Source organism: Chroicocephalus ridibundus, chromosome 7, assembly GCF_963924245.1.
Source record: "Chroicocephalus ridibundus chromosome 7, bChrRid1.1, whole genome shotgun sequence".
Classification (NCBI taxonomy): domain Eukaryota; kingdom Metazoa; phylum Chordata; class Aves; order Charadriiformes; family Laridae; genus Chroicocephalus; species Chroicocephalus ridibundus.
Genome location: NC_086290.1, coordinates 19,583,359 through 20,139,801, shown reverse-complemented (window position 1 = coordinate 20,139,801; position 556,443 = coordinate 19,583,359). Strand labels below are relative to the sequence as shown.

At 38.6% G+C, this 556,443-nt stretch overlaps 2 protein-coding genes and 1 long non-coding RNA gene across 11 annotated transcripts; 2 read left to right on the top strand and 1 right to left on the bottom strand.

Annotated features, from left to right (window-relative positions):
• The first annotated feature begins 268,160 nt into the window (after positions 1-268,160).
• Positions 268,161-507,777, top strand: KCNH7 (potassium voltage-gated channel subfamily H member 7). Of its 6 annotated transcripts, none has more exons than XM_063341899.1 (18): positions 268,161-269,010; positions 271,058-271,288; positions 410,877-411,032; positions 419,526-419,558; positions 426,447-426,875; positions 430,988-431,008; positions 431,517-431,540; positions 434,739-434,953; positions 457,547-457,972; positions 462,999-463,398; positions 464,126-464,325; positions 474,681-474,933; positions 480,533-480,738; positions 483,461-483,560; positions 496,422-496,685; positions 501,610-501,778; positions 505,010-505,202; positions 506,128-507,777. In XM_063341899.1, the coding sequence occupies exons 1-18, from the start codon at positions 268,935-268,937 to the stop codon at positions 506,392-506,394; spliced, it is 3,663 nt and encodes a 1,220-aa protein (XP_063197969.1). In that variant the 5' UTR covers positions 268,161-268,934; the 3' UTR covers positions 506,395-507,777. The 6 variants fall into 6 exon arrangements, with proteins under 6 accessions (XP_063197969.1, XP_063197972.1, XP_063197970.1 ...); XM_063341905.1 differs by lacking the exon at positions 268,161-269,010 and adding an exon at positions 269,080-269,123; XM_063341902.1 differs by lacking the exon at positions 419,526-419,558.
• Positions 507,778-513,028: 5,251 nt separating this feature from the next.
• On the bottom strand, positions 513,029-519,929 carry LOC134518469 (uncharacterized). 4 transcript variants are annotated; one of them, XR_010071972.1, is made up of 5 exons: positions 517,789-519,929; positions 517,340-517,432; positions 515,826-516,079; positions 515,257-515,354; positions 513,029-514,663 (listed from the first exon to the last, which is right to left on the bottom strand). It is a non-coding gene; the product is annotated as an uncharacterized LOC134518469 (long non-coding RNA). The 4 variants fall into 4 exon arrangements; XR_010071970.1 differs by adding an exon at positions 516,792-516,861 and having other exon boundaries at positions 517,340-519,928; XR_010071969.1 differs by having other exon boundaries at positions 517,340-519,924.
• A 1,100-nt stretch (positions 519,930-521,029) lies between these two features.
• On the top strand, positions 521,030-551,336 carry IFIH1 (interferon induced with helicase C domain 1). Its single transcript, XM_063341309.1, has 16 exons — positions 521,030-521,616; positions 522,579-522,735; positions 527,884-528,060; positions 533,300-533,380; positions 536,739-536,959; positions 537,845-538,055; positions 541,483-541,700; positions 543,251-543,367; positions 543,859-543,982; positions 544,072-544,305; positions 545,499-545,755; positions 547,261-547,410; positions 548,087-548,248; positions 548,569-548,759; positions 550,212-550,305; positions 550,413-551,336. Exons 1-16 carry the CDS (start codon positions 521,167-521,169, stop codon positions 550,593-550,595), a joined length of 3,027 nt encoding a protein of 1,008 aa, XP_063197379.1. The 5' UTR covers positions 521,030-521,166; the 3' UTR covers positions 550,596-551,336.
• Positions 551,337-556,443: the final 5,107 nt, after the last annotated feature.

Here is a 556,443-nt window from a genome sequence, read left to right as displayed (position 1 = left end):
GTTTGTTTTGCTTTGAACTTTTTTTTTTCTTTCCCATTTTTGCTTTTTTAGCGTGCCCTATAAATGCAATCCTTGGTTTCTCATTCCCTTTTCGGTACCTCAAGGCTTCCTGCCCCAAAAGCTGTATCTGTGTCCGAGCCGCCAGCGGGCCGGGCGAGGGGATGCCGGGGCCCCCGGCCGGGCAGGCGGCCTGTGCCCAGCGCAGAGGAATTCCCATAAAACACAGGCATGGTTTTATTGGGAACACAGGAGCAACTATTCCTGACATAAAATTAGTTGCACAGCAATATTGCTTTTAAATAGTCGCAAGGCAAGGAAATGGCGTTTAACCATTTCCTGATACGGTATCTCTGTTGTTATTTTGTTGAGTTTGATAACATTACCTTATTTATTTTAATTTTTTTTTATATGACAGACAAGAAAAATCTGAAGTCATATACCGTTTGTTTAAGCAGATTCTCTGATTCCATTGATATATTTACCATTTCAAGTGACATTCTCTCTGGCAAAGCTGGTTTACATTGTACCTTGAAATGTGCTGCTCAAGCGTTTTTGTATGTTTAAAGCACCCACAGCACCAAAATGAAATAAAATTCAAAGTCTCTTCAAGATGACTGCACTAGATCGTGCATTATCATTTGTAACATAACACACATGGGGTTTAATTACCATGCGTAGTTTCAAACGCAGGATGAAAACACCGTGCAATATCTTGAACGTTTCATTGACAGCGCTGCTGATGGGGGGGGGGGGTGGTGACGCACTGGGGAAGGGGGGGGTCTTTCTGGCGTGTGAAATGCAGAAACTACTTTTCCTGTGGTGTCTTGGACTCCCAGGTGAGGGTCCGGGCCCCCCCACCTCGCAGCTGGCTGGTGCTTCACCATGGCCAGGGCTGTCGTCTGTCTTTGCTGGGAGGCCATTTGTCATAAAGCTCTTGAGGTTCAAACAGTAAGACTTCAGCCGCAGCACAGAGAGGGATTTTAGGAACCAATGAGTTGTTTCCAACTGTAATAACAGCAGCATTCATTAATAGAATTAAATAGTTTTCCATTCTAATTGGAAAGCGCTATTCTTGGGACAAGTAGAAATCGATTTGGTGTAAATGTGGAAAGTGTCCTTCATAAAATCTTTTCCAAAGTCTGCTTTCTGTGTTAGATGCAGTTTTGGTCAAGGCTCAGACAAGTCGGCGTTGGCAGCGCTCTCCCTTTTCAAGCTCTGCTCCTGCCCTTTCGGAGCAGAAGATCAAGCATTCCTACAGAATTTTACAGGCAAAAAGTGAATTGCTTCATCAAGAAATGAAGCATGATTCAGAGTGTGGCAACACTCGGAAGGGAACTGCCTGGGGAATGAAAGAAATGCTGTTCGGGGGCCGGAGCCACATGAAGCTTTTGACTGTGACAGCGCAGTAACATGCTCCGCCGGCACAGAGCGCGGAGAGTGGATGCAGCTGTATCAACAGCTTGCCCCACTCGTGGGGTTCATACACAAAGCAAGCTTTTTTTCAGTGTATTTGCATTTACGGTTGCAACTTCTCTTGGATTAGCGGTGTCCATCGGGGACCTTGCTTCCCCACTTGCCTGAATACCCGAACTGTGTGGGCAGAAGTCTGTTCTGTAAACTTGGGTTAGGACAGATGAAAGTCCCTCAATCTTTTTAGCAGTATTTCAGTTTGATCATATTACTAAGCCCATATCATGGGACAAATGCACTCAAATGACATTTTATTATTATTTCTTAAAAATGCTAAGTGGTAATAATTGTATAAAAGTGTTTTGCAATTACCGTTTTTCTTGCTGAACGTAATAACTTAAATTTTATTGCTATGTCTGTGAATTTAATCTCTAATGAAACATGTTTAGCACAGAAGAGGACATGAAAATGAACCCAAAAGATTTTCATTCCTCTTCCAAAAGGCTGCAGCCAACGCAGCAGTACTAGTCAGAGTGCTTATTCATAGGCACTGGTGAGCGCTGGCGCGGTGGCTGGCTGGGTAGGGATATGCCGGGCCACTGTGTCCGTGCCTGCATTGTCATCCTAAGGGGGAACAGCTGCTGAAGCTGAGGTGAAATTCGGAGTGATCTCATATCCTTCCCTCATCACATACAGGAGTAAAGCGGTCTGTTACGGGACTTGGCTGTGCTGTAATTGCTGTGCCGCTATCCCTGTAAGAACTTGGAAAGGCAGAGCAGAGTAGAAAAGAGGTTGTTTCCAAAGAATGAGTAGATTTATTTATAATTTCGAATAAAGAGAGCTCTGCCTCTGCATGTACGCATGTGTTTCCTACAGTTGCGTTTCCTGCATTTCCATGAAGGACTGAATTTTAATCGGTGTAATGTAATACGCAATAATAAAAGATACCTCAGATCTTATTCTGTGCAATCAAGGTCAGAATTGGAAATTGCATTTATTCTAGGTTTAATCTGCATGGGTTTGGGGTCCATTCAACGTGATCCTGTTCGTGTTACTTTTGTCTGCTTGTTAGCATTTTGGAAATAGACAGGAAAGGTGATGGATACATGGGTTCGTTCATGAGCTTTAATTACCAGATTTTGTTTTGTTCCAGCTCAAAGTTATGGGATTGTGCTGAATATAACATAACTTCTGTGACCTCTCTCCAGAGCATGAAAAGCATGAACCTGCTTATACGTATTCTCTTCAATGTTCAGAATATACATTTTACTGCAATAACGATACAGGGGGGTGGGGGGAGGAAGAACACGTCTTAGGGTGATTTGTTTGTTTGTTTTCCAAATGACGGGATGCGATCTTATTTTGAAGTTTGTATTTCTATTTCTGTGCAAAAAACTGATCCACTTAGTGAATTAGTCTGGTTGACTTTTTGAAGATGAATACTATCTTACTTTCTGCAAACATTGCTAACCGAAATGTTGTGGATATTCAATAATGTTTTGAGTACATATTTAAAGCAAGTTAAGTACACAAATGACCAGTAACCAAAAGGAATGGTTACTGATAATTAAACAAAAGTGATGCTGATCTGATGAAACCTAAATCTAGGCATGTTTAGAGACCGTGGCTTGTGAAAAAGAAAACTGACTTTCACTCTTTCCTAACTTTATTGCATTTTTTTTTTCAAGTGAAAAAGATCACAAGCTAAAATGTACCTTGGGGAACCTTTTTTTCCAGACCACTTAATTACTTGAAAAGATAATCTGAATAACATTTGATCAAATTTTTCATTAGAACTCCCTTTTAATTTTTCATTAGCTTCATAATTAACTGAATTTGTACAGTCATCAGTCTGTTTACGGCGTTTTGCTTTGTAAAGAAGTGCTGTACCATAACCCTCCCTCTCTCTCTCTCTTTATGCTTTCCAGATTGCCGCACAAAGTAGGGTAAAGCATCCTTCTCTTGGTGCCTGGGACATCCGTTCCTCCATAGCGTCAGACTAATAGATGTGTTTCCATAGGTAAAAGGAAAACAGGCTTCTCCCTCCAAGTCTTATTTGAATTTTCATTTCGTTTGATTAAGGTAGGGAGGAGCGCAAATGAAACAAAAGAATTGAAAATGAAATTAGAGAGATGTGTTGCTGAAACTCCACTGACAAGAGAACCTGACATGATTTTGCCACGAATAATGCTTTCAGACTTTATAGGGCAGGCTGCAGTTTGAATGGCTGATATCTTAGGTTTTGTAAAGCTAAAGGACTTATCTGTTTTTTTTAAAGGCAGTCAGATAAGAGAATCTAAAGTTATGTCAAACAAATTACATTTTAGTTATTAGTGGCTAGTTTGTAAATATCAAAGACCCACTTATTGTAGTGCTTGGAGCTGCATTTGCATGCTGATGAAATGCAAGTGGATGGCTGTGAACTGCAGGGTTATCTCTAGTGGAGCAGTGGGGAGCTCCAGAATCAGAGAGTTGAGCATCTGACCGACTCAAGAGCCCAAGCTGCAGACCTCTTCTATTCACTTTCTTCACAACAATTAAAATATGCAAAGTGATAATTTTCCTTAAGTAGCCTTAAATGTGCGATCTATTTAAATGTGAAGAAAATTGCCTGAAGCTTCTGGTGTGAGGGACAAAAAAGAATAAATTATGCAAATAGCAGAAAAGGACTCTACCACTTGAACGCCTAATTTTCCTGTAATAAGCATACTGTTTCATTTAATTTTTTGCCTCTTATTAAAAGTGACAGTTCTTTTGCACTGTCTGATGGTTATATCTGACACAAGCTAGGGAAATGACTGCTAGACTAAATGCTAAAGCATTTTGGTAGCTTTTTTAGATGATGGTTACATTCACAAAGTAATTATGCACTGAAGAGTCGAGAAATAAGGTTTAATTACACAGTAATCGCTTCTGATGGACACGGCAGAAGTGTGAACACCGCCAGACTGCAATCCATCAATGACAAACCCCTGGCCACTTTTAATTCCTCCTCATTTGCATCATAACCTCCGCACCAAGTTGCACAAATGCTGTTAAATGTTAATAGGAGCTGTCTCTCCACTCAAAATGAATGCTTAAGCTGTTTCATTTTTTTTTCTCCTCCACCTCAGACCTTCAAAACCAGCTCCTCTCTGAGAGCAGGCATTAAGCACAGAGCATGGTGCGTGGTCACTGTTGTGCTAATTGGGAGCAACACTTAAAGTTTTATCTCTCAAGCGCTAATAATGCACAGTGCTGACAAACCAGTGAATAAGTAATGTACTTGGATGAGGAGGGGGGGCAACCCGGCATGCCTGGAATGAAAAATGCAGTTGGGACTGTTGTTCAGTGACTAGCTATTTGATTAGGCCCTGTAGTCATATTTAATCCAGACCCTTGGGGAGCATAGACAAAATTACATCTTCATCTCATCAAACATTCAGCCATATTTAAGCATTCAGCTGATCAAGCTTTTATTGTTTCTCTTGCAGCTACACAGACACAATGATGTCCTGTGTTCTTCACTCCATAACCCTGCAAAGCTAAGCCTAAACTAGCCGTGCTCCTTTTTTTTTTTCCTCATTTTTTTTTCTTCTCAGGGACAGGGAGTATAGTGCAGCTCTAATACCCTGCTCTGGCTACCGTGGATATTCACATCAGCTTTGCCACCCTTGTTTGTTTCTCTTTTCAGCTTTATTCTTTTTCTTCTCTTTTTTTCTCCTTTTTTTTCCCCTTTTCTTTTTTTTTTTTTTTTTCTTTTGTGCCATCTACTCAGAGCTCTGGTCGTTTCCTAGGACAGGTCTAAATCATTAAACTGCAAACTGTTCTTTTTCTGTTAAGCAGCAGGTATCATTTTTGTCCTGACAAGAGGAGGCTCCACCTGCCGACTGCCCACCAACGCATCCAGCTGTCTGCTTTGCAGAACAGGCAAGGTAATTTGTAAGCAGTCTGGTAAGTTTAACAGTAGACTCTAAGAAGTGACAAAAAAGAGCCTTTTTCTGCATGAAGATTGAGAATTATCAACACCTTTCAGTGCATAATAGTTAAGCCTTTATCACTTCAGGAGCTGCTGATAAGGTTAAGAACACTAGACAAACTGCTCATTAGTGGAAAGGTTTGCCTTTTACATTAAAGACTGCTGGGTACTGAAGTTCCTCTAGTGAGCAATACATCCCTGGCATTTGAAAAGAATGAGCTAATCGTTGTACATAAATGAATATGGAAAAGAAAACCTGGCAGGTTCTGATGATATTAGCAAGGTTTCCCTCCACCTTCCTTACGTGACTTGTAGGCACCTGAAATTGCAAACACCAGCAGTTCAGAAAACCGTCTTCAGTGGCCAAAGTGCTCTCCATGACACAGAGTAAGACTGGGGACAAAGATTGTCTTCTGGACCCGTCCGTGCCAGCTGCAGAGGGTGCTGACTGCCCCAGAGCCGTCATCGCTTCACCACCTGGAGCCCAGACCCGTGTTGCTGTGGGGCCACAGGCCGGTCCCAGGCCACTCGGAGCACAGGTGGGTGGTTGGCTGCCCATTTAGGCTGACCAGTCTGACTTGGCCTGAGTTGAGGCCGGATTTGTCAGTACCTATCAAGAGATGCACAGCAGTTGCCCCAGCATGAGGGATCACAGCAATGCTCCAGGGAGAGAGGAATTGTCCGTCTACACCAGCAGCACCTCTCTGCACTGCTGCCGGGTGTCCGCGGGCTCTGACCACCACTGGCTCTGGCACTGCTCAAAGCAAGGTGCCGTCTTTATGAAGTTATTAACACCTACTTTGCTCAGGATCACCACTGAGCTACATTAGTCATACCGGGGTGAGTAATTGGCAAAAGATAAGCAAATAGTATTTTTTTGCTCGAAGATGGCAAAATAGTATTTTAGGAGAGGGCAGAGGTTACTTCATTCTCTAGAATTCTTCAACTCAAAGAACTTTTCAGCCTCAACCACCTGGAGACCACAAGGCAAAAGAGTGTCTTAGGCTTTCCTCTGGCTTGGTGGTAGATCTCGTACAAACATATGTCAAAATTAATTCTTGCACAAAACTGATTCGCAATAAAAAGACAAGCTAAAATGCGTGGAGGAAGACAACAGGGTAGCAGGTAAAAGAAAAAAAAAGTTTTCAGAATAAACATATTAAGGATGGTGAGGTCTTATACAAAAGTAAGTGAAACGGATAGCCTTTGCTGCAGCTGCTACTGTCTGGTGGAAACCCACTCGCCATGTGGCTAACGGTGTAGCTCATGCCACTACTCAACAAAGTTGTGTAAATCAAAGCTTTCTCTGTTTGTTGTAATTACTGAAAGAATGTTAAATATGTGTATACAAGTGATGCCATTTATCTTGAACTAGTAATATAAAGAACTGAGAGAATTAAGGCAGAATTTACTGAGTAAATGCTCACCTTCTCACAAACACATTTCCTCAAAGACAGGGTCTGGCTCTTTACCTCCATTACTGTAAGTATGGCACTCTAGCTAAAACCACCAGTTTTCTGATTTATCAACTTGAAAAAATGAAAATTGAAATAGTTTGTTTATACCTGTGAAAAAGTGCATGACACATCTGCAGGATCAGCTTTCCTGGGGGAGAGAGAAGGCCCCCAATTGCTTTTGGAAATTTATCTGTAGACACTTTCATACTTTTAATAAGCTGGGGTTTACTATGAACAACTTCATCTTTACTCTGCTCCCTGAGTGTATGAGGAGCTTTTTATCTGCAATTCTCATAGAAGTAATTGGGGCTGATGGCTTTCATTCCTTCCCAGAATCGACCTCTAGACCTCGGACCATATCCTGAAGCCAAGTACAACTCCTTTGGAGGTCAGCAAGTTTTCAGTGTGGTAGGCACCTCACATCACGTGCCCACATGGGGCAATGATCTGGTGTAGAAGGAGCATGCTTGTCTAAATCCTTAGAAAAGTAAGGTGTTCTTTAGTACAATATCGCATCTAATATCTATATAGATGTAGAAGTTACTTCTAAATTCAAAACCGGTTCCACACAAAACCAAGATAGGCTGTTCTGTTGAAATGCAAACCTGAATGGCTGATAAATCCCACTCTGTAATTTTTTTCTTTGTCATAGCATTTTTTCTTCTCATTTGTATTTTACATCTACTTGAGTCATTTATACAAATTCAATACAAAATACCTAACAGTAAGCTTTTTACTTAAAACCTTGCCAGGTGCCATATTTTGTTCTCTTCTTTTTATATGGATATTACCTATTCTTCTCACATTTTAACAAGGCATTTCATTAAATCACTGTAATGCAATTAATGTAGATGGAAACAAATTTTTCGATGAACATGGAAACATTGCGTTCAGAATATATAGTTTAAAAGTGTCCGTAATTTGATGATAATATTGTTTACCTTGATTCAAACTGTGATTATGTCTTTATCCAGTAGTTTTTATGGGTTTAAAAAAGTTGAGTCCCTTTTCTCCTTTTTAGCTTGTTTTCAGAATTTGAAAAACGGAGATACAAAGGGAGCTGTGGCAGCTGAATTCTCTTTCATGTGTGTCCAGTCCAGGTGAAGCCCAGCATAATGTACTGTAATATGTCTCTTCAGTTCTCTGATACAATGACCTGTGCATCCTCTAAATCCCCTACAGAATGCGCAGACACAGACTGATTGAGGTGAGTATGGACTTAAGTATATATTGTTCTCTGTAGCTCTGAGGAATTGGCACTTTTGCCAAATGCGAGATGATGTGGATTGTAATCTATTGAGATATGAGTTCAGCCTGGGCCCTGTTATACATTGTAAGAATAACTAAAGATTTGTCTGGAGTAAGGTTTGGGGTTAGTTGTTTGGTTTTTTTTTTTTGGCTTTTCTTCCTCAAAATCAAACAAACAAAAACCCCTTCTTCACAATTTCTGACATTTTGTTTGACATTTTGCAGTTCCACTAACAACAGTAATCATGAAAGCACCTTTGTGGTAAGAGCCTCTTGTGGCAGGCTGGGATCACGTGGCACCAGAAATCCCAGCCTCTTACTCAAGGGTATTGGTGCAACCATGGAGAGAAATGGGTAGAGGGTATGCACATGGGAACCATGGGTTTTACCCTTCCTGCTGGTGTGTATTTCATTTTTTAATTTATTCTGTGAATATATCTAAGATTTCATAGCTGTTGGGAGAACTTCGTGTTAAATCTGAATGGCCTCTGATTCTGATCTGATGAAAGAAAACAGAATTGGGGTTGGTGAGGATGGGGTGGCAAAGAGGAATATGGAGCATAGGTGCTCCCAAATCATAGCTCGTAACTATTTCAACAAGATCACCTTTCTAGTATAATCAGATGAGAAGGTTTTATTTTCTTTTGCCGTAATAGGAAAGGACTAGAGCAGCAGTTTGTCTTATAGGTCTTGGTGACAAAGGAGTATTTTAAATGCTTAGTCTTTTGTTCCATAATGAATGAGAAACAAGAGGTTCTAACACTTTAACAGAGGAGGTAGTCACAGCAATTAAACAGCATTTTTAATAATCCCCCAACCTTTCTGTTGGAATCAAAAGCTCGATTTTGATCCTAAACTAATATAATTGTGTTGTGAGTGCATACCTCTCTCCAGCTGCCTACCTGGTGGACAAAACTCCCCTCCTCTTTGCACTCCTAAGGCGCTCACCACCCTCCTTCCCGCGGGGGTCAGCCACTTGTGTAAAATACACTAGGTAACAAACCTAGCAGATTTTTTTTCTACCAGCACTGTACGTCAGTAACTCTGTTTCTGGCCACTCAGCTCCATTGGCCCCACGGTGCCTGGGCTCCCCTGCCCTGCGGCTGCGCTTGGCTGCGGCTCCTGGGAGACAGCCCCGAGGAAAACCCTTCTCCTGTTTTCCCCAGGTGCCATAGGGCTGGGGAGGCTGGTACACGTGCTGCTTTTCTGCCTCCAAGATGATAGTCATAAATACACAACCACAGGCATATATACCAGGATCTTAAACAGCTAAATAAATAAAATTATCACAGTGATGCTGTGGGTCAATAAAATAAAGCATAGCATTTGAAAGCGTGGCTCTTAGAAAAGTTTTGGGCGAGGAAAAATTGTCTAGGATTGCAAAGACTCTAAGAGGTATTTTCACTTATGAGTAACGTGCAATAACATTAATTGCATTCTTTATACCTAACCAAATTTTAAGTTTTACTAAATTGAAGATTTTTTAATCATAGATATAAAAACACAGCTTTGAACTTTAGCATTTAGAATACTGTTTTTCTTTTGAGAAGTCAGAAAAAGGGATATATTTACATGCATTCCCCAGTAAAATACTTTATAGAAAACAATTTCTTAGAATATTTTCAAATACAACATTTCCAATTTTTACATACTTTAGTCAGGTTGTCCTGTAATCTAAATTTTTAAGCAGCATTTTTTTCCTTCAGCACTTAAAATGGAAACCTAAGAACACAGACATCTTAGCAGTAACCCAGAAGAGATTGCTTGTTGATGTTTGGGTTAACGGGAATAAAACATCCAGAATGTTTTACTCTTAATTGGCTGGTTTTGTGCTAACACATGTGCGTTGGTATGTTCTAAAATATCGTACCAAAATGCTTCAATACATTTCAACAAATCTGTTTGAACTCTGCATTTCTGCTGCAGGCAGAATAATGTCTATTGGTTTTATGTTTGACTCAGAACTTCCTGCGAGGGAGATTACAGATTCATCAAGGAAGAGTTCCTCATGCAGATACCATCTGCTCCAGGACTCAGCTTTACGGAGGGTGAGAAGACTCTTTGCTAAGACATAAAAGACCAGGGTGGAGAATCTACCCAAGAAGGCTGAGGTGAAGAGCCCGCTCTCATAGCCGGGACTATAATAGCCCATCTTCTGCAACCACGTTGGTACGCCGGTGTACCTGTGCCGGTGGGTAATGTTCACTGGTTTCTTTAACAGCTAGTACTATTTTTCTCAGGGAACGAATGGATTTGGTTTTATGCACTTAGAACTTTTTAAGAGTTCATGGGACGGGATGTAATACAGGATTTTAAGAAGCACATGTTTCATTCAACACTCAAAATTGAAACTACTCATCTTGTATAATTCTCTTTCAGTTCACAATCTTGGCCCTTGAGGGGGTGGGGGGATAAAATTAGTGTAAACAAAGCTGATTGAGAGGGATTTGTTTTATACAGCCAATGGTGTCCTCAAGCTAGGTAGCTTGTATAGCAGTTTTTTCCTTATGTAGATATTTGAAAGCAGAACGAGTTTTCCTTCTGGCAGAATCTAGTTAGTGACCAGTGTATTTACAGTTTCAGCTTGTGAGAGGCAAGGCTTACATCTATTAAATTTGTATCTCTCTTTGCTCATGTTATTTTCCCCTGGAATCTAATGAAAACATCCTTTAAAGTTTATTGTAAAGATTGAACTTTCATACAGAGACACTGAATTTGGGTCTTCGTGTAGCAGAGCTCAACACCTGGAGAGTAACATCACCAAATGTTCACAAAATTGGCAAATTTAAGTGCAGTAAAAACTATCAGCATTCAATTGAGTAAGGTAGCACAGCGTTGTCTAATGCAATAAGAAACCAGTTGGGAAAATACATGTCCAATTTTCGGGCATTCGGATACAGCAATACAATGGGAAGGGCTGAGTTTCAAATGCTTTTCTCAGCTTAAGAAAAGGAATGAAAAACCAGGGCTGAGAAATCTTCCTGCTGACTTTCAAATGTAGGTGCATGGGGGAAAAATATCTGCTTGACCAATGACCCTACCTTTCTATATCCACTAAAAGTTGATCCTGAGATATCAACACATATTCCCAATTTTGTCAAGAACAATTTTTGGAGCCTACATTTTAGTCTTAAGGAGACATTAAAAATGTATGTTTCTAACACTTCTGTAGCACTCAGTCAGGATGTTGTCAATGCCGTCATTTCGCGGTTTAGGCTAGTCTTGTATGAGTTGTCAATATTTCTGTTTCAAAATCTCCTTCATTAAAAGTGGTTGCAGCTATGGCAGGGGTTAGTAAGACTGGATACCAATACAATAATGTTAGGTGACAGGTAGTCAAGTGTCAAAATAGTCCATAGACGCTATTGGCTTCCATCAAAAGAAGACTGATACGGGGTTGTAGCTGTATTTTCCAGCTACCAAAAACTACTGCTCCCCAATTAGTAAGCAAGTTGAAAACTAGTAGGAAGGAAAAAAAAACAACCCAACATAGAGCTAACGGATCCTTGTTTGTTAGACTGCTGCCATGTCTCCTCTTCTGCTTGCTGGTAAAACATGCTTAAAAAATACAAGCCAACAAACGCACGTGCCTGTACCTTCAAAGCTGAGTGTGTTTTGTGCTGTGAATAGGAAAATTCCCTCTGCTACCTGTCCCACTGTCCCAAACAAAAAACATTTTCTCCTCCCTCTTCAGCAGCCTGTGTTGGCACTTAGGGGAGGAACAAAGTTTGTACAAAATCGCTCATAGATTGCAAGAACACAGATATCCAACCTGAAACCAACACGTAAGATAACCAAACCCAGATGCCAGCCAAGCACTCCCTTTCCAAATCAAATGGTTAAATAAGATATTAGTGAAAGGGTTTACAACTACACCGAGGATAAAGAAGTGATTGAGGGAGTACAATGTCAATATACAACTGGGAGGGGAAAATCAAAGGCAATTATAAAACGTCTAGGGTATGGTCGTCTTTCTTAAAATACTTAAGAGAATTCTAGAACAGGTGTCCAGCTGAAGCATGAACACCCTTACTTCTCACCCTATGTAAAGAAGTGAGCAGAAGCATCTGTGGTGCTTTTCTAAAGCCTAAAAGCTGTCCTTAGCTATACTTTCTGCAGCACTTTCAGAGGGACGTGCCGGCCAACAGAGGTCAGATGAAACAGTTGTGGGTTCACTCTCAGTCTCTTCAGACTCTGTAGCTCAGCTGTGCAAAGCATGTACAAACTTTCCTCCAACCTGTCAAACACCTTAATGCATAGAAAACTGCAGTATCAAAAAAAAAAAAATTAAAAAGTTAAGCAAAAAATTTATAGAAAATGTGAATATACAAATTAATGCACATGATTTATTTATTGCAGGGCACATCTGAACATGCTGATTTTTCGCCCCAGCCATAGAGAACCTGAAGGCAGCACAGCTTCTGTTTGCTGTAGGCACAACTGTAAGTTTGCATCCGCTTTTTGTCTGCATTTATTTTAGAGTTTAGAGCTCCTGTTCTCATTGTCATTTTGCTTGTAGCCAGCTTGACTACAAATGCCAGTGGCTGTTGCAGCAGGTTTTGCCAGGGCTCTTCTGGGAAGGCTGCCCAGAGCTGGCTGTCTGATGTACGCAAAGTCAGAGGAGATAGACGGAGACGTGTGGATGAGGAATGGTGTTTGAAGGTCTGGCCACACAGCATGCAAAAGCCTTCTGGGATGCAGGACACAGATGAGGGTTTTCTTGCAAAAGCAGAAATCAGGGTGCCACAGGATCGACACAGAAGGCATGTTAGCAAATTGATGAGTGGCAAAACTGACCTCAGGACTGGTGTCAAGGCTACTTAGATGTAGCCCAGAAGACTAGAGAAAAGCAAATGCGGTCTCAGTCTTCAATAGGATTTGGTATATTGGATAAGTTACATGGTCCAGAAGCTGTGATTTGGTCCAGAGCTGGCTGAAGCCATTAGCTGCTTCAGCTCATGTAATTTTGGGAAGTTCTCTGTAGTTGGGGCGGTTTGAGTCTTTACATAGGATTCTTTCAGGAGACTCCTGTATTTGAAGTTCTGGTTTGAAGGGCTACAATGGATTTGTGGGCAGATTTCTGGCAAAATGTAAATGCGTAAGATAAATGCTATCTTCTGTGGGATGGCACACCGAATATTGCCATGGTCACTAATGTGGGCTGCATCTCTGCAAGCTTGTCTGCAGGAATGCACTGTTTATTTTTGTTGTCTCTGGAAAACATCAATGGGTACCTCTTCTCTCAAGGACTGTATTCAGTACCAGTCACACATTTTGCCACAGAGGAAGGGAAGGGGTTGATTATTATAGTCCTTATAGCTAGTAAACTGGTTTGGTTGCATGTTTGGTTCCTGATATTGAAATCAGAGTAGTAGGCACCTGTATATGGGCTCCCACAAAGACAAGGATACTTTATATATATGTCTGACTCGATCCATTTTTCAAATTTAAGGGTATATTGTCTTTGCTTCTTTTGTAAAACTACTGATTTTACTTTGATTTTACTATCTCTTACTCTTGTACCAGTACTAGCACTTATTGAAAACCTCAATATTTAGACATACAAATTGCTGATATGTAATGTGTATTAAAGTATCTTTTGAATAAAAAAACAGAGGTCAGCTAATCACTTCAACTCCCATCCTGGCAAGTATTCTCTGCTCATGACCACAGCACGTAAGTCTTCATTAAAGCTGTAAATCAGAAATGCGCTGTATATTTTTTCTAGGTTTTCCTGATCATGAGGTAAAGTGAGCAACATTGTACAGCTTGGAAGTCAGTGGCTTTTTTTAATGATAATAATAAAAAATGCCACTACATAAATATATTTATGAAAAATGCACCTAAAATTTTCCAGCAAATTGCACCAGAGTGGATGACAGCGTACAGATCATTGTGTAAGACAAGAATTGAAATAAGCAAAACCTGTTTCGATACTTGGGATGACCTCTGCAAAAATCTAGCATTGCCATAAAACTCTCTAGCCTTGCCGTTCTCAGAAGATAGGTGTTGTTGGGAAGGTGCCATGAAGGCAGTCTTCCTAACCAGCTCCCTTGCTATCAGTCACCCAGACCTCCCGTGTGACTGGTCTGTTGGCGATTGGATTGAAAGTAGGAGAGATGAGATGCAAGTTGCTGGTTTTACAAATGAAGAATGAAATTGGATGCATTTTGCCCACTTTGCAATCAGCCATTATGTATATGTTTAGATTGAAAAACTAATCTGGTAGTTTTCAGATCCAATCATATTAATGAAGTAGCAGAATTACTTGTGTGATTCTGTACTACAGTTAATTTAGTAAATAGATATGAAGGAGAATAAAATACGTAAATTTTTATAATACTCTTATAATTCTGCAGGAATTAAACCAGTAAAAAATGTAGATTGAACTTTGTTTTAATTGGTTTATGTTTAAAGATTCTTTGATCAGCGATAACAGTAATATATATTAACATGTTGCATTTTAAAGTGATGCTGCCTTTCATTAATCAAGTGTCTGTATGGTTGATTAATTTGAACAAGGTTTAAATTGCTATGAAAATTTATCATTCATAGCCATGATCTCCATTTACATATATGTTAATTATTGTAAATGTAATCTTTTTCTGAATCCTCTGGGCTGCATACTAAAAAGACACAGTGATCACAGTGAGTGACTACTTTTCTATTACAAAGTGAACTCTTACCAGTATTCAGTAAAGTCTGTTTCAGTTGTCAAAGATAGACTCAAAACATTAAACATTTTATGCTAAAGGCAAGTTCAAATACTGCAGATGCTATTTCCTTTTCAAATTATTTCTTTATTCAACGGCTAGAACATTTAAGAAAATGAAACTAAGTACTACCAACCACTATAAAATTAAGTTCTGTCTCTACGGGCTGAAAGAAATTTTTCCCTTCCTACTCTGAGACTTTCTTCATACTAGCTACATTATTAATAATCATGAGAGGGTTTTTTTCCGTATGCCTTTTGAAAATAGTGACTCGAAGAAGTTACTAAGTCAAAAGACTCCTTTGTAGTACAATTAGAATGGGTTAAATTGCATAAGACAGACATCGCCAAGGTTTACAGCCTTTTAATGTGACATAGAAAAAAAATCTCCTTACAGTTGCTATAAAATAGCCATACCAGAACTCCTCACACACCCCACACTGATGCATGTGTTTAATGCAAATAAACACACTTGCTGTGCTTTCTTCAAACTCTCCAGCTCAAGGAGATGACAGTCATTTGTCTAAAACTTATTACATTTGACGTAGTCAAGAATTTTATCAAGGTTTAAAGAGAGAGGATGTTTCACAGAACATTTCCCACAATGTTACAGAGAGAAAATGCATTGGCAGGAAATGGATTTCAGATATGAAGCATAAAGTATCTCTCTTTCAACAAACAACTATTACAGATTTTATTAAAAAATGCATATCAATAGAAACTAATTACTGTCCATTAAATTACACTCTGGGCCTCGTACTGCTATTAATTTCTTTTTTGCATTCACAGAAACTGACATTTGTTTCCTTTTTTTTATTTATTTTATTTTCTTGAAATATCCAGGCAGACTTTATTCAGAAATGACTTAAAATAAATGAGAATTGCAAGCAGATAAGTGTTAAGGCCTCCAGACCCTGTTCCAGGAAATACTGCAGCATATGCTTATATTCATCTTTGCTAAGACAGTATCTCTTCACGTACTTATCTTTAGTGTATGGCCTGGTTTCATCTTCCAGAGGGTGTTAAATTGTTCCTTACACTTTTTTAAACTTGTTTCCCAAGTATTTTTGTAATTTTTATAATTTTTTAAATGAATCTTTTATTACATAGTTGTGAAAGTGACCGTTCCGCGGGGCAAATTAAAAGATTTATTTATTTCCATTAATTTTTATACTTTTCTGTTTAAATGGTTTGTATTTACATAATGTATTCACTGCAGGACCAGCCTCATTTCTTAGTCACAACTTAATGCAATTAAAATGTCTATCTGGAAACCTTTGCAAGCATAGCACCTTTATACTACCTGACTGAGCAGTTTTAAAGATACTTAATTTGCAGTTTTCTGTTGGACAGTCTGATAATGAAATATAGTGGTTTGTGTCCCAATTCTGCAAATGGATAAGATGAGGCATATTTGTGAAAATCATATCAATCTTTTGGCACGAGTGCGCACAGATTTTGGAATGTCTTGTTGCAGTCCACATCTGGAAGAAAATAATCCTAAACATGTAGCGTTTTAATCATTGCAACATCTGAATGGTTTGGATGAAAGCTGAGGAGAAAAAGGTCCCTTTTTTCCCTACAGTCATGGTGGCTATAATGTCATCACGTCTTATGGCACAGATTGTTTGAAATTCATGGTTACCTAAATTGCTTTTTTTCTCCCATAAATCTGAAATATGCGTGGTATTCACATTGTAAGGAGATTTTGGCGTTAATTGATGGAAGCTGTGTGGCTGCAATGGTACCCTGGGTGTCGACATAAAAATAGGAGCTACACAGTTTGTATACATAGATACATACATATATACAGTGTCTGCTTTCAGAGTTGAAGTTTGATAAAGAAATTCTGTTAGCTTATTAGCAGCCAAAATTACTGCATGGCAGAAATTCTGTCTGCAATATCTGTTGTCCCTTTCTGACAACACCAGGAAATTAAGATGCAGATAAAACCCAAAAATAAAGTAGACCGGTGTGTTCAGTTATGATTTTTGTGATTTGAAGATGATGCTGAAAAATCAAGAGAGTTCTGAAAAACATTTAGGATTCATTTGAAGTCTGTCGAATGTATTTTATCATGACATATTCAGGAAATTTGGCCAGGAGAGGCATAAACTAGGGTTTGTTCCCAGTACAACAATCAGGGTGCGCACAATGAAATTGTTAAGGCACAGGATCAGAAAAACCAAAGCATAGAGAATTAACTTTTTATAAAAGACGTGGTATTACAACGCACTGCTATGGAATGTACAGATGGCAAAAAATACAAAAGATGTAAAGATTATTAGATAAATTCATAGAAGAAAAAAATTCTCATAGAAGTTGTTAGAAACTTTTGTGGATTTCTGTTTTAGGAAGCCTTTCGGTGATTGTTGGAGGCTAGGAGGACATTACTGAGTTTACTACTCCATTGGTATCTCTGCAGTTGCTAGTTTTGAATTTTATTTATATTCACCAAGTGAAGAATTGCATTAGTATTTATTTATTTATGGCACCTATCTGTTAGTAATTCCTAGCTAGACATTTCTGTCTGTCCTTACCTCAGCCCCTGAGACAAAATGAAAAACATAACAACAGTGAGAATGGTAGGTTACTCCTCACCTGGGAGGAGAAAATGTCCAGTTGCCCAACCTCCGCAGCTTCCTCTACCCACTACAGGACCTGTTTTCTTCAATAACTTGCTGCTTGGTCATGCAAACAGAAGCCTGCCATGCCTGCGACCAGAGGAGCCTGCCTTGTCCCCTGCCTCATCCCCTGCAGTCTGAGTCCAGCCCAACTCCACTGGGTCCTCTGGCATGTGGCCTCCTGGGTCTCTGCAAGAAAGGATCCCGGACAGTGATTTCTGTTTGCCATCACCATGGGTAGAAGGAGGCTTCCCAGGGCATCAGGTTCTTCCACACGACAAACATCCCTAAGGAGACAGTAAATACTATCTCCTGGCTGATTTGGGCATCAGTATCTACTGATGTCCTGGCTCCATATTTGGACAATATGTCCAAAATTTCCTTCCAGCTTTCTAGCTAAAGTGCCCAGAAAGGGTTTTGAGGAGACTGCTGCAGGTATGTAATATAAACCTCCATTGCAGCAGGATGTCAGAAGCATTTTCTCAGGCTTCTTCCAGAGGAGTTTCTGGGCAAACTTTGAGCCATGAGATCTCTAAAATAAGGGTTGTTACTTCTGGTTTTGCTGACCTTACATGAAGGACTATGAAAGGCATGGAATTATTGCACAAGTCCCATTTCCAACGTCTGGACACCTTCAGTAAGGCCAGAAGAAGCTGTCACCACTGCTTGGTGGGACCTCTAACACTGTCCTGTTCCCCATCCCCTCTGTCAGGAGACCTGCCAATCAACAGGACCTGTGTGGAGCCACATCCTACCCACTGCTGAGTAGGGCCAGTGGAGCTGGAAGTCTTCTCATTTAAGCAGACACCAGCAGTCAGTCTCTTAAAAGCTGTTTTGAATGTGTCAGAGGAAAACTCTAATTTTCAGTGTGTGACTTGGCTACTTCTGGGTCTCTGCCAGGGAGTTCCCTCCCTTCCCTTGCCTTCGAGTACGAGCTCACCTGCACACCAATTTCTGATCTAAAGGACAGAGGAGCTTTTTGAGTTTCAAACATGGCATTTGGGAAATTCAGTTTAAGCAAAGATACCTGTTCCCACAAAGTGAATTATTTCAGTTGAAACTTTCTGAAATATAGGACTACAATGTTATCAGATTTGAGAAACTTCCAATCACAATAGAAGGCCAGTGAATTAAGACTGAAATGAAGTAGGGGCTTACAATAGAAAGCGTCAGTGTTACTTGTAGTAAAAGCTGACCGTCAGTTTTGCTGACATGTATGTAAGTGTGTGTATATACACACGAGAGTATACACTATGTGCCTTGCTTGATAAATCTCTTGTCAATAGAAAGGATATAAAATACTCAGCATGTTTTAAATAGCTGCACTGTAAAACCAAGGTCTGGGTTAGTTTTTGTTGAATAGTTCTTGTTTCTTAGTTTATAGTGGCAATGATATTGACTTACATGATTAACAAATGATCCAATTTCAAAATGTGTATATGTTTGGGTTGGGTTTTTTTTCTGTAAACAGAAGCTACTGGAAGTATCCTGGCTAATTACAATGTTTAAGGTGAATGAGCCCAAAGCATTTTAGTCTTTTGGAATAGTTTATGTTTATGTTTAGAGCCTAAAATATAATCTTGTAGCAAAGGTGAGGACTGTGCAAAGATGGGTGGTGGTTCAATGTCTGTTGATTAAGATGAACTGTAGGTTTATTCTGTCACAAAAATCTTTCTCCACTTAAAATACAGCCAAGTTGCAATTTTCCGTACCTACATTGCATAGTTGCATCTGTAGCAGCCCCAATAACTTAGCCTGTACTGTTATTCATACAAACACAAAACAAAACGGTCCTGTCCCAAAAAGCCTACAGACTATGAATGGTGTTAAGTCATGAAGACTGAGCACATTTATGAGTATAACGACCCGATGGTAAACAGCATGACAGGTAGTGACCTCAATCCACCAATTGGCACACGGACATGATGCCAAGGAAACATGAGGTTTATGTAAATATTTGCAAGCAAAAGACGGGGGGAGCGGTATGGCACTTCCAGCCAGCTGGTACTGAGCAGGAGTATAGCTTGGAAAAAAGAAGAGGGATCTGTGACAGAAGTTGCCATTGAAAGAGGGATTGGAGGAGAACTTGTGAAAGGCTTTGCCTTAACAAAGGTGAAGGCCACACAAACAAGTTGCTTTGGCTTTTTGTGTCAGAGAAGGAGAAGATACTGTAAGGAGGAAAGAAAAAGGTGATGCGATGAATTGTGCAGAGATCTGCACAATCCTTCTTAATGAAAAGAAGTAGAAAAGGTCACGTTTGCTGCTACCACAGAAAGACAAGGTGCAGTGATTAAGACGAAGTTTTACTTGCATTGCTAAATATATGGGGATAAAAGACTGTATTTAAGATGGAATACATAAAAGGAATCTGCCAGACCTCACTGTAGCTTCAATACAAAAGCGTTGGTGTGAGGTGGTGCCCACCTAATCGGTGTGAGTGACAGGGTCACCCTGCAAACTAAAACATCAGAGAAAACAGATTATTTATGGGAGTGTATTAAAATTTAACTATGTATGGATGTATCACACTGCGTTTCCATGTGTGCTTTGCGCCGATGCGGCCAGCTCTGCTTCCAAAGCACTACCCGTAGCTGTGTGCTCCACCTTTCCCTAGTGCCTCGCTAAATAACTTCAGTTTTGGGCCAGGTCAGTACTTGATCAAACATTTGGCTGTCTGCATGCGTTCCTGTGCCCAGGGGAAGGGGAAGAGGAATGGCTGAGAGAGAGAGAAGTACAGCACTGCCTGAGTCAGCAGAGGTCCTGCCTTGTGACAGTGCAAACAGTTTTTGAACTATGACTTAATGAAAAGACCGAGATTTTAGTCTGAATGGCAAGAGACAAGTCTGGAGCAGGGTTGTAGAGCTGTGACATTTGCAAAGCAGCGAAGCCTGAGTTTGTGTTCCGGTGGGCTTCTCCTCTCAGGGAGGGTTTTGGAGAGCAAGGAGGGAGAGCGTGCATGAAACCCTGTGGGAACCACACAGGAAAATGCAGAGAGAAAGGAACAGGGAAGATCTGTTGAAGGTGCATGAATGCATGGTTGGAGTTGTGGGAGGAGACGAGGGAGAGGAGAGAGTTGCGAAATCTGAGGGACCGTTAAACACTTGAGAAGTTGTAATATGCTTTACTTGTTGGAGAACAAGCATGGAAAGCAAGCAACCATATTCACCTCCTGAACCTTTTGCTCCTATTCTCCTGAGGCCTCCAAAGGCCCCTTTGAATGCACTTGCTTGAAAAGTTCCCTGCTGAAACAGTTACTGTATTAAAAGTGTATTCTTTTCAGTTTTGTCTTTTTATAATAGAATCTGGTTTAGCTCATGTAAGAGATTGGGGCTTATTATTAAATCTAAACACAATAATCCTAGAAAAGTAATCTATTTATGTTTCTTCTTATTAAACAGGAAAAAAAAAAGAAATCCATTGTCTGTATTCTAGATAATCCATGTAACATTTAAAGATTTATTGCTTTCAAGACCACTTCTTTCTTTTGATAGGAAAGGATGCTGCTGTCTGTGACTTAATCTGAATAAACATCTCCATTGTTTCTCTGGAGAGAATGATCACCTCAAACATTCCCTTTACCAATTTGTTTTTCCAAAGAGTAAAAAAAAAAAAATGCTCGGCAGCCAAAGATCAGTGGAAGGATTACATATTTCACCTCTCCAAAGCCTAATTTCTCCTTTTGAAGGGTAATAGTCTTGGATTTCTCATACAACCTAAAAATTGGATTGCTTTGGCCTTCTACCAGGCTATAAAAGAGTTATCATCTGAGTTAGGGTGCAACCATGCCGTTGCCCATGCACTGGCCCTATTGAATGTGGCTGGGGGAGGGGCGCAGTTCTGCCGCGCTGAGCAGCTGCAAAATTGGGCCCTCACAATAGAAATTAATCTGGTAGGCAGCCAGGAAGAACAAATATCAGGAGCTGGGTTTCTCCACAGTTACAGACCCACAATCACACAATGCTTCACCCCCAGATCTTCTTTGCTTGCTCGATTTCTGTGTGTGTGAGAGCCTGCCCTCCAATCCCTTCAGCAAGCATCTTCTGTGTTTCAGCACCCTGCCCGCATACAAGAATGATGGAGTCAGCACGCAGAGCGGAGGCAGGCATGCATGAACACCAAAACAAAGCCGGCTTGGTCTAGTTTTAGGCCAGATCACTTTGAGAGTGTCCTTTCAATAAGGACTTGTGGGCTTTCAGATTTTTATTCAGATTAGCTGCACTTACTGGCAGTAATAGAGAATTAGTTTTGTCTTCTGCTGGTATTTCATTTTTTCCCATATACCCACAATTTGCCAAGAAGATCCCATCTCCCCCCCAAATAATAATAAAATCTCTCTACCTTCTCCAACCCTACTTTACATATTTTTCTCTTCTAGGACATCTGTACTCTACATACTTTTGCATTCTCCCCTCACCCTTTTCTTCTCAGCTGCTCCATGTTTTTATGTCTCTCAGGAGGGGTTAATTCTTTACAGCTGCATCCTGCTTGCCAGGAGTCTCACATGTGCAAATTATTAATCTTTTCTATTGCTACAGTAACTCCCAAGGCTTTAAACACCCCCTACCTAAAACTGGCCCTTTTCCAAAAAACTTTTCATATTCCCTCACTAAAAGATAATTTGGTCCCCTGCAGGGTTTGAGCTGTTATTTAGCACAATTGCCTAAGTAGACTTCCTTATTTCCACATAATAATTTACAAATTGGAATTTAATTTAGAAATTTAAACCCCAGAGTATTGAATTTCTCTGGTTGTTGTACAGTTGATGTGTTAGTTTGGGGTTTTTTTGGTTTTGTTTTGGTTTTTTTTTTTTAGAAAATGGCATTTTTTTCTTCTGTTTTGCTTTTAAAAATCAGTTTTGAATAATGTGTGTAGTTTAGCGATTGTAATGATAACGATGTGAAATGCAATTTGTAATGTCAACTGATATAGCTAGGCTTCCTTTCCATGAAATACAGAGGCTGATTCTTAAATATGGAATGACTTAACTGAGTAAGTACGAATGTCCTAAATTTCTGTTTAATAGGAGCTTTAAGTTATTAACATTTATTTAGCTCACTTATTTTTTAAATTAGGATATTAACTCAATACAGACCGTCCATGGTTTATATCAACAATCAGTTATGCACTTATAAATGTATATATTGTGTGATTCTTGCTAGATACAAATGATGCGCAAATAGAAATGCATCCGTTAGTTCGTACACGCACATGACACTGTCTACAGGCATATGCACACATTGTTTTGGCCTGGGATGACTGATGAGCCGGCATTTTCTATCCTCTGTCTTTCTCTTTCTGATGTGTTGTCCTGATTTCATATGTATTTCCCGGCTACTGATTGGATATCATTATGACACTTCCAAGCTTCCAAATAAATAATTTATTTTGAAAGTTAGATATGTCATAATAAAGCATTAAGACACTCCAGGCAGTGCATTTCTGGTTGATTATATGCCTCCAGTGGTATTATAAGGCACAGGCAGAGGACTGAGTGATTTTAAACACCTGACAAGTGCAATAATCCCCAAGAACTGCATGGCCTGGAGCATCTTACTGCTGTTATGAAACAGAATTTATAAATAAAAATAAGAAGAACAGCCAAACCTATTTATTTAATGGACATTATGACACTGGTATGACATCACTGAGGACCAATCAGTAACCTTGGTTTACGTTGCCTGCTAACAGTCATTTCCTAATGTGAACAATAAACCCAAATACTTTTAAGAAAATATTAAACAGTTTTGAGTTTAATGTGTGCAAAGGAAATGTAAAGGTGTGTTAGCTGCAATTCAGACACATGATCTGTTTAATATATACAGAAAGTCTCCCTGTAGGCCAATTAAAAAACCTTCCAAACAATGTTGACTATTAATTCACATAGTATTTATAACTCAAGTGAGTTAAATTTTAAAATCTCAGATAAGAGCTCTGTAAGGGGGAGAAAGAGATTTCATTAGGACAATAACCAGATATGAATTGTGTTTTGTCCTGTGAAGAAAATTTTAAGCAAACCTTTTAACAGCAAAGAGGTTAGGGGAGATGTAAGAATGCTGCTTGTAGATTATTTTCTCATTAGGAGTACAAATTCCTGGATAAAGAAGTCTAGCTCTGAAAACTATAATATGTGTATCTCGTAAAATTGTCATTGTAAGAATGTGAGGCAGCATACAGTGGTAGCATCAAAGCTGTAGTTAAACAAATATTGTGGTAAAGAACAGATATAAAGAAGTGGATTTTTTTTTCTGGTGCATATATAAAAACAGAACTTCAGAAATGTCATGGCTAACACGTTTAGCTGCTGGACATTGAAAATCTTCCATGTGATTCACAGCCTGAGACGCTGCATAATCAAGAGCTGTTATGTTTTTGTGCGTAAGTACAAGCTGTAGTGACTTTCCTCTTTGTCTCTATGGCAGGGAAAAAGTCAAGAGGACCACCCTTAAAAAGAATGTGGGATGGCAGTGATAGGAGTACAGGTATGGAAAAGGTTCTGTGCTACTGTGCTTATCCATTGAAGAAAGATAATTGATGCTGTAATTCACAGTATCTCAGAATGGCTGAGGTTGGCAGATCTCTGGAGATCACCTAGTCCACCCTCCTGCCCAACCTGGGTCACCTAGAGCAGGTTACCAGGAGTTGGTGGCCTTCTTTGCTGCAAGGGAGGATTTTTGGTTTATATTCAACTTGATGACCACCAGGTTGCTGGGATTATTTGTTCCCTCACCTTTGCTTGGATTGAGGTGAGGGTGATCTGCACTGTTGTTCCCTGGAATCTCCTTCTTCTATCTTAAAGATAGGAGTGACACTTGCTTTCTTCAGGTCCTCAGGATCACACAGTCGCGTTTCAAAAATAATAGAGTGGCCTTGCAATGACATTGGTCAGATCCTTCAGCACCTGTGGGTGCATCCCACCAGGTCCCATGGAGATTTGCCTGTTGGTAGAGATGCTTTTTTCCCATTTGACTGGGGGGATCTCATCTATTCCTGGCAGTCCTTAGTCCTCCAAGATGGTCCCACGGCTGTAAAAGTTACAGCCCTCTTGTCAGGTCCAGCCATGCAACCAGTTGTTGACCCACAGGATCCCTCCACTCTGCCTCAAGCCAATTTCCCTCACTGGCAGGACCAAGGAGAAAACCTCCTGGACCCCCATGCCCTTGACCCTCGCCCTCAAACCCATGTAGACACTCAGGACAGCAGCAGCAAGAAACCTAAGATGCATATGAAGAAAAAAAGTGCCATATGTTAGTTATGCTCTTACCAACTCGGAGTGTAAGTTCCTATTTCTCTAAGTCAGATTCAATAAGTGTAATGGAAGAGCCAGTGAAATGCACCATGTGTATGTGCCATACACACGGTGAAACAGCCACTGTTGCCTTGGAAAATGGTTTGAACAAGTTCTGGCTCTCCAGGCTACCCAGAGCTTAATAGCAGTATTCTGTGCTTGCAGAGCATGTGGTTCTCACTTGCGCATTGTGAAACACACACGCAAGGAGATATGCACACATACAGATAGGGTTTGAATAACCCTATAATCTGCATGATTGTATTTATAATTCAAAAAAAGACTACCCGTCTACTGGCTGCAAGATCAAATGTTGCTTTTTCTAAAATTTCTGATTAACCCTGAAGAAAAACATTTGCCTATAAAGGATTTTGTTGATATACAACACTGAATTCATTCAAATAATACACTAGCACAGCCTGCAATCTAAGACCACAGGACCTGCCATGCCAGAGCAGACCAAAGGTCATGATAGCCTGGTATCCTGTCTCTAAATGCAGCCAGCACCAGATGCTTCAGAGGAAAATGTAGCACCTCTATAAGGAGCGTAATGGAGTAGTTTTCCCATGAGAAAAGATATCTCCCTAACTCAGTCATTTCTAGTATTATTAAACATTGAGAGTGTTCATTGGCTTGGGATTTTTTTTTTTTATGGTAACTACTTCTGTAGTGAAAAAGTATCAGCTAATTTTTCCTATTGACATAAATAATCGGTTTAGTTTTCAGTCTGGTAAACCATTTTTCTCTCCAGTCTTTGCAGCTGTGAGTTCCTCAGGAGAATTTTATCTTCCATTAAAAAAAAAAGTTATTGATTCTTAAAACTTTCTACAATCTACTATAAGAATACTTTATCTTTGGTTCATGTATATGCTGTAATTCAAAATGGAAACAAAATAAAATTCAAAGATTACAGACCATATTCCTATCAGTTTACTTACAACTGATAGAATAACAGAAATATATATTAAAAAAAAAACCTGTGGCCTGATAGCATGGAGGTGTTCAGAAAATCTCGTTCCCATGGAAATTCCATATTCTGTGTAAAGTCTTCTAGTGTTTAGAGCCTGGTTCATTAGCAGTCTATGTGCAAAGATGAGATATTTAATCCATCTTTCCATAATAGTGAATCATCATCTGAATTTAAAATTCAAGTGTGTAGCAGGCTTTTTGCATTATTTTACCCTGCTCAGCGCTGGAGCTGCAATGTCTTACGGAGATGGTCCCTGTATCTAACTGTGCAGGGCTGTTTTAAGTGTTGTCCTCCTAGAGTATATTAGTGTCTCCCCCCGTGTATACACACACGCACGCACACAGTTTTCTTTGCTTTTTCTGGCCCATATCATCCAATTAAGTGCTTTGTAATGGGAGTGGGCAACAAGGACAGTATGCTGGCAAGCTTTTCTGCTCTGAAAGGAAAGTCCGTCACTCCTGCAGTGTATGAGTTCGGTGCTGTGAAATAATCCCTGGCTCTTGTTTTACCCTTCCCTTGGGGTACCTGCTCCGCTGAATGACCCCATCGTGCTCGGTGCATTGAGATTTTGAAACTAGCTGCTAACTACTGTGGATGCATTTCCTGACCTTACTGGTGGGAATTGAACCAAAGTCTCTCAAGTGCTGTAGGATCTAATTAATATGCATCTTATTCCAGGAAAGACTCATTACTTTATAGATATTTATACAAGGGGTATGTCTGCTATAATGGTTAATAACTATGAATAAAGTTTCATTTCTGATAGAGGAATAAAGCTTTTGTTTAGATATGGATTTTTAGTTTTATTAAAAAAAAATTAGAAAGTATGATTATGATAATTGGGTGAGAGTTCCAAATGGTCACAAAAAGTTTTTGCTCTTGCCTTGAGTACTAGCTGGAATTGCCTCTCCTTCCTCACCCAAAATGTAAAAGAGAAGCTGGCAGGAACTAATTTAAGAATTAATTCAAAGTAGCGGCAAAGGGTACAGATAGAGCCTCTGCTGGACACGGAAAGCTTCTGGTGTTCAAGAAATAAGAAGTATAAACCAAGTCCTGTAATTTTTAAACTGAGGAAAGGTTTACCTTAGTCACAAAGGCAACGATTAATTTGGTCTCCCCTGTCTCTTGTGAGGTGTGAATGTTTATTTTCATCCTTTTAAGAACTAGGCTGGCACATAGCTTTTTTTGAGGTTAAACTTTTTGGCAACAATATAAGGCCTTGAGTGACAAAGGATGTGGGCATGTGGGTGCCAGAGAAGGGTCGAAGTGGCTGGGCAAACCGGGCACCTGCCTTTGCTCCCTGACAGGTTCAGCTCAACAGGTAGAAATGACAAAATAACAACAATGCTTCTAAGCCAGGTGGTTCCAAAGCAATTTTGGAGACTCAGGATTTTTGAATAACCAAATTTTAAAGCTTATTCATGCTGCATGTAATACTTCAGTCCTGTTCCTCTCAAACCAATAGAACTGAAATACTGTAAATTGATCAAATATGCTTTTACTGTAACATTTCAACATGGGTATAACTTCTGTTAAGATTTCTATGAGGTTCAATTTTACTGAGCTACCTCTGTAGAAAACAGTAAGAATCAGAGATGATGCAAACGCGGGACGCGTTCCTGCAATGCTTACCACTCGGCAGGGCTGAGAACTACCTATAGTCTCGTTCTGTTGCGATCACACGGGTTCATTTACCACTGCATGAAAGACGGGGTTTTGGTCACTTCAGAGGGCAGTGATAATTCTTCCCTATCTCATTCCACAGTCCACAGAAGCAGGAGGAGTCCCAGGGAGTTGTGCACAGATTTGCACCACCTTTAGCCTTGCGGTGCATCATGGCCCATGCACAAAGATGATGCTCAAATTCATGAGGCACTCCATGGCAGCTACGGGCAAATGTGTCAAGGTGTGGAAGATGGGAACCTTCATATTCATTTTAACGTTCATTTTAAAATGACAATTACCCTATCTATCTCTCTACAGCCCTCAGAGCATTTAGGACCAAGAAAACAAGCCAGGAAATAAGTGAATATTTAATGGAGACTTTTATTTAAAAATCATATCCTTTTAAAAAAATCTTTGGAGTAACATGATGTTCTTACAGTGTATATTTTGATGCGGTAAAGGAGACTTGGGACTATTGGTGTAGAAGTTAGCTGTGTACTTTGGAAGAGGGGCTTGGGGTACTGTACATCAGTGTGTATGCTAAAACTCAGCAGGGATGGATTTTTGGCAAGCCATGTTGATTGTAAATAGATGTTCTGGGGATGACTATCCCAAGGGTGCTGTATCATTAGTAAGACATTTTGCCAGCCTAGGCTGCTGAAGACTTTCTTTTCTTCACAGTCTCCTCCTGTTCTTGCTCGGCCATATTTGACTTTGTGCTGAAACCTTTTCCTGCCTCTGTTCACGCTAATCCACGGCAGTAATGAGAGTAAGTGGGAATGGGTCAGATCGCTTGTGACAGCTGCATGGTGGTGAAGTTGTGGTAACTGCTCCCCTACTCATCCCCCCCCCCCGCTTGTATTTCCACGGGACGCTCAGTGTGGGTAAGTGTCAAGCCTCGCTTAAGAAGCTCCATGGGGTTGAACGGACAGCTATTGCAGTCAGTACCAGTAAAGCTACCTGGTTTATAGCTTTATGTTACCTGTGCTCAGCTATTGGAAAGTTATAGCTACACGCTGTGAGGCAAGGACAGCAACATTAGAACATAGAAATAGTCCTACTGGGTCAGGTTAAGGCTCATCTAGTCCAGTGTCCTGCCTCTGACAGTGGATGCCCAGTCAAAGGTAACATGTTGCTACTGCTTGTGCTCCTCAGCCTCCAGCAGTTTCAGCTCGGAGTATTTCCTGCGCTGGATGTGTTTCTTGCAGTAAACTTCAAAGAATGTCTTCTCTGTGCATTTGCCCATTCTCCCCTTGCAACCTCTGTGCATCCCTGGCAGCCTTTGCCAGCAAGTTCCACAGATTTGCTCACCAGTACTCAAACTTTCCTTCTCTAACTGGATTTTGTTTGTTGCCTCCTATATTTCTGTACTGGGAGAGTCAGCGAACAACTGGTGCCATGGGAATCAATGCCCTTTCATTTTTTTCTGACTGCTCATGGTCAGACTTGTGCGTTCTCTCTTAGTTGTCTTTTCCAAGCTGAGGTGTCCTCGCATACCCAGTTCTTTGTACAGATGTGCATTATCCTTGTTGGCCTTTTCCATTTTGACCATATCCCTTTTGAAATGAGACCAGAGCTGCAGAAGTATTCAAAATGTGGGTGAATTATAGATTTATTCAAATGCACAGTGTTTGCTTCTGTTTTATTTCTTTTCCTTCCTAAAAATTCATAACTGTATATTTGCTTTGACTGTTTTGACTGATAATGAGCACTGACCTAATTCTTGCTTGGATCTATCATATATTCTTATTGCTGAATTAAAATTGTCAGTTCAGAACCTATGCGCTTGTATTTGAAGTTAAAACTTTCTCCCGTGTGCGTCAGTCTTTCTTTATTCATAGTGAATTTCGTCTACCATTTTATTGACCAGCCATGCAGCCTTGTAAGGTCCCCCTGCCATTCTTGGCAGTCAGTCTTTGCCCTCAGCATCCTGTGTTTTGTAAATTCAGAACTGCGTTTCACCTGAGTGTAGGTATTATAGAAGATATTTAGAGAAAATATGTTGTTCTTGCGTACAAACTTTTCTTCATACATGCCAAATCACTTTGATGCTAGGGCTAGTTACAGCCTATGCTTTACAGGTGGGAAACTGCAGGATGGGATTTGCCACGTTCATGCAATGAGTGGAAGATCTCTCTTTCTGTGGCCAGCCAGTACTTATCCAGTGGCTGGGTGTCACCTGGAATTCACATTGCAGGGTTATGTGTGTGTTTAAAAAGCAGTCTCGGGTATTTTCAATATGAACGCCCTGTTTCAACCTTTTCTGTAATACTTATTTCTGACACTTCCAATCATTTTGGTTAGTTGGGGATGACATCACTTGTTTAATGATAACAAATTGGAGACTGTCCTGGGAGTGTAACAAAAACTCATCTGTGGAAAGGAGGGGGAATTTCACCCGTAGGTGTTCAAAGTTGATTAGATCTCATTACAGAGTGCCTTAAGTGAAATGATTTGGAGCTCTGCATTTCTCAGTTTTTCCATACCCTGAAATTTTGTGTCACAAAACCCACTAGATTCGTGTAGGGACTCATACTCCCTCTACAGAGAGTGAAGCCTTAAAGGGACACAATATTTGAATTATTTTTCCGTCTCTGGTGCTAGTTATCAGCAGACTTATATGCAGCAGTGTGGCTTGCCTCCCCCCATCATCCTTCTTACAAGAATTCATAGAGGACTTCAGTTTTCGGTGTTGTCAATTTGGCACCTTTTGCTGAGTACTAAATTCACCTTAAAAAAACATGTCTACACATTAAGGGTTCTATTCATGAATGACTAACACCTCATTTGCACTTGAATTTCATTCAGGTTAAATGGAAACATTGTGCAATGCTGTGGAATTTACACAAATTTGATATCCTTGAATACAGATTGCTGGTAATGAAACTGACACTTTGTTGTGCATATTAAAGATGCCCAGAAGCCAAAAGAGGATGGAGAATAAGAGAAAAAAGGATCAGAGCTGGCCTGAATGAGCGAAGTACTCTTACAGAAGAGTGGGAAAGGAAAAGAGGAAATCAAACCAATTTTGTAATGCGTAGGTGTTCCCTGTAGCTCAGCCCCCGGAGCAATACAGCCTGGGCTTTTGGTGCTTGCTGTGTCTGCCCGGAGACCCAAGGTTTTCACCTATCTAGGCAGTGACATTTGTGTGGGAATCTGTACTTACCTAAACTGAGTCTCCCACTTCTCATTTGAATTTTGTGTTCCCAGATAATTGCTGAAGCTCCTACCAAGCTTTCTAAGGATTCTCCTTTCACGTGTCTTAGTGTTCAGGGGGTGTGGGGGGAGGAGAACTCATGAGGGTGGAATTTGGAATTTGGCTCAAAACCTGATTCTTTTGTCATTTGGGCATGCGGAGCACTACGACTTTTCTGCTGAAGATGTTTAGCAGGAGGGACCATTGTATGAGCTTTTTCTCACGAGATTGTCTTCTTTCCCCTTGACTCATACGACGCCAAGCACAGTAGCTCACCGATCTATGATACGGACCCATGCGTGTGACAGGAATATGAATAGTAACAACTACACAATCTTATTCTGAAGTTTCTGCAGAGTTGCGATTAAATGCATGTGATCTGGAGGAAATTATTTTAGGAGACACTATGAAATCCCATTATTGTGTTCCACACAACCTTATGTGAAAGCATCTGTCAGTAGCCTGTAGAAGGTAAACGTCTGGTTGCTTGCAAGAATGGGGACCACTTTTCATGACTTTTAAGTTCAGTAGTGACCGTATGCTAAGCTGCAGAAGCTCTATCCATTTGCACCTGCCTTTGTGCCCAAATGTACTTTTAGGTAACAGCAGCAAGCTTCAGGTACGCTTGTCCTACTAAATAGAGATCCTGGCTAAAAATTCAGAAGTTTCATGATACTGACTGCTAAGCTTTTCTGATGGTTGTAAGTATATGCAGTCTGTATTGTAAGTATGTAAGTCTGAAATAGCTCTTAACCCACTGGAAAGAGCTAGTCACTGGTGATTATTATTCAAATTGAACTTCCTTGCACTATGTAGAAGTTTTAACATCTCGGAAACTAGTGCAAAGTTTGTCTTCACAGGCACAAAAATAAACTAATGAAAGAGAAATCAGGGAAATGTTTAAGAATCTTTTTACTCCCTCAAACGTTTATCCTCTGTCTTTGCTCTACACCAGGTCTTTTTTCCATGATACATAATACATCCAATTTTCTCTCTTCACTGGTTAACACATCTGAGAATTATGGTGTGGGGAAAAAAAAAATAATCTGCTATTTGAATACCAAGTCACAATAGACAAAGTCTGGGCTCTCGTATCTACTCAGGGGACAGGTACTTTCTTCACCTTTCAGAGGTCAGCAATCAACGGTGTGAGTTTAAGGAGTATAAACGATTATGTATAAGAAATGTTCCTTTATTCATTATTTTTTTTGTTTAAATTTCCCTGCAGAAATTGATCTGAGTTGCAATTTTAATTTCAACAGGGCTGCTTGGAAAAGCAAATCTTAAAAAGAGTCTGTCATAAGCTGCATGTCATTATTATAAATTCACATAAGCAAGATCTGGGTTTGGAAGTCTGGCTGCTGTAGCTGCAATAATACCAAAGTGAGTTGTACTCTGTGGAGGAAACATGTCAGGCACATAATCCTATTCTTCTTTTGAAGTTTCTTTCTTCAGGAATATTAAATAAATAGACTGTAAACTGTTGAAGTTACCACGCACTATTGAGCAGCACCCTATAAGGAAAACAAGCACTGAAGAAGGTATACATGACCCCAGAAATCTCTACAAGTCGCTTTCTAAACAACCCTGAAACCTTTGGCTCAGCTGCATTAAAAACAGAAAGAATAAGAAGAATAACAGGAGAACATGTCAATACATAAAGTTTCCAATTAATTTTTTTTCCAAATAGAATTTGTTTGTATTTTGACAGTCCTATCATGGTTACCAGTGTCTTAATATTTTAAAAATAATAACTTGATAAGCTATTCAGACCTGAGGATCTTATGCTGGTGAGTTTTAAGTTTCAAGGTACCTTCCTCTATCAAGGCCAAGAATAATAATCAGCCAAAGCCCAGGTTATCAGCTTCCTCTGTTACAGTGTGTAGCGTAATTTTGCTCCGTGGTGGTGCAATGTTGCAATGATTTATATCAAAGCAAGCAAACTTCAAGCTGAAACTGCAAAAAATATAGAGAAGGTCAGTGATAGGAACTGCTAAAATGTTGCAGCTTCTCTGAAGCTGCGAAGAAGCCCACTATGAACACTACAAAGCTGAGAACAGTTCCCTAGTCTTTGATTTCTTATTTTTGAAAGGTTGTAATGGAGCCAGCGGGTAACCTAAGACAATCAGGGAATGTTTTAACAGAGATGCCATATATATGAATTTATCCTATAGATTTATACTATCTATACATTCCTTTGCTTCATGAAAAGGCAGCAAGCTGTTGCAAATAAAATTAAGGTCTCTGGAGAATAATCATGTAAGAAAGTGATTATGATGTGTAGCAATTATTTACCTGTCTACAGTCATAGGTAGATAATAGCGACAAGGGGAAAAGCAGTCAATGATAATATTAGATGAAGAAAGTACAGCGACCTAGATCTTAAATAAACCGACTGGAATTATTCAGTACTTTGTTAATCAGCAGAGGGTTATAACACACGTGGAAAACAAAGACCTGCTCTTTTCTTCCTTATTTTGCCATCCCTGAAAAGTGGGAGAAGCAGAAGTATTGTCCAGCCACCTGATGCTCGTAGATGAATTCTGTTCTTGAAAAGTTACACATTTGTGCCAAAGGACTGAAGTGACCCTTAGTGCTGTGGGTTAAAACAGACACAGGAATGAAAACGTTTTCTAAATGCAGTTTCTTGATTTGGGGTTCTTATTTCCAGTCTTTGCCTCAACCAAATGAGAGTAGCAAAATTTGGTGTCCCCGATACAATAGCAGGCAGGAAAATGAGAAGAGCTGTGTGGCCTCCATCTCTTCCAGTCTACCTGAGTGGACCGGGACAGCTGTCAGGGACAGCTTCTTTATATCACTCCTTATCAGCCCCCTGACTATTTAACATGTCAAGCTCTTTTATACCTTGCCTCAGTTTCCACCTTTTATACAATATACTACTCGCTCATTCCCTTTGTAGCTTAATTTTCAAGGCAATATCTCCAAAACTCCCCTGACAACATCTTGTAGGAGGTATCTGAAGCTTGGTGAAGACCTTGTTTTCTCCTTGACTAGCTGATCTATTTCACAGCTATCATTTATTAGCTTTTTCTCCTCTGAAATGATTCGCTTTTAAACTTCTTTTTCTCTGAACCACCCATCAGACACTCAAGGGCCCAAAAAGTAGCAGTAATCTGCTTTTTCTCATTCTAATATGACTATCTGTGTGGTGTAAAAATCAGATAGCAGCAGAGAGGGATAAGGCAGTGGAGGAGAGCTTCTTCACGTGCCCTAAAAATCTTCTTTTTACTGGAGAATGGTGTGAGATTATGGCATATATTTATTAACACACACCTTAGCTAACTGAGTTTGTGTTTAACAGTGGATTTATTTTTTATCGGTGATTACACCATAATCAGGTTTTTACACTAGAAGTAGGTAACCGAACAGATTTTATGGCTAGTAATGACTACGTGAATTTTAATATTCACTTTCCACCAACCGCTCTTTTCACGTGTTCTCAAGAGGGCTAAGAAGACCAGAGTTGTCAATTTCACCTTTTTTTTTTTTTTTTTTTTTTTGCATTCAAAGGCGTAACAATTTTGCTGAACCCTTTAACAAAAACACATTCTTAGGACTACGTATTGTGATTATTGCAAACCGAGGCTGTTGTTGAAATTGAAATGATGGTTCTGAGTTATCTAATGGTACACTTCAGTAATAGTTCCTTTTTATTCCCTAAAAATCTCAATGACATGATAAATTCTTGGAACTGTGTTTTTAAAACACAAGTGAGCTTTTTTCATACCTTTTATCCTCCATGGAGTCATTTGCCTTACAGGATTCCTATTAGCGTGACTTCTTGTATCTTCAATATACACTGTTTCTACCAAGTTTCAAGCAATTGGTCCTGTCAATATTATTTCAGGGTTTGTTGGTTTCGCGAAACAGAGTCATCACTGCAAGAGTGTTATTGGTGTGTTCATTAGGAGAAATAAATGTGCTTTACATCTCTATTTAAATTGCTCTGTGATGAGCCTGTCAGTACAGTACATGCAGAACAGCATCAGAGCACTAAAATAATAATCAGGAAAATAGCAATATCACCTTTGTTCTTTCTAACAGTAGAGTTGCAGCAAACACTCGAAAGGCAGGGCCATGGCAGATCCTGCTCGTGCTGTAGCACCGCAGCTGTCGGCAGAGGGGCAGGAGAGCCCCTGGGAGAGCTGGGCAACAGTAGGGCTGGAAACGCTGGGCTTCAGCTTGCAATAGTCCTGCCTACAGTCACCATGAAAAAGAACTAACCCGGCTCAAAATCCTTCAGCCTGTCGTTAAAAGCCAGTGAGAGCAGGCCAGGAGTCACCACTGAAAGGAGATGTGCAAAGGCAGCAAAGCCAGCACAAGCAGGTGAAGGGTTTCCTAAGGAGCCAGCTAACAGCAGCGTGAGAAGTACAATTACGAACTCTTGACAATCCTAACTAGAGAGATTTGGAGCAGATAATGAGGAGATACTTTTAATGTTATCGAAATATATCAGAATAGGAAGGACATATTGGGAAAACAGCAATTTTCATGCTCCTTTGTCCCCTTCAGGGTGGTTGACACACCTGGGAAAAAGGGTGCTGGTGAATTGGGGAAAGGGAGAGGGAACTGCGACGTTCCTTCGCGGTGGCAAGGAAGGCAGAAGCCGGTGCCACAGCCGGTCTCCGTGTGGTCCCCTCAGCTCACACCCACAGCAAACACCTGCTGAGAAAAGCAGGACCTTCTGGGAGCAGCGTATGCACCGGGCAGCCCACGAGCTGATTGCTCGGGTGATGGGAACATATGGGGGTTTTAATCACATCTAATAACAACCCAGCTGCCAAAGGCAAGCGAGGGGATGGGAATGTGATTCTTCTCCACCCGGCGTAGTTGTGAAGCTAACTGTTGACTTCCATGCTAATAGAGCCAAAAACAGCAGACCCAGTTTTAAAATGTAGTTCTAGGGCATAATAGTGTATTTGTTTATTGTTTTCTTAATAGCACAGCTAGGAAAGTTGATCCTTTATCGAATACTTTGCTAAAATGAAAAGTGCGCCAATATTTTCCTTCCAAATAAATACATATTTGAATTTCATCAAACAGGGGCCTTGTAAAAATAATTATGAAAATAGATAATAGCTGAGCATGAACCAAACTACCCCTTGTTTACCTGAATTAGAAAAAGGATGATTAATGGTAATGAACGTGTTACATTACTCATTTGTCAAAAAAGATCAATAATGTTAAATACCCCAGGAATGTCACAAAGCTGCCCCCAGTGCTGTGCAAATTTTATGAACAATTCTAGTGGAAAACGGTCTATCGCAGGGGCCACCCCTCCACACGCAGAGATCTGCCTCCTGCTGCCTCCTCGCTTGGTGCTGAGGAACGGCCCCTGTGAATGGGGGGGTGGGGGAATCTAGAAAATACGGATGGCAATATTTTTTGGCTTCAGTTTGGTTATTTTGCAATTCAGATCATTTCACAGGAGCAAGTATAGATACAATTAGGCAAAACGTTAGTCCCCAGAAGGGGGGTGGGGGAGGACGGGTGAGCTCATCAGTGGTGCCACTGTGCCGGGGAGGGGGCTGGGGGTCTCTGCTGGTGGGGCAGTCACCCCTGCCGGCCCTGCTGCCACCTAAGGAGGCCACGGCGCAGCCCAGGAGGAGAGGCGAGAGCGTTGCTTGTGGCAACACTCTCGCCCCTTAGCTGTTCTGTAATTATTTCACAGTTTTTCTGTTTCTGTGTGATGCAATGCAAATTCCTGGAGGCAGCAGAACCTGCCATGAAGGACCAATTAGTGGTCATCTCGGGAGAACTCACGTGGTTGTATCCAGTTGTTACTAAGTCAGATCCAGGGGTGGTTTCTATTATCAGCAGGGCTTGCTTTTTCCATCATGAGTCTTGAGATACGGGGAAACAGTGATGCAATAGAGCCTACTCAGGAGTTTAAAAGCGAATACTTAGAATTCATGGTAATTAAAAGAACTCTGACAAATAGTCTTCTGGAAAATGTTTTTTAGAGTTACAATAACACTCATATTCTGTAGAGCCAAGAAGGAAAGATTCCTTTAGTTTGTATAGAGGACTGGGATACAGACTTGTATCATCTTCCTGATTTTTCACCGATTCCCCCTCTGATCCTGTGAGTTAATTTAACCTTCCCTTGGCTCACTTTTCCCACCTACAAATTATGTACATTGTTATTTAAGTGCCTCAGAGAGATATTTCAAGTTTTAATTAGTGTTTGTAAAATGCTTTGGGTTACTTGGATCAAAGTGTGATTTATTATTCAGTAACGTATATTACTGTGCGGTAGGTGTACACATGTGCATCCTGCAAAGTGGGATGGCAGCGAATACACTCATTTGTACTTTGTGATCTGTTTATATAATATGGGTTGTTAAGATTCTTTTTCTTTGGTTTCACTTCCAACAAGTTTGATCAAAGGTGTTTTGATTTTTCACAGCCTTGACTTTAAGATGTATTGTAGTGCATTTTTATGTGAAAAAGATCTAATCATATGAAAGGAAGGGACGACTAAAACAAAAATCGGACGCCACTATATTTTCTTATTGAGCATTTGTTCTGTATGAACGTGAATGTGTGCATATCATATTGGCTTAAGGGCTTCCTAGGATACAAGGTCTGAGTTCTAGGTTGTGATTTTAGGAGAGTACGCTGGTGAGAATCCCATCCAAAGACGTGGCAACAAACTCTCATCCCACATGCCAGGACCCAGGAAGCTGGGGTGCACAGGAGCCTGGGACTGTGCAGGAAAGACAAATGAACCCTTTTAATGGGATTTGCTTTAACTGATCCCTGTAAGTAAGATCCAGTAGACTGGAACATGCCAGGGATTGTATCTGTATTCTCAGAGAGATAATTTGCCCATAAGAGTGTCTCTGAGATGAGTATTCAGACTCTGAATTAATCAACTTTGTTTACATTTTCTTAATATGAGCAGATTTCTCTGCAAGCTTTTTCAACTATAGGTGTTATTCCACACTTTGGGAATGACAGTCAGACCAAGCAAGAAAGATTTTCTGAAGTTCACTGCAGTACAACTCCACCTTTCCAAAGGTATCAGGAAAACTTGAGCCAGCCAAGAAAACGTGTGTCATCACCAACAGTGTCATTCAGGTCCATCTTATGCACCGTGTTTTCTTTTCATCTCTGCCCTATCCATTGGCAGATTGTGATGCTCCTTCTGAGCCTACTCCTTCATTACCGAGCAGCCAGCGAGAGGGAGCCAGAGGAGGATGATCCTATGTTTTCAGCTCTTAAAAGCACAAAAAAAAGCTGTCAGAAATGTGCCGATTGGAAGGGCAGAGTAGGATATCCAATGGTGGAAAAGGTACAGCCCAAACCCTCCCGGAGGACGCAAACAGGGAAATGCTAATAGGGAAATCCGCAGGAGAAAAGCCCAGGGCTTAGGGAAGATGTGCAAAGCCAAGTGATGGGGGAAAGAGCACCTCTGCCTTGCATGATACCACGGGTGGATTTGCCTTCAGTCATGCTGAGACATCAAACATCAAGTCAAGAAAAGGGAAAATAATGTTAAACTGCAAGGGTTCAAACATAAAATTCTTATAAGATGAAGTGGTGATAATATGGAAAGGCACAGGAAAATTCTGGAGTAGCCACATAGAGTCGAATTGGTGCTTGCTGGAGCTGCAATGCCATACCCTTACATTTCAGAGTATGCAAACTCTATAGCAGTATAATTATAGCAAACTAGAACTCAAAGTAATTACTTTTGTTACTAGGAATTAGATCAACTGCATGATTTTGACAGAACTTTAACTGAATGGATGACCTGTATTTAAAAAAAAAAAAAAAAAACAAAGAAAAAAGAAAAAAGAAGAAATAAAATTGCTGGATGGTGGGTACCATAAGATGGATTTGAACTTAAGCACGGTTTCTTATACATGAATTTCAATAACTATTTATTTATTGAAATATATATGTGTAAGTATGCAAGATGTACCCCTGCAATACCTTTATAAATATCTGTCTCAGTTTTGTAAAACATAAAAAACTAAGTGATTAACAGTAGGTTGAAACAAAGCTGACACTGGTAAATTAGAATAGTAATTCACTATGTTTTAAGACTTGAACTGAATTCTTGCACAAGCAGCTAATTCATGGCAAAAAGGAAGAATTGCTCAGGACAGCAGTGAGGTCTGTAATAATCTGTTTTCTCTTTCTTTCCTGTCTCCAAGGTTTCGCTTTTCCATGTGACCCTAAAAAGTGGACACAAAAGACATGTATTTGCTTGAAAGGTGAGATATAAAATATATGTCTTGACTTTAAGTGGCTCCACACAAGACTGGCTCTTGAGTCTGATTTTCTTGCCTGTCTACATATGGCCCTCTCGGTTCCCCTGCTGTTGTGTTCAGTGTCACTTTTGCTGAAGGAAAGTGGCTGAAATGCCACTTTAACCAAACATCTTGAGATTTTGGAGGCAGGCCTGAACCTGAAAAGAGATTGTTTCTCATGGGAAAATACTGGTGTTGGAGAAGCAGATGTAAATCACAGCTGGCTTTCAAAATTAGTGAGAAAATAGATTTTTTTTTTTTTTGCAAAATGGGGTAAGAGGAAGTCTAGGCTCTGACAGGCTAAGGAATCCAGCTTTACCAGGGCGTGGGGCTGCACAGCTCACCTGGATGCCTACAGGAGAAACTCTCATGCTGGTACTGATCGGAGGGTAAAGCTGTCACGTGCTTTTTTCTCACCAGCACCTTCCCAAGGTGTCCTTAACGTTCCTCAGTCACCACCAGTATTACATAACAATTCTTATTCTTATCCTTATTCTGATGATGATGATGATTATTGTTATTATTATCCTCCCTTACTTTAAGTTTCTAATTACTTTTAGTTGCCACTGGATGAATTTTCCAGTGTACAGCAAGGCAGCCATGCTGCACACCTTGTAATAGGGCTAATATTGAACTGTAGTCATTGAAGACAAGCGTCAATCCCACCAGGACCCCCATGCAGAAATGAAACTGCCTGCCATTCCCCGCTGTTTCAGCAAGCCCGAAGCAAGGCAGTCCCCAGGAAGGTAGCTGCTCTTCTGCATTTAGGGAGTTGGGTGCAAAACTCAGGGGGGAACTTGGAAATACCAAGGGGAGATAGAAATCTAGTGTTCAAGAGAAGAATGAGAGGGATGCAGAAGACGACTCTTTTAGAGGGTCAGGGGATATAAAGCATCAGGCAAACTGAGGGGACAGGAAAGCAAGTGGAAATATAAGGTTGCTGGTGATCACCTGGGTCCTGGGGACCAGTTGTGACTGCAAACAGAGGTACGTAGTGCCCACACAGCTGCTATTACGGTCTGAGTAGGAACCAGTGGTGGAGACTGGATCTCTGTGCCCCCTCCAGTGACAAAGACCTGCACCCCCTGTGGCCAGGACAGGGCCAGCTGAGAGTGGAGTATACCAGATATACACACCAAAGGACAGAGAGACCAGTGCCTGTACCTCCTCTTGGCCCGCTCTTCAGTTTATATTATAGCTCCTTTTCTACACCTTGCCCACTTAAAGCAGTCATTACTCTTTTTTATCTCCTAACAATACAGACAATTTCACCTTCTGCATTTTATATGGTACTGCCAGTACCCTCTAATATTTTTGATTTCAAGAGCTTTTTCTGAACCTTTTAATTTCCAAGACTAGAAATCTTATTCAGATAGTAATTCACCCTTCTTTAAAAGTCTCTACCTGTATGTTCACTGCTGTGATCCAGTGTATCTTATTCTTGCCTCTCTTCCTAAATCTTCTTTTCAGAGTTCAGTTTTTTCTTTTGCCAATAGCCATTTGCTTTAACAGAAAGTTTTAATATGCTGAAGAATAATTTGAATATTCTTTTCCTTTCAGGATTTGGGACATTTCATTTTTTTTTCCTTCAGAAGATGCTGGATAAGTTTGCCATGAGCTGATTCTTGGAGAATACGTGAGAGCACACTAACATCATCTGATACCTGTTGAACCAGACTTCTTACCCCAGCCCAAAGGTAGGTGTCCTCTGAGATGATGGTAATTTCCTGTAAGCACATTTAGAGGAAAGGAGGTTTTTCTCTTCTCTCACGGCTAGCCTGAAGAACTGAAAAGCTGTTCTCCATTATTTTTTAACTCTACTGGCAGCAGTTCCTCTCATTTACCCTTATATACACACGCTTACGCACAAATGCACATCTACACATACTTACATGCAGAAAGAAACAACTATATTAAAAGCTTTAATGACGCCAAGGAAGCAGTCACCTGTTACTCCGCTCTGACCATTTCAGCTGTCTAGTGAACTTGAGTTATTGATTGATCACTACTACTTTAAGCCATATGCTATATTCAGCATCTATATTTTATATTTATAGCTTCCTGTATTGAATACTTTTCTTTTCATCTTACTTTCACAATGAAAGTGTTTTTAATGTGAAAAGTAGTTACCAAAATAAGGTAATGATTGCTCCTTGTATCATCCTTGATATCTCTTACTTTTTTTTTTAAGTGGTTAACCAAAAATGGGCCCATTTCACCTAAATATAGAAATTGGAGGCACGAGGGTGAATCACATTAAGGTCAGCTACTAATTACAGTTTCCCAGGGATGACTTCTCTAGACATTAAAACAATCTCAACTGAGGCTGGATGTCTTTGCCTGAAGTCCCCGAGATGTGGTGTTGCTGATGATGAAACTGCTGGAGCATGTCCTCTGACAGCAACGTCTTGGTAGGACATTCCCGACTTCCCTTGGCTACTTATTCTCACCCCCTAAGGGCAGCTCATTGCTCCCTTGGCTGCTCTGAAGGAATGGTTTGAGGGGCTGCTCTACAAACCAGGTCATCGAAACGAGCCAGGCAGAAGGGCTGAGTAGTTTGGTGGTGTCACTGGGCCCTTTCTCCAGTCTGGTTTCATGGGCTACAATCTGCAGAAATAAAATGGGCAGCACCTGAAGGGAGAGGACCGAGCATCTGAGGGTTAGCAGTGGCAAGCTCTTCCCTGCCAGAAAAAATGGCTTTGCTACTGAAGGAAACATACCATTAGGTACAGACTGAATAAAAATCAAGTAGGAAGGTCAGGATCTTTCCTATTATTAAATGACCATGATAATTGCTTTATCTGGGCCTTGAGGTCAGTTCAGGGCTGTGCCTAACTTTTGCCGCTTGTTTTGTATAGAATTGACTGGGATCTACTCAGTAGTTACCATTTCCTTCCCTCCCCGTTGTTACAATACTTGTATATACAGTAGTAGTTACTCAGATGATTTAGTTTTCTTGTCCTTTCCATTGGAGGAGTGACAGGAGGAAAGGAGGAGGTAATAGCGGATTTGATCTTTAAATTGAACTCTGCAGCATAGGAGATGTTGCAATGCTTGGTTGATAGCAGACCCTGAAGTGCAGGACAACAACTCACTCTTTGCCCCTGAAATGTTATTAGCCTTCTTTACTCCTCCTTCCAAAATAAAACACAAAATAAATAAGGCTTCCAGCATCAGTAAACTTCCTGCTGTTTGAACTGGCAGGCAGCCAACTCATTTGGACTGTTCTCCCCACTGGTATAAAACACCCGTGGCAAGCGGGAGAAAAAAAGGCGAGGAGGCCCCTATGACTGCATGCAAAAGAATGCCTCGCCAATTTTCTGATTTGAACAATATAACAAGAAATCTTGGACTCGGTGTTTAAAAACAAGCTTGCTCGCACTCTTTTATAACCCTTTAATTTTCTTTTTTTTTGAGCATTTATCACTTAAAACCATGCAATCGTCCATCTGAACAAGTAAAGGAACAAAATCCCATAGGTAACTCATTCCTCATTTGAAGTTTTAGCCGGGATTCAGGAAAATAGGGAGAAAAATTATCTATACGTAGATGCAGTACTTTTCTGGGAATTTAGTCTACCTCCTGGAGACGAGTGGCATGTGTGTTTGGATTCTCTGGTGAGTGTTGGGGTTCCATGGCCAAATTACCCAATTTCATGTGCAATGGTGTGAGCAGCGTTTTCAGTATGGCTTCTGCTCAGTCTCTTACTGGTATTTACGATTCGGTTATGGAAACATCCAGGTTCTGCCCCACATTTTCGGGAAATTAAAAAAAGACAGGCCCAGCAGAAGGACTGGTTTTACACAGGGTATTTTCTGAATACTGATTTTTATGTGGGTATTGTTGATAACTGTTAACAATTAAAAAGCATTTTAGGTAAATGATGAAAACACCTACCCAGGAGGTTTGCCCGGTGTCAGCTACCTTGAGACTTGAACCCAGGTTACTGTCTGTACATTTCAGTCTGTGTTTCTGGATTTACACAGGTGAAATGTTGACCTAGAAGAATATGGAACAAACCACTACAGCTTTAAGCTGCAGAGGTTTATCAAAAAAAAAAAAAAGGCAGAAACAAAGGCAAGCAGATGGCTAAAGATGAAGGTCACATCAGATTGAGAAGTTTGTCAAAATGTGATGACATAGGTAATCTGTAAACTGTTATTGCACCTAGCTGGAGGTGCTGAAAAACATTTTGAAATTACAAAAAACACTGGAGTCACCAGCACACAGGCAGGAATGATAGCCTGGAGTGGTTCTGCTCTATGGATGAATGCCAGATGTGGAAAGCGACATATCTGGAATTAATGATATTAAACATGCTTTTCTTTTATGCTCAATAATAACTCTATTATGATTGATACAAACCGCAGACACTTTATCTAGTACAAATGGAATCGTCTGTCATTGACTATATTAAATCATCAATTTCTGCATGATGAGGATCGTTTAGGGTAACTAATCATCTGTCTCGTTCTGAAGTCTTTAAGGCTGATCAGATAACGTTTTGAATACTGCCTGAGCAACCATGACAATCTAACCCTTCCATGTAAGGATTGAGAGGGGCCCATTATGCCGTCAAAGCCTGTGGAAATATCACAGCTCTTTCTCTACATAATACCCTGCTGTAAATAAATCACTCTCCACCGCAAACTTTATTGATCACAAGCACTTCCATGCTTGTGTCTAGTGAAGTCTCTACAGAATAAAATGCTGCTTTATATTTTGTCTTGTCAAAATATTAAACGGCTCTGTCAAGCGGAGTCAGGCTAGCAGTGATGGTGTAATTCTGCTGTAGCCCTTCTCATTCCCTCTTTCTATCTCAGCTGCCAAGCTTACAAAGCAGGATTTTTTTTATAAACTTTCCAATTATAGTCTCGTAAGATTATGAAGCCTTAAGATAAAGTGTCCTAATTTAGAGTGGTAGAGTACTGAACCACTAGACAAGAGCCTGTTAGATAAAACATTTCTCACAAGGAAAAGATAACCTGGCTTATTTATATACACAACATTAATGGGCAATAGGAGATAGCCTGGAATATCTCTATTATTTTACCAAGTGAGATAGGAGAGAAATATTTGAATTAATTCAAGCTCCAAGTGTTTATTATTCACAGACAAAAACTATCCCTTAATTATGAGACAAATGTACCAAAGGAGGAAACTGAGAAACGCCAGGTTAGCGCAGTGTTTTGCCTTTTCATACCCTATCGTTAGTTTGTAATTCTGTAAATAAGATAATGTATCCGTAGCGATACAGAAGCACCGTCACAGTTTAAGCGGGGGACTGCTGCTGCCTCCGACTTCAGCTCACGTTGTGTTTGTCATCGGATGGTCTCGCTTTGACACTGCTTAGCCACACAGAGCACTGCCCTTTTATAACACCCCGCGAATCTCCTGGGAGAAAACCTGGGGTCTTGCAGAGCTTTGCTGAGAACAGCCCGGGCAGATCGTAAGGAGGTTTGGGGCCGTCCTTAGGAAGAAGCTGGAGCACTTTCAGGGCTGCTCGACATTGTAATAGTATTCACCACCTCAGGACTGCAGAATCTGTCATGCATTCCCATATGCTTCCCACTCCAGGAAAGGCAGAATAAGAGCCGAGAGTGGTGGCATAAAGCTCTAACCTGTGCTGAAAATAAGGCTGAAACACAGAAACAGGGAGCTGACAGTGACTTCCTGACTTCTGGGCTTCTCAGGGAATCAGGGAAAATCTGGTCTCAAAATCGCCATGTTTTATTCCCTTCCCTATTTGATTTTCATGCAGGCAGAGTTTCTGTTCGGGAAGCATAAATGTAGAGTTCACAGTCAACCTTCTTTCTTTGGGTCTTTTTTTTTTCTTTTCCCTGTGACAAATCAAAATCCATATTAGGTGAGAGAACAGCAGAGAGACCATCCGCAGAGGAAGATGGGCAATTGTGAAAAGAGGTCGAGAACAGAATAGGGAAGAAGGAGAGGCAGAGCCAGGGGTCAGCGGAAGGACAGAGGCCGTGAGTTGGAGGTGGACCCACTCATCCCACACGTAAGCTCCTTTCACTGAGGCAGCGGGGAGCAATCTCTCTGAAAAGCACCTACTGCAAGGAAGTCCTGACTCTTCCTGTGCCTTACAGACATGACTGAAACAGAGATACTCAGTCACAAAATGAAAGCAGGGAGAGTGAAGTTACTGACGTGACGGTCACTTGACACTGAGGGCTCACAAGTGGGAGAGTGCTGGTTGTCCCCATGAGTGAAAGACGCACCATCGCATTCCCAAAGCTGCATATGCTATCACCCCAGTTTCTTCATGTGGTTATGATCAAAGAAATTTACTTTTTGAATTTTTTTAGCTAGTAACTGTTCCAATAACCTGATGGAGCCTTTGGCAATATCTGAGCCAAATTACTCTGCTGGAGTATTTAGATGTCCTAAAACGGTCTTATCCTTCTCCCTTGTCCTAGCTCTTCCTGGTCTACAAATCGCTCCCCTCCAAAAGGGACTGAAAGGCTCTGCTATAAGACTTCATTAACTTCATCTTCTCCTCCTGTGTTGGATTGTTGTCCAATTGGGGGAAAAGTCACGATCCTCCTACAGCAGTAATGACAATAGTTAATGACAGGAATACAGGCCTTTAGTCAAAACATTCATTAAATCTTTTTGAATAACAAAATATTCATTATGGTTTTTTTATGGAACACTTAAAACCACAGAAAGCTGTACAATTCAGTGATTTCTTCATTAGTAATCACTATCACTCTAAAGTAAAGAAAAAGAAAAGTGACAGGCATCAGTAGTTGAACACTGTATCTCCTCCCAGTGCTTTGATTGTCTAAGGAAACAGCATTTTTCTCTCTTTATGGCTTTTGCCCTTGGAAGCCAAGAGCTTCTGCCACTTAGCTCTTCACCTAAGGTGTTTGTATAGTCTACTTAATTTTAAAGTCTGATTAATTTTGCTTTTCTTGGTCAATATCGAGGGGTTTTGTTTTGTTTTGTGTCTTCATGTAGTGCCTCATTAATGAGTTTATGCAAGAAAGATCCCAGGCAGTGTAACACCTGAAGCATATTGAGATTGGTCTCATGCGCTGTAAGCAGCTCTCCCAAAGCCTGTGGTTGAAGCTCAGCCAAAATGTCTTGCAAAAAACCCCACATCTTCCACATTGAGCCTGCAAGAATTCAGGAAATATTCAGCTTTCAATTAGGAAATTAAACACTGGATTGCTCTTTTCCAAACTTTGTGTGTTCACATGTTTCATTTACATTCTTAAGAAATTTTGATCCTGTGGAATATGATTATTTGCTTCCTCTGGTCTCTTTAGCCAGTTTTGGCCAATTACAGTCTACCAACAAACCTTTCTTTTGAGCTTGATTTAAAAAGGGGTGGACTTTAAAAATAAGAATGGCTTGTGGTTTTCGAAAAAGAATAAACACATCCATAACTAACATACTGATTTATCTGTTTGCAGATGTTCCAGTATAGTTCTAGGTCATAGTTACAAATGCATAGCAAAGGACCTAATAAGAAAGTAAGAGCAGCATTCTCATTATTTAAAATGACCATTTTTATAGGTATAAAAATCAGTAATAAGCTGTGGAGTTTGCATGAAATACAAATAAACCTTTTCTTTATGCAAACGGAGTCAGTGTAATTAAGAAAATGCGCTGTGACTGTCTTCAAGTTACTAAGCTGCAGTGCTCAGAAAAACTGGATGAAAAAAAGAAAAGAAAAAGGTATCACTCAAAGCGGGGAACTATTAGTGACAAGACAGACCATAGTAACACCAGAGATTACTCTGGTCTCAAAAGACTGCTTTGCATGGCTGAACCACTTCAGGATCAAACTCCTTGGATAAAATAAACAGCTACTTTACTTAAAACATACTTCAATGAAGTAGTTTGTTGTCCTTTAACTTTCATTGCTTTTGTGTGCACGGTTGGTAGAAGGAGGAAAGGAGGGAGGGGAAGGGAGAGAGAGAACAGATCCCCCAGGGATGGTGTGGTTTGGTCAAAAGCTCCAGACCTTGAAAATCTTTGCATACTAACATCTGAAACAGGTGGTTCTGGGCTCATTTTGTGAGCATAAGTTGCTGTGTGCCGACCTTGTGCTCCTGAGCCTTCTCAGATGTGTAGCCAGGAGGGATCTGTCTGACTGTGTGTGATTTTTATATATCTTTCAGCTAAATCACAGGTCCTAATGCAAAATGCACTCAGGGACAGCATGGGGAATTGTGACACTCCCTGTAGGACTTTTCCACCATAAACCAATAAATGGATTACACCGATCTGAGTAGTTTTTAGTGATAGCTAAAATGTGGAGAAAGTCTTCATTTTAGTATTTAATAATAATCTTCATTTAATCAGCAATTCAAGCATAATTTATTGGAAACCTCACAGACTATTGTGAATGGAGATTTTTCTGTGCCAGTTACTAAGGGCTGGGAATAGGTAGGTACCCAAGAAAAGAAAATGAAATTCACATCAATGGACTGGAGATGTAAACAGAGGGCGGGGGGTGGGGGGGATGCAAATAGCAATAGCGGGTAAAAGCAAGGGTATTGCTTCACATTTAATGACTGACTGTGTTAAGGACCCCAGTCATCTCCTCTGGCCAATCATTAACTGCTCAGAAACGTCCTCCCATTAGCTCTTATTGCTTAACAACAAGTTACTAATACATGTTTAACAATATTCATTATTTTTTTAACTGCCTCATAGCAGCATCAGTGAGAAAACATGAGCACACGAAAACTGCATCCACCAAGCTTTAAGACCCAGAGCAGAGTGACGCAGCAGAGCTCCATTTTCTCCAGAGCGGCTGTGATGCTCACCTGCCTGTGTGGCAGCTCTCAGCGTTTTACCATGCTCATACATGGCCAAGCGTGTCTTTTATTAGAGGTGCCCGCTTTAGTGTACGTGACCGGGCAGAAGCAGCAGAAGCCTGCTTTTTGAAACCTGAGCAGTGCAGATTTAAAGGGATGCTGACCATGCAAACTCACATTTTTTGTTTGTAGCAACAGTAGATAATGATGTTGCACGTAAATGCCTACAAAGTTTTTCAGTTTGGTGTGGGTTTTTTTGTTTCCGTTTTTAATTATTTTCTTTTTCCCCCAACTCTGTCCTTTCAGTTGATCTATATCGTGTCTTTGGAAACAGTTTGAATTCAGAAAAACAACTACAATTACTGGTTTAAAAACACCAGTTGTTTTAAGCATAGGCTATCCTGAGTTTAAAAGTTAAGATTCCTCAAAATTATATTAACTCATTTCCAGCTGGATAAAGAGAAATGCATAAAACAGACTAACTTCTAAGGAGTACGCAGCCACGAGCCTGCAGGTCTGCCCTAATGGCACATTTATGTCTCACATTGACTCAGAAGACCCGTAGGCAGAATTTGGCCTGTTATCTGAGGAAGTGAAAGTAGACAATTTATTGCAGTTAGATCCTCAAAAACAGATTCACAATTATCAAATAACAGAATCTGTTAGTTCTGCTGCCTTCAGTAAAATAACAGATCTCCATGGAAATAGGATTACAGGAGAAACCATATTAGATTAGGGTTCATCTGGCTCAATTTCCTGTCTCTGACAATAGCCAATACTTCAGAGGACAGTGGCACAAATATAGTTTTAAATGTACTTTTTTTTTTCTCTAAATGTATAGAACTTAGGTATAAAATCATCCCGCCTTTCTCTTACTCCTTGCTTCTTCCTTTCACTTTCCTCTTCCATATTTTTGGCCCTTTGACTCTTGAAGTGTGATGCCTTCTGAATTTTGGGCTTAACTGGGGAAGTTGTTGAATGTTTGGACTATGTCTGAATCATATGGGACTGGTAAAGGGTGTCTGGAATGTAAAAACATGGCACAGTGAATTTCTTGAGGCCTGAGATTCGCCTGCTTGCTTGGTGTGCTGTTGTGGCTACAATGCCCAACACAAGCACACGTAGCATTGTTATTTTGGCTCTGTAGACTAGTAACTCATAAAATCTCACAAAAGCATCCTCTAAAAATAAAGTGTCAATAATCTTACAATAAAGTAAATCCTGAGCATAAAATATTTCCTGAGTATAGCAGCTTGTGCTACCTGATAAGGCATACCTTAAAAACCTCACTCAAAGTTCCTTTTACATCTGTGCCCTTATTTTTAGTTGTGACTGATGTTCATGAACTAATCAGTATGAGGTGCCAGCGAAGAGGTCAGCAACCAGCTATATATGTTTTTTGCATTGCAAAGATCTGCTTCCTCATCTTTGGGCCACAAGTTATGCTGGGGACCAAAAACTCCCATTGCTTGGTCATCATAGGACACCAGAGCTCAGGCTCCTTCCCACCAAGCAACAAAAGGTAGTCTTTGTATTTTTTACCATAGTTTTTTTTTCTTCAGTGGAAGACCGAGTGAAATAGAGTGTGGCAGGTATTTAAGATACACAAAAATTAACTTTTGCTTTTGTGCACTGTTTGAGACCCTTTTTTGGGGGATTTTTTTTTTTTTGGTGGCAGGGTGGGAAGGAGCTTTTTTTCTTCTGGGCTCCTATAGCATACATTTGACCTAAAGCACATGGAAGAACAGCCCCCTGCACTTGCATTGCAACCTCATTGACCAGTGGTTTAATACAGAACACTGCAACTATGATGCACATACTGGAAGCTGTAGTATGATTTACTTGCCCAAGCAGCATACTGATGAATTGTACGCAGCAGGACATCTTAAATGCTGCCAAAAGATGCTGTTGGAACAGATATAAAATAGTAACTTGAAGAGTTAGTGACAAATCAGTATTACCTTCTGGGCTCAGACTGGGGATAAAGGGCAGCTCCTTATGGATTTTGTTTTGTTCTCCCTAAATAAAACCTTTAGATCCAACACGGTATTGTTTTGTCTTACCAATGTATGTTTTTCTTCCTTGGTAAATAATATTTTAATGCCATGTGTAGCTAATGTTTTAAAGATAAGTCATTAAAGAAACAAACTTTAATTCTAGATTTCCACAGACTTATTGGGATTATAATGAATTAAAACATAATATAAAATAACCTGATTAAGGTTATTAAGAGGTTATATCATCTTTAAGCCATACCTCTCTTGAAAAAGGCTCATGAAAGGAGGACTGGCTGTCAGCTGAGAGGTCTGCAGTTTGATTAAAAGCATGAAAAAGAGCCACAAATACTTTCCCACCTGGAAGGATAAGACAAAGATTTACTGTCACTGAATGTGCCAAAAAGTCCTTGTCTTCTGTGCAGTTTAGGCTTCAGAATGTCCAATTCATTTTTTCATGCCCAGCTATGAATGAAATAGGGAGAAATTACTACGATTTATTCAGTTGTTTGAATATTAGCAAGCATTTGTTATGAAGACTATTAACACATCAGAAACATGAGGCTTTTAAATTGAGAAGCAGGAAGCTGATTATCTAGGAAAATAGGAAAGCTGAAATAGGAAGCTGAATCTGCTAGATTTCTCCAGAATCATTATATCATGCTGAAGCAATGGGAAATTAGTGAAAATTAGTGAAAATCCATTAAGCCAGTCATTCTGCTGCGCATGCAGAGAGCCAGCATCCCTCATAATACCTCATCCATTTATTAGAGCTTGCCAAATAAACTAACGGTTACGTCAGTCCTGCAGCAGTTTCCAGGAGGCCACAGCTCCCTGAACCCGAAACTTTGACTGCTGACAAGAAGTTGCTTGAAGCAGAAGTGTTATTAAGAAGCCACCTTCCCTGTAGCATCCCCGCTCCTGCTGCCATCCCCAGCTCAGCTACTCCATCTGTCCAGCTGTACCATGGGGCAGGCACGCCAGCAGCCTCTGTCCACGAGGTCCAGCATGCTGCTGAGTTTCTCATCAAACCCCCTGTGCTGCAGGGACTCCTTCCTCCAAGTACGGCGCGTTGCAGACAGCCCTGACTGTGAGTTTGACAGGCGTGTACTTGCCTATGTTTATAATGAAGAGGCTATTGGCAGAACCTCCACAGGTTGGGGTAAGGTGATTTCTTCAGCAAAAGTTTTACAAGATTTTGTAGGAAAGCCTTCGTAGCTTTTTCAGCGTGCTTTTTAGACGGTGCCGTGATGCAGCCGTTGCCATTATTCAGCTTTGGGAGAGCTTCCTGAAATATGCACAGCCTCTGACTCTTCCCTCTCCATTTACAAATATCCTTGATAAAATACTAGAAGAACCAGACATTTACTGGACACCCTCCCCACCAAACCTCTCCTTTTCTGTTTACATGTCCTTATCTATTTTCATATTCCCTACTGCAGGCAACCAATTGGATGAGTTGTACATTGTGAAATACAGCTACTATGCATTCCCTTGGGAGAAGGAGTACAAACGTAAGTTGAGTCTTTTTTTTGCTTCATTTTTAAACTATTTTCTTTTATGAATAGTCAACGTTGTAGCAGCTCACCCTCTCCGTCCCTTTATAGCTGTGACTGGCAATGTTTGCTGAGGCTGAAATGCAAGCAAAGTATTCATACCTCTTCCTAAAGACTTGGTGCATTCATCCCAGCATCCTAGCCCGACTAGAATATCAGGGCATGTTTCAAAATGTTTTTAATGCTGTCTTTTAGATATTCTTCCAAAAGGGTTAACTCCCTTTTATCCACATACATGTAAGATATGGAGGCAGGAGACAGAGAAGCTGCTACTGCAGAAGAGATGACCAGTGCATGTGACTTCAAAGCAGTACCTTATGCATTGTAGGTAAATCATTCATAATTGTGTTTGGCCAGTTGTGCAACATCTTATGTGAGGAGAAAAATTACTTTCTGACTCCCACAGAGCGTCATTTTCTGCCCTAATGCATGAGAAAGCTCCGCTGCTATTCGCTTAAAGAACTCGGTTTTTTTCTTCCCATCTTCTACTTTAATCAATTGGAATTAAGTATTTTCTGGTGTGCCCAGCAGTCAAAGGGTGCACTCACATCCACCCGGCCTTGGATCTACCACTGTCAGTGCTTTCTGTGTAATTGCAGCGCTTTATCCTGTTTATGAAAACGTTGTATGCTTTTATCTACTGAGGGTGGCATCCAGGAATGCTACATTTATGCTTTAAACATAGACACCAAAAAGACTCAGAAATGCTAAAGATGAGAGTACACTTTATTGTAAGCATGACAGCAGCAAGTTACAAAACTTCTTCATCTTTAGCCCTCAACGGTGGCATGCTGCTATAGCTATAGGAAAGGCTGTGCAGGGGTAGGGAGCCGTGACGTTCCAGCTGTGCTCCTGTAACTCAGATATTTACAGCTGAGATAACTAGTCCTCTCGGCTATTCTGCGTTTTAGTAAAAGCAGTGAAGATAGCTGCTGCCTAGGCACCATGTCTGATTGCTATGGACAGATCACATAACATGTTTTCTTTTAGCGGCATTATTCACATGAATTACTAACTTTCAGGCATGAAGCCACACAGTCGATTGCAGAGCTCTGCCATCTCACATCATAAATTAGGTTTATTAAACCAAGCCTTAAAATCACTGTCGCATTTGAAATTCAGTCTTAGGTTTTCAGGTCACATTTTTTTACAAATTAACCCCAAAACACTGCTGGCCTGAGTAATGTTGAGAACGATGTACATTTCCCTTGCTATGGCCTAAACCTGCGGTTCAGCCGACTGTGCCTGTGAGGGATGCGTGTAGAGAGGCAAAGCAGAAATGCCTCATGCCCACAGCTCCTTGAGGTGCCCAGTGCCTGTGTGCAGTGAGAATGCCTGGCTGGTGCCAAGAGAGGGGGGACACGCTCTCGTGGAGCGTCCCAGGTTGTTAGTCCCTTCATCTCCCCTCTGCTGGGTGCAGGGTGTAGGTAGAGGCCTCCTTGATCCTCAACACCTTTGAAGTGATGCAAATCTTGAACGTAACTAAGCTGCCTTTTTTCTTCCAGCTGACGGTTTTGCTCTGAACTAGTCAGCCCAGAGAAATCTGTAGAAGAGAACGAAGGTGGGGACTTGTGCATATCTGAAGCCGCTGTCTCTAGGTGGCCTTCAGGTCCACAGAGCCAGAACTGCACGTTCACGGTAGGTGCTGGATTAGAGAGTTTTGTTTTACAAAAGAAACAAGCACAAAGCATTTTAGCTGGTCTTAGACGCAGAGTGACACTGAATAGCTCTCCACCTGCAGCCTAGTTAACATACTTAGTGTCATACCATTATGCTTCTTGTTAAGAATATTTAAAAGCCTGATGGACTCAGCACTTCTGCTTCCTCACACGGGAAAGAACTAGGAAGAAAAAAGCTGAAAGATTTTGTTCAGTATGATGCCAAAACTCCTTAATTCTAATATCAACAGACCACAACCTTCCCCATAGTGAAAGGGTTTTTTATCTTGTTCATACTGTATGTATGTAATGTCTTTGCTAAGGCTACCAACAAGGTCATCTCTTTGGGTTTTGGTTTGTGTTTTGTGTTAAGCCCTGAATTGAGACTATTAGCTTATTTCACGTAGGCCAGCAAGGACAACCGCCTTCGACTTTTTTTTTTTCTTTTTCTTTTTTTCCTCAGAATACTGGAGTGGATGGGACACCCGAGACTTGGAGAACTATTTAAGAAAAAAGTGTTTGAGATGTTCTCGAGAATATGTGAATTCCCATTAAATGCAGCCATTCTCAATAAAATAGCAAATGTTGAGGCTGATTTTTATGGCTTTAGGAATGTTCCTAGAAATGTCAACTCAGTATGTCTCTTTCTAAACTAAAATTAGGACTAGACTACGACGACCATGATTTTAGTGTTATATAATAGTGACATAACAGCGTGATAGAAAGTGACACAGTCACATAAGGAAGCCCATTTTTTGCTGATCTACCGTAATGTGTTATACCAACCAAACAACCTATTTTAACTGAATTTCTGACCAGGAAATAGCCACAGGAGAAGGACACAAGAAGGGGCTAGAAACTGTTTAAGTAAAGAACAATGAAAAGAAAAAACATCATGAACCTAGAGAGAGTTAACGTATGTATATACATGTGAGTGGATTTCCAGGCTTCATAGTAGGTCTAGAAATTGCTTTATTTTTCCTGTATTTCAGTAGAGTACAATGCGTATGATACTTGTAAGTAAAAATGACCATAAAGAAAACTCAAATATTTCAAAAAATTCAAGATAAAAAAGCAGTAAGGAAACCAGTAAAATTTACGAATTTAGCTGAGTGGTCAGAATAATGATTCACTGTTGACAAATGCAACATAAGAAGGAATAATTTGAGCTACCCAAATACATTGCTGTTGTCACTCAAGAGAAGACCTGTGCCTTATACTGGATGGTTCAATGAAAGTCTCTGCTCTGTATGGAGCAAGGGTCAAAAAAGCAAACAAACTGTGAGGATGCACAAGGACTGGGAGAGAAATGATGCCAAAAATCTTATAATGTCATTAAATAAATCAGTTGTATGCCCTGACCCAAAGTACTATATTCAGTTGTGGTTATCCTTTATCAAAGAAAATGTACCAGAAATAGATGAAGTATAGAGATGGGCAATGTAAATAATTAGAAGCATGAAAAGCCCTTCATTTCGAGACAGATTGAAAAGTTTAAAATTATTTTGATGAGAGAGAAGATGGCTTAGATGGGTCACTAGTGCTAATGGCTACACTGTATACAGGAGAGGTTATTTGGAAAGGCAACAAGTGAAGAATAAGTGCAATGAAGTTAGTCATTTTTGCAATACGTGTTTCTCTTCTGGAACTCATTGTACCTTGGTGGTCAAGACTTCAGCTGAACGCAGACTTCATTTAGATATGTATTTAAATAAACATATCGTCTGTGGTGCAGTCCACAGGATTTAAAAGAATTTTTGAAGAGTCATAGACTACCCCAAATGTGAACATTAGCCAAATTGTAAATGAGAGAGTTAAGAAGAAACCTTTCCTATGGACACATTATTTCATAAATGCTTACTACTGAGTTTCTGACGCCTCTCCCTGAAACACATCTTGTACAGGCCACTGTCAGAGAGAATATCTGAGGAGATGGACCACCGCTCTGATCCAGTGTGTCAATTCCTATGTTGAATCAATGATATAGAGATGAAAGGTTCGATATCCCATTATCAGTCTCTTGAACCGTCCAATTCTCCTCCTCTTCCCCATTCAGCTATTGATTAAATTAAATGCAGCAAGGTAAATGGGGACAGGAAAGAAATTCCTTATCTTAGCACAGCTCTTTGTCTATGTGCTTTAGTCTGCATTATAAGGAGACACTAATCCCAAACTACTGAGCAATCTGTTAGCTAGATTTATTCACAACAGCCCATCCACACAAAGACGCCACTATTTGGTTATTATTTTTAATGCCATCTAACTTTTTATTATTTTTAGACATATGAGTATGCATTTGCTGCTCATTACATGCTGCAGTTCTGGGGCAAAACTAGGTACAAAGAGACTGTGAAGGACAAACCCCTACCATTCATCTGTACACATGTGCCATGCTGACTGCTGTATGTTGTGGAAAGATTCTCTGTAGATTCACCAATCTGAAGAAATAATGAGCTTAAAGCAGTGGAACCTCTGAAAACAGTTGGCAGTTAGATAATGATGGATATGCTACAGAATCCAGAGATCTTGGTGGTGGAGGATGAATGATGCATATAATGAAAAGAAGGCTAAAGCTGATCACCTTCCCTGTTAGTATAAACACGTAAAATGCAATTCACTGTGATGATGGTGGTGGTGCATTGCATAATAAATTATGTGTCTGGATCATAAAGGCAATTTTTTATGATAGAAAAGTTTAATAGAAAATGTATGTAAATGAGCGTAACTTGCCAATTGATGCTTTTTGACTAGAGTGTTAGAGGAGAAAATAATTTCTTCTCTAGCACATTTGCAAGTTGAGCTGAAAAATGCGGGTGAGTTCCACTTTCCAATTTTGCTCACATTTTCAGACATAGAGGGATAATAGATTAGTTAAGAGCTGTATTTTATTGCTGTAAAACTGTTCAACATTGTGCAAAATTTTTGGAAGTGCTATGAGTGAAAGTTGGTGGTGAGGAAAACGTGGTGGAAATTGCTGATTAATAAAGGAGCAGGAGCCAGCAGGTCCAGTTCTAAAATTGCTGGGGGCTTGCATGGGCTCCAAATAGATCCTGGGGGCTAGAAGTAAAGATTGTCCCAGCTGAGAAGCTCTAACAAGCAGAGCGTTCCAGTGGAGGAAAAAAACGCCCAAAAAATAAACAAAATGCTGGACAGGAACGTATCAGTGAGAGACGGGAGGGCTCTTGTGTTTCCCACTACTTGCAAAGGTGCTGTATGAAAGATGCAGCCAGGCTATGTGGGCCATGGGATTATACTGGGGGACAAGGCAGCAGATGAGAAATCAAAAAACAAAATACCTATCATGTAGGGATGCTTCTTACAGCAAACAGGGGCAGCTTGGTCCTCAGAGTACAGCGATACTTTGAACCCCATTTCTCTGCTGTATTTTTAGCTATTCCCAAATTTAATGTTCTCCTAGGATTGTCTGTAGGCAGGCAGGCTCTCGAGGACCTGCTCTTCTTGAGATGAATATGGGCTGTTTAGACATGTTGTCCAGACTGTAATGTCTTTTTATACCTAGGTTTAACTACTAATAAAAAAGGGAGTGGGATATTCTGGTGATAGTGAAGGGGTTTTTTTTCCATGGTGTTGGCCATACATTGAGGAAATTCAGGGTGGTTTACTTTTTTCTTTTAGTAATTTGAGTGAAATATGCTTAACAATATTAAGAAAAAAAGGGGGTAAAAAACTATCTGTGAGGAAGTTTTAATAAATAAGTATTTTTCCATTTACCATTTTCCATAGAGCTGTGCAAAAGATTCCAACAAAATATTGTGATTTTTCTGAGCTTGGGTTTTACTATGGGAAAGTAAAATTCAATGAAATTTTCGAAAAGAATTTCTAAGTAAAATTTACACATGCTATACAGCCAAAATACTGATAAAAACTATCAAATTGACATTTTGAAACATAGCAGCTTGAATCAATGTTTTGTTTTGACATTTTGATGCAAAATGTAGATATTTCTGTGTGACATTTCCAAAGCAAGTTGGGATTTTTTTGGTAACTGTCCTGCGGAAATATTTAATGATTCGACAAGCAAATGTCAAACTGTTAGAATTCCCATGCAACATAAATTCCATTGGCTGATCAGCTCTTATTCATGCCCTTTGAAGAAGAGTTGAGCCTATCAATATAATAGAAATCCATATTCCCACACAAGAAGTTCCAGTTCAAATTTGAGTTCTAGCAGTCTCACATAATTATCCTTTTTGGCAAATTCTGTTGAGAAACAGTGGGCGTAATATTTTGTCACTTAGAGGGGTTTTTTTGAGGTAACACCAAATTAGAGAGAAAAAGCATAAAATTCATATTTCAAGAGGAATCTGGGAAATTATTTCATTAGCTGAAACTGGAAGCAATTTTTTTTTAATTTAGTCAAATGCCATACTGCCCCCATCCAGACACAAATTAAAAAAAAAAAAAAAACAAACACAAAATAATTTTATCTTTGTCTCAGTGCACCGTTATCATTCAATTCTGGTTAGAGAATAGATGTCCCAGACACAGAAGCTGTATAAGGCTCTCTTTGGCTGATACGACTGACATTTAACTTGTTACTAAACAATAAATCTGGAGCATTGGTTTTCTAGAACTGCACCTATGCCACATTTAAAAAGCTGAAAACCACAGCAAAACACCACATTTTTGCAGAAAAGATGGGTTGTCCATCTGAAAATGTTATGAAAGCTGTTCCTAGGAAGATTTGTGCAGCAAAGCAACCTACATCTCCAAGGAGGTAAGTGGCGCAGAACGTGCTGTTGAAGGCTGGGATCTCCCAGGGTTTGATCAAGAGTTAGAATTTGGTTCTGGCAATGACAGGGGCCCTCGAGTAACTGGACTCTGATCCTCAGCCTCTCAAATCTAGATTAGCAAAGGCTGCCTCTAGAAGGAATTTGACGGTCTAAACTGAATCATCCTGTCACACATTTCTCCGTTCCAATCCATTTCTTCTGTACAGTTACCTAAATTCACACAAATTAATGGAGAAAAAAACAATAGTGCTAAGAGGAAAGTTCCTTTGGCAAAGAGAAGCAAAAATAAGCCACGTTTTCCCAGTTTTATTTTCAGACATTCTCATCAGGGCTTGAATTCTTATTTGTATCCAGATCCACAATATGTTTATTTAAAAAAGATAAGAATCAACATGAGAGAACACCACATCTGCTAGAAATCCACTAGTAACAAGAAAAGCAGTACTAGCAGTGCTCTGCTGAAATGGTTAATAACAAAAGGAAAATTAGACCCTTTATTCTAGAGAGCATACATTTATGCAAAGAGGATGTTTAGCTGGGGGTGAAGAGATGAGGACTTGGCTAGTTATGAACTTGTAGAATAATCATGGGAAAAATGATGAAGTGTTCATAGTGGTATAGTAATGACATACGTAAAGTAAATGTGTTATGATTAGATCAAATTGCAGAGAGAAATAAGTAAATGTTGAGAACAATGCCGTGTTCGATGTGTAAACAACACATCTCTCTCCTTAGCTGGGGTTGTTATAAGCAAGCAAGAGTTAAAAATACAAGAGCAATTTTTAGAGGCAACCTCATGACTGGCAATCAGTGCTAATAAGATTCTTTTCCTCTTGCAAGATTCACAGAAAGCCCTCAATCCATGCCGAGCACATTCAAAGGCAAGGGACTAAGCGCTCCCCTTACAGGTTCATTATCATTCGCAGGTTATCCCAAGCCAAGTGAATCAGGAAAGCAAATGAATTAGTGAGAATTAAGGAGCCTCTGTGGTCTGAACCCTCTCCAAATCTCAGCTAAGATGAAAGGTAGACGCTGATGTCTTGTGTCCCAGGGTTTTCAGAATTGGAGCCCCAGTGCCGAGCCGCTTCCTCCAGAGCCTTGCAGAAATGTGCAGGCAGTTAATGTTGCCTAACGTCTCCTGACCGTGGGTTCAGCCATGTGGGAAAAGTTTTACGAGGCTGCAAAAACCAAACCCCCTTTCACTCACAATTAATTACAGGAGAGTTGCTATAGCACCTCGCTGTCAATGAGTCCAGCGTAAGCACACTTTCTTCTCATCTTGCTCAGTAATAATCAAAGATACTGGGGTAGTGTCTTAGTACGTAATGATATCAAATAGGGTAGTTAAGAGACAGATCTATAGCACATTGAACCACTAACAGTACTGTTTCATTGGAAGCAATATCTTAAATGATAGGATTTGTACCTGATGTGAATCAGGCTCTCTAGTATTTACCTTTATTTTTATTTGTCTGAAATGATGCAGCACCTGACAAGCTTTTAATCATATACTTATTTTTAGTTGATAGGATACAATGATCTTCTCGGGGAAGCTATGGACTTAAAGTACAGTGGGTTGGAAAGATTTCAAAGGAAAGCAGTTTGTTTTCATTAAATACTTGTTACTGTTAATTATATTTGATCACTGTAAAGAATACAGTTTAATTAAAGAAGCACGCTGTCTAGAAAAAATATTTGATTTCCAAAGGATAACAGTATATCTTTGCATTTGTAAGTAGGGGGAGAAATATCAAGTGAAAATATGCAGATATTTTTGTGTGTGTGTGTGTGTGTGTGTGTGTGTGTGTAAATAAAACAATATTGGTTTTGGGAGACTAGAGGCTTGACAGGAGAAAAAAATCCATTCAAAAGAATTTTTCCAATTCTGATAATAAAATTACACTCAAATAGCAAGCTTGTATCTTATCAGATGCTATCTTTATGTGTGTTTCAAATTATTTAACATAAGTAATTATCCACAATAAAATAACATTTGGCAAATGACATTAACCAGTGTTTTCACAGTCTGGGTTTGTATCAACATTTTAATCAGATATATTTCTCTGCCATGATTTTTAATGTCATCTATTTCATGAATGTGAAGAGTTCAGTATGAAATTACATGTTTTTCATAATAAATGCATGGGTCTAATTTTATTTTTTTGCAAATGGTGTTTTTTCAGGGCTAGTTTGAAGGAAATTAATAGAAAATGAAGGCTGATAACTCCACGTGTAACTGAAGTCTTGAATTCATGTGCCAGTGTACATAATTGTTCCTTTAAACAATCACGTTGGAAAATTTTCTAGTTTTTACTTCCCCTCTTCATATAATTCCTGACTCATGACCTCCTATCTACCAGTCAGGCTTGATGTGCACGACTGTATCTCATTTATAATAATCATGATCTTTACAGAGAGATCGATTAAAATATTATGGTTCTTTTAAAATCAGAATGCATATCAAACGAAGCCTCACTTATAAAATAAAGAAAAAGCTCGGCCTTTTGCAGAGTCTCCTCGGTGTGAATAAGAGGTTGTAAAAATCTCTTAATATTCAAAGACAGTTAATCATTAAAGAGGCAAATATGTTAATAAGTTTTTATCACAATTGAAAATGCTGTTAGTGGTTCTCTGGATTACGCTGTTCTATATACACTGCATTTAACATGGTTAGTAAAACAAGACCCTGCCCTGAAATTTTTGCATTTTCTTGAAAATCACCACCTCCAAAATAATATGTAGTTTAAATAAAAAGCTAATAGCATTTAAAGAATCGTTTTCCTTTTAATATGCACTCTAGTTTTTATAGAAAGTATTTCAGAAACTACAGAATGTTTTAACCCTTTCTTTCACATCAAATTGCTGAATGGAAAAAACCCCAACATCACTTAAACTAAGGTTGAAAATATCTATCCGAGGCATCGACTCTAGACAATTTATTTTCCTGTATTTATAATTACTTTTTTTTGGAGGGGTGGGGGATGTTTAGCAATCCCAGTCACAAAGAAAATGCTCTGAGACTTAAAGGAAAGATAAAGGTGAACTGCAGGACAGTGTTAAAATCCAACAAATCTCATTCTTAATTCTTTAAGATTGCAGTGTTGTTCATTTCCTAGTGTCTTTTTTTATTTGCACTAAGCCTTGTGCATTTCTATATGGAAGACATTTTTCTGTTTTTCTAAATTAGATGAAAGAAATAGTTCAATTGATATAATTCTCCCCACTCTCTTCCTAAACCTCTGTATCATGAAATGATTTCATTAATTGCATCTTTTAATACTGCTCTTGTTTTTAATCAGTTTCCCCTAGGTTAGCTTGTGTCTCACTTTTAGTCAATTCTATTTGTTATCCAAAGAATTAAAGATAGGAGATGCAGGTAAAATCCTTTTGCGAAAGACTTGAGCATACGACAGAAGAAAAAAAAAACAAAAAAAAACCCCAAACCCCAAAAAACAATTAGAACAATTTCCCAGCCAGTATCAGCCTAGCAAGCAGCAAAGCACACAATACCATCAAGTGTGTGTGTGTGTGTGTCTGTGTGTGGGAAGAGCTTCATAATACAAATATTATTTAAAATGGTGTGAATCTGCGGCAGCCTGCAGCAACAGCAACGCCAGCCAGCCCTGCGTTAGCGAGGCAGCGGGCCCTGCCCTTGCGCTGGCCACAAATGACCAGTGAAATCCCAGAGGCACTCTTGAATTTCTGCATTCTCATTTCATCAGCTGCAAAATATCTGTCACTCACGTCCCACACTGGGCAAAGTGACACCTGCCAGTCTCAAGAACAAGGACAAATTAATGTTCCTCCACCAACTGTGTCTCAGAAATGAGTAGCGAGAGACGGTGTGAGCAATCAACAGCTAGAGTACATTGTTAAAGTTTGCAATGCATTTCTGGGGTTTCCTTTCAGCCAAGGTAATTTGCAGCAGCTGTTGTCGGTTTATGCTGTTATTGAACATCATGTGTTCCGCTGATTTCCCTCCTAACGAATCTTTTAGAAATATTTGCAAAATGTGTGCACAATTGCATTGCCGAGGTTCCATGAAACTGCAAAACAAGGGGGCTCGGTTTAAAACAATGCATGGGAGAGGCAGCGCAGCTGCCGCCAGAGGAACGTGTAACCCAGGCACTCGCCTATTTCTTCCTAGAAATCACTCAGAAACATTTTGGATACTGGATACAAAATCTTCAAAAAAACACCCAAAACAACAAAAAAAACCATTTCTGATGTCTGTCATCATGTCACATCACATTATGCGATATTATATCTGCTTGTGATGAGATGCAACATGACAGGATGTAATGCAATGTAACGTATCAAAAAATGTAAATAATCCACTTTTGGGGATTAGATATCTGCTGTCAATTCCTATAGCACGAGTCTGAACTGAATTTATTGAGGCGGATGGGAGCGCGGCGAACGCCAAACTGTCCGTGGCGTTTGCAAACCAGCACACATCACAGTTCACTGCCTCTCCCAATTACTTTTGGGTAGTTGGGCTCATATATGACTGTATTACAATGTTAAATAAAGTTCTTGTGGTGTGTAGTCTTGTGACTTGATCGTTTTGTTAATTATAACCGCCTACGGCAATCACTTTGAGGGTGCCTCGCCGTGAGGAGCGGTTTTGTGTAGTGTTTCTCATGGTAAAATGTAACTCACACAGGGTGAACACAAAATTGGGTAGTATGTATGAAGTAACTGGGGAAAAAAAAACCCTGCTTTGGGCCAAATAAGAGACGGTGCAGCCTCCTGAGGTCTCCCTGAGGCTGGAGACCTTCCTCCTGGTGGGGCGACTACCATCAGAGAACAGGAGGGAGAGGGTTAGGGTTCATTTCTATGGTATCTGCCTCTTCGTTATTGACCAAAAGCACCTACATTTTCTAATTTCACAGGCTCGGAAACCTCATCTCACAGCAGAAGGTTGCCAGCGCTTTCTCCCAACTCTGGAGGAGGGGGCGGACAGGGCCGGCGGGCTGTGCCATGGAAGGTGGGCATTTGGAATGACGGCAAATGTAGCCCGACTGCTCTGGGGGTGATTGGGAAGGGAGGGGACAGGGATTTCGAGGTGTTGCACCAGGTGCTGGTGGTTTGGGGAAATTAAAAGACCTTGGCTTGCCCTCGTGTAGCCAAGGCTAGGGGAAGGGGCTTGTCACCAACATGGGGGAGTCCCCCGTCCCCTCTCCCGCCACAGCCCGGGCCTCCTCCCCCTCTGCCCCCACCTTCCTGCTGGCTCACTTGCAGCAGCTGCGCCCAGCCCAGAATTAACCCATTTGAGTGTCCAGTGCCCGCAGAAAAAACAAACCCAAGCCAATCTATTTCACCAGTAATTGAGCGTTAACGGACGTTTTAGAACTTGCTTTTAATTTTGTTTCAATAGAAGACAGAAAGGCGCATTGTCTGAAGCCTCCTCTGCAGCACAGGCAAAAATATCTCCTCACCGCTCTGAGGGCTTCGCCCCCGCTACCTTTGGCTGCGTTGGGAGCTCAGGCATAGATGAATGAACAGCATTTTAAGTACTATGTTTATTCGATGTGCTCTAAGCAGGGTTAGATAATACGATATTTATAAAGCCCAATTCTCTGTATACTCGAGGGTTGCCCACCTTGCTAGCGCGGATGCCGCTGAACCGATATTAGCAACGGTGAGGGGTGGCTGTAAATTTTGCCTCGTGTAGACAAGGCTTACAAGGTAAGCAGGCAAACCCCCGGCTGCAACCGCCTGCCTAGGAATGGAACCTTTTATTTGCTGTCATAGTGATGACTTTTAATTGTCCCAATAAACAAGCTTTTAAAAAGCTTCTAAAATGTTCTCTAATAACACACTTTGGTCTTTAGCCATAGAAATGCAGAAATAATTAGAAGTGCCATTGTGTACAGTGCCTTCTGGACTGGGCTGAAGGTGAAGGAGAAAGTATCATGCTATCCTTGTCAGCTGCAAGGGTAATTACTGCTGGCTGAAATTACTCAACATTTGTTTATAAGCTCCCCAGAGCATGCTGTAAATAGATTGTCTGTTATAGTCCAATCACATTAAAACGCTGCTCCTTGCAAACTGCTACCTCCTGTTTTCTGTAAGCTAGACAGAGAAAGCCTGCTGCTCACTTATTGAGCACCAAGCACTGAAGAGCTATGTTTAATGTGATTGTTTTCATTAGCTCTTCTCTGTCTGATATTACATTTATAGTTTGCTGGGCTTGAGGACTGGCATGTTGCATCGCTTTCATTTGCTGTAGTGAGAGCGAATAGCTTTATTTCTGGAGGGTGTATGCAACAGTTGATGGGAATTTTGGAATAGCAAAAGCATGGGAATATCTACGGACACTCGTTCTCCTCGTGGGCAATGGTGTTTGTCTATTTGCCTTTTAAATGCTCCTGCACTGGTTCCAGCAGTGGTCACGTTGCCTAAATTGTCCTTTGAAGGATGAGAAGTATTTTCATAAAAGGTTAGAAAGAATGTATTTTCCTTAGCACTGAATTTCACAGTACAGCATTGTCCTGTCCATTATGACCTGAGTTGTATGAAATAGTGATGCAGCCACAGCCTGTCTGTTTGATTTGCTCTCAGCATGATTTACCACATCATATCACAACAGCCCAGGTATTTCCAATAAATATGGGGCCAAATTCATCGCTGACATATGCAGACACAATTCCATTGCTATCGATAGAGTTGCATTTGCTCCCACCAAGGTGAATCTGGCCACTAAACTGAAGATTTAGGGGAAAGAAATAGAATTTTGCAAAAATACCCAACCCAACTCACAAAACTAAAAACCAAACACCACCACCACCCCAACCCCCCCAAGTATACATTAAAAAAAATAAATAAAGGCAGTACAGATCCATTATTTGGTATCAGGGGCAGGAATTTGTAACCCCTGTTTCATGAGTAATTCATGAGAACACACACAAAGGGTATTTCAACAGCACTCATTTTTATTTACCACTGATTATTCCCCCAAATCAGTACTGATTATACAGAGAGCAAAGTGTGGACCCATCATGTCACATTTATTTGAAAAGGCTAGCAACAACAAGCTGCCTTGCATACCCCCGTAGCTGGGAAAAAGTCTAGACGTTAGTGAATTTAACCTGATTTTCTTAAAACACAGACACTGCCCTGGTGTAAATCCTCATGCAAGACATTGCAGCTACGACAACTTACACCAGCTTCCCGGGAAATAACACAACAAAGCAGCAACGTTAGTGACCAGTAGAGAATTATTAAAGGAACACAGATAATTGGAAGAAAATAAATGACCTGGGTAGAATAGCTACTATAAAATGAAGTGCAGGCAAAATCACTGTACCGGATACCTTCCAGCCTCACACGTCTAGGTGCCTTTCTCCCTAATTTTAAGATCTTCATAAAGCTTCTGTTCTCTGTAAACCAGTCAGGAAAGGATAAGAATTGGGGTTTGGATATCCACATTTTCTTCTAACTGGAATCATTGCCTGTGGAAAACTGTCCTTCTGGGAAAGATACTGGAGTGCTAGAAATGATGATTCAATTGCCCATTAAGATAATTCCTGGAAGTACTTCTTTCTTGAGGCTGTGTTTCCAGGAATGGCAATCACGGCATCACTGCTCTGACAGTACGATGGGTATCTCCAGAAGTGGACACAGCAGGTGAATATTTCCAGTTACTGCAAGTAATACACTGCAGGTTAGATCTTGTGGTTGTCTTTATTTGCAAAAGCTAACTAATGCAGCCTATTGCAATCCTTTGGTGATGAATTCTACCAATTGTTTTGCAATAAGCGGGAGCTTTTTTGCAATCCAGGTAACATTTTTTATGTTCCTATTACTGCTTTTTGTGCTATTAGAGAAGCAGTGAATCTTTAAAGAGAAACTTCCTACAGCTAAAAAAGACATTAAGGGGGAAAAAAGCTGGGAGCCATAGTGACAGGTACAACTAAGGCTGTATCCTTCGGTTCCCTGGAAACCAGTCAAACACTATCTCATCTTGCAATGGTTGTGTCTGATCCTCTGCTTCAGACATCTTCCTAATAATGGCAACTACAGAGGTGACTCTCTGCAAATAAGGGCTTACAGCAACTGGACATCCATCATATATCTCCAGAGCAACATTAGACCACCCTAATGGGTACTCCCGTCTTCATTATGATATTAATTCTCTAAATTTCCAAAGTGATTTCATTTGTAAAATGACAAAGGCTGGCTGCTCAGGAGACAAACTGTTTTCATCCCCCTCCTGCATGCTTACAAAGGCTTGCTCTCTTTAGTCTTTGGGGGAAAAGAAATTTGATAGCATCAGATCTCCTGTGATACACAAGGCTGCCTAACAGCTACACCACCTGCCAGCACTGCATGCCTGCCCATCCAGCCTGAAGATTTCTAAAGCAATGGTTGATGAGTAGAACATAGATGTTGGTTTTGGAGGGGGGGAGCTATGCAGGGAGAAAACAGAGGCTGTATAAAATACTCAGTGTGAAAGTGAGGCAGGATTGAGGGTAAGGGTGAGGTCAGAGCCAAGGCTGGAAACTGAATCAATCTGAACAAGGTTGGTTTGGTTAGATTAGGTAAAAGCATGATTTTCTCCCTGGTGTATCAAAGCCTTTGCTGTGGCTACAAATTCACTGACAGACCACCAAAGCAAACTTTTCACAAAGAGGCAATTCTTTGCATAGCTCCTGATCTCCAAACTCTTCAGCATTAAATAAAATAAAGATTAAATTAAAAAGGAAGTCAGTAAACCTGTTATATCTCTAACACTTGCCCCATGTAGTGACTAACTAAAGCCTCTGACTGAACAATAGCGAGGAATTAGGAGGTTCTTTTAAGGGCAGCGATAATTGTAACCTGACTGCTGGATGAAGTTGGAAGCAATCGAAACAAAACAGCTTTTAATGTACTGAAAAGTGTACAAGACACCAATCTCATTAGGCTTTATCCAGCTTTAAGGGACCACCCAAATGGCATCCTGTAATTTGCCTGGTTCTGGATTTCCTTTCATTTACACTTGTTCTCTCCTGCAGTCGGTAGTGTGAGAGGAGACTCGTGCTGAGTAGCCCAGTTCCTCCTCCCAGTGAAGACCACCTTCAGCAAGCAGCTGATTTGAGTTGCTCCTGTGAGTACCCTCTTACAATTTCCTTCTCTTTGTCCTTGCTCCACTGCTAGCTTTCTTTCATACCAGCTACTTCCACACCCCTGTAGTGATGAATCTCAGTATTCAGGGCCAGCACTTGGTACTGGCGTGGCTGCATGGCGCCCAGTCCCAGGGCATCCTGCAGCCCAGGTGTCCTTCAGCTGGCAAGAAGATAGCGAAGCACCTGTAGGGGATTGCAGCCCAAAAGCGCATCCCCACCTGGCTCATCTGCTCCCTCCAATGCACAGGGACACCGCGGCTGCTCTGTGCAGGCAGCGATGAGGGCAGCTCTCGGGGTGAGTGTGCTGGGCTGTGTGTCACCCAGGGCGGCGCATGGCTCCGCATCCCACTGCTGCCTTTCATCAGGCATTTACTGCAAATGGGGGTCTTCATTAAATCTTATAAATGTATCAAAGAGTGTTTCCATCTCACACATATGAAAACATTACCGTAAAATCTTGTTTAAATCTAAATTAATTAGCAAGATTAAAAACATTGAAGAGGATGGCTCTTTTTTTCTCCCAGAGGAAGCCCTCATGTTTAGGCTACAGTCAAGCTCCGCTTTTTCTAATTCTCTCCTTCTTTCTGGCCCTATAAATCTTGTGTCCTTTCCTGAACAGCCATGCAGCTTCAGCAGGAAGGAGACTGCCCCTCTCTTTTCCCTTCTCTGCCCTCCTTCTCCAAATCTCCAGCACTTGTGGCTTAACTTGGTAGTCAGAGACTAGGCTGGAGCTGTAGATTTGAACCCCCTCACACTGAGGAGGTCGCTGAACCGTAGTCAGCTCACCAGTTTCTGGGTGAGTGCTTTAACCACTGCTATAAAAGATGAGCAGCAGCATCACCACCATCCATCTTTAAAAAATAAAGAGTAATCCAGTTGTCCAGCCCTCAAGGAACAAAGCGCCTATGAGTCAGAGGGTTTTGCTGAATGTGAATGTGAGTTACATCTTAATGCTTAACTGAAGGCTCTGTGTGCATAGCTTAGTCCTATAGGAAATACGATTTTGGATTATTAGCCTCTCTTCATCATTTCCTAGCAGATTTGAACATCATCTCAACTCAACATACTTTCTGCTAAAAATCCTGTTTTCAGTGGTAAATGTACACCACAAAAAGAAACCTGGATCTTCAACTTGGATGACATAACTTTCCTCAGAAATCACAGGTCTTGGAGGTATTTTTGTTCTTGTCGTCGGGGCTGAATTTTAATGCTATAATGATCCTGCCAGATGATGACTGACTTCTGTTTCTGTGTCTTCTTTGAATATAGATGGGAGATGGAGATGCTCAGCACCTCCTGGTAATACTCCACTTTCCAGTTCTACAGCTTCATTTTTCTGCACTTTAAGTATTTAGTATAAAGACATGATGGTCTGAGGTGGGTTGGCAGCTGTCCCTACCAGTTATTTATGTTTTTTGAAATTTTGCATTCCATAGACTCAGATTCAAACGTGCTGTAAGGAACTGTACTGCGATTGCTTATCTCAGGGATAAACTTGGCTCCATGTTATATGCTTATGATGTTATTGATGGCCCTCTGGCCCCCAAATTAAATTATTAATGGAAAATTCTTTGTCATTTGTTTCTCAATGTCACATGAATGCAAAAGTATTTTTCAGTGCAGCTTCATGGAGAAGACATTCTCCATTTGCATTGAACTTCACCTTTTCTGAAAGAGGTGCTAAACTATTATTCCTTTCCATCTTTAACTAAATACTGTAGTTCCCTGTCTAAGATTAATCCATTGCAGTTTCTATCAATTAAAGCTCTACTAACACACCGAAGTCCTGGTTCTTTTTGCAAAAATCACAGGCTAATGCTTAGGGGTTTGTGCCAGTTTCATGCAAGTTAGCCCATATAAGTCCACTTTGACATCATAAACTTTGTTTCTGTCTTCCATGGTTGCCTTCCAAAAGCTTGAAACTCCAGCCTAATGTGTCACTTCAGTATGGACAACCGTTCGTTATGGAAAAAAAATATATCCTGTTTCCTAAGCTCTTAGAATGCTCTATATTAATATAGCACAGAGCTGGAGCAATCATTAGCTGCGTTTAGGCTTCCTGAACTTTACAGTGGAAGGAAATTAGCTTCACAAGGGTGACTGTAAAAGCTATAGTGGTTTTTTTTGTGGGCTCTGCGTTTAGTAACAAGATGAACATTGCTTTGCTGGGATTCAGTGGGGTGAAAGCCACCATGAAGGGACAGCTGGTGGTTCATTTGTGGCGAGGGAAGGCCAGCCCCATAAGGAGTGGTGTGGCATAGAGGTTTTGTTGTTAATTGCATATGACCTTTCTGCTTTCATGTCGGGGGACAGCAGCGCCATGACCACCCGACGTGGTCCATGCTGCCAGTTATACATGGAAGGGTTGAACTGATCTTTTCTCTTTCCAGGCTTGGGGGGAAATGAAAACGTAGTCCAAATGCTATTTAGTCTGTTGGCAGGCTCAGTTTCATGAAGGTGAAAATGTGTCTGAAAGCCACTTTTATTTGCTCTCTCCACCCAAACAGTACTTTTATTGCTGAGCCTCTGGAAGGCACAATACAGCATCTGACTGGTGCTCTGCTCTCAGATACCTCTCAAGTAGAAAACAAGTTGTTTGCCATTTTCTTCCCTTGTCAGATCAAACCAATACACATACTCAATATACCTATCTTGAGAAGTTTTCTTTATTGATGACTCTCACTTTCTCTGCAAACAATATATTTTCTACAGTAACCGTCCAGGTAAATAGGGTTCACTCTGGAAATAGAAGGAGCAGAACCATATGGGAGAGTATAAAAATGAACTGACCTGAACCACGGTTCTGAAAACATTGTAAATTGTTTCCATACCTTGACAAATGTTCACACTGGTTAGGAATGCCTTTGTTGTTGTGACTTGTCCTCTAATTGTCTGGCACCTTCCAGGGAACAGTTCTGCTCATATGCTAAATTATGACACAGGGAGATAGTTTGCCAGCTTGATCTGGTCTTTCCTGCATTACCAACAAGTTTCCATTGTGTTCCCATAGAATACAATACACGAATAAGCTCAAAGTTTGTTCAACTTTGTTTAATGTTTGTGTGACACCTGCTTTCAATCGTATTTGAACCAGAGTGATAGCGGAGAGGTGTCACAACTTCAGTGGACTCTGGAGCGTGACTCTACGTTGCTGCTTTGACAGCAAACTGTTTTGGTGCTTTGTGGTGTGAAGGAGCGCCTCGCACCCTCTTATACTTGCTCAGGCAGCTCTGAAGGAGTTTTTTACCCCCTCCATGCACCTGTACTTTAAGAAGTCACAGATCTATTGCATATACAGTAGCTGTGTAGCATAAGTGTCATAGATCCATATGATAAGTCTCTACAGCACTGCTCTTTCAGAACGTTGCCATTCAGGTACATTGGTACACTCAGAAAAATTCTGTTAGCATACATAATTTACTGTGAAAAATAGTGGTCCCACATCAAAAAAAAATGTGTGCAGAGTACAAATATACTCCAAACTTGTTGCTCTTCTCCTGTATTTTTATTGGCTCTGTATGCAATATTTGTTTTCTGCTATTTGGGATGGTAATAACAGGAATTATATCTCCTTCACTAAGCAAGCTTTTTTAATATAAATAGGATTTGTATATGCTAATTAATAATGCATTGTATCTACACTGACTACTGGATACTGTAACCCTTAGATGGAAAGAACTGCGACATAGACTGGTCCCTTCAAATCCAAACTTAGGTATTCTCTGCGCACCGGAGTGATGTTGCCTTTTTAAGAAGGCGTTTTTATTCTGCAGTTCAAGATGGCGAACACTTGGGCATGATATTCTTCTTTTGACCTTGTAAAAATCATTTGCAGTTCTGAAAGCAGGAACACCTCGTGATAAAACCGTATTAAGTGATAATGACATTTTGCCAGATTGTGCTGAGAATTGCTCTGAGAAGGAGGAAGACGTTTCCATTGATTGATTGTTCATCAATCTTCAGATTGTCTTCAAATGATGAAGAGCTCAAGTTCCCAGCCCAGCAGCTGCTTGGCATGAACTGACTCCATGGCCACGGGGAAGTGGGGGGACATGGCGAGTCAGGAAGGGCACCGCCAGAGCCCCAGGTGAGCTCCAGCCACGTGGACCAACACACGGCGCGGTATGTTGAGGACAGATTGCAGCCTTCAGCTCTGTGTCCTGAGAAACAATATTATCAGTGCTTGGCTTTGCTGAGCCATTCACGCTGCTTTCCAGTGCAGGAAGAGCAGGTTGAATAGTGATACTATTTACAATTCATTATGAGAAGATTGCAGAAGATTGTTGAAGACAGGAACCACTGACCTCCTATTTCCCTTTCATCTGCAGGAGTACATTCATAAACGATAGTCCACTTTAAGGACACTGGAGTGGAGAATTATACTGGGCTGCTTCTTCTACAATCTTCTTTATCTTTTGGGTCAGCAACATCACTAATTGGCACTTGACAGCACTTCCAGATACTCCTTGTGAATCTCATAGTGTGTCTGATGGTTGATAACATAAAGAGAAGAATTCTCAGATCCATTTTAGTCCGTCAAAAACTAGACGCTGCATAGCACATACCACATCTGGCAATTGATAGCACCATGTTTGTTAAGGTTATCTGATTGGAAGAGCTGCAAGCAATGAATAACGCGGCAAAGCTGCATGTGATAACCTCCCCACAGTGAAACTGCATGGGCTGACAGTTAGCTTCATGCTTGCCATTTTAATATTCTGGATTTTTAAAGTGGAAAGCGGTAAAAAAGTGCTCCCAATTTTCTGAATGCATTTGCCAGACAAAGATACCCCACAATGCAGTTACCAATATTTTTTTTATGCCACTGAATTTTTCAAATCAATTTTTCATATCCTAAAACAGTAGGAATTATTTTTGATGCCTGAACGCATTTGAGGGATGAATTCATTTTGCAGTTGAACTACTGCAACTTTTCTCTTGATGCCCACAGAAGAATAATTCAAAATTCATATCTTATTATATGTCTAAACCATAGCTTTTTCTATATACTTTTTAAACTAATATTTTCAAACCCTTATTCAGTATAAGAAACATAGTAACCTTGCTTTTCTAATTTTCTCAAAATACGTAGTCTGGAATATATAAAGAAAGAGTTGCTATGAGCCCTAATGAGTGCCAATGATTTTATTGTGTGTGATTAGTAATGTGCACCTTCTTTGGCTCGTTTTTCAGGTTTCAAATAGTTTCCTCTGCTGTGGACACCATGCTTGTTAACAGGATCTTCAACAGCAAGTAAAAAGCTATGTCAGTGCACGCAGTGGACTGGATAGCTCTGACCTGCCATGGAGTGATGGATGTTCTGGTAGCAGCTGGGGAAAATAGCATAACAGAGAGAAATATTAGTGTTGCATTGCATATTTTTGTGCAATATAGGCTTTGAATCTCAAATGCCCTAACACTTGCATGCATTTCAGCACCATGTTCCTATGAGTGCATTACATAAATCTGAATTCCAGGCAGCGCTATGCAGACTTGCAAACCCTTCTTCTCTGAACTCTATTATTTATAAGATTAAAACCCCTGAGGTTTCAAATGGCAGGTTTATTGTCAAGTACAATGTACTTTTCATTCTGAATGGACAAAAGCCTTTGAGCTTACCTGAGTCTGCATGGAAACCTGCCTGCCTGCCTTCAGTGCTACCACATGTATTAGTGGCGGCCAGTCTTTTCTCCAGGGGTGTGAGACAAGCATCCTGTAGGGTCCTCCACCCGTACCACTGATACGTGCCCTGTTGGAGGAGAGCTCTTTCTTTACATCTGCATCAGAGATAGAAGCACTCAGAAAATGTTATTTGTAGAAAATAGTTATCTGCTCACTTCAGCATATGGATTTCTTTGCACTACACCCACAAACAGATGTTGAGCCTTACAGATGTTGAGCCTTACAGATGTTGAGCCTTACAGATGTTGAGCCTTACAGATGTGCTCATTGTTGAGAGCCATTCAATGAAAATGGCACAGGATGGCCGCAAAGTATTTGTTCAGTGGTTATCTATTGTTTGATATTCGTAGGGTGTGGTGAGTCTTTAAAGTCATAAATAGAAAACCAGTATAAACAGGGCAGAGGAATTAAAAAAGATTTCCAAAAGGCTTTTCAAATGTTTCTGGTGCAGATCTCACATCTGCTCATGCAAGTATAGTTGCAAATATCCTAGCAAAATAAACATTTAGACTGTAGTCAGGTATATTCAGAAGCTAAGGTTTTATAAATTTTTTAATGGAGAAGGCACTAGAGGCTGCTAAGATGGTCATTAAAGACCATATTAGGAGGCATTTCATCTGAGGCATTTTAAAGAACCATAGTTGGTCTTCCAAAGTGTCAAATGTCTTTCAGATGTGCTGTTGTTAATGAAACATATATTCATCAATCTTTAGGGTGGGAGGTTTTTACAGCTGCTTACCATTGCTACATATACGCACATAAAAATCTCCTCTCTTGTTCTCAAATCACAGGCAAGGGAAAAAAAAGAAATATTTTTTTAACTAAGGAACAGATATGTTAGCCTCTTTATCTTGAACTGCTCCAGCAAATGATCTCAAAAAACTGCTGACCACCCTCTTTGCCACATGTTTTTTTTACACCAAGACTTTTAGTACTAATGAATGCACACAAATAGAAACCAGCTGAAGTTTTGTGAGATCTAGCTAACTAACATTTTGTTAGTTTTTGTAACAAAGATAAGAGCTTTTGGACTTTGGACATAAGAATGAAATAAGTAAATAATGGTTAATGTAAGAAAGGGCGTACAGTTCTTGTTTAATGGATTAATAAGAGCAATTAACCTTGTAGTGCATTAACATTTTAGGACTGAGCTGTTTGTGAGTTAGTTTTACATGAAGTGTCCTTGTAAAGGTCAAAGTCAAACTGTATTTTCAAAGAAATTTTAAGCTTAAAAGTTTGTATTTGCTGACATTGTCTGTCCACCAACACTAGGAATGGCCTAGATTTAATACCAGAAAAAAAATGGTATGAGATACATAGCTGATCAATACAATTTGCAAACGCATATCTAAATTATACTGTGTGGGACAAATAGGAATTTACTCAAGAATTAGAGGAGGAGCTATTTTATTTAGTCTTATTTTATATTATCTAATTCTTTATTTTGTGCTTCCAAGTCAAAGGTATTTTAAGTCAGGCATATTACGATTATGCCAACAGACCGTTAGAATCTTTAAGTTACATTAGTGGCAGTGGTAAACTTGCAGATTTTAATATTCAAGTATACATATCCTCAGTCATTTTTGGTCACTTCCATGTGCCTGCTCAGAAGGATGAACCAATTAAAGAACTGGGCTGTGTTTATTGAACAGCCAAGATCTTGATATAACGATGACTTTCAGATGCTTTGTATAGGCAGAGGGCAAACGACGCATGACCCAGATGGCGAACCAGAGACAGTTGTGAGGATTTGTCCTCAGAGGTTTGGTTGGGAAATAAGGATTTTAGAGGTAATCTAAGAGTGAGCATTGCAGGGAGCAAAGCATGGAAGTTCTTTGTTTTTATAGAAATACTTTTTTTTTTTTTTTCTCTGAACTCAGACTCATGGATGCAACTGTTTTGGGGTGGGACTTTCCTCCTCAGGAACATGCAGGGGACTATTTAGGACTATGAATGAATTTTCACACTGCCTTTGCTATCTTTTCCATCTTTTGGCACATAGTTTAATCCACCTGTTGGGCTGTTCCTTTTAAGTCTTCAGCTTGTTGGACATGGTTCCTGCTGGCTGGGGCAGTTTCTGTGGACTCTTCACAGCTGAAGAGTCTGTCAGAGGTGGCAATTACATGACTTGATGGCCATTCATCTCCCTTCTCTCCTATGGCTCTATGGGGTCAAGCTCTTGGCTTTAACAGATACTTTCTAGCCGAGGCCCAGTAACAAAAGGTGTTGGTCCTTACATTGCTTCTGAGTTTCCTGACTCTCCTCTTCTTCCCCATCTGACTAAAGGAAGGAGAGGATCCCAGCAATAATTTAGGGATGAACAGAACATGCACAATTTTCAGCTTTCTCTTTTCTTACGTGAATTATCATTTTTTCTACAGAAATCATAATCTCTTGGGGGCAGAAGCTATGTTTTATGTGGCTACAGTGACAGCATAGAAAGCTGAGAAGGAATTGGGATCCTATTTGTTAAGTGAATAGCTTGCTGACATTTAGTTTCAAGTTCTTTAATCACTGTGTCCTCTCTGTTCTGTAAGGCTAGTCCACCATGGTCATAAGGCATTTTGTACTATGTAAATTATTAATTATTTTTCCACATGCTTATGATACTTCCATCTGCTCAGCTGCGTGATTTAGGAGAAGAGTATCCCTGTTATGTAGCTCAGATAGTCTGTGATATTCTTGCGTAGCCCTTGACTGCCAGCACTGAAAATCAGAATTAAGGAACAACCAAGAGAAAACTAAATTGCAGGGTTTGCGTAACATAAGGATCATATTATCTGCCATTTATTTATATATGACTGATGTGACAACAAGAGCCAGCAATCAGGCCAAGGGCTGGTGATACTAGAATCTGTAAAAGAGTGTGTTTGAAGGAAATTACAATCTTAATTAGCGGACAAAGCAGCTGAGGATCTAGCCAAAAGCAAAAAAACACCCAACACAGCTCAGCATTCATAACAGCATAGGCCACTTCATGGGCACATAGGGTTGTATGTGTGTTGCTTAATTTTGGCTGCCAGTGGCAATCCAAAGTTTCAGGCTGTTTAACCTTTGTTGTGGGATATTGCAGATTTTGAAGGCTCCAAAATGGGAATTAGACTTAGCAGAGGTCTGGAAAAGCTGATCATTTGCTTCACAGGCTTAGGGTGTTTGCTCGGCTTTCCAGAATGATTGTTTTATGTGTACAGCATCATGTCAGAAAAGTCATGGAGATGCTTTAGGGAGAGATGCATAGGCAGAGAATGGAGCTTGTCACAAATGGTGGGCAACCCCTTAATCAACAGAAGTATATCATAGGAAGCATTGGAGAGCAACCATGCAGGGGGAGGGGTAAAGAGAGAATTCAAGTATGTTCTTTAATGAATCCTACAAAAGGCAAAAGTGGTATAAAAGGGGGTCTATTAAAGACTCAATCCACTTATTGAAAATAAGACTTTTTGATAGCTTCAGGTGGCATCTCTCTCCAGATAAGCTTGAAGAACCTGCTCTACTGCATTTAGCACATTATCATTTTATAGATGTTTTATTAATTTCTTGATAGTTCCTTGGTGTTGAAAATCAAGCCATGGAAAAGTAAGCTTGTTGTAAAATTAAAATTGATAAAGATAACTGTCATATCCTAAAAATGTTGGACTTATGCAGGTTCCTCAAACTATCACAGAAATTTCAAAACAGTAGCAGAACTGTTTTTCTTTGCTAGTTGGGAATTCTTTGCGTCCCTTTCCCTCCCTGCCCCTCTATATGTATATTTTACTCCTTTTGGTTGTGTCAAGAAACACTGATTTATGGAAAGGAAATTTGTCAGAAAAAAAAAAAAATAATCTGGGAAATTTTCTCAAGCTAACAGTGCAGTGTGAGAGGACCATCCTAAAATGCAGGAAACCGGAATTTAAATTACAACTTGAACAGCCCAGTGAGATATGAAAATCACATAACACCAAAAACACTTCAGAAGACATCAGTGGAGTAATGTCTTGTGCAGATTTCACAGGACATGGCTGGAAGGAGGTGGAGGGGGGAGAAATCAGGTCTCATGTAATAAGGTCAGTAACAAGCTTTCCCAGATAGCGATCGCAGTAAGGAGATAGATGAGGTCCATGAAGTTTTCAGAAAGCAGCACAACACCTCTCTCTTGTTTGTGAGCCTCCTTGAGCATTTTGTCAGCAAAGCAGGCAGACACCCTTATCTAAATAGCTAAAGTCACTTCTCAAAAGCTAATCTAATTTCAAATCATCCTGTACCCACAGCAAAGGCAAAGAGCAACATTGTCTCCTGGCATGTTTTTGGTATGTGAACCATGAAGCACCTGAAAGAAAATAGTGAGTTCATGACCATTCATTGTTGTATGGTCTTGTCTAATTGCAAGCAAAATATTCAGCAGAATTCCTTTGATGGCAGTTTGTTTATTGGCAGTGAAACTTGTAGACAGGGGATCAGCACTAAGTGGTAGATCGGCATTTGACATCTGAGATTTTTTTGTTAAGAAAGTATATAAATCTACTCATTTTCCTAAAGAAGGGGCCTCACCAGTGAACCTGTCTCTGTGACAAAAAGAATTTTGTCACCATTACTGGCACCCCCTGAAAACCTCTGCTTTCAAAGGGTGGTTCTGTGGATCAAGACAGACCTTACTGAGAGACACTTGCTCTTGCCCACTCAATTCCCAGCGACTTGCCTTGGCTGGTTCAGAAGACCACATTCCAGTGAGGTCTTCTGAGAACCACTTAACATTGAAAAAATTTCAGACCAAACTAAGTAGGGTTTTATCTTTCCAGTCTCCTCTCTCAACAATAAGGTCAGCATCCCTGACTTTTAATTCTATTTTATAATGAAACCTGCTGTTAAACCCACACCATTTTCCTGTTCAAAGCTTTGAAGATGGTTAGCATAGGCAGACAACCCAACCTATCTTTGAGTCTCCAGCTCAGTCCTGTGTAGATGCCTCTCTGTCTTGTCTTCCTAACCCCTCTTACTCTCCACAGATACTGCTAGTCAATCTGGAGATCAAAGATTTTGCAGTTTCATTTTTACACGCTCTGTGTTTCCAGCTAATTAAACTGCCTTTTAAATTTAAATGTAACAATACCACTGAAGCAGTTATAGAAACAAAAGTGTGCTGCACTGGTAGTGTAAAAAATGGTCCTGGCCCTTGCACAGCAAATGTTCAGATTGGTAATATTAATGACAGCAATTTTTACAGGCAAACTCTAAAAAAACCCCAAACCCTAACTAAACTGGGGACATACCAGTTTTAAAGCCGAATACAATACTGAGAGAGCAATTCACATCCCTAGTTGGGTGGGGGGCATGGGCGTGGTGGCGTTCACACAGGGCTGTGGGCAAAAGACACAACTCAGTCCTATAACTATAGCCAAGATTAATTCTTGGTATGGTTTTTAGAGGGTTGGTCTAACTTTCAGCAGTCGTGTCTGCCTCTAATGGGCAACAGAAAGGGCTGCACAATGGGTACGGCTTTAACAAGTACTTGACTACGTTGGAAGTATGATAAGAGAAAAAAAATAGATGCCTTTGAAGAGTCTCAGTGGCAGCCCCATAATATTGGGGACCTGCTTTGATCCCACTGCCATCAGAATCTACTGGCCATGGGGCCTGAAGCAGCTGTGGTCCACCTGGGACCACGAAGGAGGGCGTCTTTGGCTCTGAGCTCAGTATTATCTATGCATTTTGAACAGAAAATTCAGATGTTAGGAGATGATTTCAGAAATATCAAACGAAGTTAAGCTTATTACCATGCTATATCAGATCAAATTTCTAGTTATTTCTTCAATCAGCATTTATTGTATGACTGCACCGTAATAAAGATTTCAGAAATATGATGAAGCTGTACATTTGCAGTAAATGAAGCACCTGTGTTTATTACAAATCTGTGCACAGAGCTCTATCTGCATAGATATTTGTCAGTCAAACAGATGTCCCTATATTAATTCTCTCTTTCTAATTGGGAAATGGAGGTGAGATGGCATTTATATCATGACTATTACGTGATTGACATATGTCTAGGCTGAAGCAGAAGCACAACACACATCCTTTGTAAATAGAAAACAAACCAGTGAAAAAGTTGAGTCATATGAGGCTTCATTTAAAGTTTAAAGAACAGCAAGTGCAAAATTCATAGGCATACCGGTTGTGTTGAGGACCTAATTATGGGACAATTCTATTATTTTGGATAAAATTTGTGCACTTATATATTTGCCTGATGTTGTATGTAAATACATACACAGATCTCTGATGTATAAGGTATATGCTTTTGGTCATTAATTATTGCTTTTAGCTTTTGGCTTTATCATTTTATTTAAGTGTTCATTAAAAAATAAAAAGTATCTATCTCCCACAGTAAAATAATATCTGCCTATAGATTCATAGAAAATGAAAAGGAAACATACATTTAGTGTAAAAATTAAATGCCAAAATTACAAAAAAAAGGTGCATTAATAAAAGGTATCCAGCTTTTTTCTCAGCACTGAAGGTCCAGCTGGAGTCTGAGCCTTTATGAAAAAGTCCTGTTTTGTACAAATAACAAACACAAGCTCAATTAAACTCATCTTTTAACCAGACTTCTCTGAAAAATGCTCTGATTATTAAATGAAAGTTATAATTTTATCCAGTTAGCTTCTTAATTTCATTGCATTTTCTCCATTTTTTGTGATGTTGCCGTGTCTTTTAAATAATGAATGAATCAAATTCTCTGCAAGTATTCCACATATTTAACAAATGCTATAGATTATACAATTGCCACATTATCAGGTCCATAACTTTAAAGCCGTTGCTTTGGTAGAAATGAACTGGTAGCAGGAGAAACTGTAGCAGGTTGTCATTGCCTGCTACGGATAAGAATAGCTTTATAATCACACATTTTCTTCTATCCAGATAAAGATGGCTTTGAATTATCCATTTTTTCCAGGGTGCTGTATATTTAAAAAGTGTAGGAAGGAAAACATGAAAACACACGGCCTTTTGAAGCAAATTAGCAGTAAAAATGAAGTAGAAAAACATTTCCCTTTTCCTGACTGGCTTGCAACTCATGTGGGTTTCTTGAAGTTGTACATGCCCGCAAAAAATGATAAATATATTGGAAAAAGGAAAGGAAAAATGAAAGAGTAAGCTGGCCATATAAAGCAGCTGATGTAAAGATGGAGAGACATAGCCATAGAAACTAGTCACATAAATAGTCATGAAATGAAAAGTTTCAGATTTGTATTGAAGTAAAAAAAAACTACTTAGAGAAAGGCCAACAGGCCAGACTAAATAATCCTCGACTTAACGTCCAATTCTGAATCACATATTAGCTGCAGAGATTTTAATGTAAATATGCCATTACACTGTCATTACAGTGATCAGGCTGCATGGCTCACAGGTCACATCTCAGCCACTGTTAATTTTGCAGGCAAAAGCTTTTTTTCTCTTGAAATGTTAATAACTTTCTATTAGTTAATGTAGCGTGACTAAAATTCAGATTAGATATAATTCATTTTAATATCTGTGACTGGCTATCCCGATCATTTAGCAATGGTTTCCAGCTGAATACAAGATGCTAAATTGGACTCATTTGCATAGCCCTGTTAAAGCAATGCCATTCTCTAAATGTAGGCATCTTCAAATTAATTTAAAAGATTTTTTTTTTTCTGGTTTTGCTACCAGGATAAAACCTTTTGCTAACAACTAATTGAAGTTACTATGAGCCTAACACACATCTTTTTCCTTCTTTTCTCAGGAACAAATGACTAGTTAATATCATTAACCGGTAAGGGAAAAAAAAAAAATCCACAGTGCTTTTGAGTGCTAAAACGGCCTAATTTGGGAGCTGCAGACAGACCAACCACCACTATTTGCCAGCACTGAAATAAATACCATTTCTTACTCTTAAGCACACTTAGCTACATTGCTGTATGTCAAAAGTTAACACTGGACTGACCTTGAAATGATCACCGAATCCACTGGGTTTATTTAAAGATCTGCTATAAAACATATGTTCATTTAAGGTACAGTTTAGCTAAACTAGGCAGCTCTCAGGACCTTCACTGGTTCCTGAAAGAGTTCAGCACACTGGAAAATGTGGGTTGTTATCAATCACTAATATTCTTCCTTAATATGCACATATAACACCATTTAATGGTAATGGGAGATACATTAGCTCCACAAGGAGAGAATGGCCCTCCAACTTATCAAACCCTATCTTTAAACTCATTTCAATAAACACATATGTAGGGTTTTTCTGGGGCGACGGCTTGATGCAATCTTGAAGAGGGATGGTCAGAAACCTTTTTCTGTTAAATTAAATGCAAACAAATAAACAAGTCTATTACTTATATTGTATTAGTCAGTATGAATCACATATTTGGCATACAATATATATTCCTGCATCCAATTGAAAGTAATGCCTTTTGAATACTAATTAGACACCCACACAAGGACATAAATCAACTCTGATTTTTTTTTTTATTTGCATTGTCTCAGCACCTAAAAGCTCTCGCGGCTGAGCTGGGAACTCCATCACACCAGTGTGTGTACAAACACACGCACTCACACCCCGAGGAGGATCAAAAGAACTCTGAAACTATCAGAGACGAGACGGTTCTTTCTCCTCATTTGCATACATGAAACCAAGAGCAAGGTCAGAAAAAAATAGAATAATGAAAGTGTCATGGGCTGACACTGCATCAGATTATGTAACTGTAAAATTCTACATGCTTCACAGTGAAGGAATTTACCAATCTTTAATTTAAAATAATTGAGAGATGTGAGAGGAATAGTCGAGGGTGAAAATAGTGGTTGATATGCTTTCATGTTTCTTTACAGCTCCAAAGTGTTTGATGCTTCTGTGATAAAAGCAAAAGACTCATTGGCTGCCAATAAGATCCTAAGATTGCTTAGCACTGCGGAGTTGTGATCTACACATTTGTCAAAAATCTTTTGCAATGGTTCAAAAACTAAGTATCTGTAAAAATCATGAAGAAAGTATTTTAGATAACACGTAGATTCACCTATAGGGCAGAACATTACTGCTATTGTTTTCCTATTATTGTTAAAAGCACAGTAGCCATTTATTTAAGAATGTAAACACAAAGTACGAAAAATCGTGATCTCTCTGTCAGTCTTGGAGCCTGATGACTCTGGGAGAAAACAGTGCAGTCGCAGTGTGAGGCACCGCCTGAGCACCAGATGTAAGGCAATTGTGTATGCACTGGGGAACTGAGGCATGGTAGTGTCGAATCTGTTGATCTGCTAATATATATATATAAAAATATATTTGTAATATCCCTCTGCCTTTCTCTCAGCAGGGGGCTTGTTCAGACAATTTAAATGTGATTTTTCTCTCTCTCTTCTACTTTCACTTAAAAACCACAATGTGCTCTGGAATGCTTTGTCTGCTCCAGTTTTAAATGACTGCCAGCACTTTCACTGGGAGTCTTTTCTGATCCCCAGCTCAGTTTCCTTCTCTCAGCTGGTCATAAAACTACCCATCAAGCTCACGAAAACGCTTATGTGCAGGAATGTTAGACAGATGTGCTTTCGCATTTGAAATGAATTTGCACCCAGTTTTACACGGGAATGAAACTTTCATGTGCAGGATTAATAGACAAAAATGTATATCTTTGATAATTAACTGACCACTTAACCGACTTTTAGTGTAGAGTTTCTTTTCCACAGTTCCCATAAAAATCAGAGGCTTGGGTTGGTTTGTTTCTTTGAGGTTTTTTGCTTTCTTATTCAGGAGCATTTAAAATCATAGATAGAATACTAACACACATAAATTGGCTTCTGCTGGGGTAAAAATTAAGCTTTATCTAAATACTGACTAGTATCGTAATATTAGAAAAAGGAAAGCTTGAATCAACAAATTTTAATATCCCTTACAGAGTTAAGGTAAGGTAAAACTGAGACCTGAATATCCCAAACTTTAACAAAGTTTAGAACTTTGTTGACGGCCTAGAGAGATCCAAGAGGTTATTGGCACAAGACAACCCTTATCCTTTGAGAACTGTTAGTTTTGGATTGCTAATTTTGTTTTCAGATGTCTTCCTAAATTAACTTGGTTGTATTGTTAGAACTTTGGGGGAGAAAAAAGTACTGTAGTGAGCAGAAATGAGCTGTTAAATCTACGCAAACAGATAAATCAAAGGCGACAATATTCTTTTCTGAACCTATTTGGCATCCAGTCATAGCACACAGGATAGCATTCCTGTTAACTGTACTTTCTCCAACTTGTACAAACTCCTGTCACTGAGGTTTTCCAGGGTTGTGCTGGTTTTGGTCTGTCTCCCTCTCCAGAAGTGTGGCAGATGATAGGATTACTGCTAAGGAAGCCCAGATGAGCTTCTTGCTTGGATGGGGAGAAGAAGTTTACTTCTAAATATTTTAATTGCTTCCACTTTGGCTGGAAGCAAAAAGGCTTACAAATGGCATTTCTTATCAGCAACCACAGCCTCAAAGTATGTCAATCTGTTTTACCTTGTCAGTGAGCAAAAGGGCTTACGCGCAGCCCAATTTTATATTGACCAAGTTCATTGTTCTGTTCCAGTGTTGCCGTTGCTATTTTTCTCTGAGGTTATACAATTTCAAAATTATTTTGTATATATTTGATCTCTTCTATTTTTCGGAGACCAGATGGATGACTTGTCAGCAATTCACTGGGAAGAAGGAAGGTAACAGTAACTGCTGTCTGGGGTGGGCTGTGATAAGAAGTAAGAGTTGGATTAAAATCTGTAGTGATTGACCCCAGAAAGTTCAACCTCTTGCTTAAGACCATTTATTTCACACAGTCAAAGAAAGGCTCCACCCTTTCAGAACTGCAGAAAACGCACAGCACCTCATTGTGTTTGTGTAGTCACGGAAAAGAAAATGTTACATTCACGCCAGGTGTTCACATATAAGAAGTGCTGTGGGGCAGCGGTGGCTTGGTTGACTGGTTGGTTTTCGTAATCAGGAAAGTGAAACACAACCATGAAATTTAACCAGCCAGTTGGAACTATCTCTATATAGCTCAAATAAATCCAAACAATCTGAGAGAATTTTTATCAATCAGTCCCTCTGTTTAAAAAATAACGTGTGAGGCAATCTTGACCAGTTTGTGGATATTTTCTTAGCAGAAGAAGAAACTAAATTCAGCAGATAAATTATGCATTACAAATTATTCCCCCAGGATCCAATTCAGAATGCTATTATGTTGCAAAATTCTGGACGGTATTTATACCTTTGTTTGGCTGGTCATCAGGAGGACACATAACAACACATCGTGTGTAAGCACTTTTCCTAGGGCTTTTCCAGTATAAGTTCAATGGTTAGCAGCTCCTCTGGCATGCGGTACTTCCAGCCAACCTGCTACAACCTACTTTTCCTCAAGAAAGGTGGCTTCTTTCATAATGCATAAGGCATAAAGAGTTTTGTGGCTCACTTCTGGACTCAGGAGGGAGATTATTCCAGCTGCCCATATCTAAAGTCTGTGCTCAAGTGCAGAGGTCAGAGAATTCTCCAGCCAAGAGCTAATACAGATTGTTGTGCCTTCTGAGATTTCTGGTTTAGGAACACAGTTCTTGCAATGTGACTGTGGCCATAGAAAGAAATAGGCCCCTTATACCACATTTGAAAAATAGCATCCTTTGTCTACCTCTTAAATTGTAACAAGAATATATAGTGAAGTGCTCAGCTTGTCCTTTTTTTCTAGATCTATATCCTCTAGGGCGTTGAACTGAAGTTACTTGTGTCTCAGATCAAAGTCATTTCACTTAGAAACTCAGGTTGAACTTGAAGGCACAGTCTCTTAAGTGAAGGTCAATGGTTTATCCATTACAGCACCCAACCCCAAATTATTTTTGCAATTAGTAATATTTATATCTGTTTTTATAGTGTAAAAGAATAAAGAAAGGATAGTCAGCGTTTTCAAGAAATACAAGTTAAAGGTGTCCTATCATTTAAAATGATATATCATGTTAGAAAGGAAACTTAAAAGCTGGCATATGCAATCTAAAATTAAATACAGATTTTGAATTTCAGGCTGTGAAGCTAAAAAGATCAAAGGAAACTCTTTACAGTTCTTTGGAATTTGGTATTATACTTCCCAGGAGGTCATTTACTCCCATAATTTAGTCTGACTTATTTTGGCTTCAGTTCCATTAAAAGTATGTAGCAAAAAGAGGGCCTCTTTTTACTTTAATTTTTAACTGCAACCTGTCAGTTAAAGGGAAAAAAAAAAGAAAAAAGAGCGTCTGGAAGAGGATGATCTACAGAAGTACTAATAGCTTTCAAATCTTTTGACTTTTTGAGCCTGATATGGCTAGAAACTTATCTGGAAAGATTGTATTTTAACCCTTTTGACTGTTCTTGGACATAATGTGCGCTTTTTTTGAAAGGGAACTTATTCACTGCCCTTGAACATATTCTGTCATTTCCACAATAACGTCTCTCTTGACTTCAATACCTCGCCTTGTTGGACAAAATAATAGGAGAACCCCAAGTTTAAGGTTCCTATAGGCAAACATCAAAAGCACGCCTGTTATAAGTCAGAGAAGTATCCAGAAGTTTACCTACTCTCTGGAGAAACCCAAAAAGGAGGAGGATACCTGCTGGGATGTGAAGGCAGTGCTGATGGGGCTGAGCAGACTAAAACATAGTCTTCACTGTATTTTGGGAGCAAGAAAAGCAAGAGTAGTTTAAAAAGGATGAGAAAAATTCAAAAGAGCTTTTACCTTTCAGAAAAGACGTGGTATAGTTCTGAGGTCATTATTTATTTTATCTGTACCAGTTTCCACAAACAGGACCTAAAAAATAAAAAAATGAGAGATGCAGGTACTTTATCTTCTAAGATCACCTGGTGGGAGCAGCAGAGTTGGTAACAGAATGCTCTTTGCAGGAATAGGAAGCCAGCTTCCCCCATCAGCACCTCGCCTTTTTCCACCAAGGAATGAAAAGAGGCAGCACAACAGCTGAACTTTCCGTCTGCAAGAGGCTGGCCTTGGCCAGGCTCAAGGCTGGGGAATGGGGCAGAGAGATCTCGTCTGTGATCCTGAAGAAAGTCCCAACAAAACCACCCAAGAGCTGTATGATCTCATTCCTTTGTTATATTATAGGATGTATTTGCAGAAGCACTCATGGGGACAATCCAGCCTTAGGAGTTGTGTCCAATGCTGCAGTATGTTTTTATATATATATATATACATAGTTTTGCTTCTGGTTTTGACCACAACTTTTAATTATTTTGTCGTCTTACACTGCAGCAGCTATTTTGTACCTAGTTCAGTGGGATGCACATGTCTGATGATGGCTCTTACTTGTTCACCCCTCCTGTCCTTGTTGGCTTTCATTTACTCTCTAAATTGTTACAGATAGAAGATTTTGAGTGGTTTTTCCCTTCTCTGTAATGCAACAGGGTAAATAAAACGACAAAACCAAAAGTAGTCCTGAACCATAAAGAACATGGTACACAGGCCTTGTCTCTGGCACTTGGGAAAACTGGGGCTCTTGCTGTTCCATTAGACTAATGATGGTTAGTGTATACTAATAATTTCCCAGCAAGATACATGCTTGAAAATATCTTCCCGTATGATTAATGCTTCTGAAAACATAGCTGTTTCCATCTGACAGAACCAAATGGATTAGAAATGTTACAAATGCTTTTTTGCAGTAAAAGGACTAGTGGCAGCAGAGAGGTTAATTCTCCTCTTTTCATGCAGGTATCTTCTTAGAAGAGAAGTGATTAAAGGAGTTTCTTTTTTGGCATAAAAGTGTTTTTCTAATCTTGTTGAAGTGCCTAAAATGTGTTTGAAGAGCCAGATAAAAGCATGGACTTCTTATTTAATGAGTTACCAGTTATATGTTCCACTGTTTATTTTGCTCTGTCATTGAAACATATTTTCTTAAAACGTCTTTTCCTTCACCACAGTCAATAGGTAATAACGATGCAAGACATTTAGGATGAATTTCAACATTAGGTACAAAAGAATAGCTCTGTCCCAAACTTGTAAAATTGCACAGACAAAGCCAGAAACAGACTGTTCATTTAAAAAATGTTGAGCATGTCTTAATTTCTCAGGGACGCTTTGGACAACACCAGAATTTGTTTTGCAATTTCTCACCAAGTCACCTACTAGACTGAGGGTATCCAGAAAAAATTACCCTATTCCTGCCAACTGTGGCACGCAAAATGATTAAGCTGAAGTCTTCTTGTGGTTATTCTCTTTTCTTTTTCTTTTTCTTTTTCTTTTTCTTTTTCTTTTCTTTTTTCTTCTTTTCTTTCCTTTCCTCCTTTCCTTTCCTTTCCTTTCCTTTCCTTTCCTTTCCTTTCCTTTCCTTTCCTTTCCTTTCCTTTCCTTTCCTTTCCTTTCCTTTCCTTTCCTTTCCTTTCCTTTCCTTTCCTTTCCTTTCCTTTCCTTTCCTTTCCTTTCCTTTCCTTTCCTTTCCTTTCCTTTCCTTTCCTTTCCTTTCCTTTCCTTTCCTTTCCTTTCCTTTCCTTTCCTTTCCTTCCTTCTTTTTTCTTTTCTTTTCTTTTTTCTTTTCCTTTCCTTTCTTGTAAATTATTTTCTTTATTTAGATGTCAAATATCACTGAAGTCAAGGACATATCTAGCTAAAAAGACTATCATTGTACCAAGCTGCAAAAGTTCTCTGCTGGCATTAGATCCTTCAGTGGAAAATTAGGTGCAGACCTAGGTTGTTTTATTGAACTAAAGGCATACATGTGCTAAAGACAGCTCTCTGTTCTTACAAAGGTATCGACTGCTTCTATCATCATAGGATTCCCCACTATGCTTTACCACTGGGGAAGGAATAGATCCAAAGCAGAGAAAGAAAAGGTGTCTGAGCACATACAGAACTTCCCTGAACAGCAGTGGGTTTTTGTGCTTCTACCATGTATTTGAAAAACCATTATGACTGAAAAAAAAACCCGAAAGGCAGAGCTGATGTATGCAAAATAAGGCTTACCTGTGATCTCTGAGGATCTGGTTCTCCCCTGAGCAGCATGCATTCCCTGGAACCGTGTGTCTGCAGTGTCCTCCCTGCATCTGGATATCTAAATGGGTTGACCTTCATGGAGCACACAATAGATTCATGGGTTAAAATAGCCATGAGGAAGTTTCACTACAGCATGGAATTTGGTTGACGTGCAAATAAATTAGACAGTGTAGTACGTTAGCAACAGTTCTAATTGTACCTATTCCATATAGAAATAGTTAGGCCTTACATTAACTCTGCTCTTCTTCAGCAATTGAGATTCTCCATGTTAAATATTTCTTTTTTCACTATTCCTCTGTCCTCTTCATCTAAACCCGGCTGCCCTCTCTTCCCCCAGAAATTGCAAGAGTTGGAAGGCGCAGCAGTCCAGCTTCAGTATCCATTGAGATCAAACCTAAAGAAATGGACCCATCTCTATTCAAAATGAATTTCCTTTATACAAAAAACACAAAGGAAACTGAAGCTACATTTCTAAATACTGAAAAGCAAAGAATAAAAGGTGACTTTTCCCTTAAAGTGTTCTATGCCAACGTCATTTAGTGCTTTGGCAAATCCCAGGATATTCTAGGAGGACTAGTTTAGGGTAGCAAGCCATGCACATACCTTTTCATTATTTTCAAACAGAGGCCTGCAGAAATTCCAGTGCTCTGAACCCTCACAGGGGGATGGAGCAAACAGAAAAGATCTTGTAAAACTGTCCTTCTCCAAAGACACTTTTTTCATCTTCTTTTTAAGTACTCTTCTCTGGAAAAGGGAAACCAGGTTTAGCTGAATATGTCCTCACCATGCCAACTTCCAATATTTTCCTGTGTTTGTCAATGGCATCAGTCAGTTGTGGCTTTGCTTCCGCTTTGCCTCTGAGTAGGGTGCACGAAAGCAAGCTGAAATGCTAGATGAAATGACTTATGCACATGGATAGGTGTCATGAGATCAGACTCTGTATGTGCTAAGGCTTCTGCTCTTCCTGTGTAAACCCATGATTAACCATCGTTACTATTTAGTTACACAGAAGCAGTGGTTACACAAGGCTAGTGCCTTGCTCTTGTGTGCAGCTTTCTACTGCTCATCCTTCAACCTGGAAACTTTTATTTAGCATTAGGAGTACCTTGAATATACTTCTGTCACCCCTAGCAACCCCCCTGTGCTTTGTATACTGTAGTCTTTCCAAACATTTCTTGATAGCTGGGGTTTTTTCCTCTTTTTTCCTTTTTTTCTTCATTAAAGCAGCCTTTTTAATCCTTTCTTTTCCATCTTAGAAACAGCTTTTTCCTCTGTTTGTTTTTTGGTGGTATTTTTCAACCTTTGCTTACCTCTCAGAAGTTAAACTTCTTAAAGTGGATCTTCAGCCCATGGGCTCTCGCTTCGCAACAGTGGACCCCCTTCTTTGTTGTCCTAACTTCTATCCCAAAATGCTTAAATAAGAATTATAATTTTTAAAAGTATTTTATTATATTTTGTAATTCTATGTGGATTATTTTTATACAGAAATTACAAGCAAATAATAGAGTGATACTGAGATTGCAACATTATGCAAGGAGAGTGACATAATTTAATCGAATCAATAAGGGTTAATGAAACCTAGGTCTCATCAGAATAACTTGGTATCTTTTGATGAAAACTTTAGGATGTTACATATATATAGGGAGAAATGATAGTTTTTATGTGAAGTGCTTTGATTTGATATCACACAAAATTTTATTACAAAACCTGAATATTACAAAATCAATATTAAATGGGTTGAACATGACGTTGGTCTCCAAATGTAGTTGGAAATGCTGGATCATCCACTGAGTATGGATGTTTCTAGTGTGTTGTTAATCTTATTATATTTGGTATATTAATTAATTACATGGAAGAAAAGAGTCACAATAAGTTGCAAAAAGCACTAAGACTGTGAATAGAGCATGTAAATAAGAGATGAAGGAATAATGAAAACTGTTGTAGGATACTCTGGGCACAATTAAGTTGGGCACAATCAAACTATGCGTTTCGGTGAAGGTAAGATCATATACTGAGGAACAACAAAGAATGTGTGTGGGCACTTAAAGGAGATCGCACTTGTCCTAGAAAACAATTACACTGAAAGGACTGGCAAGTGAAGAATGGTTCTGTGTAAAATTTCAGTGTGACCATGAAGCCAAAAGGTCCTGTCTTACCCATGGTGAGGAAAAAAGGGACTATAAGTAGGGATCTCTAGTGCCTCTAAGGTGAGCAATGACCGCTGCTGAAATACTGTGTCTTATTCCAGAAACCAGACTTGTAGAGATGTAGAACAATACGAGTCTGAGAAGAGACAGGAGTATGATTAAAAGCCAAATAATCTGCTGTGTATTGAGAAACTCCGAGACCACTGCCTATCAATTTGTCAAAGTAAGAATTAAAGGCTGATTTAATTGCAGTCTATAAGCATGTATACGAAAAATAAATGTGATAATACATGCCTTTTCAGTTGAATTAATAAAAACACAACAATATTCAGTGAATCCAAAGGACCTTGTGAGGTCTTGATTGAAAAAAGGTATAAATTTGTAAATTTGTCCTGGTGAGGATTGTTAATCCTCAAAACAGTTTATACAGAACTGTGGTAGTTTCTCCGTCACTGAAAATTTAAACATTAGAGCTAGATGTTTTTTTTTCCTGAAAGAAAGGAAAGACTGAGCAAGACTGAATTCAAAGAAAGCCCATGGTATACAGAAGGTCAGACAAGATGTTTAGATGTTCCCTTCTGTTTTCACAGTCCATGAATCTAAGCAGGTACTGGTTCAAAGAATTTATCATCTTGTCTTCTATGGGATTACTCATATACTTTAAGTTGAACAGGTGTTTAAGTGCTTTGCTGGATCAGGGCCAAACAGAGCTGGTATCATGCCATTTCAGTGCCCCTTCTGCAGCTGTGGCAGAACAGGACTTGAAGCTGGTATGCTACTGCTCCAAGTAATTGGCTTAGAAAACAGTGTAGTTTAAATGGTACAACCAGGACTAATTTTGAAAGGAAGGGAGTACTAGACTGAAATGTGGTGCTACTAATACATGAAAATTATAGCTGTGCGGCTCAAGAGATACACAGAAGAGGGTTTTGCAGTCCTATCACAATATTAGTCTGTGGTGTACTGCTATAAACCCACCAGTTTTGCAGGGAGATGCTACACTGAGGTAGGAATTATCTTCAAATAAACTGCATACACAGTAGAAGATTGTTCCAATCACTTTCTTAACTGATGCAGCTACAGTGGTGTTACATGGCGGTGTAGACAAGCTCTTAGTAACATATATTAGCGATTGTGGCTTTTTTTCCTTTTGTTAGCTTTCTCAATCCCTACTCTATGTAATAACTAATTTAATGATCTGATTTATGTGCAGAGATGTAGGATTATGTCTGGGCAAAGGATGCCTCAGCATTTTACATAATTCATCTGGCTTTGATGTGTAGCAGATCAAAATTAAGTTCTAAAAGGAAGAGCTGGATGGAAAGGATCTACTAAAAGACTTATAATCTTATTGCACCAAGTTATTGTCCTTTTATCTGACAACTATTGCACAGTTTATCTTTCTCCCCTTACACTCACCATTGCTACTCTCTGAAAATGCTTTCTTTTTCTCATATCTCCTCAGATTTCTCCATTTATCTACTACTGTTCTGCCAATATGCTAATGGAGAAGAGCTGTGCAAGGAGTTAAATGCCTTCTCCTCCTCTTGTCATCACTGTTTCTATTGACAGTAGCAGCTAAGTGAAGTAAGTTTGGAAATTACATTTGGAACTGTTACAGTTCCATCTTTTCCCAACTTTCTCTAAGTATATTTGGGGATTCAAAATGAAGATGAAAAACACTCTGAGGTGTGGCTTGGCCCAAATGCTGATCTCATATGAAATGATGACAGTCCACATAAACTCTGTGGTACCACTCCGCACCTCAGGAAAACCCCAGCCAACAGGCTCAGGTTTACAGAATTTCCTGTTAACTCCCTGGGCCACGTTCTGTGCCGGCTGCTGCTCCAGGTGACGTAGAGGAGCTGGAAACATGCAGACCAAAATGTCTCTTATGTGGGTGGGCGACTATTCGGTGAACGTTTAGGCTTTGTTCTCCAAAAGGTGCCTCATGGGCAGGCAATCTCAGCCCACTCAGGGTGGTGTTGTGGGGTGGAGGAAGGTTTGATTGATAGCACAAACTGCACTCTGACAACACTGCCTTTCTACGACTGCTCAGAGGGCCATAGCAAGCCAGCCTGTCACAGGGCAGTCCTGTTCAGCATCACCTCAGCCGGGGGGCTCAGGGCTGAAAGAGCAGCCATAGCTCTGCCTCTTTAAATGGCCCATCTCTTTCAAATAGTATGTCAAGCAAAGCCTGACAGGACACAGAGATTCATGCTCTTAAAGTGGGCATACGTTCTTGTGCATCTCCCACTCCTAAGAAGATGACTATAAAATCTTTGGGTTTTGTCGTTTGTATTTAAAAGCCCTCAAGCATCTTCCTTGGTAGATCATAGAATCATAGAATCATAGAATCATAGAATCATAGAATCATAGGGTTGGAAGGGACCTCTGGAGATCATCTAGTCCAACCCCCCTGCCAGAGCAGGGTCACCTAGAGCAGGTTACACAGGAACATGTCCAGGTGGGTTTTGAATGTCTCCAGAGATGGAGACTCCACCACCTCTCTGGGCAGCCTGTTCCAGTGCTCTGCCACCCTCAGGGTAAAGAAGTTCCTCCTCATGTTTAGGTGGAACTTCCTATGTTCCAGTTTGTGCCCATTGCCTCTTGTCCTGTCCCCGGGCACCACTGAAAAGAGCCTCGCCCCATCGTCCTGACACCCACCCTTTAAGTATTTATAAGCGTTGATAAGGTCACCCCTCAGACGTCTTTTTTCCAGACTGAAGAGACCCAAATCCCTCAGCCTTTCCTCATAAGAGAGGTGTTCCAGTCCCCTAATCATCCTCGTAGCCCTCCGCTGCACCCTTTCCAGCAGTTCCCTGTCCCTCTTGAACCGGGGAGCCCAGAACTGGACACAGTACTCCAGGTGCGGTCTCACCAAGGCAGAGTAGAGGGGGAGGATGACCTCCCTTGACCTGCTGGCCACGCTCCTCTTGATGCACCCCAGGATGCCATTGGCCTTCTTGGCCACAAGGGCACATTGCTGACTCATGGTCATCCTGTTGTCCACCAGGACTCCCAGGTCTCTTTCCACAGAGCTGCTCTCCAGCAGGTCAGCACCCAACCTGTACTGGTGCATGGGGTTGTTCCTCCCCAGGTGCAGCACCCTACACTTGCCCTTGTTGAACTTCATAAGGTTTCTCTCTGCCCAGATCTCCAACCTGTCCAGGTCTCTCTGTATGGCGGCACAGCCTTCCGGTGTGTCAGCCACCCCACCCAGCTTGGTGTCATCAGCAAACTTGCTGAGGGTGCACTCTATCCCCTCATCCAGGTCATTGATGAATATGTTGAACAGGACTGGACCCAGTACTGACCCCTGGGGAACACCACTCGTCACTGGTCTCCAACTAGACTCTGTGCCCCTAATCACAACCCTCTGAGCTCTATCTTTCAACCAGTTTTCTATCCACCCCACTGTCCATTCATCTAACCCACACTTCCTAAGCTTCCCTATGAGGATGCTGTGCGAGACCGTGTCAAACGCCTTGCTTAAGTCAAGGTATACCACATCTACCGCCCTCCCCTCATCTATCCATCTAGTCATGCCATCGTAGAAGGCTATCAGGTTAGTCAGACATGATTTCCCCCTGGTGAATCCATGCTGAGTACTTCTGATAGCTTTCCTTTCCTCCACGCGCCTTGAGATGACACCCAGAACGAGCTGTTCCATCATCTTTCCAGGGATGAAGGTGAGGCTGACCGGCCTGTAGTTCCCCGGCTCCTCCTTCTTGCCTTTCTTGAAGACTGGAGTGACATTGGCTTTCCTCCAGTCCGCAGGCACCTCGCCTGTTCTCCAGGACTTTTCAAAGATGATGGAGAGCGGCCCAGCAATGACTTCCGCCAGCTCCCTCAGCACTCTCGGGTGCATCCCATCAGGGCCCATGGACTTGTGAATATCTAGATGATCTAATTGGTCCCTCACTCGCTCCTCCTCAACCCAAGGGAAGTCGTCTTCTTTCCCTGTTACTTTATTCAATGCCTGGGACTCCTGAGGGCTGGGCCGAGCAGAAAAGACCGAAGCAAAGAAGGCATTCAGTAACTCTGCCTTCTCCACATCCTCCGTCACCATGACTCCTGCCTCATTCAGCAGTGGGCCTACAACTTCCCTGGTCTTCCTTTTGCTTCCAATATACTTGTAGAAGCTCTTTTTGTTTTGCTTGATGTCCCTAGCCAGGTCTAATTCCAAGGCGGCCTTGGCTTTCCTTGTTTCATCCCTGCACGCTCTGGTGGCATTCTTGTAATCCTCCCAAGGGGTCAGTCCCTTCTTCCACTTATTATAAACTTCCTTCTTCCACTTGAGCTTTTTCTGAAGCTCCCTGCTCAACCATGCAGGTCTCCTGCGTCCCTTGTGTGTACACTGCAATTACGCATGCATTAAGCACTAAATAAAAAAAAAAAAGGCATTTAACGTTAATTACACTGGAAAGTCACCATATTGTGATCATACACAGCACCACTATTGCTGCCCAGCTAGATATCCTGCTTTCATGCAAACAACAGAACCAAATTGAATTACATAAAAAGAAGCTACATACTGACTCCCAGCAGTATGTTTTGACAAAACACTTTGTCTACTTAAATGATTTCAGATGCTGTAGTCAAAAGCCTTGACTGCAAATAATGGGTTCATAAAACCTATCTTTAAAATTTTACCTGACAGTAATGCTGTGCAAATATCTGCACTTCTAGTTCACCTTCTCCACTTGTTTACATCAGGATTTTAATAGAGTGGCTGTCACAGAACAACAGCTAAAGGCCACTGTTTGATAAGTTGCTGTAAAAATAGACTGTTTAAAATGAGAATTTCCTTCCTAAATTCAGCCATCACAAAAAGGTGGTGGTTAGGAAAATATTGAAGAGAGACAATTTCTGGGAGGATCGCAATAAAGTCTTTTCGAGTTCAGTGACATTCTAACCAGCAATGACTTTGTAAGAAACTACATTTCCCATCTGTCTTCAATTTTACTGAGAAATGACAAAAATACAAGGAAAACAGATGGATAAAGGAAAAATTGGGGGGTGGGGGTGGGAGGAGAGAGAGAAAGAAATGTCTTTTTTTCGATTGGCTCACTTAGTCTCCATATGTAATATTTGAAGAATAAATCGACAACATCTCCTTAACCACCTGAAGAAAGAAACAAAACACTCAGGAAAGCCTCCAAAGTTTACCTGTAGAGCAAAAAACTAACCAAAGATCTTCTATCAATGAGTGCCTTACCATTGAGCTGCTGGCTTTCCCCAGGCAGAAGGCTGTGCAGAAGGTAGCTGGATGCTGATGGCCCTACATGACCTCCAGACATGCACATCCAAGGCCCAACTCGCAAGAAGCCACCCTACACAGCAGCAGGTCTATATTGAATTGCTCTCATTGTGCAAGGTATGAGGGAGGGAGTGTATTTTAGCCTCTCACTTCTTTCCTGAGGAGAAGGCGTGATTTGGAGGGAGGTTTACTTTGCTCTGGCAAGAGGAGTGCGTAGCCACCGCTGTGCTCTTCTGTCATGAGGCAGAATTGTACATTTCTGAATGTTCTCAAAAAGAGAGTGACTCCCCATCATCTCTAATAGCTGGTTAAGTGGCATAGCTGGATTCTATCTGAATGCAGTATCATGCAGAGTAAGATTTCTATGGAGCTACTTGTAAAGGAGAAGTTCAGAGCCAGAAAGGAGGGAGAGAGATGCAGAATGGCTTAATCTATTTGGTTTGGTTTAATCTAATCTTATTTTGTGCCAAACGTCTCAGTAGAGACGTCTCAGTTCAGTCTCAGTAGATTTTTCCATAGCCCAGAGCCTTGGAAATGTAGTAAACGATACTGATATGTTAAGTATATACACCATGATCGCTTGTATTTTACCAGAGCTAGAGATATTTATGACCACTTAGTAGCTATGAAGTATAATGTAGTTATACAGTGGGGCAACTTGCCTTTTTTGTGTTTGGTTTGGTTTTGGTTTTTTTTTTAGTATGCTCTGATTTGCTGATTGTCGTGGTTTAGCCTCAGATGGCAACAAAGAACCACGTGCCGCTCGCACGTGCCTTCCTAATACAGGAAGGATCCTAAGAAAAGGCAAGACTCTTGGGTTGGGACAAAGGCAGTTTAACAGAACAGCAAAGGGAACAGGCAAACACCACCACCAGCACCACCAGCACCACCAGCACCACCAGCACCACCAGCACCACCAGCACCACCAGCACCACCAGCACCACGGATAGGGGAATATACAAACGCGATTACGGAACCGCCGCTCCCCACCGCTCCCCGACCGGCCGGACCCGGGACGCCCCAGCCCGCTTTTAAGCAGCAACTTCCTGTCCCCTCCCCCGGCAGCTCAGGGTGGGCGTGGCTCACATGGCATGGAATACCAGGGAAAATTAACCCTATCCCCACCGGAACCAGGACACTGATGATTTACTGAGACAAACTTCCAGTTTGAATGAGCTTCCGCCTGATGCAACTCAAGGAAGAAAGACAAGAGCTATAGTCTGTGAGAGCAGGTATGAGACTGCTAAAGCCCATTCTGCCAATGCCTGCTTGTGTTCACTTATATTTCTCCGACTCCTATGCCTGTATTATGGAAGAATTCCTTTTCTGCTTATTCAGGGCTCATTTTATGAATCATTCATATTCATCCATTGATCAGAATACCTCTTCCAGATGAGAGAGCTGGGCTTACCCTCAGGCCTAATACAGCAAATGTCCTGTACGGCTCTCCAGAGCTACAACACTAATAGCTGTAACAGGAGGACTTCTCTACAAGTCTCTGGAGTTCCCACTGAAATCAGAGCCTTAACAAGCACATACAAATCTAAGCCAGAGCACAGCACCCCCTCAACAAAAAAAAATGTTGACCTAGAGCCTGCACAGGTGGGACTACACAGGAAGAAAACGAACGCTTTCGATTCTGCTAAGTCATTTGGAAAAATAATTATGACTATTTAATGAAGAGTGAATTTTATAAAACATTAAGGGACTTCATCACGCAGAGGGGGCTATGAAGCAGGTTTAGTAGGACTGAGGCCAGTAAAATTAGGCAAATATCCATTGTTACCTCTAACAGGTCCATATATGAGACTGCAAAGGCTTTAAATACTTATTTACACCAGGAACAATAATAACAGCTTCATATCCCAGTGTATGTTCATCCCCTCATGTCTTCTGTGAATCTACACAGCTGTTGCAGGGGATTGGACCCATGCCCGACGCTTTGGGCAGTACTGCCCTTGCAATGCAAAGGGCACAGCACCGGTGTGAGCACCCGTGAAACCCCTCTATGCACCGAGCTCCCTAAAGCTGCAAGGTCCTTCCCCTCTCCTCCTGCTGCCTCTGTGGGCTGCAGAACGCTCCCATCAAGGAGGCAGATACCTACATTAGACCTTTCCCCTTTTACCTTATCAATACATGGTACTAACAGCACAAAATAGCTCCACTTATTTCTTGCATTCCAAGAGCTGCTGAAGACATGCATTAGATGCTGTGCTTAGACCATGCCCTCAAAATCCTTTTTTACGGACAATACTAGAATGCCTATAAATTGTCAGCGTAGTTATTATTAAATAATTTGTACCTGTGCAGTGACTTCCAGCAAAGACTGTAAAATGCTTTGGCATTAAGCGAAGCCTCTCAATGTTTTCTGAGGAAAGAACTATTTCTGGTCAGGACCCTGTAGGGAGATATTGCTGCCATTTGGGTTTCTCTTGTCTTGTCTGGTTCAATTCCCAGTCTCACTTTTTTCAAGTCTTTTATTATTATGATTATTACTATTATTACTCTTATTACAGTAAAAATACAAAAGTCTGAATTATTATCGAGGCACTCTCCATTCTAGCCTTGACTTTTAATGTCCCAGAGTATAAGAGTATAACTTTTTTACTCATTTGCTGTATGTGAGACATCTTCATAGTAAGGGGGATCTTAGGTATAGATCTGAAATATAGATCTGATTTTCTTTCTTCTTTTCCTTTTTTTCCTACTATACATGCCTGTTTAAAAACAAAGATAACAAAGTACTGTGATACTCAAAGATACTGAGAAATCGACTGGCCTGATACACTGTGGGAAGGGACTTAAGAGTATGGCCCCAAAACCTGCGCTCTGACCATCAGTCAACAGCGCTGCTTCTTATGTTTTTAAACCGAGTACCTGAGAGATGTGTAAGGAAAATTAAGATTGCATATTGATGGAAAAAAATGTAAAATACTCTGAAATATAGGAGATAGGGTGATGGAGACCGACCTCAGTCACCTATTATTTGTGTAATTTTAATTACTCTCCCTTTAATTTAAGCAGCTGACACACACTTTCAGTGGCGTTCAGAAAGTTAATAGGGCAGCTGAGTAAGGATTTTAAGGTCATATTCTTGTCCTTTGGTGCTTATTTTATTTATTAGCTGCTGCATTAATATTCTTATGATTACAGAAATGATCATTTATGTATATAATGCATTTTACAATAGTATACAGTGATGAATATTGTAATATTTATCTCTTAATATATCTTCTCATCCTTGATTCTTTAGCACTAAACTCACAAAAATAAAACTGCATTTATATCAAGCTTCTTCATTCTTTACATTATTTCTTAATTACGGTATGTAGTCATCAGTTTGCTGACAAGAATTTTTCTGTGTGTCACTCTTTCTTTGATTCCACCCTTCCCAGCTGAAATTAAAATATTGACAGAAAAAATTTTGCACGAGCAGTGGAAAATTCAAAGAGGCATTTAAAGTAGAGGAGCTTCGACATTTATCACTTCTATATATGTGCATTTGTCCCTGGTTTCCAGGTACACAAATGATAACGTGAGCAAAACTAGTGTGCTTTCTCATCCATGTCACATGTAGATAAATGACGACACTTAACTGACGTTAATTTTTTTAACCCAAACAAACCATTATTAGTGTTATAAAAATAGAGATAATCTGATGTTTCTGGGCCATTATATCTTCAGGGTCAGGAGGGAATGGGGATTGGGAGACTACCAATATGCATAGAGTTTGGCCGGCTCATTCTTGTAAATTTTTCCCCTGTTTATCTTCCCCCTCCTCTTTGCAGCGCTGTCCCTCTTGATTGGCACAGCGCAGGAAGGAGAGGCAATCACGGATCGCGGAATTGGTGGGGCACCTTCCTGCAAGTCACAGTGGTGGCTTTCAAAAATAAAGGTGGACAAGAAAAGCATCCTCCAAGCACATCATAAATTGGTTGTCAAGCTGGAGATCCCAGAGGGGTTCCCCACACAGGAAGAGATGATGGTGGTGTGGAGACAGTACAGTTCTGGGACAGCCCTGCTGAGCCCACTGCAGCAGGGAGAGAGGGAGCTGCCAGGCTGCTGCCCATGGCATTTGTGTTCCAGAGGTATCTCTGCGCGTTTCTGCCCCTCCAGGCAGGTCCCACTCACCCGCTGCTCGGCTGGGTGTGCAACCTGCAAAGGGGAAGCTGCCTGCTCCCACTCCTCAGGCAGACAAATGCCCTCAGACAATGCCGTGCCTCTCACAGCTGAGGTTGGTAATCAGAGTTTAAGGCAATGGGCACACTAATGAGGTGTGTCAGAAAAATTAAAGCTGGACTGACAACTGTTAAAATATTTCTCGTAATTCTGCATGTGTTTTCATGAAAACTTTTATTCTTCTGCATAGGCACAACTCATTGCTTTTCTCTTTAGGGGTTATCTTATGATGGACCTTGTAAACCTCGTAGGTTTTATAAACAAGAGTGTGTGTGTGATGTAGTGACATACGTCAGTAAGCATTCTCTGTTTTAAATTCATTGCAGTGAATCGATCTCATAATGTTAACAAATCTTTTTACATATCATCCTGAAATGTCTATTTGACTTAAACGGCAAGGTTTAGACATTGAGCAATAGGTAATGAGATCATGGTCAGCATTAGGATCTGAAGAGTTATAGAGATATGAGGGGGAGTGTGTTTTCCTGCTGTCAATAAATGTTGTAAATCCTAAATCAGACAATGTTGCGGTAATATCAAGACCCAGCAATCTAAAGGTGGCATAAAAAATTCAAGAGCAGGAAGGGAACAGGCTACAAAGAGGCAGAACTGCTTAGCACTTCACAGGGTGTGCGTGTGTGGTCAAGGCGAATTTCAAATACGCTGTATTGTCATCCTTCTATATTTAGTTGCACAACTGCAAGCAAATTCAATCTTCAGTCCATCATACAAATAGATAGGCCTGTGGAAATGCTCATCATTTTAATCCCAGCATGCTAATGCCCCCTGTGTGAATATAGATTTCTCAATTAAACTAAAGTAATTTGATGAAAGAACAAGTCTCACAGGCGCAAGTAAAGGTTTCAGTAACAACAGCTTCAGCTATTCGTTGCTGGAGAAGTGTTTTCCACTGGATGGTGCATGGCAGAGGCTTAAAGCTGTGCATGGATTCATTGCTCAGATGCACCCCCAAATGCACATGTTTCAGCGGGAAAGCCATGAAACCATCCACAACTTGGCTATGCTGTTGAGAGTGCATCACTGCATCCCATAGAGTTAAATCTCTGAGGCGCCCTTGGAGCTAGCGCAGTGATATGGAGCTGTGATGCTTTTTCTGAGATCTCCTTTGATGTAGGTCTGTGCCGACTTCTTTCTAAGAAAGCTCCGGACCCACAGGCTATTTTAAGGGATAGGACAAAATGTGTGTCTCCAGCCAAAGAATAGGAATCATAAATGGGTGAAATGACCTCACGTTAATACAACCCATGTAGCCTTATCTACTTACAGTGTTTTATATTTTTAACTACTGGATATTTATAAAAAGTCACCATCTCTATTGGCATTTGACAAAGGACACAGTTAAATGGACCTGGCATTTTCTTATTCATGTTGTCAAGCTACTTGAATTAAGGTTCAGGCACCATATGATACTGTGTATTTTATGGATTAAAAAAAGACCTAATTCCTGTGTAGACAACAAGATCTAACATTTCTTCCTGAGAAGTTTAACTTCATTCTTTTTTATAAATAGAAAAATATTTTTTCCGGCTCATCAGTGATGACCTTAATTTTAGTGCTTCGTCTCACACAGGTATGTGCCTTGCTTGCACATGTCTTTATGGATGCGGTTTCCAGAAAACATGAGAATTTTATTTTAATTACATTTTTCTCTGAATTGTACTACATTATTTTCTCCCTTTCTTTAGTTTGTTCATTTTTAGGCCATAAATATTATTAACCCACAGAGATTTGTTTCTGCTTTCTTTAGTTAATTAAAGACACGGTTGGATTTATCTTGTGCTACCACCAGGAGGGCACAACAAGTGAAATATTGTATTACTAGATGGTTCATTCATTAGCATAAAATAATCAGTGCTTTTGAATACCAGCACTTCAATGTCTCAGGTTTGGTTTTTTGTGATTGCATCTAGGAAGCAGCAGCAGTAGTAGAGGGATAAAGAAGAAGGGAGAGACAGACTGAGAGAGAAAAAAGAGGGAAAGCAACATAGCTGTTAAAATTAGCAGGTTTCCTTCAGAAAAGACACAGGGAATTTGACAAAAAGGAGAGTGCACAAGTTAAGCTTGCCTGGAGGCATATCTAACTGGCACCTAGAACATAACATGGGAGTAAGCTAAAGTAATTCCCTACTCTGCTACTAACAGAGATTGAATAATTACAAAACCATTTTTTCTACCACATGACTTCTCCCTTTGGAGGAAAAAAACCTCAAAAAAACTACCATATGGTCCTGAAAAATATTTCTACTCATTCCACCTAATGTTTATCAATGTAAAGTAATGTTATTTTTCCAAAAGGAACGATGCCCTATGATAGCATACATAAATACATAAAGACACATGCAGATATTTAATGCATGTTGCACCTACTTGGAGAGAGCTTATCACTGAAGGTCAGAGGATACAGATTTCTCCAGAAGCTGCTCACTGTCTCTCTTACTCCCTTGGGGTCACAGTCTGATTTGCCTTCGTCCTGGGACAGGGGTCTGCTGTTGGCCCAGACTCAGTGGAAGACTTTGGGTCACCTGTAAAGAGACCACATGCCTAGGCATTATCTTGGGCCTCCTTCAAAACCCTTTTCCCTAGGTATTTCTCCACCCTTTCTCTGAGCTTTTCATGATTGTATGAAAAATTAATAGGACTCTGAGCCATATTGCCTTTTCTCCCTAATTGCATCAGAGTGTAGGAAGGTGAAGCAATGATATAATAGGGGAGGCTGAGGCTCCATGCCCAAACCAGGGAAATCCACTTACAGAGGGGCCCCCTCTGTGTACAGATGTAGGTGGTGTGACCTATTTCTGGGAGATTTTTTTCCATTTTTGGGAGAGACACCAGTAATTCGTTCTCCCTTTCCAAGGAATAAAATAAGAACCCAGACACATTGATTATTAATCATTCATTTGGGGACTCTCCTCCCTCTTGACCAATGACATAATCTTCAGTGAACAATATGTATACTGTAATTGACATTTGCACAAAAAAAATCAGGTTATATTGTATGCATCTGCACTAATAAAAATAGTCATCTTTCAAATCCTCCTTTTCAAAGTCTCACTGAAGAGACTTCAATATCTATATAGCATTTATTTTGACCTTCGCCTCTCTGATCTCCCTGCACTGGGGAACTGTACAGCAATACAATATAATAGAAGCATACTTTATTAAAATACACATTTAGGCTGCAATCTTCAGCAGCTCCAAAGTTAGGTGCACAGGAAGTGTTGCATCCATTTGGAGGTTCAGCCGCTTTAGGCTTCACATAAAATGCCAACTATACATGTCACTCTGAAAGTCAGTTGCATAATTGTCTTCTAAACAGCACTGTTGATGTGTTGTGTAATTGCAGTAACTCAACGGGTCATCCCAAACTGAGTCTACACTTCTGCTTGTTTAAGAACCCTATTTTTGATATCATAGATAATTTAATGCTATCTGTTATGGTAACCAAGAGTTCTAGACAAAGATCAGTCACTCCTACTTGCAGATGAGTCACTGTTTTAGCATGTCCTACTTCCAGAATTTTTTTTTTTGCTTTGATTTGCTTTGCTTTGAGAGAGAATGAGGACTTATACCAGTTGCTACTTCAATTGTATAAACTCTGTTTTCTTTCATAAAAGATATCCAGATGCACCTGAACTTGCGAGTAATTAGGAGACAGATACGTTCATTATTGTTAGATTGTTTTACGTGGAGATTTTGTTTTGATTTTTGCAATTCTAATGAAAAACATCTAGGCTTACAGCAAGCAATTAGCTCATGAGTATTCAGGCTTTTGTAAAAATATTAGCCACTAGGTACAAGTCTTGGTATTTGTGTTAAAAGAATAACATTTTATTTGTGTTCAGTTGAGCTAGAGAGAGCAACTGTCTTTGCAGATGCTGGAGCGATCACGGAGGAAGCGGAATGGGCCAGTGAAAGAGGAAGAACACTAGGAAATAGAACACCTTTGAGCACAGGGAGGGCTCGTGCCATTAGTATCTATTTTCAGAAGTGTGGTAACTGCAGGAATCGCAACAGAAAGTGCTGCATTTTATTTTTAAAATAACATCCTTAAAATAATGATTTACAAAATTTAACTATATTTTAAAAGTAATCTCTTGGATGATGAATCATCAAGCACCGTTACTTTAATCAGTGACTCCCTGCAGAAACAAATGCTGAAATGTATGAGAAAATATTAGTCCTAATGATTATCCTTTGGAAAATATTACTAGCATAGTAATTTTAATTAAAGGAGAATTTAACACTTTTGTATTTGTATTCCCAATGTCAAACTCTTTTGTTATCACACTTACACCTCTGTTATTAATGTTAGCCATCGTTTGCAAAAGAGGAAAAGCTAGTTATCAATGAATAATTCAGGCTCCATAACTGTCAGACCTCATTATTTTAAATAAGGCCTGGTAGTTCCAGTTGTAACTGGCTAATTGCATCATTTAAACTTAAACTGTTAGAATATTTCACATAATTCACAATTTTAAAAACTTTTTATACATTCAAAACTGCTGTAGTACATAGGGCAATTTGCTTTAAATCAGGCTGAGAGAACAAAGAGACACTGGAGTTGTGATATGAGTCCCCAAGTTGTTAAAATAAAAAGGAGAAAAAATGTGGTGAAATTGATACATCCCATAGTTAAAATGAAACCCTATCATTAGGGTGAAATGATGTAAAATACTTGGAAAAGTGGAAGTTGAAAAAATTAAAACACCTGAAACTAATGAACTAAAATGTAACCTGGCACCCGATGAAGCTCTGTTGCAAGATAATCCAAATGCTGTCAATGAAAATGTTTCCTTTTGCGTGGCCATATTCTCTGCTCTGGTTTGTTTTCTGGCAGTAAACTTGTAATTCCCAAAGCAGCTACAAATAGATGCCATGGTGAACTTTAAAAAAAATTGAACCCCTGTTTTTCCAAAAGGATCCAAGGAGTTATTTTTATTTTTTTAATAATTTTAATTTGTGATTAAATAATTTTAACAATATTTTCATTTGGTTGATTTTTTTTTACCTGTAAATAATTGATCCTTAATAATACAGACTTCATAAAGTGAGAAAGAAATACATTTTACATACACTTTTATTCACAGTGTATGCCAAGCAGGAAGAGTCAAGGAGCGTTTATAAACGAGACTAATCTTAAAATGCTGTTTTAATCTTTCTCTTCAGCTTCATTTTCACATTACTTCCAACAGCTTATTATATATATCCAGCAACTGTAAAGTGGGAGAGGTTAATATATATGTTTAAATGTGCCTATTAAAAAAGACAGTACAACTCATGCCTGTCCTGAAAGCTATTTGTAATAAGCACATTAGGAATTGTACATAAAGGAACATTATCCTCATTTTCCAAGTGGGACTCTGAAGTTCAAGGCAAGCTATATACAATTTCCATAGTCTCTTTCCCCCCCATACTTCTGAAATAAAGCTAGTTTATCTGGGACTCAGAGTCTGGCTTACAGCTTTAATGGGATGCTGTAAGAGAAAACATGGTAGACTACCTGAGTGTTGTAAAAATAAAAAAAGACCTATCTGATGTCTCTGGTATCACTCTGGCATATTATTTCTTTCTTTATTTAATTAAAAAAAAAAAAAAAGAAAAAAAACACCACAACCCTCAGCTCTCATTTTGAAACTATAAATTTCAGCCCACATATCCATTAAGAATATCATTAAGGCTGTGGAGGTTACACAGCAAGGGCTTGGATCTTATCCGATATGTAGCAGCCTTGCATTGCTGGATATCTTGTAAAAGCCACCCCTACATTTCTGCATCATACTGGAGATCATTACATAATACATACAGAAACTGTGTGTGTTCTTGTGTTTGAGAGCAGAATCGGTGCACCACACAGATTAGCTTCCCAGGTTTTCCACCTGCCGGAACCGAGCCATTTCTACTTGTGCAAAAACCACATCTAGCAATAATTGGTCCCCACAGAGATGCAGACTATCATATTCTCACATTCTTCTGAGATCTGTAAACTAAAAGTCCAGGTTTCTTGGGAGATGTATCTCTTAAGAAGACAGACAGCATCAGGTTGAGTTTTGCAAATCTTTGCTTAAGGCACATTTAAGGACCATAAACATTCTCTCCCCACCCCTCAATTTTAACCTCCCTCTTCATGGCAGCTTTGTACCCCCTGGGCAGGAGTCAGCGTGAGGTTTCTGCAGGTAAGTCAATTAGATTTGAAATTCTCCACGTTACCTGTATTTGGACTAGAAACATCATAAGCAAGCTACTGTAATTATAGGCTTGGAATGTCTTATTTTGCCAGTTGTTGTATTTTTTTATGGTAATCACAAAGACAATGGTTCTCCCTTCTCAGAGTATAACAAAAAGTGATATGCCTTAAAGTGCTAAATAACTCCTGCAGTTAATACTTTGAGTACCAAAAAGAAGTCATGCAATACCTGCTATGGTCGGGTAAGGTATTGCGAAGAGAATGGTAGAAGAGACTGTAGATAACATATCACATGTGATCTGAGTGCCTGCGGTTGGTTGTCAACCTTTATCATATCCTTATGGATAGTTCAAGATCATCAGCTCCAAAGTCTTAGAGTTGTCCATGGTTAGACAGCACTTTTCTGGTGCTTCTGCTGGTTAAGACTAGTACTTTAGTTGTCGGATTTGAGATTGTCATTCAGAGGTGGAGGTGCCCCAACAGGGTCACAGCTCAGGCACTCAGTGCCTGTGAGCTCCTTTCATTTCAGGGTTTCTTATCATCTTAGCTCAGGTTTGGTTCATTAAAGGATTGTTATTAGGTAAGTTCCTCACATTTAACTGTTTGCAGAACCACAGAATCAACACTTGGAGACAATGGATTTGTAGCAAGGTTGAACTGGGAAATAATGGGGTTCAGATGAGATATATTTTTTATCAGTGACGTCGATTTTTGCCCAAAGACATAGAATAATATTCACTACTATATACAGGGAAGACAAAATAATCTAACAATACTCAAACAAACTGTAAATTTGTGAGGCTGAATGAAAAGATGATTAAAATCATAATAATTCTGAAAGTCTTGACGTTATAACGGTATTTCTTATTTAAATCCATACTGACACCACTCCACAGTCTTACTGTGTTTTTTTCCTTGTGTTACCTGAGACCAATGGAATACAGTAAAATAAAAATTAGTAAAACAAGTTGCGTTTCAGAGGAAGAAAATATTTTCTCATCTTGTCTTGCAGTGTCTGGAGACTTCTGCAATTGTTTACTCTGTTCACTTTCCGTAAGCTGTTGTCAACTCAGCTGTCTGAACTATAGCTTCATTTTAAAATATTTTTCTCTGAAAAAATACCAACTAAGTCTCTGAATGTTTTATGTCTGCAGCCGCCTCAGATACCACAACAAAAAGGAGGCTTATTCTTGTCTGTCTTGAAATTACCCAGCGTTGGCTTCACCCTTGTCAAGGGCTGGCTCCCTGTACAGATGCTGACAGTCAGGTTTAGGGTGCGCTAGATGTGTTTCATCACTGAAAGGAATCAAGTTCCGTTTGCGTACAGAGCGTGGTCTTAAAGTCAGTGATTTCACTGACAAAAAAAAAAAAGAAGACATCTTTTTTCTTCGGAGCTGTAGACACCTGGTAGAAAAACACAGGGTAACCGGAGGGATACAGTAAGTGGTAGGTGCAGATAGAGTGGGTAGAGTGTTCCTATTGCGCATATTCATTCTGAAGGGTCATTCAAAACGCCTCTCTACAAAAAGGCCTGAATGTAAATAATGTCAACTGTCTATGAAAGCAGGTGATTTAGGTCACTGAGCAGTGTACATTGGTTAAATTATATTATTCCTTCAAATACTTAACGTACATTGGAGCTATTGACTGATTAGAGTGAAGAGAGGCAAGGAGAAAGGCTTGTTTTACTTTGCTGGTCTAGAAAATCTTCACTATGGAGAACCATCCTCTGCTTTAGAAAAGAAAGCAAACAAATGGAAGTATGCAGTGCCATTGAATATTACAAAAAATGTTTGGAAAGAAAGACTGCACATGTTCTAGCCAAAGAGGGAAATCTGAAACTAACTGCAGATGAAATGACACTGAAATGCATGTGAGCATCACTTGAGAACGGGGAAAAAGCGAGGCAAGGTTTTCTTATTGGGATAAAAATATCACCAAATGTCTCATCATTCTTGCATCCATTCTTATTGCAAGAAAGAAACAAACCTGAGGGGAAGAAAAGAAAAAGAACAAAAAACCCCCCAAACCAAAACAAAAAAACAGCAAGAAAACTCATTCTTTAAAGTGTTTATAAAAACTGGAAACTGAGTTAAATTTCAGGCTTTAAAAGTTCACATTTCACAGTTTTGCTTGAAATCAGGCAAAAGTTTTGCTCAAGTATCTTGAGAATCCCTTATATCTTTTCTCTACAGTGACCAGCAATTACACCTGCACAAATGGGCCAAAGAGGCTTCTGAAATTTTGACTATTGCCAGCCTTTGCAGGAGAGAAGAATGCGGTACAAGAGACCTCCTCCCTGCTCCCCCTGTGTTTTGCATTTGACGTCCAGACCCAGTTGCAGGCTGTCTTGAGGGAGCCCGAGGACTGTGGTCTTAGCTCTGTTAGGGGGTACCCTGGGGAAATGGGAGCCCCAGAGCGACGCTGACACACCAATCGACAGGACCTTGCAGACCGGTCCAGGTTTGCTGTGGAAGAAAGCTTCCCTCATTGCAGACAGCTGCTTGGGATGCCAAGGTAGGGCAGCGGCTACAAGTCAGTGTGGCATCTGTCGTGCAATGTGGCTGCTTACCAGCTTAGAAATCCTGTAATCAGATGTATTTCAGCACGGGAAGATGCTGTTACTCTTCTCTGTTTTGGAGCAAATTAGAGAGAACTTCTCTGTGGCTAAATACTTACTGCTTCTTCCTGTGTTCTCAACACAATCCTTCTATGTGTATGTGCATCTCACCTGCGAATATTCCTACACACGTATTTTAAGTAGGGAAACACTCAACAACAGATGCATTGAGGATAATTCTTCTGCCAATTACAAAGCTACCAGGAGTGCTGTAGTTGAACTCTGAGTGCACAGCAGTGAGCTGAGGTAGAGAACAACAGTTTTTGACACAGCCGGTCACAGCTGACATTTTTGTTCTTGATCCACTGAATCATCTGAATCCCGTAAGAACATTCATCATGGAAATAGTCTGAGACAGAGAAATAGTCTGAGCTCTCCTCCAGAATCTATTCTTGACCCAATCTGCGATGTTAAGAAAGGGCTCTGATAGCTACATATATTCTCTTCACTCATAAATAATAGGGGTGCACCGTTTACTGGTCCTAGTCCTTGTGGTTACAGTGGGATTGTCACTGTTTTATTAGTTACTTTTTCACTTTCTGATGTTCCTGTAAAACAACATTCTGTTTCAGGAGATGCGCCTGTCAAGGAAGCGGAGAGAAGGTGCATGGCATGATGAGTGGCTTCCAACACTTTGTTTATGTCTCCACAGTGTGGAAGTATTTTGTTAACTCTGCACTCTCAATGTGGATCAGTCACTGCTGCCAACATAAATATTTTCAAATATTTCACTGAGAACTGCTGCAAAGCTACAGGAGATTTTCTGCCTATATGACTGAGATTGTGTCCCCTTTGATTTCAACTTGATTTAATTTTGTAGAAGAAGAGGCAAATACAGGATGAATGATAGTGCAGCCCTCCAACTTGCATTATTGATACTTCCAAAGTGTCCAGTTCAAATGGGGGCAGAATGTTAACAGAACTGAGAGTATCAGTTTAGTGGCTGAAGGACAAAAATAAGCTGCCTTTTTGATCTTTGCTGGTCAACAAAAGCATGCTTTGCTTGCTCCAGAAGTCTTTCATGTGAGAGCAAATGGACAGAGATGAAAACCCACGTCTGATCTGACACTTCGGAAAGCTGTATTTTCTTACACCCACAGGAGATGAAGATTTCTGGCCTTTCAGAATAATGGACAGAAGTAAAACATAAGTCCCTTTCTGTAATGTAGAAAGCCACCGATAAATTTATTCTGTGTATAAAACATGCTTTATATGTAGAGTTATCTTCCTTAAATACCTGGCCTCCATTGAAATGAGTTTGGTCAGAAAATTGGAGGGTCTGGGCATAAGCCAGACCCTCAGTTCTCTAAATGGATCACAGTGTGAGCTTTAGAAAAAATATTTACTACACATGTCATCACTTTTGTGGCAGATTTTGTTTGCAGAAGCTGGATCGGGCAGAGCTGGAAGCCTGATAGATTGCTCTAAGCACTGACTTGGAGTAGTATGGCTGAAACTGAGCAAGTAATTCAAGACGATTTTTCAGAAAAATTTAGTTTCTTATTTTTTTCGTGTATATAAAATACCTGTGAGCAATTAATTAGTTCCATTAATTCACTAATTGATCAAACTTACCCCACATATTCTTAGTGATTTTTTTATTACCTTAGAATGGAGTGATCAGAAATAATTTGCTGGAGTGTTTGCATTAAATGTTTGTCGCTGTTTGCATAAGCATTGCAATTATAGTGAGTATAGAAGACAGGGAAATCTGTGGGGCTTTGGTATTTTCAGTCAATGGGAACAGATTAGGGACAAGGAAGAGAAAATGAAGATCAAGGGATTTTAGAAAAATAAACCTGCGAACTGCTCTTGCTTTTCATGGCAGAAAAAGAGGGAGGGGTTTTTTGATTGCAGTAGATTTATTTCTCTCATACTTCGAACCCTTGTAACATTCCGTTATTCTCCCTGGGTCACTCAAGCAAGGGGCAAAGCCAAAACCCTGCTGCCCCCGGGCCGGACTGCAGCACAGATCACAGTGAGGAAGAGGTGAGAGGGAGTTTCATGGGAGAGGCGATGGCCAACTAAAGTTTCTCTTCTGTGAGTTTTACCTTTTTTATCCTGCTTGACATTTCTCAGAGTGAGCTGTATTACAGATTAGTAGCCCATGGCAGTGGGCTGGAGAGCTGAGATTTTAGTGCGATATGGTACACAGGCATGGAGCGGGGGGGCAAGGAATATGTGTGAAAAATTGAAATGACAAGGTCACGTTGATAGCTTGGTTGTGGGAGCTGCCACGGTACTTTGTTGCATTATGATTAGAGATGGGCCAACTAGCATGAATGAGGAGAGAACTGGTTTGAACCTTCAACCACTCCTCTAACCAGAATGAAGAGGAGCCCGAGGTAAGGCTAAAACACATCTGGCACTGGTTGGTTTGGTTTCTCAGCTTTAATGTAATGAGCTTCAGCTTCTGATAATTTAGCTCAGAACAGAAAGCAGGAATCTGCAAAAATATTCAGTGCGCCCAGTCTAAAATCATTCAATCTGGAAAACTCGATAAAGACAGTTTTATAGCATTCGCAGCCTTCCACCCATAACAAAGAGCTTTATATTCTTATTAATAACCATCCTGTTAACAAAATGAAAACAAGTCCACAAAGCTTTCAAATTTCAGCACAAGGTTTTTGTAATTATGAAGCTTTCAGTTGAGATGCCAAGGTTCTGTCAAAGGGTGTATGTGAGAGAGTAGTCTGCATACAAGGACTTGCAGTGGGAACTGCACTGAAGTAAGCGTACGATCCCTCTGTCAGCCGTTTCTCTTCTCTTTGGCTTTATCCTGTGGGAAGTCGCTTCACATTCAGATTCAGACTACAAGGGATTCTACGAAAGCTGAATTTCTGCGCTGGCCGCGCTTATTCTGCGGTGTGTCACACTCCCCGCAGTGAGGGCTAAGTTCTCCCTATTTTGTGCAGCTTCTGTCTAATACAGACAAAATTCCTCCTTCTCACAAGGATTCCAGGAGAAAGCAAAGGCAGAGAGCAGGGGCAAGTGGAGACAAGCGACACAGTTTACCTTGGACTCCCTGTTTTGAAACACTTGCCAGGCTCACTGAGGTAATGGTTGTGATTTGGTTGAATAACGAAATCCATATCCAGCCTGTTTCTGAAAAGTGCAGGCAGCAGCGTAGGATTCCTCTCCTCCTTTTGAGCTAATAATGTCACTGCTCAGTTCTTACAGGTATTCATGATGGTACAGTGGGACAGTGGGTTTTGAAGCGGCTCTAGGAGTCACTAAAATAATGACCCCTGTTGGTGTGAAAAACTTTTTTCCTGACCATTTTCATCCTCAATGTGCTTCACAGACGTGAAAGATGCATCTCTTTGAACTGTGGCAAGGCACAGCAGAAAGTAGCTTCTCCAGCTGAGGCTGCAGGGAACACTCTGCTACGTGGAGACTGGAAGCATGAGGATGAGCAGAGCTTCTCACCCACATCTCTTCCGCTGGATAAAGAGTTGTCTGTTAAGTTGCTTTCTTTTGTGTTGCTTTTTTCCGCCCCCCCCCCCGAAAAGTATATAGCAGTGGAAGAAGGTAAAAGGTCTGCCAAAGTGTCCTTTTCTCTCACCTGCTTACTTGCAGGTAAATCTACCTGACCTACCACCTGATGAAATCTCCTTTATACGGGATGAAGACAGCAGCTGTAATAAACAGAAAACAAAAAGGAGAAGAAAGAGGCTTTCTTCTTCATATGTAAATTTTCTGTAATAAAAACAAAACTTGAAATCAACCTTGCCTGTGATTTCAAAACATACAGTTTATGATTTACCTCCTATTACTTGCTTAATGCTCTGGACTTCCACAGTCCAGGTGAGTCACTGCAATTAAAAGGACACTCCAAGACACTTTCTTGGCCAATTTTCAGCCATCTCTGGAAGACTAAATGGTGCTTCTGAAAACCTGAAAAAACGATGCAGAGTTTCAGAGCTCTGTCCATGTGAGTCGACACCTGCAAACAGTGTCCAATGAACTCCTTACTCAATGCTTTTTTTGACTTTGTAGTTATCACAGTTTGATTTGTTATTGAAATGGATTTACTCATATGGAAAAGTAACCGGCATTATATGGCTGCATATATAATACATAGATACTGCTTTCTTTTTCAGGGAGCTTAAAGAAGACACATGACTTTGATGTTACTGAAGCTAGTGTCATAATCATCAAACAGAGCTGGTGCCAAATAAACCAGATGGAGCTTTCAATCAACAAACTGTATTTATTTTTGATATCTGTGACTTATTTATCATCAATGCAACTTTTAATAGGACAAGGTAAGAAGAAAGATATGCTCCCAGAGAAAGAGCCATCGGGAGCTCATGCTGTATTATTTGACCTAATAGCACAAATAGATGATGTGCAAATGGCAAAGTACAACACCAGCTCCAGCTGGAAGGGATTTGCTTGATGCTTTCTACAGAAGAAGAAGGTGGCATGAATGGTTACTTCATCCTCCTGTACTTCCAAAAAATTCAGAGTATTTATATTTATCTGTGCACATATTAATTATTCTTGATTACATTGCTTTACTAGCATTTTTCTTTACTCTCTTTTTTTGCAGGAATATTGTAGCTTTTACTGTGTCTATCTCAAATTATTTTATATACATATTTGTATATACTGTATTGTACCCTGCCTGTATTAAGAAAGAAACAAAAAGTAAGAAGGAGTTTGAAAAATAACCAATACGCGTCACTTTTTTGTATGAAGAATGACTTATGAAAAAGCCCTACAGCTATGAATTGCTTTGGCCTTCTAGAGAGTCGGGGAGACATAGAGAATATATATAACTCTTATTTAAATTGTTTTTTTCCTAAATGTCTCTTCTCTCTCTCTCCCTCTCTCTTTTCTTGTTTTTTTTTTTTCCATAGTGGTAGTCCCTGTCTTTCTTGCTAAGTGATATAATAATCCAAAACAATATTCCACTCAATTTCTTTGAGCGTATAAATGTATCAAGACTACTGTATGAAAAAAGATGTTGCTTCTCTGAAAGCTGTTCAAGTTTACGTGTAATTTCCCCTTCTCTTTTTGTTATTCACATGTGCCGTCCTAAAAGAAATAAAAAAAATCTGTTTGTGATCTAGGATGTGTTTTTTGTCATTGACACAGATGAAAATTCTGTATGCCAAATGCTGTCATGTTTACTAAGAACAAGCAATACTACACATTCCTTCCTTGCGTCTGTATAGCCACCTCTCCATCACATCCCTGCACTCCTCTAGCACTGGAGACTTTCTGCTGCACTTGCTTGAGACTGCAGGCATGGGTTGGAGCCTGCTTCCTTTGCCCTTCAGAATGCGAAGAAGTTAAAACAAAGGCACAAAGATTTTTCCATTTGATTTTAATTTTTATATCTGGATTTCCAAAAGACAACTTTTGAACAAGACCTGATTTTTCTCTTAAAATGTGGGATGTTACTAGAATCTCATGGTAATAAGCTGAATGAATTGTAAGGGGAGATTTTTGTACTTGATGTTGTGAATATGTTTAATATATCACTGCAATTGATTCTATCTGTGATTTTCCAATAAAGCTTTCTAACAGATGAGAGACTGGGTTTAAGACTGAGATATGAGGACCCTTCCATAGAGTTCCGATTTTCCTGAGAAGTTAGTATCTGAGCATGGGGAGTCACCTCTGTGTATTAATCTGGTGGGCTCAGTCCAGTCCTACTCGCCTCTCCAAACCCAGCACTTTAAGCAGCAACTCTCTGCACAGAGTTGAAGAGTTAAGCAATCACAATGACTTAACCATCAACTTGACCTTTAAGATCCCTTCAGAACAGGTTTGATCCACACTGATTTACTTTATCTCTCAGACCATCAGATCTGTACTAAAACCCTGATTGACCAGAAGTCATTTTTTGATGCCTTATGTTAGCAATGTCCCATGGCCCAATGTGAACACAGAGGGTGAAAATCACACCTTACTGAAGTCAAAGGGAGGATTGCTTTCAATGGAAGTGGGATTTCACCCAGCAAACCCAACCAACAGTGTCTGGGTCCTACCTACGTCTGAAGATATGTGAATCCTTCTGTGGTGCCCATCATATGCCCATTATGTAAAATGTTTCTCGTGAGCTACAGTGATGTCTTCGTGACATTAATGTGCATTTAAAAATAGTAGTTTTTATTAAAAAATGTACAGTGATGACATACATTATTTACTGGGTTACTAAAAAATGCTGTGTCGCCTGACACGATAATTATATTGTTCTGTCATTCCTTTGGTAATGAAAGCCTTTACTTATTTCTAAGTTATTTTTTACTGAAGATGAGGAATACAACGTATCAGGAAAAAAAAGTAAAAACAACATTAGGCAGTTATATTATAGGCATAGGGGTAAATAACATTTATGGTATTCACTGAAGCTTATCCTTGGATTTCCCTAACTACTTCTGAGTAACTTTAGTCATTTAGTTTCCTCCCTTGCAGTTCCTTCCAATGGCATTTTCATAACCAGCCGTTTTGGGGGCCAGATGTATCAGCTGCCTTTGTAACTCCCCCTTTTATGTCTCCAGGGATAGTTTTCTACGTATCTCTTGATCTGAATACGTTGGATTCTTTCCCAAAAATACCGAGGAACTAGACCTCTCTCTGTCCAGTAGCAATGGAGGTGACACACTGATATGCAGCTGCCTCACTATATGTCAACTACATATAACAACAGTGCTAGGCCAGAGCTACAAATATATTTTGTTTATTCTGGTTTGACTCTTTTTCTGTCATGCATGAAATTTTATTTTCTTAGGAGACAACTTGAAAAAAAAAATTAAATACCTACACCTATGTACCTACTTCAGATATTGAGGATGGGATAGGAAGTGTAGGGAAATAAATTCCTAAAAACCACAGAATAATACCCAACCCAATTAAAATTATAGAAGACAAAGTTGTGAGCACGCCTTTCCCAAAGCAGTGTCATATGCTACATATGAGCTTGTCATGGAGTTTTATAGTGACGTGATGCTCCAAGCATGGCATAAATGGATATATTCTCAGGCATGATGCTTTCTCCAAAGCCATTTCCTTTTTTGTGACATGCAAAACCACAGAGGCTTCTTCATGTATGACTTACTCTTATCCAGCCAGAAACAGAAAGAAATACCATCTGACTACTTCTGCTAGGAGAAACAGAGAAACTTAAAATTTAAATAGTCGAGTTGAAATATTTCTGTAAAACTTAGAATTGGTCCTGGAAACAAAAATTTCAAATATTTTATAATGTATTCATTTTTATATATTCATATTAGATATACAAACATATACATTACTATATATTGTAATTATACATTATGCTATATTTAATGTAATATACAATATATTATTTCATTTGTATGTGCTTACTATATTATACTATAGCAGTAATATATAGAACATATAAATACTCATGCATATATAGTTTACAGAATATGTTATATAAACTATATATAAATTATTATATAAAATTATATATGAATACAGTATATTCATTTATGTAATATCTTCCCACATTCCCTAATGAATGACTCACTGTATCTCCCGGGCAGGATTTCTTGGATATTATTATATCATGCTAGCATGGGTACATTCTGCAGGCATCAGTTTGCCACCAACGACACTGATCATGGAGCAAAGTGGTATAGAAACTCATATTGATGTTTTGCCTTTGAAAAGGAAGTAATTGACAGCAAAGCATATTTCAAGGTCTTGTTGCCAACATATTCAATTAAACAGAATTTGGAGGAGGTGGAGGAGGAGGAGGGGGATGGCTGGAAACTCCTAGTCATACTACGAATGTCAGCTATCTGTTGTCAGAGACCTGGTGACGTTGAACCAAACTGTGAAATATGTGTAATTCTTCTAACATTGCTGATGATGTAGCACCAGATTTTTATTTTTTGTGTGTGTGCATGTGACTGCTTTTGACCATGACAGGTTTTCATAAATCTGGTGTCATTATAGAACACATGACTTGTGTCACCACTGCTACAACAAGAGAAATCCATCACAGACCAAAGTGCCAGGAAAAGTCCTATTCACTACATAAGCCCCACTTAAGCTTTCCAAATACAGCTTGAGTGAAATTTAAGTGGGCCATAGGCCATGTTTTGCTCCTATACACAGACATGAATTTTACACTGTGAAAACAAACTAAAATATAAAGCATTTTCCAGTGTAACACAGAGATATCTGAAGTCACAAGGCCATCCAGAGCTAGATATCTTTGCAAGTATTTTACCTTGAATACCACGTTATTTTTTCTAGAATACAAAGCAAAACAATAAAACAGGCCAATATTATTTTAATACTTTTAACATTGGACCTTCAACCTACATACTATATTATATCTATCTGAACAGAGTTGTCTATATCCTTCTCAGATCACAAGCTCCTTGAGCAAGGATCATGCCTATCTCCTTGTTTATACATTGCCTAGAGTGCTGCAAGCTACATAAAAAATTTTCTTCTGTGAGAGATTCATTGTACTCTGAAAAAACCCACATTTATTTATTTTTATATGTAAACAATATATAAATATATAAACTTATATATTTATATTTGTTTACGGGAAGGCAATTTTGTTCATTCACTGTAATGCTCCCTGCCTTAAGAAGCCTCTTCAGATAACACAGCAACATTCTTTTTTCCCTCAACCTATTTAAATGCAATCCTAACTGCTATTTGTGATGTGTGTTATAACATAATTTTTTTAAAATAATTATAGAGTGAAAAGACATGAAACTAGACTAACCATTTAAAGTCTATAGACATTTATGCCACCCCATTCTTTGCAATGATCAAAATCCCTTTTGTGATTGATTTCAGTAAAGATTCTAGCATCTGCCTTCTTTCCCAAATCTTTAACGTGGTTACTTTACTCAGCATTGCAGCCTATTATACCTACTTGTTTTCATGCACTAAAGGAGGAAGCTATGTACCTCTAGAGACCAAAAATCCCCACTGAGCTGCTTTGAATCAGCTATGTGATCCTAAAGATCTTTTTTATTCCACTGATATTCATTTTCCCTATTTCAATAAAACAATGGAAAATAAAATACTCTGTTCATCAAAGCACGTGTACCTAATTTCATGTAATATTTCATTTGAAATTGTCTCATTTCGTTCTCTCTGATTCTGTTAAAAAAATCACTATAGTGGGAGAAAGTCAAACTAGAGATTATATTAGGCCGAGGCAAATGGTATTCACCTTTTATAGTCCCTATGTTTTATAATGAAGATACTTCATTGAAACAATGATGCATACTTCAACAGTTCCCTGGAGAGCAGTGAATCCTGTTTGGAGAGATTCATGAATATGTGCATTAGCACAATCCAACTGGAACTTGCCCTTAAAAACGAACCACAAGAGAAGCTGATCAGTTCCCGCTTATGTATATAATCAGGAGGTTATCATATTATCTCCCCCTCCACAGGGAAAAGCAGATGCATATTCTTCTACCACTTTAAGACGAGAAATGCCAAAGGAAACAACAAGCTCCCCCTCCCTACACTTTCAGCAACATTTACTGTATGAATCCAGAAAGACCTTTTAGAAGAAGAGGAGGAGAATATACGATGAGTTTCTCTAAATGAGGATTTATTTTGCATACGATTAGTCATAGTGTAAACCTTTTAAAAAAAATTACATCTGCATTAATTTAGTCAAGGCCATCAATAAACCTGAAGTGAGTTCAAAGACTGCTATAGATGGCAGAGAGATGAGACAAACATTTCACAGAGTCAAGGCTTGCAAAGATATACATGAAGCTCTGTGTCCTGAAGATGAATGAGGAACACTTGGCAGTTCTTGAAGCAGTAGTTTATTTAAAGTACAAAGAATTCAGTGAAAAATACTTCTGGCCAGCAGTTGGTGCCCGGCTTTCAAGAAAAATGGCAGACCACCACTAAGCTAGTGACAATGATAAAGAATAGCCACATAGATTTGCAGATTTATCTTTAGGTTTGTAGCAACCTCAGCTCTATGAAAAAGAGTATAGCCACGAGACTCCTTACCACCTTTGAAAACAAACTAAAAAGAGCTACTGCCTTATGATGGTGCATATGGTTAAGCGGTCATCACACATACTGGACACTACCAATAAGCTTTATCATCCAAAATAAGCAATCGCTTGATTTGAGCTTGGAAAGATTAAATAGCGCAATGAAACAGGAAAGACAAAGCAAAATTATCGATCACCTTCTGGGTAAAATGTGCCACTGCCCTTATACCACCTCTTCTATAGCCCCTGAGTCTGTAACACCTGTACCCATTTATACTGGGAGCTAATGGTGCTAAATGCAAAGTAGAGTTTGCTTTAAAAGATGTCTTCAATTTTATTATGGCTAGGAAAAACCCCGATGCTACTGACTGGCATGTTTAATTTAAGCTGTCAAACAGTCATTACTACGACATCTGTGAAAATGAATTTGGAGAAATTCTTACAAGACGTAGTTTCCTCTCACCAAAAGCCACAAAGGTCGTAGCTTTTTTACTTTGGGTTTTTTTTTCAAGTATGTATTAGGAGTCCAGCCTTGTTCTTTGCAGCCCAAAGATCCTGCATATAAAAGCTTTCTGGATGTCTACCGTCTTTTGTGAGCTGGAAGCAAAAAATCACTGCATCTCTATGTACTAGTTTTTTCACTTTCAGGGGAGAGGCATTATGCCTTCTAAATAAGATATAGAGAGGAGGCATAATTATACCCTCTAAAGAGGATATAATCTCATAATTGTGCAGTAGAGCTACCCTCAGTTTGCACCACAGACTCTACTTGCATGCCTGATAGATTAACACCGGGCTCAGCTTCTAATCTGAGAGAATTATTTTTACTTAAAAGCTGGTTGAATGTTGTTGAACACATGTGTGTACGCTTATGTGTTTTTATGTGTATGAAGTGCCCTATTTACCAATGCCTGTCTGGTTAGTTTTTATACACGTACACACAGATATACAGAAACCAAGCACTTGAAACACTCAACTGTATCTTTTTATCCAGGGCTAATAATGGCTCTTCACCGTACAAAGGAAAAACATTTTTTTTTTTTTTACGTAGGGGTGGGGAGAAAGGCTAGCAGGTTTATTTTCCTTAACTTGCTGTGGTGTGTCACATTCAGCTCTAACACTGCAGCTATTACCATATGTCATCAAACAACCAGCATAAGCAGATGTGCTGTTCCTCCACAGTGACCCCACGTAGAAGTTTAGAGACCAGGAGCAGGGCGATACCTATTCCTAGCCCCACACGGGCATGCACATGCCTATGCACAGTGCAAGGAAGTGTTTAAATGAAAAGAAATATTTCAGCATCCTGAATAATTCACTGCTTCTAGGTCTGTTTTTGCTGGGTGCATCATTGCACAAAAACATTTGCATGTAAAATGGCAAAACCCAGAAAATTCTGGTGTTGCTCTGGGTGCAGTAAGGAAACAACACAACAATTCCATATATATATTTTTGTATCTACATATGCTTTTGTCCCTGCTGTCTGCTGAGTTTTGGAACTTGTGCAAAAAGCAGTTTTCACCAGCATAACAGTGATGTTTCGTGAAGACAAAGCTTGTGCATCACAGCAGGGGGACAGAGAGGGGGGACGAAGGTCAAAGGGTAAATTCCAGTTGCTGAGACATGTTTTTATGAGTTGAATCTTAACCATGTGATAAGGAGCATTCAGACTCTGGGCAAAAGGGAGTAGGAACAAGTGTCTGGGGGAACCTTTGCAAACCACTGTGCCAGTTTGATAGCTGGCTGACAAAAGGTGGGTTCTTCCTTTCCAGTGATTGCTTTCTCCTGTTCTAGTTTTCAAATGGAAAGTTCTTAGTTAATTAACATGTTCCTTCAGCCTTTGGAAATGGAGATGAAAATAAGCGCTTGGTTTCTGCTGTATGCATAGCAATTACTTCTGCTTCAGACAGTGCCTTTGATTCACAGGATGGACAGCAGAGACAAGAAAGCTGGTGCTACTTTTTTGGTAGAAAGAACATGCGAGAAGGAAGGGGCCTCCATTACTCGAGGTACAAGAACACTGTGGGCAGGAATTGCAAACACCGTGTGCAAACAGGTAACAGCAGCAGCTTTCGCAACAATCGGTGTAGCGGACTTTCCACCACCTCTTACCCATCTCACCCAAATAGGACAGGGAGCAACCAAGACTTTTTTCTTCGTGACAGATCCTTCTCCTTCTGGTGGTCAACCATACCTCTCCTCTGTTTTCTTTATAGCTACATCAGTAGGAGCCACAAATCCTACATCCCGGTAAAAGATATCAGTAATATCCTCTTATAGGATGGATACGTTAATTGTAGCTGTGCTGTGGCTGAACCACTGTCTCTGCAGAAAGCCTATTGCTAGCTCAGCCACAGGACAAGGAAGATGGGATTTTAGCAAGCAGAGACACCATCCCTGCTGAAACTCGCTAAAGATGCCTCATTAGAAGAGTTTAATAAGCTAGGTGAGAAAAGTCAGCTGATGGTTGCTAAATCAAGTTCTCTGTTGATGTAATTGTTTGATGTAAATCAGTGCGTCTACACCGGTTTATGCTTGCAAAAATATTAATCTGTTGGTTTTGTACAAGTTGTAGAAGTACTGCAAGTGATACCACAAATTAGGCCAAACAAAAATAATGAGCCACTTAAATGTTGTGTTACTATATATAAAAGAAGGTTTAGAAAAGAAGGTCCTCTCCTTGTCCTGTTCTCAAAGCTCTGTGAACACTGACAGTAATTTAATATAACCAGAACCCACCCACACTGTTTGACTCCTGTGTTTTGACAGACAATTTACCAGTTCCTCAGTTGCTCTAAATCCACAGAGTTTCATTTCAGTCACTGGAGCTACATCAGTTTATTCCACTTATGGACCTGATCCAACACCTTCAAATAGCTACAGGAGGAGAAGATTTCTGCCTATTTTGTCCTGTTTTACAGTATCTGCTCCCTATGTTTTCTAATATAACAGTATGAGATGTGACATAATTTTATCACCAGTTACTGTTGCAACTACCAGATTCCGTAAGTGGCAGAAAATATGCCATGCAAGCCTGAACCTGAAATAAGCACCTCAAATAAGTAAATACCACTGAGTTTTAAGGACAATTCACTGGAGGTTAGGTTTATAGGATTATCACTGAAGTTGCACAGGTGTGAAGTACGGTCTGCTTCAACAGTAAAATTTATTAATGTGAGTAATTGAAAAGTATCGTTTGACTATGAGCAGAGCTGTAACATTCACTTTCAAATATTGATGACATCCCATGTCCCCTGAAGGTCCAAATATTTCTAGGGGCTTCAGGGAAGATAAGTGAGCTTTGCAGCCTGAAGAACTAGTCCTTCTATGAGCTCTCATGAAAGCCTCATATTTGTCCTAGAAGAATCAAAATGTAGTAATGGGGCACATTTTTCCACTTCTTAGGTTTTCATTGCAGTATCTTTCTTCTGTACCACTTGTATAATTAAGTTTCCCTATTTTGGAATGGGTTCACTTGACCCCAGAATAACCTAAAATATTACTAAAATTATTTTCAACATTTTCTAAGGAAAAATTATTTCCTTCACTCCTAGTGTCAGCAAAATAATAAAACATTGTTGCTTTGCTGATAGCGCACCAGACAAAAAGCATAAACCTAAAGTGACTATTTGCAATGCTAAAAATCAACTCAAACAGAAAGCAAAATTAACTTTTTAATTTTGTTTAAAGCAGAGATATTAAATAACCTACAAAGTCAAACTGTTAAAAATCTCCTAATTTTAAACTAGAGAACATTTGACAGCATTGAAGCTTTCACGTAGCTAAACAAAAGCTTTCTGAGGGAAGTTTCAGATGGCATTTCTTTATGTTTTGTCCATATTCTAAGTGCCCTCTACTGCCAAAGGAGCTGTACTACAGAGAGAGCAAGCACTTGTCTGCAAGCAGCAAGCAGAAACCCACCCAGAGACTGATAGAAAGGAAGAATCTGATACTTCCTTGTATTGTTTTTCAGGGTATATTTAGTCAGACTTGAAGGCTACCAGCAGTAGGATGGTTTTTTAATCATAAAAAGAAAATTAAATCCAGTGGGGAATGGAAATAACGTAATCATTTATTTCTACTGGCAATGTGGGTTCTTCCTTTCTGCATCTTGCTGTCCTCCATTGGTTTCTCTGCCTATCGGTGATATCTATTCCGGCATTTGAGAGACACGTTTCTCAGCTGAGATCCCACCTAACGTGTAAGCAAGTTTTACACTTGCACCTGAGTATGAAGCCCCATTAGGTAGAACACAGAGAGAAGCCGTCCCTCCCCATGGAGCTGATGGGGTGCAATGGCTGGGGAACATGGGGAGATGTAATCAACACTGCGCACGCGCCTGCCACAGAGTAAATTCCTTCTGGGGCGCAGGAAGGTTTCTGCATCAGGACTTGCTCCCACGGGAAGCAGCGCTCCTCCTTCCACGTTAGAGCTGCTCGCTGCACATAGCCCAGCCCCAGACCAGCCCTCAGTGAGCTGCTGTGCATTCCTCATGTGCCTTTTGCTCTGCATTTCTCAGCAGGACAATTTTAATTTTTAACGAGCTCGTATTGTTCAACAAAGATGAAAAGTGACTTAGGAGTTTCTGGGGTTTTACCTGCCATACAAAGCGGTCAGATTGAGAAAATGCATTTCTGCGGCATGTGGAGGCGCAGATTCGGTTGTGAAAAGTTTTGAAACCGGGGGAAAAAGAAACAACCACTCATCTTCCAAACAGTTGCAGTGACTCAATCAAAGGCTAAAAAAAAATGCAGTTTTATGTATTCAAGATACATTAGTGCATTTAACAATTTGTTTCATATATTGTTAGAACAAATTGCACGTATATTAGCGCATATATATGTGTGTGTGTAGATATATTTTTATTGTGTATTTGGGGTGGTGGTTCTTACAGTCACCCTGACCAAGCCGTGAACAAACATAAATCCTAACGTCTGATTAACCCCTCATTCTCCAGCACATCTGGCACTGCAGTCATATTCCCTGCCAGGTTCCCTGCTCCTGCCTAGATCAGTTTGAGGCAGTGTACGGTGGCGGCATTTGAATGATGCAGGAATCCTGGAAAAGTGGGAATTGCAGCCGGTTTTTGTTGGCGCAGAGGCCCCAGTGGTTACCGAGGCGACCACTGCTGAGGGTCCAGCTCTGTCTTGGAGACTGCAAAAGCTGTTGGGACTTTCCAGCACTGCGTATTTACGGGCGATGGCCAGCACTTCATTATAAAGAAGTATCTGAGAAATTACATTTTTGTTGCTTTTTTCCCCTTTTTCTGATTTACAATATGAAAGACATTCCATAGACCTGTGTGACCTCAGGGTGATATTGAAAAACTGTAAAAGCAAGAGCTCAGCTATATTCGCTCCTCTTCCTCGAGAACATACAGGATTATTTTCTACAGTATATTCTGAAGTGCTATGTTCAACGTGGTTTAAACAAGGCAAACTACAGGGATGAGTTTTTTACCTTTGGGAAAGGTCTTGAAACCAGTTTCCCTTGCAAAAGTATAGAACGGTACTTTTTAATGATTTTTGCTAGGACGTAGCAGAATTCGGGGGGGGGGGGGAAGTGAATTATCTCTATAGGTTTATCAGATTGTAAAGTCACTTCTTAGACTTGTTAGCTAAGATTCCTCAATAAGCAGTTCATATTGAAAATGAACAAATTTATACACTGAACATAAGGAGGCAGGTGTTCCCAACTATCTTTTGCTTCTAGAAATACTCTCATGTTTTACCATGCAATTAAAATTATACCAGCCATATGAGATAGAGCTGAATTATTTTACACAATATATATATATATATGGCACTTCTGTGCATGTAAGAGTTACGAGTCCGCCTGCTCTTGAAAGTGAAGCGCTTTCTTTCGGTACCAGTAATTTTCAGCATGATAATGTTGCTTCAAGCTTTCCAAGAGCAGGACATCAGCCCTCATCTCAGTGCAGAATTCTACATGCTCAACAGATTTTATTATTAGAATCCCCATGTTCGCTTCATCTTTTGTTCTCTGATGAGAGTGGCGACAAAGGTGTTGATCATTTCCTACGTCTATTGATGGATTTTGTTCTGGATGCAATAGTTTGAGGTGACAAATTCGATTACAGGGAAAAAAACAGACACTAAAGAGCTCTTCAATGCAGCGTAGACAGACTGAACAAGAAGCTGTGACTGCAAGTGGAAGTTGGACAAATTCAGCTGAGCAAGAAACTATCTATAAAGCCAAAAACATAGCTGTCCTCCAAGTAATACCAGCTCTTAGTATCTTCAGATCGAAACTGGATACTTGCAAGGAAGTTACACTCTAGTCAAGCAGAAGTTATCGGTTTTACTACGGGGGCAACTGCGTGGAATTTAGTGGCTTCTGATATACCTGTAGTACGTTGGATTATACTGCCCTATGGCAAAAGGCCAGAGCTAATGGTATGCAGTAGACCCGTCTAGCCACAGCTCTATAAACCTATCAGTTGCACATGGAGATGCATCAGATGTTAATGACATCGACTTCTCACAACCTGTGTCAGATTTGACTCAGGGCCCAAATGTGAAAGGTACATGTAATGAGAAAAATAAGTAACTGCAAGCATAGTGATTATTTGGTCCAACTTGAATTCTGGTAGTTTTACTGGGCTAAACTGCAGTGGTGGAGTTTGATTTGCCAAGTATGGTACAGCTTCTGTCCTACAGCATCACTGGCCAAACCACCACAGTGTGGCTGGGCAAACCAGCCAGCAACAGACTGCTAAAAAGTAGAATGAAAACCCACAGCAAGAGCTAACAATAGGAAGGAAATGAGAAATAGTCATACATTGGCATCCCCAAGCTATTACCTCAATGTTTCTCAGCTGCTCAGGTCAGGCATTCACAGACAGCAAAGGATTCAGAAGATGAGGATGGATGGTCAGAGATGCCTTCTCATCACTTGCCTTTCCCCTGCCTGGCCTGAAACCCTCATGTGGGAGCTACCACCATTCCAGCTCCTTAGCAAAGGACTTCACGTACATGCTGTTTATGGTAGCTCTCTTGTGGAAGATCATGAAGTTTTGTGAGCTCCAGCTGTTTGAATCCAAGATACCATATACCCTACTCCTCTATGCCAGAGACTGGCACTTTCCAGAGACCACAATCTTAGCAGTAAAGAGTGACCTAGCTCCCCCATCCTGGCCTTCGTTTTGCCTTCTACTTTGGCTTACACCCATTGGTCTCCTGCTTGGTCGTGCTCATACATACGCACACGCCCTCTCTGTATGTACATGCTCACATTACGGATTCATATGGTAAGGCACATGCATTCCAGTAGTATGCATTATTTCAAGTATTTTTGCACAACATAAATATTCTGTACATGCAAATACATACCTATCGTTAATATTTCCTCACACCCTTCTGCATCTTGCTTTTCGCTAACTTATTATCATGATATTACTCGAAGGAAACAAAGGTTGTAGTTTGATTTGATTAGCAAAGAGATGCACAATTAAATGCATAGAAACTGTCAATATTACCCATGGCTTCTAAATAAATACTGCAGGATTTCAACCTTAAGAGCTCAGCCTTCAAGCCACTAAGAAAATCTCAGCAAAAGATAAGGAGCGAAGCGATCGTATTTAAATGTTACACTACTTTTGCTGTATTGGAAGGAGCCATACAAACCTCAAAGCCCTCTGCATGTCCGGTTATTAAAAAGTATTTAAGAAGAAATCAGACCATATAGAAGCCTCTTCTCAGCTTGTTTGCAGATCTTAATAATTCCTAGCTTAGTCTTCAATAAGTGCTAATAAAGCTTGACATTACTATGATGAAAAGTCATACACAAAAATACTAGAAGATACAGACCTGCTTATATCAAGCACTAATGGGATGAACCTCCTCTTGTTTCGAAGAATTAAGCAAGATAATTTAATGAATGTTGATCAACTGCAGTTAATGGCAGAAAGATCTTATCAAACTATCTGATGAAAATAAAATTTTGCTTGATAAAGACAATATTGCTGATGCAATAAGATCTATGAAACATTTGATGTGCTTTTTTGAAGATTTGAATTGGGGATCTAGAACTATATAAAATAACTGTTTTACATATTATGTAAGTTAACCCTCAGCTGATGTCTCTTGAAGTCTGCTCGTAAGTGGGAAATTATCACTGAACAGGTATCTTTCCAGTAGGATCTCACGGGAATTTTTTCCCACATTGTCATATTTTTATAAATAACCTGTAGAAAGCATCTAGTCACATCACTTCTGATAGAGTTTTCACATAAAGGAAAGCCTGAGAAGTGATAAATATGGTTAAAAGTAGATCACTGATATAAAAGGATCTGCATTGTATAGAGAGATGGCATAGTCAAATACGTGCTTCAATGCCAACAATGAAAGGCTGCTTATCTAGAAGAAAATATACGTCATATTTAGAAGAAGGGAATTCTGGATTGTAAGATTTTAAGGAAGTATTTCCAAAAAAAGAAGAAATGATGTTCGCAGCAGACAGCTGAATATGTGTTGTTTCTGAGTAGCCATTGTGGCTACTATGAGTAGGGATATGTTTTAGTGAAATAGAAAAAAAAAAATAGGTGAAGGTTATATTGCCTTAATATTGGAGTATCTGCTGTTGGAATCCAACACTGCTGTCCACACTTTAAGAAGCTACTTAAAAAAATCAGAGAGGGTTCATAAAAGAGGTAGGAGAAAGATTGAAATGCTGCAAAACATTAACATTAAAAATGCCAGTGGCAAAGTCATTAACTTGATCAGTTCCCACCTAAATCCAGAGTCTTCATCATCCATGCCACGTTTCTGCTGACTCAGTCTCTGTGTCTAGTTTGGGATGAATCTACTACTTATTCTAATGCAAAAACTTCTTTTGGGAGCAGTTTAGAAGATCTGATGTTGCTGAGCTTCACCACTATTGACTGTATAATTGCAATTTGTCTCCTCTTGATATTCCTGCGACAAAATTAGCAGACGAGTTAAGTCCAAGATGGTGCAGATAAAAAGCTGCAAAATGTCATCTTGGCTAATAAATTAATATCCATAATTAGAGCCTGGAAGTTGCTGTATGTTATGCACATATTCAGGAATGAACAACATAGATATTTCCCCCTTGCCTTCAGAAGCACATCTATACACAAGGTCTGTCTCTGTGCAAACATCCCTGGTGTGAGAAAGGCCAGTTGGATAGCTGGCAACCTTGTGTTTGCCTCTGCTACAATGAAGTATGGAGTTAAGTGATAGGAGTTAGAGGCAAGGAAGGGCCTATAGTACAGAACCACCAACTTGGACTGAGTTACTTGCTCAATCTGAATGTGGGCATTGCTACCAAGGCAGCAGAGGTAAGACTTTGAACTTATCAGAGAGAAGGTCAAAAGAGCAGATTTTCTCAAATCTGTAGTTATCTACATGGGGAAGAGTACTTTGAAAAACGCACAGTTCTTCAGTCTAGCAGAAAGATATGATAAGATCCAACACCTGGAAACAGGAGTGAGAACAATTCAAACTAGACATAAGGCTTGTATTTTTAACAATGTGGGTAATTAGGCATTGTGCGCTAGCAAGTCAGGACTGCAATGGACTTTTCATCACCAGAAAATGTTAAGATCGGGTATTTCTCTAAAAGACATATTCAGTTCAACCATAACTGTAAGACTAGAAACAGAAATTAATTCAGGGAAGTTCTTTGGCTTATGTTATGTGGAAAAGGAAGAGATTAGAATAGATAATCACAGTACTCCATTTTTCCTTAAAATCTGCATACTTCTGAGTTTGAAAAGAAAAGAGAAAATGCAAAAGATTCATGGAAAAGATAATTTAATTAACTAGACATAGTAAGAAATTCTATTCTGTGTATGTGTTTCTCTCTCTTTTGTGCAGCTGGGAATCTACTCATTATATTTGAGCAGACTTTCACCAGTATTGACCAGCCAATTTCTTCAGGAGCTGTGCGATTGTACCTCCAGCTAAGCTTTCACTGTGGATCCATTGCACTTGCCTAAGCAACCGCACCAAGTTTAAAACAGGACGAAGTTATCTGTTGTCTCCAGGGTCAGCAATATGACGCAAAATAACCGAGAATGAAAACTGCAAGCTTAAGTAGACTGGAGAGAACTAAGCATCTACTTAGACCTGTAAGTTATGTGGTGGTGCTACACTTCAAAGCAATAACTTAACCCATGACTCTGACAAGTCTGTCTACTCGATTCTCTGCTTGCCCAAGCATTGAAATGCTAGTTCAGCGGATGACCTGGGCCACCCATTCTTCTTCCCCGATGACCAAAATCTAAATGATATTTCCAGAAATGTCATATTCTTTGCATCATTTTCCCCTTTTTCACAGCTCTTGCAAATCTCTCAGACACCTGGAATTCTAGACCAAGGACCAAATCCTTCATCTCCCACAATGGCAATAAACTATCAGAATTTAGGATTAGAAATAGGTTGCAGCTGCCACATATAATGCCACATATAACACAGAATGGAAAAAGTCAGCCTTTACTGCTTCCCTAAGAAAAGAAAAATTAACCCTTGACTTGCAGTTTAATAGTTACCTCTTATTTGAAGCACTTTTTCTTCCAGTTAGTTCCAGGAAGAAAAGCTCAGAACGAGAGCCTGCTCACGCTTGCTGCCAGTTAAACTTTAAGGGATAGTTTTAAAACTTTTGAAAAAGAAAAGTTCATCTTCTCTGAACCTGTGCATTGCCTAACAATGCCCATAATCATTTGCTCCTCATTTCATCAATTTCTACATTTATTACAGTTTTATCACGTATTAGAGATAGCTAACATTTTTTGCATGGTTACCAGACCCTCTCTAATGTCAGAATGAAGCTGGGTGTATAAAGACTTCAAAGATTAGGATCACTGCATGGCTAGTACAAGCCCTATTTATTTCTAAGATATCAGAGCAGCCAAGATCAGATGAGGTATTTGGGCCAGTAGGTCACAGCTTCACCGAGAGAGAGGACGGTGCTTTCTGTGAGGGATCCTAAGCCCAAGTAAACCAGGCAGTATATCATGCTGCAAAGTCTCCCAAGCTTCTCTCTTGGGAGACGGCGGTGACCATTGGACATCTAGTTCTACCAGAGCTGGCTTTTAAAAACAGCAACATTAAATTGTACCGCGGCTCTGAGTGTGTATGCAGACAAACTGAAGTAATAATTTTCATGAACGCACTCGAACATTGTTAACTTCCCTACTAACCTTCAGATAGATAATATTATTTTTTTGAAAATCATATATCAGCTATGTCTGTTCACATGTGAGATGGCAAAACATGGAAAAATACGTTATGCCACAACTCTCAAGAAACTTCCTCTGAAGCACTGACTCCTCAGCAGCAGCATGGAGTAGGTGCTCTGCATAGCCTTCTCCAGCAAGCCCCCCTTCTTCACAGCACTGCCTTTTGGTGGCTTGCACCCCCACGCCGCCCTTTGTCCGTCCGCGAGGGACGGACGCTGTCGACAATGGCTCCATTCTACGAGACAGGAAGACCACTCATACACTAAAATGGCAACTGTCTGTACAGCATCCTCTGTGGCAACTAAATGAATGTCAGCCTTGTCTTAGGCTCTGTTTTTCATATAATTTCTGCTTTATTTTAAATTGTACCTTAGCTATACATATAACTCTTTGAAACATATCATTCTTCTGCCTCCAGTTTCAGACCCTCTTTCTAATACTAAGTCATGACTTACACATTAAGCTGTTCAAGAGGGAAGAGCAGTCGATGGCTCATATAGACTTGACTGACTTATGTGTGTGTTTAACCACAGAAGTTTCCCAAGCTGTGGAGACATGCAGAGATGAGACTCACAACTTGGTGTGCTGCGAAAATGCAAACCTTCCCAGTACACCTGTATTCTGTGTGCACCCTCTGCTCAAATTTCTGCAGTAATCAAGAATGTGATAAGCCCTTCACCAAAAAGAAAAGCAGTCCCTGAAGTTGCAAGCTTGCGTCAGGGCACAGAGAGGAGGATGTCATCTGAGAAAGAAAAGCACTTCCAAAAGAAAAAGCCACAACTTCCTTGAGGAAAGCACAAGGAACCTTCAAACCTTGAAACAAGTGCAAGAAAATCACTCATTTGCTGTCTTGCTTCTTGTGGGTGCCAAGGAAGGAGCGGGTATGGATTTGGTGTCAGAAAAGGGTGAGGGAACTGCAGCCCAGCACAGGACGTGCAGCTGCAGAGATGCATGGCTGAGAAAGACACGGAGCAGAGGAATAAGTCAAAACAAGCTCAATTTGGGAGCCTCAAAACACAGGTTTCCTCACTTCAACAAACCCTTTTGTGCCAAAGCATCTAGACAGCAAATTCTATCCTGGAGAAATCTTTCCCCAATTGCTCACCGATTTTTTCCATCTTGCCCTTTTTCCCAAATGAGACACCTTATATTCAACAATATCTTGGTACGTACTAGTGCATATTAAGGAAAGCACAGGCTCAGTTCAGATTTTTCTTGTTTACAATTTCAGGCTGAATTCTGCCCTCCAGTCCTGACTCCAACGGGACTAACACTTGTGTAATTGAATACAGAATGCAACCCTTAGGGTTTTGGTCTGACCAGTAACAGAACTTTAGTGTGTTTAATTCATTTTTAGGTTTAGGCATTTTTTCAAATTGGGGCATAAGTTCTGCTCTCGTGTTAGGAATGAAAATTATAAAAAAGGGCAGAAACTTATCTTTGGTTTCAGTACAGTCGTACATCCATGCATACATACATATATAACATGGAGTGAGAAAGAAGGGGAGAAATGTCTGGAAGAGATTATTTTTAGAAAGGATATAAACCATTACACATACTTCATTATTGTTGAAAAAGTCTTCAAATCAAATGCAGTAACAAAAGAGTCACTTCTTGTTTATTGATGAGAATGCTTCAGCGCTCGGCTGTAACAGCGTCCTATTGTGAGGAGGAGAGCCAGCAGCCAGCTCCCTTGGCTTCACTGAGAGGAGGATCAGGCCTTGCTGTTTTGAAGGTCACTGCATAATACATTCGTGTTTACAGCGCTGAGCACAGAATTGCCTTTTTTGTAGATGTTTGCTTGTCCGTATATTTTCTATTGTGAAAATGTGACAATATTTAGGGCGGGATAAAATATACCTGAAGGAAGAGATTAACACGGTCATACGGAAGGATATTTTCCGTAAGAAACTTGGCCTACTTAAGTCTGTGCCTGTGATCTGTAATAACCAACCTTCTCCTGAAACATGAATTCATTCCCAAAACTAGAGTAACCCCTAAATTCTTGAAGTTTTACCAGGCCAAGGGAAAGTGGGTAATGTACCAAATTTGAAAGTTTAATTGAGGGAGGGGGAGAAAAAGGGCAAAGAAAATGTAAAAAGAGAACTCAAAGACAAATCCATTAAAAAAACACCCTAACACTGTGGATTTTTAGTCTCTAAAAACACGTCAGAAGGCTCTTATGCCAGTGCCAGTCTGGATAGGCAAGAAACTGGGGAATTGTGGCAAATTGTGGTATCAGTAAAACAGACAAAATTTTAGGACATTTTACCGGATGGGGACAAGAAGAAATTGCCAAGGTGAGATGGTATTCACCCAAGTTGTCTGAGAACTCATACGTGAAATCAAACAGTAAAGGTGCTTTTGTTTAAAGCAGCCACAGAGGCAGAGAAATAAAATGTGACTAATGTGATGTTGGTCTTCACTGAAGTCCTTGCAAATGATCCTAGTAACTGCAGACCTGGAAGTTTATTTCTTCATCAGGTAAATGAGTAGAGACTGTAACAAAACATCAGTAGCCGTATGGGAAGAGGGTCAGGATTAACTGCAGTCATGCCCCAAAATCTTTTATAGTTGTTAGATCACATCAATGTGTGTATGGATAACACAGTCAGTTGATACAGTGTGACTGGATTTTCAACAGACTTTCAACAAAATCCCTCACCAAAGACTCTTAGAGAAACAAAAACTTGGAGATTAGTCATGGGCTAAAGGGAAGGTATTCCTCAGGATTAGCAACTGGTGAAAAGAAGGGAAACAAAGGGGAACAGTAAGTGGTCAATTTTCACAGAGAAGGATGATTACTGGCAGAATCCTCTGGAGATCTCTTCTGGGATTCTGCTGTTCAACATATTCATAAATTATGTGGAAAATGTTAAGTAGTGAGTTAACAAAATTTACAGGTGATGATAATTATTCAGGCCAAAATCTATGCGTAAAGTGTTATGGAAAGGTCTTATGAGCGACTCAACAATAAAATAAGAGAGGAAATGAAGGGTAAAAACTTGGAGGAAAACGGCCTTAAGAATATCTACAGGAGGAGAGATTCTCGCCTCAGGAGAGAGACCTTAGACGACTGTGAGTCCGTCAGTAATACCAGTACAATACTATTGACAACCAAAAGGCAAAGGGAAAGCTAGGAATTATCAGAAGAATCAAAGACAGAAAACATTATTGTGCTTGTTTGTAAGTTCCTGGCACATCCATAACCTGAGTGTGGAGTTGTGGTGAGCAATGCTGACAAACACCAAATGGTTTCTTTATGAGAAAGACCGAATATGCCTTTGAAAGTATCGAATATGTCCTTTATGCCTTTGCTGATAACTTCACAGCCTGCAAACTGAGCCTAGTGTAAAAGCATCCATCCTACTGTGTACCTCCTGTAGAAAGCCTGAGCAGCATAGCCAACACGATATGCTCAGGACGTACCTCATCCCATAAGAAATAACTGTCAAGTGCGTGCTCTATCAACCAAGCATTTCTGGAAAGAGTTGGCTTTACTGTGTATGTGTTGTATAGGTGGTTTGTGTAAGCACAGCAACGCTTTGCCAGGCAGTGGATATCTACACACTGCCGTCCAGGAAACGTGCGCTGTGAACATGGTGATCCTACCACCTTCCCAGGGGTATCCACACACATCTTCTCATGCTTCTATGATTATCCCTATGGCTCCATGGCAGGAAGGTCTAAACAGTGGCTGAAGAGGACCCCCTGAGATCTCCATGGCCAAGGTAGGTATTGGTAAGTGGATTTTCTGCATCAGATGCTGGAGGGTTTTAGAGAATACGCATATTCCTACATGTACGTGTGCATGTCCACCTAGGTGTGCATACGTGTGTGTTGATATCCCTCCATATGGCAGATACAGGTGTTCGGTATTAGATAGACACATAGCTGCCTAATTGTGAAAAGCACACCATGTGTAGTAAATCATTTTACTAAGTCAGATTAAAGGTGCTATTACTCATGGCAATGTAATACTATCTATAATTTCTGTGTTAAACTTGACATTATAAATCCTTTAATCTGAGTATTTAAAAGCTGTTCTATGGCTCATTTTTCAAACGGCATTCCAGTTAACACATTTATTGCTAATGAACCACTAACATGTTCTCTCTTTCTTAGATAAACGCTGTTGACCAACATTATTATTTGCTCGTCAAATAATTATTTTTTTGGCTTTTTAATTTAATTGCTTCAATAAAAATATACACCAATAATGCATTTTTAATTACGCTTCCCATATGACCTATGCAAAAAGAGGTTTTATAATGAAGCCACAATAATTAGCCTGTCACAGTCCAGTTTGGGGCTATTGTGTAGTTGTCCTTTCCATGGTTCACCTTAGCCTGACTGGAATTCTAAAAACCTTATATATTATCTCCCATAACACTTAGAAAGGTATTAAAAATGTGTGCAGTACTGGCAGAAGCAGGCTTTCTAATTATTGTCAACTATTTTCAGTGTGACGTGGCAGATTCCCTTGAGAACTGAAACAACAGCCCACTCCAGGATTTGTAATAGGCCCTAGAGCCTAAGTAGTTGTAGACAGAGCTGTTTCCCTCAGGATAGATAATTGGTTTACATAGCAGCTCAACATCTGAACTAAACCCATTTTTTTCTATTGTCATTTCCCTGTTAAATATACATAACTATTTGGGGGTATTAAATACAATGTGACTCACTATTTAATAGCAGAATAATTTGCATGAGCTGCTTTACCTGGAATGCTAATAACTGTTATCACCCTACATTTCCATGCATAAACGATAAAATATTATTAAGGTGAAATTCTGTAGTCCTTAATCAAGCACAACTTTCACTGAAGCCACTGGGACATTTGCTCAATTAAATATTGCAAAACATATCTCTTAGTTTGTTGAAAGTAAGATATCATCATTAAGATATTCTACCTAATGTTATTATTGGTCAGCTTATTAAATGAGACCATATTAATATTTTGTACAGGTATAACCAACACTGTAGGGTGCTGATCTTTTATCATCAGTTTATGAACCACTTTTATGAAATGCTCAATTACCAGAATTAATGATTAAGACACAAATATATTTACCGTCGCTGGCAATAACAAGTTTCTAGCAACTACACATCCTGAGTCTGAGCTACTACAAACATAAGAGAGATACCGATTTTATTTTTAAAATAAATGTTACTTTAAGTTTGCAAATCTAGGAGCAGTATGTACAAAACTATTTTAAAAACACGTATCAAGACACCAGAATAATAGTGGTTTCTTCCTTTAACAAAGGATGCCTTCCTATTTCATGTAAAGAGGAAAACAATTGCAGAACATTTGAATAAAACTTACTTGCTCACAGCTTTTCAAGGAACATAACAAGACTCTGAGCCTGCAAATACTGAGTACTTAAGAAATTCAGGATGCTCAGAAATCACAGGATTACATCCTAATCCTTGTGGTTAAATATGATACCCAGCTGTGCAATGCAGCTAGAGGTTTCATGTCTTTGACACTAAATTTGGTCATATTGGAGTTGAAGAAGCAGGACCCTAATAACAAGACTCGTCCTGCATTTTCTGTTCCTCCACTGATTTCAGTGAGTATCCTGGGTGCATGAAAAATGAGTATTGTGCCGGTAGCTTGTTATCTGATGTACACAAGAACTGAAAATACCGCATATATTTCTATTGTACGTCATTTATCACCATCTCAAAAATCGGCATGGATGCTATGGTTTCTGAAGCGCTGATTTGTCACTCTTTATGTCTGATATTAAGATGCTGTTGCTGGGTATTTTCTGTCCCCAAAAGGAAAAATTTCAGATAAAGAAACAGTGGGAAATCAATTCACAAGAGTAGTCAAAATGTGATACCCTGAAGTTTGTAAGTCTTTGTAGAAATACCTAGGGATATTTCCTCTCATAAGAGGTACAGGTCAGACCCTGCACACCATGACCATTGCCGTTGATTTCAGTATACGGAGCCAGTGGCTCCAACTCTACAAAATACTCGAGTCCTTGTAAAAAACTACTAAAGCATAGCAAAACCATTAAGCATGGGCTTAGCTTTAGATTTACACTTATGTTAAACTGAAGGCAAGAGGATATAAGCCTGCTTTTGCCTACTACCAAGAACTTGTTTTGCCCAAAACAAAGCACCATGTTGTGCTGGAAGAGGCAGCAGCAGCTTCCTCTCGAAGCTCTGAGGTTGGTGTGGTTCATACCAGAGATACAGCCATCAACCTTAAGTATTTAAATGAACAGTAAATATTATTGTTAAAGCAAATCTAAAACTAAAACTAATATGCCTAACATGCTTAAATGTGACTTGGCATATGTTATGTGTGTAGTAAGGCTGGATTTCTTAGAGGAGCAGAAAGGATGAGGAAAAAAATCAGTCATGTGAGTTGTCAAATATAACCTTTTGGCATTCTAATAAACTGTTGCTTAGATAGAAATATCAAGCTATTACTAATGGCTATTAATGTGTACATGCTTCATGTAATTTTATAGTATCTTATTTTAATATCTGTAATTTTAATGAATTGCAATTTAGGAAAGAAACAATTTTCATTTACTTTATATAACATAATTATGGACCAAATTAACCCCACACTAGTCTTAATTACATTTAGTTTCATTTGGCTGATCAAGCAATTAATGTGCCACTGTATTTTGGAAGTAAAAACCAAGTTGTTATGGTCTGTCTTCAAAAAACATGTACTCATCTCAAGTGTAGCCACTGTGTAAAACTGTCCTTTGGAATATTTTTTTTTTTGGTTTACTGTACGTCCGTATGTTGCAGCACAAGAATGTGAGTATAATGAGGCCCTTCTGCACCTGGGGTCCTGTTCTACTATGCTGCTTAATAATCTTCCCTTCATGCCACCCTTTATCTGCTGTTCTCAGATTGTACTTGTGCTTTTCTCTTTTAATTGGGAACTAATTTTAATTTTGCCATTAGAGATGATAAAAAAGACCACATATAAACTTGTATTTCCTCAAGCCTCTGTACTGTCACTCAGACTGTTTTTGAAGTCTGGGCTGGAACTAGCTCTTTTTGCTCTTCTGGCTAAAGAATAGCAGAGGGAGAATATTTTTAAAAGCCAAGACAAGAAAACCCATAAAATATTGAGCTGCATACTGATGTTCATATTCGGGTTTTCCTCAGCACTCCAGTGAAATCAATGCCTGCAGAATGACAGCATGAAAACAGTGTAACGGCTTTAGGATTTGGCCCATTAGCATTTAGTACTATCTATCAGTGTGCCTAATCCTTTTCAACTAATTGAGAGAGAAAACAGCCCTTTGCAATATAGGTATGTTGTGAATCTAATTGGGGTAGTACAAGGTTATTTAAGCACAGTTCATAAGCAGGGGCATTCTCACAATAACATAGGCATTGTATTACCTATTTACGAGGATTTGGGCATGCTTTCAGAAATCATGGGATTCATGTCATAGCAATCTCTTTATCTTATTTTCAAAATTTGAAAAAGCAGTGGCTTTTCTCATGACCTTCACATTTCTCAATGGAAAAGAGCAGTGCATTTAATAAAACGGCATTTTATTAATGCCGCTATTTTTAGAGATAATTTGTGTAGTCTGGTTTCTTAGATGTACTTTCCAGCAACTTTCCTCCATACAGAGGGTGGAGGAAGCACCAGTCTACAAGGGACTATTCCATTTGCCTTGAGTGTTCATGGTGTTACTGGGACTAAGGGTTTGCTGGACCTCAGGAAAATCTGGGTCTTAATGTACTCTTCAGCTACTTCGGTCAAACTGTCGCACTTTTTCTAACTGAAGGAATTCAAAGCCATTTGTAAATCTTTTTTTTAGTGTCCTTAACTGCAATTCTGAGAAAGCAATGGCTTTACGCTTTCTTTCTCTCCAGATAATGCTCAAAGCTAAATTTCTCTCCCTGAAGAACATTAGTCAAACTGACTTTGTAGGGTTCTTTACATGACTAAAATGAGTTGGATTTGACCTTTCATTTTCAACTGGTCTGGATGACAATCATCAAGCATATCATATTATATTCATGTCAAAAGCTAAAAGATTTTCTCCCCCATTCTTACTAGAAGGAAAGAAAGGTCTTTTTTTTTTTTTCCTTATGTGTCCACTGTAAATTCTCCACTTTTCAGTTGTAAAGGGTTGATGAAAATTTGGACAGAAGGAATGTGGAAGCCATATGCTTAATCAAGATTTTCCTGCATTTCCACTATTGGAACTGGCCCATCAGCCACCGTTTCCACTCAACAGTGTGACCAAAGCTGTTCACGGGTAGGATGATGCAGGTCACCTCCAGTCCAGGCTGGGGAACAGTCTACACATGTCACGGCTTGCAGCAGTTTATCCTTTTCATGCAAATAGTCTAACCAGGGTCACCTCATTTGTGGTTCGCTGCTGAAGTTCAAAGGCTGCTGCAGACAATGCTTAGCAAATAATAAAAGTAAATCTGGCATAAAGTCACTCATGACTTCTCAACTGTAGGAGAAACCAATCTCTCCAAGATAGATATAAACTCTGTATCAATTGGATGACACAGTAGTTTTTTGAGAATCAGGGGTCACAGTGAAGTGTATCTTCCTGCACGCTGATCTGGGTGAGATCATGTGGAGTGTGTGAGTGAGGGTGGAGAAGTCTGGCCCTAAAGGAAAAGCCTGATCAATTGGGATAAATTCAGTAGGAATTTTGCCGTTGATTTCACTGGTAGGGGAATTTTACTCTCACATGAAGCTTCACGCAGTTAGAAACAGATGTTAAAGATGGAATTGATTATATCCGGTTTTCCCCTGAATTCTCTCTAGTAATCTTTCCAAACCATAAGAAGGCAGTATTTTCTAATTGCTGTTATATTCTACAGTTAAGGGAAATTTCTATGGCGAAGCACAGACACATTCTGAGGCCTAAGCGTACTCGTTATCAGAGCAAAACGCTGTGTAATGAATTGCAATTTCTTCTTATCTATTTTCTCTGTGCAAAGAAAATACACTGACTACTGAGACAATGGCATTTCTTTTCATTTCTAGTGCGAACAGCCAAACCACTGTCCCATACCACTTAGTGATATAAGCACTACATTGACTCCTGAGTTGGAAATGTACAGGATTTTTAGCTGCATTTGCCAGCACAATCTTTGGCACATTTGCAGTGATTTTATTTTCAAAGCACTACTCTACTTTTTAGCTTATTAACTGCAGTGAAACACAGTGCTTGCTCTTCCTGCAAAACCTGTCGGACATACAGATCGTTTTAGAAAGAGGAAAGTGCAGAGTGGCGGGCGAACCGCAGCAAGCACAGTCCAGCCGTGAGTGTGAAAATAGGGTTATGACTCCATGTGGAAGCCTGAATATGCCTCCCCAATTGCTCCACAGCATGTGGAAGATACATTGGTAACTGCTCAAACTTTTAATAAATTGACTTTGCTTTGTAGCAATTGGCAAAGCCGCCACCCGGCTCCTGCACCATCATCAGATATACCAGGGAGCAGTGACGCTGGGATTGCCACATTACTCTCACACAGAAAAAACTTTTCTCTTTGCTACTCAGAGCTACCAGGGAAATGACACTTGGGGGTTGCATTGACTTCTCTAGCCTGCCAAAAAAAGAGGTAATAAAAGAAAAAAAAAAAACTAAAAGAGAAAAAGCCATTCTGAAAATTGCTGTTAACATGCTCAAAAAAGCTAGCACAGTCGAATTATGTTTTAGAAGAACTGATTCCCAACGTTGTTCTTCCACTCATAAAGTATCTTTATAGCAGTTAGTGAAAGTTGAGTAGCCTGTTGTCAACTACCTTCTTTTATTTGTAAGATGTTATTCTAACACAGCCTGCTACTGTTTATTTCAGAAGAAATTAAAGAGCATCCTAAATAACACTAAACTACCACTGGGAAAATAATGAAGATATACCTTTTATCATACATTATCCTTGATTTTTTAAAATTCTAATTTTAGTTTACACATTATACATCATACGTTTGTTCATTAGTTTTCAGAAGTCAGTCATTCAGTTGGAGTCCTCCAGTCAGTTGTTGGTGCAAATTAGCTAGCGTTCTACTCTATTTCACACTCAAAGCACTTCCATTATGGTTGGATAATGGTTGTACCATCAATAAAGAGTATGAATCCAGTTATGTGGAGACCTCAGCTTAACCTTTCCATATGCTATTGATATTTATAGAGCTTCTGACATAATCAATTAGCCTGAAAACTGGCACTCATGGAAGGTAAACCCATATAAAGGAACCATTGCATCTGCATTTTCATTAACCTTTCAGATAAATATGTAGAAAATAAAGACAAATATATACCATACGTTACATACGCTAATCCCCCAGATTTTCTAATGATATTGCAGATCAGGAATAAACTTGTTCAGTGGTATCTCGATTGCTAAATTCTGTAGCTGCTTTCACGGGTGTTTTAATCTTCACCCAGACATCTAGAAACACCGTGAAAGTGAAATGAGATTAGCTGACTCTCATGTGATACTCTTCCCAAACTAGTACTGAATTTAAAGTCAGACGCAAAGCCCAGTTTTATATAGTAGCACCTCTACTTGTAGTCACCTGTTAATAGCTGAAATAGCATAGACGAGATCTGGGAAAAAAATAATAAAACGCACTATATACAATTCCATATGACCACCCTGTCATGTAAGAAATCAATCTGCAACAGAGAGAAACTGAGTTTTGGTAAAACTTTTTTTTTTTTTTTTTTTTTTTAAGCAGACACATGCAAATTTCTTATCTTCCTCATCCACACAGAAGAGGATCATCCTCCACACAAGTTTCAGGCAAATACATAAGGAAGCTGGTTTTGTTTGGAGACACCTGGCCCCGGAGCAGGAGCTGAAACAGCTGAGGTGGAATCCTGGCTTTACTGTCGCTCGTGGGAATTTGTACTCCGTTTCCACTGACACGCTGCATGAGTATATTTTTGCTTTGTTGGAAGATTTACTTTGTTAAACACCTGATTTTTGTTACTCCCTTGAGTGATTGTTCAGAACACCATTCCTGATATTTTAGCCTTTTTCTAGAATAAAGATTTAGTCCTAATGGAAATATTTTCATCTTGAGAGAACAAGCTATATCTAATTATTAATTAAAATATTACTACAGTAGATTACTTGCCCTGGCCTATATGTTCCACCCTATTAATGCAAGTCAGAAGGAAGAGATTTCTGAAGAAATGAGTAGGAGAGTTACAAAGGAAATCAAGTCCTTGGCACTATCTCTGTCAAATCCACAGGATTAGTTCTGAGCACCTCAGGAATGACAGCCATGGCTGGCTGGGCTAGCCTTGAACGGAGTCCGAAGGACTGCTGCCACAAATAATATGAATTCTCCCTTACTGTGACAAGAAGAGGGCGGGAAGGTGTGACAGAAGGGAAATACAGAGAGCTGTAGGCAGGCTGGAGGAAAGGGCCATACATGAAGGTATCTACCTTATCTACTATCACCTTTCGAGTTTTACATTTGGATCTAATTATAGTGACCAGTGGGGTTGCTGGCAAACACAGTACTCACCTATTTTTGGACCCAAGTCATATGAATTACTTAGGAAGACTTAGGCAGATTGGGTGAAATTCCCCCTGCTGCAGCTGAAAGCAAAATTCACATAGACTTCAAAGGGGCCAGATTTTCCTCAGTCATCAAGGGATGTTGGGTCCTTCATAATAATACCTTTACATATGCATAAGTACAGGCTAAAGAAAAATGGAATAGATTATATGTAAGGAAGAAAATGTCCTCAGAGCCTGGATATTTAGTACACAATGTTTGGTGTGAGAGAGCTGTTTGCAACAGCAATCACTTTGGTTGCAGGACCACATGGCAAGACATTCTGGTGAGAGAAGTGAAATTAGTTCATTCATTAAAGAGATATATATCTGTTACATTTGAATAGTAGGGCTAGAAAATGTAATAGATGGAAGGCTTTCTAACTCATAAAATGGTGTGGCGTAAGCGGACTGGTAACCTTAGTCTAGCAGTCTGATGGGTTTTTGTTTCAAATCCCATCCTGCGCACTTAGTGCAGCTCTAGCCTTTTATTAAAATGGGAAAATATATTGTTTATAAAGGCTACCCTTGACAAATAGTAACCAAAGAAAGGTGCAAAAAAAATGTATTGTTTCCATAATCAGAGATACACTGTAAAACAGAATAAAGTGATAAATACAGAGTGTAATTGTTTGGTTTTGTTGCTATCTGTCTGTGCCCAGTGGCAAGGAAGTCCAAATGAATTACAAAGAAATTTTTAATAAAAGAACAAAAACAAATAATGGGCTCCATAACCTGAAAGAACTTTGAATAAAAAATGTCCCCTGAAACTGAAGGTCCCTTTAAAATCTCCATGCTTTCTCACCGTTCTTTGATTTTTTCTTCCCCCTGCTCTTACTTAAAAGCCTCTGGGTGATTTGTCCTATTCCCTGCCCAATAACAGCCAAACCATTGTTTTAGGGAAGATATTTTTAATGTTGTATATTTTACTTTTTGTTGTTGTTGTTTTCTTCTTTTCCTTGGACATTTCATCCACACACTGCAGAAAATGTGAACATAAGCAGCTGCAATATGAGATGAACTCTGAACACCAAATAGGTAGGCCCTAGAGGGGAGGAACTGAAATATGAGCTGCTTATTCTTGGAGCCCTTTAAACCCTCCAATCTGTTTTAAATTATTTTGGTGCCTCTATTTAAAGGTTAAATTTTTGTTGTTGTTGTGAGCCATAGTTTAGTAATACAAAACCTGGGCAACATCAGCATAGAGTCAATTCACAGATTACACACCCAGGGTCTTTCCTGATCCTGCCTAAAGTGAAGCAGCATGTTTATACTTAGCAACACATTTTGACATGAATGAACTTTTCACGTCTCTGCTCATAAAATAAACACTTACATTCAGCAGGAAAAAAAATCATCTCACTCAACGATCCAGCTTACATATGTTATTTACAGACCATATGTCAAAATCTAAATATGGTTATGGATATGCAGAAATTATAGATATAAAACATTGACTTCAGAGCTGTGCATTAAACATCAAACCTTTTACATCTTTCATTAAAGCCTTTCTCTGTGCTAAGTCTTTAGCAAGTTAGACTTCTCTAAAAAAAACCCCAAACTTATTTTCCCCTCCACCCCTTTCAAGCGAAATCTTGGCACCTCGAGCATTTTTTATGTTTTGTTTTTCCTTCTACAGTATTTTGTTTCAGGGCACTCATAATTTGAGCACTAGGGCTTAGATGTCAGCGTGAACACAGTTTCGATGGCTGCTTTTTGCAATTGCTACTTTGAGTTCAGCTCTACTAAGTGCCAATGGGAAATTCCTAAAGGCCAAGGCATTTTCAATAAATTAGCATCGAGACACTGAGTCTTTGTATAGCATTTAGGTGAAACTTGATTCAAAATGCATATTTGGGGATTTCTGACAATGCTTTCTTTGTTTTTTATGCAAATAGAAAAAGCCTTGGAATCTCTTGAATTTATATGATCAAAGATGACCACCATGAATATGTCTGGAAGCATTACCAAATGACAGAAGTACCAGAGACAGTTATATTACGAAGATTAAAATAGACATTTTAAAAAAATGTGCCTTTTAAGGAACACTGATTTTTTTTTCTTTTTTTTTTACAATTCATTAACTTTACGTATTTTTAATCAACCTAATTTTGAAGCATTGCATTTGACATGATACACATCAAATGGTTACCACTGGCTGGGGACTCGGAGACTTCTAAAATATAACAATTAAAAGGTTTATGCTCCTCTCAGTGGGCAAACTAAACTCTGTTACAATTAATTAGTAAGAGAATTACACACTCTTTTTAAGACATGAGTATGATTTCAAAGATATTAAGTAGCATGGCATGCATTCCTTCCACTGGAGCAACTATGATCTGAACTTAGTGCATGGTTCTTTTTAGTCAAACTGTGATAGGAAGGCTTTGTGTGTTGTTCTGCTGGGCTGTTTACTTTCAATAACTGCAATCAGCTAAAGAAGAGGGGGTTTCCTGCAATATATTTTAGTTGCACAGGTCCACTTCTCTATGTAAAGATCAAAAATACATTATAAAAATGCTGAATAACTGATTTGGTTAGTCCAGATTAATATCAAGGTACATTATGCCACAGGAAGAAAAAATGTTATCTACCTAAAAAGAAAAGTGGCTATTTTATTTGCCTGTCCAGATGGAAGATTTGTATTTTTATTTTATGTTAACACAAGCAACAGAGAGAAATAAAAATACAGTCCAAAGAGAATTTACTTTTACAAAGAGTTCTTAGAACTGTTTTGAAAATAATTTCGTTTGTGCTACCTTTTAGTTTTTCTGCCTTAGTCATGTCATTCAGGACCCTCAAGCTTCACCTCCAACCAGTGTTTACTCCCTGCTATGCTACAGTGGGCTTTGGATCCAAGCCATGCTGTCAGCTACCACCACATTGTGACGTATGTGCTCATTTTGTCTGGTAACACCCCTCAAGCAGAACGGTACCAAGGTGGTCGAATTTCCCAGGAAAGTTAGAAAGAAGTACCAAGGAGGAGTGAAGAAGACAGGTCAGTAAGGGAGAAGGAAAGCTATCCATAGCAAACACAAGAAATATATTCTTGCAAATTGAGGAATGTGAGATTTGATACAGTTCACAAAAGTCTCCATGTTGCTCAGCTTGCGTTCAGGGTGCTTTCCAAAATTCCATTCCTCGTGATGCTTCCACTAAAATACATATATTCTTATTATTTTGGGGATGAAACTCTCTGTCACACCATTGGTGCTTCTCCATGAAAACGACAAATAATTATTTTCTATATAATACCTACAATATTTTTTCTACATATTATTACCAAAAGTCTGTTTACAGACTATTGAAATCAGACAAATTGGAATTACAGTGAACAAAGATTGAGACAACGGCCTATTGATTACTCCCAGATCAATTCTCTAGCTGACATTAAGCTCTGCGAAGAATATTTCTGAGAAAGTTACCAAAAATGCATCATGGATGAGCTAAGTCTGTGGGCTAAGACAGCTCATTCCTTGGCTGATTCTGATAGGAGAGGTTATCACACAAGCAGAGTCTACTGCACGCTCTTCTGTTGCAGAAACCTTGTAAAAGCAAAGCTTTTCAATTACTTGAATTCAAGTTCCTTTTATTTATTTATTCACTTTCTGGGAGAAAAAAGAGGTGCCCCCCTCCTAATCATAGGACTCAATATATTGGGAAATTCTGAAGGTACAAATTACCACTTGCTACATTATCTCTGGTGTCAGCTTAGAGACTGTTGATGAAAATCCGATTTTTTTTCTCTTGATTTCACTGGACTGTGGAACAAGCTCAAAATCCACAGCAGCTACAGAAAAGTTTCCTTCATTTCAGTTTTGCAGTTTTTTTATACAGATACACAGTATCGTGGGTATTTTTTTTTCATAGTTTACCATAATTATGTCTTTACTTGAAATTCATATTTAAACCATTGCATGGTTGTCATGGAATTGTTGGTAATGTGTGATTACATTATGTTGTCTTTTGCCAGGACACTTGTAAATGAGACATTATCCTTGGAGATTTTCTTGGCTGAAAATGTGAGTAATTAAAAATGTAAACAAATATTATCCATTACATATGCCACAATAATAAATACTTCAATATAATGCAAGTTAATGACTCTTTAGGGATCCAGCCTAATCCTGTTACAGTGTTTCATAGGTGTACAAACAAACAGTTAAGCATTTAATATTTCACTGAGCATATTATATTTATACAATATAGTTCTCAGTTGCAAAAAAGCAGCATCCCTGTCAGAATAATTGTAGAGCATGAAGTGTAGGAGAGGCAAACACGGACGGAACAGAAACCCACAAGGTGCTCAGGACAGCTCTTGGTCTGCTTTTCAAACGGGCATTGGGTATGGGGAACAGACCTGAAAAATGGGACATTTCTTTTGCTTTCTTTCTGGGAGAGGAGTTATTATACCTCTGGTGGGGATATTTCTACCCGGAGAAATCTATCCTGACCCGAGAGGGATGTGTCAGATCCAGCCACCCTGCCCAGGCTGCTTCCGGGAGCCGGGAGCACAGTGTGCCTCTGGACACAGCGGTGTGGTAGAAGGGCACAGATTTTTGGAAAGGGAGTTGGGATTCAGCAGCCCTTTTTGAGAGGAGAAGCTGGTTTGTTTCTTTCTTTTAGATCTTGCTCTCAGAATCACAAAGCAAACTAAATCAGAGGAAGGCATAGTCTGATCTTTCAAGCACTGGGGGGACATTTTCAAAGGCAGTAAGGAGTAATTAATTAGCCAAATCCTATTGAAAGGAAATGACATTTCATGCCAAATTCCCTCTGGCTGTGTGGATCATTCCAGCTCATAACACCTCAGCTACAAATCTTCATTCTGCCAGTGACTTCGTTTGTCACCTTGGTGGAATCACTAAAACTATTTGCTTCTGTTCCCTCGTTTGTACAATAGGAGCTGCAGTTCTCACTTCCCCATCTACTTATGCCCTTTACAAACTTGTCTCTTGCCTGTTCTTGACTTCAGTTTCATGCCTTTCCTTATGCTTAGAATAATGTCTTTGCAAAATTTGCCAAATTACCTCTGAATTATACTAAAAACTCCTAAACACTCAGACAATCTCAGAAACTTTTCAATTATAATTTGCTGTAAAAGGACAGTGATCCTAGGAATCTGCATAAGGACACTGTTGAGTCATTCTTATACCAGGCACTTAAACCTTGCATAGAAGTGCTCTTTAATTACTTTTAAGTCATATTAGCAGGTAGGTCTTATTAGCTGCTCTAGGGATTTGGAGGCTCTTCTGGATGACAAAGCTTATAGCAAAAATCCAGGGATCAGTTTTGGAGAAGAAACAAAGATGCTAGTTTCCGTCTCCTCTCCTCTCCTCTCCTCTCCTCTCCTCTCCTCTCCTCTCCTCTCCTCTCCTCTCCTCTCCTCTCCTCTCCTCTCCTCTCCTCTTTTTTCATTATTTACAGAAAATCCTGTCACTGTTTTTTGCTATATCTACTAAATAGAACCTTTTCCGTCTAAGTTTTGTCTTTCCAAAATTGTGTTACCTGTTGCCTTTAATAAATGGCTTTGTTTTATCTGTTGGAATATGTCTGGTTTTGCATCCCTGATGCAAGATGTTTGGTCTCTCTTGTGGTTCACAGTAAATTCCCCACTTTTACCATAATGGACTTACTAATCCTTAAGTTTGAGATGTTTTCTCTCTAATGTAATGATTTACGTCTGTTTACAGGAGGGATGACTCTCACTTGCTTCAGTGTCTCCCTCCTATCACAAAAATGTAAAGGAAGGCTTGGTACAGTTGATAATTGATAACACCACCCTTGGTTTCTTTACAGCTGCATAAGCATATAGAGATTCCACAAATCATAACCAATAAAACCAAAGATCAGCTTTTCCCTTATTCTAGTCAGTAGTTTACCGATAACGCATACTTCCAAATACTGTTCAGGAGCGAAGCTATTGGAGTACAGCCCACAGTGCGTTCTGTACAGTGTGGTAAATGAAATTCCCAAAGCCAGTTAATGTACTGCAGTCTGAAGTCAGCTAGTATCAGATGTTTGCTGCCTCATTTATTTTGATTAATTGCTTCGGTGGGGGTCGACAAAAGAGGAAGCCAAAAATCCACGTCGGGGAAGGCAAAACTGTGCTACGCTGTCTCTGTGCTTAAGAAGTAAACAAGCTATGCAGCTTTGCTGTCTTCACTCCCTTTGACTCCCTCACACTTTGCAAGGAAGATTTGTCATACCGTTAAGAGTAACGCAAAAAACCCTGACAGACCCGTGGTGGTGTTTGCTTTGTGCAACCAGTGCCTTCTTTGGAGAAAGGCTTGGAACTGCTGGTACCGGTGATCTGGGATCACTGGGTTGTTCCGGTGATGTTTGATCATCTCTAGTCTTATTTTTTTTCCCCAGACTTTTCTTTTGCTGTCAACTCCACTACAGAGTTCCCGGAGCTGTTTTCAGGCTCCAGCCTCACGTCAATCACAACTTTTCTTCCTACCAACAATTCTTTCATTTCATCCCTTGTCCCCTCCTGCTACCTCCTGTGAGTGACACTGCTGCACAGGGACCACGGCGGAGAGGCAGGGAACGGCGGGAGAGATGTGTGGGTACCTATCGCAGCTGAAATTACACATCTTTCCAATTTGGCCGTGGGTGACCATACCACCTGATAAGCCTGCGGGAATGGAGCCCTGGGTGGTGATTTCAGCCATAAACTCTTCTGTTTTGTGGTGTTTACCTTTGCTATACCCTGTGACAGGTTTCTCTTCTGAGCAGTAGCCTATGGCACTTGGCTGGGGAGACGAGAGTCCCGCGTGATGCAGTACACAAAGAGTGACAAATTAAAATGACAGGGCTGTCTTACGAGATTGGGATCTAGTGAAATGAAATATTTCTGGTCCAGATAACAGAGGCAGGGCTACACTGCAATATGTGGGAAAAGCGGGTGTAATTTTCAAGTGTCTTTAACATAACTGAGTTTGTCACTGGCCGGGTCCTATCATGTCGCATCTTCCCCAGGTGGGGCTGAAAGTGTGGCTGGGGGGAGCCGCATTTGCAAAAATAGTTCCATCGCATGCTGTATAATGGAAACTTGTTCCATTTTCATCTCTGCTAGCTGTGTTAATGGCAGGGGTAAAATGAATCCAAAGAGCCATTGTGAGCTGAGAAAATCATATGATGAAAACTTCTTTACCATTAAATTTTGCGTATTATCTGATTGCCATTTTTCCTTTTGATTTCAAACTGAATAAATAAGTTTAAAATTCATGTACACGTACACACAATGCTGCCCTCTCATTTTCAGATTCCTATTCTCCTATTTAACTAATAAAAATATAAAGTTTTGCTCTTCTGCTATCAACATTTCCTGAGTTTTAAATTCATTGTTCTGTATTATACATAAAGGCTTGAAAATTACTTTGAAGAGCCCTTTTCTCCTGATGGGTCTCCATTGAATACACACAAATATTTTGTGTTCTTAAACACAACACTGAGGTACACAAATGGATAATTGCCTCTACAACTTAGGTATCTAAATCTCTGCCTTTCAAGTGACATTTTGCATGCTCATTTGTGTGTAAGATTACAATAAAGCTTCAAGTGTCCAGACTGCATCAAAATCATTCCTGAAATGCTTATGCCTCTGTTTAATTAAGTTGAAGTGAAATTCATGTTATTCAAGCACTGTTAAATCAGGCTGAAGTTAGTGAATCTGAATGACATGCTGTAGCATGATTTTAAGCAGACTAAAATATGCGGCATTTAAGGCACTTTCTTTCTTTCTGTTTGAGAAGCAAAACCCAGGAGTTTTGCAGAGCTACTCATGGAAAATTAAAGGCTGTTTTTTTGTGTTACTCAAAGGCAGGAAACTCTGTGTTGATAGAAGAAACAGAAACTCCTCTCAGAGATAAAAACAATTTATGCCTTGCACTAAATTGGTAAATAAGATTCAAAATTTCTAAAGCATTGTAGTAACTGAAAGACGTTTCTTGAGCGAAGTAATATCCAACCAGAAGTGCAATGGTAGCTAAGTAAGATACAAATCATAGCCCCCCTGCCTTCTCATTTAATTTCAACTTTAGAACAATTTCAGTCCATCACTGTACATGTTGAAAGGGATCCCATTATTAAAAATTCAGAATATTCTCCATGCTCTTTTATTCTAAGAACTCCCAAATGCCTCAAATGTACAGAAACACACATTTTTAATGAACCAAATGGACTTGTTTTTATAACTGACAGGAGGTGCTGGGAATTGGAATTGGAGGGGGGGGAATCAGCTAATTAAATCTAAATCACCAACAGCGAACATAATTTCCTTGCCCAGTCACTCCCAGTTTCACCAGATTCCTTGTCCCAGTCTCGTACTTTGTTTTATTCTCTGGTTTGGCTTTGTTACCTTTGAATTTTAATTAGATAGCTTCCTCCATGCTGCCCGGGTGCCACTCAGCAATGCATGTCATGGTGTGTGAACACAGCGTTGACAGGCTGGTTGCTGTCAGCTCCTGTGCCCCCAGCCCGACTCCCCACGCTGGGAACTGCCTTCCCGGGGAGGATCCAGCTCCGCTCCGACAGCCCTGGGCTGGGCAGGATGCACGGGTGGGATCTGGTCACGTACAGAAAGCGTGCGCGATGTGACGGGACCCTCCAGGACTTCCAGCAGCTAAAATGGAAGAAGTCTCTCATCATGTGCGACTGCAACTTCGCAAAGCTTATAGCACGGCCAGATTTTCACGGTGATAGGAAAGGCTGCTTTCCTGCCAAATTTCAAGTTGTTTTTCCAAGATCCAAGGCCACTGGATATGCTAGGAAAAGAATTTGCCAGATTTCACCAGCATTTTTTTTCTACTTTTTAAATTATTTTTTAAAACTAACCATATTCTTGGAACATCTGAATCCTCTGAGATGTTGTCATAGCAAAATGCACCTCAGATGGTTCAAATTTGGCAAACACTTGGGAAACAGAGTTTAGAAAGGGACTTGCTGGGAAACCTTAATAAGAAACAGAGCTAACAACCCAGTCAATGTTTATACTAAAAGAACAAACAAATAAACAATTGTGCCTTTTAGTAGCCTTGACAGTAAATCTAATCAGCACAACAGATTGCAATAGATCTCTTTCCTATAAAAGTGAGAGATTTGGGCAAGAGTTAAGAAAGGTGGATCTTGATTTTTTCACTGCTTGAAGAAGGGTAGTGCATACTCCAATACTCCAAATTCAAGTGAAGAGTAAAAAACTGTTTTGCAGAACAGACAACTGTGTTAGGGAATCTTATTCTTTGGAGAAAATCACTTTCAAATTGAACTCCTATTACTCACTATGCCATGATCCACCCTGGCACCTAATGCCAAAAAACCTGCATATTAGATCTGCAGGAATGTCCTTTCTGCACAGGGTTTTCCCAGATTAGAATAAGACTTTCCTTATAACATTCAGTTAGTTGCTGCCAGTACTCTTCAGGTACCATTGCCAAAGAAACCCTGTGCTGGGAGGCAGAAGGTGGGAGCAACACAAGGAGGCCCTCAGGGAGAAGGCTTTATGTAGATCCTCTGATCAGCATAAATAAGAAAAGGGGCATTGCTGCAGCTGTAGCCACTGAGCTGGAGTAAGAGTCATTTTTCAGTGGGATGGAGATTTCAGGGGCTGTTCCTCCACTCTCCAGCTTAACTCACTGTGGAGGATACTGAATATTACTTCCACATTCCCCTCCAGCATCATCCGCATTGAACCAAATCAATCTGGCCTTGTGAGTTTACTATAAGCTATCTAGAGCAAGAAACATGTTTGCCTTTTTTGTAAGAAGTGGGGGAAATGTACAGCAACGTATACACTGTTTGTAATAAAACAAAAAAAAATGAGAAGCCACTACTTAAGTTAATTCAATACTGGACACAATATAGCTCAATCCAATTGAAATTGAATAAACATTTTCATATAAATTCAATTAATTGGTGTGGGCTTAAGCGTACGGTCTATGTTGTGAAATTATGAACAATAACTTGTTCCACCAGCACTGTTAAATAATTGCCTTAAGTCAGAGGATAAAGAATAGAGAAAGCTGAAAATCCATTATACTCTGTAACAGTCCTACTAAAACTAATTAGCTGCTATCTAAATTTTCACACCTCTATTTCATGATCATCTATTCTACTTGTGAAAACAAACACATGCATTCTGAGACAAGGTAAATATAAATGGTATTTGAAACACGAATGTAGCAGGTCCACTTTTGCGTTCTCTTCTGGCTCCCTGCTACATGGCAGAGGTGCCGGCAGTGTTGGGGGTCTCAGGAAGGGGATTCTCCCTGGAGGGAGGCAAGAGGGGGAGCCCACAAAACAACCCATTATGTTGGAGCCCCAAGTGTCCACTTAGTGCTCCACGCATTCATAAAGACTATGAATATTTAAAAAAAAATGACCAATGTGTTTTCTAACTTGAAAATGTATAGATTGTTGCTCAGTATAAATATGGTGCCATGCTGTGCAGAATAGCAGTTAAAGCATTGAACTAATTTTGAAATGGGTTGTGTAATACACTCAAGCAATTCGGGAAGAATAGTACTTGCTGGGAAATGAAATTTTATATTCCTCTTTCAAATTTGCTGAGCCTATCTCCGACTTATGCAAGACTCACAGGGTCAGTGTTGGGAATGTACAGAGACACTTATTGTGGAAAAAGTATTATCATAATAAAACACTGATCTTTTTGTAGGAAATTTTGTTCTCTTTATAGAGCACACTCTTACAGAAGTCATTATCCCACCCTACTCAGCGCTTGTCAGGCCACACCTGGAATACTGTGTTCAGTTTTGGTCCCCAGTATACAAAAAGGATGTGGGCAGGCTGGAGAGGGTCCAGAGAAGGGTCACCAAGATGATCAAAGGCCTGGGAAGCCTGCCATATGAGGAAAGGCTGAGAGAATTGGCTTTGTTCAGCCCTGAGAAAAGAAGGCTTAGGGGAGACCTTATCACCATGTTCCGGTATTTAAAGGGTGGCTACAGAGAAGATGGAGACTCCGTTTTCACAAGGAGTCACATGGAAATGGGTACAAGTTACTCCTGGTGAGATTACGATTCAACACAAGAGGAAAATTTTTCACAATGAGATCAGCCATTGGAATAATCTCCCCTGGGAAGTTGGTGGATTCCCCATCATTGGACACTGTTAAGATTCAGCTGGACAGGGTGCTGGGCCATCTTGTCTAGACTGTGCTTTTGCCAAGAAAGGTTGGACCAGATGATCCTTGAGGTCCCTTCCAACATGGTGTTCTATGATTCTATGATTCTATGATATTATGACAACATTCACTGGTCAGAGTTGTGATGTTATGACTTCATTTACCTGTCACGAAATCCTTTCCTTTTGTGAAGAGACCAAAATGAAGTACTCATCTTGGTTCTGTGGGCTGACATGGCCAAGTTTCATTAAGTCTTTCTCTAGTACTGTTAGTTATAGGTTCTCATAAGCATAGGTTTTAACATGCATTGGCTAAACTACTAGAACTTGAAAGCAACTCATTCAGCTGGTTAAGCTTGATTAGATGGGCAGACAGATATTGCCCTATAGCTAAACTCTTTATTAATTTGCAGTATGAAATTTCTAATCTGAAACTCATAAGCGTTTAGAAAATCAATGCTTTATGGAGAAAGGATAATGCAGACTGTGAACTTAGTAGAAGAGAGGCCTTTTGGGTATTTACTTCGGACACATTGTTCCCAGGAGACCTGGATGAAGAGCTCTGTCTAAACTATTTTTATGTAAGAATCCTTTGAACAAGAAAGTTCATCCCATTGGCCTCCTTTAGCTCATTATAAATGAAAAAATCTTAAAGCACTTTCAAAAACCTGTGCATTTTCTTGGAAGCAATCAGTGAGTGCAGACAACAGTAGAACAGAGGATGATAACATTTACCTTTCAGCAAGACTAAGAGTTACCTTGCTTATTTATCAGCTGGACTAACACTCTGGCTGCCCATGAGTCCGAAATGGAGTCGTTATATTAGTAATTACTGGATCAGGGCATCCTCCAGCTGTTCTGGCAAAAGTTCAGCCTTTATTTCCTCACTTTGCAGACCATGAAACTCAATGGAAAATGTAATCATTAGTCCCTGAGCAGAACACGATCCTTTCACATCCCCAAGCTGCCTTTATACAATGTTAGGAGCTCAAGCTTGTTCTGTGTCACTTCTTTTGTTTTGTAACACTTCGATTTTGTATTACAGAGTGTCCTAGGTACAGCACTAGGCTGAACAGTTGTCCAGGTTCAGCCTTGCCTATAATGAAGTAATCTAGATATTCACACCAGAATATGTGCGTTATGTGGTCTCGGACACCCTCATCCCAATAAGGCTGTAAAACCTAAAACTTCCATGTACTAGGAGGGTTCCTCAATCACTGCATTTTTAAGCTTTGGGTGGCAGGTACCATCTTGCCCTGCAGCAGTGCTGGTGCTGTGTCCTGAGCCCCGTGTCGGAAGAGCTATCACTTCTCTAGATGTGTCCTCCACAGAGGAACACAGCCCCAAGCACAGCATTTCCCACCCCTCCCCGGACAGCCAGTGAGGGAGGGACGTGCCTCACTGGGAAGGAGGGCACTCAGAGTCACTCCTCAGAGGGTGCCCTTGATAGAGGAGGAATTTCTCTCTCCTGGACTACTTCTGTAACATTTTGTTATATCCTTCCAACAATCAAGCCAGTGGCCTGTTGCCAAGCTGAGAGCCTGCCTTGGCTATCAGATCCCATTTACATCAGTGAACAATGTTCTAAGTAAAAGAAAATGTTTGCAGTCAAAACTATTCTCAGTGAAATAAAAATTGTCAATGCATTGTCTAGGAAGAGTGGTGCTGCCCTACCAAATAGCGTCACTTTGTAAATAAGGATATTAACAAAAAATATATGTGGAGGCAAAGTCCAGATGCTCGTTTTGGTAGTACACAATTCTGCTCCCTTGTCAAACTTTCTATTTTATACTTCTCTTATTATACATGGAATTACACACTCATTTTCAACAAGTACATGACAATGCAGGAGATTACCAGTATACTACAGCACATATTTGCCTTTAGATTGGCTTAAAGTATTTTTAGGTTTATCCAGCTGTCTTGGAGAATACACATGAAGAAAATTCAAACCCTGCTTATTCTTTAATTATAAAGGTTTACGCTGGGCCTACACTCTGCATTCTCTTTCCACAGGGGTACATTTCTGCAGGGTGATTTAGATACTTTACATGCCTCACTGGATCTCCTTGTTGTAAACATGCAACTTTATTTAAAATATGAATTCCTGAATAAGGTGCAAATAAAATTTTAAATAAGAGATTTTAATCAGTAATTATCTACCAATAAAAATAGTTTTATATGCTTAATAATGAATATAATTGGAAATTTTTATACACATTAATGTGTAAGTATTTGCAATTATTGGTTTACATTATTTTTCTATCAATCTTTATATCTCTATGGAATAAAAATCCAGAACATTTTTAACCTAAGCATATACATTTGTAAACCAGATAAATGTTGTGATTATCTCTTCCTGTATATAATTCCTCATGAGGGATTCAGTTAATTGAACATACCTTTCAAAACATAATCTATGGCTTAATTAAGCTTAGCAAATATAAAATTTGAAACCACATACCCTCTATTGGCAGCAAAGTTAGGGATTTTTTTTATTCCTTTTTATCCAGCACTGCTAATGACTGCTTTGCACAAGCACATAATACATGCAGGTAGCATGACTATATCCAAAACAGAAGTTAAGTTTTTGATTTCACTGTCAGAGATCAAAAGTCGATTTTTTTTTAACATACATCAACTCTTTCAATAACAAAATAAGAACTTATTGACGTTGAGTAAATTTCATAGCTTGTAGAAAAGACACATATCATTGTAATGTGTGAAATTTTAATCAGAAATGTTGTGAAGGATAAAGGTAAACTGACTGCTATAATTAATGTGTTCTGCCACAGAGATTTAGCTGGCACATTTGAGAAGTGTGGTTCATGTTAACTATTCCACTGCTTGAATTCTGTCCTCGCTAAACGGTAGTACTGTTTGATGGGTTTATGTTATGCTGCTTTCCAATCTTCAGTAAGCGTTTTCTTAATTCAGGGTACGGTCCAACAGAAACTAGAAACTTGCAGTTTCTACACGTGCAGTGGTAGATGGACATGCTGATGTAGATAATGCTGTACTTGGTAGTGTGTGTTAAACTTCATAGCAGAAGTTTTCAGGCTTGAACCATTTGAATATTACCTTTCCTCTCCCTTTCTCTTTCAGCACTTCAAATATTCTATTTATTTTATAATTCAATTTATGATAACTTATGCCCACAGCCATAGTCTCCTGAATCAAAAAAGGTCACGTTGCCAATGGAATGCAGAATACTAAAATCTATTATCACAGCAATAACAAGGACGGAGTTATAAGAAGATTATTGTTCTCAAAACAAAATGCCTATCTGTTACATCTAATACATTTTTGGAAAAAGCCCAAGGCCCTGATTCTGCCACCGTTCCTCGCATTGAGTAGAACCATATGGTCCCGTTGGAGCTGATCTAACTGCTTTTGGAGTGTGCTACCACTCAAAATAAATAAGAGTGGCAGGATCTGGCCCTGAATGAGCACATGGGCTCTGCACCCTGCCCTAGAGGTTAACAAACTGGGTAAGAAAATTCCAGGGCTGAAGGGGATTCAGCTGAGAAGGCGCTCTCTGATACAAGCTCCCACCACTCCAGATGTAGGGCCTCTTTGGGGAAATGCTCATTCAATGTACACTCGCTTTAGTAGGTTTTATAAGAAGACACATTCTGTTTATATATAATTTATATATTGTCTTATTTCCAGAAACTATAAGCTGCCTGTGTAACTAACTGCTTTAATGAAGGAATGACAAACCTGGGACAGACAGGAAGTAACAGCTTCAGAACTGCACTTTTTCATTCTGAAGCAAGGGAAAGGACTTTTCCGTGTAAATAACATTTGTTCTCACTTCTAACAGGTCTCATTTTGAAGTCCTTAAGCACCCAGCTTCTCTCCACCCAGAAAAGGCTGGACTGGTCCCTAAATTCGCATTTTATGTTCCAAGAAAATAAAATTTTTAAAAGTTGCTCTCAATAATAGAAAAATATTGTTAACTTTTGCTGCATCGTAAACCACACATCAGTAGAGCACATTACAGGGCATATTTTCAAAGGGCTTTGGGTTACGTGTATGCAAAACAAATCACTACGATCTGTCTGAAATAGATGATTAAAGTGATTGCCTCAGAATGTAAATAGAGAGAAAATAACTATTTATGAAAAATCCTGTATTAAAAATCTGGGATTCTGATTCTTTACTTTGCTTCAGCCTTGGTCGTATCACTCCTACCTGAAAAGATCTACTGCAGGCGCCTCTCGCCGTGCCAGTATGGGTGCGCAGCAGACAAAAGACATACCAGAAAGGGGAAGACAGATATGCCACTTAAATTAAATAGGAAATGAATTGGCCAGCAAGTTGGCATGTCTGCTGAGACAAATCATAGACAACATGTCTCTCAACAACAGAACTTATTTGTTTTCTCTTGCCAACAGATTCATCACTGCCCAGGCAAAACAGGCAAAATACATTAGTGTCATGGTAAACTGATAAAGAGAAGTGCCTCAATCTAGCATCCTCAATGGCGAAAGTCTTAGGGCTGTATTGATCTGTGTTATATAAATCTTGTTTTCTGTCTGCAGAAGTGAATCAGGAATGACCCTTAAGGTTAACAAACATTGTAATGTCTTTCAGCTGGGGCAGATGCCTATGTGCTCCACACATTGTATTTGGTCAAGTCCCATCTTGTCATTTTACTGCCAAGGAGCTTAACTAATTGCTGGCAATCATAAGACAGTTTGATGGAAGCAAAGAATTCCTACAATTGTTGCCCCTCTCCCTTTTTTTTTTTTAGCCTTAACAAGCACTCAAAGCCATGTAGCGGAAAACAATCAACACTGAATTAGTCAGCAGGAGTCTTAGCTGAGCTGGAACTTTATGTAATTGGCATGTCATGTTCGTACATAGCCAGAAGCAGGCCTGATTAAGCTGATGTATTTTGTTTTCAGTAAACTTTTACAAAAGCGGCTTTACCTCCTCTTGTTTTGGTTGCACGTCATCACATGTGCTTAACATGACATTTTTCTGGGAAGCAAAATCATTTGACAGTCATCACGGGCATTTTGGGTTGGAGAAGTATTGCCACACTGGCACGTGAAATATTACAGAAAAATCAAGTGTCTGGAAAAAGCCAATAACAAAAGAAGCATGTTCATTATCGAAACATAACTTTTACACTGTACTTTGGCTTGTGTGCGCAAGTTCATTTTCTACAGCCTATTTATGCAGGTTTGAAAAAATAAGGCGTTAGGTATAGTTTGTGTTAGAACTATTTTCAATTAAACTTGCACAGTTCTCTCAGGGTTTAGCAAAAATATTCCCATGCAACAAGGAATCCTTCCCGTGGAGATACTACTCAGGGCACTTAAACAGTCCACCCTATCTGATCCAATAAAATTTTACTGTGTGTTTCACTTTGCCCTATAGAGAGATTTAGTCTTAAAATGCTAAAAATGCCAGTCCACATGGAGAAAGAAAGTAGCTAATGCTTATCATTAAAAGTAACTCATAAAGCTTAAAGCATGCCAGCTGTATTCCTGTGCACTGGTGTCCTTCTTGTCATAACCTTAAATCAAACGATATAGTTGAACTTGGCATAGATTATTAAAGCTAAAAGAGTGAGTACTCTGTGCTTCTATTACGTCATAGTTGACAATATAAAGACAAGATTCAGGGAACTAATGGAGCTTTTTTTCTTTTGTCGTAGAAAGGTCAAGCTAGTTTTCCACATTTTATATGTATGTCATTCTCAATATAGCAACAGAATCTCTTATAGAAAACAATGTAAGTAAATGTCTCTACGAAGCTACTAGTCACCTGATCAAAAGCCAATGTTGAAAAACACTTCTAATGACTTTCTCTTATGCATCAGTGCACCTACTAATGAGCTGCCAGAAAAGGCTTTGCAAAGCTTTGCTAAGATAGAGCAGGAATGTGAGAAGCCTGAGATCTAACTTCCCTGCTGTGATCCCTGCCTTTCTACTAACAGGGAGCCCAGGCGCGGAGCTACTAATGAGCATGCTGGAGAGAGTGTCCAACCCAGCACTGGCTATAGACAATCCACCTGTCTGCTCTCCGATGCAGGGTATGGTGCATGACAGTAAGACACCCCGTTGTATTTTGTCCTTAAATAATTTAGGTATTTATTGATTTTCTTCATATTTTTATTTTTTCTTTTTTTTCCTCTTTTTTTTTTTTTCATTGACCTTACGCTCAATAGCAACTATCACTCTCTTTGGAAGAAAGTAGCAAGTTTCAAAAACAGGTTTTCCCCTCATAATTATAGTTATAATTTAATTTAATTTAAGGGAAACTGTGACATTATAGCATTTCATAGCTCTCCAGAATTTCAAGTTTATTCTTCTTTGAATGTAATCATGCATCCTGAGTTTGATATTACAAAAAATGGTAAACCAATATTAATAACTTCTAACCCCCCCCAAATGTCCTTTGTTTGAAGGGGGGGCGGGGGGGGGGGGAATAGATATAACAGCTGTCTGACACTAAAAATAGTGCAAATTGCATAAATTAGAGCCCATATTTCAAAGGTGCCACACTCAACATCTTTATCTACAGTCAAAAGCCAGCAGGATACTGGTATAAAACATTTACTTAACTCTGTTTGCAGAAATTCTGTATAAATGGAATAGTTACCACAGGATACCTTTCAACTCCAAGCTGTTCACATAACGCATCATGACGATACCTAGCTCCCTTTGGGCTTTCCTTGAGGTTACCCTGCCAGTTAATATTTTGTTAGCCAAAGAGACAGGCTTGCAGAACAGACACTATATAACATTGCCAGTTAGCAGTAGGATGTCACATTTACTCTGAAAGAAACACAAAAATGTAGTAACAGGAATCAGTAATAATTACGTGTATTATGCTCCACATTGTCATTGGAAAAAGATATTCAGTTCAAATAAACCAGCCAAATGATTTGCTATTTCCACTTCTCGTTGCCTCTGTTTCCTACCTGAGTTTTGACATTAAAAAACATGTGGTATGTCACAGCTAGGAAGAAAATGTGTCCTCAGTGCGTTATTGATCTCCCATAGTTTCTTCAACTAAAGTCTTCAACATTATGAAAAAATATCTTGGGGATCTATAGTCTTCTCTTGATACTAATTCTCACTGACATTAATGGGACTTGTGTGTGCGCACAGCGTAGGGAAAGGAAAACAAACCATTGATGTCCAGGACTAATATTCACAAAATCTAGTATTAAAATACCAGTGAATAATATTAGCACACTCCACACTGCCACCTCCACACCTGTAGGCTAGTCATTCTGAGTGGCAGCATTAATTTTCAATTCAATAACTTCTGCTTCTGTCAACATTTTAACAATATTTAATTTTTTTAGCTAACACGTTGGCTTTCCATTCTTAGTAGATTTTTAAATACTTGCTACTTCTTTGTTGAAAAGAGTACCTAACTGTTCAAAAAACTTGCCTGATTTCCATCATTTCTGCTCAATTTACAGGGGCATGTTGGATATACAATCTTGAGAAAATAAACGTTGGGAGTAAAGTTCCTGCATGATGAAATAAATTATTCAGGTGTATAAAAGTTTGAGAATTCTAGTAAAACTGCTTGGGCCAGATTTTTCTGAATACCTGCGCTGCATTTAATGAAAGATGTCATATAAATACTTTACTGTTCTCTTGATACTTGGCCTCAGTAAATACCTAAATGGTGCCTGGTAAAGCAATCCAAGGATCCTCTAAATATGCTGGAGAGAGCGACCAGATTTACAGAAGAAAAATAGACTGATGGAGGCTCCTGAGCAGCAAATAACCAGCTGCTAGGAGGAAAAAGCTGGACTTCACCAGTGCTCCTGTAAACTGTCCCTGGGTGCTAAAGAAATCTTGCAGCATGACACTCTCATCCTTCATGTTTCCACCATACTGCAACCTCCTCCTAGATCAGTGGAAACGGTGACCTTGTTATGCTGAGCTGGCTATGACGGTTTTGCGCCACCGCTCACACTTGTTGGGGAGCTCTTTAACACTGTTGTATCATTCAGTGATGCAAAGTGGATGAGGCTGAGAGAGATCTGCTCCGTGGTTGCATACAGCTTACAGACCAGACTAAGTCAGTGGAAAGAAATCGGGAACACAAAGGAAATCGGGTGCACAAATCCGTTAATTCTCCATCCTTTCAGCTGATTCCCACTATAGGATACATGCAGGAGACCTATAATCATTTAATCACCATCTAGTCAACCATGGAGTATGGGCTACATTGCCACCTCTTTCCCATCCTGTAAGATGTCTACTTTGGAAGGTTTCTAGCACTGTAAGGCGGCAGCAGAAGAGAGCTTCTGGTAACACACACCTTCAGGAGAAGCTACAGAGAAGGGAGGGACATTCCTACTCCTCTGTTCTGTTCTACTCTGTTCTTCCAGACTCCCAGGATGAACAAAGTTGCCCATATCTAACACAACTCATTACATTTCCCAGGAACATTAAGTTCCAAAGAACACATAAGATCTACCCCTTTTATGACATTGCAAAGCCTAGCTTGCACGAGATGACTCACATAAACTCTCTTTCTGTATTTTTCTGTAAAATCTTCTGTGCCCATTAGTGCATCAGGCCTATTCTCTAAGGATACTGTATAACAGAATTAGAAGTGCTTTGAAACTGCCGATCATCTTTCAGTCTGTGCAATGAAGGAGACACGTGAGAGAATGTACCTTTTCTAGCTCTATCTATTTCCTCAAAAATTAGTTGATCAAAACATTTATGTGAACCATTTTTCCCTGTGAATCCACAGGTTTTTCAGAATTTCAAATGGAAAACTTCAAAGTGTGCTGATAAATTAAAAATTTTAAAATTATATTTTTGCAGATCTTTTTTATTGCTTGATTTAATGAAATATAACAATACAATAACATTACAAAGTCATAAGAGTATGTTATTAGCACAGATTACCTTTCAAAATATTTCTTTTTTTCTTGCAGTTTTTCAACCACATGGAAGAGTTTTAAAGAAATTTCTTTCTTGTTAAAAATGAAGGCAAATTTAAAAATGTGAGAACTGACATTTTTTGATCAGCTCTAATTTATTGTGAGCTCACACTTTTGCTGGTGGTTTGACAACCGAGTTTTCCCTCTCACGTAATCCTGACATGAAATAAATATTCCTTTTAATAAATTTGATTCATTAGCAGGAAAGGTTGGTTTCCCCAAAGTAGCCGAAATATATATGGATTTATGACTCAGAGCAGAAGACCTCTCTAATTGATAGCAACAATTTACAGAGAATTCCGAGAAGACTAATAGAAATGGTTATGAGGCTGGAAGACATGTATACATATAATTTCACACAGTCATAAGTAAGACATATGGGGAGAATGATAACAGTCTAAATTTTTAAAGCATATTAGCAAGAGCGATAGAGAAAAAATTAGACTGAATATCAGAAAAAAAAATTCCTGAAAATGAGCTGAATTAGGCAGTTGAATAGTCTCCAAAGGACTGATGGGAACCCAACCACAAGAGACATTTAGAACTGGACTGAAAGGGCCATCTGGGTGACCTGCCAGGTTTTACTGTTTTCCATGCTGGTCTTCAGAGATTTGAAATAAATAGGTACCAGAAAGTAAAAAGAAAACAGAATGGAGAAGTTTCAGATCCAAGGTTGCCTTGATATGATTATTTTACATCTTAGCCGAGATTTGCAATTTCCTGTCATCTTATCTGGATTCCTTGGTCAACTCTGGGTGTTAAGTCAATGAGATGCTGAGTGACTTACCTTTGCTGCTGGTAAAGTTAATGTGTTATAACAGATTTTATACACGATGATTTATGTATTTAGGATTTTTATGTCAATAATTACTGTACATGTTATACGACCATTTCATAAAATTACACATCACCATAAAATAACTGTATATGGCATATTTAATTTTGAACTTCTAAAGACAAAAAATGGAAGTAGTTACAATAATCATTATTTTCAATTTTATGTAGTTAAGTGGTTTTACAAAAAAAAAATTAGCCTTCCAAATTACATAGTTATAATGTGTTAATGGTAGCATAACATGTCATTACATTATGCAACTTAATTTCATAGATATTATATATAGTTGGATATTTTAGACTCTTTTTATCCTTACAGTTATTACAAGACACTAATTTATTTCAAACCATATTCTGCTTAACACTTATTCAGTATAACCTTTGATGATTCAATTCGTTTGGACACTTGGATGACAGGAGAAATTGGTGCTATTGCCTCTATTACTTATTCTGAAACGGGAACGGTGTTCCAGCTCCTCGTAGTTTTCTTTGTGGACTGGTGACCCTTCCTTTTTTATTTTTCCCTGCTAATAAAACATGTTCCACCAAGATAGCTGGTGGGGCCAGGGTGCTGCTCAGAGAGAAGATGAGGATGAAGGTCATCCTGTCTGGGCTCTTCCAACACCTGTGAGGCTTGGATTCATCCTATCTAGCTTTCATAACTGTACGTCTAATCTAGGTATTTCACATAAGTGCTTGGAGTTAGATGGGATGGGCCTGGGACTAAAAGTCCATATATAACAAAGGTATCTAGTGTACTCAGACCTTTTAATGATGCCATGGCACCATATTGTGCTGTTGATCTATATGTGTAACTAGTGAGGACTCAAGGACAAGAATTCTCTTGTGACAAAAAATGAAAGAACTGAAAAATCCACCAAAACTCACAATTGCTTACAACAATGAATAACTTCAAATTCTTTTTCTGATGTATCGCCTTGCTTTTCTTTACATAAACTTAATCTCTTTTTGACCCACCCAGTACCTCAAAGCATTCAGACCCCTTTGGATTTTTAATTTACCATCTTCTCCATTTGCTCTTCCTCTCAGGTCTGTTGTCTCAAAATTTTAATCAGGATGGAATTAATTTTATCCTCAAGGTCACTAATGAATATACTGAATAATGCTGATTCCATTTCCTGACTCCTAAGTACTCCCATCAACACAGCCTCCCAGTCAGTTGCAGCTACATTTGCAATATCTCTTTACCTGCTGACTATTAGTCATTTCTTTCTTCAGCCGAACTTAATTATGGTTGTACAGGAGTATGTATCATCAGTGTTTAAAAGACTTTTCCTTGACCAAGCTGTTGCTAAGGGAAAGGTGTCTTCATGGCTCTATATTTCCTTGTGTCTGTCTGGCGTGTCTAGCAGGAAGACAGAGCAGGGAGACAAATCTGATGAGTCTTCCCCACGCTTCCTATTGGGACTGATTACCAACACATGAAGTCCCTCAAACCTTGCTCAGACAGAGTCTTGGAAAGTTACATCAGCGTGGGCCATAACTGGGCTGGGAATGGTGCAGTGCAACCAGCACTCCTGCGCTTGAGCCCATGCCTGGCCCCCCGTTCAGTTAGCATAGCAAAGCATGGGGGCAGGAATGCCAGGCTCTTTGTTTCTTCTTGGAACAAAGTACGACTGGAAATGTTGGGCCATAGATGGTAACATAATCCATAGCACTGCAAGATTTCTTTCTTTTCTTTTTTTTTTTTTTTTTTTTTTTGAGAATTAACAGCGTATTTCACAAAAGCTCTGGTTTTAAAAGAGAGGGTGCAGTTACAAGGAATCAATTACTTTAAACTGTAAAGGGAAGCATTTCAAGGCATAAAAAGAAAGCAGAAGAGAGTAAAGCATTACAGAGTACAGATAAGAAAACATGATCTTTGCCTAAGGACCTTCCCCATGTAGCAGAGTAAGACAGGTATTTTAGCTGTGATTCAGTGTAGTGTGGCATCTGGGTCTTTTCTCCTTGCACTATGGGAAGTCCCATGCTCTACTTGCACCGTAGTTAAAGCCTCACCAGTCTGAGATTTCTATATGTCCTTCCAATTATAAAGTAATTGTTTATATCTAAATTACTCCCTTATGCAATCTTGGATGGCCGTACATTACAAACAATAATTAGTTGTGATTTGACATCTTCCTTACAATTTCTTTCCCTGCTTAAAGAAGGAACTATTTTACCAGCCTCTGCTGAAGGCTATTGGAGTCACTTCCTTTCTTTTGGCAATACAAATTGTTGTGTAAGACTCTGAATTTCCTACGGCTACTTCACACCTAAACCACTGCAACTGCAGAGTCAAACCGAAGTCAATAAATCCCTCACGGAAGTATAGAGGCACTGTGCTAATAGATGCTAATAACAGAGCCTTGTGCAGGACAGCGACAATTAAAATATAAAGAGAAATCTATTCACTCTCTCTTTCTTTTTTTTTTACCAGAATTAATCCCTTCAATTTGCTAGTATAAAATGATGCTTCATGAACACATCATCTAAACAGTAGTGAAATACATGTAATAATGCTCATATCTGTCTTCAGATTGGGACTGTGCATAAGCTGCTATGTGATATGTAATATCAAAGGAAGAAACCTGCCTCTAAATTCATTATTAGAGTCCTGGTAATATACCCTGTCTTTCCATCATCTGAAAAGTTGGTAAATGTATGCTCTGCATCATCAGTGTAACAGTCTTCATCTAACATTGTAATGCACATCTCCATAGCACTTATACTGCATACCAACATAAATCATTGCCACCGGGCACTCAGCAGCATATGTATTTTTTACCAACTATAACCCATCCCAACATTTCTGCAAGGGACTGTAAATGCAGATCACAAATGGAAAAAAAAAAAAAAAGATAATATTTATGCAGAATTCAATGCACACAGATATATTTTGAAGAAATACACACATTCTAATCAGCTAGTATTGTCAACAAACTGTTCTTTCAAAATAAATGCTGTCCCCTGCACAGTTCATCTATGACATTCTCAATGGGAAAGTTTAATTACTGATTTTTTATGTTGACATTTGTAATAATCTTTTTAATATTTTAGAGATTTTGCACAATAGATTCCAAAGCAATCCAAATTAACGATACCTTTCAATTTTCCTTAAAAACTCTGCTGACTCAGATCCTACGTTTACTAGTTGTGTTTAATATGTCCCAGGAATCATGCAAAGTCAGGATAAAGCTAATTCAATAGAAGTATTGTCAAAACAACAGAAAAAGGATCTCTTTATCTGTAACTGCCACCAAGCTGAATGGTCCATAGAGATCCTCGGCACAGGCTGTTCTTTTTCTCAGCAGTTTCTTCTGGCTTGAATAACTAAGTATTCTGTCTGCATGAATGTTTAGACATCCTCAGGCAGGACTTGCCTTGATTCTCATACTGGGACTGTCTGCAACATCTGCACATTCTCCTCTTACCAACTTCTACTTTTACACTCCCTCCTAGAAAGGATGGTTTGCTCACCAAGGTGACATGCTGCACTTCTTTACAGAGATAAGCTCTGTGTCTGACTATTACACCATTGCAAATATTTCCAGCTACTAAAATTCAAGGGAATCAGCACTTCAGGGTTTTTCTAGGATTTTGGGTGTCTGCTTGGATGTTGTACTAAGAATTTTCACACTTCAAGTCCTACCGCACTCATTGCAAAATCAGTGCAACTCTTGATTAATTGAAGATCACAAGTAGTACTTGAAAAATTTGTTTGCAATAATCACGCACTGAATAAGCCATCATAATGGATAACAAAAATGTTCTTTTCCTTTTTTTTATTTTTTCCAGCAAGGCAGTGCACACACCCTTGAATTCTGCTTTGGATACAACTGCAGACTCGGATATACAAGTGCTAGATACAAGCTTTCAGCTATAGCTTTGAAGATGATCTTAACAACAACAAAACCAGAAAGGTTTGTTCAAAACCCCCAGAGATTCTCTTTTAATGTTTTGGTCCACAGAATTACATGACCTATAGGTTTATGGGTATCAGCACATTCAATTATTTTCCTTAGGAAAAGTTTCTTCCACTTACTCTAAACGGCATATGAAGCTGCATCTTCTGATATGTGTTTATACATTATACATTTCCCTTCAACTCTAACTTTTCTAAGGGAGTAATTACACATTTCAAATCTTTAGAATAAGCCAGAAATTCCAGGCTTTAGCCATTTGCCAGTCAGCAAAAGCCACTGTGACTGTGAACTACTAAGGAACATGTTCATTTTTCTGGATATTCAGCCACATTTCACCCTGCGAGTCCATTGAAATATTATTAGTACTACCTTTCCTATAACACTTTTCATCAAAACTCATGTGAGAACAGTTCATAGAGAAGGTAAATGTCTTATTCTATCTAGGAGACCCAGAAATCAAGATATAAGAAGGCTGAGTACCTTCCCCAAAGTCTTTCAGTGGATGAGTAGCAGGAGTATATCCTAGGCTTTTTGATGCTCTGTCCAAATAATGTACATGTTGATAGCCATGCCTTACTCTCTGCAAAGAAACCGGTAAAACTATAATGACATCGTGGCTTCAGGGGCAACCAACACTTTCTTGAGGCAGGTTTTAAGTAATAGTGCCTAATAAAATGTTGCTTGGTGGGTTCATTTTTGTTACATGACAACAGATCACACGAGGCCCATTAGTGCGCGTCAGTGCTATTTTCCAACACTGGCACTAGAAGCAGGACAAACATCAGAGAGCCAGTGAACATGAGTAGTTGGTGAAACTAAACATTGCTCAGGAGCAAGATTCCACCAAACAGGATTTTAGCTTTTTAGGTCAACAAGCAACTTACTTTCACAGCACTAAAAAAAAAAAAAAAAAAAGAGAGAGAGAGAGACAGATGTCAGATGTTAATGTATATTTTAGATATGAAAACAAACAATACAACAGTGGAATAGCTACTATGCTTGTTAGCTGTTACATTAAGATCTATTTTTTTAAAATGGTGGTCTATATTATCCTTTATATTATCCTTTCAGTTGCCACAGACATTGAATTGGCAGAAGCAATCCAAGCGAAGCTAGACAATGTGTCAGATGGGCCATTTAAATTGTGCTGTGAAAGGAGTTAATAATATTCCCATTTAAACAGCCTTTTGTGAGTTCCAGGATTAACAAGCCAATGAGGAAATCTTAGTTTCCAGGTTTTCTTTTGGCTAATGAAATGCAACAGTATTCATTTACATTGGATTACATAGGCAAGGTTTTGCATCTGTTTTAAAATGAAGACCATCATCTTAGAACAAATTTTATGATAATAAAATGTGGACCATGCATATCCTATACAGACAAGACCCTGCTTTTCAGTGATCGGTAAGATCACACTTAGGTGAAAAAAGACTTCAAGCCAGATATTTTCTCTCGATCCAGCATTTAAAAAGGAATTCCAGCATATCTGGGTACTAGCACATCAGCTTTATCAGGCTAACTTAATCTAGGTCCATACAGTCATAATTTAGACCTTCAAATATCAAAATAAGTAACAAAGAACTAACCAGTTTGGGCAAGACTACCAGAATTCCCATTTTTATTTCAAGTACTGCATTTTTTTATTGTACCTAGTATGTGTTTTATTTTGTTACAATCATATGTTGAAATACTTTAGCACCAGAGTCCTAGAAAAATTTCCTCTTTTAAACTGAAATAAAGTCAAGCCCTGTGTGCTCACAGGGAGAATCTGGCTTTTTTGGTTTTTTACCTTTAAATATAAATGCTTTCCTATAACCACAGCCTAGCAGGGAGGCAATGCCACTTGGCAAAAAAGTTATATTAAGTGCACTTGCTGGAACTGTTTATACTTTGTTCCCGAGAAATAGATTGAGTACTTGATAGTATAACACAATGAGAGGTACGGGTGGTGGAGATCGGATCGGATGCTTGGGCGGGGGGAGCGGGGAAGTGTTGCTACCCCAGGAATTTATTTTTAAAGTGTCTGCTATTTCATGCAATCTGGTCTATTTCAAAGGCAAACAATTTGCTCTTCAGAAGTATCTTTATGAGCCCCAAGGGATGAAACTCATCCCTGGCAGGAATGATTTAGCAGTATCCAGAGAGGGGGTGAACTCCTTGAGAGGCAAGGGAATAATTTTTTGAAGGGTGGCAGAATTTTAACAAGGGCCTCTAGTGAGTTCTTGTGAACCCCTTTCAGCACATCACTGTTTTATTAAAATATTCTTCTCAAAATACTGAAACACTGACAGCTCCTGTAAGCTTGCCAAAAATTGAGTAAGGAATAAAAATAAAATGTTAACTTGACATGTGTGAATAATTTTGATTTGATGATAACACCTTTTGGAATCGAGGCCATATTCAAAGCTGACTCGTAACACATTCACATTTCTAAGTTACATGAAATAACTCAAACTTTTCAGGCATTGTTCTGGTGCGGTGAAAGGAGGAGATGTTAGGAGCCGAGCTCAAGCTTTCTTCTGATTTAAGTGAAGATTAAAAACATTTTAGGTCTTCCTGTCTGAACCTAGAGGGGCTACAGTTGTATCTGCGACCTGCGAAACAGGTTGGTTAATCTGGGCTGGTTGGTTAAAGTAACCAATTGCAATCAAACAAACTGGGTAAACACCAAAAGAAGGAGACAACCTGCTTTGGGTGGCTGAAGATAATTTTTAGATAATTGCTTTCTGAATCTGGACAAAGTATTGAGAAGACACTGTAAGGAACATCCATGTTCTGGTAGGATTCAGCATTGCATGGTCTTGCATGGGTCTGTTCCACCCCTGTGTCTCACCCGGGCTTCTTCACACAGTCAATGAGAGGCAAGCTCAGATGAATTATAAGAACCGCTTTGGGCAAACCCTTCAAATGTTTGATGTAAAGATCTCTCTAACAAAGACCAATGCTGCGCGCTGTTTTACACTCCACACATCACCAAATTAGAACCTCAGATGTTTAGCTTCAGCAGGGTAGCACTGAATTGGCTTTATTTTTCCCCCTGTCCCATCATGCTGTTGTCCCTGCTCCTGAACTCTTGATAAGTAGCCGCCACTTAATGACAGCAAGGCTGGCAGTGGAATGGCTGTCGGTAGTGTTAATTTATCTATAAATCTCTGATCAAATGCTGTGGTCAGGAAATGTGGAGAGCAAAGTTGAAGGTGAAAAAAACATTTAAACGGATGAGCTATGAATAAGTTCTATCACAGTCAGATGTATCTCCTCACAGCCATAATAATGGAAACACACCTATTGCAGCAACAGGGTTGAAAGTTTCTACTAGTACTCTTGTCCCTACAAGTCATTCTCTATTTTTTTAGTGTAAAAAGAGTATTCTTAGGCATTGTATTTTTAGATATTCCTAAGGGCTTTTCAAGGGACTCTGACCTCCTTTGGGACAGCTTCTCAGCTAGGCAGGGCTGTTGCACGCTGTCTTGGGGGAGTAGTGGCATTTATCTCTAACTCATGTGACTTTCTCTTGGGTCCAGTTTATGAGTCAAAGTGATTAGTCAAGTCCTCAGAGCTCAATCAATTGTGTAAAAACACACGTGACAGAAACCCACCCTCCCCTATTTGGCTACTAACTCAGCCAACTTGTAGATCCCTCTGCTTGGCTGAATTATGCAGTCTGTTTCAGGCTTGTGAATAGATTTAAATCCCCACTCAGGAAAAAAAATACAAGTGAACTTTGGCATATTTCCATCACTTCACTAGCTTCCTTATGTATTTAATTTATTGTGGGTCTGAGGTCTAATATTAGAATGTATAGCATTACTAATATACCACAGGCCATTTTTAGCTCCTACACCAAGGCATGAGATAACTTTGGTAAAGACTGTCAAGCCTAATGGGCAAACAGTAACTGGTATGTTAACTACCATTCCATGAGTCCAGAGGAGTTGTTTTACAAGAGACCAAATTCAACTACTTTTTTTTGGAAAAAGAGCATTAGGCCAGAGTGGTAAAAGTAAGGAAATGGGTAAATGAGGAGCTCTGGACCACACTTGCCTGTCATTTGGTGAACACACAAGATCAACATTAATGCATTTTAAATAGAACTGTCTCCATACTTTAAATAGTTCTACTTAGGTATTTTTCTCTTTCATGTATGTGCAGTTTTTATATTTGCCCTGTTACTATACAGAGCACAGATCATGCAAAATGGGAGAGGAATGAATGAGAAGGATTTAGCTGGGTTCAATGAACAAGCTATACCACCTCTCTTTTCCTGAGTATAGAATGTTTTTTACATTATATGCATGAAAGCAGGTTAATAACATATTACAGCTGAAATGCTGGTCTCACCAAAGTTAGCAAATTGGAGTTCAGACTCCTATTGCAGATTAAACTCAGCTCTTTTACATTACCAAAGGGTCTTCAAATGTATGAAGGCATAATTTACAGGCGTTACGGAAATAGATGTCATTTGACTGTATATTGTAGAAATTACGTGCTAGAAGACATATATGCTGAGGGAAGATTTAAAATCTGTATTAGGAAATTATTCAACAGAAATTCTGATAATGGGAATATTTCCCCTGATTTTCTATTATATAATCTCTTAATTTAATATCTAATTAGTTTTCCCAAATGCCATATTTATCTGAAATTCACTCATCAAGTAATCCGTTCTGCTTAAATTTTCCCTCTCACTGTCTGTAATAAACACTATATTCTTTCTTCTTGGATGTGTCTTCTCAGTTTTTGCCTTCTTTTTCCTCTTTTTTCTGTGGTAAGTCTTCCCTTTCTCTACTTCCATGATATTCTGCCACAGCCTTCTCTCAACTGCAGCCTTCCTACTATTTGTCTCTGTGTGCTCATCACAACTCTCCAAAGTCTAGTTTTTCTTGAAAAGGAGCAACCAGTCCTGGCCAGGTCTTTCCCTAGAACTGAAAAGTCTGAAATCCAGCAAAATGCTACGTGTAGGACTAGTTTGAGTGCACACCAGTGACCCTGACAGGCTTATCTACAAGTAAAGCCAAGCACACATCCAAGGATGGGCATGGGTCAAAACTTGCCCAGCTAGCCCTCAGGCCACAGACCATGGCACAGAGCACTTGTGTTATTTCTCATGGTCACAAAAGTTAGATGAGACATTCACAGAGAGGAATCCACTTTCATCTCTAGGAAATGGGACAAATAGAGTTGTAATCAGAGCAAGGACAGAGGGGATGAAAGGGAATAGTCAGCATGTGGCAGGAGGACACCTGTTTAGGTGCCATTCGGATCATGTCCAGAGCAATAAAGTATCATGGCAAAGTTGTAACACCCTAGTAGGAAGGTGAGTGATAGGGCTGAGCAATGGTTCCCGACTTATTTCTGGAAAACAGTGTCCTAGAAGTACTGCCCAAACCTCAGAAAATTGGGAGGATCAATTCTCACACCTTTTTTATCTAAAAACGTTGTGCTGGTTTCCCAAACTGCTCTCTCAACCTCTCCAAATTTTTAACATAAATGACAAAGGTATCAAAGATAGTGAAACATACAGCTACATTGAGAACATATAGTGGTCTGTATGCCCTCACACTACAGCACAGAGGAGCCTGGTCCCAATGAAGGAAGGGTCACTGCACCGACCGAGCTCAGTGTCACTGCCACAGGACATCTATGGAATAACAGCAGAGCTGCATGAGTGCCTTGTGCTTATTCGTTTGCCTGGTGGATGCTCAGATTGTGGCAACCTGTAATCTCCCAGCAGTCTGACACTCAGGACAGAACAGCCAAGCCTTTTTTCATGCCAAGTGTTGACCCCTAAAGGGCACCTAGAGAAGCGGTAGCATGTTTATGGGCTAGGGAGAGCGAGATGTGTATCTTGTTTCCACCTGCTCAGACTTGGAAGACATCACCTCCCTTTAACAGCTCATCTGGCTGCTTCAGGCTCTGGCTTCAGGCCACCTCATGATGGTACATGCGCACAATTATGTTATCATTTCAAATGACAATTCATGACAAGCTGCTAGTAGGGTGATAGTCCTTCTTGCATGGTCCACGTCTGCAGATTATTATAAACACTGACTGTGAGACGGGGCTCAATGCTTCTCGCAGTCTTATCTGTCCAAATGTACTGACTTCTATGGTCTTTATCGGTGTAACTCGCAGAATTTGACCCAGTGCTTTTAGCCGCAAGAAAAAAAATTAGGATGCTATGGGATAATGCGTTTCAGTTAAAAAGAAGACTTTATGCTGCCTCGTCCTAAAGTCAATTCACTGAGGCAAGTATCGCTGGAAGATCTATTTGTGAAATATCTTCTAGCTTGACATACTGTATGAGACTAATTGAGCAATAGTGTTGCCAGTCATTGCTACTTAATTGTGTGATTGCAGTGGAACGCACAGCCCCGCAGCACGCTCACCGCCGGCTGTGCAACCTGGCTCAGAGAGGTTATACTGCCAGCGAGCTGCGCGGGGATCCTCAAATACCCCCAGACCGCAAGCCAAGTACTAACGAAGCGATCATTTTTAAGCTGCTTTCCCTCTCATTTACATTCACTTGTCAGTGTGGCAACTCCAACAGTTATTCACATGGAAGAAATGAATTAGGGAAACTATGGATTTTTAATACCATTTCTGAAATAAAACTTAACTGGTAAGAAGTTGAATCATGCCTGTTTTTTTTTCCCGGTGCACACTATTTTCCATAGAGAGGAACATTTATGAACAGAGCTTCTAAAAAATATGTGTACCTTTCATCCTAGAACTTGCAAATTTCAATTTTAAGTTCATTTAATTTCTGAAAGGCCAGTAACAGAAAGGGAGATTATTCTTATAAGAAGGTCTTATTATACACTGTTGTGTATTCTCACACTTGTCAGCTTTACAATCATTTCATTACAGTACATATTTAGGCAGAATCCATCTCCAGCCATCGCAGATGTTTAGCTGCAAACTCTGCATTGGAAATTAGACATCCTAACGTCAGTTTTAGGCACAAAAAGCTAAATGGTGTTTCTTTCGCTCGTAAGTCCATGAGAGTTAAAGCAAGGGAATAATACCTTAATAATTTTCATTTTAAAGCAAAAGACAAGATGCTCATGTTGGCACTCAAAGAGGCTGTAACATGCAGGACTTCCTCAAGAGCATTTCTTGACGAAGGGAGAGTGTGCCGTGCCGCGGCACAAGGAGCCCTTTTCACCAACGTGTGCTTGAAAGTGCGACCAGCACCGGCAATGTTGCCTGTACAGGAATTTTGTTTATCTGAAAATATGTGTCTCTAACTATTTTTAGTAGCTCAAAAGAAAACAACAGATTCGTAACACCTGTGCTTGCTGCGGGCCATGAGGCGAAGGGATCGTAAGGCTTCCCTGAGAGGCTGGTCCCTGGTGCCATCTTGTGTCGGGACCGGGTTCATCCCCGGCGGTGAGAGCGGCCGCGGCGAGCGCCGGCTCCGCTGCAGCCGCATTTCTCTGCCTCGGGAAAAAAAATCATAGCTCCGTGCCTTCAATAGGCAAGAGCGACTAATTGCTGCAGAGCACATCTCTGCCGCCACTGCCCTGGAAGCGTCATCACTAAGTTCAGGGGTTCCCGAAAGAGGTGTATTTTTATTTTTTTTTACTTTAATGAAACGACAGATAATGGGAGTATTCTTTTAGCCTGTATTAGTCCGGTGGCATCACAAGGCCAAATTTGTAGAATTCTTTTCAACGTGTCACTGGTCAGTTGCGTTCTTATCATTGTCTTTTGAGGCTGTTTAGAGGGCAAGGTTTGAGAGCTCACCACTATTTAATACAGCTGACAACCAAGGATTACGTATCTTTTCTGTAACAAAAATGCACAGCAGAAAAAAGATCAATGGCACACACCTGCCAATCACTTGAAATCTGATGTATTTAAAAGCAGTCATCTAATTTGCTTGTTTTCAATAGTGCTGAGCATTTACTGGGAGCATTCTGAGTGCTTTGATACTAAAAAAATATATATATAAAAATCCCAGGGACCTTTTTTGAGTATTACGAATTTAGGTACCTAATTTTGGCCGCATGCCTTTTAAGGCATGGAGCTTTCCATGAAAAGGAGCTTCTGCCTGACCCATTTAGGAACCAGAGAAAAGATAAAAGAGTGTGTGCAGATTTTCTTTGTGTACTTGAAGTGATTATACTGTATGAAGCACTGTTCTATAGCATGAAAAAATTTTCAGCTTTATTTGAGTATTTTACTTCTATATGTTTCTAATATCTGTATACTTCCTAGTTTTAACTAGGCTAGCAAGCAGAAATACTGTAGTGCCAGCAGAGCTGTTCTTCTTGTCCTTTAATCTGACCTAGACGAGAAACTACTAAAGATCTCACAAGGAAATCCAATCTTTGGAAATTACCAGCATGAATTCTCAATCAAATAGGCCAGGGTAACTTCTGATAAGCTTCTGAACCCAGCCTTCGAGGCTTTTGATGTTCATTCGTAGTATATAGTACCATCTATAACATTTGCTACTTCTACTCCCTGCAAGCATGCTTCACCTCTCTCACTGCATCAGTTATTAATCCTATTTTTTCCCTTTTTGAGCATGTAGCTGTGGCTCACCTCTAATTTTGTTACATTGCTTTATTTTTAATCACATTTGCCGCTCATGTAAGGTGTTAGATTGATAGTGCAGGAAACTAAAGTCCTCACTTTATTGAAAGGACAAGTGCGATACATGCCTCAATGGAATAAATGAGTCCTTAGACTGCCTTACCTGTAGTGAGGTTAGTGCAAACCAGAGAAGGAACCTATTCAGACATAGGTGTCTTTGGTATAGAAACTCTGAGTCAAATAATACAGTGAAAATAAGCCTGGTGCCTTGGAATATAATAAAATTATGCAGGTCATAAGTGACCGTGCCCAGGATTTAATATATTTCATCCTTCCCTAATGCTGGGAGAAAAGATGGGGGTTCAGCCTTATTTTATATTTCTTTCCCACCAGTTTCCTTCCGTCATCAGCTCTCAGGGAGAGAATGCACCTGGGCCCCTGTGCAGAGCCAACACCTGCATGCTTTGCTGTGGCTACAAGCACGTACCCATTCACCTCAACTGTAGTGTTGGTGGTGAACACCTTTATACCACATCCACCCGGCATTTCACTTAGGTTTTCTAATAAGTTTTTCTTTTTATGAAAACCTGAAAAGGTTTTCTTTTTGGGAGGCTATATCTAGCAAGTTTCAGCATATTAACCTAAGGAAGTTTCCCGAATTATTCCTTATCTTTCCAGGCTCTTTGCTATACACTTCTTCTAAAGCGTTTCGTACACCTACACACTTAAGTGCGGCTGGGATTGAATGTAACAAGTCATTACGGTGTTCTTCACAATCCCATTGCCATATGAGGCAGTAAGGACACCCTTGTGGCTAGTGCATCCCAGTGGCCCAATTCTTCACTGTCTTGCACCTGTGGGAGTTATTTAAACCGCTACAAAAAGGGTGTAAATCACTACTGTGAGAGAATGGCAGGATTTCACTCTCTGCAGAGGCAATAATGACTAGATAAAAGGGCAAAGCAGCAGAAGTACCACAGAGGGGGTTCCCCCCCCCCCCCTTTCTGTTCCTGTCATTTGAGTGCGCAATTCAGAGGAATTGCTCTGGTCTCCCAAAATACACCCTAACCCCGCGGGTGGACAGTCAAGTGGAGGGAGCGAGGTCAGTCCTGGGAGGGGCAGCTCCGAGCCCAGACAGACCCCCAAATCTGGGTCTATCCAGAGAATGCTGAGTACTCCAACACTACAGTGTTACCAACAGTTTGCCAAACAGCCCCTGTACCAGGGACTGGTAAACCAATAATCAATACTTATTTCAAGCTACTTTAGTGCCACCAGGGAAAAAACATCAGATCCACTGGAGCCTCCGTTTCTTGCAGCAAGTCACAAATATGTAGACACACGTACTTGAGGACACAGACATACCCTAACACTATCATTATCCACAAGTTTTAAGAAAAATCATCACTTGTACGACAATAAAATGTGGATTAGGGTGATATACACAGCACTTTCACTCCTGTGCCTGAGGAGCCCTAAAGGGGCTGAAACAAACTGAAACCATTGTAAGCCCTCCGTTTGCTTCAGTGGGTTTTGGATCAGCCTCGAAGTTGTCCATCAATAATTAACCTATAGGGGAATCATCTTTTTAATAGGGAAGAATCATCTTTTTAATAGGGAAGATTGTTAGGATTTATGTATAGGCAGATCGCTAGCCTTGTATACATAAACCTGTGCTTTTCTCTTTTATCCAAGCTAAGAAAACTTGCATTTTGGATTTTGTGAAAAATAATTAGCATTTCGTACACTTAGGAGGAACTTATTATACTTAATTATAATCAGTTACAAGATGTTATTCACCAAGTGTTTCCATGCTTTTATTCATCTTTCAAGCATGGCAAACAAGAAATTAATTACTAAAGGTCTTTCAAATATTCCAAGCTACACCTTAAATCACTTTAAAGAATATAACATTCCTCTGATTTCAAATATATAATTTCTGGTGAAATATTGGAATAAGGACTGAGCTGGCCAGCATTGGAAGTCCTTCACTCTAAGCCAGCCACATCTAATTATAAAAGATGAAGGCTTTGAAAATTTACATAATTGCTAGCTCTGGTAGGGGTCGGTAACATATTTGCATTAGCTACTTACGCTTCATACCAACACTTTTAAGCACCACTTATCAAAAATAAGTCTACCAAGTCAGAGGTGCGTAGGTGGCTAAATAAAACCTGCTAAATATGGGTAGCACCACCTCTTTACGTCATGAAGAGATATATGGGCTTTGACACGCGGGGTATTTTCTTTGTCTTGTTTGTCACTTACACATTAGAGTAATAGGTACATTAGAAATGCCCTTCATAGGAATTAATACCTTCTGCTCCTTTAACGTGCATTTGTTACAGCTATTTACTGTATTTTTATACACAGAATTTGTTTGGTTTAATTTGCACTCCAGAATTTCCCTCTGTTCCCCTCTCCGGCTCATTTCTCAAGCCATCAGTCTAGACAGTAGCATGGCTCCTTCACACAGCAGGATAAAAACCCTCTAGTCTAAATATATCTCTCTAATTCTTCCGTGATTATTTCTCTTTTTCATATAGTATAAAAATTCTGCCAGACATATAGGTATATGATGTGAGAACTGTACAACAGAAAATGACAGACCAGCACATACATTTCAAAGGCTCTGTTTAGAAAAGAGTCACATTATGTTACAAACAGGTCTTTTTCTTATTATGTTTGATGTCAGCAAGCGAGCTTTAAGGAGCCTGACACTGTTTGAACTTTTTTTTTAATTTATTTTATTGTATACGGTGATTTGATGGTTTTTGAACTCTGGATCAATTTGGTGACATTGTGGCTGATCCATTTTATCCTTGCTTTGCTGGGCCACTCTTTCGTTCTGAGGCTCCAGTCTCCCATTTTCCTCGAAAGGCTCATTAGGCCTGATCTCTTTTAGCCTTTTTGCTTTTTCTCCTTTCTTCCCCACACTGGACTCTGGTTCGCTTTATTCCTTAGGTCCCCCTATAGGTTAAGCCTAAGCTCTTATCCCCTATTCTCTTTAACTCACAGCCAGCATTTGATTCTGTTTTTTTAACCCTCTCTATGAATTACCCGGCCTGGGCGCAGCCCTATCACATTGGAAACTCTGTCTGTGTGAGTCACAGCTTAATTTGCACAATGAAGGGTAATGATTTTACCCGGAGATGCCTGACACAGAAACCAAATTGAGCAACTTCCAGAGAAGGCTGTTGAACAAAAAATAATCTTCTGGGCCAATACTAACTTCTATACAGTGAATAAAATGCCCAAGGTCAAAAGTTTAAGTAGTTAAGAATTTTAAAGATTTGCAGAAAGACTACAAATAAATCACTCTTGCATGAATCTGAGAATGTAGATTTGGCTATTTGTTCCTGCACGTTGCCTTGTTTTCTAACTACATCTCACATGGAGAAGATGAGGCTCCTGCATTATTTGTGCTATATTGATGAATACATAGACATAAGGCAATGCCTTTTACAGCCCATAGATGAAATACAATCAATCACACGCTGTACCTCAAGCACTGCCAAAAGAACGCGTGGAGAGAAATCAACCCATTTACCTGCTTTCATAGCAAAACAAAACATTTTAAACTTTGTTACTGCTTTGATGTGAAGACAAATACAAATTTAGATTTCTGGCTGCTTTGTATTTTCTCTGAACCTACTTTTGCTTCTCTGCCACCTTTCCGTCACCTCCATCTTCTCATCTGCTGTCTTAATAATGTAAGAGTACCTAGACTTTATACCCAGGTACATTTCTTGCTAAATTTAGTTGAATTCCGTGTAGGACAAAGTAAAGATGCAAGATATTTGGTGACAACTCCGGGTTACCAGGGAGCAACTTATTACTGTGATCTCTTGCCATTTCACAATGATAATTGTCCCATCTTGGTCAAGTCAATTTATAAAAGAAATCATTAGTGATTTAGCACCATTTTGGAAGACGTTCACTTTTATGTAAGTTATCCATGTTTGAGATTGTTTTTTAGGGTTTGTTGATTTATTTTTTTAAAAGCTTGTTGTGGGAGCTCAAACCATCCTATTCAGAAAGACCTATGAAAGAAGCTTAAATTCCCCATGATCGTATAGACTAATATGGCTAACAGATTAGGTTATCAGAACAATCAGGAAAACCCAGAAATGCTCAGGGAAAAAATCTAGAATTGGTTTACATATAGAAATCTGACATAGCCACATATGCATCTGACAAGTGGTTACAAAAAGTTTCACCTGAAGGGGATGCAAAAGATCTCTGAAGATGCCCTCAGAACTCTTGTATTTCACTGACTGTACAATACATATCTAGTCAGTGTGTGATGTTGCAAAGCAACAGTCTGCAAAGTTAAATGCAGGCTTGTGGGTTTGGATGATCTGTTGTCTTTACAAAGCACAGACTTTACAGAAGGGGATCACAACAGGACAGCTCCTGGGCAGGTAACTCACACCGATAGTGTCAAAACTCACTTCTACTTTTCTTAGATTTTGGTAGCAGTAAAACAATAACTCTTAAAAATATAATTTTCAAAGGAGATACCAGATTAGTGATAGACATTCCAGATTAAAATAGAAGAAATCTGACTGGTTCTAATAACTAATCGATTCATGGGGATCGCAAACTATATATGAGTTTTCACTCATATATAATTCGTTGGAAGGCTCCGTCTGCTTTGCTTTCTCTGAGCAACCACATATATATCTATGTTTAGATTTAGATATAGATATAGATACACACACATACGGAAGAATTTGCCAAAGGCATCATAAAGAGGAAGACTTCATAAACACCTTCAAAAGAATGTACATTGAAGACACTTATTTCTAAAGGTTTCTATTGCTCATCACAGTGGATACCAGAGATGAGAACTCTCCCTTGGATAGCAGAAAGTGAGGAATAAGCAGCCTTCAGATCTGTTTGGTCTGGTTTTCTGGTGCCTTGGAAGTTTTTGAAGCTTAGTTACTCGTATTTCATGAGAACTTTTATTAACTTATTCACTAGAAATAGATTTTTCTTTTCCTGTTATTGCAGTTTTTTCTATCACTTCAACAGGAAATTATTTATTCAATCTCTTTTCATGACTTTTCAAGACTTTTCTATTACTCTATATAATCCCTCTTTACCTATATTTCTATATTGATCTTTATTTTAACTGAAATTCTATTTCTTATGGTAAGCTTCTTACACAGGGAACAATTTATAATGGAAGTGCCAATAGTTCCTATGAATATAATTCCTTTTCTCTAAATGTCTGCAAAGAAGGAGGAACTCCAGTGCTACAAAGTACGAGACTGAATTTTGGGACAAATAAACACAATTGTGTCTCTCCATAGACTGTGTGACACTCGTCATAGTAATAAAGTATATACTTCATCTTTTAAGCCTTAGCCTACGTCAGGGCGATCTCCCCACTGTGGCTAAGTATCTACTACTGGACCCTTTAAAAGGTCCCAGCCTGCCTATTAACCAAACAGCAGCTGCTTTGGTGTTCCCAGTCCTGCGGCTGCGAAGGATGAACACCGCGGGTGGCTCCTGTGCTGGAAGGACTGGGCAGGATGAGGCTGGAGGAAAGGGGAAGGAGAGCAGAGGGACAGAGTACACTTTGGAGGAATCCAGGGTGGTTTGAACTTCTCTACAGTTCAGATTTACTGTCTATATGATGGGGACAGTAACCTCAAACTCACTCAAGTCTTAACTAATGAATTAATGTTTATGAAGCTAACTATGATCTCCAGATGAAAGGCTTTTCAAAACGACAAGGGATTTGTATAACTCTCAGAGTGAGACGAGCTTGTGTTTCTATAATACCGGCTCTAAAACTAGAGGTTGCAAGTTGATGCTGGAATAACTTTGTTTCTCATTCACAACTAAACAGGAAAATGCATTTTGGCAGGAGCATGTCCCTCCTCCGAAGCCCCTTCCCCAGCCTGCTCCCACCATCGCCCCTCTGCCCATGCAGCTCAGCCTCTGCTGCAGAGCTACCCTGAACAACAGCAGCGAGACTGCGAGCAAAATCAGGCCTTATTGTCAGTCTAAAACATTTTTTAGTGTTTTTTTTAGTGGTATCAGTCTTTATCTGGCATACAGTGCAAACCGTGGAGTGCATCGATCACAGCAGCTTCTCAAAACGATCTATTTTCTTCCCTTGTTTCGCAGCACGGGAGTAAGTAAAGTTCCAGGTACTTTAAATCTCTTTTATTGAATAAGTCTGTGTAGCTATAATTTAGAAACCAGTGTGGTTCAAGGGTGTATTATTGCATGTGAATGATAAACTGTAGTTCATGACCTGAGTCTAATGGTAACTTTATCAGTTGCAGTGGACAATTAAGTGACTGAGTAGTGCAACTGACGGTGAAGAACAGATTTTGCCTCCGAGCAGCTTTCAGGAGTTAGATTTCGCTGTATCATGTTCAGAAAGGTCAGAGCTCTGGCCAGATGACCAGTATAGCAGTGCAGATGGCACTGTATGTCACCTGGCCGCTCTGGGCCTCCACAACCTGCTGCAGAGGGCTTGGGTTCAGGGAAAGGTTATGGGCATATGCAACGGCGGCGCATTACTGGCTTGTCAGGAAAACGGCTCTCTTTTCGCAGCAGAGATGGAAAATCAGTACAGCAGCTATGTCCGAGACGTGATAGCAGATCGTGGACATTTTCAGGTGCTATTTAAGCAAAGGAAAAAGCTTCGATTCCTCAATTCTGATCACCTTGCTATATATGAGGGAAATGTTGATATAAGTATCTATATAATTAATAACAATGCTCCCTTCCACTCTGATACCATTGCGCTTCTTTTTGCTTCTCTAAGCCCCCAAATGTTAAGGCTCAAATTTAAATGGTCAAGCTAAGAAACATGTTTGCAAGATAAGAGTCTAATTAATACACACAGTTGTAGACTTGCATATGCATTTTTGTTTGCAGCTAACCAGAACTAGTCAGAGATTTAGAATGGTACAAGTCACAGAAAACTCTTGTTCTTAAGCCTTAGTCCTCTCTTTCCATAGAAAATACCTAATTTGCATGCATAGCTCATCTTAGGCATAAGTTTTGCAAATGAAAGTGGGCATGTCAACATGGAAAAAATGAAGGCTACTCTGACTGTCTTGGCTTCCTAGGAAGTATGGTACGGTATAGCTTATTTCATTCTGAAATGGATTCAGGTGATCCCTAACCAAATTAAAAAGTTATTTTGGCTAGATTTGAGGTAGCTTCTATGAAGAGCCTGAAGAGGAGATAAGACTACCTTTTGGAAAGTTTTTACACAGTAACTTCATACACTGTTCATTATCAGATTCCAGATGATTAAGATTTCACATCATTTTGATGGAGGAAACAATCTGAATTCAAATAATAATAATAAAAATTAAAAAAATAAAAAGGACTGTTTCAGCCAAAACAGATGATTCAAGGCAAGCTTTTGATGCAGCAGAAGTGTGGAACCAATAGCGTTTAAAATCTGGCGGCCAGCCTGTGCAACTAAAAAGAAAATTCTTTGGGTTGAATGGAGATGGAGAATTGTTGTTCCTAATAGCAAAGTAAAAAGTGCAACTCAGATTGACTTACAAAGTTAATGTGGACCTGATGTGAAAAGCTATGGGTTTAAGTGTTGCTTTTTAACCCTTCCTAAGCTAACTATTTGAAAAATAAAAGATTCAATGAAGCACTCTGAAAATGTCAGCATGAAGTCCTCCTGCTTATGCTGAAATATATTTGTGGAACTTAAGTAAGATATGTGAAAAAATTTTAATTCCCCTAAACTGCATTTTTCAAAGCTGAGAAGATGCTATTTACGAAAGATACTTCTTTCTCCTCTAATGAACAGTCTATTTCTACAGGATTTTAGATTGGAGGTAGAAGGAACAATGCGAATTATTAATAAAGGATTCGATTCTGTGTTCCTCAAGTTGAGCAAAAAAACTTACTGAAATTCTCCGGAGTTTTGGTCTATAAAAGCAAAGTCAAAGACTACCAAAATATGCCCAAAGACTGTCATCTATTTTCATCATTTTGGGGCTATTTTGTTACTAGCAATGTGCCTACTACTAGATGCCTAGTTCTGGTCCCCTCATTCACGATGAGGATCAGTTTGCTCAAGGGTGGAACCCTGATTTCAGCAAGACAGTTTGCTGTGGAAGACATTCTAGTCACCCTGATGAGTAAGAGAATCAAGATCTCACTGCCTTCTTTTGTGTAATACTTTGACAGTTAAAAAAACTAATTTCACACTTTACAGTAAGTCATAGTTGTTCTCAATTAAATGCATGGAGTACGGTGACATCTATAGGAGGCTTTATGTCTCTACATTTAAAACGATTTTTCATGCTATCATGTATACACCTCAGAGATTATTGTGATATAATTTGTATGAAATATCAGAAGGTAAATTAATCATCAACATTTTAACTTAGTTAAGGTCTCTCCAGAGAGTTAAAGACAACTAGAATGCATTCTGTAAAATAAATGCTCTCAAACGCAGCTGGGAAAGCTGAAGGGAGCAGGAACAATTGCTATGGTAACCATGTAATGGGATTAAAAAAAATCATGGGAAGTAGGAAGAGACCGAAAGCAAGAACACGGTACCAAATTTGTAATAGTAAATGAATGTTGTCGTCATCACTGAAACTTCTGTATTGAACATTTTTTAATCCAGTAAATAAGAAAGCCCCAAGCAGAAAAAAAAACCCCACAGCAAATTATCTGACAGAATCTCACGTACAGATGTCTCATTGCTCCTTTCTATCTGCTCTGCACAACGCTGTATAATGTCCCACTGTAGCAAACAAAGTCATTTCTGGCACAGCAAAAGCCAAAGGAGAGAACGTCCCAAATGTTCCCAAAAGAAACAGTCTTTTTGGAAATATGAAGGGCAGTGTGACCCTCAATGTAACTGGGAGATCCTGGCTCATGTAACTGTAAAATAATGCTCCTGCAAGCACCAGCGGAATGGCCTTGAGGGTTTCTTTAGGCTGACAGGACTCCTGCACTTTCTGACTGTCTCAAGAATATATTGTTCGGTGGTCAGTTAATTAATTCTATATTTTTACTTGTGTAATTGAATATGGAAACTATCCCCAGTTCCTTTTTGGTTTTAGGATAAAAATAAAGGATAATCATGTTATCGTTGACAAATCCTTTTGTTTCTGATTATATCTGCGTGTTTAGTTAACATCTTTCATTTTTGCAGATTTAAGTGGAATGGTTCTGAATGGTTCTAAATGACTGCAGAAATGTTCCGTGCAAATGCTTTGTTCTGACTGTGAAAATTAATCTTGATTTAAAAAGAAAACCATTGACAAAAGTTTTGAACTTCTATGTAAAGATCTTTCTAACTGGACATTAGGAAAAGGTTCTTCACTGAGAGGGTGGTCAGTCACTGGAACAGGCTCCCCAGGGAAGTGGTCAGGGCACCAGGCCTCTCAGAGTTCATGGAGCGTCTGGACAACACTCTCAGTCATATGGTTTAGTTTTAGGTAGTCCTGCAAGGAGCAGGGGGTTGGTCTTGATGAGGTACATCATTGTCATTTCCACCATATTATGGCATCTCTTAAACTACTATTTCTACCTTCCTCTTCAGAGGTCAGTGCTAAATATAGCATGGGTGAGTGAGGGCAGCAGAGATGGAGGAAGAGAATAAATAATTATTTCTCAAAAAGGAAAAAGAACAGTTCAGACATCTACAAGCCAGAAACCGGTGTGAAAGGCTGAGCCTTAATGGAGGATCTGAAGAACATTTCCTTTTGATGAGGGGACTCATTCTTTCACTGGATTAGCAGATGTCAGAAAACTGAATTTTTAGTAGGCTTTTTTCTCATTTAATATTGATTAATAAAGTGGTAAAGAGCTGGAATTCCCAGGGAAATTCTGCATTTCTTTAAAATTAATTAATTCAGACTTGGAATTAAAAAAAATCCTACATTTCACAACTTAAAAATAAATAAAAATAAATCCATTCCAGTTTATTTGAAAACTTTTTTACTTTAAAAAACTCTACCAGCATTTTAGGTTTCTAAGTTTCCTTGGTTGCCAGCTTAAAAGAAAAAAGCCACTTTAAGAATCAGAACTCCCAGCAATGGCTAAGTGGAGCCTGGATGGTTGCTGCTTACTTTCTACCAAAGTTTTCAAACTAAGCTGACACAAGTTTCCAATTTAATCAAGTCAGCATGCTCTAACAGAACGTTCTATGATACACCCTGACAAACCAGGGAAACGCTGTCTCACTGAAATTACTGTTATGTGGGTCCTCAGCTGGTTGAAAAAGCTTCAATCAAAACATTATCATCGCTGCAGTCTATCCTGTGTCTACCACTGCAAGGTACCCTTACAAATAACACTCAGAAAATACTCACTGAAGGAAACACCGCCAGGAGGGATTGTGAACGCTTTGGAGGATGTGACTAGAATTAAAAATCATCTTGATAAATTGAGGAAATTATTTGAAATCCATAAGATAATTGAGTAAAGAATGATGCAAAATGCTGCACTGAAGAAAAATAAATGGGATGACTGCAGCAGACCACAAACCAAATAGAAACCAAGAAAGAAAATGTCATTTGGGGAAGGATTAGCCAGACTGCCAGAAGCAAGACAGAGGAGGTGATTATTCAAATCTATTCAGCACTGGGAGGTCACAGCTGGAAACCGATGCCCAGTTTTGGACACTACACTTGAAGGAAAACGTAAGGACAGTACAGAGAATCCACAAGAAATCAATACAAATAGGTTTTTTAGGGGAATGGCTGAAAGGATTAGCTTTGTTTACTCAAGGTGTGATGGAAGGGCATGTAACAGCCATCCTCAGATAAACAAAGTACTGTTAAGATGAGTATGATGGCTTAATGGGCTTAATTTGCAGATCTATTAGTTATTGTACACAGAAATGAACAAACTGTTTTTAGCATCCTAGTTACAGGATGTGTATAAGAATGTTAGAAAATTATCTGTGAGCAATGATCCACAAGTACTCTAGCTCATCTCAAGCATAGCACTAGATTAGCTAATATCTACTGTTTACTTTAAACCAACTTTGTTTGATTTCTGTGAATATTTTCAACCCACTACATTTTACTCTTACTGCATGTCATATTATATGCAATGAATTGCACAAGAAAAAGCAATCTCTGTATAACAGCATCTCACTTAGCAGCTAGACCTGTTCAAGCAAAAACCTGTGTCCTTAGTTCTCCTGACTGCAGTAAGACTGATGTTTATTAAATGAGCGGAAGCTGAAGTTTATACCAGTTTGGTTTTTTTCTTAGGGTCTGTGCTCAACCAGTACTAAGTCCATGAGACAAGGAATGAACTAATAACAGGCACAAACATTTTGGTTCTGAAGTAGACTTTATCTTATGTACTTGTATGAAAATGCTTCATTAGGCTGCATGGACTGCTGTTCTTTTTACATTGTCTAATTAGTAAGCAAAGTAATGCATTGGAGATAACTTACAAATTAATTTGCCGTCTTTCAGCTTACACCCATATTCACATTCTGGAACTGTTCTTAAAAACAAGACTATCCAGCCTATCACAAAAAGATGATCTTTTAGCTTCTGCCTTACTGGAGTCATGGCATTACCCCAGGGAAGTCAAAGGAAGCAAGTGGGAGTGGAGAGAACGTACCTTATATCAATGCGCAAGTACCCCGTGTTCATTATGCAAATCTGTTCCCACTCCTCAGACATCTAATTTTCTTTTGTCCATTACGCACATAAGCTTTTTTCTCAGAGAAATTATTTTGCATCCTGTATCTTTACCCTGTTGAGATTCTTGGAAGACTTTATTTAACAGGAAGAAGAGAAAATAAATTTTAATACACAAACCAAACAGTCACTAGAAGAAAAATACAAGGGTATATAATTTTTCGCTACAAAGTAAAATGCAAAAAATTGCATGATGTGCTACTGTTTTAAGGTTCTTGTTATTAAAAGGAAATGTAACTAAATCCCACAGCAATAAGTACCATGTGAGTGGTAGTTGCTATGGTAACTTATTCTTATTAAGTAGAATAAAAAAATCCTAAAAAAAAGAAAAGGCACTTTGTTGGTATGTAAGTTAAGGATGCCTCAGGGCAACGTAAAGAACATCGATGGGGAAGTAAAAAAGTATTTTTAAAAACCGAAAATAGGTGAAATATGATGATATTAAGAATCAAAACACGTATATTTTAGATTAACACTTTCAAATAAGAGAAAGGGGAATGGGATACAGTCACTGCCTAGGCCACTGTGGGTTTCAGTTATTAGGAAAGAAATCTGGGTTTAAGTCTCTTTAGAAGAGTGGAGAATGAGCAAACTATAATATCTTGTTCTTCCCTGAAGCTAAACTGGCATTTAGATACCAGTAAAGTGGAATTGACTTTCTTACTGTGGGGCCTCATTAAAGCATGGGGACTTTTCACGCCCAGTCTCCATCCCTCAAGTTCCCCCACCCCAAATCCCCACTGATAAATTTGGTAGAAAGAACTTGCAGCTACCACAAAGAAAAGACCCCAGAGAAATCTTATCATTGTCTATTATACCTGCAGCAGATACATATGTATTATTAAAGTAGCCAGCCACTGGATGTCATTGTTATTCCACAGAAACATAACGAAGAAGAATCTCTTTAACTGCAAAATCTTTCAAGCCACCCAAAATGAGAGGCAACATACATCCTAGCTTCAAGCATGTACTGTTCGAGTTAGTCTCAGCATCCTGCTTCCCAAACAGTTTAACTATTTTTAAATGGATGAATAAGCTGTGTGTCCTATATGTGGGATTTAAAATAGCTGACTAAACATCACATGAAAGAGCACGTTCAGTTGGTCCTGTACATTATCTGTCTGTCAAAGACATTTCACTTTATTTTTTTAAAAGCATTCTGCTTTGATTTTGGCTTGTAATGTTTGGAAGCACATATGCTTACTGCAAAGAATTTCTGCCCCATTTGAGGATGCAGGAAAGAACAATTTTGGCCCATGCGTGAAGCTGTTGGCTTGCTGTGTCTGCTACTTCTCTACCTCTGCACCCAAGACCAAGAATGCACATTTCTCACCCCATTTTCAGCAAGGAATCTCAGCATGTTAGTCAAAATTACTCATTATTTTAGCTCATATATCTCTTTTTTCAGTGTGAACAAAAACTGCAGGCCTACTTATGCACAGCTCTGTGCAGACCTGGTTTTGCATCCCTGTTCAGTCTGCAGTGCCAGTGTTCTGCAGCAAACGGCTTTCTGCACTACAAGGGAGAAAGACTGAAAACTCCTTGCCCTGATGAACTGGGATCCAGCCAGCTTGATTCCTGCACCATCCTCCACCACTTCTGGGATAAGCCTGCGCAATTCGCATGTGGCTCAGGCTATTATCAAAACCAGACATAGAACCGTGCAGTTCAATGGAGGTCTGGGAATAAATGCTTGCACCAGTGACCAGTACTGCAGGTATTGGTTCCCATTTTATGACAGCTTGTGTTGTAACATCTCATACTATAACTTGTAGCCATGCACTGCACTGAAAAGGCACCTGTAAGTCACCCTAGTTACAGGATTCCCATCAGGCTGGTTTCCTATTAGACCTGAGCTTAATTGCATCCTGTACCTCATTGCCAAGCCTTACACCACCACTTTAACCAACATTTCCACTGGTCTCAGTGTCATGCCAACCTGCCTAGAGTTACATGCGTGCTCGATTTATTGAGAGCTGGACTGAAACAAAAAGAGAATTAAGCTTGGGATGACTAAACTCTTACTCCTCTATTCAAGTTTCAGTATGGGATCTTTAGATTCAGCTCAAGATTTTTTGTTTCTAGTTGCGCTTAGAAGCAGGTGCTAAGCATCTGCTTCTTGGTCCTTTTCTGTACAAATAGTGTCTCCTGCAGATAGATAAGGGCTGGACATAAGGCACCTCTAGCTCGAAAAGTAGGTACTCTTCAGTTGCTTATCTCGTTACTAACCAGTCGCTGCCAGACTTCTACAACTGGGGGTGTAATCTCCCACAGTATTGCACAGAGAGTAGTCCATTAATCCTTCTCATTTTTTCCTTGCTCACCCCAGTGCTCAGAAGTGTAAATTAGAGACAGATGTGGAAGCTGGGCAGTCTTCCAGTTTCTTATTTTAGAAAAGTATTTTGCATTGTGGGCACTCGTATCTCTTCAGCCTTTCTCACAGCCACAGACACCACCACGAGGAAGCCTCTGGGTGGTTAAGTAGCATGGTTTACTAGGGCTCACATCTCAGGTAGATCTAACAGACATATGTTCAGTTAAGCTCACTCCAATTTTCCTGAAATAAAAGTAAACTTGGATAGAAGAAAATAAGTCTGAAGGTTAAGATGCATCTGGAAGTTGGCAGAAAAAGGTTAATTTCCGTTCAGTTAGTACTGAGCTGCAGGAGTAAAAATAGGAGATAAAGAGAGGTTTCATACCTGACAGGTAAAAGGCAAAGGAATTAGTTTTTCAGAAATTAACAGGAAAAATCTATACCAGAAAAAGAAGAAAACACACACACATTACGTTCTCACATCCATGTAAGATGACCCATGGCTGACCTGATCCTAGTAATTCTACCAAATTTGGGGGATATGATTAATTTCAAATCACACCCAATAACTAGTAAATCAGTAAGTTCCTTTCTACTGACTTAGGTTCAGATCCAGGGAAAGCATGGGAGGTTAGTTGCCCTCTTGGAGTCAATAAAAGTTACCCTCAGGTAACTTTTCATGTTAATCAGCACTGTTCACCGGAGGTGGGTGTGTGTGGGTGTGTGTGTGCGGGTGTGTGTGTGTTGTCGCTACGGACCTGACCCGTAATCTGCAGTATGTGAGAAAAAGGTTTTGTTTCCCCTGATATGTATCCAGGGGAAGAGGGCTGTCTGCCTGAAAAACAAATAAATTGCCTGACATATCCTAGGTAAGTGGCACCGAATGGAGTTGTCTTTAGTTTCTCTTTCAATTAATAGGAAACAGCACCTCAGGGAATCTCTAGTGCCATAGAAAAAAAACCCTAGCATGGAAAGCACTAAACCAATGAGCAGTAAGATGTTATTATATGAGCTGCTTCTGGAGAGAGAGCAAGGAGCTGCTTGGGTGATTTTTAAGGCCTTTTAGTTTCAGCAGCATTTTCTCCCTCTGAATCAATTGGCTTCATAATGCAATGAGAACATGAATTTATGCTATCTCAAAAAAAGTACAATATAGTTTCTCCCTAAAAATATGCAGGGCAGCAAAAGTATGAGGCTTTGAGATTTGGGGTTTGCCATTCAGAAGTAACAGACCACTCCTGGCACAGGTAATGGACTCTTGCTACTTTATTACATCATCATCTTTTTTTTTTTACCAGTAATTTAGGACACCAGAGTGATGGGATACCCTGGTCATTGAATTAAATCCTTGCTCCTGAAGGCCACCATACCATGTAATGACCTTTGGAAGTTTACGGATCTTCATTTGAAAACCATTTTTGGTTTTGTTCCCACTATTGGGAATGCATAGCTACATATGGCATTTTTACTTCATTTCTCTTCCAGTGAAAATCGTCTTCTAATTTCTAGGTTACATATATGTTCCATGTCCACACCAACTCACTGAAACTCATACAGAGATACACAATTTACCCAAACTGTAACATGGTGTTAATCTTCACCAGTGAATAAAATCCTAGTGCTAAATACTACAGTTGAGGAGGAGTAGCAGTGAATTGCTGTAGACAGTCATTAGATGTTCGTAAATATGTGATAAATATCTATGTGACTGCATGAAATGTAGTAGATGCTGTCTGCCCGTACCCTTAAATCCCAGGGCCAGTTCTCACTTTTGCTAATGATTTCCTGTGCTGTTTTGAACCAGTCACGCATTTCTTTTAAACTCCATTCTCTAACTGCGAATAAGCAACAGAGTTTGGTATCTACTTTGCTTCTATGTCTTGTGAATTTCTCAGACCAGGGATACTTCCGATGGTTCAAGACACACAGACACTTAAGTGCTGAACAAACCAGAAACCTGTCACATGAATAACAGGTTGCCTGCTCCTGTCACAGGAGACAGATCCAGATCTCCCACCCCTGCAGGTTTTCCTCCGCCTTTGCATATATCCTTTCGAGGTGACCTAGAGTATAGGCATGTTGTTTAGTGGTGAGAAGTTCTCCTGCACTTTGGACACATCATAGCTGCATCTGGTACCAGTGGAGGAAGAAGGAGGTGGCAATGGGCAGCCTCACCAAAGAGTTTACCCACCCTGTGACCAACCATCCCATGGGAGATATGCTCATGGGAAGAGTGACCCAGAACTGTTTAATTATGTCTGTGTCCCCAGTACAGAGCCAAAGACAACAAATCCTGAACTTGGGTGAGTACTTTGCATATTTCTACAAGTAATGAGGATAAGCTGCAGAAGCACTCAGTAAACTGTACCAATCATGTACCTTTGAAAGTTTCACTTGTACTCGGATGCTTAAATTCCTTGGGTTTACAACTTGCCAGGGTATTTATTTTTCCTTTCTTTCTGGATTTCCACACAATACCTGGCCCATCCTAGGGAGAGCATCCAATAATTTGTAGTTGCACAGCTGGAGGATTCATTATCAGCTGCTTCCTACCTTTCCTACTGCAAAGAAAGTTCGCATCACACTGTCTATAAAAAGCTCATTCAGCAAAATGTTCCTTTGGTATTCATTTGCTACCATTTTCTATGCTAAAACTTTCACACAGAGAACTGGACAGCAGAAAGTTAGACCCAAGGCCAGCAACCCCAGAAAGGAAAGATTTCCTAATTTGTGTCTGTCTAGGAGCTACTCAGATACTGTGTTTTTTTTAAAATGACAACTGAAATCTGTGGTGAAAAACCTCACGCAGTTGGTTTTTTTTTAAATTTGACTTCTAGCTGGTCAGACCAGAACTAATTGGAATTTGGCACATTTCAGCAAGGAAAGAGGCTGCAGTCACTCTTGAAAGTCATCACTTGAATTAGCACCAGTCACTTCAACAGTGGGGTATCTGGAGCACTTTAGGCTGATTTCATGGGGAATAACGGAGTAATGTTCTTTTAAAACTGGGCTGTGGCACTTTAAAAAGACAGTTCCATACAAAAGACCCTAAAATAGCACACAATATAGTGTAATAATTCTTATTCTGATTCATCCTCCCTTGCCATAGACACACGTGTGGTTTGTCAGTTGGCACTGTTCGGTGGTTTGCATATGGTGCCTTCACACTTGGCTGCAGGACAACCTACTGCTTAATTTGCACCAGAAACTATAAAATGGGAAGTTATCTTTTTTCTAAGGAACCTACACGATTTATGAACATAAATTGTCAATAGGCTCATATCTTTATATCACACAGATATTAATGGAAATGCCACCCTTCATGATTATTATAATAATATTTTATCCTGAAAAGGGTAATTATGTATGTTTAATACTTAATGAGTTTAATTTGTTTAAATGTAATAGATTTAATCCTTCAGCAAACGTGGTTAGGCTTAAAGAAGTAATTCCCTGCCTTCAAATTGCTTTGCACTTCCGCCCTCTGATGCCAGATATTTTATGTAAATCCTGACCCTAGAACTATGCCAGTTTGCCTAGTTTGGGTGCTGGTTTGGGACTGTAGAAGTATTATTGTTTGTAGCAGGCCTGGGGCAAAAGCGGTCAAGAAGGTAAAAGCCCTGAAAAAACCACGTATATTCAGACAGAGCCTATAGGAAACTAGCCTGTGGAGCTTCCAAAATAATACTGCTATATTTAGATTTCTGCAAAGATGCCAGTGATGGGCCGAAGGATTAAAGGCACAGCGCACACTTGCAGTTAACAAAGAACAGAAAACGGGACTCTTTCAAAGTTGCTGGCGCCTTTTCGCAGCTGCCACTAGATGGCATCAAATATCCTTTTATTTTGTATAAATGCTGTTTATGTTTTTTGTGCAGTGCAGGGTCATCGTTCATTTGGTCACAGCAGTGGCTTTAGATTTAAGTTTTAAGCTGCTTACTTTTATTATAACACTTCCTCGCGTAAGTTACACATGTTACTTTCTAAGTGGAGAAGAAAAATGTTCAGTTTTCCTCTCATTCCCCTTGTATTTTACGTATGTTGCTCAGCACAATGACTGCTTTTGAATTCATACAACTTTTGAGAATTCTCTAGTCTTTAAAAGAGAAATAGATCCCCATTACTCTGATTGAATACCACTGTACTGAAAAAATTACTCTACATTTACCCCCATGTTTAATTTATAACAGTTTCAGGATATACCTCTTCCATAATGATAACGTCAAGAAGTTCCCTAAAATAAACAGTCTTTAATGTACCTGCTCTCTCCACTATGCATTTATGGTTTTGCTCACCCCAATTAACAAAATGGAATGCACTTAAACCATACCAATTTTCCTAGAGCAAATTCACAAAAAAATCCACCGCATAATCAGTTAAATCACCAGAGATGCAGGAATTTATAACAGTGACAATAAATGCACAATGCGTAGAAGAAATCTCAAATGCATATATTGAATTTCAAATAAATCAATAATTAGCATCCTTGTGAAATTAGTCTTTTCTGACACTAGGCAGAGAGACATATCTACACTGAGGAATGGACTGTGTGCTAAGGAAAATGCAAACTCCCTTTGAATACATTAGTACATGGAGGTGGAGCAGTAGGGCACCACCACATTGCCATCGTCTTGAGTCTCCAAAGCAGAAAAGCCACATTTCAGCACATTGCCTTTGGGTTAGTTATCCCTGGTAACACAGCCTTAAGCCTTGTGGTTTCAGAGTTAGCTTGTCTGGGACAAGGCACTATACCCTGGGGATCTATGTATTAAGTAAACTGGAAGAGTCAGTCCAAAAGGTCTCTAGAGAAACTGGTGATCTTAAATAACTGATGGAGCTAACTATTCCCAAAAATGAAGAAATTTGAACAAATGCTATATTTTCGAAATGTAAGAGAGCTGTTGCAGAGCCAGATTGAGACCTCCAGTGCTATCTAGGCTACAGAAGGGCTCAGAACTCAATAGAAGACCATATGTGAACATGCCTATATTGGTCTGGAGAGGACCTGTTCCGGGAAACACCTGATCAAAGATGACCTGAGCAGGACTGTATAGCCCCTGTGAAGGAACCTCTGTATCTTCGTAGGGTTAATCCATTCTGCAGTTTCTAACTTGAAAACTTTTCCCATGGATAATGCAGAGCTGTCTCCATCTGAACAGAAGTTCCTCCTCCTATTACTTTGATAAAAGTTCCCTTCCATTCTCTATTTAATCTTGATAGATATGACTCTTACCATGACAGCATCTAAGTGCCTCCCAAAATACATCTGCCTATAAAAATATTTTCTCTTTCTGACTTCTTCTCATTTAGTTGGGAAAGAAATAGCTTAACTATTTTACAAAGTTTCATTCTACTATAGATTGTACCTATTAGCTTAATTGAGAGCATGAACTGATTTGAAGACTCCCTTTTAAGTGGCTAAGTCAAAAACGTTTTGTCCTGTTTCAGGTGAGATCTGTGACAAATGTTAAGTCTCTATGGGAGGAAGACTCAGAGGGATTCAGAAGGTGAGAAGGACCACTTCTCTCATTCCCTCCTATTCCCATCAGACTGTGACAGAATTGCCACCAGAGACTTCCACATAAAGGCTCCTAATACTGAAGGATGTCTAACTAACAATTGCACTTGAGATACCTCTAGTCATCATCCCACTATTAAAAGAAACTCTTACTGTGAGTTTGTTCTTAAATCATTCCCCTTTTATTTGTTATGACTTAGTGCTGCAGCTTGGAAAACCTTTAGTAAGCTCCTGTTCATGTGTTATCCTGCAAGTGTTTTCATAGTAGGACATCAAACTGATACTGCCACTCTCTTAAGACTAGGTTTTCACTCTAAAATAAATATATAAAAAAATAAATTTTAAAAAGTTGGTGGAACTAAAGCTATCTAGCAGCATATGTTTAACCCTTATCTACCATTATTCCCCACCCCTGCTAGTACATAGAAGATAATACCTATCTACTTCCAGTCACTAGAGAAGAAAGTAGTATTTCCAGAACGGGGAATTAATAATGATTGTCTTCCTCTCTCAGCTTTAGAATGCTTCATCAGAAGCAACTGGCAAGCTTCATTCTCTGCCTTATTGTCCAGAAAAATGTTGCCAAGATAATGTGATTATATATAGATGTACAAACACCTTTTTTTTTTTTTATTGCCTCATTTCAGACAATGTATATGATGAGTACATGGCCTGGAGACACTCACTTTCACCCTGAAAAATCTTATCATTCTTTCAAGTAGTTGGTACTTAAGAAAATGTGTCTTCCCTCTCCTGACATCTGCCGATTCAACCATAATTTTGGTTCAGCTCACTTGCCCCTAGTGTTCTGCTCCATTTCCAGAATTCATACTTCCTGCCTGGCCTCATTAATTTATTTTACTGTTACTATTTATTTACTATTGCAGTTTCTTTCATCACACGCAAGTATCTTTGCCCTCTGAGTTTTGCTGTCTCATTTTCAGGTTTTTTTACCACTTTCTCTTGTATGTTCTCTTTCTAAATAGTTTTGTTTCTTCGGAAGGGTAGATTTCTCATTACCTGCCTTTGGTCCTATGAGTTAGCTGTTGTGGTATCCTTTAGCCTTTCACAGTTACGACACCTAGCATAAACACACACACAAAAAAGACACAAAAAAAGTGTCAGAGGAAAAATGTATCACAAGTCATAGAACTGCACCTAAAATGTGGGTATCAGCAAAGCAGTTAAGGTTTAATTAGACCTCATTTCAAACTAGCATCCTATATTTGTACAGAACTGAATGCAGAAACAGTTTAGAGCTCTAACTGGATTTTAGTTTCTTCCTGCAAGCAGCAAAATTCAAAACCAAAACCAGAGTCAGATCAGATTTGATGTGTTTTTTTCTTTTCGCTTCCGAACTTGCTCTCTATTTCATAGTTTTGACCAAAACAAAAGGAGCACTGAGCCATGAAAATCAGTGTTCCAACCAGAGAAGTATTAGATGTTTTTTCCAACATCTGGTTGCTCATTTTTTGATTAGGTGAAGGAACCCAGAAAATACAGACTTTCTGCATAATTTTATGCTCTTTCCTTCAGTCTCAGCTCTATCAGTAAAACACACACTATTTCCTCTCATCTTTTCCAGTATAACTTCTGCCTTCAATGAACTAAAGACTGGCTGCCATTTACTGTCATGAGTACAGCGCCAAGTACAATGATGATCTCAGCTGTGACCTACAGTTCAAATAATAACAGTAGTAGCTATGACAATGTTAGCATGACCAAGAGCAAAAATGTCTCACAAAATGCATGAGCCAAATTGGGAGAACATACCAAAGAGCAGTGAGCAGCCAACTCAGAAAGAGACAATTAATTATTCGCTTTGTCATTCAAATATCTCCAAAAATTAATGACGTTTGCCAAACATATGGCTAGCATTTACCTAAGATAGCAAGCTGATGTACAGTAGGAATTCAAATGACTCATATGCTAGGATGTGACTGCTTAACATGCCGTATTAAATCAGCTCTCCAACGTGTCCAGTGCAATGACTATCAAATATCAAAGCACAGAAAATAGGCCCCTATTTTTTTCATTGATATGTGCACAAGCAGAAAGCAATTGATTATAATTATTGCAACTCACCTAAGTCTTATTTCTTAGAGAACCTTTACTGAGGATAACGTGAAGTGCAGTGCTCAGTTCAGTAATACTTCATTGCTATGACAAACTACAGAGCCATTACCAGAATGCAGTAAAGAGGCAGAACCTTTAAAAAAAAAAAAAGAACTCTCAGGAGAGAGTATTTTAATCTCTGTATATGTTTATTCAGCAGGCAGGCTGAAAGGATCCCAGAGACTTTGACAATAGAATCAGCAAGAGGGCCACTTACTGCCTCATAGACTTTGAAGTTTTTTGGACTTTTAATTAAACAAATATAAAACAAGTCAGAAGTAAATGTTCTCATTCAATTTGCATCTATCCGTTGAAGCATTTATGTCCTTCGTTACCTTAGTGCTGGTACAGACTGCATATACTTGTGAATTTTGTTTTACTTTTAGGTTAGGGAACTATTGTAATTCAAGTTTATAGTTAAGAGTGACATTCAGAGAGACTGAATGGCTTCACACAAGCATCTAACCCAGATGTCTCTAGACCATATATTCTTTTTCAATCATTTTGAATACACAAACAAAAAGATAAGGTACAGTAAACTGTAAGCCCTCAGAGGAACAACTAGAACAAGCAGGCATAATGACCCAGCTAGAGGATATAAAAAGAAATTTTGGTCTTGTGCAGATTGCACTTTGGCATAACTACATCAGATCGAAACTTAAGTTGACAATTTTGAACAGCAGGTCGACATGGCACAAAGCAGAAAACCATGAAAAAAACCTAAACAAAACAGTGGCAATACCAAACAACCTTTCCACATCTCTGTTAACATGTACAGAAATAGAATAAAGTGAGAATGGCTCCACAGTTAAACTGAAGCCTGCTGTAACTGTTTTTAAAGTCAAAGTCCCAGATATCTTGATAAAGTCCCTTTTGGGTCAAGTTGTGTGTTCCTAATTCATATCATATAAATTGTCTTAAATAAGGCTTTCTCAGCCCACAGTTGCACGATTCTTGGATGTCTTCCATTAGCTTTCTGATCTTGTTTCCTGGAATACCTTTTTTGGGATCAGACTGGACCCAGAGTACCGTCTATTGGGTCCTTTAGAGAATGAACACAAATCTCTTACAAATAAATGCATATGAAAAAAACAGGAAAGCTTCATCTGAGAACTGATTCACAGACATGGGAACATACATATCTCATTCAGGAGAAATAAAATTAGAAAATCTCTACATGTGTAAGCATATACTCTGTAAAATCGGGTATTTACGACTCTTCATCTGCACTAAGAAGTAGGTTGCTGCCTCAATAGTTCACAGCCAGACCACATCCCAGAGGAAATGGTGCCATGTAACCTTCTGGAGAATCAAGATCAAATCTCAAGGAGCCAGCCCTGTGATGGTAGTCAGGTTAGTTAGATGACAGAACAGATCTTCCACATCTCAGTTTTTATGGTATAAAATAGTTAACTATGCACATTAAGACTACTTTAGAATGTATTTAATACTTTGCCCCTCATGGAATTTCCATGTGGGGGAGCAGCAAGGAGAAGAAGTATGAGCCATCACAGAGGTGCCTTCTGTGACTCTGCTTGCTTGAAGAGCTCACTTCTTTGAAAGCGTAGCACAGTTCACCACACACAAACCAAAAATATCTAACTGGATGTTTCTGACACAGTTCTTTGCTATATTTCCTTTTTTGCATTTGCATCAAAATTATCCATCTTTTCTTTATGAATGTTGGAAAAAATTAAGACAGAATTGAGTAGAAGCCTCAGTAAAAAAAATGCCTATCAAAATGTTTCTTATTACATTTATCAATGGTATTCCATAATATTTTCACAGCTATTTCTCCTGGAACCAATAACAATTAAAGCGGTATCATTTAGGTAATAACATTAGGAGGGATTTCTCTATTGCTAAAGCAAAAGGAATAATTTTTAACTTGAACAATGCATGCGAAGAAGCTATAAACTAAGTGAAAGTGAATTCAAAGTCTCAGTAATAAATCTCTTAAAACCCTTGATATTAAAGTACAGTTAACCATGTAGCAGAGAAAAACCTATGGGCTTTGCACTATTTCTAACTTCAGTGCCCTGAAATGTGTTTTATAATAATTAATTACATAAATTTGATTTCAGATAACAGTCATATTCTTTGGAAAAGACAAAGGCAGATCAAATTCTGAAAGAGGAAAGCCCAGTAATCATCTGAAATAGTTTTCCTGGTCTTCATAGAAAAGTAAGGAAGACCACTTTCACTAGGCGAATTCTTTGATAATGACTATACATAGTGTGGGGGGAGAGGGAGAACGGAGATCTAATGTGAACAATATCTATTAATACCTTCCCTTCCAGATTCCAAAACGTGACTCACGAAGTGTATCACAGCCCACCAGATACAGGCATGCTGCCAGTCTGGGGCAGCGCTGGTTTTGTTCAGGACCCGGTACCTTGATTTTCAGCACTGCACACATGTTGGTGGGAATTATTTCACTGGTTTCCTCTACGTTTAGTATTGACCCATCATTCAAAATAGCACTGACATCAGATCTCTGCCCTCAGTGCATAGGATAGGGTAGAGGAAAATTTCAACTGACCGAAATACAAAGCCCAACTGAAGACAACCGTACACGTGAAATTCAGGGGATCCTGTTCTGCTCTCAGGGACGCTGGTGCAAACCCGAAGGAACGTAACTGAAATCACTCTTCCTGATTCCTGTGCTCTGCTTTGCTTAAATGGAAGATTCTCTTTATTACTTTACATCCTCCGAAATATACTAATTTATTCAATCATTCATTTGTACAGTATCTTTTCAATTATGGTACTACAAAAAACAAAACCAAAAACAAACAAACAAAAAAACAACAACAAAAAAGCCCCAAAGAAAGCCTCATCTGGATGTGTGGCCTTGATCTGCTAATGGAGTCCACTGATGCCACTGATTTACCCTATCTCAGGGTCTGTTCCTCCACCTTTGTGCAAATGTCCAGGAGGGACAGATGAAAGAGTAAGAACACAGGAGAGGTGGTCGCCTGAAACGGGGGGGTTCCTGAGTTTAATGCACTGGATAGAGGAAGCGAACATTTTCAAGCTATGAAGAAATAAGATGAGGTTTGGCATGATTTTTTGCTTGAGACACAGCTGAGAGCTGGGTCTCTGGCAGGGCTTGCCTGAGCTGCAAACAGGTTTGCCTGAGGATTAGGAAATCAGAGATAACTCCAGGTACCTTCAAGCTTCATCAGACTCCTACTGTCACCCCAGTGAGAATGGAAAACAACAGATACTGCTCCACAAAGACAAAACATTTCAAGAAATAACATTCTGAGGTGAAAATTCTCCACCAGCTGGGAGCAAGAAGGGAGCAAAGAGCAAAAGAGAAAACGTGGTTTCAAATAGCATGTGCCTGAAAATAGAGCAAATGTGTGTAAGAACAATTAGCTTTCTGCGAGTTGTGTTGGAAGCACAGCCCAGGGCCAGTGCGTCTCTACTCGTATTTGGGCAGCTGGCCAGAGACTATAGCAGTGACTTTCCTCCCATTATTTTCTCATTTTCATTAAACTGTATTTTAGGGCACCACAAAACAACTCTATTTTCTCTACATTTTTCTCAGGCACATACTCTTTGCTCCCAGCATATGAATAATCTCTCCTGGCAAACAAAGCAGGTCCCCATTAATTATCTCTCTCTCTCTCTCCCCTCTTGCAGCTTTACTTGTAGGAATACTGCCACGACCATGGGCTGTTTGCCAAGAGGCCTTACACATGCTTTTTTCATTATTAGACTACTATAAAATTTAACCATATAAGTCTCCTGTGCTGTACCCTCCTGACGATGCCAACAGCCATTCTAAAATAGACTGCTTTAGAGAGCGTAGAGACCAGGCCTTTTTGCAACACATTAAGCAGTGACTTATTTTTGCCTTGTTAGTAGCTGTGTTCCTGCTCCTGCTGATGGGCACCGGAGCAGGCTCAGTTCTTATACGAGCATTTTAAAAAACACCAGACCTCATCATGCTCAGTTAATTCTTTTAAGTGAGTGGGAATTTTGCATGTCAGTACGGCCTACAGCACAGGAAGGGCCAGATTTTGCCATTTGGCATTAAAGGGCTTTAGTTCTAAATTACAGGGAAAAAAATGGTATACAAGGATAGAGCTTGCTTTTCATTTTCTCCTCAAGTCGTGGAGCTTAATTGGTCCTACAAGTACAAGCTTCTAAGAAAAAAAATGCATCCTGAAATGGTACTTTGTATCAATAGGCCGCAGAGTACTTTGCAGTGGAGTCTGATACCATTTTGCCCTTGTAAAATGATCTCTTGAAGTAAAAAGAAATGACTTGCTTATGACCATGCAGGGGCTCACAGCAGACGAGATGTATGGGAGTAAACAACATTCAGGCTTCAATCATTTTAGTTAATCCTGCTAAGCAATATTTTACTTGCCATCATTAATTTCCCATCAATGGTAAAGAATCTGCCTCAGAAGGAATGCAGCCTCTTTTTTCCAAAGTGTGAAGACAACACACATGGTAGTGACGCTGGAATTTATTCTCTCAGTGCAGCAAAAGATAGAGTAAATAACTCTGTCCCTAATTCAACTTTCAGGAATGTCAGCCAGAGCAGTCAGGGAAGGGCACCAGCTGCCTGTCCTCTCATGTTGATCTATTGCAGCGGAGAGGCAATAGTCTCTGATAGAAAGGAAAAACCCAAAGCTCTCGCACACCACAGCAAACACCCATCAAGATGAGAATTCAAGCTTTACACCAGTCCTAAAAAAGCAACAGTAATGTCGTAAACATGACTTTGATACATCAGGAAAAGAATGATGTTTTCCATATGCTTGCTAACATGTCACTTCATTTCCTTTCATGTGTCACTTAATATCTAGGATGTACTGAATTTAACTGAATATACCAAGTTCAACAGCTTTAAAAATGTGATTAAAAGTCACCATCTTTAGCTAACATGTTTCTAGAAGCTTGTGTCTGCAGTAAGCCCTCAGTGCTGTTGTGTATGCACAGCCATAGCGGCTAGGGAAGAAACGGAGAAGCACACGCTGTTGCCCATTTAGCAAACCAGCAGCGTCATCATTATCTTGAGCATCACGCAGAATCTGCACACAGGACCCTTCATTAAAGAAAATATTTTCTGGTGGAATTAAGTAAAAAACTTGCATAGCTGTTAGTTCACTGTCTTGCTGGCAGCGGTACAAGAACTCAGTAACTTTAGGTTGAAGAGAGAATAAAAGCAAACAGACCATAACTGCACAAGGGCACAAACACCCCGTGCCCATTCCCTGTGTTTCCCTGTCATGCACACGTTGCCTAAGGATGTATAGCCCAGCACAGATGGCCTTATGTGATTGTCTGAATATGCTGATAGAGTCATTCTTTCAATGTCACTGGGATTTATTTTTCTCTCTTACATCTTTTTGTCGCTTTATCTCTCCTGAGATTCCCCCTGTTTTCAGGCAGTTGCCCACAGCTTCCCACAAATTCCAGCCTGGCTGAGCAGAGCAGGACACAGCTCAGCCCTGGAGGCTGCGTAAGGAAGGCAGCCAAACCCCAGATTTCCTGGAAACCAGTGGAGAACTGTTAATAATATCATTTTGAAATTAGTTATTAATTTCTCCCAAGGTGTTTTATCCTTTAAAAATATTTTAAAAGCAGAAGTGTTTTGTCTTTTTTCCATGCCACCAGTTAAATCGATGAATCCCACATTTTCAGTCTTACTCTCCTGTACTTTTTCCTCAAGGAAAGCGCCTGTGGAGCTCCACCCCAGCGCTCGGTAGGTGAGGACGCTGCGCCCTGCTGTGACTGAGCCAGAAGGAATTTTCCTCTAAGAAAAATGAGCACAGCGCTGTAACCATCCTGGTTACAGTGAGATCAAGATGTCCTTGTGCGTCGTCCACCCCCAGACTTTTGGAATAAAATCTTGTGAGCTACCAGACCTACCAGGACCTTCCTTAAGCTTTCTTCTAAGTGAACAACAGCAAATGGGTCTGTAACTACCCCCACAGAAAAGTACTGGAAAGCTTCAAAAGACATTATAAAGGACTACAAGAGAGCATAAAGAGTGTTAGAAGGTCAATGGATTGGCAGGAGAGGCAAAGAAAGGGACGGACTCTGCCAGTCTCCCTGGGAGCAGCCAGCAGGGCTGGGGGTGCCTCGCTGTGCAAGCGGGTCCCTTTACTGGGCCACGCTCCATCTGAACTAACACACCTTGCAGGAAAGCGTGACAGCTTCCAACACCTCCCGCTCCCGTGCTGTACCCATCATCTGTGCACCGGCAGCAGCCCCCGCACGGCTCCCTTCCGAGGGGATGGCAGGGACAGGGCCAGCAGCCACCGGCAATGGGCAGGTCTGGTCTCGCTGGGTGCTGGCCAGGGGGGCAACAAAAATTGTTTCTGTGCTGCAGTTCTGGGAAGGCAGGGATCAGACTGTGACCTCATTTTCTCTTTAGGCAGCCCTATTTTTTTTTACAGGACTTGTAGGAAGACTGGGGCTATCTCAGCAGGATGGTCTAATGGAAAAGACCACTGATGAAGAGTGACCCCCTCCAAAATGTTTTGTAATTCCAAAGCCACATAACTAAGTGCAGGCAGCAACCCCTACTTATCTGGTCAATCAGGTCCTTGCCAATAAACAGATGGATGGGGACTGGATTGAACTCTTCCACTGAATTTTGGCAGTGTTTCTCAGAAATCAAGACCCTCAGTAATTCCTTTAACCCCAATAGCTTCTTTAAATCCACTATGGAAGAATTAGTCAGCTTGGAATTAGCTCACAGTATGCTGCATCATCTACATACACAGACACACACCAAAGAAAGAAATAATTTTTCCTTGTTGGTTTATCAGCAGTAGATTCTGTTGCATCCAAAAAAAAAAAAAAAAAGCTGTGCAAATTCAGGCACATCTCAAGCAGCATCTTTCCGTGAAAATTTAAAGAAAAGCAATACTGTTACCAATACATCCCTTGAGCCAAATCTGTTGTGTGTGTAGGACCATTAATGTCAGTAGGGATATAAAGCGAGGAGGATTTCCTCCATGCTCAGTAATAAAACCTTCCCAGGGAGATGAAATCGGAGTCAGTGTAATGTACCAGGAGTGACTGGAAGCCGCAGTGGCACTATGTGGACAGTCTGTACCACAGTACGGTTCGAGGACTACAGAGCAGGTAGTCTTACAGCTCTGTTGTAAGATTTTGCTGGAGATGATGTTAATGAGTGGTGACTGTGTGGTGCCAGTGTAACTTCAAATTGCTATTTTAATATAGCTCACATCAGCAGCAGCACTGACAAACATAATCAAAATGGCAGTCCATTCAAGTACAAGATAGGAATACCGTCCTCATTTTAAAATGAAAAATAAAGCAAGAGGCATGGAATATTGAAAAGGAGGAGAAATGCCAAAGGAAACTCCAAATGATGCTGGTTCTAAGTCACTATGCGGTGCTTACAGTGTGTGACAATCTGTACGTGGACTTTGTGGGTGATAGCATGGATACAGTCATTAGAATTTTATTTTCTTGATTTTTGTATAGCAATGAGATCAATGTGTGCCACAATATGGGGATAGCGCTGGCACAAATGAGTTCCTACTGTACTGTATATTTTCAGAGAGTATGGGCTTGATTTTGAGCACGGCATTAATTCAGCTTCCCCCCCTCCCTCCCAATCAGGTTCTCATTATGTCGTCTAAAACCTTGATTCAGCCAAGCACTTCTGTATGTGCTTTGTTGGAACATGTAATTACTTCCCATTAAAGTCAACGGGACTAAGTAGCATGGTTAAGTGCTCTGCTGAATCGGAGCCTAAATGACATCAGCTGTGCCAGTAAGTTACAGGTGCAAAAAAAAGGACCGTGTTTTAAAAAATCTGACCTTTTTTTTAAGCAAACTTTCATAATGGGCCTATTTGTGATTTTGTTGTGGATTTTACTTAGTTGGCAGATGATGCTATGTCATACCTTTCATCTCTCTCAAACGTTGCCATGCTCGTCTTCACTGAGTCTCTAGAAAACAGTGTCATCTTTAGAGAAGAGAAAAATATAGTACTGAGATGACAAACATTACACTGCTTTGTCAAAAATGAACAGAAAAGTAATGCAGATACAGTTGTTTGCCCTTGAAAATTTGTAATGTGACAGACTTAGACAAGGGAAAATGTGCATTACCCTTTGGAAAAAAAAAACAACAAAACCAAACAAAACCAACAAAACACAAAAAACATCTCAATAGCCCACAAAAGCTTTCTGAGCCAGCTTATTCAGGAAAAGCTTACGTGGGGTTTGCGGGTCTCCTTCACCAGTAACAGGCCTAAACCCAGATGCATGCAGCTGTGACAGCGGTGAGCAGCACCTAACTGACCCCCGTCTCAGCCACATGAATGGTTCGGGTCTGCTCAGAGTCCGCACAGGCAACCCTTAAAACCCTCCACCCAAATGACTCTCTCTGAGAGGCAAATTCACAGTGCCATGGTACCTTAAGCAAAGGCACCTCAGACACACGACTAAGGATGCTCTTACTCAGAGTTCTCGTTAAAACCTAATTTTGTGAAGCTCGGTGTGATGCCTGCTTGCATTTGCAGCAGCAGTTCTGAAGCATGGCAAAGACACTGTCATAAGTTAATTAGGCAGAACTCATATCATATAAAATGTGTGTTTAACTGGGCAAAATATATCACTGACAGCACCTGAAAGTCTTTGAGAAGCAGTGGAGAGAATAAATCAAAGACAAAATTCATAAGCATTTGTAACTGTCATCAAAGCCAGGTTTACTTTGTTCTATTCAAGTTCTGACGCTGCGAACACAGCCTTGGCGTCTGAGTACCTAGCTATCATATTCAGGAGTCTAACATGGAAAATCTTATCTATGAGGAAGCAACATCATGGGTTCCACATGACGCGAAACTGATGGATGCATCCGTATCACAGAGGTGACACAGGGGACAAACAAACACAAAGGAGTGGATCAATGGGATCAAAATGACATGTTTCGAAGTGGACAAATAGCTGTTGGTAAATAGCCAATAGTGTCAGAACAAATAGGAATGCCAATAAGAAATTAACTATCACCCCAAAATTTCAGCCACAAGCCACACAGGCACAACAAGAGAGATATAACACAGATGCCATGGGAATAAGTATCTTAAAAATATCCAACCGAACCCAGGAGTAATATTACAAGAGAGTTTAACCTTTAATCACTGTTTCCAGACCAAAATAGGTTAGGTGGCTTTTCAAAAAACCTCCAGTTGAAGAACTTAACATATATTCTATTATTTATTCTATTTAATTCTTTAGATTTTAAAACGTGCCTCTCCAAAGATCTAGGGAAAATATACAGATCATTTAAAACTACACAAAAAATTCCAGCTAATCCAATGGTCACAATAAAAAAACCTTCCCAGAACCCTGACCCTAACCCTTCCCAGAAAAGAATCCCACCTTTTGAACCCAGTCACCATCACTCAGTCTGTTCCCTAAGAAAAAGCTTGGGAAAATAGTTGGGTTCTTCCACTACCAACCAAGAGGTTAGCAATTGGCCCATGTCTAACATCTAAGGCCCCAACATGCAGTGATAAAAATTATTCTTGACACTCAACTTTCCCTTCTCATCCTCTCTCTGACATTTCTGCTTTATCTGAGAGTTTATTTTGACAAATGATTTTTATCAGCTGTTAGCCTTCATCCCTCAGTGCTCCTTGAGACCTCCAAAATATGTCCCTGGAGGTAAGATGACCACCATCCTTTTTTCCATCTTCAGTCCTTGCCTTTTTCTTCTTCTTTGATCCCCAGAGATGGTCACTCCACATGATGAACTGAGCAGAAGTACGGAATATCATAGCGTTTCTCACAGCCATAATTAAAATTGCTCAGTTCCTTCCAGCTAGTAGTGTGCCCATTTTATAGATGCGGAGAGACAGAATAAGAGTCAGGCAGAAACAGAGTCAGTAGAAGAACTGGGAACATAATGCAGATCTCATTTCCCTTCCCCTTGGCTGAAGAGCTGAACTAAGCAATAGGGACAGTCTATTTCAGCCTACTTTCAGGTACAGTATCTCTGAGAGAGCTATTTTCATACCAAAGGTAAAACCAGGTCTACATATCTCAAGAGATTTTTTTTTCCCCCCTTCAGTCAGTGGAAAAGAGGCAGGAACACATAAGTCATAACACATTAAAATGAAAGGGGAGGGTCAGCTTTCTCTCTGTGCTGAGCAGCAGATACATTGCTGTTATGCTCAGATGAGTTATCATAGACTTTCTGGATGACAGATTGCAGATAATTAGAAAAAGAACCCTGTAACTGAATGTTTATAATCCCATTATTGACATTTAATTCATAATCTGTACCTTATTGAACTGCGCAGCCATGCTATAAATTTACTACACATTGCATGACAGTCTGCTCTTTCCAAAACGTCATTTGTAATGGGATCCGCAGATCTTAGCTTCAGTAATTTATAATAATCATCAGTAAATATTACATGCAATTGATGCTATTTACTGTGTGTAAAACAGGAGTCTGAAATTTCACATTTTCGGCCAGATTAATTCCCAGTTTTCATAGAAAAGGATTTCTTCTTTATATACGTTTAACAGAGGTAGGGAGAGACTGAAGGCAGAATTTTATCACAAAAAGCAGCAGGCAGGCCTGTGCTTTAAAGGAAGCTTTAACTTACTCTGTGTATCAATTCATGCTATGTGCATTGCCCCGAGGAGGGAAAAACTAATTCAAGACTTCCCTACTCTCATCTCTAAAGTTAGATGCTTTTTCCACTTTATTTCTACAGATTTACTGAAGCAAATTACCAGCTGGTTATTTCTACTTTTACACACTTAATAGTTTATGCTTAGTATAAGGTTGACACTGAACCCCATGGTGTGGCTGAGCACATCTCACCTGATACCTCCTCTCACACCTTTTTACTTGTCCCATTCATATGTTTTCTGTGAGGGACCCCTTTCCTTCAGCTCTTGGGTTTTGCCTTTTCACTCGTCTTTTCTATTGCCTCTTCAGAAAGCCACTCTGATTTCACTCTTGATTACCTCTAAACTAACCACTAATAAATCCATGAATCCCCACTCGAACTGAGCCCAGTGACTGTCATGTCTTCTAAGAAACATCCTTGCCAAAAATATTGGCATAGGTTACCTCAGTCCTTCAGGGTGAGCAGGGTGAACAGAAAGGTTTGAAGCTGATCGATCAATTTCTCATTTCCATGGTGTCCTGGGACTGCTTGCCTCTGTGTGCTAAGCATCAAGCCCCTGCTAGTCCAGTTTTGTGCAGTGCAGAATTTGGGACAGCCTCAGGTGGGATCCCTCTCTGGGATATGCACAATGTGCTTGCTGCTCACTAGTGGAGGGAAGCCCTGGCCAAATGCTGCCAGATACAAACAGCCACCCTCAGACAACAGCTCCAGCATTTGTTCTTGCTTTACTTCTGCTCCTCAGAAGTGGAACTGTATTGGAGGCAATGTTTGGGAAACCAGCAAGCTACTATAACCAAAAGCTGCAAACAGGGAAACAGATGGAAACGGCACCTCAGGGGGACAAGTACACTGCCTTGTGTCACCAAGCTGCCCAGTTCATCCCCAGAATTGCTGTGGAAAACTGAATCACTCTCATCTGTATAGACTGTTTTGCATGTAGCAGGTACCAAGATTGCAAGAATAGTGTAGTTGTCATTCTGCAGGTAGAAAGGGAAAACTATCCAACATGTCTTTGAAGTTAATCCTAGAGTTAGACAGTTAGAAAGCCCGCGAGTTCCCTCAGAGCACAGCTTTTACTGTGTTTGCATGAATACACATATAGTAAAGAGGCATCATAGAATCATAGGGTTGGAAGGGACCTCTGGAGATCATCTAGTCCAACCCCCCTGCCAGAGCAGGGTCACCTTAGAGCAGGATGCACAGGAACGCGTCCATCTTTAGTTAACTCTTTGTATTTGGGGAAAATAAGAAAATCTTTGCCACTGAAACTGTCCCATGCATAGAACTTACTGATGATATCTTTGATTTCACTGAAAGTTGACTTTTTCTTGAATGCTGATTCTACCATCTAAGAACAAAATACAAACGTCTCCCATTCAGTTTTAATGCATTACAATGAGTGCAGTTCAGTTTCTTTTGATTTATCAGCAAATAAATAACAGACTCCAAGTGGGAACAGTAGTCCCCATATCAACCAACAAACCAACCAGCAAATACTGGAGCATCATGGAATTTACAGTTAAATAGTCTAAAGAATTTATTGGTTTGGGGATGCAGGCTACATTCTTTTGCATACCAACATTCATAACTAATTATGTTTCTCTCCTTTTACCAACTGCAAATTGGAATTGTTGGCTTAGACACTTTAAGCCATCCTTTAATATTATTCAGATCACAATGATAATGACAGTTTACGTACTGATATAGGAGAGCCCAAGGATCATTAGAAAGGTGCACTTCAGCTCTGCCTGCAACCTAACCAGAAAACTCTGGTCCCCAAAGCAGCTTTCCAAGGATTTTTTGCACATGTGAAAAGAAATGTGTAAACCTAGGGTCAAATGGAAAGCCCTGGCAATCTGATCCAGGGAGTCCTTACAGCTGAGTGCATTTCCATGTAAGCAGGGACACAAACACACAGTTTTTATGTTCCAAATTACTGGCACGTATCTTTCAAAGAACAGAACAAACAAAATACCTCTGCATGTGAGGTGTCCTAAAAACTGATACCCCCCTAGCAATGCAGCCAGTTGAAATACGCGTGCCACAGCTCAGCTTGGAAACCATCTCACTGCATTGCAGTGATTCTAGCAGACTACTTGGTGCAGATTATTTGCTACAATACACAGGAATGACAGATACCCTTCCAGGCTGGGTAGAGTTGGCACCAGACTATGCATTGGGCTATGCTTCTCTGTCAAGTACAGTGTGGGTCATCAACCTAGTTAATACATGTTCATTTTTCCCAGTTTATCCCAAATCCTTTAAAGCTGCAATATGTGCATCTGGCATTGATTAGAGCTAGCCAGAAAGTCTGGTACCAATTCTCGTTGAAGTCTACGGATCTCTTTTGTGATTTACAGAGCACAATTTACTTTTTCTCTCTTTCTTCCCAGGTCTTCCATTAACTAATTTCTCACCTGGAACACGCAAATTACATTCATTTTCTTAAAGTTCAGTTTCCAGTGCAATGAATCTTACAGATTTGGTTGTGCTTTGATTCCGCTTTGGTTCCAAGGCAGCGGGTTCATATTTTCCCTCTTCTGACTTTCAGGTGGGCTGCATCCTGCATAGATAATTGTTTGTTTCTCATTCAAGGACATCTGCAGTCCTCGGGAAACATTAAACATTACATGTATTTTGCAGTAAGCATTCATCAGATCAGATAAAACACAGAAGATGAATTTGGAAGAGAGACTTTTCTGTCTATGAATTAAGAAGGCTTTAATCAGTAGGCTATAAGGCATTGTGTGTGTACACTTCATCTCACTCCCTCTCTTTCTCCTCGCTGGTACACTTGGACTGTTTTTCCATGTGCAGATTCCCCCATTCTTATTGCCTAGAGGTCAGAGCAATTTAAAGCAGGCTGCCTGCTTTCTAAGCACATGGTTTGACGAATCGGCTACGGTACAGAAAATGGACGCAAATTCTCTTCCACTCGCCCATGCTTATTGCTGAAGACACCAGTAAGCACATGCATGCATGGAGAATTTGGCTGATGCTTCTGGCACTTAGAAGTGTGTGTTTCACCCTTATTTGCAAAAGGGCCTAGCTACTCTCTCTCTCTCTCACTGTCATTGGTAAGTTTGTAAGCACGCACAATCACTTAACAAACCTGAAGTGTCAAAGTGGAAGGCAATGCTGATTTTGGGCCCCAGTTACAGTCCTGCCTGTAATTTAGGAGCCTAAAACTTGTCTAATCCCCAAGTTACACAGACCCTAAGCTCTCTGAATCTTCTCCTGGGCTCTAGAATTGCAAGTTCAGTTGATGCAACAGCAGTGGCTTATGCTAATTAAGAAGCACCATGGTCCCAATGGTCAAGTCATAGACAAATAGCTGTAGAATCCTGATCTAAGATCCTCTGAAGTAATCTCCATTCGTGCCTATAGGGACTAGACAAAGTAGCTGTTATATTATTCTCTGCAGTTATCTGTAGCAAAGTAGTTGCCTCCTAGTGTATAGGTGCAGTTTGTAAGAGCACATTAAGATCCTGCAATTAAAAGGTCTGTGTAAATACAGGAGTATTCTTTCAATACGAACCAACAGAGGCCAGTGCTTCCCAGATGGAAGGGTTGCTACATTTAATGGTTTAGACAGAGGTCTTCATTAAGGGAGTTAATGTGTTTAATATGGATATCCCAAAGGCTTCTCTTCTACTAAGTTAACCACATTTTCAGCTTTGTTGATAAAGCATTAATTTTCTAAATGCCTAGGAATTAAAATATTCTGATTTTATACTTCAGGTTATTGGCACTTCTTCATCTGAAAAGTGTCTTAGAAAGATCCAGCTATGGATTTCCTGAACCTATGAGAACTTCAGCCCACCCCTTATGAACTGCCACATAGAGCATCTGCAAACCCCAGAGGTGGGATCCCCATGGCTGCTTTACATAACATTCAGATTGCATTCAGATGCGTCAGATTTGCTGCATTTATGCTTTTCAATTAAGCTGTTCATACTCAGTTAAGCATCCTTACAAGCTTGACCTACCCTTTGGCATCATGAGTGCAGCTCGTGAGTGTTAATGCTCTGCTGAGCTTGGCCACAGACTCCTGCATGGACTAGGAGTGACCATGCCCATCTGGGGTCTTCAACAACTGAGAGGAGCTGCTGCTTCTGCTGCCCCTATTCCAAAATTGTATCCTTGGTGGGAAGTTTTAAGGGGCTTATTTCAGAAACGTAGATAAAGATCCTACTTCACTCTGCCCTTGGTGGAGGCAAGGTATATCTCAGTTGGAGAGGATTTGAGACATTTACATATGCCCAAAGCTTTATACTGGCTAGCACTGACTACTACTCGCTGCCTCCCGTGGCGAGGATTTTCAGGCTTCACTTCTAGGTATGGGCTATACCTTCATACAGGCAGAAGGTTATCTGAAATTCCCTGTCCTTGCTAACTGCAAGGCAGCTGTTGTGGGCTGTGCTTGAGGTGATGTAATCTGTCAGCAGCAATATGGCAGTAGCTCAGACGCAGGGTAGTGCTCTGTCCTAAACCAAGCATAGCAGGGGAGCTCTGTCTGGGCCAGACTGCACTGTCGTATCCTGATTCTCCCCACATACTGTGTGAAGCCTGCTACAGTTCGTATCTTATGTGTTTAAATCCTTCATAACATCTCTTCCTACAAACCTAAACAGTTTTCCCATAAATGTTTCCTGAACAACATTTTGTCACGGAAATGCTCACACCAATGAATTACACAGCTATTTAAATAAGTTACTAGGTTGAAATTCAGTGTCTAATTAGTCATGGACTACTTTCTCCAGATGAGTAAAAAGCACAAGCAAACAGAGGGAGAAGATCATACATTATATATCTTAACTCCAACTGGAGTATGGAGCTAGGAGGGCCAAAAAGCCCAACATACCATTAACCTTTACAATAGCACTGTCTCTACAGCTGCTGAAAGATGTTCCAGACATCACAGATTATAGGAATATAAAGCCTGAATGTATTTCTCTTCTTGACAAGCACCAGAGACTCCTTACAGCAAGTGTTTCCTCTCCCCTCCCTCCAAATGTACAGCTGCTGACGTCTTTGCAGCTCCTGCTCAACGGTAGGTGCACTTTCAAATACCTGTCACGCAGTGGATGGTCTTTGTGGAAAATACTAGATTTATCATTATAGTACGGGAAGACAAGAAAAGTAAATATCTGTTTCTCCTCACTGCAGATCAAAACGAGAATATAGGCCTGGCAGAGTGCTATGCTGAAACAACTTCCTAAGCATTCTTGACTGTCATGCCAGGCAAATAAACAAACTAAAGACGGCAGTTGTACCTAAACGAGTGATCATTACCCATGCAGACACAGTACTTTTCTCTTTAAGAGCAAATATTGAAATGGGAGGGTGACGTGTATCTGCACTTGTTAGAATGGAAAACTAATTAAACAGATCTGCATTCAGCCGCAGTAGAAACATCTCAAAATTGCTTTTGTTCTCACTCTGTCCTATGTTATTATGTGCAGTAATTATTTATTAACTAATGATTTGCATATTGTTTTATCTCTCTAATTATCAAAGGACAGCAAAAGTAAAGTGATGCACAAAGTCTTTACAAACTATCTTCATCAAAGAATTGTCCCCCCCAAGATTTGCCATCCCTGGAGGAAGACCATAAGCTTCATGACAGTGATCAAGCTGTGTCAGACTTAGGTCCATCTAGCTCAGAATTTAATTGCGTCTACTGGTCAGTAGCAGATGTCCAAGAGTGTAAAAATAGTCAATTAGTGTTTCAGTACACCAAAGACAAGGACCACATCGAAGTCATAATTTTAACAGCCACTGACAGATTTATCCTTTATTAATTTGTGCAAATTCTTTTTGAACCCATTTATACTTTTGGCTATCACAACCTCCTGTCAAATGGTACTCCAGTTTAATTCTATGTCACATGACATCTATTTTGTTGTAAAGTTGCTGCTGTTTCTTCATAAAAAAAAAAAAGAACACTCCCCGCCCCTCCCTTCATCTTCTCTAAGACATTCACAGTTTTATACACTGCTATCCTCCTTCAATCATCTCTTTTCAAAGCTGAAATGCTTATTTAGCCTCTCCTTACACAGGCTTCATTCCACATCTTTTATCAACCTTGTCATATTTTTTTTTTAAATCCAGCTCTACTGCAGCCTTTTTTTAAGATAAGATGATCAGAATTGTTTGCAGTTATCAAGATGTGAGAGCACCATAGATTTATTCTGTTGCATAATGGTGCTTTTCTATTTTGTTATCAATCCCTTTCCTAATAATTCTTGGCATTCAATTTATCTTTTTTTTCTGCTGTGAGCAATGACCTAATGTTTAGTGACAATGACACCAAAATCTTTTCTGTAACATTGTTAAAGCCCATCATTTATATGCATTTCTAAATGTTATTTTCCAAATGTATTATTTTGCATTTATTAAAATTGATCTCCACTCACCAGCTTATCATGCAATTATGTGAACTTTCTGCAATTCTTTACAGTATTATATTCTCCTATCAGACTTCTGCCTATTCTTTTCATATTTAAAAAGGAATGTATGAAAACATTGAACAGGCAACACAGATCTCAATGGGATCACATATGTAATCTCTCTTTTAGGCAAAAAAAAAAGACCATTTATTCCCACTGTCTGTCTTCTAGCTTTTAACTGGGAAATAATCCACAAAAGGATCTTCCCTCTTAACCCACGACAGTTTAATTGACTGAAAAGCCTGGTTTTGTCAAATCTGCATGTGCCATTTTGACCAGATGACCCACAAGGCAGCTGATTAAGACATTAACAGGAGCTGATTTCACACAAAAATTCCTTAATTAAATCACAAGAAGTTATACCGATTCTGTTCTGAAATGCAAATTCTTCATTAATGCCATTAATGTCATTAACACCCTTTTTGTAGACTCATTACGTATGGGCTAGGAGTCTAACGCTTGTGGGCAATATCTAGAAAACATCTTGGCACTTTTCTGCTGTGAATGAAAATGCACACAGCTCAGCTCTGCACCTTTTAGCCCAACCATTGGTATCAACAAATGGTGCAAGTGTAAATGGAGCTTTACTGCCCTCCATACCTAATTAGAGTCCACTGCACTAATCGATAGGTTTTCTTTCTTTGGGCCTCCAATACCTTGCAAGTCTCTGAGCCATGGTTTTACTGCAGAAGAATGAAAATGGGCATAAGCATGTCTCTAAGTGCTGGTGAAGTAAGGTGCTGCTTAACATATTGACATTTTCAGTGGGCTCCCCAATATCTCCAGAATTTTTCACCCTGTATCAAGATTCCTCATCACCAAAATTCTCTCTTTTTGCATATTCTAAAATTTTATTTAGATAGCAAGGAACAGAGCATCATGTTAAATATTATCGATGATATCTCACAGATTTAAGTCTTTCAGCTTTCTCTACTCAGTAGTTGTTTTTTAAAAGCTCAGAGAATACACATTATCTAGAAAGCAAAGGAAAGCAAAAATATAACTACTATGAAACATCAGCTCTGCCATGAAGAACATCCTCTACAAATCAAAAGCCACAAATAAATGGCACAAAGTGTTGAACTTCAACAGAACAGTGACCTAATTATTTTTTTCATTGTTCATATAATAATAGCAGCTAGGAGACCTCTGTGCTAAATGGGGGGTGGTGGGGAGGAAATTCTCATATAAAGATGAACTCTGAGGTGCAGTACGAATATACACCTTGACAAGGTTATTAATCTTTCTGCAAAGAAATTCACCAACACAATAGGATCAACTGAACTGGTAACTGCACTAGCAAATACGTCTCTCTTGTGGCCTTACATCTGAGTGCTTTAACACTGCAGTCTGAGCCTTCGTGCTAACCAGAGCTTAGACAAACAAAATTACTAAGAGTTAGCAAATTATTAAAAGTTAGATGATGTTTAATACATGCTTGTAGCCCTCAGAAAATGAAAGGCAGTTTTAGTTCTTGGCCCACTTTTCCTGCACCGTAGGTTAATCTGAATGTGTTCAAAATTTACTGTGGATCAGTCAGTTAAGTATTTTGTTCGTGTTTCTGGGCCCAAATACATAGATTTCTTCTTTTAGGGACACCATCTAAAAGTTAAAACCAAAACAAAATCCCAGCCAAACCTTCCACCTTCTCTTTAATTGTAATGAATAAATAGCATTTTTAGTGTCTTGTTCCTTCCTTGGCAAATTGAACAGAGTTCCAGCTATATTTACCACATTAGTATATAAAACTGTTCTGTCATCACTCTCCAGTTATGCTTTTAAATAAAGCTAACATAAAGTACTGCCACTTTATAATTTTGGCAGATCAATAAAGTCAAGAAAACAGCAGCCACGTCTTTCTGATAGCAATTACTAAGATTACATTAGTGGTATTTAGTGCATTTAGGCTATTAGAACAGCAATGCTTATATTTTATATAGGTGGGGCTGGTAATACCAGCTATTAGTAAGATTGCTTAACAGTTCCTATTTTAAGATACTGTTTTTAATTTTTTAGTTGTTCATAACTTTGAAGACTTTTTTGTTGTTTAGAGTGGAATTTTCCATCCTAGGTATTCTGCAGAAATATCATAATGATTGGACTGCCTCAAAAAGTGAGGTACATGCTTTAGTCCATGTTTAAAAAAAGAACTCACCTTCCCCCCACTTGATGTGCTTGTCTCAGAAACGTGTTAGCGTCTCCAAGATTTTGAACAACGACTTGAAATTTCATAAGGAAAGGGCTTGATAAATTCTGCTCCTATTCAGTAGAGATTTCTTAGGTTTCAGTAGAAGTTGCTCAACAAAGATGTCTCCTGCAACACTAAGGCCAGATGTAGGAATTGAAGAGCATGTGCCCTGTGTCTCCATGGATCTCAGTCAGCCATTGCCACATTCAAATACAGAAAAGACAAGAGAAAGGGGAAAGAAGATGAGACTACAGGGAAATGGGATTAGAATCCATTAAAAGAAAAACAGGGATTGATGTGCAGCACACAGACTGGGTCTTGCCCTGGGAAAAGGAGAAAAAGACCAAGAATGCAAAAAGCAGGAGGCATGAGAAGAGATATATCTGGTAAGACACTAGTGTGCAAAGGAAGAACTGTGAGTTAGTGGGGCAAAAAAACAGCACCAGAGAAAGGACCGGAGTCCCTGGGGCTGCAGGAGGTTCCCCAGGGGAATTTAACAGAGGAGCCAGCAAGGACAGAAAAAAGGTTGAAAAGCACATGAAATTGGATGAAGACAATACGTGGATGAAATGTTACCCAGAAGAAAGGGGCTGGGATTTGGAGCTGGTATTTAAAAAGTACTGAATAACCCAATCATCAGAGCAGGGTTTGAATTCATAAAGAATGCCAGCACACAGTGGACAGTGGGGCAGAAAACAAAACACTACGTAGCAACTGCCTCCACAGGCACAGTCCTGCCTCTGGCCTGGCTGATGTAGGAAACCCATGGAATAAGAGGTCAGATCAAAAAGGCACAGCATGTTTCCAGGGATCAGCTTTGCATTCTTATGAATATTCTTTGAATAAAACTTATGTGAGTGCGCATGCCCATATGCTATTAAGTATACACACACTTAATATTTCTCTCCTTCAAAAGGAGTAGAACAAAATCCATCATTTTTAATCTTTCTGATTAAAAGGTGGGGGTTTTTTCCTGCCAACATCCCTGAAACCCCACTCGAAACATCAGAAACCAAAATACACCCGATTAAACTCTGATGAAGCTTTCCATCCATGCTTCTGATTCAAGAACCCTTACAGTCCATTAAACTAGTGCCAGTCACTTTTCAAGATACAAGGACGGAAAACATCTGAGATTACTTTCCTGTGCAGTCTCTTTTGATGTATGCTCAAGAAACGATGGAGACAGAAAGAGATCAATTCATGTCCCAGCGTTAACAGGCTATATAGACCCTAGCTTTACAGTAGCTGAGTAAATACTGATGATAAATAATGTTACTATTAGCTTTGACAATGGGTTAAAAGCATCTCCAGTTTCAAAGCTGTTCCAGTGTTGAGTGAAATATGGCAAAAGGAAAGAGAAATTTATTTTAAATTTTTATTTTATTGTAATTTCCCCATCTCAGTCTTCTCTCTGACACAACAAACTAAAAGACAGACAATTTTTTTCTAGGGGTATTAGTCAGTATTGTCCTTAGCCCATCATACATCACACTATCAGACTTCAGTGTCAAAGTGTATGAATGAGACTGACAATTCTAAACAGATCAGACATTCCTTTTATAGGGTCTGTACAGATCATCTGTACTGCATCAATTCTGCAAGTCAATCCACTTGCCAGTAGATCTGGAGAGGGATCTGTATTCTATTAGCTCCTGTATAACATAAAGTGAATAAAAATAAAACCCTTAGTTTATGCGAGCATTTTGCTTGTCATTTCTTAGCTGTGATCACCTTTCACTTCTAGTATTTTATCCTTGGTTGTTCCTTTGTCTACTTCCTATTCCAGAGCCAGAAAGGTAAGAGTGAGACTCAGTAAATGTGTTCTGGAGCTTATGAGGTTTGACCGTTGCAATTCTGCTTAGGAAAAGTACACTTTAAAAAGCAATAGCATTTGCATTAAGGAATAACAGAATAAGGCACTGAGGCTTAGATTTCTTACATTAAATACTTACACTGCTGTTAATTAAAGTTGTAGAAAATTTGTACATATCAAATTTAGAACATTACATACATTATTTGTCAATAACTAAGAACAAACACATGGAATTAGTTTCCAAAGGAATCACATAACCTATGGAGTTCTAGACTCAAGTAATGGACCACGCAGAGCACAAACCACTCCCAAAGGCCACATGTAGAAACAGCTATTTGCCCTTGTGCTCCAAATTTCTGGAGGTACCAAATAAGTGGATAAAGTCCTCTATTTTCTGCCTGAAGAAAACTTCTGGTGCAAAGAGAACCCAATGACACTGACAATCCACCAGGAAGACAATCCAGCAAAATATCATCCATCAGTAGGAAACTTGTACAACTAGGCATTAATATCTACCAAGTAAATCCATCTCGGGTTTCTCCTGTAGTGTTTTTTTGTTTAGCTGCTTGGGAGTTTTGGTGTTGTGGGGTTTTTTCCCCCTCCTCCTCTTTGAGGCAGAAGGAAATGGAGTTGAGACAGGGCTTTATTTTGTGATCCATACCCCTCTCTCTGCAGGCATCCACTTTATTGTGTGTTGGGAGTATTAGCATTTGTCTCACAGAGAGGCATTCACTACCTTTTCAGGCACCATATCTAGATTTTTGAGCAGAAATGGGTGGGGAAGAGGGCACGTAGGAATGTGAACATCATGAATTTGGGGACCTTCCAGCATGAGAAAGACAATAAGAGTCAAAAGTTTTCTCATAAATCTTTTTAATTAGGCACCTAAAGTCCATTTGTATCCTGTTTTAAGGGCCTATGTCCTTTTCAGACTATCAAGTAATTAAAAAGTACTCAGATGTTTTCAGCATTAACAAATATGATTTCAAACCCTGTCCCTGAAATTATTGTAATGAATCTCTTAAAAGTAATCTAGATTTGGAAATTCCTCCTTGACTTACGCCTTGTTCATTCTTCTCTAATTAGCAGTGCAGTCATGCTATTGATGAAAAGCAGGTTCATTTTGCATGTGAAGACCATCTGGTCTTGCCAGCACATCACTATTCTTACCCCAGATGGCAACTTCTTCGTAAGGCTAAGAGGTGCGATTATTCAATTGTTCTATAATCAGACACGCACTTCAATTAGTTACTGGTGATTAAGATTCAACAGTGTTTCTGCTATTTACTGTTTCATTCGTCAAGATATTCTATGCAATCTTTGCAATCATTGCAATGTTAAGATGAAACAAGTTTGTTGTGCTGGTTAAACTTTTTAAAACACAGTGCATAAAGAATTTTATCAACTCAGGAAGTCAATTTAATTTTGTCTAAGCACTAACTAGTCCCAGTACAATGGCAAGCACTTGATTATCTGTAACTAAGAATAGGGCCAGAATTCTTTGTTGGAAAGGATGGGTATCCTGAGAAAAGAGTTATAACGAAGCTTAGCAAACATTTGTGCAAGTCACGCAATTGAGAAGAGCTCAAGAAGTAGCAAAACTCAAACTACATCTACTTCAAATAGACATTTAATCCACTCTAGTATCACTCCCACCCAGCCAGAGTATTTCATTGTTATATTGTATTGTATTATATTTATAAGAAGAGGAAAAATAGCCACTGCCTTGTTGCCTTTAAAGTTTTCCTACATGTTCCCCCATCACAGCTACCCTGAGATGCCATTTACCCTTTTCTGTCAGGTTGGGAGAGAAAGGCCAAACCCCTGCACAGGGCTATGGCATAGGGGCACGGATGCACAAGGACTCTGTAAATCGTTTAAACATTCATGAGGAAAAGAAGGAAAAAAACCCACATCTATAGAAACTTACCTCATTGTCACAAGTTTGTAGGGGGTTTGTCGTTCAGCAGAGGTGCACATGGCACAGCAGAGGTGAACAGCATTGCTGTTTGCCACCACATGACACTGGTAAGACAGAAAAACACAGAAGGATTTGACAGAGATTTATAAAGTTCCGGTGGGGACAGACCCCACCACCCCCTGGGTAAGAGCTGCCACACACACAGATGCAGCTCTTGGAGGGATTTCTCCCATTCTGGTAATTTAGGGGGTTTTGTGCAATGTGTTGTACCTTCTATTTTCCCCTCTTTAAGGATTACCATTACTTCACCCTAAAAACTGATGTTATTCCAATTTTGAGGCTACATATGCCTCCCATCAATTTCATTTTTTGTAGAGTAACAAACAAAATGCAACCTTGGGTGACTAATTAGGGCTCTTAACCCATACAGTCTGCTCTCAGACAGACCTGCTGAGCTATAATGGATTTCAGCGAGGGCTGCCTGGGCGTAGCTGAAGATAAAAGCAGGTCATATGAACAACAGGAAAGGTCTAAGATTACCTCGTATGGATTTGCTGAGGCATGAGAGCGAAGAGCTAAGAGGGCTGAGCTCTGCACCACTCCTCTCATCAGCTACGCAGCGTGTGTCACCACGTCGGGTGACACAGTAGTATAGCTCATTTGGTCAGACTGGAACTGAATTTTCCCTGGCAGCTACAAGAGCTGTAACTACTTGATTTTTCAAGTGTCAGCCTTTCAAATACTAAAAAACCCCAACAATTTTATTGTAATAATATTTATATTTATACTATATGTTTACCTTGCCATAGATTTACGTATAAACTACACAGATATTAACTTATTCAAAAACTATGTTTAAAGAATATTGAGACTGAAATGTATTGAGACTCAGTCCCCAAAAGGAGAGATCGATAAACTCACGGTTGCCAATGTAACCTTAATTCAGGCTTCTTGCGCTATTCTTTATGATAATATCTTTAACTGATTGCTGCTTTTACAGCTGTTTTTACAGTAGGAAATACTTTAATCAGCTCATCGCTATTCACCATTTCTTTTAGTTCCACCATTGGCTCTGTGTGTTACTCAGCATATACTATCCAAATACCAGTCAGGCTACAGAATTTAAGAGTTTCTCCTGGCTTTCCATGGGAATCTTAGTCCTCAGAGAAGTTTAAATCTGACGAAAATCACATTTCTAGGCTTATTCTCAAAACCCAAAGCAAAAACCCAACAACCACCACTACCATTTTGAGTAATTAAAGGTCACGTTATAAAAATAACCTTAAATTTCAAAGCTGGAACTCCTTAATTTTTTAAGATGCAGGTAGTGGATTATAAACAAACTTGGATGAAATTAAACATAAAAGTGAACGGAAGTTTAATCGCACAAAAGGACTACGCAAAAATCACACAATCCTAACTACTGGCATCAATCTCTACCTCAGATATACATACAAATAATGCATCTAGATTTACAGCAGTGACTTTCTATTTTAAAACTCTATATAGACATCCATATGATTTATATTATGAAACCCACAGATTATTCCTTAGTAGAATCTCAGAGGCTTAAATCAATAAACATTATAGCCATTTTTAGGAGTACCAACGAGTACATTTTAGGAGTACCGGAAGGAAACAGGAGACCTGGCCACCCAGGATATGGAGAAGGCTGAGGTACTGAATGACTTTTTCACCTCGGTCTTCACGGGCAAGGGCTCTAACCACACTGCCAAAGTTGCAGAAGGCAAAGGCAGGGTCTATGAGAATGAACCGTCCCCTGTAGGAGATCAGGCTCAAGACCATCTGATGAACCTGAAGGTACATAAGTCCGTGGGACCTGATGAAATCCATCTGCTGGTCCTGAGGGAACTGGCGGATGAAGTTGATAAACTGCTTTCCATTATATTTGAGAAGTCATGGCAGTCTGGTGAAATTCTCGGTGACTAGAAAAGGGGAAACGTAACCCCCATTTTCAAAAAGGGAAAAAAGGAAGACCCAGGGAACTACAGGCCAGTCAGTCTCACCTCTGTGCCCTGCAAAATCATGGAGCCAGGTCCTCCTGGAATCTCTGCTAAGGCACATAGAAAATAAGGAGGTGATTGGTGACAGGGGTTTGTCCCCCTCTTCTCTCAAAGAACTCGTCCTGAGGCCTGTCAGGAAACGTGTTCTCTTGCATCCTGATATATTATTTCTAGCATAGGGCTCACATGAAGCCAGTGCTTTGGGGGAAATCATCAGGGAAACTGCAAGGACAGATCACTGAATCCAAATTCCTTCTCTAGTCCTTTAGGCTTCTTAAGGGAGTTTCTGTGATCTAACTGATCCTTGTGAGTCCTGTTCCAGGTGCTCTCCCCCTATATGCTTTTATCTGTACAAACGGGTTTCTCTTTAGAGGTACTCAATTGCCACACACCCTTGATACATGTTGGTATCTGCATATACTCAAGTATATACCATGGGGATTCCTTACAAAGCTCAGTCCTTTGAGCTTTGACGTACCCATTTGGTCAGATTCACTGATCTTCTGTAAGAAGGAAGTCTGACACATACTTATGATCATTTACAATTAATGTTTCCTATAAAGATTTGCCTCTCAAATTCACAAGGCAATGACAGAGGCTGTTTCTTACATTTGCAGAAAGTCATTTCAGTGGCAGTTTAGAAGATACTCAAGTGTTTGAGGAATTGGACTCTACAGTGCTATTCAATCAATGGTAATGGATAGTCTGACTCTATTGCAAAGTTGAAGTTTTTAAAAACTATCTTAATATATTGACAGTAACACATCTTTAATGTTTTAAGTCTTCTGAGAGCCATTATAATAATGCCTCCAGTGAATGGCTGAGCTCCCTCTTTCCTTCAAGAAGTAGAGTCCAAGGGAACAGAGCCCTGCACAACTCATGGGCTGTGTTTCCCCAAACCCAGTCAATTCAGTCATGTAATAGTTGGAGCTGACTACAAAGCAGAGGTAACAGGACAACAAAGCACCATTCCTTGCCAGAACTCCAATAAATCATTATGTGGCCCAGCAAAATGCAGAGGTTTCCTGTGTCCTGTTGTAGTGTGTTGGTGGGGAGGAGACAGAAGGAGTCTCCCTGCGCTGTGGGTTTGGACTTGAAGATAGAAAGCAACTCCCCTCCTGATGAGCTCAGCTGCTGCAACAGCAGAAAGTTGTTCTAGACACAGTGGGCACGTGTTTGTTTCTCCTAAATGCCTTACTTGTTGCGCTTTCATTTCTCCCTTTTATCATTCTTTTGGATATTGGCCTTCCCTCCAGTAGCCATGATCTTGTGCGATCTTTTTCACTTGCGTAGTGAGTGTAAATCCTTATATATTGAGAATGGCAACATTTATCAGCCCTTATTGCTAGGCACCAGAGTAAATGGAGGGGCAGGTGAAGGTTTGTATCATGCTTTTTAAGCAGGAAGACAGTAACATGCAAAACTGAGAAGACACAGTAAAACTCTTGTTACCCCTAACATGTCAAGACTTTCTAAGGAAAGCCATGGCCCTGGGACTGTCAGGTGTAGGAGGTGCTACGGTGACACTTTGTTCTTGCCTCTGCCATGCATCTTGGATAGCCTGCACTATCAGGGTATTTCCCCTTGTCAAAATCCACATCAAGCTCAGTAAACCAGATTTTCAGCTTTTTTTCTCTCCACCAAAACCAGGGACCTAAAACCTAAAGCAGAGATCCGTCCAGATTTAGACAAGTGTAAACAACAGTTCACGCTATAGAGCAGACCTTCTCCATCAGCACACCCAAGCAGAAATAAAAGTTCTAGTTCAAATATCTCAGCTGCTTTTTTTTTTTTCTCCACCCAGTGTTATTTCTTAATTCTTCCTTCTGTTAATAGACACTTGGTGGCTTGCAGCAGGTAGCTGGGTCTGAACATGTTGTTTTTGAAGTGTGTTTACTTGGCAGGGAAGCTGAATAAGCAACAAAAATTGTACCTTGCCCACCTACACCAGTTCTGTATCTGTCCCAGCATATTTATCCCTTCTATTATTTTTTCCCCGTCATTTCCCAAACAAGCACTGCCAAGTGCATGTCTCTAAAAATCCCTCCTTGTTCTATATTTGTCTGTGTTGAAGTGTCATTGTCTTCTATTGATTTTAACTGATCTAAGTCTGTAAATAGCTGGCAATTCTGTTCTTCATTATTTACAGTTTCATCCATTTATAGTATCATCCATCTGTGATTTTTGTTTTTCCTTTCCTACTTTCTTTCCTATTTTCTTTGGCTTCCCTGAGCCACTTCTTATTCTATGAACACATAGAACTGCACTAAAACAATGATCTGGATTAAAAATAGCATGATCAAATTCGCACTCGGTCTTTGAAGTATTCCTTATGCACTCTCTATGCTTACAGAAGCTGCAGAAAACATTGAAGAACTTCCTCCAGTTCACAGAGTATTTGTTATTAAGTTCATAGAGTCATAGAATGGTTTGGCTTGGACGGGACCTTAAAGTTCATCTTGTTCCAACTGAACAACCTGACACCAACTGACACCTCCCACTACACCAGGTTGCTCAACACTGCATCCAGTCTGGTCTTGAACACTTCCAGGGATGGGGCAGCCACAACTTCTCTGGGCAACCTGCTCAGTGTCTCACCACCCTCCCAGTAAAGAATTTCTTCCTAATAGCTAATCTAAACCTCCCCTCTTTCAGCTTAAAACTGTTACCCCTCATCCTATCACTACACTCCCTGATAAAAAGTCCCTCCCCAGCTTTCCTGTAGGTCCCTTTTAGGTACTGGAAGGGGCTATAAGGTCTCCCTGGAGCCTTCTCTTCTCCAGGCTGAACAAACCCAACTCTCTCAGCCTGTCTTCACAGGCAAGGTGCTCCAACCCTCTGATAATCTTCGTGGCCGTCCTCTAGACTCACTTCAACAGGTCCATGTCCTTCTTATGTTGGGGGCCCCAGAGCTGGACTCAGTACTGCCAGAGGGGGTCTCATGGAAGTGGAGTAGAGGGGTAGAATCACCTCCCTTGAGCTGCTGGCCATACTTTTTTTGATTCAGCCCAGGGACAGCTGGCTTTCTGGGCTGCACGTGCACATTGCTGGCTCAACCAACACCTCCACGTCCTTCTCCTCAGGGCTGCTTTCAAGCCATTCTCCAGCCTATATTTATGCCTGGGATTGCCATGACCCAGGTGCAGGACCTTGCACTTGGCCTGCTTGAACTTCATGAAGTTCTCACAGGCCCACTTCTCTAGCCTGTCCAGGTCCCTGTGGATGGCATCCCATCCCTTCCCTCCAGCGTGTCGATCACACCACACAGCTTTGTGTCATTGGCAAACTTGCTGAGGATACACTCAATCCCACTGTCCATGTCTCCGACAACGATGTTAAACAGCACAGGTCTCAGTACTGACCCCTGAGGAACGCCACTTGTCACTGGTTTCCACTTGGACATTGAGCTGTTGACCACAGCTCTTCAAGTGCGGCCATCTAGCCAATTCCTTATCCACCAACTGGTCCATCCTTTAAATCCATGGCTCTCCAATTTAGAGACGAGGATGTCACATGGGACAGTGTCAAACGCTTCGCACAACTCCGGGTAGATAACATCAGCTGCTCTTCCTTTACCCACCAACACTGTAACCTTTTTGTGGAAGGCCACCAAAGTTGCCAAACATGATCTGCCTTTAGTGAAGCCATGTTAACTGTCACTGATCACCTCCTTATTTTCTGTGTGCTTCAGTATAGTTTCCAGGAGGATTGCTTCATCATTAGGAAAAGCAACTATTAAGCCATCACAAAATGACAAGCACCTGTCCCACACCCCCTCACAGACTGTCCTCACCTCTCACCTGTGTTTCATCCAGCTCCAGTGACTGCTGGGATCTAAGCAAGCCCTGCCATGGCTCCAAGAGGCCTTTCTAGGGAAGGAGGGTTGGCTTCCTCCCCACCACACCTGGGACTCTGGCTCCATCCTTCCCCTGCATCAACTGCAAGGCAACTCCCAGCCCCAGGCTGCTCCTGGCCCTTAGCATCTGTGCTCCAGTACCACCCCAGCCTTTCCTTAAAGTAGAATAAGAAAATTGCAACCACAGAAGTAAAAATAAAAATTCTGTCTATCCAAAAGGAGAGCAATGGCTTCATTATTTTGAAACTGAAACATTTTAAAGATTTTTAAAATTTTTGTTCCCCCTCATTACCAGTACATGTGATTTCAATGACAATTTAAATTATTTTCATTTTATTTCACTTTTACAGAAACTTTAGGTATGTTAGAATGCCTCAAAATGAAAAATAATACAGTTTTGCTGCTTACAGAAATATTAAAGCATTTCAGACAAAGAAAGGGATGAAACTGTATACAAATCTGCTATGTTCAGTAGCTTAAATAACAAACGGGAAGGAAAAGTGGGAAAACAAAAGTGTAACTTCTCAAAATATTCCATAGAAAATTCACTAAGAAATTAATTGCCACAAACTGAATTTTTACCTTAAAAGCTTACAGAAGAAGATCTGCAGTATACCAGGAGGTCTAGCTGTGCAGGATGACTGACCTATTTATTGATTACTTAAATGACAAAATGGAAACCTTGGCCCATGTTTTCTCTGGAGGTTGCCTTGTCCCTAAGTCTTCTCTGCCTGAGACACACACAGAAATACTTTGACACTGGGGTTGCAGCTAATAAGGCCCATATCATAGAATCATTTAGGTTGGAAAAGACCCTTGGGATCATCGAGTCCAGCCATCAACTCCACTCTACAAAGTTCTCCCTTACACCATATCCCTTAACACCACATCCAAACGAGTCTTAAACACATCCAGGGATGGTGACTCCACCACCTCCCTGGGCAGCCTATTCCAGTGTCTGACCATTCTTTCTGTGAAGAATTTTTTCCTAATGTCCAGCCTAAGCCTACCCTGCTGCAGCTTGAACCCATTCCCTCTTGTTCTATCACTAATTACCTGTGATAAGAGACCAGCACCAACCTCTCTACAATGGCCTTTCAAGTAGTTGTAGAGAGTGATGAGGTCTCCCCTCAGCCTCCTCTTCCTCAGACTAAACAGTCCCAGCTCCTTCAATCGCTCCTCATAAGATTTATTCTGCAGGCCCTTCACCAGCTTCGTTGCCCTCCTCTGCGCTCGCTCCAGCACCTCGATACCTCTCTCATTGAGGTGCCCAGAACTGGACACAATACTCAGGGTGTGGCCTCACCAGTGCTGAGTACAGGGGGACAATCACCTCCCTACTTCTGCTGGTCACACTATTTCTAATACAAGCCAGGATGCCATTGGCTTTCTTGGCCACCTGGGCACACTGCTGGCTCATGCTCAGCCACTTGTCAATTAGAACCCCCAGGTCCTTTTCTGCCAGGCAGCTCTCCAGCCACACTTCCCCAAGCCTGTAGCGATGCATGGGGTTGTTGTGTCCCAAGTGCAGGACCCGGCACTTGGCCTTGTTGAAGCACATTCCATTAGCATTGGCCCACCGGTCCAATCTATCCAAGTCTCTCTGTAGAGCCTCCCTATCCTCATGTAGATCAACACTCCCGCTTAGCTTTGTGTCATCCGCAAACTCGCTGATGATACACTCTATGTCCTTATCAAGGTCATCAATAAAGATGTTAAACAGAAATGGTCCCAACACTGAGCCCTGAGGGACACCACTTGTGACCGGCCGCCAACTGGCTTTAACTCCATTGACCACCACTCTTTGTGACCGCCCATCCAGCCAGTGCTTGATCCGGCAGATCGTATGCTCATCCAGGCCATGAGCCGCCAGTTTTTCCATGAGAATTCGATGGGGAACAGTGTCAAATGTTTTTCGAAAGTCTAGGTAGACAACGTCCACAGCCTTTCCCTCACCCAATAATCTGGTCATCTTGTCATAGAAGAAGATCAGGTTCATTAGGCAGGACCTGCCTTTCATAAACCCATGCTGACTAGGCCTGATCCCCTGCTTGTCCATTATATGACTTGGACACTCGAGATGATCTGCTCCATGACTTTCCCTGCTACCAAGGTCAGACTGACAGGCCTATAGTTTCCCGGATCCTCCTTTCTACCTTTTTTGTAGATGGGTGCTACATTTGCTACCCTCCAGTCCATTGGGACCTCCCCAGTTAGCCATGACTTCAGGTAAATAATGGGAAGTGGCTTGGCGAGCACACCTGACAACTCTTTCAGCACTCTTGGATGTAACCCATCCAGTCCCATAGACTTGTGAGCATCCAAGCGGCATAGCAGGTCGTAGATCACTTCCTTTTTAATTGTGATGACCTTGTTCAGCTTCCCCTCCCTGTCTCCTAGCTCACGAGGCTGGGTGCCCAGGGAACAGCTAGTTCCACTGCTAAAGACTGAGGCAAAGTAGGCATTGAGCACCTCAGCCTTTTCCTCATCCTTTGTGACTATGTTTCCCTCTGCATCCAGTAAGGGAGGGAGATTTTCCCTAATCCTCCTTTTGTTGTTAATGAATTTATAGAAACATTTTTTGTTACCCTTAACAGCTGCAGCTAGGTTGAGCTCTAGCTGCGCTTTGGCTCTCCTAGTTTTCTCCCTGCATAGCTTCGCTATATCCTTATAGTCTTCATGAGAGACCTGCCCGCTCTTCCAGAGGTCATAGACTCTCCTTTTGTTCTTGAGGTCCAGCCAAAGGTCCCTATTTAGCCAGGTCAGTCTCCTTCCCCACCTACTTGTTTTTCAGCACACAGGGACAGCCTCCTCCTGTGCCTTTAAGACTTCTCTCTTGAAGTATGTCCAGTCTTCCTGGGCTCCTATATCCTTCAGGGCAGCCTCCCAAAGGATTTTGTCCAGCAGTCTTCTGAACAGGTCAAAGTTTGCCCTCCGGAAGTCTAAGGTGGCAGTTTTACTAACTCCTCTCCTTGTTTCTCCAAGAATCAGAAATTCTATCATCTCATGATCACTGTGCCCTAGACAGCCACCAACCTTTACTTCCCCCACATGTTCTTCCCTGTTCACAAGAAGCAGGTCCAGGAGGGCACCTTCCCTTGTCGGCTCACTTACCAGCTGTGTGAGGGTTATCTTCCACACATTCCAGGAACCTCCTGGATTGTTCCCTCTCTGCTGTGTTGTATTCCCAGCAGATATCCAGGAGGTTAAAGTCCCCCACAAGAACAACGGCAAGTGACCACAAGATTTCCCCCAGCTGCTTATAGAAAGCTTCATCTGCCTCACTGCTTTGGCTGGGAGGTCTATAGCAGACTCCGACAGCAATATCAGCTTTATCGGCCCTTAACCTAATCCAAACACTCTCCTCCCCATCATTAGTATACTTGATTTCTGAGCTCTCATAGCATTCTCTAACATACAGGGCCACTCCACCGCCTCTCCTTTCCTGTCTGTCCCTCCTGAAGAGCTTGCAGCCATCAATTGTGGCATCCCACCGTGTTTCTGTGATAGCCACTATGTCATAGTTTTCCTGGTGCATCATGGCTTCAAGCTCCCCCTGTTTGTTGCGCATACTGCGTGCATTGGTATAGATGCACTTCAGATGTACTAACAATTCCGACACCTTTTTGTGACTGTGGGCCCCTTTTCCTACCAGACCCCGCTCAGGTGCTTCCATGATTTCTAAATGTCTGTCCCTTCTCTCAAATGAAGTGGCAGAGTGAGAGTCCTCGCTAGTCAACCATCCTTCAAGCCCTGGCATGCCTCCCTTGGGTTTATTCCTGACAGGCCCAGTTATCTCCCCTTCCCCCCTCATATCTAGTTTAAAGCCCTGTCAATGAGCCTTGCTAACTCCTGCCCCAAAATTCTTTTCCCCTTCTGGGACAGGTGCATCCCACCTGCCACCAGCAGGCCAGGTGTCTCATATAGCACCCTATGATCAAAAAACCCAAAGCCCTGCCAATAACACCAGTCCTGGAGCCATGAGTTGGCCTGATGCCTCTTCCTGATAATTTCCTCATTCGTGATTGCCACTGAAGGGATAGAGGAGAATACAACTTGCATTCCTGATCCCTTAAGCCACCGCACCAAGGCTCTAAAATCCCTTTTAATCGATTTTGGGCTCCTTCTACCTACTTCATTACTACCCACCTGAAATACTAAGAGGGGGAAATAGTCAGAGGAGTTTACTAGGGCCGGAATTTTGTCCAACACATCCCTGACCCGTGCCCCAGGGAGGCAGCAGACTTCCCTGTGAAGTGGGTCTGGATGGCATATTGGCCCCTCCACCCCCCTCGGTGGAGTCACCCACAACAATGACCCATCTGCTTTTCCCTTTGGAGCCAGTTGTGATGCTGGGTCCATGGTGACTTCATTTTTCTAACATTTCCGGCCTGGGTGTATCATTCTCCCCTCCAACAGCCAGTTCTTCCTGCAGGGCTTCATATCCGTTCTGCAAGGGTAACTGGGAAGGTGGGAGGGGATTCTCCTGCTTCCCTGAGCAGGGACCTGTTTCCATTCCCCCTCTTCTCTGCGATCCCCTCCTATTGCCTGGTGACAAGAGGGAAGGGGGTCCTCTGATTTGTGTGGGGCCTCAACCTGTTCCCTTTCCCTCAGGGAGTGGGTCCACCAGTCACTCTCCCTCTCACATTCCCTGATACTCCTCAACCTCCCCACTTCTTCCTTCAGCTCAGCCACCAGAATGAGCAGATCATTTACCTGTTCACATCTGACACAAGTGTTGTCTCCGCTGCCCTCCATCACAAGTGCCAGGCTCCAGCAGTCTCTGCAGCCAGAGGCCTGGACGCCCCTATGTTTGTGTGGGGCCTCTGTCTGGGTGCCCACAGTTTTTTTAACAGCAGCCTTTGACCGGGTAGCAGCCATGGCTGGATCTCTACACACAAGTGACACCTTGTGACTCAACAGTCAGTTGGGGTGCACACTAGTTGCTCTGTGCTCTGCAGGACTAGTCCCTGCCCTCCCGGAGGCTTCTTATAACCTGGTGGCTTGGTCGACCAGGGGAGGTGCTGGCTCCACCCCAGGCTCCCTCAGCAGCCCGCCCACCAGCTGGCAGCCCTCAGCACAGGCCGAGGGCTTTTGCCGGCTTCCAAAAGCCCCAAAAAGAGCTTTTTGTCAGCCCTTTTCGCTGCAGATCCCTTCCCCAACACAGTCTTACCTGCCCTGAAGCTGGTCTCCGTGGCAAAAATGCCCCAGAGAGGCATTGGTTTATTTATTGGAAATCTACTTTCTGTAATCATAAGAATTAATTTTACTGAAGAAAATTACTTTCTTCAACCTCCAAACCTGCATCTTCTTCACCTCCTGTTTAAAACAGGCTGGCCCTGTAGATCAGCTTTTCTTCTCCCTGCAAAGACTAACACCTGAGCAGTGGCACAGCATGGAGCACAGCCTTGACCTATTTCCCAGGGCAGATAAGCTTGTTTGAAAATCATGTGAAAAACAAAGGGAAAGGCATAAAACATGTGGGCTTTACAAGAGGGAGTTTCATGTTCAGGAATGGAAAACATTAAAAATTGTTTACAATGCTTTGCTAAAAAGATGCAGGTTTGGAGGTTGAAGAAAGTAATTTTCTTCAGTAAAATTAATTCTTATGATTACAGAAAGTAGATTTCCAATAAATAAACCAATGCCTCTCTGGGGATTAATAAAAATGGAAAAAAAAACCACACCAAAATCTGCCTCAGAAATTACTTTGTTCTCATTATGTTCAAAGCAGGTTAATCTCTCCCACATATTGTATAAAAGCCATACATTTTGCCGAGTCTTCCTGAATGCTATGGAACAACTTTCTGGGAACCAAATAAATCAGTCCAATCAGTACCACATAAGTCAGTCAGTTCTCCATCACCGGTAACAGGGAGAGGAGGATGTTGTGGATGCAGGCAAAGCAGCCAGCGAGCGCGGAGCCAGCCATACCATCTGGGGCAGCACGGGCTGGCTGCGGGGCTCAGAGCCTGGCCAATAACCCTGGCTCTTCCGAGCTGTCTCTGTGCTTTGCCCCATTGCTGGTGAGTCTCCCTGTGCTTGGATGAATGGGGGAACATGGCTCAGAGATCACTCTGCAGCAGCTGCTCTAGGTCTGGAAGCAACAGTCATATCTATTATTCAGATAATGGACAGTCTGCTAAAGACTAGAACAACCAGAAGGAGTGGTCTGTCAGCACTTTGAAATGGTTTTTCACTGTTGTGCTGTAACAAAAAGTTATTTTTGGAAGCCAGAATTTTACTCCTTACCTTTACCTGAAATGGATTTTCACTGCTGTGCTGTAATAAAAAGGGTTTTTTGAAGCCAGAATCTTACTGATACTTTTACCTGTTTGGTTGTAAGGACTGTGTAATACAGTTTTGTTATATTTGTGCTCACCCCAAACTATCTTCTGTTTAAAAAGAAAGATATTTATATAATAGATAAATAAAACCAAAAATGGCAGTAAACAGATAAATTATAAATGAGATTTAATCATTAATATTCACTCAACTAAATGGATCTGTACCCTGAGAACATCATTATTTGGTGTTCAGCATTTGTATATGAAAGTTTTTTATTTACTTGTGTATTTGTGCCTGCAGACCCCAGCTGAGCTGTGGGGTTTTTACTGCCCTAGGGAATGAATAAAGACACAGAAAAAGACAATGTGTCTCTCAGGGAGGTTACAGCCTAAGAAATTACATCAAGTGCAGAACAGAGGTGCCCAGTACGCTCTCGTGCCTTTCCAGCATAGGAAGAGTAGCTAAGAATTTAGCTGAAAAACAGCATGAAGCTTTCAAAAAGCATCCAGTATGCCATGGGGTGCATTTTTGCAAGACAACTGTCCACAGAAACCGGTAGCAACCAGGGGAACAAATTACAACCACAACACCTCTGCAGGTCTGCCCCACATCCCGTGCACAGGACTTGTTGCAGAGGAGAGCAGGGTCTCACCTGGCTCTGTGGCCAGATGAGAGTATGGACGATGCTGTAAAAGTTAAACAGAGATATGATTTCTCATGGAAGTCACAGTTACTGATGTAAGTCGAAATACGTCAATGATTGTCTTGCAGGCATTTGGAGAAAGTAAATGACTCAGATGACTTTATTTTCCTGAAATGGCCTTTCTCATCCCAAGTAAATATGTACCATTTTATAAAAGTTATACCTGGCCAGTACTTTCAGTTAAATTTGTTTCATACCATTACGTTCATGGCTTCGCCTTCTGAGTAAAATAGGTCTTTTCCTTTCTAAGCCGCAGTTTACACATTATTGTATTTATGTTTAAATCCAGTTCTGCTGGCATTCTGTTAAATGCTACATGAAATGAGCATAAACAAGAATCAACATCAAGGGTTTTTCTTGACCATTTAAATAGTATTTCTAGGTAGCTTTGCCAAAATTGTCAGCAACTCCCTATTCAGTAACTTTGAAATTGCGAAAGTATCATAAAGGCAGCATTATCACAGACATAAATGGTCTCAAAAATGGCACAATGCAGAAAAACTAATCGAAATATAATTCCAAATTTCTGGATACTTGTCCATTCAAACTCTGAAAGTCCAAAAACTCAAAAGCTTATGCTAGTATCTAAATTCAGAATGCTACCCAAGAGAATAATAGTCTTCTCCAATGCTTCTATTTGCACAGACATTTTGCGAATATAAACCAGTTTTCCACCTCTATGTTTTTAGCATTACTTTTTAAACAACACAAAATGGGAAGTAAAAATAGCCCTGGCTCCATTATGCAGCAAATGTAGTCAGACCTTTAACTTCAGCATGACACTATAACAGAAGCTGTCCACCAGTGTCCCCACACAGCCCTTTTTGCACAATCAAGCTTAAATTAGTAAAGACATATGATGCATTAAGCCATGCACATTACACTGCTCAGGCTTGAAAGTGCCTAATGTTGAGTAAAGTTTCCCACCAGCTGTTTTTGTGTTATTTGTTTTGTGCTCTCATTTGAACTATTACATAATGTGTTGAAATGAAAAATTGGCACATAGAGGTATAACGGTTTGTTTTGTAGAGAAAAAGCAGTGTATCATTTGATCTCATAGATACAGAATAAAACAGATCTTTAATTCAAAATGAAAAACAAAGACGGATATGGTAAATGACGTTATAGCACCATGACTTTCAGGAAGTATTCTTATACTGTGAAAACCGGCCTTCATCATATCAGTGTCATAATTAATGATATACCTAAATCAACATTCATCTGCCTGAATTATTGTAGCCTAAAGTTATTTTGTGCATGACTTACTGCAACGTATGAAAAGGAGAGCAGAAAAATGATAACTGACATGTTGCATACCATTTTTGATTCCAAAGATATCCAGTGAATTGATACAAAATGTATGTAATATTGAATCAGATAGATTAAATGAGTGTCCGTGCACACACAGACAGGATTTTTTTCAACAGCATTAACATTTTCCCATTGCATACTTGTGCACACATGGAAATGTGATCTCCTCTGAGACAGAAAAGGGAAGCATAACGATTAGAATGCATGACAAGTGCCCCAGTCATTAGGCTCTCACTGAGTTATTACAGAAATGGGCTGCAGTACGACCAGCTGATTTTGAAAACTGTGGTGGTGTTTGGGGAAAGGGCTGAATGTCTCCTTCCAAAAGAAAACTTGGAGTTAAGATAGCATAAGTCCATTAAGCTTCTGGGAAAGAGTTAAGTCTTACCTCTCTTTTCCGTGAACTACCTTAAGGGGGTTCCTCCTCACTATGCCGGCTTCTGTGGGTCCCCCTTCTTTGTCTGCAGTGTAAAGGGAACATCAGTGTCTGACCTCAGTGTTGCGAAATTCACTAGTAGCCCAACCTTATGCGGTAGCAGACTTTCACATCAGAAGGGGGTCGCTACACAACTCATCCATGCCATAAACAATGCAACTCCTACAGTGGTCCAACCATAAAAGATGAAAACATAATGTTCAGTTGGCAGTACTTGAGCCTTTCATCAGGAAGACACGGGAGTTTTAAGCCTTTGGTCACTGCACTGGGACTTTCACCACTGTATACTTTCATTATTTTAATCTCCATGGGAGACAGATTACATGTAGGATGAAAACCAAACCTATTTTTAATAAGAGGTAAGTCCAAGAGCTAGGACCTTTAGTGAGTAGAAAGGCCTAAGGGGATGGAGCTGCCTTGATAAATCAATCTTACCATGTGCCAAGTGAAAAAATAACTTTTTTTTTTTTCCAGTGCTGCCTAATCTTAGCATATATGTTTTGCCTGGAGGTAAATGGGAGCTTAGTCTCAGAGTCTAACCCTTGGTGCATATAGGTAACATGGGCTTTTGGGACAGGGAGAGGCAAAGTCATCCAGAAGGTACAGTGGGGCTTAACTTAAGCGCAAAGCAAGTTGATTGGGACCCTTGGAGCTGGGTACCCCACTGGCAGCATAGCAGGGACAGGAAAGATGAATTCGCTGCCCATTCACACTCACCTGAGCATAGGTTTTAAAGTGAAACAAAACCAGTGGTTTCATTTCCCTCCCTCCCAGATAAGGAGCCCAAATGATCTGTGTGGTCCATATTAGCATGTAGTGATACCAATCTTCAGTATAGCTACTAATAGTCATCAGCGGGAAGCATGCATTCAGGCCCAAAGGTGGAAAATTATCCAAGTGGAGACTATCTATAACCTCATATCCAGGGAGTTATATTTTGTTTCAAGTCTGTGAGCACCGGTGGGGGTGAGAACACTCAGAATCAGGCAGAGGGAGATGACACTTTTTTAAAATAAAGAGGTCGGAAATTCTTCAACATCAGTTTCTATGTACTCAACACCCTCTTTTCTATTTTTAAGCAGCAGCCAGGCAGGCACTTTTACTGGTAACACGTCCACAGAGGTTTCCTTGGCATCCCTCAAATCCTGGCAGCATTATTGTATCTGAATGCTGCGCTTTTCCATCAATGGACAAACTGCTCTGTTTCCACTCCTTGTAATTTTACACGCTCAGAAGACACTTTTGTTGACTGACAGACATCCCTTTCTTCTTCTCCTTCCTTTTACTGCACTGGGATTGGAAGCCTGCACCTCATGAGGGTTAATATTTCTGATTTTCCCACTTACACAATTAAAAAGGAGTCCCATGGAAGAACAACTTTAGGCAAGGGAAGACTAGTTTAAAAATACAAAATCCCAGGGAAGAGGAATGTGGAGAAGTACTTCAGCACCTTAGTTTAAATTCAGCCCTGTAAAAGCTCACATGAAATATTCATACTTTAATGTCCACAAAGTAGTTTAATCTGATCTGCAGAATCACAACTCTGGCAGTATAATATGTCCCATGGCCTTACAAAATGCTGAAGTGAGCAGAGTATGTCCACATTCCTCTGCAAGAAAAATTCTGACCTGCAGGCTCTGATGCAAAACACTCACTAAACACCCTGTATAACTATTTAATATATGTGCCCTCTGGAAACGCTGAAGGCTTTTCTCCTTAGGTGTCTGTCTCTGATCCTAGCAACGGACACTGTTTCTTTGTTCAGTGACCTTAGGAGCAGAAGCGCTAAGATCCGGAAAAATTGCTAGCAGCATCACAGTCTTTAGTGAAGGCCAGTGATTCTCCAGATTTCACCCTAAACATAATTATATGGAGAAATCCAACTGCAGAACTTTTGGGTTCCTCAAAACACTTCGTCTGTCATCACTCCATTGAACCGACACTATTTATTTGCTTTCAAAAGCAACCCTAATTGATTTATCTGTTGCTCGGAATAACACCGTGATAAATAAATTATCGCTTAAACACAATGGATTACTAACATTTCCTTTTCTAATTATATTTATGACATATTACTAGGTCTTGCTTCGTTTAAAAGCTTACATATGTTTTCCTCATCCCTGTAATCTAATCTAAGGTGCAAAGCCTGGATTTGTGCCAGTAAACCCCTTTGTTAATATACTGCTGCACTAGCAGAGTCCATCTGGAGTTACTGTTCTGCTTGATGTCACATGGCAGATCCTACCTGCATGGAAGATGAAAGGACATTCAAGGCACGTATCTAGGGATGACAGTTTTCTTTGTGATGAACCACAGAGTCACAGCTTGTTAAGTAAGACTGTGGCAGTGATAAAAGACAAAGCCATCATTTTATAGCAGAATATGGCCTATCTGTACATGACAAGCCATGCTATCTCTGCTCACACATGCTGACATCTCATAATGCATTCTCCCAAGTGCCGGACAGAAATAGTCCCTGAAGACAGCACCACTAGAGAGTAATAGCATACTGCTTATCTAGGAGCAAATGAATGGAAAAAAACTGAAGTGCACAATGTGTCCCTATTAACATCACAGATAAAGGGAGCTTTCAGTTTAAAATATTTTCTGTTTTCATTAGAGGTTCAATAGGTTTAGAATCAAACAATAAGGACAATTAAGTTCCCTTCCTCTTAAATTATTTTGACTCTTTCGATTTGATTTTTTTTTTATGTTGAGGGTAAATATATGAAAATCTGTTGGGAACTCTCTTTTTTGGAGGGCTGTGTGTCCATACCATGTGTGCAGAGTCTTACGCTGTACTTAACATTCTTCACACTTCACAACTTCCCAGACTGTCCAAACACCACTAGCTGGTGCTCACAGGCTCCCAAGCTGCCCTGCAGGGTGAAAGTCCATGGGAATGTAGGTTATGGAGAGAGGTTAACTGCCGGGCACCTCCCAGAGCAGGTGGCAGAGGGCGACAGGGAGGGGACACTGTCAACAGAGGTGGCAGTAGGGAACTTGAGGCTGATACCTTGTTGGTGGGAATGGTAAGACCCAGTGGCTTCCTGGGAAGAAGGTAGAGAAGATCCCTGGGTAGATCAGGGAAGACGTATCAAGAAGGAAAAGATTTAGCTTGAAAGAACAGGGAAATATGTAAAAGGGCAACAAACCAACAGGGGAGCATAAGGAAAGAGAAAATCCCATTTGCCTCAAAGGGTACTTCTCAATTAAGTCAGGCCCTCCTCTTGGTTTCAGCCCAAGCCTTTTTATAGTCCACACACAAAAGTTTTAATGATATATTGACCCTGCTATTGGTAGAAATTGCAAGGCACCTGAATCTGGGCAGAAATTAACCCTCCTGCCCTAGTGATCCATGTGAAAACTCCTGGCTTCCTACACTCCTACAAGGACAGAGCAGCTCTCCTGCAAGTGCAGCTTACACTGGGGGAAAACCAGTGTGACAAAATAAAAAAAATAAAGAGATATTCCCGGAGATAATCCTGGGTGGCTGTGAAATTAGTGATGATGCCAAATCTGATGCAACTGCTGCTTATCGAGATGCCGTAAATGGGGTTAACAGGGGTGTTCAGCACGAGTACCAATCACATGGGCTAACCTGAGAAGTATGCCTAGTGCTGTTGTACATTTGAGACACACTGGCCGCATTGGCTGGGGGTTGTAAGTCTTCAGAAGTGACACTGAAAACCTGTCTGCCACTCTCCTCTCGAGTTGCGTGGTGCACACATCTCCTGCAATCATCCCCTGCGCTGAATCCTTCCATCTAGCACAGCCAAACATCCTGTTCGCTCTTGCACTGTAACGTACCTGCAAAGGTCACTGGTTAATCACATTCGAAATTTTCCTCAGTGACACCTACAAAATGTTGACAAAGGTTAAGCAGCCCATGTCTTAATACTGCTGCCTATCGTACTGACTAGCGTTTCCTGTTTGCACGTACCCTCCCCATCTGTTGACTGAATGTCTCTTGTCTTCACACATAAATGTTAAATTCTTTGGTATAGTTGTAATCTAAGTAAGCACAATGTACATTGACAGCAACATTAACCAAAGTATTCAATAGTAAGCCTATTGATGGCCCTTTGTATTGTTGTCATAGTTAGCTCAGCATTTCTCATTTGTGTCACAACTTTCATTATGTAGATTAATTGATTTTTTCACATAGTTGTAGGCATAATCAAATAGACACTTTTTCAAATTTACTCCTCTTCTGGGCTCTGGACTCTAAAACTGAGTACCTTTATCTCCATTTATATATTTACAGTATCTTCCTCACTTATCCTCCTGAACACTTCCCAAAGCATCCTCCTTCCATTCTTATTTTCATGCCTTCCTTTATGGGGCTTCTCAGACCTGGAACCCCTCTGTCCCTCCTACGATTTTGTATTGCAGGAATACCTCTCTGCTAAAGGAAACAGCAAAATTATATTCAAAGACAAAATGTTTCAGAAATAAACAACCCTAAAACATTTCAGGCATTTCACTTATTATTTGGCCATCATAGAATCATAGAATTCCAGGTTGGAAGGGACCTCAAGGATCATCTGGTACAACCTTTTTTGGCAAAAACTGAATCTTAAAAGTGTCCAATGTTGGGGAAGGTGTCCAACGTTGGGGGAAAATGTATATTTGAGTCATGCAGAACACATATACATGACATAATGGATGTGGTACATGGAGTTGTCATGATAACAGATTAGAAAGCTCACATAATACAGTGCTGCTGCATCTAGAGTCCCACAATCTCTTACACCTCGGCTAATAAATGATGTGTCTCAGCTTCATATGAGCGTGGACAGACAGCTTCCAGTTCCAGACCTACCACTGCTCCCCACTAATTTAAGATCTCCACTCCTTCACCGGTGCAGTACAGATACAACTATCGTTAGTCTCATGTAGGTCTCCATCCTGTAAAGTCTTATGTATGCATTTACCTGGCTATTGAGGATATGCAATGTTTTGTCTCTTCTAATTTTCCTATGGGTAATGGCCACGTTTTTGAAAGCTCTCAGTCCTGAAGTTGTGTGATTAAGTGAGAGTTCCAGTTTTCATTTGAAGAGAAACTCTTTAACCTTTAAAGAATGTTCAAAAATCTGAATCCATATAGAGAGAACTCACTTTCTTGTGAATTTTTCTTGTGATTCTTGTGATTTCCTGATTTTTTCACAATTTTTCAGCCATGCTAATGATTTTTGGATACCCTGTTCTTGAGGTTAGCTCTATTAAGTACTTTGTTGACTTGACGCAGACTGAATTTTTAGCTTGTAAACTCATTACAAAGATCATTTTTATTCACACATTCTGATCATAGGCATAAATTGCAAAAGTGTCTTCCAAACATTAAATTATCGAGAATATGAGTTTTTTGATAATACATTTTGAAGTGTTATAACTTGCCTGTTTTCTTCTAGCCAAGCCACCATATGATTTTGCAATTGGAATGGATACATTGTTTTACAAAGACAAACATCATTTTACCTGAATTTTTAGAGATTCATAAAATATAGTTAGCTTTTCTTTGGAGTTTTTAAGCTTTCTGCACACCATGGTTCCAGTCTGGATTACAAGTGCCAAAATGCCACAAAGACGACTGTTCCCTCAGTATTTTTGGCTTAGTGAGAGACAGAAAGCGCTGAAAAATTTGTTAGAAAAAAGGCCATAGTGAGAATTCCCACTCAGCTTTTAGAGCAAAAAGGCTGATTAAGCACAAAAGGCTCGGGGAAGTTTGTCAAATTGAACTGATTCTACAAACCTGCTGAATTTTGCTGAATGATTTAGTAAACTGATTGAATACTGTCTCACGTGCGATCGGTTTTAATAATTTTGGAAGGGCTTCATATATACTTAGAATGGGTTAACCTGAAGCCTAAATCTGCCCACAGTGACCTTTGCTGTTGGTGAGTATGGCCATGCAGAAAATACACCTGTTGATGACTGAACCCTGCCATTGCCATCATTGTTAGCTATACATTTGCTTATCTTATTAAGAAGCTCCTAAAGTTACAGAGGAGAGTGACAAAAGTTAGAGGGGTTTCCCATGCAAGGCAGGAGCTCCAAGCTCTTCCCATGGCTCTTGGTGATGCAGAGGCTGCCCCAGTGATCAGGTTTCACTCTGCCCAACACAGCACAGGATCTGGGGGTCTGAACTTGCCACACCTTCTGTGGCAGGGCACACAGAAGCGCTCTCTAATACCACAGCACTTTGTTGAACAAAGAGATGGGACGGAATAAAAGCATGTACTAGAAGCAGTGGAGGACTAGGGTTGGATGCTCAAATCAGTCTAATATTTCCTACTCTTCTGTCATTTCTCCATACAAGGTGTTTCAGATTCACTGCCAACCTGGAGCAGGAGCAATGCTGAATCTCAGGAAGACTTGCCGCATGCCCCAGGAGCAACCATTGGAATATATTTAAGGTGACTCTAAGTCATCCCTTTACCTCGATCCTGATCATGTAGGTTTTCTTTCCAAAGCATGTGTGAGTACTCCAAAATGTACACAAGGGTTTTTTTTACACAGCAACATTGATCAGAGTTTGTGAATTTGCAACACACTTGTTACTCATGTAGGCGCTCAATGCACAGTGAATGTGAGATAAACTCCTCCATGTCAAAAGCTAAGGTGTGAACTTACGGAGGCTTTTTGGAAGTGGAGTAAATTACTTCACACTTATTGCTAGCTAAGAGAATCCGCAAAAGGAATTAATATGGAGTAGCTTATGAGTTTTAAATTCACACTTCAAATTTTTTTCTTTATGGTGACTTTTCATTTAGAGAAGCATTCAGACATTTTGCTTCAGAGAGTCTTAGTTCAAAAAGTGCTTAGTCTTTTAAAAAATGTATTGTAGTGCTCCTGTATTTTCTTCTGCAATCCCTCTCTTTCATAAACTGAACTTTGCAGGTAATTCTTATACAAAATAACAGATAGAAACAATACATATATTCAGAGGTGATGAGACAGTTCTCTTGAAAAATAAATATAGTGTTAACACATATCATTGGCGTATGCTACAGACAATTGAAATACAAGGAAAGCTTAGTTTTAGTATATTAATAATACTGAAAGTCTTATGTAACTTGCATCTTGCCTGGCATCTTGCCTGGCTTCCAGCCTTTGATAAGTTCAGAACCAAGGGAATCTTGCCTCTTGAAAAGCAGAAGCTTCTGAAGCCAGCTCTCCCTGGCACACTGGGAAGAAAGCAGTAAGAGAAGCCGTTCCCACCAAATCCTGCTGTCATTCCAGATGCACAAGAATTTTTAAAAGCACACAGAGTAATTCATTTCAGTATGGACCTCAGGAGGTCTTTAGTTGAATCTCTTGCTCAAAGCAGGGTCAAATGTGTGATCAGACCAGGTTGCTCAGGATTTTATGCAGTTTGGTCTTGAGAGCCTCCAGGGATGAAGACTGCACAAAATCATATGCAAAGAAGCAGGCTTGTAGCCGTATTTTAAAATATTTTGTTCAAATTACCCCTTCTTTTGAAGTGCCCAAGGAGGTGGAGTGCTACTGAACTTGTCAACCTTTTTGATATGATATCTGCTGAAGCATAGGGGAAGTGAGGATGATTTCTTAGGGGAGGTGTCCTGGGCTAGAAAGCACAAGTACTGGTAAACTAGGTAAAAGAAGGCTCTTTCGGTCTTCAAAGGATGAACAAGAAGGTAGATTCATCACTTTCCACAAGGTTCTAATACAAAGCATTTTATCCAAAATTCCAAGCTTTTCACCTAGCAATAATCTTCCCGTAAAAACTAACTTCAATAGCCACAGATTTTGGTTAAAGATAAAAGATCAGCCAATCAGATAGAGCTCAATGACTTTAAGCAGAAAATAAGAAATAAAACACAGTAAGAAAATTACTTTGAATTTCTTGTGATTCTTTCTTTCAATTGCAGTGCTGTATTAGATTGCTATAGGTATGAATTCCTTTAAATATGATCACATTCAGCACAATTTGAGGGTTTATCTGAACACTGATCAACTAGTAGTCTTTTAAAAAAACTGCCTTTGCAAGTTCAGCTTCGTTACTCGATACCTGATTTTCCAAAGTGCTGAGGACCTGCAGCTCCCACTGGCTTCATTTGCAGTAACCGCAGTTACCTGGAAAATCAGGTCAGATCGTGCTCATACTCACGTGGCAAGGCCACAGTTTTCAGTGGGAAACTTTATATTTTGAAGACTAGGGTGTTTTTCACTTTGCAACACCTTCTGCTAAGAAGTGTCTATTTGTCCACAGCAGATGCTGGAGTCGTGCCCCTTTAAGCTGCCAACATCCCAGATCAGTTCCCAATCTCATCTAGTTAGAGGAGAACGAGGGCTGTCATGCTGGAAAATACCTCAAAAATAGGGGTCTGGTGCAGGCCTGACCCCAGCTTCCTGATCATTCCCTTCTGTAAGCCAATAGCAAGGAAAAATAAAATATGAACAGATGTTTCCTTCTGCCCTGCTCTGGCTTCTGGCCAGCCAGACTATCTGAGCAGGTGTAATATAAGCAGCCACCCTTTCTAGGGGTACAGACACTTATTCACAGGAACAGGCGGGAAGAAGGGAAAAAGGTAAAAGAACTAGGACTCTGAAAAGTACAATTTCTTCTTAGAGCTGCCTACAAAGTGACACGACTTTTCACCTATCCTTATGCAGGGGCACCATCTAAAAATCCATAATTGTGCTACATAATCTGAGGCACTTGGACAAATCAGGGTAACACCGAGAGGTCCTTGTTTCAGTGATTCTGCAGAGGATATCTGGAGATTAGGAAAATAATTATACATTGTAAAAAGAGTGTATGTGGCATTAATTGAGATTCTAAAATGCTAACAACGTCTGGGGCTAAAAAATGGTGTTATCCCAAATTCTCATTAATAGCATCCAATTACTGTCTGTGCTTATATAACTGTTCATCTCGCTATGTGGCCACTTATTGCTGAAGTCTGTTGCTGCTCAGCATAAATTGCACAGAGCACAGTGTGTAAAGGCACTAATGACATTTACTTAGCATTTTGCAGTACAAGGATAAACAAAAACATATTCTGAAACAAAATTAAAATCGGGGGGAGGGGTTATTCCAAGCAAATTTTGTTAATTTTGCATGTTGTAAAATTAGCTTTTATTTTTGTAGCAAAAACATATGACTCTCATGGGGTATAAAAGAAAGTAAATGTTTTCTGGTTTAAGTATGTAGTAAAAAAAAAAGGAAATTATCACATAAAACATACCATTAATTTCAGAGTGTTTTTTTCCCCTGAATGCTATACAAACAAGAAAACCTTACAGAGATAAACCAGAAAGCCTTATGGAGATCAAAGTGCTCATCATTAGAATATGGGAACTTTTACTGAGAGGTCTGTGTGTGGGCACTGACCAAACAAAATGTCAATGAGCCTCCGCTGATAAGAACGAGCAGAGATAAAGTAAGCAGAAAGATCTGTGAGTCAGTAAATACCGCAAACAAACAATCATAGCAGGTCAGGCAATTACCAGAAGAAGAAAACACCGGTAAATCCAGCAAATAAAATGTGATCCTTTCGTAAGCCATGGACATGAGAGGGAATGGCAGTAGACGAAGGCTGGAGTTCACAGGATATTAACCTTACTGGATGGAGGGCTGATGATTGCTGTTGCATCAAATCCAACAACCAACCTGTTTGTACAGCAAAATACCTATTTCCTTTGTAGAACGGAAAACAGAATGAGTAGTAAAACTACTGTGAGAACCAAGGAAGCAAAATCAATGAGCCAAAACATGAGGGAACAGTTGCAAACTGAAACAATAAACAGAAGAGTTATGAAAGACCAAAACCATAGACTAAAGCAGCAGGAGAAAAAAAGAATGGGCTGTAATGACTTCTGAGGGGATAGTTTTTCATTTCCTTTATGGTTAATGGCAAGATTTCATTGACCCCTGCTGCAGGAGAATCAGGCTTCTTAGGCAGAAACAAAAGCGGCTGAAAAAGGACAAAAAGTAGAACAAGTAGTGAAAGGATTCAGAATGAAAAAAAAAGCCGATAAATAATTCTTCCTCCATTATAGGCAGAATTTCTGCCTATGTTGTAAGGGAGATTTCAATTTGCTGTTAGCTACTGAAAAATAATAATTTAACAAGAAGTCACCACAGGGGTTTCTGTCATAAAGAACAAAACATCCAGCAACTCATTCTCACAATAACAGCAGTTCTTAATCCACAACACGCTGTCTGCGGTGTGAAAGTTCACAGCTGATCCTCAGCTCTTTGGAAGTGTTTGTGAAACACAAACTGCTTCCCAGAATCTGGCACATAAAGGCGATCCTAAGGAAACTGACACTAGGTGATATTTGCCAGCATTCAGCTTCGCTTCTGAAGTTATCTACGTAAGGAAAGGGAAAATGCCTCCTGATTTATGAAAATGAGCATGTATCTTGAGTAACAATAAATAGCCATGCTGAGATTTCTGGAAACAACCCAGACACTCAATTTTATTCAAAATATTTGTTTGATGAGCCCTGACAAAGTAATAACACAGTTTACTGCAATAAAAGCAGTATTCTAAAGTCAGAATTAAGCCTTGTAAATTAGCTACTATTCTGCTTTACCCAACAGAGCCTCAATACATAAATTCCGTCTTTTTTATCAAATATTCAACACGTGTCTCTCAATACGCGTATTAGCTTAAGAGGGATAATATGTTATATGCCATGTTCAACATGTGCTTGCAAACAACAGCTTTGTCAAAGTTGATTATTTTCTTGATAGAATGACAAAACCAATAGAGGGAAGGGAAGCAGCAGATTTAATATATTTAAATTTATAATATATTTACATTTAAATTTTAGAAAGCCCTTTAAAAATACCTCAGGAAGAGTTACACATAAAACAGCCTGAAAGGAAACAACATGAAAGGAATCTGATAGATTAAAGTCATAAGTGAGGGATCTCAGTATGGGTAACAGCATCAGAATAGCGTAAGAGTCTATCCAGGAAGGTACAACAAGATGGCATTTGCATTTTTCTTCTAAGGACCGAGAAAAACAATATTATTATGGCTATTTTAGCCACATATATAGCAAGGTATTTATATTGACCTAGAGAGAGAAGGCACCTATTAATAAAAAATAACAATTAAATTCAAAAATTACGAGTTAATAGTCTTAAGAAAAACAGTTTCAAAAATACATATGTCAGAAAAAGGAAAAATCTGTGAAGACAGACATTTTTGACAAGACTGAGTAACAATTCAAACATAAATTTTAGTGTAATACAGGGATAAAATAAACAAGTACATACTGCTCAATTTCTGTTAAATCTCAACGACAGATAGCTGTACAAAGGCATAAAATGCTCCAGAAAAAAACATCTAAACATGATCAAAGGCTCAAAAAGAAATAACCGATATGTAATGCTAGCTGAAACTTTCAGAAAAAAAAGAAAATATAAATCCAGAGAAGAACTTCAAAAGAAAAGAAAGAAAATGTTTCTAATATGAAATTCCCTTGTCCTTACAATTACCTTCTTAAAATCTGAGAAAATCTTAAAATCTAAGGAAAAATAAAATCGATACGGGTGAGGAGCTAGACTAACTTGAGGACAGAGGCTAACCACGTGGATACCAAATACACATTTGGGTATATAACGGACCCCCAAATTCACATATTGCTTCCCTTGGCTTCTGCACATAACAAGTCAGGGTAATTTCTAGATGCGCCGCCTGGAACGCCGCAGACGGCAGCACGGCAGTGTCTCCTTGGCCAGAGACCCTGGCACTCCTTTCCATGGGGCCGCACCAGAAGGTACAAGGGCTTCTCCTCTCTTTGCTGATGATGTAGCTGGTGGCCTGAATACGTGGTGAAAGCACTTTCCTTTGAGACAGAACCTGTGTGTTTAGTGCTCTCTGACTGAGGAAGAAACTGAACCCGGACCCTAATTTGTGAGCTGGTGACCTCTAGAATCTGATAGAAAAAGTGAACAGCGTCGTCATTTTCTCCTTTAACTTAAAGAAAGGCAGACTGCAGGAAGAGGCAGCCTGTTTCTGTAGATGTGCTCTTGGCATGCTGCAAAGAAACCTCTTAGGTTAAATCTCAGGGTAGATTGAAGCAAAGGAATGTCTCCTGCTGGGGTCCCAGTCGTATTTAGAAGGAAAATAAGTAATAAGATGACTACATAGGCATCATCTGGTCTGAGCATCCACAGAAGCACAAGTCTAGGTACTTAGGGATTTTAAGATGGAACAGGGAGTTCCTTATCGAATTTAGGCTCCCCAAAGGTTAAATAGTGGCTGAATGGATTTAGATAATTTGTATCTACCCAACTGTTCTCTTAGGTGCCTAAATCCTTTCCTGGATCTGGCCCAGGAGAAAGCAGAGTGTTGTGCAGTTAAGTGCTCTGCTTTTACAGAAAATCAATGCCTAACTCCCATTTTTTCATTTAGAAGATACTCTCCCAGCATTGGTATAGCTTGCCATCATACAACTAATTGGACACATTATAAATGCTTAAAGATATAGAAGGGCGTTAACAAGGAGGAAAACACAATTATTTAGTCTAGTACAAGAGAGTATGAAAATCAGAAGAAAATTCATGCCTGTAGGAATTATTTGAGGGTGAACTGCATTCAGGTGAGGAACAGTCTCCTTACTAAAATGGCAGAACCTTCAGCATTTACATTATTTAAAATGAGAGTAAACATGACACTGGTAAGTAGAAGAAACCCAGCATTCATGGGCAGGCTGATGTAGTGTGTCATCTCTTCCTCTAATTGATGTCACTATGAAATCAGCTCCCTTTTCTGTTTTGATTATATGATTTTGGAGCAATTAGTGATTATCAGAGAAGCCTGTGGGAACATGACCTGGCATGGGGCTGCTCTTTGCTTGCCAACAGCCACTGAATTATCAGTTTTTAGTCATTGGATCCAGGATGATAAATCCCTGCCTGAGACCTTCTGAAGTTAGTATTTTTCTCAGAAGTAAATAGAATAATGAACATAGAACTACACGAGGAAACAGCTTTTTGTAAAACAGTGATAAAGCCTATGAGACAATCAATAGCATAAATGCTTTAAAGGGAACATCCATTATCCAAGGGAGAGGAAATGCGGAGCTCCAATGTTCTTCAGAAACATTTCTTCATACCTTGGGAAGGTTTTACAGTCCTGCAGGTCGACCGCCAAGCACTAAACTATTCTTTGCTCAGAAGTTGGCGTTACACAGCTCAGGAAGCTCTGTCCTTTCTGCAGGGGCAGTGTTTCCCCCCATGGAAAGCAAATCACTGAGGTCTGGTTCACTAAGGAATTTCATTTTCCTTATTTCTCTGTGAGATGAAGGAGCAGCAGGAATTCTGGATCGGAGGTTCTGACTCCAGGAAAGAGATGTGACAATTAAGCACAGGACAGGAAAATTATCATGCAAACAGGGAAAGTCGCTCACCTCTGGAGATACATGTCCTTTTCTTCAGGGTAACTTCTTCCATTGAGGAAGTTATCTCATAGCCAGCCTGTCCAGCAAAGCAAATAAATTTTAGAATACATTTATATATTTAGATACGAAGACCGACAATAGTTGGCAGGCATTACATACAAAGTTGTCTGACCTATTCCACTCAAAATATCTTCCCTAACAAATAACAGTTTTAGAAAAAAAAATAAAAGGTTTTAGAAGTCATTCATGTTACTCACTTTTAATTTTTTCAACATTTTCTTCAACACATTTCACATTTTACATATTTTTAAAATCTTAATGTATTGAAAGCTTTAACTTTTTACTGAAATACGTGGGTTTTCATTAAATAAAAAGTTAAAATGTGGAATCTATACTGATAAAATAGAAAATGGAAAGAAAAATGGGAAATGGGTCAATCTTGAACTCCATGGAATGGAGAGAGCTTTAAAATGTCAGAACATCAGATGCATTTTGACAGGTAAACGTAGTTAACCATATCAGTAGTGAAAAGTTCATTGTATAGACTTCCAAAAAGATAAGCAAGCGAAAGAAACATAGACCTATTTTTCTCTTAAATTCTCTTTTTTTTAAGCCAAACTTACCTTTTTTTGGATCCTGACTCAGTCTTTTTGAAAGCATGGAGATGGGCAACCTGTGATCAGTCTGCATTTCAGATGTAGAGTTCACTGTGACCCCGATAATAAATTATTTAAATCAAAATCACTTCCCTTTGCAAAAGATCTTAGGAACCTGGTGAATACAAGCCTACACAGGAGCATTTTAAAGTTTCTATTTATTCTCATGACAGCAAAGTCTTTAAAAACCACTGAATAATAATAGTCCAAAATGTTGATTCTCTGTCCTTGTGTATCTATTATGTTAATAGTTTACTAAGCAGTATAAATTATGATATTTCCTTTGTAGACCCCACTAAAAGACATCAGAATCACTTCCAGAAGGAATACACATTCACTTTCAGACAAGGAGTATTTCACTTGAAAGTTACTGTATTAATTTTTCAGGTAACTACCAAGCTTCTAGAAGTAAAAAAAAATCAAGGATGTGTATAGCCCTCTTAACTGGGGTATCAGAAGGCTTCCTTATTTTTTAAATACATTCATTTTACTAATAGGAAACAGAGAATCATGGAAACATAACTGGCCTTTGGCTTCACTGGCTGCAGACAGCCGCGTGCAGGTCTGTCAAATCCGAAGCCAATGTCCTAAGACATCGCTTAAGAGACACCGCTGCAATACGAATGGGAGGGGGCACAGCAGCACAGCTGCTCCCCCCGTGTTATATATTGCGGGTTCTCCATTGGAAAAGCTGAGGCGTGATGGCTACGTCTTCTTCACCCATTCCATGCCATCTTTCTCGTTCTAAAGGCAGTGGTTATACTAAGCAGTCTCCTTCTCCTTAGAGGTAGAAGAGCGTTTGATGCAGCAGTGACTGGCAGACTACACAGTAAGTACACGCTGGAGATGAGTTACAGATAAAAGATTGAACACAACCTGTTTCTTGACCCCATCACATTTCTTTTGCAGCATTAATGGGAGGACGACTGAGATCTGTGCCTACAAACATTGCTGTTTTCTGCTCTGCCGTGCCATTAAGGAATAAAGATTTCCCCAAAAAAAATTTAGCCTGGTATAGATGACTTTCATTACCCCTCCTCCATTCTTAAAAAAATACTAAAAAAGACGAGGCAGCTGTCTATGAGGCCCCAAAGCAGCCATGGCTGCAGAAGCTCAACTCAGATGTTCCTGTGCTCTGAGGGCCAGTGCAGTTCGAGGCAATGAGAACATAAACTTCCTCCTGGAGAATGATCTATCTCTTCAGGAAGACTGTTGTCATCATAAGTGCATGACAGGTCCATACTTGTTTATTGCTGAATAAATGTGTTTCCTAATGAGTATTGGCTATATTACATAAATTTGCATGAATTCTGGCAATTCTGGCTTTGTGTTCACTGTATCATCACACATCTCATGACAGATATAAGATTCTGAGTAAAATACACATTATGTGAACTAGCGCCCTAGGAAGAAAGAGGCAAGAAAAAAAATAATCGCAGAGTTCTTTGGATTAGAAACAAAATATCTTGGGGTTTATATCTATACAAATGTTTTTATTTTTGTCTTCATGACTACAAATAGTTTATTCTATGTTAGTGATAACCAAGACCATTGAAAGATTTTTCATTATCTGTCAGAGATAGTCAAATAAAAATGTCCATTAATATAATCAGTAATTATGCCCCCATCAATCACTGAGTAAACTATTCATTTACATGTATTCACATAATTTATATGTTATCACACAGTTTTTCCCTGTTCCGTAAATCCACTACACATGATAGTCATTAAACAAAAAAAGAATCAAGATCTTTTTCTAGCAATCTCAGATAAATTATCTACAAATATTTGTTTAATTAACCAAGTCTGCTACCTGTCATGTCTCTGAGCAGATGTTAAGTATTCACCTGTCTCCCTTCCTAAGCAAATTAATATCTAGTTGCACAATTTTTTCTATGTGCCACAGTTACATGATTTTAATCTCACTTTCTTACCTGAGGTCAGGTAGTGGTTCAGAGCAGGTGACTTGCAGTCACATTTCTTTATTCTTATTCGAATAAACATTCTCCAACCATGAACAAAGAATCATTTTTGTTCTTTCCTTAGTTCTTTTCTAGCGTCATTGCCATTATAAATACCACTTGGAAGCATACCTTTCAAGGCAAAAAAAACCAGAAACTTGATCTGTTTAACTACTTTCTATCTGATGGGTTATTCACTTTCTCTGCTCAAAGGTGTTTAATAGGTGTTTTCCAACCAGCACTATTTTATCTCATATGCAGATCTTTAAAGAGTATGTCCTAAAATCTGTTTTCAAGCCTAAGACAATCACGGCTAGGCTGAGGTAGCTGGGGATACTCTGTGCTGTATTTCCAAATCTTAACCCAGGCAGCACCTCTTGCCATATTGGTGTGATAAAGGCAGAATGACTTCATCCTTTCCCATAAACGCATTGGCATTTTTATTCCTTCTAAAAGAATACAAACCCCCCTTTTTTGAGGCACTGGGGGAAGGAACAAGCATTTCTAGTTCTAACGCTTACCCCAAGCAACTACAGCAGCTCAGGGGGTCAGGGAAACACGAGGGCGGGTGATGAGGATTTTCCTGTTCTTGAAACACAGCAGAAAGTACCCTCCGTTGGGTTGGTAATAGCAGGGCTCCCCCGTGTCTTATTTTTTTAAGTAGCATAGTCGGTTTAAGTGTACATAACCTGGCATTCCTGCTAAAAGAGAAAGTTTTGTCCCCCACCATCTCTTTTTCTAGGTTGATTTCAACCTGGACTGTGAGTACATGAACACTTGTGCTGGCATACGGGAGTAGGCGGCACAGGAGCAAAACAAGGAGACAGAGATGGGAAAGGCCGGATTTTTTGGAAGCAAATATAATTAGTGTCAGCTTCTGAAGCCGTGATGTTAAAGTTAGTGCCCTAAGGCAGTGGTGCCCTGGAATCATCTCAGAGGTACTACGTAAAGCTGTCATCAAACTCAGTAATTAAGCTTTGCTTTGCTACATGAGAAAGAAATATTTATGCTGATTTAATGAAGGATGAGACACTTAAGTACTCTTAAAACAGTTACCAAATCTGATGATCATGCAAAAAATGTAAAATTGCTTTGCCTTAATCCAAAACTGGGTATTATAAAGATGCTATTGTAATGATCTGACTGGAATCGCTTAAGTTTCAGTAGAGACTCACAGATTTTATCTTCTGATGATTCGGATGGGGGGTGTATCCTTATGTATCTTAGGTCACTGACTTGTTTCAGTGTCTTTGTGAGAGTCAGCACAGTATCAGCTTTCATGTGGCCACATTTCCAAAGCTTTGTTTTTCAATAAAGGTGAAAGAATTGGGACACATATCTGAATAATAAAAACTGGCACAGCCCTGTTGAAGTCAGTGCATCCATGATCTTTTATTCCAGACAAGGATGCACTTTATAAAAATATTCTTTAAATACCTTGTGAAGTTCAGGGATTTAAAGTTGTAAGAAATGGATTTTCTGTCAAATTGGGTGGCCACAGAAGAGATAAAAGCATGAATAATGCTTATAATCCCTTTAAATCCCTAATCAGTCACAGTTTTCAATTGATTGTTACGGTCTTGGACATTTCAGCAGTATCTGACACCACTGAATAACACTGAGTTGCTTAGAGCTTATGCGAGATACAAAAAGTCACTTTATTTATTTACCTGCCCATGTGCATGATGTTCCTTACGGCAATTTGTATTCTTTTTTTCACCGTATTCTTTTCACGTACCCAAGGAATGCCCTTTTTGTCTGTTTTTATCCAGTGTTTCTATGCTTCCTTTGTGTGAAATACTGTAACTGCAGTTTGGCTTTCACATATTCAATTGCCACACATTCATTTTGTGATCAAAGTTGAAGTCTATTTATTTTGCCTATATCTTTAATCTAATACTAGCTAATATTTAACTCTACAGGTTAGATAAAACTTTCCTGATTAATGTTGTGTCACTATGACAAAATTCAGATGATAATTAGGGAATATGCCTTTAGAAGGAGTCTCTTATTCGTATTCCACTTTACTATTTATAATGGTATTTTCATAGTGATTAGCATGATTTAGCTGAAAGCTCCTTGTGAACGCTTAGTTTTCTAATTGAAAATTGAGTATTTGATCCATTTCTTTAAGACTGTTTATAGAATAAAATGGAATCAACGCCACGCAACAGCATTTTCATAGGCCCAAATGTTTGTACTCTTTACATAGTAATGTATAACAATATGTTATGAATAATTTTCAAATTCTTGTCTATTTAAATACCAAATGATTTGTCTATTCAGAAATAAAAAAAAAAAAGGAGAAGAAATTATTTTCCAATTTGCTCTACACTGATATGAACCAAGAACCAAGGCAGTACTGACATAAAAAAGAGAAGAAATATGGGTCATAAATAAATACATGGCAACAAGTACCTGAAAGTTATAATTTATGTTTATCCAAGGAAGTAGTAGAAATAACCTGGTTAGCACTATCAGCTTGTTGGGTTTTTTCCCTTGGCAATTTAAATAATGAGAATAATGACATGAAATCTAAAATATGCACACCCTACACAGCAGTACCCTTCTTGTTGCTGCTATTTGTTTAGTAAGTCTATTCACAAGCAAGACGAATAGAAAAATCAAACTCTTCACATTCCCTGTTTATTCATTTCTGTTTATTTCTAATGCCTTTGGATGGTGACTGACTGAATTGCTGATTGCCTTGCTTTTAAGTGCAGATCCTTTGCACTTATTCCAAAATGTTAAATTATCACTGCTTGGTTTCTTTTCAGGTTGCTGGGTACGTGCCATTTAAGAATGTAAACACCCAGCAGACATGATGTAAACATGCAAGGATTTTAGTCAACACGCTCTTTCGGATTCCCTTCACATTAGCAAGGACAGCACAGACAACTGCCAGCTCCAGTTGTTTAGATCTTTTAAAATCTGTGACACATATGCAGGAAAACTATGTTTCTCTTTAAATAAACATTTCCTGTTAGAGCTTTCTTACCCAGACTTGCATAGCACATTTATTTCCCTGGGTCATTTTCCATTTTACAGTAAATAGATTATAGCAACAGCATAGCAATCTGATAGCAGCTTTTCCCTCCATCAATAGTATTTGGATTTCCCTCCATCAATAGTATCGTATCAGCAATAGTGTGGCCAGCAGGACGAGGGAAGTGATCGTCCCCCTGTACTCAGCACTGGTGAGGCCCCACCTCGAGTGCTGTGTCCAGTTTTGGGCCCCTCACTACAAGAAAGACACTGAGGTGCTGGAGTGCATCCAGAGAAGGGCAACAGAGATGGTGAAGTGTCTGGAGCACAAGTCTCATGAGGGGCGGCTGAGGGAACTGGGGTTGTTCAGCCTGGAGAAAAGGAGGCTGAGGGGAGACCTCATCGCTCTCTACAACTACCTGAAAGGAGGTTGCAGCGAGGTGGGCATTGGTCTCTTCTCCCAAGTAACAGGTGACAGGACAAGAGGAAATGGCCTCAAGTTACGCCAGGGGAGGTTTAGACTGGATATTAGGAAAAATTTCTTGTCAAGCACTAGAACAGGCTGCCCAGGGAAGTGGTTGAGTGACCATCCCTGGAGGTATTTAAAAGACTTGTAGTTGTGGTGCTTAGGCACATGGTTGGACTTTATGATTTTTAAGGTCTCTTCCAACCTAAACAATTCTATGATTCTATGATTCTGTGATTTCTATTTAAAGATGAGGATTGAAAATCAGTATTGAAGGTACATGCTCTCTCTTTTCAGGTTAGTCAGTGTACCTGGACATAACCCATCATCTCTGTTAGTTTAGTAAAGCTGAGTGTAAAATTCAAGAAAAACCTGGCACTAAGTCTTTTCAATTAAATCTCTGCTGCTCTGCAGGTGTGGCTCTGAGGCTGCGTGTGCTTAAAGACAGCTCTACAGTCTGACCATATTACTTACCTACAGCAATGCTGTTGGCACCAGCACTGTGGGTCTAACTGGTAACTATGGAGAGGGTCATTCCCACTGTATCTTGAGAAGACAAGGATCTTCCATGACACTGTTGAGCTTGAGTCATCATTCCAAGGCAAAAATCTAACTGAAGTAGACTGAAAAGAAGGACTCACTTGAAGCTGCTGCCTCCATTCAGCTTGCTTGAGCCCTAGATGTCCCTGGAAGGCAAAGCTGGTGTTCTTGCTATCACACTTCTTTTGCCTCTCTTTTCTGTTGCACTTTCTTATTCTCCTGCTTTGTCCTTGAGTTCTCCGCTAGAAAAACAAAGCTCAGTTAAGCTGGTTAACAGGTATGGGTACACGTCTGTATCTGCATTGGTTAACAGTATGGCAGTAAACTACTCCAGAATGAGTTGGTACCAAGACCAGAAAGTGAAGGAAACTTCCTTTCCTTCTAGGAAGGTAAATTTTCATCCAAAGAAATGAAAGAATAAGTATATGAATCTCAAAATGTAACCGTCATGCCTGTGTTATATTATTATTATTATTATTATTATTATTATTATTATTATTATTATTATTATTATTATTATTACAATTTTTTAAAATTCCCAATTTGCTGCACTTCTCAGCATTGGAATACAGAAACCTACCACAGTTATTAACTTGTTAAATGGAGACCTACCAAAAAATACATACAAAGTGCAATTACTATCATAAGATACACTGGAGTGCAGTTTAATTTCTCTGACAAAATTTCACATTCAGTTTCCTGACATTCTTGACTGATTGATTTAAGCAATGTAGCCTAATTTAAGAGATTAAGAGATTCTATTCTACTATTGTAAGAGAGGGTATTTAGGTTCCAGACCTGTGAAGATTTATGCACATATTGCACTTCAAGTTATGATTTAAGTGTAGGTTATTTAAAGTTAAATTTGGGTCTGGGAGGCTGTAGGACTCAGTGGGAACTTGTAGTGTAATCTACATGAAATATCTGGGAGTAGCACTTAAATAAAAATGAACAGTTTATTTTGGTATGAAAAACTGAAAAAAATCATCAAAGGGATGAACTGATACAGCTGATAGGCCTTCGTAGCCAGTGGAAGCCCCTATAAATCAGTTATGAACTCGAGTAGTAAACCAGGGCAGGAGAATATTTATGTTGGTTTCAGTCTTTTTCTTTCTGTTCTGCAAATAAAGAGAAAATGTAAACTGGAGTTCATAAACTGTCCTCGAGATAGATTGATTCTTTTGTCAGTAGGACACATTAGGGCCTGTTGACTCAGGCAAAGGTTTACATGAGGGATAGAACTCTCTACTGTGGCCAGGTGTACATGCCTAGCACATGACTATGTGCAAAAGGTGAGGGGAAAACATACAAAGCTGGCGAAGCTCAAATGAATAGATCTGTGATCCGTGACCTTCAGTAGCTGCCACAGGCCTTCATGAATGATTTCTGATGAACACAGAGTTCAGAGTAATTACATTCTTGTAGATTACTTGTTCTTGTGATCATAATTAAAGGTACTTTGGCATTCAAGGATTAATTACTGTGTAACTTGCAGGTTTTTTGCTTTTATGATTGTCGTGGTTTAACCCCAGCCAGTAACTAAGCACCACGCAGCCACTTGCTCACTCCCCCTGGGGATGGGGGAGAGAATTGGAAAAGTAAAAGTGAGAAAACTATCAGGGTGAGATAAAGACAGTTAAATAAGTAAAGCAAAAGCTGCACGCAAGCAAAGCAAAACCAGGAATTCATTCACTGCTTCCCATTGGCAGGCAGGTGTTCAGCCATCCCCAGGAAAGCAGGGCTCCATCACACCTAACAGTTACTTAGGAAGACAAATGCCTTAACTGCAAATGTCCCCCTCCTTCCTTCTTCTTCCCCCAGCTTCATATGCTGACCATGACATCACATGGTATGGAATATCCCTTTGGTCAGTCGGGGTCAGCTCTCCCAGTTGTGTCCCTCCCAGCTTCTTGTGCCCTCCCAGCCTGCTCGCTGGTGGGGTGGGGTGAGGAGCAGAAAAGGCCTTGACTCTGTGTAAGCGCTGCTCAGCAATAGCTAACGCATCCCTCTATTATTAACACTGTTTCCAGCACAAATACAAAACATGCCCCCATACCAGTTACTATGAAGAAAATTAATTCTATCCCAGCCAAAACCAGCACAACAATAGTCAGGTTGGAAGCAAATACAAATATAATAGTGACATTGTGATCAGAGGGATACTGAATATCCATGTTACTATGTGTCCAAAGTGGGCAGAATTTACACAGAAAGTACCGTCCTTGAGGAAGACATCTGTATCTAATTATAATGTTCCATGTTCGGGCTGCAGAGGTAGAGGACTGCGGCTGCTCTTAATAACCTGCTTATTTGTTTCAAGTAATTGCAAAACAAAACATCACAATGGCAGCAAATTGAATCTGTACTTAGTCTATATGAAAAAAATGAATAAAACCAGAACTTTCAGGTCTTATTAGGCATTTTTGTCAGCCTCTTACTGCCACGTCAGATGGGTTCTTTCACTTTTTCCTCCATCTCATTTTAAAGATGGAATTAGAATTCCCTTGGAACAGAGAATGATTTTATTACATTTGTTCAGCACCTAACAAGTAGGTGTCTAAACATTGCTACCAAGATCCCCGGTAAAACTGGCTGGTGCTTTACTATTAGAAGGCAAAGTTTTTAGAAACTGGGCTAGATGTCAGAAATCTTACTTTGCGTGAACCCAGATGCCTAATTACTGTTGTAGGCTAAAAGAAAACAGTTTTGGTATCTTTTTATTAACTTGAGTGTGTGTAAACCCATTCATCTCTAATCCCATGGCACCTTTTCATTTCACCCGAGGATCAGGCAACAATTTTTCCCCTTTATGACCCCAATTCTGTATCATATGGCAGTATTGACCTCAGTGGAATTACTCTTAATTCCCAGAGCTCTCTAGAGAGAAAGAGTATAATCAGGTCCCTTAAAAATTACTAGAAGTGGGAGAGTAATGTACGTTTTAATGTTGCTGATCTGCTGCATTGAAATGTTTTAGTAGCAGTAGATTGCAGGGAAGTCTACTGTCATGTGCTGCTTATGTTTGAGGCATTATTCTGACTAAAGCACATGTTTGCTGAGGATTTTGTTAGTAGGGAAATAGAAGTTACACTAATATATTTTTAAAAAAGCAGGATAGTGTTTAAGAAAAAGAATGAGAAAATTGCGATCAAGGAAGTCATGTGAATACCTCCCATCCAAAAATAAACACAGTCTGCAAAAGGCTACACGAACACAAGCTAGACAAAAAGTGGAATGGCACTTGTGAGAATCTGACTGACATATCAAACCCACGGCCAGAGGGGGAGAAGAGGGATATTTATCCATGGGAAGTTAAGAGTTACAGAGAGATTTATAATAGGTTAAGATCCCCTGAAAAAAGGCACATGTGTTTCCTCTTCTTTTATGAAAATCCTGTTGTACAATTTTCTTTCGTTTTACTGAATCAGTTTCACAGTAATTTAGCTAATAGAAACAAAGGAAAAAAAATGATCATTAAATCCGAATCTTTTGAAAAATCCGAAACAAAAAACCAAATCTTTTGATATCTTTCAAAAATTTCCTACCATTGAAGAATATCCTAAACACAGCTATCCCATCGAATGTGATTTGCACAGGAAACACAGAAACTATAGAGAGACATTATACAGCATAGAGAGTAAAAAGGAAAGTAAAATAAGTTGTTTGGCTAGTAGGTGTCAAAGATAGCAGATGTTAAAAATGTCTTTTACTCACTAAACACAGAAGTGATTGCCAATTTGTTATTTATCCAGAGATTTAAAAGATTTTAAACGAGATAAGAAGTAAAATATAATTATTGGTAAAACTGATTATATATAATGCTATACATTTTTTTAATTCGATGTACTTTTAGGCAAAAATATTTTTTTTCTCCCCTAATCTAACTCCTTGTTTTCCTTTCATGTTCTCAAATAAGATATATTGGCTTGAACTAGATGTGCTGTTCGGCAGGGATTATCATATAGTACCATAATGCTTCCTGAGTTATTTTCACATAGGAAAAGCAGATGGTATTATAGCCAGGGCTCCACTACCTGATTATCACATCCCATGATCTCTCTCAAGTGTGAACTATTTCGGAAGGATTTCAATGCTGTATACGTGCTTAGGTTCGTAAATTGACAAAGTTTCCCAAGACCCACAGCTGTCCACTTTCTTGTGGGGTAAAAAAATACATGCCATTTTTTTGACTAAGCAGGTATGTTCTGCTAACTGGCATTAATTGCCTTGTCTGAAATTGACCCAAGAAAGTGTGTGCATGCAAACAGCAGCAGCAGCAGAAATTTCATCTTACTGTAAAACAGAATATTGATAATTACTATCTTTTTCTTTTCCTTTTTCACTTTCAGGGGTTCTTTCTGGCAGTAAAATGTTGACTAGAGGACCAACAGGACACACCATAACAGAGAAAACACAGTCCTGAGACTAATCAGGTCTAAAGCAAGCGACACAAATGAGACATTCATCTCAGAAGGTGCTGGATGGCAGAAGCTGGATCTTAAGCTAGTTCATGAGAACTGATACAAATAAATTGTTCCCTTAAGACTATTTAATCTTTTAAACATGACTATTCCAATTCCAATTATGAGGCGCACGCTTTGGCTGTCACTTCTCCACACGCCCATCTCCTTTGAGCATTGGCTCTTGCACCCACCTTCACTGCCTGTCATAGAAACTGAACTAGAACTAAGTTAGTTTATTGTCCTTTGTCAGAATTCATCAAGAGCAGCATTGTAATTTTTTTACTGTAAGATGGGGGAAGGCAAATTAAAGCTATAGAAGGCAGACAGTGCTCAATTGTTCCACGTAATAAGATCTGCCTAACACTTGCCATCTGCACAGTGATTCCACTAGTCCCTATCAAATTACATTTCATATAATAAAATTAAGACAAAATTAAATCAAACTCCTTGCGTCTTTATCTCTACAGCGGTTATTCAAATTACTCTGTTCACATGACTACTGGAAAGGAAAACATTTCAGTGCCGAGGATAGAGAGACCCAATAAAAAGGAAGAGGGAAGCCTGGTAACCAAGCAATGATGCCACAAACTTCCTCCTGTCAGAAGGATCAGCAAAGTTCCTGTGTTATGCCAGCACAAGGCAGCTATAGAATAAATAAAAGTCTTATGCCTGAATGTAAGGAAAGCATTACAGAATGGGAAATACTTTATGGCGGATTAACAAATACGACTGTAAAACATCTAAGTCTCATTAGTCAAAAGCAGTGCTGATACAAAGGAGCTCTGAGAGCCAGGAGAAATGAGGCTTCTGTCTAGATAGTTAAGAAAGAAGTACAAAGGGTACAAGCAAAGGCTGTGGGTTTATATTTAATGTTTAGTCTGAAAAGGTTTCAGATATCACAGACAAGTACCCTGATACTGTACATATGTATGACAGCCTTTTAAAATGTCAATCAATAATGTATCACTTATGGAACATCTCAAGCTTCAGGAATTATATTCATGCCATTGATAACTTCACTTAATGGTAGAAATGGATCCACGTGCTTCAGGGAGCCATACGAGGCCAGCACATAGATGTTATAGGCACAAAGCACAAGCAGTAGAATTTATACCTCATCTGCACATTCTGGATAATCAGAAACCAAGTCTCAGTATACTTGAAAATATCAGACATACCATCATCAGATCAGATGATAATACAGATGTGAGCCACCTCAGGAGGTATCTAGTGCAATTTCTTGCCCAAAGCAGTGTCAATGATGAGGTGTGAGACCAGGCTGTTCAGGGCTCGATCCACTTTGTTTTTGAGAACTTCCAATGAAGGGGACTGTGCAGCTTCTCTGGGCAATCATCACGTCTCTGTGGAATTCGCAGAGAAAGGACTCTTGCAGCACTAAACAGGATTGTATTTTTGTCCTACACTGAAGATATATTTGGCACCCCCTAGCCTCAAGGATGTATATTCCTAGACTGGGACCTTTGACATGGTCTGAAAATTGATGTTCACTTTCGAGTGAATCACAGCTGTCTTGACTTTTCAGGAGCGAGTGCAATGAAGTCATTATTTGAGATGATCGCAATTTCTCCCTCAGAATAGCCCTCTGATTTTGAATGTCCACTTCCCAAAATGTCAATATTCCCCAGAAAAAAAGTAATAATCTGTTTTACTAAGAAAAAATCAAAATGCCATTGGGAAATATTTCCTATCAATATTTAACATAACTTCATGGTTTTGGCTTTTTTCATGATAAATTAGGACTGTAGGTAAAAACAAGGCCTATGTTTTCATCAGTAGAGTTTTGCATCTGAATCTGACCCTAGCTCTGCCAGGATGTGGAAGTTCTGGAAGTCTACAGCCAGTTTGGATAGGCAGTCATCACAGTTGCAAATTGCTGTCCTAACTTGACCCAAGAACATGGTGGGCTTTTCAATCCCAGATGTGCTTTCTCTCCAACTATTGACCCAGCGCATGAGGAAAATGGGTAAATGAATATTTATCTAGCTCAAATGGCATGAAAATTAATTAACGTATGTTCATACTGATCTTTTTTTTTCTAGAGTTGGGAAACTAGGCTTTCAAAAACACCTGATTACCAAGCTGAAGTATAGTTTCTACGTGGCTACTTTGAGTGCTACAAAATATACAGAAGACCTCCTCTTTCAAAAAGCATACCAGAATAGTTTGGCTACTGTATTGTCAAAGTAAGTAGTATATAAATAGTAAAAACGATCGTAATCATCGACAGCATGACTATCTCTACTGTGATCTAATATGCACCCATTTTAAATAACTTAACAAAGAATGATAAACAGAAAAGATGCAAAATAAATGAATGAGAATGATGAGGAAATCTTTCTTATTTCTGAATATATTTTGGGGTATAGCAGTGCTGTTACTCTTCACAGGCAGAAAAGTTGACTTTCATCTGAAATTATTATTCATCCTGCCAAATAACTTGCACTGGGTGGTAGACAGGTGCTGGAAAACCTAGAAGGGGGGAGACTGACAACATATATCTTACTTGTATTGCAAGGAAATAGACATAATGGCAGTGATAGAAAATCCAGGAGAGATTATTTAAATAAATTCCATTTTAGGCAGCAAAAGACCTTTTCACAAAACAACATATGTCATTTCAGTAGCTCTTTCTGTCATCATAGATTATGAGCAAAACTCTCACTTGCCAAGTACCTGCAGTTCATATTGGCTTCAGCAGGGTTATTGAATAAAGTCCTTAGCACTGATGAAAAATCTTGCCATTCATTTGCAGCTGCATCAATATAATTCTGGAGATGCTGGCTTCAGACAGGCACCTGGGTTTGAAAATGTGGCCTATATTGCATGTATTTTATCTGCAGAGACAGCAGATCAGCTCATACACTACCTTTGTGGCAGAAAAGGCTGTTTCAGGATATGGGTATCTCTTCAAATGAATTAGACAAACACCAATTTTTGTAATATAATTGGCCATGATCTCGTGCTATGATATTATGAAAGGAAAGTGGGAATATTGAGAGAGAAATATGTGACCTGGATATTTGCAGTATATTGTTGACAGCAATGTGAACAACAACGCTGGTAAGTACAGTGTCAGGAATAATTATTCTATACGATTCTGCACTCCACACAGTTACAGAGAAATGTTGTTACTGTGAGAATAATACTGAAAAATTAAATGTGGAAAAATACAGTTGTAGGGAGAAAATATACATGCCAGGTGGAGAAAGCTTCGCCTACAGAACTGAGTGTTAGAATATGCTAATAATAAAATTGTTAATGACTAAGTGAGCGCAGTGTAGAAACTGCAGTTACCTTATTTAGATGAAGTGACTGTGTAAAGTATGTTAACAGAATGCAGAAAGTGCAAAGAAGGTATGGGACACTCAAAATGAAAAAGCATACTCTGCTTGCTGGGGCTTTCTGATTAACATAGAAACACAATGTACTACTACTAAGATATTTAGGAAAAAAAAAGTATCACCTTCGTCAAGCCAGTATGGAGCCATTTGCACTAAAGGCTCATACTATTTCGGTGGTGGTTTTTTTTCTGAGGGAAATAGGGATTTATTTGCTATGCTGCCTTCTGGGACACCATATAGAAATTTATCAAGGTTACTGCTCTCTGATTGAGGTCTACAAGGTCTTTGAGGATATATAACAATCATTCTTAGGAATAGTGGAAACATCATTCTTAGGAAACACTTAAGCTGGACTAAACATCTGAAACTGTATTTAGAGTTCGTGGAAGTAAAATTTTTCCCCGCTAAGCTGTTTGAATTTAATTTTGGCTGCTAAAGTCTACTGCAAGTTATAATTTCTGGCCAGTTTCAGTCTCTTCTCTTGTAGCCTTTGATCCTGGAATATGAAACTGTCTCTCTGCCTCTGTTCTTCATATCAGACAGGTAATTTCTGGTCCATTTATACTTCCATTCACCTGTTCTCTCTCTCCCTCCGTCTCTGAGGCTGAAAAAAATAGCTAACTATAACCAGTGGGTAAGAGTCAAGCAGGGAAGACAGCAAGCTGAAATCAATGGGAAACATGGCACGAAGGGTTCTACGTAGAAGGGAATGAGCTTTATCCAAAATTATAACAGATCAGTCCAAGGAAAGGAAGCAAACCAAAACCTATATTTATATAGGACAAAAAAAAATCTGCTAAGATTATTTGTACTGACAGAACACTGATGCCCAGAAGGAACCACTTTATATGCTTCAAAACTGTGTTTTATTAAACACAGTGAACCTGTGTTGCGAAGAAATTTATATATGATTATTGATTGAAAGCACATCCAATCTGATATTGTCCATAGGACATAAAAGGTCTCTCTGCCTCTTGGTCACTCTCAAGAAAAATGTCTAACAGGCACCAAGCTCCTTCCAAGCAGCTGCTCTCCCTTTCGCCCCTACAGCTGTTCAGCAACGCCTCACTGTCACTTGCTGCAGGGCAGAGGAAAGGAAAAGAGGAGCTCTGGCTACCCACTGCTCGCTAGGCTAGCAGCGTATGGAAATGCTATCAGTGCAGGAATTCAGCTGCTACGGCCTGATCCGAGGAAAAAGGCTGAGGAATGCAAATACCCTTCTTCATCTTGTGACCTCTCTGAAGTTAACCTCACCAGTAGAGAGGCACCGTGTCTACAGAGCTGCTCGGGAACAGTGTTTCCATTTAGTGAAAGATTTTGGTATGGCACGTTTTTATTTATTATTGCTTAGAAATGAAACAGTTTGAAATTTTCTGTGAAAGGAAATTGTGTCCGCACAGAACGTGCTGGAGCTGCACACCCTAGTTGAGGGTAGCTCACCTCATGGTTTTCTCAGGGGACACAAACCCTGTAACCCCGCTGCAGTTGAACTCGGAGGAACTTGAGCGAATTCAGAAACCTTGCAACCTCCGGAAGCTCTACACCGCTGCTCTACCTTTCATTGGTGTCAGGGTAAGAGCAAGGAACCACCATAAACCTGCTCCAAATACAAGGTGCACTTCTGCAGACATAGAAGAAGAAATCCAAACTACACGGTCTGCTCAAGGGAGAAGCTAAGAAAAGGAATGTAGTTCACCTGGCAGATGGCAGTCATATCACTTAACGTTTGAATACACTGTGGAGAAGGCAGTGGGAAGTCGGGTACAAAGAGAATTCATTTTAGAAATATATGGATCTAGTTAAATGAATAACCTACAGACCATAATTTTATTTTTTCATGCTCTAGCAATAAATACACACAGATCAGAATTTGCTCCTTTTTCCAGCTCACTCCATATGTGTTACACGTACACTTCTGAAGAGACCAAACTTAAGATATGTGATTTAGTCATAATAGTACTTACATGAACTATTATTCTAAAATATCAACACGGAATTTCTGTTATGATGGAAAATAGATTACAGACAATGCAAGTATTTATCTTCAATTACATTTCCCGCAGTACAGAATTAATCACAAATATATGGAACAGGGTACTGCTTTGGTATAACATTAAAATTGTTCTATATACAGTATGAGGAAAAGAATAAATTAATAGATGTTTCATGTCTTGCCTAATTATAATCAATGTTCCCTCTGGAATGACGGCTGCCAGAATGACGGACGTAACACTGTAATCTAGCTGGGAAAATCTTCGAGAGGCACAGCACATGCTGGGGTCATGTCTGTCACCCTTAATTGGCCAGAGGGGGTCAGCACGGAGTAGTCTGAGACACCCATTACTGGCCAAGAACCCAGGGAAACAAGATGAGTATCTAAATAATGTAAACCCCCAAAGCAAGAGCCCACACCAAAACCGTGGCTTAATATGAGGGAACAAAACCCTGTGGCGAGACAGTGAGATACTGAAAGAGTCTCTCAGAGGAAGAAGAGGAAGCCTCATTGCTTGAATAATTTAAATCCTAAATGAATAATACAAACACAAATATACTGAAGGGAATGATCCACTGGCAGGGCATCGAGTAGATGGAAGTAATGATGCTTTTTATAATTCTGTTTTCATGACCTGTACATACTAATTCCAAAAATGATCCTAAGTCATGAGTTTTTCAATCCCTAGACATTCTGACATAGCACATAACAGCAATGTATACTGTAGAATAACAAACTAAACTTTTTATGAATCCTTCCAGAAAAAGTTAAGTTGCCTGCTGTCTTGCTGTTTTGCCATGTGATGTTACCTTTATCAGCCTAGGAAATTTAGCTCACAGAAGTTCTGCTAGTATAGATTTTGCATTTATAATTCATATTCTTGTCATCAAATTACAGTCCCTCAGACAGAATTACATGTAAAATACACATCAAACAAAATACAAAATACATATAAGGTAACTTTTTGTGTGCTACTGAGCGGTTAAACTATCTGTAAAATTAACTAGAAATTTGTAATCACTTTTTATAGCATAATTTGGTGTGGACACTTCTTTTGTCCTTTTGTGATACTAAAATCTTTATATCCTTTTTCCCATTGAGATGTCTGAAGACCTGAATACTAACAAGAGCCATATGTAGACACAATGAAGAAGTAAACCTTAAGGCCAAATACAATAATCACATCTGTGCAATCTCATTGACATCAGTGGACTTGCCAGAAATAGAAGCCTTTTTTTAGAGAGCAAAAGTACAACACAAAATAACCATAATCAGACCTAATTCAAGGTGAATTTTGTAACAAGGATAATGAAGTATTCCCATTTTGTTATGTAGGTGACTGTGTGGCTGTAGGATTAGGAAAGACTTACTAGTCCTGGGGCATCAGCGCAGTGCAAGCAAAGACAAGTTATGGCTAGAAGGAGGCAGCTGTGGCAGCAGCAACTGCCACCACACACACCCTATGCCTCTCTCGGTAGCATCAGCAGAGATTTGCTTTATGGCTGCCCATGATGTTCAAGCAGCTGATTTCTGTCTTTTCCAACAGAGGTAATTTGGCAGTCTGTTGTCACAGGCAACTGCATACTTTGCCTGTGCCTAAAGCCCAGCCAGTCATAATCTAATTGATGATCATTTTTATTGTGAAGGATTAAAACAAAATCTAGAGCTATAACTGGAAATTTTGGAAAGACGTTAAACAGAAAAAAAGACAAGGAAGCAAGAGTGATAAAAACTAAAAGGTGATGATTAAGAGACATAAATCTGTCATGGAACCACAAAGGCCATCCTAGCATAAAGTGAGATTTGAAATAAAGTTTCAATATTTCACTTGACAGGTCTGAAGACACTCCCAGACACTCCCATACATGTATGAATAAATGACAGGACATACAGGATATACTTGGTAAGAGCAAAGCAGATATCCCATGCTAGCTGGAACAATGGGGGAAAAAAAGAACTATCAAGAACTATCAAGACTTAACACTATATTGCTCCAGTAAAAAAACTGTTCATTCAAATGGGAATGCACTAGTAAACTTCTGTCTACAGGAGGGCAAACTGTAGAGGGCAAACTGTAGAAGCACGACAATAATGAAATGGAAAACACAGGACCTTGAAAAATAACAACATATGGTTAAAGATTATTTAAGCTGGAAAAGGAAAGACATTTCTCTTAAGGAGAGTCTCCTGGAACATCAAAGGGTAAAAGGCATAGTCAAGTATGATGAGAATGCTGGACTAAAACTGCTTGTCTCCATTACATTTTTTTTCACAAAAAATATGATGGGAAATATGATTAGAGCCATTTCCCCAGAGTTAGCTTGTCTTAACAATAACAAGTTTAATTGCTAAATGCCAAGATGTTGAAACAGATCAATAACACATCTCCAGGTACATATTCCTCTAAATTCTCTTAGGGAACTTGAGAATGAAGCAGCTAAAATGCCGTCAAAAACCTTGAAATCGCTATTTCAACATCAGCTGCTAACCTTGAGGCCAGGGAATGCCATTTATAATTTTGCTGTAGAGCAGCAGGGTTCACTGGGGAGCTATTGCTGGGCTGTGGCGCCGTGAGGGGCAATGCCACAAGGGGGCAGAGGACAAGGGATCAGTCGTGCTGGATGGATTCTGGCTCCGGAGACACCCTCCCTCGGTATTTTGGTCTCTTACAGAGCTGGCAACTGTACAACTTTATAGATAAAACTTATATCTCCATGGCATTCTCCATTTCTTTCATCACACTACAGAGGCACATTTATGATGAATTCAAACTTTCCCACTTGCATGCATATTTTCCCAATCAAATGCAGATTCTTTCACATTACTTTCTATGTGTTAGTGGTAAATTGTCCAGTTTTAATATGTTTTCCTCTCGCACTTCTCTGACTATTGGCTTGCTACAGAGAATTATAAAGCATTATGTACAGTGAGTATTAAGCACTCCGGGACCAACAGATCATCCACAAGACGGCAGGGGTGTAAATCACTGAGATGAAAGATTTTCTGATGCCACCTATTGCTCACATAGTTTTTACATCCCATCATTCTTGTGAATTCATCCCCTACTAAAAAGTGGGTCTCAGATCTCGTCTTTCAGCAGCAGTTACCTTGTTTTGACTGGGGTTATTTTGATCAGGTTCTAAACTAACCATGGTGGGAAAAAAAAATGGACTCTGCTTAATGTATTTTCACATAATCAACATCAAACTCCTAGCTACCACCAGGAGACAGAACAGAAAAGGATTTCCAGTGTCATGGAGTTCTGGCCCCTGTGATTTCAGTTTTCAGGCAGGCATAGTCTGCCTCTCAAACTTAACATGAAAACACGGGGCTTTGGTGATATTTGAATTATCAAAATTCTTTCTTTTTTTCTTCTTTTTTTCTTTTTTTTTTTTCCCCTAGCCAGGCACATAAAGCACTGGACTCTGGACTCTGCTGGCCTGTAGTTGATCTAGTTTGCTACTAATTGTTGAATACTAGACACAAACACTGAACTGTTGTCCAGAACAGGTCACAATTTTATTGTGATTATTTTCTATTGCTGTTATAAAAACATCAAAATGCCATTGTTTTAATGTAAAAATGAGAACGAAATCACGGCTGGCCATTATGACTTGAGTAGATATTAGGTATTATATAAAGTGTTAAATATGCTCCTCTCACTTTATCTACACAGATTCTACTGCTATCTTTAGGAACTTGAGTACATTTTCAGGGCAATAAATGGGTGTTCTTGGTCAAAACAAAGAGCAGGAAGAGAAAAATCCTCATCCACTGTCCAAATGACATTAAAAGTGAGTAAAAATATTGTAAGAGTTTTATTCTCTAGTATTGATCAGTCACAAAAATGTTGTGCGTCTCCAAATATTATGATTACAAAGAATATATGGCTATTATTCCTTTGATTCATACCTTTGAGTATACAGATTACAACATTTGCTTCTGTAAATAAGCAACACTCACTTCCTAAGATTATGTACTTGATTACATACCAGTTAATGTAGCTGAGGCTTTGTAATTAGTATAGAGTCAATTACTACGCAGCCTTCTAAATACAATTTATGTATATATAAATGATATTTTCAGACATCATTTACAGTGTGTAAAGCCAGAGACTAAAGGAAATTAGTCCAGAAATGTATCCGCACAACCAACAGACTGTGTCCCCGTTCTGATAAATACAGAGGATGACACACGGTAACAGTGAAACAAAGGCCACACCTGAGAGAAACCCACGGGAATAAGGAAACACCTGTTTGTGTTGCGGAAGAACAGGTGGGAGGCGGTGGTTTGCCGGCTCAATATCCTGTGCTAGCTATTACAAAGAGCGCTGAGCAGGTGACACTCTTTTTTTTCGCTGTGAGTTTATTAAGAAGCCGCCGCTGCTTTGCACTACCCTGGAGATGCCTTTCCAGCACCGCATGGCTGCCCCCAGCTCCCTCGCCGTATCACCTCGCCGAGGTCCCCCGGTGCTCGCCGTGCCCGTGCTGAACGCACACCGTTTTGCCTGCTGCTGGGTAGCGCAGGAAGCCTTAATTACAGCCTGAAAATAATACTCCCTTCCCCGGGGAGCTTCCCGAGTTATTCCTGTGGGGTGGGAGAAGCTGCGAGGAGCGAGGCGGCGGGGAGGCGGCGCTCCCCGGGCCCGACCGCTGGATCCGGCGCCTCGGGCCGCGCCGGCGGGGCGGCTTCAGCACCACGGTCAGCTCCGAGCGGGCGGTGCGCCACGGCCCGGCCCCGCGTCCCCGACCCCGGCCCCGGACGGCGGGGCGGAGCCCGGTCCCGGGACGCGGCGCCCGCTCGGTCCCCGCCCCGGGCCGGCCGAGGTCTGCCTGCCGGAGCTCACACACACCCCCCGCCCCCGAGGGCACCCGGCGAGCGCTGCCCGCCGCCCTCTCGGCCCCCGAACGGAGGCTCGCACCTGCCCGCAACCGAGGAGCAGCGCCGGGGAGAGCCCCCCTCCGCCCCCCCCCCCGCGCTTCCTCGGCAGGAGGGGTGCGTGGGACGAGGGGAAGCCCCCGTCTGGGTCACGCTGCGGGAGGAGGGGGCGATCCCTTCCATCGGGGCGGGGAAGGATGCCGAGGGCTCCGGTGGTCCCTTCCCTCCCCGCCCCTCCCATCGCTCAAAATCGACCCCCACTCGCGCCTCCCCCACCCCCACCCCCCGCCCCCCCGACGGGGCGTGTACAAAGCTCCCTCCCTCCCCCGGCCCTGGCAGCGCCTGGGGCTCCCCAGCGGGCCACGCTCGGGGGCCGCGAAAGGGCCGGCGGTGCCGGGAGGGCGGAGAACCTGGGGCGGCCGGAGGTGACGGGTGCGTCCCCCCTCCCCGCCGCCGCCAGCGCTCTCGGTGCCAGCTGCCCCCCTGCAGCCGCAGCGGTGGGGGATGTGGCACGTCGCGGTGCTGCCGGGGTGTAGCTCATTCCTGATGCCGCTGTTTGTCGCTGAGTTTTGAAGAGATTTATTGGCTGGCTCTTGCGAAGCCACGCTTGAGTAATCCGAGCTGCTGCGCGCCGTGGTGAAGCCCGGAGGGGGGGAACGTCACTCCCTCTGGCAGCGGAGCAACATTAGTCTTCCAGCCCTCTAACCATCACTACAGCGTCGGAAACTGCCGGGTCACAGCCATTTGCTTTGGAAAATTGGCGATGTTTGGTGCTAGAGATCGATTACCCTTGTAATCTTCCCCCCCCCTCCTCCTGCTTACCCCACCCCTACCCGCCCCAGACAATAGCGTCCGAGCTCCTGCAGGAAAAAAATATAAAAGAAAGCAAGGAAAGAAAGAAAGAAAAAGAAAGAAACTGGGGGATGGATCTGACTCCGATAGGAAAAGCGTGTATCTAGAAGTGGTGCTAATGGGAAGAGATTTCCGAGCTCCAGAGGACGATGATTTGTCACAAAGGGTAGCTGGCTCGGTGGTTTGGGCTGGAGCCGTGTAGGAGATCCTTGGAGAAGTCATTGTGCACAGAAAACCGAAGACCTGTACAAACATGCCTGTTCGCAGAGGTCATGTGGCACCACAAAATACATTTTTGGGTACAATCATACGAAAATTTGAAGGGCAAAGTAAGTTCTCTCTTTCTATCTATTTTGCTACAGTAGTTTGATTCTGCTTGTGACTAAATGGACAGCAGCTCCAGACTATTTTAAGTTTTTAGCTTGGAAAGAAAACCCCAGAGGTAAGGAGGGGATCCCTGGCAGGAGTAACATTGTTTTTGATGTAGAATACAGATCACCGACTGGAATTATTTGGCTTTTTTTCCCCCGTTCCAAGGAATAGTTTTTATCTTCGACTGTATCCATATTGTACAGCTATAGAAGTTATATCTCTTACCTTCTTCTGAACTGGTGAGATGGCTCTAAAAGCAGAGTGTACAATCTTGCTTCCTGTGCAATGTTTAAAAAAATCAGCTAGATTTATTATTATTGTTGTTGTTGTTATTGTTATTATTAATTGTCTTTTCAAAATAAAGCAGAACAGTCAGACTTTGATTTAGAGGAAACAGATAATATGCAGAACAGTTATTAAAGGGAAGATACTCTCTTACCTTGTTGTCATGACTGCATTTTAATATAGCTGTCAGGTATTTCTGCTTTGTTTATGCAAGCCTAAAATATCGTATCAAACCAGTGCAAATGCATCCTCAGGGAGAGTCTGTGAGATCTTTTCCAATGCAGCAGTTTACTACCTGTCGAGGAGGCTGAAGCTGAAGTGTTTTTCCTGGCTGGAACTCTGGTTTACTGTTAACAGTAAGAAGGAACACTTGATGCTTAAAATGAATTTCATTTAGAAACAGTAGTTTTGATATATGTACATTTATTTAAATATTTAGCATATTTTTAGTGTCAGTGGTGCAAACCCTTACAGCTAACTTCAGTTTATATACTTCATTATACTTAAACCCACGTTACCAATTTAATATTTATATTATTTGAGAAAAAAAATGAAGATGCTGTTTGTAGTCCTAATTTATCTAAATGTTAAGTCATGTTGCTATTCGAGTAGCAGTTTTTATGCAGTAAAGTGTATATATTTTGAAGAGAACAAAGCACTACCTACTAACTAGGCAAGTGGTAGTGAAAATTCAGCATGACTGAAAGACCGTAGAAAAAGCAAGAATGAAATCTATATTTTTCTCTCCAAATACTTCACTGTGTTCAAAGACAGAATATCTTTAAAATTTTCAAGACTTGTACTGCTAACTTGGTGCCACACAAAGTCTTTTATAAAGCAAGGGACCTACTAGTGTGATTAAGTAAGCAGACATTCATGTTATTAACAGTAAATGTATCAAAGCTGCACATTTGTAATTACCATGGGAATCGTGTGTTACAGTGGTAGACAGAAACAAATGAAGTAACAGTTGAAAACTTTTGAACCTTTCTGTCAGGTGAAAGTTTGGGACAGGTGATGGACTGAGGCACAGAACTTCAGCGGACTGTGCAAAATGTTTCCAACACCACAATCTTTGGTTTTCACGTACCTTCATACTCCTTTTTCTGTTTGTGTGTTTGTTTTTTATTTTTACTAAGAGATATTTTCTTTTATAAATATAACTTCTAAGACAATCACAGAGGAAAAAAATTATCATGTTCTTTTCTAGATAATTTTGTTAAAATACTGACTATAAACTTGCTGTCATTAACCTTAATGAAAATCCCTACAGAGTAGGCTGAGCTGGTTGGACCTTATCCCAGGAAGCCCTTCACTTGAGTAAAACCCCCTTCCCGAGGCTCCACTTGCCCACAAAAGAAGCTGCTAAGTTTTCAAGGACTTCCCTGGAGTTAACGGTTGACAGGATGGCAGTTATCACCTGGGTTTCAGTGAAGCTAAAAAAGACAACATTTTGAAGTCAAAAGGAGTTTTGCAAAAGACTTGCATAATCTGGATTTATTTCCTTAAAAGACAACTACCTTCATCTTTAATGTATTCTAAATTTATTGAAGTTTCTTTAAAAGCTATGAATCAAGTTAGCTACATTAAATGACTGAAAATCTGTACATTTCAGGCATCCCAGTGAAAGGAAGGGTTGTTTAGCATCCATCCATGCAATTGACATTTTATGAAATGTTGAAAGAGTACTAAAAAATGCATCACTTTCTTTTATTGCAGATAAAAAATTCATCATTGCTAATGCTAGAGTGCAGAACTGTGCTATCATCTACTGCAATGATGGGTTCTGTGAGATGACCGGGTTCTCCAGGCCAGATGTCATGCAGAAACCTTGCACCTGTGATTTTCTTCATGGGCCAGAGACCAAAAGACATCATATTGCCCAAATTGCTCAAGCACTGCTGGGGTCAGAGGAGAGGAAAGTAGAAGTCACCTATTATCACAAAGATGGTAAAGTCTGTTTTTATTTTCAAGACTTCTTGTGTGTTTGGTTATCAGTTGGTTGGTTAAAGAAGTGGGTATGATCTGCTGGCCAGACCCTTGGCTGGAGCAGTGTTGTCATTTCTCTGAAGTCCAGTGAAGTACACTTATGTATACCAGTAAGGGAATTCGCCATGACAGTAGTGGGTGTATAGAGTATATCAGTGTACGCTGGCTCTAACAGCTGAATGAAGCTAGCAGCGTGTTTGCAACTGTTGAACAAAAGTTCTCCTCTCGGTTGCTTTAAAGCAGATCTAAATCTCCTAAAGTAAACAGCCCTACAACAAAGAACAGATAACAAGCATAGAGGCGACATCCTGTGAGAGTTAATTTTTAGGAACTGTTTCATCTCACAGGGCATAGGAACGGTGTATCAGTTTCAGGGGGCTTAAGGCTGCCTGCCTCATGCAATTGGAACTGTACCTCCATTTAAATGCAGTATTTTACTGGAAAAAGTATAACAAGGTTAAAAGTAGCAAAAATTGGCTTGTCATGAAGAAAGCATTAGCTTATAAAGAAAGTCTTTTTCAGATATGAGATATTGTGAAGTTGGAGTACCTACAACTGAACCATAGTTGTCCTGGAATTATATTGTCCGAGTAGAAATTTTGGGGTGGCTAAACTATGAAGAGTTTCCCTCTTATTCAGTAAAGACTCAATATAAATCAAATATAAATCAAGATAAAAGTCTGTGAAAACTATTGCTGATATAAGGAAGACTGGCTAAAACTGCTGTGCTGATGCTTTTTTTCCTGTTAAGAGCATAAAATGAATAAATGACTGTATTTGCAGATTAAAAAATGCATACACATGAAAACTAATTATGATACATAATAGCTATATGTAAAGTTCGGTTTGGTGTTGTTTTTTTTTTCCTGATTACCCAGGGTTATTTACAGAAACATCCATCTTTCAAACAAATTCAAGCAATGGATAAGTGCGGTGTACCTTATTCTGTCTCTTGTTGTGTACACTCTTGGGAGAAGGAAAAGGAAATTCATATTCAAATGCTGAGCTTAAATTAGTTCTGGAGAAGTGCCAGTGTGTTGTTTGCATCAATTTTAGAATCACATGCAATGGATGGTCTCACATTTTAAAGTCACAGAGTTAAACCCTGTTCTCAATAATTCTGTTGTTATCTCGGAGAGACTTAAGTATTATTTTTAGCTTAGGCTGGTATAATTCAGATAGGACTCGGGCCAGCCATTCTACCCACACTACCAATATTTAAACATATTCTTCTTAGTGCATTTTCAGTAGAGTCCTTTATTCTTAGATCTGGTTTGGTGGTTTGGAGCAGATTTTGGTCAAGATCTGTTGCTGTAGATGTGCCTTGAACGTAGATTTATCAGGAGACCTGATACCGCGTGTCTTTTACCATCTAGCCTGTGTTTGTTTTAACTTGGCGTGTGTTAAAAATAATATTGCAAAAGGAGAATGTCATTGCTAACTTTCACAGCCACCAGCCTGGAGCACTGTTTTGAGATCTGGTCGTTTAAAAGTGCTTCAGTCTCTCAAGATACTAGGAGGGAGGGAAAGGCGCTTGACTGAAATACTGCTTATCTGTCAATTACTGTAAATACATATTTTTCTAAAATGCTGAATTCTAGCATCATGCAACACACCATAGTCTGTTTGAGGCAAACCAAAGTAAAATTGTCTGTAAAAATTGCCGTATCTTTTGTAAATAGTTTTGAATTTTGAAGCACATTGCAAATGAGTTATGGATTATTCAGTGTAAACAATCTTATGCATAAGGGCTCTCAGTAACTTCACTTCTGTGAATAGTTTCTTTACATTACTAGGTTGAAGGTTAAGGAATTTCAAAAGATGCAGACAACAGTTCTAGACAAATTTGAGTTGAATTCCTCAAAATTTTACCGGTCGAAATGTGAACAGGACTTACCATGTGCATTATATGCACTGCTAAATTTAAACAAATACAGGTGAATTACTTTGAATTGTAAATATAATTTAAAATATCAAGTCACTGATTACAGGCAAAAATCAACAAAATACAAGATAGGTCTGACACTCAAATGCGTAAATGTCTGACAGCTTGATCATTTGGATATGCAGACTTTTTTGTTCCATTACACATAATGTTCAATTTCTTTACAAAAATATTATAAAAAGATCTGAAGTTTGTGTGGTATCATAATGTTGAAACTACCTATATGATGGATATAATAAATGTCAGTAAACATATAGTTATTCAAAATTACTGAAAAGATATACTTCACTTCTTCACTTACTTCACTTTTTCAAATTTACCAATTTGTTTTTGCAATATATAGGGTAGTATATATATAAAGACTTTATATAACATACTCTGTATGTTATAACAATATACAGAATGGCGATACCTAACAAGGACTTCCTCCAGGTTCTGAAGCAAAATTAATTTAAAGAATTTGCTAAAAATCTGAGAGTTTAGTGCCTGGTTAGTTGTTAATTTTGTACTGTGTGCTCTGAGTGCACATGAGAGTATTTTAAGAGGGCAATGCCAGCACAGTTAGAAATGTAGTTTTCTCCAGGAAGTAACCCAAGTTACTCCAATGAACTACCCACTGCTTGAAAGTTTGATTTGACATTTTATTTCATAGCCACCCATTGTATAATATTTAACGTAGTACTAAGCATACAGAGGAGGAAGACAGCTCATGAAGGTGTGAATCACTTGAGGTTCCACCGACAGGAGTTTCTGAAGACCATATTACAGAGTCCTGAATAAATGCCCAGTGAATTGTAAATAAAACCTTATTCCGCATCACACTATTATTTACTCTATGTAAGCCATTGATTAAAATTATTTTAATATTTCAAAGTAAAGCAAATGTCAGTGGGATCATATATCCCCTCACTTATAAAGCTAATCTGTCATCAGAAGTCCAGCAATGCAGATATCAGAAAGGGAACGGCTCTATAACTAATGCTTTCTCTTTTTAACAAATACCACCTCACATAAAATGTCACAGCTTTAAAGTTTAACTTAAAAGGAAATTCTTGCACTAGAAAAATGGTATCGCATACGTACTGGGAATTAGGATTCTGATGTTCTCTAGTGGTCTATAGTCTACTTTCCTAGATGAAAGAAAGTGCAAGGTTTTGAGTTTTAAACATCTTGATGATGCAAGACCGAAGGCTGCTGTTTGTTCACTGCTTTAATCTTTAGGCCAGATCACACGCTTGAAGAAAAAGGGACAGAAGGATGGGGGAAAAATTGTAGCAGGGTGATTTTCAGAAAATGGCAGTTGCTTGAATCTACAGTGCTTTAAACGCGGCAGACAGAAGATAGAGTGGACAAAGGAGAATGCGAATTCAATGTATTATCATTTTATAAATGTTTTACCTAGACTGGGCGTGTTTCCCTTTCCACTGCGCAGTGCGGGGAGGGTGCAGAGGAGAGGGGGAGAATACTTGTGGTAGCTTTGTGTAATTGTTGAAGATAGATAGCGTAGAGGCGGGATGTCAGCATTACTTAGGCACCCAGCAGGTCCTGCCCCAACCACACCAGTGCCCTGCCTTCACAGAAGTTTTTATCATGTGCAGCTAAAAGCCTTACTAGCTCCTCTTGCAGTATTTGTATCAGAATAAGATTGTTAATATAGCCTACATTTGGGTTTAATTTCTCCTGATTCCTTTTTCCTTTTAGAAGGGTATTTACACAATCCAGGCAAAGTTCTAGTCCTCTGTCCTGTTAGAGTAGTGCCACAGTAGGTGATTGCACAGTTATCAAAAGAATTAATTGCCAGTGAGAAAAATGGTTAATGGAAACAGATGGACACCAGAACTAAGGGTCCAAATCTATAGGTTCTCATCACACAAGAAGCTCCACAAATGCCACTGGATGTACTCATGCAATTAAAGACTTGGTACATTTAATTTTTAATGTAAACATCCGTTTTTACAAAGAACAATAGATAAATACAGAGAAATCACAAGAACTATTATTTTGAAACAGATTTAGTTGAAAGTCTTGCCCATTAGGCATTAACATCTGCTTAATTCAAATTATACTCTGATATCAAAGTAGCCGTATAGCACATTCCTCACTATCTCACAACTTCATTTTCACAAACCATGCAGCTATACGATCGGTATTATAGTTGAAGGTAAAATACTGTTTATACAGAATATCAATTCTTATTTTAATAAAGTTATTTGTGGTGAAAATATTTGACAGCTCTTCCTTTGAGGACTCCATTTTGCAGTTTAAGTCATTATTGCATAAATCATTCTTGACAGCTGTAAAATATTGCTTGAGGTGGTAAAGCTGTAAAGCTTTTGACATAAAAAGTATAATTATTTTGGGGTTGAGAATGGATACATGATAATCAGAAAGGGTTGTATCACACTGAATGCTTTTTTACTTCTTACTCTAGGCTTTGTGGACAACAGTGGGCTGTATCTAAGCTTACAGAGTACCTTTTAAAGGGAGGTAAGGAGATCATTTAGGCTCACATCAGATACTCTAGGGTAAGAAGCACTACAGAAGAGTATAGGTTTGAGCAAAGATAAAATTAAGCAATTATTATCAGAGTGTTTACAAACCTCATAAATTATTTGCCACTTACCCCGTTTGAAAAATGTAATTTGCTACATTTGACTGCAAATTAAACATACTTGTATTTTCAAAACACATTAAGATTCCAAACTAATATTTTTAAGGCCTGTTAAGCTCTTTTTTGAGGATAAGAATATAAAACAAAGTGCAATCATACTGACAAACTAAAGTGGAAATGGTATTAAGTATTCTAAAATAGAAAGATCAGGACTTCATTTAGAAGGTCATCATCTAGGCTTCAGCCAGCATTGGCGTTGTATCGCCTGTTTGTGTTCTGTGGAGGCTGTGAACCTACCAATCAATTAAAAATACAACTGAGAAGAAAGACCCTTGCATATATGTCAAGTCCCTTCAGATTAGTTCTAACATGAGGGTCAGCAAGTGCGGTTTGGACTGTAGATTCAATGCCTTAACCAGAGCTGATGAGAAAGGTCACTGGCTAATACCCTGTTCTTTTATGAGTTCTTGGTTAAGAAATACTACCTGACTGCATTTCGATAAAAAAATTGTTACCCCCCCAACAAAATGCTGTCCAAAAAACCTGTCTTAGTGCAATTTTTTTCCAAACATCCTTAAAAAAACCCACCTGGATCGAATCCAGAATGTTACTGAAGGTGTCGAACTATTGGAAATGGACAACCTTTTCTTATGTCTCTAGTGTAATGTTGCTACCTTAGGTTTTAATACTTGTTCTAAGAGACAAGACTGTCTTTTGTCCCATTCAGTATTGCTATTTTTGCAGCAGGGAGCACCATTAGCAGCGAGCTGATACCCCAGTGATCAGAATATCTCATTTACCCATCCCCATTCAGTTATGGCTCCTGTGCCTGCCCAGAAGTGTGGGTCACTTCTTATTCACCTTTCGCATGGGATACCTAATGATTATGATAAAGCAGCTCTCAGATATACTAAGTAGGCTTATTTATGGGCCAATTTCAACCATATTTTTCAGTCCCTTGGCTTTCCAGTATATTCTTTTTTTCTTCTCAGATCAAGATGAATTTATTTTCAAGAAGAAGGAGGATTTTACAGAAGATCATGTTTTCCCTGTCATGTATTCCTGCTAATGAGAGACAGTATCTGAATAAAAAGGAATAAAAATTAAATTGCCTTTAAAATTATTACCTCTGTCAGTGTTTAGGGTCAGAAAGATATGATTAGATATAGCAAATTTTAACAAATAATGAAGAATACAACTGCTATTATTATAGCTACTGCATCTTTAACAAAAAAAAAAAATCTTACACAGTTTGGAAAAATACCTTCTGACAGTTTTAAGTTCCTCCATGGCAGAAATAAAAAACCTGTAGGCTAGTGGATCAGGAGGAGTCTTTCATTTCAGTTCAGTGTCCAGAGGGAGCTCTTCTGCCACTGGACTTCCATAGTGCAGTTTTACAGCAGGATTCAGAATGTTACAGGGTCAACTTACACTAATTAAGGGACCCAAATTTCCCTTGCTTGAGATACAAAGAATCAATGATTGCTGACTTTCAAAAAGAGAGTCCTACAGTGGTAAGAAAAGTGTCACATTCTGGAGTCAAACGGCACTAGAAGGTTATGATAAGATACACATACTCAAAGTGTTTCTAAGCTGTTTAGAATGATAATATCCTATGGAGAAGAGTTTCATCTTTTAGTTAGTCATTGCCTGACAAAGTTTTTTATCTGCTTTGAATATGCTCCTTTCAATTTTAGTGAAAGCTATTTTGGGTTTGGGTTAGGAGATAAAAGGAGCAGAAGCTGTTAGTCTATTTTTTGTTGTGGTTTCACATGATTTTTTGTGTCTTCTTTCCATCTTCAGCGTGCATCCTTTTTAATTTTACACTCTGATAAGAGAGTTATTCCATACTCCTGATTTGCCTTACCAAGCGCTTCTTTCTCTTCTCCATCGAATTGGCCCATACATCAAAAAGAGATGCAGAGAGCAAATCAGACACCAGACCTTGCAATAGGAATGGTAGAAGAGCAGCTGCTTTTCTAATAGCGGCTGTATGCATATTTGGTGTTACACACACTTCAGAACATCACACTTCAAATAGTACCGATGTTGACATCGGTGCTGTTCTCTCTGGTTTGAAGCAATGGGAAGAGAATAATGGTGTGAATTAGATTTTATCTTAGTGGTTTCAAATCCAGTTTTCAAGTGTTCCCTACATATTTGACTTAGTGTATGACTCAATCTGTGTGCTAGACGGTCCATATTCTTCCCAGCTAAGTATGGAAAAAGCTTAATCGAGCAGTATAGGATTCAGAGTTGCAAGACCAAGCTGACTATGGAAATTGCTAACTCACTCTGGAAACCGCCTATCTCAAAAGCAATCGGAACTGTAGCTGTGAACCTAGATCTAGGCAGAGCAGGTGCATGACAATGACAGTGGGGTAACGTGGCTCTATAGTTACAGCTGGTTTCACACAGACTACATCTCTGAAAGTTCACATCTCTGAGGTCAAAAATATTGGTGTTACGGTTTTGTATATCTTGAACTTTTTAGCCTAGTACACTGGTTTTGGTTTAAAGGAAATAACATACATATTTGAATTATTTCTTAGAAATTAATTTAAAATTTCATTTGGAAAGCAGAATTACAGCCAGAACTAGTCACAAAATGCCTTTTCACCTCCAGCATTTCCATAGATACCCCGTTTTAAGCTCCCTCACCAACTTCCTGGTTGTTTGTTTGCCTTTTTGTTTCTATTTTTCTTAATTCTTTACTTCTGTCATCACAGTGAAATCTCATCAGTAAAGATAACCACAAAGGATACCAAAATTCAATCTGAAAAAAAGTTGAAGCAAGCAGTATAAAGTGGAGGTCCTGTTGTCTTTTTCTGTTCCATTAGCCAGCCTCTAATTAAAGATCTCCTTATGCCTAGTTTTGATAACACCCTCGAATATAGCTCTGAAGTTTTATCCACAAAAAGAACATATTACAGTTTCATTGTTAGCAAAGAGCCATCATATCACCAAAACCTAAAGATGGTGTTTAAATGTCAAGATTATTAACTCTTTCATTGCTGATACTTGAGTAGAAATGACCAGAAGCTTAGGCCAGAAATCATGGCTGCCTTCAGTACTTCCCTCCTGCTGAAATTTCTTGCTTTCCTGTCCTTGTTCCTCTGTAGTGCCATAGTCAATAAAAATCCTTTCTATTACATTTTGCCATGGCCTCATTTAAATCCTTGATTTGCCACGTAAGACTCCAGTGGAAACCAGAAAGCCTTGCCTAAATGGTCAGTTCAGTTCAGAGAAACACAACAAGACTTTACTTCAAATGCCAGGAAATTAGAATTTATCATAATACCAAAATACACTGATCCTTGATAGGGTGAAGTTATGAAATGTTGGCCTCTTTTGAGCAAATGTATGTGACTATATTGTAGCTGATTGTTTCTGCTCCCAGAAACATTCCTGAAGGCCGGAGAATAAGATAACAATACGTACAGATAACAGCACTTGGCTCGTGCACCCACAACTTTCACAGAATTAGTGTGCAGAGTTTAATTTTTTTTGCAACACTAAAAATCCTGATCTTTAGGTATTAGAGCACTGCTGGTAGAGACATATTATGCCATTACTAACTAGTATTAGCTGAATCTTGAGTTGCTACATACCAAGACAACAAGTTGTGAAACAAACATGCAAAACATACACAAAACCTTCCTCCGTTTTAATCCAGAGGGTAGACGGGCGGAGATGACTTCAGAACAAGGGCAGATGTACATTAAGGGTTTTGCCTTTGTCTTATACCTAAACTGCTTGAAAAACAGTTAATCATCATGTAAATATGTTTCGTCACTAACACACATGTTCTAAAGCACTTATTCCCAGCTGTTCTCAGACTTTGGAGTCTATGCCCTTTTGAGATTGTTTATTTCTTAGAGCATTCTCTGCTGATTTTCATTCAAATCAATGCAAGTGGATCTCTGAAAATAGCTTGCAAATTTCATTCTTTCAAAACTCATTTGTGCCAATCTGCTTTACTCCTTCCTCTCTGGAAAAAATGCCAGATAATCTCATTAGTATTTTGCATGTTTATGGCTGTTGTACAAGAAAGCATTTCTTTTTATACTTTCAAAAAAGCCTGAAACTCATTAGTCCATAAATCCTATTGTCATGGTATTTAAGGTAAAATACTGTTGCAGTTCTGTCTACTGGCTTGAAAAATGGCTTTCAATTCACAAATGGGAAAGAAAGAAAGAAAACCTAAAGTCCATGTCATTTTAAATAATGATAATAAAAGAAAGGAAAATGTGTTCCTTTTTTTCCATCATAAGTGCCCAGCATTATTTTTGCATGATAAAATATACCAGGAATCAATTTAACACCAAAGTCCATCCAACAGAAAAGACAACACTTCCCAAAAGGACTATTTCTGGAGTCATGGACAACATACTATATTATGTGAGAGAATAACAGCCCTCAAGTACAAAAGCAGGTATCTATAAATCAATATCGGAGCCTTCTCTGAGGATTAATGGAGCGGCTCATGAACTGGTGTGAAAGACAGCCTACGTATAATGTCAGTCCGTGCTGTTCCACAGTTCAGAGCATCCTTAGCGCTTCTGTAAGTTATACTGATTGCTTATGGCAACAAGAATATGAGGTGGCACAGAAGCGGCTTTAGTGTTTCACGCACAGTTTCAAAGAAAAGTTTTGTAGAGGGATAAAGCAGAGTTTGAGTACTGTTTGTGGGTGATGACAAAACTAATAAAGACATTGTTTCTCTTTATCCTAAAACTTGCAAACCAATTCTCTCGTGTCAGGAGTAGAACTGGGGTCTAAGGGGTTGCTCCCAAATGCTGAAGAAGTTAATTAAAACTACTAACTGCTACTGCGGCTACAAGCAGAGCTACTGTCTGATATGTGTGATGTCTGTAGATCAGGTGCCAGGTGCAGGTGGCATCTCTCTTCTCTGGTTACTGTTTATTTAAAGAGAGGAAAAGAGGAAGGAATAATACGTGGTACGCAGACAACTCTTCTTCCTAGCTGACAGGTATGCAATTCTATTTTATGAAAACAACTACACAAACCAAGAGCGTTACAGTTGAGGGAGCTTTTCAATAGACCATGCAGGTCTATTTACATTCATTTCTGGTTGTCTTTTGACCTCATTTATAAAAAAAACAGATCCTGCAGCAGCAGAATTGCCAGTAGCGTCACTGTCTCTGCAGAACTCAGCATATGCAAAACATAATCATTAACTTGATAAATACATTCTGTGTGGCTGCTTGTATTTCAAACATGATTTCTCGCACATTTGTATATGCAAAAGCATTTGTCCCTGCTTCACAAGAACTGAGTGAATTATTTCCCCTTTAAGTAGTATTTTGGTCTTAATCCTTTTTCTTTCACCTTGGGATCCTTTTCCTGTAAATAAAAAAAGTTGTAAATAAAGCACTTTATTTCCACTTTCTGAGGAATTTTAGAAAATATATCAACTGCTTTTTGAAATGATGGAGAAACAATTCTACATGTTTAACCTTGATTGTTCCCTGTAAAGTAGATTATCCAAACTTTTTTTTTGCCCCCTCGGGGCCACAGGCACTAAAACATCAGAAATAACTGAAGTACCATAGTTACGAAGATCACACTGAGATTCAATTACTCCAAGGGAAATGACTGACATGAACTTTTATATGTCAGAGCAAATTTTGGACTAGATTTTCAGTTGTATGTATTGTGTCATACGTATATAAAATATGAAAGGGCATTTAACAACTTTTTGTTGTTAACAACTGCTTTGAGGTTGCCAAAATTACCTCCTACCCCATCATAGAATACAAACTGATACTCTATAGTTCACAACAGTTTTACTGATAACACATTATTCTTATTAAATACATTCAATCACAAGTCTGAACTGAGCGGCAAATTAAAGTGACCCCTTATGAGCTGATTGACTAATGCAGTGAGTCTCTTACCTTGAAAGACAGATTATTCTTGAAAAGCTCACAGTTCCAAACCATCGTTGTCTACTGTGTTTTCGCACTGTCCTCCTCTCTTTTCTGAGAGAGTACACCAAGATTGCATTGTAATGTTTCCCAGTATAGACAAGAGCACTGTGTATGTATAAATAAATGCCTCAAAAAAACCCAATGCCAACATGTTCAAGTCCCAAACATGGATAACAGAGTGAGAACATGAAGTTCTATTTAATGGAATAGTTCTGTAAAACAATCTCTAATAGGAATTGCACTGAATAGGAATTATTTTTAAATGAGTATCTCGGATCACAGGCCAGGTCCAAGAAAAGAGACACCCTAGAATGTTGTTGTGTACATGTCTCTGTCCTGTCTGTAATAAAAGGTAATTTCTAGAGAAACGACCTCTTGTGTTAGAGAGGGTACACGCTGTAATGATCCTCAAGTGCTAGAATAAAGTTAGAGACAACTGGGGTTATTCTGAACAGCAGAAGAGGCCAAACTGTTTCCTTCTCTTGCCCCAGGGTTAAAGAAGTTCAGCCCTCAGGGTTTCCAAGTTTGATACAGAAAATAGAACTACCAAATAAATGACAAAGAAAAAAATATAGGAGATGCAGTTAAGAAAGTTCAGTGGCTGCTAAGCTCACACTTTTTCCAAACAGAAAACACTTATCATTTGCAAGTCTCACATTGGACTTTGTTGTGATAGTTGTAGCACTTATTCGGGAGAACCATGAATCAGTCATACAGAGCCAATGCATCATTCTTAAACCACATCGGTATTTTACAAGGAAGCAAAACTATATCTTATCTGACCATTATTTGTCTTTAACTGGTGCTGCAGGTATCATATAATGAATGAGGCCTTATTTCTTCCCCAAAACAAAAAACTCCCACTCTCCAAACATTCAATTAACTGAAATTTCATCAGACTCTAGTTTGATTTAGTTTTTTGGGTGTGTATAATGGAGTCTGTTCTCCATGATCCTGAATATTTGTGAGTTACATAAACTTACCAATGGGAAAATGGACGTTTCTGCAGGATATAGGACATCTGTTCAGATTCAACTAGCTCATCTCTAAACTTGATATATTAACCAGGGATATTCTCATAACATAGTTTAGATTGTAACTTTTTTCTCTCTTGGATTTCACCCTTTGTTTGTATCTTGTTTTTTAGAAACGGGCACAATCTGTATAACAAGTAATGCTTTGTTTCACATGGGAATCTTTAAATAGCAATCCCTCAGCCGTGTTTGCTTTCGGAAAGCATTCTGTTAGCATGGCACATATTCTAACTAATATATAACATTTTACCATTCCCGCATAGAAAGAAGTACTTTTGTTAGATTGGTCTTTTATAGCCATCATATTTTCATAGAATCAAGAAGAATTTATGTCAGGAGGAGACTCAGGAGGTCAGCCAGTCCAGCCTCATGCTGAAAGCAGGAGCAACACAGAATTCAGGCTAGGTTGCTTAGGGCTTAGTCCAGTTGGGTGCCTGGATGGAGACCACATAGCTTCTCTGGGCAACCTGTTCTAGTGCACAGTTTCTCTCATGTTGAAACTTGTTTCTACTTATACCATGTATAAAACCACCCACATTTAATTTAAAGCATTGTCTATCATTCTCCTACCACACACCTCAATAAAGAACCTGCCTCTAACTCCTGGTAGTTTCCTCATAACTACTGAAAGGCTGTTATTACATCCCTCAAAGCTGTCTCTTCTCTAGGCTCCTGGCCAAGGCCAGTTTCCTCAACCTCTTCTCAAAGGACATGTGCTCTAAGTCTATATCCATCTTGGTGGCTTCTGCTGGCCTCACTCAAGTTTATCAACATCTTTCTTGTACTAGGGGTCCAAAGCTGGATGCACTATTCCAGGTGTGACCTAATGAGCACTGAGGAAAGGGGAAGTATCACTTTTCTCAAGCTACTGGCTATGCTCCTGATGATACAACCCAGTATGCTTTATCCTGGACACAGTTGGACTCAAATTTCTCAAGAGATCCCTGACTGAATCCTTGTCCACTGCCTTGAACCTTGTCTGCCTTGAACCCTGTCTCAAGATTCAAATGTCTCCCAGACTGAGGCAGTGAGAGTATAGAGTACCTCAGCTTTATCTGCATCCACTGTCGCTAAATCACCCTCCCCACTCAGCAGCAGGCTCGCGTTATACTTGTTCATTCTTTTACTGCTAACATAGCTAGCAACAGAAGCTCTTCTTGTGACCCTTGATATCCCTAGAGTTTCAAGTCTAGCTCAGCTTTTGCTTTCTTAAGAGCATTCCACCATTCCTGGGCAGTTTTTCTGTATTCCCCCTTTGTAGCCTGCCCTTGCTCCTACTTCCTTTATATGTCTTTGGTTTTGGTTTGTTTGGGGTTTTTTTGCACTGGAGCTCAGTCATGAGCTCCCCACTGAGCCACCTGATATTTTGATACATCTACTTGTTTTTCTGAGTATTTGGATGGACTGCTGTTGTGCTTGAGGGAGGGTGTTTAAGCTATACCCTCCGGAAAGTTTGAAGAACTAATGAGCTAGTTATCATATTTTTTCTTACTTTTTTTCTTAATTCAGTAGCCCATATGTTGGTATTTTACATATCTTTTGTTACAGTAGTTGGCATTCTGTACTACTTTTATAGCTTCCTCTTCCTTGAGTGTTCAGTATTATGTCAAGTTTTACACATGAAGTTTTACGTAACTTAGGTACACTTATACGTGCATCAGGAAATCCTGTCTACATTGTACATGAATGGTGGTTGAAATTGCAACCTAGATATTGTTTGCCAGAAGATCTTTTCCAAACATCGTTACTGATGTGCTACATGGTATAAATTCCATGTTGCTACTCATTTTATCACGAGGGACTAGATGCTCAGTGTTTTCCTGTATTGGAGGCCAATCTGCCTGGCCTGTTAGGCATCTGCCTGGTTTTCCTTGGGAGATTTTGTATACAAACGTGTTTGAGTTAAGAAGGAAACAGACATTCTGATGCTTATTTTGCCATGGATCAGTCAGGATGCCACAGTCATCCAAACAGTTTAATGCTAAAGATAATTGCAATGGAGTTGTTCTTGTAAGTTTTAGAAGCAGTTAATCAATTGTCTTATACTGGGAGATAAATGCAACTGCAACTGGCAAATAAATGCATCTGCCAATGGCAAACAACTAGGGCATCCTCGGCACACATTATTCAGCACTTAATTCCCATCATTAAAGATGTGCAGAAAACAGATCTTTCAGGAGAGAAGTATTTTTCACATCGTGTGGAATTCTTGTAGTGACTTTCAGTAGTGAGGTAACCTCATTGAAACACCATCTCATCTCATAAGAAGAAGTTTGCTGCTAACTTTTCCTTATATAGGTCATGGCAAAAGACAGCACTTGCTTCTCCATTTCTTTTTTGACACTTTTTATTTCATATTTTCTTCAAGAAATGATAGATAACGGTGATTTGTCCTATGTGCACTCTTCCAGATTAGTAACTGGGGGAGATAGAAATCTGCTGTTTCCTTCAAGGGTTAATACTGCCCTTTTCCTTTAGGCCAATGCCAACTGCCCTTCCCCTGCCCCACCAAACAATCGATATGGAAGTGTGCTAAATACCTCCTGACAGGAGCTCAGCACATCTTTGCTCAGCACCCTGCTGGAGCTGGCCCCTAACACGTGGAGCATAACGTGTCAGCAGCAGAGCACTGGGAATCCTGCAGCTTTTGAGGTACTGCAGTGACGTCACATCCATGGTTCTAAGCAGTGCCCCTTCAAATACCCATCATTTAGGGATGTGATTCCATCTGAGGATATTAAAAAAGATAACGGAGACATCACCTCACCGGTTTAAGTCTCCCCACTTGGGTGGCCTGACAGGCTATTCAGATCTGTAACCCATTCCATGTTTTTGTTCAGTTCTTTATATATATAGACGAGGACTGTTAAACAAACACAATGTGACAGTTAAAGCATATTTAATGAATATTATTAATGATGAGTTCAGCTGCTGTTTGAAGGTGTTGATAAGCTTCATTAAATATACTTCCACTAACTAAAACAGTACTGATGATATTTTTAATTTTATTATAAAAATATTTTTTCTCCCTACTGCGTGCATATTTGACACTTACAAATCTGTTTGTTTCATGCTGGATTTTATTTTAATCATTCTAATGTGATGTTAAAAATTCATCGATAAAACCTGCTTTACTGTCTAAAAGAAACTGTCTTTTACTGTCTTCCCATGCGACAGATAAAAGTATCTTGGGGGGTGTACCAATGCTGGTTGCCCCTACAATCAATTAATTTGATGATGCAGAAGAGAACATATCCAGCATCTGCATTACAACATAGTATTATGTAAGGATTTCTGATTTGGTAATTTTTTTTATTTCAACTCAGATGCAAAGCCATTCCTACTTCTACAGTAGCCAATGAGAAATTCACACATTGTCAGTATAATTGCAATCATTTCTGCATGTACCAGATATAGTCTAATATCCAGGGTAGCTACTCGTATGTGCTTCATTTCTACATAGGGTTAATTCAGTGTGCATAGCACTGTGACGTATGTCTTATTTTTAATTTAAAGGAATGAAAATATACAAGTCATTTCGCATTCTTGGACTGGACCAAATTGTCATTGTCAGATTGCCCGTTAATAACCAATTGCAAATGTTGACTTGTTTTTGTCAAGGAGAACAGTTAAAGATACTTGGCCCTACAAGGCTCGTGTAAAGTCAGAATGTGACCAAGAGCCAAAAGGATGGCTTTTCTAAGCCTTGTTTCTGATACTGTGCTTTGCAGAGGAATACAGTTAACTTTATAAACAGGTATTACAAAACAACTTACCCTTATGACTAACATAGCTTCAGAAATGTTTACTTCCCAGTTATTTATGGTCTTTATCTAAAACAAAAGAAATGTAAACCCAACCTCCCAAACATCCCAAACCAAGTAGGTTTCATTTCTAAGAAGGTGTTTGAATAACTGAAAACATTGTGTGTTTTTATTTTGATTTTAAATGCTTGAAAATATTTGGTAGTTACATATTTGGTGTTTAGATATTTGATAAAGGTTTTACAAGTATATGCTTTTTTTGAGACCTTGTTGAACAGATTGCCCTTCTAATGATCAGTGAGTCATTCTTTTTTACACAATACATTATAATGTACATTTTGCAAGCAATTATGAGAGCAAAATAACTTAAGAGATATTTTAAAATTGAAGTAATTTCATACTAACTACTGCCCTAATCTGTAGGGTTATGGCATTTTTATTATTCTTTGAAATTACCATTTTCTCCCTGGAACCCAAGATAACGAAAGGGAAGATAACAGGAAATTTTGGAGATCAGGGCAGTGATCTCAACCATGGAACTGCCCAGGTCTATTGGCTGGGAAAAAGAAGTGTATTATTTTAAAGGGGCAATGCTAAATATAAACCTGTTTTTGAGTACAGGATTGACAATTCCATTAAGCCTACCTAATCAGCCTTTCTGAAGTGCAGCAAAAAGGGTAAGCAAAATGTCTGGCTAAAGGCTACTGTGCACCATCCCAAATTGCCTTTTCAAAAGCGTGCTATGGTAAATTCAACTTTCCTTTCAATATTTTAGGTGCTACAGAGGCCTTCATGCATGCCTGTGTTGGAGGTTAATAGTGTCTTATATTTTATAGGAATAAAATACCAGAACTCTGATGCTAAACCTAGATCAGGGATCAAAGTTAACATGCTATCTCGTAGATATTATCTGCAAAGGAGACTTTCCAAAAGGGATTAAAGAATCATAAAGAAATTTTGTTATTACCTGCTATGCACATATCATCTATATATCGTAGAAGAAAAAATTACTAAAGAAAAATAAACAGAAAAAAATAAAAACAAAAGGTTTTTTAGTCTGTCCTCTTCTGCTCTGCTACCAATACTTTGAGCAAACTGGCAGTGTCCTTATGCAAAAGCAGTGTACAAAGGAAAACTTTAATAGGATTGAATCAAGTGGAAATCTGTTTTAGTTGTGCAAAGTTTATCAGCTTCAATCAGTGGTGGTCAAATCAATTCTATTTTGAGAAATCTTAGAATCTCAGGTCTACAGTCTTAGAGTCATTGAGAAATTTGTGTGTTTAATCAAGTGGAAGAAAAGCATGCAAAAACCTGCCGGAGAAGTTCCTAGTTAGCTCCATGCATAGAGCTTATTTCACCTGTAATATTACTATAGCTTTCAAGGGAAATGGGGATTCTCAAGCATACACAGAATTACTTTTCTTCTTCTTTTGAAGTTCTCTTTCAATTCAGCATAAGTAAAGCAGCTGGTATGGTCATATGCTGAACATGAATCAGCTGAGTACACCTGGCAAGTAGCTGTGTACTCGATTCTGTAGTTTGCTACTTAGCAGGGATCGTACTGTCTTTCTTTACAAAGGTGCCTACAATTTTAGACCTGTAATTTTTTTCAAATTATGAGATATGTTCACCTTTCCTTCAGGCCAGGCATTACAACACATGGCCAGATTTTCAATAAAAGTTACCGAATTAGAATAGTCAGCTCTTTGTTCTGTGAGGAACAGAACCCCCGTTTGTTTATGGGGTATGAAAATAACAGCCTGCATTCTGTGCCTAGATGAGAGCTGATCCTTTCTGAAAATCTAGCCTGAGCTGCAAATTTAGGGAAGTGATAAATCTGATTTGCTGCATCGTTCACTCTTGGTTTTCTCTTTATTATATTATAAAGTATCTATCTTCTGCAATTTTAAAACTCAGTAGTAATATACTGCATCCAGTAGTATCTGCAAATGATAATATAGAAATAAAGACAGTATTAATGTTGCCTTTTTCATTGCTGCTACTTACACTTATTTGCACATCTTTTTTGTCTTACCGCTAAAATAAATATTATAGGTATGGTAAAACACAGAAAGGACAAACTACAAATTCACTACTATTCTACAAATTATTTCTTCAGAGCAACTGGCAATATCCAGTAGTGAATACTCATTGGTTTTGGTAGCAATGTTGATTTTTAACTTTAATACAGTTAATGAAAAATATAGTAAATAGCTTCAGATATGTTTACTATGGTGGTTGTAATTACTCACAATTATATAATTACAATTAAATTGGATGCCAAATACTATTTATCAAACAAGGATATAGTCGATATTACCATATGAAATTGGCTTGGCTCTGTATTAAATTAAAGTGCAAAAGTCAAACAGAAAGCTTGATGTAGCGCATGAATTGCAGCCCTGTTCAGACTTAAAGAGTGAGGATTCTCTGGAGAAGCTGCGTATTACAGACCAGTACAAAAGGAAACAAAGCAAATACAAGCACAGTAAGAAAGCACGTGCATAAATGACTGTATGAGACTGCATGACAAATTTTAGTCCTTGGCAGAACTGTGGAATAGCAACAACAGAAATATTTCCTTTCAGGCTCCACCCTACTAACTTTTCATGTCATGTTTCAACCAAGTCATTTCTGCAAATGCTGAATTTCTCTATACCCAGATTTAAAATAGCTGAACTCAAAAGCAGGAAGACTGCCTTGGACATTTTTACTCTACCATGAGAAATTTAGATTTGAGGTCTGCTGGAAATTTAAATACCCAACATCTTCAAGATTAAACTTTCAGGGTTGGTTTGGGCTTGTGCCTGTAAACAGCATCTTCATTAGAATGATTATTCCAAACATACAGGGCTTATAACCTACTTACAAAATAGCGCAAAGCAGGCAGAAAGCACGCAAGAGGGCCACACAAGCAAATCTTGGATGGCACATATCCACCAGGAGGGAAGAGAGCGTGAACAGGGAACAGAGACCTTCCAGTAAAATTGACACATTGATTCCATGGGAATTGTTGCAAATGCCATAATTCAGGTTGGAGCTGGTTTTGTCTTTTATCTAGGCTTACAAGAAGAGTAGAGAGGTGAACTAACACCCTTTCCCCCCACTACCTTAACTGAAACAAGCACACACTAGGCAGAGCAGAGGACTGAAAGTCAAGACTCCCTTGGAAGTGTTTTAAACTGGTTTTCTTTCTCTTGAACCTCGATAAAAGCATGGTTATTTATAGGACAGTAAAAAGTCAGATTAATGATATTTTTCAGTAGCAAAGATACAAAATGTAAAGCAGTGTGGTGCCAAGATGCTCTATGTGGATTATTTGAATGCTAGGTTTTCTTGATGTGCTTTTGTTTCACTATATTTAATCTGTTTTCTAAAGTAATCAATTAGAAAAAAAAAAAGGAATTAAAATAACTGGAGAGAAATTACCCGCGACTTTTTGATGCCACCTATTTAGACATTTCTGAAGGTCTGATTTATGACACATACACTGCAGAGATACTGTAATTTGGGCCAGGGCTCTTATTTACTCAGTTTGTTAACTACGCTGCACTGGATCACCAGGTCTGTAGTTCTTGTTGAATGCTCAGGCACATCTTTTTGCATGAAAAGATCACGTAACAATAACAAACACTTCTGCAGGAAGCCAGGGAGCTGTGCAGAAGAGTCTCTGTGGACAAGCATCCTCTTCCAGTCATAAGAATCACCAAACAAGGTCCAAGGATTTCTAGGGCCAAGAGTGAAAGGCAGGGTAGTGAATAATGCCTGAAAACTCAGTTCAATTCAGAGGACTCTTCTTGATCTTCTCTTTCCTGCTGCTGCTTCTTCATCATGAGCAGGACACCACTCATCTTTTTTACTAGAGGACAGGGACTTCCAGGAGAGGGTAAAGCAAGGTGTGCTGGAGAGCGTGCTAACAGCTGGTTTGGGAATCAGCTATAAATTTCACAGCTGGTTTTTGTGAACCAGCCTGAACTACTTTGAGTGGTGCCCCTGGCTGTGCAGCTGTATCCACAGCACACAGGTGCTAATATGACCCACATCCCCAGCACAGATTCATACATGTAGATGTGAATGTGAATGACTGTATCTGAGTTAATGCAGCTGGCAGTAAACTTAACTCCTAAGCACTCACCTCATTATTTAGAAAATTAGAGTTCCAGTGTGTGTGGCAATGGAAGGAGAAACTTGCAGCAGACTGGGCCCAAGAAAACTCGGAGCTTTCAGGAGTCTCAAACCCGGTGTTAAGCCTCCGGTCCTCTGAAACTAGAAGATGGTCAGAGCCTCACACTGCTCCTAAGAGCAGAAGCAGTCTTGCTTCACTATTCTGATCAGCACAACCTGAGAATAAGTCCGTGGGAAAACTCCAAAAGACCCATCTCAAGGGTATTTTGTTGGGAAAGGTCTTTCACTGAAAGACCATTTTATTTCTTCATATTAAAAATGAACTATATTTTCCTATCAACCCTCTGATGCATCAAGGTAATAAAGATGTCCGTTTGATGTAAATTGAAGAGCATCTCTTCCTTTGGATTGCTCCCGAGTGCAAAACAGCTATTCTTAAAATCACCAATGTAAACTAATTATTTACAGATACTTGTTAAAATTAAGTTTTGACTGTTAGAGGCCATTTAGAGGACTCATCTCTGCCTGTTTGTTAATGATACAGCTTCATTGACCATACATTATTTACGAACTTCCTTCAAATACAAGTATTACTTAATTGAGGTACGTAATTCCATAGGTCACCTAAGGCAGGTTCTGCCAAGAGAGCTATAGGGAGACACATGCCCTGCAATGGAAATGCAATAAAATCAACATGAGTTCAACTGTGTGGATATAAAGTGAAGACACCTCCACACACACTGAGCTGCTACAACAGCACTCAAAGCAAAGTGCAGCCCTCTGTGAAAACATCTCTGAAGACCGCAAAAAGGCCAGAAGAAACCACAAGAGCCAAAATGCAAGCTTGGAAAAAAGCAAGCATTATTTCAGCACACAGGGAAGGCTGCTGTATCTACTAAGCCAAAACGTTTGCCTTCAGCTGCCAAAACAATAATTGAATATGACTAAATTATTAAAAACTTAGGGTGAAAGTGACCTAAGATTAGTTTGTACTTAAAAATGTTTGATCTTCTAAGGGGAAAAAAGCAATCAAACAAACAATGGAGAAGACAGACATATATAGGATTAAAATATTACTTTAATTTCATTAATTCGAATAGGAAACTTGTGACTATTCCCATTGTATAATTCTCATCAATATTGGTAATTAATAAAGCTCTATGAAATGTGCAAACAGGAGAATAAACGACATCTGAACTCAAATACTGATCCCAAACATCTCATAATCAAGAAAATATGGGTGTAGAGTTTCTTTAATAAAACCTTAAAAATTCTCAAGTTTCAAACATAATAGTTTAGAAACCTGAAATGTTGTTAAAACTGAGTTCACCATTAGGTATGCATTATATTCTTACAATATTCACTCTGAGCCAATTAGAGCATTTTTGTGAGTGACAAAGAAAACAGGTACATAAAGCTTTTGACCTTTTACTATATTTAACCTCTGAGATTCTCTGGAATTCAGTAATTATAATAGCTGATATAGAATTGACGGAGAGAAAAAATTTGCATTTTTGGCCTGTAATTTATTATGCAAAATATAGTATCGCCATATGATTTTTAGTATCTCTTATAAGGAATATTAAAAATACTTCTAAAGATCGGTCTATGATGTACTTGCTGTAGGATCCTGTAGTATCCTTTGTATTAATAAAAATCGAGAAGAAAAATCGACGGCGTTTTCATTTAACACACATTTTTATAAAAGTGTACAGCCAAATAAAAATCTAAGATTTACTCGTCATTATTTTATGGTTTAATTCTAAAAAAATTATAATTGCTTTTATAAAAATTTAGAAAACTTAAATGTCTGCCTTACTTCCCCAGAGACACCATTGTGTTTTTATAATTCCTTTATGTCTAGGCTGTATTTTTAAATTTCTGTTTATCTAAGTGAAGGTACTGATACTTACTGTTTCTAAAGGCATTGTTAGTGCTGCAAACAGGAGGCTGATTTCCAACTACTTTTTCTAGTTCCCTCTGCTCTGTTTAATGCTCTCCCCTTCATTTGACAGTTTCATGGAAAACTGGATTACAATTCCCATTGTAAAAGTATTTTTTACTGCTTAGAGCACTGTTTCTGCCACTGCCCCCTAACTGTATGCTCCCAGGCGTAGCATAGATTAGTCTATCAGGTAAGCTCAGGATAAATCTCTGACTTTTTAATTAACACTGAAGACATCAGTTGGTCCTTGCACAGCTTTTACCTATGAGCTGCGGAAACCAAATATATCAAAGCCACAGTTAAGTCGTGATCAGCTGTGGTACTTGTTTCAAGGTTATATAGAGAAACCAAAGACAGGGCACACGTTCCTATGGAGGAGCTTTTCATCAAAACTTAAAAGAACAGTAATATTTTGTAAAATAAAATAATAAAATGTTCTTCTTAATTACAAAATTTCAGGCACAGTTTTTCACTAGCAACTAAAAAGAGGTAAATTGTAGTTCCAAACATAAATTTCCTTCGAAACTGTTACCCATTATGCTCTAAATTATTTCACTGAATAAAAATATTTCATGTCGTATTTAGGCAAACAAGGAGGAGGTGGAAGTTGAGCAGAGAGCAGACTAAGAAACAAAGTCTGTATGAAGCATTCTGATACTTCAGGGGTCAGGGCGAGATCTAACTAGACACCTATATACATATTAATTGCTTTTCCAGTCTTCCACTGGTGTAAAACGAGTAGACGGAAAATTCAAGAATCTTTATCCGTTGTAGCTTTCTGCAAAGAGTTGGTGGATGGTAATACAAGCTCGCCGATTTATCGGCACAGTGTTACGTGTTGTACCTGTTTAAGAGATGACAGGGCTTTTACTGCAGTGCCCCAGATCACCAGAACGCTTTTAACAGTCGCTTCAGTGCACATTTTTTCTTAAAAACTCTACAACCCAAAGCGAGTGTTAGAAGTGCAAAACTAGAATGTGACCTGATACATTCATGCTCATCTCTAAGTACTTCCCAAAATAGTGACATACCTATCAGATGTGTAAAAGAACAACTATGTGCTCACTAACAGCTTGTAAGAGAATTTTTAAATATTGAGTAGGAGGAGAAGTGACAGCTGACCAGGCAATAGGGTTATTATACATTCTTTATAAAAAGCATCATTTTGAACCACTTCCACAAAACCACTGCTCAAGGTTAATGAAGCAAACACAAGCCTAACATTTTATCCTAAAGAATGAACATCAAATGCAGTATTATCTCTAATACTGCATTGCGGTATCACTTCTGGGTTTCTGTCCAAGTCTTGGTGTGGGACTTGAACTCGGGGCTTCCTGGCCAGCTTAAAAACTTGCTATGAACTCAACCATAAAGGCATCCGCTGTGCTTTGAGTTATGCAGCAAAATACATACCATTATAGTACAAATAATAGGAATTTGGCACAAATAATCAAGGGTCTAAATAGTGCAGAAAGCCAATTTAAAGACTAAGATATACTGTATTAAGTATTTTTATTTCTTTTAAAAATATTTGTGGTATTTCTGCAACAATATAAATAGATACTAAATTACAGTGGACCAGATTCTCATTTCTCCTGTTTTTACATCAATACAGCACTTAGGCAATTTCTTCCAGCCTATTGCAGAAATAGGGCTAGACCCATTAGGCTCAAGAGTTGCTAATCATGTTATTGAAATTGTATTACTAATATTAATTTAATGCTTCTTTTAAAATGTAGCAGCCCTCCTTCAAGAGCTAAATATTCGTGTGGATGGCATAACTGTGTTACCCTAGGACTTCAATTGCAGCGTGTAGCTAATAATGCTCTATTTGTAGTAAAGGTGACTACTGAGAATTCTACAGATGCTGTTATGACTGTTAACAGCTACTTAAATCTAGAGGTATAATTTGGCTCTGCATCCCAGCATCCAAATGAAAATAAGAGATAAATATGAGGAATGCAATTTTTACAAAGGCTACAGTTATCATAGTGGCTTTTTTGACGATGGTCTCAGAACATACAGGGCCCGGAACAGCTGATGAAGCAGGACAAACTAATGACAGCTTAGTGTGCTGGTTCCCATAACAGCTCCCATTGGCAATTCCCATCCTCACTCCTTTTTGAAGGCTGCCCCAAATGTGGAAGCCACAACCAAAAGCTCTTTGGTACGGCATTAGTAAGTGATTAGTATGCTATGGAAACATCAGAGGAACACCCTACTTCAACTGGATACCAGTTAAGCGCTAACCACTCAACACGGAGTAAAGGTCACAAGCTACAAAGGCATTGCAGCAGCAGAAGAAATGGGCTGATAATCAATTGCTAAACAGGTAAAAGGAGAGCTTGGGGAATTTTTATCTTGAAACCTTCTCTACTCTTCCTAAGCTTTCTCAGGTAGATGGAGATGGTGTAGCTTGCTTTCATTTGCATTCCTGCCTGCTTTTCAGACTCATGCATACAAGAATGGGAAGCATTTGGGGCGCACTCAGGGAGTCAAACCCTTGTTTTGCTCTTGGCTTTTATTATGAATGAGTGTGAAGAATGGTGTGAACCACTATTTGGTGGTCCTTCTATTTAGTGGACTGAAAGGTGGAGAGAAAAAAGGCTGCTCCAAGTCAAACCAAAACAGAAGTGTTGGGCTGGAGGGGCAGAGGTTCAATAAAGTGCCTGAGATAAAAAAAATCCAAAACTACTGCTCCAAGGTGGGAAAGTTGAAAACTTTTTTTTTTTTTTTTAGAAAGTGTCGAAAGAAATGTGTTCAGCCACAAAATACCTCAGCAGCAGTGCAATTCACAATTGCACACAATGAAGCTGTCTAAAGAAAATGTACCAACCTTTTAAAATTCACATCCACTCTCTGTGACTGAAAATGTCACAAAATCAATCCAAAGTCATAAATAGTTTCTGGTTTGCTTTTGCTTTTACTGCAAATTTACTAATCTTTTTGAAAGTAATAAATTTCTCAAATTTAATTTAAAAGATTCTTACATTGATCCTCAGAAATATCTTTGGCTTAATTGATAGATATAATCACTTTTTGTAATTATATATATATTTTACAGTACCAAAACAAACAGCTTGATAGTCTTTCTGCTTTTGAAGGTCTAGGTGCAACAAAAATGAGTGCAGTAGCCCTCTCCTCTAACGTATTTGGCAAAAATTGAAATTACAAAGCCCTTTGTAATGCTGTTATAATTATCAGGAACCCTTAGGACAAGACAGTTTGCAGATTCCCTATAAGCACCTTGTATTATGAACGTAGAGAGTGCTGGCCAAAAAGGGGAGGTGGAAAGAGTTTGTACAGCTGGATACCAGGTTTCTGGCAGCTCTGAGACTCAGAGCAGTCCCTGATACAACCCTGATGTAAGATTAAAGCAGTGCTGGAGAAATCTGTAGGGATAACACATTTGTACACATGCACAAATTCACATAGTTAAACTCCTGATTTAAATGTCTTTGTTTCCTTGCTAATCCTGACCAATGTTTTTAACTAGGTCTTTAGATATGAGGACTGTGAATGCACAGTGTTAGGGATGTTATGCCAGCAGGCAGTCAGAAAGATCAGAGGAGTTAACAGCAAAACTGCTTCCGTGTAGATGTTTGGTTCCTTACTCATTAACTACAACTGTGATTGGAATTACTTAGAATCATAGAATACTATGAAATACTTCTTCAGTTCTTCTTTTGAACAAATCTCTTCACATTTCTTCTTTCCAATTTCCTGGAAAAACTGTTTCATAACAGACTTTGTTAGTTGAAGAAACACACGCAACTGCAGTCTAATTGCTAGGTTTATGAAAGGATTAGTCTCATCCAAAACAGATTCAAGTCACTTAGGCGAGAGACCTTTCACTATGACAGGATAAACTCAGAATAAAACTTCTAATGCCTTATAAGCTTTTAAGCAAAAGCTCAAAAGCACTTGCTATCAGTTCCAATCAAAGCCTGCAAAGTTCTGATTATTTTATTGCAAACAGTTCCAATCAAAGCCTGCAAAGTTCTGATTATTTTACTGCAAATGATATAATATATTTTAAAATAGTCTTCTGTGATCTAACCCCAAAACTAAAGATATCCAAGTGTAGGCCTATTTCAGCCAGCATTTCTCTGATTTGAATGTACGTTTGCAGTAACTCCACTTTGTTAAAATTGTTCCAGAGGTGTGCACAGTTTAATTGGAATTAAAACTTGGGCTAAAAACTGCATACAAGTACAGTTTAAGTTAACCCAGACTGGTATTTAAAAGTCAGAAAGATGGGTTGGGAGAGGGTTTGCCACAACTGAGACTGACACATTTCTTAGAAAAATAAAGGAGATGCTTTGGTTTGGAATTGCCATATTTGCTTTTGCTTATTAGTGAGGTGAAGTGTCACTGATCAAAATGCAACTGAACTCTTAAAATGTCTAAGCTTCTTTCCTTTGCTGATGGTGCCAGTTAATTTTGAACTGGTTTAGTTACTACTTGTATCTTTGTGTAAGTTTATGGTATAATGCACTGCTGAAATACTTTCCCTGTATTCTGATTTTAAAAGAATTCTAGTTTACTTTGCAGTGAAGGATTTGGGGGGCAACGAAAAGAATTTGTGGTAGTAGTCTTTAAGCATCTAAAAATATGAAAGAAAAGAAACATGTTGATGGAGCTATTCCAATATTTTAGACAACTTCAATTCAAGGAAATTGTGGCAAGAAAGTCGTATCACACCTTCTCTTTCAATGGCATAAGTTCCTAGTAATAATTTCTTGTGCTGTTATAATAAGCTGTTATAATAAGCACAGCTATATGTTTTCCTTTATTTATGTTGCTCGGTTACAGAAAAATTACTTTTTTTTTAAACTGCAACATAATTGTATTGCCTAATGAATAAATTATATAACACATTTAATCCAGATTGATATTGCAGTAAAGCACAAATTATTCCTGCTACTAATTAATGAGCACTTCTGTATCTACAAAAGATGATTTAACTAATCCAATGTATAGATTTTCTTGAGGCTAATTGTTCAGTTTAATGAACCAGATATCTCCCACTGAAGCAAGCGTCATGTGCCCTGACACCGAGCGGCTACAAGAGTTGTAAATCCCCTTGCACAATGGCAGTAGTTATGGGTCAAAGCCTGTTCTGAACTGTCTTCTGCTTGTGCAGTCTCCTTGACTTAATGGGAATGTGCATGCAGCACAGAGCACAGCTTTCTACTATGGTATGACTTGAGATTTTATTTTGTTCTCTTAATTTGTGTTCTGTTCAACCTTACATTACTGTAAGTATCAAAACTAACATAAACAGAATGAGGAAGCTCAGCTATGAAATAGTGTCTCTGAAAAAACCCGAAACGGATCGGAAGGCACTAGTGAGGGTATGTCACAGGGAATGCAAGCACAGGGAATGGCAAGCACAAATCCCAATAAAAGCCTTTTGGATACACAATATCTGTGAATCTTTCACATTTAGAGCCGCTAACAAATTTAGCAGGAAAGAAATCCATCAGTAAAAGAAAATACAGCAAAGCAATTGAACACAACTTAAGTCCCAGACAGACCTGGTATCAGTTGCCGTCATTGATGCATGGGATGGGATACGTTAAAGACAGCTGATAGTGAATTGCAATGACATGGTGGAATGGGGTGGAGGCACTCAGCCATGAACAGCAGGGCGAACACAGGAGAAAAAGAGCAGTTATTTGCTTAGTCACTTCTTGCTTCTCGTTACTGACTGGAGTGCAGTCAGATCACCCCCATCCAGATGTTACTCATGACATTCAGGTTTTTTTCTAAATCTTAGTCAAAATGTCAGATATCTGGAAACGAAAAAAAAACAAACACCAAAACCAATGAAACAAAATAAAACCCCGAACAAGTAAGCAGACTAATTTGAGATAAAACGTCATGCCTGGAAAGTGGCAAGTTCGAAATTTGATGTTACCAAATTAGTGATTTATCGTGACAGTTATGTTTGGAGGATTCCCTGTCATATCTTTGCCTCTCATCTCAGAAGGATATTGCCACATAACTTCTCATCTGTGCCACCATCATTAGCAACAGCATTAATAAGAAGGGAATATAATGAATGTTTTTTCTTAAGTCTGTGGCTAAAAACCCTGTTGAAATCTATGGATTTTTTGTCTTGGTATCAACATATTCATGATTCAGGACATTGATACTTTCTAAACTATAATTTGCTGTTGGATACATTTTTATTTAGATTTACTGCTCCTAATTTTTTAAAAGCTTTCCTAGGTACATTTGAAATACATTTCTGTAACTATGAAATGCCCATTGGCTAAAAACTTGCCATGCACAGCGATATCAAACTTTCTATCAAAACCTGTACCTCTAGGATTTTTTTTTATTATTGTTATTTATTATTATTTTTTTATCATTTACCATGAGCTCACTCACAGTTAACTGAATAAAGGGAGTGAACCTTTCCTGTTAGATTTTAATGGCAGCTTCTGTTTTTCCCTGGCAGTCTTTACTAATTCATTTGGAAAGGACTGAAAATATTTGAGTTTGGGAATAAGGAGAATATTCTTTAAATATACACTTAAAAAAAAAAAAGAAAAAATTATTCCTCTAACTCTCAAGCAGTATTTCCTGAATTAAACCAGACAATGTACTTATTTAGCCAATTTATATGCGAGACCTTGCTTTAACTTTGTTTTCCTCATTTGCCAACCTAGACACACCAGCTCATTTTCATTCTCTTTTTGAGGTCTAGACACTGAAACATTATTCTCACATACCTTAACCTTGGCTGGATCTCTGATCTTTTATATTTTCCCTTTCACATTATGCAACATCAAGCACACAGACACAAACTCTTCTATGACAGCCAGAGGATTACTGTTTCCGTGTCACATAAAAAATTATATAAAAAGCAAGCAGATTACTACCTAATTGAATGTTTCATAATATGGCAATGTTGCCAGTATTTTCGTGCCTGGGTATTTAAGGGGCATCTGAATGATTCTTACAAGCTAATAATTTCTACAGCTGTGTCAAGGAACACACCCATACTACAGTAAAGTTTTTTCTAACCTTCTGCTTCAGTGTGTGCTTGGGCATGGCCAAGTATGAGGATCATTTGAGAAGAAATTAGAAATAAAGCACATTTGTATTTTCCTGATATTTTGGGAGGCTGGCTCATAAAGTCAAAGAATGAAGCAAGAACTGTAGGACTGTGATACGCTTGTACTTTATTTGGCTCATCAGCCCTCTATGCTACGGTGAGGCTACGTGTACAAAATTGGAAGGAGAAATTTGACAGCTTTCAGCACATTTGAACTCATGTGGAAAGAGCCCCAGGACAAACTCTTTGTAAAAGCATCCAGAAGCATAAACAGGAGTAACTGTAGCACATCCTCTACTAAACTTTGCTTGATACCTCCTGTCACCCAAGAATCTCTGCTAACATTTGTGTATTACCCTGGCTTATCTGACTTGTCTTAACCAGCTGGAAAAAACTGGCAGAAGTATTCTTACTCTCCCGAAGTCTTCTCCAGTGCCCAAGTGTTAATAGTATTCCCTGGCTATCCAGCAGTAGCTTTGCATACATATAACACTTGTCTTTCTAGCAAGTGTGAAGTCAAGATCTTTTCTTAAATTTGTGTGCTTTCATTGATTGATTCTCTCTTTTTTCCTCTCTCTCTCTCTCCTTTTGATTACAGACCTTTAATAAAAGATTAAAAATGGGTAACGAGTTTGACATTAAACAACTGGCATAGCAGCCTGTGGTCTTTGCTAGAGCTACTGAGAGCAATTTTAATAAAGAGACATGACAATTTTCTCTTTCATCACCAGTGTCAATGATAATAAGCCCAAGACGGAGACCTTGTGAAGCAAACAACAAATTTTGTGGCACAGTGAAACTCAGAAATGCAAAATCTAACTTTATTTCCAAAAGCTTTTACTTAGTGGACAGTAAGTTAACCAAATGCATTTTCTCAATAACAGCTGATGAAGTTTGATAATCACTTACAGCATCTGCAGTGCTTTCCTTCTCTGCCGTGTATTGTTACATGAGAAAGTTTACCTTTGCCATAATATATAGCTTAACACTGGTGAACTCAGCCCCCGTACCTTCTTCATCCTGAGTAATAGCATTCTTGCATCATAGTCCAGCTTCCCAAAAACTTGACATACGATATAGTAAATTGAGATATCAGAGTGTTAATGAAAGATTTGAACTCTGCCAGCATTGATGGTTACTACTGACTCATTAGAACAATGTAGGGCCAGCAGGCTGGATCCTTCACAGAGTTTAACTAGACTATCTTCATTCAATTCAGACAGCCATTCTGACCTACACAAGCTGAGGAGGTGACCTTTTATTTCTATTTAGATGTACTACTAACAGATTTTTAATGCAACCTGGCAATGTCACTTTTCTCTAGCAAAATACACATTTCCCATGTCCTCTGTTACATTCAAATAACCATATTGCAGTGGGTGAATTGCTTGTAAATAGCACTTTAGGGTGGGCGTGAGAAGATTGGTTCCAGGCTGTCGTGCCATACTGTTTCCTTGCAAACAGCTTTTCAGTATCTATGTGTAGCAAACTTCACCTTTCAGATCCCAAAGGCTTCACAGCAAGTGACTTTTCATAAACGAAGTGGTAGAAGAGAGCTGTTCCTATGGTTCATTGCCTGTCTATGCTTTCCTGTCTATGCTGCATACGTTGCACTTTGAATCTGTGCTGCTCTTCCTATAACTTCTCCTATATGTTTGTTGTTCCCACATTACTGTTCCCTTTTGTATATCACCCATTTTTCCTTAGCAGGATCAAAGGTATTCCTCCCATGGTCTCAATATTATCTGCCCTAAACTGAGAAACTTAGGTACTTGACCAATCATATTTATGGTTAAACTACCTAGCAAGGGTCATTTGGGAGACATTTAGAAATGTTTTGAATACTTATCCCCAAGGTCAGCATTAGTGGATGTTATTTTTGGTCACAGAGGTTATTTGTTTTCTCTCTCCCATATATTCTTCCCTGAACATGCAGTAACAGTGTCAGCGGTTTCCCTGTTTTAGCTCAATTTTCAGTACATTTGATTTTTGAGCCAAGCGGAAAATAGAGGGAGTAGGAGGAGTTTTATTTAAAATATGTAAGACATGATCTTTTCAATGAGCCACTAGTTTCTTTTACAACTACTGCAGTGAAGCATACTTCCACGCATAAAAATAAATTTAATTCAGAGAATTACTGCAGCACTTATAAATGTTTAATGAAACTCTAGAAAGCTCTTTCTTCTTATATGTATTCCAGTTTATGCTTGATAAAGTACAAAACAACAGAGTCCTTTTAGCGATCTTGTTTGTTTTCAAATGTGTCACACTGTAATTAGGATCAGGTATAAAAACACAGCAAATTTTCAAGTTAAAAAAAATAAATCTGTTTCTGGGATATGTCAGAGGGAGAGAAAGAATGTTACAATTTTGTTTGGACGTATTCTCTTCTTTACAACTTCAGTGCCTTAAAACATAGTGACACAAAAGATAAGATCAGTGTTGGTACCTCTCCCAAATTTTTTTCATGCATTTCCTTATTTACCCTGGGAACAGCTTTTCAGACAGAGGTTGCTCTGCAGGCAGAATCAGAAAAAAAAAAAAAAGTGTTTTGACAGATTATCAAAGGGTGATATATTTGGCATTCTTATCTGAAGTCTGCACTGTGAGGAAAGGCAGCGTGAGCAGGTGGTTTCCCCACACTGCTTCAAACACAGGCGATACAAATTAAAATAGGTCAAAATACATACACTACTCACATCTAGGTACACTAGAAGTTTGTTTTGTCAAGCAAACATCTAGTCTCCATCCCCCACTGTCCTTTTTTAAGGATTGCTAGGACCACAACCTAGTTACGGCCAGCTGAGTAAAACAGACTGTGTTCTGCCTATGCTAAGTGTTATTTAAGATACCGTTCACTGCCGGTGTAAGTAACAGCTGTATCTTCTGGGAATTGTACAGCAAATTATGTACACATGAAATCGGTTGGGTCTCCAGCTAACCGTGTCAAGTCCCAAATCAATTAGTGATTGTGGCATCCACACAGTCAAGTCAAAATTGGGCAGAAAATTGAGAAATTGCCAATGCAAGTTTTCTTTGCTATCTATGGTGATACACTAGCAGATTTTTCCATCCAGGCATTAATTAGCATTGCCTTAGCACATAAAGTAAGGAGATAAAGGCAAGAGAAATAACAAGAGTCCCGATGTTCCTTCAGGATAAGAAATTCAACCTTTTAACCAATGAAATATGTATAAAACGGTCTTTGAACATTGTAACCTTCCCCTTGCGACATGATCACAACTGCATCTGATCCATTGCCACTTTTTCCAGCCATCAAACCATTCAGAAAATTAGTCAGAACTAACCTCATTTAGCAGTGGAGAAGCCAAGTGGATTTCTAGAAGGTCACAGTACCCAGCACTGCCCCCTCTTCATCCTACGCTAGAACTGCAAAACTCAAAACATCTTCACAGCAGAGGCATAACCCAACATGCTGTTTCAAGCATGTGCGCATGGGCTGCGGCACGCCAGGAAATTGTATGCTTTATATGTCTTCATTATCTATTTTTGGACCTTTGTATGATTACTGCAAAGACCTCACTGTTTTTCCTTGTTAAATATTTGTTTATGCAACCTTCCCCCTGCAGGCAACTGGGTTCATGTGATCCTTACTTTATAAGGAATTTCAGTCCCATATGTTGCTCCTGGCGCTTTTTGCTGCTCTGCTGGCACCTCTGCTGCTTGCCCTTTAACTGAAGTGACAATTAAATCACAGAAAAACAAATCTTAAGCTGTAATAGAAATCTCTCCAAGCCTGAGGCTAAAGCAACCAAGTCCCCTTGTAGATTGTATTTGAAAGTTATAGACTGCGTCTGGCCACATGATAATAATGATATAAATCCCTACATTCCATCAGAATTTCAAGACTGACTTCCCGCAGCTCAAGGAAAGCAGGTTTTGCCTGATGTACAGAATTGCTTTAATGTTAACAGAAGTGCAAAACCTTCAAGACTAATTAGAGCTCAAAGTATAAATGCAACAAAGGGAATTCCCTTCCCTTCTGTTCTTTCCCAATGGAGAAAGGGAATTCCCTTCCCCTTCTGTCTTCTCTCTGTGCAGGGAGGGAATCCCTTTGCTATTCTTACTCATGATGACGCTTCTTTTCTCTCCCCAAGAGCAATGGGAAGTTCTTTTTTTTCCTTGTTTCCCCTTTTCCCATAAGAGGGTTGAGGACTCCCCTTTCTTCCCGTCATCTCTCTCCCAGAGGTGAAGAGGGATTCCTTTGCCTGCTATTTTCTGCAGACACTCGCTGTACCAGTTTTCTGCTTCAATATTTCAGTATGGGAACTACTTTTTTTTTTTTTTCTGGTTTGTTGGTTTTCTTACCTCTCTGAGTGCAGCATTTTATCCAACAAAAAGATGAAACCAGACACCCACTTCAAATTTGGTTAGTGGCAGCTGTGTTCTAAATATAACTCTATCCACTTAGTACTGCTCTCTCTACTTTTAAGTGCTAATTAATAATTAATACAGGGAATGGAGTTTAAAACAAAGCAGAAAACCAGAATCCATATTTCATTAAAGGGTTTTCTTTTCAGTCTAAAGCACACTCTCTACAGCTTTTAGGGCAAGAATTTAGCTTTTTGCACTAGAACTGACTGGGATAATCTGCCCCTCCAGGAATTACTGAATACCCTGAATTAGCAAATTACTTCAAGTTCACTTTGATAGAGAGTGATGGCCCAAAGAAACCACCAGTAATGTACAGATTAAGTTCCATTTCAGTTCTGTGCCACTGAAGCAAGCTTTGTGTTTCCCTTCACAGGGTAATGAGTTTCACCTGTGTGATTAAAACCAAAGAATAATGGATGATGATGTGAACTTAGTTCATTTACTATAGTACTTGTTGTTGGGTTTTAATAATTTAGAATATTGCAGATCATAGTGGCAACTGTTCTGTGATACCTTTGGTAAAAAATAATGAGGTATTATTCATGTGAAACCTAATTGTAACGTATGTCCTGGGCTAATACCTCTTTGTTAGGATGTGGCCCGTAGGTTCTCCCTGAGAATTCTCTGTTCTCCTTGCCAAAAAAAGAAGTGAGCTGCTAAAGAATTGGTGCACTTCTAATGTAGAATGCATTTTCTCTGGTTTTAAATGAAATGCTCTTTTTTTTTTTTCCTAGCTGGTTTTCGATATCAAGGGCACATTCAACAAATTTTAAAGGGGGATTTCTAAAAACCAAAGCAAACTATAGTAATAATTAAAAGGAGTAATTAAGGAAAATAATTTAAAAAACATAGAATATCAGTAGTAAAAGACAGCTTTTTCTACTCAAAGCTTTATTCTCCTGATTGACTGTTCACTGTTTCTTTCTGTAGCCATGGAAAAGACTGTGATATTACTAAAAATATCATTAATATTTCACTCTAAATGTTTGTAGGAAAAGATAGTCTCTTAGGAGCAAATCCTTGTTTAAATAAAATTACAAGCCTGTTGATTCCATCCACTTTCTGCCTGGATTAGTTGGTTAAGGTTTCCAGTCTCACAGATGAAGCACTAGTGTCACAAACCCCCTGCTATAAGTCCTTATACTTTAAGGACTTTTAACAGAAATAAACAAAAATTTGTGACAACGTCATCTTCAGATATGTTGCCATTAGCTACTCATTCATCTTTATCTATCTTTAGAAAAGCACTGGAGGAGGTGTATCACAAATACGGTAAGAGCAGGTTGATAAGGAGAGCGAGTATAATCAGGCTATTTTTAGCATTCTCATTTTAAAAACATATTTTAATTTCATTTTGTGAAGGTAAACAGATGTAAACCTGCATTATTGAAACTCAACATCCTCTATGCAAACAAAAGATTGGTCAGTCAGCCAGGTTCAGGGAAAGCAGTAATCTCAAAGCGACAGCAAGCACCATCAAAGAACTGAAAGTAAGACAGGAGCCAGGTACGTTTAAGGCTCAAATGATTTCATTTGTGAGTAGGCTATCTGAGTCAATGTGTTACTCACAAAAGTTAGGTTTTTGTAGTGAAATCTTGGCTAAATTATCATCTTTCACTGCCTTCATTGTGAGATCTCAAGCATTTTTATAGCTGGAACAGTATCGCTTCAGTAGAACGGTAGGTACACTGCCCTTCTCTACCATGAGTGATTATAATGAAATCATACTAGGGAACATTTAATGTAATTTTAACTTGGCTCTTAGTTTTGTTTTTGAGAATGAGAAGAATCCCCAAAGTTATTAGTTGGGCTTTCCATTTACTGCTAAGATACTGTGGCTTTGAAAGGCTTTTATTTAAAGAAACATTCATGATCTGTATTTCTTTTGGTGTCAAGTCCTCAGACTTTCCCAGTGCTGTCTCCAGCTCTTAAAACTGAGCAAAATCAACAATCATTCTTTTTTCTGGTGCTTCATACAGCAAAGAAAAGGTGAAAATATGTGAAGGTCACGTGGATGTTATGTCTCTAGGGAAACTCTGGTTAAAGTTGTGCAAATATTGTACATGCAAATATTATACATGCAAATATTCCATAAATTTTCAATCTGGTTGTTCAGCAAAATGGGTATCATTGTCAGCGCTCTAAGGGCTGCTGAACTAACCCTAATACTTTGATTTATTTAGAAAGATTGTTACATGAAAAAGGCAGTCTTGGCTAAGAACTAATTTGCTATGCATTTGTTTGCTCCTTCTAATTGTATGTTTATCTATTCAAATTTCTCCAAGGAGTATTCTGTCAACTGACACAGGTACACATGTTATGACAGGACACTCAACTCTGTGATGACCACCCTCAACTCTGCCTTCAGGAGAAGCTCTGTGAGGCCGGTGCCAATGTAATTTAGCTGAATATTCATCTTTTATCAACAAATATGAGTGTGTTGATTTACTTACTATACAGCTGTTCTTAAATTATGTGAACAGTATGGTAAAAAGGGCTGAATTAAAGACACGGTGCCTTCAGGGATATTTGCACAATGAGGAAATTTCACGTTACATTCTGCTGTTAAGATCAAAAGGTGAGCTGTGCCTGTAATAACGCCAGTGGAGCGAACGCTCCTCAAGCTTAAGTTCTGGCTACACTCTTCTGCCTTGAAGTCAGATAAGTCACTAACCCAAACCTTGTGGTCCACAAATAGACAAACCCAGAGAGAGCGAGCTATCGTTTCAGACCACGTTCCGTTTCTTTCCATGGGAAAGAAATCTCCCAGTCCTTTCAATAGGAACAGTATCTCCCAAGTTATCAGACAGATCCTTATGAACTTGTCTCCCGCTCCAGGAATCGCGTGCCAAAGAACAAACCCACAAGGAAGAGGAAGCGCAGCGCAGGCGGGCGAGCAGCAGCCGCGCAGACGGGGCCGGCTTTGGGTGAGCTCAGCCTTTGCCCTCCCGCAGCCGGAGCGGCGCGGCCTATGCAGGGCCGGCAGAGGCGGCAGCTGCTCTCAGTATGTACAAACAAAAGCCCCGGTTCCCGTAGCAACCCGGCCGCCCTCCCAGACATCCCCCAGCGGCGCGGCGCGGCGCGCTCCGCTCTGCCCGGCGGCCCCATCCGCCTCCTCCTCCTCTGCCTCCTCCGCCTCCTCCGCCTCCTCCTCCTCCTCCTCCTCCTCCTGCCGCCCGCCCGCCCGCGGGGGCTGGTCGCACGCTTCATCCCCTTTTGGACAACGTGCTTGAAGATTTGTACTGATGCCGCCAGCCAAGGTGAACAGCGGGGGACGGGTTTCCATCCCCTGGGACGATAAACGCGTGCGGCTCCGAAGGCTTGTAACTGGCCCAACTGTGTAAGGGCTTCTCCTCTTACCTTGGAAGCCGTTACAAAATACCTAGCAATGGAACGTGCTTAAATAGTATATTTTACACGTACAGTAGTCACGCAAATAGTAATTTACTTGGTGATACAGAATTTAAAAAAATAAAACTAAATACCCTTTGAAAAGGGATATGGACAGGAGACAAGAGTGTGCTGTGAATTTTAATTCTTTTTTTTTTTTTAATCCAGTGTCTGCAAATTAGGTTTTGCCCGCAAGCTTGTTTCTTTTGTCACTGAGCAGAGATACATTATCTATACGGCATTCCTGGATCCACAATAGCTAGTATTTGTGTCAGCTTTTACAGGCATGAAGCCAGAAAAAGAGAAACGTTTCATTTATTCTCATTGACAAATATGTAGGACCAACAAAAAAGATGCTTTCCAACCCAATTTCCAAAAAAGTTTTTTTCATTACAGTTATTATAATCACATTGTTCAGATTGTTATTATAATCAGCATTAGGTATTTCGTACATAAAATGTATGTTTGCATGAATCATGTTAAAAAACAGAAGAATGTCCTTCATTTTTATGAACTTGGAAGATAATGCTTGGAGCGAGATGATTGAGACAGATTTCATGAGCTCAATTGGATTCTCACAGTTAAGTGGAAACCCCACATTATACTCTTAATTCATTGTGAACAGATAATCTTTCTTGTCTCTGACAAGGAATATTTTAATTCATTGTCTCCTATCAATTGATGGTTTCTATCAGTGACAAACTCACATAAAAATATTCAGAATCTGAGTTCACCGTATGCTACTTCATTGTACTAGTGTTAGCACATGGGAGGAATTGGAGCTTCTACTAAACATTTTTTTTCGCAGCATATCAAGACAGAAACATTGCACTGGCTAAAAAAAGAAAAAGGTGGTACCAGTTTAGCTGATATTTAAAAGTTTGTCCAGCCCATCATGAGAGACCTATTGATAGGAAAAGTGCTAATACCATATCAAAACTTGGCATATAGGAAAACTGATACTCTGGGCATATTTCCATTATGCTTCTTTGAACTGACCTCTGGTGGTTAGCTCTGCTTCTCAGGAAGCACTGAAACAAAAATGGGTATTATCAACTGAGCGAGTCCTTCTTTGTATTAACATTGTTCAAGAAGTTCTCACGTACTCAGTCATCATATTTTTTTAGACATTCATTGTGTCTGCTATGTTGAGCTAGAAATTAGATGCCTAACCACTAATGAAAGGCAATAGTAGATGGATGCCTTACATTTTAAGTACCAGCCTTTGCTCGTACTTATAAAATACATCCTCAAATATAGTTAGTTCCAATTTGATGAAGCAGTACTAAGTTTAACAGCAAGTGCTTCCACAGTTAGATTTTTAACATGGCTTACCCATCCAAATGTCCTTCAACCCTTTGACATTTCTTCTCATCACACAGTAAGATAAAATTTAGATAATCAAGTATCCTTACCATCAGGATCAGTTTCAGCAATTTGAGCTGCTGTAACCAAAATGTTCTCAATTGTGTAACAAACAATATCCTAGCCTGTCTCCCTGCATCTAGAAAGCATTCAACTCTACTAATGCCTTATATTGAAGAGTGGTTTGTTCTTAAAATCAAGATATATAACACACAGCCTGGCTGCCCAAAGAAAATATGAGGCACCATAAATGCTTCATTTTATTATGCATCAGTACATTTAATCTAAGGGGTCATTGAACATTTTCCTTTAAAAATAAATTACAGTGCTTATGGAAAATGACACTGAGTTCAAATCCTTTCAGTGCATTTGAAGACCTAGATGAAATGGATCTGCAAGAACAGAGAAACCTTTAACTTATTTCACATAGACCATCAAGTAATCACCAGATTGTAAGAAAAATGTGTTACTACCACCCCGACCAGATGTAAACCAATGAACTAGAAGTGAATGCTCCAATTTTCCATTACTGTTCTCCTGAGCTACGTGACCACCCTGTTAGTATATAAAACTGTTAGGGATCTGATGAAATTACTTTCATTCTCATGCTTTCCAACAGTCCCTTTCCTGAGAAACCTAGTGATGGTGATAAAGTGAAGTGATAAAGATTGACTTTGTACTTAGGTATGCCTCATATGTAAATAATGTGTATACCTATATAGAAAAAAGAGAATAGAGAGATCATTATTTTAATAACCCTATTAATTAAAGAGTATTATCTTCTCTATCACCATATTGAATTTAGAACAGATCTGGGTCGTGGAAATGTAATTTTAGAGAGCACTGAGGTTGTTGAGAGCACTAAGGTTATGCAGCCTCCTGAGCCCCACACCTCAAAAATAGTTATGAGATTCATATGTGCGGCTTCAGCTTTGTGATCTGTGAATACACAAGCACCAGTCACCCCGTCTGAGCATGACATCAGTGATGGCATCTCTAGCTAGATATCAAAGCTTGCTTCTCAGTGAGATGCATTTCTAACTTTAGACTCTATATCAGCAAGTTCTCTAAAAATATGACATATTTCAAACGTATGCAGAATGAATACAGAAATATACAGTGCATGCAGAGAAGTAGCATAAGCATAAAGGAAAAACCTTAAACTTTGCATCACTACTTTGGGTGCTGTAAACTGTACCCAATTTAGGGGGATTATGGCCCCCAAACTGCACTTCCCCCCAGATAGACCATTGTATCCTTTACTCTTATTCGTTATTCTAATACCTTCTTGTCCAGACTTACAAAATACACGTCAGCTTCCTACAGTGAAGCTTACAGTGGACAGGTCACAAGTGTGACAGTTACCGGCCACTGTAAGCCCACTGTACCCACTGTAAGTTCACTTACAGTGGACTGGCCAACCAAACAGGTCACAGATGCTTTGATAGTGTTTTGGCTGGATCAGGAAGTTTGACCGTGGCCAAGGATTCGCTTAAACTCAAGTATAAAACAGTTATCTGTGTTCCCCCAAACCAGTAAGAGATGAATATTATTCCAAACTGGAAAGTAGTAAAAAGTCTCATAATCAGATTAACTGGGCTTCAGAAAAACTTTCTAACATTTGTCCTGACATGCTATAGCAGACTACAGTACCAAGGAAACATTTATTTTTTAAAAATCAAAAGATCTAGTACTTTTTACAGTTTACTTTCACATATTTTACTTCCGTGATAAGTATTGTAAAGGATCACCTTAGCTGTAAAGACAGGATGACCCCTTGATATACTGATAGACAGAGCGGCTTGATTTTGCGCTCTCTTCTACGGGCTCATGAGAACATTGCTCACAAGTATGCCTCTCAGTACATTAGGGAGAATCTCATGCATTTCTGTTTTAAAGTACATTAATATGAAGAGATCAGGAGCCACATTCTGCTGTTCTTTACACTCTGCAACTCCTTTTGGTGCTAGGTTCAGGTTAAAGTCATGGTGAGCTCAATTTCTCATGTTAAGGTAAATCAAACATTTTTAGTGAGTCTCGTAATGCCACATGCTAATCCCTCTATGGAAGCTTCTCTCTCTGGAGACATTTTAAATGTGTTTATTAGGAAGACCATATTTATATCTTCAGGGAAGCCTGTATATAAAAGCGAAAAACCTTGTAGGGCAGATGCTGCAATTGGCTAAAAGACTGAAACTGAGCTTTGTTTTATGCAAACTAGAGCGTGAACGTTTATCATGTATCTAGGATTTAAAGAAGCAGGACAAAAGAATAAAAGGATAAAATCTGAACACCTCTTTATGCCCCAGTACTACATTATGAAAACGTTGAGAATGTATCAATTGACTATTTCCCAATACATTCTATTCTTGATGGTCAATGATAGCTTTTAAAAGCTTCTCCAAAAGCTGGTTCAGCAAACTATATTCAAACTTACTATTCAATGGCACACACCAACATTTCACCTACGTTAAATGTCATGAAAGTGTACTTTGTCCAATATAACTAGAATGATCAATCACATTCATTCAGCTAGCGTGGCCTGCAGGACAATGGTGACTCTGCTGCTGTTGGAACTTAATGTACACATGGATAAAATGCAAAATGCTAGCATGTCACTAATGTGTTCTCTAGATAACCTAATGTTATATCCAATGTGTGAAAGACTTCCAGAACCTTCACTCTTGGAAATAGTAATGACCCATTAAACTCCAAAGCCCTGGAAAAGAAATTTAATACCTTGTTGCAGTTTAACATAACAGGACACCCAAGGCAACTTTCTGAATTTCATCTATCATTTACCAGATATGCTAGACACACTATTTGCAATGGCTATGAAACAAACAGCCTTCCGACATTTGTGGTCTGGAGCATCCAAATGACCTGTCACAGCACATTTGGACTCAAGTTCTGAGGTCTTTTGTTATCTCGATGATACTACTTTAGGGTGGGGAGAAGACAAGGTGAAAAGAAGTGTTTTCCAGAAAATTGACCTCATGGACAACATCAGCAATATTTTGCAGAGTTGCAGCCACCTGGCATTCACTTCAGTGAAAGGAAAAGTGAAAATAAAACATGAGGTTCTCTGAATCTACAAGATCTGAGACAATAAGGCCCACAGAGCCACCAGTAGCTCAGGGTGAGTTTCACGTTTACCCAGTGGAGGAAACCTGTTAAACATTAACACCGATCAGCATCATATATTGATTGCAGTAAGCTATATACAGCTGTGTCGCTTCATATTTAGGTCAGAAATGCACCTGCTCTTAACTTCATATCCCTGTTCCAGGCCTTTTGAAAGGGCCCTTTCTTCATCAGTGAGACAGAGGGAAAGGAGATTGTTTTTATTATTCTGTCATCATTCGTCACACCCTAGCTGTGCAGGCAGTTGTTGCTTTATTTCTTTATTAATGTAAGAAAAGAAAAAAATCTGGTGTTTCTGCTTTTCATTTGCCCACAGGTGAAATACAAAGGACCAAAATGACACTCAACATTTAAGTCATAGTTATATTGCAAGAGTGTTTACAGCGGCAATGACAGCAGTGACTGCCAGCACTCAAAATCATGGCACTGATCATAACTGAGTAAACAGTTTTGGGAACATTAGGTCAACCAAATGTCGTTATTTGGCATATCAATATATCTCATTATCTCTCATGTATTACTTCAACTAGACATGAAGACAACTGTAGAATACGTAGTTTTAATACATAATGCAAACAGTTCAGATCATGGGCATGTTATTCGTTATTTAAGAAAGTTTAAACTCTTCTATCAAAATGTCTTATTGACTTTTCAGAATGGGAGTCACTTGTGATATTGCTATGATATAGCATGCAATGTAAGATTTTTTTTTCCTCCTCTAAATGTCAATGTTGAGTAAGGAAATTAAGTTTGCAGTTGGTATGCTTTAGCATGATGCCAACCGATAGTTTGGTGTTGTTGGGTGGCATATAGCTAAAATTTTTCACAGAACTATTTGTTCAGGAGCAGGATATGTGACACTGACAAAAACTGAAATCTGAAATGATAGTGTTAAGTTTCACAGTCAGGAAGATCTCAGTGAAAGAAAGGAACATTTATAATATATTCACCACTATGTTATATTTTACAATGTACTAAATTGAAAGATTAATGGCTGGAGATAGACATTCTCAGTATTTATATTCCAATAAAAGGGTCATAATAAAGTCATTTCAGTTTCTAATCGAAAATCATAAATATTAGAGTAGTAACAGATGACAGCAAAATGACTTTTGGTGGCCCATGAGATGATTTTGATGGTGTGTATTCAAGTCAGCAATACACACATCAGAACATCATCACCATAGGCACCTTTTAGCATGATTGTTGACCATTTTTAATCAAATACCAAACAATGAAATGGGTACTGTGGATGAATATCAAGGGGCAAGGACCAAATTATATGAAATTGACATGTAAGTCTGTACTGCAGCTATTTATATTGGAACTTCCCTACAGGGAGTCAAGGCTACTAAGCTCCACCAGTTCAGCAGCTGGAATTCAGAAGGAAATAAGAAAATAAAACAAAGAAGATGCAATCAGAAGGAAGTATATGAAACAGAAAAAGTAAAGCACTATGTTTTCCAAGTTTCTTGGCTTTTTAAACTTTGAAACACATCAAAGGATCTTTCACTTCAGTCTGATTTCAGTGATGCTCGCCTTTATCATTAGGAATATCTTGCAGAAAATGTCAGAATACCCAATGAGCATCACAGAAATTAAATTATTTTGCCAGTGTACACTAGAAATAGGTCTTCAAGCAGACCAAACCTTTGGGGAAAAAAGGGAAGATATACCACTGATCATAAACTTATTTGGCCTTTGACATATTTTAATGCACTGAGTTGGACAGATGAGGGAGCTGTATTCCGTAATTTAAAGCTGGGCAGTGCTTTTAACATACAGTTTATATATAGAAGAAGTGTGAAGGACCATTACTCCACAGGAAAAATATTTGGCTGTAGAAGTCATTTGTTCTTTCCAATTTCAGCAACGTATGTACATCTCTCACATGACCCTTCACTTCTGCTAGACTGCACAGGAGCAGAAAAGGGTAGACTTTAGCCAACTGGCCACTATTCCTTAACTTGTTCCTTAAAGGACACGATGGCCTGTCAGACTTGAAACAAAATGCACAGAAGAGCAGGGAGAAGACATACTCACACTCTACAGGACACTGATGTAGATCTTAAAGCCAAACTGTAGTTGTCTATGGAATGACCACTATAAAGAGTGTTATGAGGTCACCTTTGCTTGAGGTAGTAGATTCTAGCCTCCTAGATTGTCTTCTTACAGGTATATACGTTTGCATATTTGGCCTCCCCCAAAACTCTGTATCTATCAAGACCTCAAATTATTCATTTGTAGATTCTATCATAAGTAATTGGAAGTTGCCTCTTCATTAAACAAATTATTATTTCTCCCCTGCTCAAATACTAACACTAGTTTCTTTTTGAAAACAACAAAATGAAGGTATTTGCTAGATTGCCAGTGAAAGTTTCTTAAAAACTTGAGCATTTATGAGACCAAGTTGGCATCTATCACAGGAAGCTTCAACCTTAGTGTTCCTGGGAAGTAGAGAGAAGAAAGTTGAGTCTATCCATCCACTGTAACAGAAGTAATATTCAGAGCATGTGTTGATTTTTTTCCCCTCCAATTAAAAAATCAAAAGAAGAAAACAAATTGTTAATAGGTTAGCTGGATGATAAAGGCACTTTTTTATTGTGTCTTTTTCCCCCTTCCCTTTCATTTATGTTTATTGTCTGAGTACTCTGGTCATATAGCAGTTACCATTACTTTGGGGAAAACTTCAAAGTAAAGGGAATGTCAGGTGTTTGCCTCATTATGAGTCATTATGATCCATACATGTTTTTCATCTCAAATATTTTCTTCTACACACTTATCTTTTTTTCTATTGTATTGAAAAAGAATGTCAGCTTTTTAAATGCTATTTCAAGGGAACCTTGAATGTATTGCCTCTCTGCCTTTCAAGGTGTACCCAACTCAGAAAAACCCTCAATGTACACAGGGGGAAAATGAAATAATTAATACATAATATTTTATACAATACAAAAATTCTCATAAAATAGAAGTCAAACAGCACCTGAATAACTCTCATAAAATATATCCTTCTCTTTATAGTGACACTCAAACATGTGTAGGAATGCTATTCCTTCTATGCTTATCTGGACCCATGTGTAGTCAAAGTGTCATGAAGATTTCCTTCAAAGATCACGTTCCTGGGTCACTGACAGATTTCTGTTTCTTCTCATTCTCAACCCAGAAGTATCCCTGAGTTCAAGTTAAAATCTTACTGATTGCAGCAGATGCCACTCCCTCCTAGTTTGTGACAGTCAACAGCCTTTATTCTAGGATTCAGTTCTGTATCTACAGAGCATAGACAACCCTGAGAGGTTACACAGTAAACTGCAAACCCCATTTTCAAGTGGCCTCAGGCTGCCTTTCCAAGGTGTGTTGCTGACTGAATTTTCTCCAGATCATCTTATTTATCTTTCTTTGAATCATTTCAATAATCCAGTATTTTTATTCCAAATAGATGTTAGTTTTCTGTATTTATGTTTTATTTTCATTATCATCTCCACTTGCCTTTTAAATGTGAATAAATACAACAGAATGTGATTCAGAGAAAAAATAGTGATTTCGTGAGTTCCCTCTGCTGTCTTTCCCCCGTGTAATTATCCTCATCTTTAGAAGCTTTTCCCAAAACAGCTAAGCTAAATCTTCCAAGCTGCAGATTCCATCTATTAATTCGTGGTTTTTTGGACATTGACACTGGTTTATTCCTTTCCTTTGTTCTGTCATAGTTCACATATGTAAACAATTGGGTTTCTTGTTAGTTCTCTAGGTTAACAAACTCAGTCTGCTATTTCTTCATGCTTCCCTACCCCTAGTTATCTTTAACCTGTCTCACCTAGACTATCTTCACCTGATCCACATCTTTCTTGAAGTATCTGAATTTGAACACTGCTTCCCACAGCATTGCAAGAGAGACCCTAAAAGTCTGGTACAGAGTAGGCAAATCATGTGTTTTACAGTGATGTTTCTGCTCACGATGCGCTGCTCTGTACTCACTCTTTCCTCAGCTGCACATCCCTCCCTAGCTATAGATCTCTGTACTTGTCCCCACTGAACCACACCTTATTTTTTCAGACCGTTTTATCTAATTTGCCAGGATAATTTTAAATTCTAATCCTGGTGCCCTGCAGCCCCTACCAGCCTGCTATCATCTACAAATTGAAGTGGACTTTTCAAATCATTAATGAATAAAGTTGGATAGATTATTCATATATTATTAACCATAAGGCATTTTAACTTCTGGTCTGACTAGATAAGAGAACATTATGCATATAACCAAACTTTTCCCCTGTAATTCATTTGAAAATTAGTGTCATTTTCGATGACCTTGAGGTTGTGTGAATTCTAATGTTCTGTTGTAGTTTAAAAAGATGCATGTGGACAGAATCTACGGTAATGAGGCCTTTTTTTCCTCTTCTTCAGCCCTTGGATGACAGTATAAGTTTCTGATTGAATGACAGCTCAGCTGAGTTTCCAAGTAATTGGACATTAATCTAAGTTTGTGAGATTTGGTAATTTTTCCTCTGTACTTATGCACTTACATATACATTTCTGAGTTTCCAAATTATATACATACATACTTCCCTCCCCAAGACAATACATGTGTTTTCTAGAAGAATCAAACTCCCAATGATAGCTAAACAATCTGACAAATTTTAAGCATTTTTCTATGTGCATTTTATTTTCTGTAAATGTTTCTTGATTGTTTATGTATTTTAGTTGGTTTTCATTGTTTATTTGTTATTCAGTCTTGATGTGAGTGATTGGTTTCATCAGTCACATGGCGTAGCTCTTAGCTGCATGTCTTAATGGCTGCAGCTTTGAAAATCGGCAAGTAATGAATAATCAGTAGTGAATGCTGATGAATGAAGACCTGCTGAATCATTGCATAAATATTCTGCATTTGAAACAAATATGGGCATTCCTAAGGGCTAGCTATTCTTGAAGCACTGCTACAAACAAATGTCTTTTGGTGAATAATTGAGAATATTCAAACCCAGAGGTACAATATCATGACTGAGCTATTTGGATTTTGAATTCATACTTGCAAATAGTAACCTTCAATCAGCTTCCCCTAGTTCTAAAACATATCACCTGGGCTATTAGCATTATAAAATCTTAATATGCTAGAAAGCATTGTAGCTGTTGTAGTAAATGTGTCTGTTGTAGTAAATGTAGCTGCTGTAGTAAATGAACAAGTAGTTAATTAAAAATATATATAATAATTTAGAAAGATTCATCGATAAAAGCATCATTAATCTGAAGCATACTACTTCCAGCCTTGAGTTTCTGATGGAAGTTAAAATACTACTCTAGCTATCACAATCAAAATCTGTTTCTTTAAGTTTGGACAATTCAAAGGTTAACATGGGCATTTATTACTTAGCTATGCAAATCGTACCTTATTAGGAACAAGTGGCCAATATGAAAAGAACCCACAAAGGTAAAGTCTCCCAGTAAGAAGGCCTAAATTCTAATTATACTTTTCCCATTACTCGTAGGAGATAAGGTTAAAATGAATATTCTAGCATTCCAGACAAGTATAATAAAGGATTTCACATCTTTTTTCTCCTACACCTTTGCTTGCATCTGCTCACTTCAGTGAGAGTGACAAAACTCTTGTTAACTTTTACAGGTACAGGAACAGACCCACTTTTTTGCAAATGTCAGTTAGACCAACTAGAGAAAAAACAAAACAAAAAAACCTCCGAGTACTCTCAGGAACATATTAAATAAATACCAGAACAAGTGATTTTTGGCTGGGGATTAAGTTGTAATTTTTGTCCCATTATAAGCTGCTTTATTTCATGCCCTGTGCAATACAGGTGAGCTAAACATTCTGTATTTCAGTCTTTGCTGACAGACAGACGATAAGTGACATCTAAGGGCAGAGGTGTACTGAGCAAAACCTCAAAGCTATTTTGAAAAACAGCTAGGTTTACCTTCTAGTTTCATACCCAGAAAAAACAAAACAGAGATAAAACAGAACAGTGAAATGTTCCTCTGTGCTACAACCCTGCTCCAGTGGCTAAGTCAGTCATTAACCAAAAAAAGTCACACTTCAAAAGGATTTTCAAAGTTCTCAAGTCCAGACCTTGCTGATGCAGATGTCCCTCCATACACACGTTGGTTGTTTCCTTCATCTTGTTTTAGATTTCTCAAGTAATGGGAATTCCAGCTTGCCTAAATCTGTCATTCTGTGGTCTAGCAGATGTCAAAGACCACTTCTAGCTATGGGCACTGTTGGAATAAAGTGATGGGAACAGAACATCCTAGAGCATGAGAGCTGAGAAATGCAGATTAGAAGGAAGAAGAAAAGTGATAAAAAATACTGGATGTTGGAAATAGAAACATGTACCAGGAAGAAGGAAGATTAATGAGATAGTCCCATAAACAAACATAATCTGTATAAACTGTAAAATCCCACAAGGGAGGACCTACATATGGGAAAAAAAAAAAAAAGCTGTTCTTATGAGATCTTTGTTAAATATGAAATTCAATAGAAAGTTCCAGGCATTCATGAATACCACAGCATGTAATTTTTTGCAACATTACCTGTCTATTTAGACAGAAGCTTTACAGTGAGCTCCAGGCAACACAGTCGGGGCTGTGGGGCTGCAAGGTGGCAGGGGGGAAGAAAAAAAAAATAAATTCACAGTTGCTCTGATTTCTCTTTGCTCCAGGTATGACAATTTATCATTGCCCTTTCTGTTACACACCTTCAGCCCTTTACAAATGAGGAAGAGATGGCCCAATGCAAAGTAGAAATTAATTGTTATTTTCCAGCAAATAATACTTTGGGTTTCCTTATCATGAGGTTGATTATCTGATAAGTGGAGTATTTTAAACTTTTGCTAGATAAAAAAAGCTCTCCACAGTTCGGTACTTCTTGATACTCAATGCAAACCGGTACATTTTTTCTTAAAATTTAAGTTTCAGTAATGTGTGAAATCATGATTTAAATACAAAACAGACTTCATGACTATGTTTTCTCATCAAATCCAGCAAGAATGCAACTCTACGCCTGCACGTTATTTTTATGGTCTATATGTTTGCTCCTTTGAAAACAGATATAGTGCCTGAACAAATATAGTGTCTGAAAGAGGTAGCATAGAGAGATGTAAATATGTTAATTGAAAGGCAAGAAGAATCCATGTATTTAGCTTAAGTAATACATTTTCATGGATAAAATATATGCTGAAATACTGCTTTCACTGCACAGTGTATTAGTTATTACAGAGATATAAGGGCATCCTTAATCCACTTTAACAGGGCTCTGTTGGAGAAATGGATTTGTAAAAAGGAAGCTAAGGTATTAGATCAAGGTACATGACATTCTGAAAGGGGAGAAAAAATAAAAAAAAAAGAAAAAAAAGAAAAACCAAAAGACAGCTGTGGCAGTGTAATTTTAGCTACTTTTGGGAATGGACCAGAAATGAGTTTCAAGTGGGATTATGTGAGTGTCATGGGGCAGAGGGAAGGTTGGCTCAAAGATTAGTCATAAGTTCAAATGGCTTTCAGAAAGCTGGTGATGAAAAACTGTGCTTGTTTAACAGCCTGGATCATTCAGCTTGTTAATGTGACTTAATTATCCAACAGACAGCAATCTCCAAGAAAAAAATAAACTACATTGCTGTCTGTATTAAGAATGTGTAGCTTGTCTCAGAACAAGGACAAAAGATCAATGAGGATTATGAATCTCCCCCGGCCCTTAAAATTACATCACAAAATTAAAGAAAGGTGATCTGATACTCTTGGGTACATAGCGCTTGTGCATCACTTAATCTTTTTAACACAGAATGACTGTGTCTGTCCCTGCGATACTGGACAGGGTCTAATTCCACATATCTGTCGGCCCCTGGGAGGAGAATCACTACTTTCCTGAGGGAAAGGAAAATAAAATCTAAAATATTACAAAATAATGGTGACCTTTTATAAAAATTAAGGTATACTTTTCTTTTTTCTTTTGTTTATGTTCCCTTCCCTTTTATCAATCTATTAATACAAAGTTAGATTATTTTTAAAGGGGGAAGTTCTATCAATATTTTGAAATGGAGTTAACATTTTCACTTTAAACACTTTATGAGAAATAAATGGGAACATATGCTGATAACTTTAAATTGGTGTAATTTAGTTTCACTTGTAAGCCACAGTAGAGCCAGTTCAAGTCAATTGTCTTCATGATCTGTGCTAAAAAAAGCTTGATTTCTGGCACACGCAAGAGCTCTAGTTTGTCTAGAATTGGGATGTGTCACAAAACTGAATGTTGCAGAATAAGCTACAGTAATTTATTTTATCCTTAGCACAGTTCCCACTGATCTTGGAAGGAGCAAAATATTGTGTTAGTGAGACACAGAAGGCACTGAAAACAGCTACTGCTAGTTAAATCATGTACTGCAGTTGCACGTGGAAGTTTATAGCACATGTTCTAACTCATACTCAAAAACCTAACTTCAGCACTGTAAAGGCTGGCATTAACATTTTCATCCAATAAAAGCACATTATGTTGTATTTAGAGTGTATGATACTACTTATCCACTGGGAGCGTTTTTTCAAATAGAATCGAATAGGAACATGAACATGTTGCCTAGGCAGAAAAGTCACTATCTGTAAGACAGCTTGAAACAATGAAATGCTGTTCAGATGCTCACATAAATGAATACACAGCCAGGCTAGGAAAGGTCAGATGTAGTTAGAGCACAATCCACAAATTGTGGTTTCTTTCAGCAAGATTTGATGTGTTTGACTCAAATATTTGACTGGATCATTAGCATTACTGCAAATGCAAGGACAAGTCTTTGTGTTTAAATAACTAAGGAAGATGCACAGTCTAGTTTCTCATGTATTTTCTGATGTATGTTATTATTCCAGACCTTCCAGTGCATTTTCTCAACTAACAGGGCAACTTGTTCAGATCTCAAATCTAAACACGTACTCTAAGCACTTGAGCACATAATTTATTTCCTTACATGATAACAAGGCAATGATATTGTTCCAGTGAAAGCATATATTCTTGCATCCTTGTATGCTTAAAGAATGCAGTGATTTTCCACCCTATTCACCCCACAGTTTTTAACCTGCAGCCTATACAGAAATATGAAATGGCAAAATTTTTACGTGAATCAGAAAATCCGAACAAAAAGTAGGTAAGAAATGTGAAAGGCAAGTCTATTGACAGTAGTATTATTACAGAAGGCTGAAGTTTTCCTCTGAGGGCTTCAAGTACAAATACTAGTGACGCGAACACAGTTTCTTATGCTATTTTTGACAATTTATTTCCCATCATAAAAAGGAATATTTTGACCATCCTTGCAGGAAATCTGATGTATAGTGTCATTTTGAACTTGATGCTGTCATATGATACACTCCAGCTCCCCTAGCCTTGGTGCATCCATCTTAAGGGAATTCCCATGATGCTCCACACCTTAGTCAATCAACAATCCATGGTATATTTTAGAAAACTTAACTCTTAAGGGTGATGGCTTCAAAAGTACAGAATGGAGTTCACTTTGTAACTCCTGTAAAGATCAGGAAATAACTGGCTTTGTTTTACTGAACATAAAGTTATTTGTGGTAAACTTCGAGTGAAATACAAAAGAAAGAGTTTAACTTTAGTCAATGTATATTAAATTTAAAACCACAAAATCCATTCACAAACAAGAAGAGTTTTCTATGGAAATGATCTCAAATCTTCTGCTTGTAAAATTCCTACAAATTCAGTAACCATTTATAATATCTAACTTCTTTGCTTTCCTTACAATCTCCTTAAACCTACAAGAACATATTTTGAAGCTCCTTTTCTCCTTGATTTGTATAATCCCACTGATTCCTCCAGAATTAATTTCTAATTTACATGAGTAAAGCAAAAAAATTAATCAGAAGAATCAACATCTTCACTGAAGCACTTGAGAATCATCTGGCAAGGACCATTTTTGACCATTAGATCCTTTAGGGATCTAACAGGGATTATTTTCAAGTTCCCCTCCCTCCCAGTTCCCTCTTCCCCATTAGCCAACATGCTCACCTTACAGATGGGAAGCCAAGGATCCTAATTTCTGCTACACCAAGCCTAGAAGAAAGTCTTGACTATGGTATTCTAGGTCAGTGAATATCTTAGGTACCGTTATTAGTTGTTCTGCAATGGGTTTCTCTTGCTTTATTTTGCATCTTGCTTGAATCCTTCCTCCACATTTTCTTTTCAGAAGCATCAATAGCTTTCCAGCTCCTACTCTATAGAAAAGACCCTCCACAGGGAGCTTTCTGAAATAAGAACATTGCAGGACAGCTACATTGTTTTCTTCACTAACTGAACTACATTTTTCCCAAGAATACTTTCATTGGATTTTTGTTTTCCTCCTGATAATGCCTTCTTACATTGTAGCAGCTTTTCTGAATCTAGATTTTTGTCAGCTTGACCTTTCCAGTTTACTGGGCCCAACTGTTTTTGTAATAAATCACTTTGCTTTTCAACAGCTTCCTTTCTTCCAAGCCCTTTTGCTGGCTTGATTAAAAGTTGCAGAAGGTCAATCTGAGCCCTGGGTTCTCAATACTAAGTCACACAATATAGAAAAAGACTCATACAATTGGCATTTGTAAGAAAAGGACGTTTCCTAACACGTTTGTTTTCAAATTTCCACGTAACTCCAAAAGTGTCAAAATTTGAAAACACATAAGGTTGATTAAAACAGTGAAACAAAATTTAGTAAGTTATAACAGTTAGTGGTAGCATTGGTAAAAATGGAGTATTGCCTACCTGAACAAGATAGACTCTGCAAGTCTTTTGGGTTCTTATCACCATATATAGGCTGAGATATCACCAATAGTGCTAGTGATAAGTGGATTATCTCAGGCTGCAGCTTTGAAACAGTCACTGAGTCACTGTGAATTTACTGAAATTAATTCATGTTTGATGTACTCACACAGCTTACAGAGTATTCCAGCTTTTGATGCACCTGCTTGTGCAGCACGTCTTCTCCACTCTAGGTACTATACTAGAGAATACTGCTCCGCAGCAGAAGACATCTACAAGTATAGCTTTAGATCCTGAAGTGCAGATATCCTTTCTCCTGGCAGGGAGTGTTTCCCTCAAAGTAGTTTTAACCAGTGCCACAAGTAAACAAAAGTTATCACAGCAAAGCTCTTTTCAGCTCCTGTAGGTACAGCTATACTAGGCCTTCTGCCAGTACACAATTACGTAATCAAAAGCCTAACCTAAAATTCTCCTGGAAAAAATTTAACACAGGTTTGACCTAAGAAAAGCGTCAAGTTTCTGTTCTCAAGAACAGGAGGCACAATGCTTTAAAGTTTCTATAAAAAGGAAGATCCGATTCGAATAAAGGGAGTCCCAGAATCTCAGCCAGTTGAATTGGTGCAAAAAGGCCGGTTAAGGAAAAAACATTCTTCCCCAAACTCTCCTATATACATATCACACAATCATTAGAAGGGTACATTACAGTTATTCTCCCAAACATGCATGAGATGAAGAGACCGATTAGCACAGGCTTGGACCACTTAGCTGTGGTCCGAATGCGGGGAAGCAAGCAGGAGACCTAAGGTGGCATTCACTGCCTCCAGCACTGGTTTTGCCAATTGTTGGCATTCAGAGGAGAAATGGGCAGATGCCACTTATTTCTAGCTGAGTCTGTAGGGATTCAATTACTAAAGAAATTGTATGACAAGGAAGACAGTACAGATTTGGCCCTTGGTCCTTCCATATAGGCTCAGAAACACACGACTAAAAATTTTCACCTAGTCAATTTTCACTTAGCCGGGGACTTGACTTTGCTGCTGGATTAGCTAGGCTGCTTATCAGCTTCTCTCTGCTAGTTTATGAATGACAGTTTCAAAAGTCTACGTTGCCAAGAGAAGATTAGCATCCACAAGCCTCAGATTTATTTCAAGTTATTTAGATTAACATCCATGCATCCTAGATGTAGGATTTCAGAATGGCAAACTGATCTAAACTAGATTTCTCCCTGCCCCCAAATGTAAAATGTAGATCTGTCAAAAAATGAAGATAAAAAATGCAGGTCAGTACAGAGCGTTGGTATATTAAGAATCTTGAAAGAATGTAAAATGCATACATTTCCCTAAGGGAATTTCAGAATTAAGAAATGCAGAAAATTAAAATGCAGAAAAATTTATGTAAAGAGCCAACAAAAGCCATTGAGACTAAGAATAAATCTTAGATGCGCTGAAGTTATATTGCATGCATCCAAAAATAAGTCAGAGTTGATTCAAAAGAAAGTCCGAAAACTTAACGCTTGCAGTGCTTACAACATAGCGTGTAAATATTAAAATCATATTAGTGGGAGTTAAAATAGTGAAAACTTTTAAAACCCAAATGCAGAAGGAAGAGTTGTCAAAACAGACAAGGTAATTTGCATGTTGTGAAATTCAGAATAACTGCCTCGTAAGGGACCACTGCTGACCTAGGGAGAGCTTAATTACAAAGTATGGGAAAATTAGGACAAAAAGAACCCACCCCCACCCCACCGGAAATATTAGAGAAAGCAGAGTTGTTTCCTGTAACTGTAATGCTACAGCTGTTCTCTGTTGGATCTCTCTTCTAACCCATTGTAAACGTACACTGACAATTTGTTTAGACTCCAAAGTGTATTGCCTGCAAACAAGGGCAACGTAAATCCCAAGCGGTTCCTGTTTTGAGATGATGCTTTATATACTAGAATGGAACCAAACTGTATAATGAATGTCAGCGTTAACTCCCAGTTCACGGGTGTTCACATTGCTTTTGAGGACTTGCAGAGCATGGCTAATTTGGAGTCCTACCCGATTTGATCGTATTGCCAGTGATGCAGGTTACATATATTTAAAATGGTTGTTCACATCTTTTCAAAAACTGAAAACATTGCAACATGCCCTACAATATTCTATTACCGTCAGAAACATGGTAGGATACAAAGAAATTAGAATTACAAATGTAATATTTAAGATAATTGCCGTGTAACAGAGTCCAAATATTCAGCAGTGTTTCATTAACTTTCCAACTAGAAACGTGTCTATAAATCTGGTTGTAATACTTGCAGGAAATGTTATCTGCATTTAGTATTCCAGGATGACAAGGTCCACCTTGAAGATTTGGCCCTAAATTCCTCTTCCTCCCCCCTTCTCATTTCAAGATTTCAGTTAGACTTCAATAGAAAGTCCATATCAAAAAAAGATTAAACAGAGCATACAGCAAGAGGTAGACATACAAAACCCATCACAAATGTTAGAGTTTAAGAGAAGCAAATATTTAACTGAACAGGCACGCAGTTCCATGAGAACAACCACTCTGCAGATGGCTCACCAGCTGCAGGTCTATTTAATTCATGGCATACAGATGTTTGCTTACACATTTGTTATGTAGGAGAGCATTGTGCAGCCAGGTGTTCACAGGGTCAGGTAATCAAGCATTGTTTGATTATGAAGAATTCATAAAGTGTTATTATCACAATGCTAAAGCAGGTACCATTATTCTTATTTCTGTTTGTCTGACTAATTGGAGCTCATTTTCCTTGAAATGCCACCATCACAATAATCAAAATTCCTTCGAAACATTGTGGCACAGGCATATTTCATACATTCAACCTACTATACATTCTTATTACATAATATTTCTAATAACTATGGAGAAGACAGAGAAAGAATGAGAGTTTAGTGACATTGAGTAGGATCTTTTGCTTCTCTTCGGCTGAGAACTAGGAGGTCACCTTGGTGGAGGTTTTTCTGTAAGTTGCTTAATTCTTCAGGGACAACATATGTAATAGCATCTCACTTCACATCTCAGGCTTCCCATATGAAAGCCAATTGATGAGTCAGGGAACAAACTAAGGCCCTCACAGTATTTATGGTTTGAGCTTTCCCCTGTTTTTCAACATTGAATCTTTCGATCTTGATTGAAAGAGACAAGTATGAGCCTAGAGCACTAAGAAAGACATTTCCTGGAGATTTACAAAAGCATATGAAAAACTGCCAGCCTAAGATTTCATTAGCAGGCTACAGACGCAACGGTGAAATGAAATTCACATTTCACTTGAATTCTAGACAATAAAATGGACTACAGCAGTTAAATATGTTTAGCAATAGGTAGATATAGAAATGTAACACAGCAGACTACTGCAATGATAGCGCTGCTTCAAAGATCTATCAGCTTTTCCATTGACCTGCCTTTTCTTAGGATTCATCCTTCTGTAAGAGGTTTGAGAATGCTATCACAAGCAACAGCATTAAGGATTTTCTTCACAGCAAAACTGAAAAAAAATATTGTGTACTTTAAATACATACTTTTCCCCTATTCTAGATTCCATTTTCCCTTGAAATCTCTCATGATCTGCTGGGCCATCTCCCTGAAACCCCCTGCCAATGGATCTTCCAATGCTAAGAATCCAAAGAAATTGCTATTAACTCACAGAATTTTAACCTTCTGCAGATCTGACTTTTCATCTTCAGCCTGAATACTTCTCAGACTTGCTGCCGTTCCACAAGGGCACCAAAGCTCACTCCCTCACACACTGTCCTTTCCAGGGAGGTCCCACTAGCCGTACTCTTCCTCTGCAACCAAAACTCCTACTCTCTGTCCAAAAATCAAATGCTACCCTTCTGTGGCCTTTTAAACAAAAGCCTGACTCTTTTCCAGGTGTTCCTTAAAACCAAATTTACTGGCACAGTTCCAGGTGCACTTGTTGGGATTTACTAAGCTTTTTGGTTCATTGCACTCTCTTTTTAAGTGGAGATTTATTCATCTTACCCCTGAAGTTACTATTTGGCTATAGAATAGTGCTAGAAGCACTATCGGCTCCCTAAGAATGAGAGACAGGAAAGAATTAGAAAAGGAATCAAGTAGCAAATAAAGCAGTAAAAATTAATGATCTCCTATACTATCTCAACTCGTCAGTTTACACACAACGCATGGAATAACATTAAATTATTTTCTTTTTTTCACTAGGCCATAATATCAGGACAATTAGAAACCTTTAGACATTATGGAATACTGTGCCTAGTTCTGGGCTCCTGAGTACAAGAAAGACCCAGGCATACTGGAGTGTGTCTAGAGAAGGGCCATGAAGATGGTTAAGGATTGAAGCATCTGACGTACAAGGAGAGGCTGAGAAAGCTGAGACCACTTAGCCAGAAGAGGAGGCTCGGGGAGCTTACCAGTGTCTATCTCATCAAATATCTGACAGGTGAAGTAAAGGACAGTTAGCCAGGCTCTTCCCAGTGGTGCCCAGTGCTAAGACGAGGCAACAGGGACAAACTGAAACACACTACATCCCATCTGAACAGAAGAAAAAACTTTTTCACCAGGAGGGAGACCAAGCACAGGAACAGGTTGCCCAGAGAGGCTGTGGAGTTTCCTTCATCTTTGGAGTTATTAAAAACCCAACTGGGCAATGTCCTAGGCACCCTGCTTGAGCAGAGGAGTTGGACTAGACAATCTTGTGTACTCCCTTCCAACCTTTACCCTTCTGTGATTCTGTGGTCTTGTCATTCTCTGATCACGTACCACCAAACGCTGAGAGGCTGTGGAGAGACTTCCCCAAAATCACCACCTATTTAGTTAGATATAGTCCTTCCAAACCCTTCCTCTAGATATACACACTTTTCACACAGTGACTACACATATAAACTTTATCTAGTTCTCCACAGTGATTATTTTTGCTGGCAGTTCAAGTCATGCTGCAGGTCCACTGGAGCACCAGGGACTCTGGTGTGTAAGATCAGCTTGTGTGCTGCTGTGCTTATAACAATGAGAGTAGTGAGCTATTGGAAATTAATGTTAATGCATTTATTCCATTATCTTCTCCTTTCTTTTCATATCTATGTACATATGTGAAACCTAAGTTAAAGCACTGCACCTGGCAACATAAACAACATTCCTATCCATAGGATAATGTTTAAAAAATATAAACATCTCACATGCAACTCAAATAATATTTCATAAATATAAAGATCTCACATGAAACACAAATTAGCTTCATGGACAAAAGCACCTGTTGTCCTAAGGATTCAAAGGCATTTTGGCAATCCGTTTTGAGCCAAACTTTTCATTTCCCTAATCTTATTGAGAAAAAATCACTGAAATCACTACCTGTCTTTTGACTTGACTCCATCAAGTTTTGCAGAAATGAGAAAGATCTTTTAAAACAACTAGCATACAAATGACTGCCATAGATGGCCAGAGAAAGTGTTAAGTACATATTAAAAAAAGAATGAGAAATGAGAAATGAGAAATTCTGCAAGGCAGCCTTTGTAATCATTACACTACTTCTATTTCAAGGGTCGCTCTGTGACATATATAAGACATAATTATGAAAGTAATAAAAATGCTCTCAAGTAAGTACATTGGTAGAATTAGGTACATGAGGTAGAAAAAACTGATATAAAATAGAACCATTAAAAAGATCAGTGTAATAGCTTCTGTCGACCTAAAAGTCTCTGTCATTTCTTCTGACATCCAAATTCTTTAATTGTGCGTTAACTTACTGATCTCATAGCCTGTTGGTTTCCATCTCCTCTGGAATCATGGGAATGGGAGGTGTGGGCTAAAAAGAAGTTGCCTAACAGGAAGACATAAAGCCTCTAAGTAACATGTGTATTACTAGTTCTCTAATATAAGGATGCTCGGTTTAGATCCTAAACTTACTTAGTAAGTAACCTAACTAACTTAGTAAACTAAAACTCACTACAACTCTTAAAGCCTATTAAGTACTCAAGGTTGTATTGAGAATCTCGTGGGATGGGTTATTCTGAGAAAATCCTGATACTTCTGATTTCACTAAGAAGATGAGATATAAAGACTTTTTTACTGGACAGAACTGCTTTGCATTTTTCTCTCAGTGTACGGATCAAAATTAGAAGTGAAAATTAATTTACTGGATACACAGAGCATCAAAAGGTTTGATGTTCAGATGTTATAAGAAAATAAAAATAAAGGTGATAAGAAAATAAAAATAAAGGTGATTCTTGCAACCCTGAAAGGGCAGTACTTTATAGTATTCTGCTTTCCAGTGTCTCTTGTTCTATTTTTGTACTACAATGCTTTTTTACTGTTAAGATCAGAAGGCATTTGCTTTCAGATCTCTCTATCTTGGCAGAATATAGTCATGCTTAGCTAATGAGAAGTAACGAGCAAACTGATTTGGAGTTAGCTAGTTGCAGTCGGGCCTTTTGTGTATCTTTGGGACTAGGATGATCTGGAAGCCAGCTGCTTCCATGTGGTTTCCATACATTCTCAATGTGGAATAAGGCTTGTCAGAACTTGTCTGCTTTAAGGTACTCATAAGAAAAGCTTCTATCGTCATGTCAAGATTAGCAAAATCCTAGTATTTGAATGCCTTGGTTTTGTGACCGAATTATTTGGTCGTTTCTACCTAAGTTCTATTGGTTTATTGGTCTATCAAAGTAAAGTTGGCACGACTTTGCCGAGATTTGATCCATTTGCAGTTTATCATTCCAATACAGCAAGTCTGTGCATCACAGAAAATTACCAGTTTACAGCTCACTTTTTCAATCACACGTTATGAACTATTAACAAGAAACAATTCTTACAGTTCCCTTCCAGTCTATGATCTGGAAATTTAAGCTCTGGGTCCATTTCATTATGTTCTATTTGCTGGTATACAGTCTGCCTCCTGTTACAATAAACTGTACAAACAGCCTTCAAATCAGTGAATCATCACCTGCACACCACTCCTTTTAGATTCTGTTCTTCTATGGAGACTAGGGAAACTTTCTTCTTCTGCAGGACCTCTGTTAGGGAGAACAAGCTCCATGGAGAAACACTGAAGACAGAATGGGATATGCTGTTCTGTCACTCAAAAAATGAGCAGCGTGTGTCTCTGGCAAGCTTGTGCTGCCAGTTGTGGGAGTGGGTAGGTCTCATGGCCAAGAAAGCTGCTGTTTGTTTTTGAACACTAAAGAGCATCTACACTACAAGACAAAGGGAAACATTCTATACAAGCATAACTCTTGAGTAAGCAATAGCTTCAATTACTTTAGGCTAGCTATGATTTTAAATTGGAAGCTGTGATAAGCAGAAAACTGGGGAGGATAACCTTTTTCATTTTTTGGACCAGTGCCTATGATCATGCTCTTGTTACAACCATTATCGATCCCCTTTTCTAATATCAGTAGTACCGTTTCTCGAGTAGTTATCTGTTCAGTGTTCTGTAGTTTTGTTACGTTTGGATGAGTGTAAAGATTTCATAGCCTTACTATGAGATTTTCTGAAAAGCCCAAAGGTTATGATTAGTGCAAAAGTGCTTTGAATAATGAATCTCCATTCTTTTATCCTTTTTTTTATGCAAGTGATCTAAACTACATGACAACCCTCCTCATAGTTGTCAAGAGTAGCAGTGAGGCCCTATCAATCAGTGCATGACTTGTGACCGTTTCCTAAGCAGCAACAGACAAAGCAAACCCTACAGTGACAGTATTCTCTGCTTACTTATCTTGGCAGTAGCCAACAGCTCTTAGTATTTTAAACATGACTAAAAATATCCACCAATTCAGAGAATGATATAAATGGCCTTGCAATAGACCACATAAGCCAACATTATTTATCACCAACAGGTATAGAGAGGGGAAGCACTGAAAGCAAATTCAGGTGGGATGTATCTGCAAGCTTATTTATCAATTAGCAAATAATTACAAGGAGTAGACTGCCCTAATGTTTTGTTATTAAGTGACTAACCCGCAGATTCCTATTTAAAAATAAACCCTGCAAACATTTGGTTAATGGCTGTCCTCTGCACAGTTCTGCTTGTATCTTGCAGGGGTTTGTTTAGCTATAATTGTCATGAAAGATTTATTCTAAAAACCTTCACTACGCCTTTGTGTTCTCTAAATTAGAGAGAATCTATTCTTTGGTATAAATCAGACAGAAAGCATAATCATATTCACTTCATTTGAAGATTTTACAAGGAAACAGCAAAAGGTTCCACAGTACCTCAGTTTCATACCTCAGTTAACATTTTGCTTTCTGAAACCAGTCTTAGATTACAATATCTCATTCACAAGGAGACCCCAGGAGCTTGCAATTAGGGCAAGAAAGATGCATGTCTAATTTATATTCCTGAAAATGTGCTGTTTGGGAAGACTAGAATAGCAATATTGCAGTACATAGTGCAATCAAGAGTAAACTCTGTAAGATTCATCCCTGTTATTGGCATTGTACAAATATGTGAGAATATGGGGGCAAAAGTCAGTAAAAACCTCATTTTGCTGCAGCCTTCCAGAGAAGACAAGCAGTACAGGCAGTTCACTCTGAAAATTTCCTGTAAAGAGAAAGTAGGAATAAGGAGATATTTTGGAAAAAAAAAATGAAGAAAATTTTCTGCTTTCTTTAGTGTTTTAATTTATTCTCCATATAGCTTTTTAATAGTCTTTTACCACCAGAACACTTAATAGAACACACCAGAATACTTAAGTATTTAATCAAAGTCAAATCACATCATGGTCACACCTTTCATACTGTATGCAGATACATTCAATACTGTCCCCATTTTAGAGGTGGAGAAATCAGACAAAAGAGTGAATATGGACAGTCATTTTAAAGACCTGATTTTTTAAAAGGACTGGCACTGTATTTCATCACTAACGTTTGTTATGTTGCTTCATAAAAATCTGACTTTCTGGTTTTTGAACTGCTCTGAAAATCTAGCTCTTGTCAGGTGATAAAATGAGAGAAGAGTTCTGTAAGAAGGCTGGTTTCACTCTGGGCACTGTTCAGGGCACTTGATTTCAAGTAATTGGATTCAAGGATGCTACTGCAGTGACAGGAAGCTCCCATCACTGATTGCAGAAATGTAACCACAAGATCATCTGCCTGTTTTTCTTTAATGGCTTACCGGGGACAGACCAAATTACTTTTCCTGCTGTCAGTATGGCTTACCCAATAAAATACTGACTATTCTCAGCTTCACCTAAAGAACTTGCTACAAGGAAAACGGAGCAATAACACGCATAAAGTTATAGTCCTATAAAATATTACTTTTGTAAAGCAAGATGAAGTACAGGAGAAAACTTCTGTTTATTGATCATGATGTGCATTCTTAATATTATTGTTAGCATGGCTAGTATACACTGACTGTTCAGGGTAACAGAACGCTCTATCCTACATCATTTTACAATACAGAACTTCCATTTTCAAGCTACTGTTTCAATTTAACCCAATTTTGCTTCTGGCTAAGCTATTATATGACGAGTCATTGGTGAAATGATTATACCAAGAAAGATTAAAATTACAGGAGAAGTATAAAACAGAAATATTTTAATGATACTGTGCTGAACACAGGTTTACAGTCTAAGACTGCTGTCCTGTAATTAAATGTCATTAAAGACATTGGCTTTTTTTAAGGTAATGTCAGTGTAAGGTTGGAGAGTTGGAGGTTGGAAACTTGCTGTTTGTTGCTTTGAAAACAGAAGATGTAAGAGGAACGCGGCATTCTTTTTATACTTGCAACATCACTGCTTTGTGCAGTCAAGCCCGGAATCAAGGTGTTTGTTTTGCTTGTTGAATAAACTGTACATCTGTCAGTGCTGCTGTTAGAATAGACTGTAAGGGAAAGGGCAGTATTTCAAATATACACCACCCTTTAGCCTTCAAAACTTCTGTTTTGAAACGGCAGAAAATAGTACTTTTTATAACATACTTATTTCATTATTTTGTATCGATACCTAGAGATCTTTCGTCTTTTTCTCCAGTAACCATCGTTCTTATCCCTCTGTTGACTCAACAAGTGTATCAGTACAATACTTGTTACAGATGCACACAAGGTCACTGAATGAGGCACTTCCGTAATTAGGAGTGGGTCACTGTTTTAGTTTGGTTCTCTGACCCCACTTATTTACTTTGCTGATAGACTAAATGGGTGCATGCTCCTCATAAAATCACAGTTGGATATACATTTACCCTAATAAAAAGTTCTCTTTCCATGGCTCTACTGCAATTTTTTTTTACTAGTTTCTAGCTTTGCTAGTTTCCTATTTATGTGTAAATCTACTCTGCCAGTATCTTTCAGATTCTAAAGATATCACTAGATATCACTACCTTTAGTTCTTTTTTTCATATTAATAATATTTTTACCATCTTATTTCAAACTGAAAATTCAAAATTGCTGTTTTATTATAAAGATTCAAGTCAGAATCTCCCAGTAATCTGCCTATTTCTCACTCCAGTCCCAGACCCAAATAAAAATCTTACCAGAGACTTGGTTAGCTTTTTCTTCAAAGTGTTTGTACAAGCTGATTTTCATTTTGTATGCTCAGGAAATTAGGATAATGAGGTATATGCCTCTTGCATATTCTGTTTTATGCAGACTGTGTTTTTATAACAATGTAAGTCTGCAGTCATCTTCCCTGCCTAGGCTAACCAAAAAACATGAAACTCATTAAACTCTATTACAAACTAAGACTATCTTCAGTTTTTCCAGTACACTCTGCCTGCAAATACAGAATGACAGGACTGTCTGAATCTCTTTCCATTGGTCTCCCATATCTAGAGTTTAAATATAATCTCCCATATTTAGAGTTTTTTGGAGTTTTCAGCTCTTCGATTCTTTCCTCAGGTTATTTTCTTCAGCCTGGTTTTATTCCTGGTACTCTGCAATTCAGTTATCAGGTTGCACCAAAGAGTATGAAAGACTGAAGCAGCTCTCATTTCTTCACCTTCCTATGGTCCCTGCAGTGTTCTTCCTGAGTCTGCCTGGATGTTAAACCACCTGCAGGTTCAGATCCAGTACCCTACATATGGAACCACTCTCACCATCACATGTGTAGAAGACACTTGCCTGACTGTATTCCTACACTACCTACTTCAGTGTTGCTAAGATCACTAGAAAAGTTAAACTCTCAGAGCTGCACTCCATGGCTTGAGTGAGACTCACGCAGACTGCGACTGGGTTCACAGGGCATGTTGTCTGTGTTTCCTTTGGCAGTGTACTTGTAAAACAGAAGGGGAAGCTCTCATCTGCAGGGTAAAGCAAAACTGCTGAGTAAGTCAGCAAAAATGGACTTAGGCAGCAAACTGCTACTTTTAAATAATACGAATGCTCAAAAGCATCCTGCTAAGTAAGTTTCCCGCAGGGAATCATATCCTAAAGCGTCAGTGTGCTTTACAGATACATCATGGATTTGCAATGTTAATTAGAAAAAATACCAATAAGGAGCAAATCACAGACTCAGTATAAGAACTGAGAAATTGACTGAGCACATGTATTTCTTCAAGGTTGAAGAACAGCAAGAAAGGACATGGCATTAAGAACTCATTTTGCATTTAAACACTGTCTTTTCCAGGGTGTGAAGAGAATCACGCACCCAACCTGTCTGCCTATCACCAGCTAACAAACAGGGCATCATAGAATCAGCTAGAGCAGTATGCTCTTCCCGTTCTCAAATATAAAAGCTAAGTCAATAATTACTCTGCCTCTGCCTCTATGTGTATTTTCTTCTTTCACAGCAGACTGAATCCATGTAGTTGCATTGATGTCAGTCCCAGTTCTAAACGATTCATCTCTGTATACCCACTTTGTTTTATGCAGTGACAAAGAGAGCAACCCTGCAAACATTTCTGAGGTTTGTAGGTGGTACTAGAAGTTCTGGTTAGGACTTGGCCAGAGGTTATGCTGCCCAGAGAGGTGGTGGAGTCTCCACCTCTGGAAACATTCAAAACCCACCTGGATGCCATCCTGCGCAACCTGCTCTAGGTGAACCTGCTCTGACAGTGGGGTTGGACTACATGATCTCTAGAGGTCCCTTCCAACCCCTGTCAATCTGTGAGTCTGTGATTCTGTGATCCTGGCCCTTGCACTGGCCCTTTCTTCTTTTTCTGACAGAGCTGTACTCATCTGGCAGCTGTCCTCAGCAGTCCCAGTTGGGTTGGCACATTTCAAGATACTCATGGTCTCTCTGAGGAATATTGTGCTGCTTTTTTTCCCAGCAGGGACTGTGGTAGGTATCATTGTCATCTTGAAAACTCTTGTTCTCCATTTCTAAAAGCAGATGTGTAGTAAGTCAACATTGGTTTCCATTTGGCGTGTACTTGGACTCAAGAGTGTGGCTGACACCAGGGAAATTTGCGAAGGGAGAACAGGGTGGCAAATGAATAATCCTCCTTCCCTGGCATCTAGTTTTTCAAAAGTTTGAACATTTGCCAAAGTCAACAAAAATGCTATGGTGCTTAGAGAATGTTCCATTTGATCTGTAGCAAGGTTGTATTGAAAGACATTTTGTCTTTGTCAACATTCTGTAAATGTTAGAATTGTTTTGGTCAAAACCTCTGTCCCTTTCTATGAGGAATATGTGATCTGTTCCTGCCCTTGTACTCACAACATAAAGTATGCCATGAAGCACCTGGGGAGGAGTAACCCCAGGCAGCAGTACATGCTGGGGACTGACGAGCTTGGAAGCAGCTCTGCAGAGAAGACCTTGGGGTCTTCATGGAGAACAAGCTGAACATGAGCCAGCAATGCATCCTTGCAGCAAAGTTCAAGCGCATTAGGAAGAGCATTGCTAACAGGTTGAGGTGGGTGATCCTTCCCCTCTACTCAGCACTGGTAAGACACATCTGGAGTGCTCTGTTCAGTTCTGTGCTCCCCAGTACAAGGAAGATATAGGCTTACTGGACTGAGCCCAGCAAAGGGTCACAGAGATAATTAAGGGACTGGAGCATCTGGCATACAAGGAGAGGCTGGGAAAGCTGACTGTTTAGCCTTGAAGAGAGACGGTTCGGGTGCATCTTACAGATGTGTATAAATACCTCATTGGAGGCGGTAAAGAAGAGTTACCCAGACTCTTTGCAGTGGTGCCCAGTGACAGGACAAGAGGCAACAGACACAAACTTAAACGTATTTACATCTCATCTGAACAGAAGAAAAAGTTTTTTTGATGTGAGGGTAGTTGAACAGATTGCCCAGAGAGTTGGCATCCATGGAGATATTCAAAATGTGCCTGGTCACTGTCCTTGGCCAACCTACTGTAGCTGATGCTAGACCTCATGAGGTCATTTAGCCCAATGACCTTCCAACCTCGACAATTCTGTGATTCTGTAAAGCACATGAAGCTCTCTTCAAAGGCACCTGTCACTGGATACTTCCACCTATACCAGAATTCAGAAGCCAGTGGGAGCTTTGGGGTGCTCTCATGAAGCAGCTTTGTTTCTGTATTGTTTTGCCTAACTCCAGACACAGGACCTGAATGTTAAGAAGGCTAAACATCTTCCATAGGTGATGGGTGAAGACCTCTTGAGAAACATAATTGTAATCTGTTGCTATAGTATGTGTTCCACTCGTCAGCCAAGTCTTAATTTGCAATACAGCTATCATCTGACTTATGGGTCCAGTTGTCAAACTAGAAATACCTACTTTACTAGGTGTCACTGAGAGCAAGATTTTAATCTCTTCTTATGTATTTGAAATTATAGGAATTATACAAGTGCTGTGATAGACAATAGCAAAAATAATTACTTCCTTCAAACACTTTACTAGAACATGGAAATTGTTTTCTTTTCCTCCTTATATCCCTATTAAACTTTTTTCCAGTAGTCATTCCAATTCCATTTTCTATAAGAGATTTAAAGAAACTATGCTTATATCCAAGCATATAATATGCATTCTGAAATAGGTAATGATGCAATTAAAGGCAGTTTTTAGAAACACGGATGCATGTAGAATAGAGACTAAATTAAGAGGACAGACAAGAAGAGTGGTAAAGAACTTAGTTTCAGAATAGAAATTAAAAAGTCTTTAGAACTGTTTTCTTTTAGGTGTTTTCTTTAATCTGTTTTTGAGAACCTTGGGACTTGCCTAAGAAACCTTCTTTGGCAGATCATTTCACTCTAATTGTTCTACATGTTTTTCTTATCTCTCTGCCTTGTGTGTGTGACTGTTATAGTTTGATGACCTTTATTCATGTAGAATAATTCATCTCTCAACTCTGTTACTACTTCTGAGTGTTTAATTTCTGGCCTGTCTTTATGAATACCAAGATCATTATTTTTTAACCGAAGTACACTACCATATCATTTGTCTATTTTAACAAAATTGCATTCATTTAGATACAGCAGCAAATCCTTACAAATTCGTAGATTCATTTATGTTCTGTGAGCACTAACCTGAATCTTTATGCAAAATTGCAAATGATCATGTCAAAATTTGTATCTAGTTTCTATTTTTCTTATAATTTGGCCACAGATCCATCTTTGGTACTTCAGAATGTGATTCTCTTGCTTCTGTGAAAGGAATGACCTCTCTCTCCCCTATGTTTACCTGACATTGGCTATCTTACACTATTGTTAAGAGTTGTGTAGATGAGATGTTTCAAGGAGTTCTAGATGAGAGCTTAGAGGCATTCTAGATGTGATGGCATGTATAAGGAACCTCTGTCCGGAGTGACCATTCCTTGGCATGTGCTTAGAGATCACAAATGTGAAAGAATGCAAGTCTATGCCCCTGCATGACCCAACTGCAGAGGAAGGTAGTGGCCGTACAGGTCACGTATAACTAGAAGAAAATGAGACTGACTAGCACAGCAGAAAGCGTAGAGCAGGGTTCTGCCCCGATGTGGAAGGAGCTTCCCTAATGATGATTTTACTACAAGGAGTAGAGTATTCATCTCGATTTGATTAAGAACTTCAGAAATTGCAGTGTTTCTTTAACTGAAAGGTATTTTTCACAACTTTTTTCCCAAGCTTTCAAGGCAGGCTAGAGGTGGAACTGCTTGCAATTAGAATGCTCTGTACAAGCTCTCTCCCAAGCTCAGAAACCGTCCCAGACTTATGGTGCAGAAATTCTAGTAGTTACAATAAAACGTTGAACCAGAACTGATTCTCCATTCATTTGCAGTGGTTACATCAGCGTAATTTAACTGTCTATAATGTTATTTTTTTACTTTTTTATTTTCACCATTACGAGTCAAGAATCAGCACAGTAGTCTGAAGAATGAGATATCATAGATGAAAATATCTTGATGAGCCGCAATGAATGGAAACACATTGTCATCAGATCTAGTCAAATAGGTGAGAAATACGTAAGAAAAGTATGTTGAGTTTGTTGAGTTTGAAGATATTTATGAAGTAGTCCAGAAACTGCCATTTGAGATCAATTTCAAAAGTTGGGATTGCCTTAAAGAAAAAAGTAGAAACAGTGGTTCATTGCAGTCTAACTTCTCCGTATGCACTGCCCCTGTCAAGCATGCCACATACATTGTTTTCTGTCAAGTGTTTCTGGAGGTATAAGCCCTGCAGTTTCATTCTGTGCACTGCTGAGAGTGACCTAGTGTATCCATTAAAACCCATTAGTTTCAGGTAATATGAATACCAGATTGTGCTAGCGCTCTACTTTGCATATTCCCTCAAAGATTATTATTAATGGTTAAGTCATTTAATTTGGGGATTCATTTTTCCTTATCCCAGCTGTACTAAATGGCAGTAAATTCAGATTCTCTGTTGGTGATGTGTAGTCTGAGAACAGAGTAAGTGTTCTTTTTAAAGTAGACCTGGGCAAATAGTATATATATAAATCATTCATTATCCAGAAATCTCAGTCCAAGAACAGTGTCTGGTGCTTTGAGAGATTCTAAGACAAACTTCAGAATCTTCTTTTGGTGTGAAGATTTCTTACCAATGACTGTTGTCTATACTCAGAATCACAGACACACACATAAATGCACCAGAGTCTGTCTTTCCACAGCTGAACATTTGCATGACTGCTGGAAAAAAAAAAAAACCAACATGAAAAACTGCATAATTTGAAAGCATTTTCATACAACTTGTTTATTTTTAAATTGCAGGGTAGATCATGCAACACAGGTGAACGCTGCAGCAAATGTTTGTAATAGTCATAGTAAACAGCATTCCTAGGAAACACCACAATACAACGTCAAGGTTCAGAACTCCTTAAGCCTTAAACCCCTCCATGAATGTTATCCTTAAAATTTTTATTAGAGCCTTGGCTGAGCAGGAGTACAATTATTCTGTTCTGAGGTTAAAAATAAGATAAAATTTCCTCAAATCAACTGTCAGACATTGCTTCCAGCTGGAGCAGTCATGATGTGATAAAATTAGAATGCTAAGAAAACACACTCAACACAAATGGGATTGATTTAAAAGTCAGACTTCACATTTCAGCATCTCTGATGATATCAGCTGTGCTTCTGGTGTGTGAGATCTGCATGCGGCAAAGCATGCTTGTCATAGTGGAACTATGTGCCAAGCAGAAAACCCTTTTGTGGAGCAGGACACAGGCCCAAGGACATATGCCTAAAGGTAAGTAAGCCTGGTGTTTCCTTAAGCTCTTTCAGTATTCGCTAGGTTCACACTAGGCTACAGGACCTTGGGCAAATGTCAGTGGTGAAGCTTCAATGAAGGGAAAATGAAAGCAGCAGGCAAAATAAACATTGAAATCAAACCATTAAATTATAACAAATTGACCCCCTCCTTGAGAAAGAGGAGTGCTGATTCTTCTCCTCACTGACTCCAGATCGATTATCTCAGTCTTCAAATATGTAAAAGGTTGTTACAAAGAAAAATGTAACAAACTCTTCTCTATGTAGACTGGGAATAGGATAAGATCTAATAGTAGAAGATATAATAGACTTCAAAATTAGTAAGGAAGAACTAGGTTAGACATTAAAAAAAAAAAAAAAGTCTAACAATACAGTTTGTGATAGATTACCCTGTGAAAGAAGCTCCTTGGGAGACTGTAAATCCCTCAGCACTGGAGAATCTCACAAACAGGTGGTACAAACAATTGTCAGGAATTACTTGATGTAGCTGATCCTGCCCTCAGCAGGGAACTGGACTAGACAAGCTCTTAAATACCCTCAGACTGTGCTTTTATAAATAACATATTGAAAACGGGGACAAACAAAAATATTTACCTAACATCTGCTGGTCTAGTATATAGTCACACAGACAAATAGGGCAAGGTTTTCAAAATATTTTTTCTCCTAGTAGAAACACAGAAACAGCTGGAAGTTGGTAGAACATGGCACACAGAGCAATCAACTTTCTGCAAATCCAGAGACAATTTATGGGTTCTGAGACCTTGAAAAATATGATTATGAGATACTAACTCCATTCCAAGTGAGGGTGATTGGATTTCCAGCACTAATACCAACAGGAAGCTTAAGCCTAGCAGGATCTTGGCACTGCTTATAAGGGTAAGTAACATAAGTGATTTTGATTTCGTAGGGTATGATTCTCAGCAATGTGTCTTAAACAATTTCAGGGGCAATCTCTGGGATTTTCATGTTCTGCAGTAAGTCATTGTCATGTCAGTGGATGTCAGATCAAAAATTATCACCTTCCACAAACAAACAAGTCGAATTCAATAAAAAATAACACAGAACCCCCAAATAAGCTAAATTCCTACTCAGTACTGGGCAGACAGGGATACAGATGGAGCAAGAAAAAAAGTGATATGAAAGTTTATCAAGATTTTTAAAAGAATAAGGTATACTTCTCATAGTACGCCAGTAATGCAGGATACTGGAGATTTACTGACACTGGGCAGCCCTAAAAAGTGCTTATCTGAGTCTACATGTATTTGAAGTTCCTCTGTCCTGGGCTTTTGCCATAATTACTTGCTCATTAATAAATAAAACTTGTAAATAAGAATAAAGGAATAACCAAACCCCTTTATTAGAGAGTTTGTAAAAATGTTTGACAACTGGCTAGTGCAATATTAAGAATGAAATCCAGATTTGAAGAGGTGTCCAGGGTAACGAGGCCCTGATTATGGCTAGGTCTCCCATTATACAACTTCTTGAGTATAGCACTGTTGAAACTCTCACAGACTGATTGGCATTTAAATGTGACTTCTTAAATCCTTCTTCTCAAGTCCACTTTTAATTTGATGTCAATGTTCCTTATGACAAGAAAACTCTTCTCCAGGTAGCAGACATGGCAGGCAGTGAGAAGGACTAGCTTGTACACTATGGTCTTCACCCCTCCTGGAGCCCATCTTTGATTCTGTCTCAGTAAGGAATGAGAGAGAGGCTATTTCATTTGCCTGTCTGCAAGTCAAAGATTCTTGTATAATAACTTGTTCTGAGACCTGAAAGAACAATGAGCATCCTTAGCTAAGTGAGACAGTCCTCGACAGGCATATTCATAGAATTGTAGAATCAGAGAATGATTAGAGTTGGAAGGGACCTTAAAGATCATCGAGTTCGAACCCCCCTGCCATGGGCAGGGACACCTCCCGCTACACCAGGTTACTCAAAGCCCCATCCAACCTGGCTTTGGACACTTCCAACGGTGGAGCATCCACACTTCTCTGGACAACCTGTTTCAGTGTCTCACCACCCTCCCAGTAAAGAATTTCTTCCTAATATCTAATCTAAATCTACCCTCTTTCAGTTTAAACTGTTTACCCCTCATCCTATCACTACACTCCCTAATAAAGAGTCCCTCCCCAGCTTTCCTGTAGGCCCCCTTTAGGTACTGGAAGGGGCTATAAGGTCTCCCTGGAGCCTTCTCTTCTCCAGGCTGAACAACCCCAACCCTCTCAGCCTGTCTTCATAGGAGAGGTGCTCCAGCCCTCTGATCATCTTTGTGGCCCTCCTCTGGACTCACTTCAATGGGTCCATGTCCTTTCTATGTTGAGGGCCCCAGAGCTGGACGTGGTATTCCAGGTGGTGTCTCAGCAGAGTGGAGTAGAGGGGCAGAATCACCTCCCTTGTACCTGCTAGCCACATTTCTTTTGATGCAGCCCAGGGTATGGTTGGCTTTCTGGACTGCAAGCACCCATCACCGGGTCATGTTGAGCTTCTCATCAACCAGCATCCCTAAGTCCTTCTCCTCAGGGCTGTTCTCAATCCATTCTCCACCCAGCCTGTATTTGTGCTTGGGATTGCCCCAACCCACATGCAGGAATATTCTGAAAGAATATTTTTTAGTCATCCAGTCTAGGTTTCCCTGGTGCATCACACACACGTGTAAGGAAGTCAGGTACCCAATTCGGCACATTTTAAAATAGAAATTAGAAACAAATATAGGAAAAAGAAAGAGCTGTCACATGAAGTGTATGTGTTTGGCAATCAGCCTTTCATATGGGTTTCATATAGATGTATTTGGTGTTGGTTTATTTATCAATTATCTTCAAGATTCTTCTCCCAGTACAAGATCTTTTGGATTAATCCAACTGGTAACTTTGCACACTTTATTCTTTACAAAGAGAGGAATTTTCAGTCTGAAAAAATTACCATATTCACTGGCCAGTAAAATTAATCTTTTTACAGATGCTTTAATGTATTTATGAAATATATATTTTTAAGAGGTTTCTGCTGACTAAACAGAAGCCCACAATCTTGTTAAAAATCACTTAATGGCACTTAAAAGCAAGTTCTATATTAATGTTACTGCACTGGATTATTGCTACACAAATGCACTGAGTGATCTGTACTTTAAAAATTAACTTTGTTCAAACTCTGAATGTACATGTGTGATGATCAGAGATGCATATATTTTGATGAGATTTTTCTAAGAATTATCTTATAGTGATTGTGTCTCATGAAGGAAGTTGTAATGCCTTAGACCACAAATTATAAGATTCGCGTACCTTAGAAAAAATGTATGTACTAATGGACGACCACACAGAATTTTAACTCTTTTAAGCACTTTTCTAAGTGAGCTTAAAGAGAGCAACAGATCTTTGAGCATTTTGACAAGTAAACCCACTATCCTGAAAGAGAGGAACAGATTTGTTTGAATATATACAACCCATAAAAAATGAAACATGCTTAGATGAGCAAGACTTTAATTTTTTTTTACCCCCAAAGTCTTTGACAGAGTCAAAAAAGAAACAGGCTTTCAAATGTTAGGAAAAAAAAAATTGAGCGCAACAGTTTTCTTTTTTATGTTTAAATACTTCAGATACAACCACCAGGAAACAGATTTCGTTAGCTTAAAAAGAGAAGCTGGAAAGGTTTGTTTTCTCTCTCACAGAGATACACAAATTGACACCAACAATCAAAAGAGCCAGAGTTTGTGTTTCATTTTTTAAGTTTCCTAACGAAATTCTTTTATTTCTTAATTCTGCCACAACTAAATCCTCCCTGACCTTCTGAGGTAGAAAGTGACACTGGATCTGGACTGCACTGACATCTTCCAGAGCTTAAGGCACAAGAGCATTCTCTGTTTCATGCATCCTCTTTTTTAACTGCTCGCTGCCCACAGCTACAGCCACAAACCCAGGAATAGCTACTGTAATATAAGAGCCCCATTGTGTCTCAACCATACAACCTTGACTAAAGATGCTCAGCAACCAGCTAGCTCTGCAATTTGACAGTGAAGTGACTTTTTATCTGTATCCTTCTTCTGACAATATTCTGTGCTCCCCACAGCATGCAGGCAACTCCAGAAACTTCAGAAAGGGTCTACGCTAGGGGTCCACTTTCTTTAACAATCATTTTAGAATATGCCCCACACAATCCAAGGGGAAAAGTAAACTTCAGTCCTCTCTGGCCAATGGGGGCAATTCACGGGCTGTGAGTTTATTCTTATTCATATAGTTTTCTGGTGCACTTATACAAGAGCCAGGCATTTTAAGAACTTAAGGTAGGTTACCCTGTTTTAACTGTTGGCAAAGCACTCAGACACAGTAGGTCTGAAAGCACAACCCACTCAAACATGCTATTATTAGAACCAGGTGGGAAATAATTTTCCCAATTTGGGAACACTTTTGAAATTAAAAGAAAAACTTTTTCCACTATAAATCGGGACAAAAAGTCAAAATCTCCACAAAAGCTGCAAATGGTGAGTTGGTGTAAATCAGTGGAAATATTTAGCTACTTTTGATCTGCTTTGGTTTAACCTTAAGCTTTTGATTTACGTATTCTTTACTATAATTCATTCAAAGTTTGAGTTGAAAAGTCATTCTGGAATAACAGATGTAACTCTCAATATAGAAAGTGTTGCAATGAGAAACTTTCTAGTGGGTAATTTATCAAAATTTACCTCATCCCAATTGAAGAAAATTTCTATTCCAATTAAAAGCTTTTTTTCAATAGAAAAGTTTTGCATCTGCAAATTCCAGCTAGCTCTAGTTGTTATTGTTACATTTTATTGAGGATAGAATGCCAAAAAATGAGGCACACTGAAGTGATCAAATTGGGAAAAAGGATTCAGAAGATGCAGGTGTGGTAGAAAACACTCTGGGAGAGAAAGGCTTTGGTGAAACCATTGTCCTTATAATAATACTAATCAGTAATAATTATTCCTAAGGATAAATAAATACATTGGTAAAGAACTTCTCCATTTCTTGGAAGCATCAGACTCATAAAGTTCTAGTTTCCTTTTTCCTTTAACATTCATATGCTTGCTCCCTGAAAACTGTCAAGAGATTATATGCTCCCAACATGGTGTAGATTGGATTTTAGAAATAGTGACAGCAGAATCTTCAGCATTTCAGACTCAAATTGTTTCATAAACTCCTGAACAAAAAGGTTGAAGCTATATAGGTTCATGTGCCTACTTTTCAATTTCAAAAAGAAGTACAATATATCAAAAAGCCTGTGAGAGATGTGGAAAGAAATGTCACCCTTGAAATGTGTCTGTAAGTGGAGGAATATGAAGGAGAATTTCAGTTCAGAATATCAGACATCTTGTTCATTCCATACTGCTGGGGAGTATGCACAGGAGCTTTCCCCATAACCACCACTTTCTGTGACAGGCAACTTGACAAAATAGGTAAATAACCATACAAATAAAACAACTTCCATAAAAAAGCAACTTCTGAAAGTTGTCTAACAAAAACTCAGCGTGGCTGTATATACGCATTTCATGATTATTTGTTTGGCTGCACAATGTCACGTACTGAATACAAGGTCAAATTCATCTGTGAAATGGAAGGAAAAACTTGACCGAGATCAATAGATTATGATCATGTATGCTAGTGGTAAAACTATACTCCCAGTTCACGCACTTTCTTATTATAGAAAAGACAGATACTGTAAAAATCAGTGTTTGTACCTTATCCAGTTTTTATGTTGCTCTTCTTTCAGATACTCCACAGCTATTTATGACAAGTAAATTTAACAGTAGTATAGTTAACTAGGCAATGGAGTTCCATTCCCAAGACAGGATGGCCTTATGGCAGAAATTGTAACATGTTTTCAAGTGTGGTGGTGTGGTTTTTTCACTTCCATGGTGAACCTTGTTTACATTTTTCTAGTTCTTAGTAACACCACCACAAGAGTAGCAGAGCTACCCTAACTCAATTTTTAGTGGAACTAGGATCTAATAGGTACATGCTCCAGTATTAAATTGATTTCTGCCCCAGGGATATGGTTACCATGTAAAGAATGAAGTTAGATCAAACAAGTTGGAATCAAGAGCATAATTACCCCCACAAATGCAAAGGCAGGTATTAACTAAACCAGCTAAAGTTAAACATGCTGTCTTGATTTTTAGTATTATTTCTTTTCTTTCATGTTGAGGAAAGGAAGACAGACAGAGAGGTTTAGTATAATATCAGGGTAAGAAAGCTGGCTTTTAAAAATAATTTGCTGAACATTGTGCCGTCAGACATCTCTAAGATGACAAAAGGTTTTCACAACAGCAGATGATAAATAACAGAGTAGATATTCTTTAGCGTAAGTATTTGAAAAACTGACTGCTGTAAATATGGCTAAAAAAAGAAAAATGAATCTGATATGCCATAAGAAATATCACCATTTCTGTACTTACATCTTAAAATATTTTCTAGGCAGCCACCTCAGTGTATTGGAAAGTCTACATCCTTTTAAGCAACAAAAGATTCTAGGTTTTTTATGCAGTAACTCTAATGTGGTTCTTTACTGTTATTCTGCTAACATCCTGATTTTTATACTCTGCAATAATCAATCATTCCCTGCTAGATAGAAACGTGCTATTTCTAACGATTTATTTTTAACAGCATGTTTCATAATAGATCACATTCAATTCCATTTTTGAGCTCCCCAAAGCCCAAAATAGCTGTAAAAGATGGGCAGTTTCTGAGTAAGAAAAATACTTTGGCTGAGCATGTTTACAACTTGGAAATATTTAATCCTTAATAAAATAAAGGCTAACCGCTGTGATACTGATAATTAGAGCTCAGAAACACTGAGGCTGCCTACAAAATACTGGATTATAGGTACAGAAGTTCTGTCTATTTTTTGATAAATCTTATTCAGTTCTCCGAACGCTGATTTGGACGAGGAGGCTAGGACTGAAAGCATGAAAAGCTATTTTTAGCTCTCATTCCCTGGGTGCGGATCAAAGCAGGGGCTACACAGACTACAGTAAATGGGGCTTATAAAAAATTAGGATGGGGATAGTCATGAAAGCCAGAAATACATACCTAGCATGGAAACCTCGTCTCAGTAGACATATGGTCCTTAAATTGTCCTAAGTAGCTTAGATGGCTACTCCAATAATCCTAAATTACACTAAATGTATTGTGAGAATAAGCAAAGAGGATATAATACTATTTGAGAATGCTGAAAGTTCAGCAACAGGACATGCCATATTCATATTTTACATCTGTTTAATAACATCACAGAGATCATCCAATATACCTTCACTATCTAGGATTCAATAAGCTTGATTTGTGTGGTCATCCTGTATTTCAGTATATTGGCAAAGGAACAATCCACTACTCGAACTTTAGAGTCAGTTTCAAATCTTCATACTTAGACACATAAATCAGGTTCAGGTTTTCAAAAAGGCCCACTCTGTTGTGGAACTGAATACTTTTGAATTCTGATCACTTAATCTGGCGCTAAAAGTGAGCTGAGCTGAGTTTTATTGATAAATTATGACCTACTTATTAGGGATTAAATCAGAAAAATGAGAGCATATGTGGACAATTATACCTAAGTACTGGTAGTCTAAAGGTCTGAAGTGTCCAAACTAATGTGTCCTTCCACTAGAACATATTACAATGAAATAAAAGGTGGTTAATTATATAGAAATGCTATTGACCCAGAATAGTAGTTAGTGGGAATAATAAAAAAGAGGATGACAACTTTAACCCTCTCTTAGAATTACAGAATGCAATTGCACCCTGTACAAACGTTTTTAAAGCTAAAATAAACATGTCTCATAGAAGCAGGTAGAGTTTTGAGAATTCATTCTGAAGCCTCCACAGATAAAAAAAAAATTTTGCACAGTGTCAAGGATTAAACAGAAAAAACTTGTCATGTTAAATAGACTTGTAATGGGTAATTTGATACTGATTTTTTTTTTACTGTCTCCGATGCTTTCTGAAGGATGCTTGATAGTGATTGGCTCTAATTTCATTGCTAGTCCGTAGGTATCCTTTTGGGACTTGTGTAACAGAGTCTGTGAAGTACATTTGAAAACCCCATCTCCCAGATTTATAGTAATAGAGGTGAATTTGAGATGTTCAGCATTCACAGTATGAAAATGCTTTATTTCTACTTTTCAACTTTTTTTTAGAAGTGATGAGGAAAGAAAAGAAGAGAAAGGAAAGGAAAACTTAAAGTACACTTTTCTGACTCAATTATTTCTTTCATGCCTTACTGCTCCATTCTCCCACCTCATATTTGCAGCTCTTTAAGTTCTGTATTGGGGAATATATTTTCCTACTGCTTAACACCTCTGCAATGCTTTTTTGCTTGGCAGACTGATCAGATATTTTACAAAAGTATTTTAGCAGAGTAAAGCAAATTACTTTCCACAGACCTGTCTGCTGGACTTGTCAATGGCAAAGTGTCATGTTGTTAGCAATTATTTCCATGTGATCAGAACAGCTCTAAAGCATTTAGCAAGCCACTGTCTTCATTTACCAATGAAGCATTTAACAGAATGTTTTAGATGGATGCATGTGCTTTATAAAGGTTTTGGACACTTACAGCAGTCTTACAAGTGCTTCTGTTTGGTTTTCTGTATGTGACTTTACAGGTCTAGAAAATGCCCCTGGAAAAGTCAGATTTGAGGATCTTAATGGAACAGAAAAACTAGACTTTGTATTTCCCTCTCACAAAAAAAAAATTATGTCCATCTCTCCTCGTTTTACATGTATGAGATGACATAATAAATTGCATATATCAAACCAGGAGAGGCTGACAGAGCACAGTGGGTTTGTGTATGCCATATGTCAGTTGTGGGATATAATGAGCAGCCAAAAGCTCAGTGTATTCTGAAAACCAGACTGTTTCACCTTGAGGTTACTGAAATGAGTCTGAGTGCAGACTACTACCTAATTCTTTCTACTGTGGTAACAAGGGATGTTGAGGCTTTTCTAGAAAGGACCTGGAATATATCTGCTCCTTTTTGCCCCTCTGACCATTGTGGCAAATAGGTTAGACAGGAGCTTGCATCAATTTACCATTGACGCAAGTGAAATTACACAGTCAATATATGATCTGGTTGGAAGCCCCTACATTATGTTTCACTGGTTTCAAGTACATCACACCTCTGCAGGAACACACAACGTTTCCATTTGACAGCCAAGTTGATTTTCTTTTGATTGAGTATGCAGGTGTGTTTATGGCAGATTTCCCTTGCAGGAAAACACACTGGCCTCTTTTGAGAGACACCCAACTCACAACTCTTAATTCCAATATATTGATAGTAGTGGCCATACAGACAACATGGCCTTCTCAAACTGATTCTGTAATTTATTTTTTTTACATTTCCATGAATCCATATTGTCTATTTCAGGACTTCTGTTAGGCTTGCTTCAGATAATCAAATGAACTTCTACTTTGATTTTTTGCTGACATTTTCTTTCCAGTGACCATAGTTAAGCATCTTCTAAGTTTACAAAGTGATACAAAACACTAGGAAACATTTCTATCATTTAAAAATTGTACTTTATATTTACACTGGCATAATATAAATGTCATGTGTAAATAATATGCATATAATTCAAATTTAACACATGACATTTAATAGGTTATATAAACATACCTTATATTGCAGCATTGCTGGATGGAGGACATCAAATATTGTCATTTGATCTGTTTTACTTTTGAATATATAACCTTGGCCATTAGGAATTAATTTAATGGAACTGCTTCTGTAAGGAATTCGGGACTCCACATAACTACAGGATTGCAGTCCTCTATTCCAATGAATTCTCCCTAGCTTCCTGGTGTTATCCCGTGTGATATGTGTTAACATATTAATAGTTTAAGTTCTAAAAAAATCTTCATACTGACTTCCCCATTCTGGACCATCTGTTGCCCTCAAATCACATATTCAGTTTACTTTTTCCTCCAGCTCTACATTTGTTTCTACAGTCAACTTGGGCTCAAAATTCCGAAGCAAGTGATAGGATATAGGTACCTAAGTATTTGATTTCTGTTGAAATAATTATATGATTGTATTTTGCCAATGATAAAACAGAATTCTCAGTCAGAATGAAAATCATATTTCAATCTCCTTGGTCAGAGCATCAAGTCAGTTTCAAATAAAGCACACTGTTGCAATACTACCTTTTTTTTTTTTTTAAATGCTGTATACTGCTATTAACACAGACCTAAGGAAAATATTTTTAAGCTCTTTAAAGATAAATTATGAAATCATGCATCAGAATTGTGCTCATACTCCCACAACATTGCAATCCCTATATACACAACAGCAGTGTGTAGGTAAAAGCACAGTCATCATACACTTTGTAACCTTTTCTCAGTTTAGAAAATACAGATTAGCAAGTAAAGAAAAGAGCAAGCACAGCAGTTTCCTCTTTCGTTGATTCACTGTCATTACTGTGTCAGGTTCTTTGTTTTTCAAGACTGCCTTTTTCTAGCAAAGTGAAATGCCAGATCACTCAAACCATGAGAAATAATCAGAAAGAACTACATTAATTTTAGAGCACTGAGTCAATTTGTAGTAGAAAGTGAGAAAAAAGGGCAGCCTGTTCCCTCTCCAATGTAAATAACGTGACTGATTTTTATCTCAATTATATCACTAAGAGAAAGGGTAAGTCTGCTGGAGTCTTCCACACCATCAGTAATGTGTCACTTTCTTGGGACTGAGAAGACAAAATGCAAACGCATTTTACTCTTGCTTTAATTGAACAGTAAAAGTCATCTTCATTATTTGATATGTAGCAATGATCCAAAACTAAAGCATATCTTTATTGCTACCAAAATTTTTATGAAAGAGATGTCTTAGTGTTCTTTTGTATAGCAAGCAGTTAGGTACTCATAGTGGATACAGATGACAGACCATGTGCAATGTTACTAGTAAGAAGTTTGATTATTAGAAACAATATATTTTTACAACTTCACTTTGAAAATGACAAGAGAAGACAAGTTCAGCAATACACTTGACACTCAACCAATACTTTTATACTTTTTTTTTCCAGGTTAGTTAATTCATACTCTTAAATACATTTGCTAGAACAAAGAGGTTGTGCAGGGAAATTAGGATATCATTCTCTGCCAAGTGAAGGGAAAAAATATTTGCATAAATGGAACAAGAAATTCTTCCTCATAATGTAAGCAACAACAATAGTGACCACACAGACAATTAAGTCTCACCTAAAGCATGTGAAACTAGTTCTAACCAAGATTTTGGGTAAGAGCTTTCTTCTATTAGTTGACCTATCTCCAGAAAAAAACCAAACCAAACCAAAACAAACCAAACCAAACCAAAAAAAAAAACAGAAACAAAAACAACAACAAAAAAACACAACCAAAGGATCAACCAATCTAAAAAGACCAAATCCCCCATTTTTACTTTAAGACCCTTGTAAGAGGGAAACAGCACTGGTTTAAAAGGCAGGAAAGAGAAATCCTCTCTATGAGAAGACCGTATCAAAGCAGTAAACTACAGCCCCACCTCACATCCCTTCTGACATTTCTTTTCACAACAACCTTACCTTTTTGCTGGTAGGATGCCTTTAAAGGCAAGCAGTATTTTTTCTTGTGATGAATCTCCCTGTTTCATAAGGCAGATCACTTTCTGAACTCCTGCTCTGCCTTTATCTCACAACCCAAGCCTTTCCAGCAGGGAAACTGAGCTTCTGCAAAGTAGAAATTGAATATGAATCTATAAAGTGGAAGGCAGAATGCTCAAAATGGGAAGCCTTTTTTTTTCTCTGCTCTAGCAAATTTGCATTTTTTTACAACCTAGTTAAAATCAATTTGATTAAATAAGAACATACGAATGACTCAGATGAACATAACATACGTAACCCTGTCACAGAATCACAGAATCACAGAATGGTTGATTCAACCATTCACAAATGGTTGAACAATCACAAATTGTTGATTTTGCAGCTAAAGAATGAGCTGCAAAAATTTGACAAATTAAAACCTTAGCTAAATCTATATGGCTTTTAATATCAATGAAGACTGTACCTTTTTTAATTCTCCCAAGTGTCTCTATTATCTTGTGAGTATACATCAATTAAGCATAAGGATGAAATTCAGAATAAAATCTTACTGCAAGAGAGTGTAATCCTGCCTAATATCAGTTCTCTTCTTGGCTAAAGCTATTTCCTGTACTGGCCTTGTCACTGTGCAAACAAAGTCTTAATCAATACCACAAGAAATCTTAACCAGAGAGGTCAACCTGCCACCGAGAAAACACAGCATTAATTAGTGCTGCGAACACTTTTCCTTTAAATGTTTTATTTCCATTCAACCTTGAAAAGAATCAGATTGAAAATTAAAGTTCATTTAGATAAACAACAGCTTACATCACCAAAGCGTTATTATTGGTTTGGAAATTATATTAGCAGAAAGAAATGACAAGCTAAAAGTCTTTCAGATGTTGTATGTGATTCTCCTTCACACCCAATATTCAGGCTGCTGATTTCACCATTCATCATAAAGTGCATATTTTTTAAATATTAATTGCTTGGAAATTAAACTAGAGTCTAAAATTTAAAACCATTATAGATAGCACTCAATATTTGTACTACAGAGTGCTGATAGGACCTTAGACTGAGGTTTTAAAAAATAGACTTTTTGGCTTCTGTGTCCACAAAGTTTCAAGGTAGATGCTGAACAAAGGTAATGTTTTAGGCCATCCAAAATACAGATGAATTGTGCAGCTTCAGCTGATTCATCTATAGTGGAAGAAGGGCAGATGAACCAGAAGCGTTTCTTCTAACCTGCCTAGCGGTAAGAATCATTCTCATATAGTGCCAATATCAATCTTGACTGCATTCCTTCAGGTGAAATTAATATGCAGAGTGAGAGCTCATGTTCACCTACTTAGTTCTAATGTCAATGACTGTTATTTGAAGAATTTTTGCCCAGCCTCTGGAAATCGTACTGTGTCATTATACGTAACAGCTGGCTACATCTTCATTATTTCTCACAGTGGATTATAGTTATGCTGCTCTTTTCCAAGCAGCTCCATCCATACTGTTTTCTCAGGAAGCCTTTTTTTCTCTCCAGCAATAAAGAGACAGGAGAGCATCAGTCTCAAGGTACTGCAGATAGCCTGCTTGATGTATTCCATGTGTACTGGTATAGTTGGTGAATAACAGGGAGCTAGTAGGTACCTTCCTGAGTAATCAAGTTCAGTAATGGTGTCCTGTTTGGTGTTAGATCCAAAGAAGGACTGAGCTAAACCAGCAGAGGGACTTTTATTTTTTTTAAATCTAATAATGTAACCATTACTTTCACTAAGGCAAAATCAATTCTTGAATTGCCCATAAATCTCCAGAGAATAAATATGCAAGTATTTCAGTATTTCACAGCCATATTCTGCCCTCAGAGTACGTGGGCAGCTCTATTCAATTACAAAGGATGCAGATGAAGGGTATGATATGTCCTGAAGTGATGACAATTTGATGATTATTGTGTTTGATTTGTAACTCTACCCTTATCATTGAACTTATATTTCTTTTATAAGGCCTATTTTAATGTGGTTATAGAAACCTTTGTCTCATTTCTCCCAAGGCAGAAAACAGCATGTAGGCCCAAAAGCAGTATTTTTTCTTTTTTCTGCCAAAATTAGAGACAGACCATAAGAAAAACACAGACAGTGTCTACAGTGTGTCCTCGGTTTCCTATTAAGACCTTTTAGTCTGAGATATTGAGACTGCAGTTTAGTAGAGCAGGAAATAATAAATATCCTGATATGATCCTTTTCAACCTGAGAAGATACTTCATGAAGTATTTTCTACCTCATGAAGGTAGATTATTTTTCACATAGATGTTTTGCCAGCAAAATATTTTAAATTCATCTACGAGGGAGAGATTTATATCAATTTGCAGAAAATCTGTTCATTTGAGGAAGAAGAGAAACATCCTTCCCTTTTCCTCCAAATCTAAAAATTTTATTTTCAGCTCTGAAGGCAAGTATTTGGTTCCTCCAGTCTGAAAGGGCATTCTATTTCAAAATTTTCATTGATTTCATTTTAATATCTGAAGTAATTTTAATATCTGAAATCTTAGGTTCAATAAAAAATTTTGTTTCAATATTAAGACACAATCTTTCTTCCACTTTCTGACTCTTTGAAAATGCTAATGATTGGACGCCCCTTTTGCCCCAGATTACTACCAAAGATTCAGAAATTTAGTCAAGCACTGTCATCATTTCCAGCTGAATCCATTCTTAACTTGAAACCATCCTGATAGGGCTCCTGGGAAACTGGGAAACTTTCTATCTGGAGTTCCTACTCCACAATAGCTCAATTAAATAGAAATATGCTATTCTGGACATTAAGTGTCTCTGGAGAGCAGAGAGGTAGAAATCGAATTCTTTGCAAATATCCTTTCCCTCCTGAGCTTGCTTAAAAGCTCAAGGGATAACTTCATGAACTTCAGATGGGTTTGGTCACCCATCTTTGCTGAGAGGACTCCATTATTTAAATGTAAAAATTAGAGGAAAGCAAACATATCCTAGGTGAAGTGGCCAAAAAGAGCGCTTCATATAAATACATAGTAAAAGCTCCATGCAATCTTATCTCCCACCTATTTCTTCTACAAAAAGCATGACATTTGGGGCTTTCTGAAATATGTCTGTGAACCTGAAGTTCACTCAAAGAAAACAAAACCCCATAAAATCCTAAAAGGCAAATGTTCTAAAAAGCCAGCTGTTTTGCTTTGCCATTTGAAAACAGCTACTTTGTATTTTTAATTTTGAAATGCTATCTGTAGCTAACCATTTGAAGTATTTCCAAAACCAAGTACTTTGTTCTGTGTTGAAAAACAATTTTCATATGCCCAAGATGTTTATTGTTTTTAACATTATTATTTCTCTGGAACTTTTTGGTAGATGCAGCATAACTCATCCTCACCCTTTTTTCAGCCAGAGAACCACAAAATGAATGCATACACATCAAAAAGTCAAGATATGCCTTGTCAGTGAAATGTGACTGTCTCTGAAGAGTGATGCTGATTTTCAATTGAATACTTACTTTCTTGCCATAAAGAGAAGAGCTTCGTTGTTCTCATTATGCATGGAAAACATATAGTGAGTATTATGGCTAATCAGTGTTTTAATTGAAGTATGCATAAAGGATATGTCTCATATATGAGGATTCCTCAATGATTCCTATCTGAATACTTTAATAGTTTATAGCAAAATTTATATATCACACAGAATAAACTGACAATTCCCATCAAAATAAAATGTAATTTAAACTAAATCAGAAGCTATAGCTGATTTCCTGGCATGAAAAGACTGGCACCAAAGTGTTCTTTGAAAATAATTTAAAAAACAACAAAACCATAAACCAAAGTAGCTGTAAAATTCAATCTTATAGGCGTTGACTTATAAAATTAATTTCTTTCATTAAATTATCAGATAAATTTTGGATAACTGACCTTTGGTAGTTTTGTACAAAAAAACCCATTTAAAACAGAAACGCTAGATGTTAAAGAGGAAAATATCCATACGTTACATTTCATTGGGAAACTTCAATGGCATGTACATGACTGAGAAGAAAGTACTGTTAGACTGTGTGAAAAAAACCCAGACTCCTGGACCTGCCGTTAGTTTCTTTCCAGAACCATTACATGTACCTCCTTGGTTTACAAGTAACCTTCTGATTTCATTACCAAGTCTGAGACTTTTCTTTGTAGAATGCTTAGTCACGTTACATGCAAACAGACATGATATTTTTAGATGCATACAAACATAAAAGATAAACTGAACAGACAGTACAGTTCAAGCAAAGTTTGCTAAACTTCAGTATAAATATACTGATCTTATTTACCTCAGCAAAATTTCACACAGATTTGAAGTCTAAAAAATTCCACCTTCCCTTTGGGTAAGAAGGAGCTTTCACAGGTAATCAGGGCTTTTTAACAGAATTCACCATTCAAGCAGTTTACCAGGAGAATTACATAAAATAGTAAACCTCTACGGGCATATGTAGGAAGTGTTGAAGGGAGAACCCTCTCCCTCACATATTTACAAACTCAAGGCCAAGAACTTGCCAGTTAGGAACATGTTTTCTAAAGGAACTAGCACTTTGGGATTCTTCCATTTTTTCAATGTTCAATTTTAGAAACTTAAAGGCTCATTAAATCCCACAAAGTAGTAAGTACTTATCTTGTGAAAATCCTTCACTGAGATACTCAAAATTTCATGCGCTTATAAGAATTAGTTCCTCTATAAATTTTAAGTGATAAATTACGGGACATTCCTCAGTAAAGATCAGATGTCTTGGATATGAATGTTCATTTTTTCTTCTCAAATCATGGTCCTCATTAATCAGGCATACACAAATTACTGTCCAGTGAACAAAGAATCAAGAATGTAAGGAATCAGGAATTCTAAATCTCAAATGACATAGGAAAATAATGGGAATGACTGGACATTTTGCTTACATCCACTCGACTTCAGAAGCAGGAGAATTCTCAGGGATTTTTTCATGTCTTTTGGTTTCTTTAGCCTTTTCTTCCCATATGTGTTTGCATAATTATAGGGAAATTTCCAGTTGTTTCATATGTTTAGAATAATAGAATCATAGAATCATAGAATAGTTAGGGTTGGAAGGGACCTTTAAAGGTCATCTAGTCCAATTCCTCTGCAGTGAGCAGGGACATCTTCAACTAGATCAGGTTGCTCAGAGCCCCATCCAACCTGACCTTGAATGTTTCCAGGGATGGGGCATCCACCACCTCTCTGGGCAACCTGTTCCGGTGTTTCACCACCCTCATTGTAAAAAATTTCTTCCTTGTATCTCGTCTAAATCTACCCTCTTTTAGTTTAAAACCATTACCCCTTGTCCTATCAAGTTTAACTGCTGAACAGAATATTGCTTGCATCTTGTTTTGCTTTTTCATTTCCTTAAGCATTCATTTGATATTATTTTCTTGCACCTATAATCTAGTTTCATTTTAACATAGAAAACAATTCTGATGCTGGATGATTTGCTCTGTTCAGTGGGTTCTCTGATAGATATACATCTTAATGTTCTTTTCATTTGCTGCAAAATTTTATTCTTCAAATTGGTCTTTTAATAGTCAAGATTTTCCAAGTTGTGCAAATCATTTACCACTTAGCAGTGGAAGTGCAACATCTGATCTTTCCTCGTTTTCCTGAAGAGCAAAGGAATCACTCTTGCTAGTCAAAACTGCCTTTCATTTATTAGAAACTGAAGTTGTGATTTGCACTCAGAGAGATGAGGATAAAGAATTGTAGGAGAACAAAATGAGACTTAAATTCCAGCTTAATGAATCATTTAGAAACAATACGTCTTTCCCAAATAATCAGCAATCTTCACTGTCAAAACATAACTTTGCCAGGCTTTTCATCTGACATGCTGTTTAAAATGAGACAGAAATCGTATCTTCTCATTTTCTGGTTCTTTTGAAAACTCCTCATTTTAACAGGAGAAAATAAGTCATTCACAATTTTCTCACCCATAAGTGCTTGGAGAAGTAAAAATGAAAGTAAGAACGGAGTATGTTGCTTGGTTATAGCAATCACTTTGCTCAGTGGCTAAGTGGCCACTCTCCTGTTTTCACATGGTATATATAGAATTTGATATAAGGAAGCAGACCGTTTCTGCAGTCATCTTTACAAACTGAAGCCAATTCCATTAAAAGCATAATAAACAGTGTCCCCTTTTAATCTGCATTACCTTATTTCCTCCAACAGGTAACATAGCCTACTGGGACAAGTTCAGAATTCAGCTTTTCTTCGTAAGCAGTTAAAGTGAACCAAGGGGCTGCAGCTAACAAAGGTTATTATTTTTTAACAAAACCTAGTGAACTAATTTCCACAAAGAGTGTTAAAAGAGTACAGATTAGCTCAATTATAACAGCTCTTACTGTTTTGTTTTATGTGAGTGCTCTGTTTATTTGGCAGTGCTAGCATCTTTCTCCTACGGTGGCTAGAGAACACTGTTTTCCTCACTTGCCTTCAATAAAACCACAGAAAAGAACCAGTGCATGTTTCTTCCAAGACAGACTCTCTACTCAAAGAAACCTGGATGGAGGGTAAATCCAGAACAGTAGAACAGATTTGGCAGATGACAACCATGCTCTGCTAAGTGGCACTAAGAAAAGGTAACATATGATGAAATGGGAGAAGGAGCAGGATAATTCACACCCAGTTAAATCAGCTAAAATGCTCCCATTGACTTCTGAGGTGACTATGGTCCTGAAAGGTCTGATGCTTGTTGTATTCCATCCAATAGAAGAGAGGTGAGATAAAGACAAGTGTCAGATGGTTTTGAGTCCATTCCGCCATAATCTAGGACCTCAAAATAATGTTGTTGCAATGGGTGGTGCTATGGAGGAAATTGAATAGTGGATGTATAATGAGACTGTAAATTGATGAATGCTAGGAGGGATGCTATTACTAAATATAAGGCTTTACCCACTTGGAAAACAGATTTGAGTTTTGCAGATGAAGATATAAAACCATAGATCTCTGCCATGTTAATCACAACTCGAGGATCAATTCATTATATTGCCCATACATCAGAAAACTTCAACACGCTTCCAGCTCATTTCACGTTAAAATTGAAAACTATCTGTAGATTACATGGGAATATGTACTGCCTACATATCAGTCTAGACAGTTCAGACAGAAATATTTGATTAATTTTCCTAAAATGGAAGTCCCATCTATGTTGCTTCCAGCTGAAAGGATCCCCAATGTGGCTGGTGAACTTTCGCAAATGTAGCTCTCCATTTATCGCCACAAACATTTTTTTGCAACAGCACAGATAGCTCAAAAAGGTTCCGCAGTCACAGGATTTCCCAGCACATACTATAGGATCTTTTAACCCTTTAGTCCAGAAAGTCAGAACAAAGTGGAGTCCTGCAGGACAAGAGTGAATGTGTGAGCAAAACTGTTCAGTTCCTCATCCCAAATCAAGCTATGCATAGTTCTGGTCGATGTAGCCAGTGCCGCTGGTTTCCACTGGTGTCAGCCAACTGTTGTTTTAGGAACAGAGAGAGAGGTAAGAAAGATCACCGATGAAAGCTGTGTATTGCCATAAGCATATGTACAATATGTCAGAGAGGGAACAGCAAACTGGACATTTCTTTTCCCATCTATGGCTATTTCTCTAGATTGCTTCTTAAAACTCCATTCCCAAATAGCAACAGTCTCAGTAGTATCAGTGACCTTTGGCAACAGCATTTCTATCTTTTGGGGCTACATCGATTTTCTCTGGCTTCCTTGTAGCAATTTGGCATCTTATTGACCCAGAGCCACAAAGCGGGCAGTATCACTATCAGCAGGGGACTTCGAGAGATTTTTTTAGGACAACAAACTAGAACATGAGCTGGTACAGGCTGCAGTGAAAAAAGCATCCCTGCTACTCTCTAGATTCAGGCAGTTCTAGTGGACTGACAACTGTGTTTGGCAGATGGTAGCACTGGTTACTTTGTCTCAAGATCAATTTGTTAGCCAGGGATGCTGCTTGGTTGCTTGTCTTCAAGTGTGTCCGGGCTCCAAGGGCTTTCATTTGAGTTTGCAAAAATCCAAATGAGTAAATGCTTACGTTTTTGTAGAGCGCATTAACATATTAACACACGAGAGCACAGAAAGTGTAAGAACCCTCTCAGCTTGTTTTCTAGTAATTGTTGAAACATTTCAGGGAATTCCTAGGGATCTCTTTTATACCTGGACCATGTACATCCTGTTCATTTGTTGGGGTTTTTTAGTACAGATTAATGCATATTCCATTTCCCCTTGCAATACAATAATATTGACAGCAGTAAATGTTTGGAATCGTTGCACAGATTTACTCTCAGAGTGAAATTCTCCTGTATTCCTTCTTAAAGCTCTGTGTAATGTACCAGCTTGCTAAAGACTTGAAACGGATTGCTCCTCCTGTGGAGGACAGTCTACAGCCATCCAGCCTGGTGCCTCAGCCTGGATGATTTTAATCCTGCTGATGTCTATAACTCAGTAATTACAAATTAAGCTGGTCTAAAACTGAATGGTTCTACAGCATTCAGAAGACCTACATTGATGCTTCCCAGGACAATACTGTTCCCTAGGTACTATTCAGAAGTTCTCTTATTATTACGTTAAAGGAAACGAAAGCTGTTTTGTAGACTATTTGCGGGAAAACTTTCTGTTTACCTTTGCAGTGTTGTAAAGAACAGCGTGAGTCACAAGCAAATCACAGCCTTGAGATAACTCCCCTAGATTTTTACCATCGCAGCAGGCAATGGGTTCAGTCCTGGAGTACCCTTTCTTTCTTTCATGGCTGTTTTTTCACATTTGTATTAGCTATACAGCTGTGTTAGCTGACTGCATTAAAGGTTATAGCTAAGCTTAATATTCAAACAACTGTACTGAAAAAAAAAAAAAAAGAAAAAAAAAGAAAATTAAGAAACCAAATTACTAACCTAAATGAGAAAATAACATGGAACAACATGAGCTCTCTTTCGAAAAACTTACTTATTCCAAGTAAAAATTTCTAGGTATGTATATTTCGGTTGAGGATAAATTTTTGTCCAGAACTTTACTTATTATATAAGCCTCAGTTCTGAAGTCTTTGTGTGTAGACCCAGGTAAAGGAGGACAGAAAAAAAAGGACATAGAGCCTGATGATTACACAGAAAGCATCTGAAAGGTTCTTTTTAGTGTTAATATTCTCCTTTCAATTAGGCAGTAAAATTGCTGAAATGCCCACTATCAGAGACTGCTGTATTTTTAAGTCCCCAATTTCATACTCTTTACTCAGTTGCACTTCTTTCAGATGCCTGCCTGAGGGTTTAAGAATTTGCTACTCCTCACTACCCATTTTGCAATCTTCTTTAGATGTTTAATACAGTTTTGTACTCCTTTGACATCAGTTCATTCCTGAAAAGCAAAACAAGCATCTGATGCAGAATTTTAGTGAGGCGCTCCAGGAAATCCCCAGAGCACGAAAGGGAGATAATCCCTCTTATTTCCAAATCTGCTCATGCATAACAAGGGTTAGCACACACTTTCTCAGAGTATATTTGTCTTCAGTAAGGCAAGAAAGGAAAAGACTCCAGTGAATTTATTTAATAATTGATAGTGGAAATAGACTCTAATGAAATTTCCATCATCCAGAAACATGAACTCTACTTTATATATACTGTCATTCATTTGTCTGCTAATAGCTGAGTTGGCAGCTTCCTTGAATTCCCTACTTGGATACAAACCGTCAATCCAAACTTTATCAAGTGATAAAGCTCTGCAAATCCCGAGGGAACTAGAGAAGTGCTAGGGCCGTCTGCATAGAGGCTGTATACCTCCACAGCAGCACAAAGAAGAATCTGGTCAGGAAGCCCTATTAGAGGTGAACCTTGCTTGGGAAGAAAAATCAGAATGTTTCAAACTGTGTTTACCTTTTTCTTTGTAAATCCTTTACAGGTTGGAGCTAGCAGAGGACTTAGAAACCCTCCACACAAGCACAGAACCTAGGTCTTCTGTCCAAGCTTCCCACAGCCCTTTTACTCCCTACAATTTACACTTGGAAGATTTGGGGGTTGGAGAGTGGATAGTGTTGGGAGACAAAAACTCCCAACATATGATGGGAAACAAATTTCTCCATAATACTCATCCTTTATTCCTTCTGTATCAAGTGGGAAGTCTCCTGTAGCTGTTGTGTCTTATTAAGGCACTGATAGGCACTGTGTAAATACTAAGCACTATATTTTCGTATATATGAAAATGCACATATATATATATACACACACACACATTTTATGCTTATATAACGTACCTTGGATAAAAGTGCATGTATTGTGTACGTGCTGTAAAAAAGATGAAAAAGATATGCTTCTGATTGTAAACAATCAAATGTTTGGGGATAATGATAATAACTGGTATGGGGCTGCTTAATGAAATATATTTTACAAGAGTCACTGCTCTTGAATCCTATTTGACCATGTAAAAAATGGTAAGACTTCCACCGCTTCTCAGGTGAAAGAGCAGAGAACTATACAAAACACAATACTTCATTAAAATTAAAATGTCTATTTATTACCACTATAGTAATTTTTCCTCTGAATCAGATATTTCTAATCTCAACATTCCATTAGTTTCTAGAAATAACTTAACTGAGAAGCACAAAGGAGAAGAACAAATCTGTTGTTTCCTAATAAAGTATTTGTTGCCTAATTTCAGGCCTCAAACATGTCACCATCTTACTACATATACAGATTTTCTCTTTGATTTCAGTAGGATTAATAGTATACAGATGTCTCCAGAACCAGGATCTTTTAAAGCAGTCACATCAAATACTTTTGGAAGACTTAGTCTAGTGATAAGTTTCGTATCAGCTTTGTCATACAAAAAGTAATTTCATGTGGTTTACTATAGTGCAGCTGGGACTACAGATACCCAATTTATGGCAAATATTTTATTCTCTACCAGCAGGTATTCAATCCAAACTTTATACACCTCCTTAGTCAGGGAGATCTCAGGGCTCAGTTTAATTTTCCATGACAGCTAAGCTCTTCCATGGCTGACTACACAAGGTGGCTATTGAAATAATTCTTCACCTGTTACCCTCAGTAATCAATAGTCTACTCTAATATTTATACTAAGTCAAACACCACAGCCAGTTATTGTAGCTTTTCTATTACTTGTATGTCAACATGTCCATGTGTATGTATAAATATCATAAAATATTTTTTTTTATAATCTCTGATCATTTTGTCCATTTAAATAATTTATATGCCAAAATGGGCAGGAGTTTTTTTCAATCTCTCTTACTCCTTTTGAAACACTTGTAAGAGCTTCTAAGGTCAGAAGGCACCGGGGAATATAAACATTTCTTAAACTAGAATTAGGAATCCTGGAGGAGCATCCCATGTGGAAAATACACCATGCATCACTTGCATCTACTGCAGAATCACAGAATCACAGAGTGGTAGGGGTTGGAAGGGACCTCTAGAGATCATCTATTCTAACCCCCCTGCCAAAGCTGGTTCACCTAGAGCAGGTTAGACAGGAACGCATCCAAGTGACCTGCTCTTCCCTGCATTTCCCTGGCTCTGGTACCGCCACGTCCACCACCATTGCCCAGCCACTGCAGTACTGTAATGCAGCACATCCTTATCAGGTTGGTAGCAACCATCTTTGAGGTCAGAAGCAAAGTGAACAAATTGGAAATGTGAGCATTATGAACACAAAAGTAAAAACCTTAGTAATGCTTAAAAGAAACAGAACCACAGCCAAAACCAAAGGAACTCAATAGCCTCCACATAATATAGAATCGTAGAATCATAGAATGGTTTAGTTTGGAAGAGACCTTAAAGATCACCTACTTCCAACCCCCCTGCCATGGGCAGGGACACCTCCCACTAGACCAGGTTGCTCAACGCTGCATCCAGTCTGGCCTTGAACACTTCCAGGGATGGGGAATCCACAGCTTCTCTGGACAACCTGTTCCAGTGTCTCACCACCCTCACAGTAAAGAATTTCTTCCTAATATCTAATCTAAGTCTCCCCTCTTTCACTTTAAAATCGTTACCCCTCATCCTATCACTACACTCCCTGATAAAGAGAACTCTGCATTGATTTGGTTTTCTTCTTTTTTTTTTTCTTAAGTGAATAGAAGTCTACTAAGTCCAGTTCCTTTAGGTACAGGGCCACTAAAGTAAATTTAAAGTATCGTTTCATATAGAATGTTAACATGAGTAGAAGTCATTTTTTGTTCCTTTGAACGACGCACTAAATGAAACACAATAGCTAGTAAATGCTATGGAAGCAGCAGCACTGCTATCCTTATCCAGCATCATACATTGGAAAAGAAACAGGTGGTCTGGATTGTTAATTGAAATGACTAATCAAATATAAGTGCATCTGAAACACTATTAATAGTAGATCAAATATCTAGTCAATTGGTGACTTTATAAACAGCATGAGAATGTCTTTATAAACAGCATGAGAATGTCTTTTCTGTGAAAGACAATGTATTCATATAGTAGTTACAATATTTTCAGCAATATTGGAAAAAACTTAACTGCAATGTCTCTTTTCAAGTCTCTATGGAAAGACTTAATTAATTATTAAAAAATGTTACAGATGATTGAAAACAGAAATACCCTGGTAGCAGATCCTGTCCATTTTCCCCATTCCAAATCATTAATAGATGTCATCAGTCTAGGGTAGCAAAAAGATCTTATTTTGATGTATGCTTGAAAATCATGTTTCATTGTGCCTAAGAAGGACTGACTTTACATGGCCTTGTTCAGTTTACTTTCACCAAAATTCCTCTGATTTGAGGATTAGCTGAAGAAGTAGTAGTTGAAGTAGTTAGTTTTGACTAACTTCCTTAGTTAAAAATGGTGAATGTTTAAAAGGACAATTTTGTAGACTAGTGGTGAGATTGCAAAACTGCAGAATAACCAAACATCAAAGTTCTGGTGCATAGGCAGAAAAAATACTTTTTTCTTTTTTTTCTTGAGAAAGTAATCAATAGGGAATTATGACACAACCCTACAATTTGGAATGTAAAGAAAAGCCAAAAACCTCTAAAGTAATGTTTTAAGAGAACAAGAATATCTTCAATGTAATCAGAGCACTTATCCACACTCTGAATGAATACATTTCAGAATAAACTTGTGATTTGCCATATTTATTGGTATGTTTATAGAACCCGCAACCATTCTGGTTGCAGATGAATTTTTACACTGCCCTTTGCAACGTAATCTGATAAACATATATGGAGAACTGTTAGGATAACTCTCAGCAAAAGCAAGCTTGTACCAAAAACAGGGGAAAATGGCCTTTATTTGTGGAGGGTTTAGGTATGATGTCCCCCTTGGACATTTTAAATAATTTGAAACAAAATGTGATTAGAACAATAGTTCTAATCTACAAGAAAAATTACATTAATTCTATTAGCACTTACTGCACAGAGTAAAGGTGGGAGAAGACATGAAGAAACAAGCACTTAGCTAATACTATTATGTTTTTTCTCTAGAGAAAAGAGAAACCTTGCCCTATAGAAAGCTTTTTTCTACCTGTCTTCAGTGTGGTAGTATTGTATATACCTAGATTGTTGTGATCATTTGTCATATATGCAACAGCTGTGAAACAGCTAACAGTCATCAAAAGATTTAGCATTTAGATTCAACACTGAAAGGCCAGGATGTGCACAAAGCAAGCATGGAAGAGCTATGAGCTAGACACCATGAAGGTGGAACGTAAGACTCGGCAAAGTATGATAACATGAAGATTAGGAAAAGTAACTGGAGGGTGAGCAAATACAGTTTCTGTGTGACTGAGAAGACAGCAGCCTTCAACATACAAGTTGCTTTGCAAGTGACAGACGTAGCAGCAGATGCAACAAATATTCTACAAGCAGGCAGTATTATCCAGGTGAAATTTTCAGTGCTACAACGGAACAATTAATTCAGGCAATGCTCTCAGGGAAGCAGCAGAAGAAAATCAGGAGAGAAACTAAGCACAAATAGAAGTATATATCAATTTATTTTCAATGAATATTTCAGAATTCTTCTGTAGTTAGGGGAAAATAAACTTCAGAATGCATAGCATAAACATTTTACTTTACAGTAGACAAATTCATTTTAGAGTCACTGAGTCTTTGCTGTTTAATTAAGAGTAAAGGGACTCCAGCCAGAAACCAAGTTCTGTCCCTTATTGTCAATGCTAAATGGAAAACTTTACCTAATCAGGAACTCCGCTGGTATAAACCAGACTAGCTCCATTGATATTATTGGCATTATAATGGTTTACTTATCAACAGGTTGATGCATCGAATATTTGAAAATGCTAGACAAAGAATTTCTATTCCTAGGAATAAGCATGACTGGGTACTTCCAGCGCTTCCACGTCCCACAGATGAAACTATCTACATGTCTGCAGAAGCTCTGAGATACTCCGTACAGTGTAGTGGGAGGAAGGAATTAAACACAGTGCAGAACACAGTGGCTGCGGTTACATATCTTTGGTTGGTGCATATCCCCACTTTCAGGACTGTATTTCTTTCTCTCTTCAAATCATAAACCAATCAGCTGACATGCCAGCTATCTGTCAAGAATACGTACAGCAAGTGGTGAACACTGACATGCTTTTATGGAAATAAGATTATGGTTCCGAATAGCCCGTAAAACACACTCATTGTGCATGCTTCCTACGGGGAAAGCACGCTGGGTTTTGCCAGCCAGGGCTTTCCACTCGGCATTGACTGCCTCTGTGTAGCTGGATCATGTCTCATAGCATGACAGCTGAGCTCTGAATGTTACCGAGCAGAGGGGCACCATCGCTGACACTTTCCTTCTGTTGGTAAAGTCACGACAGTCTGTAGACTTCTGAAATACTTAGGACAGGACAGGCTCTTCACTCCCAGGGACAAGGCAGAACCTGCAACAGAACTGGAATGGGCCAAATGTTCAGACACATTCACCCCTTTTGGCCAAAGGTATAGCTAGGCAGGATATGTTTGTCAATATATGTAGCAATTAAAAGGCCTGAGAGGATGAAAAGGAAAGACTTTCCCCCAGAAAAGGAAAAGAGAAGTGGATACACTTCCTTCAAACAAAACCAAATCTTATACACGTCCAAGAGAAACAGTTAGAAGAGACCTAGTGATAACTCACAGCTCCCACTGATGGTATCATGACAAAGAAAACTGCAGAGCAGGGAACCCGTTTAGGGGCTATTTGGTTGCATTACATTAGATCAGGAAAGGTGAGGCTAAAAATAAAGCATCAGATGAATATAGATGTATCTCAATATTATCCAAAAAAAGTGTGAGTCACATTCAGCTACTTGAGTGGGCTGGTAGAAATTTGAGTTAACAGTTTCTGAACCAAGTGTTTCAGGACTAACTGAAAGTCTAAACGTGACAGTAGAATCTCAGAAATTTGGGGTTATCCAGAACAGTAACTATAGTTCTGTTGTAGCACAGAGCCTAATCCTGCTGCTAAAACCAACATGTTATGTGACTTTGGAAACTGCTCAGACTGAAAACATGAAAGAAATTGTAGGAACTGAGGGGATCCATTTTCACCTAATTTTAATATAATTTTACTCTCTAACTCCTTTAAACATTGGAAAAAAAAGCTTAAAAAATTCCTAATTGAAAGCTGGGAATAATGGTGTTTAGCAGAAATGGTTTTCCAGTTAATATTCTTACTGGTTTTGGTTTTTTCTCTGTTTGTGGTGGTGGTCTGATGAATGATGAAGAACAGGAGACTATCAGTGCTTGGCATTATTATTTTAGAGAGAGATAAGAAAAACAGCAACTGCAAGACTTCATTTTTGGTATTCCAAATAAATTTTTAAATTATCACAGAATTTATTTGTCTTTAAATAGCAAGAGACTATGGCATTATTTACATAGTATAGTCTGATAATCTGACACCAAGCTAAAAGTGTTAGGGCTATAGATATTCTGACTTCTATTTCTAGTAATTGTTTAGTAAAAATATTGTAATTCTGTCTTTTTAAAGTAACAGATTTATAGTTTAGGAGAAGATCAATTGATATGAAGATCTGAGAAGTAAAATCTAAAAGAGGATTAATTCCATTGACGTTTGCAGGTATCATAAGAGACAATGCTGTAAAATTTCAGACATTTAATTATTCAGCAGCAACAAGTGTTGGTAATGAAAATAAATAACAATTAATGACCTTGAGAATATTCCACCTACAACTGTCTTTGTTGGAGCTTTTTCTATATGCTTTGTAGTATAATGTGCAATCAAATAATGAACAAGAGTTTACATTTGGATCATTACCATGTATGAAAATGCCTCTTAGGAAAAAAGTTATTGGAACAAGTATGCGCCCAGCACAGTATAAGCTATAAAATGCAAAAGCACCTGCTGTAAAAAAGCTGAAAAGGTTAACCTTTGACAAATTCACTTGCAAAACTGAAAGGATGATAATATTCTAACTATTATAACTGTTCCTAAAAACTGGCATAAAAAAAGGCCTATGAAGTATGTCCCTTTGCAGAAGAACAGAACTGGGGAGAAAAAGACCAAAATGCAGTACAACACATTTCAAAGGAAGAACATAAAAATTCTGAAGGTTGCAAAGAAAAAAGAAGTCAATATTGGGAAAGAAATTAAATTAGAACGACCTAGCATTGACCTAACAGACTGATGTGAGTGGTTGATGACTTCCTTAAGTGGAAAAAAGCATAGTCTAGTATATGCATTCAAAACAGCCAGTTAACAAAATCAGATTTTGATTACAGAGAACACAATTTCTAATTGAACACCCCAGAAACAATTGTGTAAAGATATCTCCATACTCTTGAAACAAGATACTTTCAGCTTAATTCTGGTTCATCTGTTATGTTACTATGGAAACAAGCAAAAACTGTTAACTTGTCAATATACAAAGCTGTGAACAACTAGAGATCACATCCTGGTCCTGGGATGATAGACTCTAAACAAAGCAGAACCACTTCAGTCCTGAATGTAACTGGAAGCAAGTCAGAGCCTTCTAGGGTGAATTTCATCAGAAAAAGGCATAAGACCCATTAGTTAGTACACTACCATGGAGCAAGTTCAGTCTTAAAGGTTCTAATTTTTTTTATCATTCTGCCACAATTTCTGACCAAGGACTTTTTATATTTGATTTTCAACTAAGAATGCTATTAGAAACAGCATGATGATTAAACAGATAATGCTTGTACAAAACTAAAAAAAATAATGAACAATCTACCGTTTTATGTTATTCTTATAAAAGATGTAACAATGAATAAGTTAGATATAACCTTACAATAAAATAGTTAAAATCAAATTAGTAAAACCACTGTTTTTTTTAGCTTAGACAAATTTTAAGAAAGAGTTAAATAGATTAAAATTACCAATAGTTTAAATTATGTGCATTTATTTTTCATAAATCACATTCAGACCAATGATAGATTCCTAAACCTAATCCTCTATATCTGGAACAAGGAAAATACCTGATCTGGGACTATGTTGAACAAACACTTGTTTCACCACCAAAAAAAGCATTTCCTAATACTTCTTACAGAGAGCTGTATTAGAACAAACATGGTTAGCCCTTTGTAAACACTGTTTTTTAACATCTGGTCTGTCAGCAATATGACCGTTAACAGAGGTTTACACTCAAAGCAATTTGTTACTTTAGCCCATAACACTCATACATGAATTCTTTTGAATACGTAGTCATAACTGACCATAGTTGCTCTTAGAAATATCCCATTTTCACTAAAATACAGTAACATGCAGTTTGTACCACAGCAATGAATTTAATGTTTCTTTTTAACTTTCAAGGCTGATCTTAATGGTTTTTTGCATATTCTTTAAGACTCTCTTAATAGTAATAGTTCCATGGGGAAACACTAGCATAACATGTATCAGTTTCTTTAGTCCTGGATTCTTGGTTTTGTCTTATAGAACATATGGGCATCTGTTACGCATAAAGTGCAAATTTCTCCTCTATAACGTTCAGTAATCTCTCAGCATTGTTCTCCATACTTAACCAGCACTTGCACTTCAGCAATCTCCCCAGCCACACACAGTAAGGCAGATGGTTAAAACAATCCCCTTATAATAATAGTTTTCACAGAGCTAGGTAAACATCACGGTTGTAGTAGTGTTATATCAGACACTAAGAATTGCACTTGCATTTTCTAAACCTTTGGACATAACTCATGGGCTTATTACCAAACAGTTGATATTCAATTACCTTTACATAGCAATTTGAAATGTGCACGCAGAAAATACCCTCTATTTTTAAGATGTCCCATTTGAAGTCTACATGCTATACCGTATTTTTAATACCAAATCACACCAAGCGCATTGGTTATTTAGCTTTCACATCAAAACCGAGGAAGCTGAAATCACACATTTTCCAGCAATTGGATAACAGTCTTTTTATTTTTCCTGTAAGAGTTAGTATTTCTGTTTTATGAGTAAGTCAAAATATAGTGAAATAATATTATTTACCCATACTTAATAACAAAATACAGACTCACCCTGTCACTCATGGAACTTGACTTACTGCATTCAATATTTGTCCATGGCACGGCATTTCATCAGGAGTAGGAAAAGTGTCTGCAGTGAGTTGAAACAGGGCCCAATTTTGTAGGATAAGAAATATCACTGAAAAAAAGTAAAATTATTGTGTGTTAACATCTGCATCTGAAAGATAAGTACTTTTCTGTGTAGATATTTCTGAAAGAACAAAGATTTAAAAGCTAACTTAGAACAAGAAGCAGGCAACATTTGCTTTATATACTAGCTCTGCATACAGCCTAATTGCAATAAAAGATTGGTTTTATTTGTAAATGTTATATTTTATGTGAATTTTATTTAACATTAATTATAGTCGTAAATTAAAATTGTAATGTCAGTTATGAATTGCAACAGGAAGGTATGGAGTCAAAATTAGAAAGCATATGGTGGAAATCTTTAAGTTCCTCAGTGGAAACAACATTATGAGAAATGTGTTTATTATTGTCCTAACCAAATTCTGTGGCATTTAAAAATAATATCTTTTATATGGAAATTAAGTAAAAGGGTGTTTTTAATGTAAAAGTAAAGTTCAAAATTCCAGTCTGGTATGTAAAAGGTATTTTAAAAGTATATTTAAAGTACACATAATGTAAACTGTGCTGGAATCAAACCAAAATGTTTTTGCCTTTGAAAATCTATAAAATTAGATTGAAAGTATTTATTCAGTTTATTTCCCTTATCCATTTAAATAGTATTGCAGAGTGCGTACATTTATCATACTGCATGATTCAGCAAAGATTATTTTTTGCGCAGAAGTAATATCTGGCTGAATAGTTAAGCACGTTAAATATACTTCTGTGATTATTATTTATTTATTATAATCTTTGAAGGATGATTGTGAGGTTCAGATTTCACAATCATTCTTCAAAGAGAGTGGTTAAGCAGAAGTAACATTCAAACGTACACGGAATCGTAAGAGTAGGCTTTTAATTTCCTAACCATAAGCAAACTGGCTTTATTCACAACTAATGTTTGGAACGTTTATATTCTTCTACAAATAATTGCATCCATATAAGCCAATACTGATATTTGGTTTCAAATAAGACCATTTATTATTAATTGTTCATTAATCTTTATTTGCTCTTGGAGATTAATTATTCTTTAAAGCTAATGATTACTTTGATCTGTGCAGGAAGGAAATAAAGTAATACCATACAACATCATTCACTCATGAGAAATAAGAATTATTCAATAGATTAAACATCAGTTCACCATCCATTAATTTATAGATAATTTACTTGTCAATACTGAAACATTACACATACATATTCCAAAGAATAAAACTGAAATAAAATTAAAATCAGAAGTTCACGTACAAAAAAAAGAGGGGAGTTGATTTTTTGCCCAGATCTGCAGTGATATTACTGGGATGGTAAGCTGAGAAATAGCTTTCTATTTCACTCCCAAAATCTAGGTAGAAAAAGTAAAAAAAGGAAGCATTGAAAAATTATTTGTGTGTCAGAAATAACATTTTGGGGGGAGCAGGAAGTTCCCTAATTGTTTTGAATAAATTAATTGGAACAGGATTTCTCTCAGTATTTTGAAACTCCTAGTTTAAACTCCATTCCAAATGATTAAAAAAAAAAAAAAGGCGCTTATTTAATTTGGTGGCTTCTATTCCAGATATTGGACAAAATCTAGCATTGACAATGTTCATTTGAAAGTATTTAAAATAGAGTTGTATTTTTAAATCCTGCTTTATCTGCCCAACAAGCCTTTTATAGTTCATACATACATTTCTCTATACCAAGTCCTTTTCAGCAACTGAGAATGTAAGCCAGTACACTGGGCAGGAACGCATGCAATAATAAATTGTCTTCTCTAAACTTCTCTGACCCCTGCTAGTCCACTCCTACTAAATATTTTTATCTTAGTTTCCCTGGTGTTCATGTGCCATTCAGCCAGCACTGACTGCCTTCCATGGGCGTTTTGCTTATGAATTACCAGCAAAGAGACCCCCTGTGTGGAGACATGACTGATTGTACATAATAGTTCCGTAAGTAGAGATAAATTAGACAACTACATTGGTTTGCTTTGTGATGCTCCATCTATTCAGATCTGTTTATTTTGCTGAAAGCAAAAAGCAATTTCCACCAGCAAAAGCGCTGTAACTTTCAGAAACAAATTGGAAGACCACAGTGGTAGGCAAAGGCAGTACATTTAACTGCCTCTGCAGGACACATGCCCAGACACCATATTAATCAGCTCTTAAGCTTCTGCTGTAGAAACAAAATTTCCCGTTGTCGGGATCTTAAATAGGTTTTTTCCTGTGAGCTTTTGATCCTTAGTGAAAAACAGCTTTTCTTCAGCATTTCAGCATGACTGGAGAGACTTTTACAGTGCAGCACATCCTCTCCTTCACATGTATTTCCCCACTGGAGCAAGGGTCTTCCTGAATTCTAATAAGAACTACATTTCACTATTTATCCACGTTATTTTTCATTATTTAGGATGACTCTGGACAATGAAAAGTCTTCTTTGTGGTTCCCATAACAACAACCTTTCAGTTACTAATCCTGAACATACGGCTGGAGTAAAAGAATGTTTCAGGGGGGTGCAGCACCAGTTACAGGAAGGCAAGCTAACCTTGGGGGTGGCCCTATGAAACTCCCCCAGCCAGTGGGAGATCTTCAAGCCAACTAATTAGTGCAAAAAACTTCTCCCATTTAGTCTAGCTGACAGATTACTCCAAAACTATTTTCTACATGCAAGAAATCGGTATTGCTTCAGCTGTCATCCAGGATAAATACAGCAGAGAGTCCAGTGATAGGAATTTTTGAGAAGAGGTTGGCCAAAATAGACATGTTTCAGGAATGACTAATACAATTGTTGTCACAGATAACTCCATTTAAAGTTACGAGCATATCATGGTTTGCATGTAAAGGAAATACAATGTATTAGACCAACTATATAGCTGGAAAAAAGAGGTAAGCCTTTGGTGCACAAAAACTTCTAGAAGATGAAACTGAGTCTGTCCTAAGTATGCAACGGGTGTTGTGGCCCTGTTGATTCACTTATCTATGAGCCTATGACTCTGCAGTTCATAAGCCTTAAGAAAATGCGTCATAAAGTTAAACCTTTCTCATTATGAGTATAGCAGCTGTCACCTGGACTGCAAGGATGAATGAGGCATTTATTAAAATACAAGTTCTTAAGTTTGAAATTAAAAAAATCTTAGTTTTTAGCCAAGAATTGTAGGAGACCAGTATCCTCAGTGATTCAGGCATCTAACGTTAAGCAACTAGTTACATAAGCTTATATTTATCCAGAGGATTTGATGATTTAATGTGTGGGTGAAAGAGGATTTGAAGTTGAATTTTCCCCAAAACACAGTACTATTATGAAAACATTGTATCCAGTCTTTAAATGTGTACCAAGGGAATAAAAATACATTTTCTTTCCCCCCATTACCACCAGGTTATTTCCTAATTGGTGATCAGCACTTGCAATTCACAGTGAGACTGCTGTCAATAAAAATGTTTAGCATCTCGGGACTTGGCTCTGAAGTAGCGAAAGCTCTGAAATGTTATTGATTTAAATGATTGCCATAAATTTGTCATGATCATCCAGCCTTCCATTGTGATAGAATACCTGAATACACAGCACATCCTGCAATCAGTGTTGCATTAAATCATTCAAATAGCAGAGACAAAAGAATTGTATATAGAAAACTTTGCTAAGAATACAATTAACTGTATTAGTTAATTTGTGCCTTTTATATTCTTTTTTCTAATTTAAAAGGGAGCAGGCAAAAAGCACAATATTCTTGCTCTATACCTTTTGTTGCAGAGATAAACGGCAAAGCACTTTTTTGAGAAATGTTTGGAACCCCATTAGCAAAGGCAAGCATAAGCAATGGAAAGAATCATAGTGTATGACTGCCTGCACAGCAAGACACTAGCCATGGTGTTGCAAGATGCCCTTCCACATCTGTTTGAAATGTATTTATCCTAATTAAAACATCTTAATTACATAAAAGTGCCTCTATTTCATTAAAAATAAGAAATAATGAGTAGTTATCTAAATTAGTGTATATTCTTCCTGCATATAAAATATAAAATGCTCTATCCTGTTGCTTTAATTTTCACTTTGCTTAAAGAAAATGGAAGTTTCGTTTATTATCTTTGAATGTGGTGTATTCAGTTTTAAGTTTAAAGAGCTAGTGCCTGTGGTACAGAGTTAATAGCCCTGTGAATTTATATTAGACTATTGCAGAATATTATCATGTTGAATATCTGTGTAATGTTATGCCTATGAACTAAATCTATTCTGACGTTTTTATTTAATCATCTCCAGCTCCAGACAGGTTATGTACTATGGATTATCCCTACCACTTAGGTAAAACAGAATCAAAGGTAGAAAGTCTCTGTTAGCATCCAAAGCCAGCGCATGTATGTGCATACCTGTATCGATTGCCTACGCCTAACTTTCAATACAAACCTACCTTTAGTTGAACTCTGACAATGTATTTGATATAACTACAGTTGAATGGATCCCTTATTTACAAAGCACTCATGGGATGTGATCCTTAGAAACATAATTTATTTCTATACAAGCACTCTGAATTTAATTTATCGAAAGGAAAATTTTGAAAATTTTTTCCTGTGCATTGCCATCCCAAAGTCTGAAGAACACAGGACTATACAGTTGAGTAGGATTGAAAAGAATGGTCCACCCTTTGCTTCCCAGACTCACAACACTCTTTTTTCTTTTTTCTTTTTTTTTCTTTTTTGCTTTTCTTTTTTTTTTTCATAGTCTTTAACTCTTCAGATGACAGGAAAATTTTAATGTATCCTGACTGTAAAATATGCAGCTATGTCTTCCTGAGTCCACAGAAAGAATAAAGCAATAGCCAAGAGAGTAAACTACTCCCATTTACTTCAACAGATGCTGACACAGAGGCCAGTGATGATAATTTAAATGTTATCCAAGTACACATCACAAAAAAGACAAAATAGTGCAGAGAACTACAGCAGAGAACTATGCAAAAGCTAAAGATCATCCTAGATTAAAACACAGAGAATATCAGATTTGTCAGCCTGAATATTGATTAATCTTATTCAAGCACATTAAGCTAACTTTGATGAGCTACGATTGAAAAATACATCCAATTCTGATTTTCAACATGAGAATACAGACAAGTCCATTGTAAGCATTAATTTTGAGTAGCTTTTTAATATCAGCTAATACATCACACAGGCAGGAAAGGGGCATTATGGGTTTGTTTTCCTGAAGGACAAAGCAGGTTACCAGATTTCGGGAAATAGTGCTGAATAGAAATGAACTAATAAAGCGTATCATTCGTTACTATAATTGCCTTTGATGGGGCAGGTTTTTCACATTCCAGAATAAAAATTTGAAAAATTTTCACCATATTCTATTGGGCAATATTGCCAAAATGGTTTTGCATTCAAGTTATCACAAAGTGCATACAGAGACAAGATTTGTCAAAACATTTTGAAATGTATGATGATGTCTTTAATGCACATCAAAGAGGTATTGAACTATGACAAATAAAGTTAAAAAACATGGGCTCTGTTTGATGTGCGAAAATGCTCCATACATATCTAAATGGATCTTTCTACTAAGCTGATTCTCTGCATGACTGTCACAACCAAATATAATGTAAAAAGCAGTTATGAAAAAATCTTTTACAACAACTAAAAGCCAAGATTTGTTAATAATAAAATTGGAATGTTTGGGTTTAAAAGTATCTTCTCTTTTTCTTCAGTCACAAAGATTCCCCGTTTAAAAATTGTAAAGTGAATAAAAATTGTAGATTAGAGAGTTAATTTGGAAACTGGTGGCATCATCTCTGTCATTTATTTAACATTTCCCTAGTCATAGTTTTGTCTTTTTAAGGTGACAAGATATGGTAACAGTATCTGAATGCCTTGTCATTTACATCTAATCTTGGGATAAAATTACAAATAGTATTCTATGTCTATTTTAAAAGTGTGCATTTGGCATGTTTGACTAATCTTTTTCATCCTCCTCTCTGGTCAGAAAGGTCACCGCTGTGTAATGGTGTCTTTTTTCTACCATTAAGATAGAAAGCAGCTGGAACTGCTATAGTTTTATAATTTTTTCTGGGACTAAAAAAATACATCCCATTGCAAATTATTTATTTCTATGATGCAGAATTCAGACTGTTTTCTAGATACAAACAATAAACCAAGAATATTAATATACAACATACCAGAGAAAAGTTTATGCTTTATATAATACTTGCAAGAAAATGGGAAGTCTATAAGGGATCAGAGTCCTTGAGGATATAATTCTATTTTTTCAATGGAAAAAGTAGAAAAAGAAAATTTGACTCAAGACTGACTTGCATATGAAGACTAATTATCAGAGTAGGAATATATTTATAAACCCACATAAAAATAAATTTGAGCCAAGAGCTGAATACCTACAGGAACATCCTGAGGTTACATTCCTAAATAGACCCTCTAGGAGCAATTGTACCCCAGGACTCAAGGAAACTGTTCTGCTTGCTCTCTCCCAACATGATAAAAACATGATATAAACTATTATTTTCCTGAAGATAATTACTCTTGCTATGGATATAGTGGGCTAGATTGAACCATGGTCTGATATTTTATGACTATTTCATACTGTTTTCCTTATGTTCTCTATTTCTGCATCTCTCTTGTATGCATCCTGGCATAATATTGCATCATGAATTCTTGGGGGCAGATCCTCAGCCACGAAACATCTTTCTTATGCGCTTGTAGCTAGCAAGAAGTCAATCACACTAGCAGAGAAGCTATAGCTTTGTCTTGTACAAGAAATTCTTGAGTAGCATAAAAGCCAGGCAAGCATCCACCCTACATTAATTCAAAATAAAACACATGAATAGACCATTCCGAGAGCAAATGGAATTGATTGCACTTGCCAAGGGAAGTGTACGTTTGACTTGCAACACACAGCTGTTTTTCCATACTACTTTGTGCATGGGGGCTCCCTATTAGGTCTGTATTAACTATTACAGATCAGCTGAACACAGATAAGAAACCATTAAATTCAAAAATTTAATTCCAAATGTATCATTCTTTCTGGGATGTCACTGTACTGAATTTCTGGTATCAACAGAGACTTGTAGTTCATTTTTAATCACTTCACTGAAACAGGATTTCATAGATAACAGTCAAAAGACTTCCTTCTGAACTGAGGTACTTCCTAATAACTGTTAGCATGAAAATTTATCATTGAAGACAACGTTAATTCAAAACTTCATTTCATTTTACTTTTCATTTAATTTTACTCACATTTAATTTCATTTTACATTGTAGGTGACAATGAAATGTCACAATGTCCCTGAATTTTTGGTTCATATATAGTCATCGGTTTTTCAAAGACTGCCAGTATAGAGGGCATTTCGTACTGGGTCTTTTTAAACTCTCCCACTTCAGCCAAAACAGAAGAAGCCAAGATAAAATTCAAGAAAAAAATCCACAAGCCCAACAGAACTGCAAAAAAAAAAATCTGGTCACACTGAAAAAAGCTTCAAAACATCTACCTACCTGAATGAAGCCAGAATTTCCTATTTTCTATCTTGCATACTCTATTTTTGAACCTTGTTGGCCAAATACATAGAAAGCATATCTGGTTCTCTATTAATGTCTTACCAAGGTGTACGTGGGAATGTGACAGAGAGTAGAAAAAGATTATAAATGCCAGAAAAGTTAGCCACCATATTCCTTAATAAATAAGACTTGCTCTACCTTTCTGAGATAAATATTTCATCAGTCATTTGGGTTGATTTTGAATAAAGTGAATCAGAGTTATGAATAACTTGGACAGAGTTATTTGCTCAAGCTTGTCTACAGTTTTGCTGGAGAACCTGTAATTAAAACAAGGAATTCTCCTATTAATTCCTTGATATAACCTCTAGGAATATTGGAAAAACCTTTTCATTTTAAAAATAAGATCCTTTAGGGTCAGAGTGTTACTGAATATTCCTATTATCAATCAGAAGCATAGTCCGACTTATCTCTATTGTTGGCATGGATCTTCATGAAACAGATATTTCTGATTAAGATATCACTGTCTCTTGGAGGAGCTGGAGCAAAAGATCCTGCCCCAAAACACGTTTCTAAGTTAGCCCAGTTGTTTATATAGTGCTTTCATATATATTAATGTTAATCTGCCATGAAATTTTCAAGATGACCAGACAGGAATTTCTTTGAAAGCAAATCTGCATATGGTAGATCATGAAAATGTTTAATCATCTGTAAGTGTTTTTATTTCAAACTGCACTAGAATCTGGCCATAACTGTTATATGATTCTCCTTAAGGTATGATTGGAACTTTGTCCTGAAGCTGTCTGAAACCATTTGAGAACCACTGTAAATTATTAATGAAAGAAGGAGCTGCCAAAGAGCACACAAACCGGGCTGGCCATAGAGGGAAATCCTCAGGCTTTGAAGATGGCCGTGCTTGTCAGCTGAGTCCCACGAGTTATATATTTTTAATGGAAATGCAAAATTCTTTTGTGTACGGGGTCAGGAAAGTGCAGTGTCTGCCCATCTTACTTACAAGTAACATCTTTTGTAATAAAGAGATTTTGCTTCAACAACAGATAGCATTTTCAGAAAACGGCAAATCTTTTTAGTAGGCAAGTCTGTATGTAAATGTAAATGTATGTGAGCAACTGCTCCGTGTAATGTAAATATTTTTTTATTCTTATAAAATACTCAATCACAACATAATTCAGATTTTGAATTGGTTTTCAAACCCTTGAAAGCTAACAAGTGTTTATTTCTAATTTAAAATTAATTAAATAGTTCTATCTTATAATTTATTTTTTCTAAATTTATAAATTCTGGATCCAGAATCTGGCTCAGGACTATCTTGTGCTTCTTTGTCACTTATTCCAGTTAAAATACTACATTGTACACAGCGCTGGATGCAAGACCAATGATATGATACAGGTGATTTTACTCAGAAAATTTTGCAATACCTTTAAACCAAGTATATTCTGTATTGGCTCACTGTTAAAAGTTTTAAAGACTGTCACAAGTTTATACCATGTGATGAAACTACTGATAGACATGGAATATTCTTAAAAAAATGTATTCTACTCTAACACAGAGCTTTGTTTCTATTTCTTCGGAAGTTTTAAACAGTTATGGAGATATGACACATTTACAGCAAGCAAGCTTAGCCACATAGGTCAAGTCAGCCCTAGAGGCAAGTACATGTTGCTGTTCATGATGTACTAAATCTAAGAAATTGAACGTGTTTGGAGCCTTTTTGATGATTAATGATCCTTGCCTTTCTCAATTAGAACAATGCTACAGAGCTGGAGGAGAGTGGCGTATTTCTATTTTCTCAGGTCCTTGCAGTAAGAATAAGGTATTTCCTTTTCAAAAGAGTGGCAGCAAAGGAGCAGCAGCAGAAATACAGCCAGACACAAGCTGCAAATGTTTCATTTACAGTAGAAAGAATATGCAAAAAACTATAGGCATTCACCATTTTGAAAGAACATGCAAAATAGGTACTTATGTGAAGATGTCTAAATCCAGGAAATGTACAGAGTATGAGATGAGGAATGGATTCCTTTTAGAATAACATTTACCACATCTACTTGCAAGCAAAGTATGCTTTTCCATACCTGATACCTTTTACTTCAATGCGCAGAATAGGGAGACCAAGTACCTGGAGCTCTTTTATGAAGGTCTGTCCAGTAAAACACTATATATAGGTTTTATTATTGAGGAGTAAAGGTCAGGCTTTGAACTACCTTCTGGCTTTTCTCCCAAAGCTAAAAATACAACCTATCCCAAGTGACAGAAAAGATTTTCAGTCATGATACTCATTTATCTCTTCTAAGCCTCTGATATTTTCTTCAAATCGATAAATCTATATTTAGTATTCTAACAGTAGAGAACAAAATGTGTGTTTACTACAAAATAGTTGCATTTAAATGCTTAACTGAAAGTGGCAATCAGATACATTCAAACTAGCATAAAGATAATATGTATACAGGAGCATGAGCCTATTTCTGTGCAGAACAACCTTACTAGCTTCGCTTAGCATTACAGGTAATTTAGGGTATGACGCTATGACTCTAATGACACATAGGTACTGTTACAGTTCTTGACAAATTTCCAATATATGAGATAGCTAACAGTTAATGGCGCTCTATCCCCAGCTAGCAACTGCTGCTAGCAAATATTCTTAGTGTATAACATAAAACGCAAAGGAAACATTTTTTTTAAAATTTATCAGTACTGTTTGTGACAGATTTGTTAATAATTTAGACCGCAGCAGTTCTCATGTACTGTATTACCCACTTTTTCACAGATTTTTTTTTTAAATATCTACATATTCCATAGGTATGATTATCTGACTGACAAATCATTTATGGACTAAAAAAAGCAAATCAAAAATTCATAAGGTGTGACTAGTAATTTAAAATATACTATTCTGAGGAAAAGGAATCTAAAAAATCTACAGTAGTTCTCCATATTCCAAATTTTCTAAGCATATCCACTTTAGAGATCATGCAAATCAGGAGCTTCATACCGTGGTATCTTACAGTTCCACAGATTGGGAGTTCACTCCAAGTTTCTAGAAGGAAATGTAGGATTCCTTGCTGTGCATTAGGGGAATTAATCTATAACTAGTCTGTGTTAGGAGTAGCTCACTTCTGTTTATTCCATTCTAAATGGTGCCTTGGCTTTAGCTACTTTTATGCTCCTATTTGTGGAAAGGGAACCTGTGGACTTAAGAGAGGCTGCCCTTCTAATCATATAGAACACATACCTTCTAAAGAACAGCAGACTTCCCATGTCACTCCCAAAGATGGTAGACATGCAAAGAACTTTCTTCTCAATTTTTCAATTATTTTCATTTTTTTTTAGTCAAATTGTTGCAGCAAAAAAAGAATACTCCAGTCTGAACAGCGGTGATATTGCATAATGGCAATGAGGATATATTTAATCATCGTTGACACACTGATGAGGAGGTAGATGGAAATAACCATTGACTTGCTGTTAATACCACAGCAAAGGATAAAAAAAATCCCTCGAGATTGTAAAAAGTATTGGAAAAGGGATGAGAAAGCTGACTGAAAAGCATATTTTAGAAGGTAATTCAGTTGCAACACTAAAATTGAAAGAACTTCAATGCCATCAAGTCCCACCTGCTTCTGTTTCAGAGAATCACACCAAATAATCTGTTTACTAAACTTATTAAATTCCAGTTTAAACAAAATTAGGGGTTTGGATCAACTGCTTGAAAGGCTGTTTCAGAACTTGATTATTTTAATGATAATGTACCTTTATCTAATTTTCATCTGAGGCTTGTACCTGCGCCATTAATAACCATTTCTTTGACTGCTGGTGTTGACTTTGACTCAAATATTTCTTAGCTCATCTCCATGTGTTTCCATACAGGACTTGTCTGTCCCCTTAACCTTCCCCACATATCAGTTTTTCTTAGCAAGATAAGCCTCTCATTCTCTTGGCTACCCTTCTCTGCACCTGTGCTGATTTCAGTTTAGTTTTCTTTAATTGAGTAACCACAACGGTACTTAGTGTTTCAGATGAAGCATCAACAGTAAAGTGTCTTGTAAAGTGGCATGCAAACATACCTTATGAAACGCATTTAGGCTCTCATTTGTCTTTTACAGTTTGTTTCCTAGTTAGCTGCTAGATTTGAGTATCACCATCATCAGTTTATGTTGAAAGATATTATTCATTCTGGAGGACCTCAGCAAAACTACTTTATGGATTTAAAAGCTGTTCCAAGGTCACAAAATCCACTTCCAAACACCACGCATTCCATAGCTTTGTACTGCACCAGTATACATTGGGGTATCGCTCTTCAGTGCCATTTTGATAGCAATCTAACTGAGGTTTTAGTGATCGGAGCACCCCTCTTTACACTGTCATATCTACTTCATTGATCAATGCAGGAAGCTTCATAAATGTAGATAAGGTATTTTGCAGACATTTTGTAATTAGCATCGGAAGATGAGCTATCATAATTGCTTGCCTGACAGTAGTTTCTCATAATTTATAATGTCTTGATATATAATGCATATCCTGTAATGCATTTCAACCAATTTGTAACTATCACAGTCAATCATCTTAGAAAAGTGTCACGGTATGAACTCCTTTTAATTCTATAGTAAGTGTTCTGTTTCAAAAAATTGTTGTATTACAGTAGGCAGCATTGTTTTACAACCAGGCCTGCATAAACCCTACAGGATTTCACCAGATAACTTGTTTGTCCCTGGCAGGTTTCAGTCCTTAAAGGCTAAGCATTAATGAAAGCCATCAAAGATCAATTCAGAATATACACTTTCCTCCTCGTAGTGGAAAATGATTGATGTTAACAACTTTGTTGTAAAATGAAAGTTTTACACTTGCCTAGAAAGCAGTCGAGTTCAGGTTTTTAGCTGAAACTTTCTGACACCTGCTAATGTTATAATTTAAGGAAGAGTCAGCACTGGGTTAGCCAAATCAAAGGTAATCATATTGTAGGCACAATTGATACACACAGCTGAGGCAAAATTTAAGCTGGAGCTTTCTGTTGCTTGATATTGCCAAAGAAATGCCCAGTGCTGGCAAAAGAATTGCCCCTGTATAATCTATTTAATAAGGTAATTACAACTAGCTGTTTCTGAAAATGAATCTACAACTATAAACAGCTTGTCATTAGTGCTGAAAGAATGAGTCTTATCCTCAGTCTGCTTCAAGCGCTTATTCTTGACCCCATGTTACCCCCTTACACAATGGGATATGTGTGCCTCTAGTGATCTGGAATAGGGAGGAGAATTGAGTTAACATTAGACAGCCAAAAATCAGTTTAATTTTAGTTCGCCATGGTTTCACAAAGCCACAGAATCATCTGTAGTTGCACAAAGGAAAGGGGTTGCATAGAGTGGAAATTAGCAGTCCAAGACAGGCCAGGGCTGCTTCTGTTTGCAGAAACATTGGCTCATGCTGACGCAAAGCTTCTGCAAAGTTTAGCCTTTAGTTGCACTGTCTCAAACTGCTGCTTATGCGGACAGTGACTCCTCTTTGAAATTGTTAACACTGTAAACTTGATAAAAATTATTTACGGAAAATCTCTTAGTAATGAAGATACTTCTGAAGATGAGAAACTGTATTAACTACCAGCAATTTCTAACCAAGTACTTACATATAATGATCACAATTATAGTATGTAATACTTTAAAAGTTTTTTACATATCATTTACAAAAACCTCCCAAATGTGCAGAGCTTACACATTTCACCAAACGTAATTCCTTTCCTGTCAAATATTGAATAAATATGACATAAAGAATTCTCTTGTACCAACCACCAGAAAGAGCATGTGATACACATTTTTTCACTGCAAGAATAATTTATGTTCTGAGAAGCAGCAGCCTCAAGAACTCAGTACTTACTTTCCCAGCCCAAAGGAAACACAGTCAAACACTCTCATGCTGCATCTCCCTCGAAAATGTATAAAATCTTTTTCTCATTACTAGAACTGCTGGGGACAGAAGTTCCATTACAGTCAAGACTGCAAATTTGGACTGTAGCTTTATTCGGGGGGGGGGGGAAGCTGGAAAACTTATACTTTCTGGTAAGAAAATTCTCCTTCAAAATTTTCAGCAGTCTATCCAAAATGCTTTCCTTCCATTTTAATGGCTTTTTGTGGTGCATTCTATTGGTTTTTATGTATGCTCGTCTTCCTTCTGAGCAGAAAAATTCTCATCACAGACACACGGTAATCACCTGTCATCAGAGAAAAACAGCTTTATGATCTGATCTAGAAGAGATCTGGGAGGGAAACGTCCCTCACTGAAATTGACTGGGCCAGGGTGTTCTAGAGATGTAACTCTAAACAATTACAGTAAGTCTTATATGCTTAATTACCTAAATAGCTCTGTGAATCTGAGCTTTATTTAAGAACAGTTACAACTGTTGTGACTTGTTTCTCCAAAATCTTTTTCTTATCTCCTTATCCTACACAATTCAACCTACTTTCTATTTTTAACACCTTTTCAAGGTGAAAACACACTTGTAAAAAAAGTATGGGATTGATCAAACTTCCAAATATGCTGCTATCTTTAAATTCTCTCAAACTTACATTGAAACTAAAGAAATCTGTACAGCTTTCACATGAAGTCATAAATTATTTCAACCCAAGATGCCTCCATTTCACATACAGCGTCATACATTTGGGAGTGAATTTGATAACTTGGTATTCCTATGCTTTGTCAGTACATATGAATGGCTTGTGCATACAGGCAACCTGAAGTTTCTCTCTTCCCTCTTTCACTGTCACCAGCCTGGCTACTCCTGAATGGCTGCCATTTGTACTGACTGATCCTGGGTACTGGTTTCATCCACCTGTATCTAGAATCTTCCCTCCACTTTTAAATGTAGCAGAGGAGACAAACAGGATATCTAAGAGTGGCCCTGGAGTTTTGCAGTGCAAAACTGAAGTCAAAACATAATTTAAAGAAAACAAAAATAACACTGGATGGGAAAAAAATGCAAATCTAGTCTAGTATGTGGTGGCAATAACATGAGATAAAACTGTTAGCTATGGGTTAAAAGGCTTGATAAAAAAAATCCTTACAGTCTCAGTTTGTGCATATCTGGATGTCTGTCTTACAAACCAACATCTCTTTCTCTCTCAGCCCTGCAGCATCAGTTTCAGCAGTGGCTCCCTCAATCATCAGTTTTTCTCTGAAAATTCTCACCAACCTAGCACCTTGTCAGCTTTAGCTGGTGTAACAATTGTAGCCACGGGGTTTCTCATTTTGCTGTACAGAGTAGTTCTGAGCACTGAGATAAATCACAGTGATAAGATACAGGCTGCTGCTCCTCAGTACCATCTCATTGATGGAGCTGCTCCAGCGTTAGAGAAAAGGTTAAACAGTTAGAAAAAAAGTTAAAGAAACATCTTTCTGCCAACTATGTGGCTTGGGTTATTTTGAGGTTTTGGCAGGAAAATCATTCATTTCTATTCCACGCAGGAAATTACTATACTTCATATTAAAACAAAAAATAAATCTGTTCAGTTTCAATGACTTTCAGTGATTTTGTTCATTCTGGCACAATAGTCAGTGTGTTTATTTTGAAATAAGACTTAATATATTTTGGTTCGGTAGCTATTTTTCATTATCCTTCATTTGACAAGAAAACAAATGCTCTTACCCTGGTTTTGTACATTTAAATAAAATAAGGTCCATTTACATTAATTTTCTTATGGCAAACTACTGTGTTTGTTTTTTCAGTATTGTGCTGCATTTGGTAAGCCTCCTTCCCCCAGGCATCTCTGAAATTGCTTGCTGTTGAAAATATTTTTAGTTTTATTTTAAGACATTATAACCAATAGTCTATATATTGAACTAAGTAATCTTATGGTTAATAAAACCTTATTACAATCGCCTTTTTAACACCAATATATATTAAAGGAAGTCTCGTGAAAAAGGGGCATTTAATTTGTTAGCCTGACTGAGTATGTGTTTTCACTGAAGCAGTGTACTAATAGTCAGGAACAGCTATAAACACACAGTAGTTTGGTGTCTAATTTTCTTCAACTTCTGTAGGAAAATAATTGAGAATCAGGTAGCTAATTGCCATTTCTGTCATTTAATTCCTCCTCCAATATGCCTTATGGGTCGTATTTAGATACCAGGGTAGGTGTGAAGGTGGACAGAGACAAGCAGATGTTAAATGGGATTTCCTTCTGTCATTCAGCATCAATGATTTCTGAGTAATTATACGGAGAGCCTAAAAGGATTATAAAATCCATTTAATTTACTAACACTACTAGGGTGGGTTTTTTAAACTCTTCTAATGTTGTTCACTTTCTGTACAGGCTTTTACTGTTAATGAATATGTAAACTGAGTCAGATATATTTCATAAAATGTATAAAGCATTTTTTAAAAGCAGCAGCTACCAGATGCAAGCAGCTAATCATGTTGGTATTAAAAATCTTTCCTGTTGGAAAAAAAGAAATTGTTGACTGGCTACACTTCATCCATGATCAGTATTTTAGGGGCTAAAGGTGATTGCTTTGGTGAAAGCTATTTGTATATTTTAACCATATTACAAACCTAATATTTAGCAAGTAGCTATTACTTCCACAAATATTGTAAGCAAAACCAGCTAATGCAAACATATAGCTACAGGAAAACATTCATCAGAAAGTAATTCCTGTACGTACCAAACCGAACAGAAAAGATCATTATATATGCCGTATGAGATCACTGTGTAACATAATGTAAGTCTGGCAGTGAGTTACTGCAAGTCTGAGCTGTTGTATTTGTAGACAGATCAATGAACAGTGAATCTTTTCCAACATAAAACTACATTTTGCCTTTATTCCTACTACACTAGGAGCTATTGAAATTCAGGCCTTAATCAGGACACTCAGTCAGGGTGCTCAGTCTTCACCTAAGTGATGTGATGGGTAGAAAGCAATGTAGTTTCTTCCTTGATCTATGGAAGCCAAAGCATTGGCAAGGAGGTAGGACAGGCTACTGCACTTCTGGGTCTCGTTACAAAATACAGGAGTAGTTTGCAATCAATATAAGTCTCTGCCTAGGAAGGCAATGGTAATACCTAATGCATTTTAGAAATATTTTCAAGTCAAGTTCCGATATGGCTTAAATGCCTAGAGTTCAAGGACAGAAGCCAAATTTCACATTCTAGTTTATACTGTAGCTAGCAAGAGACAGATCTACCCTAAGTTATGGCGAGGCTGCACCATGTCCCACATCGCATGAGAAGGGCTGCTGTGGAACACCCCAACCACTGAAGCACCGCAAGGCCGGCAGGCAACTCCTCTTCCACGTCAGTAGTTTTTGGAGGAAATCTGGTCAGCTGCAGTCTTCCCGGGAGAGGCAGAAAGCAGGTGCATATATACTCATATTTCTGTTGCTAAATACTCAGTATAACTCATATAAGTCATGACTGCTTGTTTTTGACATTTTAAATAATTACCTGAGACATGAAGCAATGTCAAAACCATCCATATTTTGATAAGAAGAAAGTAGAGCACTTCTGTATTTCTAAGTAATATGACTCAGCACACAAAAGAATTTGCGAGTTTATCAACAACCAGAACAGCAGACTTTCTTGTTATCGCATAAAGTCAAAAGAGAAAATAATAGTGGAGTAAAGTGGGACAGAATCCTAAAAATGAATAAAATTGTAGTTTGTAGCAGTGGCTGGAAGCACTGTCTCACAAATGATGTGTTGCGACTTTTACCAAACCGTACTTTCCTATGTCTGTCTGCAGTTAAACACAGAGGAGCTGTAAGCATCTGGAAACAAAATATCCGCTGACCAGTCAAGCAGATTAGTCTTAGCTATCACAACAATATAGAAAAAACCCCAGCTACTAGTGTAAGCAGGCAAAAACATTTATGTTTTCACAGTCTGAATTCCTTCCCATTTCCAAACAAGACTGTTAAATGGCAAAGGCAAAGAGCTGCTGAAGGGTTAAACAGAACTAAAGGATGGCAACATACAGTCACATATGCTTATGTATATTCAGCTCAAACCATCTGCTGTTCATATGTGAAAGCTGCTAAATATGATATTGCATCATAGCAGCAATTCTTGGGGGCAGGATATTGACTGTTCAAGACCAACCCGTTAGAAGAGGGTCAAGCTGTATAACAAATAAAGAAAAAATAATCCACAGCATATTTAAGAATTTAAGACAACAGAAAGATACAAGATGTCCTGGTTTGAGCAACACGGGACTAATTTATCTTCTAATGCTTGGCAAAACTGCACTTTTAGAAGACTCTAGTGTCTGAATTTGTGAAAATATTTACTTTATAGCCAGCTATGGTATGTGGTTTTCTCAGTGTTTTTGAATTAGCCAGGTGCAGGGATGAGGAGCGAGACCTGGACACTTGACCCAAGCTGGCCAACAGGATTACTTCATACCACAAACGTCACATTCAATATAAGTTAGAAAGTTTGCTGAGAAGTTCCCTCTCTCCTTTGATGGCTGCCATCCTGAGAACTTCTTGCCCCGGTGCCGGACCCCTGAGCCCTTCCCTTCCTCCCGAAGCTGTAGCACTCGCAGCGTCTGACATTTGCTGTCCCCTGCTGGGAGTGCACAACTCCCTACTGATAGAATAGGCTGAGTATAATCCTTGTATATTTATATTGGTATCGGGATCAATATTTGTTCTTTAGTATTATTCTATTATATCTGTCTATATTTCAACCCTCAGATTTCCTTGATTTTTCCTAATTCCCCTTCCCAGGTGGGGAGGGGTCATCAGGTGATAGAATAATTGTCTGAATGACAACAAAATGCTGTGGGTTCCTCAAACCATAACACAAGAGCAGTCAGATGATTTCACCACTTAACTACCAGTCACTGAACTGTCATTACTCAACTGTAATGAGATGTTCAGGCAAACTCTCCTTAGCTACCTACACCATTCATGAAAATAGCACTTCTAATTAATTTCTAGGTTTTAGACACCATACTGTGAGCCCTTTACACTCAGATGATATTTTTTAACTCTCAAAATTATCTATAGAGATAGTAGGGATGTAATTTTAAAGCTTTTGCAAGTACCTTGTACTTTGTACTGGCATATATAGGATGTTTGAGAGGCTAAGTACTGATATTAGTTCTATGAATATTTTATTTCCTAATATGTTTCCAACTTTTCTGGGAGAAGGACCCCTATATACCTTTGTTCTAAAATTTTCCCTCCAGTCAAGGTTTAGGAATTAGTCTGACAACTGGAGAACTATCAAGGAAACCATTTGTAACTCCATCTCATCTAACAGATGAGAAAATTTATTAGTGCATCTGATTTCCAAGATAATTTTAATTTCTTTGTTCAGCAGGAGGGAAAAGATTGGAGGACAAGGTAGATTGCATGTGCCACCATTGTTGCTTTTCAGTAGCATGACCAGTTATCTCACATTGGCAGAAAGCCCAGATGTTATGCTGTCCCTTAGGGGATATTCTGTCCATATAAAAGGCAAAATTTCAATGTATCTTGACTGCGTAGAAGAGTCTCCTTGTGTTTCCTGAGGGTGTAAAATGCAGGAATAAAGTTGAATATTTCTGGCAGATGAGAGTTGCAAAGGAAAAATAATAAATAATGATATATTAAATAGTGCCGTACAACATAAAACAGCCCTGTGTGATTCAGAAAAAGAATGTAGACAGTTATTTACATTTTGTATTTTACTGCATGACAATCACAGATAGGCAGTATTCTGCTCTAATGCAGGCAAAAAAGTATGAAGAGCTAGAAGGAATTATACATAATTGAATGTTTACTATGAAAACACAAATTTGTCTTTGTCTGCATTAAGTACCGTGTCAGCTCTCATAAAATTAGGTATCTGCCTAAGCCATTAAAAGGGTACATTTTAGTTTTGCACCCACAGCATTCTAAGAAACTAGAAAGAACTCTTCCTCTGCCGTGTGAAAAGAAATATGCACCAGATGATACAAGTCCAAACCATCCAGCTGCAAATTGGAACAGCGCCTGTCCACTGGACTGGAGCTCTGACAATAATACTTTATTTGTAACTGAAAAACAGTGGTACTGACTCTTCACGTGGCCAGGTAATATAGGCAACAACAGCGAAACAGAAAAAAATAACTTATGAATTTTGCTTCAGGGAACAGGATAGGATTAGTGAGATGGACAGAGTATAAAAGCCCTTTAGTGAAGTATTTTATTCCAACCTTCATTTCTCCACCTTCTGAAGTATTGCATCAATACATAACCCATGTGATATTTCTTCAGGGACACATCTAAGATCACAGTCTAGCAAAAAATCAGTCCTCAAGTGTAACATACTATTCTCAGCATTTCTGAACAGCAACAGCACTGTATATTAGAGTTATAGGGCTCCTAGATCAGATCTGGATCTATATAAATGCTTTATCAAATAATATGATCTTAATTAAATACACAATTTCACTAGTAAATTATTGCCAGACATGCTACAGAATGCTATATATGTGACTTCCATTACAAAGTTTATATATTCCAGTTTATGGATACTTAATTAAAAAGTAATCTGTAATGCACTAAAACATTCAATCATGTATAAAAATATCCCTGATAGTAATTTATAAATTATTAGACTAAGTTATCTGCATTATATTTTTATGTTATTTAAAAATAATTATGTTAATTTAAAATTTGAATGGACAATATCTGCACATATGTTACTTTAGACTGCATACGTTAATTTAGACTGTGCAAGCCATACAGCTCCTAATTTTCTAATTTATAGGTTTCTAATACTAGTCTTTGGCTTATGTCATCTGTTTTTACCAACTTTAATATTTTATGGTACCCGTTCAACTGCAACTGCATTCCAACAGTGTAGTTTAGATGATAGAAAAATAATGGAAATAAAGAGTATTTTTTCCCCCCATATAGATCAGCATAGCTTCAGTCTGCACTGCAGGCAGCATATAATGGTCTTGGTCTTCTGACATACTTTGACTTCAAATATTATATACCACTGTCTTTACAAGACATAAATACACAATCCCATCAAGTCAGATAGGTGAAAAAAAGCAAAGCTTTCTTGCAAGCCAGTTTCTATTTGTGAGCTTATGCTACTCAAGGGCTTGCGTAGTTCTGCTACTCAATGCCTCCTGTTTTACGAAGGCATTACAGGCAGAATTCAACTGTAGTTCCACATCTGTAATATCACTGACATGAGCAGGATTCTAGTCTTTGTCAAAGCTTGGCGTAGACTAGCGCTTCAGGTATCACTTGTGGCGGTAACAAATTAAAAGAAGACGCGTATTTTATATTGTAACAAAACTTAGAGAGTAACATGAACTGAGCGTTGTATACTATCATTAACATCACCAAATAATGACAGAACTTGCTACAACTAAAATCTTCCATGTGGGGGCAACATATGGAAATTTAATTTTATCGAATAAAAGTTCAATCACTGAAGACCTGGCCAATCAACTACAGCCTGAAGTCCTCCAAACAAAGCAAAACCTGTATGCTTCAGACCACTACCACAAAGACTAGTGGGCAGAAGAAAAACAGACACATCGCTGGCATTAAGGACAAGGAAAGCATCCTCTCTCCCTGCCGAGGCTTAAGTAGTAGTTTTCATCTCTCTTCATGATGAGCATTGTTTGTAAACTGCTAACTGCTCAACACCTACCACTCTGCACTTCCTGAAAGAGGAATGTGTGCTCCAGTAAGGATGCTTTCCTGAACATTATGACAGGATTTGGTTACAGACACTTTTCCCTGCAGAGGATTACAATTTTTTATTTACAATGTCTTGAGTCCTACAAGTCTTACATAAATCCTTCACAGAAAAATAAACAAGTTTGGTTTCAATTACTTGAGTAAGACTTAGATTTCGCCTCAAAAATCTAAGAAGCTTATGCAGGACACTTTGTTAAATGTGACCTTTACTATGAAAAATAACTCAGCTGCTAAAATGACCTTCATATTCTTCTGAAGTGTATCATTACCTGGTGTGATAACTCTCAGGTGGCAAAAGCAGAGTCATTCAGCTGGGACTTCACCAGAATTGAGCAATAGGGTCTAAGGGTCCATCTAGGCAGTCCTTATAGTTTGAATGCTAAAAATTTGCCTTCAATTTGCCTTCTGTACATATGAAATTCATCCTTGTTCAGCTGCTCAAAACAGACAACTCATGCCAGATATCTCTACAAAGATGAATTTCACTTATGATTTCTACCATTACAGCTGAGAGAAGAATTTCCCCCTATCTGATAGTGATGTTTGGGTCCTCAGTAGAGAAACTGAAAAGGAAAATCGGGCAAGAGGCAATTAAAGACCTCTATTATAAACCATTGGAACAGACCAACTATATAACATAGTCTAATGTGCTGATGATTAAAAACTTTCCATTAAACAAGAAAATTATTATTTTAAAATACAATTTAACAACAAGTGAACACCAGCAAGTGCCTAAATAAGGATTTTACTACATGCTTTCTAAAATCTTAATGGAAGCCTCATGGGCAAGTATTACCCTTTTTAGATTCTTTAGGGAGGAATAATCATAAAGGCATTGCTATGGCCTATTGCACCACCCCTCAAATATTTCTCTAATGGGAGCTTAAACAAGGGGGAAAAAAAATTCTTCATTAAATTGACTTTAATTTGCAATAGCAAATTCCAGCAAAGCATAGAAATTGAGCATAGAAATAGGCACGCTAGCATGCTAACATGTTGGATGGATGGCTTAGCAGAATATATTCCTAGTTGAATCTGAACTGACTTTTCTCTTTATTTTTCAGACACGCTTTAATCTTGATTAATGCTTACCTTGTTTTAGGCAATAGGTTTTGTCAGGGAAGAGAGAGGAATTTCTTTTCTTTCCCACTATCTTTCACAGACCTTTCAATCTGGAATGCTTGCTAAACTTCCCTTTGAGCCTAAAAACAGCTGGCTGGCAGGACATGCAGTGTTCCTACTCTTTTCTCATGTCAGATTAATTTCTGCTTCCATCCACCTCTTCAGTCCCCGTGCCAGCTATGGTTTAGGGAAGTTAGCCTCTCTCCTCTTCTTGGGCGTCAAATGGCAACACAGGGTTGGGAAGGAGTTTCAGAAGTCTGTTGCAGTAACAGCACAAGATAAGCCAGAACGCACAACAAACCTGAACACAGGAACAATACTATTGCACAACTTCTGAAGTTAAAATCATTTGTTCCTTCCAAAGGAAGGGTATACTTATTCTAGAGTCATACCGCAGTTGATTTAAGTCTTTCTGATTTCAGAATTGCTCAAGAAAAGGGAACAGCCTGAGACTTTTACAGTGAGTGAATTTACACTCCAACCAAAACTGTTTCCCTAATAGAGGGATGTGAATTTGGAAACATTATTTCCAACTGTACAGCACATGTACAATCTATTAAAATCAGTATCTTGCGGCTAGTCTTAGGTATGCAAACTTAATAAACCTGAAGGAGGCCCAAAAGCACAGAGCAACTCCAAAATATAGTCTATTTAAAACAATCTACTTTAAAGATTTTTGGAGAAGATAAAAATTAATGGAAAAATTTTATTGTTTCTTAAGAACAAGAAATTCCAAACTGGTATTTTCCCATTATGAAGAAATGAAAACAAATCTTTAGATTTATATCAAATCAATGTAGATGGAATTATTTTGGTTTTCTCAGCCATTGGAAGTTTGGTAGGTTTGGGGTTTTTTGGAAACATTTCTACAGTACTTTGCCAATTCTAAGAATTACTCAATTATAAGGTATCATGGGAGATGCAGCATGGCCAGACAATCCAGCAAATACAAGGAGGGTATACTAAAAATGAACTACAACTTACACCTGGCACTGTAGCAGTTTAGTTTCCCCATTTGAAAGATTAAGTTTTCACAAAAACCATTTATATTGGTTATTTTCATTTGGTTCTTTTTCCAAGAAAAGTAACAATTTCTCCCCAGATAGCTTTATGAAAATTCTACATTAGTCAAAATTCTCACAGGAGAGTATTTCTGTAACAATTTTTCAACCAGTCCTTAGCTCAATTTGGAATCTCAAAAGTGAGATACAAGCAATTGTGAAATTGGTTTTGAAAATTCACAGCATGGGTATGAAATCCTCTCTCACATTTGCACAGATCAATAGCAACTCATCTAAGATCTGTGTTAGTGAAAAAAAATCACGCTCATCTTTTGGACACTGAAATTAATTTCAAAAGACCTTGAACTGAATTAAATTTTCTGCCTTGAGACAGCAGCACACTTGGTTTGATATCTCTTTGCCCAGGGGCACAAAGCCTGATTTGCTTCTGAGTTAAGGGACCACTGCAGTTCCCTCATACACACATTGCTAGGGGTATATGGAATGCCCTGGAAAGAAAAGCAAAGTGTTCGGAGTAAGCACATAGAGCTATATGCTGAAATTCAGGTACTCTGCTGATCAACACGACACAGTGGCATTCTGGGTGGGTATAGCCATGATGCTGACTCAGAGAGTGTGCCTCACAGGGCTGTGGTGGTGCAACGAAAACGTGGAGGGCTTCAGCTACCTTTCTCTGCCTCTTTCAAAGCCAATGCCTGATGTAAGTAGAAGTGAAATATGTGGAGAAAACTCCTAACAAGAAGTTTTTCAAAAGTAGAAAAAAGACAGGGCAGGAGTTCAGACTTGACTTCAAATTACATGTTTGTACAGATGGATTTTTTTCCTAAATATTTTTCCAAGTTTTAGTTAATTTCTCTTAGACACAAGGAGCTTAGTAAATATTTCAGTTCTTCCACTGTCATTTCAGATAGCTGCACAAAGCATAAGATTTTAACTGTAATGTTTAAACAATAAGATAAATAAAGTAATATGCAAAGTACACGTTACTGACAATATTCAGCAGGATACTTAAGTCAACAGGACTTCTCACAACGTAAAAATTTGTCATCTACTTAAGTGTTTAGTTGAATCCCAGCCAATGGGCTTCATTATAGTCTTTATGGGTTTTATCATTTTGACCTTTACCGCACAGTAAATTTTGCCCTTCTTGTGGTATTTATAACATGTTATATGCCATATTTTCAAAGGAGATTAGCACAGATTTATCTACTGCAATTAGAAAAGGATGAGCTTACACTGGACTCTAGTGCTTGCACTCAATGGAAAAATGCATATTGTATATATAAAAAAATTATTATCTTTAAATAAATAGACCATTTTAAAATTTGTGGTATTGTCAGAAATTACACTGATAGAATACAATTTCAACATTTTAATTTCTTGAAGTAAAGGTGACTCAATCAGCCCATAAAACCTGTAAGACTCATTAAGTCTTTCACAAAAATAATATCATCTCAGGCACTTAAGAAAATAAAAGTGGAGGTTTAGGTCTAATCATTCATTTTCCCATCTACCAAACTTTTAAGGTTACAATGAAGCTACAGTGTGAAGTTCTGAGTGTTATTTTCTGCACTCCTGTTTCTCATTATTATTTTACTATTCTTCATTTTTTTAACTGCACAGTCATGCACATCATGAAAGAATTATTCAAGAAACCATATAGGGTATTTAACTATTGCCTAATAGGACCAGTTTCCCTAAAATGCATCTATAACTTGTAAAAGAAGATAACTCAGAACACCTGAAGTTCATTTCCAGTCCCTTGCCAGAAATGCCCACTTGTCTTATTTTCACGAATAAATTACTGATTCTATGCAAAATTCCCATAAAGGTATAGCTTTGGAAGAAAATACTCAATATAAAAATTCAAGCTGAACAATTCAACGGTAAAAAATACAGTTTTACAATAAAAGATGTCAGACAGTCTTGACTATTGATTACAATGTGTCATGTATAGAACACATACGGTTTTATACACATGCATGTGTGTGTGTGTGCTACATATATTTTCAGATTGTATAAATTCAAGGGGACTGTACAGCTAAGGCACTTAAAATTACCACCCACCAATTTACATGAGTAAAGTAGCTTCATCTAAGTCACACATCCATACTTTTTATGACATTCCATAGAAGCAACAAATCTAAAATTAGATGCTTGAATAATACTAGTAATATCTATGTTACTCAGTTGCTGAGGATCATCAATTTAGCAAGTTGAAAGATAATCAATGCCTAGAGTTATTAAATTTCAAAATCAACAAGTACTGAATGCAGCAAATAGATTATTATGAGAGAAAGATGCTTTGACTTATATTTGACAGCATTCTGCTAAAGGACATTTTCAAGACGGGATACATGATGACTTAGCATCAACCCTTTTTATTCTTGATTATTAGACAGAATTTCATTGCAATTCAGCCCACATAAACAGAGCAAATTTATAAGCAGACTTCATTTCTTATATAGATACCTAAATAAATTACAAAAGTTGTCTTAAGAACCAGCACACAGAACATGCAGTTTGACAGAGTGGGCTGCGGCTGTGAACACTACATCATTTTGTATTATGAATTCCATTTTGCACTATGCCCGAAGCAGGTTATGTCTCAAACAGGTTACTGTAATGCATTTGAAACAGATGTCCAAGTAAGGGTGATGGACGGTTATAGAAAATTGAAAGTCAATATGGCAAATAAAAGGCCTTGAACTCAGAGCCTCATTCACTAGGTTTTCTACAAAAAGTTTCCTGGGTGGGGTGAATGTGCCAGAGCCTCCCAGAAGAGCACACGACCCAGAGCACAGTCTTTCTCTGAGCAGCAACCCAATTTTCATCTTCGGGGAAACATTAGGAAACATATATCAGGAACAATTTTATCCATTTGCAAAAATATTATTTTGTTTGTGAATTGATTTTGCCTTAGAATTTCCTCTTACTATTTGTATATTTCGTCCTTTCCTATGTTGTCCCCAAGGAGTAAATCAGAAGCCAAGAGTGTAAGTGTGTACTGTATAGTAATGTTTGCCAAGAGATGCTAAAGGATCTACAGCCTAATAGGAGCTCGGAGGAAGCATGCATAAGTGATAGAAAGGAAAAGCAGCAGGCAGAGCATCTCATGGGGGAGAGCCTGAGTCACTAGCTGTAGGGTCTGCAGTGACAGGACTTTGGAATCACCCATTTTGATAAAGCGGATTAAGCCTGGATGTGTTCTCTGAACTAGATGCCACCCAGAAGCAGTTGATAAGAGAAGCACAATTTTATTTAGCTATTTAGTCAACAATTATGTTCAACTTGAAAAACAAAGCTGGCAAAATAAAATCATGCGAAGCAAGCTGGAACACTATATGAAGACTTTCAAAAACCCAGCCCTCTAGGAAGTTTAGCTTTCCAATCCTCCTCCATTTAGTGTTTAGCACATGGAAATTTTATTCTGGGGTCTGTCAATGCTCTGTCTCATTAATACTATTCAGCATTGACTTTTTTTTTTTGGTAGAATTTGCACTGCTTCCTAACAAAAAGCAATGTTTTGCTATTAAAATGTTTAGATTTAGATATTCACCTTAGAAAATCCAACTCCATGGAATTTCTTACCATTTTTCTAGCAAAAACCCCCTACCAAAATATGTTCTGGATTGCACTTAGACTATTTTGCCTGAAGGAAATTGGGCAAATATTTTCCATCCTGCCCATTACAAACAGGAGGGTTACAGCACACACACGCACACGTCCACACAGACAGGAAGTCACAGGAAATATTAAGTAAGCATTCAGCCCTCAGTCGTGTCCTAGGCCAAGAGTCCAGCAACTTGTGGGAGGGCACCATGCCAGCCTAACAGATGGACGTTCATATGGGTAGTCAGGACATCATGTGAAGCCATCAAGTATAGATACTAAGGGCATGATTCCAACCTAAGAACATGAGCTTTCTGTGAAGGTTAAGGGGATGTTAAGCTGGATTTACTTTCAAAAATAAAGAATAAATTCCACAGCCATGTCCGGTAGCAGTTATGCTCTTAGTTAATCAGGTGGAGTTGCTGGTAGCTAAAAAAGAGCTTTTTTGTAACAGAATTATCATGAGGTAAAATTTTAACATTTCACAAGGAAGATTTCATTCTGACAAATAAACATGTATTATTTGTGGGGAGATGGAGTTAATGACAATGATTTTGCACTGGCAGCGCTTTGACCCTGCATCACCATCTGGCCTGTGCCTTTTCCCTAAAGGAGACAGGAAACAGCTATTTGAGCAGTGACTGCAGCCCAGACAGCCAAATGCATCCTCCAGCAACCATTACTGGGACAGTCAGAATTGGGAACCGCTACCATTTCCTGATGAGGAGAGAATTAGAAGAACAGAGGCACAACAGCTCCACACACATTGCCCTGAAGAGCACTGAGCTAGCATTGCTGATGCATCTGAGTGAAAAGCAGGCCTGCACATCCCACAGTCTGCTGCTCTGTTCGTTGGCAGGAGAGAGGAAGAGGTTAGGAGTCATGCCTCGTCAATTTAAGTCACTGCTACACCACCATAACCCAAGGATGGGCCAAAGCCTGCTGCTGAAATGTGATCCCACCTCTTACTAAGGTCACAATATCAAAGTCTGAAGAGCTTTTCAAATTTTACCAACTGACTAAGCAGAGCACATGAAATTTCATTCCCAAGGACAGGGGAGAGGCAGCATCTTGGTTTATGGAGCACTGTGTATTTAGAGCAAAGCTGGGCCAGGAAGCACTGAATTCCTCTTTCAATTGAAATGAGATATTCAGAAGAAACATTAGAACTTTATGAAGATGAATAGTACATAGGTTTTGTTGATTAAAAGGACTTGTCTGTTTCTTCCGCTCTTGATCTAAAAACATAAAGAGAGGGAGAACCACTGCTTCCTCTTATGGGTCATTCCAGAGGATACGGCTTGAATTATCTGCTTTCAGCTTCCAGACATTTAGGTTCTTTCTGCTAGACTTAACAGCTCCTTCATATTCAGCACTCTTTCCATGAAGTTACAGATCGCAATGCAATTTACTTCTCAAACAACTTTTCACTAAACAACAAAGATTGTCATCTTAAAGATTCACACCAAAGGAATTTTCTGAGGAATGCTATTCCGCTGCTCTTTTGTATGCCCTCTCCAATTTTTCAATGTCCTTTAAGAATTCAGATGCCAGAAAATGAATGCGGTAATCCAGTTTTAGTCTCCCTGGTGCCATATAGACAGGGAAAGGTTGACTTCTTATTCTACCTCTTTATGCAGCCTACGGTCCCCATTCTTACATATATCCTATTATTTCTTTTGTGAGACAGTACATTCAAGGATACAGCTACTATTTTTTAGTTTCAGCCTACGTGCCCTGGTTCAGCCTACGTGCCCTGGTATGATTAAATTTACCATTTCAGAATGCATTTGTTTGCATTTAATGTCCCAGTTACAGAATATTCCAAATTCTTCTATTTTGATTCATTACCATGTCATTAGCCACTTCACAACTAGTTCTTGAAGTATCCATATATTTCATAAAAGTGGTTTTATATTTTCTCCAGAGCTTTTCAAAGCAAATTAATGCTATTGTGATCATTTCTGCGGACTTTCACTAGAAACTGGCACTGAATTGTGATCCTCCATTAATGAATTTTTGGAAGCTCTTAGTCAATTTGTAAATCATGTAATGAGCTTTTTATGAGTATAGTGCTATTACTTTATTAGAACATTGTATAGCAATCAGTAGAATAACTTACAAAAGGATATGTCTGTAATGGCTACTTGGTGGGTTTTTTATATAAAGAATATAATAATCAAATCAGATTTCTTTTCCATTAATAAGGTCTGCATTACCATACTGAGTGACATTAATTATACTCCTGTCAGGTATTCTTTATTAAATTAATCTAACATCACAAGTTTCATTATTTTGCCTAGAACTGATGTCAGGCTCACTGCCATACAGTCATTTCAACCACTATATCCCTTTTATGAATGCTGGCACAATATTAACATTGTTCCAACCTTCTGGAACTTTGCCCAGCAAGATTTGTTAAGAGGTTACATCAGCGTTGTAGACTGCTGAGTTGTAGACACAGATATTTGATTACGATTTTTCCAAGTTTGCTGATGTTTTAGATCTAGCAGTGACTTACAACACTTCAGAAATATTTCTTCAAGGATCTATCTGGTTGTTGCATAAATATTAGCGCATAATTATTAACAGGTTTATGACAGCTGTTGTTATTGGGATTTTTATGACTTTCACTATTACTGGAATTATTTTTTTGCCTAATGTACGGAATCACAGAATTTTTCAGAGTTGGAAGGGACCTCTAGAGATCATCTAGTCCAATTCCCCTGCTAGAGCAGGATTGCCTAGAGCACATTCCCCAGGACTGCATCCAGGCAGGTCTTGAAAGTCTCCAGAGAAGGGGACTCCACACCCTCCCTGGGCAGCCTGTTCCACTGCTCTGTCACCCTCACCGTAAAGAAGTTTTTCCTCATATTTGATCGGAATTTCCTATGTTCCAACTTGTGCCCATTGCCCCTCGTCCTGTCACTGGGAACCATTGAAAAGAGTCTGGCTCCATCCTCCTTAAACCCATCCTTTAGATACTTGTAAACATTAATGTAGTTACATACCTACTTACTCTCCTTAGTCTTGCTCTGATGTTGTCACATTCCTCTATCAAGTTTCTGTATTTCATACCACGTTCCTCTATCAACTTTCTGTCTTTCATACCTCTTGGTTTCCACAGACGTGTACCTACTTTCTCCTTTCTCCATTCACTATATGCCTGTTAATTCCTATTTCTTACTTTTACTTTTGCATTCAAAGCAGATGGACTTGCAGCTAAGATTTTCAGCATCTTTGAATCATTACTCTTTTGTTATCTAACATTTTCATTAAGAATTTAAATTTTTCATTCATCTATTTTTCTGATTTCTCCTCCCAGTTATTTCCACTTACATTTTTCTCCACCATAGGAAATTATCTATTTAGAAGAATCACCATTTTACTGCTTGTGATTGTTGTTTGTTTGTCTATACTGACTGCAGTCAGGTCATGAAAACCACCCCTAGGGCAGTCATTCATATTTATTGATTCTAATGAGATCTTAAATTAAAAATACATCATGTTGGGCATGGAGACTTTCCATTAGAAAACTTTTTTTCTTTTTTTTATTATAAAAATTTAATATTTTACTAGTGTGTTTGACAAACCTCCAGTTCTTAGACCTCCCAACGCATTTATAAATATGCATGATTTTGTGTTATCAAGAACTCCAGAATACTACATCTCTTTTAACTACTTGGTTTGTCCTGGGAATTACATCCACTTGTTTTATGATCCCAGTAGCTTCACTGCTACCATCAGCGTTCAGGCTTGGCGTTCTCACTGATGAGGGTTTCCAGATCATCATCTTTATTACCAAGACTTCATGACAGATATTTCATACAACAAGAATCCCTCATTTTGTGTCTGTCTGTTCTCCCACTTCAGATACATTTTGCTGGATTACAATTAAGTACTATAATGCATACACTATGACTTTACATCTGACACAGTATATGATGACTCAGTATTTTTTCTACAGGTTTGGGTTTTGTGTATTTCTAACTACTCATGATCAATTCTCTTATAAAGCATCAGGAAGGGCATGTTTCCATGAGTATGATTTTCCAAGGGTATGATTTCCATGAGAAAGGCATCTATATTTAGCAAATGGTACTCCTTGCACGTGGCCAATAGAGCTGGCTGCACATTGCACTTGTGAAAGTTTGCAGTAATGACAGCATTCCTCTTTTGCCTCAGGGGACCTGCTGTTGATCTGTTTTTCTATATCACCCTTCCTACTGTATGGCCATTTAATGCCACCTTCTTTTTCATATCTATTGAGAACTGTATCACAAAAAAACCCCTTAATCTCCCTGAAGTGGCACAGTGTAAGTGAGAACAGAATCTGGATTGCTCTTTTACTTTAGTATATTCTGGACCAATACCTTGGACAAATGAAACAAATTACTGAAATGGAATTCTGGCTTTTTTTTTTTTTTTGCCTTTTTTTTTCTTCCATTCTGCTTTGTAAGGTTATTCAATCAGTTCTTAAAATAGTTTATGTAGTTTAATTTGGGGAAATAAATGAGGTTACTTTCACAAAAATGTCTTAATCTGCACTTTTTCTGCAAGATGGACAATATTAGAAACCTGAGATCCCTTTTCTCGTGAACATAATAAGACATTTCTCAGTTGAATGCCCAGAGGTGCACAGCTTCTAATGAGGGTTTAGAAAAGAATAGCTGGGGGAAAAAAAGAAAGAGAATGAGAGAGAGAAAGAGAGAAAGAATAAAGAAAAAAAGGATCTTCAATTTTAGGACGTACAACTAAATAGATGCTAACTCTTAGCCAACTAGCTAAAAAATAAGAAACTAGAATGGTTATTAGTCAGCTAGTTGTTTTTTTGTAAAGATTTGGGTTTAAGGTATATTTAACTTTAAAATTATCACATAATGTTTGTAAATACACACCAAAGCTCTGCAGTTTTTTATTTTTGTTAAAAAAAGTGACAGAAAAAGTGTCCTACCATTGTTTTTCACCTTGAGCTATACATCTGTTATTTGTTGAGTGCTATGCTTTAAATAAGCTTACTGAAAATGTGAATGAAAAGTCAAAGCATTTTCACAATGAAATCCAGTTGTTTTCAAAACTATTCTAATGACATGTAATTCCTCTGAATTAATGTAATCCCTACTGCTATGACCTTTCTTAATTAAAAATTGTCCATCTTGACACAGACTGAAAAATGAATGAAAATTACTTAAACGAATATGCAAATGCCAACTGAAAACATAGTATAACAAACTCATTTTCATAGTGCTTCATTATTATTACTTGAGCTAAATTATTACATTTTTTTCACCCACCCCTGTAACTTCAGAAAAGAATCTGATATTTCATCACTGATCCTTCTTAAGTGATACTGATACCGTCCAATGACATTGGACATTGGCAATTTTTTACTGTCTACTGTCACATATTGGGATGTTCTATGTTTTACAGTAATACATTCTGGGTTCTCTTTTGTTAATAGACATAGAACTCTAGTGAAGTATATCCACATTTTAGTACCTAACAAAAAGCTCTTATTTTAATATGTCCTCAGATCAAGTGTATCATGCAGCTAAGCAACCAATGGATTTTCTATTCACCGTTAATCCTGAAAAATATTTTTATACATTTTCAGTGAAATGAACATTTCAAAATATTAATTTTGTCTCACAAGAATATCTTGTGCCATGTAGAAAAAATCACTTTTCCATATTGTCCATTAAAGTAATAAATACTTCATTTTGAAAATATCTAGGTGAAACATTTTGGTTTCTCTCTTTCTAAAATAGCACTGTTGCTTGCAATGTTTCCATGTAAAAAAGTTCAGTTATGAAATTCATCAAGTGTAGCGTATCTTGCATGCACTACAACTATATTACAAGTGTCCATAAAATCAAGCATTTATACTAAGAAAACAAGATGGAAACCATTGGGCTTGCCTCATTCATATAATCTATAACGTATACAACACAAAAGAATGAAAAATCCTCCTCAGTTATTAAACAGTCAACTTGCAAAGAGTTTACAGAGTTAACAATTAATTTTTCTTCAGAGATGTAGCCCTTTGTGCAACCTGCCCTGACCTTCCACATCTGACTGCTTAGCATCTGTGTGTGGTGCATGCAGAGGCTTGACATAGGTGTAAGGAACCAGGCACAAGATACTTAACTGCATTTGCAGAGACAGAAATATTCTCATTAACAACTCAGAGACATTGCTTTTCAGAAGCAAAACTACTTGCTATATTCTTCTGGAAGAAACAGACAACGTGTCATAGAGATTTTAGACTAAGTTTAAGGCCTAAATGATTCCAGGTAACACTCATGTTTGAACATACCAGCTTTGCAAACTGACAGTAATGAGAACCCATCCAGAAAACAATTTCAGACCTAGCTTTCACACCACTATGCATGTACCAGAGTACCAGTTCGAGGGAGTGTTCAAGACTGACTGTAGGAACTGGACCTCCTGACTTTGGTTTATGCTCTAGAGAAACCCCCTCTGACAAAACTTGAATGTAGTTTTAAGGCGAACTGAGACAGAAAGCAAAAAGCCTGTCTTGCAACTTCTGCACCAGCTGTGGTTTCCTAAAAATTATTCTACATGCAGCATGGAACTTAAATAAGTCTGCACCCTTCCATGTACAATATTTTTCACTCTATGCTCTTTTCTTGGTCTCTACTTTATAGACATATAGCATTACTGCTTGTTTATTTTTCATTTAATTTTCCTTTCCTTGCCAAATAGTTAATTGCTCTGTATCTTCGGTACGTGTTTATATATGCTTAAACAACAAAGCACTAGGAAATTGTCTTCCCATATAAAATGTGCTCAGCATTACAATTAATCATCATAGCTCTATTAGTGTAGGTGTAGATATTATAATTAGGAGGTTAGCAATAACTGTGTCGATGCAGTAGCATAAGAAATGCTGGAGTGAGCAGTTGAACAGTATTTATCTAGCTACTGAATTATATTATAAATGGGATTACAGGGAGAGAAAATGAGATATTTTATATAGGCCAGTCCAATAATAAACTTGTCCACAGCCTCCAGAGGGTAATTTTTTTCTTAGTTTGCTAGTTTAAAAATTCTTCCCTCACCTCTAAAGACTCGTAAGTTAATACCTTACAAAACCTACATCAGTCCTATAAATCAAATCTTAGTATCAGCCACCATTTCAGTGACAGAATGAATATCTCTTTGATATGGAGGGTGGAGTAAAATGTCAAAGGGAACAGTCCCATTTAATCACTGTAAGATCCCTAACAAATATCAGCCAAATATACTCTTCTTGTCTCTACCCATCCCCCTTATAAATAGCTGCTCAATTGAAAAGGGATATAATACATTTCAACCTGCCATCTATTTTTAGTTGTTCTCTGCAATGAATCTTTTAAAAGAGACAGTCATACAGATACATCTGCAGCATGTTTAATGGGAAGCTCGTGAATTCCCCGTTCTTGCCACACAAGGTAGCTCATTTTCAGTCAGATGGAATTGGAAAATGCTGACATAAAGACACAGCTCAGAAGATACAGGTAAAAGATAAAGAGAATTGTACAAACCATTACTCAAAGTTCTGTGTGGAAATACACTAGGCACATTTTAATAGCGTGGGGCTGTTATCTACTCATTCAATTGTGAAAATGGGATCAAGAGTTTCTTTGTGTTACCCCTAGTTTCTTCTTTCATTCTTGATGCAGCTTTGGATAAAACACTTTTCTTTTTATGCCTCAGTCCTACCAACTTTAGAAGAAAGTAAAATAATACCTGTACCCTTTGAAGGGCAGCAACAGGCCACATTCACAATGCGGCCTGGGATTCCTGGAAAAGATGCTTTTTATGGCTACAAATATTATCATCTTTAGTCTTAGCATCAAGTTTCCTCCTATTCCTCATGTGTGCAGCTACAAAACAAATGGGCGGCAGGGAGGAAAAGAACATCCAACGGTTATTCTTTCATTTAGAGCCAAAGTTTAGACAAAATTTAAATAGGGTCTTTACAGATCAGATGTCTCGAAAGATCTGAATAAATGGCATCAAGTGGAAAGATACAAAGAGCTGCAGGTAAAAACAGACAAAAATATTTGTCTGATATTTATTCCATGGGGCTGTTACTGAATTGAGCAAGTAGCTTGGTGGTATCTGTCTCCAGTGATGTGGTTCTACATCTCTAAGAGCTGGGCAATTTTCTCAGGGCAAATTCAGTCACTCTTCCACTCGTTTTTTTTATATAATCAGGCAGGCTAATTTGTGAAAATCTGTTACTAAATGGTTAGTTTTAATTCACACAGAAATGGGCTTGCAAAGGCATTTGGAGTCCTTTAACATAACACCATGTGAAATTCTGCAGGATATTCACATTATTTTGAACATAACACTACAGGAATAAACTTATTGGTATGATTTCAGAAAGCAAGCAGACCTTTCCAGTAAGTCCACTGAAAACAAGATTTCCTGTGACATGCTGCATTTTTCCTAGCTTGTGCTTAAACAGAAACACAAAGGAAGAGATTTTCAGCCCTTGATTGGTCATGGTGAGTCCCCACATCACAATACACATCATCCCTCAATATCTGACAAACTACCTTTCGCTTGAATATTCAATACACATCCCCAGTGCAATTCTCCCTAAATGCCAACAAAAGCTCAACTAAGTACCCTGTTTGCTTAGAGTGGACCTCAAAACAGAGGAAAATAAGCTGCTGAATTTTAAGCATTAAAGAAAAGGACTTCCTTCAGTGGTAAATCACAGAAATCACACAAGGCACAGCAAATATTCACTGAGTGTTGTTTTTCTTCCAATTTCCTTTTCTTTGTTTATAACCAGTCACTTTCAGGTGTCATTCTTCTGCACCATTCACAGCTTGACACAGCACTTGCTTGCTAAAACAAGGTTTAACCTGTTTGTTACCAGAATCTTGACAATGTACAGAAAAAAACATTTTGGCTTGCTTCCATTTACTTTTTTAAAGTTTGGCTGAAAGTAGATATGGAACATTAGGGAGTAAGGTCAAGTCCAGCAGATCACATGTGAAGCTGCTTCAAGTAAGGGTATTCTTATCCTTAAGACATTTCAAGAATGCAAAAGTCTTATCAGCGGTATGCAAGACAGAGCGTTATTTCACAAGATTTTGTATCCCCCTTCCCACTTTGCCTTCCATCTAACTCATCTACCACACAGTCCCTGTGACCCTACCACACTGGTCCATATAAGGAGCATGTCCACATCCTTTATATGCCAGCATTTGGCAACAAAATAGATTATTTATGCCAGTTTGGGCCAGAGAACATGACTTGAGTTAGCAGCACTTCATAGGCTCCTAAGAGGCTTGCTGCTACTTGTATTTGCCATACTGTGCATGGTGGACAAAACTCACAGCCTCAGCCTCCCTGAACGCCCACAGAAAGCTGGACAGTCTTTCCTTTCCCAAGATCAGAGCATATATTTCATTTTAGTAAACTTCCTTTACTTTGTGCCTGGGCTAGTATTGCCCTAGACCTGAATAAACAGAGTAATTAACTTTGAGACCTGCCTCAGTCTACAAGAAGTAGACAGAGATGCTTCTTTTGTCTGTTAAGGAGGAAGAGAACATAGGTTTTGGGGAGTTAAGGAGTTAGTAGAAAGCCATGTCTTGGCTTCTTATCCTAAAGACAAAGACTCCATGAAGCATGGCCAAAGTCAAGAGGTCTTCTGATCTTCCACACTAATTCTCCCTCAGATTATCTCTCTTTTCTTTCCCCAAAGAAGATCTTATTAACATTGGGCAATCCCCATGAGCCATGCTATGATGAAAGGACAAATAAGGCTGTAAATATGAACAGAAGATAACTAAATGCCATTGGTTGTATTTTATTACATTATGTTCTTTTCTCTTTGTATTTATGGAAGTCAACTCTTTCTTAACAGAGGAACAATAAGTTTCTAATCAGTGTAACAGTGATCAGACTCTAACAATATCCGTGTAACTAGTCAAAAATGAACCTATGAAAACAATACATATTTCACCTCATTACTACCAAAATGGGAACTATGCAGACTTTTCTGTGCTCCTTTTCAGTAAAATGCAGTTAAAATTAAGACTAAGCTTAGTACACAATTTAATATGAAATGGATTTAGTTGCATTTCTACTAAAATCGATAGTTTAAGATTTTAAATTAAAATGTAAGGTATAAACTCAATGTTTGTAACTAATATGTTCTAAGTTTGTGCCTCTGAGAGAAGGCTTTTTGAGCATTTATTTTGATCGCAAAATGTGATTCATACTGGGGTAAGTAGAGGGTAGTTATTTCCAAAGTAAACATGCTGATCATTTAATAAAAGTGCAAAGAATACCCGGCTTCCTTGTCTTGTCACTTTAGTATCATAAAATTGTCCCATTGCAGAATTGTCTCATTCAGATCTGTCTTCAAACAGAGAGCAGGACTGCCTAGCTCTGGAAACATGTTCGGTATCTGCCTCTAATTTTTAACTGTCTTTAGTCTTGTTCTAGTAGGCAAGCTGTTGTTGGCTCTTCCTTTGCTCTGTTTTGATTTATTCCTTCTCAATTTTAATTTTAAATGAGCAGAAGTGGCTATGGATTGTACAGATACCTACACTGGACTACTTTAGGTTGCAGCAGTAAAAAATTATCATAATCCTAGAAAACGCTCATATGTGGTCAGCCTGTCCAGAAATGTATGTATGCCCAAAGAGGACATACTCAACATCTTTCTTTCTATAGCCTTAGTCAGTTGTCCACAGCAGCTCCAATAACAAAAAATATCCAAGAAGTTATAAATGCTTTGGCACAGGGAGCCAAGATTGGTTCCAAATTGGAAGCAGCCTCAGCCCCAATGAAGGTAGTCCTCAAATTTGTACTGAGGTGGGAGAATCTGAGTTTTTTAATGGTGAAATGCAGATAGCAACTGTCAGAATCATTCAGGGCAACAGGGCTGCAGAGCCATCCTGTAGAACCACAATGGATTTTCAAGGGTGTCTGTTGTGTGAAACGTGGGACTACTGCAGAATTAGGACAATTACCTAAATACAACAGTGTCTCATTCTTTGAGCTTGGCATATGTAATGGCCTGTGAAAATTTTGCTCCCAGGAAGGCTGAATCAAAATAGTTGTTTGGGATGTGTCATTTTTCAAAGTTTGCTTGTCAGAGTTTTTCATATGAGAATGGAGGCTCTTGTCATTTGGAATGCCTTCACTGTTGTATTAATTGTACTGTCCTCTCCCAATTGCTCATAAATGGAGCTATTACAATTCAAATAAATGACTGCAGTTGTATCTAGAAGATGCAGCCTGATAAAAATCTGTCCTAAAATCTTCTATAGGAAATCACTGGAAAGGTAAATAGATTTTATGAACCAGATTAATTAGTTTGATGTGCCTGCTTTGTACTGCTTTCATGAAACAAGTCAACATTAAACACTATGCAGCCAGATATTTAAATAGGCTTTGCTTCACCAGAATTGCTAAAATGGTGCAATATATCCTTATATAACCCTAATATATCCTAAATCTTTATTTCCTAAACAATTATTGTCGCTTCCGTATATATTTTCGTAGTTATTTGTTTCACACCAGCCTTTTTGGTCTTGGGAAATCATAATGTTGAATACCTAACTACAGAATCACACATCATATCCACACAGCATATAGGGGAGCAGAATCTTTTCTTCACGTATGGATATTTTGCCACTAATTTATCTATATGAAAGAGTGGTCTTTAAAATGCCATAGACAAAAGAAAACAAGCCCTTACAACCATGGAATTCAAGTTGACAAGAAAATATCCAGCTTTTCTTCTTCATCACCGCCAACAATGATAAATATATTTCATGATTACTGCTCTACAGTAATCTTTAGAAAATGCAGATATATTGCTGGATATTGACTCTATTAATTATAAAGGTATAATTTTCATAATTATTCTGATTATCTCATCCACTTGCCCTGTGTCGTTAGATGAGAAATGCAAATTCCAGAAACTTCATTACAATTTTATTGCTCATCAGAAGCATTTTTTACTCTCGAAATATTCAGTGTAGAGACAAAACAGGGAAAATATGCTGAGTGCAATGAAGAGCAGTGGAATGCCAGAGTACTTACACTAAAGGTTCTTTATAAAGAAGCTACTTCTTAATATTTCTTTATTGACACCAACTGAAAAAAGTCAAAGCTTATCTTTTAAATTTGCTAGTATTCTTTCTTTGTACTCAACTCTTATTTTTCAGTCACACTAGGGTCTTCCCTGTTATTTTGTATTTTGTGTTTCCTTATTGCAACTTCATTAGAGATAGATACTGACAAGTGTATAGCAGGTAATAATTTCTGTACTAAAGACAAACATTAACAGTGACTGCGACAGGCGCTGCATTTTGTTCAAGTTACAGAATCCCAATTCCAGTCATTCGCACAATGTAAATATTCTATGCCTCTTAAAAAGCCTAGGTGTCTTGGAAAAACTTCAGACTAATGAACTACACTGGACCCATTAGCCTGCTCATGCAGTTGGTCTTCAAAGGAACTACACCGAATTATACCAGATATGAATCTTTTCCATTCTTTGTTCCCAAAATATTTCTAGATACAGCTTAAATTTTTAACCCTGTGCTCTTTTTGCAACATTCTTAAGCTGTGGACTGTTAAACAGCTTCTGCATCTCCCCAGAGATGCAAATCTCTAGCTCCAGTACAAATGGGGTTTGCAAATGCTTGAGGGCGGAATGTTCTACATAAACGGAGATGGTGTCATTACTTAGCACTGTGGGAAGCATTTCAAAAGCTGAAACACCCTTGCCTTCAAAAGCAGGAAAGTTTCTAGAGAAGTCTGAGTCTCCTCATCAACCTTGTTTGCAAAAACTGATAAACATTTGATGCACTAGAGTTCAGTGTTCTTCAAAGCCATGCACTCCTCAGCTTAGCCCCACTTCCAGTCCTTTGTGTTAAAGGGGTCCTATTGGGGGATATATGCTCAACCTATAAATCTGCATGTCAAAACATAGTCTATATCATGAAATAGTATTTCCTTCAAAGTGAATCAATAAGTATAATTTTGACTGATTAAACCAAATATCTATTTTTATTAGTTAGCTAAAACCACAAAGATTATTTCTAAATTCTCTTCAGACCCTCTGTTTAACCAGTCTGTGTTGCAATGCTTGGCCTGCAGCACTTCTATTTTTAGCTCTAATGGAACAGTCTTAAATTGCTTATTTTCTGTTTACTAAAGTCATTGAGCTTGTAACCATGGCAACTGTGGCAAGTGCCACAGCTTAACTGTTTTATTAAATGGATTGAAGATACAGCTGCAAAACTTGAAAGGCCAGCATGTCAATTTTATACATAGCTCAAACTGCCATATATATCACATTATAGCAAGTACTACATTAAATATGAGGAGCCAGAATTTGATCTTGGTCATAACGATATAAATCTTTACTATCTCTTTGCTCGATGGCAAAAAGAAAAAAAAAATAAATTATTCTTGTGTAACACAAATCAGGATTGTTTTTGTCAAATTGCACAGCCTGTCAAGTTTCAGTGATTACTGCATTTGAATGCATAAATTGCAGACGATGTCCCTTAAACCAGTCCCTAGTTATCATGGAAAGACACCATCTCACAGTTGTGTTTGCATGAAGCTTTTAGCACATTATTGTATTGCTTACAGCAAGCATTATTTTTGGAACCACTATGTTATGTTAGGTTAATAGAAGGAATTAAATCAAAACTAATGACCTTGTCAAATGAAACTTCTTAAGAGTTATACTGGAAGAATTAACACAAAGAGTTCTTTAAATCTGTAATTAGGCATTTGAACAAGAACACCCTGAGTACCAGAGGTGTTGAGAAATTATACCTTCTATTCATTTCAGTATAAGCTGGGTATACTCTATATATATGAAAACTAGGGTACTTTTAAATTCATACTTCAAATTATATATAACAGTTAAGTCAAATACTTCTGAAGATTATTGAAAAATATTACCACTGTTTAGATGTTTTTTGTGATAGAATATAAAACTCCATAGGATCCAATAACAAATATCATTTTTAACACAAACCTAAGCAACATTATACAGCCCCCAAAAGACTGAGAGCTAAAATAAGAATAGTGATATATTTACACCCATAAATATTTAATGCACGATTCATCCTGTTGTAATAGAACCAAAAGTTTGAAGAATGTTTGACATTTGGAAGAATGGGGTTCTGCTCTCTTCACTAGTGTTGTGGTTGGAACACTGTTCGCATTGCTACTTTTGGTGCGAAATGTCTACATATTGCAAGTCTCTCTATATAGGTACTTCTAGTGGAAAAAAAAAAAGTAAAATTGACAATTTAAAGGAGATATCTTTTAAAAGAGGTAATAATCTATCAAAAGGTGTATTTCTTTCTATGAAAATATTCCTGTTTAAATTAAAGAATAGCGTGTTTGATGTTCAATCATTAAATTAAAAGAAATATTCTTCACTATCTGTTGGTGTAACTGGAATTACTGGAGTGAAAAAATAATGAAGTTTCCTTTCATTTATATATTTCTTTCTTTTTTTCTCTATCTGCAGGATCTACCTTCATTTGCAACACCCACATAATTCCAGTGAAAAATCAAGAAGGAGTAGCAATGATGTTTATTATTAACTTTGAGTATGTAACAGATGACGAGAATGTGGCATCTCCCGAGAGGTGCAAGCCAATATTGCCATCCAAACTTGTAAATCGTAAGTTATTCATTGAAAGTTCTCTGCTTACCTCTACTCTTAGCTGTGAGAGTCATTAACCTGGGCAATAATGATACCAAAGAAATGATGCAGTCCCCTCATTTCAAAACAATAAGAAGTTAAATGCAGCAAACCTGTTACAATGTTGGCGAGATAATCTATCAAATCTTTGGTAGTACTAACAGTATGGATCTTGTGAGTACTGCTAGAAAATATAAATGCATTAAAAGTAAAACATTTCCAGAAGTGCATTACCCTTGACAAAAATTGATTATGAATGGAAAACTGCAAAAAAAGTATTATGCTATAGACCAAATATTTCACATTAGCCTATTCAAAACTGGGTATTTCTATTTTCCTTTCTAAATAAAAAATAGTTGGTGGTAGGTTTGATTAAATTAGACTAGAAAATATGAAACGTGGAAAAAAAAACCCATAATTAAACACCCTGATTTTATCAACTTGAAGTATTTAATTTGGCTTGAAAGATGTGGAGTTTTTTGGATATACAGGAAATGCTTTTGTTTTCATTCCACTCTGGAACGTAAGTATTGTCAAGATCAGAAAAATCTACACAAAACAAAAGTCCACTTCTTATACTGCTATGCTGCGTGGCTTTCTGTCACACTATCTGCACAATGTGTGTTCTTTTGCTGACCTTCACTCTGCAGCAACAGCACACAGTCTTTCTGCTTTGCATCTCCACTCACGTAATCTCCTCTTACTACAAGATTTCCCAGAACACATCCCCATTTGTACAAGCTCTTAGTAAAGCACAGCGTGCTCTAACCGTGAGCGTTAACACTTGCCCCTGGCTAGCTCAGCAACAGTTGGAAAATACCTTTTCACAGTGTAATAATCTTTAATGTTAATATGATAAAGTGACCTGGAACCTAAGTTTTCTGATTGTTAAATCAACACTTCAGCGTTCTCTAGAGAGGAGACAGAGACGGGTACATCTTCACTGAGAGAAGCGAGGGGAGAACTTTCCCAGTGTAAGCACTATGTACTACCTGAAGTGATGACATGCTGTATTACTTTTTCTACTAGTTATGTTGAGATTGTAAGGAGCAGGCCTGTAGCTGTGCATATAACAGCATTTACCAGGTTCCTTCTGATGGCAGTCTTTGCCATTCTTCATAATCTAGACTTTCTGCATTGTATCTTCTGGACAAAATGCATAGGATCTCACTCAAAGCACTGCGACTATTAAAAATACATAAACAAAAAGTCCCCCCATCATATTGCCAAATCATTCACATTTTTAAAAGATTGAAATTTATTTCTATAACTAATTGGGATACTAAAAAAATACTATTTTCATTAAGCATGGAGAAAGAGCTCTCACTGAATCACTCTGGATGGGCCAAAGTCCTTCCCTTATGTCCATATAATCCTACAATGGTAGGAGGTATAAATCTGTGGAAAGGAAAATCCCCATCATTGGAAACCAGCAGTCTGCAAATAATTATTGTTCACCAAATATCACATGTTTTTAAAAGAGCCTTTGTAAATATTATTTCCAATACATATTTAAAATCTTGTGCTTTTATAGTTCCTTTTCTTATTCTGTTTTGCGGGGTTTTTTTAAATAACCAATACAGCAGTTTTTTTCATTTTCCTTGAGATACCAAGAAAACACTATTCTTTTTCTAGTAATGTTATCGTAAAAATGCCATTAAAGAGTAAGAGAAAAAATAATAAAAATGCATCAGAAAAAAATAAAAATTACATCAAGTAAACCCCACTTATATTCTGTTTCTATTTCAGGATGCCATGATTTTGTGAATTTTGAACACTTTGCTTCCTGGTTGTAGAAAACAATTTTATAACATAAATAAAATTGTTCATCTGGTCCATGCTTAATGGGGTTTTATTGAAAAAATGGAAGGTAAAATACCAACTGGGGGGAAGGGGAATGAAAGAGCTTCATGTCCTGAAAAAGAGCTTTTTCTTCTGCTATCTGCAATACATCACTGTACATTTCAAGTGTTGTCACTTGCCGTATTTTAAAGTGAAAAGCCGCTAAAGAGGACATCCACACAAAAAAAGCACTCAGTCAAAACATCCTTCTTGTGTTTAACAGTATTTACACCTGACATACTTAGAGGATTTCCTTGTTGAGAGTAACTGAAAAATGAATAGGTGGGTTTCCAAGCACAGTACATAATAGAGAAAGATCAAGGTGCAAAAGGAGGCAAAGAAAGGTGACTTGAACCATTTTCCTGCTGGTGGGTACAGCCAGATGCCAGAAACTGGCAGAAACTAGAGCAGACACATGGCTGCCTCTTACTCCCAGTTGCTTGTGGTTTCAGAGCAGACTGTTATGTGGGCAGGATGGGAAGAATGGTGATACAAAATATGCTACATAGCCAAAAATTCCTCTTGGCAGAGAGAATTCTCAAGAAAGAGGCCAACATGTGCAAAACATCCAGAAATAACTGCAAGATATTGTGTACAGTCCAATGGTGGGTTTGAATTAAAACAAACAGACAAATGCCTTGAAATTTAGAAAAGGCAGAGAGAGACCAATAAACAAAAACAGAAGTCACAAAAAAGGTGGATTGTTTATCCGTAAAATCATTTTTTTTAAGTCATGTTCCCACCAGAAGGAAGGCAAACAGCAGATTCTCTGTGAGGAAGTTCGTTTTTCATCATCTTACTCTATTTAGAACATATATCAACAGGTGAAGTCAGTAATCTGTTTTCATTGGATCTCACACCAAATGGACAGTAATGGGTATTGGTTCAGGAAAAAAAAAAAAGCAAAGAAACAAAATCCCTTCAAATCCAGCAACCAATTTAGAGAATAAAAATAGAGAGGGAACCAGCCATATAACAAGTGCAATACATCTCTGACAAACAAGCAAGACAAGCAACAGCTAATGACAAAAGACAAAAGATTTCAGATTGCATTAACATCTACTACCCAGAAGTACACAGATCATGAGAGATTTCTTTCCAGAGCTCCTTAGATTGAGTTTTCTCATATTACAATGTCTTTTCAACATGAGAGCAAATAAAAATGACTGAGTCAGGTTGCAGGAGAGAAGGACCAAAAGTCAATAGGAAACAAAAAGATTACAGTTATTTTCCTGACCCTAGAAAATAAGATAACTCTTCCATACTACCATTCTTCCTCTAATTGATTTATTAGGAGTTGACACCAAATTTATCAAGTGTAACTTTGAAAAACCTGTCCGTTTTCTAAAAGCATCCATCCTGCTAGCTGCAGCTAACAGTTTTGAACAAGACCGCTTACCACAGTACTTGCCATGACTGAAATCTAACACGATGTAAGAAAAAAGCATTTCATGTTGTACACACGGTGCCTTCTGTTTTCAAAGGCTGTAATAGAAAAGAGGGATTCCAATGTGTTAAAAGGCTGAGGGCCCTCTGAACAAATTAAAGACCTATGGAAGGCAACTGATACTTGCTAAATTGAGCTTAGGGACTACATTTAGTTCTGGACAGGCAGAAAATTAAGAATTTACCAGCTGAATACTGACAGATATTTTAAACAGTTTGTAAGCTGTTTGGGACAGGGATCCTGTCTTTTGTTATATGCCATTACAATGGCTAACACAGCTAGGTTCTGATTTATCATTGGGCTTGGCAGATTATGATAATAATAGATTATCAAAAAAAATAAATGGGGGTATGTTGTCAGGAGTCTGATGACCACATTTGAGTATAAATAAAATTCTTTCTAGTCTGGTGCTCAAAAGCTCATATCTCATATGCAGCAAAATGCTGAATAGGAAGTAATGTGAAAAATGAAGATACTGGCTTCACAATACCAGTGTAAAAATCCTTTCAGCTGATCCCTTTGTTCCCTTTATTCTTCCTTACAAGAATTTATCATCAGTTCTCTATGGAAGTCCAGCCAGTGTTTCTATAATCAAATTGCAAATTTTTGGAAAATCCTAGCATGCAACACATCTGTAAAGAACTACTAAATCACAGCCAACTGATTTTTCACTCTTTTCTGTTTCACTGCTTTTGTGTTTTGCCACAATTCTGTTTTTCAATCTATGCCATTTCACTAGTAAAACAAAGGAAGTCTTTGTTCATATATAGCTCCTTTTGGAGAAAGACAAAAAATATCACTAAACTTTTGTCATATCTTTTTGTTTAAATTACTAACAAAATTTATTGAATACTATATCTGTCCCATCTTTATATTCAGATAGGTGGGGAAATTTCTTCTGTAAGCGCTTATTCCATGACTGGGTAACATCCCCTTCCCCACTGAGGATGTATTTGTACAATGAGCAGCTAAAGTGAGACTTACAGAAACTGGTTTCTACTATAGATGCCCATTCATCATCCAATTACTCTTTCTAAATTTTGTCTCATTTCCAGAGATGAGAATTGTATTCATTCTTACTTCAAGTCTTTTCTAATAAGTTCATTTGCTTTTTGTGTTGCCATTTCTTAGAACATGTAAATGTTTTATAATTCCAGAAATTAACTTCTACACTCAAGAAAAAAACACTTAATAATTTTACCCTACCTCACTTTATCTGTGAAATGCTTGAAGACAAAAATACCTGCTTTCTAAGTGAAAGGACATTTGTTCAGCATATTAAAGTGTTAAGATCAAAAGTTTTGAGCTACATAGGGCCTAAAAATGGATTTTACTCTTACTGTAACAGTTCTTATGGACTGGTGCTCAAAAGCTCCTATCTCATATGCAGCAAAATGCTGAATAGGAAGTAATGTGAAAAGCGAAGATACTGGCTTCACAATACCAGTGTAAATACTGGTCACAACCAGTAAGACACTAACATTTGCTTGATTGTCACAACGACAATAAAAAATTATTCCCAAAAGCATTGTTCATAAATTTTCATGAACCTAATCATTTGCCAAGGTTGTATAAAATTTTCAACTCCAAACTGAAATAATGCATAAATAAAGGATATTTAGCAAGGCACTTTTAGAAAAAGAGAAATCCTTCCTGTTAGACTCACTATAAAAGAAAAAAAGAGTTTTCTGTACATTTTCTACAATGGACTAAATTAAGAAGACGTGATTTTATACCAATTTAGGAAAAAAAACACCCTGTGAACACTACTGAATTATCATTTAAATTTGTCTACTAGTAAAAGTTGCTAACCAAAATAAGATGAGATTAGAATTCCTGTACAGTGTGTTGTACAGACTTCATTAAACTCTTTATTATAAAGTGTTAAGCCACTATAACTTCTGTATATAAATATGGCTATCAAATCATCTGTTGAGAAAAGGAATGTAAGTGTCCAATTTTATTCCCAAATTTGTCAAATGTTCCAAAAATTTACCTTACAGAAACATTACAGAAATTTAAAGAACTAGTGGTATAACTTAATATTTGCTACTGGCACCTGATTCTGCTCTTCAAAGCTGTCACATACTTTGTGTCTGTAAAGCTAGTAACTGCAAAATATCAAAATCAATCATGACACGGACTGAACACAGAGAAAATCAGCAGCCATTTCACACTGACAGAAAGTCATAGATTTGTGGATACTGACTTCAATATGAAGAATGTTGCTATGATTTTTCTACTAAAGTAGACCATTTGTGGAATTGTAAAGTATACACACCCACAAGATGAGAAAAACCTCTCAGAACTTTAATTCTGAGCAGTCTTCATTTTCTGCCCCACCTAGAGCATGCTGCTTTTTTACTGACCTATAAGTGCTTTTTCTAACATTTACTCCAGTCCTGTCTAAAGTAAAACTCCCATTGATATGTATGCTAAAATAGCTAAAGCCAGATGAGGTAACTTTATCACAAGTTTTATTAGCTAGAAGTATTAACCTATAAGCTAATACTCGTTCCCTAACACAGTGTTCATTACCTCATGGGAGAAAGCCCAGAAAGTTATTTGATTAAATATATAATCGTGTTCTGCCAAAGAGGGATATTTGAGGATTGTCTTATCATTTTATCACTTAAAAATCTATAAGCCTATTAAAGACACCCTGGAATAATTTCTTGGGTTTCTTCCTATAAAGGAAATTACAGGACCTGTTATACATATAATAAATGCATAATTTTTTGTTAAGGTTCAAACAAAATAAACAGGCTAATAATATTCTTAAAATGGGTAGAACTATAACCAAGGAGATTCTTCAAGGTGCTTACACTTCACCAGGTTTGGCTCTATCGTGGTCCTAGCAATGGAGTTACACCTCAAGAATAGAGATCACTGTATTCACTGAAGTTACAAGTCAAGCAAGCACAACTGAAATTCAAAACAGGCCTTTCCTTTAAGTCAAACAGTTAACTCAAAAAATGTTGTTTTCCTCTGTGCAGAGCACTTTGCTATATAAGTAGAGCACAGCAGCTTAGTGAGAGGCAAGCGTGTATTTTTTCTAAACATATCTGGACAACAACATTGTCATGAAATATTGTATACTGTTTGATACATACAAGTTTGCACATAGAACGTGGCACATATAAGCAACAGTAACTTCCCAACTTTGCCCAAAATGTAATGAGACATTTGTCCAGGGTCTTATTTTTAGCTGCACCACTGGGAGCAAATTCATCATAAGTGAGGGCTAGTCAAGAAAAATTGTGTCCAGGAGGGCAAAGGTTTCTATCTAGCCAACCAGCAGCATGGTTCTGACAACCCCAGTGTCAATATGTGTATTTGTCTCCAAGGTAAATTACAGTGAATGTTAGGTGAACTGAGTCAGTGCTGAACTCTTAGCAAAGGAATATAGCCAAACAGCAATTGCCAGTAAGAGACAGAAGAACCTCTGGTACTTTCACCTTCAAGCGCTCCACAAATACCTAACTTCCTAATTAACAGAACAGCCATTTAGATAAATAAGTTCTATTAGTCGTCTTTTACAGACAGAGAAAATACAAGTGGGGTGGCTATATTTCTGTTTCCTCATGACAGTTACTGTTGGGGCTCAGATCAGAAAGCAAGCCTCCCTGGATTGTAGCCACTGTAATTAGCTGTTTGCATTACGGCCTCTACCAGCGAGGATCACAGAGCTATTGTGCTCCATCTTGTACAAGCATTCAACAAAAAAAAGGCAACCTCTGCTTAAAGAGATTACAAATCAAAAAGAGGGAACGACACAGCTTTCGGTAGCTTTCAGTGGAGGTAACTTGTGCACGCTGGACAAGAAAATGAACTCAAGCTGACAATACTCTGGCTATGCAGACACCCTGCAAATTTTCCCTTTGCTATTTAAATAAATACACAGTAAATGTGAGAAGTGAGTATGAAAAGGCTTCTTAGATTGAACTAGATCCAGGAGGTTTCTTCCAGTCCTATATTTTTATTCATTTTTAACAGGTCTCCTACCTATTTGTTCTTTTCTGGACATTTAAAACAGGTGGGTTCTGTGAGGCAACTTGAAGCCTCACAATTTTTCCATTTCATAATGATTTTGCAAAGGCATCCCACATTTTAATACGTAGCCTCAGGAAAGTATAAAGGCAGTGAGTTTTGCATCATTCTTTGATAGAAGAGAGAGACGTATGTCTCTATTATTCATAATAAGCACTGGCACAGAGAACTTAACACATCTGTGCACTTGCTAAATTGCATTAGAGATTTTAACCTTGGAGAGGGAGCAATCAAAACTACCAGGGTATCTCAAGCTTAGACAAAGAGGACTCTACTACATAGCAGAAAAAAATATCTAAATGGATTTGAGAAGCTTTCAGATGGACACTGGTCATAAGGAATATGTTTTATTATTTATATTATTCAACATGGAGTAGACATTATTTTAAGATAAGCAAACAAAATAAATCTATAGATAAAATTAAGAAGATTTACCACCACTGTGTCTTATATCTCAGACATAAAATCCTATCGTTATTACTTGACTACATTAAGGACCATAGCATCCAGCCAAGGTGGGCATTTCAAAGACCTGAAAGCAATTGGCAAAGACACATAGTCCTGAGGAGTTCTTCCCATGAAGAGATGAAATAAGTGAGCCCTATGAGGAATATGAAATTTTCCTAAGGTTATACTTTGAACAAGTGTCAGTGAATAAAGCCTATTATTCCTAAGAAGATTATGAATTCTTCAACTTTTCAATAAGTTTCTTCCCAAAAAAAACTTGGCATTTTCTAACAAAGAAATTATCACTAAGAAATTAGAAGTTCCATTTAATGAGAAATAGCACGTTAGTCTGGATACATCTACATTAGTTTTCTGTCTGAAAATTTAGCCAACTTTAAAACTTGGTAATTTGAAATATATATTGATCTATGCAACAAACTTAGTAATTATCAAAGTACTTCTTAATGGAATAGTTCTTAAATTTTCCAAATAAAAAGGCAATGTACTTTCAGAACAATTCTTCTGCAGATTACATATATTGTGTATGAATTCAAGCTACCTGAATTTGCTTCTAAAATGTGTGGAAATTTGATATTCTACCTCCTTTTCTTAATAGTCTGTATATTTTTGAATCTGTTTCTTCTGAAGCTAAAGCTTTTTGTAAATCTAGTTTAATTGTATTTCAGATGATAACAACCTTTCGAGTGGCTCTTCTTCAGGTAAATCTATCTTCTAAAATTCTATCTACTAAAGTCCTTTTATTGCTTTGTTCTGGTTCTATTATTTCAAGATCTCATTACATTTTATATAATTCTAGAAGAGTGCAAGTCAAAATATGGCTCTTGCTCGCACTCTCTGAATACTTAATTCTGCAAAACTATAGATATAACAGCTAAACTATTAAATCTAGTATAATTATATGACCTATTAAATCCAAACGTAGCGATACTTTTCAGCTCATTATCACTGAAAGTTCTTGTATGCAGAGCATAAAAAAATTTCAATCAATATATGAGACAAAACACGCTGCAGAATTTGGTAGTGGTATATAAATTCAGTGTTAAAACATAAAGAGAACTTCTTCAGGCTTCCTGTCTCAGACAAAAGCAATATCTTTTATTCTATGAAGTCTGGCAACCAAGGTCATGAAGGGTCAAGAATTTCTTGATAACTTGATCTAATAGATGGAATTAATTCTTTTTTCCAGCTACCAAAAAACCCACCATATTCTTAGCAAGAAAGCAAAATATTGTGCTATTTGATGAATTCTTTACATATAGTGTTTGCTGTGATGCTTGCTATTCTATTTCACTGCAGTTATTTACTTTTTTCTTCTTTTCCACTTGTAATTATGTCTAAGAAATAGAAATGCAAGAAGTAAAGTCTCTTTCTGAGGGGAAAAAAGATTCTTTTTTCTTGTGGCATTTTCCAAAAACACTGTTAACTCCTATAGTCTTAACATAATGAATAAGATCTAATAAAATTACATCTCTATCAACATACAGAAAGCAAACCAGACAGGTAAATGTACAGGTTCATATTAACATCCAAAGTTATAATCATTCTGTCTTTTGAGAGAGACCCTCACAAAATTATTCAGACTAAATTCACTGGTCAGCCACACGCAGCATAGACCTACATGTAGCCAGAGACTTCAATCCCTTCCTTTCATGCTTTGACAGGCTACCTCCAAGGCCTACGTGTAGACAGGAGGATCTGGAGCCAAATTATTCTCTTGGCCATTCTCAATAGTACCTTTTAGGAGAAGTGTAGCCTGAGGACAAAAATGTGCCATCACCAGCACAGAGATAAAACTTTCTCACTTAGAAGGAAACATAAAGAAATTACTGTTACTAATACTGATAGGACTCAAGTGCAACCTTAAATTTTAGGGAAAACTAAAGGAAGAACTGAAGTGCCAAAATTAAAGTAGACCATGCTGGAGGATTAAAAAAAAAAATGTGTATGCAGTATCTAAGAATTATAAATTTAAGCTTTTAAAGTTAATAACTGGGTATGCCTTCCTTTTCCTGTCTGAAAAGATATGAAGATTACTTAATGAGCAGAGCAAGAAAATGATCCACTTATGTATGCTTCTCTACATTTGGGGGAAAAGAAATGAAAGAAAAACATAATTGGCTCTTGCTGTAATTCTCTGTCCTAAGGCTTGCTGAGCCCAGACCAAAAATAAGGTAGCATCACATGCCTCAGTGTTTGCATAGAGTACATTCAAGCATTTGCTGCTATTTCAGACGGTCAGTGTTTAGGGATTCCATTTCTCAAAAGAAATTGTTTCCTTCAGTCTGTTGCATGAGTTGTTAGATGGCATTTCCAAGCCTTTGAAAGGCAATTCAATAACTGACTGTGTCTTTATTTCTGATCCTGAAAATTCCTTGACAGTAGGCATTCAATTTTCAGAAAATCTTTCAGCAAAGAGCTGCCTTGTGTTCCTTTTGTGAAAGCAATTTTTCTCATTGTTTGGGGAAATTTCAGAACAAAAGTATTGCTGCATTAACCCATGGTCTGGAGGATAATCTGTCATAATCGATCTACCTTACCTGTCCTTATCAAAGAAATCTCTCTCTGTTTAGAATTGGTTGATCTTTGTGGATATCTGTGTTGTATTCTTTAACCTTATATACTGAAAAACTAACATATGTTTCATATTACAGCCAGACCAGTCATCCACTATGATAAAACTATACAGAACTTGATTTTCTCCAACACTCTACCACAGTTAACAAGTTGTACCTGAACGTGGGCAGCTCAGAGTTTGGTTTAGTTCTCAGACTAGGACAGGTGGTACGTCATACCAGGAAACAGTTCTGACAGTTTCTACATCTCCCTTAGTTTATCTTGTGTAAACTTTTTGTGCATGTAGCTCTTTTGGTTTGATTTTGTAAAGTCCAAATCTAGAGGAGGTAAATCTAGCTCCCAGATAGGGAACCTGAGACCAGCTACCATTTCTTTTCCCTTTGGTTGACTTACTGAAAGCAGCTTCAGATACTGGTTTCTGGATAACTACTTCTCTGCATCAGCATGAAAGTAACAATGCTACTAGAGATGCTACAAAAACTGGCTGAGCAATTCTTTGAGGAGCCTTTATCACCTCCCAGCTGCTATCTCTTGGGGCTACCCTTCTGCGGTGACCAGGACAGGAAACCAGGAATCCCGTGTGCATTGACATCAGCTAAACAGACTTTGGGATAGCACATAGCATCTACCAGTAATGCTAAAACCACTGAAGAAATTGTAGTGAAAGTATAGCTCTCTCAGTTGTAGGCGTTTCTCTGATTTTGCCACTCTGTCTAGTATGTAAGTATAAATTTTCATCACTAGAAGTCTGAGTAGTACCTTCACTGTAGCAAGGCGATACTCAGGCCAAATATGATTTTCCTTCCTTGTTAGAGAAGGCTTACATAGAACAGACAGGGGAATTACTCGCCACATAAGTCTATTGTGTTACTAAAGAAATCCTTATTCAACTACATTTTTGCTAGAATACCCTATTTTCAAAATTAAGTTTGTATTCATGGAGCAGGAAATTTGCAACCATGACTGTCGCTGTTAAGGTCTTTTCAGAACCAATTTTCATTCTCCCTTTTTTTTTTTTTCCCTCGCCACAAAATTCTATATGATGGCATTTAGTGTTTAAGAATTGCAATTTTCCATTAATTTTAACATTTACCATTTCAATACTTACGGAAAAGCAAGGCTATTATTTTTTCTTATCAAGATAGGTTTTTTCCTACACTTTTTTCGCAAAACTATTAACCAAAACATTTTATTTCCATGAATTCTAAATATCTTCTCCTTTGATCTCCCAAAATATCAGACAGCATTAAAAGAGGCTTTCAGAAGGCAAGAAAAGTCCATTTGAATTTGGGACTTTGGAGATAACTACATCTGTGAATAATTTAGAAGTGTCCTTTCTTATCTGCAGTATATTTTTGGACTGAGTTCTACTATTTAGAAACTCTGAGGGTTAGCTGAGATAGCACAGAGAATAAATGCAACCAACAGCTTAACTCACTTGCAAATTACTTATTCAGTGAAGCAAGATTTGAAAGGAGGAGGTGGAACGTAAGCCTGGAATTGTGACTCAGACTCAACTGCTTTCCTCATTTGCTCTTAGCAAGCCACAATTACACAAATCTCTGACTCAGCATTAAGGAGAACTTGGCAATCTAGTCTTCAACTTCAATAAAACATAAGGAATTTAATGCAACATTATCTGTCTATTTATAGTAAATAGCTAGTTGCGTCTCAAAAATGTTTTAGTATTGTAAGCCAAGATTAATCTGCTCTGACACCATACCTACGCAAAGCAGGGGTTGCCCACTTTCAAACAAAAGATTTTACCCCATAAACAGTATGCCAGGAAAGCTTCCACTGACCCTTCCAGTCTCTACTGGGACACCAGGCCTGAGGTTATGAATTTTGCTTCATGAAAAATTGTATTATTACTGAGCTGAGTAAGGAAGTGTAATGTAAACTAGACAAATTCTGAATTGGTCTCTCGATAGCTTTAGCTGCAGTACTGCAGGACAGAGCTGAATGTCCAACACATCATATATCTCATTATCTATACACTGAAGAAGAATAACAATACTCCTCCTCCAAAGAATATATGGATTAAAATGCAGGAAATAGGGATTTTAACTTTGAGACCATATATTACATTTTATAGAAGAATAGCAAAAAGCTAATCATTTAAGTTTTCTATTTCATGCCCAAGAGTCTTAGCAAGAAGCAAAATTCTCACTGAGTATTCTTTCCAGCTGAACTGCAGTTAGACAGCTAAATCAGTAATGCAGTATAACATGGTCATATTAACTTGGTGAAGCAGAAAAGACCATCTGCACCACCATGAATATGACTAAAATAGAGTGCCAGCAAAAAGCCTTTAACAGTGTCTAATGCCAGAAACCTTATGAATGGTATTTTTAAGAAGGTCAATGTAATTGATGAAAAAAGAATTATAGTATTTGTTTCACTTTTGATGCAATAAGCTTTGAAAATTGAATTTTAAACTGCTTTGCAACTCAATTCTGTGTGCATCGATAATAATAATTTTTAATGTACTTCATTAATTTCAACTGTAAGCAATTTGTTCAAGTATACTTAGTAACTTAGAAGAAATATGCTTGTTCCCAAGGTGCACTCTGCTGAATATCACTGTGCAGATTGAAAATTGGCACCTCTATCTGCTGTTTAAAATATGCAAGACTCTGGTTTCATGTAATAGAGATTTCTGTCTACTGTACTGTTTTGTGAGTATATGAATTAGAGTAATAGATTCAATAATAAATATTTGGAATTCAACAAGATTTTCAGAAACTGTTGAGGAAAAAAAAGGAAGATTGTTACATGAATTTATATTTTAAAGTAAGGGGAAAAGCGTGGAGATAAATGGCCAGATTTCTAGATACTGAGACGTTATCAGTAGAGTCTCACAGGTTCTTTATTATTAAATACATTTTCAAATACTTGGATAAAGAAGGTGCAAACAGCATGGTGAGAATGCTTGTGAATGCACAAAATTATTCAGAGCATGATATGAGATTTACAGACATATCCTGTAATACTGAGCGGCCAAGTGATAACACAACAAACGAAATTTTTTACAGACATAATAATAGAGACTGAATTATCTGTTACCAATCAAGAAAGAAATCTCTCAGCTGTTGTGAAAATGTCTTAAATTAGCACAGGCTAGGAAGATAACTCAAAAAGGCAATCAAATATTAGGAATTATAAGTAAAGGATCTAAGATCAAAACAAAAAGCCGTTATGTTACTGTATTGATCCCTGAGTCTGGGAGTAGCTAAGGCCACTGTCAAAGATGATTACATTAGAAATGAAAAGAAACTGAGAAGAGTGAGGATGATCAGAGGTACACAATACAGCTACGCTAGAATTCTTCAGCTTGGAAAAGAGATACAAATAGGAATGCAACAGATGTAAGAAAAGCTATAAACATTATTGAGACTATAAAAAGGGATCAATTAGCTATTTTTCATCTCATAAGAACTAGCACCCTCCCCAGGGCAACAGGCTTATAGCAAGCAAAGTGAAGTACTTTTTCACAGAGGTATGCTAAAATTATGGAACCATTTCCTATAGGAAGTTTAGCAGATCAAAGTACAACTGTGTTTCAAAAGCACTGAGACAAATCCATGGAAGAAAGGTACACCAAGCATTCAGTTTATGGTTTGAACACAATCTCTGACTCGAAATTTTCTGAACTGCAGACAGCCAGAAACTGGAGTAAATTTACCAGGAGAAATAACAGAATGTAGTGTTAACATTTCAGTAGGGGATGATAAATTTCAATGCTAAATATTAATGACTGTTAGCTAGCTACAAATGCTGGTGATTAAAACTGACTGAAAAAAATGAAATCTTATCCCAAACAGAATTTCTTATCCCAGTAAGAGGGAATAACAAGACATTTTGACGTGTCCTCTGAGAAATCATTTCGTTATTGATTCACTGTGGAAAACACTCGTGTAGCAAAGTGATGAGTGACAAGAAGCTATTAAATAAGTCACACCGTTTATGCAATGACATCTGATCATTTCAATTATTTCAATTATTGTATTTTCTTGGCGTTTTTTTAGCATTACTTTTTCTAAGCTGTTTACTGTGGTTTCTGTACATCAGAAGTCCCTGTGCCTTCATCTGTGAGTTGTATTATACAATACCTTAAAATAGTTACTATCTGGGTTTGGTTTTTTTAGAGGGACAGTCTGTAGATTTTACAGTTATTCCCCTATATTTTCCTTATTTGCACCATATTTTACACTTCCTCTCAGCTACTGATATTTCTTATAATTACACAAAGTTGTTAGTTTTCCACACACTCAGAATAGCCTACCCTGCCATTCAATATACCAAGACCAACTAAGCCCACACCCATGCAAATGTACAAAAGATAATTGCATTGTATAGGTGCAACTGAGGCTTGAGAACTGTGTTGCTGTTTTTTCTTCCTGTGTGTTCCTTTTCATTTTACACTCATACAAAATAAGTGCTTCATTTAATTGTAAAATGTAAGTATTGGAAAGGATTGTGGCAAAACTGATACACAACTTATTTTTCTTTCCTGAAGGATTATCACTGGTATTTTCCTGTTTAATTAGTAGCCAATAAATCAATAAATCAGCAGTACACTTGTAAGCACATGGAGTTCCACTAATAATAGAATCCAAAAATACATATTTAGGACAAAAGCTACCAAGCAAAGTAGTTTGACATGTTCTAGCAGTCTTTTATAGATGCACAGATTTTTAATTTAAAAACCATCAGAACAGATAACCTTATCTCTTTTAAAACAGACTGTAGAATCAATGCTGCTATCCCTATTCTACGCTCAATAACTTAGGTCTGACTGAAGTATGAAATCTTTTAACACCGTGACTATAACAAACTTACAGCTATATAATATTTCCATATTCACACATTCCATTGCTAAGTGTTGTAATTTATTAGGAATATGTCAATTCTTTATAGCTGTTATTATGCACTCTGTGTGAAAAAAGTGGATTTTCATGACAAGAAACTAATATCTAATATTTTCTTCTTTTGTATGTATTTACATACAGGCAGACTTTTTGGGTTCCGGTTACCTGGACTGAGACTTTTAACATACAGAAAGCAGTCCTTACCACAGGATGACCCTGATGCAGTGATAGTTGATTCATCTAAGCACAGCGATGACTCAGTGGCGATGAAGCACTTTAAATCACCGACAAAAGAAAGCTGTAGTCCTTCAGAAGTGGATGATACAAAAGCACTGATTCAGCCCAGTAAATGTTCACCTTTGGTTAATATATCAGGACCTCTTGACCATTCATCACCTAAACAGCAATGGGACAGACTTTACCCTGACATGATACAGACAAGCAATCCACTAACTCATTCCAGATCAAAGGAAAGTATTTGTAGTATACGGAGAGCATCTTCAGTACATGACATAGAAGGCTTTACCGTCCATCCCAAGAACATTTTTAGGGACCGTCACGCAAGCGAAGGTATGGTAGAAAGTCAATCAGTATTCTCTGATGTACTAAGAAAGGAATTATTGCAATTTTTCATAGTAATTATCATCACTTTGTAAGCAAAAATAAATATAATCAGCTCTATACATTCAAAGGCACACTAAAAATATTAAGGGCTTAAATATGCCAGGCTTAGTTACACTTAATACTGCTGTTGATGTCTAAGCAGACCAATGAAATCATAGCGTTGTTGTCAGAGTACCATCTGCCTTCTGTATAGGGATATAGCAAAATTGGGCCCAACATTCTTAAAGCTAATATTGGTATTTGGAGGGGAAAAAATCAGGTGACTAAGTTAAAATTGCATGCATAGTTCTGTCCCATACTCACATATATTGGATTGTCTTTTACTGTATGAAACCCTGCTTCAGAGATTGATCAGTTCATTTTTCTTAAATCTGTAACGCATACATTGTATATTCACTGATCCAACACTGAGACATGCTTTTTCTCTCATACTGGAGAAAATATCCTCAGCAACTCCATTGAAATGCTTTGTGCAATGCTTAGTGAAATACTTAATGAAATGGTGAAATGCTTAGTGTAAAATTAATGTAAGTGTGATTTTCTCTTTGCGTTGGTATATTCTTGCAACCAGCAAAACTCACAAAGATGTTTTCTCTGTCTTCTTTTTCTGCTGTCTCTCCTAATTACACGAAGTCATGGAGTGTGGTCCATGATTTCTTGTTGGAGACAGAGAGTTTGAGAAACTTGGGTAACAGCTTAGCAAACAGAGGTTTGAAAGCCTTGTGAATTGAGAGGCACCTTTGAAACTGGCTTTCACAGATAAGTGGCACATCTACAATACTTTTGCAGCTACTGATGGTCTAATGACTTGAATTGCATACTTTTTATTCAAGCCAGATGACAAGGAATGTATGGGGAATATTTTAAGATTTCAGAAACATATGTCACGGAAGGCTATGTACAGATTCATAAATCAGCAAGAAAATTAATTTTAATTTTTCAGTGATTGCCTGGTTTTCTCCTGTTCATTGACTGCAAGTGTAAAATTCCTTTAAGTTCTGCCTTTTGGAAGGTCCACATCAAGGGCTCTTTGCTTCTGTACATCTCCTAAAATATAAGTCTGAATACTCCTCTGCCACCCAGATTAACTCCTAGAATAACAGAACTAATTATTCCTTCAACTTACTCTTCCTGAATTAATTATGATGGGTAAATACGTCTTTTCTCATTTCTGTTTCTTTTGGACTCTGATTTTTTTAAGTTCAAATGAACCTGAAAATTCAATTAAATCCATTCTAAACCATACCATTTTTCTATGTGTAGGCAAAAATCACCAAGGTTGAACCTTGGCATGTCTTTTGGATCATTGCATGAGCTTCATCTTGGTTTCAACTTCCTCAGATATTTAACCTAACCTTTCAAATAAAACACATTTAAAGATATCTGTTTTGTCAATTTCTATTTTCAGAATTTATTTTCATTAAAACACTTCCCAATTGGTCATTCTTTATATAGCAATACGACGAAAATGTGTAAAAATCGATTTGAGTATTAAGTGTCTTTGGTTAGAGTTGTACAAAGCTCATGCACAAATTGTCACATAATTTAATACTTGCTGCATGGAGGAGCAAAAATTTCTAGCTGCATTTCACTGAATAATATTTTTCAAATGTTAAATACTAAGGAAAATAGATTTTACTATAAGGAGTCAATAATCCATTTGAATTCCTATGGCCTCTCACATGATGTGATCATTTACAGTGTCAATAGGTAAAACACTGCCACTCAGATTTCGCTCTGCATAAGCTACAAAATAGTAGAGAATCTGAGCCTAAGTTTAGGTCACACATATGCATTCTAAAAACGTACAGCAGAACATAGGATGGCTCTCAGAATTGCATTAGAATTAGTAACCATCCTTGATGCCATCTGCTTCCAAGCATATTAGAATTTGGCACCTTATGCTGAAAAGATGTTTAAACTTAGCCAGCAAGTCCTGCCTGCCTTACTCAACAGTGAGCCATAAAACCCTATTGTTGCTACAAAACTATCCATGCAAGTTAGGCAACCAGGATTCAGCCTAAATCGTATTCTCCAGACTCATAGATTCGGAGCAGAAGCTGTAGATACTGTACTGGAGAATGTAAAGCTCCAAGTAAAAGTAAAGTACAGTCCCAATGGGCTAAATTGTTACCCAAGAAGGATAAGGTTTAATATAGTTCCCATTCCATTTTTATTTTGTTTATTGATCCTAATCATTCTGAATTTTCCTGAATTCACTGAAAACTACTACTCTGTCTGAAAATGCAATTCAGGATTCAGATTTAGTTTTTTTTCCACCTCTTCCAATTCCAATAATATTAATTGAATTAGCATAACAGAATTTTGACAGAAGAGAATTCACAGTAATTCACCCATGGTGAAATTTATTTTCTTTGGAAGATAATGCAATTGAGAATATAAATTATTTCATGTGTTAAATTAATTTATGCTAGTTGCCTATCACTTAAAAATTATCATCACTGTGGCCATTATATGCTGAAAGGTATTACAGTAAAAATGACAATTTAGGATTTTAAATTCATTTGAGTGTACTCAATTGAATTCCATTCTAAATTTGCCTATTTGATAGCAAAAGCAGCAGGGCAGGAGCTGTGTCTTCCACCCACCACCCAAACTCCAGCCAAGCCCTTCTCACCTGAAATGCCAGCAATCCAGATTTTGCAGGCAGGTACAGGTTCACAGGGACTCCTCAGGAACTTCATTGTTTTCAGAAAGTGACCTCAGTAACATCCCTGTGGTCGTCTTTAAAAAACAGCAGGCTTTTGAGCCTAACTCAGCTGACAAAATCTGTATTACTGCTACAGATGCCTGGCAGATAAAGGCATCAGGCTGAGAGGAACAAAACACTCTCACAGACCCGTGGTCCAGAGGGCCCAGCTCGATGTCCCGTGCTCCCCAGTCCTCAGGAAGCTGAGGAAAAGCCAGAGAGGCAGCAGGCGAGACATGACGCAGGAGACAAGGCCCAATGTCACCTCCGAGTCCCTCACAGGAGAAGGCCATAGCCTTTCTCCAGAGCGGGGCTGAAGCGGGGGCACAGCCACCTCAGCCCTCAGAGGCAGCCTGTCAGCGGGGGACAACAGCAGGTGAACATCAGCTTGAGCCCAATGCACCTTGGAAAGCCGGTAAGCTGGTCACGGTGAACGGCAGGGCTGCATCCTGCGCCTGGCCCCTCACTCTCTGCCAGCCCCGGGGCCCTCGCCCACCCTCACCCCCCCTGGGGCTGCCATAGCCAGGCAGGGGGCACGACACAAAGGGAGGGGGGCCTGTGGGCCACGTCGTACACCCAGGAATAGGGGTGGCATCTACCTATCCACCTGTGTAGCTTCTTTAAAATAATATTAAATAATGACAACAATAATAATAACAACAACAACAATAACATTCTCCCTGAAGAGGTCTGATCTCATGAGAGGATTCAGGGCTGGGTTTGCCTGTGAGGACAGAGAGCTTTGCCACTGTTACTTTGCGGAAAGGCACCTAAGAGCTGAAGAAGGGTTTAAGGTATATCTTTCTCCTCAGCGTTTCTCCCATATTTATTTACTCAGAAAGGCACTGCTCAACTCAGAACGGCAGTGCTCAGGTTGCTGCCATGGTGAAAACTTCTCCTCCTGTGAGTGCCGGGCAGGCGCGGGGCCTGGGGGTCTGTGCAGCCCAACCCCATGCCGCCAGCCGGCCTGCACCCCCGCCCACAGCTGTAGTGCCTCAGCCTCGCTTAATCACATGTGACTAATTACCATTTCATGGGTTAGCACTTTTGACCTCCAACCCAGCACTGGACTTGTGGGGAAACAATTTTATCGTGTTACTGTTAAGGCAAGTTAGCTACAGCCAGTCCTACTATCTGCTGAGCTACTCCAAACAGTTTCACAGATTCTCAGTTGTCTAAGTGACTTCATCTTGACTAAAAGTCTACATAATATAATCAAGGAGGTGCAAAAGTATTTCATTTCAAACCACATACGTATTTTGAAGCAATATTTTCTGCTTTTTCTGATGTAGATTTTAGTTGTCTTTTTTTCTCTCTTTTTCTTCACTTTTATTATGCTGAAAACCAGACAATGGTCGCAATGTCAAAGGTAAAGTATACATCTAGACTGTACTTTCCAGTGTTTCAAACAGCCACACTTTTTGGCATGTTACTTTGCCTGCTGTATGAAATGTTCAAATGCAACATTCTCATGCTGACCTCTCTAGGGCCAAATGCATTATTTAAATTATATTTTTCATGTAGTTTTTCCCTTAACTGTTGTCTCAAAGCACTAACTACCAATCCCTGGAAAAAGTGAAGGCATAATTAAACGGTCATTTGACTTAATTATCTGTTAATTCAAAAAAGGAAGGGAGGGAGATAGAACATATCATAGTTATTTAACTCAGTGCTGTTGTCCTTAAGCAGGCAAAACTTCTATTGAAGCTACCAGAAGTTTTACCTGTGAAAGGATGTATATTCAGGCAGGGCCGCTACCTATCTATTGTTATAAGGTGCTTAGTTTTCAGTTAACTATCTCAAAAATAAAATAATTGGTAATGAGGAGCCTTGTGGAAGTATCTTCACTTATTCCTCTTTTGTCTCCTTAAAAATAGTTTCACGTTCCTGGATGGCAGGGGGTATGGTTTCAAGCTTCCTGTAGTATTAAAATGTGCATGCATGAACTTCATTGCTGATTTCATGTTTAATTAATATTTAGTGCAATTACAAAAATTGTTTTTATTCACCAGCACTGAGCTACATCTTTTAGAAGCAATTTGAACATAATTCTTTAGTGAATTCCTCCATTTCTAGAAAACAATTACAACAGTGTTCAGTTTAATTTCAGTATTTGTAGCTATGTCTGAAAACTGGTTTGTGACTTCATGCATGATGCAAAAAGTGTGTGTACCTGGTAAAGTCTCCTCTCTAAACTGCATGCACTGCATGACCTAGATTCTGTAAAGCAATTTGTGGAGTACGAAATCATTGCATTTGCTTCATGTATATGTTGGCAAAATCTTGGGGGAAAAAAATGCAGTCTCTGTACTATAAAACAACTTTTATAAATGTGTTTACTGCTGGTGAAAGATGATGGATTGACAGCTCAGGAGAGTGAAAACATTTCTCAATGCATTGCGTAAGCAGAGGCAATGGAATCCTACCATAAAATGGGGAGATCAAACTTAAAGTATCTCCTTTCTAGGGTAGGCAGAAGCATGTCATTCTCCCTGCTTACTCAGTTCTTGTCTGCTCTGCTGAAACTGTCAATCAGGGTGCCAATTAGTGTCAATTGTGATTGTGATTTGTTATGGCCCTCTTTTTCTGCTTTGTGCTATGAGAGTATAGCAAAGGTCCACTAGCTGTCAAGTATCAGCTCAATTGCTGCCAGCCTGGGCTGTACTTAAGCTAGTGATGTCTTTCAATTAATTACCATTATCAATAAGGTACATATATACCTTTCACCACTTTCTAAAGCAAAAGAATGTGGATAAAAAAAGGAAGGATTTATTCTCTTGTGCAAAGTTAAGTCTAATATCACACACTAGGGCATCAGTCTTAGCGAAAGAAAGAGTAATTCCCTTTGCAATAGAAGCAATAAAACATTTAAATCCCAGAAAGAAAAACTTCAATGTAATTTAAGCATTTATACAGTTACTATAAAAAAAAAAATCTTATCTACTATCTAATCATGGATTTGGCTAAGCTCCCTTAGTTTCCTCTTACCTTTGAGTTCCTTAGGTACCAAGAATCTTGTTTACCTGAAAAATGGCCCCAACTTGATACCCTGCTCATGTCTAAGTCTACTCAGTGTTCAAAAACTATTAATTGCTACAACAAAATAGGGAATTAGAGCTGAAAAACTGCGGTCTCACCATACGCATGTAATACATGCCAGCCAGATTAGCCACTTCACTGATTTGTGAGGAGATTATGAGCACTGATTTGTTTTGAACACCATTTTAATACTCTACTCAAGTACATGATGTGAAAGATCCTGAATGAGGAGATATTCAAGCACAATATTCCAATTCCTTGGTAGTGTCCTCAATACCAGGCTTTTCAGAATTCCTTGGGGGAGAAAGGTGGTGCTTTTTTCCTTTATCCAGTGAAGCTGTTCCACAAAGAATATGCTAGGTTCATTTGTCTAAGGAGAAAAAGGAGGACTGATTTTGTAGTTTAGTGGTTAGAGCACTCACAAATTTTTGTTTATCTTACATCAAATGATCTTTGGACAAAATACAGAAAGTCTTTAGAGCAGAACCACTGGATTGATCTCTCCTGGGGGAGCACTCGGACTGCTAGCCTACAGCACCATGCCCTCCTTTGTCATCTTGAATTCCTTTCTGCACAGTGGCACAATTTGAAATGGAATAGTAGAGGATTTCTGTCTCTGGCCCAGATTAACGTAAAATTAGCATGAATTTAGGAAGTCAGAAACATGTATAAATCCTTTTAAGCTAAGAAAGCAAATTAAAAATCTGGTTCTTCAGCACGCATTCTAAGCCAGGGAGGGAAGACCAGCCCTCGCTTAAAGAACTTTACCAAAACCAGTATAGAATTCAGCACTGCCTGAAGCATTTCCCTACAGCTATCTCCAGGCAGCTGGTTGCTTTGAATTTCAGTCATTCACACATTGCAAATACAATCCAGCTGCTCCGCTGCTGACTACAATTTACCCCATAGGCCTAATCCTGTCCCATTGGCTGTTCCTGAATTGTAGCACCCATTCTTGTTTCCCTCATAGGAAGACAAAAACCCCAAAAAACAGTAGAAGAAAAATCACATTGTTGCCCATAATGTAATTAGGATGCAGTATCATTCGCATGTGAATCTCAGAAATATCCTTCTAGCCACATTTTACATTGTTACTTGTTACTGACTGCAAGACTTGGATTCTTTCTTAAATCCATAACTGGATCTAGCTTTCTCTGTCTAAAGATCTTTATAGTTCTTTTTTCCAGTATTACTCTCAAAAGCAGTTTTTCCTTGCTGTGAATATTTTTGGCTTCTGGACCAACTATATGATCACAGTACAAAACAAGTATACTGATCAGTTACATTGCTTCTTGTTGAATAAAGAACTCTGGCCCATATTGAAAAGAATAATTATAATGGATATGTACCTCATGAAGTATACAAACTCTGTATTTTTTATCTATCATGATGCACTGAAGTAGTATAAGATGGTTTAAGTGTATATTAAATACTCCATTAATATTCTACATATGAGTATCCCTATTGTTTTCAATATTTTATTGGTAACGACAGTTGAAGAAATGCATTTTGTGAGTTTGTGATAGTTCAAAATTAAAGACTTTTAGGACAATGCTAGGTTAATATTTCCATTGATTAAATATGGAGTTACTTGATGAGTCAACAGAGGCAGAGCAGGGATCTACTCAATTTTCCATTTTACAAAAATGGTGTTCTTGAACTAACTATCGTGTAAACACGAGCAACCACACGGATGAGACAATAGAGCCTTTGCTCAGTCCAGACATTCTTATATAATTGTGTGTCCTTTTTCTGCTTTTATAAACAAATGAAAATGTAGTCTTTATATTAAGACAGAATTATAATGGAGCGTACCAGCATAACCAGTAACATGAAAACAAGTAAGGATGGATGAATTATGTACTTTGCAATCCATTGACTTAAAAAACCCATTTTTTTAAATCTAGATTTTTTTAAAAATGTAGATAATTTTTACTATTAACAAGTAGCATAGTGAAAAATGGTTTTTAACTACCCTTTTAACATATCCCACTTAAACATTAATGATAACTTATTTGTCTATATTTGCCAAATACTAAACATGTGTTCTGATTTTTCAGGGCCTTTTAATCATATCAAGTCAAGTCTGTTGGGATCCACATCGGATTCAAATCTCAACAAATACAGTGCAATCAACAAAATTCCTCAACTCACACTGAACTTTTCAGATATCAAAAGTGAAAAAAAATCTTCATCTCCTCCTTCTTCGGAGAAAGCAATTATTGCACCTAAGGTGAAAGACCGAACGCACAATGTAACAGAGAAGGTTACCCAGGTAAGGTAATACCCAATATTTTAGTTCCTTTGCAGTGCTGTGGAACCAGTTATCAGTGTATTCAATAGACTGTTACTCTTTTCATGAATGATTTGGATCTCTTCAAGACAATTTGAAGGGTTTCAGCCATTACTTGTTTTACCTCCAATTCAGTTGCACATGAGGTAGTTTACAACATTAGATGGTACTGCTAACAAACAAAACTTCTCAGCTCTCTATTTTTCAAAGAAAAAAAGCTGTACTATGCATCAAGTGCCCCAAATAAGTCCACTAATTTCAGTGATTCCTGTCAGTCATAAATGTTGGTTTCATTCTTTTTTCTTTTTCTCAGCTTTATGAATTGCTGATTAGGCATAACACAATAAAAATGGTAGGTGATTGTGACACTGGTATAGGTATCATAGCTACGTCTTGTAATTTCTGTTCCAGCTCTTTGGCTTTTCATAATGTTCTTTCCTGTGGGTATCTTTTCCATATGTGTATGTCAAAAGGCTGTTTAAACTCTTTAAATGAAAAGCAGATACCTTTGGACTGGATGCATGATATATTCTGTCATACTTGGGAATGAGGCATACAATTGAAACAAAACTGAAAACAATTCAAGACAGTATATTTCTTGACTCTAAGACAGACACAGTGCCCCCTGAAGGCAACAGAAATTTTCAGCTACATTCAGTATCATTATTACATTTGTGTTGTAATGATGTCATATGGAGATTGGCAAGGACATGCTACCAATATGCAACGTACTGAAAAAAAACTAAGACATGACAGTATCCCAAATAACTTTTATAGTCTTAGTAAGCAGCGGGTCAGCCTTTAAATGCCCATCGACTGACAGACTGAAAGAGCTTGGAAGTGCTTTGTATTAGAATGCAGATAGAGATTTTGTAAGGAAGGTCTTGCCAAGAGTAGTTTTTGACTTACTGCTGACCTGCCTTCCATAGACCAGGCTGCAGCGTCTCTACATTGGTACTATGCCAGATATTGTCCATGCTCCTCCTGCCTTTGACGGACATAAAAAGGAATGTATTGTACACCCTCCCAGAGAAGATAAAAGTTCTATCAGCTCTATCTTGAGATCAGTTAGTGCCTAAAAAGTAATTGGATTTTTATCTTTCATATATTTTGTCTTTGATAGCTAACTTGAATCTGCAACTATTGTACTTTCTTTCCTGGTCAGTTGTGAAAGATCTAATCTCTTCTGGATCCATTTTGATATTTTTTAAATTATTCAGAGTAATCATACATAGAAATATTTTCACAGGTAATATGGAAAAAAACCAAGTTACATTAAAAAAACTAATTTTTATAAGTTATGTAAGCATAAATCAAGCTTGATTGATTGATTTTTTCAAAATTCTGACTGGCTAACTAGTGCCAGAGAGACAAATTTCTATGTACTAATAACACTGTTACAGGGAAAAATTAAAAAAAAAAACACAACTATGTTTATTCTCCAAACAGCTTAGATATTATGAAAAGGTCCAAGAGAAATGGCTTAGATCAGCTAAACCTTCCAGGTACATTGATACTAACTAAATTCAAAATTAAATATGAAATGCTCTATAAAATCTTTACACTTCACTGTTGCGTGAAAAGGGGCCAAGCGGTTTTGGCAGAAGATAAACCCCCTTGCGTTCTAACACTCTTCACCGAGGTGGGAGGCTAGGTGCGGCTAGGTTTAAATTCTGAGTGATGCCCAATTCAGCACTATCAGTCCAATCGCGTTTAATATGTATTAAACTACTACGATTTGGATACACTAATAGTGGACTGCACCTTCAGTCTAGTCGTGCTCCTGAACTAGCACGGCCTCTCTCAAGTTTTGGTCGCGTTCAGTGAGAAAGCGAAACGACTAGCTACTTAAACAGTGCAGTTTATTTAAACAACAGATATACAGGTTCTTTAGGATTGCCGGTGATAAATACACTGTCTGCAAAGCACGTGCAAATAAAGATATTGCTAAGTATACAAACGCGTGACAAAATTATAAATGATACAGCCTGGCTATAAATGTAGGGTAGAGATTCTCTAGAGAAATTTCTAAGTCCCCGAGAAAGTGCTCGGTGTAATCGAAGTCTTACCCAAAGGCATCCCTATGGGGGGGAAGAGAGGCTCAGCCCGTCGACTGATCCCGGAAATCAGCAGTGGAATTCTTCGCGATGGTGTCTTCCCTGACATCCCCTCTCTCTTGGGCTATTTTTATATTATTTTTTTATCTTCAAAGTGGAGTTTGAGTGACTTTAGTCATACGTACTTTTATTATGATTAATGTATTCAAGGAGGAGTGTTCACACCTCGGGGGCGGATAGCCTCCGGGATGGAGGTGTGTTTTGGTACATTGTGGTGAGCAAAGTTCGCACAAAAGGACAGCATTTCATCAACATTTGACGAAATGTTGGCTCGGGTAGCGTGTAGGCCGCTTATCAGTTCCGTAGTACCGTCTCGTCCCCATATCTGCTATTCGTCACAAGGGAAGGCCACGGAACAAGCGCGTTCCGTTCCATCCCTCGTGTAGTTTCGCAAACAACCTTGTACAGGGAATCACAGATGTTGCATTCTTCATGTGCTAGCTGCGGCTGTATTCTACCTCAGAAGCCTCTTGATTTTATGACTTTCCTTAATGTGTGAACAATGCTGTATTTTTGTATTCTTGGCCAATTTAGTAATTATTCCACATTCACAAAAGACTTTCAATTTAATTTGACATTGGTTTATGTCCTTTCCTAGAACTATCTCAACCAATGTGCAGAGTACAATTTGTGTAGCAAACTTTGATAATATACCATTCATCATAATTGGAAAGAATTCCCCACAGCTGTTCCTTTTTCTCTTACTATATGCAGTTACCAATGTTTTTAGTTGCTGCTGCAGCCTAAACTCTAGGATTAGATACAAGAAGAAATTCCTAGGAGGTATAAATAAATGTAGATCTACCGAATTTGATGGTCAAAGATCTAGTTAGCTAGTTATTAATGAATTTTATTAGAAATAGACAATTAGAAGCTGAAAGTGGCTAGTTTTAGTCCTGTTTATGTTTCTAATCCCCAGGGATTTCATATGTTTTATAAGAATCAGCATTTCAAAGGTTCCACTGCATGACTGCCTGTAAATCCCTTTGTAAAACTTTTCATAGGCCCATAGATCCTTTTTGTATCTGCAGAATAGTGCAAAAGTGGTTTTGGAAAGTTTGAGCACAATGTTGAGAATAGAATATGGCAGAAACATCAGATGAGATAATTAGGATATGCTCGTGCTGGCACAGTCCTCTGATATGTAAATCTGTGAAATAGCATCAAAAATGTACAGAGGGCAATATGACATTTAATCTATGGAACAATACCATTAAAAGAGCAAATGAGTATCAAATGGCCATGATAAGTTAAAAGGTCACCCTTAATCAGTGGTGACATTCTGAAATAGTCTTCTAATAAAAGAAGTTAGGGCAAGAATTACAAATGTCATCAGACAGAGCCTGAGAAATGTGGTAAAGAGACAGATAACACAATGTGCTTTTCTGGGACTGAAGGACTTAGTGACATGGAGGGCCTCTTCCAGTCACATATTGCACCATTCAAACACCCGTCCATCTCTCTCTTTGTACTCCTTATTGTGTATCTCTCTCCTTTTTCTTTCCTCACCTTTGCGGAGAAATTTGGTCCTGCTGCTATAACCTGACATTTCTGCTACTGTGGCTCCTCTCACTGTGCAACTTAAAAATAGAGATATGGACTCTGGTATGCACCGCAGTAAGGTATCAGTGAACATCACAGTTCAATCACTGCACTGTGGATTCTCTCTCATGCATCAATAGTATCAAAACCAAATATCAGCATCACAGGACACAAGAACAAGCTATTCTTTCCAGAGGCAACAGCTGTGTGACTTCTATCATATCCACAAGCTGAAGAAGTAATTCAGGCAGCAAAGACAGTGAAAAAGGAGGGAATGGCACATAGCTACCTCAGGAGGGAGAAAGAATAATGAATAAAATAAAGAGTCATGGACATTGTGTTTAGAGGAAGTGATGCACTTTCAGAAAGCACCTGAAGAGGAGTGAGATGCTTTAGCAGTAAATTTAGTGGTATAAGTTAGGAGCAGATGGGAGAATAAAGTTTAGAAAATAATTTCAGAAGGAACAGAAGATGTTGTGGGATAGCGGTTGATACTTGGAGTGAAAAATATGAACTTTGAAATGCAGCTGGAGAAAACAAGATTTCACTTCACAATTTAATAAATTAATAAATAAAATCCTCAGTATCTTACCTTTTAAGTAATACAAATAAATGAATCTTCACAAAGACGTAGGTTATAAATTCTGTTGCAAAGATCCTTTCAATAGTGTCTTACTACTTAACAGGAGTGCTCATGACTTTATGTAGAGATGAAAATTGCCTTAAGATACAGCTTGCAGTGAAGTGCCGCACATGTGATGGTCTTGAATAACTAGATAGTCCAATCTCTTGGCCCTTCACCTGGGTCTTCGTTGATCAAAACTCCTCGTGTAATGCAGAGTAGCTTAATGTCTTCTGGATGCCTGTTTATGCATAACATTGACTTTTACTTAAAGGAGTAGCCTGATAGTAGCTGCCAGATAGCCCTTATTGAAGAATTGGCATTGTCATATCCCAATGTAGATATTTGTCACTAAAATTAAATTTACATTTCTATTTCACTCTACTACACATTTTTGTTTTTTTTTTTTAATGTTTCACATCATAATTTTCAGAGTTGTTAAGCTAGAATCTCTTCTAGAAGAGTCTCAACTTACTTTTTTTCATTATTCATTTTTTTGACAGTCTGTTCAGGGGGTCAGCCCAATTTCTGCCCTCTTTTGCACCAACAGGTTCAGTTGGGGTCCTGACACTGATTGTTAGAAAGAGACAAGTCTTCCCAGAGGCACAAAAAGTAGACTTTTATTAAAGAAAGCAGTGGGGCAAAAATTTGACATCTGTCCCTTAACATTTTTGATGCATTCATAAAGGGGACTTCTGGCCTTAAAATTACAGTGTGTAGAGGCACAACAGTAAGCAATTTTATCTTTTGTTTAAATACCTATTTATTTTGAATCTTTTACCACATCCAGTTCCCACTGATGTATGACTCCAAAGCTGTGAACTCTTGTTGTGAACAGACTCCGAGCAGCCTTCCAGTACCTAAAGGGGGCTTACAGGAAAGATGGGGAGGGACTCTTTATCAGAGAGTGTAATGATAGGACGCAGGGTAACGATTTCAAACTTAAAGATTTAGATTGGATATTAGGAAGACATTTTTTACTGTAAAGGTGGTGAGGCACTCGAACAGGTTACCCAGGAATGTTGTGGATGCCCCATCCCTGGAAGCGTTCAAGGCCAGGCTGGATAAGGCATTGAGCAACCTGGTCTAGTGGGAGATGTCCCTGCCCATGGCAGGGGAGTTGGAACTAGATGATCTTTAAGGTCCCTTCCAACCCAGACCATTCTGTGATTCTATGATTCTATGGTTCTATGAAGATTAGAATAGTCAGTACCTATGCTTATTTTCAAAGAAAAGTGAGAATTACTGAGTAACCATAAATTAACACTGGCAACAAACAATAGCTGGCCCAGTTAATAAATTTATAAATTACTAGTGTCTTTATTGTGTTGTTTAAGAAAAACAATGTTCAGAAATTATTGATTCCCTTGAACTTCATCAGTCTGTTGAGATATAGCATGTGGTTGAAGACCCAATATGTATCTGTTATTTATGATTCATCTCAATAACTGACTTACAGAAAGGTAAAACTCTATGATCTTTAAACTTTTTTCAAATAATGCTTTTCAAAACAGTTTCATTATCCACCCACCTGTAGGAAATGTATATACCCAAACTGGTTATATGGCTGATCAAATGATAAATATATACCTTGACAGGCTACACAGTTGATTGTAAGATTGTAATCTGATTTGCAGACATGCTGAACACCCACAGCTCTTCTGAAAGTGGAGCTCTCAGTGAAGGGGGGGGGTGTCACCTATGAAGTGATAGACCTTGCAGTTTCACTGCATGTTTTTGTAATCTGGCCAGACTCTATTCTGTCAGCCCCAAAAGATTAAGAAATAAGTAATAATATCCCCCAAGGCTAGTCTCAGCTGTTGATATAAAAAGAACTATTATATGATCATGACTTCAAACTGACCTTCAGGTTTTCAGGCTAAAAGAAGACTAGCAGCATCTAGGACAAAGAAGGGCAATATAAGACCTAAAAATAAAACAAATTATTGATCTATATATTTTCAGCAGTCTGATTCAGCTGACATACTGTGCTGTTTACAACATCATGCAATAATTCACACACAAACAACAGGCTGTTCATTCTGGAACGCAAGCTGACATAAAGCAGAAAATTCTGAATTAAGGGGAAACAATTTTGATATGTCTTCCAATTACACATCACAGCATACATGTAATAATGAAACTGGGGGGTAAGCAGAAACAGCATTCCTTAGTTACTGTATGGAAAGTTTAAATTACTGGTTTCTGCTGAAGTAAGAATCATCTTTTTCTTATTATTTTCTATTCCAGTTCTCAATGATCAATTGACAGAGCTTATACAGGAATTATTCCCTTTGTTTACAATCACACTTAGTATCCTCATACAAGAAAATTTCATCTTTTATTGTCATTATATAACTAGGCTTCATAATTACTATAGATATAGTCATAGAAATAGTATAAATGTGTAATTTCATTATCATTTAGAAGGTGTGACACACTGTGTGTGAAAAGAAAAGTAGAGAACATCATGGTTATTGCAAAACCAGTAAAAATACCCCAGTCTCAGGGTAGTCTTTTATACCTGTGCAAAGATATAACCAAAGCTGGGTAGTAGGCTCTTTTGTACTTTTTGAAAAAGTAGCTACACAAAGTCCACAGAAGTAGAAAAGAAACCCCGCTGTTTTGATCAGTTTCAGAAGAAAACATATCATTTTAATTGAAATTACTTGCTATTGCATCAACTAATAAAATGGCCAATATAGTTACAGATTCACAGCAATTGTGAAAGATAAAATGTTCCTTCCTTCCAGTAGAGCCGCTTCTCTTTGTGACAGCTGAATAGGCTAAGGCGTCTGAACTGCTGCAGTGTTTTGAGAAGATTTCACAACATATGGTAGAAATGGAGCAGTCGGAAAGCCCAGCTGCTTTGAAACATGTAACCTGAATGCATCCTTAATTAGTCCATGTCCTTCCCCCAAGATCTACTCCTCTGAAAAAGGGATTGCCTGATTTTGCAGAGTTGGGAAAAAGTATCCAGTATCTTCTATGAATTACACTTTCAAGTAATCAATGTTTTGTGTGATCTCTCTGTTGTTACTGCCTTAAGTGTAGTCGGTGATCTGTTCTGTGATGCTAACATGGAATGGAGCATATGATTTTTTTTAATACTAGATTGCTTTCCAAGGCAACGTTCTTCTTTTGATGCTAATAAGTGGGGGAAAATAGGCGGACACAGGCTTTCAGGCTGTAATGCAGTTTGTTCTGAAAAGAATTAATTTGATGAATATGTTGAGGGTATAAGAACTAATGCCCCACAAAGCAAGTAAAACTGATCAAAAGCCAAGGTGTAGGCAGGCTTAGGCAAACCTCATTTCTCTAGACTAGAGCTCTAAACCCCCAAGCTCCCATTTCATGGTGGACTGACCTTGGAAGTTTCTAAAATTTCTAGGTTACTCAGTTGAAACCAAGAGTTTTGAACCCCACCAGGACTGTTCCACCTTGAACTGAAAGTAGTCAAGGCCCTGCTTAGCCCCTGTCAAGCTCCACTGAGATCAACAGAACTGGCAGAGTCCTCTGATCCAGTTGGCATGCACAGCCCGAAATCATACCTTTCACACATGCAGTTAGAGTCGCCTTAAAACAGCCATGAAAGGAGTCACAGCTTCTCTTTCATGTAACCTTAGAACCATACAAAAATGTAGTGTGGAAGAGACCTCTAGAGGCCACCTAGCCCAACCTCCTACTCAAAACAGCTTAAGTTAGATCAGAATCAGGTGGTTACCATGTTAACTCAGGAAACGGTTTCTATGTTTAGGTCAGCATAAGCATATATTTTCCCAGAAAAAAATCAGCCAGTGATAGACTGCAATAGCAGCTGGTGTGCAGAAAGAAGGAGGGAGGAGGGCAGAAAGCCATGGATCTCATGGGCTAGAAAGAGCTGTCATTTTACAAGGAACATTGCTGGTTTAGCTAACATTTAGGTTACTCACTTAGAAAGAGGCAGTCCTGGGTTGTAGTCCCAGAGTATTTTGCCTGTTACTTATCTTACGTAAATGTCCATCTGTTAAAAAATCCACAGAAATAACCCTGGGCACCAGGGACTCAGACTCAGGACTCCCTGTCTGTCTGTGTGCCCTTACCCTCAAATGGTCTGGATTCTGAACTCCATTCTAGTGCCATACACCTCGCTTGTATGCACTGTAGTACCATTGTTGGATCTAGCCACAAAATGCCATAACCTGGGCAGGCAATATTTAGCATTTACCTGAAATTACATATTCATCCCTTTTAAGAGTCATTTTCATCAGACAAATAATGCAGGTATGTTCAGCTAACAATGTAATATTCATTTCTTGCAAGTAATGAGTTTCCCTTTCAGCTAATACACGAAGCGGAGAACTGGTGGGTAATTTGAAAGATTAATTTTTTCAGTGAAATAGTTATGTTCACACACATCACTAATGAGAGAAATTGATGAATAAACTAAATGCGAGAGGAGAAAGTTCCTGCAATTTGAAGCTAGTAAGGTTATGATATAACTGGTGATAATTATAAAGCAGTTATCTTCTGCTACTGGTTAGAAACCAGGTGACCTTAAGCATATAAAGGAGAAACAGCAGCAAGGCTATTTTTTTGGCTTGGGCAGGGTGTAGGAGAGAAGCATGTGGATTGGTTGGTTTTGAGGTATTGGCAGCTGAGGAAAATATTTTATGGTTAGGGTTTGTTAGAGTTTGGAATTTTTTTCATAGGTTTAGAAATAGTAAAGAAAAAACAAAGAAGACCATTAAGCTCAGTCAGCACAGTATGTTGTATGATGAATTCTGAATGCCCTTAAAATTAAGAAGCAAAAGGAGAAGGTCAATCTTCTGTTATCTGTCATGTGTTAGAACTTGGATAATGCTTTCAGCTTGTAACTGGCAACAGGATCAATAGGGAAGTGTGTACCCAGAATAGTTCAGAGATAATGCTTTTCAAACAAAAAAAGGAGGAACACTCCTTAAATTATATTGAAATACCAATAAAATCACAGTAAGGAAAAAATCAGGAACCAGCTGCATGCAACAAAAATCAAAAAGTCATTGAATCCCAAATATTACGTTTATGAAATAACTAATCAGCGTGGTAACATGTAGTTGCAAAGCATTTATTGAGCTGTATGGGTGGTATAGGTGATACTGAGCATAAAATTAATAAACATAGCACAAGAAAAATCTCTAGAAAATATTTACTAAAAGTGGCTAGTTCAGGCCATCTAGAGTGTAGAAATATACTATTAAATTCAAATCTATCTGAAATAAAGTACCTAAATTGCATGAATATTTAGTTGATATTCATAGTACATAGAGAACTGAAAGAATGTCTTCTTCCTGATACCAGGGTGGCCTTGTATTAGATTTATCTTAGGTAAGTCTGTTTTTCTTTGACAGTTTAATAAATCTTTCATTGTAGCACATGATGGAATTGTCTTTCAGGTATTTTAGGTGTATTTTCCAGCATAAGTATTTTATTCAAAGACTTGCCAATTTGACATTAAGTTGTTGCATCTTTTTAAATATGAAAATTGCAGTAACTACTTTTAATTTAATATCTTGGAAGCGGGCATAAGAAGGTATGTTCAGCTCCAGACAGCCTATTCAGAATACTACTACTAATCAATAAGGAACGTTTATTAAGTACGAAGAAAAGTTCTTCATCTCACAGCTCTGCATTTTTTTTCTAATCTAAGTATCCATCTTCTTTGAAAATGTTCCACTTCCTAAATGAATTCTATTAATTATGGAGAAACCTACTCTCTTGAAACAGAAGAACTGCTGTATGGTGTGGTCTCACATCTGTACCAATCTGTTCTGTTCAGAGAAGTTTAGTTTCACTAGGTTTGTGGGTGGGTTAACAATGGAAGACTATAACTGACTATAATGGAAGGAGAGAAGACCTTTTGCTGCAGCTTAGTCTCTAATAATGTTAGTTGCTGAGTTTGGAAGTGAGCAAGAAGTTAGTGCCTTCGGCTCATGGTCATCCTGTAGAACTTGTTAGAGGCCATCTAATTTATTTTGATGAATTTTGTTAGGGTAGCTCACAGACTGCACCCTCCTTCCAGGTGTTCAAACAAAGTTTGAAAAAGAATTTTGCATAGGATAATAATTTCCAGATATATTAAGCTGTCTATTTTCTCTCTTCTTTACGCCTATAGTACCAAGTAAGCTAAGGAAACTGGAATAGTGAATTACCCATTCTGCAGTTTACACAGCGTGATAAATTAGTCAATATATCTACAAACCAAAGAACACTAACATTAAAGCTTACCGTCAAGCTTCTATCCTAGGCATTTTTTTCACTGAATTGAGCTTTTGATGCCTGCAATCATACATGTCATCAGCAATAGTACAAAAAAGATTCCCATATCTCCCTGGTTAAATCCATAAATAAAAGGTCCTGTTCTCTCCTGACCGTGAGCTTCATTAAGCATAACACAGGTGAGGCAGAGCTTCTCAAGGAGTTATTTTTGCCTCACTGATACTGTGCTATCTTAACATTTTTGTTAGAGTACCAGAGTATCTAGTGAGGAATCATCATGAAGGTCCTATCATGTCTTGCCACAATTCCCCAAAACCAAAATATGTTTTTACCTTGGAAAAAAAAAAAGAAAAATGTCTAATGTAAGATCCAGCTACTGACCGAAGAAAGGCAAGTTTGTCTGCTCAGTTCTCCATGGTCATCACCCTTTTTCTTTGCCTAATGAATATGAATTGAATTAATAGCTCCAGAAATCTGGATCATGCTTTATATGTTGGTTTTGCTAGTGAAATGTGATTTGTATCATCACATTGTGTGCACACATATATGCAGTCTGTTCCAGCTCCCCTTGCCAAATGGCTTTTCGGTTGGAATGTTACTGACCAAATTTGGTAAAAGGTTGGGTAATGCACTAAAGTTTCCTACAAGTGGTGTGAAGAGAGAAACCTGGGCAGAACGTTAAGACTAAATGCCTCCTTTAAGTGAACCAGGTTGGCATATGCTCATTAGGCATAAACACTGGAGAGCCACAGGGGAGATGGACATTTCTAAATTTCACCAGCTACCAGAGAAGTTTGAATTGCAGTTCACACCTTCACACTAAGGGGTCTAATTACAAAATGCAAATTTTGTAGAAACTAAAGTTTGCTTATTTTGCCGATTGTGGGGAAAAAAATTACCGTGAAACTAAAAGTTAAACTTAAATATGACTGTATGCATAAGGGTCTTTTCTCCTTTACTCCTGACGGTTACATCAGTAAGTACTATAATCATAGAAACAGACTATGGATGTAGCTGCTTTATTTTCACTCCATGCACTTCAGATATTCTTACACCTTTTATGCTCTTCTTTAGCTGCATCAAAATGTTTGGCAGCTAGCAAACCAGTCTAAATGGATAATATATTTTTCATAAATATTGTGAAGAAGACAAGAAAATATCAACAAGATCTACTTTGTTTTGTTGTCATGCTATGAACAAATGATAGAAAATATCTTTTACGTGACTAAAAACCACTGCAATAATTTAAGCCCTTAATAATAATGTGACCTTGCTGTTTTGTTGTCAGACATATTAATGCTTGTCAACAGTGTAGTGTTGCCAGAAGAGCAACGAATAACTCACAAACTCCCAAGCATTTTGAAGGATAGCATTTTCTGTCTTCTGAAATAACACCTCGGAGTGAATTCTAAAGAAGAGGATTACACAACTTTTAATACATATTCTGGCATTAACATTTGCTAAAAATAGTCAGTTGTTAATATTTCCTTCTTCAATAATCTGCATATCACTAATTTAAGATTTAAAGTTCAGTAAAACACACTCAATAAATCAGTACGCCTCTAAGTGTTGCTCTGAGGATGCATTACCCAGTAATATAAAAGTAATTACATACTGACTGGCAGGAAGAGGCTCCGGAGGTTTAAGATCTATAAGACATTTCTTAATTTTTTCATGGAAAATAATGGATCAAAAATGAACTATAAAAATACTTTCTCTCTTTTACTATCTATCTTTATGAGAAAATAAATGATAGGTTACAGATAGTGAGTTTTCCGCATTATTACACGTATTCAAGTTTGGTGAAGCAATTTTTTTTTACACTAACATCCACAGAACTGTATTTTCCATGAAACCTGCACAATTTTATGACCATGAACACATGCGCAAACATGAGAAGGCGGCTGTTCTACTGCTTTAATCTCATGGCATACATAATTTTTCTTGACAATTTGAAGATTTTGGGTTATGGTGTATTTGAATATCTTTAGCTGAATTGGTTTACCTAATTATTTGATAGTCTTATGAAAATGTGGCACTTCATGGCCTCAGTCCTGTAATGCGCTCAGCACTTCCGGGAAGTCCCAGTCCTCTCAAATCCAAGTTGGATTTGAAAGTTTTCATCATTACTGAGGAAGGATGCTACTTTACCAAATGGAGCCTAATTGGATGACATTTCTTGAGAAATCTTTGTAAATCTTTAAGACCAAGAATAGTTTTGTAATTCTCTTCACATGGAAGGTCAAATTACTTGATAATAAGGCCTACCTCTTTGCTTTCTATTGTGATATTGGTTGAGCTCTCTGATGTACTACTATATTTCTGGAGATTTCAATGTTCATAGTTATCATTACATATATATAGTGAGTGCAGGCACTAGTGAGAGTCCAGTAGTTGTTCAGTACAGCTGCTATAATTTCAAGGCATCAGCCCAATCACTGTATACAAATAAGTCATGTCACTGAGGGATACGTGTACTGTGTGGGTGTGGGTTTCAGCCACACAGGGATCAGTTCTTAAATTTGTTCTCTGTTTCATCATATGTTTTAAATGACATGATGTAAAATATTATTATATCTTATCTAAACACCACATTCATGAGTATAATGACAGCCCTAAATAGAAAATATGGAAAGCAGAGGAGAAAGATATCCAGAAAGATCATTTTTAATCTAAAAATACTAAAATACAAATTGATGATACACAGAAGGAGAAACATCAAGTAAAAGCTCTTTTGCTGTTCAGGCTGATCCTTATATATCTACTCCCTTTTACAATTACACACTTTAATTCATATATTTGTATCAATTTTTTAAAGCGTCTTCTGGAAGACCATACATTTCCAGCTCAAACACAACTTTTTATCAGAGTGCCATTAACATGGAAGCTACAGAAGACTTAAAAGTTAAAACTTCAGTCCAGGGGACAGCAAAGAGCTATGAAAAACCCTGTGGCAGTGTATTATTTGCTCAGTGTTGTTTCCACCAGCTTTTCCAACAACAACTGGAAAACAGCATTTCTCTCCTTTCTTGGAGGAAACAAGTGATTTGAAATGGGTGTTTTGAGGTAGACTTGAGATGACAGTCTTTCTGTCTGAAAAGGCTTGCAGCTTTGGCTACACAAATTGTACACATTACAGTGCAGGAGGAATCAGAGCACCAGTATGCAGGTATGTGGGCAGCAAAATATTCACCTGTACCAGTGAATCCATATCAAAAACCTCAAAGATGGAATTGTAACTGAACTACCTAAGGCAGAGATAGAACAATTCAGCCAATGTAATTTGAACAGTCACAGCAGCAGTGTTACACTCATAGGTGCACAAGCCCTTTTTAAGTCAATGTCCATCTCTATTCTTTGTGGATTTTCCAGTGTCAAATCAGCAAATTTTTTGGCAATAGATTAAGAGGTTATGTCTAGGTCTCAGTTAGAATTTGTCTTTTTCTTAAATTTTAACACCGCCAAACAGTATTAATGTTCAACTTCACTGAAATTTTTTGGACATTTATTATAAAAATTACTTAACACTAAATCAAATAGATTACACATACCATTTTAAAATTACCCATTTATTTCACCTACCATATTGCAGCTCTTCCAGAACAGTAATTTACTGAAAACCTTTCCAGTGTTTCTGCATTTCAGTTTGGTTGAGAATACCACAAAGTCTCTCTTCAACTAACTCAAAAAAGCCTTCTTTAGTGGCAGATTGACTTCTGAAACAAAAATGATCACAAGCTTTGAGTTTTTCAGGGTCAGTCATTAATAACAAAAGTGCTGTTTCAGTGCCTACCTGAAATTACACTTGGTGAATATGTGGACATAGACAAAAAAAAATAAAAATCTATTGTGCTATTTCTAACCCTGCAAACAAAGAAATATTGAGCCCATTGTTTAAATAAGAAAGGTTTATATCCTCTTGTATCTGAAGTCCCAAATGGGAAACATATAGGACAGGCAAGGACAAGTCATATTTTCATACAGCAGCAGATTTTCTTTAACAAAAGCTTAACCTAAAAAATAAAAACCATTAAAACACTGTGTTATAAGACCTCATGGGTATACTTCAAACTGTCTGATAGAGAAAGTTAAGTATCAGTATTATATACAAATTTTCATACTACATAATTTTAAAGCACTTTATACAGACCACAGAGTAAAAGACGAAGACAAGTATTAACATTCCCCACCATTAGTATTTCTCGGTTAAGAAGATGTTCTTTATTAGCTATATTTTGAAAAACATGTACAAATATCTTTTACATGTAAAAATGCCTTTTAATGCTGATGTGTGAAAGCAGTATATAACGTTGTGTTTGGAGGGTGCGCTAAATCAAAAGCTTTCTTTCAGTCCTGGTGTTAATCTTATTAGTTGTTCATGTCAGCATCAAGGAAGACAATCATCAAGATGACTGAAATATTAAAGACCATTATAGTCTTCTGGGAAATTAGGTAATGTCTATCATCACGGAGCAAATGTTGATTTAATTTCCGTTTGCTCAGTAATACTTGTGTAATATTTATTTTTAGGTCTTTTTAGATTCAGAGATCTCTTTATAAGGTCCAGTCTATAGGGGTCTCACAGTAATGGTATGAACAGAGAAGAAAAGCGAAGAGATGTCCTTGCTAGTTATAGCTTGGTAGCTTCAGTAGAACTAATACACAGGAGAACAGAGAGCCAGGAGAGGTTACATCAAGAGAAGAGAGCTCCACACATCTAATAAAATCTCCAATGCAAAATCGTATCCTCTTTTAAAGCTGAAGTAATACTGCTTCATTTGTTGAACTGCATTATCATGCAGATTTAAGGTTTATGGTCATGATAAAAAGGGTTAATTATTACAGGAATATGGCCTTAGCTTCTGTGTCCCCTTCACATTTCTCATTTCTTTTGTTTTCCCAGTTTTTCCTGTTCAATACTGTTGTTAGCCTTGTTAATAAAGATCTGAAAATGAGTTCAAATTACCTATTAAAGGGAAGAGATCATACTTAAGATCTAAGGGGGTTTGGATAATATTGGCAGTGTTCATTCTGCACCATCACAGAATCACAGAATGGTAAGGGTTGGAAGGGACTGCTGGAGATCATCTAGTCCAACCCCCTTCCAGAGCAGGGTCACCTAGAGCAGGTTGCACAGGAACGTGTTCAGGCAGGTTTTGAATGTCTCCAGAGACGGAGACTCCACCACCTCTCTGGGCAGCCTCTTCCAGTGCTCTGCCACCCTCAAAGAAAAGAAGTTCCTTCTCATGTTTAGGTGGAACTTCCTATGTTCGAGTTTGTGCCCATTATGTCTTGTCCTATCACTGGGCACTGCTGAAAAGAGCCTGGCCCCATCCTCCTGACACCCACCCTTTAAGTATTTATAAGCGTTGATAAGATCCCCTCTCAGTCATCTTTTTTCCAGACTGAAGAGATCCAAATCCTTCAGCCTTTCTTCATATGAGAGATGTTCCAGTGCCCTAATCATCTTCGTAGCCCTTTGCTGTCCCCTCTCCAGCAGTTCCCTGTCCTTCTGGAAGTGGGGAGCCCAGAACTCGACACAGTACTCCAGATGTGGCCTCACCAGGGCAGAGTAGAGGGAGAGGATGACCTCCCTCAACCTGCTGGCCACACTCTTCTTGATGCACCCCAGGATGCCACTGGCCTTCTTGGCCACGAGGGCACATTGGAGGCTCATGGTCATCCTGTTGTCCACCAGGACTCCCAGGTCTCTTTCCACAGAGCTGCTCTCCAGCAGGTCAGCCCCCAACCTGTCCTGGTGCAGGGGGTTTTTCCTCCTCAGGTGCAGCACCCCACAGTTCCCTTATTGAATTTCATAAGGTTTCTCTCTGCCCAACTCTTCAGTCTGTCTACGTTTCTCTGTATGGCGGCACAGTCTTCTGGTGTGTCAGCCACCACCGCCCAGCTTTGTGTCATCGGCAAACTTGCCAAGGGCGTGCTCTATCCCTTCATCCAGGTCATCAATGAATATATTGAATGTGGACCCAGTACTGACCCCTGGGGGTCACCACTTTTCACTGACCTCCAACTAGACTCTTCGGTCTCTTCTCTTAATAAAGATATTCAAGTCTCTCAGCATACAAGGAGCTGACATTTTGCTAGATTTGCTACAGCTTCTCTGCTACAGCTTCTCTGACTTAAAGATGCAGGAGTGATCATCCATTCATCTATCAGGGCTGTGTGCCTAGTGTTGGATTAAGCCTAGCAAGATATTGGCAAAATAATATTTTTTCATGTCATATAGTATTTCCTAGAAATAAATCATTTTAACATTGTATTTCATTGAGTGGACTGGTAGCATCTTCCATAGTTTTACACAAGACGTTTCATGGGTGAGATAAATGTTTTTTTTAAAGTCCCTGAGTAATTTGGGACTATATTTATAGTTTGAGCTTTATTAAATGTTTGTGAAATTCTCTTAACACGATAGGTGCTATGCAAGAGCTAACCTTGTTCGTACAACTTTAATTCATCTGTGGGAAACGCAGCAGTGGCAAAAGAGTATTTAGTACTGACTATAACTACATCATTTAAATATACAGTTCCTATGAGACACACTTTGTCATGAGACATAGGAGAGTGCCTTTCTGAAAAGCTAATTTATTAAGCTTTGCACCCATCAAACTTCCACATCTAGCTTTTGCATAGATATACTCGGTATCCATCTACCTTACAACTGTTGCGTTTCCCCCAACCCTGTATACCTCTTATTGTGCCACCCGTAAACATTGCTCTTTGTTCAGATTTTCCAGATGTGCATTAGTTCTGTCCGTGCTTAAAGGTTTTACCTAGATTATGAATATGCTACATATTGTTTGTGTGAGTGTACATTGATCATGTATCTGCCGTCTGTTCGGAAATATATGGCACAAAAATATTGTGAGCTCTTAGCGAAGGTGCAAAAGGTCATAGGATCACAGAATGGTTTAGGTTGGAAGGGACTTTAAAGATCATCTAGTTCCAGTCCCTCTGCCATGGGCTGGGATACTTTCCATTAGACCAGGTTACTCAAATGCTTTTTAAATAACTTGCTTATAGCATCTGGTCCATGTGATCACAGTATGTCACAGAATGAATTCAGTGCTTCTTGAAAGCATCAGGCATGCTTTCTGGTTGTTGTCCATGTTCATGTGCTTTACCTCTACAGTTGCCTGAAGAGCCATGGTCCAGTATATAATAACCCTGCCCCACACTTTCATGCAGTGGTAGAATAGCTAGGAAACCATACTATAAATCCATGCAGTGGTTCGTCAGAAGTATTTGTTTAACAGTTCATGATGGTATTCATAACAGATGGCTTATCATTTATTATTTCTGTTATAATTTATTAATATAATATTATCCTTCTTTACTTTGTTTTTAGTTCTTTGGTTTTTACTTTATGCATTTGCATTCTTTAATAAATTTGGATTGAAGATGCCTCAGAACAAAATTTATGAATATACATGTAATACATAGCAATATGGGTCTCTCCGAGTCTCTTGAAACTGTAGAGTTTGCATAATAGATAACAAAAAAAAATGTTTTCATGCAGGAAAAAAATAAACTGGAAAGTGTCCCCATTAAGTTATAAATTCAGAATTAAAAGGAGAAGACGAAAAATATTTGTGTAAATTAATCTTAAAAATAAAAAGAATCAACTAAATTTAGAGGAGTAAGAACAATGATCACTCATTGCTGTTGCACAACAGCTTCTATGAATGCCATCCACTCATTATCCTTTGCAAAATGCTTTCAGTTTAGTAGGTAAATATTATTCTGGCTACTTGACAGAGGTTAGAGAGGTTAAATGTCAGCTTGCCTAAGATCACTGAGAAACTCAATGGCAGAGACCAGAGTTTAATTCCCACATCATCCAATCTAGAGTTTTGCCTACATATTTAATTTTATAAAAGAAATTGTACAGGGAAGAACTTTAGTGTTTCTCCAAGAAGTGTCAAACTGTTCCTGCATGTGGTGCTGCAGAGCCTATATCAAGAGTCCCCAGCATAAACCAGTTATCCAGTGAAGCATACAGCCAATGTGCTGCAAAGCACATCAGCCCATTTTGGCTCCTTGACACTTCACCAAGAAACACTATGCAAAACAAGGTCTTTTGAAGACAACACAGGGCAGAAATGTTACCCAGTACCAGGCAAGTTTTCTTGAGGGGAAAGACGTTAGAACTGTCAAAAAAAGAGATAACACCACAAACAGTGTATCCCAGTTTAAAGTGATAAAGGTTTACTGAATCTTTTTTTTTTTTTTTTTCAATTATTTGTCACCTGATAGTAGCTCTGGTACATACACTTGTTTTCTCCTTTTTCTTAACGGAACAGCAGCCATTAATAAATTTTCATTCTTAAGTATCTTTTCTTTCAATTTCAGTGAACTGCTGTTATCTTTGAGAAACTAAAAGCTACCAAAAAATTTAGAAAGATAAATCTGTCTAAAACTGTGTGAATTTATGACAGTTACTTTAATCTCACTCTGTATTTTTCTGGGTATCTGATTACAGCCGTTCTATAAGTGCCACCTTGAACCTGTGATCTTAGAAAGTGAACACATGCACCTAAAAAGAGCAAAAGATGTTTACCAGCCCTATCTATGTGAAACACCTGAAGCAAGATTCTCAGAGTCAAAAAATCTGTTTGAATGAAGAGTCTTCTAACTTGCAGCAGCACTAGTTTAACAGTGAATGGTGTAAACAAGAACATACAGGAAAATTTTAATTTTAGATCGGGGTCTTTATTGAAAAACAAAATGCAATATAGTTTATTTAACTTTGACATTTTCTCATAATAAATAGAGAATAATAAATACTACTGCTTGTAAAACACACCAGTTATAAATCCATTCCTGCTTTCACTAGCAAAACCAGTGTGAGATGGTATTTCATCAAGGTTGAATACCCCTACGTTTTTTTAAGAGAAAAGCCATTCCAACTAATATGACTTTTGCTACTTAGCATTATAGTCTTCTCTTTAATAAGATGCAAGGAAGCTTGGCTTTCTCATCACGTCATGTCCCAAGGTTCAGGGACTTTTTAAGGTACTTTAGTCTTGTCCCAGTGCTGCTCCTTCCTCTTGAAAACATTTAATTCCCTAAGCCACCTGTTTTACAATCCAAACTATAAGGAAAGTTTCAGTGTCCAGAAGAGGTAAGTTAATAAAAATTCTTTTCAATAACAGTGAATTAGTCAACATCTATTTTAAGAAAGTGAATATAGTAAAGGTCTTTTGACTGGATTGCTAAGTACACTGAAGGCTTCCATCTAGCCAAAATTGGACAACACCAGTACCCAAGCCTTTCAAAGATGTCACACAACCGCAAAAGAATAAATTCACCTCATATGCAATCAGTCTCTATTGAAACTGCCAACGTGAAACCCAATAATGTGTTTTCTCTTTTTTATGTATGTGCAACTGTTATTTTTTTGTTTGAGAAACGAAGTCTCATCTTCTCTCTCTCGATCCAGCAAACAAAAGTAGTTACATAATGAGTGCTTGCTTTCATTTCCCATTGCATGGGAGTAAGCAATGCAAAAATGTAAAGTTCTGTATCACATTATGAATATGAAACTCACAACCATCAGTCACACTCTCCTGTTGTGTGTGTCTAAGAAAGTAGCATAAAAAAGTTGGGTCCATTTCTGCTATGATCACTTTTATATTGCTGTTGCCTCATTTTGCCCAACTGGTGGCTTTGGGTTTTGACTCTTCAGTTTCACCTAACTCAGTCTAAACCACCCTAGGAATAAATGTAACTAAAAAGAGAATAGGAGCCAGATTTCAGGGAAATAAGTCCAATTTATGTTATCTGTTGCTCTGAAGTGAAGCACACTGGCTGGAATTTTCAAGCAACTGCAAGAAGCATGTGAAGTAAGCTTTATTGTTCTTGTTGTCTAATCCATTTCCTTCATTGTCTGAAAATCCAGCAGGAGAACACTGATATAAATTTTATAAATAGCAGTTCCCTTGCCACATATACTCACACAGCTCTCAAATAACTAGGAAAACATTCTTGTCAACTCACCAGGTGGGGGTCTGAAAGTATTAAGACTGCTTAAGAGACCAAGCAATGCCTGTGCTTCAACTTGCTGTCAGCTAGTGTGTTTAATGCATAAAAAAATAGCTAGCACCATTAGTTAAGTGCAAGTCCTAGTTACAATATAAAAAATAGATGAACAGCCTCTGCCATCACCTCAGCATGGTGCTTAATGGTTGCTTGAAGGTACCATATAATCTTTGGGAGGCTTAATTGTTTCTTTCTTCACAGTTCAAAAAGAAGAGTGGTTATTAAACCTGGTGTTCTCACAACATTTTCAGAGTAGAACTTCACTGAATAAGAAGTGCCACTTAGATTACTAAGGATAGGATCTAAGGTTTATACAACACTTGCTGTTGGAAAGTTAAACAGAAAAGAGTGTGCTGACCCTTATAATCTTATAAGATTATGTTTGAGGAGCATGAAAATCCTCAATCTTGAACAAGCTGAAATCTCAAATCTCAAACTACTAAGTGCTAAACAAAGGCAAATAAAAGCGGACAATGTTGCTGACAAGGTATTTCTCCTTCCATTCATCATTTTATTTCAGTATAATTATTCATTTTAATTACTTTTGAAAGATCTGATTTTCTAAACAGCTTTGTTTTTAATTAGCAGGGGGATAAGGAATAAGTAGAAGTAACTGGTGGAAAATGGGTATAAGATTTCTTGAATATGTAACTTGCCCAAATGGGTAGTAACTGAAGGTTGTCACCATCTGATGTTTGTTCATTGGTCTGTGTAAAATGAAGTGGTGATCTGAGTCCCATAGGATTTGGAGAGCACTTGCAGCACAGAAGGCAATAATTAGCACCATTGCTGACAGTCTCTATAACTACGCCAAGCATTCAGTAGAGATGAAAACGTAATTTACCTTGTTATCCTTAAAGATTTTGTTCCTTCATGTCAGAGTTCAGTCATACTGGAGGAGCAGCCAAAGGAATTTTGTTTTATCTGGTGCCTACACTATGCTTGTTCTTTTCAACAAAGCAAACATTTCAGCTTCTAGAGCCAGCAAATCAAGCAGTGCTTACAAATATAATCCCTTCCAAATAAAATTGAAATCCAATTTAGGTAACACCAACAGATAACAAATCCATACTTTTAAAGGAATGATAACAAGCTTTAGGCATTGATGAAAGTAGAAATGAAGCAAAAGGCAATACTTCTGTGGTACCCTTCTTTGTCACACCTTTATGTGTACTGGAACCATAGCTTCAGTGAAATTTGTCCATGCGTGAAAGTTTTCCACACCACAAAAGTCAAAGTAGAGATAGTTGTCAAGGTGCAACCCCTTTACACTTTTCTGCTTCTGACTCTCCAACTTAGTACATGACAAAGTTAGCTGACCTTGGTTGTTATTGCAATATGTGTAAGCAAGAGCCTTTCTGCGTACCATTCCTTGGTATTAACTATAAACACCAGACCTTATCTGCTAGAAGCAGGCACTGTCTGAAAAATATGCCATTAATTTCAGGGAGTTAGTTAGAATAGACTTAACTGAAAAGTAAAATTACTGAAAAGAAAAATGGTACTGTTCTACCTCAAACCAGGACAGACACAGATCTTTCTCTAACTTTTTTATTTCTGGTTGCCTAAATATTTTGTAATGAGAGTAGACTCTTTTGTAGTGAATTTAAGACAATGATAATAGATTTGCTTTGGGAGAAGAACACTGTCACTGCAAGAAAAGCCATTCACTGGCCATGCGCAGGCTGGCAAGGTTACCATGCAGTGGATAAATGAATTTGATGACATGCTTAATTATGCAGATTTTATGAACCAGATATACCACTTAATGGTTGCTACAGGGAACAAGAATCAACCTACTGTGTAAAATTGTCAATGAATTTATTGGACCTGGCAGACATCATGAATTTTGCAGAAGTTTAGTTTGCCAAAACACCAAGTAATTGATGTTTAATCCTCAAAACTACAATAAAGTACTTTTTTTCTTGTATTTGCTAAGTATACTGAAAGTAGGAATAGATACACTGCCTGATTATTGACATGGTACATTTTTTATTCTAGGTTCTATCCTTAGGGGCTGACGTTCTACCAGAATATAAACTCCAGACACCTCGCATCAACAAGTTTACTATATTGCACTATAGTCCTTTCAAAGCCGTCTGGGACTGGCTCATTTTGTTGCTGGTAATATACACCGCCATATTCACCCCTTACTCTGCTGCCTTCCTTCTGAATGATAGTGAGGAACGGAAGAGGAGAGAGTGTGGATATTCTTGCAGCCCACTGAATGTTGTAGACTTAATTGTGGATATTATGTTTATCATTGACATTCTAATAAACTTCAGAACAACATATGTAAACCAGAATGAAGAAGTGGTAAGTGACCCAGCAAAAATAGCAATTCACTACTTCAAAGGCTGGTTCCTAATTGACATGGTTGCTGCAATACCTTTTGACCTGCTGATTTTTGGCTCTGGCTCTGAAGAGGTAAGCTTAAATGAATAATAAATCTTCAATCTTAAATTTTTACTTTACCACAGTAATCTGTATATTCTTAACATGTTTTTTGCTTGTCAGTTAATAGTCTGTTTAGTAGTTCTGCCCCATTTTTTAAAGTTAAACTAAAATTAAGTCTTCCTTGATAGAATAATGTAGAATATTAGCCTTCATTGTCAGGAGAACAAGTTGAACGATTCAGCTAGTATTTTTCAATTATACCATATTTGATAATGTCTTTACAAATAATTAGATATATCAAGTATGAAGGATTTCTTCAAATGCTTTTATTTAAGAGCTGCTCCTTGATTTGCTGCTTGCTTTGTAAAAACTGCTCAAAATGCATCTAAGTGTTGTGTTGGCATTGAAGCATTAAAATACATTTTCTCTGTTCAAAATATTTAGATCACATATTTACTTAGTGTAAAACAGATTAGTTGTAGTGTAAACTATACCAGTTAACAAAAAGATTAGTCTGTTGTCTATTTTATCAAGAACATGAACTACCAAAGGAAAGAAAAAAAGATTATATGGGGTTAACCTTGCCAGACATAACTAATGTCCTCACCCTATCTGTACAGTAGGTTAAAAAAGTGTTCAATATATGCATATGAAAATTGCCCAAAGGAGTATAAAACATACGCTATGTTCTGGATGCCTGACCCAGTTCTGCCTCCTCCCAAAGAATTTTATTTAATTTATGAAGGGCTAAAGTTATAACATATTTTTTGATGAAAAGTGAACTGACAGGTAGAGAATTGGGGGTTTTTGTGATGCATAGAATACAGCAGTTTTTTTAAAAAAAAAAAACAGCAAACCAAGCAAAATGTGATCCATTCACTTTTCAAAGGACACAAATCCATTTCTTAAAAAAACCATTTTGCACATATTGACATAAGGGAAACAAACAGTTTTGTCGACCATATGTGCGTCTCATTAATTGAGAAGAGAAAGGTGAAGACTATAAATTAATCAGCAACCTTTAGCATGAAAATTTACTGATTTGACTGTATGCCTCCATGTCACAATACAGAGAATGCAAAAATGTTTTCATTTTAAAATTAATTCCTTTTTATGAAAGTCATTTGCTGTGGCAGCAAATATTTTTATGTCCACCGCAAAAGCCTGATCTGAATTCTGAGCATACCCTACTATCCTCACAAATTACATGTAAACTAAATTAAGTATGCCTTTAAGGGTCAGCATAAAACAACTGGCATATACCTACATGCACCTTGACAGTCTTGTCAGCATATTCAGTCTTAAAAATTTCAGAAGTAGGATGAATATCAGTCATGCTTTTCTTAAACTCATTTTCTTAAATTTTGTATAATGAGAATGTTTTCCTGTCTCCTGTGTTTCTGAAAAATCTTTATAAAAATGTGGTCTAATTCAGCAGTCATAGAAATCAATAGTAATGTTCCTAATCAATAGCGATATTCCTACTAATTTGAACACGAGTGTAGACACTCAAGGTAAACATGAAATCTGGAGAAACATGTAGGTAATAGAATGCAGTAGAAATAAATTTTGTTAAAGGAATGCAATAAGAGGAGACAGAGTAACATAAAGGACAGAGGGAATACATTAGTAGTTCTCTTACCAAAGGAGAATTTTTCTATTCAGAAGGTGACTAAAAAGCTCAGAGATTTAAGAGAAACTTTGATAACTTTTTGCATTCGTTATCTGTGGTAGGTCCCAGTCTTTCTGCAGATTTTTTTCTGTGGTTTTGATAGCACTGACACATGAAAGACAGCATTCTGACAATGACATTACTTTTACCTTGGACCACATCATTCCCCTTCAGGTGTGGTCTGCAACCATTCCTGATCACTGACCGCTCATCACTGCCAAAAATTATGTTCAGTGACTGGAAGGGTAGAACATCAAGAATTACAACAGGGATCAGTTCCAAAGTTCATTGAAGAAGTGCTCTTTGGATTTATCATAGAATCATAGAATGGTTAAGGTTGGAAGGGACCTTAAAGATCATCTACTTCCAACCCCTCTGTCGTCTCCCCCCCCCGCACAGGGACACCTCCCACTAGACCAGGCTGCTCAAAGCCCCATCCAGCCTGGCCTTGAACACTTCCAGGGATGTGGCATCCACAACATTTCTGGGCAGCCTGTTCCAGTGCCTCACCACCCTCACAGTGAAAAATTTCTTCCTGATATCTACTCTAAATCTACCCTCTTTTAGTTTGAAGCCATTACCTCTTGTACATGTCCTTGTAAAAAGTCCCTCTCCAGATTTCCTGTGGGCCCCCTTCAGGTACTGGAAGGTTGCTATAAGGTCTGGAGCCTTCTCTTCTCCAGGCTGAACAACCCCAACTCTCTCAGCCTGTCTTCATAGGAGGGGTGCTCCAGCCCTCTGATCCTCTTCATGGCCCTCCTCTGGACTCACTCCAACAGGTCCACGTCCTTCTCATGCTGAGGGCCCCAGAGCTGAACGCCCTCCAGATGGGGTCTCACGAGAGCAGAGCAGAAGGGCAGAATCACCTCCCTTGACCTGCTTGCCATGGTTCTTTTGATGCGGCCCATGATATGGTTGGCCTTCTGGTCTGCAAGCACACATTGCTGGGTCATGTTGAGCTTCTCATCAACCAACACTCCCAAGTCCTTCTCCTCAGGGATGCTCTCAATCCATTTTCTGTCCAGCCTCTATTTGTGCTTGGGATTGCCCTGACCCACGTGCAGGACTTTGCACTTGGCCTGGTTGAACTTCATGAGGTTTGCATGGGCCCACCTCTCAAGCCTGTCAAGGTCCCTCTGTATGGTATCCTTTCCCTCCAGTATGTCAACTGCACCACACAGCTTAGTGTCGTCAGCAAACTTGCTGATGCACTCAGTTCCACTGTCCGTGTTGCCAACAAAGATGTTAAACAGCAGCGATCCCAATATTGACCCCTGAATTTCACTCTCTACAACTACTTGAAAGGCCATTGTAGAGGCGTTGGTGCTGGTCTCTTCTCACAGGCAATTAGCGATAGAACAAGAGGGAATGGGTTCAAGCTGCAGCAGGGTAGGTTTAGGCTGGACATTAGGAAAAAATTCTTCAGAGAAAGAGTGGTCAGACACTGGAATAGGCTGCCCAGGGAGGTGGTGGAGTCACCATCCCTGGATGTGTTTAAGACTCGTTTAGATGTGGTGTTAAGGGATATGGTGTAAGGGAGAACTTTGTAGAGTGGAGCTGATGGTTGGACTCGATGATCCCAAGGGTCTCTTCCAACCTAAATGATTCTATGATTCTATGAATTAGCAAGTCTTATATTAGTAGATCTTATTTTAAGAATGGGGTGAGACACTGTTAACATATTTTGGATCACAATTTACCTTCTGATCTATTTAAGACACTTGAGAATTTAAGCTATTTAAGGCACTGTAAGAATATCTTGCATCTTGCATGGTGTAAAGATATGACTACATCTGTAATAGAATGGTTCCAACACCTCACTAAGAACAAATGTTAGTTTTTCTTAAGGTTACTTTTTTCCTTAAGGAATCATAAATATTTCAGCCTGATCTACAAAAAAAAGGGCAGTATTCACATGCTGAAGCTCAACCTAGACATAGCTTTTTGAAGTATATGGTCTTTCACACTGTTGAGGTCACAATCAATGAAACAGCCTTCTTTATGTGGCAATGAGAAATTCACACTGAAATTATTCTCTGTGATGTTAAGTTGAACCAAGGAGTGTTACCCAGTGTTACCCTACATTACCATCTTGCTCATTTACTCAGAAAACATGAAAAATATATTGAGCTGTCCACTGATAAATGCAGACAAAAAAGCCTCTTTTTTTTTGTTCCAAGGGCATTCGGATTCTACTCAGAAACATGGTAAATGCAAGGATTTAATAAAAGATAAAAACTAGTCTAGTCCTTGTTGAAAGAAAGCTTTAACATAACATATAGTACCATCAGAGTGGTTTGTAAGGCTCAGATATCTTTTCCAGTTAAGTGTTATGTAATATACCAGCATGTTAAAAAAGGCAAGAAAAAAATATTAAAAACTTATTCAGTCTTGACATTTACTGAATACTTTGATATACATTCAGACTTAATGGAAGGGAAAAGGTAGCAATGTTGTCAATCTCTTTTAGAAGGAGTTAACAAGCATTGAAAATTATTTACTGATTGAAAATTGTAAATTTCCATTAGTAAACTTCAGATTCCTTTAAAAATAACAGAGCCTCACCTCAAAGAGGCTGCAATGAATCGTAGTGCAGGTCTGCACTAAAAAGCTTGGAATACATCCCTGGTTTATAACTGACCCATATTTTCTTTAATGGTATAGTACTTTTATTAGTGGCTTCTACCAGTACACCTGCAAGCTTCAGGATGAAAGATGCAAAAAAAAGAAGATTAATCTGGAGTCTGGCAACAGTAACTTTTCCATGATTTTCTATTCACAGTGGTTCATCTTGTTTTACCTGTATAGAGTGTTCTGACCATTACAAACAGGAAGAATATTTGCAGAATAAGATACTTACTCTTTGGGACATTTCTGTCCCATTGCTTCTCTCTTCTAGAACATCTGTGCCAGAGCATTGCAAGGAGTCTCTAAGTTAGGATCAAATATAGTGACATAGCTTTTTTCAAACATTATAAATACTTATTACCTATAAGGCCAGTCATATAATTATGAGTAGTTCCAATAACATACACACTTTATCATGCCAAAACATCATGAATCTAATGGATCATTTAAGTCCATTAGGGTGGATTGAAGAGTCCAGATCAAGAATTATATTCAAAATGAAGGAGTATTCAGCAGATAATGACAGCTTCCATATATCTTAATTTAAAATGTTCATTTCTTACTGTTTTCCTCACTGTTTTTATAATAAAGTTGATAGTTTAAGGAAAATGAAATTAAGATTACATTGAAATGGGTTAATCTGCTGGTTTTGTTGATTCCCTGAAATAATGGAATTTGCACTGGTTTATTCATGCTGACTATTCATGAGAGTACATTTGTTAAAAGAGAAAATCAATTTCTATCTTATTTTTACAGACAACAACATTAATAGGTCTTCTGAAGACAGCTAGACTGCTGCGTTTGGTGAGGGTAGCACGGAAACTGGACAGATATTCAGAATATGGTGCTGCAGTTCTGATGCTCCTTATGTGCATATTTGCACTAATTGCACACTGGCTTGCTTGCATTTGGTATGCCATTGGAAATGTAGAAAGGCCTTACTTGGCTCACAAGATCGGTTGGTTGGATTCTTTAGGAGAACAATTAGGAAAGCATTACAATAAGAGTGATGCAAGCTCTGGACCATCCATCAAGGACAAATATGTTACAGCACTTTATTTTACCTTCAGCAGTCTGACAAGTGTAGGATTTGGAAATGTGTCTCCAAACACCAACTCAGAGAAAATCTTTTCCATCTGTGTCATGTTGATTGGCTGTAAGTAGTTTTACCTTATTAATTTTTTTTCTTTTTTTCCTCAGTGTTTGAGCAAATGACTTAGTCTAATCTAATAAGATTATAAGCATGCAGTTGGAAGGGCAAATTCCCAGCAGAAGCAATGCTATATGCGAAAATATGTTGTGACTCATGCAGTGTCAGGAAGTAGTCAAGTTGCTTGACTACTCAAAATCTGTTATCCAAACTGTCAAAAGTTTTGTGTTGTGTATCAGTGTCGGTAAGCAAATCCTGTATAGGGTAGAAGGCTGACTTTTGAGTGGATTTAGGAAACTATTGCACATCATTTTTGGATAATCATATTTTATTTGCTGATTTAAATCCTGAATCTATAAATGTATGCGTACCTTATTAACTCTGCCTTTTGTTCTTAAGTGGTACTTAACCTTAGTTCCTAGTTCTTAGTTGTGCCCAAGTCCGTAAACTTAGATGAACCTAATTTATAACAGTAAATTCAGGACTACAAATCTCCAAAGATAAATATTACCAACTTGATTACAATTTAATATTTAAGCCTCATCTGCTAACTGAGTTAGTACTGATACAATCAGATCAATAAAAATCTTCAGGTAAATCTATTCCACATCTCTGAAAATGTTGCTAGTCTCATCTGAGCTGTTTTACATACAAAGTACATTATAAGGACTGTTGCATCATCTGCAAAACCCAATAATATGACTTAAGTAAGTTTTGTTTCTGTTTAATCCAGCATTAATGTATGCTAGCATTTTTGGAAATGTATCTGCAATAATCCAAAGACTCTACTCGGGAACTGCACGGTATCACATGCAGATGCTACGAGTAAAGGAGTTTATACGCTTTCATCAAATCCCCAACCCTCTGCGGCAGCGACTTGAGGAATACTTCCAGCACGCGTGGACATACACCAATGGCATTGACATGAACATGGTATGTTGTTCCGTTTTTCAGGCACGGATGCTGAGGAACAGATAAATGCATGAGAATTTAGAGATTGTAAATCTTCATTTTTTATGAGCTGTAAAAGTAAAAGCTTAAGAAGGTGGATATATAGCAATTATTGAAAACCAAGTCATTACAAGTTTTGGATGCCAAACATTTAACTGCCTGAATTATTACAAACCACATCAGAAATCTGAAGTGTCACTGTGCATAGAAATGCTTGAGAACAGTTGACTATTGCAGTTGACTGTTATAAGCTTAAGACAAGGAAAAAAAAATCATAGGTTTCTTATTTCAGGCATAGCTATTCCAGAATTTTGTTTGTTCTTTGGCCTAATTTTCCACTTCCAGTATCAAGCAAGGGTACCTTTGTTGGCATCTACAGAGTTACTCTTCTACAAAACCTGTGGAGATCAATTCTTTTTCAAAATCCTATAGTGTAATCTACAACAGGTATACTGGGGGTGGGTGGAAGTGAGGAGCAGGCAGGTGGATTAGCTGCTCTTTTCAGAGTGAAATAGTCTAATCATATAATAGTCTGAACAGTAGTTCACTTGCATTCATAACCGCATAATTCTGCAATGAAAGTCAACATAGTACTACTAACCATTTAGCAATCCACAGAATCTCATTTCTAGGAAGTGGCAAGGTATAACATTCAGATTTTCTGTTCTTGATAAAAAAACTGTAAACGCTGCTTATATAAAAATATACTATGATGTGGCCAGCTAAGAAAGAATAACAGTCTGCTAATGAGCAAAAGTAAGCATCTATATTTCTGGCTTATTTTCTGGAGACAGTAACATTTTTTCTGAACAGTTGACATAGGTTTGAAGACACTGACAGCATTGTGCATCTAAAAGATCTGTGAATCCGTGTCTCTAGCGGGATGCTTTCCAGAGCTTTTCTGAGTTATAGATTAGAGACTTTGCATAGCTCTCCATACAGTTGGGAAAAGCAAGAAAATCTATACATTTTTGTAACAATTTAACTAGAAATGAATCTCCAAAATTTTGACATAAATTCAAACAGCTTCCATGTGGTATCTATGCATACATTTGTGAATGACTGTCAGAGTGGTACACTTTTATGCAGTCAGTATAAATAATAGTCTTGATTAAAAGCTTTTATAAGCTGAATCATTGACAGCTTGACTTTATGGTTACCATTAAGTAAAGCAGATCTTAAAAGTAAGACAGCAAAGCAAATATCGGGCTTCACTTCCCACTTCCATGAGTGTCCCATCCAGAGGGATATAATGCCCAGCACAGGACAAGGATACTTGTATAAACCTCTGCCGGGGATTACTGCAGTGGAAGGCAGCATCAGTAGCTTCATCCTGCGTGGCACTGAATGGCCTTAATCCCCTCTGATGGCAATGGGATTGTGGGGTACTCAGCACTTTGCAGGATCAGGCCCTTAAGCTGCAAGTGGGTGCAGCCTAAGCCCAAAGTAGCTCATTGAATTATTTCTGAAGATATTACAAAATCATGTATGCCTTAACTAATTCATTACCACTAATGGATGTACTAAGAACACCTGTTTCACTTGAAATAGTAACTAAATGTGGATGTTTTCCGGTTAAACTTTGCATAATGCAGGAACTGGTGTACTGGAATTAGCCTTGGATTTGTCATTAATGTGAAATACTAACTACATGGATTAAACAGCCCATATTCTGCAATATGATTGTGAGGCAGTATGGAGGCTTTGTTTTAAATAAAATGTGGAAAAAAAATCAAGTTTAGTATCTTTTTTTGTTACATTTTATTTCTTACTCTGTTCACAATTCTATCCCTCAAGTTTTATGGCAGTCACTTAATTTCTTAAAAAGTGAGCTTGAATATATTACACTTAGTGCAAGGATAATATAAGAATTGTGTGATTTATGCTGTACTTATGAAAGATTTATCTCTTTCCTGTCTGCTTCATACCTAAATACATGGAATAACACCACCCACTGGTAAGAGCAGGAGGTATTTATATCAAATTTAATTCCAGTATAAAGTGTGGAGAATATCCATGTTATCTGTCGGGTTTAGAGCTTGTTCAATGCTTTCTAATTTTAATTGTAACTTTTTGCATGATCAAGGGGTAGATAGCAAAGGGAAATAATCCAAACAGAATCAGATGTGGGGCAAAATGGTTACTAAAAATTAGACATTAAGAAATGCTAATGTAACCACATTTATTAATCACTGTTTTACCCCACAACTCAAATCATGCTTCTCTGCCCAAAAAAGGTCATGTGCATATCGGTTTGCATTAGATAGTTGCTCTGTAGGAATGTCACTCTGAAAAAAGTTGCCATGCTGATCATTCTGCATTTTCTTTTGCGTGAATGCTCTAAGTTCAAACCATATATGCATGTTAGCACAAGCACCAATTAAGTTTTCTTGGCTATAAGCCATGTGCATATGAGATGGACTTGCATGTGGTATTAACTTAATTTTGCATGAAATATTTGCATTTACACACCAAAGGGATAATACTGTCCTCAGACAAATGTGTTTGACTCCTGTCAATATTTACTGGGAGCTTTTTGCAAATATCTGAAGGCAGAATTTGATCCAATGTCTTTCTTTTTCATTTCATGACTGAAAACTGAATAAAATTCAGTCCTCTTTCTCCTTTGAAATATGAAATGCATTAATTATTTACATTTCATATATATATATATGTACATGCAATGTATACACACACACATACTCATATATATATAAATAATGGTAGAGAATATGTTTCAAAAGATGCTTTTAATTATCAATGTAATATACTTAAGAATTTAGGAAAAGTGGAAAAAAAATCACAACTTTTAACCTCAGGAATAACACTGCACTAAGATTAAATAAACTTGATTTCCTAAACAAAATCCTACACTCTAAATTGAAAACCAGAAAATAACACTTTATGCTCCTTTGAGATGGCTAAACTTAAAATTAGCTTTAAAGATCTGCAGGTGAAATATGCTGAGAACCTTGTTTATTTGTTTATTTGTTCCCCTCTGCTTCATTTCTACATTTCTTTGATTATGTTTCATTGCATAATGTATTTTGATAAGAACAGTTCCAAATAAGTATGCATGGACTGGATAAACAGGATTTGGGATTTGTTTTAATCTGGATAAGAATCTTGACTCCGTAGAATAAGCATAATTTAAATCATATCCCTGTGGTACACACTGGCAAAGTTAAATTACAAAAAAAAAATATTTACTGTGTATATTGTTTCATGAAAGATGTCACTAGTCCCAAAGATTCAAAGATATTTTTATTTTTCAGACTATCCTGTTCTGTTTTTCCTAAAATCTCTTTGCCTTCTTTTCCCCCTTTCATTCTGATGTTATCAGTCCAGCACTGATAACAGCATGCCTGTGATGCTTACCCTAAAAAGATGACATATTTAGTGTTTGAGATCCTTTTTTAAGTTATGCATGTATTTTTTACAATCCCCCCTCCTTTCTTTCCATGGATCTTCTGTGCATCTGAATAGCTTTACTGATTTATTTTACCTTTAAAAGGAGTTCAAAGTAAATAAGTGGGACAAGCTTTGGAAAGTGTTTAGCCAAATGTACATGTTAATTGAAATTTTGGATTTGGGTAGATGCCATTTTATTATGGGTTTTACCCAGTACCATGAGAGAGCAAATAAAATTTTTTATTCATACATTTATCAAACCTTCTCCTGCAAGCATCCAAGCAAATGGTTGATTTTACACTTGTGATAAGTTATCTTGGCCACAGTGATCATGCAAGTCCAGCAGAGCACACACCTAATTTGAAGGTTCAGACCCAGCATTGCTACTGTATCAAAAAAAGGGCAGGTTCGCCGTTGCTTTGGTAAGCCTTTTTTTGTGAGAAATTGGGCACTGATCACTGGATAATGCTGCTACATTTGTTATTGTTGCTTTTCCTCCTGCTGTGATCACTTCTTATGATGAAAACAATTCTATCAATAGAACTATTGCCAGTAGTACTTTGAACCAGAGAATTAGAAAAGTAAATTAAAATTTAAAAAATAGCAAGGAGGAGTTCCTTATATTATCAGAGGGGTAATCCAAATTAGAAGTGTTTGGAACAAAAACTAGTAGTAATTGGTTAAACAGAGGGAATATATAATCATGGTGGACAGTAGTACTGCTATTTGTCTATATGTCATAATGGAAATCATAAGACATATAAGCCTATCAGAAAGTACCTCGGATATGATTAGCTGTAAAATTGTTCTTTCATTTTCTATAAGAAGACCACTTAAAAAACATGAATGCCTACGTGTAATGGAGTTACAGAAAAGAAGATCTCATTGAAAAAAACACAGACTTTCAAGAATGTCAATCCATTTGCAAAGCGATTCTTTATCAGTTTCTCACTGCGTTATATTTTGTGATCTAACATCTCAAAAACAAGAGCAATTAACAATTTTCCAACTATCATTACATTTTTGGAACAACATGGATCTGGTCAGCTTCCAGCTTCTATAGACCTTAAACTTTCTGTTGATGAAGGAGTCAACAGTCTAAGAAACGGAAATGATTTTCTGTCCTCTCATTCAGCGGAGTATCATATCTCCTAGATCACCTTTCAGATGTATACAGAAACTGTAAGATTATAGACGAAGAATGATCCACGGCAGCTCCAGTAATTTCACCATTAAAATGTGTCATGGCAATGACTAAAAGCAAAAGATCCTAATTCTTGATAAGGTGGTTAGATTTCAAATCTCATTGGAAGGCGAATTAGCTCATCATCACACGTTACTTTGCTTTTCTCTCAACTGTTGTAAGGACCTCCTTCATATCCTCCAAAAAAAATAAAAAAAAAAAAGATATCTGACTCTGCAATATTTTCCAGTATGAAGAAGAGGGAACGTCAGAAATAATCCTTATTCTATGTGGAGCCCAAGAACTGTTGGAGCAGAATTATTGCCACCTGGGACCTTGTTCATTCTTTTCTAAATGGTGAAAGCCCTTGGAAATGTTTTGGCCTTCTGCTTATGGAAATATTGAGTTTCTGTACTTAACTATCACAGAAATAGTAAATTCTAAATTCTTTCTAGAAATAGAAGTAGGTTGAATTACAGAAATGTTTAGCCTACATGAAGATATTAAAATCTGAGAGTCAAATATTTGAGACAGAACTAAATCCTGCATTACCCTTTCAATCAGAGGGAACAACTACTGGAGGACAGCGATCCTAATTCAAAATCTATGCAGCGTGATTTTTGCAGCTAAAGAGTCTCAGATTAGTGCTAAAATTAGGTGGCAGAAAGACAAAAAATAAAGACATAGGTTATTTCACCAAATATATGAATTACTATTAATTAATTTCACTCATTCTTGCAGAACAAAGACAGACAAAACATTAATTTTTAATATATATCCCCACTAGAGTGAACCCTCCAAGGCATGGGGTTTGCTCCCCGTAATCACTTCAAAATTTATTATTCAAATAGTTCAAGAACTTTATTCAGCATTTAGTGATGCTAATGCAAACATATCCTGAGATCTATATTCTGTAGATGAGATCCAGATAGAGATTAAGTATGCGTAGTCTATGACACAAAGTTTATTTATTGCTGCCTCTTTGTACCTTCAGCTGCTCGATTTTTTTGCTGGGTTAGTTTTTGCTTGGATCAGTTTCTCAAACCATTTCACAAGGAAAGATCAAGGCAGGGCAGGAATAAACAGATAAGGTGGGGAAGGACCAGAATTCCTCTTTCATTTTATGGCAGCTTAAATTGTCAGATGAACTTGAGAGTCTATCTTTATCTTTCCCTCTATGTGCTGGATGCTCGCCACTCATAAATGAGTCTGACTGATTCTAAGACAAGAAAGTCTTCGTGAAAATGAGTTTCAACACACCCCAAAAAAACCCACAACACACAAGAGCCCTCTTGTTCTCTCTTCAACTGCTGCCTGGCATTTAATGTTTGACCCCACCTATATTTCAACAGAAAAAATGTATGACAGAAGACTATAAACAGAATTAAAGGAATATCTCTGACTGTCAGACTTCAGGGCCTGGAGCATCTCTCATACTGGGAAATGCTGAGAAAGCTGGGACTGTTCAGCCTGGAGCAGTGAAGGCTCATGCGGGATTCTCATCTATGTGAACAAATACCTGAAGGAGGGTGTAAAGAAGATGGAACCAGGTTCTTTTCAGTGACGCCCAGTGACAGAACCAGAGGCAGTGGGCACAAACTGCAACAGGAGGTTCCATCCAAACATCAGGAAACACTTTTTTACTGTGAGGATGACTGACCACTGGCACAAATTGCCCAGAGACCTTGAAAAGTCTCAGTCCTCGGAGATATTCAAAAGCCATCTGGACATCGTCCTGGGCTACCAGCTCAAGGTAGCCCTGCTTGAGCAGGAAGGTTGGACAAGATGACCTCCAGAGGTCCCTTCCATCCTCTACCATTCTGTGATTCTGTTGGTATAGAATGTGATATTTCCATGTTTAATGACAATTATTGTAGCTAATACCGTGATTTGCTTCAGCTTGGATGCTTTCTATATATTTTCTTTGGGACAGATGTCAATACCTGTTCCAGAACTGATGACAGAAAATCTAAAAATTTACATAAATCTTATCATTTATCCAAACAAAACAAAGTTATCATTGCCCCAAACATTTGCTAGTTGCCTGAGGTTAGGGCACATAGATATCTCCAATTCTGTTGTCACAAAGGTGTCTGATACATGTATGAGTGATACCTTGTTGTCACCTTCAAAAAGTGAGGTTAATGAAGCTGGGCTCCCTCTCCACTTATACAAGACCACATTCTTCAAGGCAATATGAATCACGTCCCTACTATCCTCACTAAACTTCAATCACTTATTCCACATAAAATGTTTTACTTCTTGTAAGTTGACACTTTCCTCCTCTCTATGCATGTCAAGTAGATAAACCAACATTATTTGATGTGGAATAGGTTTTATTCCAGACAGGAAAAGACGACGGATCTTGGACTTTATAACTATCAAGGAGAGACAACTGGAGCCTATGGTCACAGCATCATAACTGTTTTTCCTTCTTTTCTTCTTTTTTTTTTTTTTTTGTGTTGGGGGGGATGGTTTAGGCTGATTTTATATCTTGTTAAATGTCTTTTTTAGAAGATCTGTATCTCTTGAATTATGCATGAGTTCTGATTCCATGAGAATGCAAGATTTTTCTCACCAGGGCCTGGTGGAATCACTATTGAGTGTAACAATAGAAATATGTCAGGAAAGACTGGAGCAATTGAAACCCAAACCTGTATTCAAATGATTTCTTCATTTTGGATTTGTAATTGAGAATAATGCTATTTAAAGATCAATTCTAACTTTATAATTTTCAAAAATTTTATTTTGAAAATGGTTTTATTTTTGCATTATCTAGTCCTGCCTTCATATAATTTCAAGATGCTGGCTGTTAGTTGTTTAGAAAAGTGTATTTTAAATGTTTCTTGTTACATTGGAGTGTGACTTAAATGTGTTTAAAGACTCCAAAAGCTCACAACAAATGAAATGAAATGCAATTTTTAGAGTTTTGTTATTTTTAAGGTAATCTCATGATTTTGAAGACTGTGTGGATGATTTTCTAAGATTTACATTGTCAGTATATCTACACATAATGTATTGTTGTTGATTGCCACATTATAAGAACATACATAATTTTCAATACAGTTGTTCCTGCTCTACACAGACAATCAAAGATATCTGTGAGAATCAGATACTTCCTTATTAACACAAGCTAAAAATTGATGAATAAGAAATATTTTCTCAAAGAAATTAAAATCTTTAGGAATGTACATGGAGGCTTGGGTTGGCAAGACTTTAGTTTGGAAACATCAAATTCTATATAGTGTCAGCTACTGGACTTGGATTAAATACCTCGCTACATACAATGTGCGCAATATGGTAAGCTCCTTTTAGTAATGTAATATATAACAATGTTTTAACAAATTTATCTTCAAATTAGCTTCGTTCTTGCATTTCTAAACTTGTGTTAGTGGAGTAATCTCCAAAACTCCATTGGAAATCAATGTTATTTGGGCATCTGTCTTCCTTCTAGACATTTGACAATTGTGGTATTAAAGAGTAAATGTTTTTCCTCTCTGACGTGTAACAACTATTTTAGAGTGTAAGCTCCATGGGGCAGGGCCTTTTTAATCACAGATATTTGAACAGAGGCTAGTACCTTTCAGATGTTATTGGCACATAAATAGCTATTAACTAACATGCAATGATTTTAGAACAGTTTCATGTTAAGTATAATTTAATTATCAAAACAATTGTTTCTTTAAAAAAATAACCAAAGTATCTTCAGAAATATAAATGAACACACATGGTCTGCATGGTTTTTGCTTAATGGTAAAGTACAATCCCTTGATAAATGAGATAAACAGAAGCTGATGTGAAAAATGAATACAACTTATTCTAAGGCTGTGCTCCTGACTTTCTAACTATTCAAACACCTCTTCCTGTAAGTACCTCTGAATTTAAAATATATTTCCTACTTTGTAGCCTATAAAAAATGGAGCTCTTCTAAATTATATTCAGATAGACATGTAGCGAAAGAATTCATTCAAAACAGGTCTTTTTTACTCACGTTATTAGAGAAGAATTTAAAAATAAACACCTGCAATTTTTCTCCACCTGTATCATTGACCAGATGCATATGGTTACCAGTTTCTCAGTACCATTCAGTAAATAAGTTTCTACAACCCACAGTGTTTTTATTTCAATATAATTACATTAAAATAAAAAGAGTAATTGGATACTAAGCTATTTCTAGTGGTGTGATAGATACTGAAAACAGAGTGGCACCATAGAATGTTTTCATTTATCATGTTTTCTTTTGCTTATTGTTGTTGAATGCTGGCTTTTTCTGAGGATATATAAATTTCATGTGGTAATGCCCTATAGCTCATAACATTTTTGTATATATTTGTGTTAAAACATTCTGTTTGTTATTCACAGCATTGATTTCCATTAGCAATCACAGAAACATTTCAACTCAGTTAAAGGTACTAATATTTCATTTGTAAATCATAGCTTGGCTTGTGTGGACAGGAGCCTCATATCAGAAATGTGTTCATCTTCTCCGTTAGCAACGGATATGAGTTGTGAATATCTTTGTGCAATAAGAGTGAGTGCACAGACCTTTATTGTGCTGAAGTAAGAATTACTATAGCAGCAAGTGAATGCATTTTGGTTTGGGTTTTTTTCTGTGCAGGAATATTTATGTGTTTGTAGAAAAACACTGCAGAGGATAAATAGGAATGAATTAATAGACTAATAGCAAAAAGACACATTCTGTTCACATATTCATAAGACTGGTAGCATCAGTTCATGTTTTGACCTTAGAAATATGCAACAGATGATGCTGGTCCCAGGGAAAGCATATGACCCATTAACATCATTGACAGCAGATAACAGGATTTAACAGAAAGGGCGATGCATAATAATGTATCAGACCCATTCCTTAACACCGCGGGCAGAGTCACAAGGTGGACAGTACTCCCATAGACGTGAATAGCAGAAATATTTATTGATTCTAAAAGAATCAGAGGTAATACCATCCTAGACCATTTAGAAAAGCTCACACATAATGACCATGTTGTAAGTAGCTCACTTTTTTAGTTCTAAACAAAATTAACATGTTACCATGGTACCCAAGAGGAATCCTGTGGTTCTACTTCAGGCAAACTCCCATTGTTCTGGGTAAGAGATGAGCAAGGACCATAGCAACTAACCCTGTGGTTTGCTGAACTAATCATCTGCCTATGTAAATCTGCACTACATCATTGTTTCAGTGGCACGTGTTGCTTTTTCTGATAAAAAGCTAAGTCTTACATTTACAAGCAGAATATATTTAACATGAAAATCCCATTAAAATGCCCTCTCTCTGAAAAATATCTTATCTTGTTCAGATAGCTCTCATTTTACAAATATGATGGTTATTTCAGCAAAAACCTCTCATGTTAAATGTAGTACTTTTATAAAGGATAAAAAGGAAATAGACATATTCATCCAAACAGGTGAAATTCAGTTAAGACTCTCCCTTTAGCTGCCTTGCTTGTTATTTTACTGCAGTCATATTCAGTCATATTCCTTGATACCATTTCTTGCAATGAAAGAATTTTGTAACCACTACGTACATTAGTATGTGCATTAGTATTCACATTGTATAAGCTTTGCAGTATAGACTAAACTACACACTTGTTGACTTTTAATACTCTGACAGCTTTTAGGGCCACCTCTATTTTTATGTTACTTCTTTCTTTCTGTCCAGGAACAAAAAATTATATAAAGCAACTTTCATAGCATTCACATGAAATCCTTATGCTTGTCTTTCCAGGTCCTGAAGGGGTTTCCAGAATGCTTACAAGCTGACATTTGTCTGCACCTCAACCAAAATTTGCTTCAGAATTGCAAAGCTTTCCGGGGGGCCAGTAAAGGCTGTCTTCGAGCTTTGGCTATGAAATTTAAGACAACACACGCGCCCCCTGGGGACACTTTAGTGCACTGTGGAGATGTTCTCACTGCTCTTTACTTTGTGTCAAGAGGGTCCATTGAAATCCTTAAGAGTGACATTGTTGTAGCCATTCTTGGTAAGTAGATTACTACAAGGCATCTTAAAAGAGTCAAGGGATTGAAAAGAAATATCCATCGTTGTTCCTGAGGAAGGAAATTTGTAAATGTTTGCTTTACTGTTATTTAAAATCAAGCAGAAAAATAACTTGCTTAAGGTGCAGTCTACATTACTGCAATAATTCATGTGCACCAAGGAACCACATCCTTGGATATCTAAAATATAAGAGCAGTAGTGAGTCAGATTTATTCCTAGGTAAGTGGTAAACTGCAAGTTGATGCAAGCAGATACCAAATTACTCCAGGTCTGATTATGCTGCAAGAACCAAAGTCAAGGATACCCTTTTCTTGAACAGTGTATGGGGATACTGAGACACATAGACCCCCTATATGCTAACTGGAGGAAAACATGTATCTACTGTAGGCATTAGGGCATTGGGGGTTTTCAGAAATGTCTGCTTCTACCCACTGAGCATATAGAAAAGGAAGAGAATAACAGATTAATTGGATCTAGGTTGATACTTAAGTGTAATAACACCAGTGTTTCCTCTATACTTCTTATTAACGCACTCCTTTTGTGTTTGTATAGCATGTTTGTATAGCATGGGGAGTACAGCATGGGGAGTTACTTGTTTTCTTTCTCAATGAAGATGGCTCAGAGCACAGTTCAGTCCAGCTGAGAGCTCACCTGCAGCTGGTGATGGCTCTTACGCGGAACCAATGAGACTTCTTCAGCTACATCAATTTTAAAAGTAAAATAATTGAAACCCTACCTAAACAAGACTACTGATTTGTTTCTCCAATTTAACATCTGGTAATAAGAATGCAAAGAATAATTGAGTAGATGAGTAAGGATTTTGCTGTATGGAAACCTACACCAGCTGTAAAATCATTCATATGTTCTCCTTTCTCTTTATCATCACTGTAGGAACTTACAGCCAGATAAGTAGCTGAAGCAAAACGTGGATAGGTAGCAATATGTTGCTATTAATCCACTTGTGGCTGATTATTCTGCTAGTACTTTGCAGGGTGGATAACCTCCCTCAGCTGCTGGCCACACTTTTTTTAATGCACCCCAGGAGACCATTTGCCTTCGTGGCCACAAGGGCACATTGCTGGCTCATGGTCAGCTTGTTGTCCACCAAGACTCCTAGGTCCCTCTCTGCAGAGCTGCTTTCCAGCAGGTTAAATGCTAACCTGTAGTGGTGCATGGGGTTATTCCTCCCTAGGTGCAGGACCCTACACTTGCCTTTGTTGGGCTTCTTTAGGTTCCTCTCTGCCCAACTTTCTAGCCTGTCTAGGTCTCTCTGTATGGCAGCACAGCCTTCTGGTGTGTCAGCCACCCCTCCCAGTTTTGTGTCGTCAGCAAACTTGCTGAGGGTACACTCTGTCCCCTTATCCAGGTCATTGATGAATATATTGAACAAGACTGGACCCAGTACTGACCCCTGGGGAACACCACTACTTGCAGGCCTCCAACTAGACTTTGTGCCACTGATCACAACCCTCTGAGCTTTGTCATTCAGCCAGTTCTCAATCTACCTCACTGTCCACTCATCTAACCCACACTTCCTAATCTTACCTATGAGGATGCTATGGGAGGCACTGTCAAAAGCCCTGCTAAAGTTGAGGTAGACGACACCCACTGCTCTCCCCTCATCTCCCCAGCCAGTCTTTCCATCATATAAGGCTATCAAATTGCTCAAGCATGATTTCCCCTTGGTGAATCCTTGGTGACCACTCACAGTAACCTTCTCTTCCTCTACATGCTTAGAGATGACATCCAGGATGAGCTGTTCCATCACCTTTCCAGGGATGGAGGTGAGGCTGACTGGCCTGTAGTTTCTTGGGTCCTCCTTCTTGCCTGTTTTGAAGATGGCATGAAATTGGATTTCCTCCAGTCCTCAGGCACCTCTCCCACTCTCCATGATCTTTCAAAGATGATGGAGAGCTTAGCAATAACATCCGTCAGCTCCCTCGGCGCTCGTGGGTGCATCCCATCGGAGCCCGTGGATTTGTGGGTCTTGAGTTTGCCTAACCCAGTCCTCTGCAACCAAAGGAAAGTTCCTTTCTTCAGGCTCTCTGTCTTACCTCCAGGGTTTGGGATTCCTGAGGGCCAGCCTTAGCAATAAAGACTGAAGCAAAGAAGGCGTTCAGTAACTCTGCCTTCTCTGCATCCTCCGTCACTAGGGAATCTACCTCAATCAGCAGCAGGCTCACATTTTCCCTAGTCTTCCTTTTCCTACTGATGTACTAATGTAGCCCTTCTTGTTCTTGACATCTCTTGCCAGATTTAATTCCAAGTGAGCCATAGCCTTCCTCGTTGCATCTCTGCATACTCTGACAACATTCCTATTTCTCCCAAGTGGCCAGTCTCTTTTTCCACATTCTGTAAACTTCCTTCTTCCACTTGAGTTTTTCCAGAAGCTCCTTGCTCATTCATGTAGGTCTCCTGCCTCCTTTGCCTGATTTCTTACTTATAGGGATACACCGATGTTGAGCTTGGAGGAAATGGTGCTTGAATATTAACCAGCTCTCTTGCATCCCTCTTCCTTCTAGAGCCTTAGCCCATGCAATTCCTTCAAGTAGATCTTTGAAGATGCCAAAGGCAGCTCTCCTGAAGTCCAGGGTTGTAATTCTACTTTTTGTCCTGCTTCTTCCATACGGGATCCTGAACTCCACCATCTATCTCATGGTCACTGCAGCCACGGCTACCTCCAACCTTCACATCCCTAACTATCTTTGTCAGCACAAGGTCCAGCAGTGCACCTCTTCTCATTGATTCCTCCACCACCTGTGTCAAAAAGTTATCAGTGCTCTGCAGAAATGTGTGCACCTGGCTGTGTTGCCTTTCCAGCAAATATCAGGGTGGTTGATGTCCCCCATGAGAACCAGGGCCTATGATCATAAGGCTACTTTCAGCTGTCTGTAGAAGGCCTCATCAACTTCCTCTTCCTGATCCAGTGGTCTGTAGTGAACACCCACAACAGTGTTACCCGTATTTAGCCTGCCCCTTAATTCTTACCCATAAGCTCTCAACACCTTCATCCACCCCTAGGTAGAGCTCAATACATTCCAGCTGCTCTCTTATGTAAAGAGCAACTCCACCACCTCACCCCACTGGCCTGTCTTTCCTAAAAAGTACATAGCCATCCATGACAGCATTCCAGTCATGCGAGCTATGCTACCATTTCTCTGTAATTGCAATGAGATCACGTCCCTGCGACCGCACACAGATCTCTAGTTCTTCCTGCTGTGTGTGTTGGTGTACAGGCATTTCAGAGAAGTAATCGAGCATGCAGGTTTCCCTGGATGGGATTCACAACCAAGTAAAACTGACAAGTTTATGAGCTCATTAATTTCTTCCTGGACCATATATGCAGACAGGTTGAGTTTTGCATGTTATGCACAACAGATCCCTGTGCTCTCACACTGCAGCAGGAACCCAGGTATTTGCAGGGCAATACCACTGTATCTCTTCCAACCTACAGCTCCTCACACCAGGGGCACAGTCTAGAGCCCCACTCTCCCAGGGAGCAGTGGTCCAGCCAGAAAGAGAGACAGTTCTGCACAACTGTAGCCAAAAGGAACTTCTCTGCGGGCACACAACTGTTGCACAATCCATGAGGCTACAGCCTGCCTGATACCTGGCTCCAGTCAGTGTGTCTGTTGTATCTTGAAAAATCTTCAAAAAAAAAAAAAATAGAAAATGATACAACTGAAAATCACTCTTCAGTGAAATCACACAGAAATCTAACAAAGACTATCAATATTTAATCAAACATTTTTAGTTAATTCCTCTTTCTGAAAAACCTACGCATAGAAACAGACATAAAAAAATATTCAATGCTTTGTCCTCTGGGGTTGAAAAGACTTCAGTCCAATGGAGGTAGCACGGATGAAGTTTCCACCATTAACAAGTATTGAAAATTCATCACAGAAATCAAAGAGTTCTGAGAAACGTTGGGTTTATGCCCCAGTTTTCCTCAGCTCATCAGCACTGTTTGATGCTGTTGAGTAAGGTCTGATCAGTACTGACCTGACAACAGTAATTCTGTACCGAATCCTTAGAAAATACAGTGGCTGTGGACCTCATAGAATCTACCACTTCTTCCAGTTTTGCAGACAAGATATAAAAATACTGTGACCATGTCAGTAGTCACATTGCAGAGAAGGGATTATGTGCCTTGCGTAGGGACCTCTGCATTCATAAGCAGGCCAGAAGCACTATTAGATTATATTGGCTCTGTTATATCACTGACTCCTGTTACATTTCATACCTTTAACTCTGTTCTGTCTAATGAACTGTGTTTGATGAAAGAAAAGCAATGGGTTTTGATCTGAAGACATAACGAGATGAAAAACTGATCGCTTTTCTTGGCAGTTTATTTCCATAGTTAATAATTTTTATTCATAAAAATGTCTGTTTTATTTGCAGTATAAAATTATCTTCCTTCAGTTTCTTTTCATTGATTCTTACTATGCTTTCCTTATTATATTCTAGAGGCATTTAGTACCAAGGAATTTTTCCACCTTATAAAGATATATGCAATATAATCAGATTACTTCTTAATCTTCCTGTTGATAAGCTAAAAAGAGTGTGCTCTTTAAGATCGTCACTGTAAATCAGCCCTTGAATTATTATTTGCATCTTTTAGCTCCCCCAGCTGAAAGCTGCTCACTCAGTTTTCAGCTTCCTTTTTAGAAAATGGAGAAACCAGAACTACTTGTAGTAACCTAATATAAAAGCCACAAATGTTTAACAGAGAGGCAAAATCACCCCTGTATTCTTTTTTACCAGTCTACTGTTTCTCAGTTGCTATGAGCACTATTCTTTTCCACAAGTGTTTTTCTAGTTCCCCCCAGTCTCCATTTTGCAGGTAAGCCCTGCAACCCCTAGTTTAGAGCATGTTTTCATGGGTCTATGGCTGTGGTTGTTCTGCATTGATGAAGGTTAGGCACAGATTTGGGCAAAATAAGCAATTAAATGGAGACGAAAATTTTAGCAAACAGGTGCCATGAATGTGTCAACATTGATTGAAAGAATTGTAATAGCATCAAAACAGAGGCAGCTATGTTCAAAGAGCTTCCTCAGAACAGCTTCTGCATCTTGAAAGTCTTGTATTCCCCCTGAAAAATATAAAAACTAAGTCATTTTCTGCTAAAATGTATTCCAAGTATGGTCTGTTTCTTCATGTAATTCTTAAAAAAATGAGATTCCAGGCCAGACAGGTCCTGAACTCTACCAAACAACAGAAATGACATCTGTGTCATCATAACAATATGATTTAAATCAGCAAAAAGTGTTTTAAAAAGACAATAACCTGCTCTAATCATGCTGTTTTGATGGAACTGAAGAAAAAATATGATGAAACTAGATTTTCCTTTTACTTAGTCCAGTTATATGCCTATGTAATTTCATTGATTTAAATAATTTTACTTTTAATGTTTAATAGAAATACTTTTGATTTATAACAACATATGCACAATGGTAATCTGATTGTATCACTTCATGTAAAATCAAGTATTCTACAGCATTATCATAAAGAAATACATCATTCAATTTAATGGCTTATTCATGTTTTAAATAATAATCTCCATCTAATTTTCTTTCTGCAGGGAAAAATGATATTTTTGGAGAGATGGTACATCTTTATGCAAAACCAGGAAAGTCAAATGCAGATGTGAGAGCTTTAACTTACTGTGACTTACATAAGATCCAGCGAGAAGATCTACTAGAAGTTTTGGATATGTACCCTGAATTTTCTGATCTCTTCCTCACCAATCTAGAACTGACTTTTAATCTGAGAGACGAAACTGCAAAGGTACATGCAATGAGTTTTTTTTTTTCTTAATGTTGGGCCAAATTTACCTCACAGTAACAAAGCTTGAAAATATAAATTGAAAACCCAAAGTTAGCAAAATTAAAAGCTAAAAGCCTGAGGCAAAATCCTATTTTAAAAAAATATACTCACCTGATTGCTCCTACTGAAGTCAGTTAAACTCAGCAGAAGCCAATGAAGTGATTCAGATGATGTTAATCTAACAGGATTTTGTTCTATATTTAAATAGTATTAAAGTTTCAGCCAGGGGGATTTTGGATATTTTGTTAAAGCCATGGAAAATATGGGGTTTTTTTCAGATTACTATAGCCTGGGTCACCACAAGGGGAACTTTTGACACTAAATATAATTGTACAGCCATAAAATAAAGATAAATCAGATTATCTGGATTCATTCTGTGTCTAAAAATAGAAAATATTTAATTGCCTTTCAAACATGAATTGTTAATTCTCTTATCTTGGAGTGCACCCTACCTCCTAAGAGACTAAAAGCATACAAGGGGCTTCTCAAATTTCACTCAGTCTTCAGATTTGCAGGGATTTCTTGGTCTCTTTTTCCCCACAGTGTCTGCCCTGAGCGTCCCTTTTGCACAGATTGCATCTTCAGGAAAGTAGAAAAATTACCAATGTTTCCTCATTTCGGACTGCCGGGGTCAGTCTGCATTGGGAAAGAAAAGAGAGGTTTGGCCGGAAGGGGAGAGGGGAAAGGCTATTGCCCAGCTCGTGCTACTGGGGCTAAACATTTCCCTGGAAGGTTGCAGGGTACACTAACACTGGCCACCAAACGTGAACTACATTGCCCACATAATGACTAGTTTACATTTCACAGTTTCTGATAATACCGTTTTGTAGCTTAAGACTATACTTTTAAGGAAAAACAGAAGTTCAGTGAGAAGGAATTAACACCATTTGGCCTCAAAGGCCTTCTGAGAAAAAAGGAGACAAAGAACACTGAGTTTTGGGTTGTAAACGATAGGGTCATCTTTGCTAATCACGTGTGGATCTTTAGTTTAAAAAATTAAAACAAATATAACTTCCGACAAGAAATGTCACTTCTTTTTATGCTGAGCCCTTTTTTTTAATAAAAGATCATTTTGAAAATAAAAGAACAATTCTATCTTTATTTTAAAAGTCATCCTTCTGTGTTTATTGAAAAGGTCATCATTATTAATTACATGTGAAATGAAATACAGTAAACTTCAGTGATAAATTTAAGTTAAAACTGAAAGTCCACATATTTGAAAAATTCCTTGAGGATAAATTCACATTAACGATTTTAGTCTGAGCAATTATTTCCTGCAATTACATTGTCATCAATGTTTTATCATTATTTTTGATTTAGATCTGAGAAAATTGAAATAAAATTCCATCTTCTGTGTTGTGGTGTAGAATACGCAAAGAAAGTTCTCACTGCTCATATTCCTTAGAAATGTTCCAGCTGTTACTTCTTACTGCTGTACCAGCCACTAAGAAAAAATGTCCAGTCTTCACAGTGACAGGGAAGGGAGGACAGGCTCACCCATGCCTCTGAGCTTGCAAAATCACTGTTTTCTCTAGCAATTCCACTTGCTTTCCACTGTCTATTGCAATCCAGAAAATCATCCTCCAAAAGAAGTGATGAGTACATCCTGACCTTCAAAACATCACTCAGATCCAGATTTGTTATCTGAATAATAGGTGCTTCTGCCTCAACTTTTGCTCCTGTCCTATTTATGTAAAAGTGCCTTTTTCTTCCTGCAGTTATTCTACCAGTGGGCCACCACTGAAGCACCTTACCCACCAGGTTTACAATGAAGGGAATAGAGAAAGATGTAAACACTTCCCACTTCTTTCCCTCTGCCCTTCTCCCACATGCAAATCTGCTTACTTGAGTGGTATGGGAAACCTCACTGCTCACTAGCACAGGGAAGGGAAGTAGGCTGAAGCCAATGCCATGGGTATGTACACAAAGAGCATATCTGGTGTTATATTTGCTTATTTGTAAATTTCTCAGTTTTAAATGAGTAGAACGAAGAGTGAAATGCATCTTGTATTTATTATGGCAAAAAAGCACATCTGTCTGTAAGATGGATAGAAAAAGACAACATTGTGTTCTGCAATGGAAATGAGTATCTGAATGAACTGAATCCGCTAGGGAGGAAGGGAGGGTCTAGAGAGATAAAATTATGAGGGGTAAAGTGTCTGGTGTTTGTCAGCCTTATATTTACTGTTGTAAAATGTAACCTTTATAATCATTACCATGTAGTTAAATATAAATCTAGTTACAATCAGTTACCACATTACTTATTGCAATAGTATACATTCTCTGTTAGAGGTTATTTAATTTTTTTTCATTAATTTTTCTAAGATTACTTGAACCACATCTGTGCAAGTTCAGGAAGCTAATAACACATGAACACAGGTCTTTCTATGTAAACTTATTATCAGGATACTTTTGTTTCACCATCAGTGAAACACCATGTCTGTGTTCACCACCAGTGAAACACCACCGTGGTGACTGTTGGTTTTGCTCAACCTGCATGAACTTTTTAATGTTAGCAATGAGCAATACCATTAGCTGGGGATGGAGAGGTTGACGCAGACTGACTTGTGTAATATTGCCTTTCTTAAAGCTTGAACATGATTAACAGTCAATCACCTATTGAAAAACTACTCTCTTTAGATGGGACTAATCTGTCATTATGTTTCATATTTCATTAATCAAGTCCGACCTCGTAATAAGATCACAAACTACTAATGATACGGATGGAGATAACTGCAAACTACGAAGACGGAAATTGTCCTTTCAAAGTGAAATAGAGAAAGGTAATTAACTTCATTTCTTACATTAGACAGCACTGCTTCATTATTCATTGGTATTTCACTTGGTAATGCTGGGTACATTAGGGTCCCATGTTGGCTGTTACTGTAACAGCTCTTGAGAATCCAGATGAGCAGCAAAAACACTCGGTGCACTGTCCCCTATATGGTTATATATAAACTAGAGGATATAAGTTTCACCCTTCCATGACTTCACACCTATCAGTGCAGACCTGTTTAAACACTAAGCTACCTTATTGCCTTTGAGATATACATATATATATATGTATATTATCTCTAAACAATATCTATTTTCTGAGATACCATGTTTTAAACTGTTCAGAGAAGTTAGTCTATTATATTATTTATTAGCAGCATTGATTTTGTTTCCTCAGCAAAGTGCTTTGTTCAACTTGATGCTAGGTAGTGTTTCTCCCTGGAATTACAATATTTTGTTTTCAGGACACAGTGGATTCATCTTAGTCAGATTTTGATGCATATGGTAATGTATAAATGGTTGTCCTGGCAAGAGTTCAGGTAACATTTTCTGTGCTTACGTTCACCTTAGAGGCTTTTGGGAGTAATCCTAATGAAGGAAAATTCAGTGAATTATTTAACTATGTCACCAGTATTCAGTACTGCTAAGTACCAGGAACTGTAGATAGTAGCTGGGGTCAGACAGCAACAGTCATGAAGACAGCTAAACTGATATTCACAGGATTTTCATTTTTATATAGGGAAAGTACAATTCCTTGAGTAACATTACATGTTCGTGGTCCAGTGGTTTGTCTGACAAATCACTGTTTCTGGTATGCTTGTCTTTCACACTCCACAGTTAAACCCCAATCCTAAATGCAGCATAATGCCAATTTTAGAGTTGCAGAGTAGCTGATAATAAATGTGAGCACTTTAAACATACATAGCAGGTATAATGCTTGATGAAGGAAGACTTTAATCCAGACTGTGGCTACTCAGAACAATGACATTGCCGTTCGATCAAAGAAGCGTCTTTAGGGCAGGAAGCCAAGACTGACAACAAATCTGTCAGGAAAATGTCCCCATGAAATATTCAATCTGCTCTTCACAAAGAATCTGTTGACAGAGGTGCTTTGCCTGAATAACCTTCACATTTCTTATGAGAAAACATATGCTGCCACCTAAACAAGATGGAAGTAATCTTTCATGTTGTGCCTGCTGCAGAATTACAAATAGGATCCTCAGGTGTCAGTGTGGTACCGAGACCCCTAGACTTTTATGGTTCTTGCCCAGTAGATTACACTGAACATCCTCTTGGAGATATTTATTTGCATTACTTCTGAAAGAATATAATTTTCCACAGTTCTTTCTTTGAAAAAAACTTGTACCATTGGGGAAGAAGAGAAAAGATTGGCAACAAGCTCCCCAGTCCTGGTAATGACTATACGGTACCTGGTAATGTCTGAGTTGGACAGAAGTGTGGTACATTGGAAGTCCATCTGACAAGAAGATGCAATCATAAGAGTCCTTTGCCAGGAACTGAGTATAGTTTTGGCCCACTGGCTTACCCCCCCTCTCTGATCCCTGTTCACATTCTCTGTATGTTGCCATAGCTGCAGCAGACACCTCATAGTCACAGACCTTCAGTGGCACTTTTATGTGACCCATCCTACATCCTATATGAGGTTGTAAAGTATTAGAGGTTACTACTGGCTTGTAAAGTAATATTCTGTTGATTTCAACACTTTACATATAGGAGGGAGTGGCATCATATTTTGATCTAGCATAGTTAGTCTATAACGATAAATATTTGGGGATGATCCTGCAGGGTGCCTCAGAAGAACTGGAGTAGAGAAGACAGAGTTCCTGAACACACAGCTGGCAACCACATTTCTGGTCAAAATATGCTTACAGATAAAAAATACGTGTTGTATGATGACTTTTAACATTAAAGTAGTTTAGTTTCTTCTAAACTCGTATGTCTCTCTATCTCTCCTCCTCCTTTCCTTGGAGTGAGTGGTGCGGGGAGAGCATGTCATCCGTCATTGGCCAATCCAGCCTAAACCACAACAATCATATTTTGATTTCAGGACTACACTTGGAACAGGATAGAGAGACTCAGTATTCTCACTTTTATATTTTGATATTTCACATTGCACTAAATTTTTATTGATTTTCAATTATTTGGAGGGGTTGGGGGTGCGCGCTCATGAAACAGCCTTCTTGCTGGCATTCTTTACTTTCAGCTGTTGACCTACTAGTATGTTATGCAGCTTGAAATTTTATTGTTTCCATCTTTAGTGTGATCATCAGCAATTTTCTCCCTTTTGGAGTGCTAAAAATGGGATTGTGTTATCTCAGCCTTTAGTTCACGCTAGCCTGATTTGGACCTTGTTGCCATGGTAACTCTTCCTGCACAAGTTTTATCAGAGGTTAAACAAAATCAACACAGCTCTCTGTTATGCATCTGCAGCTAGTACCACTACTTTTCCAATTCCACGCAAGACCTTCTCATTCCACCTATACATATTTCCACCATTTCTTGCCTGTGTCAACAAAAATTGATCTTAGCTAGTACATTGGGCTCTGCCATAATGTGATTTTAAAGGCTACAAGGCTACTTGTACCAGAAGGTACAAGGACCAGCTTGTTCTGTGGTCTGCATAAAGGGCTGCAATACTATGAGAGGTCCCCTGCAAAAATTAACACACATGCTACATAGCAGCTTATTCTTGCCCTCACCCAAAATAAATTCATTGCAGGTCTTTCGGAATAATGGATGATATTCCTTGCACAGGTGCAGGTGCAGCCTTAGCCAGTTGCCATAGATGCTTGACAGTCAGCCAAGAAACTCTCCATGACTGTTTAAAATAAGCAGTATTCTTGCCTGGCAGTTCCAAACAAAGCTCTCAGCTGGGTTGGCAAGTTAGCCTCCTGCTAAAAACCGAGGGACAACGAGCTGTTCCATCTACATTCAGTTGTCTCTTTCAGCAGTGCAGAATACAATCCTTTCTTGCTCATTTCTCATTTTCCTCTAGTAGTTCTGTGGGAGTTAGCTAATTTCAAGGGAAATACATAGGGGCAAGATGTTTCTTTTGCTTTGCTAGTTCTGACTGAAGATCTATTATCCCATGCTGAATGGGGCACCACTGGAGTTGATTACATCAATATGAAATCCAAACATACAGGTGAAAAATGCAAAAGTTACAGGCAGAGTGTAAGTAAATTCACTGAGAGCTTGAAAACTTGAGGCTTTGAAAAGACTTTCTAGAGTTCAAGCATTATTACTTTTGCCAGCGTCTTGTTTAACTTTTTTGTTAATGTTGGCTCTAAAATCTTAACCTTCTTGGGACTGTTCCAGTGTCCAATTATTCTCATTAAAAGATATTCTTTGCATTTAACTTTAACTCATGTAGCTGAAGGCTATCAAAATTCTAGACCTGTTCTGGGCGCTCCCACATAATTTTCTAAGGCCTAGAAGCAATCAAGTATGAAATCCTTTCCATGCAGAAAACCGATTTTAGGCTAAAACCGCACTTATTACACAGCCAAATCATAGCCACCTTTTGTTCTTTTGACAGGGCATATAAAATCTTTCCATAATATCCAGGGTAATTAAAATACTGGATAAATAAATCAACATGGACATACTAACTGGGAATGTAAAGATGATCTCACTGAAATAAATCCTTATTCTGGATTTTTAGCTGTGATCCAAAACCAAGAACATATCCCATGGACTCTAGCGGAGAGGATGACAAGAACTCCAGTGGAGTTATGTTGTTAAATTAGTAACTAGAGAATCAGGTAGCTAGCGATACTTAATCTTTAACTTTTGTCAGCTCACCCAGGGAACTCATAACAAGGAATTTTTATGTGATTTTAAAAGGACACAAAAGAAAGTTTTTACAAAATCTTGTTCCACAATTATCGTAGGTACTTGCCCATGTTGACACAGACTGTAACAATCAAGTGGGATATAAAACGCATTTTGCAGTGTTTCATTTTTAGCATATTGTTAACTAAGTAGACCTATATAGTACTTAATTTTAATTTGAAAGGTTATGCTTCTTGAACAGAATTTTCCAAAAGTATCTACTGATCTATTGGCAAAGTAAGCACAGAAACCAGAGCTCTAATAAACTTCTAATTAAATCTTGATTAGTATAGCTACCTTAAGCATGCAGTGCTTGTAGGTACTATCCAGGCTAAAAACCCAAACCATATTAACATAGCTTTATTACACAAAGTATCCAGAGGCCATGGCTGGCAATATAGAAGACTAGGAAATCTTTCAGGAATTGATTCTTCTGCCTAAAAGTGTGAGGTGAAGCAGTACCAAGAGAATGGGGAAACACCCTCCTGTCCCTGCTTTCTCCCATTCTTGTCCCCTTCCCCCAGCTTGCTTATTTAAATGCTTACTTTATGAACAGATGACTCAGCCAAGCACTGTGCTGTGTCCCCAGCAAGAAAGTAGGGTAAGAATCTGGACAAATATTGAAGCTCTTACTTAACTGTGTTAAACTGTTAGTATTATGCTGATGAAGTTTGCTTGGGCTTAATTAGAAAAAGAGTTTCTAACATTCGGCCACAGTGTCAGGTGGTTAAATGACCAGGAAACAGCTACTATCTTGGCAGGCAGCATATGGCTTGAAACAAGACCTCACGTCCCCAGAACCTTACTTTCAGCATGAAACCCCTAACAAAAAGTATGTGGTCATCAGAGAGTCCATCACTGCAGTTTTCAATCTGCTCCTATTATTGTTATTGTTACTGCTGTTACCACAGTGCCTAGGAGCCACCTCGGGGAGCTTTCAAGAAGAGTCTTGTTTCCAGGAGCTGCTCACAGAGAGGCTGTTTCCAGAGGCCAAATCTGATCCAAATGTTGTATAGTCCCACATATCCACAGCCATCCTTTGAAAAAAAGTAATAATAGTACTACAGTGAAAGCTGAATTTCTTGTAAGAGAGAAGAGAATTCTAAACTTGATAAGAGAACTGCTTTGGCCTTTACCCTGAATCCCTTCTGAGGTGCATGTTTATAATTCTTTGTTTCTGATTTTTTAAATATAGTATTACTTCCTGAAGTATAAATGAAGAATTATCCTTCCATTATTATGGGATTAGCATTAAAGTTGATACAAAGCCAGACAGAGCAAAGAAAATTAAGAGATAAGGCTGTCACTCTGTCCCTAACTTATCTTATTGTACTAAAAATGGCACAAAAGAATAAATGAAGGATTGCATACTCACTCCAACTTCAAAATTCTTGGCTTTTTAAATGTGTCTCAAAATTAACTCCTTTCTTAGTCGATTTTAAAAAAGGAATATGGATCTTATGGAAAAGTTACACGGTCTTTAGTTCAGGATGGTGGGGGGAGGTTTCAGTATCTTTGCTGTTCCCTATTTCCAGAATCATTAAAGCCTTTGTAGCTCAGAGAGGAAACACAGCAAAGGACACATTAACTTACCAAACTGTCACAAGCAGCACTGAGACAGAACAGCTCTCTCCAGTACAGTTCATTTCCTCCACCATCACTATCCAACCGACTGGAACCTTCCAGCAAAATTGCCAGGACTTGCTATAATGATGGAATTTCACTAGTTTGTATCTTTAGGTTCCCCAGTGAAGATTTAGAAGCTCCCAAATTATGAATGAAATTGTAATTAAAGGAATCCTCTATCTGTTAAAAACAGTCACAGAAAAATAAGAACTTTAAACATTTTTACTACTGAAAGGAAAAAATGTTTTAACTTTCCTAAAATACCGCCAGTAACTAACCTAACTTTTCCTAGGAATAGGAATCTTCCTGCATCAGTTTCTAGACAGACATCATTTTTCCTGGTGTTAGTCAAATACCACACACATATCTGACAGTACATTTTTTAAGTAGGGGGTCCTAAAGATAGGTGGCAAATTTGAAGGGAAATGTAATAAGTAGAAGTAAGGAGGAAGAAGGAAAACAAACGTGTGCTGAACAATATAAGGACTTTTAGGAGCCGTTGTAAGTCTTTGGCCCTGTTTCAAATTTTGAGGTCTGGCAGGTCTACAGACACCTACAGTAATGGATAACACAAATCCAAGTGCCTGGTGGAACTTTAGATAAATTCTTTCTGCCAGCTTAAAGAAATGTCTCAAGAAATGTGTGCGCACCATTGAGAACTCTTGTCTCTGCCATGTTCTGAAAATGGCCAAGCTTTGATATAACTCTATCTGTTTCAAAAGAGCATTTTTAAGACAAAAATCTCTGATGGAAAGAATCTATTTTCACTTGTTCTTTCTTTCACCTGAGTTCTGCTGGGTATTATGCTGTAGAAGGGCATAACTGTATATGATGTTCACAGAAGGAAAAATTGTAGTAATACAGACAGTGCTCATCTTACCATAAAAATCTGGCACTTAACTTACATAAATGAAATTGTTAATGAATATGTGATGACTTCAGTGTTCACTACATTGCACTTTTTTATTTCTAAAATTTATAATCCAGTGATCCTCAAATGTGAAGAAATATCTTTATCACTGAGTAGGCACTGTGAGCTTTACTACTTCCTCTAATTATAACTAAAAAGCTGCAAATGTAACTTTCCACTTTTAAAAGTGAATTCTAATGTAACTAGCCATCAGAATACTATATGATTATTTAGATTAACAAAAGCAAATAAAGCGTATGTGAAAGGGGCCTTTATGTTAATTCTCTCACTGTACTAAGTTATATTATATTATATTATATTATATTAATTATATTAATTATATTAATTATATTATATTATATTATATTATATTATATTATATTATATTATATTATATTATATTATATTATATTATATTATATGTGATATCTAAAGAGTTTTACTGTTCAGAGACCCTTGCTATACAAAGTGCACTGCAGATTTTCCCAGTACCGTTTGTTTTCAGAGCTTTAGGACCAACTACTTCTCCTGACTATACCAATTTCTGCTTTTTCAGCTGAGATCATTTGGAAAATATTTAGATCTGAACTTCTCAGGCTATCCAATAGACATTTTGAACAGCTTTCAAACTACTTTTCTTTTTTTCACACACACTAAGTTTGTGATTTTTTCCATACAGTTTTTATGCATTAAACTCCATCCAAAAAATAGATGAGCAGTGCTATAATCACCAATGATGTTTCACAAAGGAGCAAGAAAATCCTCTGGAAGTACTAACTTATGCTTTCTTATCACTTCTAGTTATTGGTTATAAGGACTCTATGATCAAAATTTCCTTAAAAGTTTTTGCTTTTTTCTGTACTGTTTTGTCCTAAGGGATGTATTGGTAATGTGCAGATGTTGGAGCAAGCTATGCTTTCAGCAGGCACTCAAAAATGTTTATGAAGGCAGCACTTCTTAGTTTCCCTGATCACCAGGCATGACCTGAGATGATCATGATGGCAATAGAAGACTGTCCTGACAACAGACAGATTCCTCTTCAGCTGAAAAACGGTAGGGTGCTTTGTTCAAGTTGTTCGTCTTCTGGAATGGACTTTCAGATGTGCTTTCCTGGGACGTGTTCCTTGTAAAGACATGAGTTGAGGCTGGTTTTGACAAACATCCAGATGTCACATGCATCAGGACTCTGAGGCTGAGTGCAGGCCAAGTTGATTCTGAGAGACAAGAGCTCAAGCACTAAAATTCAAGATTTATGAATGTCTTTTAGGTTTGTTTAATTGAATTCAGCGTAAGTTATAGTACTTTCTAATGTTTGATAAGGGTTAAATATCTCTATAGACAAGGCCAAAATGAGTTTTCAGACAAATTTTCTGGCAGCAAAGGTGGAGTAGCTCTCATTTCAAATGTGGCATACAAAATGAACTCCACAATATTATCTATTGCTTTTCATGCATTTGTAAAGATTGTGGGGATCACATCCTTCTCCTATGGGAAAATAAATCCACTAAAGTTCTTCATATTGTTTCCCCTAAGACTGTTTGCAAATCGGTACAGTTTTCTCTCTGAAGATTTTAAATTCACTAAAATTAAGCGATAAGGCGTTATTAGAACTTGTGAATTCAAAATCCATTCTGAAGTCTGTCGTTCGGGCATCCAGTGTGAATGTAATTTTCCAGTAAAAACATTAACTGCAGATTGGGGTAAGAGATCCAATTTGAAAGACTGAAGCCTAAGAAAGGATGGCAACAGGAACAAGTGTGTCAGACATCTTGCCAATGGATTTCATTGTGATAATAATGTCTCTTAAAGGAATACAAATTACTTTAACATTTTTCTTTTATTCTTAGATATATATGAAAAATCTGGCAAACAGGTATATTTTCACCATAGCAACAGTTATCTGCCGAATGACCAGACGCTGAGTTGCTTTTCATTTTCATGTTTCCAAGCAGTCAGCTTCCTCCTTTTAGATATTCTTCCTTTACCTAGTCTATCAGAAGACACTCAGCTGTATTTAGCAATGCACTCAATACCAGTCACATTCAACTAAGTATGAAGCAAACAGCAAGGAAAAATAATTAGGAGCATTTTAATTAGAAATTTAATAATCCTAAAGTCCCTGATTAGCATTCTATAGAGCAGTTTAGCCTGCATACTCTACTAGAGTAGACTTCTCTGGAATCACCCCTCATTATATTTTGGTCCTGCTCCACATTACCAGTAATTTTTGATATTACATAAATATTATGTATCAATTATCTTGTTCTTACACCACTAAGTGAAAAGCAGTGATTTCAGAAATCAGGATTACCATTTTTCCTGACTGATTTTATGCTGCTCCCTGTCTATATGGTGGAAAACACAGGCATGTTTTGAACATCAATGTCCAAATTATGCATCAACAACTTTTGATTTTTTGACATCTTTGAGCTTTTGCACTTCTTAACCCTGTTTGTGGTATTGTATTTATTTAGCATACTATCTGACATGCTGCATCACTGACATCTCATTCCAAATATTTGCTGCTCGTGGTGCATGTATGGGCACATAAGGCATTTTTCTGCTCTCTGGCGAGGTGACTGACATTTTTATATTAAAGAACAGATAACAAATAGTCATGATGAGTAGCAAATATTCTCTTCGTATGTAGGAAAGACATATCGACCACCACAAGAATATTTGTGAATATCACATAAGAGCTAATCACAGTTAAACCAAAATACTTGCTGGGGATCTGAAGATCTGCAGACCTTTTGAACAATCAACCACCCCTCCTCCCAAGGCACAGTGTGCATTTCTCCTTACCAAGGAATGTACCTGGTGTAGCGTAAAATAATATGGTATGTTTTTTCAAAGGAAAGGGAAGATGTCATGACTGCTGAACAGATTTATAGTTATGCAGATCATGTTAACAGTAAGGATTATCTGTTTTATGGTTTGGGATATAAATTGCTTTCTGCAGGGAAGAGGAAGTCATACATGTAATTTCCTGCACAAAATTGAATTTGTCTAGGCATATTATGGGACTTTTTATTGGATGGCTGAAAAAGGGGGTAAAAATTTGCCACCTTCTGAAACACTAGGCAACTTAGTTAGCCTGATTAGGTGTGACAAATTCCAGTTAATGAAATTACAGTAATATTAAACAATGCTGCTCCACATGTAATATATTACTGACACTTTCATCAATATTGTTTGCAGCAGACTAATACGTTAAGAGAAAATATGTCTAGATCATGCAGACTGCCACTGTCTGAATAACGCAAAGCTTCAATGCTACAGGCTGACCATGGCACACAAAAGAAACCTGTATGACCTATGGTAACCATCCCACCAAGCTGGATTCTATGCCAGTATTTCTGTGAGTCTATGTCATAACTATATTTCATTGCGCTCATGACAACTCTGTTTCTTCTCTTCCTTTGCCAGTGCAAGCGCAAAAAGCAGGATACAAACCTTCTTGTAATTACTATGAAGATTTTGAAATTTCCAGGCAGAAAATGTCAGAGGACATAGCTTGTAAACTTGGCAGGCACCCAAAACACATAACAGGCTAAAACGAGTACCATAAAGAGTGTAAATGCTGTTTGTGCCTGTTTGGTAAAGCAGGAAGTTACAAAATAATCATCTTCAGCAAAACATAGTTTCTAGCAATCCAAATCAGAGAGTGAAACTTCTCTTACTGGGAAAGGAAGGAGGAAGCACTAGGTTGAGGGGTTTTTTTTAACGATTACATTTATTTTGGAAACAGAAGAGAAAGGAGAAAAGAAACCTTTTGAAACCTGGAGTCTGTGTGATATAAAGTGAACTTATCCATACATACACATACACAGAATTTTCTGGAAAATTCATTCCAAACCAGAAGGACAAACTGGAGAAATTCACATTCTGAATAAAGCACTACCTAGATGTTATTTGTAATGTATTTTCACTGAGCTACAGAGGCACTGCTCAGCTGTGGAGCTGAGGTACAGAGCTTGCACCATCAGGTCCTAAAGAGCCAAATAAAACATGCAGTTTCCATTTTAATTCCTAGTCTAGGTGCAGAGTATCATAGGATTATTCTCCAGACAGAAGAATCTTTAGCATTAGACTCTTTTAAAAGGGAAGCAACTTCTGGTTCTCTGAATGTAGCCAGATGGCTAGCAGAGAAAGCAATGGTAGTAAAGCCAAAAATGCATATTTTGAAATAGATGAGTAGATGAACAAATTTTCCCTGATTTCAATAGGCAGGACCCTATGTTAACAGGTCTCTGCTTTCCTTCTAATGACAGTGAGTTCATTATACCTGGACAGCATTTGGAAGATAATATGTTCTGTTGTTCTGATATAGACAGAGACTAAATGCAGCTATATCGATTGAATTACCCTAGGTTTACAGGAGCGTAATTGCTAGCAGAATCTGGCTTCTTATTTCTATATATTTTAGTATTCTATGAATATGACAGATAAGACAGTCTACTATACTTCAGCTGCTATACATTTTTTTTCATTAGTCTCAATGACCTCCTCTTAAAATTAGTCCACTGATTGATTTGTATTCCACAGGGTGCTCATTACAGCTACCGTTAGTGCACAAAATCCCATGAATATAAAAAATTGCCCTTAAAAATGGTAATTTCAAGCTTTCATTAAAAAGTCTTTTTCAAAGGTTGAAGTCAGTCAAGCAGTAAGTAATTAAGACAATTTACTGTAGCATGACTGTATGTATTTCACCATATATTCCCAAAAGAAAAGCCATGGGAGATATCTGCATTAAAATTGTCTAATGAAGGTTTCTTTTGTTTTGTGCTGTTTTGGAGATGGGATTGCAGAGAACATGGTACTTGATTCTCCAGTCTGAGCATCCCCCAAGAGCTTCACACTGTCAGTCCATTTGCGTTTGTGTTGATGCCTTCACAGTACCTGAGTATCATCACCAGTATCACTTATAGCTAGAAATCCTGCTTAACAGAAGCCAAATAAAGTCACTTCAGTCCAGGGCTGTGTTAATTGCCCTTGGAGACTCTAGAGAGTACAGTTACAAGAGGCCTGCTTTGGTATTGGTTTTATTTTGTTCACTATTACCTGCCCTCACTGCGCACAGATGTTTGGACTCCTGCAGAGTGCTCTGTACAGATATTGCGTTCTCTTTATGTGCAGATAAAGAGGATTAGATGGGGACACAGTTTCATTTCCTTATAGTGACCAGAAAACAGAGAAGAAACCTAGGGAATATACTAAGTGTTGTATTAACCACTGCTGTAGGCTGTAAAGACTACAGACATTCCAGAGCTATGTTGATTAGTAATTAGCACAAAGCAGATGGGAAATCATGCTGTCTCCCCAGGAAGTTAATGCAAACTAGTTACAGTATTTATATGTTGTTGAGACTACCCTGCTAAAATGTGTTTTAAATAAATAGCAGAACTGGAATTATCTTGACATTTCAGTTAAAAATAGGTAAAACCGAATATTGAATTGGAAATTAGCTTCAAGTTTATGCTGCAGAGAGATCAGGAGTTCTCTATATTCATAAATGATCGTTCTGGGGTTTAAATCCTATTTAATTTTTACAATGTGTTTTTTAAAGGCATCTGCTTTAAATTAGTTTTATTTGTCACTTCTTAAGATGACTGAATCTGTTGTTCCTCACTACAGACCTTGAATGTGATTAATGAAAGATTCATTCTCAACTTGATTGGTACCCCGCTACCATATATATCACAGCATGTTGCATACTTTCTTATTCAAAAGACTGAATGTTCAGAGAATTGCAATTAATTCTAAAGGCTAAGGAATTTGGGCTACTTTGGAAAGTTGTTTTGAAAGACAGACAAGGAACTCCCTTCTTGTTTTACCAATAGGGTTTCTCTCTACCATATCAATCCTAATTATAGGTTTGACAGTAATGAGCGTGGAGAAACTTGCTTTCTCTTTAGGTGAGCGCAGGCATTTTGAGGCTGAGTGGTCGATTAATACATTTTCCTTTTCTGGGAAAAGAATAATCAGCAAAGATGCTCTTATATGGGCATAACTTAAATGGATAGTTCTGATACTGTTAGCCTGTCAAGACTATGAGAAACGCCCAAGGACGTAGAAATTGGAAGAGGGAATGAAATAATAAATTAATTTTTTAAAACTTTGGAATATAAAGCTTTCCCAAATCTCATTGTCACCTGGAAAAAACAGTGAGTAAACAGGAGGGCCGTGCTGGATAAAGCCTTTGCTGTTTTGATATAAGCAACTTTTTGCATAATGAGTTATGGTTTAGGGACTACGAATCCTTACTACATACATGCAAATGTCTCCTAGGACTTCAAGAGAAGTATAAATCTCCTCTAATAAAGGAATCAAAAAAAGCTTTAAAGTAATTTGTTCTAATAGACAGTGAACTTCCTAACTGAGTTAATAATCATCCTCATCCTCAGACCAGAATAAACTAGAACACAATTTCATGAACTGCATATTATTGTACACAATTATTTCTATTTAACAGATTATTTCAAAGAGAATGATCAGAGTGATCCTGAGCCCTCAGGGGACACCACCAGATACTATCAATCTATTAAGAAACACTTTGAGGAGAAAAAAAGTGGGTCATCATCTTTTGTGTCCTCCATCGAAGATGAGCAAAAGCCCCTGTTCTCTGGGATAGCGGATTACCCATCTGTAACAGAGAAAACCACAGAGGTGGACTTTGAAGAAATGGTTCATGCCACAGAAGAAATTCTTATTGACAAAAGAAGCAATTCTTGTAAAGGTAATCTAGCTGTTGCTATTTTGTAAAGTTTGAGTAGACATCTTTTTTAGTCTGATTATCAAAAATCATTTTCTGAATGGCTCTATTGATTCTTTACATATATTTACTTTTGTGTTTCCTGACAGTTTAAGAATTAAAAATATTTTAGATCAAAAATTAATATATCTCAGGAGGATTTATGTAGTTTAATACACTGGCTGTGGGATTGGATTACAGAACCTCCAAAAGGCTATTCCAGACTTTGTTAATAAATCATCTTGTAACTGAACTGCCGTAGGAAAGTCACTTCAACAAACTCTTTAAAATTCTCAACTGGTACTGGACTTCACTGAGTGCACTCAAAGCAGTAAAGAATCTCTCAAAGTGTGTTTGATGTGCCAGGGTTGAGTGACAGTGAAAAATCCTAGATAATGAGAGAGAGATAAACCTAGTGATGGCTGCACATGCACAACAAAAAATGTTTTCAGGTAGCTAGTTTCATTCTCTGTATTGACAAGGCACAACAAAAATTAAGTAAAAAAAAAATCCTAATAGCTTGAAAGAATGCTATCCCGTTTTCCTGCACATGTTGGTTGAAAGAGTGCCATTACATCACACAGAACAAATCCTGACTTCCATAAATTCCCCAAGAACAAAGATTTGAGCTTTTATATAAGACAAATGATCAGAAACTATTAAGCAATCTCAGCTACTTTTACATAGAGCTAAATCACATGATTAAAATTACATCTAAAACACTAAAATATTAATTTTCTCAGTGATGTGAAGGGAAATTAATGAAAAGCCCCAGATTAATATACAATTTAAGTATTGCTGAAAGTTTGTTTGTAATTGTTTCAGTCTGAAGGGAAGAATTAAATATTTACTGTTTAAAGCTGTTTTCCTCAGCGGTTTGTTTCCATTGAGGCAATTTAACCATTTAACCATCATTCAATTAACTTTAGGCTTTTAGGCTATAATTTTAAATGAACCTAATGATTAATCAGGCCAAACAATGTATTTTTTACATCTCAAAGGTATGAATATGTGAGGTCTGGTATCCTAAGGTTAAGGCTATATAAATCTGCACCACATAAACTTGTTGCATACATACTGCAATTTGAAAGCTTACCTTTCCCCTACCAATAGCCAGAAATGTGTCCTTGCAGCTATAGCAACATTTTCCAAGGCAACCTATTCCAGATTTTATTTGAGCTAAATTTAGCATGTCTAAAGGTTACATGTTTTGATTAAGACCACGTTCTTTTTTCCACTTTGTAATCTAGCACTTCTGGTAATGTGTGTGAAAGCTCATTACCTTTCTTGCAACTTTCATAAAAACTTCAAGGTCAATAAAATCAGAACAGCTTTGATTGATATATGTTTTAAACTAAATTCTTACTCCTGCTATTAATTAAAGATTGATTATAACACTATAAAAGTAGTTATAAAGATAATGAAATTTTGAAATAAACTCTGCTTGCATGTATGTAGGTTTGTAATCCTCATATAGTATCGTAACTTACAAATCTGGAATACAAATGCACTTGTATAAAGCTACTGCACTTCATTACCACGGTGACTGATACATATTTAATTATCTTTAGTTTTGTTTTAAGCTTTGGTCATTACTGTTGATGACTGGAAAGACTATTAATAATGTACTATAAAATGTAGGCAGAAACTGCACAAACGTCTCTCTCATAATCCTAAAATGCAACTTTTAACATTAAAACATACGGCTCTTTTGAGAAGACCTGATAATTTTTATGAAGCTGGTAATCTATACATTGCGGAAAAAATGCTATTTTCTACTTTCACTTGGTCATTGTTTGGGTTATTAAACTGATTCTTGAATTGTTTGAGTGAACCTAGTTATACATTGGTTTATTTCTGAGTCTAGGATTCTTCAAGCCCTGGAAGACCATAATTGGTTATAAAGTTGTAACTGCTATTCGGGTTTTCTGGGGTTACTTGTGTACATGGAAGTACCTGAAAAGATGCTTAGAACAGTACAATACCATATCGGATAGTGTATTAACTTGCTTATAGTGTATGAACTTATTTTGTAACTTGAGTACCAATTAATTTGCTTTGTCACAAATTAAATGTTTGTTGTAATAGTCTGTAATACGTAATACATATTCTGGGACAAAAACCAGCTGTGATTTCCCTGGGATAATCCACAACATTGAAAAATATCTGACTTTATTGAATGATTTATTGTGTAAAATAACCAACGGCTTGTTTTTTATAGGACATTAAAAAGCAGTGAAACGTATGACCTATATATTTAATTTCTACTCCTGATATTAACTACTTAAAAGAAAGTACACTGGATTTACAACATTCATTGCACCCACACCCATAGTTTAAAATTTTACCCCTGAATTTGTCATAGCCTGCTCCCTTCACTTTGCTCAGAGCTTTCCAACTTCCCTGGACACTGCAAATTGTGCCATGTGTGCCTACTAAAACCAAATGACACGCTTCTGTGACACCATTTGCCTCTTTCCTTCTGTTGGCTTAAGTGGCTGAGCAACTAAACTGGTTTCTGTGTAGCCAAGATGAAATCTCTTTCCTCTTCCCTCTGCCCAGTACATAAAATCAGTTATAGGTCACGTCACATGAAATTCAAACACTCTCCACAGCTCCAGGAAACCTAGTACCACCTGCTAACCAAAGATCCGATAATGCAGCAAGCACCTTTCTCTGACAAAAAAAGATAAGAAAGTCTCCTCCTCCACTTGGAGTCATGTAGTGAGAGCTCCCCTTCCTGGCTAAATCTACTTGAAATACTAAATCTGAGCAGGAATTCTTTAATTATTATTTTTAAAAATTTCTTTACTTAGAGCAACACTGCTAAAAGATGTGTTTTAAAAGGACTAGCTAATAGCATTTGGAAAAACCTCTCACATGTCACCCACACTGTGTTTTTTTTCTCTTTTCTTTGAAACATTTCACAAGTGTAAAATGAATGTAACCTATGCTGAGTTATCAGCATTCGGCGCCAAGAGAAGTGTTAGGAGCAGCTCTGAGCAAACCATTCAGGGACTGCTGGGTGATGCGGGATTCAAATCCAACTGCTCACACAACAGAGGCTGATGCCCTATAAGCAGTCAAGGATTTTGTCCAGCTGTATGTTGAAGCAGCAGCCTGAGAGCAGTAAGAACTTTTAATACATTCTGTAACTTCACCTAGTTAAATAATTACAAATACAGCCCTAATGGGAGTTGCATTGAGCAGGTGTTAAGGTTTTAACAGCCTTTTTTATCACAGCAGAGGAGAATCTGAGTGGTACTGAGCAATTTTTGACTGTTTGCATGACAACAGATTCACTCAAAGTAACAAAGGCTTGGGGGGGATGGGGGTGTAGATGTAAAAAAAGCTCTGTTCAACGCAAGTATGGCACCTGTAGGCTCTGCAAAGCTCACAGCAAGATCTGCATTCTATATCTGCTAAGGATATGTGCAACTAGTATATCCCACGATAAATGATGTGTAAACTTTCACCAGCTTGGTGAACAGGAGAAACAGCCTAGAGCCAAGTATACAAATTAATTAATAAACCCACAATGGTGTAAATTAAGCAAATTGAAAGAGGAAAGAGAAATAACTCGACCCAGAAATCCGAGCAAAAGGAAGGAGCGCCCCTGTGTTCTGTTGGGGTGGTAAGGTGCAGTGTTCGATCACAGAGATCCAAGAATTGGGAGGGACAAGACGGGTGGAATTTGGGCACAGCAGGTACAGGATGAGACCCGGAGTAGTCGTCCACTTTTTTTTTTACGAGGGCTAGAGACAAAGAAATAAATGTAAATGCCTCGTATAAAGAGCATTTTTAAATACTTAATATATTGTTTATACGATATATGAGGATTAGAAGGGTAACTAAATTCAGCAAGGGAGCTGAAACTCTGCAGTAAGATCCTAATAATATAACTGGGCTTTTTTTAGCTTGAAAGAAATGTATTTTCTCTGTCTTAATCCACAATGTTATATGCAGTTCAAACAGAAAAAGAAAGAAAAAGAAAAAAAAAAGAATATTTACCATAAAGCTTCATTTAATATTAAAGTGATCTCTGACTGACCCAGCAATGCTGAATTTTTCATTCTTTTAGGAGTCACAAATTACTAAACAAAATGAACTGGCACCTTTCACCCCACAGCATTGTAAGTGTCTCTGAGACATGCTTTACACAACGATGGGTTGGGTTGGAGACTAGCGATGCTAAAAGCTACACTGATGAAAATCAATTTCCTTTTTGAAAATAATAAGCAGTAGCCTTTTGCAAGCAGTATGGGCTGCATTAAATGCCCCCTGTCTCAGAGAAAACATATTACACTTGTTAAGAGAAGCAGTGTTACAATTATTGGCAAGAAAGGCAGCTATCTGAGGTCTGGCAACTTTCTCTAGAGGAGGCATTCCACTGCACCGTAATACATGCCCAGTGCTGTAAATGCAATGCAGCAAATCCCCCTTTTACGCCAAAAAACTAAACGGTAAATACACTTCAATAGCACATTCAAGGGCAAGAGAAGAGGTCTAAGCAAGGTCTCTAAAACACACAAAGACATTCAAGTACATAATTTAATGCATTTAGGTTAGAACAAATATTTCTAATTTCAATGAATAACAAATTGCTAAAAAAGCACCTTGAGAAAATTGGGGAATCATTGGTAAAATAATAGAAAACTAAAAAAATAGGAGCCATTCAGTGGCAGAACTCTGCTGATGCTGAGTAGAAAAAGCTGCTTGTTTATCTACGGCTTCATAACGTTAGCACGGATGTGACCACTTTTATCTTTCCTTAAATAGTAGTAAGGAACAAAGGGAGTTGTTCAGGCAGTGTGCCAATGTACCAGTCTGAGAAACAAGAGCAAGTGGGATGCTTGAGGGGTGACAACCCCTCTCTAATGGCATGTATATATGTTGTGTTTTTCATCAGATATCACTGATAAAAGAAACTGGGAGCAGGAGAACATCCAGGAGTACCAGGACTCCCCAATCCAGTCAGCACTACCCCACGTTACGTGGGGGATCTGTGAAACTGAAAGTGACTTTATATATGGGGAAGTGGAGAATCGATTAGATTTACTTCAAGAACAACTCAACAGGTAAAAACAGAGATAAGACCAGAAAAAACACATATGTGAAAGAGTACATAATACAACTGATATTAATGACGCTACAGGAGGAATGAATTTGTGCAGGAAGTTTACAAAAGCATTCATATTTTCAGAAGCTCAAAAGTACAAAAATATGCCTGATGGGAATATAACTTTGTTGTCTATATGTATTCTGAGGAGCCTAAATATCACCTAAGTTCAGCCTTCCAGATTTTTGGAAAAACCTTTTCTGGGTACACAATTTTTAATTCATTGACAGGATATTCATGTCACTTACCTCAAGGTACCCACACTAGCTACTCTGACTTGCCTTGCGGAAGAACCTTTCTCCTCAATTGACTGTTTCGGAGACCAGCTTTTTAACCAAGAAGCTGTACTGAGGCACCTAAACTTTTTAAATTTAAATCTCACCTCACCCAGAATGCTGTTCCTAGATATTTACATGTCCCCAAAATGGCAGTTTTCAGTATCTTTAAGATCTGAAATACTTTTTCTTTCCTGGAGACCCAAAGTAAACCAGCTGCCTTCCTTTAAAAAAAGTATTGCAGACAAATTCCCTTTCTCGTGCATTAATTTATTTTGTAACTGTCTATAATAAGTAAGACACGGGAGTATGCAACGGCAAAATACTTATACCTGTTAAAACAGAAAACAGATGCTTTCTATGTCAGAATCCATTATTACCTTTGCGTAATGTCTCTTCCTTCTCTCTTTTGCTCTCTGATATACTACTCTCTGCTGGCAGCTAAGCAGCATAGCTTATAGCATCTTAAAAATATGGTTACAGAATTTTGATCCATCCTACACTCTAATTTACCATGTAATTTCACTTAATTTTAAATTGCCCTATGCTCAGGTCTGTGGCTTTTTTATTATTTTCACTCTGCAATTCCATTACTTCCAATATTTTTCCATGACAAATACTATGACATGCACTCAGCCCTAATTATACTTTAGTAGCTCTTCATTGGCATTCTGTGCTGTATATTTTAGCAATCAGTTTAAAGCCAGGTTAACTGCATATTCCTTCCTTCGTCTACCACAAGCCAATCAAACCATACTATTTTTCATTTCTGAATACTATATAGTACATTAAAAAGACATTTTTAACATGTAAACCTAAATTGCTGTAATTTCTAATTGCAGTAAAGTCCAGTAATCTAAGTAACTGTAAATGTCACATAACTAAACAGCAGCAGGTTCCCCATCAACAGTGCCTAGTCTTTCAGTTACATTTCTTTTCCTGAATTCTTAAGGTCTCGAAACTGAAGCTGTATCTCAAATTTACCCATCGTTTTATCAAATTCTCATGCAAGTTCTCAGTATTTTCTTGAGGGAGAAAATATCATTGTTGCTGATGAACTAAGATTTAAATTGTTATGGATTTTATTGAATCTCTTTTTTTTTAACTCTTCTCACGTTTTTAAAGCTTTTCATGCTTTTAGGATTTTGGGCCTTGCTGGGTCTTCTATGAATGTAACAGACAATATTCTTTCCTACTTAAGTCAGATCTGACCTGCTGGGCTAAAAAGCATGGTCACTTCTTCCTGAACTTTTCCGTGCCAAGTTAGAGGCTTGGCATAACACTCAAGTTATTAAATGGATATAGAAGGCTGGAAAGCCACTGTACAAGGAATATGTCCCTAGAGCTATCTCTGTTTCTCCTCTTTAAGCAATTGGAACTTCATGGAGACTGTGGGCCAAGCATCTAAGGTTCTCTTGTTTGTTCATCTTTGGGTGGCATGACATGGAGTTGTTTTAAATTTTGGAGAAAGGAGGGAAAAGTTATATATGCAACGATGATGAATAAAGATTACCAGCGGTACTCTTTGATTTGAAGTACCAGAAAACTCCCATCAAGGGCTTACAAAGTAAGAAGGGAGCAATTTTAGAGTAAATTCCAAGCCAAAGACAATCGTTGATTAGACAATGCTAAATCTCTTTTATTCACTGAAATGTTAAAGCCCAGGTTTAGCAGATGGAAGCTCTCTGGATGGCGGCAACAGCGTCATGCTTGTGTGAGATCAGCACATTTGCAAGTAGCAAAGAACCCAAGAAAGCTGAACAAGAGGGCAACTAGGGCATGATTGACTGTAACGTCCAGGTTTGGGCCTTTCTTTATGAGAGCTGACGCTACAAAACCAGCTTCTCCCAATAAAGGAAGAACGAGCATCCTAAATATCCTTGGGGCATACCTTTTGGATTAATTTCATAGGTACTTTTATAAATAAATTGCACAGGCAATGGACAACTCCAACATAATAAAAAATAATATCAGTGAAGCACCTGGTGAAAGGAAAAATCAGTCAGCACAGGATCAGTTCTGCTGCCGCAGGGAGCCCAAGTAGTAACATTCACAACATTAAAGGCTCCTCACAAAGATGTGTTTACTCTGTCAGAAGATGAGCTGCAATACAGAAGGCTGTATATCTCTGTTACAGTCTGTCAGAGCATCTTGTGTAGCCTTCCAGCAGCTGGGGAGGCACAACAGGCATTACCTATTGCTGAGTTTGTCACGGACCATTTGAAAATAATTTCAGTGCTATGGAGTTGTAAGTATGAACAACATAAGCAGCTCAAACGTTTCAGAAGTCATATGCAAATTTATGAAAAGGGAAAAAAAGGAAAAAAGTTACTAAATTTGAAAATCAGAAATGTTGACATTCATTCTGAGGCCTGAATAAGTCTGAATAAATTTTCACAGTAAGGAGACTTGGGCTGTTGGGGTTTTTTTTAATGGTCTTGAAATCGTCTTTCATTTTATAACTGGTTATTTCAGTGCATTGTATTAGCATTGGGCATGTAAAAATTAGTTGTCAGATGTATCAGAAAGAGCGTCCCATCCTCAGCCAGTACAAATCAACTTAGTTACAAGGAAGAGAGTACATTTATTGCAGTTAATTCAACGAAAGACCTGGTTCCCCGCGTAACTTTTTGTTGCAAATACAAGGGACAGTAGCTTACTCCTCCGAAATGTAGCAAAAAGATCAGAGAAGCACGCAGATACCTTCTGCACAGGAAAGGGAGAGCCAGCAAGCTTTGGAAGGGCTCAGTACTCCCTCTTCTGTTCTTTCCTGTTTAAGACACGGTCACGTCATCGCCAGCAATAGTTTGCTTTGTTAATAAGCTGCAGGTCCCTCTTGAATGCATCTGCAATCAGTATGTACAAATATACCTATTCCTGACTACGAGCTAACTCTTTTTGTGCTGCTTCTCTAGGCTTGAATCCCAAATGACTGCTGATATCCAAACCATCCTGCAGCTTCTGCAAAGGCAGTCAACGCTCATTCCGCCGGCCTACAGCATGGTGACTGCAGGTGCGGAGTATCAACAGCCAGCAATCCGGGTGATACAAAAGCTTCAGCCTGCAGCATCAATTAAAACAGACAGAAGTTTCAGTCCTTCATCTCAGGTGCGTACAGGTACAATAAGAGCAAAAGAGGTTTGTTAATCTTTTTAGCTTATGATGGAAGAAATGCATACCAATCTAGGTGCTTGTTCACTAGTTTAAGGGCAAAATTTGCAGATTTTCAAATTTGTTTGGGATTTCTGGAGTTTAACAACTTGGGCAGAAATGTGGCATATTATTTCCAAACAGGCTGCTGCATGTCTAGGAAAGCCAAATCAGTCATGTGGCATATGATTAGTAAATCCAGCGTGCTTGGCTGTGTCAGATTCCTCGTGCGTATGCTGGAACACATAGGGGCGCAGTAAGTCCAACACAATCAGAAGGCATCGGTTTGCGTGCATAAAGATTATCAGGGAGCAAATGTGCAGCAGACGTTTTCAAAAGTGTAAACCCACCGTGCATATACCTGCACAAAACGTATACATGTATCTCTGTCTGAACAGAAATACAGCCACTCTCTGCAAACATCAGCAGGCACGCTGCACACTTCACACAAATTCCAACTTTAAAAGTGAAGAACTGAGTGCTGAGACTGGAATCCAAATGATCATGGTGTTCGGAATGATGCAATTCCGGAGTTACGTTATGAAACAAAACTGCAAATTCAAGAATATTAAAATCCGTACTCTTAGATAGGATGTCAAGAATATTCAGTCCTTCAGAAAGCGCTGTTCAGATGTGCATCTTGAGGTCGCATGAGCAAGTCTGAGGAGGGGACAAGATATCCAGGCTTCTACAATTAATCAACAGAATTGCATCCAATTACATTAAATCAAATGTAGTACCATGTAAAAATATTTCCATACACTGCTTAATTTTCAAATGTGGTTTTCCAGCAACCATCTGACTGTGTTAATTTTGAGCAGAACAAGAGCCTGGAAGAGACCGATTTAATTATTACCATCTTGTTTCTTCTCCTCCCTTCCAGTGTCCTGAATTTCCAGACCTTGAAAAATCGAAACTTAAATCCAAAGAATCCCTCTCAAGTGGAGTGCATCTTAACACAGCCTCAGAAGACAACCTGGCTTCTTTTTTAGAGCAAGAACGTGACCAGTCTGCAGAGCGTCCCCCACAGCATTGTAAAACTTATCTCCAGCCAATAAGGCACCCTTCCTTGCCAGAATCTTCACTAAGCACTGTAGGAATCTTGAGTCTTCATAGGCATGTTTCTGATCCTGGTCTTCCTGGGAAATAATACTTTTATACTATTACTTCACATAAAAATGTAAGTGCTTTTAATGGCTGTTTTTCCTTTTTTTTTTTTTTTTTTTGTATTTAAATCCTCTATACTTGACTCAGGGGCTACAAGGAATATACCATTATATGCAAAAGTACTGTATATTTTCCTAAATCTGAAGCTTGTAAGGTAAAGTTGAGCAGTTCTGATGTAAATATATATATACACACACACTAACTGTATGTTCCAAATGTAAAACTGCCAGCATTCTCGAGGCACCTTATATTTTTATTTTTTTTTAATAACATGCATGTTCTGAAATTACGGTTTACGTTGCATGGAGATTACCATTTACTGCTGTCATGGAAATAATATTTTACTGTGGATATGTCTTCAGAGCAAATAGGAGACCAATAACAATAATTCACATGGAAAAAACTCCTACCTGACCAAGCTAAAATTCAAGCGAAATCTTCTTACAGCTCACTTTCGAAAATTGATTTATCTTTCTTGTAGTGAGCTTTTTATAATAAATCACAACGATTCTGAATCTAGAGAAAGAATAAGGTAACCAAGTCTTCTGGGTTTGAAACAATCAGGACAGAGAAACCAGCCTCCTTCCAAACCAGTTGGAGGTAAGGCAGGATTTTAACAGACAGGAAAACTCTGCCACATGCTGGAAAGTATCACCATAGGTCACATCCACAAAACGGCATTAATTGAATAATCTGTTTCCAATATGTTTGGTTTTTTTTAAAAAAATTGCATCATACAAGTTAGCTGTCATGAGCAGGCAGGTACTCTTCATCTGTCACACAAACATAATCAAATGCAATAAATCTAATTTCTATATAATACAGAAGACTGTGTTCCTTTTGTTCAATACAAATTATTAACAATCTGTTTAATTAAAAAATACTTTACACATTTTTGTTTTATAATTATTAGGGTGGTCGTTTGCAGTTATCTGTTTTTACGGACTGCCCCCTCTCCAAGGATCCTGGGTAGGGTATATATGTATGTGGACACACTCATACACCATGCACACATTCCCGTGTGTGTGCATGTGTGTATTTTATATATGTACATATGTGTGTATGTATGTGTGTATATATTTATACACACACATACACGTAAGTGTGTGTATATACCTACACTTACATGTAGGAGTATAGATATAAAGAGAGAGAGATATATATATGTATATATGTAAAATCACCTTCAGGAACAATTGCAAACTTTCTTATTACAAAAGGAGTAAGCTTAGCTTGTGTCCAAAGCTGACTACATTAGAATAAAATGATTTAAGGTCCGTAGGCTTTAAATACGGTATGTACTGTATGTGCATAATGCTTTGTGAATACTTAGATTTAATTTTATTAAAATACTATTCTGCTTCAAACGTTGTGTTTATTTTAGAAGGAATTGACCTTTTTGTTACTGTTTTAAAATATTTTAAAAGGTTCACATTTTTTTCTAATCTTAAAGCTTTAATGTGAAATCCTCTAGGAAGAGAACTGGTTTCAGAAAAGCATGTAACCCAGTTAGCGGGGGAGCAGTTAAATTCCTTCTGTTCTAAACCAGTGCTACAGAATAACGCAATAGTGGTTGAGCCTCACGTGAATAGGTACGTATTTTGTACGTTGGGGTCAGTATGACACCTAACGCTTTTAGTCATACACAGCCAGCAGATTAACCCAAGGTGGCTGAATCTTCTCTCATTTAAAATGAGCGTGAGCGTTCAGCTACTGAGCAAGTCTCTGCTTTACCTTTGCATATAAAGATAGAAAAATGAATTTGTAAGGGAAAAGACAAACCAACCCTTCCCATGCAAGATCATATTTTCTTCTGCCTCATGCTGCTGTTGATTGTCGAAAGGTCCAAATGCTACCATGGGCTGACTGCTCTTACTTCTACAAGGACGACGGGAGGTCTGCACTGCTTAGTGCCTTCAGGATCAGACCCCAGGTGACAGCATCATTGGGCCAGTCAGAGTCTCTGCCTGGACGTACTCCGCTGAAACAGGAGCGTTGAACAACAAAGTGAAATAGCTTCTGCTTTTATTTTTTTTAATAGCAAGCGTTAAGAACTTCTGCTCTATCTCAGTCTAGCTACTAATATTAATGTCTGTTACAAAGAACGAGGTAGCACATTTCCTAAAAAAGTATTTGTGGTTATGCTACATTTAAAGAAGTCTGGTATAAATTAAAAATAAAACTAATGAAAAAAGTATAATGCATGAGCATTGCTTTACAAAATGCCTTTCATCACCTGGTACTTCACACTAATGCAGAGACTGAGCAAAACAGGTGGACTGGGGAAGGAGTGCTGGGGAAGAGGAAAAGCGACAACTGTTTCAATTAGTCCAAGTGAAAGAAAAGCTCCATCCCTTACTCCTTTTCTTGGCTCAAAGAGGCTTTGTTCCTTCCCTTCTCTTTGTCTGTATTTATCAAGAAGAAAAACCTCAAATGGGGGCAACTAAGGGAGACTTTGCAAAGTTATGGAGATTCTAAGCTCCCTAGACATCTGCCAGTGAATGAAGAAACAAAACATGAAAGATGGCAACTTGGTTGGCAATACTCCAGCTGCCCCTTCCCTGGCAAAGAAAGGTCTGCCTTCTCAGATATCTTATTTTCTTGTTGAGGTACAGTTAAGCACGTGAAGACCTACTGCTTCAAGCTCTTTTCTTCTAGAGACAGGTACAAACAATTGGTTTTGGAAACGTGTTGATTTTCTAAACAGCAAACATTCTTTCTCTTATTATTGGCCTCAGTTTTTGTGGGGCAGGGCTCCCTTTAAGCTGTTTCTGGCTTGATAGAAATGGGTCTGTGTTATCCAAATCAAGCTGGGAATAACATACAGATTGTGTACCCACACATCACAACACACAGCTGTAACGTATCCATAGAGACTTTCACGACTACAAGATGTTTTGGTCTTGCTTGAGCTTAGGAACACTCACCTTGGCTATTTACATTTAAAACCTGTAGCTAAAAATACGTATAAATTATAAGCTGTAGATACAGAGAAGTATCCTGGGAATCCAAGAATGTAGCTGAAGTATCAGAGCAATTGAGACAATCACTCCAAATGTGAGGTGAGATGGTACGAATCAGTAGAGCTCTTCATGAAGTTCATGAGCTTCCACCAGCTACGGGTCTAGTTCAATGTTTAAAGCAAACAACAGATTGTGATGCTTTTCAGTATTTAAGCTGTGCAGCAACCTGCACCATTTGCATGTGCATGTCCACCTGCACAAATTTACAGCAATACACAGAAGTCATGTGTCTTGACCTACCAAACTCTGCAGTTTCCACGTGGCACGTGACCAATTGCGTGCCTTTCTCTCTGTTCACGTTCCCATTCTGTTCACACAGCGAAAACGTGTTTTCTGCTCTCCCATTGCACAGCCGCTGCCTGTGGATGAACCTGGCTTCCCTTTTCCTGCTGCAGATCGTGTCCTAGCAATCTCCTCTCTCTGGTGAGCACAGGTCACTCATCGGAGCTTCTGCGTAACTCACCAACATTACAAGTAACACCAAAAAAGCTGAAAAGCCCCTTCGCGTGGCCTCTGGCTGCCTGATAGGTGAAGCAACCTGAGTTTTGCCCACAGATGAATCGTGTGTCCTCCCCTTAGTGAGCTGCTGAGTGGCCTGGGCGCGACTAGAATAGTGGGAGACGGCAATAGCAGCATAGCAGAAGTCATGATTCCTTGGATGAAAGCTGCACGTAATACCACACCTGCAGGTTAGGAGCCGTGATGTTTCCATACTCTTCTGTTACATATTCTTACACTGTGAACAGATGCCTACGCTAGCATTTAGGGCTGGACTCTTCATATGTTGGCTTAAATAAAAATAATTAATTCCAGTGGAGCCAGTATGTTACCACATTTCTCATCAGATTGGGAACTGGGTCTGGTGGGCATCTCCTCTCCATTCACCTACAGGCTCTCTCTGTACTTACACACAGAATTATTTTCCCCCATATACTGAGCTCAGCCTTAAAAACAGCAATAGCTTGTTATTTTTAGCAATACTTCTACAGACCCAGAAACTGGCTTTTGGATGTTCATAAAACGGTTTTGTGGCATCACTAGTACAGTGGCATTTTCATTATCACTGAGATAGATAGTAGAAAAAATTGTCTTTTTGAAAGAAAACCTAAGAATTTTTCTCCATAAAAACATCCGCACAGGTTCCTCAAATGCCCCACATAAGCGTGATATATTCTGAGCTAGTTGTACCAAGAAATAACACGTAGCAGTTTGTAATTCATTGGTACATTGCCACCGTTAAATACTTGTCATTAAAGTATTACATTTTGGGGGGTAGTATTACAGACATTATTTTCCTCCCTCTTACATTTTTCAGAATCTCAAAGTGATGGTATTTTGCCACAGCAAAAGCAAATGGCTTCTAAAAGGCTGGAATTCCCAGAGTTCTTCATTCCTGTTCATTATACCCAGTCACGTGGAACTGACTAAAATCCAGTAAAATTTTGACAATGAGAGAAATGATGGAAATGAACAGACAGTATTTTTGAAAGAGTATTATTAATTATGCTAACATTGTACACAACTTTAGCATCTTCTGACTGTGAAGTTCTGCTGCATTTTGTTAATTAAGAGATTGGGCACAATGAATTTCTAGGTAGCAAAGACTTAACTGATCAAAACCCCCACAACTGAAAGCTGCTGCTTCCAATGAATCTCACTGCTTCTAGCCGATGGCAAAGCGATTCTAAGACCGTCTCTGGAAAAACTGTTCGATTAACTTCATCTATGGACAATCCAAGCATGAATCGCAATTTCCAGTTAACTTAAGGTTAAAAAAACCCAACCCTGCAGAGTTAAACTGGCATCAAATGTTGATGCATGAAGCAGAAAAATACGTTCTTCTCAATGCAACCAGTTTTTTAGTTTTTTCATTCAGACAGGCTTTTAGAACAGGGTAATTCTACTCTTTTCGCACTTTCAGCCAACCTGGAACCAAGCCATTAAAAAAGTTCTAGTCAAATGTAGGATATCCATAAGAGCTCAAGAATAAGCCTCATAGACAGAAGTAAACAGTAGATACAAAAATTTAGTACCTTTTAACATCCTCATCCTTCACAGAAAGTTAGTTAAGACATGAGACAAACCTAGCAGAAAATAACTGCACTTTGAACATTAGCATTTACTAATTAGCATTTTGAAACCTCTAGTTGTCAGGTATTTGCAAGAATGAGAAAGCAGTGCCCTACCAGCTGAGACATATGAACTCACACAGCGTGTTTTACTTTCAAGGAGGCAGCTGGCAGCAACCAGCCACCCCTCTTCAGGTTGGATTCTCAGAGTTAATCTTCTCTTTCACCAAGACCGACGCTTTTGAGGCTCGGCACAGAGTAGAACTGAGCTCCTCTGAGAAGGAAGCAGCGCCTGCCACCGAGCCCTGGTACCACACAGGCTGTATAGGGTTACCGAGCCTTGGAACAGGCTGCCCAGGGAAGTGGTTGAGGCACCATCCCTGGAGGTGTTTAAAAGACAAACAGACACAGTGCTGAGAGATATGGTTCAGTGACGGTTGTTGTCAGTGTTAGGTTGATGGTTGGACTTGATGATCTGAAAGGTTCCTTCCAGAATAATGAACTTTGCTTGTAGGAAATTGCTGCCAAATTAATTTTATGCTATCCTTGGTCAAATCCAGATTAGAGATAGCTGCCCTGCACTTCTTGTCATCAGAGCATGCAGATTCGGTATGAGTTAACAGTGGTGTGCGATGGGCATTACAGTGACCGACAGAGCAGGAAACACTGGCCTGGGGCCCATATTCACGAACAGGAGCAACTACAAACTGAACTAAAACGGGTTTGATAAGCAAGGGCTGTTGGGTTGGAGTTTTGTTTGGGGTTTTTAAAATTATTTTATTTTTTTTTAATTTTGATTAATTTGTAAACTGTGAGTAAACTGTGACACTTTATTCAAACCCACACCATTATTTGCAGCTGCTCCAAATGGTTGCAATCATGCATTGAATAAAGTTTCCAGAGTTGCGTGGGGTTTTCCCCCCCACCTCCTTCTCTGCACACAAATGAAAATGCAACATCGATGCTCCGTTATTCTCTTAGTCCTACCTCATTATCACTAATGCAAACCCAGCTAAAACACAGGGCAGGGGGTGGGGGGAGTGTGGCATTTGTTTGATCCCTAGTATCTGGCAGCCATGCACAAATAGCAAGGGACCTAGCGTCACTTTCAAATTTAACGTCAAATTTTTAATTAAAGTATTGGTAAATGATAAAATTGTTTGAGATTGGAGACAGACTTGGCATGCAGCCAAGTTTTGTCAATGATATTAAAGGTCCGTGTCCCAGAGCTTGGAATTGCATGAAGGCATCACTATGGCAAGCTTACTTTTTCTCACTGTATCTCTAGGTATGAGTAGTAGAGAGAACTCCATCATTAATAAAGAAACATTTTTCTTCATCTAGCTATTTGGGGTTTTTTTAGTGCCCACTTGGGAAGTTCTCTGATTATTAATGAACGCAGAACATGGCTATTCTCTTTGGAATGGAAATTAGATGGACCAAATTAAAGCCTCCCGTAGGAGGCATTTGCCCCTTTTATGCATTAGTCACATTTTCTATACTGAAATTTTATTGTATTGTAAAATTGGAAATACAAAGAAAGTTTTGCAAATTTAATCTAAATAAACACTTCACAACTATGAGCTGTAGCAAATCCTCTTTGTATAACAGGTTTTTGTACCAATGCAATTCATGTAAATTATTATTTTGCTTTCAGCAAAGATCTCCTGGAAGACTGTTTACTGTACAAATAAAAGCACTTCTACACTGCACATATATTCAGTAGTTTATATCACCATGAAGACTTATTTGCAAGAAATCTAAATATGCACAAATAAATGCAATGCACTTATTTCGGTCAAAAACAACGGGATGTGAACATTTCATTTGTGACTGACTTGAATTCAGTTACTACAATGCAAACACCACTAACAGGGATCCCAAAAGATTGAATATATCTCTGTATCAAAAACACTGAGCAAAAAAAATGTAATTATATTTAGTATACTCACACCACCGTGGGAATAAATGTAAAAGCACAGGATTACACAGGACACCACTCACTGGCTTGAAGTTCACAGAACAGACACAATAAATCAGACCTTTTCAGAAAATCCTAGCACACAGCCATCTCCATGTATCATATTGACCGCCATCCCTCAAGCAGAACTGGAAGTTCTATCCATGTCTACATGCCCTAACTTCACCAACTGAGGAATTAAAAAAAATCTACGGTAACTTCTAGTTACAAAATCTGGGTAATAAATCTGACAATTGCTATCCATTCAGGCCCAAATTTTCACAAAATTGTGAAAATTGTCTAAATAGCTAAACTGCCTAAATATCCATCTTCAAGCCAGACAGTTCTGTTGCTTGAATGATTTTATTTTACAGAATTTAGAGTGAATCATGGAAAGGGTTCAACATGGAAGACTTATTCAGCAAGTGATTCTACTGATCCAGATGAAAAGCCATTGAAAGCTTTTAAAATAAGCTGAGCTTTTAAAAACAAACAAACAAAAACCAAACAGAACAAAAAACAAACAAGCAAAAAAAACCCCAAACCCTACCACATTGACAGATCTCCTTGGGTAAAAGCCTTAGGGGGGATTAAAGTACAGTCAGTTGAAGGCCATTCCAGCTGCATTCAAATAGGAATATCCGAGCTTGCCTCACAAAACCACCACTGCATTCCAACAAGCTAGAGCAGTAGAAAGTTTTATCTAGAACATTTTGGTTTTTTAAAGGAGTCCACAGATCTAGTTTCTCCAAACCAGCAGAATTTTTCAGTGTGAGCCATCTGAGACAGTATGCCACTACTAATGAAAGAAGTGCATAAAGCATTTAGGGTAGGTATCTCATGTTTTCTTTGTGTAAGCCAGCTACCCATTTATAAGACATGGCCTATTATGTATAATCATAAGCTTTTCATTAAGCTCTTGAGTTTAACACAGAAGTTTACTTGTCTGGAATTATACATGTACAGATAAAAAAAAGCCATGCTTCTACATACACTAAAATGCAAAAGGTACTCATTGCTGTGTATGCGCACTTAAAAATCGAAGTATTCATTCAAAGCGCATGTCCTATCAGGCAGGAAGATTACAACTCTACAACAGCTTCCATTCGCAGCAGTTCGTCTAAACATGAATTTTGAGAGGTTGGTGATCCTCTTCCTCCAACAGCTGAGCACTCAGAATGCCACGGTGCAAGGCGAGAACTAGAAGAGGAAGTAACAGGCAAGTCAGTGTTTGGAGGTTTTGGAAGTGTGACAAGTACAATTACACTCACCATCAGTGAGATTCAAAAGAAATGGCCTACTTCCATCCCAACAGATGGAGGGACCCACAAGTTTAAATATCAGAAATAACTTTTCTGCTAGATGAAAAGCATTCACAAAATTGTATGAAGAGATAGTCAAAGCTGTTTCTGCTTCTGGATTTTTAAGCAACAAAACTGATTCCTCAATCTCATTTCATAGAGCGTGTCGAAAGATTATTTAGTCAGCTGAACAGTTCACAACTTGCTACCTACACTCTACTGATAACTTCCACAATCTACTGTGTTGATTCAGCAATCACTTCCCATAGCAATAAAGTAGTTATACCACTAAAAAGCAGGACTATTCACAGTAATAATGTGGAGTAGAACAGTTGGTATTCACTGCTCTTCTAAAGAATTATGCTTTCAATATTATGATGCAAATTGAATTATACGTTAATACTAAGATAAATTGCTTTTACAAAAATGTTGATGATTTCATTCCAGTTGCATGCAGTAAGTTAAACACACCATCAGGAATGATGACCATACCTTTATCTTAATTTTCGAGAAACTGTGAAAGTTTAATGGAAGCTCTGATTTCTAATGCTCATACTGCTGGTGATGAGCTTAACATGAATGAAGCCACTCTGTAAAATTACAAAGTGCAAGACATGCAAATCAAATAAAGTAATTACTTTAGCAGTTAGAAATAATACACCTCCATAACCAGTAACTACAGCCCATGATAAATGCTCAAACAATACTAGTATTAAAAGTTATCAGTTTAGAGAATTTAAAATTCATGCTTCTAATAACCACCAACAGGTTCAAAGTGATACCAAGATTCCACTAAAGTCCTAATATGTGCAAGGATATATCCTACATGCATATCATAACTCTGCAAGTTTCTAATCTGAATGCTTAAAGGGCAATTAAAAAAAAATCAAAAGTTTGTAACTGGTATTATATTTAGTAGTTAGTTTCAGCAATGACAGTGACCATTAACTATTTTTTTAATCCAATTTAAAAAGGAAACAAAAAATATTCAAATAACCTCATACTAAAAATACCTTTGTTTTTTTTAAGTCTGTCTACTATGGAACCAACCGATACATTACCTTACTATCTTGGAGTAGCCTCCTTAATATCATCATTTAATTTCGAAGGGTGACAGAATTAGATTAGGCATAAAAATCTAGTCTTCTCAAGTCTGCACCTTAGAAGGCAAGGCAGTGGTGGTAACCTCTCTTCAACACTGAGCTATACCCGCTGGCTGCCATAGCAAAACACTCAGTGTCTTAAAATAACAGCACCACTGATTCCAGACTGTTATTAGATATCTCTGCAGTTTTTCGGCATCTATTTCTCCCTCCTGTAGAACAAATACACAGATTTGTCACAGTTGACAATTCACATATAACTTGCAAAAACTATCAGTAATTTTTAATGAATTAGATTACCTGCAGCGATACCTAAAATGTTCTTACGTTGTTAAATAGTCACCATAAGAGAAGAGCACCTAATCTAACCCGGAAGCAGTAAGCGGAATTCTCTGCTTAAAGCATATCAATGGCAGTGAGCAGGTAAATAGGTAACTAAACGACATGTTCTAGCATCTCACCACCCTCACAGTAAAGAATTTCTTCCTAATACCTAATCTAAATCTGCCCTCTTTCAGTTTAAAACTGTTACCCCTTGACTTATCATTACACTCCCTGATAAAGAGTCCTTCCCCGTCTTTCCGGTGGGTCCCCTGGAAGGCCACAATAAGGTCCCCCCAGAGCCTTCTCCAGGTTCAACAACCCCAGCTCTCTCAGCCTGTCTTCATAGGAGAGGTGCTCCAGCACTCTGATTATCATCATGGCCCTCCTCTGGACTCACTCCAACGCGCCCATGTCCTTCTTATGTTGAGGGCCCCAGAGCTGGACACAGTACTCCGGGTGGGGTCTCACGAGAGCAGAGCAGAGGGGCAGAATCACCTCCCTCGACCTGCTGGCCATACTTCTTTTGATGCAGCCCAGGATGTGGTTGGCTTTCTGGACTGCAAGTGCACATTGACAGCTCATGTTGAGCTTCTCTCTCACCAACATCCCCAAGTCCTTCTCCTCAGGGCTGCTCTCAATATACTTTTGACTCCATTACCAAGGAAGCTTTCTAAGAAAAGAAAAAATAAGTTACTGTTATACTTCTAAGGTTTTTGTGTTTTGTTTTGGTTTTTTTTTTGCTTTGGGGGTGTGCAGATGGTTTGTTTTGTTTTTAAACCTTATGGGCATTAGTGATATTGTTTGCAGGATACTGTAGTCATTATATTAGATATGCTAATAAAATCTAAAGAAACATGCAGTTCTGAACATGAAGTTGTTCAATAATTTTCACAATAATTTCCCCTGCATTTGCTATTGGATCAGTCTTTCCTTTTTAGTGTTAAGCTGTTTATTCAGTCCCTTATCTATGCCAGGATTTCATGTACTTTATGCAGTTACCACAATATGTGGCAGGGGTTCCCTTCTTCAGGCTGGGACACATAGTTTGAAGTGGCTTCGAGCATCCAAGAACTATAATTTTAGGAGCAGCTCACAGATTTTACTGTGCTGATATGTTGCCCTTTCTTATAACAGCAAAGTAAACTTACCTATATTTAAACATGGGATGTTTTAACCAAGCACTGAAGTGTCATGAGAACGAAGCAACAAGCCTCTGCAGTAACTGTATTTACACTGAGTAGCTAAAGAATTTAGAAAAATATTTTCATCTCTTACGCAGCAACTAAAAGTAATTGAGCAGCTTTCCTTTTGCTGAAGGACACATAACACACACAGAATCCCATTCTTACACATATCTCTTTGTGCCGTAGTTGTTCTAAGCACTTTGTCACACATTTCTTTGTGCCGTAGTTGTTGTAAGCACTTTTGGCATTTTCTAACTACTACTACCAGTGTTTCCAGCTGTACTATCAATCCATCCTAAAATGGTATTTTTCCAAAAGGTCGAGTAGCATCCATGACTGCTGCAGCCCTGCACTGGGTACAAGAAACACCAAATACGGTCCGACTTTTTTTGCATCATAAGGACAATAAGCACCTCAAAACTGTACTCCAGGCCCCGGCAGTAAGTCAGCAGCGACCCCGGTCCCACATGGGTCCCTAGCCGTGTTGGGCTTATTCAGTGCACGGCGCCTGCTCTGCCCGCCGGCCCGGGGCCCACAGACAGCGCGGGTCGCCCAGCCGCCCGCCTCCCCTCAGACAACGCAACAGCGGCCGGAACGCTCCCCGCCAGCCGCCCCTCAGCGGGCGCGGAGCGCCGGACCCCTCCTCGGGGCCGCGGGGGCCCAGCCCGGCCCGGGGAGCGCGGCCCCGCCCAGTCGGAGGGCAGGGCAGGGCACTGCGGCGGGAAGCGGCAGAGGCTCTGCCCAGGCCGCGTGGTCCCGGGAAGCGGCCGCGCCGACACCCCCGGCGCCCGCAGCTCGCGTCAGCGGCGATGGGCACGCGGCCGCCCCACCGGCCATAAACGCCGCAGCGGCCGAGCCCCGCGCGTACCGCGCCGGCCTCGGCCCTGTATTGGCCAGCCGAAACCCCGCCCGCCGCAGGTCCCGCGAGCCCAGTGCGGCCGTTGGGGGCGTTCCCGCGGCGCTGCCTGAGGCGATTGCGCCGCTTCCGGCCGGCCCGGCGCCTTCTGTGCGGCACCGGTAACCCCGAGATGGGACTGGGGGCGCGTTGGCGCAGCCGTGTTGTTTTTGCGTGTGCTTCAGGCTGGGTGTCTGAGCCGTCTGCGGACTCTCGCCGTGCGGGGAAGGGAGGTGTTCCGTATGCGGCGGGGCCGGGAGCTGGCGCTGTGCAGCTTCTCTACCGAGACGGCCGGCGAGGGAGGCCTGGTGCTCCTCCCCTGCCTCAGCCCCGGCCTGTGAATCCTGCGACTAATTTCAGTCACGTCTGAAAGGGACAAAGGCCTCAAAACTCGCAGAGTTCATGAAGAGCGCAAGGGAGTCAGGATATTTGTGTCATCACGCCGGCAGTGTGCACTCGCAGCCCAAAAAGCCAGCCATGTTCTGGGCTGCATCATTAGAAGTGTGGCCAGCAGGTCAAGGGAGGTGATTCTGCCCCTCTACTCTGCTCTCATGAGACCCCACCCGGAGTACTGCATCCAGCTCTGGAGACCTCACTCAGCACAAGAAGGACATGGACCTGTTGGAGCGAATCCAGAGGAGGGCCACGAAGAGAATCATAGTACCTCTTCTATGAAAACAGGCTGAGAGGGTTGGGGTTGTTCAGCCTGGAGAAGGGAAGACTCTGGGGAGACCTTGTAAGGTCTTCCAGTACCTAAAGGGGGCCTACAGGAAAGATGGGGAGGGACTCTTTTATCAGGGACTGTAATGATAAGACAAGGGGAAATGGTTTTAAACTGAAAGAGGGTAGATTTAGATTAGCTATTAGGAAGAAATTCTTTACTGTGAGGGTGGTGAGACACCGGAACAAGTTGCCCAGAGAAGTTGTTGATGCCCCATCCCTGGAAGTGTTCAAGGACAGGCTGGATGGGGCTTTGGGCAGATGTCCCTGCCCATGGCAGGGGGGTTGGAGGTCCCTTCCAGCCCAGACCATTCTATGGACAGAGTAGGAGCTCAGCCATCATCCTATGCAACCTAGCAGTAGCTGGAATAACATCTAAGTAACTTTTTTTTTTTTTTTCCTCTCCAAGTTAGTCACAAGTGTCCTTTTAATGGCTACAAACTCTTTCAAGCTGCAAAGGTTATTTGTATAAATACACTGGTCCTGATTTACCACTGCTACATACACAACCTGGGAAACAAACAAATATGCAAACAATCTAGCTACACACACTGCACCCAAGTAACTCCTGCGGGCTCCTGAGGCCTTACAAGTAAGACTGACATGTCATTCAAATAAGGTGCTGAAGACAGAAGAAAAAGTAGTGGGGGGAAAAAAGTGGCAAGACTTTCTTCAGAAGTCTTTCAAAGGAAACTTCTACAAAGCAGGAAAGAAAAAGTAATGATGAAATAAGAGTGAAACCTGAGATAACAATGAAATGAAAGTAAAACAAATTAAGTTCTACACAAGAAGGCGCTAACTGAAGGAAGCTCCACTGAGAGCAGAATGCTGTAGCACATCTCAGAAAGACAAGCAGCTGAGGGCGCAATTTGAATTACGGGGAATTTTAGGCTGGGAAAGGACCTCTGGAGATATCTGGCTTCCGTTTAAAACAAGGCATTAAATCAAGGGCCCTGTCAGAGCAAGTCTTGAATATTTGTATTAGGGAAACTCCCACTGCTTCTCTGGGCAATATATTTCAGTGTCTAATTGTTTTTACAGTGGAGAATTTTTTTTCTTATACCTGGACAGAATTTCCCCTGAAGAAACATGTTCCAATTGCCTCTTGTCCTGTGCGCCCCTGTGAAGAGGGATCCAACTTTTAGGAGTTGGAAAACTGTGATTGGATCTCCCCTGAGCTGCCTTTTCTCTAGGCTGAATAAACCCAGATCCTTCAAACATGTGCCAGGCTTTCCAATCTTGGAAGCATCGTGTTGGCCCTGCACTGGACTCTCTCTGGTTTTTCACTCTGTCTCTTGAACTGTCCTGGACCAAAACTGAACATGGCAGTCCAGGTGCTCTCTATTTACTCTACCATTTTGCTACGAAACATGAAATTGAGTCAAGGGTCTGTTGCCGTACCTTGGAATCACACTGAGGTTCCCTAAAACCCCTCGATGGAAACCAAGCCTGCTCCCGAAGCTCAATGACATCCACCATATGGGTGAAACCACATCTCAGGGAGAAACTGTCCCAACAATCTCAGACACTGTCCAACAAACTGCTCTATGAAGTTTATCACAGGCATCACAGCCTCCTGCTCTGCATGCAAGATGCAATTCTTCAAACTGGAAAAAAAGGCACAAAATCTTTAATACACAGCCAAAGTAAACCATTACAAGTTGGCTTTACTTCCCCGATGGCCTTTTGTGGGCCTGTATTCTGCAAAAAGGCTTATCCTGCAAATGACTGCAGATCACTGGGATCACCTGGGGTTACCACCTCCGAAGCGCCGCATTTCTGGGTCGGTGCCTGGCGGGAAAGCCACAGTGCAGAAAGCCCCGACACACCTGTGACCGGCCCTAGAAACTCCTGAGCTGGAAAGTGCAAGGTGTACTTCAGTTCACGTTTGTTGTTTTTTTTCTTAAGCTTACGGTTGCTGTTTCAAGTTTCCCTTTAAATATTCAGGAATCGAAACCGAAAGCGGCGCTGGGGCTGGGATATAGCGGGTGCGGCCCGGCGGCAGCCTGCGGAGTTGCTGAGTGGGACGGGACGGGACGGGACGCGACGCGACGCGGGACGCGTTCCCCGCTGACAGCGAGCCCGACCCCCGCCTACGGAGCCCCTTCGGCCGCCCCCCGCCGTCCTCCCGCGGCCCCAGAGGCGTCCCGGAGCGCCCGGCGCCTTCATCCCAGCCATGGCAGAGGAGTGCCGAGACGAGCGGTTCCTCTACATGATCTCTTGCTTCAGGCCGCGGCTGAAGCAGTTCATCCGGGTGCAGCCGGTGCTGGACCGGCTTCCCTCGCTGAGCCCGGAGGACAGGGAGAGGGTGCGGGCGGCCGCCCTGCAGCGCGGCGACGTGGAAGGGGCGGAGGAGCTGCTGCGGGCCGTGGAGCGGGGTCCCCGCGGCTGCGGCTGGTTCCACGAGTTCCTGCAGGCGCTGGAGCAGGGCGGCTGCAGGCTGGCTGCCTGCTATGTGAACCCCAGCCTCAGCCAGCTGCCCTCACCGACCGAGGAGGCTGACCATGACCTCTGCGTGCACTTGGTGCAGCTGCTCCACAGCACACTGGTGGATAAAATGCAGACCGTGCAGGTGGCTGAGAAGTGCCTGCAGATGGGCATCTTCCAGGATGATGACCTAGATCGGGTAAGTGGCTCGCCTGTCAGGCCCGGCGCTAGTCAGTGCCACTGATGCTTGGCCACCCCCAGGAGCTGTGGGTAGATAGGAAGGAAGCCACAACTAGAAATGGCCTTGTAAGTGCAAAAATGAAAGGGGAGTACCCAAACTTGGGGGGAGGAAAGAGAAATGGTGCTCCAAATAAGCCAACAAAGACTATTGGCAATGGGCCAGCAGGTGGGATGCCAGCTAAGACCCAGGGAAAGAAAGATACCATGACCAGAGAGTTAGACTAAGCCAGTGTCAAAGTGGAGGGAATATGTCTGGCTTTACTGTTACTCGTCATCTGCCCGCTGAACCATACCAGGAAGTAGTGATGATGGCCTGTAAAGTCCTAGAGAATACCTGAGTTAAAATAAAGCACGATCTTCCCTCCCCTATTTTGCCATAGGTTTGCTAAGGAGTATCATACTATACAGTGAAGCTGAGCAGAAATACTAGTATGACAGGAAAGAGCAAGTGTTAACCTTTGATGAAAACATTTCCCAGTGTTTACCCCGCTTGGCTAAGAATGACTTGCCTGGACTATCTGTCATGCTACAGCTTAAGTTTGAGCTCTGGTAAGGTGTATGACATCACTTCTCCTTAGTTAAGGTTGACTAGTACCTAAACCAGTGTGAACGCCTATTTATTATTCCACAGTAATAATAATTACTATACAGTGGTTATTATTATAACCGTTGTTGAGTACTACCAGTCTCTCCAATTAAATAAGTTTTATATATCCTACCTGAAACCATATGGGATAAACATGACGTTGGACAAAACTGCAGTAAGCCTCTTCTGATGAGTGGCAGGCCCACCCTATGCCTTTATTTTTAAGTATGTTTTAATGATGACAAGGAAATGCTTTTGTACCTATACTAACTAACTTCTCTGAACTATTTCCAAAGTCTCTCTCAAGATTGTTTGGGTTTTTTTGTTTTCACCAGATCCACACTGTTACTGACAATCGTGGGAATAGAGATGGTGCGAGGGAGCTATTGAGCAGAATAGTGCAGAAGAAAGACTGGTTCTCTCCTTTTTTGGTTGCTTTGCGTGAAACCCAACATGGAGACCTTGCAGATGATTTAAGCGGAAATACAGGAGGTAATCATCTTATTTCCTTAGCACTTGTGTGGCATTTTAATATCTCTTTTTTGTACTGTGACTTAGGAAACAAGGTTCTCACCATATTGATTTTGCTGTGACACTGAGACTAATGCTTTTACTTGTCCAGGGATTTCAAAATCATGTTATTTTGCAGTTTATTCAATAGATTCTTAAACACCAAAAATCCTTATTAAGCAATATCAGAAGTACAATAGTATGTACGTAGTTGTAATTAAACTGAATTGTGCACCCTCAGCAAGTTTGCTGATGAGACAAAGCTGGGAGGGGTGACTGACACACCAGAAGGCTGTGCTGCCATACAGAGAGACCTAGACAGGCTGGAGAGTTGGGCAGAGAGGAATCTTATGAAATTTAATAAGGGTAAGTGTAGAGTGCTGCACCTGGGGAGGAATAACCCCATGCACCAGGACAGGTTGGGGGCTGACCTGCTGGAGAGCAGCTCTGTGGAAAGAGACCTGGGAGTCCTGGTGGACAACAGGATGACCATGGGCCTGCAATGTGCCCTCGTGGCCAAGAAGGCCAGTGGCATCCTGGGGTGCATCAAGAAGAGTGTGGCCAGCAGGTTGAGGGAGGTCATCCTCCCCCTCTACTCTGCCCTGGTGAGGCCACATCTGGAGTACTGTGTCGAGTTCTGGGCTCCCCACTTCCAGAAGGACAGGGAACTGCTGGAGAGGGGACAGCAAAGGGCTATGAAGATGATTAGGGCACTGGAACATCTCTCTTATGAAGAAAGGCTGAAGGATTTGGATCTCTTCAGTCTGGAAAAAAGACCACTGAGGGGGAATCTTATCAACACTTACGAATACTTAAAGGGTGGGTGTCAGGAGGATGGGGCCAGGCTCTTTTCAGCAGTGCCCAGTGATAGGACAAGACATAATGGGCACAAACTCGAACATAGGAAGTTCCACCTAAACATGAGAAGGAACTTCTTTTCTTTGAGGGTGGCAGAGCACTGGAACAGGCTGCCCAGAGAGGTGGTGGAGTCTCCATCTCTGGAGACATTCAAAACCTGCCTGGACGTGTTCCTGTGCAACCTGCTCTAGGTGACCCTGTTCTGGAAGGGGGTGTGGACTAGATGATCCCCAGAGGTCCCTTCCAACCCTATGGTTCTGTGATGATGTGAATCCTTACCTTTTGTAACCCGTTGGTTTTCAATGTGATGTTTTTATAATCATTCATAAAAAATATTCTGAAGATTAATTTGAACAAACAAAGCAAACCTTTTATGTATTTCTCCTTCAGCACAAGGATTAGTTTTTCCTTTATAGAACGGTTAACAAATATATGTGGCATTTTAAACTACACTGCAGTATGTCTCCTTGGGGAGAAGACGTAAGTCTCAAGACATTGTATAAAATTTACTACAAATAATAGAATAAGCTAGTAAATAGGTTATTTACAGAAATGAAACTAAAAGACCTGTAGGTTTTTGGCTACTACTTTTTATTCCTGTACTATGATTATGATATTATAAAATTACCCCAGTGCTCCCCTGGATTCTAAAATACGAAAAAAGAAGCCCCCAAGTACTCCATCCCTCATTTTTTTTACTGGGCTTCACATATGTTTTATAAGATTTTGAAACTAAAGTTTTTTTAATAGATTTCCCATTTACCAGCTTCAGTCTTTTTGCTTGAGGAGCTCACCAGAACTACGTCTCTCTACTTTTAGTTGCTGCATGTGAGACAATGCATTAAGATTGGGATAAGAGGGGTGTGAAGGCTTCTTTTCCAGTTGAGGACAGGAATCAACCTGTTTTCTGCCCAACACAGATAAGCAGCTGCCATATTTGAGCATGCTGTTCAAAGGTGGTTGACTGTTCCAGTCTGCAGGACAAGACCAACCAAGTTAGAGCCTCAGAAGACAGTTCTGAGTGAAAGTCAGATGCTGAGAGTAGTTCAGCAGCTACTATGGTCCTAGTTTTCATTTTGTGTTGCAGCTTTGTCAGACTTAAATTCTTGTCTTCGTTACTTTGCTGTCTGTCGTGGTTTTGGCCAAATTGGCCAATGGCCAGTGACAGATGCTCTCGCACACAGAGAGGAGGAGGAGAGGTAAAGAGATTTATGCGTTTAGAAGGAAGTAAACTACTTTAATGAATTATTAACAATAAAATAAAAAGGAAAATAATAAAAAAGATACAGTATATACAAAACCGTATTAAGCTCCCAGGATGACATCACTAGCAGGCACTGGGGAAGTCCCAGACTGGACTCAGTGATGGGTGGGAACTGGATTCCAGAGTTGGAGTCAGGAACACACAGATTGTGGTCAAAGGCAGATGAAGAGGCAGGGTCCTCCTCAGAAGTCGGCCATTGAAGAAAAAGAGACTGACCTTTTGATCCCTCAGCTTTTATACTCAGCATGGGGCAGATGGGATGGAATACCCCTGTGGGTCAATTTTTGGTCACCTGTCCTGTCTGCTCCTCCCTGCAGGTGGGACCCCTCTATGCTTTTCCGTTTCTGACCCTCCAATGGGACAAATAACGAAATTAGCTGACCTTGGTTGTTATAGCAATAAGTATAAGCAAGAGCTTCTCTGCGTACCATTCCTTGGCACTAATTGTAAACATTGGTCTTATCAGTCTGAGAACGAAATGTTTTCAGCACAACGTGCTGTTAATTTCAGAGAGTTAGAAGAGGCCTAGCTAAGAAGTAAAATTACTGAACAGAAAGTTGGTTCTCTTTTACCTCAAACCAGGACATTCCACCCCTTATTCCATACCATTTGCATCATGCTCAGATCACTAATACTTTATCTATCAAACCTGTGCATACACATACATATATATAGAAATAGATACATGCAGGTTACTCAATTATGATTTATCTTTATACACAAAAGTTCACTAAGTCCATTTAGTTAATAACTATAGGATTTCATCTCTCATAGCAGCATTTTCAGGGTAGGAAAGGTGAAAGAAATTTATGTGGTTCGTGCCCATGGGTAGCATGTCCATCTCAAACAGTTTTGCTGGACGCCACTTGATGAAGCTGACTCAGGGTTCATCACTACTATATTATCCTGAAAAACACCTGTAGAACACTGTTAGTATCATATAACAATTAATATCGTACAACTCAGAATTAAGTCTTCTCACCCAGGGTCAAATTCCCTTGAGGTACATATTGAGCTTCTCCATTCTTCAGCATCACCCACCAAGTACATCCAGGTCCTTGAGCAAAAACAGTCCTACAAATGGGTCTGCCTTTGCCTGAGGCAGGAAAAACCCAAACAGTTTTCCCCAGCATATTCCTTTCATGCACCACAGGGACTTTATCCCCTTCTACTGTACGTAAAAGGTCTGATTGAGCAGGACCAGCTCAATTGATGGATCCCCTGGTGTTAACTAACCAGGGAACTTGTGCTAAAATGTTTGTCCCAATTTTTAAAGGATCCACCACCCATTGCTTTCAGGCTAATTTTTAACAATCCATTGTATCACTCTATTTTCCTGGAAGCTGGTGCCTGATAGGGGATATGATATACCCACTCAATACCATGTTCTTTTGTCCAATTACTTACAAGATTGTTTTTGAAATGAGTCCCATTGTCTGACTCAATTCTTTCTGGAGTACCATGTCGCCACAAGACTTGCTTTTCAAGGCCTAGGATGGTACTCCAGGCAGTAGCATGGGGTACGGCATAGGTTTCCAACCATCCATTGCTTCCTTCCACCATTGTAAGCCTGTAGCGTTTACCCTGGTGGGTTTGAGGGAGTGTGATGTCATCAATTTGCCAAGCCTCCCCAAATTTATATTTCAGCCATTGTCCTCCATACCACAAAGGTTTTAACCTTTTAGCTTGCTTGATTTCAGCACGTTTCACAATTGTGGATAACCTGCGCGATAGTGTCCATGGTTAAATCCACCCCTCAGTCGCGAGCCCATTTATGTGTTGCATCTCTTCCTTGATGACCTGAAGTATCATGAGCCCACCGAGCTAAATAGTTTACCTTTATGTTCCCAGTCCAAATCTGTCTGGAAAATCTTATCAGCCTGACCCACTTGCTGATTGTTTCGATGTTCCTCAGTGGCCTGACTCATGGGTACGTGGGCATTTACATGGCATACTTTCACAACTAGTTTTCCTAGATGGTCAGCAATATCTTGACATAATTCATCAGCACAGATGGGTTTACCTTTACGCTGCCAGTTGCCCTGCTTCCACTGCTTTAACCACCGCCACAGAGCATTTGCCACCATCGATGAGTCAGGATAGAGATAGAGTATTGGCCACTTTTCTCGTTCAGCAATGCCTACGGCCAGCTGGATGGCTTTTACCTCTGCAAATTGACTCGATTCACCTTCTCCTTCAGTAGCTTCTGCGACTTGTCATGTAAAACTCCATACAGCAGCTTTCCACTTTCAATGTTTTCCTACAATACGACAAGATCCATCAGTGAACAAAGCATACTGTTTCTCATTATCTGAGAGTTCACTATATGGTGGGACTTCCTCACCACAAGTCACCACCTCCTCAGGTGGCATTGTGAAGTCTTTGCCTTCAGGCCAGTCTGTGATCAATCCTATGATTCCTGGGCAATTGGGGTTTCCTATTTGAGCTCGTTGTGTCATTAAGGCAACCCACTTACTCCAGGTAGCATTGGTGACATGATGAGTTTATAATTTAAACATATAATTAAAACAGCATTTTTTTGCCTTTGGAGCATGCACAGTTCTATGTGAGTCTAATAAAAGAACAGAGAAATCAGAGAGAAATTATTTCTGTATTTGAAACAAGACAAGTGGAAGGAGGGAAAACATTTTTTGAAAGCTCTCTCAGTCTTTCTGTTTTATGAGCGAGTTTTGAAGTCCTGCTGTAAGGTACATCCATTTATGAGCTTACAGGACCAATGGAATTGAGGAGGTAAGAAAGACAGTCTAGTCCACAAGTTCAATTTTCAGATGTTTATAGTGACCGCAAATGTTTGAGATTTATGACGAACAACTTTCTCAATAAATATTTATAAAAACATCAAAATTCCAAACTCTAAGTCAAGACCAAGACCCTATGTTATGCTGCTATGTGCATGATGAATACAGGCTAGTTTTATGTTTTCTATGCTCCACACTAAAAGAAATTAAATGTTTTATAGTGCTGTGGAATTTCTATTTATTTTCTAGAAACAGAGAATAGACAAAATGGGATGAAGAACAGCACAAACGAAGAAACAGAAGTTACAAGCCAACCAGGACATGCTGTAGCAGAGGACATGAAACAGCAAGAGAATGTGAATGGTAGTTTCAGCAGCGAGAACAGTGTATCAGAAACATCTATTGGAAAGAATTCTCTAGTTCCAGGTATGTCCACTAACTGGTACTTAGTGCTGGTACCAGTTAAACTTTAGTAACTGTAAGTAACTGAAAGAATGTTCTTGGTGCATTAGCTCTTGTCTTGCTCAAAAATTCAGGAACATATGGTACTGTCGAGGTGAAGAGAATGAATGGAAAAAGTAAATCTTGGTTTTTTGGAAGCAGTAAATTCCATTTCTTGCTATGCATTAACAGCAGTAGGCATTTTAAGGGTCAGATCTACAAATTTGTTTAGTTCAAATTGTTGCTCTAGGACAAGAATATGTTGTCATACTTGAACTAATTAATCTGCAAGGTAAGAGCTGGTTCAGAAACCAATTTGCTAGCACAGTACAGAATGGCTTAGGAGGACATGGTCAAAAAATCTGTAGCACATTATGTGCAGCCTCCATGTAGACATTTTTCTGTACCCTGGTTGTAGTGATGATGTTTTTATCTACAGGTTGCCTAATTTTCTTCTAATTAAGCAACATTAATGATCTTCCTTTCCTCTTATATAGCACTTTCAACAACTTTCTATTATTATTTTTTCATTTACTGTGTGAAGAAATGAGTAATCTTCAAACATATTTAATATTGTTAATTAAAATTGTTAATATTATTAAATGAATACTTTATTTCAGACCTATTCATGGTAGGTTTATATTATGAAATGAAAACATTAGGTTTACATTGACAATTCCTCCCAATGTTGACACAGTTTAAATCAAGAGGAATGTTTCTGTACCAGTATAACTGCAGCTGTATCAAGTACTTCTTTCTAGAAGGCTGGTAATTCTATATTGGAAAACATTTTTGGTTTTGCTAAGTCCTTTAATGCCATCCAGCAAGTACTTTTTCTATTTTAAGGATTTATATTTACAGAGCATCAAATCACCTTTGCCATTTACATCACATGGTCAGAAGTACATTTTTTAGTACAAATTTTTAGAAATTGTGGTGGCTTTTTGTTCATGTGGATCCACGTTTAAAATCATGCCTTGGGAGTTGATAGTGAGCAACAGCAATTACCAGCAACAATTCACAGACATAGATGAGAACCAACAATTCAAACATACGCTGTATGATTAAGGAACCATTCATGTGGGTTACAAGTTCAGATGGAGCAGACAATAGTTACAACTGAGATAAATCCTGCCTGAAATGATTTTAGTGGGCTTACTCAGCCAAAGGAGTAAGACAGCTAAGGCTGCTCTTTTTTATCAAACATGAATAAATAAATAAAAAAAATTGGCTCTGAAAACTGCAGCCTTTCAGTGTGCGACAGTAGTAGCCTATTTCTCATTTAGCATGATATTAACAGCATATCACAATGTTTTGTAGCAAGTAGTGAATTATTAACTACAGCAAAAATATCAACTTTGTTTTCCTTGTTTGGAACATAATTTGGCAGTATAAAGAAGAGGTGCCAGATATTTAATGATGATTCAGAATGGATCAGACTGAGTTATCCTCACTCTTTGGATCCTTTCAGGGCAAGGCTAAAGTTCTTAATTGTAGCCTCACTGAGGGTGGGTTTTCATTGCTGTTAGCTCGATATTTTACCTGACTCTTGTCAGGTTGAAGGTTACAGATAAGTAGATCTATTAGCTATTAACTAGCCTGCCACAAGCCAATTCTAGCCTGAAAACTATGATCTCCTCAGCACTGAACTGTACTGAAATGAATAGACAGTGGGTGTTAGCAGTTTGTGCTGTTGGGCTGAAGTGGATCTGTTCAGTGGTATGGTGCTAAGGGCGTATGTTCTATGTGAATTCTGGCAATTTGGTTACGATTGACTTCAGTCTGGTGTGGACTCTATGCCTGCAGGTGGCTGGAAAAAAATCTCATTTCGTTTCAGCTGACAGAAGTTCATTTCTTGTGATCCAAACCAGCTCTGTGATATGAACCAAAGTAGTGTAAGTGGGGACAATTGACAGATTCACTGTAAACACGCACTTCTGAGTTGAACTAAACCAGCAAAGTAGATGCAGAGTAGCAAGGGGCCGACAAGAGACAGTGCTGCATGAGGATGGCTGTAGAGGAACTGGCTCACATTCAGCCATCTTGAAGTGCAGTAAGCTTTGATCACTATGCACTTGTACACACAGACTTAACTGCACTCAAGTCTTTTTCCATTTCCATCCTTTCCCATGATCTTATAAGACTGTATTTTTAGACCAGGCAGCTGAAAATACAACTGGAGCCCAGATTCTACTTCCAAGTAGGCTGGGAACCCACCTAATTTGCAATTTGATGCTGTCAAGTGTTGTCACTTTTGCAGTACGCTCCCACCATTCCTTCATATATTGAAAAGAATAAATTTCAAGGAGAAAGATGTAAGCTTTTTCAAGTCACTTGAATTTACTGCAATTTGCATTGTAAAGCATCTAGAGCATCCTCTGACCCCATTATTGGAGTAGCTGAGACAGAAGGAGTCAGAAGGTATGAGGGCAGTAGGGTCATGAAGACAGAGTAGAAATAGATAATTTAGCCTAAGAGAAAACTAGAGAGAAATTGTGCATGCAAAAACACAGATAAGAAACTGCACACACAAAAAAACCCCAACAAAAGCAGTAAGTCTGCAAGGTCAGAAGTGAAACACTTGGGTTAAGGCTACAGTTACTTGCATAAACAACACTTTAAATAAATAACACCTCTGTTTTTCAAGGCCTGTTTCATTAAAAAAAAAAGTTGATTGGAACAAATAATTACACTGTAATTAACTGGAGAGTTCAATAATGTATTACAAAATATCTCTGAATGCTTGAGATTAGAAAAAAACTGCCCATTAATTTGAAAGTAGGACCAATTTTAATAGCCTGTTTATATTTTGGTCCTTCATTTATATTTTCTGATGCTTGAAACTTATTCTATGACATAATGTAGCACAGGACAGGAAATAAATACTTTTTTTAATCCATTTTTTTCATTACATTCCATTGTCTTTATACTTACTTACTAGTTGGTGCAAAGTGACTGAAAATCTTTCCGTGGAATCTGCTGCATTACAATGTGCAAGTAGCACTGCGAGGGAAGACTGGTGAAAGTGGTGGAAACAGCTGTTAGAAAATATTAAGTTTATTGTTTTGGAAAGGCTTACTTTTTTTTTTTAATTTTATTTTAAAATAATAATTCAAGAAATTTGCCACAGTTGAAAAAGGAGAACATTATTCTCTTCACCTTTTATTTGGAAGATGAATACTTGCATTTTACTTCACCACTGACATTTTCTGTGAGAGATTATTTTGCAATGCATGCTGCACATTGTAATTCAGATAATTATGTACAAAACACTCTGTGAATGCATATTCTCTGCTGCATACACATCTTTCAATAGGTCATTTTAGATGGGAGACCACATAGAATAGACCCACAGAATTTTAATTTTGTCCTCTCCAATCTACATGGATTCTTAGAAAGTGAAATTGGGAGATCGCAGTGTCATCTTCATAGTTGGAATTCCCACTAATGCTATGTAATAGTTTGTCACAGGTCTTTGAACTTGGATTATAACTGGTGAGGTTTTCTTTTTTCAGACAATGCTGTCTTTTAATGTGATATTAAATACATGCTAGTATATAATAATAGGGAAATTTTATATAAATCACGCTTCCACTGTGAATATATATTTTTTAAAGTGCCTTTGTGTTGATTGCATTGATTTCTAGGAGACTAGGCTTTTAATTTAGGTGCTTAAAGTCTTTAATGCCCTTTCCCATCATAACACTTCCTACAGGTGGTGGTGATTCATAGTTGGATCAGATTCTGAGGTCTGTATGGAATAAATGATGAACGCTGTAGGACAGCAAGACAGATGTTTGCATCACTTTTCATGGTTATGTTAGAAAAACTAAAAATAGTTAAATACCTGACTCCTAGTGGTAGCTAAGGTAGCTTTGTGTCCGTTGTCTATAGTTGTTCTGTGAAATAGCAGTTTTGTTTCTGTTACTCATTTACCTCTCAAGGACACCAAAACTTGCATAAAGGAAAAAGCTTCATATTTTTACTAAACGCAGGCTAGGTTTAATTTCCACCTCACCAAGATTTTACAGTTTATATTTAAAGAGTACCATTCTAAGACACTACAACATCCACTTAGTTCTAAATTCTCATTCACAGCATGTGTTTTGCTATATGAATTATTTATTGGGGACAATATGGATATGGACCATAATGGTATATTCACTGGAAAAAACTATGAAAAACTTGATAGGACACAAGTTCACAAGATAATTAAGCACGACTTGGTAAGACACAAATTCACTAGGTAATTAAGCAAAACATAGGTCAGTGCTATTATTCTGACTGATTTCTTGCGCAGACTATGAGCAGCTGACAGTGCAAGGTGAGGCTGTTTGCAGCAGGTTTTTCCAGAACAACTGTGTATCTCTTTAGATTTTAAAAGAGCTTTGGAAAATACAGCTATATAAATTACACTTGTGACTGAAAAAAAAGTTCGTGTAATACATTGATTGCCCAGCAGAGGGAGAGCGTAACATTAGAATATGTGCAGTAAACTTGCCAGACTTCTGTGGCAGTGTCCACGTCTTCTGTTGGGTGTAACAGAATTGTCCGTCCCTGCTTTTACTTGCAAACTGTTTAGCAGATTTAGTAATTCCTCTCTGCTTTTATTTACCTGGGAACTATGGTTTACTCTTTTCATGTTACATGAAGAAACCCTTTTTTAAAAAAAACAAACCAAACAGTTCTGGTTTTGATTTTCTTCTACGACAGATATAACTGATACAGTTTATAGGGAGTAAAAGAGAATGTCTTCAGTTTTCCAGCAGTGCTGTGTATCCAGCAGACCAACATAGTTTGTTGGGGGTTTTGGGGGTTTTTTTTTGTTTGTTTTGGCTCTGCACCCCCCTCAGAAAAGATACAGTAAAATAGGACTACAGGGGGGGATCATGCAGGCAGTCATGTCTGGACCCTTGCTTCAAAGCAAACAGAACATAGATGCCTGACAATAATAAATCATGACCCACATTGCCTTACCTCTGCTATGTTTTGGATTTTCATCTTCCAATCCATATTTTTTTCCATAAAAAATGAACTATATTGTTCATAGTTTTTTCTTTATCTAAGAAAAAGTTTAATAAAGGAAATTATACCTCAGCCATCCCTGCCAGACATTTGTCTAGCCTATTTTAACAACTTAGGGAGAAAGCAAACAATATGCTTTTGCTATTTATATTTGTATAGCAAATATACTATGCTACATTTGTTTGTGTTTTTCATTTAGAGTCAGATGTCTCCATAGGAGATGAAAGTGTCAGTAACTTGAATGAAAACCTGGGACAGAGCTGCACAACCAGTGATTCAGGTATGTTTCCCTTCTGTTATTTAGTAATTGTAAAATAAGCTCTGGAGGGTAACCACTCTGTGAATAGCTTAGGACAAAAATCAGTGGAAGGCTTCCATTTATTTCGTTGGAAAACAGATGCCATTTTTTGGGTCTCGACTTAAGCCCCTGCCCCAAAAGAGTTGATTTGCTGATATCATCTGAATAGGTCTCTAGACATCATTGTCATTCAAAATGGTCAGTGATGTAGAATGATAGAATCCCATAGACTGGAAAGGGCTTCCAGAAGTTATCCAGTGCAGTCGCCTGTACAGATGCTCATAATGCTGACACATATATGTGCTTCTTTTGCTCTCAGAGAGAAGCTAGACTGTGCCTGGCCTCTGCCCACGGTGAGAGGGAATAGGAAATGCTTTAGAGGCATGTAAGGGTGAGGAGAAGCATTTCCAAGGTACCTGCAGAACAGTAATGATGGTCCACTTTGGACCTAAATAATTTAGTAGCCCTCTCTGTAAAAGGAACCTAATCAATGGAGGTTACTATCTGAAGACCTTTGCAAATCTCACATTTAAACGTATGTGCAAGTTCTAAATATAGTTTTAAGCTAAATATTGGACTGTGTTTACATAATACTTTGCAGACAGACACGAATTTGCTATTTATGTGCTCTGAGCCCAATTAAACATTGCTGTTGTAAAAGACATCCCAATTTTTTTCTTTTTTTTAATCTTAGACTTCAGGCAGAACGATTTTGCAGGTGTCCACCATGGTGAACAGCCTGCATTTGCCTACACAGAATTCAAGAGGAACCAGATACCTTTTAGAATATAGCCTTTACAAAGTTCGTGCTGGGACTGTATCTTGTGCAAGGGCTAGAAACAATCTGGGTACCTTTCAGGCCAGCTCTGCCTAATAAAGCTAGTACTAGATCATTAAAGCCAATGTAAATGTTACACATCCTATGCCTGCAAAGTGTTTACTATAAATGCTTTAAAATAGTTTAAAGCTTTTTAAATATTAAAATCCAAGTATTTTGTACATACCCAGAAAATTCAGGATATCTCGGATCTAAATGGCTACCCTATAGCTAGGATTTTAGTCTACGTATTGCTAAGTCTGAAGAATATACTTTGCACTTCTGCATCAACTGAGGTGACTCATCAGTCACATTGTATTTCTTTCCTCACTGTGTCACATGAAATGTCTGGGCACAGAAACTTCTCTGTTCCGTGGACAGTCACACTGTAAGAGTTGTTCAGGCTGATATAGATTACCGGTATGTGGCAGCACATAAATATGTATGGCCTGATCCGTTAAGATTCCTGAAAAGTACATTGGGCATTGGTTCTGTCCAGTAGTCCAGCAGAAAACAATAAATCACTACAGTAACGTGAAGAATGCAAAATTTTTTTTCCAATGGTTACTTGCTATATGTTCTGTTTACATGTGGGCTTTTAAAACAACTGGTTAAAATATTTTAAAAAAACATTCACGCTTTTTAATCATGCCTAGTAAACTCAGTGAGAGCAACTATGAGAAAAAAAGCTAAGGAGATACAGATGGACCTTGTGATATTTATGGATTTTATAATTTGAGATTTTGCAGTAAGGCTGTTACATTAACAGAGATGTTTGGATAGTGTCTTAATGCACTGACATGATTTGGATTTTAATGCAGAGAATCATGTAGATTTAGTCACAGCTTTCTGTGCAAGGATCCTTTTACATGTAGAAAAATGGTGGAGTTAGGACAATAGAAGAATAATTATTATGTTTCTTTTATCCCAGAGCAGCAATTCATATGAGCCTTGTACAAAGACAGACAACTTCCCTAAAGTTATACTGTGCACAATGAAAATTTTTTAATGAAATCATATCCTGTGAAAAGATTCCTGTATTAGCCTTTATCTAAACAGGGGCTGAGGAAGCTAGGAGAGAGCAAGTTAAATATTTTTTAGGCCTGGACAGTTAATTGAGGATGTTAAGAAACTGAAATTTAACCAAACAGATGGGTGATAAAGTGCTAGTTTCAATATGATTGAACTATTGAATTTAGCCAACCAGAAAGCAAACAACGTTCTTCCTCAAAAGAGAGTAGTAGAAGTCAGATAAGTAACAGCAAGTACTCTCTGGTGTGAATTTCCCTGTGTTCCAGGTAGTACTGCACTCACACTAAAAGCCAAAACAAGCAAAAAACACTTAAGAATGGCATTTGGATGTTTCCATCAGCAGTATTTTATCAAGCTTCATTACTTTTTGTTAGTTTAATTTTTTTTAATGGAATCAGGGATAGTAGAAAAATACACTTATTTTCTGTGTAATGTATCAGTGATAATAAAATCCTCATGATTCTTCATTTAATGATATCATCAGGAAATAAAACTAGAGGGCTTTTTCCCCTCATTTTTAGCCTAGTAGAATGAATTTGTGCCTTTTCTTCACTAAGGACAATTAATGCTTGGATGGTGATTTAAATAGATCTGTAGGGGAAAAAAAAAGCCCAAAACTCCATTGAAATAAATCCTTCTGATATTAATGTATATCATTTCTGACTTCCTAAATAGATGTAAGCTCGAGAGATTTAATATGCTTCTCTTACTGCCTGAAATAATTTAACAACATTTTTCCACTTCTAGCTTTTGAATGTTGTTTCATCTGTGGCCTGTAGAACTGAAATCTCTGCCATTGCATTTTATATGATAGATGGAATGCTTTGGCCTTCAGATGGCAAATGTATATGGCTTCTTAGTGAACAGCTCGATTGCATTATGTATAAGTCAGTCTGGAAGCAGCGCAATCTACCATGAACAGGTGTGATACATTCTGCAGTTAGCTCTATCTTGTATGGGCAATTGAATTTTCTTATCTATATCTATCTTTATAACTCCCTTCATCATTTTTTAAGTGGTCCCTACCTCTTTTTCTTTCTAGGGCTCCATCCTTTTTTTCATCCTCTGAGAAGCATTTAAAAAGGTAGCTCACTTGCAACCAAATAAATTTCAGTACTGATGAAAGAGAACTTCACATAAGATTGTCTAGATTACAAATACTGCAGCTCTGGACACAACCTTTGCTGGTCCCAGTGCTACTGAACTGTATCATTTGAATTCATACATAATAATAGTCATGTCAATATAGATGGGTGAAGACACACTGTGGCTCATTCCACCTGCCCTGGTTGGTGACTGCATGTAAGTGGTTCTGATCCAGGGCTGCACAGGTCCACAGAGCAGCACTGTCTATGCTAACATGCCCTGTTTCTGTTTATTCAGAAGATGCTTCTGATAAGAAATTAGTATTTTTCCCTTTGACATTTGTTCAATGTTCTGATAAATGTTCTATGCCTCCTGTTTAATACTTATATTTCTTTGTACCCTTAGAGGAAGATGAAGTGGCGAGCAGAGTTTCACCTGAGCCAGATCTGATCCTGAGAGATTACCAGATGGAAGTTGCAAAGCCAGCACTGAATGGGGAGAATATCATAATATGTCTGCCTACAGGCAGTGGTAAAACCAGAGTGGCTGTTTACATTACCAAAGATCACTTGGATAAGAAGAAAAGAGCATCTGAGCCTGGAAAAGTTATAGTACTTGTTAATAAGGTACGTTGGACTATTTTTAAAGAAATAGTATTTTTCAGACCTCATACGCTGTTAATACAGAACTTGTAAAATGAATATAAACACATTTCTCAGCTTCTCCAGATGTAGCTATGTTTAAAGGCATACAGCTCTAGACTGCCATCTCCACTGCACCCCTCATCCTGGTGCAAGCATGAATGATTTTAGAATACCCTGCTGTGAGTGCAAATTTAGATCTGCCCCTAATAACCACATTATTGGAAAAAGTATAATTTCATGTTAGAATGAATAGAATTAAATAATTTTTAAAAAAATATTTTTCACATTCTGCATTTCAATTTGGTAATGAAGGCCACTTAATCAGTCTCACAGTAGTTAGGGAATATTCTGCCAGATTTTCTGATAATTACTGTAAGTTTTACAGTTAAATTTAGCACATAATAATACAATCTTCTGTAATTAGCACAATATAATATAATCTTCTATTGTAATATTAAAATATAGAAAAACATTTAAGAATTTTATTAAAGGAATAAAAGATATCCATATCCTCCTGTAAGAATAAAATTGATAGCATGTTATAAGCTCAGTTAAACAGCCAGAGCATGCATAGTTTGTTCGTTCTTTCTAAGGCACAGTTAAGCCAAAGTTCGTGGGACAAAAAGGTTTCGTAGGAACAGCTGGAGGGAAGGGGTTGGTTTGAGGATTTTTATTGCTTCGTTTTGTGTTTTGTGTTTGGTGGGGTTTTTTTAATCCTACACTGCAGTTAATAAGAGAATGTTTGCTTTTTAAAAAAAGTATATATTGCACAAAGTGTATGTTCACCTAACAACATTTCTGGCAAACGGGCATGTATTTTAATCCTATGTATGCTCTGGTTTAAATTCTTTGGAAATCTTTATTCAGGTACCGTTGGTAGAACAGCATTTACGAAAGGAGTTTAATCCATTCCTGAAGCGTTGGTATCAGGTTATTGGTTTAAGTGGTGATTCTCAGCTGAAAATCTCATTTCCTGAAGTTGTCAGAAGAAATGATGTCATCATCAGTACAGCACAGATCCTTGAGAATTCACTGTTAAGTGCAGCCAAAGAAGATGAAGAAGGTGTCCACTTATCAGGCAAGTGTTTAATTCTGAGATTTTTACAAGAGTGCTAAAAGTATGTCTCTATTCTGGAAAATTGCAGAGTAAAAACGTGCCACATTCAGTAGTTAATGTTTTTTCAGTTGACTGGTTTTATAAATGCAAGCTGTACTCAGAGTCAAAACCAGATCTTAGTTAATGAGCATGCAGTTTTTTCAAGCCAAATTAGACTCTTGCAGTTCATTTCTACTAAATATTTGTTATACTTCCTATTTTATCTAGCAGAAGCACAACTTTGTGCAAATGCAGCCCTACTGCAAGCTTGGTAGAACATTGAGTTACATCAGATAGAAGCCATAAACAGGATGAGAAAAAAATTATAAAAACTCAAATGTAGACAGTAGTTTGAGAAATACAATGGAACAATATAAAAGCCAATCCATTATAAATGTTTTATTCTTTAAACTCTTACCATTTTTCTAACATACAGAGATAGGATTACTTATAACTGTCTCGGAGGCTGGCAGATATAATGGTCTCCTACAACAGTTGAGGAAAGTTGAAGAAAACAAAAGACATGAGATGAGATAAAATTCTTTGCCCAGAATCCTGAAGTGGCAGATATCAATGGGAGATCAGAAAGGAAATGATATTATCTGCCAGTTACATGCAAATAATGGAACAGCTCCTGACGTCAGCTCCAGGATTTGGGCTGCAGTGACCCTCCTCTGTGAGATGTTAACTTCTCCCTCTATCTGCAGGCAGTCAGGTCTTTTAGATGGGGCAGGATGAATATCAGAGCTATGATATTCAAAATAATGGATCTGTGATAAAAGAAGTACTTGTCTGGGTGTTACAGAGAGAGCAGAGAAACCTGAGGGTCAGTCTGTGTCTATCAGTGCCTAGTGCTGACTGAAGTACTGCTTGATCCAAACTAACTACTGCAGAGCTACTTGGATACCTCAGAATTGCCTCCCCTCCTTCAGAATGCCTTTCTATTAACCTAGGCAGAGTACCAGAGATTTTCTTGTATTTATTTCCTTTCCACTGCACCTAGGTTAATAAACCTTCCCAAATCTGAATCATTTGGGAACACCATACAGAGGCACCTGAACATTCTACAGAAACTCTGACGTGATCAGAGAATTGGGCTGAGTCACAGCCAGTTTGTGTAAGGAAGTGGTTTTTTGAATGGGTTTCACACCTTGCAAAGCTTCCTTCATAAGGAGTTACATTTTTCCAAAAGTGAGGTGGCCTTGCAAACAGGACCATGTTTCCATGCTATAACACCTGTGCTATTAAGTTTAGCTGGACTGAAGCCAAGCAAGCCCGAACAGAGCCACCTTCATTTTTATGGCTATGGCTTGGTTAAGTTGCAGCCTATATAAACCATCCTAATTAGTTATATGGGTTTTATTCCTAATTTCTGTTCATACTTTCTTCATCTGTTTCCACGGAGGTCTGCATTACACGTAACACAGAATTCTAGCCTCAATGAAATGGAGGGGACTCTCTTAACTGCGTTTTCCCAAATGCTTACTCTCTTTACCAACGGCTGAAGTCACCCTGTGGACTTCCTAAAAGCTGTGTATCACTTTCTCTGTAGAAGCACATCTCTTCTGGTGGATTATGTCCGTCCTGAGTAATGATAGGAATATGCATTACAGAGATGATAGTCAAACATCAAAGGGAGTAATTTCACATTGGCAAAATATCTGAGAAACTGCCAGCACTGTTTCTGAAGTCTTGCAAGATGTAGAAATCTTAGAAATAAATATAAATTTAGGTTTGAAACCACATCACTCCAGTCCAAACTGGCTTCCTGAACCACTTGTGTAAAGACAATCAGATTTCCCCAGTGACGTAGAATCACAGAATAGGATTGGGAGGGTTGGGAGGGTCCTTTAAAGTTCATCGAGTCCAACACCCCTGCAATGAGCAGGTATATCTTCCACTAGATCAGGTTGCTCAGAGCCCCATCCAACCTGACCTTGAATGTTTCCAGGGATGGGGCATCTGTCACCTCTCTGGACAACCTGTGCCAGTGTTTCACCAACCTCATTGAAAAAATTTCTTCCTTATATCTAGTCTAAATCTGCCCTCTTTCAGTTTAAAACTATTACCCCTTGTCCTATCACAACAGGCCCTGCTAAGAAAGCCCCCTTTAAGTACTGAAAGGCTTAAAGGTCACCCTGGAGCTGCCTCTTCTCTAGTTTGACCAGCCCCATGTGACATGGAGCACTAGTCTGCTTTCAAAGCAGTACTCTTTGGTTTAGCCTTTACATGAAATTTCTCTTGTTCAGTCTCCAGCTTTATTTAGGTTCTTCAAAGACAAAGTTACATGATATTTTCTCCAGCAGAAAGGCCAATTTAGAATGTTCCAGTTCTCTGTTAGTTTCCAACTTCTGCTACCAGTTGTTGCAAACTCATTTGCAGCGATGCAACAAATTGAGCACGCTAATGTGTAAAGAAGACTGTGGAAATTGTCCAGATTTAAAAAAAAAATTAACCCTGATCATTTCAGTGACCTGCTTTACTGTCATTTCCACAAATGTTTGTCAAACTGTAGGAAACAATGTTGAATTGTAGGGATTTCAACACGGAGAGTTATTGGCCAGCTAGAGGAAGAGTGGGAGCTCCATAAACCAGTTTTGCTGTTAGAGAAACATTCCTGAGTCTTTCAGATCTGAACCTTGAAATATATGTCTCTGTCTGCATATGCAAAAAGAGGGAGGAGATGTTTTCAGTGTTTGTTAGAAATTTAAAACAAACAAGAAATATTCTTAATTTTCCTTATTGTATAGTACTCTACCTGTTGCATGTAAATATGATCTGACTAAAAAAGCACATAATACCTGTCTGAATCTTCATCAATTACCTCAGCTACAAAAGAGAGATGGTAGTACTCTCACCATCTGTTTGTTCTTTCCAATGACACATCCATAAAGTAATATAAATCTTTCAATTGGACAGGAATAGGGAGGAAATCTCTGTGTTGCTACACAGCAGAAGCATATTTTGATCAGGACAGGCCTTTCTAAAATGTCTGAAAGGCCTCTAACGTGTTATGTATCTTGTCATAAACAAACTATGTATTTTCTCAGATACAGTTATGGATGTAAAAGATAGGATTGAGTTAAACTGTGGTATGCTCTTACCACTGGTTATTAAAAATATCTCTCTAAACTTCTTTATACCATCAGATTGATTTTGCAAAAACAGAAAATGTAGAAGTCCTTGACGCCTCAGGAATGCAGCAATGATTACACGGTCTATTAAATAGGTACAGTTTCCATCCACACCTTCCTCCAGCACCACAAATTTCCTAATATGTTAGGGCTCAGACAAACTGACTGGTTCACTTCAACAGTCTCCTTACCTGTAAGAAGATTTACTCACACAAATTCTACATTTGAAAGAAAATTAATCATTTTGGGGTTCGGTTGTTTTGTTTTTTCTTCAGATTTTTCACTCATCATTATCGATGAGTGTCATCACACGCAAAAGGAAGGTGTCTACAACAATATAATGCGACGTTACTTAAAAGAAAAGAGGAAGAACAGGAAGCTGGCAAAAGAAAACAAACCACTGATCCCACAGCCTCAGATTCTGGGACTTACAGCCTCACCTGGTGTAGGAGGTGCAACATCCAACTCAAAAGCTGAAGAACATATTCTGAAAGTAAATCGCCCTCGCATTTGCAAATCACCAAAGGAATATTGTGTTGTTCAAGTAAAACTTTTAAAGTCAGTGTTCAGCTCCAAATATATAAGCTGATTTTTTTTTCATGCCTACATGGGAGTTCAGCTCACAGACATTCAGCAACTACAAATTAATGGAAATCCATGTACAAATAAAGGTTACTTTACAGGGAAGTAGGGTTACTGAAAAGGGAAGTTAAATGACTGCCTCACTTGAAAAAAATTATCAAGTTAAGATCAGAGGCAAGAAATCCACAGAATAGTGAGTTTTCTTAATTAATAAAAATCTAATTTTCCATTGGTGGATTATAATTTACTGTGTATTCCTAAATCCTAGAGACATCACGGTATTTTATATCTGTATTTCTGGAGTGACTAAGTTGGGCTTTTTTGTGGATCCAGGCAAGTGAAGAACAAAGTTGAATACTTAAACAAGCAGAAACCATTTGTGAGATTCGTGTAGACTACAGATGTGTTTCTTTACAGCAGTTATAGTTACTTGTTAAGAGGGGAGAATTGTGTAGTTGCATAAATACCTGACTTGAGATAATTGGTTAAAATGTGTACTTAAACAGCTGTGACTCTAAAGAAACACTGTTTTACTTGAAATTCAATGGATTTACATTAGTAATACAAAAGTAGAATTTAGCCCAGTATCCAGTGAAAACTCCTGACTAGGAAATTGCACAAGAGGATTTGCTATTGAATAGGTGAGGCTTGCAAGAAGCTTTTATGCTGTATTGAAATAGATAGAATCGCGAGATCTTTTGAGACAAAAATGTTCTGGCAGTAGAAGCAGAGAATTCCTTTTCATCAGCTCTGAAATCTTAATGATAGGATGATGGCGTTTGTGTCTAAAGAAATGTAATCCAAATATGCAAGCTCAAATAGATAACTTCTGCTAGAGACATTAAAAAGGTTTCCTGCCAGGCTCCCTTTCCTATTTTCTCTGCTTATGAAACTTTTAAGGTTTCCCATTATTACTTTAGACTTAGTGACAGAAATGTACATATTTTCTTCTTGGAAGGGATCAAAAGGAGAAAAGTCCAGTTCAACTGTGCAGTTAGCACAGAAATTATCTCTTCCTGTTCCAAGAAACATAATTTCGTATTATGTTCTACACTCATGACCAGCTCTTACTTTTATAATTACTCCTTAACATTCATTTTCTTTTTTTCCTATTTCACTATTATTTTTGTTTATTTGTTTTGTGCTCCAAAATCTTCTCTTCCCAAGTATTGATGGTATATTTTCCTTTTCAAAATACCTGTTTTGCACCCTGATCTGCAAGTTTTTTCCAGTGCGCAAGGATCACTCCTGGCCTAAAAAGTAACTTGTTCAGCTTATCTCAAATGCTTTTCAAAGATTTGGCCTTTCTTATGCTGATAGTGTCTGTATCCAATTTTTGTAGGAAGAAAATAAAATCATATAAAACCCAGTATCTGAATGAGAACCTCTGTTGCATTAATTCAAGTTTTCATGTGGAATAACTCATTAAACATTAAAAGAAATAACTTCGTTTTCTCCCAGATCTGTGCCAATCTTGACGCACGTAGAATCATGACTGTTAAAGAGCATGCCTCCCAACTGAAGAACCAGGTGAAGGAACCGTATAAGAAGACTGTGATTGCAGATGACAAAAGAAGGGTAGGTTTTTTCAAACAAATCAGCGTTTAAGTTATACTGGCCTTTAAAAGTGTGTTGTATGGTATCAAAAACTTTTGGCTAATGCTCTTTTTCTATAGATCTATAGTGCTAATTTAAATATGTGTGTATTTATCTGCTGCTTCCCTCTGTATGCAAAAGTATCAGTAGCGTCAAAAAGAACTAAATTTTTGCATATTTGAGTTATATTTTTGCTGTATCTGGTCAAAAGACCTTCTGAACCATAGTTAAAATGTTTGTATTGGAGTGACATTATATTCACTGAAGGTAAGTTATTTCACAGCGTAATTCTTGTGATTTTCAGAACTATTTATTTCCATAATTCTAAATGCACTTAGCAACCTTACTTGTTTTTTAATTTAAGGTTTAACATATTTAAAAAATACTCAGTGTAGTACTAGCTAGAAGAGTTTAGGCCAATGTTTTCATTGCCACAAGATGATGACTTACTTTGGTAATCAATTTATTTCTAGGATCCATTTAGAGAGAGAATTACTGAAATCATGAGTGAGATTCAAAACTATTGCCAGCTCTATCCAAAATCTGAGTTTGGAACTCAGCCATATGAACAGTGGGTGATTAGAGAAGAGAAAAAAGGTAACCACATAGCAAAAATATCCCACCTTTGGATCTGTTCGAGTTATTCTGTACGCAGTCAAGTTTTTGTACTTTTTGTTCTCTTTTAGCTGCAAAAGAAGAAAAACGCAAGGAACGTGTCTGTGCAGAACACCTGAAGAAATACAATGATGCTCTCCAGATAAATGATACCATCCGAACGGTGGATGCGTATAATCACCTAAATAACTTTTATAAGGAGGAGAAAAGTAAGAAGACAGTAACGAGTGATGATGATGATGATGATGAACCAGCAGTATCAAAACAGGATGAAACAGATGAATTTCTAATAGGTTTATTTCATGGTAAGTTTGAAATACAGTGGGATATTTAATATTTTAAATCCATATGATGCAACTATTATGCACTAACATGATTTGCATAGTCCCATTAATTATTACATCCTAGAGATTACCATGTTGTTTATTATGACAGTATCAGGATGTCCCAGTTCATATAGTATGGAGTACATTAAACAACATCGTAGTGTGATCACGTCTCAACATGTGGTAGAAGTTCTTCAGCTTTGGCCCAAGGGTACCTTATTTTTGCTGATAGTGAAAACTGTACTCTGCTCTTCTCCAGTGACGTGTCCCTGAGGACACTCTGACAGATAGACAGAATGTGTATTCCAGTAGATGCTCTTGAGAGGCAAAAAGTGGACCAAATGAACTACAAAAGTAATGAAATGACAGGTTTTTAACCAACCCTTTCTACCAAATTTTGTTTGTCTATATACTAAGAGCTGGGAGCGATGACCTTGAGTAAGTTTCAAGTGAAGAGCAGATAGTGAGAGAATTAAACACAGGATCAAACTGCAAAGATCAAAGTTAGTTGCCTTTCTTTTGGATCATTCACCCTGGAACTGGGATTCATTCATGTGTGTCCTTGACACACAAATCTTTTTTGCATCTCTTTTTCCCGTACTGCCTTTACAATGAGGAAGAGGTAGACAAGTTTGCTCCCACTGCTTATGGCTCCTGCGTGGTGCAAAAGAAAATAGGTTTCACTGCAGCATGTATCCCAACTTCAAGTATCCTATGAATTGCAAATTTAGAATGCCATTGTTAAGAAATTCCAGAAGTGTTAAAAAAAACTTTTAGAAAAATAGATTAGGTTAGATAACATTGTTGTGTTTTTAATGACTCTTTATACCTGTCTTTATGCCCCCTTATATAAAGCTGTGATTTAGCTCTTTAATACGGTGCACTTAACTGTACCACTTCTGGTATGTAGACAGAGTTTTTTCTTTTGCTTATTCTTACCATGAAATATAAGCAAAGTGTATGTTAAAAAGCTAATGGTGATTTATTTTGATTGATTAGTGTGTTTGTAAACTCACTTGAAAAATAAATTGGTATGCCACAGCTCTTCAAACTGGATGTGAATTAGCCATGCTGGGAGAATTATATAGAAAGCTGCTCTTTGCTTTGTTTTTTTCTAGAGCTGTTATTTTACATCGTTACTTTTTCCTAATTTACATATGTTATTTTTAAAGCAAAAAAGAAACAGCTGAAAGAGTTGGCTAGAAAGCCAGAATATGAAAATGAGAAGCTAATACAGTTGCGAAACACTTTAATGGAGGAGTTCACGAAGACGGAAGAACCTAGAGGAATTATTTTCACCAAGACTCGGCTAAGCGCCTTTGCTCTATTCCAGTGGATTAAGGACAACCCAAAATTTGAAGAAGTGGGAATTAAGGCCCATTACCTTATTGGTGCTGGACATAACAGTGAAATGAAACCCATGACTCAGGTACAGAACTACACGCTACAGCATTCAACTCTCTTACATGTTTTGAGAAAACAGCTTGTTTTAGTACTAGAACAACGGACAGAAGTTTAGAGCCCAGAGTTCTGGTTTCATACCTGCCAGCAACTTACCATCATAAGCTGCAGGACAGGTGAATAACAATGTCAAAATAATTTTATTTGCACAATAAACAAGCTGGTTTGGTTTTGGATTCTATGGCAATAGGATTAACAGGCAGCCATTTCCTAGAGGAGTATCTAGTCAAAAGGGACACAAATTGTAGTGGAGCATAGGAAGAAAAAGTGAACAAAATAGCAATAGCAAAAATGTGATAGTTAAATGAGTTTATATTTGTCAGGACAACAGTAATTCAAATCATATTTTAGTTGCTGAATTGAAAAATAAAATTAATTACAATGTTGATTATGCCTGTCTTTTTGTGATATAATTGCTTAATCAACTTATACCAATTTATATGCATGCTTCACACTGACGCATAACCATTGAAAGAGAATTTGCCAAAATTTGCAATGAAAATTTCACAATTGATCACTCCACAGTCCGTCTCATACCATTGTGTTGACTTCATACACAACATCTCTTGGATAATTTATACCAACATTTTCAAAACAAAGTACCTCAAGTGTCCTAAAATCTCTCTTCTATTCTGCTTTTTACTCCCCATAAAATTGCCATTTAAGCAAAAATGGTGTGGTTTACTGCTGGCCAGAGTCCATTTCCTTCAGCTGCTCTCAGTTTCAAAAAGAAGTTCGGAATTAACTCTCTCAAAAAGTTGCTTGTTTTCTATGAAAATTTGGCATTTAATCTGTACACCACATTGCACAAACAAAATAATAGCCTCTACATTTTGAAGCTGAATATAGCAAATCAGAAGTTTTGTCCCTCTGCTTAAATTTGTCTGAAATATCCAGCTAATTCAGGACTCTATGTTTTGGGTGCTTTAGTTTTTTAAGTGTATCATTGCAGTGCTTTTTGGTGCTCCCCGGATCACCAAAATTGTGGTCCCCATTTATTATGGGAAATTTTAAGTGCTTTGGAACTTGACTTGGAAGTGCTGAAGTCTGTACTTTAAGCTGAAATTACTGAAGTAGTAGAAATTTTGAGTAAGTAGAACCTTTGAATAACTACTTAAAGAATTTGAAAATGATAGAACAACAACAACAAAACTATATTATCAAAACTCCTAGCATCTATGACATGGGCTACAAAGTTTTGATAATATAGTTTTAATAACCAAGATTGCTTACCTTAAAAGGCTGGGTTCTGCTCCCTCCTCCCTCAAAAAAGGTACTGAACACCTACTGTATTCAATAGGAACTCCTTGTTTGTAATCTTAAAGATGCTTAAACGCAATTATTGAAGCCACTGATGTTTGGCATTCCACTCTGAAATGATCTGACTGTAATTCCTTACACCTCTTAACTGGAATACCCTGATGACAGAAACTAATACTGAAAGTTAATATATTGATTTTTTTTAATTTACAGAATGAGCAAAGGGAAGTCATTGATAAATTCCGAGGTGGAAGTGTAAATTTACTTATTGCCACTACTGTAGCTGAGGAAGGCCTAGACATCAAAGAGTGTAACATCATTATTCGCTATGGCCTCGTCACCAATGAAATTGCTATGCTGCAGGTATGAGTTTACTGCATACACAACTTATTTTTTAAAGTGCTTTTCTGTCTGGAAATAGTGAATCATATACCTGGGCTTTGGAGAAAATTTTGAAATAGTTCAATACTAAAAGAGAAAATGTCCTTGCAACAAGGTTAATTTCCAGTTGCCATCCTCAGTTTGCATGCAATATAAAATTTGCCTCCATGTGTAATGGTGTAACATCAATTTAAAGCTCTACACAAACAGCTCTCTTACAGAAAAGGTATAAGAATATGATCAACAGACTGGTTTTATATAAAAGACATTTGTACCACAAACAGCTAAAAAGAGATAATTGCATATCAGAATACTGGTTTGTCCACATTCTCACTTAATTTGTGAACACAAATATTTATATATTTAATATTTAAATGCATGCTTATTTTTGGTGACAAAATATAGTTTTGCTTTGCAAAGTGTTAAACTAATCACAAGTCTCCCAAGTACTATTTCACAGGTATCTTCAATGATAATGCAGAAACAGTATATGCTATTCACTGATTCTTTATCTGCCTGAGCTAAGTGGGAAAAAATGCTCTGTGGGGACACTGCATAAGGAACAGTACATGTCTTCCATTGCAAAACTAGGAACAAATGTTGTGCAGTGTTGCAGAGAACATTGTGCTGTTTACATTGTACTCCTTGCAAATTGTAGGCTCGCGGTCGAGCTCGAGCTGATGAGAGCACCTATGCACTTGTGGCTTCAAGTGTCTCAGGAGCCGTTGAACGTGAAGATGTTAATATTTTCCGTGAGAAAATGATGTATAAGGCCATCGAGCGTGTCCAGAACATGCCACAGGAAGAGTATTTAGATAAGGTATTTACTACAACTCTACACTTTCCCTTTAAAGAAGACTGATTTATATTGTTAAGGAATACTTTCTATTTGAAATCTACTTAGGGAAGGAAAACTTACTACATATGGCCTTGAATATTTCTTCCAATATTTGTTGTATAATCTATGTTTTCTGGGCCCTTAGAAAATTCTGCTTTCTTTTTGGTAAGCAGGGAAACACACAAGTCAGGAAAATTGACTAAAAGTCATGTTGTCTGTGCACTCAGTAAAATAAGGGAAAAAGAAAGCTATTACTGTCATTCTACCAGAATGTTATGGTGCTCTTACTGATCTGCTTCTAGATTCAGAATTTGCAGTTGCAAAGTATCGTGGAAAAACAAATGAAGGCAAAGAGAGATCAGCAGAAGACATACAAGAAAACCCCTTCATTAGTAACTTTCCTATGCAAAAATTGCCACAAGCCGGTATGTTCTGGAGAAGACATACAAGTTATTGAAAACATGCATCATGTCAGTGTGAAAAAAGACTTCCAGTAAGTGTTTATGAACTACTTTATCTCTTTCAGGCAAAAAAAATATTTTCTTTTCAGTAGGGCTGCACATGGCCTGTAACGCTCTAGGTCCCGTGAGGGGGGAAAAAAAAAAAATATTATTTCAATATTGTCAAGTCCTAGGCTCTATGGAGTTTACAGTTAATGAGTTTAAAGGAAACGTTTTTTCTTACCCCTGATTTTGAGGTGACCAGAGTTTGACACTTTGGAAAAAGATAAAGGTCTGATGATAATATTAACTGTCACATATTATATAATATGGTATGTATTCCATAGTGTAACTGGAACCAAAGATGAATACGTTACCCACATACATACACACACCAGTAACAGACCCAGGATAAGAGTTTGACTCAAACAACATATGGGCCAGGAGCCGTGCATTGACAATTTTATATTTAGAGGATGTTCATACTGGTGACACATCCCTTTTAGTTCTCCCAGTGTTCTTGCTCCTTCTTGTCTCTTTATTGCAAGAGATGCCATCTAGTTTGGTAAACATTTGTCTTAAGCTGTGTTTTTCAGTGCCATGATGTCAGGAGGTGACTTTCTCTTCCCACTCATAATGGAAATTAAGAGACCAAGAAAATGTTTTAATTCAACTTCAATTCTATTACAGTAAATTTGTAATGTGTATTGCACATTACAGATCAGTCATGCTTTGCTAATTATACAGCAGACACTATCCAACCAAGTTATTGCCCTCCAAAGTTCTCGTTTCTTTGAGACATATCTCTGGTATAATTGTAAATACTTTTAAAAGATTTAATGAGAAATTAGTACCCATATGTTGAAAAAGTTAAAACTGAGCTGCAGCCCTAAATATTAAACTGCTTTTACTGTGAAATTGTCTTGTCAGCATAATGTTATCAGTCAATTCAAACCACAGGGTAATAATTCTTATAACCCCTCAGCACTTAGCTAATAGTACCCCTAGCACAGGCTAATAGGAACCTTCAAGATCAAGCACTTCCTAAACTAAAGGATGTAAGAACGTGCACATACTCTGCAGCTCTGGATAGTCAGAGCCAAAGGATTCTGTTAAGGGGTAAGGTTGAACTACAGGCAGCAAAAAGAAGACCTCTAAGTATCATTTATTTGACAGCTCCACGGCACCTGAAAAAAGCAAGCTAGATCTATCCCCTATTGTAACAGAGAGCCTGCTGCTCCTGCTTTAAGATGTGTGAGGGAGAATGCAGCTCCTGACATGCTACGGAAGGAGGCATGGAGTACAGTTTATTTCATCATTGCTTAGAACCATGAAATATCACCTCGCGTTTTCTCCAACTCCTGAACGTGCACAACAATCAGACAGTTTATGACCTTTTAGGTTTCATATCTGACTTCAGCAATTGTAGTCACTGTGTGTATAAGGCTATATGTAGCACTGAATGACCAATGTATTCTGACGCACGCTTTCTGACTGTTTTTCAGAACTCTTTACCATACAAAAGAAAATAAGACACTGCAAGATAAGCATGCCGATTACCAGACAAATGGGGAAATTATATGTAAAGACTGTGGACAAGTGAGGAACAACTTATTTTCATACTTTTATGTTCTTGTTATCTGTATTTATTTCCATCTAATGATCTTGTCTATTTTATCTGAAACGTAATTTCCTTATACTTGCAGGCTTGGGGAAATATGATGGTTCACCGAGGCCTTGACCTGCCTTGTCTAAAGATAAGAAATTTTGTGGTTGTGTTTGAAGACAAGAAAACAACAAAGCACATTTTTAAGAAATGGGGAGAACTGCCCATCAGGTTCCCTAGTCTTGATTATGCAGCTCATTGTCCTTCAAGTGATGAAGATTAAGGACTCAGAATGAAAATAAAAGCCCTGTCAGCTTTTCTCTGACTGATTAGAAGCTCCTCTGTCCCATAGACAGTGCTGCATCATAAACGCTGAGAAAGCTCCTGGGCATGAGAAAACTGTTTTGAAGAGGAAAAAAATCCAAAGAAGGAGAAGGACAAAGTCACATGGCTGCTCTCTGCGCTCAGATTTGCAGTGGTACTCTGGGACAAAGATGACGAAATACATTGCAGTCGTGTATCCATGGAACAAATTCCTGTCTCTACTCACTGCAGTCCATCATGGGGTGACAACAGCATGAAAAGTGTGTTAGGTGACTTGTCGTCAAGCACAGAACACAGGACAGACATCTTAAGACTTGCCATGGTGATTATTTTCTGGGGTTTTTTCCTGCTACAACCCTTTAGAAGATAAAGCGTCTCAAATGAGGAGCCATGTAAAGAGAACAGATTAGCTGAGTGTTGTTTCTGAATCGTCATTGCTTCATCAGTGTTTTCGTGACTGAGTTCTTCCCCTCTTATCTTTATCTGTAAGCTCATACATTTTGACAGACTAAAATTAAGTTTCCGTTAAAAGACGTTTCAAAAAATCAAGCCTTTAAACTGACTTGAAATTGGTTATTTTAATGTCCAAGCAGCACAATGCCAAGTGTCTTTCTGTGTGTTAATGTCATAGGATTGTTAAATTGGCTCTATAATGAGGTATGTATTTTTTCCAATAAATTACTATAATGATTAACCTTTACCAACTGTGATACTGTTTATTCTCTTTCACTGTAAGTATTTTGACAATTTTGACCACGGTTTCACCCTAGATATTTAAAGGATAGTGGTATTCTGACAGTAAAAATAGCATAATGTGTCTTCATATTTATCTCATTGACAGATTCTTGCCCCCCGCCCCCCGCCATTTGCAAGTAAGATATGGGAGAGTGGAAAGAAGGTCAGTCTGTTGTTGTAACAGTCAGCTTTGCAAATTCAGGATAAAGTGGTATGGTTACTGGCATGGATGTGTAAACACTTCAGTAGCCCCAGGTAAAATTTCGAAGTTGCAACATATCTGAAAAGTATATACCAGCAAAAAATAATCTTATTATGGATAGATGTGTAATTGCTTTACATTTTTAAAAGGAATATAAATACTGTGCACATTTTTAAAGTCAGATTTGATTTCAGGTTTATGTCAGGACCAGATTTGGGTGGGTTTTTTCATATTTCTGGCCTTGCTTCAGGGAGAAGGGAAAAAATCTAATTTCTGACTGAGAAGAGCAGCACATTTCAGATATCACCAAACTGATATAGGCAATTTTGAGATTAGCTACTTACTTATAAATAAATTATAGCATTATGAAATAAATATGCACACTGGTAAATTTTTGGTATAGCAGTTTTGTAGATTAGAATGTGCTTAAACTACAGAAATTGTGATTTATTTATAGGTTGAAATTATTGCACAACAATGACTTACACCAATAAACTACTACCTTAGGGCTGTAAAAAAAATCAGGCCTATTGAGAATTATTGAGAATTAAGAGATTATATATGCAAAGATGTTTCAGGACACAGCAATTCCACAGGTATTTTTGAATGATATAACTAAAATAGAAAAGGCCAGGGGGAAATAGGGAGTGTAAATGGTTTGTAGTGTATGTGTTTTATATTTGTGTATATCTTTATATAATGTTACTTTTACCTTTATGTATCATGCAAGGCAGAACAAATGTGAAATCTTCACCAATTTCTTTATTCAGCATTAGATACTTCATTAGTTTAAAAAAGAAACACAAACCACCTCATCTATTGTCCTTAGAAACTCGGAGTTAATCTCTTTCTTGTATTGTAGTATTTTGCTTAGTACTGAAGCTTTTGGCTACTTCTAGAATCTGCTAATTTAGCATTAAGTGCAGGACAAATTTTATACTTTTTACACATTGTTTTGAGAATCTAAGTATTTGAAAATGTTGGAGGTGATTGATAGATCACACCCATAACATGTATTTTGCTCATGTTCTCAGTATCTGAGGAGATGCTATGCAATATATTAAAAATCACTTATTAGAATTGTCTGTCTTGGTAAATAGTCGGCATCTCTGGATTTCTGTATTTCTGAGTCATTATAGTTATGTAAATGTAACATAATACACTGTACATGGCATTTTCAAGTGTCTGAAATAATTTATTCAGTACTTTAAAGAAATGTAAAACCCTGGTAAAAAGATTATATCATTATGTAGATTGCTGCTGGGTCCTCAGTCAATTTTCTATGCTGAGTAGATTTTCTGAAATCTGAGCTTTTGATACTTCCCTTTATTGAAGCAACAAGAGCATATGTAGCAGGATTTCTTTGTTCTTTTATAGTTGAGTTCAACAGGGCCGTATCACAAACATGCCTGGGTTTCTTGTAGTTCACCTGTGTGCTGCCGTTAAACTCCCAGCTCCTAGCGTGACTCAGCCACATTGTCACCAAAGCTTAAAGAGTGTTTGCACAATCTCACTTCAGCATAATGTGTAATGAACCTCAAATGAATCCTGCTGGCGTGTAGGATAAGGAATTTCCACTTCAAGTTATTGTCTCTGAATGGGGTTGTAAAACGTGCCTATATTGTTCATCCAGGAAGTGTGAAGTTGTAAAAAACAAGCTAAATTGCCATATTTTATCTGCTAGTTACTTCTGCATTTATTGCCTTTATGGACCCAAAGTCCTCCAGGGAGTGTGACAAATCCTGATTGTATTTTCTACTTACAGCTTTTATTTGTTCACAAATGTGGAAAGAAGAAAAAGCTATTAGTCACTGTGGATTTGTCTAGCTATTGGTGTGGCTACTTAAGAAATGGTTCGACTTTAGTTGCATTTTCATTAGTCTGTCTACTTTTGGTCTGATGTCATGCACAACCTACATCTGTAAATCTGCATTTCCTCATCTGGGAAATATAAATACTTTAGTAACCTTAGAGTAGCTGCGTAGTAGGTTGGATAGTTGCTTTACAAACTGAGTATGTTTTCTGTTCCATATTTTGTCCATTTCTTCAACTGATTCACCCTCATTCTAGCTTCCTTACACTTTTATTTCTATCTGATGTTGCAGAAGTTCAGAAGTTCGGAAAAGCTTTGGCTGCTGAAAGAATTACTGTTTGTTTCTTCACTTGTACAAGTACAGTCCAGCGAAGAGAGTTCAGGTGTTAGGAGCAATAGATCTACAAAGTTTGTAAAGGTCATTCTCTGACAGGTAGATTTTGTTTTGCTTCTAATGCTGCAACCTTTGTGAATCTTACTACAGCACATGCTTAAATCATTAGACTTCCAAATTAGAAAAATACATAGTATGCAGCATATAGTCATTTTGCAAAGTCTTTTAGATCATGTGAGTTTGAATCATTTCCTTTGAGGCATTCTCTGAGTACGTATTCATTAGAGGAAGCTGCATATTTGGAAATGAAAACTAGCCTGATCAAACCCTGCATTTGCACTTTTGTGATGTTCTGGTTGTAAGGAATAACCAATGTTGGTAGGAAAAAAATTGATTTCTGAACTGCGTTATTGAAAATACATACGGCATTAACCACAGAATGCTAGGAAATAAGTAACAGTTTGGAAATAAGAAGCATGAGTTACACGGGGAAAAATTCTTTTGCCACGATCCTTTTCTGTTTTGGAAATTTTGAGTAGCTGCGGGTTGATCTTGTTAGGAAACACTATTGTTTTTGAGCTCAGTTCTGCCCTTCATCTACAGTGTATGAGGAACAATGTATTTTTGCCTTCTCAGCCTTTTTTTCCTGGATCTGATTCAGAAACTTTATCTTGTATAACTTATACTTCACTGTTGTGACAAGAACTTGGGAGACGGAGCAACAGAGTTGATGGGAAAATAAGGCATGATTCATATCACTGTTTTTTCCAGACAATTAAGTTTAATACCTTTTAAAAAATCCCCCTCTAAAGACTAATGTAAGGAATGTTGCCAAAACACTGCCCAGATCAGCCACTGCCTCACCAAGGCTGGTGGAAGGGTTAGGGTTCAAATTCCAGCCCATACTGTTAGGCTAAGGTGGTAACTTGACTACCTTTGGTGGTAATACGTGAAGGGTTTTTTCTCTGTAAAACATTAGCCCAAGTTCTACTGGACAGTTTGGTGTGACAGGAAACCTACCTCATCTACCACATTTTCAATTTTCAAAGAAGCCAGAGGGAGTGATGCACACAGATACTACTGAATTTCAGTAAGATCTGGGTACTCAGTCCTTGTTAACCTCCTTTGAAAAATCATAGTCCCCATGCCTGACTTCCACATAGAAGCAGCACCATTCTGGACTCCTTTCCTCACCCTCTTACTTTTTCCTTTCTGGTGTTAAGCACAGGAGGGAAATACAAGGCTGGTTCAGGGAGAAAGATGAGGTGATTCAGCAGACTCCACACGCAAAATCAAGAACGCCTAAGCCCAACCTGCAACTTCCAGTCACTGGTTGCTAAGTTTCATGTCAAACCTAGTGAATATTCTGTCAGTTTGTGTCAATTCTTGGGCAGCTGACATTTACCACGCGGGCTGAGGCGGCTGCAAGAAGGAAGCTGAGCTGGGCCTGGGGCTGCGGCTGGGCCTGGCCGCCCCAAGCAGGCCAAGCAGAGGAAGGCCCAGTGCCAGCGCTGGCGTGAGCACCGAGTGGAATGGCTGGGAAGCTACAGGCAGTAAGTGGATGACAGGCTTCGTTTTGTAGCTCAGCTCAGCTGCCGCCATCCCTGCTACCTTTCTGTACGTAACACAGACCCTGAACCCATGGCTGTGGGGTACAGCACTCTGCGCAAGTCTTTGGTTGTGTTTCCTCACAGCACACAGCACACTGGATGAATACTAGAAAGGGTGTTTGTTTGGGGGTTTATTTTTTTGTTGGTTTTTGCCTGAATCAGCCACATATGTGAAATGCTTGGCCCAGTCTCATGCTCAGGTTAATCATCTAGAAGGATGATTACTGGCTCTGCGGTAGGCCCACTGGAAGGATTTCCTTTTTGAGATCATCCGTCTGAGACCTGACTATCGCTAACACGCAGGGTGTGTGGAGGTGCTCTGAAGAGTGTGCAACCGCACCGAGCGACGCCGGGAAGGCTGAAAGCGCGGGGGGTGCTGGGAAAGAGCAACGAGCAGCGAACACAAGAGGCGACAGCGCAGAGCGCTCCTGAGGGGCCTGCGGGGTACCGGGCTGCGCAGGGGGCGGCTGAGCGGCGCTACCAGCCCACAGAACGTTGCCTTGTTTAGTTTCTGTCTCTTCTCAGCCCGGATTGCGCCGCTTGCGGGGCGCGCAGCCGCTAGGGGGCAGGGTGCCTGTTCACGGCCTACCGTTATCCCCCCGGCGCCGACCGTTATCCGCCCCCCCGCCTCCGCCCGCCGACCGTTGCTCCCCCCCCGGCTTTACGCCGGTGGCCGCTGTGGGGACCCGCCTGAAGGGAACGGACGGGCTGCGGCCTGTCCTCGTCTCCCCCGCCTGCCCCAGCGCCCCCCACAGCGGCTCCGAGGCAGACCAGTAGTGAGAACATCGGGGAAACGTCAGTCGAAGGAGCACGGCATGCTTTTGCTTCCCTTTTGGAGCATTTCTTCTCGCTGCTGAGGGCTCTCTTATGTAACTCGACACTGCGGTCTCAAGAGAAGTGTTCCCTGTTTTCAGTTGACCTCATTTCAGTGCGCTGAATAAAATACGTGCAATTGGTGGTTTAAGCGCTATTTCAGAATTTGCTGTGGGCCAGTAGATCTTTTACTTGTCTAAGGTCTGTTACATAGCCTATAGAAGTTTATAGTTTTCTGAGAAAATAAAGTAATTCTCCTCACATGTGGAAGACATTAAAAGATATCTGTTCCTGCTGCTT

Excerpts from the sequence above, each read along its gene's own strand:
- IFIH1 (XM_063341309.1), top strand. The coding sequence starts at position 521,167 with ATGGCAGAGGAGTGCCGAGACGAGCGGTTCCTCTACATGATCTCTTGC. Across the intron at positions 522,736-527,883 it reads TTTAAGCGGAAATACAGGAG|AAACAGAGAATAGACAAAAT; the intron begins GTAATCATCTTA and ends TTTATTTTCTAG. Across the intron at positions 541,701-543,250 it reads CTGAAGAACATATTCTGAAA|ATCTGTGCCAATCTTGACGC; the intron begins GTAAATCGCCCT and ends GTTTTCTCCCAG.
- KCNH7 (XM_063341899.1), top strand. The coding sequence starts at position 268,935 with ATGCCTGTTCGCAGAGGTCATGTGGCACCACAAAATACATTTTTGGGT. Across the intron at positions 431,009-431,516 it reads CAATGGTCGCAATGTCAAAG|TTTCACGTTCCTGGATGGCA; the intron begins GTAAAGTATACA and ends CCTTAAAAATAG. Across the intron at positions 496,686-501,609 it reads AAGAAGCAATTCTTGTAAAG|ATATCACTGATAAAAGAAAC; the intron begins GTAATCTAGCTG and ends GTTTTTCATCAG.